A 568627-nucleotide genomic window follows, 5' to 3' on the forward strand; every position below is an offset into this window, starting at 1 on the left:
CGACAGTTAGAAGGCTCGTGCTGCTTTCACAGCACAGCCCAGGAGCGGCTCTTCCCTGCAGGGAAGAGCCGCTCCTGGGCTGTGTTGCGAACGCAGCACCAGTCTTAGCTCCTGAAGGGGCCGCGCAGCCCCTTCAGGAGCTAGTTAGGCTGGTGCTGCATTTGCAGCGCGCAGCCAGGAGCGACTCTTCCCTGCCTTTGAAGGGAAGAGCCGCTCCTGGCTGCCGCTGCAAATGCAGCACCAGCCTTAGTTTAGTTCCTGAAGGGGCTGCGCGGCCCCCGCTTGGGAGCTAAACTACTGCGTCTGACGTCAGGGGGGCGTGTCGTGGCTCCTGATTGGTCACTGGCCCGGGTTCTTTGAACCCGTTGGCCCAATGGTGGCTCCGCCCCTGCTTCCCAGAATGGCTCCATCCCCTGAGGGGAAAATCTTACAGTGCTCACACTTCTAGTCTCCCATTCATATGCAACCACATTGGACCCTGCTTAGCTAAGGGTCATGCTTGCTACCACTAGACCAGCTCTCCTCCCTAGAAGGAGAAACTTAAGTATGTAGTACACCTCTCTGGGCTATTTGGAGGAAGAGTGGGATATAAACATGTAATAATAATAAAAATTCAAATGTAATGTGACTAAGGCATGGATGAAAATGCTGTTTTCTCTCACACAACACAGTAAGACTTGGCATGGAGGCATTGTTGCCACAGCAGAACAGGGTTATGTTTATCCCCACAACAACCTGTGAGGTAGGTTAGGCTGAGAGATAAGTGACTGGCCCAGAGTCACCCAATGAGTTTCATGGTCAAATGGAGATCTGAACAGTCTCCCTGTTCCTAGTCCTACATTTTAACCACTATATCACTTTCGCTCTCATATAATGTGATGTTGTGCATAGAGGATATGTAAATACTTTATTGGTCAATCATGGGGTTAATCAGTTGACATATATTAATGCCTTCCCTTCTGTGCGTGGGTAATATGAGATTTACCCTGTGCATGTGTCATATTGTCAGTGTGTAATATTGTGATTGGTGGGTGAAAGCAATTTCCAGGGAGTATATAGTATTTGCTGGGAGAGTTTCTGTTTAGCTTTTGCTTCTGCAACTTTTGTGCTGTTGACTCTGCCGCTGGGCGTGATTATGACTGAGACAATCATAAGACTGAGATTATGATTGTACTATATGTTTTCAGTATAGTAGGATTGGGCTGCTATTTTCTTAAGTAAATGTTTTATCTTGAGGGTTTTTAAGGAAGTCTCAGTTCAGTGGAGTTTATTCCTAGATAGGTGTGTACTGGGGATGTGCACGAACTGGTTTGGAGGCCCTTTTATGGGCCTCTGAATCGGTTCAAACCCTGGCCTGCTTGAAGGTTCAACGGTGGGGGGGGGGGATAGTTTTAAGAGTAGGGGAGGATGCACTTAGCGTGCGCAGGTGCAGCTAGTACTTCCGGTTATATCCAGTTGTCGGGACAGGGAGGCAGGGAGGTACGCTGCCTCCCCGATGGGCTTTTAGGAAATCATACTCCGGCAGGGGAAACACAGCGTGGGGTGTGTGTGTGTGTGTGTGCATCCTCCCTGCCCTTAAAGCCAGCCCCCCCCCGCCAGTCCCGTGCACATCTAAAATCTGCCATGTTTTTCCACTTGAAACATACAAGGAATTGGAATTGTTACAATACTGTAAATTCTTGTGCTCTCATAGGAACTTATTGTACTCTTTCTCTTGGAGAGAAAACTATGGCTGAATAAGACCTTTCTGCTACTATTATTTTTACTTGGAGGCCTTCAGGAGAACCTTAAGGACCTATCTTTTTAGCCTGGCTTTTAATGATATCTAGTTTGAATGTTAATTTTAATGATTTTTAATTGGGTTTCAATGTTTTCTGATTTTAATTGTTTTATGTGGTTTTGATTTTAATGTAAACTCTCCTGCACCATTTTAGGAAGGGCAGAATATAAATTGAATAAGCAAACAAAGGGCAGTATATAAACTGAACCACCAAACAAACACAAGTGTTGTGTAAAATGCAATGACTCCCACATGCAATCCTATCCAAGTTTACTGTCTGTGTTAAACATCCCGAAACACCCTCAGCCATACAGGTTTAAAACAGAAGACATGGTCTGATTATGTTACCCAGTTAACTCTGTTATGTTCTTAAACCTTTTCCAGTCTTCTGGGTGTATATTAGTAAGTATTCCCAAAATTCTTGTTTAGCATAGCCACGTGGAGGTATTTCCTATTTTGTCGTCCAGGCCATACTTTCCATCACTATATTCAAAATAAGGTGGGAAGTTCTTGTATTAAAATAGATCCCTAGAAAAAGTGGTTCTAAATGTGTTGATATATGTACATTTTACACAAACAATACCATAGAGATCAAAAGTCCTACTTAAGCCCGTCTTGTTTGAACTCTGTGTCTGCCTTTTTTGGTAAGTATATCGTATATGAACTCGATCCATATTAAAAGACTAAATGCTTCCGAAAAAATAGAATATCACAGTAGTTTGCGCCATTACTAAGCGCTCAGCTCCCTCTGCTGTTGAGCTCACGAACCACAACGAAGCTCGGATTGCAAAGATAAACCTGAAAACACTCACCGCCCCCACTCGAGAGCACGCGCCGTAAAATGGCGAAGGGGACACTTCTTGCAAGACGGAAGTGTCACGTAGACCACTTCCGTCTGGAGGTCGAATAGCTGCGCGCGCAGGCGAGAGATGTACGGTAAGTGCACGCGGCCAGAAAAGTAACGCGCTTGCGCGCCCATTTTCGCGCGAAAGCTGTTTTTGGGCGCCTTTACTGACGGGCGGGGCTGCCTCGCGTAGTGTGTGGACGCGGCCGGCAGGAGGCGCGCGGAGTCTGACTGGCGGTGGCGGCGGCTGCGCCATTGGCGGGTAGGAAATGCCGCCAGATGGCGGTTTAGGATTGCGGCTCTACTGAGGTGCGGCCCCCGGCACCGCCGCCTGTTCGTTCCGGTCCGCCTTGGCCCCGGCCCGCCTGGACCCTTCTCCCGTGGTACCGTGGGATTCCCGGGGGCGCTTGGCCCAGCTGAGGTAAGAGAGTCAGCGCGGGCGGAGGGAGGGGGGCTCCGAGGCTGAGATCCAAGATGGAGGCGCGAGGGGCGGGGGCAGCAGCGGGCCCGCTCGCTCTCGCTCTCTCTCGCTTTCGCTCGCTCGTACATTCGGGTCGGGCCAGGCCAGCGGGCGGGAGCCAGAGCGGGAGGGAGGGAAGGAGGATGGGTGCGGGCGGCGGGCGGGCGCCTCTCGCCTGGGGAGGAGGAGGCGGAGGAGATGCGGCGGCGGCGGCCCCTCCCGGGTGGCGGCGCTTCCTTCCCCACCCGGCCTTGCCCTTCCTTTCCCTCCCTGCGGGGCCGGGGTGACAATGGAAGGGCGGCGGCCCCACGGGGCGGCCTCGCCTCCCGACTCCGCCAGTGCCTCCTCTGGGCCCGGAGCCCGCCGCTCTGTGACCGCCCCCGCACGGGGCCTGCCTTCGCTCGAGCGCTCGTTCTTGGCCAGGCGGCGGCGCTGAGCGAAAGGGACTTTAGTGCCGCCCTCGCTTCCCCCCCACCCCCGGGTTGTGTGCCATTGGCGGCACCGGCGACGGGAAAGCGGGGCGGGGGGGAGATTGGGATGGCGACTGTGGAAATTGGCGGCAGGGATTTGTTACTGTCGAGAACGTCAGTAGGGCAGCACCATGGTGGTGGGAGGCGGAAAGAGGGGGCCATTTGGGGGTAGTGCTACTGGTGGCTGGCTTATTCAATTAAAATAGATGTTCAAGAGAGTGGGGTTGAGATGTTGAGTTGGACGGTTTAGATGGTGGAGGTTTAAAGTACTGGATCGAGTGTAAGAAACTGGTGCCTGCAGGGCAGGGGAAAGGTTAGAAACAGGATCAAGGGGTTCGGGGAGAAACTATATGAGCGTAGTGCAGGACTATGGGATGACGCTGTACACGTTTGGAGCTGGTAGAAAGTGGCAATTCTAGTATTGTGCTCTGGAGGTGAAAGAGAGGGTTAATAAATGGCCATAGCAACAAAGTTCTGAAATTCTGAGCTGGGGGCCCAAGATCAGCCTGGATCCTTTAGATACAAATTTATTCTGTAGCATGTTTTGACAGTACAGTATTCAAATAGATTGTCTTACCGATAAAGTTGTATTGAATTTTGAGTAGTGTTGTATAGGCCCGTATTACCTGGAGTAAGATTCAGAAACTAGTGGATCATGCCAACAGCAGTAGAGAAGGCTAGGAAGAAGTCCTTAGAATTCATTTCCTGCAGGAATGGATGTCAGTATGTTTTTAGAGTGTGAGCCCTTTGGGACAGAGAGCCATCTTATTTATTTCTTATGTAAACCGCTTTGGAAACTTTTGTTGAAAAGTGGTATATAAATATTATTTGTTGTTGTTGATTTTGACTAATGTACCTCACTGGCCTGAAAGGGAAAGGACTGATGAGGGAAGAGGCTTGCTGAGGCAAGTTTCAAGATGAGTTTCCTATATTGGTATAAACATACAATCTTATTCCAAAGGAACTTATGTCTCCTTAATGTGATATTAATGTTGTCTATTGCCAAATGGTAGCAAGCATGACTTGTTTCCTTACCTAAGCAGGGTCCACTCTGGTTGCATATGAATGGGAGATTAGAAGTGTGAGCACTGTAAGATCTTCCCCTCAGGGGATGGAGCTACTCTGGGAAGAGCAGAAGCTTTCAAGTTCCCTCCTTGGCTTCTCCAAGATAGGGCTGAGAGAGATTCCTGCCTGCAACCTTGGAGAAGCCACTGCCAGTCTGTGAAGAATACTGAGCTAGATAGACCAATGCTCTGACTCAATATATGGCAGCTTCCTATGTTCCTGTGACAATACTGATCGTTTTTGTAGTGTTCTACAGAATGTTTTTGTTACAGCGTATTGGCTGAGAAGTCCTTTCCCACATTTTGAATGCCTGAGAGTACTCTTTCACAATCTTAAGTACTGCATGTTATTAATCAGCCCAGACTGTTAAAGACAGTCTTGGGTACCAAGGAGCAGTCATAAAGATAAGATTAAGACTCCTTCCTGTGTTTACATCTACAAAATAGTGTAACTTGGAGTCCCCTGTTAACTGAGAGCAAATAGGCACCTTTTAAAAGTAGTGATTCTCTTTGTTTAGCAGGGAGAAGAGCAACTGGCCTTATCCATCCCCAGCACAACATCCCTTGAATGGCTGTTATTTTATTTATTTATTTATTTATTACATTTTATATCCTGCTCTTTCTCCAAAGAGGCCCAGAGCGATGTACTACATACTTGAGTTTCTCCTCACAACAACCCTGTGAAGTAGGTTAGGCTGAGAGAGAAATGACTGGCCCAGAGTCACCCAGCAAGTATCATGGCTGAATGGGAATTTGAACTCGGGTCTCCCCAGTCCTAGTCTGGCACTCTAACCACTACACCACGCTGACTCTGGTGGTGTCTATGTTGCTTTTTTAGATTGTGAGCCCTTTGGGGACAGGGAGCCATTATACCTATTTATATCTATCTATCTATCTATCTATGTAAACCACTTCCGGAACTTTAGTTGAAAAGCAGTATATAAATATTTGTTGTATTTGTATTCTCTACTGCTGGATTGTTAAAGCAAAATAAGGCATGATTAACACTGTGTAATAATTAGACTTACTCTATCCAAGTAAATTGAGCAATTTATTTTATTATGAAATTCAGTAGGCAACGACCCATTGTGGGATTAGGTTTTTCCTTGGTTTATGAGTATGATTTTTCAGTGAGAGCAGGATGAATAGATCTTATTTTCTTAGCCAGCGTGGTGTAGTGGTTAGAGTGCTGGACTAGGACCAGGGAGACCCGAGTTCAAAACCCCATTCAGCCATGAAACTAGCTGGGTGACTCGGGGCCAGTCACTTCTCTCTCAGCCTAACCTACTTCACAGGGTTGTTGTGAAAGAGAAACTCAAGTATGTAGTACACTGCTCTGGGCTCCTTGGAGGAAGAGCGGGATATAAATGTAGTAATAATAATAATAATTTAAAATATAGTACATCTTTAGTAAATTTCCTTAAATATGATTTTGGTTATTACTGGAGGGTTCAAATTAATGTAAACACTTTACAAATTAATAACTATATGCAAGTCCTATGGTGGGTGTTGTGCTTATACCCAAAAGGTGTACTCTGTGGCCGGGGGCGGGGGAAGGGACCTTAACTTCTGTTCTAATGCCATTATTTAACTGTGCATCTGAGGCATATTGATCTCAATAGAAATTGGTTTTTTTCTGGATTGTGCCAAAGAGTTGCCGTTTGGCTCTCATTGAACTTGGAAAACTTGCATTGTTGATAGTGGAATTAGATTGTTGTCTTACACCTGGGGTGTTTGAGGGAGATATTGTGCCGGGTAAGTAAAGGAAGTGGTGTTAGAGGATTTGTAGTACAGGTTAGCTGAAATGCTAAACAAGCAAAAAACACCTTCATTGGCTGCTTTGGGCCAAAGAAGACAACTTTCTTCATTTGGACCATAATCATGTTCTCAGAGCCAATGGAAAAAAGACTAACAGCAAGTTTTTTAAAGGAAAAAAATTATGAGATGACTTCTGCTAATGATGGAACTGCAATTTAACTGCAGCTGTTGTTTCCAGTACTGTGTGGTAGCAAGCATGACTTGTCCCCATAGCTAAGCAGGGTCTGCCCTGGTTGCATATGAATGGGATACTTGATGTGTGAGCAATGCAAGATATTCCCCTTGGGATGGAGCCGCTCTGGGAAGAGCAGAAGGTTTCAAGTTCCCTCCCTGGCTTCTCCAAGATAGGACAAGATTTTTTTTATAGGACAAGATTTTTTTATTGAACCAACAAACTACCAAAGCATACAGTACGTTGCCAAAGCACAATTATATACAAAGTGGTTGTTTGTACATGATATATCTACAAAGATTTACACACAAGGATTTGGAAACCCACAAGGTTATGAAGTATATGCAGGTAGTACTGTAACTCAGAGTTGGGGGATTACAAGGCACATCAGGTAATCGGGGCGGGGGGTTACGTCCAATGTCCATTTCCATCATTTGTCCCATTGCTGTTCAGAAGAGATACTCTTGTCTTTTTGCATATAACCATACAAACTTTTCCAGAAGAGATTTACTGTCTCATCTGCATGAACTTCTTGGTCGCTTCTTCCCTCCCTATTCCTATGCAGGAGCATTGCATAAATGACATACAGGTTTACTAACCTGATTATGAGAAGGGGAACGTTCCAGTTCCCTAGTATGAGGGCATCCGTTCCATCCCGTTTCCTTGAAGGTTTCTTTCTGGGACCTCGAAAAGAGGTTCTATCGCTCAAACCCGAGGTTAGTTCTTCCCAAGTCTGTTTTTCCAAATCAGGCCACTCTAACAGCTTGCTTACTCCCTGCCACACTCTTTTGGCTACCACACACTCTTTTAAGAAATGTGGCAGAAATGTGAGTGGGTTTCCCTGAATGTTTTGCCTAGCTCACTAGCTTTCTGTTTGCAGGTGGGGCTGAGAGAGATTCCTGCCTGCAACCTTGGAGAAGCTGCTGCCAGTCTGTGAAGGCAATACTGAGCTAGATAGACCAATGGTCTGACTCAGTGTATGGCAGTTTCCTATGTTCCTAAGTAGTGCAGTGTTTCAGCAACAGGCACTCCTTTGGCTTATGCCATCCATCTATGCTGATTTGCTTAGATTCTGGGCAGCTGTTTGGACAAGCAGCAGGAATTGTCATGGGGATTGCTCAGCCTTCACATAGTTTGTTAATTTCAGTCTGAAACTGAATTTAATTTCAGTCTGAAACTGTTAGGCATCTTTGAACACTTTCTCTCACACTGATCTCTGGTTCATTATCATTTCTTCAACTTGGAAAACACATGCATAAAGAAAATCTGTACTGTCTCCAGAAAATCCTAATTGTACTATTTTAATAAAAATGTTTCCCTGTGTGTGTTTAATATCACAATATCAATGAAGAGTGACATGTTATGAGTCAAGAGATTGTATGCGTTAAATATAGCATTTATAGATAACTTCTAAGTGCTCAGACTATTCAGATGAGTAATTTTCCTCCTCAGTACTTGTGGCCAAGGTTGTGATTGCTAGGTTCTGGCTTACAGACAATTGTGAAAATTTTTGGTTCCACTAGTTTGTCCACAGCTGTTGAAATTTTCCCTTTATCTCCTCTTTTGTCCTTCCCTTCTAAAACAATTTTCCTCTTGTAAACTGCTATGAAGGCTTAGTATTCTCTATATGTAGCTAAGCCCTAACAATCTGTTCTGATACAAACTTTACAAACTTGCATAATCTCTTTTACAGTGGAAATCTTTGTTATGAACAAAACTCAAAACCAGAGATGGCCAACTGTGTTTAGCAAGTACACTATTCCAAAATATGAGACCGTGTCCCCTTCCCCCAGCTGTGCCTTGGTGTAATTTTGCAGCTGGTCTAGTGAGCCAAAGAACATGCTGCATCAGACCTTCAAGCCCCTCCTGCGCAGGTGTGCCACACATCCCAGCTATCTGTATCATGTATACTACAGGTTGACCACCCATGCACAAAACGTCCTTAGAGTTCAGCATTAAAGTTGTAACAGTATAGCATATAATGAATTCTGTGCTAGTTTTTAAACTAGCAAACACAATTTTTTTTGGTGTGTTTCACTGTTCTCCAAGGATTTTGGGTGTTTTCAGTTTTCTCACTCTGTATTCATAAAAACTTTTGGGATAGGTTTAGTTGACCTGAACTCACCCAGTGAGCTTTGTGGCTGAGTGGGAAATTGAATCCAGATTTCACTTGTCTAGTTGAAAGCTCAACACAGCTCTATGTTTGCCCAGCTGAACATATGGAATTGCTCCCTTGCTTAAATTAAAAAATAAATTTTACCTATTATACTGCTTTAAAACAGCCTTTAATGCCACTGCAGCTATATCCTGCAGGCACTTTGAATATCTGCTGTGCTGTGTTTAGTGCTATGGTCATACTTTATGTATCTTGGGGGAAAGTGGCAATTTGACACAAGCAAGTAACTCAACGGATAAGAAGCCTATGTACAGATGTGCTTATTACATGCAGGCTTCATTATTTTATAACATGCTAAAACTGTGTAACAAACTGAAAATATCAAGCAATAGTTGATCTTAGATGTATTGCATAGTCGTTTAAGTATTCCCTGAAGGAAGAAACTGATTATACTGAAGTGCACACACATTTACTTGATAAAGTAATCTGTTTTAAATATTAACTCAACATCTGAGAATGATTTTCTGGCCAATCACCTTCATCCTTTCTTCTACCTCTCTCTTTTTTAATTGCCAACCTGAAGAAAATTTCTAGAGAACTTGAAAGCTTGCTACTCTGATGTTTTACTGGTTCTTTTACAGTAGCACTATATCTTCATTAAGAACAACTGAAACATCACAAAGCAGTTCGTTATGTATCATGTAGATGAAATTCATTATGTTGGAAATAATTAACTGATGTGGATGTAATTTACTAGAACCTTATAGAATTGTATAAACCTGGCTGAACCTAAGGCTTGGGTGGTTAAGCCTCTACTGAACTCAACATCTTTGGGAAACATAATTGGAAGATCATGTCTAGTAAAGCCCAAAATATCTGTGCATACTTCTGGTATTTGGGCAACTTTGGATAACTGGAAATGGTTTCTCTGAGTAGCTAGCTATGATGACTATAGTATTCAGTTGTTGCTCAGAAGGGGTTAAGGAGAAAAGCTGACATTTTAGCTATGGAATAGCTATTCATTTATAGTAGAGTCAAAAGGCCACTGCCTCACCAAAGAGAAGGGATTTTTTTTTAAAAGGCTTTCTTGCAGGAGTAAGGAAAAGAACTTGCAGAGTGATTAGTAGTCGGGAGGAAAAAGTTTCTGAATTGTTCAGGTTTCTGGTTCAGAATGGTCAAGAAGCTGTGTGTAATAAAAGTGAAGCTGCTCAGTCTAGGAGTCCTGATATGACTTGATGAGTGCCAGTCTAACCCTTATGTTTTGCAACTCTATAGTTTATACATTAGAAAGCGGAGGGAGGGAGGAGCTTCCAACTTTTCAGAAACTATTGACCTACTCTGCTTGTGATATATAGAAGGCTTATTGTTTTACAAGTAGAAAACCTATTTGGACTGTTAGTCTATGGATTTTGTGCATGTCAAATCAGGAAATGAGTGCTCCAATTATTCAGTATTCAAAAGCCCAGTAAGAAACTCCCTAGTCCAAGTATATCACTTTAGAGTGCAAAGAACCATGGTAAAAGAGTAGTAAAATCTCATTGCAGGTTGCATAGTGATCTAAAAGGTTGCTGCAGTTGTAGTTGGCCTGAATGTCTGAGTCATCTATGCTGTTCTTTGGGCTAGAAAATATCTAAAAGATGAAGAAAACTTGCTCATTCTTGGTATGCAGTTGTAAATTGCAATTCAACATATACCAAACCAAATGGTGTGCACGGAACCACACCTCCGTGGTGCGGCACTGGGGAGGATGGATCTTTAAGGGCGGGGGAGGGTGTACTTATCCCTCCCGCTGCTTTCCCCCCTCCAGCGCTCCCTGTTATGTAAGAATTTGGGGTGGCAGGGTAACTTCCTGCTGCCCCTACCCCCATTCCTCATCAAATGGCTTCAAAAGCCTCACTGCGTCTGTGCATGTCTCACGTGTCATGTCCATGCGCCCGCGCAGTGAGGCTTTTGAAGCCATTTGACGAACTGGGGTAGGGGCGGCAGGAAGGTACCCTGCTGTCCCAAATGCTTACAAAACCGGGGGCGCTGGAGGGGGAAAAGTGGCAGGAGGAGTAAGTACACCTCCCCACCTTTAAAGAACCACACTCCTCAGTGCCAGACCGGCCCCAGGTCCGGACTGATCTGGAGGCCTTAGACTGGGCTTCGGACCGGTCCGTGCACATCCCTAAAACCAAACTGGCAAAACGTTTATCCATAATCATACCCTGAGGTCAAATTTCAAGCAAGGAATCTACTGGAGGATAATATATACCCAGTGTTGTATAGTGATATTTGCTGTTATAATGAGCTACATTTTAATTTTATTCCAAAATAACCGCTCTAAGGTAGGACATCTTTTTCAGATGATGACTTGCTAGAGAAACCGGAGATCAAATGACTTGGATCATAATCCTTGCTAACTGGGCTCAGAGGTATCTTTTAAATTGGTGATTCATGTTTAGCAGGGGGAGAGCAGCTGTCGCTACTCATTCCAGCACAGTGGTGCCACCTTTAGACGGTTGCTGGTGTTCTTTTTAGATTGTGATCCATTTTGGAACAGGGTACTGGCATTCAGAGGGAATAGAACCTTGATAATTAACAGGAGGTTGGAGGTCGGGTGGACAGCATTCAGTTCTGAATATGACGATTTGATGTTAGGCATTTTTCTGCTTTAATTTAATATAAACCATTTTGTACAAACTCTGAATGAACCTTACTTATTAAACATATTGTATTACACCAGTGAGAGCTGTTTATGTTAAGAAAGTGTTCAGAGAACAGTCATTAAAGAAATATTATAATTAACCGAGTGGTAATTTAGTGTAATAACTATGTTTAATATGGTATTGATCTTCATCCTCAAATAATTTCAAAAACATTTGGTGCAAAAATCTGGAAACTAAGGGCTACCTATAGTGGTGTGCACGAACCAGTCTGGAGGCCACGTTAGAGGTCTCCGACCCAGTTTGGAACCTGGCTGGTACAGCGGTCCGGCACTGGGGCTGGGTCTAGCTTTAAGGGTGGGGGGGTAGTACTTACCCCTCCCGCCGCTCTTCCCCCTCTGGTGCTGCAGTTAAAAGTGAAGTTTTGGGGCGGCAGCGTTCCTCCCTGCTGCCCCTGCCCCCGTCGTTGCCTGGAAGTAGAGTAAAGTACCAGCACACATGTGCCTTGTGTGTGCGTGCGCGCAGCGGTGATGGGCACATGCATGCTGGTACTTTACTCGGAGGCAATGACGGGGGCAGGGGCAGCAGGGAGGAACGCTGCCGCCCCCAAAACTTCACTTTTAACTGCAGCGCCAGAGGGGGAAGAGCGATGGGAGGGGTAAGTACTACCCCCCCCTTAAAGCTAGACACCCCCCCCCCCCGCAGTGCCGGACCATGCCTCCGTGGTTCCGTGCACACCACTAGCCACCTACACATTAATTTAAAGGATGACTAATACTCTGGAAATGCAGAAGAGCAGTGACTTGAACCTTGACAAAGAAGTTGCTATAGAGAATTGAGCAAGATCTGAACTAACTTGAGAGAGATGTATCTCTGAAGAAACATTGAATCTGCTGATTATAGTAAAGGAAGGCATAGTAGGTGAATTTGATGAAAAAAATTGAAGTGGGAACCACTGAACTTGATCACTTAGAGAGGGAGATAGAGGCTGCACAGGAATGTAAGAACCCTGTTATTGTGTAGAAAACATGATTGGCAGCTGTTAACACAGAACATGGAGCAGAAAGTGAATTTCTTCAGCAAGAAGAGAACTCCCACAGGTGGTCAAACTCCCTAAATTAGCAAGGGATTCCATACTTTTTTCCTGGAATAGCATTTATTGGCAAGGATGTTGCAGTCACTCCTTTAATTCTGTTCACCAGAGCAGAAAGCTGATTAAAATGGATAAATTTAATTACCTCAAGTTTTACCTGGGAAGAGCCACTTCTAGCACTATAGCAGGACTGTCAGCATCAGAAGCTAATTATGATTAGAGATGTGAAGGGCTGGAAATGAACTTGTGAAAAAGTACAGAGGCTTGGTAATCCAGGCAATTCAGTTTTCATCAATCATTAATATGATAAAGATGAAGGATCAGAAGAAGTAGAACTGCTGATCGTGATAGCTCAGAAAATATGATTGATTAGACAAAGTTTCATGTGGCAAAATTGTATTCAGTAAATCTCTTCTCTCCCCCCCCCCCCCCGCAAGTCTTTTTCTCCCTTTCTGAAAGTGAGTGCTTTCTGTATTTGCAAGACACTGGAGAAGTCCAGAAAGCATAGTAACTAACTTAGTTTTATTATAATGTAGATACTGGCTTAGAATACAGCACAATACCCCAGTGACTCAAGAGTTGGGCGTGCATACTCATTCTGTGCATCCTCAAACTACATTCTCACTTTTATTGAGGGCTCCTTGGAGGAAGAGTGGGATATAAATGTAGTAAATAAATGCCAAGCTCTCAGGGCTTCCATGGCTCCTAAGAACTGCATCATCGCTGCAGCTTCCCATTGGGAAAACAGGAGGCTTAACACTGCAGCGATGATACATTCAGTAGTTGTGACAGAGCTTCTGCTAGTTTGGTAGAAGTGAGGATGTGGTTTGGGGATGCACAAAATGAACATGCTCACCCCACTCTTCAGTTGGCAGGGTGCTGCACTGTATGTAAGTTTGACAGTTTATGAGAAGCAGTCAAAAAGTTGATAAAAATAGAAGAAACTGGCTTACAGAGATGCTGGATTTCTTGGAGTTCAGCAAATTGCAGTCCATTTTAAACAAAATTCAAAATTTAAAACTAAATTATGACTTTTGGACTAATTGTCTGAATAAATTATACTTAAAGAAACAATGTGATTGTAGACCTGTAAATGGTTTCTGGCTTGGAGGCACTTCTGAAGCCAGTGTGGAGCCATTGTTGCTAGCACTTCTTTTCAACAGGCTCCCAGAAGTCTCTCTGCTTATGTTTGAGACTGCAGGTTTATGGGTCTCACTTTTGACATGCTCAGGAACCTCACAGGATTGTGAACCCTCCATTGGTTGGCATATTGAGGATCAGTCACTTAGTAGGCAGTGGGACAATTACCTCTAGATCTAGCAGCTTCCAAAGCCAAATTGAAAGGGAACTAGCCTTGCGCCTTCCCCATGCTGGGACCCTGAAGTAGATTCCTGAGGTTAACTTGCAAAAGTTAACTCTCTATTCAAGGTCTCTCTGCACGATTGATGCTCCTTTGGTCTACCTTCCCTCCATAGATGCCTCAAATGAGCTAGAAACCAATTACCTCAGCAGGGAAGTCAGATAAGGCTCTGCAATGCAGATTTCCTCCATATCAGAAGAAAGCTAATTTCATGAGATCTAGCACTCATTAAAAATGAAGAGATGTGCCCATTAAGATACTGATTAGTTTACTAGGTTCTTCTGACTTAAAGAGATAACATGTGATAACATGCAATCACTTCATTTGCATTAAGGGTGCAATTGACCTATTCAGGCATTGTGTTGTGTTGTAATGCAGCACAGCAAACACAAACAATGGGATCTTTTGAGATTCCCTGCACTCTCAAGAAAGAAGAGCAACTAGAATGTTGCCCCAGGGCACAATTTGGGCTTTAATTGCCCCTGGTTCCTTGAGCCAGTGTGCTTCTCAGGACCTATTGTGTGTTCCCCTGTGTGCTCCTTTTGGATTCCAGTAGAGTCACCCACACCTTGGATGCTAGATCTGGCATCTGCCCTTACACCCGGCAATGTCGTGCGCTGTGTGCCAAGAACTTTTCCAGGCTCCAGATCAGTCCTTTTGTCTGGCCGGATCTGCGCAGTCAGCCTTGCTACCACCAGAAGTTGGCTACCTGAGAACACACACTTATTGGATCTATCTTTGCCGACTAACCCCCTTGGCTCCTCGCTCCTGCTTGCTGTTTCCTGGTTCATGCCCAAGGAAATAGGTCCTTCCATTGTGCTCGAGCTATAAGGATCCACTCGCCAATGAAGGTATGAGGTTGTTTGATAACTGCTGCGCACAAAACCAGCTCCTGTTTCTCTGGGCCTCCTTTCTCTGGTCAATCTGGAAGCTACTTTAATTTAGACACTGAGCTAAATTTTCTCTTAGCAGTTAGATGTTTATTCTTGTAACATATTTTTACTAATAATATTGCTTTAATTGGCACTCAATTGTACCTCTTAACCTCAAAAAAACCCTTTGTTTTTTAACAGGGCCAATTCTTCTCAGTCCTTCCTTCCCCCCAAACTTTGCACAAAAATTATTCTGATGTGGAACTGCTTCACTCTTGAGTTAATTTCCCCACACAAAACCCAAATGCAATTTTGGGGTGTTCACCAATCACCCTGAGGCAGTTCCATTAACAGCATGTTGCAGTTTTTTGGGGGGTTCTTTTGGTGGAATTTGGAGGATTTTGTTTTTGGGGCCATTACTTGGGGAACTGGAGTGGCCAAGATACAGTGCTGTACTTGTTTGTTTCTATGCTATTACAATTCTATTACAATGCTTTTTGTAACACTTTTTTTAGGTACCATCGAACCCCACCCCATCATCCCTATAGGCACAAGGTTTCAATGATTGCAGTTTTGGCATTCATAGTGGTATCATGGTACATAACTCCCACAATAATAGAGGGTCTCCTATAAAACCTATTCCCATTTAAAAGAGAAAATGATATTACTGCCCTACGCCATTTATATTATGCCTGTGAGGTCAAGTACATAGTCTGGAGTCTATGGGAATGATTTCAGACACTTATTGAAGTCATTCAGCTTTGACTGTGCTCTCTGAATACATAGAATACATTTATAACAAGAATAGTGATAAGTGCTAGATCTCATGAAATTAACAAAAATAAAATGAGAGTAGAGAACATGCCTCAATTTTTCCTCGGTATAGGGAGGTCATCCAACACTGGGTTATTACCCACTGCATGCTCTGAGACAGGGCCAGTTAAAATTGATCAGGCTAGTTCCCATAGGTAGCTGTCAGTAAAGCCCCAGTTCTGGTCTTGCTCAAATAGTATTTTCTTACCTTTACTCAGGTTAGTTCCATTCTCCTCACTTGTCTGTGTGCAAGAGTGGAAAGGGAGTAATCTGCTGTTGCATTACTTTGCCTTTACTTTAGAGGACAGCTGGTCTTGTGGTAGCAAGTATGACATAAACAGGGTCTGCCCTGGTTGCATATGAATTTGCCCTGGTTGCATATGACTTGTTGTGTGAACACTGTAAGATTTTCCCATTAGGGGATAGAGCTGCTCTGGGAAGAGCAGAAGGTTCCAAGTTCCCTCCCTGGCATCTACAAGATAGGGTTAAGAGAGATTCCTTCCTGCAGCCTTGGAGAAGTTGCTGCCAGTCTGTGTAGACAATACTGAGCTAGATGGACTTATGGTCTGACTTGTATATGGCAGCTTCCTATGTTCCATTGTACTTTCCCCCCTGTCTGGAGTTCATCACAATGGGATCAAGCACTGAGCATGCTCAAGACAGGCCAGAAATCCAATTTGTGGAGATCCTCCCACTGCAGGGTACCGTCCCCAGTTCTGGTCTTGTCTGCTGAAGGCTCAGCCATGATTGTTTCTAGCTCTGCTGGAAATTTCCTTTCCTCTACCTTCCCCCTTCTTTGAGTGTGCAAGGGTGGGAAGGAACTGCCTATAGGTTTTTTCGTTTCTTTTACTTACTTAATATTGCATAAGAGTACTTTTTTATTTCTATTCGGCTGATTGGAGTTACTTTCATTTTTGGAGTGTTTGTTTGTTTTTGCGGCTGGGCACCTTTTTGTTGAGCTGCATTCAATGGAGGTAGCACATGCAGAGGAAATGCTTAAGGGTTCTCTTTCCGAGGGCTCTATAGCCCTGGACTTGGCAGCAAAGAAGCCTCAGCCCTTTGTGGGCACTCCGACTACCTCAGGAATGGCCATTCCCGCTTCGATGGCGGCCCCCCCCCATGCCATTTCTCTTGCCGCGCAAGCTCAAGAAGGCTAAAACGAAGGAGGGCAATAAAATCAGAAAAAAGCCAAAAAGCTCTCGGAATCTGCCCACTTGAGTGTGAGTCTCCTTACCCAGGCGGTCTGCAAACGGAGCAGAAAAATAAGCGGGACAAAGGTGACCGGCAAGGGGAGTCGGCATCCATTAGCACCTTACCAGTGCTCTGTACGGGTGGTGAACTGGCTGGTCCGTGTTCCCCCTGTTTCTCAGCCCGATGGTGCGGCTGCAGGAGTGGCTCTGCCACACATTGAAGGGCTAGGAGAAGTTTTGCCGATTCCGCCGCACAACCTTCGGCTGTCCAGCCTTCAGGTACCTCCATTTCTGTTTGCCCAGGGTCCCTCCCCCCTTCCAGTGGATGTCACAGACTGGCTTCGTAATTTTTTGGTTAAGGAATACCTTCCTTTGGTCGGTCAAGGCGCTTCACAACCGCCTGCCCCACGCCCCGACCTACAGCCAGCTCTGCCCGCCGCCTCCAGGAGATGCCACCAACGCTGCTGCTCCTCCTCCCTCGTCTCCCTCCTCTGACTCTGAGCCTGAGCCTAGGCCCCCTAGGGCATTGATGAGGCATGGAGAACTGCTAGGAGCTTAACCTTCAGCTTCCTTGCCATTAGCTCATCCCAATGTTTTGCCTCTTAATTCCGGATTGCCTACCTTACCTGTTCCTCTCCAGCCCCAGGCTTTGGCTTCAGACCCAGAACTTCCTGTGAATTTCGCTAAAGCCTCAGACAAAGAGGGTGAACTTTCTGAAGAGGAGGAGGCTCCTGCCCCCCCCCTATCGGTACGCCTCTTTTCCACCTCTGATTTTGATGTAATCTTGACTAAAGCCAAGAGGGCTATTAAGGACATTTCTTCTGTGGAAGTGGTTCCCCCTTCTGAGTTGGACCAGGAGGTTTTCCCCTCATCTTCAGGAGTGTCTTTCTCCATCCCTTTCCCCACTGTGTTTAAGCAGGTGATGCTTGCAGAATGGCAAAACCCTGCATCTAACAGGCCCATTGGTTCTCTCGCTAGGAAACACTATACCCTGTCTTCCGAAGTTTCTGCCCTTTTGGCCACCCCCAGGGTGGACCCCCCATTGTCCAAATGATTTCGGGGTCTCTGTTGAATATGGAAAGTCAAGAACAACTAAAGTCTGCAGAGGATAAGAAAACTGATACTTTATTTAAAAAAATCACATGAAGTTTCGGCCACAGTAATTAAAGCAGCTACGGCAAATTCCATTTTTGCAAGGGCCTCCATCCTCTGGGCAAAGCAGTTAGCTGCCCTGGTACCACCGGACAACCCCAAGCTCCATCAAGGCCTTAATAAAATTGCTAAGGCAGCCGCCTTTATGGCGGACTGTAGCCTTGACTGTGTACAGCACGCTTTGAGAGCTTTGGCATCAGGGGTAGCTCTGAGTAGGGTCTTATGGCTAAAAGGGTGGCAGTTGATTCTAAGTCAGAAATGGCCCTTCAGGCCTCCTCTTATGTGAGTACTAATCTTTTTGGTCCTTCTCTAGTTCCCGTCCTGGTGGATACCAAAGACAAGAAGAAGGCCATGTCTTCTACCAAGAGGGATTTTCTTAGGGGTTTTCATGGACTCAAATTTCAGGGGTTTTTCCAGATGGAGATCCTGGGGTAGGGGCTCTTTCAGGCAACAAAATGGCAAATCACTCACACACCCCACCCAGTACGGTAAGCGCCAATGACTACTTGGCCATAGGGGGCAGGCTTCAGCGCTTCGCCCCCACGTGGCTGTCTACCACCCAGGATCAGTGGGTGCTGGATACAGTCACCAAAGGCTACGCTCTCGACTTCTCTGCCCTTCCTAGAGACTTTTTCTTTATCACCCCCCACTCTCAACGGCCCCAGAAACATTGCCTGATGGCAGAGGCGATTCTACACCTTCTCCAGACGCAAGCTATTGAACCGGTTCCTTGGACCGAAACATGTTCTGGCGCTTACTCACTTCTTTTCCTTGTGCCGAAGAAAGACAGATCCTGGAGAGCGGTCTTGAACCTCAGACGCCTCAACAAGTTTATCAGGAAGCGCAAGTTCTGGTTGGAGTCTCTTCAGTCTATCAAACAAGCCATCCTTCCTGGAGATTTCCTGGCCTCTGTGGATCTCTCTGAGGCTTACTTGCATGTTCCGATCCTTCAGGCCCACAGAAGATTCCTGCGCTTCTTCCACGACGGTCACCATTACCAGTATTATGCTCTCCTGTTGGGCCTCTCCTCAGCCCTCAGGTGTTCACAAAGATAATGGTGGCCATCACAGCTCACCAGTGTCTTCAAGGGGTCTGCATTCACCCTTCTTTGGATGACCTGCTGATCAGAGCCGCATCGTTCAAGACTGCCTCTCGCCACATCCAAGTCACTCTGGATTGCCTCCGGGACCACGGCTTTGTCGTGAATCTGGAGAAGAGCCATCTCCATCCCTCGCAGTCTCTCCAACACCTGGGGGTGGTCTTCCACATGATTCCAGCTCTGGTGACGCTGCTGGAAGACAGGAGAACCAGACTCACCTCTGCCCTGCTTCCTCTCCTTCAGGCAGAATCAGTGGATCTGATGCTCTTAGTGCAGATCTTGGGCATGATGACGGCTGCCATGGACTCGGTTCCGTGGGCCCGGTGGCATTCCTGCCCCCTACAATGGCTCCTGCTGCCACACCAGGAAGACATAACGTCTGTCTCCCATGTCTCAGTGGCCCTCTCAAACGAGGTGAAGCAGTCCTTCCACTGGTGGCTCTCCACGGCATTGGAACAGGGGTTGCCATTCACGGAACAGAAGAGAACCTTGATCACCACGGACGCCAGCTGTACGGGGCCAGCCAGCTCAGGGAATCTGGCGGGAGTCAGAAAAGAAGTGGAGCATCAACTGACTAGCGCTTCGGGCTGCCAGGTTAGCCCTCCTTTTCTTCCATCAGTCGGTGCATGTCCTCATCAGGACAGACAACACTACCACCAAGGCCCATATCAACCGACAAGGAGGGACACGATCCAAGGGCCTAATGACAGAAGTGGATCTTCTCTTCGGTTGGGCTGAAAGGAACGTCCTATCCATGACAGCAGAACATCTAAGCGGAGTGGACAACACACAAGCGGACTGGTTGAGTCATCAGTTAGTGGACCCATCAGAATGGATGATCCACCAAAGTGTTTTCCAGCGGAAGCGATGGACACTCTGGCGGCCCCCTGGCCCCCAGGTCTGCTTTACGCCTTTCCACCAATTCCGATTCTCCCCCTGGTCATCAGGAAACTTCAACTCGAAAGAGCAGAGATCATCCTCATCGCACCCCACTGGCCCCGAAGGGCGTGGTTCGCAGACCTAGTCAACCTGGCGATGGCTCCTCCTTGGCGCCTCCCTCTGTTGCCAGACTTGCTGTCTCAGGGCCCCATTCTTCACCCGGACCCAGGGTGGCTCTAGCTCTCCACGTGGAGATTAAAAGCAGCGTGCTGAGATCAGCAGGTTATTCTTCCCAGGTTTGGAACACCATTCTGGCATCCCGTAGGCCATCAACCCAGCGCATTTACCAAGCATCTGGGGCGGCTTTTCTTGGATGTGCTCAGCGCAAACATCTGGACCCGCTCACAGCAGGAGTTCCAGAAGTCCTAGAGTTCCTACAAGTAGGGCTTGTGCTTAAACTAAAACCGGCCACCTTGCGTAGGCAGGTCTCCGCACTGGCGTCAGTACTGAATATTTCAGAGCTGGTTACTCACTCTCTGCACCCTCACATCTCTTGCTTTCTCAAAGGTGCTTCCAACTTGGCGCCTCCACCGGTTTCCCATTTCCCCTCATGGAACCTGAACAAAGTGCTCAACGCCCTGATGGGTCCTCCCTTTGAACCCTTGAACTCCATTCCCCTCAAGGTTTTGTCCTACAAGACTTTGTTCTTAGTGGTCATCATGTCCGCTCGTAGGATCTTGGAACTGGGGGCCCTTTCGATTCGCAAGGAATTATGTGTTTTCCATCCAGACAAAGTCAGATGGAACCTGGACCCCATGTTCCTGCTAAAAGTAAATACCGTTTTCCATTGGACACAGGAGGTCATCCTTCCGTCATTCTGCCCTAAGCCCACTCATCCAACGGAGAGACGTTGGCATAACTTAGATGTTCGTTGCACCTTTCGTTTTTACATCCAGCACACTAAGGAGCTGAGAAAGATGGACTCCCTCTTCGTGTCCTTTTCCACTCATAATCTTGGCCAACGCCCTTCTAAGTCTTCCCTTGCTTCCTGTATCAGGGCCTGTATCCGCATGGCTTATGAGGCACTTGGTTTAGTTCCACCTTTGGGTATTATGGCCTACTCTACCCACAGTTCCGGCAACTTTTTCAACACAAGCTCCCTTAGTGGATATCTGTAGGGTGGCCACTTGGAGCTCTACGACCCCTTTCATTCGTCATTATAAGATCCCTTCCTTCTTGGAATCTTGGGCGGTGTTTGGACGTAGGATCCTGCAACAAGTGGTCTGAACATCCTTGCCTCCCCCTTTGGGGCTATGTTTTCAGGATTACTGCTTGGGCATGTTCCATTGTGATGAACTCCAGATAGGGGGAAAAGGAACATTGGGTCTTAGCTTGTGAAGGGTCCTTTCCCCCTGATCTGGAGTTCATCAGCCCCTCCCAGATGTTCTCTTTGTTTGTTTGTTTCACATTATGGTTGGGTTTAGCTTGTTTTTGGGTGGAGGCAGCTTTCCAGGGGCATAGTTTTCCTCCTCCACCTCAGTTTTCTCTCTGCCTATGTTGGCCCCCTTATTGCCTGGCCTCTTTTCTTCCTTGTCTGTTTCCTCCTAGCAGAGCCAAAGGTCCTCGCCAAATTTCGCATCAGCCCCGGAACTGGGGATGGTACCCTGCGGTGGGAGGATCTACACAAATTGGATTTCCAGCCTGTCTTGAGCATGCTCAGTGCTTGATCCCATTGGGATGAACTCCAGATCAGGGGGAAAAGACCCTTCACACGATAAGACCCAATGTTCTTTTCTGCCTCCAAATATGCAGGTTTCCCAGGTTGGGGACATGTTGGTGGGTTCCCTCTCTGAGGATCCCATGTCAGATGCCACAGGCAAGGATCCGATTCAGCAGCCCCTTTCCTTAACAAATGGCCTGTGCTCATCTTTTCCTCGGTGCAGGCGGGCTGCTGTGGCTGTTTCTGTTGCTCTGGAGATTCCTGGGTGAAGAGAAATACAAGAGAGTGACAACAATCAAAGTTGTAAGCAGAAAGCAGGACTGGTTTCCAGAAAAAAGGAAGTCTGGCAAATCTGCTTCTACAACTGCCACATTGAATGCATGTGTTTTGCAAGATTGATTGTTGCCAAAGCAGGAGTGGTAATGCCTGGACTTGTTCAGCGAAGAGAGAGGAGCTGAAAAGTCAAGAAACGTGTTTCCTGCATTTGGGGAAATGATATATATAACCAGGAAGTGCAAGATAAAAGATTTAGTTTGTGATGATTGCAGGACCCATAACCACAAAAGCAATTTGTCTAAAATAACCTCAAAAAGTCAAGTTCAAAAATTAAAATGAACTACTGCTGAAGATATGTTTGATAACACTATTAGGTTTTTGGTGGCATCAGCTCAAGAGTGTCCAAGTTCATAGAACATAGTGTTATTACACACTGTACAAGTTTTAGTACAAGCCCCTATAAAGGATGAAACAGTGTTCTGTTTGGATGAAGAGAGACAGACAATATCTATATAGGAGAATACGTTTATAGTGCTGAATCTTCCTGTAATTGGGGAAAAGACTCAACATTCATTCGTTTGGAATGGAAATGCTAAGATTACTAAGACTCGGAGTCAAGGTTACACTGCAAGGTCTTGGGGCACACAGAATGATACTGAATTGGAGCCTTAGAAATACACCAACAGCATAGTGTGATAGTGAGTGTGCCCAGGGATGGTTTGTCAAGAATTTGAGACAAATAATATGGGGGCTTAGTATCAAGTAGTGCCAAAATCTTTTAACTCGCAGCTACCAGCAGTATATTGCAAGTGGATGAGGAGTTAGTCTATTGGAATAAAGGATGAGGGCGGAAGGAAACTGGCAGAGAAGGAGGAAGCACTACTATCGAATGCAAGTATGAAAGAGATAAAATCTAGTTAACATGAAAGGCATGATAACTTTTTAGTGGCAAAAAAGATTAAACAGATTAAAAAATTAAATATGTATGTTTGGTGTAAAAGATATAGTAGTATCATTGAAGAACAAATAAGACATCGTGGAGGATGTGTAATAAGATTTTAGTTGTGGGGGGAACCCCTAGTATACTAGCTTCCATATCATGCAGTGCTTAGAGGGAACAAATTTACCACTAAGCTGAGAGATACTTTATGTCTTGTATGGCAAAGTTTGTGCTTCACTTAACTATTGTTGACTATCTGGACCAAATTTTAACCCAGATTTAGGTAGTCCCCTCAGATTCTGACAATATCATGTGACTTCTACAGCAGACATTGACAAAAACATTTCTAAAGGTTGGAATAAGTGCTGATGATTGAGATGCATTCTATATTTTTTGGACAAAATAGCCAGTAAGCCAAGATGAAGAACAAGAAATAATGAATGACTAGGGGTTTTTTGGATGCTTTGTTTAGCCGATTTTTACTTGCTGCTAAAATATTTAAAGCAGTATACCAAGAAGGATCCTGTGAGATGCTAAATACATGTCTGTTGATGGTTGTGTATCTGGAGATGATAATGTAGAAGAAGCTTTATTTAGATAGCAATAGTAAAGCCAAAGAAATAATGATGGCAGTGGGGATGAATCTCTGTAAATGGACAGCCAATTCTAAGCAATTGTAAAGACTCTGAAACAAAGAAAATAAGACTTTGAAGTTGTCTACTATTTGAGTTTATTTTACTTGTTGAAAAGTGTTCTTCATATTCATAATACAGTGCTGCAGATGGGGCACTATGTAATGTATCTTTGACCTAACTGACATTATTTGTGATCAGGGTGGTGGTGGGGATATATATTTCAGGAAATATGTGAACGGAGTCTTGAATGGGATGAAAAACTACCAAAGGATTTAGCTGAAAATGGGATGTGGTGTTTAGATGTACCTTATTGGCAAACCTAGAGTAACACAAGATGGTGGTATTGGGTTTATTTATTATTTAGCTATCATATTTTTATACTGCCTGATATGTACATTGGACATGTTATATGTATGGTGTGATGTGAGTGAAACAGCATATCATATGGTAGGGTGCATGTGTGCAGTGAGCAGTGAGAAAGTGGAGATGAAGCTAGTTACTTCCAAAACAAGAGTGGCTCCTTTAAAAGAGGGTGAATCTTCCTGCCTGAAACAAATGAAAATAATAGGAGCAAGATTAGGGAAATACTTGAAAGCAACACTTAGAGACAATGCTGTGAAGAATATGCAGACAGATTGAATGACTGTCAAGTAATCAAGATGAAAGGATGCAGACTTCTGAGGTATCAGAAAAGACCTCATATTTCAATATGTGAGAAGTTTAAAATCATCTTCTAGTGCTGTTTACCATATGAATGCAAACGTATGAATATTTAATTTTAATAAAATGAAAGCTGAATTTTGCAGTAAAATGGGAAAAATCTTGAAGTATCCAGTAGATATTCCCAATGCTTTTTAACATTTACACATGTAGCTGCTGGGAGAGACCATCAGGATATTTGGCGAAGGGTGTTACCATTATGCTTATGACAACCAGATCTATTTTTCCATGTCAACAACATCATCAGACAGACAGAGGTATAGCCTCCCAAAATGCCTGCTTGGAGGAAGTGATGGATGAAGGATAACAAACCTGAGACTGAATCCAATTAAGACTGAGGTACTTATTTTGTAGGGTGGCAACTCAGGAGACAAATTTGATCTGCTTGTCCTGGATGGGGTTCTGTCCCACTAGATGGAACTGGTATGCAGTCTGGGAGTGCTTCTGGAGCCAAACTTCTCTGGTGTCTCAGGTTTATTTATTTATGTATTTAAAATATTTGTATACTGCCCAAAACTTGTGTCTCTGGGCGATTTACAATTAAAATAATTTAAAACAGCAAATCAATTAACAATAAAAACCATTAAAACCATTACAAACCCAGTATTAATTTTAAAACAATAAATCTAATTAGAAGCCCAGATGAATAAATGTGTCTTCCGTGCCTTTTAAAAAGATGCTAGAGATGGCAATGCTCCTATTTCAGCAGGGAGCGCATTCCAAAGTCCAGGAGCAGCAATGGAGAAGGCCCATTCCCAAATAGCCGCCAGATGAGTTGGCGGCAACTGCAGATGAACCTCTCCAGATGATCTTAACAGGCGGTGGGGCTCATGGTGAAGAAGACTTTCTCTTAAATACCCAGGGCCTAAGCTGTTTAGGACTTTATTGGTAATAACCAGCACCTTGTATTTTGCCCGGAAATGCCAGTAATAACCAGCATTTGTATTTTGTATCGGCAGCCAGTGTGGTTATTTCAACATAGGAGTAATATGGTCTCACCTAGATGACCCAGACACCAACCTGGCTGCCGCATTTTGGACCAACTGTTGTTTCCGAACTATGTACAAAAGCAGCCCCACATAGAGCGCATTGCAGTAATTCAGCCTAGAGGTTACCAGCATATGTACCACTGTTTTAAGGTAGTTCATTTCAAGAAATGGACACAGCTGGCATGTCAGCAGAAGCTGATAAAAAGCACCTCTGGCCACCGCCTCAACCTGAGACACCAGGGAGAGGTTTGGATCCAGAAGCACCCCCAGATTGCCTACCTGTTACTTCCGGGGAAGCATGACCCCTTCCAGAACCGGCAGATCAAAATTGTCTCCCGAGTTCTGACCCCACACAATAAGTACCCCTGTCTTACTTGGATTCAGCCTCAGTTTATCCCTCATCCAGCCCATTACTGTCTCCAGGCAGGCATTTAGGGAGTATGTCTTCACCACCTGATGTTGACATGGAGAAATAGATTTGTGTGGTGTTGGCATACTGATAACACCCTGCACCAAATCTCCTGATGATTTCTCCCAGCGGTTTCCTGTAGATGTTAAAAAGCATTGGGGACAGTGTGGTGCCCTGAGGGACACTATATAAAAGTTCAGATTTTGAAGAACAGTTTCCAAGTGACACCATCTGGAATCTGCCTTCTGAGGTAGGAGCAGAACCACTGCAAAGTAATGCCTCCCACCCCCAGTCCTCTCAGACGTTCCAGAAGGATACCATGGTCAATAGTATCGAAAGCCGCCAAGAGATCCAAAAGGACCAACAGAGTCTCTCTATCAATTCCCATTTAGAGATCATCCATCAGACTGACCAAGGCAATCTCCACCCCATAGCTTACTTGAAAGCCAGTTTGAAATGGGTCTATATCAGGGTTTCTCAACGTGTGGGTCCCCAGATGTTATTGGACTTCAACTCCCATAATCCCCAGCCCCAGTGGTCTTTGGTTGGGAATTATGGGAGCTGAAGTCCAATTACATCTGGGGACCCACACGTTGAGAAATCCTGGTCTATATGATCAGTTTTCTCCAAGACCGTCGGAGCTAGGAGGCCATCACCTTCTCAGTCACCTTGCCCAGCTATGGAAGGTTGGAGACAGACCTGTAATTGCTTAACTCTGAGGGATCCAAGGCAGGCTTCTTCAGAAGCGGTCTAATGATTGCCTCCCTAAGACAAGAAGGCATCCTGTCCTCCATCAGGGAAGCATTTATAATCTTTACCAACTCCTCTACAACAGCCTTCCTGCCAAATGTTATAAGCCATGTCGGGCAAGAATCAAATGGGCAGGTGGTAGGCCACACCATTCCAAGTAACTTGATCACATCCTCAGGAGTCTCTGAAACTGGTCATCACGGAGCTGCTGGACACCTTGGCATCAGACTCTGTAATAATTGTGGAGTTTGAATCTAAATTGGCCCGAACATGAGAGATTTTGCCCCCCAAAAACTCATTAAAAAGGTCACAGTGAGTAATAGTTGGTTCTAAGTACTGATTCAAGGGGAAGGGGCGAACATTAGCCCCTTCACGACACTGAACAGTTCCACCAGATGTGAACTTGCAGATGCGATACGGGAGGAAAAGAATCGCTTCTTTGCCGCACGTATCACCTGAGCATAGAACTTCAAATGCTCTCTATGTAATAATCCATTGGATTTGAGTCAAGATTTTCTCCACTTACATTCTAGTCTACCTCACTTCTTCAGCCCCCGTAGTTCTTACATATACCAAGGGGCCAGTTTCAAAGTGGGTCGGAGAGGACGCTTAGGAGTGATCGTGTCAGCTGTTGTGGTGAGTTGATTATTCCAATTTTCCTTAAGTGGTGCAGTCGGGAAATGCTTGGCAAACAAGCAGAAGGTTGCTGGTTTGAATCCCTGCTGCTACTATATTTGGCAGCAGTGATATAGGAAGAGTCTGAAAGGCACTGTATCATACTGTACGGCAGGAGGCAATGGTAAACCCCTCCTGTATTCTATCAAAGAAAATCATAGGGCTCTGTGGTTGCCAGGAGTCGAAATTGACTTGATGGCACACACTTTACCTTTACCACCAGAGTGTCACCAGTGTCAAGAGCAGAGATAACACTAAATTTCTCCAAGGCTTCCTGGAATCGTATTGGATCCAGTTACCTTCTCGGGCAGACCATCCTAATGGGCCCTCTGCCCCTGTGGAGGTGGGATGTGGTCGTAAGTCCAACCTTAACCAGATGGTGGTCTGTCCATGACAATGAGGAAATCACCAGAGTCCCCACCCACGGAACACCACCCTGTTCAGAGTGAAAGACCAGATCAAGCATGTGACCAGCAATATGCGTTGATCCCGAGACCACTTGGGATAGGCCCATAGTTGTCATGGCTGCATGATCTCCTGAGCTGCCCCAGACAGATTGGTCCCAAAGTGAACAGTGAACAAATTGGTCCTAAACAAAGTGAACATGTTGGTCCCAAAGTGAAGGTTGAGGCAGTGGCCAGAGGTGCTTTCTATCAGTTTCGGCTACACTAGCTAGATTGGTTGCTTGAGATAATCGACCTCAGAACCAGTAGTGCATATACTGGTAATCTCCAGACTTGATTACTACAATATCCTCTATGTAAGGCTGCCTTGATACGTAGTCTGGAAATGCAGTTGCCACAAAATATGGCAGCTAGATTGGTCTCTGGGTCATCTTGAAGAGTCCACATTAAAAGAACTTCACTGGCTACCAATAAGTTTCTGGGCAAAATACAAAGTGCTGGATATAACCTATAAACATCTTGTTGGTTATGAGCACAGCTGCCTATTGAGATAATCCAAAAAGGTACATCTGCAGTTGCTACCATTCTCTGTGGCTCCCTGGAGGCCTTGGAATGTGTTCCCTGCCAAAATAAGAGCTTCCCCATCACTGACAGCTTTTAAAAAGACTTAAGACACATTTATTCACCGAAGCTTTTTAACTAGAGTTGTGGTTTTAAACAGTTACTTTTTGTTATAATTTGGTTTATTTGTTGTAAACCACCCAGAGCCATAAGTTTGGGGCGATAAGCAAATATACTAAATAAATAGTAAGATAATAATTTTAAGAAAATTAGTGTTATATGCAACTTTGCTGTTGTCTGATTGAAAAACATGGTCCAGATGTCTGTGCAATATCTGAAGTACTATAGACTAACTTTATTATAACCTGTTTCATATCTTAATAGAAGTATGATATTTGTATATGCAAATACTTCTAAAGGAAAGTCAAGCTTGTTCTTTAGATTAGTTAAGGGAAATTTGGCTAGAGATTAAGGAGTAAATACATTGCCATTGAGCTACCGATATATCTATCAGTTCAATTTCCATTTTCTGATATAAAATTAAGATGGGTCCATTAACATTGTTTTAAGGTTATACTTGACATGGTATGTCTGAAACATAGGGAACTGACTAAGATATGTGGTGATAATGTGAGAAACAAAGCAGTGTTGATGTACATGTTGAATTTCCATGTAATCTGACTTTTGAGCAGGATGTATTTAAATGCTTTAATCTTATTTGACCACTGTTTACATCTTTGCCTGCAATTACGGAAATATTTTCAGTAGTCCAGGAATTTAGTGTTAAGTTAGCAATTATAGTTTTTTTTAGCTACAAGGAGACTTATTATGCCTTTGGAAGACAAGATATCTTCCAGATATGAATAACTAGATTATAGAAATGGCTTGCAGTGGGGTAACCATGATCTGTTGCAGTAAAGACAACAGAGTCTTGTAGCACCTTAAAGGCAAATTTTATTTTAGTATAAAATTTTGTGGACCACAGTCCACTTCATCAGATGTGTGAAGTGACATAGAAAACACACAGACACACACAGTCAAAGGGCAATGGGATGGAAAAGGTGCAGTTAGTGACCATTATGTAAAGTTAAGAGATGAGAGAGAAGTATAGTGACGGTTACAATGTCAGTTATGGTAAATAAAGTAATCTTCCAGGCTATGCTATGCTAAGCTAATTAATTGAGGTAGTAAAAGTGTAGCAGTGATTCCCTATTAGAACTTGAATAGGTGGGCCTGACTAAGAGTGTGCATGGGCCATTTTTTGTTCAGTTTGTATTTGGACAGAATTCAGACTGCAGGTCCATGAACTGGTTTGGCATCGAGAGGGGTGGGGGGTGGGCATGGGTGGGTGGCATCTTTCAAAGTAAATGATAAGGTCCTTGCCAGGTACTGAAGCTGCCTAGTAATGGTTAAGGCCCACCATTTACTGGACAAAGTCTATTTTGTGTAGATTATACTTATAGGAAAGTTAAAGCAATTCTATGTAACACTTTTTAGTTAATGCTAGCTGGGCCGGGCACAGAGCATCTGCGCATCTAGCTTCCCTCACCCAGCCGCTGCTGCCAATTTCTTTCCCAGCCTGCCCACCACCATTTTCGCCCCCCACCCGCACCGCTGTTGCCATTTTCTCCTTCTTCCTGCCCCTGTCACCGTTTTCGCCTGCTCACCCCGCCGCCATTTTGTCCCCCTGCCACCATTTGGTTTTCCGCTTTGCCTCTGGCGCTGTCTCTTTCCTCTTCCCCTGCCGGCAGCTTGCTTGTAAACTCTCGCGAGAGCTGCCATACATGGGATTAGTGATGGGTACACCTAAGAGAAATATAGATAGATGCTTACAAAAGGGAAGTAACAGAACAGTTTGAAATTTGTAGGATTTCAACTTGAAACATTATTCATTTTATTGAACTTGAATAACCTTTAGTTTTATTGAAACTTGAATCATAGTAAATTTGAATCTGAGAAAGAGCTTCTGCTTCTCTTGGGCATGATGTTGTGTTGGAATTATTGGTATGATTATTGAGTGTTAAAAATCTGAAAACAGTAACCGTTAAAACTTGATGATATATTCAGATTTTTTTTAAAAAAAAAAATTAAACCTTTCCTCCAGCATATTCCCCCAGCACAATCCCTGCTAACTTGGCAAAGAGGCACCTTTTAATGTGGTGATTCTCTTTATTTAGCAGGGAGAGAGTAACTGGCCCTATGCCCCCCCGCCCCCCAGTGCAGTACCTCCAGTTACTGTTGCTGGTGTCTTTCTTATGTTTCTTTTAGATTGTGAGCCCTTTGGGGACAGGGATCCATCTTATTTATTTATTATGGCTTGGCCTTTCAGGGTTTTAATTAGTTTTAATTATTTTAATGCTAACCTGGTTTTCAGGGTTTTAATTGTTCTGACAGTTTGTTTTTTAAGATGTTTTTAATTGCTGTTTATATTTATATTTCTGTTTTAATTGTTATTGGTTTTAATGGTTTCTGTCTTTAATTGTAAACCACCCTGAGCCATTTCGGAAAGGCGGTATAAAAATCGAATAAATAAATAAATAATTCTTTCTCTGTGTAAACCTCCCTGAGCCATTTTTGGAAGGGCAGTATAGAAATCAATCAATCAAATAAATAAATAATATTCCAGTGTAAAAGGTAGTGCATTCAGCTAATTGCAGTGGCAGGATTGTGCAGGGTGGATTTGATTTAAATCACATTTTAAATTGCTTCACAGAAAGACTCGATTCTACTGATCTAAAGCACAATGTAAGCAGCCAGGAAGATTCTATTTAATGATCATTTTCTATAAAATTACATTCTTCTTGTTGAATATAATCTTAACACATATTTAGAGATGGATGTAGGTTTCATTTTTAGAAGGTAGGTACACACTGTAATATGTACACATTTCTCATAATGCTGTTTAATTTGGGCAACCAACCAGGCATTTCATTTCATTATTGCACTGTTTGCATTTTGCATGCCTTTCTTATGCACAGGTACATCAACATCATTAAAATATTCCCAAATCAGGTCTCTTATGGCCTACTGCCATGATTGGTGTTTCCCTTCAACAATTAAGGATACACTTTAAAAATGTTTCCTCAAGACTGCATGAATATGTTCTGTTCACTTTTGGGTTCACTTCCTAGTCCCTCCCCTCGCGATCCTTGGCATTTTTATCCAGACTCCTCCTTACTCAGAGCTACTTGATCACCCCAAAAGCTCTATTCATTCATTGACCTTATTTTTCCTTGCACTTTTGAGGGGGGAAGCAACAAGCAAGGGCTTGAGTGTTCGTACACTGTGTGACTGGTACGCCACCTGCAGAATAAGCCTGATCACGTCATCCCCAATATACTGCTGTTAACGTGTTCATAGAATATAATTATATTCTTTTTAGAATACAGATTATTAATATAGAGAATATAATATAGAATACGCATATTATAATTAAATATACATGATTATATTTTTGAATAGGTTTTCTATGAATTGTGGTATTTTAAAAAAATCAGATTTAAATACAATTTCTTTTAAAAATCAATTTTTAAAAATCAACCCTGGGATTGTGTATGCAACATCTGGTATTTGTAGGTCAGATACAAACCAACAAATTCTTCAAAATATCTAATAGATTACTGCCATTGTGAATTGTTGCTAAACTTATATTTAACTTTACATAATAATGCCATTGACTACATCTTACATCCCACTAAGCCTTTTGACCTTATACTTAATCTCTCTCTCTCTCTCTCCCCCCTCTTCCATGTATATATGTATATTCCTGCCAATTGAGGATGACATTTCATGAATCTGATGAAGTGACCTTTGTTCCACAAAATCTTATGCTCAAATATTGTTAGTCTTTAAAGTGCTAAAATTTTTTGGTTCGGTTAGAGAAGAATGTTTTGGCAGCATGAGGGAAAACTAACGCTTTTTGGTAAAAACTTGGAATGATTCTGTTTAGGCTTGTAAAACTGCTCCCCACTACGCCAGTTCACGATAAAGTGGGGGGCAGAGTTGTGCAGCTGGCCCCATTAATGGCACGGGGGCTGCCATTTTGTTCTCCTGGCACATGATGGTGGCCAGCCAATTAGAGTGAGGGAGTGACTGCATAAGTGGCTGGCTCCCTTCGCTCGCTCGCACTTGCTTTGTGGTGAGGCACCCGCACACCCATCCCGTTTCAGTGGGAGTTACTTAGTTGACTTTTGGGGGCCAAGTAGAATTTTTTTTGGGTCACACCTGATTAGCTTTGGGGGTGCCCCCCTCACTTCTCACTGATTCTCCTGGTAGGGTTTCATTGTCTAGGATGTTTTGATCACTTTGCAGAAGAGTGTGGGTTGGGGTAGGTTGTCAGATATTGGTGTTTGTCTGGAGGACTGATTAAGGCAAGTGGGAAGCCAAGAACAGCCCTTGCAGGTGTTGAGGCCTTTGGGCTGGGATCTGCCCCTACTCAGAGGCTGGCTAGGCCCACTACTCAGTGTTTTGTGGCCGGGGTGGAGTGGGGCTGGCTGTCCCCTCGGTGGTGATAAAACCTCGCAGTTGTGGTGATGTCTGGACCTGGAGCCGGGCTGAATCAACACCTAATCATTCGCCCTGTTCTGGGCAGTCCTCCTTATGAGGCTGACACACACAGGCAGTACCAACACTCTATTTAGTATGTTCTTCATTGCAGGTTATTTGTAAATTCAGTCAATAAAATGGCTCTAGTTCTTTCAATTTATTCGTGTCTTGTCGTTATTGGGGCCTGGGTGTGCAACAATCTCTTCTCCATTAACAGTGTTCTTCATTTGTGTGAATTTATACGAACTTCATAGTAAATAATAGAAAAAACTGGGGTCACATTCGTTGATTTTTTAATCATTTTCCCCCCCTGTTTGTAGACACTTGATTTTTTTTAAAAAAGACTTTGACAAAATCACTCAAATCTACATTGGTAGTCTTTTACACCAACTTCCAGAGGGGTAGCAGTGTTAATCTATAACAGTTAAAAAAAAAAAAAGTCTTGTGGCACTTTAAAGACATTGATTGTATTTTTTATTTATTGTAGCATAAACTTTTGTGGGCACTTGCAGTCCTTAAAGGGACAATTCCTAAAAAACCCAGAAGTAGTTCAAAGATAGACTAAAACAATAAAGTTGAGGTAGGATTTATAAGGCTTGATACCATTACTGCAGGTCTGAATAGCAACTAGTGGGTTTTTTAAAAATTGCATTATAGAGTTATTTAACATGCCATTTGTACTACTACGAACATTTATATACTGCTTTTTAATGAAGTTCCCAAAGCGTTGACAGAGAAAAATAAGATGGTTCCTTGTCCCAAAAGAACTTAAAATGTAAACAGAAACATAAGATAGATGCCAGCAACAATCATTGGAGGAATGCTGTGCTGGGGTTGAATAGAAACAGTTGCTCCCCCCTGCTAAATAGAAGATATATCACCACTTTAGGGGTGTGCACAGAATGGGTTTTGTGTTCCATTCTGAGCTCAGAATGGAATGCAAAGCAGCCCAAACACTCCAACCAGAACATTGGGGTGACCCGATGTTTCCATGGAACAAGTCTGTTCTATTAGGGTTAGGGTGCCAGCCTGGCATGTTACTGCTGGTAAGATGGAAGAGCTTCAATTACTTTAATATTAAAAGTATCTGCAAGAGCTTTGATTAATGTTAAAGGCACCTCTTGTCTCCCCCTAACAAGCACTGCCCTCACTATCTTAACTTAATTTTTAAAAAAATTGGAAACTTCAGTGTTCTGAACAGAACGGACTTGTTATGTTCTGAGCTTGGCACAGGACTCCCCTTTTAGTGTCGTTCGGTGCTGAGCTTGTAACACTTGAAATGTCCTGTTAGAGTTGGAACATTGTGAGTTTGGGACATTCTGCACATCCCTATACCACTTAGGTGCCTCTTTGTTCAGTTAGCAGAGATCTCCTAGGATTGCTAGGAGGTTCACCAGTAATTGTGATTGAAAAATGTCACCATCAGTGGTCCCTGTAATTTTTTTCATCTCTGTGCGGAGATGAAAAAAGAGTTTTGTTCTGGGCGGCATAATCAAGGCACTGTGTGTGGAGATGCATTCAGAGTGGGGCCTTCCTAATTCAACCTGAGTGGGATCTAAAATTAACTGAGTGGACATCAGAAAACTTGTGAGGGTGCACACGCCTTAGCAGGAACAGTGGTCACCATACTTAGCTTGAATACTTTTAATCTTGTCAGGCTAGGTCTCGTTTTCTCTTGAATTTGACTGTTACTTTCATTTTTTTCTGTACTCATGTGTACATTGAGGATTATACTGTATGCATTTGATGAAGTCCTCTGTAGTCAACGAATCCCATGCAACCATTTATTAGTCTTTTAGGTGCTTTAGAACCTGATTTTGCACCATTAGCTAAATTAAACATTTTAATTTTATACTTGCTGGTTAACAATGCACTATTCTAAATGATGACATGGTCAGTCCTAAAATTATCACTTTGATTATTTGAATCTTAGATACTTGTATTCTGATCCACATTATTCGTGTCATGTTTTTGTTACATAAAAACTGAAAATTGAGTCAAAAAAATTGCATGTGAAGTCTGTCCTACTTTTTAATAAGCTCATTATTTTCAGTATCTAGTTCAGTCTTCTGTCCATTGTGAGGGCCACTGGTCTGCTTTATTTCTTCCCCTGTGATTAGTTCTGTAAGGAATCCCTGCTCAGTGCTTTTGTTAGGTTTCTTCATTATATAAGATGCCTTTTGTCCTAGTTACTCAGGCTTAAAGAATTGAAGCATGATTTGCATATGAGAACATCTGCTTTCTTTCAAGAAGTATAAAGTCTTGCATGCTTTACCATTATGGTGTGGGGGCTGGGGGAAGCATCCACTATTTAGGGGCTGTATAGACCAGAGGTTGGCTGGTTAGAGTGGACGACTCATTGAAAACAAAACACAGTTCTTTCTCTAGCCATTTTACAGCCAAAAGTTTGAAATGTTCGGGATCCACAGTGCAAGTAGGAGGAATGCCAAATGTTTATGTCTTTCCTGATTTTAATTGGCTCATGATGTTGAATCAATAATATGGTTTTGTCAGTCAAACTATTGGGAAGAATCAGCTTGAAGTATTGTGAGACAGAAAATAAATCTGCTGAATATTTGAAATAGCCCTGCTGAATATGTATTTTCAATGAGTTAAACAAAAATTCCAGCTTTGACTTTGTAAGAATAGCTGGAAAATAGTGTTCCAGAGGCTAATTACAAACATTATATGCTTTTAACACAGAGCTCTTCTTTTGAGTTAAGCAGACATTAAGTCATAGGTTTGGAGGCCAGGTCCAAAGGCCATACAGTATTATGTAACTTTAAAAAATAATAGAGAGATGCATGTAATACATGAAAATACTTGCTGGACACTGATAGTTTACAACTGCACTGCTAAGATATTTAATTCTATTTCCTCCCAATGTTGCCTTGGTAAAATTTGCACAAACAAACATCAGGGTTGGAAAATTCCTGGACAAAGTTGCTTTGGAACAGCTAATGAAATACAACAAAAAACTAGAAGTATTTCATTAGCTGTTCCAAAGCAACTTTATCCAGGAATTTTCTAACCCTGATTTGTTCTTTGTGTCTGCTCTGGTCAGTCCTAGTATAGAGACTCTCAGCTGTGTCGTTTAATGTTGATGTAGTTGATGGTATCACAGGAAAATTAAAGTGTACTGTGGAGGTGACGTGTCCAGCAACTCCTCTTATAGGATTAGACTGGATCACTTTCAGTTTGTGATTCCTGAGGATGTGGATAAACTGTTTCAGACTGTACGCCCTGCATCCTATTTGTTTGAATTAGCTCATTTCATCTGGTCATCTGGTAATCGCATTATCAGAGAGGGTCTGGTAAATCAAGACCATCATTGGAGAAGCCGCTGCCAGTCTGTGAAGACAATACTGAGCTAGATAGACCAATGGTCTGACTCAATATATGGCAGCTTCCTATGTAAATATTATAAATGCTTCTCTGGGGGAGGGCAGGATGCCTCCTTGTCTTAAGGAGGCTATTATTAGACCTTATTTGAAGAAACCTGCTTTGGATCTCTTAGAGTTAGCTACTTACAGACCTGTCTCTAATCTTCCTTGGTTGGGCAAGGTGATTGGAGTGGTTGCTTCTCAGCTCCAGGCAGTTTTGGATGACACAGATTATTTAGATCTTTCTAGACTGGCTTCCGGGTGGCCTATGGGGTTGAGACTGCCTTGGTTGGCCTGATGGATGATCTCCAATTGGCAATCGACAGAGGGAGTGTGACTCTGCTGATCCTTTTGGATCTCTCGGCGGCTTTCGATATCATTGACCATGGTATCCTGCTGGATCGCTTGAAGGAGGTGGGATTGGGTGGCACTGTCTTACAGTGGTTCCGATCCTGGTAGATTTCCAGATGGTGTCTCTTGGAGACTATTGCTCTGAAAAGTGAGAGCTGAAGTTTGGGGTTCCACAAGGCTCCATACTGTCTCCAATGCTTTTTAACATCTACATGAAACTGCTGGGAGAGATCGTCAGGAAGTTTGGTCTGGGATGCTATCAATATGCTGATGGCACCCTGATCTATTTCTCTATACCAACTTCATCAGGAAATGGCATGACCCCCCTCAGTGCCTGCCTGGAGGCGATATTGGGCTGGATGAGGGATAATAGACTAAGGTTGAATCCAAGCAAGACGGAGGTACTGTCTATAGGGGGTCGGGATCCGAGAGATGGTTTAGCTCTGCCTGTTCTGGATAGGGTTACATTCCCCCTAAAATATAAGGTTCGTAGTCTGGGAGTACTCCTGGATCCCAAACTCTCTCTGGTCTCTCAGGTTGATTCTGTGGCCAGGAGTGCTTTTTATCAGCTTTGGCTGATATGCCAGATACGTGGAGACTAGTGACCTTATAACTCGTTTGGTGGCAACTCGGGATCAGGACTTTTCTGTGGCTGCCCCTGATCTTTGGAATGCACTTCCTCTTGAAATAAGAGCATCTCCTTCTCTGTTTGCTTTTAGGAGGACCCTGAAGATGTACTTGTTTTCCCAGGTCTTCAACTGAGATTTGATTTTAATATGTTTATAATGTGTTTTTTATCTATAATTTTTATCTTTTTATGAATTTTAAATGTGTTGTGTTGTATGTTTTAATTCTGTACACTGCTTAGAGATTTTTATACTAGGGGGTTTATAAATTCTATAAATAAATAATAATAATAATATCTTGGGAGTTCTCCTAGATCCAGAACTCGCTCTGGTTTCTCTGGTTGAGCCAGTGGCCAGGAGCACCTTTTATTAGCTTCAGATGATATGCCAGCTATGCCCATTTCTGGAGGTAAATAACCTTAAAACAATGGTGAATATGCCGGTAACCTTCAGGTTTAAGTACTGTAAGGCACTCTACGTGGGGTTGCCTTTGTACGTAGTCTGGAAACTACAATTTGTACAGAATGTGGTAGTCAGACTGATCTCCACGACAACCCAAAGGGATCATATAACACTGATTTTAAAAGAACTGCACTGGCTGCCAATATGTTTCTAAGTGAAATACAAAGTGCTGATTATTACCTATAAAACCTTCAACGGCTTGGATTCAGGGTACTTAAGAAAGCACCTTCTCTCTCATGAACCCTGTTGTCTACTAAGATTATCTAGAGAGGTCCAGTTATGGTTTCTACAAGCGTATTTAGTGGCAACTTGGGACCAGGCCTTCTATGTGGCTGCCTCAGGGCTTTGGAATATGCTTTTTCTCCAAATAAGAGCATCTCCTTCTCTGTTTGCTTTTAGGAAAATGCTGAAGCACACCTGTTTTTTCAGGCTTTTAACTGAAATTAATTTTAGACTATTTAACTGTTTTTTGCCTATGAGATTTTTTAAACTTTTTATTCCATGAATTTGTGCTAATTGTTTTTACTTTGTTTTATATTTGTTGTGTTTTAAGTTGTGTATTCCACTTAGAGATGCACATATCAAGCAGTATATAAATAATGCTAAAATAGCGATCACCTGCCTTTGTTGCCATTATTTATATGGATTGGCAAGCTTCTGGCTGGACATGGTGAGAATCCGTTTTTTGTTCCCTCAGTGCTGTGGATTAGTGGGGCTCTTTGTCATCTGCTGCTCAGTGAGAGATGGCACATGGTTGTTTGGATCCATCAGGATAAATGATACCACGGCATCACATGATGCATAACTGCAAGAGAAACCAGACTCTTATGTCCTTTGTTACTAAGACTGTATTAGGTTCTTGTTCTAGTTTAGCTGCCTAGTTTAGCTTACCTTGTAAGACCACCCCCCCCGCATGTTCATTGATATTTAACCTAATTAATTCTCTCTTAGATATTGCTGGACTAGAACAATAGCTAACATTTTATGGCAGCCTGTAAATATAAGCCTTGCCTGTAAATAAGGCCTTGCTTAGCTTTTCTCACCTTTCCCACCCTTTCTGCTTTGACTTCTCCCTTTCCCCAATGTCCAGTTTTTTGGATTATGTGTCAGTAAGCTGGTGTATTTCTGTGATTTTACATTTGTGCAGCGGTCCAGAGATGCAGGTTTTGGGCGGTATATAAATATAAATATGTTAAATAAATAAACCCCTTGCCCAAATTTTGAGATACTTTATATAGCAAGGGCAGGACTGCTTTTCTCTCAAGAAACCTGGAGAGGTCCAGATATGGTTGCCACCGGCTCGTTTGGTGGCAACTTGGGACCAGGCCTTCTCTGTGGCTGCCATAGTTGGGTTGGTTTCTTTCTTTCTTTCTTTCTTTCTTTCTTTCTTTCTTTCTTTCTTTCTTTCTTTCTATATAATTCTCTTAAGGCATACCCATGGCTAATCCCATGTGTGGCAGCTCTCGCAAGAGTTCACAAGCAGCTGCGAGGAGGGAGGGAGACCGAGGAGGAGGAGGCGCTTGCGCTGCCGCCACAATTGCAAGCCACTGAGGATGGCCAAGCTGGCAGTGAAAAAGGGGCTGCTGGTGGTGGGAGGTCAAGGAGAAGGTCGTGCTGTGAGTGGTCAAGCAGCTGACAAAAACAAGCCACTGGGCTCCTCGTGAGGAGGACGAGAGCTGGCAGGGGGAGGGAGGTTGAGGCGGTGTCAGCGGCACCATTGCGAGCGGGCGAGCAGGCAGTGAAAAATGGGCTTCTGGTCTCCTTGTGAGGAGGATGAGAGCTGCTGGTGGAGATGGCAGAGAGGGAGACTGGCTGAAGGAATGGGAGGAGAACTGGCTGAACCCTGAAATGGAGGAGGAGGAATGGAAAACTAGAGGTGCAGATGCTCTGTTCATAGGTCAGCTAGTTTGTAAATATCTCTCTGAATGACATGATTCCTTGAAAGACTACCACATCATAGACTCCTTTGTAGTATGATCTATCAACCACTTTCAGTGGAGATGATTTATTTGTTAAGCTAGTTTAAATACTACTATGTGCACTTAAATGAATTGCAGCTTTTGGATGCAGTCTTTGAATGTTGCACTACAGTGATGTGCCTAGGGTTTATGATGGAGCATTTTTTGATTGCATCTATCTTTATGTCCAGATCCTCAATGTAATAGTAGAACTAAGGCCTGTTGATTTCAATGGATCATTTTCATGTAGTGTAGTTATGATCATTATGTTACTTTGTGATAGGAATAGCCACTGCACAGGGGCTACAGCAATTATTTCCAGAGCTGGTTCTATGGAGTGAGAATCCTGATCCAAGTAAGGAGATCTGCACATGAAAACAGGCTTTTTCATTGTATCATTTGTTGGATGAGGAACCAGAGAAAAATCTATTCATGCAAATGTGTTTCTCATTGCATTGCTTTAAATGTAACACAAATTTCCATGCTCATCCCCATCCGAATTGACACGTGCTTGAAAGCACTGCAATAGATGAATATGTAGGTGTGCAGGAGAAAATGAGCAAAGGGCTTTACTTTCTAACTTTGCGCTCTATCCTTCCTATGTTCTACAAACCTTTTTGTGAATCTCACACAAAATATAATACAAAGAGTAAAGGTAAAGTTGTGCCCTCAAGTCGATGTCGACTCCTGGCGCCCACAGAGCCATGTGGTTTTCTTTGGCAGAATACAGGAGGGCTTTACCATTGTCTCCTCCCATGCAGTGTGAGATGATGCTTTTCAGCAGCTTCCTATATCGCTTCTGCCTGATATAGGTGTTTTCCATTTTCTGGGAAACATACCAGTGGAAATTCGAACCAGAAACCTCTTGCTCTCTAGGCCATAGGGTCTAGACCAGGGATTCTCAAACTTGGGTCCTCAGGTGTTATTGGACTTCAGCTCCCATAATCCCCAGCCTCAGTGGCCTTTGGTTGGGGATTATGGGAGTTGAAGTCCAATAACACTTGAGGACCCAAGTTTGAGAATCACTGGTCTAGACCAACCTCTTCCCCTCTGAGCCTTAGGGTAAGTCCAGTATAAACTACCACAAAAACCCCATAAATGTAGTTTATGGTGGGTTTTCTTTACTTTTTTTTCTTTCTTTGCATGTTCATACTTGTAATCCATAAGCACTACAGTGCATATTAATTCTCATTCATTTACCTTGTATTGACTGTTGGTAGGCTTCAATGTTGTTTTTGTCTTGTATAGTATCTGATGTTCCACTGTACGCACTAGCATTTTTATTCCCAAGACTAGTGCAAGATCAGTAAGGAAAACTCCCTGGAGTGCTTAACATTTATTTACTACAACATAACTTGCATTTTGTCTGTTCAAGATACAGTATTTTTAGACTGATCTTAGGAAGCTGCCTTCTACCCAGTCAGATTATTGGTCCATCTAGCTCAGTATTGTCTATATAGACTGGCTGTGGCGTCTGCAAGGTTACAGTCAGGAGTCTATCAGACTGATCTAGAGATGCCAGGGAGGGAACTTGTGTACAGTACAGAGTGTACAGTGTGATACAGTAAAGAGATTAACAATTGTTAAAACAAAACTAGGCACACCAAACTAAAACAGTTCCAAAATGGTTTCTAAAAGGCCTGGAAAAATGAAAAGGTATTTTGTTTGATATCCTTAAATTTGCACTCACGTACACCTTAAGTGGTACAGCAGAGAAATGCTTGACTAACAAGCAGAAGTTTGCCGGTTTAAATACCTGCTGGCATGTTTCCCAGACTATGGGAAACACCTATATCAGGCAGCAGCAATATAGGAAGATGCTGAAATCTTAACTGCATGGGAGGAGGCATTGGTAAACCCCTCCTGTATTCTACCAAAGAAAACCACAGGGCTCTGTGGGCGCCAGGAGTTGAAATCGACGGCACACTTTACCTTTACTTTACTCTGCCACATCTGATCCTCACACGAATTGTCACACTTCTGGCCATTTTTCTGTAGGGACAATTGATTGGGTTATCTAAAAGGAAATCCTTAAGAGTGTCATATTAATCTTTTTAAGTTAATGTGAAAGGCATGCTGAAGGGGATCTGAGTGTTTTGCAAACTTGCAAGAATTTACTAGAGGGTGCTTTGTGCAAAGTTTTTTGTTCATCCTCTTTCGGGCTTTAAACTGCTGCAACTCTTGCATTGTCATTGGAAGAAATTTTTCAGAAATGTGGAATGCAGAAGAAATTATCGGATATTCTGGAGGCTAGACAGTAATGGCTTAAAAATCAGTCTGCATTTGTAGCCCACTTGCCACAAGGAAGAAGGCTTATGCGAGTCTTTCTTTTCATCTAATAACTTGTGCTTTTGCAGTCAGATACAAACCAAATTCACAGCCATTCCTAGGGGATTGAAACGTCTATCTTTTTGGCCAATCCACCATGCTGTTTTAAGATGACAACCAGTCAAAGTGTAGGCACAGTTTCTTTGAAACTCGTATGCTGACAACTGGCTACCAACCAAACTCCCATCACGTTGGAGGGGTTTCTAGGGAAAAAAGTCACCATGTTAAAATATGTAGAGAGTAGGTTTCATTCATTTTACTTGGAACTACTTAATTTGTTAGAATATGAGAATATTATATCGGTCTTGTCTCAGAAATGTTTGATAGTGCTGTGTCACAATAATGGAATTATCGGCACTAAAGTACAGTGTTTTGAATTAATGCGGTGGTGTGAAAATAATGGAAGCATGGATTACTTATCTAACATTAAAGATTAGCAAGTCAGCTTCTGAAAAGGTTGATTGTAAGATCTTCTAGTCTACATGTACATCTGAGATTTAGAGGATGTTGGGTTGGCAGTAATTCAACAGCAGTCTAGAATAGGATGCCAAATCTTTTTGGGTAATGTCAAAAATGAAGAATTGATTTAAACAGAAAGTCTTGCTTGCTCACACACTGGTTTTATTGGTTGAAATTGATAAGGGGGTAAAAACTGCAGTATAAAAGATTAAATCATTTAGCTTTCCAAAATCACTGTTATCTACCAACAGTAAAGCAGATGATGTTAAACTTGCTCTTGCATTTCAGTTCAGGTGATGTCAGTGTCCGGGGCAGAAAACTAATTCAGTACTTCTAGGTACTAACATTCTAATGCTGGCATCCCGCCCCCCGCCCTTCTCTCTGCTTGAGTATGTGCTTAGCAGTATTAATATCTGGGGAAGCCGGATATAAAATGCAAATAGGTTCCTTTGCTCAGTTCTGGTAGCTGAAGCATCCTGAACCTTAATTTCTCCTCCTGCCTAATACTAAAAGCTGTTAGGGGCTTGATAAGGGCAATCAGGTATGCACAAATGCACACACCAATTTCTCTCTCCAACATTTGTGCCTCCTGCAGAGTTATGAGCATGTAATTTTTCAAAACTGATATTTCTATGTATATCATGGGAGTCGCCTGAATATGCAGAAAACCCTATCTTTGGGTGGCTGCATTTCATTGTCAAGTTTACTATTTGTTTACTGACATATTGTAGCTCTTGTAGGGTTATATCCTAACAATCCCACTTGCATAAGGGAAGGGGTGATTTTAGCTGATCATCCCTTGCCTCTGTGGTTCCCTGTGTCACCCAGAAAATCTGCTTCTTCGACGTGGTCTCTGTGCTTCACACGAATGGGCTTTGCGCCTGCGCAGAGACCACATCGGAGCTTCCAAGCTGAGAACTGCTTTTTTGGTGGTAACCTCATCCCCTCGGTATATAGGCGGCTGCACGGGCTTCCCTCTCCAGTCTTTCTTCGTCCGCGATCGAAGACACACCGCTGAGCTCTTCCTTGCTAGATGCTTTGCAAGTACTGCATTCTCCTTGCTTTTCTCCTCAACTTTTAGTTCAGTACTTCCCCTCTTTAGCATTTTTATTTTACCCCCGGTCCCCTCCTTGGACAACTTTAGCTTCACTTTCCACCCGTCATGGCCTTCGGGCCCAGCGTCTTGCGGAGTCTTCACCTCCGCTTCTCTCCATTTACTTTCTTTGGCCTATGGCAAAGACTACAAAATTTAAGCAGTGTGGTCGCTGCAAATCCAAGATCCCCTCCACTGACGGCCACAAGTTCTGCCTTTTTTGCCTTGGGGAATCTCATAAGGTTGGTTCTTGCATTCATTGTGCGGCCTTCACCAAGCAGGCATGCAAAAATCGGGCCTCTCGACTTCGTTCTTGGCTTGGAACAATCCTTCCAACCTACGGGCTCGGACAAACTGTCCACTATGCAGGTCTCGTCCAATACCTCCCCTGCAGCCTGGGGCTTACAGCCCATTTTATCTCCTCTGGGAGTCTCAGCGACTACCCCCGAGGTGAATCTGCCCGTCGACCCCGCAGCTCGGGCTTTGACATCGATGCCGAGGTATTCGGTGGCAGTATCGATCTCGATGGCAGCGTTCTATCCAGCTGTCCAAAAAGAAAAAGAGGAAGAAGGACCGTCGAGCCCCTTCTGAACCTCCAACAAAGAGGCAGAAATCGACACACGATACCGAACGTCGATCTCAAACTCTACAAACTGAAACCGTCCTGGATAAAGAGGTCGCCTATGTCTCCAGCCCTCACGATCCCGTGTACGAGTCCGAACACAACTCTCACGAGGAACTCCCTTCAGAACAACCGTGCTGTTGGGCTAACCAGGATCTGGAGGCTGCTCTGGACGAGCGCTATGCAAGACAGGTTGAGGAAGAGGCTGACCACTTCTACGCTCACCAAGAAGTTCGTCAACGCCAACAGGCCTCCACGGCTGTGGAGCCTCGCCTTCGACGTTCTGCCTCCCCTCGCTCTTCTGTACCAGCCTACCTGGCCTCTGCTTCGCTCCCAAACCCGTCTTCAGGACCGACAATTTTGCCTCCTCCCCCGCCTCCCTGGACCACGTCTCTTCTGCTTCCACGGGTTCCACCTAGAAACTTGCCGGTTCAAGCAGCTATGGCTACTATTGCTCCCGATTCCAGGCCAACGCCTCGGCTTTGGATTCGACCCATTCAGCCTCCAGTATCGACCGATTCGTCAAACTTGTCTTCAGACGAAGAGGGCCTGGAATCCTCCATTTCCAACCGCATATCTCTGGGGTCTTCGCCCCCCTCTCTATTACTGGACCCTAGGCCCAGTTCTCCATCGGAAGACTTCTGTATTTATACAGACTTTGTCTCACGTATGGCAACTTCCCTTGGAGTCCAGCTTACCCAAGGTGACAAATCTGAACCCTATCCTCTCTTTCAATTAATAGAGGAGGACGCCTGCCCATCGGTATCGTTACCATTAAACCCTTTCATTTTTAAAGTAGCCAAGGCCTGTTGGACCAAGCCGTCTTCCCTCCCACAGACATCTAAAAGGCTTGATTCCTTTTACAAGGTCTATGCATCCATGTAGACGATTCCTTCTTAAGGCAACATCCCTCTACGGATTCGATTGTGGTCAAATCGTCCCTTTCTATATTCAGGGGATATTCATCTTCCACCCCATCAGACAAGGAGGGAAAGAAACTAGACGGTTTTGGAAGACGTTTATACTCAATCGCTTCTTTATTGACTAGAATCACTAATTACCAGGTGTACTATGCCAAGTATCAATCCTTTCTCTGGGACCATGTTGCTCCATTCTTGGACCATCTCCCCTCAGATCAACAGGCGCCGGCCAAGGATTTCCTCCGGGAGGCCACACAGGTCTTTAAACAGGAACTGCATGCAATTCGCCATTCCACCGAAGGGGCCACAAAAGTAATGGCAACCTCCATCTCCCTTCACTGCCATGCCTGGCTTAGATCTTCCGGCCTCACGCCAGATGCCAGATCCAGAGTTGAGGATCTGCCCTTCGATGGCTCCTCCCTTTTTGGAGAGAAAACGGATGATACCCTTCAGAAAGTACAGAAACTGCGCAATACAGCCCGCTCCATGGGCCTTCAAAACCCCTCCACCACAAACCACAGAAATGGCAACGGCAGCCATACGCCTCTATAAACAACAATACTACCAATCCCAGGTAAGTCATTTCGTTCCAACAGATACCAGCCCTACAGAAAGCACTCCAACTTCTCCAGAACCAAAAGGCAACACCGATCCAAGGGATCTCAGCCTGCTACCAAGGGACAGTGACTTGCGCCCTCTGCCCCGCTGGGGCACCAGACTCTCCCTTTTCATTTCCGCTTGGGAGAATATCACCACGGACTCCTGGGCCTTGATCATAGTACAGATGGGGTATGCTATAGAGTTTGCATCCACTTCTCCATACACCCCCCGTTACCCACTCCACTCACCCTGGCTCTCCTGCAGGAGGTCGACTCTCTACTCTCCAAATCTGCAATAGAACTGGTTCACCATCCACAAACCCCGGGGTTCCACTCCCAATACTTCACTGTTCCCAAGCCAGATGGCTCCCTTCACCCCATTCTGGATCTCCGGGACCTCAGCTCCTATATAACTTACTGCTGGTTCCGTATGGTCTCGATTCCTACCATCATCTCCTTTCTGCAAGAGAACCAGTGGTTCGTTTTCATTGATCTCAAGGATGCATACTATCACATCACCATCAGACCTCATCATTGTCGTGACTTCCACTTTCAAATAGCACACAACACTTAACAATTTCGCACCCTTCCTTTCGTACTGGCATCTGCGCCCCGGGTGTTCACCAAATGCATGGCCCCGGTGGTGGCAGCCCAGCAACAACAAAATATTCAGATAATTCTTGACCTCGACGATTGGCTTGTGGTGGCTCACAACCCATAATCCCACCTCAGAGACCTTCACGTGGTCATCACTCTCCTCTCAGACCTGGGCCTACAGGTGGGCTACAACAAATCGAAGCTCACACCTTCCAAAACCATAGAATTTCTGGGAATCCTCTTCGATTCAGTACAATCCAAAATTTTCCTCCCTCAACGCAGAACCCAGGCGATCCTGGACTTATCAACACACCTGCTCTGCCACCCTACCCAGTCAGCGCGTACGGTGCAATCCCTGCTAGGGCACATGGCTGCCACCACCCATGTCCTCCCCCTCACCAGGCTACGGGCCAGGACTCTCCAGCACTGCTTCCTCTCCTTTTTCTCCCCTCAGGAGGACTTCCTCGCCACCAAACTAATGCTTCTGCCTCGGGTACTGCACTCCCTTCTATGGTGGATGGACAAGACCAACCTCGCCGTCAGTTCCCCCTTCCACCCTCCCCGCCCAGCCCTTCTATTCACCACGGATGCATACTTGGACGGTTGGGGTGCTCATGCCAACAATCACAACATCCACGGCATCTGAACCCCGGCTGAAGCCTCTCATCATATCAGTTCCCTGGAACTCTTGGCCATATTCAAGGCCTTGAAAGCCTTTCTTCCCCTAATACGAGGCTCTCATGTCCTCTTTCAAACGGACAATACTACCACCAAAGCTTACCTGAACAGACAGGGCGGCATGTCCTCCATCCCCCTCCTGTTCCTGTCCATGGACCTATGGCTATGGTGCATTCACCATGATATCACGCCCTCAGCGGTTCACATACAAGGACAAGACAGTATCACGGCGGACAGACTAAGCAGAACTCACACAACATCTCACGAGTGGCAACTACATCCGCCCATGCTCGGCTCCCTCTTCCGCCATTGGTTCCTCTCGCGTCAGAGGCGAATGTGCAATGTCACCAGTACTGTTCCAGGTCCGGGATCGGACCCAATTCCCTGGGGGACGCATCTGCCCTACCTTGGACGGACCGTCTCATCTACGCCTTCCCTCCAATCCCTCTACTTCCTCGAGTCCTTCAGAAGATCTCCCAGGACTGCCCTCATAGCATCCTCATCGCCCCGTGGTGGCCCAGGCAGCCCTGGTTTCCCCAACTCCTTCCTCTCTCCAACCACCAATACCACCGCTTCCCGGACATTCCTCACCTCTTCTCCCTGCAGAATGGTTGTCTTCTCCATCCAGACCTACAGCGTCTCCATCTCACAGCCTGGCACATAGTCCCGCCCTCCCGGCGGACCTGCTCAGAATAGTCCAGGCCTCATGTAAACCCTCCACGGTCTCCTCTTACTCCCACAAATGGACCCGTTTTCAGACTTATTTAAGGGACAGAGAAATTCCCCTGCACTCTGTCTCGGTGCAACACATTTGTGTCTACTTACTTTCCCTTAAGCAGGCTGGACTTAAATTCCCGTCATTGCGGATCCACCTGGCAGCCATAGTGGCTAACTCCCCTACCTCCACACCCTCGTGGTTCCAACGCCCTGCCGTCAAGCGCTTCCTTAAAGGGCTCACTCACCTTTACCCGGACCCGCCGGTCATGGCCGCAGCTTGGGACCTGACTTTGGTCCTCTCTTCACTCATGAATGCTCCCTTCAAGCCCATGGCTACGGATTCTCTTGATTTCCTTTCCTGTAAAGTGGCCTTCCTTATGGCTATCATCTCGGCGAGACGGGTCAGTGAATTCAGGGCTCTTAGAGTTGATCCTCCTTACCTCACTTTCCATAAAGAAAAGGCCGTCGTACGACCGGACATTGCCTTTCTTCCGAAGGTAGTCACTTTGTTTCACCGTTCCCAACCTATCTCCTTACCTGTGTTCTTCGCTGAGCCAGCGACTGCGGCCGAACAACACCTCCACACTCTCGACGTCCGATGGGCACTCGCCTTCTACGTCGACTGCACCTCTGCCCTTCGAACCTCCAAGTCTCTCTTTGTGCTTCACTCAGGCCCCAACAAAGGCAAACAGGGCTCTGCACAGACCATATCCAGATGGGTGGTCCGTACCATCTCCCTGGCATACCAGATTGCCAAGAAACCTCTTCTGCCCTCTCTTAAAGCACATTCGACGAGAGCAGTTGCGGCATCTACTGCCTTTGACAGGTTTATTCCCCTAGATGTCATCTGCCAGGCAGCTATGTGGGCCTCAAAGTACTCCTTCATACACCATTACGCCCTGGATGTCCAAGCCAGAAAAGACACAGCGTTTGGCAGGGCGGTGCTACAATCTATCTTCGCCTGATCCCGCCTCCAGGTGAGCATGGCACGGGTGCAGCTTGCTATGCGCTCATTCGTGTAAAGCACAGAGACAACGTTGAAGAACGACAGGTTGCTTACCTGTAACTTGGGTTCTTCTAGTGGTCACCTGTGCTCTTACACGCCCACCCATCCTCTCCTCTTCTCATGTTTTTTCTGCTAGTCTCTTTCAGATTGTGGACTCAGAAGACTGGAGAGGGAAGCCCGCGCAGCCGCCTATATCCCGAGGGGGCGGGGTTACCGCCAAAAAGCAGTTCTCAGCTTGGAAGCTCCGATGTGGTCTCTGCACAGGCGCAAAGCCCATTCATGTAAGAGCACAGATGACCACTAGAAGAACCCAAGTTACAGGTAAGCAACCTGTCGTTCTGAGGGTTGAAGGGCCCTCCAACAGAGTGGCACAAGAATTGAAACAGAAAGGCAGGTGACATTTGCCTTTCCCTTGCATAAGTAGAACTTTTTTCACTTGTGCTGGGAGCTTAAGATACGGCCCATACATTTTTAATGATAGAAGCTTGGACTCAGTTCTGTGTTGGAATGCCTGTGTGGCTTCTTGTGTGCAGTTACCTGAAAATGAGCCCATCTTTCAGGAAGCTTAGGTGTCTTGTCTCTGTCAGTGGGCAAAAAGCAAAACAAAAGCCTCTTTTGTGGCCACTCTGTTTAGCTTTGACATAGCTATTGTGTGTACTACTTGCTTATTTTATTATTTTAAATTTTATATTTTTAATACAATCTAATGCAGTGGTTACTCTTCTGCTACACCTTTTCTCTTAATATCCATATATACTGCAGGCCCTGGGCCCAGCTATGTTGTTTGTTGTATTAAATGCATTTTGGAGTAAGGGAATATAGCCCCTTGTCCCTGATAGGATTGGCTCCTTAATTGCCTAAACCTGAATGTACATTGTAAAATGGTACCCTCTATTGCAGCATAGGGTGCAACCAGGGGTCAAGAAATGTTGGCTCAGTTCACAGCCAGACAAAATATTTTACTCTTCAGATGGTTCCTTGAAATATGTTGGTATATTACTTGTCAGAATTTTTTTCTACTCACTAGGCATCATTTTTCACTTATTACTGAGTAATAGGCTATTAGGGGATTTTCTGAGCCCTGGGTGCAACCCAGCAGCTTCTCCCACTTCCTACTCCTCTGCCCCATGTTCATATATAGAGCTGAGAAAAATGACAAATCAACCAAATTCTGATGTTTGGCTGTATCTGGGAGGAGTATGATTGAAGAGGATTTCTAAGCGGGGGAGAGAGACAAAGAGACAACAGCCAGGCAGGAGGAGATGAGAATTGCACAGCAGGGAATTAATCCACTCAAAATAATTTTGTGTGCTACTTTTGGCACCCATGCCACGGATTGCTGATGCTGACCCGTGGTGTAGGCAATACTGAGCTAAATGGATCAATGGTCTAATTCAGTATAAGGCAGCTTCTTTTTATTTATTTATTAACCCTGTTAGCAACCCTGCATAGTTTATATAATTTTAACACAGCCATAGAAATATAAAATGAAACATAGGGTTCAAAAATCTTTAATTTCATAGGTAAAGACTTTGCAAGAAAAGACTGTAAGAGACAAAAGCCGTTATTAACAAAGATCTGTATTATACCAAAAAATATATTTCTCGTACTGCTAGTCCAATTAATGTCACACAGCTCTTGCAGTAGTTTTCAGGGACTATGTGCTGGAAATTGGGGGATAGGTGAAAGAAGGGCAACCCCCTGTGGGAGGAGTTTTGAATCTAGATGTTGCATATTACTGGGATGTGAAATCGTAAATTAGAGTGAACAAATGAAGACTTGGCATGCAGCATCTGAAAGGTTACTGAGCCCTGGTCTACACTGACTGGCAGCGACTTCTCCAAGGTTTGAGGCAGGAGTCTTTTTCCCCTATGTTGGAGCTCATCACATAGGGTTGTGCACTGAGCATGCTCGAGAAAGGACTGGATCACATGGTTTAATTTCCTGTTGGAAGCTGCCTTCTCTAACCCCAGTTCCAGTTGTGTCTTGCTCGAGCTGGCATATCTTATAGAGAGCTCTTCAGTATTTAGCGTTTTTTGGCCTCCTATTCCTTCCTTTCCTGCTATTCCCTCTACTATAGATTGTGCGAGAGTAGGAAGGGATATCTTATTCAGATCCTAAATTATCTCATACCAAATACCATTCTTCTTTCTTTCCAATTCATTTCATTTGTCATTTCGTTCTTTTTATCTCGGGTGGTTTTGCAGAATGGAACTGGTTCACGCTGAAGAGCTCCTGAGGGGCTCACTCTTGGAGGGCTCTCAGCTACCACAGGACCTGAGTAGCTTAGAGCAGAGACCTGTGACCCCTCTCCGGCAGCTGGAATCTTCCCGCCGTGCCTGCCATTTTGATTCGGGAGCTGGACAACTTGGAGCTTCCTCCCAAGAAAACCAGACACTGTGGGGACCAAGCCCCTCAAAAGAAAAAGAAGTGCAAGAAGTCTCCTGCCTCTGATATAGAGACCTCTGTACGTCTCAGCAAGCGGCTTCGAATCCTAGGCGGTATGCAAACGCTCAAGCAAAAACCACGCAAATCGATCCCGATTGAGGCGGACAACCAGCGCTCTTTGGGCAATCCCCTGGTGTCCTTGCTCTCGCCCGTGATGGGCCCAGTGATTGAGAGGGAACTGGCTGGCCCGTTCATTCCCTCCACACTGCTGACGCAGCTACTGCCCGCCGTTGCTTTGGACGCTTCTCTGCTCATGGCCCCGAATGCCCCGGTCTCCATGAGTACTTTTTCTTCTCCTATTTAACCACAGTTTCTCCTGTGGCTCAGAGATTTCTTCAAGTCTGAATATTTTGTGGCCGCCCCACTTGAACCACCTGTGGCTCGGATTATTGAGCCACCTGCGGCTCCAATAGACGCGCCCCTGGTAGCTCCCTCCACAGCTCCCTTTCAGCTGCCCACCATTCCCATGGCACCCCAGCGCGCCCCTAAAAGAGGCAGAGGTCATCTTTCTTCTTCTTCTTCTCCTGACTCCAGTCCCCGCTGGTGGGCTATTCCGCTCACAGAATGGGGTCTCTTCACACCTAGGGTCCTCCCTCTCAGACACAAGTGGTGGCATGGACACTTATCCTCTTCTGAGGACGAGATCAGACCTAAGCATCCTAGGGGCCTTCCTCCCCCACTCGCTCCTCCTCCTCTCTGCCCTCCAACAGGGGTCCCAGCTGTGCCTGTTCTACCCCCCAACCTCCCACTCCTATGCCTGCTCTACAGACTCCTCTCCTCTCCCCTTCCCTTCCCACACTCCTCCCCCTCCTTCCCTTCCAGTCAGGATCCACATTTCTAGCTCTGAGGAGAGCAACAGCTCTGATTCAGGTGAACCAGGCAACACCCCAAAGAAACATTATGCCTTGCCACAAGAAATTATATCCCTGCTGGCAACTCCTAAGATTGACCCCCCCAGTGGCACAGCTGGTTTCTGGATTGCTCCTTCATTCCGAGGGCCAAGAACAATTGAGGAACCAGGAAGATAGGAAGTCTGATTCTCTTCTGAAAAAGGTTCATGATGCTGCAGCTACAATGATCAGGGTGGCTGCCACCAACTCCATTTTTGCTCGCGCCACCGTCCTCTGGGCCAAAGAACTTGCTACGTTGGTCCCACCTGAAAACACTAAGCTCCGTCAATGAATCAACAAGATAGCCAAGGCAGCGGCGCTCATAGCAGACTCCAGCTTAGACTGCTTTCAGCAGTCTTCCAGAGATATGGTTACAGGAGTGGCAGTATGCAGGTCCCTTTGGCTCAAAAGTTGGAATGTGGACACCAAGTCCAAGCTTGCCCTCACCTCGGCACCGTTCTCCAGCGCTAACCTTTCCAGTCCGACGCTGGACCCTATTCTTATAGAAACCAGAGACAAGAAGAAGGCTATGCTCTCTAACCGTAGAGATACTCGCAGGTTTTTTTTGACCCACAACATAGTTCTTTTGCCCCAACAGCCAACCAGCTTTGCAGTACCGAGAATTCCATCCCCAGAACTCCAGGGGTTTTGGAGGACCACAGTGGCAACACAGGTCCAGAGAGAACTCTGGGGCCTCCAACTCCTGCCTTTTTCCCTCCACCACAGCACCACGTAAACAATGACTCCATCCCTGTGGGTAGCAAGTTGCTAGAATTCGCCACAACCTAGATGTCCACGTCCAATGACAAATGGGTCATCGACACAGTCTCCAAGGGTTACTTCCTGGACCTCATCTGTTCCCCTCCCCACCACTTCATGCCTTCACCATGCTCCAACAACCTGGACAAACATATGCTCCAAGATTTGGATGCTCCTAAGTTGAAGACAGATCATCCTGGAGAGAATCTATGTGGTCACTAAGAATCGACACCGACTTGACAGCACTTAAACAATAAAGTAGTACTGAGTGTGCCCATTAGCATCACTGATGGACTGTGGTATCACCAATTTGTGTATGATACCTAGCAATTCCCATCATTAAAAAAACCTGCTGACGTTGGGAAGGTGTGGATGTCCTGAACCAGTGCTCGGAGACAGAGGTGCTCTGAGTTGATAAGAATCAATGTTGACTCTCTTTTTTTTCCATCTGTCTGTGGAATGAGTTTTGTTATGGGCAGCAATATGGAAGTAGTGCATTCAGAGTGGGACCTTCCTGATTCAACCTGATTAGTATCTAAAATTAACTGAAGGAACATCAAAAAATGTGTGAGCACGTCCGTGCCTTTAAGGGAACATTGGTAAGAATCCACTTAGTGATATATAACCTGTTCTAAATGGCATCACACTCCCTCAGAAGAACAAGGTTCATACCTTGGGGTTACCTCTCTATATAACTTTGTCTCTGAATGCTCAGGTGACGTTGGTAGTCAGCAGTGTTTTTTAACCAGCTTTGGCTGGTTTGCCAGCTGTGACTCTACCTGGAGAAAGCAGATTTGACCTTGGTCATCTGTGCATTGATTCATCCTGATTGGGCTACAGTGATGTGCTGTACATTGGGCTGCTTTTGACAATGGTTTTTGGTAACGTCAGTGTGTGGAGAATGCCACAGCCAGCATTCCTGTTGGTGGGTAGTAGTATGAGAGCATAATAGCTATTTTGTACCAGTTGTACTTACACTAGTTACCACAGGAACATAGGAAGCTGCCTTATACTGAGTCAGAACATTGGTCAATGTTGTTTACACAGATTGGCTGCAGCTTCTCCAAGGTTGTGTGCCTCCCGAGTCCAAGTTAAAGCCCCCTACAGTCTGGGGCCAGTATAGCTTAAGGCACAGCCTGTATGAATCTACCTGTACTTTGAGATCACACTGATAAACTCTCTCTTCGGCTTACCATAGTCTGAGTTGTTTGGTGCTGACCAGGAATAGGGCCTCTTTTTGTGGTGGCATCCAACTTTGGAATGTCCTCCACATGAAAGTGCTCCAGGCCCTTTTATTTGCCTTAAGTGAAGTATTAAGGCCTTCCTGTTTTGCCAAACTTTTGCTGAGGGGTGATAGCTGGTAAGGATGTGCACGAAATGGATTTTGCATTTTGTTTCAAGCTTGAAATGAAACAGCCAAAACATTACGTCGCAACATAAGTCGTACTGGTTGTTTTGATGGAACAAAAGTCAAAATGTTTTGAGTGTTTCAGCCATAGGAAACAATGGGGAAACATGAAACACCTCATTGTTTCCTATGAGTAGCTCCTAGGGACACCAAAGTGGGTTGGGTGAGTAGAGCATGATGGGTGCTACCTACCACCCAACCAGTGTTCCCTCTAATTTTTTAAAATCATTTGTGCACAGAATGTGTTTTGTTGTGGGTGGCAGTATCAAGGCAGTGTGTGGGCATGTGCTTTCAAAATGGGGCCTTCTTGATTCAACCTGAGCAGAATGCAAAATTAACTGAGCGGACATTTTAAAAACGTGTGTGCGCACACATGCGTAAACTTTAGAGAGAACACTGCACTCAACCCACAAAAGGAATGGGCAAGCGGGCGATTTTAAACCTTTTCCCCAAACCCCCATAGGATCCTATTACAGGAGGACCTCAGTATTCATGGGGGTCCGTTCTCCTCAATTACCATGGATAACATAACTGCAAATAGTGAATCATTGTTACTATGGAATCGTGGGGGTTAGGTTCCTGGAGGTCGCAAAAAAGGAGGGAGGAGACTAGAAATTGGCCCGAGATACATGGGGGGAAAGTGGCCTCCGCAGGTCTCCAGCGATCAAGCAATAGCCCCCCAAGAGTCTCCATTTTGCCCTTTTTTGGCAAAAAGTCATGAGGTTTTTTCTTCTTAAAAGGAGCCACAGAATGGTTCCTGAGCTTAAAATGGCAGCTCTGGGGTCATTTCTGGCCACCTCTGATATGTGGATTTAATCCTCCCCCCAATTTTTTCTACGTATACCTAGGTTGGGTGTCAACTACCTCACCACGGATATGCGAAACTGAGGTTGCTGGATTCACGAGTAACGAGGTCCTGCTGTATACTCAGAGCTGGGAAAAACCACAAAATCAAACCTTTCTTCCTTCCATCTTGCCTGCCACAGAGAGTCAGGAGGACAGAGCAGTCATGGCCTGGGCAGTTCAGCTCTGAGCTCAGCTATCAGAAGACTGAACAGGATGGAAGGAGCAGGAAGAAATGTGAGAAGCACTTGAAGATCTTCCCCCTGGGGAAAGGGCTGCTCTGGGAAGAGCATCTGCATGTGTATATGTGTGCAGAAAGTTCCAAGTTCCCTCCCAGACATCTCCAGATACAGGGCTGAGGGAGAGACTCCTGCTTGTAACCTGGTAGAAGTTTAACTGTGTACGGTAGACAGTACTTAGCTAAATGGACCAGGGGTCTGACAAGAAACAAATCTTCTAGATACTTACCATGAGAAAAACTATAAGGGCTCCCTCTGCCTCTCAGTCCCTAAGTTTGAAACCATTTTGAAACTCCCTCCTCCCAGCCAATGGGGGCACAATTGCTCATGACAACACTTGATTGTATGATAACAAGCCAATCAAGCAGCAAGGAGATCGCAGGCCATTCAGAAGCCAGTGCCAGAATACCAATCAGTAAGTGAAAAACAGGCTTCTAAAATGGCGCTTGAAATGTCAAAATCTTTTGACTCGAAACAGGGTGGTTTTGTTCTGAGCTCAAAACAGACCCTTTATTTAAAGGACATTTTAAATAAAGTCCAGTTGGTATGCATTGAGGACAGATGCTCTGACCTATGGTCACTCCTTTATGGAGTACCCAGGGTTCAGTTCTTGCCCCTGTCCTCTTTAACATCTATATGTTAAAGAGTTATGTTAAATGACCCCTGGGTCAGGTCATTTCCCAGTTTGGGGTGAGATTTCATCAATCTGCTGATGATACTCCGCTATATATTGCCATCCCAGACCATTCTGGGGATGCTGTTTCTGTGCTTACTCGATGCCTGGAAGCTGTTAAGGTCTGGATGAATCAAAATAAGCTCAGACTGAAGCCCACTAAGACAGAACTACTTTTACTCAGCCCTCACACAGCCAACAGGTGGATGTGAACCTTGTTTTAGATGGGGTGGCGATGCCTCCAAAGGAGCTTGTTGGTGATTTGGGGGGTCTTTTTTGGATTCGCGCCAACTGCTTGAACAGCAGGTAGAGGCTGCGGCCAGAAGTGCTTTTGCCCAGCTTCACCTGATTCACCAATTACGCCCTTAACTTGATTGGCAGGCATTAATGACAGTGACTCATGCCCTTGTCATCTCCTGCTTAGACGATCGGGAAGCTACAACAGGTCCAGAATGCAGCGGCTCACCTACTCATGGGTGCCAGAAAATATGACAGAGTAACACCTTTCTTGCAGTTATTGCACTGGTTGCCTATCCACTTCCGCGTTCAACTTAAGGTCCTGGTTTTGACCTTCAAAGCCTTGCTGTTTTGGCGCCTGTCTACCTACAGACCCGCCTCTCCCATCAAGTTACATCCCATCCTGTCAGATAATCTCAGATGGCCCTTTTGTCGGTCCCTGATTTCTGAGAGGTTCGGCGTGCTAGGCCCCATGAAATGGTCTTTTCGGTTGCCGCCCCACTTCTTTGGAACTCTCTTCCCCTTCAGATTTGTTTAGCCCCCTTCCTTACTGATTTTAAAATCTCTGTTGAAGACTTTTATTTTTCGCCAGGCTTTTGCCCTGTAGTTTACCTTTTTCTCTTTTTTTTGTTAGTTTAGTTTTTAATTTAGAATGTAATTTTAATGTTGTCTTGGTTTGCATGTTTTTGTACACCGCCCAGAGTCTTCGGAGTGGGCGGTATATTAAATGTTCCTAATAAATAAATAAAATAAATTTTGTTTCTAGCTTGAAATGGTTTGTTTCGAGTTGAAATGTTTTGCACATCCCTAATAGCTGGCTCTTGCTGATTCCATAATAGTAACTCCCTTGCCTGCTGTCTTATAGGTGGCTTTTAGGTTGCTGTTTTAGTTGTTTTACCTTGTTTGCTGTGTTTCACTTCTGTATTTTAAATTGCCAGCCACCAAATGGGACAGTGGGGAAATGACTTGACTAGGAAGCCAGAGGTTGCCGGTTCGAATCCCCACTGGTATGTTTCCCAGACTATGGGAAACACTTATATCAGGCAGCAGCAATATAGGAAGATGCTGAAAGGCGTCATCTCATACTGTGCGGGAGGAGGCAATGGTAAACCCCCTCTGCATTCTACCAAAGAAAACTACAGGGCTCTGTGATCGCCAGGAGTCAACACTGACTCGATGGCACACTTCGCCTTTTATTTTAACTTGTATTTAAATTTTATAAACTGCTGAGGTTGCACAGCCTGAAAGGCTGGATTTAAGATTAATAATGATACCGTATTTACCTGAATCTAAGAATAGGTTTCCCCCAAAAATTCTTTGATGTTAAAAATTGGAAGGTCATCTTAAATGCAGAGGCTTCTTCCTTTCAGGTAAATACAGGTATATAGCCTATATAATACAATATTAAGTATTTTTAAAGAGGGTTGCCTAATTCAGAATTGTCTTCTGTCAGGTAAATACTGTCAGGTAAATACAGATATAGAGAAATAAATTGAAACAGCTGTGTTGAATGTGAGAAGCCTAGTCTTGTGATGAAAAAGCATGGTGACAATTCACAGCAGCATTAATTTGTGATAACTTTACACTATGAGGAAATAGGGAACACTGTAATATGATAGAACAGCTTTGTAAAGATGCATAAAAGTTGCTAGTCTGCAAAAATTAGTAGCCTGCTTATGGACAGAATCCCCCACACAAATTCATTCACAGAACAACAAAAGTATTGCTTGGACATAATTCCTGGTTATTTATGATGAGTGCTTAAATACAAAATTGTGGTTAAAATTATTGGTCCTTCTTCAGAACAGAGACAATAGAAATCAGCAATCTGAATGAGAAACAGCTGACTTCAAATCAAGCATTGCTATGTTCTGTTGGGAAAGGAGCCAATCATTTGTCATATTCGTTAATCAAGTTGTATTGCTAAGATGTTACTACCAATTACTTCTGTTGTGAACTATCACTATACAGTATTTAGCTTGTATACTTTCACGAAACAATAGGAAATTTCACCACATTTCCTGTTGTTTGCCACAGTTGTGTGTTCATCTAGACTCATGTGTCTCTGTGTGTTTATGTCTTTGAAGTGCCGCAAGTTTTGATCTGTAAGTAAGAGAAACTGTTCAGCTAGTCTGTGTAGATCAAGAGCGATGATTTCATTCTTCTTTAGGGTGCATTTTTATCCTTTACTAACTGCTCATTTTACTGCAGAAGCTTGTTCTAATTTCATCTGGCAGAGATCATTGCAGTTCAGAATTTATTGAGATTGCCTTGTGGAGTTTGGCCCCTGAAGGATTCCTGGAGCCCCTATTTAAGTTATCTCTGTCAAATCATCTCTTCTTCCTCTTAGAAACTTTGCTTTGTGACTTTCTACTTCAGAACCCTCCTTGACCTGCTATATGCTCTAATCTTTTCTGCACCAACTCTGACAGATAAATTTACCTTAACTGAATTGTTTCTTTGCAGTTCTTCTGTCCTGTCCATAAACAAATGATAAGCCTACTGAGCAAGTCACTTCTGTTTTTTACAATATAGAGTAATGCAGCTTCTAAATATATTGGGTATCTAAAGCAAATTTGAGTTAATGGTACTGCCACCTTAGGAATTCAGATTTGGCTATATTAAACCACTAAGTGCTCCTTAGCTCCTAGTACACATTGTTTCAAATAAGTATTAATGCTAGTTTATCTGCCAGAATAAGTTAGTCAATTTTTATTTGTGTCAAAATCAGAAGTAGCTAGCATTAACATATTCTGCTATTCATTCTGTGATATCTTTTCCTCTGAAAAGAAATTTTTTTATACCCAAGACATTAAAAGCCCCCCACTTCCAGATTATGATGATGGTGTGGGCTTCAAGAACAGTGCCTGTAGTGGAGAGAAATATAACAATCATAGGTAGAGCTGGGCACAGCTGTCATTATTATAAGCCCCTGGTGGCACAGTGGTAAAACTGCCGCCCTGTAACCAGAAGGTTACAAGTTCGATCCTGACCAGGGGCTCAAGGTTGACTCAGCCTTCCATCCTTCCGAGGTCGGTAAAATGAGTACCCAGAATGTTGGGGGCAATATGCTAAATCATTGTAAACCGCTTAGAGAGCTTCAGCTATAGAGCGGTATATAAATGTAAGTGCTATTGCTATTGCTATTATTGGGATCAGTATAGTCCTGATTGCAGTAATAATCAAATTGTGCTCTCAATTCAAAGGGTGGTCCATCAGTATCGACATGAAGCATCAGGCTTGGATGTAGGGATTGCCTTTACTGAAGAGGTGGCTTTTCTGAAGAAATAGGCTGCTTTTCCTTGTCTGGTCTCACCCTATAATGCACCAGGAAAGGAAGCAGTGTCATGATGTTGCATCGTTTTTCTGGTGCATTACTGTGGGGGGGGGCAGGGGGGATGGTCCCATGCTTTAACTATAGGGCATAGCCATCCTCACCACTACCAGTAATGCACTAGGAAAAGGAGACACCATGATGTTCCTTCCTTTCCTGGTGCCTTATAGGGCAGAAAGCCACCTAATGGCACAGTAGGAAATGACTTGCCTAGCAAGCATGAGGCTGCTGGTTCGAATCCCCTATGGTATGTTTCCCAAACTATGGGAAACACCTATATCAGCAGCAATATAGGAAGATGCTGAAAGGCATCATCTCATACTGTGTGGGAGATGGTAGTGGTAAATCACTCCTGCATTCTACCGAAGACAAACACAGGGCTCTGTGGTTGCAAGGAGTTGACATCGACTCAACAGCACACTTTGCCTTTTAGAGGGCAAAAGAAGGCAAAGAGAGGTGGAGATTTGAAACGCCACTGTGGCTGCCCAGAAGATAGTCAGTTCTTTGGGGAAGCTGGCTCTTTTGTAAAGATAAACTTCATGTTCCATCACACTCCAATTGTATTCAATACCATACTGGCATGATGTGGTTTGATATCTAACAGATTACTGATATTGAAGGCATTTTTCATGGGAATAGTTTATGAAGAAAAATGCTCTGATAGGGCTTTCATCACCTCAGTCATTATTACTGGATCGATGCGTGCACAGGCCTAATTACAGGTTAGCAACTCCATATACAAATCATTACAAGGTGATTGTTAACTTGATTTTAATGATTATTTAGATGGTTCCTTCTCTCAGACATCAGGAGAATTGAGCAATCATGTCACTAACTGTAGTCTTTAAAACCAAGAGGAAGCAAGCTGATTGCACTAAGTTTTTTGGGAGGAAGGGAGATTATTATTACACCAGGGCTCATGTTGGGGAGTTATTCGTTCCATTCTTCCCTGTAGACGTGGACTCTGGTTTTTAATGGGTTACTTGTCATAAGTCAATGAGATATTTCAGCTCCTAAACCTGAAGCAAGTCAGTGAGATGGCTCTTCATGTTGTCATTATGAATGCTAATTTTTCAAAGTTGAGGTGCAGTTTTTCACAGATACCTGTAGTCAATAGTCCTGATTGATTTATTAGCTTCTGGGTTAATTTTAAGTATATTACTACATGTTATACTGTGATCTTCCCCCACCGCTGATATTATGTAGAATATTAAACTGATATTGAATAGTGGCAATTTCTCTATCCTTGGTTTAAAACGTAACACTAGAAATAATGCCAAAAATATCAAGCTCAACAAGAACATTTCCACATGTGAAATATATTTCCTCTTAGTATATTTTTCATTCTGAGCTATTATGAACTGTGCTTACTAATGACAGTCATGTTATACGCTCTATGATGGTACTTAAAATGCATAACATGTATTGCAGAAAGCAGTGGTTGCTATAGCAACTTCCTAGTAGGTCACAGGCAGTGTTGTGTATATATGATCTGGCTGTTAATGCACACTAATATGCCTGATGGAGAAAGGAGAAATACAGAAACCAAGGAAAAGATAGCCGAAACCTCTTCGAACTTGCGTTGTGATGCAAATTGCTATAATTTTTAACTGTGATAGTAACTGATTGATCTGTGGAATGTCGTATCTTAACTGAATGTTTATGCTTGAACAATACAAAAATCTTTTTTTACAAGATCGTTTGCCCAAAACTCTTTGTGGAATTGGGAGGACAGATAAGATGCATTATATAAATCCCTGGCTGAAAATATTTTGGTTGCAATGATTTAATTGCACTTAATGTGCTCAGCTTGTGCATTGAGTTGATCCTATTCTTGCCTGATCTCTGAAGCAGTACTCAGATTCAGATCATGGGAGGAGTCTTGTAAAAGATACTGCTGTATTGCATACTTGCTCTATTAAATCTGGGCCACTGAACACATAATTTGGTGGCATTGAGCTCTGGATATACAAGCAGTTAGTATCCTGGAACTATAGCACCTTTTTGTTTTATTACCTATATATTACGATGTTATTTATTGTTAAATTTATATACCGCCTTTCATTAAAACAACCCCAAGGCGATTCCTTTCATTAAAACAATTGCAATATGCACAAACTAAAAGACAATCAGTACTACTTGTGATACTTGCACAATGTTTTGTTAAATGAATGTCTGGTATAAATTGGTCTTGTACATCTAGAGCTCTTACTCAGGGCATATATTGCAAACCTAGTGATAAAATTCCTCTAGGTTTTTTGCTTTCATGTGTCATTATTATTCCTCTTACATAGAAATGAGAAGAGGACTCCCTGTCCCTGTATATATCTATTTTTATCTCTGGAGTGGTATCATTTATAGTACCACTCTTATATTATGAGAAGTGAAACAGAATATTAGTGTTAAGGTAGCGTAGTAAGATAGCCAAACTATGCTGAAGAACTTGGGAATTCCTAGCTTCCTTTTTGTGATTTCACATCAGAGTTATTGGTATGTGCAGCCTGTTTTCATAGATGTAGTTACAGCATAATTTGTGGAGAGGGAGAAAAAAATATAATTGCTTTTCACAGATACTTAAATTTTAAAAACATGATTGTTTTGATTTGAAAGCCTATGGCTGCTACAACACTGTTTGTCTTGTATTTGGGTTAAATAGGATGATAGCTAAATTACTACTATAGAGAATCCAGTTCAGGATATTTTAGGCATACATGTCTATGTAACAGGATAGTTGAAACGAGGTATATGCCTGAGTTACTTGCCCCATGTGAATGAGAAGCTGCAAGACTACTGCAGTCAGTTGTCTTGAATTTAGAAAGCATTTGGTACAGTATTGCACAGGGTTTTATTGAACTGCAAAAATATGAGCATTTAATACCAGCATTGTAACATGGATTAAAAGGAAGAAAATAGTTTTTCTGCAGTTGTCTGAGGTCATCCTTCATAACGGGTTTTGCGCCAATCATGCCTCAGGAAGACAGGAAACACAATTTTAAACTGATTGGTAACATCTGGGATAGGCTGGAGGTGCCCCCAACGCCCAGTTCTGTTCCTTTCTCACCTCAGGCAACAGTGATATTAGAGAGCTCTGATAATCCATGTTTCCCAGGCTTGTTTTTCTTTTTCTTTTTTCATTCCTAACCTTACTGCTCTTCTGGAGCTGGTTGAAGCCTCAAAGAAGGCTTTCAAAAAATCCAAACATTCTAAGAAATAGAGCGTCCTCCAAGAGACAAAAGCAGCCATGAGACTGATCCAAGAAACACAAAAGGAAATTGAAACCTCAAGTCACCCGTCTTAGTGAGTGCTTACTCCTACGGGCGGTATGCCAACAACACTTCCCTCGGTGCCTTCTGTCCACCATTTTGAGAGAACAGAGCAGCACGGGCTTATCTATAGTCCAGATGGGCGATCTATGTATGCCTGCACCAAAGACTACCGGCGATCAGCTGGGGGAGGGGGAGCCTGGCTCATCAGTAGTTCCCTCTGCATCTCAGCCAGCAATGCCGTTGGACACAACTCCCTCTGAGCCTCCGACAGAACCAACAATCCCTTCTAAACAGCCACAACCTAAAGGGGATGTGAGTACTGGCCCTTCGGGGAATTCCATGCCACACAAACGGGTTGCTCCGGATATGGACATTTGGCTAAAGGAATTTATTCAGAGAGAACTAAAGGCTATGGTTTCTCCTTTCTTCCATCCCTGCCTCCTGCAGATCCTTTGCCCATCACAGCTGCTCCATTACCTCCTCGCCCCAAACGCCATGCCAAGCCCAACATGGTTTCATCGGCTCCAGGCTCCAATCCCACCAGTGGGGTTATACCACTTAACGAGCGAGGACATTTTCTCTCTAGACCTCTAAAACATAAATGGAAAAGAAAACATGTTCCATCCTAATCTCTCTCCTCTTCACAGGAGGATCCTCCCCCTCCCAACCCCCCCATTCCACCTACCCCAGCACCTAACCATCAGCCTACACCTCTCAGTCTTATTCCACACCCCCGGTCCCTCAGAGACCCCCTCAAGGTCATCCTCCTTTAGGCCTTCCTTATCCCTCCCACTCCTCTTCGTCTTCGGATACTGAGGAGGGTGAACTCTCTAAAGAAGAGTCAGCCAATCATATTCCCAGTTCTGTCCAATTCTTCTCCGCTTCCAATTTTGATGTCCTATTGGTCAAAGCAAGGAGAGCCATTAAGGATGTCTCCCCAGAAGCAGTTTCCCAGATCCATGCCAGCTTGGACCAGGCTGTTTTTCCTTCTACTTCCACTTCTTCCTTCTCCGTTCCATCCCCTCCCTTGTTTAAGGACATCATACTGAAAGAATGGAAAGTTCCCTTCTCAGCAAAACCGGTTATACCTTACCTTGAAAAACTTTATGCCCTTCCCGATGACATTATGACTCTGCTTGCTTTTCTCACTGTAGATATGCCTGTGGCACAGTTAGTATCGGGAAGCCTCCGCCAGACCACCCAACTCATCCAGATTTCATGACTCCTTCCCTGTAGAAGGCCATTTCCACCTTTTCCCATCAACTTGGAGTCTTTCTACATCTGGTGCTTGGGTTCAAGAAACTGCATCCCGGGGCCTCCTTCTAGAGTTTACCACCTTACCTCCAAAAACCTTCATACCTACACCAACATTGAAAAATCTGGTGAAGGCTCAGCAGATGTCTCTAGCGATTCAGCTCCTACTCCAGATACAGGCCGTTGAACCTGTTCCTACAACAGAAAGATGGCTGGGCATCTATTCAATTTTGTTTTAGGTGCCGAAAAAGGATGGCTCGTGGAGGACAGTCCTAGACTTAAAGAACCTCAATCATTTCACCAGGAAAAGGAGTCCCTTAGTACCATCAAGGAGGCAGTTAGCAACCAAGAATTCTTGACATGCTTGGACCTATCAGAGGCATACCTTCACATACCTATCCATCCATCCCATCCTATCCATCCAGCCAGGCATACCTCCACATACCTATCCATCACAAATACCTCAGATTCTGTGTCAACAATCTACACCTTAATACCCCTGCTAACTTGGCAAAGAGGCACCTTTTAAGGTGGTGATTCTCTTTATTTAGCAGGGGGAGAGTAACTGGCCCTATCCACCCCCAACACAGTACCTCCAGTGACTGTTGCTGGTGTCTTATCTTCTGTTTCCTTTTAGATTGTGAGCCTTTTGGGGACCAAGATCCTTCTTATTTATTTATTATTTCTCTGTGTAAAACGCCTTGAGCCATTTTTGGAAGGGCGGTATAGAAATCGAATAAGCAAGCAAACATGGCAATGCTATTCGCGCTGTCTTCTGCCCCACAAGTTTTCACCAAAATCATGGTGGCTCTGATTGTCTGGATGTTCACCAAAGCCCTCCATGTACGCCTGTTTCTGGAAAACCTCCTGATCTGTTCGCCCTCCCTTCTCCAGGCCCAAGTCGATGTACAGAAGACCATTTATCTACTCCCAAACCATAGTGTTGTGATCCACTTTCAGAAGAACCACCCCATTCCCTCTCAGTCCCTTCAGCACCTCGGGGCCATGTTCAACACATGCTAAGGGATAGTTTCCCTTCCACCAGATCGCAGAGAGATGATCTCGGCAATGTTGTTCCCCCTCCTCAACAGCTCCACGGTGGACCTCATGCTCCTGGCTCAGCTCCTAGGCTACACAATCTCTTGCCTAGAATGTACCCCATGGGTGCACCTGGCACTCTAGTCCCCATCAATGGTTGCGCCTTCCCTTTCAGGATCAGATCATGGGCAGATCCCACAAAACAAACTCCACAGCTCCCTCCAGTGGTAGGTATCACCAGCAATAGGCAAGGGCCTCCATCCTCCAGACAAGATAATATCCACAGGTACCAACCTATCAGGATGTGGGGCTCACTGCCTCAAGCAGTTCACCTAAGGGGACCTGGTCACCACTAGAAGCTTCAAGAAATATCAACTGGCTCAAACTTTGAGCGATCAGGTTGGCTCTGTTACAGTTCCTTGCATTAATTTGGGCCCAGCACATCCTGATTTGTATGGACAACATAGCAGCAAAGTCCCATGTCTCGAATCAAGATGAAACCAGGTCCCTCTCCTTAATGAAGGAATCGAATCTTGTTTTCTCGTGGGCGGAGAAACATCTACAATACATTTCAGCCAAACATCTCAGCAGGGTAACAAACCTGACAGCGGATTGGTTCAGTTAAAGATCCATAGGCGGAATGGACACTCCACCAGAAGTCTTCAACCAAATTACTACCAAGCTAGGTCTTCCAAGTGTGGACCTATTCGCCTCTCTGCTCAACCACCAGCTTTGGAGATGCTTCACCAGATTCCGCCTCTTCTCTCCCCCCCCCCCCGGTGAAAGTAACAGATGCATTGACAGCTCCAAGGCCTCTGGGTCTCCTGTATGCATTATCTCCAGCCATCATAGCGAAAGCTCTTCAAAAGCTCATTCGAGAATGCACAAGAATCATCCTCATCACACCTCATTGGCCCCACCGACCATGGTTCTCAGAACTTGTCGCCCTGTCTACCCGAAAGCTGTGGCTGCTTCCCTGCTGCCTGGATCTTCTGTCCCAAGGTTCTGTACTTCTTCCGGATCCTGACTGGCTCCAACCCTACACATGGATGTTGAATGCACCGTCTTAAAAGACTGCGATTACCCAACATCAGTACAAAATACCACACTAGTCTCAAGAAGATGGTCTGCCAATTGGATTTATCAGGCCACTTGGGCAGCCTTTTCCAGATGGGCATGTAGGAAGCATTTCTCCCTGTTATCAGTGGGAACTCCTGGAGTACTTTCCTTCATTCAAGAGGTGCTAGACATTGGTCTCTGATCCAACACCTTACATAGACAAGTATCAGCACTTTTGCCAATCTTGGATCTCAACCTACAAGGACCCACTCTTCGGCATCCGCACCCGAGATGATTCCTTAGGGGAGCCAACAACATAGCTCCTCCCCTGGTACATAGATCCCCTTTCTGGAACCTCAGTAAGGTCTTGAATTCTCTTAGGAACCTTTTGAACCTCTTTTTTCAGTACCTTTCCTACAAAGTGCTTTTCCTAGTGCCCATAACCTCAGCTTGCAGAGTTGCAGAATTAGGGCCCTTTTTGGCCTGAAAAGAACTCTGCAGCTTTCAACAGGATATCTTCATCCTCTGTCTGGACCCTACGTTTATCCGAAAGATAAACTTAACTTCCACAGATCTCAAGCTATAGTTCTTCCCTCTTTTTGTCCCTCCCCCAAACATTCAAAAGAGAAAAGTTGGCACACCTTGAATGTCCGGACAGCCCTACAGATCTATCTAAAGTGTACCAAACACCTAAGACAGTCTAATTCTCTCTTCGTCAGTTTTCATTCTACATTGTTGGGAAATAAAGTTTCCAAGACCACACTTTCTAAGTGGATCCGTGCCACTATATCGTTAGCCTACAAGTCCCTTCGTCTGCTTGTAGCCAGAGCTATCACAGCACACTCTACTTATAGCGCCAGCACCTCAGCCGCATTAGCTAATGAGCCTCTTTAGGTCATTTGCCAAGCGGCTTCATGGTCCTCAACTTTCCCATTTGTCAAACTTTACAAGATTGCCTCTTTTCATTCAGCTCAGGCGACTTTAGGCCATACAGTTTTACAGCAAGTGGCCCGCTCTTCCCTCCTTACTCCTTTTCTGCTTGGTCATGTCCCATTATGAAGGATGACCTCGGACAACTGCGGAAAAAGAAACATTGGTCTTGCCTATGAAGGGTTCTTTTTCACAGTGTCTGAGGTCATCCGGCCCACCCGCTGATGTCTGCATCGTTCCACGGAGGAGCCAGTTGCAGGAGGAGGCCGACTTGCAGGGTTTTTAGTATCTCTTCTTTTCTGATAACCCATTCCAATTATTCTCTCTATGTTAGTTGATCTCCTATTTGTTTTCCTAGACTGTATATTTACCTAACCTTGAAGACCTCGATCTGTATACCTAGCTTGACAGTTCCAGAACTGGGGGTTTGGGGTGCCTCCAGCCTATCCCAGATCTTACCAATCAGTCTAAAATTGTATTTCTTGTCTTCTTGAGGCATGATTGGCGCACAACCCATTATGAAGGATGACCTCAGACACTGCGAAAAAGAACCCTTCACAAGTAAGACCAATGTTTCTTTTGCTAAAAGGCAAATTTACTGATTGGAAGGTAATTAATATTTATAAAGCTTAGAAAAAAAGCTTCAGAGCATTATTGTACAGTGTTCTGAGCATGTGACATGGTTTCTTGTTTTTTGTTTTGTAAATTGGTGGTAATTGTAACCTGATTCATATTGCATGTGACCAGATTTAGGAGATATATTTGCAAGGGGAAAGGTCAATGCCTTTGAAAGGCCAATGCCTTTGAAATCAAATAACCAACTAACCTATCTGAAGCTTGAATTGTGCCTGGATGATGCTGTAGAGAGTCAGTGCAGCTTGCTGCTTTAGTCATGAGTTACTTTAGTACAGGAACTAGGAGTGTGTTGATAACATTTACAATCAATTCGGATAGCAAGGCATCTCTTGTGAAGTATTCCTGCACGAGATACTGGTCTGGACACTTTTGGAGTACTGTCTAATTCTAATCAGTCATAATAAGTAAGATATTAAACAGAATAGGGTTGGCTAATTACAACTTGGCTAATTGAAAGGTCAGATATTGAATACTAGTCAAGTATTTAAATCACAAATTTATTGGAAAGGTAACAAAAGGACTTGACAAATTCAAAGATGTCAGCATGTTGTCAGTCTCACATGGAGGGAAGGCCCACACAATTGACCCCACCAATGTGGTTGCAAGTTGTCATTTAAACAGAGGTGTATTTGATGTCATGGGATATTTTATCACTCATTTGACTACTGTTGTGGGCATAAAATGGAATGGTGCTAATTGCCACAACCAGAATGATTATAATTCTTCTCTGAACATTCTCCTGGTTTTCCTATCTATATATATAATTCTCATGGGTGTGCCCAGGAGAAATGCGTCCCGGCAGCCCAGCTGATTGGCTGGGCTGCAGGGGGCGCCTGATTGGCTGGCAGCACACCCAGGAGAATTCGCTTGCTGGGCAGCTGCGGAGGCAAGGCGGCGGGCCCAGGGCCGCAGCAGCGGAGCCCAGCGAGGCGGTGGGCCCAGCAAGGTGGCAGCGGCCCCGGCCGTGAGGCGGGGCGAGCCGGCGGGCCCAGCGCGATGGCGGCGGGCCAGGCCGTGGTGGCGGGGCCCAGCGAGGCGGGGCAAGGCAGCGGGGTGGGGCAAGGCGGCGGGGCCCAGTGAGGTGGCGGGCCCAGCGAGGCGGGGCAAGGCGGCGGGGCCCAGCGAGGCGGCGGGGCCGGGCCCGGCCGCGGAGGCGAGGCAGCAGGCCTGATGGCGGCACTCTGGGGCCGGCCAGGCCTGCTGGCGGCGGCGGCCGCACTCTGCCCCGCCGGAGACGGGGGGCCGGAGGAGAGAGAGAGGTAGCCTGGCCTGGCCTGGCCGGGCCCGGCCGCAGAAGCGAGGCGGTGGGACTGGCCGGGCCGCGGAGGCGAGGCGGCGGGACTGGCCGGGCCCAGCCACGGAGGCGAGGCGGCGGCGGTTGCACTCGGCCCCCGCAGGGCGGCGACGGCCGCACGGGTCAGCTAGTTGTTTATATTTTCTCCCGTTGTCTTCTGTGGGTATTTCTCCAGTTATCTGCTTCTTGGACTTCTGCTTTTTATTTTTGCTATTCGTTTCTACTAATTTGTTTCATGTTTTCAGTGTCATGCTGATGATTATACTTTGCATTTCTTCTTGGTCTTGCTTTTCCTTTGTTCTGTGAGATAGCTTAATATGGATAAGGTAGAATTGTGTCTCTTCCTCCTAAATCATCCTGCTTATTCTGTACTTTTGTGTTGTGCTCCTGTAATGGTAATTGTAGAGCAGTGGAGGGCTGTGTTTGTGACAGCTGTTCTATTCTGTACGTATCTCACAAGGTCTTGGATCTTCTCTTTATGACATTGTATTCCACTGCAGTCACTTCCCTCAGTTTCCTTTATTTGTCATTCTTTTCTTCCTGCCATTTTTGTGAATCATTCTTTCTTGCACTCATTTCATTGGGTGTTCATTGCCTTTATAAGATCTTCCTTATTCCATCTAGGGAGGAGAGCTGGTCTTGTGGTAGCAAGTATGAATTGTCCCCTTTGCTAAGCAGGGTTCACCCTGATTTGCATTTGAATGGGAGAATATATGTGAGTACTGAAAGTTACTTGCCTTAGGGGACTGGGCTACTTGGAGAAGAGTATCTGCATGCTTGCATGCAGAAGGTTCCAAGTTCCCTCCCTGGCATCTCGAGATAGGGCTGAGAGAGATCCCTGCCTGTAATTTTGGAGAAGCTGCTGCCAGTCTCTGTAGACAGTACTGAGCTAGATGGATTAGTGGTCTCACTCAGTATATGGCAGCTTTCCTATGTTCTTTCCTCAGTCGCCTCTCTGCTTAGACCAGGCCTGCTCAACTTCGGCCCTCCTGCAGATGTTGGCCTACAACTCCCATAATCTCTGGCTATTGGCCACTGTGGCTGGGAATTATGGGAGTTGTAGTCCAAAAACAGCTGGGGGGCCTAAGTTGAGCAGCCCTGGCTTAGACCCATTGTTGCCACCCCAAAATCTATCTGCACTTTATTGTGTAAACTGTACTGGTAACTGTAACTTTCATGAGCATGCTGAGCTCCAAACCACTTGACTCATTCCCTCTTTTTCACTAAGAAATAAATCTTCATAGGGATTTAGATGTAATAAACAGAAAAGAATGAAATGTGATTCTTTATTGTTGTAGTTGTGTTGTAATTCCGATCACAATAATTGAGGAATTGGCAACTTTGGAAAGCTAGACTTCTGAGGATTTTAGCAAGAGCCTGCAGAAGTAGCATGAAGAGTCGCATGTCCCTTTTTTCCAGACTTTAAAATGTGAAGATTAGTTCTCCCATATACTGAAATACGTATTTTGTTGAAATGTGTCTTTGATTTTGTATAAATCTTTTTCTACTGTGTACATGTAATGCACATACATTCAGTGTAAAGATTTTATGAAGGTAAATATTATTAATGCTGCCTGTATGAGTGAAAAATATATATTTCTCATAACAGTACATATAGTCAATATTGACCCGTGATATATGTGGTGGTTAAAAAGGGATAGTCCAAATACTATGCAATGTCCAGTGTTAGAGACTGTAAATGAACTGAACTGTAATGGACAGCATCCACTTTACTTTACCTTTAAACACATTGAAATCAATCATACAAGTTAGTAATGACTAACTTAAGTTGTATTAATTTCAAAGAGTCTTGGTCATAGCTAATATGGTCTGAATGCTGCCCAATATGTTCATATGATAAGTTAGCATGGTATGAAATACTTGGCTTTGATTGCATGCATTCAGAATACTAAATAATCTATATGCCATGGTTGGAAAAGCCCCATGTGAGAGATTTCCCCCCACAGCTCCCTCAGTTGTGTGAAGCTGCTGTTTTATTTCACAACTGTGATTTTAACTAGAATTTGTTTTTGTTTACAGGCTGGACTTGAAGATTGCTCGGAAAACAACATATTTTGGTTCTACTAACATTTCATGGTGTACTACAAAATGATTACTTCAGAGTTACCAGTGCTACAGTGAGTAGTTATTTTTTTTAGTGTGTGTGTGTGTGTGTGTGTGTGTGTGTGTGTGTTAGCAGTGCAGAAACATACTTTGGGGGAGAAGGATTTTTTTCCAGGTAAGATTTGGGATATGATTAGGAGTCCACAAATTCTGACACAGCTTTGATAACCAAGCTAAAATGTATGGTTACCAGGACCTTGACCATCTGCTGCACTTCAATCCTGTACATGTTTATTAACAGGTAAATTCCATTGTATTCAGCTGGGCCTGGTAAGCAAGCATACAGTTGCAGTCTTAGTCCCTGGCCTCATGCTGCATCGCTATGTGGGTTCAGGGGCAATGTCCTGAGCAGATGAGGCATTCAGGGTGTCTGGGCTATCCAGTGCCAGAATGGCAAGTCTCAGCTTCCTTCTCTAAAGCCAGAGGCAAAGCTTGGCACTGGATGGATGAGGCACTCAAGCACCTAGCCCATCCGGTGTCAAAACAGCCAACTCTCTTGATTTAGGAGTTGGAAAAATGAGGATCTTCTCTGTAGTTGAGCTGTGCCCTAGTGGGGTCAGTACTGCTGCATGGACAGGCTTGCCCCGCGTCTCCCCAGCTTTAAGTTGCTTCTCTCATCTGTAAAATAGAGTGATAGAACACTTCACCATGATGAGGGTGATGAGCAGAAATGTGGAACTCTGAATATGGTACATTGTATATCTTGACTGCTATATAATACTATTTTGCATGTTAACATTTGACTCTGGAAAGGTGACAGTAGTAAAGGCATAACTGTAACGAAACTTTTATTGGGCCTGTTCTTGCTGATTCGGTAAAGGAACCTAGCCTTTTTCATATTAGCTATGGAAGAGTGAGCTGAGTGCTAGTCTTTGTCAGTGAAATACAATTTACTGCAGTTGTATCTCTTATGAGGGGGTGCTGTTGGCCTCTTTTTTGGAATCTTGTAGGTGATGTTGTAAAACAGGCAGTTTCTAAGAAAGTCACAACTATAAGCTTAAAATCCAAATTTTATTGAATATAGAGTGAGTCTTAGATAAGATAGAACATGCAGGTATTCCCACACGGCATGAAGTGTGCATTGTATATTAAAGAGTGGAGGTATATTAAAGAGCTTCACCATCTCTGGCTGCCTTGAAACAAATCACTGTACACTGCCTTGAGATTTAGGTGTTAAGTGGTTTATAAATATAATTTTGAAAAATAAGAATTGGTCAGGAGGACTGGAGAAGGGAATGGAGGACAGAGAGAAAGAGTCTCGAGTGAGTTTGTGTAGATGAAGAGAATTGACTTGATCCAGGAAGGGAGCAGAGGAAAGAGAGAGAGGTAATCAAATTAGTTTGGGGAAGGTGAGCAGATTGAGTCGGTTTGGAGGACTGGAGGAGGAACAGAGGAGAGAGAAAGATAGATGTGAGCAAGTTGAGTGGAGACAGCAGATTGAACCCATCTGGAGATCAAAAGAAGAGGGTGGAGCAGAGAGATAGGAAAGTCCTGTAGGAAATAGGAGATAGGAAAGTCCTATAGAGAAGCTAGGAAAGAGCAGAGAGAACCAGCTTTGTTCTGTGAAGGGTGAGACACAACTCAGCTCTCTGGGTTTGGAACAAACCCTGGGGTGGAGTTGTGCAAATGAAGGGAGATTGCTGGGAGTCTGAAAGTGAGACTTGATATGGTGGCTGTCCCTGTGTTGCCAAGGGGCCACTGACAGGAAAATGAATTGTACCAATGCTGTGGGTAACTAAGCAGCCAGGGACTGTGATGTGGGTATCATGTGGCTAGAGTCACCTGAACTAGGAATGACACCCTGTGGGTATACTTGGCTAGGAAAATTGGACTAAAACTTACTCCTGATGGGTGGTAAAAGCCTCAGTTGTCCTCCAGCCATAGCTCTCACACGGGAGAGAGTGGTCTGCGTACAGATTTGTTTTTAATGGTGCACTTGTGTAAAGTCTTTCATGGATCAGACTAGAATGGGCCGTCGGTTATGAGCCTGCAATCTTGGGGTGGACCTTCAAGTCAGGGTCCATACAGGGGTACCCTTTTTATTCTGGGCAGGAGTTTTCTTTCACTACTTTCTCTAGTGAAAAGTAGATTGTGGGGGAGGGGGATGACACTCAAGTCTAGGTAGCTGGTACTTCAAGCGCACATCGTTGATAGCATTGCTCTGGAGTGCTTGGCTAGACATTTCAACTATGTTTTGGCTTAGCATGGGGAATTAGCTTGGCTGGAGGGAGCATTCCTGTTACAGTATCAATTCGAGCAAGTTTTGCGTTTTGGAAATGCTGAGGAGGCAGAAATGTAACACAACAGATTTGTTTAATGGTAAAATGGGTACATGAAAGCAAAAGTTAGGCAAGGTAACAAAGAATCTCACTGAAGGTAATTTAGCTTAGGGTCCAAATTTTCACTTTAAGGCTTGTTGTGGAAAGTACTTCAAGGCAGGAATAGAGGGAAGAGAAAAGGGGGCAAGGAGACTTAGAGGGAGAAGGTTAGTTTAAGCTAATCCCCCAGTGCTTTCGGTGCACTTGCAGGTCGATGCAGCGGTGGGTCTCTTTGCAGGAAAAAGCAGAAAGGCAGGAAGGGAAAAGGGTGAGAGGCAAATGGCTACCACTCACACCCTTGAGAACCATCAGGGTAAGGGTCCATATAGATTCTGATTCCGATTCTGCGGTCATATATATTATATATTATATTAATTTGATATCTATACCGCCCTTCCAAAAATGGCTCAGGGCAGTTTACACAGAAAAATAACAAATAAGATGGATCCCTGTCCCCAAAGGGCTCACAATATAAAAGAAACATAAGATAGACACCAGCAACAGTCACTGGAGATACTGTGCTGGGGGTGAATAGGGCCAGTTACTCTCCCCCTGCTAAAGAGGGGAGAATAAAGAGACTCACTCCATTAAAAGGTGCCTCATTGCCAAGTTAGCAGAGGTTGACATGTGGCTTGGCCAGGAGTAATTACACTCCAAAACATGTCTGGAGGCAATTGATAAGTCATGCTTTCTTCCTGGGGGGCAGAAACTCAAGTAGAACAATGAAGTTCATGGTTACATGAGCTGGTCAGTCTTGGGCAAAAGTAGCTTGTGGAAGTGTACATGGAAATGCGAATAGCTAGGCTTAAGGCTTATCTATGACATGGAGATGATGATACAGGTGCAAAGATATATATTTTAAATTTTAATTGACTGCCTCTGCTCTGGTTGTTGACAACTAATGGGCTATTAATGGTGAATTGGGAAATCTTGCTTTCTTATCTGAGTTGTGGTGGAGAGTGCTTGCCAGCTATTTCTCTTGTGAAATGGGAGTACTCTTTAACCTTAAGGAGCACTTTTTGAATTAGGTCTACTTGTTGCTTGGCTGTTTGTTCTTGAGATAATGAGAGAGAGGTTGGGGATGAAACTTTGCAGTCTTGGCTATTATGACCTTGGGGTACATTGCCCCCTGTTTTGCTCATGCCAAGCAACCAGCTGTGAGCGTTGGTCAAATATGGGCAGGTGAAAAATTCATGCTTTCATGAACTGAAGAATTCAAAATGGAGGCTGTGAGCCCACAGTTTAAATTGCATAGAGGGGTGCTTTCTGTGCTACTCCAAAATAGAGCTATTCTAGCAACAAAACAGATACAAACCTTACCTTGCAAGTGGAATGTTGACTTTTGTGGTTTGGGAATTTTGTTGATTCTAAGAGGTAGGCTAATCCGGGAAGGAGACCGAGTGGTTTTAACACCTGGGTGAGGCAAGCAGCATGGATGCCAGGTTTTGGGTTGGGGGGGGGCAGTCCTCATGAATGCTTTAGAGTAGCCATACAGAAAGTCTGTTTCAGGGTGTTGAGGAGCCCTGTGCAGATCCCTATGAGAATCAGATGCGATAGCTATGCTTCCTTGCTTGCCTGACGTCCTAGGCTGCTTTTTGGTTTCAGTGTGAAACACCATATCCTTCCTGGATTTGCTCAAACACAGGTCAAGCCAGACTAGGCACTTCTGTAGTGGTGCCAAAGGGGTGTACAGCGCGTCTCAGTTCTGGAGCATGCAACATACCCTCACATCCTATTTTTTGTGTTGCATCGTTAGGCAGCTAAACCAAACCAAAATTCAGTCTAAATTATTGTAAGCCTCTGAATGCAAATTGAAACTAGACGAACAGTTTTGATGAAAAGCTGGTGATATATTAAACTTAGGCAACATCTCAGTTGAGTATGTTGTTCACTGTAGTCCCATAGTGAAAGAAAGGGGCTTGTAAAATCATAGAGAACTAAAAGGACTTGATGGCCCCCTGGGATATAACCTATTTATTTGACTATGCTCATGGATGCTGTGTATTATTTGTAAGAATCATGTTGGTCTGAATTTGTATAAGTCCTGTGTGAGCAAGCTTCAGTTGGGAGATGGTATAGAGGTGGTTAAATTAAACCTCTATCAATTAAAGCTGACTGTAGCTAGAATTAAAGTGGAACAGCTAATGACTGCTAAACATTATACATGTTTTTAAAATGTTTAATTACATTTGTATTTAATGTAGTTTTTATTGTGTAGTTGTACTTTTTATGTTTTAAATGTCTTGTAAACGGTCTTGAGATTTTAATGAAAGGAGATATAAAAAATTAAGAATAAATAAATAAATTTGGTTAGAACTGAACCAAACATTGGATAGTGTCTACAGGGTCGTTTGAGGAAGGTCTCTTTCTGGTTCTATGCTCAGCAAAGTTGTGCTACCGCTAGTGGAAGAGAAAGGATGCTCTGTGATGTGTTCCTTATTTGCATGTCTACAGGCTTGTGCAAGAGGTTGGGTAATAGTAATAATACTTTGTGCCAAGTGCAGTAACTAATCTGGAACAGAGGTTAATGTCTTTGTGCGAAGAGAGTGCACTACATCTTTACTCTAGGACAACAGCATTAACATCCGCACAAGACTATTTTGGGTGCTACCCGTTAAACTTGTTGATTGATGGTCGCTCTCACCTTTTATATTGTGTAACAAAACTTAAGAACATAAGAACAGCCCTGCTCGATCAGGCCCAAGGCCCATCTAGTCCAGCATCCTATTTCGCACAGTGGCCCACCAGATGCCGCTGGAAGCCACAGGCAGGAGTTGAGGGCGTGCCCTTTCTCCTGCTGTTACTCCCCCGCAACTGGTACTCAGAGGCATCCTGCCTTTGAGGCTGGAGGTGGCCTGTAGCCCTCTGACTAGTAGCCATTGATAGACCTCACCTTCATGAAGTTATCCAAACCCCTCTTAAAGCCATCCAGGTTGTTGGCTGTCGCCACATCCTGTAGCAGAGAGTTCCATAAGTTGATCACGCGTTGTGTGAAACAGTACTTCTGTTTGTTGGTCCTAGATCTCCTGGCAATCAACTTCATGGAGTGACCCCTGGTTCTAGTGTTGAGTGAGAGGGGAAAAAAAAATCTCTCTCTCCACTTTCTCCACACCATGCGTGATTTTATAGACCTCTATCATGTCTCCCCGCAGTCATCTTCTTTCTAAACCAAAAAAGCCCCAGGTGTTGTAGCCTTGCCTCATAAGAAAGGTGCTCTAGGCCCCTGATCATCTTGGTTGCCCTCTTCTGTATCTTTTCCAGTTCTACAATGTCCTTTTTAAGATGTGGTGACCAGAATTGTACGCAGTACTCCAAGTGTGGTTGCACAATAGTTTTGTATAAGGGCATTATAATATTAGCCGTTTTATTTTCCGTCCCTTCCTAATTATCCCTAGCATGGAATTGTCCTTTTTCACAGCTGCCACACATTGAGTCTACACTTTCAATGAGCTGTCCACCACAACCCCAAGATCTCTCTCCTGGTCATTCACCAACAGCTCAGATTCCATCAGCGTATACTTGAAGTTGGGGTTTTTCTTCCCAATGTGGATCACCTTACACTTGCTAACATTGAACCGCATTTGCCACTTTCTCACCCATTCCCCCACTCTGGAGAGCTCCTTTTGGAGCTGCTCACAATCCATTTTGGATTTCACTACCCGGAAGAGTTTGGTATCATCTGCAAATTTGGCCACCTCACTGCTTACCCCTGCTTCTAAATAATTTATTAATGAATTAAAAAGCACTGGTCCCAGTACAGGTCCCTGGGGGACCCCACTTCCTTCTTCCCTCCATTGTGAAAACTCTCCACTTATACCTACCCTCTGTTTCCTGTCTTTCAACCAGTTAGCAATCCACACATGTACTTGTCCCTTATCCCATGACTGCTAACTTTCCTCAGGAGTCTTTGATGAGGAACTTTGTGAAAAGCTTTTTCGAAGTCCAGGTAGACTATGTCAACTGGATCACCTTGATCCACACACTTGTTGACTCTGTCAAAGACCTCCAAAAGGTTCAAGATTTACCTTTGCAGAAACCATGCTGGCTCACTCCCAGCAGGGCCTGTTCTTCTAGGTGCTTTACAATTTTGTCCTTGAGGATGCTTTCCATCAATTTGCCTGGAACGGACGTTAGGCTAACCGGCCTGTAATTTCCCAGATCGCCCCTGGACCCCTTTTTGAAAATCGGTGTTACATTTGCTACTCTCCAGTCCTCTGGTACAGAGCCTGATTTCAGGGATAAGTTATATATATATATTTGATGGCACTATGGTCACTGTTCCCTAAAGGGTCAAGGACACTGACATCACGCACCACGTCCAGGGTGCCACTCAGAATTAGGTCCAAGGTCGCCTTCTCTTTGGTTGGTTCCAAGACCAACTGTTCTAGAGTGCAGTCATTTAGCGTATCTAGAAATTTGACCTCTTTGTCCTGACCTGACTGTGAATTTACCCAATCTGTGTGTGGGTAATTGAAGTCACCCATAATTACAGCCCTTGGCTTCCTTGACGCTTCCCTAACATCCTCTTGCAACTCCCAGTCACTGTCGGCGTTTTGATCCGGAGGGCGATAGTATGTCCCCAGTAGCACGTTCCCTTTCAGGCCTTGTATTGTCACCCACAAGGTTTCTGTGGAGGACTCCTGTCCACCTAGGTTTTCTACCTTGTTAGATTCTACCTCTTCTTTAACATACAGTGCTACTCCACCTCCAAGGTGCCCCTCCCTGTCCTTTCTATAGAGTTTATACCCAGGGATAACAGTGTGCCACTGGTTCTCACTGTTCCACCATGTTTCTGTTATGCCCACTATATCTATTTCTGCGTTATCAACCAAGCACTCCAGCTCACCCATCTTGGCTTGGAGGCTTCTGGCATTGGCTTATAAGCACCTATACGCTGAATCTCTCACCTGATGTGTGCTATTCTTTTGACTCTTTGACCTGCTGGCACTGGTTCCCATCTGCTCTTTATGAGGTTCCGCTCTGTCCCCTTCTGTTTTATCTGAATCCTTTGCACCCTCACACTTTAAGAGATGGCGTTTGCCAAACGGGATACTACCCAGCTCCCATCGGCTGTTCCCCAGCAGTCTGGTTCCATCTTGGTTCAAGTGCAGCCCGTCCCTTTTGTACAGGCCTTACTTGTCGCAAAATGTATCCCAGTGCCTAACAAATCTAAACCCCTCCTCCCGGCACCAACATCTCATTCATGCATTGAAACTCCTCAGCTCTGCCTCTCTCACCGTACCTGTATGTGGAACAGGTAGCATTTCTGAGAATGCTACCTTGGGGGTCCTGGACTTCAAAATGCTACCTATCATCCTAAATTTGGCTTCCAGGACCTCCCGACTACATTTCCCCGCATCGTTGGTGCCCACATGCACCACGACAGCTGTCTCCTCCCCAGCACTGCCTAAGAGCCTGTCTAGTTGCTGTGTGATGTCCGCTACCTTCGCACCAGGCAGGCAAGTCACCGTGTGGTCAACATGTGGGTCACAAACCCATCTCTCTGTACCTCTGATGATCGAATCACCCACTACAAGGAGGCCCCCACCCCCCAGAGGAGTATCCTCTGTGTGAGAGGATATGGGCTCAACCATGGAAGGAGTCCCTTCTAAAGGAGCATTTTTCCCCTGAGTAGGAGATCCTCAGGATGGGTAGTGAACTGAGCATGCTCGAGACAGAACTGGACCACGTGACTTGTTTGTGGGCATAGCCTCCTCCATCGTAACCCCAGTATCAGTTCTGTCTTGCTCGGGATAGGACGTTTTAGGAGAGAGCTCATGCAGTTAAGCCTTTTCTTCAGTTCGTTTTATTTATTCTCCTTAATGACCAGCCTCTTGGCTATTGAGGGAGACAGGAGTCACAACTCTTCAGACTGTGCCTGCCTGGTGGTTCTCTAAGATTTCCCTACCCCCTTTCTCTCCACTTTGTGTCTGCAAGGGTGGGGAGGGAAGGGAGCTGCCTCTATTTGGAGCCAACAAACAAACAATCAGATAAGATTTCCTACTCAGGTTAATCCTTTTAGCTTGCATTCGGCTTGATTGGCTACTTACTAAAGTATTTGCATTTGTTTGGAGGGGTCCTGGTCGGTGCAGCAACTCAGAAGGACTCTTTCAGGGCTCAGCGTCAGAGGCTCAGGCTTCTCAGCTGCCCACTTGTTCTCTCTGTTCTTGTTGCCGCGTCTTAGCCCAGCATGACTGCTTCAGCTTCCCCTTCGACTGCAGCTGTGGCTCAGACAGTGGGGACGGGGACCTTGAGGCAGCACTTAGCCAAAGCCCCCAAGAGGTCCAGGCGCAGTGGACGCCAAGAAATAGAGGCGCAGGCCTGATTGAGTCCTTCCAGCGTCTGAAAGGGCACAACGTACATTTAAGGGAGTTCCTGTTGATTCAGGCGGCCGGCTGTAAATCAAAAGTGAAAGCAACCAAATGGCGCCAAGTGGAAGGATGAATCAAACAAGCGCCTTCACTTTGAGGGAGATGACAGGAGCCCAGTGGGCACTATCCCGGCGTCTAATCTTCTGGCCATTGGGGCCTCAGTGTTTGAGGGGGATCCGGCTGGTCCGCGCATTCCCTCCACGCTGCATGATGGATCGCCCACACGCTCCCCACACGCAGTCACCGCTGTGAGTAAAGACCTTTTCTCACCCAGGATTCTCAATGGTTGCGTGAGTTTTTTCGGAGCAGTGGGAGGTCTTGTGGCAGCATGCATGAGTTTCTTCCCCTTTGCTAAGCAGGGTCCACCCTGGTTTGCATTTGAATGGGAGACTGAGCGCTGTAAGATATAAAAGTTTTCCATTGAGCCACCTTCAGCCCCACTTGCTACTCCCCTGGCAGGGCCCTTACCAGTTCTGCGGGGGCCTCACCCCTTACACACAGGGATACGCGTGACTCCCAAGTCGTTCCAGGACAGGGACCCAAGCCCAGGCGGGCACCCAACAGTGTGAGCGATGGGCGATGGAGGGGTTGTTCTCACCCTCACCTGAACCCAGCCCATGGCTTGGGGCTTTTTTCCTCTGTATGAGCGTGGTTGGTGTATGCCCAGATTTTTTGCCATGCAAAACCAAGAGAAGGCACAGGGATTCTTTCTCCTCTTCCTCCCACCCTCGCAGGGGGACAGGAGTTGTTAACGCCCCAGGCTCCCCAGTGGAGCCAGTGTGGTGTAGTGGTTAGAGTGCTGGTCTAGGACTGGGGAGACCCAAGTTCAAATCCCTATTCAGCCATGATTCTAGCTGGGTGACTCTGGGCCAGTCACTTCTCTCTCGGCCTGGCCTACTTCACAGGGTTGTTGTGAAAGAGAAATTTAAGTATGTAGTACACCGCTCTGGGCTCCTTGGAGGAAGAGCGAGATATAAATGTAATAATAATAATAAGGCGGCCTTCCGGTCTCGCACCGGGTCAACTTGCGCCATTCCCCTTTTCCCTTCCCCCCAGTCACCTCAAGTGGTGCAGCAGGGAAATGCTTGATTAACAAGCAGAAAGATGCCAGCTCGAATCCCCGCAGGTAGCTATACATATACCAGCAATTTATGAAGAGCCTGAAAGGCATCACCTCGTACCCTCCCCTTCCCCAAAGACTGTGGAGGCCTACAGCCCAGTTACCACCTGACCATCAGTCAGAAAAGCACTCCTTGCAATCTCTGCCTCTGGACCCTACTGGGCCATTGGAGCCATACAAGGAGGAAGGGGAATTATCGGGGGGGGGGGGGATGTGACGCCGCCCTTTTCTAACTCTGCCAGACCTTTTTTCCTCAGCAGAACTCGAAGGTTTTACTATCTAAGGCACAGCTCACAATCAGTGCTGTCTCCCTGTCGGAAACTGCAGAGCCGTCTTCGCCCCTTGACTAACATGTTTTCCCTGCAGCTGATCCGGTAACATCCACAGTTACATTCCCCCCTCTATTTCGCAGGGTGATGTGTGCAGAGTGGCAGCGCCCGGCCTCGGCCAAACCGATGGGTGACCTCCCCAAGAAATATTTCCAGTCCCAGGGGACCCCTCAAAACCTTTGGCCACACCTAAGGTTGTCCCTTCCGGGGGCTCAGTTGGTCTCCTACACTCATAGGACAGGGACCTCTCTAGGACAACAGGCGCTGACACTCCCTTCTATTGAAGGTCCGAGATGCCTTCAGCCACGTCCCTCAAGATATGCACGACCAGCCCCATCTTGCTCGAGCATTTGACTCTGCACCAAGGCGCTGTTCGAGATGGCCCCTTTCAACCGGCCTAAGGTTTCACCAGGGCATTAACTAAATGGCCGAGACTGCTGCTCTTAGGGCCAAGTCTAGCTTAGATTGTACACAGTTGAGCCATAGTGGTGGGCGTGGCTGTATACAGGTCATCTTGGCTTAAGACCTGAAATGCTGACTATAATTCTAAGTTTCCTTTGATTACTGCTCCATTTGTGGGAGCTACCCCCTTTGGTCCCACTTAGACTATGTTTTTGGTCAAAACATGGGATAAGAGTAGGCTATGCCTTTTCCACACAGAGATCCCAATGGGTCCCTCTGTAGTTCGTCTGGTCCCTTTCACCCTTAAAGGCAACACTACTTCACACCGATTCCAGCAGTACAGTTCTCTACTGGGAGGCTGAGTGTGCGAACTTAGTGGCCAAGGCCACAAAGATGCTTTTTTGTCAGGAGAAGATCCAGATTTCATAATAATGTATTATATAGGAAAGTATAACAGGATGGTATCGGAGTTCTAAACTTAATGGCCTACTATGAAGCCTTGCATTTTAGGGATATTTTGTGGTTAATAGCACACAACATTTACCAATTTAGCGCCCTTCCTTTGGGACTGGCATCTGCGCCCTGGGTGTTCACCAAATGCATGGCCCCGGTGGTGGCAGCCCTGCAACAACAAAATATTCAGATATTTTGTGACCTCGACGATTGGCTCATGGTGGTTCACAACCCACAATCCCACCACGGAGACCTTCACGTGTCATAGAATTTCTGGGAATCCTTTTCAATTCAGTGCAATCCAAAATTTTCCTCCCTCAACGCAGAACCCAGGCGATCCTGGACTTATCAACACACCTGCTCTGCCACTCTACCCAGTCAGCGCGTACGGTGCAATCCCTGCTAGGGCACATGGCTGCCACCACCCATGTCCTCCTTCACGCCAGACTATGGGCCAGGGCTCTCCAGCACTGGTGTCTCTCCGTGTTCTCTCCTCATGAGCACTGGTTCCTCTCTGTGTTCTCCCCTCAGGAGGACTCCCTCGCCACCAAACTAACGCTTCTGCCTCGGGTACTGCACTCCCTTCTATGGTGGATGGACAAGACCAACCTCGCCGTCAGTTCCCCCTTCCACCCTCCCCGCCCAGCCCTTCTACTCACCACGGATGCATACTTGGACGGTTGGGGTGCTCATGCCAACAATCACAACATCCACGGCATCTGGACCCCGGCTGAAGCCTCTCATCATATCAATTATCTGGAACTCTTGGCCATATTCAAGGCCTTGAAAGCCTTTCTTCCCCTAATACGAGGCTCTCACGTCGTCTTTCAAACGGACAATACTACCGCCAAAGCTTACCTGAACAGACAGGGTGGCACGTCCTCCACCCCTCTCCTGTTCCTGTCCATGGACCTATGGCTATGGTGTATTCACCACGATATCATGCCCTCAGCGGTTCACATACAAGGACAAGACAATATCACGGCGGACAGACTAAGCAGAACTCACACAACATCTCATGAGTGGCAACTACATCCACCCACGCTCGGCTCCCTCTTCCGCCGTTGGTTCCTCCCAGAAATAAACCTCTTCGTGTCAGAGGCGAACGTGCAATGTCACCAGTACTGTTCCAGGTCCGGGATCAGACCCAATTCCTTGGGGGACACATTTGCCCTACCTTGGACGGACCGTCTCGTCTACGCCTTCCCTCCAATCCCTCTACTTCCTCGAGTCCTTCAGAAGATCTCCCAGGACTGCCCTCATTGCATCCTCATCGCCCCATGGTGGCCCAGGCGGCCCTGGTTTCCCCAACTCCTTCGTCTCTCCAACCACCAATACCACCGCTTCCCGGACATTCCGCACCTCCTCTCCCTGCAGAATGGTTGTCTTCTCCATCCAAACCTACAGCGTCTCCATCTCACAGCCTGGCACATAGTCCCGCCCTCCCGGCGGACCTGCTCAGAATAGTCCAGGCCTCATGTAAACCCTCCATGGTCTCCTCTTACTCCCACAAATGGACCCGTTTTCAGACTTATTTAAGGGACAGAGAAATTCCCCTGCACTCTGTCTCGGTGCAACACATTTGTGTCTACTTACTTTCCCTTAAGCAGGCTGGACTTAAATTCCCGTCATTGCGGATCCACCTGGCAGCCATAGTGGCTAACTCCCCTACCTCCACACCCTCGTGGTTCCAACGCCCTGCCGTCAAGCGCTTCCTTAAAGGGCTCACTCACCTTTACCCGGACCCGCCGGTCATGGCCCCGGCTTGGGACCTGACTTTGGTCCTCTCTTCTCTCATGAACGCTCCCTTCGAGCCCATGGCTACGGTTTCTCTCGATCTCCTTTCCTGTAAAGTGGCCTTCTTTACGACTATCACCTCGGCGAGACGGGTCAGTGAACTCAGGGCTCTTAGAGTTGACCCTCCTTACCTCACTTTCCATAAAGAAAAGGCCATCGTACGACCGGACATTGCCTTTCTTCCGAAGGTAGTCACTTCGTTTCACCGTTCCCAACCTATCTCCTTACCTGCATTCTTCGCTGAGCCAGCGACTGTGGCTGAATGATGCCTCAGGGTACTATACTAGAAGCTCCTTGCCAATTTCTGAAGACAGCCAGGACCTGAAGGACTGATGAACCTTGAGTGGAAGAGGGACCTGCTCGTGGGTACGTATCATGATTAGGTCTTAGAAGGGGAGAATCAGCCACTGAAGCAGGTGCGAGTGCCATCTGGCCCATGGAGGGCAGCATCCACTAATTCAATTTTTGACCGAGAATCCATCCTTTGGGCGAAGGACCTCATGGAATACATTCCTCCAGAGAATGCTGAGCTTCACCAGGATATCAACAAAATGGCAAAGGAAGTGGCCCTCAGGAAAGAGTCAAGCCTGTACTGGATTCAGCATGCCTCCAGGGCTATGGTGTCAGGGGTAGCCATTCGCAGGTCCCTCTGGCTTAAGAATCAGAGTGTAGATGCTAAGTCTGAACTTGCTCTTGCTTCCTCTTTATGTACAGGCAACAAGTTTTTTGGAAACTCACTTGATGCCATTGAAACCAGGGACAAGGAGGAGGTTATGCTTTCTGGCTGTAAGGAATGTCTCAGGCCTTTTCACCCCCCTATCTCCTTTTATCCCAACAGACAATTTCAGGGAAACTCCAGAGGTCAGTACAGGGACAACTCTAGCACAACCTTCAGAGGCCAGGGCTGAATTTTCTGGAGGCAACACAAGAGGACCCCCAAGGTCCCTAGAATTCATGCCTCTTCTCTTCCCTCTTGCAGGACAGTAGAAAACAACTGCTTGGTCCCAGTTGGGGGCAGACATGTCTTCGTCCCAGCCTGGGTCTCCACCACACAGGATCGCTGGGTGATCACTGTTTTTAATGGCTACTCCCTTGACCTCTCAGCCACACCTCCCAACCATTATATAGTCTTCCCAACATCCAAGAATCCGGATAAACATTTCCGCATGACTCCGGCCATTCTTCATTTTAGTCAGATCCAGGCCATTGAACCTGTTCTCTTGACAGAAATATGTCAAGGTGTATATTCTATATTGTTTCTGGTGCCAAAAAGAAATGGTTCCTGGAGAGCTGTACTGGACCTGAAACACCGCAACAAATTCATCAGGAAGCGGAAGTTGCGCATGGAATTGTTGCACACCATCAAGGAGGCAGTCTGGCCTTAAGATTTCCTGGCATCTTTGGATCCCTCGGAAGCTTATCTCCACATCCCCATACTACTGGAACACAGGAGATTCCTGATTTACCCATAACCAGCTGCTCGAGCCTCTGTCCTGAATCTCTGATTGGCTGATTCTTTGGTCCTTCACCCTCACATCTGATGTTTCCTTAATGGAATGTCTAATCTTGCTCGGCCTCTGGACATATGGCACACTCGGACATGCACAGAGCTCTCTGCATCTATCTCAGGGGTGCCAGGGAACTTTGGAATCAGTCCAGTTCGCCACTGATCTTCCACGCCTCTTCCCTGGGCACCAAGGTTTCCATAGGGCATGCATCGACTTTACCTATGAGACCCTCAATCTTTTGGTTCCATGAGGCATCATGGCCCACTTCACTCGCAGTGCACCCACCTCAGCAGCATGCTCCGCTTCTGGACATCTGTAAAGCAGCTACATGGTCCTTCATTACTCCTTTTATTTGTCATTATAAAATCTCATCTTTTCAGGAAGCCCAGATGGCACTTGGCCACAAGGTTCTTCAGCAAGTGGTTTAATTACATCCTGTCCCACGTAACCTTTACCACTTGGGCATGTCCCATTCTATAGGATGATCTACTACACTGCAGGGAAAGGAACATTGGACTTAACATGCAAGTTTACAGAGGTCATCTGACATTCCCTCATATGTATATATAGTTGGTGTAATGGGGGCTGGGTCTCAGTGTTTGGGTGGCAATGACTAGCAGGGAGAGTTCCAGTTTTTAGGATTCTTTCCTTCTGTTTGATCCGGTTTTCTGTCTGTTTTATAACCTATTGGCCTTCCTAGGCTTTTCTGTCTCTCTGTCTATGCCTGACTCTCCACAACAGTCCTGGAACTGGGCTTTGGCTGCTCCTGGTGGGCGTAAACTACCCTCAGTTTAACCTCAGTCCTGCCTGCAACAAGCATGCTGGGTACACAACCCATTCTATAGGATGACCTTTGTATACTGGGAAAAAGAACCCTTCATGGTAAATCGAACGTTCTTTTCACCTGTTCAGGCAGCAGGAGTCGGGAACTTGCACTGCTGCACATGCAGTGCTAGTCCAGATGTCAGTCATAGTTGCATAAAATTCATTAGTAAAAATGAATGGATTACCTGAGCCACTTTAGGAAGGATGGTATATAAATTGAATCAATAAATTGTAACTAGTGCTGTTCAGGTGATTATCTCTAGGATTATCTCTAGGAAATGTGTGGAAGAATACCTGTGTTATTGATTTAGAAATAAATTAAAAATATTTTTTCACATTAAGCTTTCAATTTTTTATGGTATAATATTTAAATCATGTTAATGTGTTAATTGATTTCTCACCTATCCCCAGTATCATATATTTCAGTTGAGCTATTCAAGTACTTGTAAAACCTGCAAGATAGTGTGTGTACTTCATATACATCCCTTCTCAAGAGAACTGATTATGTTGGATTAGGGTTCTCATGATCCCTGGAAATTAACATGGTGATGGAGAGTTGTGCTATAAGGTTTTTTCCTTGCACTTTTTTTAAAAAAAGCCAAATCAGATCACAATCTATTTAGTGCATCAGGAAAAATTGCATAGTAAAAATTGCCAAGAGATAATTTGATTTTATGCAAATAAGGAAGAAAACTCAGTTTTCTGGAAAACACAAATCTCTGGAAAAGAAGGTGGATTATCAATTCCAGAAATGCAGTAAGATTACCATGCGAGTCAATTGACCTGTAGAGCAAGTAACATATTAAAACCTCCCTGACCCATTTTTGGAAGGGCAGCATATAAATAAACAAAACAAATGTTAAGGATTGTATTTATTATGAGGTAGAACAGCTACTCAGTAAAATATTTTTAGCAAGCTTAAAGCTCAGAAAAACTAAGAGAAGGTTCTAATCCTGAAATGACAATTGTATTATAGAAGCTTTATTAGCATTGTAAGATCTATATTCAACAGAGCAGATTTGATTTAAATCACATCGAGTTAAACAGTTGCTCAGGAAGTCTCAATTCAATTATTTTAATCACTAGTGAGGAAGATTCTATTTAATCCTTTTCTAGTAAAAGTGTTTTCTTGTATTATATAACCTTAATGTTGTTGTTTGTTGTTTACACAGTCAGACAGGTGTTATTGACGGGTTTGTTTAATCCAGACATTGAGTCCTTCCCAAGGACCTGGGATGGCTGAATTTTATTAACAATATTGTTGTTTTTATAGATATCGTCGCAAAATATAGGCTGTTGCCAGTAAAGTTGCTTATTGTAACTTTTAAAAATTGTAATAATAATATTTATTTATTTATTTATTGGTTTGTTTATTTATTACATTTATAAACCGTCCCATCCAGAGGCTCTGGGCAGTGTACAACAACTTTAAAAAGACACAAAAAAACCACAATTCAAAACAGATTGCTAAAAACAATTCAAAAACAAAACCATTTAAAACCAATTAAAATAATTTTTAAAAAACACTTTACAAGCATTGGAAGGCCAGGCCAAACAAATAAGGTTTTAGGGCTCTCCTAAAGGCTGATAGCAAGCCTAAATTGCGGATATCTGCCAGTAGTGCATTCTATAGACAAGGAGCAGCAACAGAAAAGGCCCGGTTCCGAGTCGTCAGTGCCTCCCCTGGGAAGTGCCAAACCAGCTTGAGAGCCACCATTTGAACTGACTTGGGATGGGGAGAAGTTGCTTTTAAAAGCAGGTAAGGAGCTCCTTACCTGCTCATCCCTGCCCCACCACTGATTCGTTTGTGGTGTCAAATCTCCAAAATGCCATGCAGGGAACAGCGCCACAACTCCGCATGGCATTTTGGAGAGCAGGTGCCTCTGCTGGAACAGAGCAAAGCAGAATGGGTGCTCTTTCAGCTGTAAGTAGTTCTGTGTATTTTTTGGCCATGGTTTCCAATGCTTGGCAATGTGGGATACGATTTTACCCCACAATAATAACGTTTATGTCTTCATGATAACTGGTGAGGGCTAAAAAAATAAATAGGCAATTTCAGCCAAGTCAACATAAGAAATTTAAAATATTGGGTGGTATAGCTAACATGTCGTCTTTTGTCTTCCTGTTTGCTCATAGTCTGTAAAAGAAAGACAGGCTTTCCTGCTTGTTCCTTTCTCAAATGTTCTCAATTTAGAATGAGTTAGTCCAAAGGATGAACAAATTCACTCTACATCTGCAGAAGAGGCTAGTGCTCTTAAAAGCTTGATTACCACTTTAGTTGTCTCTGAATCCCAAATGCTTGAGTGACTTCCACCAACTCTCTGCTATGACTTCGTTTAACACTTCATTAGCAAACGTATAGTTCTTGAATTGATTACCCTAGCTGTGACATTTTCACTTGGAATACGTTTCCTCAGGAGTGCATGAATATGTTTTGTTTCACTTTATGTTCCTCTTCCCTGTTCCTTGCTTTTATGTCCAGATGACTTCTCCTTACTCAGATCTTCTCCATTTCCCCCAAATCCTCTATTCATTGACAACCTTTGTCTTCACACTTTTAGAGAAAGAGGTAAGGGCATGACTCTGTGTGCGCATATACACTACCTGCAGAATGGGACTGATCAGAACTCTCATTTCCATAGACTGCTAACAAATATGTTTGTAGATCATAATTAGAAGTTATGATACTTATTCATGTTAGCTTTGATTAAGTTCATTGTTTGATTAATTGTTCTAAGAATTATAAAATGTGATTTAAATAAGAACCGATTTTTCTTGAAATTTATTTTTATCCACCCCGATAATTAAGGAAATAAACAATTACTTCCAAATCCTCAATTATATATGATTAAAAGTTCCATTTGGATGGACAGCTAGGTCAAATTAGTATTCAGTACAAATGGAGGCTGGGAGGAATTACGATCAAGAATGAAATAAAATTGTTTTACCAATTTTAATTTACTTGACAGAAAAAACACCGATAAATTTCTATATTAGACAGTATAGATAGATAGATGCTCTCCTTTCAATTTCGACAAGTTGAATCTTCTCTGTTGCAGGACACAAATTAGAGGATATAGAAAAAGTAAAGTGATGGTGTTGAGCCAGAGTTTGATGGCTTTTTTCTCCTTGGATGGAAAAAGTTATCTAGATTGCATGCCGTGATGTACAGGATGAGGGGGGAAAGCTGCTTATATGGCAAAATGGAGCTGAGATTTGAATGACGTGACATTTTTATTATTTCAAAGTCTGATTGTACAATTCATGTCTTGTTTGAATGGATCAATACAAATGATAAACACACACCCATCAAATTTACTGGCCACATGAAAGAGCATCAAATTTCCCTTCTTGGATGTCATGCTTTATAAACATGAAGATAAGATCATTACTAAGGGGTGCCATAAACTCACAGAGAAGCATGACTGTTTACATTATAACAGTTTTCATCCTGAGCACATTAGAGATAACTAGTTGGGCTGGGCCCAGAGCATCTGCGCCTCTGGCCAGCCCACCCACCTGCTGCCACCTTCGCCCCCCACAGCGCTTTTCTTGTCGTCGTTCTCCCCCCCCCCCCAATTACTGGCTGGCTGGCCTGCCCACCGCTTTTTGACAAGCCGGGCACTGGCTTCTCCTCCCCCACTCCCATTTCTAGCTGGTTTCTAGCGGCCTGCCCACCGCTTTTTGACAAGCCGGGCACTGGCTTCTCCTCCCCCCACCACCACTTTCTGGCCAGCCGCAGCCACCATTTCCTCGCTCCCACCAATCCTGTGGCTATCCAGCAGCTCTCTGAAATCTTGCGAAAGCTGCCATGCATGGGATTAGCCACAGGTATGCCTTAGAGAATTAATTATATAGAAGATGGATAGTTTTTAAAAGTTAAAACTGAATTATATTTGAGATAATACTTGAATATGAACATTCCAGATAAAACATGCTCATATTTTCAGAAAAGTTTCTTTTTTTCTCTTGGTTGCTAAAAATACCTTTTCAAGATGGTTTCATAATGGTACATCACTCCATGGAAGATGTGTACATTTACAGAACTGGAACTGGAAATTGCTGATTATTTACCTATAAATCCATGAATGGCTTGGGCCCAGGGTATTTAAGAAAGCACCTTCTTCTTCATGAACTCCACCGCCTATTAAGTTCATTAGGGGAGGACCAGTTGCTGTTGCCAATGGCTTGTTCGTTGGCGACCCAAAACTGGGCCTTTTCTAGAGTTGCCCTGAGGCTCTGGAACACACTCACAATGAAATTACTCTCCCCATCTCTGATTGCTTTTAAATGATATTTGAATTCACATCTGTTTCATTAGGCTTTTAGTTTATGATGTTTTAGGTTTTTAATGTTTTATTTTTGCCAACTGCAGTCTGTTTTCTATGATGTGGTTTTTAGCTGCTGCTTAAGTTGTAAACTGCCCTGAGATTTTACATGGGGGAGCATATAAATGCACTAAATAAAATAAATAATTATTTGAGAAGCACATTATGAATAGGGGAAGATGAAACAGGATAGCAAAGTATAAATTTAATCATAAAAATGAAGTAAAAATTATGAAATGTTGGGTCTACATATAGTTATTGTAAGTGTTAGTTGACTATGGTTTATTTAATGTGGAAATTTGATGTTGCTGGTTGAATATGGTTTATTTAATGTGGAAATATGATTTTAGTAATAATGTACAATTTTATTGATTTGTATTTGTGTAATAATTAAAAAGAAGAAAAAGTGGAACCTTGTGCAATGAAATATTAGTAATCCCTCATGAGCCTGGGATACAGAACTAGCACCAATTGAAGGGACTGTAGATGAAGTTGTAGCTCTATATAACAGCTCACTGTTAGGTATATTAATGAAATTTAGAAGTAAGAAATGCCTGTGCTTTATTCAAACTAACATTACAAATATATCCAGTATTGGAGATGGAGCTGCCCAAGTATATATATTTGTTTTTGCTAGTAGGGAAAGAAGTTAAAAAAGAAAAATGAAACTGTCAGTGTTCTAGTTAAGTGTTATTACCTGACCTTTGTTGTTTGACCTTAGGTCCTTATTATCTGGCCTTAGATGTTTGATAAAATTACCATGAGAAACAGGAGAAACTTGAATAGTTGGAAAGAAGACTAATATTATGTAAGGAGCGAAAATATTGAACTCAGTGGGCTTACCTCTGAGCAAGCATACATAAGAGCAGACTGCAAGTGTCATAGTAGTTGTAGAGAAGATTTGTGTTCATATTTTTTTTAATTGAAAATAAGCAATAATATGGGCATATTAGCATTACTCCATTTTATATTATCAGTATCTGAAAGGACTATAACCTTTTGTTAGAACTTTTACTTTGCACTTTGTAGATTCCCGAAAATGAGAAGTTTGTACAAATTAAAAGAAGCTTCACCACTTCTTGTATATCTGAGCACACAAACGTTCATCAGTTTATCATGTAGGAGATGGAGGAATAGGAGGCAAGTCAGAAGCTGTAGAAAGGCCTTGCCACTATATTTCAGGATCAGGTAGACTAACAATGTTTGGATTACTGAACATGCAGAATGCAGTACGGTGCAATCACTACTTACTTTACTATCTTTAAATCTTGGATTTGGGAGTTTTGCAGAAGCATGAATTGGAAGTAACCATATTATTTTGTAAGCATCAGTCTGGAAGAGAAAGTATTGCATTAACAAGTTCTAGTAAGAACTAATCTGCCTACTTTCCTTGCATTATCACTACACCTGGGCTAAATTTGGTCCAAGTCGGTTAGGCAGTTCACAAGTTAGTCCACTTGCACCTCAAATATTCATGTCTCTGTCATCTTGAATCAGGGTGGATGACAACACTAAAAACTACACCACTGAGCTGTCTCTGTGTCCCTACACCTGTACTCAGTTTGGTTCATATTGGTCCAGGCATTGCCAAATTGATAGGGGGACACAGGTGTACACACATAGAGAATGCTGGGTGATCTTATAAGCCTTCTAGAAAGTAGGCTAAAAATGTGCATAAGATTAAAAAAAAAACCTTCCTCCCTGCCCCACCAACTTTGAATTTCCCCCTTGGGAAAAATCTGTTGCTGAAGTGACCTTCTCCCATTTTTCCTCCCAATTTTTCCATCTATCTCACTGCTTTCCTCTTTCCTAACCCCACAGGCTTGCACCTCACTAAATTTACTGAAATGATTGTCCTTGATCTAAGGTAGTATCTTAAGTCTTTTGCGGATAATGTCCACTTTGTAAAAATGAGAGATTAAAAGAAACTAGTGTAGGCCTGCACAACATAAGGCCCAGGGGGGTGGATCCAGTCTGCTGGGCTTTTTTCTGTGGACCCCAGGTAGGAATATCCTGCAGCAACAGCAGGTGCCATGAAGAGCTCTTGGCCTGTCGTGTTGATGAGCAGCAGCAGCTCAGGACAGTTGGCTACTTGAGACCAGATGCCGCCTGGGCTAGAGCCCACTGACACCATCCCTCTTTCCACTCAGCTTTTCCCTGACTTCAACCCTCTGTATCTCACTTGAATAAATATTTTTAATAGGTGTTGTTTTTTTTAAATGGCCAACTTACTGCCATTGCGGGACCTCGGGGGATCTCCTGTGCTTCCCCCTCTCCCTGCCCGCCTTCCCCCATCGCAAATGGCCCGTTTAGGCTGAGGGGATGTGTCTGGGAGAGCAGAAAGGTGGGGATAGAGTGGGGGCAGCAATATCACAGGTATCAGGCAGAGGGAAGTATGGCGGTGGGAGTTGAGCAGGTCATTACAGGGGGAAACGGTCCAGGCAATTGAGGCCTGTTTATTTTCCAGCACTTCTCCCAACACTCTGACCACAGGGAGCTCTGAGAACACTCCCTTGAGGATTATGGTGCTGATGCTGAATGCCAGGTCAGTCAATGCTAAAACATCCCTCATCCATGATTTGATTGTGGATGAGCGTGCTGACCTGGTATGTGTGATGGAGACCTGGTTGGATGAGCTTTGTGGGGTTGGTCTCTCTCAGCTCTGTCCTCCAGGTTTTCAGATCATGAAACAGCCCCACCTGGAGGGTTAGGGAGGGGGCGTTGCAGTCATCTATCGAGAAATCCTCCCAATTTCCAGGTGCCCATTCAGGCAATCTCAGAATTTTGAGTGTTTGTCCTTGAGGGTGGGCCTCCGGGATAGGCTGGGGATTCTGCTGGTGTACCGACCACCCCGCTGCACTTCAGTCTCCCTACCTGAGCTGGCGGGGGTGGTCTCGGGTTCCCCCAAGCTTATTGTTTTGGGTGATTTCAATGTCCATGCTGAGGCCCCCCAGTGGCTGTGGCTCAGGATTTCATGGCCTCCATGGCAACCATGGGCCTGTCTCAGTTGGTATCAGGCCCTGCCCACATGGCAGGACATACTCTGGATCTGGTTTTTGCCGACCAGGGAATAAATGATCTGGATGTGGGGAAGTTTGAGATAACTCCCTTGTCACAGACAGATAATCATCTGGTTCAGTTTAGTTTGACTGCTCCGTCTGCCCTCTGCAGGGGTGGTGGGCCGATTAGGATGGTCCGCCCCGGAGGCTTATGGATCCGCTTGGATTCCAGAAGGCCCTCGGGGAGTTTCCAGTGTCCAGAGCTGGTGACCCTGTCGAGGCCCTGGTTGATCTCTGGAATGGAGAGACGGCTCGGGCTGTTGACATGGTTGCTCCTAAACACCCTCTCCGGCTTGGTGGAGCCTGTTTGGTTCCTTGGTTTTCCTTGGAGCTTAGGGCGATGAAACAATTTGGGCGACAGCTGGAACGATTCTGGAGGAAGAGTCGTGATGAATCTCACCGAACACGGGCTAGAGCCAATTTTAGGGACTACTCTGTGGCGGTGGGGGTGGTGAAGAAATTCTTTTTCTCCACCTCCATTGCATCTGCTCAGTGCAGACCTGCAAAGCTGTTTCGTGTAGCAAAGACATTGCTGCACACATCCCCCCAGGTAATGGGGGAGGAACCATCCACAGCCCGCTGTGATCAGTTTGCCTGTCACTTTGCAGATAAAGTCGCTTGCATCCGTGCTGATTTGGACTCCAGAGTTTTGGCAGTTCCACCAGACGTGCTTTTGGTATCATCTGGTTCTGTTGTGTTGGATTCTTTTCAGTTGGTGCAGCCTGAGGATGTGGACAAGATCCTGGGCAGTGTGCAGGCTATGTCATGTGCTCTTGACCCTTGCCCTTCATGGCTAATAAAAGCTGCCAGGGAGGGTACAGGTAGATGGTTGGAGCTAATTAATAATGCCTCATTAAGGGAGGGCAGGATGCCATTGTGCCTCAAGGAGGCAATGATAAGACCATTATTAGAAAAGTCCTCCCTTGATTCCTCCAACCCGGACAACTATAGACCGGTCTCTAACCTGCTCTTTTTGTGCAACGTGATAGAGCGTGTGGTGGCATCCCAACTGCAGAGGGTCTTGGATGATACGGATTATCTGGACCCTTTTCAATCTGTCTTCGACCCCAGATATAGGACTGAGACTGCCTTGGTCGCTCTAGTAGATGACCTATGCAAGGAACTAGACAGGGGGAGTGCGTCCCTGTTGGTTCTGCTGGACCTCTCAGCAGCTTTTGATACCATCGACCATGGTATTCCTCTGGGCTGCTTCTCAAGTATGGGAATTGGAGGTACTGCATTGTAGTGGTTCCGGTCCTTTCTTGGGGGGAGGGTCCAGAAGGTGGTGCTGGGGGACTACTGCTCGGCTCCGTGGCCATTGGCCTGTGGGGTCTCACAGGGTTTGGCCTTGTTCTCCATGCTGTTTCACATCTATATGAAACTGCTGGGAGAAGTTATCCAGGGACTTTGACTGAGTTATCAGCAATATGCAGATGACACTCAGTTCTATCTCTCCTTGTCACCTGATCCTAGGTAGGTGGTGGATGTCCTTAATCGGGGGCTGGAGGCGGGCTAATAAACTGAAATTGAATCCGGGCAAGACGGAGGTAATGTTGGTCAGTAGGAGAGCCAATTGGGATGAGGAGATCCTACCAGTTCTGGATGGGGTTACACTCCCCTTGAAGGAGCAAGTACACAGCTTGGGGGTATTAGTGGGCCTGGCTCTGCTTTTGGAAGCTCAGGTGGAGGCGGTGGCCAGGGGTGCCCTTGCATGGGTTCGGCTAGTGCGCCAGCTGCGTCCCTTTCTCAAGAAGGCAGATCTGGCCACAGTTACCCATGCCTTAGTCACATCACAGCTGGATTACTGTAACATGCTCTGTAAATGCAGCAGGTAGGGTTTTATCTGGAGTTGCCCTGTGAGAGCACATCACACCTATTTTGGAAGAGCTGCACTGGCTACCAGTTTGTTTCTGGGTCCAATTCAAGGCGCTGGTTTTGACCTTTAAAGCCCTTAACAGTTTTGCCCCGGGATATCTGAGGGAGCGCTTGCTCCCAAGGGTTGCTCCCCGCTTGACGAGGTGTTCTCAGGAGGCTCTGCTCCAGGTGCCGACAATGAGCGAGGCTTGGTTGTCGTGCACGTGGGACAGGGCCTTCTCTGTTGCTGCCCCCAGACTCTGGAATGCTCTCCTGATGGTTATTCGCTCCTCAGTCTCCATCACAGCTTTTAGAAAGCATGTTAAATCTTGGCTTTTTACCCAGGCTTTTATATGATTGTCTCTGCTGCTGCTTTTTGTATTTTGTACTGTTTTTTATGCTGTGTTTTAAATTTCTAATCAGATTTGTTTTATATTTTTAGTTTAATATTTTAATTGTGTCTTTTTTACAATCTTGTTTTTAAATTTTGCTGTAAACTGCCTTGGGATTGTTTTAATGAAAGGTGGTATATAAATTTTAACAATAAATAAAAATAAAATACATTTTGGGCCTCTCTGTGCTGGCGGTGGCGATTTTGGAGGCTGCCGTGCATGCGCACTGGCCATCTGCATGGCCATGGCCAGTTTGCATGCTCAGAGGCCTCCAAAATGGTCACCCAAAATGGGCTGTTTGAGACCCAGGGAGGCTGGTGGTGGGAGAGGGAACATCTTTGAGATGACAAAGATGACAAAGAGAAGCCCAAAATGGGCTGTTTGAGACCCAGGGAGGCTGGTGGTGGGAGAGGGAACATCAGGAGACACCCTCTCACCACAGCCTTGGCAGCCGGTCCGGAGGCCCCACAATGGCGGTAAGTCTGTCATTAAAAACAACAAATTATTTCTTCCCACCACCAAGCCAGGTCTGAACCAGTTTGGACTCGAGCCCGACCAGGCTAAGCTCTAGTGTGCACAAACCTGGAGCACACCTGGTTCGATTCGAGTAGAGTTCCAAACGGGACGGGATTTTCCGATTTTGTGCACACCCAAATTAACACTTGGGCAGGGGATGGGACAGTAAATACAGTTCTAATACATTTGTTTTTGTTTGGTTTTTCTGTCAAATATTTGATAAAAATATAAATATGCACCACATTTATATACTGCCTGATATGTGTGTATCTAGGCAGTGTACACAATTTAAAGCAACAAATATAAAATAGAGTAAAAACAATCAAAACTGTTAAACAGAATAAAAAATTAAAACCATTTGGTAGGATAAAAACAGAGCTTAAAATTAATTTCAGTTAGAAGCCTGAGGAAACAGGTGATAGATCTTTATTACGTTACTTGACCAAATACAACAATTACCGTTCATAACAACATACAGTCGGTACGATCAATCTATCGAGTTAAACACATTGAAGTAAGAAAAAAATTATCCTAATAGGGATACTAACCAATTGAGGGATCCTTAATCATTACTTGGTGACTTTTATACACAATAATGCAAAATTTAGCAACACAAGAAGTAACAAATATATTATTATCAGCAAAAAGTAAACCCATTAAAAGGGGTAAAATCTAGGGGTGTGCAATTCGGGTTTTCGGGTGATTCGGCTCGGACCCGAACCGAATCACCCCTGTTCTGTTTTGTGCCCGAATCTGGGTCACCCGAATCACCCTTGATTCGGTTCAGATTCGGATTTAATCCGAATCTGAATCCGACTCGATTTGGGGGGTAAAAAGGGTCCCAGGGGTAAAATTTTGGGGTGGGGTGGTAGTGCCCAATGGGTAGAGCCTACCACCCCAATTTCAGGGGGATTGGGCAAAGTCCTGATTTTTGGTGAATTTTTGAGGTTTTAGTGACTTTGGGGCAGTTCGGGGGCATAGCATGGGATCTGGGCAAAAGGAGTGGGGTGGGGTGGTAGTTCCTAATGGGTGCAGGCTACCACCCCAATTTCAGGGGGATTGGGCAAAGGGCTGATTTTTGGTAAATTTCTGAAATTTTCATGTCTTTGGGGCAGAAAGTGGGGCCTGGGGCAGAATAGTGGGGTGGGGTGGTAGTGCCTAATGGGTGGAGGCTACCACCCCAATTTCAGGGGGTTTGGACAAAGGGGTGATTTTTTGAGAATATTTGACGTTTGGGAGTCTTTGGGGCAGATTGGGGGCAGAAAGTGGATCTGCCCCAAAGGAGTGGGGTGGGCTGGTAGATAGTGCCTAATGGGTGGAGGCTACCACCCATCCCCAATTTAAGAGTGATTGGGCAGAGGGGTGAATTTTGGTGAATTTATTTTTATGAGGTTTGTCTTCATAAGGTGAAGTGTGCTAAATTGATTACTTCCTCATATTATTCATAGTAAAGGAAAGTGTGAAAAAGTGAAAGTGGGGTCATGAGAGTTGTCTAATTGAAAAAAAATCTCATTTGCTATGATACAATGAGAATTCACACCTCAGAAAAAACTATCCTAGGCGGTCTCTGAATCGACGCATATTGCAGGTAACACACTTGATTTGGTCTTTTACTCTGATAGATATGGTGTTCTGTGGGTGGTGACTCCTGTAACCTCCCCATTGTCATGGACGGACCACCACTTGGGACGAGGGGCCTATTAGAATGGTCTATCCAAAGAGGTTACTGGATCCAATAGGATTCCAAGAAGCCTTGGAGGGATTTCATGTTGGCGCTGCCTGTGATCCTGTTGATGCCCTGGTTGAGAATTATAACAACTTGCTTACCAGGGCAGTAGACACGATTGCTCCTAAGCGTTCCCTCCCACTTGCCTCAAAATTGGCCTCTTGGTATACAGAAGAACTACAGGGGCTGAAGCAGCAAGGTAGACGACTGGAGCACAAATGGAGAAAGACTCGACTCAAATCTGTCAGATTACGACATCTAGCATATTTAAAAATCTATGCTCAGGCAATACGTGTGCCAAAGAAGCAGTTATTTCCTGCCCGTATTGCTTCTTCGAGTTCAAGTCCAGCGGAGATGTTCAGGGTTGTGAGGGGACTAGTATCTGCCCCCTCCTCCCCTGAATCAGAATTTGGAGGCATCAGTGACCCACTGTGAGGTGTTTAAAGAATTTTTCACAGATAAAATCTCTCAGATTTGGGCTGACTTAGATGGGGACGCCATAATTAATTCGATGTCTGAACTGGAGCTATCCAACAACACCTCTTATGTGATTCGACTGGATTGGTTTCAGCTTGTCACTCCTGAAGATGTGGACAAACTGCTTGGGGTGGTGAGGGTCCACCACTTGTTCTCTTGAACCTTGTCCAACATGGCTTGTTCTGTCTAGCAAGTAGACGGTCATAAGAGGTTTGGTGGAAATTTTAAATGTCCTCTCTGAGGGAGGGCAGGATGCCTCCTTGTCTTAAGGAGGCAATAATCAGACCTCTTTTAAAGAAACCTGCATTAGATCCCTCAGAGTTGAGCAATTATAGGCCTGTCTCCAACCTCCCATGGCTGGGCAAGGTAATTGAGAGGGTGGTGGCCTCTCAGCTCCTGGCGATCTTGGAGGAAACTGATTATCTAGACCCATTTCAGACTGGCTTTTGGGCAGGCTGTGGGGTGGAGACTGCCTTGGTCGGCCTGATGGATGATCTCTAATTGGGAATTGACAGAGGAAGTGTTACTCTGTTGGTCCTTCTGGATCTCTCGGCGGCTTTCGATACTATCAACCATAGTATCCTTCTGGAACATCTGAGGGTGTTGGGAGGCTCTGTTTTACAGTGGTTCTGCTCCTATCTCTCCGATAGGTTCCAGATGGTGTTGATTTAAGATCGCTGCTCTTCAAAATCTGAGCTTAAATAGGTGTCCCTCAGGGGTCCATACTGTCTCTGATGTTAAATAACATCTACATGAAACCATTGGGAGAGATCATCAGGGGATTTGGAGTGGGGTATTATCTGTATATTGATGACACCCAGATCTACTTCTCCATGTCAACTTCTTCAGGAGCTAGCATATCCTCCCTAAATGGCTGCTTGGGAGCAGTAATGGGCTGGATGAGGGATAATATGCTGAGGCTGTATCAAGATAAGTCGGAGGTACTTATTGCACAAGGTCAGGACACAGGAGACTATTTTGATCTGCCTGTACTGGATGGGGTCACACTTCCCCAAAAGGAACAGGTTCGCAATGTATACTTCTGGATTCACACCTCACAACCTGGTTTCTCAGGTTGAGGCAGTGGCCAGAGGTGCTTTCTGTCAACTTCAGTTGATACATCAACTGCATCCGTTTCTGGAGATCAGTGACCTCAAAACAGTGGTACATATGTTGGTAACCTCCAGACTTGACTTCTTTAACACACTCTACATGGGGCTGCCTTTGTACGTAGTCCGGAAACATCAGTTGGTTCAGAATGTGGTGGTCAGGCTGGTCTCTGGGTCATCAAAATTTTTGTTTTAATTATTAACTGATTTTAATGGTGTTTTAATGTAAACCGCCCTAAGCCTTTTCGAAGGGCGGTATAAAAGTTTTAATAATAAATAATAATAATAATGCAAGATCTAATAATAACACCAGAATTAATAAGTGAAAGAGCAAAGAAAATTAAAAATTGGACTGCTCCAGGCGATGATGAACTGCATGGCTTTTGGCTTAAACACCTAACAAGCCTTCATAAACAACTATCAAAACAGTTCAATCACATGTTGCAAGGAGGTGATATTGAACAATGGCTAACAACTGGGAAAACTCATCTCATCATGAAAGACCCAGCAAAAGGTGCAGTTCCAAGTAATTATAGACCGATAACCTGCCTGCCAACCATGTTCAATTTGTTAACTGGAATAATAGCAGATGAAGTGATGCAACACTTATTAATTAACAAACAGCTTCCAGTTGAACTTGCCTGAATACCAGAGGCACAAAAGACCAGCTGCTGATTGACAAAATGATTTTAGAAAACTGCAAGAGAAGAAAACCCAATCTAAGTGTTGCATGGATTGACTACAAGAAAGCCTTCGATTCATTGCCTCACACATGGATACTAAAATGTTTAGAAACAACTGATGTCAGCAAAAACGTTCAGATATTTATATAAAAAAAGCAATGAGCATGTGGAGTACACAGTTAACAATCAATGGCGAGACACTTGGATAGGTTAGCATTACAAGAGGTATTTTCCAAGGGGACTCACTATCCCCTCTGTTGTTTGTAATCGCCATGACCCCACTTTCACAAATACTAAACAAAACAGGCCTCGGATACCAAACATATAAAACATCAAGTAAAATAGACCATCTGCTGTACATGGATGATCTGAAATTGTACGGAAAGTCCCAGTCGGAAATTGAATCACTGCTAAACATTGTCCGTATATTCAGTAGCGATATAGCAATGGAGTTTGGACTAGACAAGTGTGCTGCATTAATAATGAACAGAGGGAAAATAAGAAAAACAGAAGGAATAGAACTGCCCAATGGAAGCAAGATCAAGAACCTGGAAGAGAAAGAACATTACAAATACTTGGGCATTCTCCAGGCTGATAACATCGCACACACTGAAGTTAAAAGAAAAATAGGAAGTGAACACATCAGGAGAGTTAGAAAAATCCTCAAGTCCAAACTCAATGGCGGGAACACCATACAAGCCATAAACACCTGGGCTATACCTGTTATCAGATACACTGCAGGAATAATAGACTGGACCCAGGCAGAGCTAGAGACGCTGGATCGTAAGACCAGGAAAATAATGACCATCAATCATGCTCTGCACCCCTGCAGTGATGTCGATAGGCTCTACCTTCCTCGCAGCTCAGGTGGAAGAGGAATGCTGCAAGTCCATCAAACAGTAGAGGAGGAGAAAAGAGGCCTTGAAGAATATATCAAGGACAGTGAAGAAGATGCACTTCAAATGGTCAATAACAAGAAACTATTCAACACCAATGAAACAAAGCAGGCCTACAAGAAAGAACAAGTCAAGAACCGAGCAGAAAAATGGAAAAATAAGCCAGCCCCTGCATGGCCAATATTTGCACAATATAAGTGGAAAATCAGACATCACCAAGACCTGGCAATGGCTTAAGAATGGTTACTTGAAGAAAGAAACAGAGGGTTTAATACTGGCTGCGCAAGAACAGGCACTAAGAACAAATGCAATAAGAGTAAAAGTATAAAAATCCACAACAAACAGCAAGTGCCGCCTTTGTAAAGAAGCAGATGAAACCGTGGACCACCTAATCAGCTGTTGTAAAAAGATCACACAGACTGACTACAAACAAAGGCATGACAAGGTAGCAGGGATGATACACTGGAACATCTGCAAAAAATACAAGCTACCTGTAGCCAAAAATTGGTGGGACCATAAAATTGAAAAAGTTGAAGATAATGAAGATGTAAAAATATTATGGGACTTCCGACTACAAACAGACAAACATCTGCCGCACAATACACCAGATATAACTGTAGTCGAAAAGAAAGAAAAACAAGTCAAAATAATCGACATAGCAATACCAGGGGATAGCAGAATAGAAGAAAAAGAAATAGAAAAAATCACCAAATACAAAGATCTACAAATGGAAATGGAAAGGCTGTGGCAGAAAAAGACCCAAATAATCCCAGTGGTAATTGGCGCCCTGGGTGCAGTTCCAAAAGACCTTGAAGAGCACCTCAACACCATAGGGATCACAGAAATCACCATCAGCCAATTACAAAAAGCAGCTTTACTGGGAACAGCCTATATTCTGCGACGATATCTATAACAATTGACAATAAAATTCTAGCATCCCAGATCCTTGGGAAGGACTCGATGTCTGGATAAAACAAACCAGTCAATAACACCTGTCTGACTGTGTAAACAATAAATAATAATAATAATAATAATAATCTTGGCGAGACCACATTACACCTCTACTGATGGAGTTACACTGGCTGCCTGTAGGTTTCCAGGCAAAATATAAAGTGCTAGTTATAACATATAAAGCCCTAAACGGCTTGGGCCCTGGGTATTTGAGAGACCATCTCCTTCATTATGAGCCCCACCATCCATTGCAGTCATCTGTGGAGGTCCGTCTCCAGTTGTCACTAGTTCGTCTGGAGGCCACACGGATACGGGCCTTCTCAGTTGCTGCCCCAGGACTATGGAATGCGCTCCCTATTGAAATAAGATCCTCCCCATCACAGACAATTTTTAAAAAATGTTTAAAAACTCATCTTTTACTCAGGCCTTTTCAGCTTCTGGTTAATTTATAGGTTTTAATTTTGTGATTGATTTTTAAATTAGTTTTTATGTGTGTTTTTTGTGTGTGTTAAACTGTTTTTAACTGTTTTATATCATTGTGAACCACCCAGAGATGCAAGTTTGGGGCGATATATAAGTGTGATGAATGAATAAATAAATAATTGCCCTTTTGGGGGCAAGGTCATAGAACATAGATCATGTAGCTGTGATATGGCTACAGTGGATCTTGGGTGAGAAGGATTATTTGGATCCATCTCATCCTGATTTCAGAATGGAAGCCACCTTGGTCATCCTGGTGGGATGATCTTTGTTGGGACCCAGACAGAAGGTGTTCTTAGTTGGATCTCTGGACCTCTCAGCAGTATTTGATATCATTGATGATGGTAGCCTTATTGATCACCTCATTCGGTTGCTCCTGGGGAGGGTCAATCCTGGACTAGTTTCTCTTTGGCCAAGGGGAAGGTCCAGAAGGTTTACTGGGGGTACTACTGTTTGACTGAATGGTCTTTGGCCTTTAAGATGCCATAGGAATCAGTTTTGTCACCTATGTTCAATATCTGTATAAAATTGCTTTTGAGAGGTCACCTGGAAACTGTCATCAATATGCAGATGACACTCAGCTTTATCTCAATTTGTCATCAAATGCCAGGGAAATGATACATGTTCTGAGTTGGGGATTGAAGGCTGTGATGGGCTGAATGTGTATGATGGACAATACAGAGTTATTGATGGTCATTAGGTGAGGTGATCAGGGAGTTTAGTCTGTTCTTTCAAAACAAGTGCAATTCCATCCAGATCAGGTGCACATCTTGGGAATTCTCCTGGATAAACAGGAGGCTGCTGTGGCTGGGGTACCTTGACTAGTGTGCCAACTGCAACCCTTCTTTGAGACTGCATGGGCACTGTCACCCGTGCCTTTGGCATGTCTTGATTGGATTTTAAATACAGAGTCTGTCTGTGCCTGCCATGAAGAGCATTTGGAAACTATAAATGGTGCAGAATGCAGTGACCAAATTATTAACTGCTCAGTGTGCACATAGTGCATTTATTCTGATGGTCTACTAGGTATCAGTCTGTTCCTAGGTGCAACTCAGAATGTAGGTTATTACCTTTAAATTTTTAAATGGTTTGGTACCTAGTGTGATGCCTCCCATGGGGATCGTGGAGGAAGATTCCTCAGATGAAGACCCAGAGCAGGGGGAGCAAGTCGACTCAGCAGAGTCAGAGCTGACAGGCTTGCAGGTCCCTCTGCCTCCTTCCCTTCCTCCTTCTGATTAAGTCTCCGAGGCCACTGAAGTCCAGGTGCCTCCCTCAGATCCCCAACAGCGACGTTTGGCCAGAGTACAGGTTCAGAGGGAGGAATGCCGTAGATTGGAGAGGCTGACCAGAAAGGACAGGTGTTCCAGCTCTGACCTGGCTGCATCTCTCTGACAAGGCTCAGCTGCAGTAATGGGCGGGACTCTCAGCACACTGCCTATTTAGAGCAGCCTGAAAGCTGGGTTTGTTCTGGAAGCAACATCCATAGTGACCAGCTTTACCGTGAGCAACCTTGACCTGGAAATCTGGACCTGTTTGTTGTGACTGACCATGGTTCATGTTCATCCCTGATCCTGACTGTGGAATCTCCAGTACTGACTTCTTGCAACGTTTTGGTGACTACGCTTTGCCTCTGTTCCTGTCAGTTAGCTCTCTCTTCCCCTCTGAATAGAATGGTTTCGCAGCTGCTGGGCAGTCTGCCAACACAGGTCATTACTCCTAGGTATGGTAAGGACTACCCTATTCTGTTGTTTTGACAAGATCTGCCAGTAGGACTCTGCTTTGTGTGCCTATGCCTGTGGTGATTTGTTCATCATGTGCATGGGCCATGGCCTTCTGTGGGGTCACTCGCAAACTAGGAAACTCATTCCCAGAGGAAATATGTATGGCTGCTCTCTTAAGGCTTTTTGCAGATAATTAAAATTGCCTTATTTGGGGGGCTTTTGCCAGAGAACTTAATGGTCTGCATCTATGAGCTGCCCTGTCTGGCAGTTGTCTGTTTTTATTTATTATTATTATTTTTACATTTTATATCCTGCTCTTTCTCCAAGGAGCCCAGAGTACTACATACATGTTTCTCCTCACAATAACCCTATGAAGTAGGTTAGGCTGAGAGAGAAGTGACTGGCCCAGAGTCACCCAGGAAGTATCAAGACTGAATGGGGATTTGAACTGGGTCTCCCCAGTCCTAGTCCAGCACTCTAACCACTACAGCATGCTGGCAAGATATACTTGCTTTAATTTTAATATTAACTTGTTAATATGATGTTGTTTAGATGCTGTACAATGCCCTGGTGTCATAAGACAAAAAAAAGGATATGTAAATGCTTTAATTAAAAAAGGTCTTTAAAATTACGATGCCTTGGAAAAAGCAGACAATGGAATTCCAAAATTATCAGTTTTGATTTTATATAATAGGTAATTCTGTGTTGTGAATTTGCATCAGGCTTGACTCAAACCTTAAATGACCTGAGGCAGTAGTTGAGCTGCACACCCCACAACACACGTTGAATTTTTTTTGTTAGAAACAGCCTCACAACATGTGAAAATTCATCTGTTGAAACTGCATGTTCTGAAAATATTAGTCAATTTAAGCACCACTTATTGAAAAATGCTGCTAGTTTTATAAGACTAAGAGGGAGCCATGCTTGTGTCCACTGTAATGTTTTGTTAACGCAACCCATAAAGATCAAGAGTGTGCATTCTACAAGGAGCAAATACAGTGTCTTACTCATGTGCTTACGTACATGAATTGCAAAAGTGTTTGAAAAATACCCTAGTATCACATTGTAAAATGTTTAAATTTTGTTAGGGTGTTAGGATGTACTTAGGACTATTTGACACTGAGTCAGAGAGAATAAACAGCATGAAAACCACATGATAAATGCTTCCTCCTTGGTTTTTGTAGTGTTAAGAGCAGGGTGGATTTGATTTAAATCAAACTGATTTAAATCACGATTTAAATCACTAGTCAGTAAGGCTTGATTTAAATCATAGTTTTCTACATAAAGACTAATTCTTGCTGGTATAACTTTAATATGCAAGTAGATGAAGATTTTTAGAATAACAACTTTTCATATTAGTTTTTTTATCCCCAGTTTAATAGGTTAATCATTCATATTTGGACAACTTTTCTGTTGTACTTAGGAAGGACAAAATAATCATTACCTTAATAATAACAATTTAAATAGATTTATTCAACTGAAACAATAACATTACAGCATATGTTATTTGCTTAAACAAACATCCATGTTTGTTAACTAATTTGGCTAAACAAAATATATATATTTTAAGAAACTTAGACTGTCAGCCCAGCTTACACATGAAAAACTTAAATACTGTCCTCTGTAGCTCACTCGTCATCTTCATCTTCTTCTTTGTTCATAATCTGGAAAAGAAAAACAAGCTTTCCTGCTTTATCGGGTCCCAAACGATTTCTCAATTTAGAATGAATGAGTCCAAAGGAAGAGAATATTCTTTCAACGCCTGCAGAAGAAGCTACTGCTGTTAAAAGTGAAATCATTACTTGAACAGTCTCTAAATCCAAGTGCTTAAGTGACTTCCACCAGTTCACTGGTGTGACTTTCTTTAAAATATCTTCAGCAAACATATATTTCTTGAATGGTTCCCCCTTAGCTTTGAAGTTTATTATAGTTGGCATTACAGATGGATGATTGCTGGATACCCATGTCATAGCTAACTCCTCTTCCTCAGCACTTAAGTTTTGACCCTGGTACTGGATATTGACCATATTTGCCAAAAAATGAGCTGGAGACAGTACTTGTCCCATTCGTTTTTTTAATGCTTGTAATTTAATTCTGTCCATGTGTAGTTCTGTTTTTAAGTGTTCACTCAGTTCCTTCCAAATTTCAACAGCATCAGCAATAAAACAGCTATTTTTCTGTATTTTGTTTAAAGATTCAGAGATGGGTTTCAGGATGCTCAGCATATGTTCAACATTTCTCTTAAGCCCAATGTTGAGGATTTTGGCCGTGACAGTGCCATCTATTTTATCTCGATTTTGTTCACAAACTGTCATCAGAATAGGCCAGTTCTATACTGCTCAAAACAGTCCACCACAGAGTTCCATCTAACATCTTGTGGGAGCGTTAGCTTGGTTCCACCCATCCTTTTCAGAGCTGCTGCAGCAAAGTGATTGTTAACGGAAGTATTTAGCAATTTCAACAACATTAGTCTTTATTTCTGGAACACTTAAGTCTTTGGCTAAGAGGTGCAGCAAATGAGCACTGCAACCATATGTTATTAGCTTTGTATTCCCTTCCTGCTCTTCTAAATTTCTTCTCATCTTGGATACATTTGCAGCATTGTCTGTGACCAAACGGCGTACTAGACATTTGAATTTTTGTTCACATGTTATTATAGCTTTTATTGCCACTTCTTGTAAGTATTCTGCTGTGTGTGCATTTCCTGACGTATCAATTGTTTGTGCAAGGAAGACTTTCCCTTCTTCTGTTGTTATACAAGCACATACAATAGGATCATTGTGGACATTACTCCACCCATCAATACTTAGGTTAACAATTCTACCCTCCAGAGCTGTTGCACATTGCTCCATTTCTCTGTCATACATTTTATCCAGCAGTTTCCCTGCAACATCTACTCTGCTGGGTGGACTGTATCCTGGTCTCAGTGACTGAACCATATTAATGAAATGTGGGTTCTCAGTCAGACGGAAAGAAGAGTTCGTTGCATAAACAAACTGGGCAATTTTTTCATCAATTAACTCTTTTTCTAATCTGCTAGTTTTTATCACAAACTTATCTATGGTGGTTCCAGGAGGGAAGGATTTTTTCTTTCTTTTAGGTGATAGTGATATGTGGCTGTGGGTGTCTGATGATGATGCTAATGAAGCACTATCCTGGATGGATAACTCTGAAACTGTAGAACAGGAGGATGGTGATCTTGAAGGTGGATAGTTTCCAGAATCCATGAATTCCCCTAAACAAAAAAGTCAATGCTGTTATTTTATTGTTTATACAATTTCTGCTTATTGTACACAGCACTGCCCCAAAAGGAATATTTGCTTTTCTTCATAACTGTACCAAATGACAGTAACATGCAGTAATAATAAGAAATATAATTTTGCTCAAACATGACAGTTCAAGGCAGTCTTTAGAAATATTATATGATTCAATTAAAATGTTTACCAACCTGAAGATCCTGCCTGTTCAAATGTGTTTCTTTGGTCATCTTCATCACAGCACTTCTCATGATGTTGCCTCATTCGGGCCACCAGGCCTTGCATTTCTTTGTTGCAGTGTTTGCATTTTGCACGCATGCCTGCCTTACCGATAGGTAAAGGAACTTCATTAAAATATTGCCAGACTGGGTCTCTTTTACGGCCTGCTGCCATTATAGGTTTTTTCCTCCAAGGAAAGAATGTGATAAACCTCAGGTCATACACACAAAAAGATCCAAAGACTTGTCTGTCTGTGGCTATGCAGTATTGTGCTCAGAAAGTTTCACTTTCATTTTGTACTGCTTGTCTGCTTGCCCCTCCCTCCTCACACTTAGTTTCACTTTCTTCTTGTGCAGATCTATTCCACTCCAAACAATCAAAAAAATATTGTTTTTATTCTATTTCACTGAACTTCTTGAAACTTAGCACTGAAGGGGTTGATTCTGTATTCATAGGTTTGTAGAACAATAGGATTAAGGTCTTTTTCTCAACTCTGTTCATGTCATAACATTTTTGCTGTGAAGAAGAGGCATGTGAGCTCTGCTGAGTCAAATTCAGTTTTGAGAACTGCAAAAGTAAACCAAGCATCTGTGATAATATCTTGTAGGCAGAGAAACTGCCCAATAATCTTACAAAAACCTCTGGAAGAGCATGACATTGTGAATGGATTAATGGAATTTATTTACCAAAAAAATTAAACATATACAGCCTTATTCTACATAATTAAAAAACTAATTTTTATTTCATGATGGAATAACCTTTGGATGGTAATATATTTTCCTCAAAAAGCATTTAATTTAAAAAAAATCCAATTTAAATCAAAAAAATCCAATTTTTTTTGATTTTTTTAAAAAAAACCATTGATTTTTATCCACCCTGGTTAAGAGCTTCTGGGGTAGGTCATGACCATGATGATATGGGAGGGAGTTTTACCCTCTGCCTTGTCAATGTCACGGTTTGGATTGAGCCTTCTGTAGTATTTCAGTTACAAATATTTCTATACCGTTTTCTAACTGTTCTTAAAGCAGTTTACATAGAAAATAATATTTTTAAAAAACACACTACTATTCCCCCCCACACAAGATTATAGCTCCCATTGGTGCCTGTGGGTGCTTTTTCCTGAGGTAAATAGTTGCAAGGGGGGTGCTGATCTGAACCATAATGGGGGAGAGAATGTTGACTTCCCTTCCCTCTGTGAGGCAGTCCTGATCCAGATTTCATCTTCTATCAGCTTCGGCTGATACACCAGCTGTGTCCGTTTCTTGAGGTGAATGACCTCAAAACAGTGGTACATCTGCTGGTAACCTTCAGACTGTATTACTGCAATGCACTCTATGTGGGGCTGCCCTTGTATGTGGTCTGGAAACCGCAGTTGGTCTAGAATGCGGCACCCAGGTTGGTCTCCTGGACATCTTGGAGAGACCATTTAACTCCTGTATTGAAGGAGCTACACTTGCTGCCTATATGTTTCCGGGCAAAATACAAGGTGTTGGTTATCCTATATAATAAAACCCTACGGTATCTGTGTCCATGTCTCTGGCAGGTGTTCTGCACATGCATGGCGCGCGGACGCAACGACGGCAAGGTCTTGCAGCCTGATTGGCTGGCGCACCCAGCAGAACAGCGGCGGCGGCGGCCATGGCCTCTGGTGGGCCGGGCCTGGCCTGGCGGCGACGGGGACAGGCCAAGGAGCCGAGGCGGCAGGCCTGGCCGGGCGAGGCGAGGAGGCGGCAGGGGAAGCCAGGCAAGGCAGCGGCGGGCCCGGCCGGAGGAGGCGGTGGGCCCGGCCGGGAGGAGGCGGCGGGGGAAGCCAGGCGAGGCGGCGGCGGGCCCGGCCGGAGCCGCAGGCGGCGGTGGTGGGCCCGGCCAGAGCCCAACTAGAGGCACAGATGCTCTGTGCCTGCCCCCCCCCCCCCCACGCACGTATCCACTTGAGTTCTTCTAGCGCCCGTTAATGTGCCTGCCATAGGTATATTCTGGAAAACTTCCTGGGGTGTAATCCAGATGTTGAACACAAACTAGCCATACTGTATACAGGTGGGTCTCACTATTTGTGGATCCTGCACCGGTGGTTTTGCATATCGGTGATGGGTAATTGACACCCAACCTTGGCATACATGGAAAAACCTGGCATAAGAGGGGTTAAATTCACGTATCCATGGTTTGGATATGGGCAGAAATTGCCTCGGAGATAATTTCAGGTTGCCATTTTGCCAAATGAAACAATTTTCTGGCTTGTTTTATTTTTTAAAATTGTGTTTTTCTGGGGGGAGGGGAGGAAGGTAGAATTCCTACTTCTGGAGGACACTGTTGGATTGCTGGAGGCCCGCAGGACACAGTAGGGCACTTGATTTCACTTTTTGGGGCTGTTTTTCACCGTTTTTAGTGCACTTTTCTGGATCTCCAGGAACCTAAGCCCCACAAACCTGTACACTTAGTAACTCAGAATCTGCTGTAATTGCTGAGAAAGGAACCCCATGAATACCGAGCTAGTGCTGTGTTTTCAGATTTTTCTTCACAATATGGGAACTTAACATACGTGTTTTGTATGTAGGGCAGGAGAAGACAAACATCAGAATTGAAGGAGTGTGTACTTGCTACCAGATTTTGCAATAGAGGCAATATCTGTTCTCCACAGTGAAATTTTGATTTCCTTTTCTTTGTGGGGGAATTTAAGATACCTTATTCTGTGATTAGCACTAGTTACTCTGGAGCAAATATCAGCAAAATCTTGTTTTTGTTCAACATCAGAAAAATGGAATTAAATCGAGCAGTGCATCTTTCTGCAGCTATCTGTAGTGTATATTGCAGTTTTTTCTTTCAGTTCATGAGCTTAATGCAGGCTATGCAGCATATGAAGTATCTGGGATAGTGGTGTTTGAAGCAGACTTTCCCTTTGTTCATTTAACACCTTTTGAGCATCAGTAACCTGCTCTAGCTTTTGTGTAGTTCCTTTTTCGAACATGCTTTTCAGTGCTGTGAAATCGTTCATCACTTCTGATCCTTTTAAGGCTGGTTTAAAGAAGAGTGCCTGACTGTTGTTTCCCTGCCTACAATAAAGATGTGCTGCATTGATAAGCCCAATAAGCCTGCCATCTGCTGATCCTGTGAACAGCTTTCATTCTTTCAAAGGCCTAAAGGACTGTTTTGTGGTTGCATCAGACTCCTCACAGGTTTCAGCCATTTAGCAAGCTCAGATGTCAGATTTACAGTCTGGAAGTTAGCTGCTTGCATCTGTAAGACCCAGAAATAAGTGCTAGAAGAAAACGTGTTTGTATATGTGCCAATTCTAAATACTGATCCTGGCACCTAATACCTCCTAGGTTGCCATGAACAACTTTGCAATGGTTACCACCTAAAATAGCAGACCTTTATAGAGTGTATTCCAGAGCCAGAGTTTAGATTGGTATGTTCCACTGTAGTAATTCCTTAGGGCACTATCTTCCCATAAGCAGATAGTTGTTGGTATAGAATTCAGTGATGAAATTTGTGCTTAAGTTTTTGTATTTAAAGGTCGGGGTAAGAGAAAAGGGATTTGACAGTCTTGTTGAACTCATACACGTACTTAACTTGTCTTGCCTTTTTTCCTCATGACCTTGGGGTTCACTCATGCTTGAAAAAATTGTGGCTCCCTTTCAAACTATGGTCAATGCTGTGGTGCTAGCTGAGGCCTGGGTACTTGCACAGCTGTCTGGATGCCTAACACGCATCCTGGTATCCAGCCATACCAAGCCTGTCTTAAAACCTGTGAAAGCCTTCTAGCCCTTTTAGGCAGTCTGGACACCACCTCAAGCTGGAAGTCTTCTGTAACTTAAGATTCCAAAACATTAACTCTGTATGTGGCATGTAACTAAGCATTGGTTGGCATTGTAGATCTGAGCATAAACTCCATGCACGGTTTGATATTGGTAAAAAGGAAACTTGTATTGGGTTCGTTTTTTAAAAGCAAAATGAAAACACAGAATTTGGACATCAAATGTTCAGGATAAAGATAGTATATAAAAGCAAAATAATGTCTGAACATACTTCATCTGGATGATGTTAGATCAGAAGGTGCTTTCCTTGAGGTTGCAAAGTTGTTGTAAATCTAAGCCACAAAAAAGCATGACTGCTTCCCTTGTCCCATTGGGAATACAGAAGTTTGAATCTGTTTTCTTCAGGAAGGAAACTAACTCTGGTTAGTAAATTTATTTATCTGATAGTGAAACATGAAAAGGGATAACTTGCTTGTCTTTGACCTGAGATAACAGACACATTATAGGGCTTTCCCCCTCTTAGTTGGAAGCTTGGCTTCCTGCTTCTACCCTGTTTCCCCGAAAGTAAGACCTACCCCGAAAGTAAGACCTAGCAGTAATTTCTGATGTACCACTAATTGCCCTAATGCATTTTTGGGGGCTAAAATTAATATAAGACACTGTCTTATTTTCGGGGAAACACGGTATGCATATGTGTCCGAGGCACAGAAGTCATGATTATCTATTGCTTTCAGTACACAGACTGTCTCAGAATGGAGATATGCTGACACCATTAACAGCACATGTGGCTAAAAGTGACTTAGTCTGTTTTTAATCCCTTTCCTCTAGGTTGAGAAATTAGGCTTTGGAACCTTGTCAGAAAAATGTTTGTTTAAACAATTGTTGAAGCTTCAAGGCCCATTCTTCACAGCTACTTCTCCCCAATTCCTCTTGTAACCAGTTTGGGAAGAAGGCCTAGTTTCAAAGGTCTAAATTGCAGTCCCAGATGACTTAGCCAAGATGGATGCACAATTTAGCGCATGTGAACTAGATGTGATTAAAAGCCCTGTATGCTTCTTTTTGGGACCAGAGAAGTCTGATCCACGTTAAAGTTGCTTAAACTTTAACTTTTGTAGATGTAAACCTTTTCTGTCTTTGGTCTCCAAAAGACTACAGCTAGTTCTACTGCTTCACTAAATCTGCACTGAAGCCCTTATTGCTTGGAAACTATACAGTATACTTGTCAAGATAAGGTTTCCCCCCATCTCCCTTGGTTCACTGCAGTTAGCCTTGATACAACATAGCTAAGAGGGGGCAGAGTAGGAAGTGATGTCATATCCATGGCAGATGCCTAATTCTTGAGTTCCTTATCCCAGAACGTAGTAGAAGCTTTTAAAGGCTTTAATTTACCAATCACCATAACAAAAATGAAGAAATCTAGTACTGCCACACCTAAGGATCACAAGAGAAAAAAGACCTTAAAGATTTCCTCTCCACTCTGCAATCTCAGTCAGAGCCCTCATCAACACAACAAAGAAAGGCATTATCAACACAGCAAAGAAATGGCCAAGCCTCCTGTTGACTCAGAATAAACAAACAAATGATACTCAGCTCCTGCTAAATGAATTGGAGAAAGTCAAAGCAGACATTCTAACACATTACTGGAACCTCTGCAGCAAGAATAGGAGAACCTGAGCAAAAACCTTCATCTATCACCCAGACAGCAGAAACGGCTATCGAAATAAGTACAATCTTACAAACTGATATACAAATAATACAGAAAAATGAAGTAGCGCTATCTTACTTGCATTGAAAACCAATTAAAAATGGACTTGATTCGATTTAGAGTTTTTGAAGTGAAGTTGAGGATATTACCTCTATATGGCTAAATAAGGCGATTGGAAGCTGGAATATACCCAACTATATTAAATGCATATAGAATGGGTTCTCCACTCATAAATGCAGTGCAACTATCAAGGGACTATCAGGAGAGGAGAGCTGGTCTTGTGGTAGCAAGCATGACTTGTCTCCATAGCTAAGCAGGGTCTGCCCTGGTTGCAGCTGAATGGCAGACTTGATCTGTGAGTACTGCAAGATATTTCCCTCAGGGGATGGAGTCACTCTGGGAAGAGCAGAAGGTTTCAAGTTCCCTCCCTGGCTTCTCCAAGATAGGGCTGAGAGAGATTCCTGCCTGCAACCTTGGAGAAGCCACTGCCAGTCTGAAGACAATGCTGAGCTAGATAGACCAATGGTCTGACTCAGTATATGGCAGTTTCCTATGTTCCTATGACATAGTTGTAAAATTTCTGGATATTGTTGCAATAAAACATTGCAAGAAGACGTGGAACCTTTCAATATTTGAATAAGAAGAAAATTTTTAAAAAGTCATAGATCTTCTAAACTTTTTTGTCCCGGTTTCTCTGAACAGCAAATAAAAAAGTTCCATACAGGATAATGAAAATGATTTATGCATTTAGTACAAGTTCCTTTAATTCTTTTGTTCATTAAGCTGATGGGCGAGTGGAATCTTAAATAATTGAAAAAGAATCCAAAAGTCTATAAAAATGCCAAAGATATTCAATATCACTAGAAATCCTTATTTTGGTAAGACAAGGATATTGAAAAGCTTCTATTACAAACTTCTCTAATAAAAAGCTATAAATTCACGTACACCTATCTCAATGCTGTACGTAGCAGATGGAGAAATTTATAAATTCAATGCTGTTTATAAAAGCTCTAAATAATTATGTAATTTTCATAGTTCCATCAGGGTAAAACATAAGCTGGATAAAATAAATATCCAACTCTGCTATAACTATACTGCAAAATCTTAAGCAGATCACATTAATCACCTCATACGGGCTCTCCTCTCCATAAACAGCCTCAATGAGAGGTCCAAAAATAATAAGATGAAAAATGAAACAATGCAAGGAATCATATTAAAATCTATAAGCTCAAAAGGTATTATCTATAGGAATGTCACTAAAAATAAACAAACAAAGGAAATAACTACAGAAATGAATCTATCTAGTAAAAAAATAGAAAAATGAATTTTGAACCTTCCATCTGGCTCCCCAGTTAGTCTTAGGAAAGAAGAAAATTACTTGTTAGAGAGGAAAAGAGACTGACCAGCATAGACCTGAAGCTTAAATATTGTAAACGTAAAGCTATGACTGAATTCTCATCCCATACAACCCAAGTGCAAAACACTTTGACAAATGTTCATGACTGGTATCCAAAATCTATTATATATAAGAGAAATGAAAAATAGTGAGAAATTTAATAGAGGGGGGGAAGAGAAGACTTCGAACATTTCAATATTTGAATAAACCTGTATAAGTTTTTTCAGACATCTCCGGAAAGTTTGAAACGAAGAACAATGTGACAACTGTGGGGAGACATAATAGAGGTCTATACAAGCATGCATGGTGTGGAGAAAGTGGATAAGGAAATTCTCCTCGCTCTCATGTAACACCAGAACCAGGGTCATCCCATAAAATTGATTGCCAGGAAATTTGGACCGACAAATGGAAGTATTTTTTCACACAACGCATAATCCACTTGTAGAATTCTCTGCCACAAGATGTAGTGACAGCCAACAACCTGGCTGGCTTTAAGAGGGGTTTGGATAACTTCATGGAGGAGAGGTCTATCAATGGCTACTAGTCAGAGGGCTATAGGCCATCTCCAACCTCAAAAGGATGCCTCTGAATACCAATTGTTGGGGAGTAAAAGCAAGAGAGAGGGCATGCCTTCAACTCCTGCCTGTAGGCTTCCAGCAGCATCTGGTGGGCCACTGTGTGAAACAGGATGCTGGACTAGATGGGCTTTGGGTCTGATCTAGCAGGGCTGTTTTTACGTTCCTATGTTAATTGGCCCAAACAAACCTAAAATGAAAAAAGCAACTGTTGCCTAACACCATTTTTCACTTTCTCCAAACTGAACTCCAATGTGATGCAACCTTGGAATCCGCAGTCTCCAACAAAACAGTACTAGAAAAAAGAAACACATACATGTGGACTCAAACATATATTATTTGAATCCTGGGAGGGAGGATAGGGGAATTATAATATGAAAAATAAGTAATGGCTACAATTTGAGGAAAAGGAAATAAACTTACAGAAATTAAACACATCTTTGTTAAACCATAAACTTATTGTAAAACAATTGGAAAACAAAATCCAAGAATTCTTTGAATTTAACACAGATTGTGGGCAATCTGAGAAGCATTTAAAGCCACACTTCGAGGTGAATGTATAAGACAAGCATCACAGGCCTTGAAATACATCAACTCTGAAAGAGAAAAATTATAAAAATCATTAAAAATCTAGAATCTGAACACAAGAGGATAGGAAATAAAATGGAGGATCCTATAACAAATTGCTCAAGTGATAACCTACTTCACAGGGTTTTTGTGAGGAGAAACAAACAAAATCCACTGAACTGAGCAAATGTCCTGGACCAGGTAGCTTCCCAACGGACCTTTACAAAAGATTTTTAAACAAACTCACCAAACCTCTTACTATACTATTAAATGATGCCTTAAATAATGGCAAAATCCCACAGACCTGGAAAGAAGCCCATATAGTGGTAAGCCTCAAGCCAGATAAGGATCTTACAAATCCTATATCTTATAAACCAATATCATTGTTAAATCAAGATGCTAATCTGTTCACATTAATATTAGCTAAAAGACTGAACAATTTTATTGGTCATTATCTACATCCTGGCCAATCTGGATTTATTTTTAAAAGAAATTTAGTGGATAACACAAGAAGAACCCTTAATATTATATACTATGCTAAAAGGAACAAAATTCCTCTCACTTTGAATGCTGAAAAAGCTTTTAACAAGCTAGAACCTAATTATCTACAACACCTACTGGACAAACTTGAATTTGGACCAATTTTTTGGCTAACGACTATACTCGGAAGACTACAAGATTTAGAGGGGGACTAGACAAGGCTGCCAATTATCCCCTCTTGTATTTGCCCTTTCCATCGTACCCTTGGCAAATGCAATGAGATCATCATTACAAATTAAAGGACTTAAAATTAAGGACAAAGAACATAAGATTAGTCTTTGTGCAGATGACATCACTCTATACCTGACCAATTCAAGCCGAGCAATATTGAGTATAAAAAATATCTTAGCAGACTTGAAGAAGGCATCAGGTTTTAGCATCAATATCTGTAAATCCATAATTGCCAATTTTCATACTCACGTGGAACAAAATTCATGGCCACAACTCAAATGGGCAAAAGAAAAGTGGAAGTAATTAGGTATTTGGATAAATACTGATGGCACCTCGCTCATTGGGATTAACCATGTACAACTTTTTCAAAAGATTGAACAAGGTCTCTATAACTGGGATTGTTTAATATTATCGTGGCTGCAAGGAATTCATCTAAGAAAAATGATGATCTTAACGAAAATCCTTCTTTTATTTCAGACTATTCCATGTCCTATCTCTAAAGCCCAGGTCTCACAATGGCAGCAGATTCTGGACAAGTTTATCTGTAGTTATAAAAAGCCAGGAATACAAAGAGCAATACTAAAACAACAAACAAATAATGGAGGCCTGAAATATCCAGATTTACAACTATATTATGACTCCACAATCCTTTCTTGCTTAGCTAAACTTATATTGTCCCACGATGACCATACATGGGAGAACCTGGAGAATCAGTTTTGCTGTCTATACAATATTGAAGAAATATTATGGCAAACCTGGAAAAGCAGACTATCAACTTGCAAAGACAATCCATAGTTAGTAAACACCATTCTAATTTGGGACACATGGCATCATATATTAGCTCCATCCCCATGACTGATAATCCTGATTCACAGTCAGCTTTTTTTTTTTAACCTGGAGTGTTAAATCTCTAAAGTACTGGAGAAAACATGGACTTACAAAATTCCATTTCCGAACTGGCAGTCGCCGGTTCCATGCACACCACTAGGGGATTGATGTTAAAAATAAGCCATTTTTATTCCATTAAAAAAAATAACATAGCTAAGAGAGTGGAAGTTCATATAGAATTGTTTCTTCAACTCTTATGTGATATGCCTTTGGTTTTGTTGTATTTGAAACTGTAATTACATTTGGTGGGCAAGTGCTTAAGTGGCTATGAATTTATAAAAAGATTTTGAATTCTGTAGAAATTTAAGTATAGCACACCTGTTTTCTCAGATGACATTTAAAATCAAAATATACAGTACCACAGAACAGGGTGGTGAATTTTTAAAAACCTGTTTAAAGATTCACATTTCGCTGTCAGAGCAAAAATGCCCTCCCACTGGCTCAGGTGATTATCACATCAATGGAGTTCAACCTTTCTGCAGTCTTCTGATTTGTGTGGGAGAACTGACTGAATTGTGTGGACTTATTTTGTGCTGATTCCTGAAAATGGCTGAAAAGGGATTTGTGAAAGGAAATTTAGGAAACCTTCCTCTTATAGATTCCTGCATGATCACAAGCTTTTTTTCTGGCAATCAAGATTATGTTGGAGTAGAAATGAGGGGAGTGAAGACCACAAGATTAGTATTTGAGATGACAGAGGTGCACCTAGGTAATTTTGGAACCTGGACCTAAAGGCCTTTGGAGCCCCCTCCCCTCCGTAAATTAAGCATCACCCCCCCCACACACGCACAGTATTTTACACACAGAGACAGTATTTTGACACATGGATTCTTGAGGGCACAAACAGTAACTGAACTCACAAGAATGTAATAATATAAAACAGGTATGTTTATGCAAATATGCATTAGCAGAAACGTTTCAACACACAACTTAACATATTCCCATCCCACATATTGCTTGCTTTCTTAATCCCCCCTCTGTCTCTGAACACAGAGTTCACATCTGGCCACCTAGCGCAGGTCAGTTATGCTGGCGACATGGCAATTACACTACCCGGGTCAGACTAAAGAGGATTTGGGGGCCCTGGACTTTGGCCTAGAAGTCCAGGGGCAAGAGGGCCTCTGAGAGCTGGTTCTAGAATACAAAAAAGACCCCCAGAACAAAAATTTCCCATTTGCCAAGATAATGCTGTCTTTTATGTTGCACCATATGAGTGGGGGATGTGTGAAGAAAGGCGGTGGAACAGTGCCTGTTGCCTGCTCTTTTTGGAACAGCTGAGAAAAATTGATCTCAGGGTTTGTGAAATCTGCCCTCCACGACAGGGAAGGTGAAATCTCAAAAAATAAACGTCATCACATCACACTTGAATAGATTCTGGCCTCTGAGGTAGATTCTGGCCTCTGAGGTAGATTGTGTCTGCTCCTGTATGTGTTGCTCTATTTGACAATGGCTCTTCACTCAGGAGTACTAGGCCACAGAACTCCTATCTGGCTATCGCAGTCCTTCAGCCTTGTACCTCATAAGCAGAAGGGGCTGCTGGTTTCCTTGTAAGGGCCAGGACTTTTAGGCATGGCAGTCAGACATGCAGCTGGTGCAACATTACCATATGAGGATGGAAACAGCACCTGTTGATATTTCCCCCTATACTAGCATGCCATGTAAGAGGGCGATTTTGTGGGAAGCGAAATTTTTTTTCTTATAAAACTAGCTCCAATACTAACCTTGTGGTCCTCATACCACTCATTTCCACTTGTGTTAAACTGTTCACTGGTCCCCTTCTCCACACAGTTGCTCCATTTTTTAAAAAGAGAACAGAACAAATAAAATAAAAATAAAATAATGGAGGATAATAAACATTTTATAGTTTAATTATACTAAAATTGAAATGGTCCTTACCAGTAGTGTAGCCGCCAATTCAGAAGTGCAGGTGCTCTCCTTGACAGCCCCCATGGCCTCACTGCTTACCCAAACAGGACACACACCCCAACTTAGAAAAGGGTTTTAAAAAGCATTGGACACATTCACGGAAAAAGAGAGATCTATCACTAGCTCTTAGTCATCGTGGCTATGTAGATTCTCCATCTTCAGAGGCAATATACCTTTGAATAACATTTGTAATCACAAGAACCCTCCACACACACACACCACCACCACCACCACCACCACAAACACACTTCATCGTCTTTCCTTGTGGTTTTCCCTCACTCTTCTGTCTCTCTGTTGTGAATTAGCCCCTTTGCTAACCAAAGTCTGTCTTGGTTTGCATTTGGATTGAAAATAAAAATATCAATATTATAATGCCCTTATACAAATCTGTGCTGCAGCCACATTTGGAATACTGCATGGACTTCTGGTCACCATATCTTAAGGCCATTATAGAACTGGAAAATGTACAGTAGAGGGCAACCAAGATGATCCAGGGGGCTGGAGCACCTTCCTTATGATGCAAGGCTACAGCATCTGGGGCTTTTTAGTGACTATAGAAAGACATAATAGAGGTGTATAAAATGATGCATAGAGTAGAGAGAGTGAACAGAGAAATTTTTCTCCCTCTCTTACAACAAACACGCTCTCTCTTTCCATAAACCCCAGGAATGTTCTTGCTACAGGGGCATTTCCAAACGTATGAGTGCCCCAGACAGCTCCAAGAGTTGAAATCACAATTTTCCACTCTAAAGTGGCAATGTCTATAGCTGAAGCTGTTGCTAGGCAACACAGGTTTCTACTGAGCATCTGCTGTGATTGACCTTACCACCACCATAGGCTAAAATGGGCCAATTAATCAAATTTTAAATAAAAGCTACAAACATCTAACACTACTACCAGGGCAAAGCTCACATTAGTCATTCTATTGGACAAAAAAATATTTCCCAAAAGACAAAGTACCAATTTAAGAAATTGCCTAGTAAAGTCCAACTAGTAAAGTCTGTGAGGGAAACATGATAAAAATCTGTCAAACTTTAGACTTGTATAAATAAGCAATTTCTTATCGTTTCTACCTAAAATAAATAAATAAATAAAAATCAGCCTGGATCATCCTCAAATGGACATCTCCTACGCTGCCAAATTCCAAAATCAATCTGAGTGTTTTCTAATTAAAGCACCTACTGCTCCCCCCCGCCATTTCTGTTTATAATGGTAGAATGCAATCTGTGTCATTCTTAACACAGGGCTATCACTGCAGCCCTATGATATCACAGGCCTCTCGTCTGTTCAATAAATAAAATGCTATCTACTGTATGCATATTACAAAAAATGATGTAAACTTTTAAAAAACTCTGGGTAGTTCCCTATATGCTGATGACACCCTCTTGTTGCTTGCAAAACCTCAAGAGTCAGACTCTAAACTTATGGATCTCTTGGAACAATATGGAAATATTTCCGGCTACAAAATTAACTAGTATAAATTGGCATACATCAGTATGCCAATATCAATAGGTAAAATACCAATTGCTGTTGGTATTTTGCATGGGTGTCTTGCCCATGCATTTAGGAAACAAATTGTTTATTTGTGTCTTCTAATTTCTAAACAAAGTTAAAATGAATTTGGATAAAATGTTTTAGATCAAATCTGATTTTTTTTTTTTTGCTGGGCTGAAATTCCGTTGACCCTGTAGGAGTAAAACCAATGTTGTAAAAATAAACATCTTCAGGGCTGAGGAAATCCACTAGTCTACTAGTTTGCTAACTTGGCAAAGAGGCACCTTTTAATGTGGTGATTCTCTTTATTTAGCAGGGGGAGAGTAACTGGCCCTATCACTCACAGCACAGTGCCTCCAGTGACTGTTGCTGGTGTCTATCTTGTGTTTCTTTTTAGATTGTGAGCCTTTTGGGGACACGGGTCCATCTTATTTATTTATTGTTTCTCTATGTAAACCGCCTTGAGCCATTTTTGGAATTGAAAAAGTTGAAGAAAATGAGATGCAAAAATATTATGGGACTTCAGACTACAAAGAGACAAACATCTGCCACACAATATACCAGATATAACTGTAATCGAGAGGAAAGGAAAACAAGTCAAAATAATCGACATAGCAATACCAGGGGATAGCAGAATAGAAGAAAAAGAAATAGAAAAAATCACCAAATACAAAGATCTACAAATTGAAATTGAAAGGCTGTGGCAGAAAAAGACCCAAATAATCCCAGTGGTAATTGGCACCCTGGGTGCAGTTCCAAAAGACCTTGAAGAGCACCTCAACACCATAGGGGCCACAGAAATCACCATCTGCCAATTACAAAAAGCAGCTTTACTGGGAACAGCCTATATTCTGCGACGATATCTATAACAATTGACAGTAAAATTCTGGCATCCCAGGTCCTTGGGAAGGACTCGATGTCTGGATAAAACAAACCAGTCAATAACACCTGTCTGACGATGTAAACAAGAAATAATAGCTTGACCCCGCACAGAGCATCTGTGCAGCAGTACATCCCCCCACCATCTCCCTCCCCAGTCTCTCCTGTCCTTCCCTCCAACGTCCTGCCCCTGTCTCTCCTGCCCTCCACGGCTGCGTCTCCTGCCATCCCCCCCTCCTGCCATCCCCCCTCCTCTTCAGCCTGCTGGCGGCCGCCTACCGACGCCCTCCCCGCCATTTTCGGGTGGCTACCACCGTCCCTCTTCAGCCCGCAGCCTGGCTCCCTCCATCCTCGCCATTTTTGGGCAGCCTCCTCAGCTCCCCACTATTTTCTGGTGGCTGCCTCAGCTCCTCAGCCCTTCGGCTTTGGGGCCAGCGGTTCCCCCCCCCCGCACCTTCTCGGCTACCCAGCCACTGCCGCCGCCTCCTCACTGCGGATGGGCCCATTGCCACTGCCACCTCCATTGTTCTGCAGCCAGGCCCGACCTACCCTCCAACGTCGTCCTACCCAATGCCGGAACTCTCGCAGCGTGTTGCGAGAGTTCCGCCGCCAGATTCTTAAGGATACGCATGCCAGCTAAGAGAAATAAGTATATAGATCTTTTAAACATTATTAGACCTATTCTGAAGAAGCCTGTATTAGGTCACTCAGTTGAGCAACTATAGGCCTGTCTCCAACCTTCCATGGCTAGGCAAGGTAATTGAGAGAGTGGTGGTCTCTCAGTTCCAGATGGTCTTGGAGGAAACTGATTATATAGACCTATTTCAAACTCGCTTTCAGGCAGGCTATGGGGTGGAGACTGCCTTGGATTTTCTGATGAACGATCTCCAATTGGGAATTGACAGAGGAAGTTCAGTGGACAGAGTTCCAAGTTCCCTTCCTGCCATTTCCAAGATAGGGCTGTGAGAGATTCTTGGCTGTAACTTTGGAGAAGCTGCTGCCAGTCTGCATAGATAATACTGAGCTAGATGGACCAAGAGCCTTATTCATTATAAGGCAGCTTCCTATGTTCCTATCAAGTGTGACTCTGTTAGTCTTTTTGGATTTCTTGGCAGCTTTTGATACTATCAACCATAGTATTCTTCTGGAACATCGGGGGGGGGGGCATTGTCTTATCTCTCAGACAAATTCCAGATGGTGTCAATTGGAGACTGTTACTCTTCGAAATCTGAGCTGTTGTATGCCATCCCTCAGGTTTCCATACTGTCTCCAATGCTCTTTAATATCTACGTGAAACTGCTGGGAGAGATCTTCAAGGGATTTGGTGTGAGGTGTTATGAGTATGCTGATGACACCCAGATCTACCTCTCCATGTCAGCATCATCAGGAGATGGCATAAGCTCCCTAAATGCCTGCCTGGAGGCGGTCATGGGCTGGATAAGGGAGAATAAACTTGAGACTGAATCCAGATAGGACGGAGGTACTTATTGTGTGGGGTCAGAACTTCAGAGACTATTTTGATCTACCTGTTTAGATGGGTTCACACTTCACTAAAAGGAACAGGTATGCAGTCTGGGAGTGCTTCTGGATCCACACCTCTCCCTGGTATCTCAGGTTGAGGAGGTGGCCAGAGGTGCTTTTTATCAGCTTGGGCTGCTATGCCAGCTCTGCCCATTTCTTGAGATGAATAACTTCAAAACCGTGGTACATATTTATCTATCAGCTTATTTATCGAATTTGCACACCGCCCTAAACTTTCATCTCTGTGCGTTTTAACCATAACATAAAACAAGTTAAAAACATACACAAAAATGTAAAACAATTTAAAAGTAAAAAACCAGATTAAAACCTAAAAATTTAAAAAGCTGAAAAAGCTTGTATGAAGAGGTGGGTTTTTAAATGTTTCTTAAAAATTGTCATATGCCAGTAATCTCCAGACTTGACCTCTGCAATGCACTCTATGTGGGGCTGCCTTTATGCGTAGTCCAAAACTCCAGTTGGTACAAAATGCAGCAGCCAGGTTGGTCTCTGTGTTATCTTGGAGAGACCACATCACTCCTTTGCTGATAGATCTACATTGGCTACCAATAGGTTTCCGGGCAAAATACAAAGTGCTGGTTATAACTTATAAAGACCTAAACAGCTTAAGCCATGGGTATTTAAGAGAACGTCTTCATTTTGAGCCCCACTGCCCATTGAGGTTGTCTGGAGAGGTCCACCTCCAGTTGCTGCCCGCTCAACTGGTGACCCTAAGGGAACGGGCCTTCTCGGTTTCTGCCCTGAGACTGTGAAATGTGCTCCCTGCTGAAATACAATCCTCCCCATTTCTGACAATTTTTAAAAAGCACTTGAAAACCCATCTCTTCACCGAAGTTTTTTCAGCTTTTAAAAATTTTAAGTTTTAATCTGTTTTACTTTTAGATTGTCTAAATTGTTAGAAGTTTTTGTTTGTTATTCTTAACCACCCAAAGATGAAAGTTTGTGGTGCTGTACAAATTTGACAGACAGACAGACAAATAAATAAAGTAGTCTAGTAATCATGCAACTTTCTCTTCATCTGATGGAACAATAGACCAATTAAATGTGATTGAGGTGGCAAGAAATTAACTGGAATCCTACCTGCAGGACAACATAGACCCTAACTGCTTGGACTTAAATCTCTTGAAGTACTAGAACACCAAGCGGTACATTTGGCCGTCCCACTCAAATATTTCTCATATTCTCCCACCACTGTGTACTCAGAGTTGGTTCTTAGTATTTCAGACTTGATCAGAAGAGATGGGTTTCAGGAGAGCCTTTTACTCATCAGCTTGAGCAGAGACTGCAGAGCTGCAGAATTCAGGTCCCTCCCCCCACCCACCCCATACTACTGCTGAGACAGTGGACACCAATCCATGAACGGAGGAGAAAGAAATGGAAGCCGTTTTTGCAGAAGTGGATCATTGGGAACCATTCTTGGTGGACTGAGTTTTGAGTGCATTGAGGGACATGGCATGATAGAACCTTAGTAATATTCAGCATCTGCAATAAGTGGCTGTAACTATGATTGTCTAGGTCATAGTTCTTAAAACTATTATTATTATTATTATTATTATTATTATTATTATTATTATTATTATTTTACATTTATATCCCGCTCTTCCTCCAAGGAGCCCAGAGCAGTGTACTTCATACTTGAGTTTCTCTTTCACAACAACCCTGTGAAGTATGTTAGGCTGAGAGAGAAGTGACTGGCCCAGAGTCACCCAGCAAGTCTCATGGCTGAATGAAAACTATGACTGCATCTTTTTAAAAGGTTCACTATATGAAACTGGGTTTTCTTTTTTAAATGTACACCATGCAACTTCTGTAGGCATTTTAAGGTTATTGACCAGTGAATAGTCTAAATGACTTAATTAACTGCTGAATTGATCTATTCTATTTAAATAAGTTTTCCTGAAAGCTTGGTAAAAAGAAACAATGAACACTAAGAGGAATTAATCAACTATAGGATCTTAACAGAGGACCATATTTATAAGCCCTTTTTGGTTGCAAAGAATATCAGTTGCCACCAATAGATATAACTTGGGACAAATGCAATCTAGAACTTATTAGTAAGCTGGAACCAATGCAGCAAAGTATTCCTGTTGTCAAACTTAGTCTCTCAGAGATAAGACTATGTCTTAGGCAGCAAAAGATCATCCTTAAGGCAAACTGAACTCTGGCCTGCCTTCAGCAGTTAAAGCTTATCCCAATCCCAAATAGTGATTAAAGCTTTACATCAAATCGTGCAGACTTGGTTCGTATTTTCTGTGATTGCCCTATGTGTGCACTAAAAGGCAACCATACATTTTGTAATCTGCTTATTGCTAATACACTCAGGTACGCTGTGTTAAGGTCTTCCTTCTTTCTCTTCTTTCCTTTTCTTCATTGGATGTATATGGGAGTGGTGGTGGGGAAGAGGGTGCGATACGATCATGAGGAACTGAATATGTTGTAAATGAGAAACATTAAACTATTAAAAAAAGAAAACTTTGGACAAAATACACACTAAGTTAATAATAACTTCCCAGAGACGGAAGTTTGGAGCAGTATACAAATTTGATAAACAAATCACCACTGAAATAAATGACTAATTTGTCATTTATTTCAGTGGTGATTTGTTTATCAAGCTTGTATGCTGCCCCAAACTTCCCTCTCTGGGAAGTTATGATTAACTTATTGTGTACCATTCATTCATAACTTCAGTACCATTCATTTTATTGATTGATTGATTGATTTCATTTGTATACTGCCCTTCCAAAATGGCTCATTTCAATGGTGCATTGTCAGCATTGACTTTTGTCTGGATCCTGCCCTCTATTTCTAGGGGAGTCTCTGTACATTAATTCTAAAGTATAAGTGTAAACCTTTGGAAGAAACTTTTTTGTAGCAAAGATGCCTTGGTTTCAATATAGTAGTATAACCATGAAGGCAGTTAGTTTTATAAAAACAATATCAATACATAAACATTGCTATTCATAATTTAAAACCGGAAAGGTTATAAGATCAATCAATTATATTGACTTGTCTTCAACAGAACATTCTGTATCAATATTCTTAACTACTAGACTCCATGTACTTTGTAAGACCATGTTAACATTTATCTTAAAATATGTTTACTAATCATATCCCGTATCTTTGACAAGCAATTTCTCCTGGTTAGATCAGTTTTCCCTTCCCAAAATCATGAAGAAGCTTTTCTTGTAGCTTCGTCATCTTATCCAAACATCTTTGTATATCATTTTTATATAATTTAAAGCACAAACCAACAGTTCAAGTTTTAATTTAGCCATTTCTTTTGTTCACTTTTTATTGTTTTCTATAACCTTCGAACTTACTTTCTTCCGATGTTGGTAGATAAAATTTACTTAATAAAGTTTTCTAAAATACTAAATCCCACTGATTAGCCTTCTTGTAGTAGTGCTCTCAAAATAACCAAGATAGCATTTTCAACAAATGTTCTAGACTCTCCCATACTTTCACACTGTAAATATTTCTTAGTTCAATATGTAGGTGCTTCCCCCCCACACCCTTTTCTTACTATTTTGAGTATGAAGACTATTTCTTAATTGAATCATTAATTTAGCTGAAGAAATTGGGTCTCATTGGGTTCAAAAACCATTTTCTCCTACTCTTCAAAGATATTAGAGATTGCCATGATGTAGATTTGTATTGGAGGACAAAAGCCTCTTTTTCCTTTGGGTGACTGAGTAGATGAGTCATTTCACACTTGTGCTGCTGTTTGTTTGATTGATTTATATACCTTCCTTGCAAAAATGGCTCAGGGCGGTTTATAACAAAATAAAAAACAATTAAAATCAATTAACAATTAAAATCAAAACTAAATCAATTAAACATTAAAATCATTTAAATATTAAAATTAGTGATGTGACGTAGGCTTTTGCAGATCAGATTTGGCTAGTGACTCAGCAGGTGTTTGTCATTTTCTAGTGTAATGTTTGGTTCACTTCCTTTGAGTGTTTCCCCCTTGCTTTTGGTGCTGTATTTTGTTAAGTTTCAACTAAAACTCTGTTGAATCGCTTCTATAAATATGATTCTGCAACCCTTTAGGTCATGCTAGGTACAAAAATGGGGCATATGTTTGTGAAAACCATGATTTCATGCTGTCACATAGAGGACAAACGGCCCAAAGAAACACAAAGGAAATGTGTTACTAGGGATGTGATATTGCCCTCCGGATCAAAATGCTGAGAGTGACCTGGAGTTGGAGAAGCAAATCAGAGTGGTGTCAAAGAGAGACAGAGCTATAATAATTCAATTACCCTCACATAGACTGGGCAAATTCACGGGTTTTTAACAAGATTTTTGACGGGTTTGACAGAGGCCAAATTTCTAGACATCCTAAATGACTGTGCCTTAGAACAGTTGGTCATGGAACCAATAGGACAGGAGATAAATTTGGCTTAATCCTGAGTGGTGCACAGGACCTGGTTGGTGCAAGATGTCAGAATTCTACAACTATTGGTGGCGCAGTGGTAAAACTGCCACCCTGTAACCAGAAGGTTACAAGTTCGATCCTGACCAGGGGCTCAAGGTTGACAGCCTTCCATCCTTCCGAGGTCGGTAAAATGAGTACCCAGAATGATGGGGGCAATATGCTAAATCATTGTAAACCGCTTAGAGAGCTCCGGCTATAGAGCGGTATATAAATGTAAGTGCTATTGCTATTGCTATTGGGGAAATATAATTCAGTTTATATGCAAGTAGAGCATTGCCAAGAAAGTCCAATATGATTTGGATTTCAGAAGAGGAAACTCCTTTAAAATGAGGGGACTGGTAAAGAGGAAGGTGAAAGAGAAAGTCAAGAGTGTCAAATCATTCCATAAAACACAGAAGTAATTTAAAATTGCAATAATAGAAACTCAGTTGGAATGTATACCAACAAAGAGGAGGAAAGGTACCACCATGTTGAGGATGCCAGCATGGCTAACAAGTAGAGTCCAGGAAGCTATGAAAGTGGAAGTCCTACCTAAATGAAGATAACAGAAAGGAACATAAACTGAGGCCAAATAAATGCAAGGAGAAAATAAGGGATGAAAAAAGAGAGTTTGAGGATCATATAGCTAGAAGTGTCAAGGGGAATAACAAATACCTCTTTAAATATATCAGCTGCAGAAAACCTGCCAGGGTCGGACCCTTAGATGATGAGGGCACTAACATTCAGAATGACGCCTTCCTGATTCAACCTGAGTGGGATCTAAAATTAACTGAGTGGACATCAAAAAACATGTGAGTGTGCATGCATGCCTTAGAGGGAACATTATTCTAAACTGTCTTGAAAAAATAAATTAACAAATCACCAGGGCCAGGTAGAATCCACCCAAGAGATCTAAAAGAACACAAATGTGAAATTGCTGATCTCCTAGCAAAAGTATGCACAGGAAAACCTTGTTGTTTGTATCCAGAGGATACTGCCATTCGTGTATCTGTGGGTGTCTAATAGACACCCATTTCCAGTATACGTGGATACTAATGGGTTAAAACCCACGTATCCACAGTTCTTAGAGGGCCTGAAGTGACCATGGTCACTTCCAGCTGCCATTATGTCTCTAGGAGGCCAGGAGTAGCCATTTTGTGGCTAATTTCTTGAGGAAAATGTACTCTGCCCTGTAATTTTTCACGGTTTTGAGGACCATTTTGTCTTTTGGGGGGGGGGCATTCCTGGTCACATGGGGAGACCTGCAGAGTACGCCATAATAAGTTTGGGGCCATTTTGGGGGCTTGGAGTACTGTGTACAGTTCTGGTCACGATATCTTAAGGGTATTATTGAATTTGAAAAGGTTCAGAAGAGGGCAACAAAAATGATCAGGGGCTTGGAGCACCTCTGTTATGAGGCAAGGCTACAGCATCTGGGACTGTAGAAGAGAGGCAACTACGGGGAGACATGCTAGAGGTGTATAAAATTATGCATGGAGTAGAGAGAGTGGAGAGAGAACTTTTTCTCCCTCTCTCACAGCATTGGAACCAGAGGTCATCCCATGAAACTGAATGCCAGGTAATTTAGGACCAACAAAAGAAAGTGTTTTCACACAGCGCATAATTAATTCATGTAATTCTCCAGCACGGGATATGGTGGTGGCCACTAGATTAGATGGCTTTAAAAAGGGCTTAAAGAAGTTCATGGAGGAAAGGTCTATGAATGGCTACTATCTGGAGGCTATAGGTTATCTCCAGCCTAGGCAAGATGCCTCGAAATACCCGTTGCGGGGGAACAACAGCAAGAGAAAGGTCATGCCCTCACTTCTTGCCTGTGGGCTTCTCAGTGGTATCTGGTGGGCCCCTGTGTGAAACAGGATGCTGGCCTAGATAGGCCTTTGGCCTGATCCAGCAGGGCTGTTCTTATGGAGAGCCCAGTCATTTAGCATTGTTGCAAGTATAACAGTTGTAGCTACTTGGACAGCCTGTGATCTCTGTTCTTATGGAGAGCCCAGTCATTTAGCATTGTTGCAAGTATAACAGTTGTAGCTACTTGGACAGCCTGTGATCTGTGGACAGATTCCCTCGATTGGTAATGGACACATTTAGCATTTTAAAAGAGACAAGTGAAACACTGAATAACCTTTCCAACAGAACATCCTTATTGCTGTTTGAAGTATGTTTCCTCAATACCAGAAGATGATCTGCCCTGCAGAATTGCTTAAAATCCAATTTGGTAATTTCTGATGTAGATGAAAGCACAAGTTTACTTCTTGGGAAGAAAGACTGTAAGGTACGTTTTATAGGTAGAAATATTTATTTTTTGACATCATGACACCTTCAATTGAGCTAAAATATACAAGCAAGTTGTAATGATCAAAGTGGTAGAGGATGGGGAGATACAAAACCCCTTCTCTAGTCAGGTAGGCTGCCACCATATACTTTTTAATATGAGTAGATTCATGCTTCCAAGGGAAGATTCTAGATGAGTAAAGTGGAAAATTCATTCCTACAAGATAGGCTTGAGTAGCCTTAGGCCTTCAAAGAGCTTATGATTAGGCCAGGACCCAATAAGGAGTGACACTCTATACCAGGGTTTCTTAACCTTGGGCCCCCAGATGTTGTTGGACTACAACTCCAATCATCCCCAGATATGGCCTTTGTGGCTGAGGATGATGGGAGTTGTAGTCCAACATCTGGGGACCCAATATTAAGAAACCCTGTTCTATACCAACAAGGTGGCACCAAGAACTGCTATTTCCATACAAGTAAATCCCTTCCCCAGGAACTACAACAACCATATAGTCAGATCCAAACACTTGAACAAGAATAAATTCACTGATGCATCTAGTTAAACTGGTCCCTATCCTTTCTACCTTCTCCCAGGCTATTTTACTTTATTATTGTATGTTTGTTTATTTATTTAAAACATTTATGCCCCACTTCTCCAGTACATTACTGCTCAGGGTGGCTTACAACATTTATAAAATAGTTACAATATAAAATCAGACTAATAAAATTAACCAAATTAAACAAGTTAAAAACCCAAGCTACAACCACAATCTGAATTAGCTTTTAAGTTTCAAATTAACTTCTTTAAAAAGCTAAAAACTAAGAATTATAAACTAAAAACTAAAGAACGTACCAGATATTTGCAACAGGTGAAACATTAAAAAGCCTCTTTAAAAAGATGTTTTTAGTTGTTGTTTAAAAACAATGAGGGAGGGAGCATGGCGAAGCTCTTTAGAGAGTGTGTTCCAAAGCCGAGGGGCCACAACAGAAAAGCCCGTCTCTAGTCCCCGCCCACCAGATTTCTGTTAGTGGTGGGGCCCTGAGCAGTTCCTGAGATAAGGAACTTCCAGTTGAGGAACTTGCAATTGATTCCCAGCACAAGGCTGTTAGTCTCCCCTTTTCTTACAGTAGCTGCTGATCGACCTCACTCAGAAGCATCCAGGGAAGAACTGAACTCTAACATCCCCCTCCCTATAGGCTATTGTCCAGGAAACCTTGCCCCTCACTCTGGATTGGCCCACAGGTATTTGATCCATCCCTGCCTTTCTTCCTTATTTGTAGAAGCCCACTCTCCAAGCGGTTACTCTAATTAGGCCTAGTTCTCCCTCAAGTCAGACTACTACTACACACCTTTTGAACAAAATAGCCCCCAGTGGTGCTTTCTTCAGACAACTTTCCTTGAGTCATGCAATTATGTCTGTGATTATGGTACTTGACCCTCTTGTAAAATGTTGCTATTCATTCTCTAGGCAACATCATAGTAAGGTGGTAAGATGCTTAAACTCCAAGAGTTAGGTTCTTGGGCTAATGATAGAAACAAAAACAATACTTCAAATCTTGCTGAAAACTGCCTGTCAAGCTATGCTATTTGAGGTATAAACCCCGCTTCACAGTGCATATAAGCCCAGTCTTTTGTCTTCTAAGCAATGTGTTTTGCATAATTCTTTGAATTTTTTTGTCCTTGTGGCCTATGGTAATAGAGCTTATCTATTTGTGTGTGAAAACTGACTAGTGGATTTTTTTGCTGTCGTATAAATCCTCCCAGAATCCCTCCCCACTCTCCTCAGGGACATTTATTGCATGATGATGATGCAATAGATGATTTAGACTGAGTATATACAATTCTGGAGGAGAACAGAAAATCTTGGGCTTCATCTTTTTTTTAAAGTTCAATTTTTTTAGCTTACATAGTTGTGAAAGTGTGCTTGAAAGTGTTTTGAGCAGTGCCTGATGACACCTCAAAGTCAGGTGGTCTGCTGACAAGTGGAAGGAAAATGGATGATGTAAAATAAGAATAAAGTACATCAGAGAAATCATGCATGCAGTGCTGCTTAATTTGCATAACTGGTATGGGTCATAGGACTTATTTTTTGTTGCAGAACTTGGGTTATCCTTAGTACAGAATCATGGTGAGACCATACACATTCGAGGATAAGTAGCCTGTTACTGATAAATTATACAGTAGTGAAGGAATTTCATGAGACAGTACTATCCAGTTACTTTAACATCACCATAAAAACAGTTGCCTAATTGTCTGCCTTGAGCATAGTTACATGTTAGAGTTCATAATGTATGTATGTATTTATTTTAACTTTATTTAACTTTTATATACCGCCCAAAACTTGTGTGGCTGGGCGGTTTATGATTAAATTGTCACTTTTTCATGTCATGTCCTACATACAGTGAAAGTTACTGATGTCTTTCTGTAAATCCTCCTTATCATTGTTCCAGGTGATTTGTTTCTTTCCCAGATTGTACTACAGTCTTCCTTGTTTGTTTTGCATGTATATACCATTAGGGATGTGCAAACTGGTTCGAATTCGAACCAAGTCGGTTTGATGGTTTGAATTCAAACCAAAGCAGCCATCAGGTTCGAGCTGCAGGTTCGAATTCGAACCAAACTGGAGGTGGTCCAATTCGAACCAGTTCAAACCTCCAAAAGTGGGTGGGGTGTTAGCTGGGCACCCATGGGTACCTACCACACAAACCCCAAAGCAACACTCGTACGATTTTTTATGAAATTTTGAAATATTTATTTTTCCTCATACGGTATAATGGGACCCGAACCAGCCCCTTATCCCCTATTGTGGAGTACCTATTGGCACAAAAGTGAGGTGGGTGGTAGGCAATGGGATACTCCTCCAATTATTGGTGAATTTTTAAAGTATTTTTTAATTCCTCATAGGGAATAATGAGGATTGCAGCAAATGTATAGCTTCACAATGGGTGGAAAGGAGTGGCCTAGAGCAGTGTGTAGTGGTGTTAGTGCCCAAGGGGGACAAGGAAGCTACCAGAATTATTTGAAAGGAATTGGGCAAAGGGCTGATTTTAAAGTGATTTTTGAAGTTTACATGTCTTTAAGGTTAGCAAAATGAGAGTGGATTTATGGTTTGTCATTAAAAATCTCATATGCTACCAAAGAATCTACACTCAGAACACCTCAGAAACAACAAAACCCAGTACCCCATGGGTTAGCAACCCATGGAGGTGGTTGGCACCCTCTGTGCACTACACCACCACTCACTCAGAGCCACCCCAGCACCACCCAAGTGTCTTTAAGGTTTTTCTCCGTAGGGAAGAATGGAGGTTTCAGCAGCCCCGTATCTGCAGTTGTTATGGTTGGTCATCAAAAGTTGTTGTTGAGTTTAATATAGATAGTTTTATACTGTCTTTTCTTTGCAAGCATCCTCAAGATTGGATTTTTTCAACCACAAACAAACCTTCACTGTTGGCAGAGTGGTGGGTTTTCCAGAAACCCCCCCACCTGGCATAAACTTCATTTTTTTCTATTTAAATTTTTTTCTATTTCTATTTGTGTAGTTTATTTTGACAGCCTAAATAGATTGTGATCTGATTTGGCATGTTGGATGTATTTATAAAGGGTTAAAAAAAAAAATCCCACCTCCACTGTATTAATTTCCTCCCACTGTATCATATATTTTCCAGTAGCCAAGTAGACCTTTTAGAAATAGAAATTTCCCCACAGAAATATAAAGTTGGGGGAAATTTCCACTTCTCTTGGCAGATAGAATAGTGCCTGAAGCCATAGTAATAGGTGTACTACTGAGTCAGATGGGCCTCTAGTTGTGCTCCTGTACGACTGCTCTTTTTTTGAAACTACTTTGATGAAGTGGATCAGTGTGATAGGCAGTTCCACAAATAGTGGCTTGTGAGTTTGAAAAAGAAGAAACTTGTTCCACCATGTGATTTAAAGAAAACATCCTACCTATATATTTTGGCTTTGTTGCTATTTTGTTGGAAAAGACATAGTAATATGTGTAACAAGGATCTGGAGCACTGGCCCACATATCTCCCTGGAAGCATAGGTAGTTGCTGTAGTGGAAGAATTCTGACTCCATGATTGTCTAAACTCCTTACTGCTTTTTTCAGCTGGACAATCCTCCCTACTAGGGTGGTAATGAATCAATTTTTGAGATTCAATTCAACCTCAAATCGAATTGCAAAAATCCAAATCAGGAGAGGAGAGCTGGTCTTGTGGTAGCAAACATGACTTGTCCCCTTAGCTAAGCAGGGTCTGCCATGGTTGCATATGAATGGGAGACTTGATGTGTGAGCACTGTAAGATATTCCCCTCAGGAGAAGGAACCACTCTGGGAAGAGCAGAAGGTTTCAAGTTCCCTCCCTGGCTTTTCCAAGATAGGACTGAGAGAGATTCCTGCCTGCAACCTTGGAGAAGCCACTGCCAGTCTGTGAAGACAACACTGAGCTAGATGGACCAATGGTCTGAATCAGTATATGGCAGCTTCCTATGTTTAAAATCGATTTGCATTTGAATTGATGCCGGCCAGCTTGACAAACTGAATCAAAACTGCATGAGCAATTCGTGATTTGATCATAGGGAACAACAGGGAAGTCAAAATACTCCCTTACTCCCCTTGAGTAGGTCCTAGGGACATGAAAGTTGGTTGGGTGGTGTGGTGCGATGGGTGTGCTACCTATCACCCAACCACTGTTCTCTCTAAGGTGTGCGCATGTTAACAAGCTTTTGGATGTCCATTCAGTTCAATCTAGATCCCGCTCAGGCCCCATTCTGAATGCATGTTCTCACACAGTGCCTTGATACTTCCAACAAGAACAAAACTCATTCTACACAGACGTGAAAAAAATTAGAGGGAGCACTGCACCCAACCCAGAAAAGAAATGGGCAAGCAGGTGATTTTTTTTAAAAAAAATTATCTTTCCAAATAAATTCCATTGGATCCTATGGAGTTTAGGTTTAAAAATTTTTAACCTCCTCTTCCCCATTTCTTCAGCAGGTTGGGTGGTAGGTAGCACCCATCACACCGTACCACCCAACCCACTTCGGTGTCCCTAGGACCTACCCCTGGGGAACAATGGGGTATTTTGAGTTCCCCATTATTCCCTATGGGCAAAACAAGCAGAGTGCACTGTGCACACATTTTTGCAACCTTCCCTTGAAAAACACTACAGAACAGAAGCAGCACACACAATCCCTCTCAACACAGAACACATTTTGCCAAACAGACAGTCCAAAGATGGCCCCCAAAAAGCACTGACCCAGAATCTACAGCCAGCCACGGTGCATGTGCTGCACTAACATCATTGGCACAAGTTGCTCTCTCCTTGTACAACTATGACTCCGTCCTTACTTGCAACAGCTGCCACAGCACAGCAGCACCCTTAGCCAGTAAGCATAGCCATAAGCTCAATTACAGCAACATCTTCAGCGACATTTTGTCTGTGTGAGTACACCTTGCAGTGCAGAATGCAGAGCAGAGAGTGAAGCACAAGTTAGTCTCGAGGACAGACATGGACCTCATCACAGCAATCACCAAGGAATATTACACAGAGAGAGAGAGCTGAGCTGAGCTGCCACTGTCCATTTCTCGCCACACCACCATCACACAAACAGGCCAAAGCATGGCTCAAGGAAAGCAGACAGGTGCCCAAGTGCTACCTTTGTCAGTCTGAGATCAAGCAAAATCAATTGTATCAGCAGGCAATAGCACAGCATTATATTCAATCCTGAGAAATAAACCACAAAAATCAAACATCCTTGTTTTTCCTGATGTAAAGCTCTCTGCCTCCCAGTCCCTTGTAATATATTTTTAAATTCACTCCTCCTTTGTTGCCCCTTTGTCAATCTGAGATCTACCAAAAAAATTGTAGCAGCAATAATATACGAGTGCTGAGAAAATAAATCCACAAAATCAAACCTTCCTCCTGATGTATCCTTTTTTTGCATAAAGGCTCTCTGCCTCCCAGTCCCTCTGAATACATTTTGAAATTCCCCTCCAAAAGCGGTCTCTCCCCCCAGCCAGTGGGGGTACAGTTGCCTATGCCAACACTTGATACTAATTATTATTTATTTAAAACTAGCTTAACACGTGCAGAGCATCCGCATGCTGATACTGATTGCTCCCCTTACCATCTGCCACATCCCCCATAACCTTAGAGATCTCTCCACCCTCACCTGTGCCACACTCCTGCTCCTCCTGCATCAGGTTGCTTCCATCCCCCTCATCCCTATTGGTCACTCCTCCATTCCTTTACTCCATCCCCCTCACCCCTCTTGGTCATTGCTGCAGCATTACTGGCACCTATTGGCCAGGTTGCAGCCCCCTATTCCAGAGACCTGCCCACCCTCACCAGAGCCCTGCTCCTGCTCCTCCCTACAGCAGCAGCAGCTAACCAGGTCCTTCCTTGCTGCTGCCACTGCCATGTCCGCTTGTTCCCCCCAGGCCACTGACAGGATTAGACCCGTCCCTTGCCATTCCTTCTTTCTCTCTTCCCACCTTCTTTTTCTCTTTCTCCTCCATACGCCCTTCCTTCTTTCTCTCTTCCCCTCTTCTCCTCCCTTCTTTTTCTCTCCACCACTCCCTTTCCCCCTCTGACTTTCTTCCTCTCCCTTCTCTCCTGCTCCCTCTTCCTCCTTGAGTTAACAGATCTTGTTCATCTTGTTTCCTGATCTATTTCACACAATAGCAGCCTTCTCCTGAAGGGGCTCTTTCCTCCCTCACGACCCCTCTCTTCACAGACCTCTGCCCACGATCTAGATCTATATATATTCCTCTGCTCTACAAACAGAAACATCTTCTGACCAGGAACAGTTGCATTCCAACTGACCTTAACCATCACAGGCTCCTCTATCTGCATATGGAATCCCCAGTGCTCAATCACCATGATGCTTCTGCTCTCACAGGCTGCTCCTCCCTATCTGCATATGGAATCTCCACTGCCCAATTATCATGGTGCTTCTGCTCATGAATTCATGCAAGAGCTACCATGCACAGGATTAACCACAGGTACTCCTGAGAGAGAGAGAGAGAGAGAGAGAGAGAAAGAGGCAGAGAAGATATATAGAAGATAGATAGTTATACCTCTTTCCTCCAATGCACTACTGCTCAGGGCAGCTCACAACAATAAAATAGATACAGTGTAAAATACAAGTAATAAAATTAACCAAATTAAGTAAACAAGTTAAAAGCCAGGCTAAAACCACAATCAGGATTAAGTTTCAAATTAAGTTTTTAAAAAGGATTAAGTTTTTAAAAAGCTATTTTAAAAGCTAAAAATTGAGAATTAAAAAATGAAAGAACTTACCAGATATAAAGATGGAACATTTAAAAGCCTCTTTAAAAAGATGTGTGTTTAGTTTCTTAAAAACACTGAGGGAGGGAACACAGTGAAGCTCTTCAGGGATTTGAATGACAAGCCAACCAAGAAGCAAGGAGATCTCAAGCCAGTGCCAGATAACCAATCACCAAAGGGGGAAAGCCAGCCAAAATAACTGGACAAATCATGCAGATCAATTTGTGCTGAATTGGGGCTGATTCAATTCAACTTTAAATCAGTCCCTTCATTTTAGGGGAGATCCTATTCATGGCTGAATCAGTGAATCACCCCCGATTTGGTGCGAATTGAATTACATATCCCTGCTTCCTATCTTACTGTATTGCTGAACTGTGACCCTAGTCTCTACGCCAGGGGGTAATGTGAGAAAATCAGTAGTGATGCTAAATAAGAGTGTGTGCCTTGAACAACTTCCTATAGTCTATCAATACTGTCTCAATCCAACAACAAGGTCTCGCATATCTGTGTTCCCCTCATGGTGGTGGTTCAGCAAGACAGGATTATTTTAGTTAAGTTGTAGCTTGGTTTAAAAATGTGTTTTATCTAGGCCTGGAATTTAGTGTGTGTATACACACACACACACACACACACACACACACACACACACACACACAGACATATATAGGCTTATTATATATACTCCTTCCCTTTCTCACACACATCTGTAGAGTTGCTATGAACCTTTTCAGCATTTTCATTTTTGTCATATCTTGCTACAGTGTTGATTCTCATCTGGAGCAGTGTTTCTCAAACTTTTTGGAGTCAAGGACCGCTAAATTCTTCGTGCAGAGTTTCAAGGACCGCTACATTCTTCATGTGCAGTTTCCCGGACCAGCAGTTAGTAAAGGGGTTTCAAGTCTGTCTATCTATCTATCTGTCTATCTATCAGACTTCTATACTGCCCAAAACTTGCATCTCTGGGCAGTTTAGAATGAAAATAATATAAGCATTAAAATAATTAAATTTGGAATCTTTTGCAAACATGGAATATTAGGGGTTCTTAACCTTGGGTCCCTCAGTTAAACTCCCATAACCCCCAGCAACAATGGCATTTGGCCATTATGGCTGGGGATTATGGGAGTAGAAGTCCACCAACGTCTGGGTACCCAAGGTTGAGAACCCCTGAATCTAAAAGCCTGGGTGAACAAATTTGTCTCCAGTATGTCTGGAGTGGAGGTGCTTGTGATTACTCAGTGGAGAGGGGATGTTGGGCCATTAGAAAAATTCAAAAGCTACATGGGGCCAATGAAAACAACATACAAGCAAGCCCCACTGATGCAAGAGGGAAACAGCGTTCCCTCTCAAGGCGCCTCGATCACAACAGGCAGCTGGGTTTCAATCAACCAACCTTTGGCTGCAAACAATGAGCATGCAAGAACCAGCAGCCCTTCAAGTGGCGCCCACTGCCATACTTTTTCCTCCATGCCCCCGCATCGCATACAGTTTGAAGCTGTAAAGATAGGGAATAAGATAGCTGTAGGAAGATCTCAGCAGCACGTGGAGGCAAGGCACAAGAAGGGTCCCATGCCTCAGTGATACTCTTCCTCTTCCGTGCCATGTGCAAAATTGAGTAAGTGAGTGCCTTGATTTCAGTTGGGGGGGGGGTTTGACTCCCAGTCAGGGACCGGCACTCAACCCTTCGGGGACCGGCAGCGGTCCAGGGACCGGTGGTTGAGAAACACTGATCTGGAGGAATCTGTATCAGTTGAAACTAACTGATGCCGTATCTAGGCAAGTTCTGAATGCCACCTTTACCTATATAGGATCCTACGACAGTTGGTCTTTTGTCAAATGAAATGGCTACTTAGATTACTGTATGTGAAGATTTTGTATTTGTGAAGATTGTGTGGTAATTATGTTCCAAGCATAGGCAGTAGCATAGTAGAAGAAAATGCTAAGGTAGAAGTGGAAGGAAGAAACTAAAGTAGTAATAACCTGAACCTAATTGTTCATATGGAGGTACTTCATTTGCATTTTCTGAACATACCATGTTCCTAAAAAGCTGTTGTCAAGATAGTTAAATTTATTCACTTTTTGTCATGTTTGGTCCCCCTCCCCTTTAATTAGAGAAGAATGTGGTAAAGCAAATCCAGTAGTTGTCACATTGTCCCTGTCTTTATTCTAGTACATTTTCAACCCGGATTCTAAGCATTGCAACACGGGGACGGATCCAGTTGCCTGCTGTATCCTCTCCACTCCTTCCTGTGTGTGCTGCAGGAGTTTTCTGCTACTGATCCTATTTTCCTGTTAGCTTTCCTCCTGCAAGTAGAAGCTATATTTGCTTGATAGCTGGTGGAATGGACCATCAGACTAGATGGGCTCATTAGTTTTTAAAAATGTAGACTTTGTATTAGGACCAAATATTTAGTCAGGTATGCATTAATAACTTGTTTACTAATTAAATTTTAACTGACATTTTCCTTCAGGGATTCTACAAATGAAACTACTGCACATTCAGATGCTGGTAGTGAACTTGAAGAAACCGAATTGAAGGGGAAAAGAAAACGTGGTCGTCCTGGCAGACCTCCAGTATGCCACTTTTTTTTCTTTGAATAACTGTTTTAAGACTGTTCTTTTATCTCATTGTCTTAATGACCACATGAATAATTTTAATGGATATTTGCAGAATGTAATATGCAGTTGATAACCAAGACATGTTTGAAGACATAGCATAAATCAAACTTGTAAGAAAAGATGCACTTTCACTTTTCTTTTGAGAATACTGCACAATATTAATACTTGCACACACTGTTCTAAGCAGGAGCAGGAGCAGGAATGTAAAATTCTGAATTTGAATTGGTTTGAATATAACATGTTACGGCTTATTTGCAAACTCTTTTTGTTGAGATACTTGTAAATATTTTAAGATGTAAAAATTTAATAGTATATGCCCCACCCCTTGTTTAAATTTTAAGCTAAGAAAAATGAAAAATCATTGTAAATCATTAACCTATAATGACTTATAGGTTATAGCACTGTAAATCATTAACCTATATAATTTTTGCACACCCCAAAATCTTTCATTTTAGATATACTCGTATATAGATATTTCTTGGTTATAAACATTTGTCACATCCCATCCACACATTCAATCAGTGTGTGAAAGGTTAGTAGAATTGTACTCCCTGGCTGTTGCTCTAACATCCATGCATATGTGGATGGAATGCGGGAAGAGGGCTCTGGACATCTGAAAAAAGATAATGGAAGCTTCCTGTTTTTACTGGTATTGTATAAATTCACTGTTACTAATTATAAATGTTACAAAAATTGCATTTTTAGAAATAGAAAACTTCTGCAGAAGAACGTAGCAATCAAATTCTCTGCTCCCCATTGTGCTTGTGAAAGTATATTTTTTAGTAAAATGAATATGTAATCTTAAGGTTACAATATTTTCCATTAAGATGTTAAAAATATGCGGCATTTCATTCTACTAAATTATTTTAATAAACTTATTATGAGAGACTTGGTTTTCAATTGCAGAGAAATGTTAGTGGATGGGTCTTTGTTAAAGTGTTCCATATAAACAACTATTCAGATAATTTTTTTATCTCATGAATTTCAGTCTGCTGTTAGCCTTTGCTAGTCTGTTACCTTCTCAGTATTTCCTGAGCATCTGTCCTAAGTGTCATATGCTCCTTTTGTTTTTGACAAACTTGCCCATATGAGGTCTTTTTGCAATCTTTCCAGGTCCTTAAATCAATTGAGAAGTGATTGAGATGCCTGTGAGTACCAGTTGCAGGGGAATAAAAGCAGGAGAGAGGGCATGCCCTCAACTCCTGCCTGTGGGCTTCCAGTGGCATTTGGTGGACCACTGTGTGAAACAGGATGCTGGACTAGATAGGCCTTGGGCCTGATTCGACAGGGCTGTTAAGTTCTTATGAAGTTGGTGCTTGCTCATGTTCTCTAATGGGAATCTGCTAATGGGAATCTGCTAATGGGAATCTGTGCTTGTGTAGAACCATCCTGGGAAAATTCTAGATCTCTAGCCAAATATTTTTGGTACCTGGTCCTTCTGACCAAGGAGGATTGAGTGTACATGCCCTGCTAATGTGGCCAGTGACTTTCTTCTCAATTCTGTGCTCTGCTGCATGAGACACATATCTTGGAAAGTTATCTGAGAACGCTTTCCCTTGCTCTCAGATTTAGCAAAACAAAACACACAAAACCCCTGCCTTTGCTCCCTTGCACTTATTCAGCCTTTTCTAAAGTTCCTTTTTCAAAAATAAAAGAGGAACACGCAACTCTGCTTGCAGCTGACCTGCTGCTGTATCATTTCAGCAAAGATGATGTTTTGTGGCACAGCTGTAGTTTGTACAAGGGATAACTTGTTACTTTGGCCATGACCATTTTCTCAGGTGCCTGGTGAGTTGCACAGAGTTGACTCCTGCATTCATTGTCTGAGCTTTATTAATCAGTCTGGACAAAACTCTACCTTTTTACCTTAGAACAGAATTTTGGAATAATCACTTCAATTGGTTATTGGTGTCAGTACTTCCTGTCTGCAATTTTTTACAGAAACCCACGAGTCATTGCAGTGACTCGCTTGATCTGGAAGCAAAAGTTGGCTCGTTCATTGAGTTCAGTCTTCTTCAATACCCAAGTTGGGTTTGATACCTTTGGGCTCAAAAACGCAAAAGGACTGTTCCGCTCCATCAGATACAGTGCATGGTCTCAAACCCACCCACCCCCCAAAGGAGCATAAGCATATACCTGATTCTTCTGAAAGGTGGTGGATTCACCACTTTTAAAAAACCCAAAAACTTGGTACTGATTTGAACTGGGAGGAGCAGCTTGTAATAGCTGGACATCATTCTGACTGAATCAAAAAAATTGGAAGTTATTCTTCTCACACTCCCCAGTCACTTCATATTAAGAACTCTTCTCTTCAAAACTCAACACCACCATGCCTTCAAAGGGCAACATTGTTGATATGATCACAGTCCTCATGCAGCATGAGGAGGCCAAATAAGACCTGAACCTCTATGCATTGAGGAATTCCACTTTGATGTAGTCTACAAATTTGACACAGACTATTGCATTGAGATAAAATATTGAGATGGACTTTGGCTCTCCTCCATATGGAAGGAATAGACATCCCCCATCTTGGTGATACATCTTTTCAAAATTGTGTATGTCTCCATACAGAGTTCATTTGCCCCATATGTTAATATGATCTCCATTCTTAGCATCACTATTTGCCACTTGTGGTACTCTTACTTTCTGCAAGCAGAATTAGTTTGATTGGGAGGAATGGAGATACCAACCCAGAAGGATGGAATCGTGTGAACTAATGATCAGTTGCAAAACCTTGGCCAACTGTTATTTTCTTGGCACCAAGGTCAGCTGGAATTTACAAGGATTCCTTCTTGTCTGTACTTAACAATGGTGCCCTGCATGATTACGGTCCTGTTGCTGTTGACACCTAAGGTGAATGCTTCTGTCTGAACTTCTATGCTCCATTAATGCTACAATTACAACTGTTCTACGAGTGACCACTGTTGCACCACACCAATGCTACAAGTTCCATGCCCAGTTTACATATAACTTTGGACCCTTTATGTGATCCATTGTATATTCATACAAATGGTAGAAGCGCACACGGTAACATTCTGGGGAGTTTTTCAAAGCTCCATCCCTCATGCTGTAGCACTTCTGTTAGAAGGAACAGTTGCAGTGTCGCCACTCTCAGTTCCTTTCCAACCATCAGCGAGATTGCACCAGGAGGAATCTGCTCCATCTACCAGTGTCTTCATAGACCTTCAAAGCGAAATAAAGAGAAAGAGAGTTATTGGTTATTGAACATTATTTTAAGCTATACTTCACCGAGTAGGAGTGTGCACGGACCGGTTCGGAGACCATTCTACTGGCCTCTGAACCGGTCCGGACATGGGGTGGTTTTGGTTCGGGAGGGATAGGGTGGGAGGTTCCACTAAGGGTGGGGGGGCTTTACTTATCCCTCCCGCCCTTTCCACTTTTTGCGCCGTAAATATCCCAAAAAATCTGGGCGGCAGGATTCCTCGCCACCCGCTTCTATCCACTACGATGGCTCTGCCGGCTCCGCTCCTCCATGTGTAAACGATCGGGCTTCCTTTTCAGGAAGCCTTCTGCACACACACGCGCAGGAGGCTTCACTTTCGCAGACGGCAGGGAAGGGGGTGGGCGGGAGTATGTCTCGCTGTCGCCCGCGCGCTTATAGAGAGCGCGGCCGGTCCGGGCGAGATTTAAGGGGGCGAAAGGGGGCTTCAGCAGCAGGGGGCTTCAAGGGGGCGGCAGGGAAGTACCCTGCCGCCCGATTGTTTACACACGGAGGAGCGGCGCCGGCGGAGCCATCGTAGTGGATAGAAGCGGGTGGCGAGGAATCCCGCCGCCCGGATTTTTTGGGATATTTACGGCGCAAAAAGTGGAAAGGGCGGGAGGGGTAAGTAACGCCCCCCCGCCCTTAGTGGAACCCCCATCCCCATTGCCGGACCGCAGCTCCGCAGTTCCGTGCACACCCCTATCACCGAGTGCTCAGAACATGTCATGAGCATTAAAAAGACATTCAAGAGATGCATTGAGTGCAACTCAAAATTACTGTCATCAGATAAACATAACCTATATGTCTGTCTGTCTGTTCACCATCTCAAACTTCCATCACTGGGTGGTTTACAGCAAAATAAAACAAATTAATACCAAAACTAAAGCCTTACAACAATTTAAAACCACAAGTCTAGTTTAAAACGCTTGGGTGAATAAAATGTCTTTAGAGACTATTTAAATGTTGTCAGAGATGGGAAGCCTCATACATCAGCAGGAAGCACATTCTGGAATCTTGGGGTGGCAGCAGTGAAGGCCCGTCCCTATGTTTAGGTGAAGAGCATAGAGTCCATGCTTTTAAAATCTGTCTGGGATTTTCCAAACAGACCAGAAAAAGCGGATAACTGAGTCTGTGGAACACTCTGTATAACTTAAATCTAAGACCCTCAGACATGGACATGAAGTTGACACAAGGTCTCTTGACATCGACTAAATTACCAGCCACAACTGCACCTCTAATACAACCATCCAAGAATATATCAGTATCAGCCAATACATCAACCATAGCAACCAGCAAGTCAACATTGACAGCAGCATCCCTTGCAATAGTGAGCATGTTAATATCAAAACTCATAGTGTCGACACTGACTGGAGTAAGCCAAGCACAAGCTTCATCGAAGTCAAAAGAAACACCTTTGTCAATAAAGCATACCTATTCAACGATGGCAACAATAGCAACAACCAAGGAGAAGGGTGATCCACCAGAGGTGGAGGAGGTGCGACAAAGAAAAAGCAACAATAAGTGTTGCCGTTGATTGCTCCATCCATATTGACACCTTCAATGCAGAAAGTCCTTTTTTCGTTGAATGTATCTTCTTCACTGACAGATCACCTAATCATATAGGCACCACTACAGCCTGCAACACAGCTAACTATTACGTTGAGAATGCCAGCTTCAATCTTAGCATTGTCAACTTGGACCCAGGATTTAGAGAAGTCAATCGCAATGGATGCCATGCTGACAAAATTACCAAAAGCCAAAGAGCCTTCTGCACTGAGTACAGCATAGCCATACACATTAATAATACTTCCTGCACCAGTATCTTAAAGGATGACTGAAAGAGTCCTGTCTGTTAATGTTTCAGCACTTTGAAATTGCAGAGAATGTCAGGAAGGTTATTGTCCTAAAAACTCCATCAGCACCTCAGAGATCTCCACTGATGGTTTGATGGAGGAAAGAGGTGGAATATTCTCTACCACACAAGAAAAAGGCTGTTTTATACAAACACATTTTCACACAGCTTCGCAAAGAAGCTGTATGGGAAACTCCAATGGTATCTTACTATGTGTTTATTTATACCATAGAGACTATGAAGTGGAATACAGAGAGGTTATAACACCGTATCCCCCTAGCTACGATTACAGCACAGAACTACCCATCTCATAGACATTATGTACACCAGCCAACACACCTGGTTCAGTACGTAGAAACACAAACAATGAGATCTTGGGAGACATTCAAAAGACCATTAGGCGTTGTACAGTTAGCTTTTCATATTGTCACCACTGATGTACCAATATGGCATGGCTCCACACATACTGTCACTATTGCCGTCCAAACGAGGAGCCAGGAGACTCAACTGCAAGCTATCTCTTCACAGTCAGATACTTAAGATGGGGCAATTTGGTATCAAACAGCAGCAACCACAGTAGTGATGTCAGCACAGACCCAAATGGCTAATACCCTAACAACATTCATGTCAGGGTGTTCAGATAACTAGCTCCAATATAACAAATACAAGACAAGGAAGAGCTTTTTGCGGTAAACTCAGATATATCAGATTATGTAGAGGTTGAAAAATCTGTCTACAGAAAAACCACCAGAACCATCACCAGGTGAGGCAGTTGTGAGTAAAGTGCCATCCATTTCCCCAATGGAAGAGATGCACAATTGCCATTTGCAAATAGCTAAAATGGCTAAAATACTGGGTTTAGAAATCAAGCAATGTTGAAAACAATGTATAAGACCAGTTTTTTTTATTTTGTAGTTACTCTGCATTTTTCAAATGTTGCATCTTTACCAGTTCTCACTGTACTAATGCAGGTGTCAAAGCAAGCATGGGCAAAGCCACCTCTGTGGCTCCAACAACCAAGAAACTAGAAAATATGTATAGGATCCAAGTGGAGGGATGACAGTACCTTTTCTCGTACCCACCATCTAACTCCTTAGTGATGGACTGTGCATCATCATCTAAATCTAATTTGAAACTTTCTGTTTCAGTTGGCAAGGGAAGAAAGCTGGGTACCATAGGCAGAAAATTTTATTTAACATCATGTTGGTCAGTCAGAATTGCCAACATCATGCTTGTGTGAGATGTTTTTATCACTCCTTATGGGAGCAGTTTCAAGAATATATTTGTAGGACTATGCACTTCAGTAAAATTAAAGCTCCAACATCAGCATTCCCTTCCCCAACCACCAAGTGGTGTTAGATCGCAGGGCAAGTGCCCTGGGGTAGCACATTGGTGGTGGTGACCCTTTAACTGATCTCCCAGCACTGGCACAGGGGTAGATGGGCAGCTCAACGATTGCTGGGAGGTGGGCATAGTGATAGGCCTGGGAAGCCCATGTAGCTGCTGGGAGGATGCATGGGCTTCTGGGGATTGTAGTTCTGCTCAGAACTTCTTGCAATGGAGAAGTTCTGAATGAGACTTCTATAACTATCCAGTGATAGACCAAAGATAGCCACTAAACTTTATATAAACCAGGACATTATTTCCTACCTTCTTTTTAAAAGACTCAGGTATGTCTTTAGAAAAAAAGTCTTCACGTATTAGATGCGCGGAGAGCACTTGATTTATTTCGAAAGAAAAAAATTCAGATTAGATAAAGGGTTATTCATATCACAAGACAGGGACATTATAAAAGAAAACACATAACAGAATGAAGACTCTCACATTGGATTGTGGACACCATTATACTAGCTTACGAATGCCAAGCATGAACCTATCTTTTTAAACGAGCGCATTCCACTAGAGAGTGAGGTCATTGGCAGCAAATTGGTAGGCATAGCCATGCAAAAGATTTGCAAAGCAGCTACCTAATATTTGGAACAGCTGTTCATAAAGCATTATGCAGTTGATATCAGATCAGCAACCTTAAGCAAGTTATAATGTAAGGCACCTTCACTCTCTGCCAAGTGGTAAGCTAACTAATCACCCATTAGTGTGAATAAACACTGGATCACAAGGATAAACAGGTTACTTATCTGTTTATTCTTGATTATCCTTGAGGAATTGGGTATTCACACAACCCACCAGCCTTCTCCACTGCAGGTGCAATAATACAGTCACACTTAACTTTCTCAGATCCATTTGAAAGATGGTCATCCAGGAACTGAGGAGGATGGCAATCCAACCATCCTTTCTAACAGAGCAAAGGGCAAAGCTAGGAATGTTGTGCGGAGCTTTGAAAATCATCCCTGAATGTTACTCTGTGCCTTCATAACCCATTAGTGTGAATACCCATGGATCACTCAGCAATAATCTGTTACAGGTAAGAAACAATTTTTCTTTGCCAGTCACTTGAGGGGCATCATGCCTGCCTCCTCCTATGCCAATGTCATTTACCACCACTACCACCAATGACAACCATCAAGCCTCTGATAGTTGCATCAATCCATTTTGTTAGGTGACTGGGACACCGACTCAACTACTTCTAATATTTTCGACTGAACAATGGTTCTGTCTTGGGAACCCACACTGGGAAACCCCCTTTCTATCTTTGCATCCAATATTTGCCACTACTTGGACCTGATGAAGAGGGTGCTAGGTCATTGAGCTTGGAAGTATACAATGCAAACCCAGACTCTCCTGCCTCTGCTTTTCAACTTATTTCAGAAGCTAACATCCTGATCACACTGTTTATGCTCTCAGTACTCCTCAAAGCAGTCGAGGGTTCCTCAAAACCTCCCCCTTCTCAGAGGATTGAAATATTTTACAAGATACAGTGTAATGACTGCAATTTCCTCTTCAACTATCTGCTCGCTAATTTGATGCTGGTAGATGCTTCCTTAGAAAAAGGAAAAATCTCTTCTCGTACTGCTGTAACAGATAAAGAGGGTTTAATTCAGTTGAATTTCATTGGACAGAATGCTACCACAGATCATATTTCAAACATGTGAATGGACAGTTAGCATTATTTTCTGTGTGAAGAGTTCCCACTTTTACTACTCCACATGGTTAGGCCATGACATTTCAAATGACAAATAGTAAAACATGGAATTACTACGACTACTATTATGAATTCTTATATACCACTTTTCATCAAAAATTCTAAAAATAGTTTGTATAGAATAATACACAAGTCAGATGATACCCTTTCTCCAAAGGGCTCACAGTCTAAAATACAAGGTAGACATCAGCAACAGCTACTTCAGGGATGCTGTACTTTACAGTTCCAAAGTTAGACACGTCCCTCTGGATCATCCTCTGTCTGAGACAATGGTTCCTTTATCACCTTCAAGAAGTTTTGTGTGGATTCAATTGAAAAAATTCCTCTGTTGCTTCATATTGGGGAGTGGATGACATCCATAGAGCTACAAGGCACCTATTTGCATATCTTCATCTACCCTCAGCACAAAAAGTGTCTTCATTTTGCCCTGGACCAGCAATTTTGAGAGCACTGCTTCTTTCAGTTTGGACTTTTGAGCATTTCCAGCAACTTCACAAAATGTATGATATTTATAGTCCCCATGTCACTGATATAGAATCCAGAGTTATCCATATATAGCTTCACAAACACTTCTACTGTCAAACACATGCAGCACATTAGCCCTTGTTGCTGTATCAGAACTTCACATCAAGAAAGAAAAGTCACATCTGTGACTATAGGCTACACAGACTACAGCTAATTGAAGCAGTGTTGTAGAGAGTCGTCCTTAACATGATGGTTCCATATTGAGTATACGCAACCCTCAAGGTGTATCCAACAGTTCTTGGGACACATGGCAACAGCAATTTTGGACATGCTTCTCCATATGTGATCCTATGCAGTTTTGGTTTCTTGCATATTGCACACTTGAGTGTGATCACTCTTAAGTATTTCAAATAGTGTAAATGCGTCCCTTGAATAGTGAGCATCCTGTCACAACCTTTTGGGGTTGGTCATCCAATGCCCCATTCTCCTACAGCAGTGACAATACATGCATGCTCTGGGGGCAGGGAGCTCATTGCAGGGGCATCTTGATCAGTGAGTTCTTGACTACAGCCTAGAGGCAATAGCACAAATGTTCATCCCATCTTGCATGGTTACATGATCCAAGCAGCAACAGACAGTGTTGCTAGCGATTCACTTACGGGAGTTCATATTTGTAACTGTAATCTCTTCTAGCAGTATATATTGCTGGGATGGCCAAATAACCTCTGACTGTTGGAGAATATGCCTAGCGCTAAGTCATTCTTCCTGTTCATAATTAGTTGGGTTTAGTTCTGCCTTTTTTGCCTTACAGTTTTATTTCTGTACATTAGCGATTTGATTTCTCCCCCACCCCCTATGCCCTTCTCTGATCACTCCTTAATTCAGACTTCATATTAAATCTTATGGAGACAAAGGTCTTGTTTTAAAAGTGCGTCAGTTGTGGGGTGAAACTTGCATCTGTTGGTGGCCATCAACTTTGTTTAGTCTGGCCTTGGGGAAGAGCACGTGGTCAAGCACTGTGTTCACTGCCTCAAATTTACTAAGCAGGCCTGCCACAATAGAGCTTCCTGTCTGTATGGTTTGCTCTGGGGAAAGGCTCTTTTGACCCTCGTGCCAATGGAGGAGTAAACTCTCAATGTCATTCCCAATGAAGGGACCCCTTCGACACCTCAGACTGCCACTATGGACTTGGTGTCCTTTGTTCTGTGTCCTTTAGAACCAGTAAAAAATCAGATACTGACAAAGCCTGTACCAGCGAAGGCCATTAAGAGTTTCTCTGCAATCTCTATACTGAGCACTTTGTCGGCTATACCAAGTACATCATCGACTGTGCCAGGTGCATCTGGTGTTGTGCCCCCCGCTTAAGCTTAAACGTAAAAAGGAGGTTGCTGCTGAGAAAAAGCTATTTCCACCATTGCTCTTGGGCTCCACACAGATACCAATAGCCAGTTAGATAGGACCACTACTGTCAAGACTCTCAGTTCCGATTTTGCACTTCTCAGTGCCGCAGGTCGAGAGATAAGAAGACTCCACCTAAAGCTCATGCTCCATCGATACCAACCCCTTCAATACAGATGATGGTAGCACTCTCTGCACTTTCAGAACCACTTGATAGATTGCACCTTGCGGATACACCGGAGCCTCTCCTTATCCTGACCCCTACTTCAGTACCGGATGCTCAGCCACCTAAAGAGCCAGACATTGACTTTCAACCACCCGACTCCTCAGCTGAAGACTCTGCCTCGGAGGAAGATGTACATACATCCCTGGATATAGCATTGGGTTCCACACCATCCGATCTAATCAAAGACTCTAAGCCTCCATCTCCATCGCAAGACATGAAACTCTTCACTAACCCAAGTGGTCTGTATGGCTACCTATTTAGGTATCCAGATTAATGAATCTACTAAATCTTCTTCTGACCTTTAGAAAGAGTAGGCTGCCTTTCAGGTATATTCTAAATGTTTTGATTACCCAGATATAACACTATAGTCCTCTGAAAAGTCACTTTTCTGTGCCAAATTACTAGGATTATAGAGATTTCTAAGGATCACAACACAATAACTTTCTGCATGTTCCAAATGTACCACACAGATCTCTAGTTCACCTTTAGTAAACTGAGCAAATTAATACAAACAATTGTTTGTGCACCTTTTTGTGCGCAGAAGTGATATGTGAATTGAATTTTAAAGGAGAGGGGAATCCTTATTTGGCTGACAAGCTTGCAAGAAATGTATTCCCTTTAAAAGCTGTTTAAAAGATAGAATAGCTGATGTGTTAATAGTTGGTAGTTAATAAATATGGAATAGTTGACACTCATTTTAAAAATAATATGGGATGTGAATTGTTCGTTAAGCTATTCATATACCAGATTGATGTGAATAGTGCAAAGCCTGAGTCACGCATTACATTTTTAGCTGTTTTGTGTTACAGACTTGTGGTGTGTACTAAAAGTTAATGTTTTAAGTGGCTACGTGCCTTTTAATTCTGTGTACATTAGCAGCACACAGGGCTATGAGCTGCATGTTGTATTGTATCCAGTAATTTTTTTTATTTAGTTGTTTGGATGTTTGTCCCAGTGGGGATCCTGTAGAGAGAGTGGGGGAAGAGTCAGAAAGGAAAAGCGGCGGGGGGGGGGGAGAAAACTGAGTTGTCGAATAAACCTTTAGTTAATGCTACATAAGATTTATTTCTGTTGATGAGGGAAGCAGCTATAAAATGTTTGGTGATGAGATTTTGAACCAGCTAAGCTTGTGATCCTGCAAAGTTTGTAAATATTCCTGCAGTGTCATTTCATTGCATTACTGGGCCTACATTCCTGAACTGCTTTCTACTGTTGCTGCTGCTGATTCTTTTTCCAGCTTCCTGACCTGCACCAACACATAAAGGTACTTCCCCCTTATCATTCCTAGAATCTGTTACGGGATGCACACTGCAGCATGGCTCAGATCCCACCAGCAGCCGTTTTCTTTTCTACCCCAGAGAACCTGCTCTTCCCTGGAAACAATGGAGGTCCTATTTCTGCAATTATCTCCTCACTATACAGCGCCCAGATTTTACTCCAGCAAAGCAGAAGGCTATTTTGCTTCACTGCCTGGGCCCTGATGGCCAGAGAATATATAATCATTTGCCCTTTCCTGCCAACTTGGAAGGGGATGCCAATTCTTATGAAGCCTTAAAGGATTATTTTACCCCAACTTTGAATGTGATTGCTGAATTTTATAAGTTCTATTCTAGAGCCCAACTGCTTGGTGAATCTATCAATCAGTATATCACAGTATTACATGCCTTAAGTGTAACCTGTGTGTTTGCCAACTTTGCTGATGAAATGCTCAGGGATCAGATTGTTATGAAAACAAGCGGTAACTGGAAGGGAAATTTACCTTGGATAAAGTTATAGAGATGGCAAATTCTCTTCATTTTGGGAAATCTTTCTCTTTGGTATCTCAAAACCAATCTCCTGAAATCCAGGCTGTTCAGTCTAAATCCTTCCAAACTCAATCTTCTCATATGGCACTGCCCCATAAGAAAGGAGGAGCTACAAGAAGGGAGGAGCTACCAATGCTACCGAAGTGGAGAAACTGCCCACAAATCCAACTTTACTCACTGTCCTGCATAGAAGGTCACTTTCAACAGGTGCAAAAAGGGGGACACATTGCTAAGGTTGTCAGGTCTGCTGTCCATTCCATTACTGATTCACCACATAAGCATGAGGCAGATGAACTGATTCCTGACAGCATGTTAAGTATGACATCATGTCCTGGAATAAAAAGGGGAAATGTATGTATCACAAAAAGGCGTCTCAATATTGGGCTGGAAACAGAAAGATCTACAGATAGTGTTAGAACCCAATAGAATGGAACATATTACAAATGATGGAGTATTCATATGCTTTATGATTGATGACTTCTCAGACATTTTTGCTGATACTTATGGCACTGCCATTCCAAACATGAAATTCAGATGAAGGCAAATGCAAAACTGTACAAAACAAAGTTAGGAATGTTGTACCCATAGCATTGTGCCAACCATTTAGAGAGGAGCTCTGTTTGATGCATCAGAATAGGTCTCTCCCATTGTTCTTGGGCAAAAATCGAATGGTACACTTCTTAAGAAAACTCGGAATTATTATCTATGCAAACACGGAATTATTATCTAAAAACACGGAATTATTATCTATGCAAAGAAATGTCAGTTTTACACACACTCGGTGACGTACTTGAGGACACACAATATCTCAGCGTGGTGCACAGCCCAAAACAACTTGGTGAAAGCTATTTGGGAAGTACCAGAGCCATACAACAAGGATGCACTTAGCTTATTTTTAGGACTCTGTATTACTCTAAACTTGTTAGACAATTTGCCTCAAAAGTTGCTGCATTGTGTCTTTATTTTAAAAAGAATGTAGCATTTAACTGGGAGGATGCATCCTGCAAGGCTAGTTTTCAGAATATCAAATCAGCCATTGCTAAAGACTTGCTCTCACTTCTGACACCAGTAGGCACACTATTGTAACTACTGATGCTTCTGAATATGATTTGAGTGCTGTCCTGACATATCAAAAAGGGGACAGGGAAGTTACAATTGCCTTTGCTTCCTGCTTCAGAGAAGATAAATTCTGTCATTGGAAAAAAAGCTCTAGCATGTTTCTGGGTGGTGAGGCACTTCAAGACTTGGTTGTAGGGCAGAAAATTCACTTTATGGTCAGACCATAAATCCCTGCTTGCTTTATTTATTACTCTGGAGTTGAGTCAAATGACCACAAGAATAGCCAAATGGATTACCAAGATTTTGATTTCCAGGTGGAATATCGTCCAGGACTTCGGAATACAACTGCAAATTGTTGATCTCAACTTCTTCTCCCAGGCCAAGAGGAGATCACAGAAGAGAATGGAGTCATAATTGCACAAATAGCTTCATCCACTCACGGAGTGATCATGTCTTCTGAAGGAAAAGCAGCTTTCAGTGCTGATCAAGTGCTTACTGAACTTAAACCTTAGATAATTAATGGATGGCCACACAAACACAAGGTATCTGAACATCTTAAACCATACATGCACGTAGTGAGTGAGCTGTCACTTCTCAATGAGTTGGTGCTGAGGACCAATTGTTGGGTGATGCCAACCTCCTCACAAGTAAAAGTGATGAAAATTGCCCACAAAGGTCACCTGGGCATGAGCTTGACTAAAAGGTGAATCAAAGAGTTTTTGGTGGCTAGGTATGGACAAACACATTGAAAATGTAATCAGGTACTGTATGGCTTGTGCTGTATGCGACAAATAGCAGAAGACTGTTATCACCATTTTGGGTCCAGTAGAGAATCACAGTGGTCCCTGGGGGAAACGTGCTCTGGCCTTTTGATAACTAGCCCATAAAATGAAGATTTGTTATAGTGATTGTGGATTACCATTCCAGGTGCCCAGAAGTTTCATTCGCTGACAAGATTACTACAGACAAGGTGAGGGACAGTCTTCCTAAAGAACTGGTGACTGAGAATGGGACATAGTTTATCTTATTTGAAATGGAACAATACTTGCATAACTATGGGATAAAACTCAAGATTCTTTCCTTGGAACATTCCCGAAAGAATGGCCTAGTAGAAAGTATGAAAAAATTAGTGAAATAAAGTTTACAACTGCCTACTATGCAACAACAACCCTTGAAAGAGGAAATCTGTGAAACACAATTTGCTTAACGAACTGCTTCTTATTCTACTATAGGAAAACCAGCTTTGAACCACTGAGGGGACGCAAAGCTACCACCAAACCTACCCAATCGCAACAACTGACAGGCCTTTCCATGTATCTTACCCTGAGATTGCAGAGCTCAGAGATGGGCAGTGTTGAAAATACATATATTAAAAATACATATTTTTGATAGTTTGGTATTTTTAAAATACTTAGCTCAAACCAAAATACATCTCAGCCAATCATTGTTTTTCTTCCTTCCTTCAGGAGATGCTTTTTACTGCAAGCAGACAGCCTAGCATTCTTGTGTGTGCACACTCTGTTACTTCATAAGAATATAAGAACAGCCCTGCTGGATCAGGCCCAACACCCTGCTAGACCAGCATCCTGTTTCACACAGTGGCCAACCAGATGCCTCTGGAAGCCTACAGGCAGGGCATGCTCTCTCTCCTGCTGTTGCTTCCCTGCAACTGGTACAATAAAATAGATACAATATGCAATAAAAGTAATAAAATTAACCCAATTAAGTAAAGAAGTTAAAAGTCAGGTTAACCACAGTGATGTTTCAAATTAAAAGTTACTTCAAAAGTTAAAAATTGAGAATTATAAAAACTAAAAACTAGAGATTATGCAAAATGCATAATTAAGCTATTGAATTCTCTGCCATAAGATCTGATGGTGGCCACTAGCTTGGATGGCTTTCAAAGGCGCTTAGACAAATTCATGGAGGACAGGTCTATCGATAGCTACTAGTCTGGTGGCTTTAGGTCACATCCAGCCTCAGAGGCACAATGCTGCTAAATATCAGTTTAATATCTAAGCACCCACCCCCTGCCTGTGGGCTTCTGAGACATCTGGCGGGCCACTGTGTGAAACAGGATGTTGGACTTGATAGGCCTTGGGCCTGATCCAGCAGGGCTGTTCTTATGTTCTTATTTTGTTGTTTTGAATTATTGATCTGATTGGGAATGATAAGAAAATGTGATTATTCAGAATTTTTGCTTCTAAATCCCCCCCAAAACATGTCCCAAAGCATATTCCGGTATAAACTAACAAGCTTATACAATTTTGTTTATTTATATTTGATTCCTGATGTTTTAGAAACCAACAATAAGTGAAGGTGACTAGGCAAAATGCACTATTTTGGGTGGGAAGTATTTCACAGTGTTAGGGGAGGTAGGCAGGAAAACGAAAGCAAAATGTGAACTGTGTGGACCTGGAAAATCCACAGTAATTAGTGGTTCTTACAGTGCCGCGAGTAACTTATAGACCCATATGAAGGTAAGACATGTCTTCATTCAAGTTTTATCTCTGTGTAATATAGCAAACAGAACACAAGGCTATAACAGGTTGCTATAACAGGGATCAGTGTTATGTGGTCCCTTTGGGTTGTCTCAGAGACCAGAGACCAGAGACCATCTGTACCAGTTGTAGTTTCTGGGCTATGTACAAAGGTAGCCCCATGTAGAATGCATCACAATAGTCAAGCGTGAAGGTTAACAGCATATGCACCACTGTTTTAAGGTCATTTACTGCCAGAAATAGGTTCAGTTGACATAGCTGAAGCTGATAAAAAGTGCTCTTATCCACTGCCTGAAGTTGAGAAACCAGAGAGAGTTTTGGATCCAGGAACATTTGCAAGCTATGTACCTGATCTTTCAAGGAGGAGTGTAACCCCATCCAGAACAGGCAGATCTAAACTGTTTCCTGGGTCTTGATCCCACATAGTCAGTACTTCGGTCTTGTTGGGTTTAAACTGCCATTTGTTATCCCTCATCCAGCCTATTACCGGTTTAATCTTTGAAAAAGTGTATTGCTTAAAGGAAATGGAAACATATTCAGATAAGTAATGACTATCTCAAATTTGTTTCCTTTTTTCAGGCAATGTATTTTGTATATGTATTTTGTTTTTTATTGGTTGTTTACCTAGTATTTTGTATCTACAATACATCTGCTCAGGTATTTTGTATCTACAATACTTTTTAGAAGTATTTTGCCCATTTCTGGCAGAGATTTGTGATCAGATAAGGGAGAAACAACAAAAATATAAACTGTATGTAGATCAGAAATGTGGTGCAAAACAGCAAACATTTCAGGTAGGGGACTTTGAGTACAGTTGTCTTATAAAGTGAAAAAGGAATGTTCGTGATGTTCTGGACCTGAACACATTATTGAAATCTGAGGGTATTCTGGATCAAATATTTTCATCATATTGGATGATGGAAAGAATTGGGGCTTTCCAGCATGCATACTATGGGAAGGGAGTCTGATCTCAAGAGAAGAACTGGAGTGGAATTTGATCTTGTCTCTAGTTTTGACCTCACAGGGGAGGCTGATGAAAGTGATGGACAATCATTGATATCAGAAGAACAAACAGCTCTCGTGCCAGAGATCCCAAGACGTAGAAGTGTGCATGACAAGAGACTACCTAAAAGACTTGAATACTTTGTCACTAGATTTTAAATCCAATTCCATTTTGGGTTGTTATAAAGGGAAGGGAGGTGTTGTATTCTATCCAGTAATCTTTTTGTTCAGTCGTTTGGATGTTTGTCCCGGTGAGAGTGTGAGGCGGGGGGTGGGGGGTGTGGGGGAGTCAGAAAGGAAAAGGGAGAGGAAGGAGAAAATGGAGTTGTTGCTGAATAAACCTTTAGTTAACTCTACATGGCACACTTTACCTTGTGCCTTTATGAGGGAAGCAGCTATAAAACAGTGCACTTGTTCAACAGTGTTCTGTCATGTGCACATAGTGTGTATGTGGATTTTAAAAGGCATGCAGTTGCTTTGAACAGTAATCCTAACATATAACATGCTGTGAGCCAGTAAATTTACAAAAAATGTAATGTGTGAAACTAGCCTTAAAAAGACATGATTTCCCTGACCCCCACATTTCACCTCTGATTATCATCAAGTTCTGGCTCATATGTGAAATTAACTGACCAAGTTTGCTTTATCAGTGTTTCAGAAAGTGGTTAATAAATAACATGAATTTATTGCAAATATGGGGATATTGTCATGCATCCCCAGGCTCTAGGTTTTCCTCCTGCTTTTTTCCTTTTGTTGATTGTCTATTTCTTTTAAGTTGGTAATATCTTAATTTAATACTGCTATTTTGGGCTGTAGTGTTTGGGCACACGTTCACTATCAACAAAAAATGGCAAAGTGAAAAACTGCAATTTGATATTTTGTATTCCTCTGATTGAGTATTCTCTTTGGAAGGCCTTCATTCCTTTGCCAACTATTAGCCTTTGATTTGGGTGGTTGTGCAGCTAAACAGCTCTTTGGAGACTCATTCACAATTTAACCACTTAGTACAAACATTTTACACACTCTTGGGTGTAAGTTGCATTGAACTCAGTGATGCCATTTTGCCTTGCTGTGTTTTCAGATTTTACCTTTTGTGTCATGAGTGTAACTCTCCATCAGTAATTCAGTGATGGAACAGTGGAATTTGCTTTTGATTTTTTAAGAAGTAAGTTGAGAATCTTGTCAAAATGAAGTTAACATTTTCATGGCAAGACAAATAGGGCTTGGGATGCTTATGTCAGTATATGTCTTGAAGATCAGCAATTGCATTCTTTATCTGTTATGTATTTGGTTGTACCCCCATTTTAACGTAGTCCAAGAGATTTTTCCTGCCCCTCTTCTTCACTGCAACCTGAAGGTGGTCTTTGGAAAGCACATGGGGTGTGGTATTGGGGATGTAAGGAAAGCAGGCAGTCCCCAGAAACTGCCTTTGATTTGTGGACAATCCCCCTTTCTGTCCTGTAACATCAAATCCCACTTTCTTCCTGAGGGCCCCTTGACTCAGGAACTTCCCTATATGCTTTTGTTCCACTTGTGAGTCTGAGTACCCTGTCTCCTGATCCCCTGAAATTAGCTCAAAGAGTGAATGGGCAACACACTAGACTCGGTGTAAATGAGGCATGCAGTGAACAAGGAAGAAGCATTGAAAGGGGAAAATCACATCCTCTTACAAAAGGAATGTGTAAATGTGTGTAACTAAGTTTGGTGACCAGGGATAGATTGAGACTTCTGTTGGTGTACTGATTGCCCCGCTGCCCGATGGAGTCCCTTACTGAGCTCACAGACCTGGTTGCGGAACTCACATTGGAGTCTCCCAGACTTTTGGTGCTGGGGCACTTCAATGTTCATTTCGAGACCAGTTTGTCCGAGGCAGCTCAGGAGTTCATAGCAGCCATGACAACTATGGGCCTATCCCAAGTGGTCTCCGGACCGATGCACATTGCAGGTCACACGCTTGATCTGGTCTTTTATTCTGATGAGGGTGGTGTTAGGTGGGTGGGGACTCCTGTGATTTCCCCATTGTCATGGACGGACCACCATCTGGTTAAGGTTAGGCTTACAACCACTTTCCATCTCTGCAGAGGCGAGGGGCCTATTAGAATGGTCTGCCCAAAGAGGTTATTGGATCCAATAGGATTCCAAGAAGACTTGGAGGGATTTAATGTTGGCTTTTGCTGGTGATCCTGTTGATGCCCTGGTTCAAAAACGGAAAAATGTGCTCACCGGGGCAGTAGACACGATTGCTCCTAAGCGTTTCTCCTGACCTGCTTCAAAACAGGCCCCTTGATATATGGAAGACCTACAGGGGCTGAAGCAGCAAGGTAGGTGATTGGAGCACAAATGGAGAAAGACTTGACTCGAATCTGACAGATTACGACATAGAGCACATTTTAAGATCTATGCTCAGGCAATATGTGTGGCAAAGAAGCGGTTCTTTTCTGCCTGTATTGCATCTGTGAGTTCACATCCAGCGGAGTTGATCAGGATTGTGAGGGGGCTAGTATGTGCCCCCGTTTCTTGAATCAGAATTTGGAGCCATCAGTTACCCGCTGTGTTGTGTTTAAAGAGTTTTTCTCAGATAAAATCTCTTGGATTCAGGCCTACTTAGATGGAGACTCCACAATAAATTTGATGTCGGACCTGGAGGTGTCCAGCAACTCCTCTTATGTTGTTCGACTGGATCGGTTTCAGTTTGTGACTCCTGAGGACGTGGACAAGCTGCTTGGAACGGTGAGGCATACCACTTGTTCTCTTGACCCTTGTCCAACATGGTTTGCTCTATCTAGCAGGGAGGCTGTTGTAGGAGGCCTGGTAGAAATCCTAAATGCTTCTCTGAGGGAGGGAAGGATGCCTCCTTGTCTTAAGGAGGCAATTATTAGATATCTTCTTAAGAAGTCTGCATTATATCCCTGAGTTGAGCAACTATAGACCTGTTTCCAATCTCCCATGGCTGGGCAAGGTAATTGAGAGGGTGGTGGCCTCTCAGCTCCAGGCGGGCTTGGAGGAAACTGATTATCTAGACCCATTTCAAATGGGTTTTCGGACGGGCTATGGGGTGGAGACTGCCTTGGTTGGCCTGATGGATGATCTCCAATTTGCAGTTGTCAGAGGAAGTGTGACTCTGTTGGTCCTTTTGGATCTCTAGGCGGTTTTCGATACTATCGACCATAGTATCCTTCTGGAACGTCTGAGAGTGTTGGGGTTGGGAGGCACTGTTTTACAGTGGTTCCGCTTCTACCTCTCGGACAGATTCCAGATGGTGTCAGTTGGAGACTGTTGCTCCTCGAAATGTGACCTTAAGTATAGTATTCCTTAAGGCTCTATACTTTCTCCAATGCTCTTTAACATCTACGTGAACCTGCTGGGAGAGATCATCAGGGGATTTGTAGCTGGGTGTTATCAATACGTTGATGACACCCAGTTCTACTTCTTCATGTCAGCCTCTTCAGAAGATGGCATAACTTCCGTAAATGCTTGCGTGGAAGCAGTAATGGGCTGGATGAGGGAGAATAAACTGAAACTGAATCCAGATAAGACGGAAGTACTTACTGTGCGGGGTCAGAACTCCAGAGATGATTTTGATCTCCCTGTTCTGGATGGGGTCACACTTCCCCAAAAGGAACAGATTCGCAGTCTGGGAGTACTTCTGGATTCACACCTCTCCCTGGTATCTCAGGTTGAGGCGGTGGCAAGAGGGGCTTTCTATCAGCTTTGGCTGATACTCCAGCTGCGTCCCTTTCTTGAAATGAACGATCTCAAAACAGTGGTACATATGTTGGTAATCTCCAGACTTGACTTCTGCAGTGCTCTCTATGTGGGGCTGCCTTTTTACATAGTCTGCAAGCTTCATTTGGTACAGAATGTGGTGCCCAGGTTGGTCTGTGGGTCATCTCAGAGAGACCACATCACTCCTTTGTTGATAGAGTTACACTCACTGCCAATAGGTTTCCGGGCAAAATACAAGGTGCTAGTCATAACTTATAAAGCCATAAATGGCTTAGGCCCTGGGTATCTAAGAGAAAGTCTTCTTCATTATGAGCCCCCCCCCACGCACCCATTGTGGTTGTCCAGAGAGATCCGTCTCCAGTTGCCGCCAGCTCGGCTGATGACCACATGGGGATGGGCTTTCTTGGTTGCTGCCCCGAGACTGTGGAATGCACTCCCTACTGAGATATGATCCTCCCCATTTCTGACAATTTTTAGAAAGTATTTGAGAACCCACCTCTTCACCCAAACTTTTTCAGTTCTTTAAAATTTTAATTTTTTTATTTGTGGATGATTTTTAAATTGTTAGATTGTTTTAAGTTTTTATATATATTTTAACTTGTTTTATATTTTAACTTGTTAACTGCCCAGAGACTAAAGTTTGGGGCAGTGTACAAATGTGATTGATAGATAAATAAATAAATAAATAAATAAATAAATAAATAAATAAATAAAAATAAAATAAAATAAAATAAAATAAAATAAAATAAAATAAAATAAAATAAAAGGCAAGTGGTCTTGTACTGAGGCACCTCACATATACCAGAAATCTCTCACATCTGGCAATGTTGCTGAGAATTTATGGTGTCTCATCCAAACCAGCTCAGCATTTTTATCTGCTAGTTTAATAAAGAGCTTTTGACTTTAAAAGGAGTTATCTCCTTCTAAAGCCGCATTCTAATATCTTTATTAAGATCAAGCAAAATGACAGAACATCTTGAGCAGGTAGCTTTTGAGTTTTTAACAACCCATCATCAGGCTGAGAAGTGGGGAAGGAGCTGGGCCTAAAAAGTCCTTATAAGTCTTAGGATGAGTTGAGCTACTTATCAGGATCTTAGTCTATACCTTAGGCTATACCCAAGGCTCCTGGGATAAAGTAGGATTAGTGTCTGTACTCCTATTTGGGGGAAATAAAAAAAATCTAGCACTTCTGATGAACCGTGAAGCAGGTCAATATGAGTCTCTCCTCCTGACTCAGTTCTGAGACTTGTATAAAATGAGGATGTTTTGGGTCATCTCACCAGACCCAGCTCCACATGTACTGTCCCCCTCACCTTGTGCTTTTCTTAAAATCCAGCCTGATAAAGTTTTCTTACACTCGAAAACAAGCTGCTCAAGAGTCTGTGTCATTTTCGTTGGTCCTAATAAGGGTATTACTAGAATGTGACTATTGGATTCCCACTCCCTCCCTTTGACATGACTACTTACTTATGGACAAACATGACTACATACCGCTTTTCTCTTCTCCTGTTTACCTTTTCCAGCTTGTTGAAAAACTGATGGCAAAACTAGACAAGAAACAGAAAAATTAAAGATCAGATCTCCTGTAAACCTTTAAAATTCGAAGCAGCCATGGAGAATGTCTTTGTCTGTTTCAAGAAAAACATAGAGGCATATAAATCAGTAAATTGAAACAGGAAAAATGATTAAATCCCCCCACCACCAGTCTCAACCCCTCCCCCCCCCAATCTGACCACTCACCCTGCAGCTACTTTGAATGTACCAGGAGGATCAATCACAGATGTCTTGGTTAGTTTGTCCTGTATCATTGAGAATTTATATGCATTGCAGAAGTTTGTAATTGCTTTCCAATTATTTTTACATTTGAAAATGCAGGTGCATGGAACAGCTTTTGTCCGCAGATCGGCATTTATGGCAGACCTCATAATGGCTAGACTAGTTACCTTTAATAAACAGGAAATGCTCTTTTGGCATGCTTAAAGCCCGTCTATTCCTTAGCCTGAGCTCTGATAGGGAAAATTGATTTTGAGACAGAGCCTCTGTTGAAGTTAAGTCAGTGGGAAGAGACAGGTATTGCTGTCTTTGTCCAGTTGGAATATGTGGATAGATCACTGCAGCATAAGATCTCTTAAGAAGGAAGAATAATCCTTTGAATCTGGTTTTTAAATCTTGTAATATTAAATGTCTGTGTATTCAGATGTGATAAATTAAAACATTTGAAAAAACATTATTCAGATGTGATAAATTAAATTAAAAAATTAGAAATGTAGTTAAATATGTTAAGGTAATTGGGCTGTTAAAAATGTATGAGCTAATAGCTTTTCTTACTTAATTTGCAGGACTAACTTTCCATACAATGTCAGGGAATATGCAAGGAACAAGTATTGCATGTAAATATAACATAGGAACATAGGAAACTGCCATATATTGAGTCAGACTATTGGTCTATCTAGCTCAGTATTGTCTTCACAGACTGGCAGCAGCTTCTCCAAGGTTGCAATATAGATCAATACATACATTCTTGATTTTTAGTTTCCGTTCTGCAAGCATAGATTTATGTTCCTGGCTACTGTTAGGAATTCTCACAAGGATGGCTCAAGTGCATGAGTATTCTTCCAGCTGAACATTCCCTTCTATTTGTGTGTTTGCTTATTCCATGCTGGCATACATCCTCTGTTTTTGAAGTAAATTTTATGTCCTGTGGTTTGACTGTTGAGATCAACTCATAACTCATCTTTAGGCTTGTCTAGAAATATGTTTATTAAATTCTATTTCACCTTTCTAGCTAATAGAAAAGCACACTAACATTTTTAATATATTCCTCACATGGGCTTATCAGCTTTGAGATTCAAGCGTCTATAAATACGACTAGTAAATAAAGTGTGCCATGTGCAAGCATAGATGCACATTTTTGACCACTGCTAGACTTGTACCATCTCCGAAATTTAATCCTGATTGAGGCATTGAAGAGTCAATGGAACTGTTGTAGCCTGGAATGTACCTTGACGATTTTGAGGCATATTCCATGCCCCTTATTTTGAACAAGAGATGTACAATGTCCCTTTCTCTGAGCTTTTCTAGTAACCAGGGTTTGTTAGGCTAAATGTATATCAAATTTCATCTCACCTGTGCAGAAGTACTGTAACCATTTTGGGATACACGTGGAGTCCCAATTTTAAGGGATATTTATGCTATTTACAGATTTTTCAAGCAATCGTATGGACTACATGTGCAGCTCAAATTACAGATCTCTAAGCCATGTGAAAGTACTCTATTTTGATACTGGTGAGAGCTACACATTTTTATATATTGAAAAATAACACTGAACTGTAGCTGTATGAGAGAGTAAAACTGCCCTGACAAGTTAGTTGTTACTTTCCCTTCTCAGTGCCATTTTGTTTTGTATTATTCTCTTGTTCACTTACCAGCAAGGGATGAAAGGATGACAAGATTGATGCAAGGGAAGCAAGGGAGTTAGTTTGAATTCCAGAGATGGGGTCCACAGTTGACTGAAGTGTGAGATGGTGAGCAGCAGCTGCTTATTGGGAGAGCCAAAAGGTCAGTGAGGTCCAGCAAAGTCGTAGCTAGTTGGGATAATGGTGGAGACTGAAGGAGCTGTGTCAGGACTTCATACTCATAGCCAAGCTGATTGTATGAAATAACTGGGAATCCCTGGAGCTCTAAAGATGTACATTGTGGTTGGAGATGTCAGCATTTCACTACTTCACCTGTAAAGCTAGAAATACACTCTAGTGTCCAAGGATATCAGTGCTTCATATGCTGGATGAAAGCTGCAGAGCCACCTGCAGAGAACAGAGCTTTTTTTTTTTTTTACACTGCTAGCCTGCAAACAGAAAAGTTTATAGTGCAAAATGCTTTTTTTGAGAGTTTCAGGAGGAAGTGAAAGAAGAGTGTATTTACTTGTTTCACTTGATCTCTTTCACATCTACCTGGTGCTGGTCCTTTTACATCAGAAGTCTTGTCTAAACTCGTGAGAATCAGAAATGTGTATGGACAGTTTTTCTGCAGTTGTCTGAGGTCATCCTTAACAATGGGTTGTGCGCCAATCATGCCTCAGGAAGACAGGAAATAGATTTTCAAAGCAGTATATGCGGTAGTTAGGTAGGAGACACCAAACCCTCCAGTTCCATCATTGTCTCACTTCAGGGGACAGCATCTTCTGGGAGCTCTGATCAACTCCTTTCAGGCTAGTCTCCTCTTGCCCCTTCGTCCCTCTTCCTATCTCCAGTGTGCCAAGGGTGGGAAGGGAGTTTTTTTTCAGTTGATTTTGTCTTCAACAATTATCAAGGATATTTTTTAGTTTACCGATTTTTCTGATTGGCTCCGTTGTTTCTCAGTGGCTCCCCCCCCCCCCGTTGCTTTCCATGCCCATTGCTTCCCATACCGCTCCTGATGAAGCTGTCCCATGCCAGGGACCTTTGTGGGGGGGGGGGTTTCCCTTTCTGAAGGGCCCGAGGTTATATCCGGTAGTTAGGTAGGAGGTGCCAAAAAACCCAGTTCCGTTCTTGTCTCACCTCAGTGAGTAGCATCTTCTGAGGGCTCTGATTAACCCCTTTCAGGCTAGTATCTTCTTGCCCCTTTCCCCTATCTCCAGTGTACAAGGGTGGGAAGAGAGTCATTTTCAGTTGGTTTTGTCTTCAAAATTTATCAAAAATATCATTGCCGCTCTCCCTCCCCCACCAGTGCTACTATCGCTTCTGTCCTTACAGCTCCCGCAGCAGGACCTAATTTACTTACTAAGGCTCTGCAGCCAACAAATCCCCCCCCCCCACAAAAGCCTTCAAAAAGATGAGGCACCTTAAAGAAGAGAGCGCCAAGCCTCCCCCAAAAACCTAAACAACCGCTTGAATGCTCCAAACTGCCCAAGAAGAAATGGAAAACGCCAGTGGCCAGACTGAGTTGAACGGCTGGTTCTCCAAGCTGTGTGCCAGCAGCATTTGCCACAATGCTTACCTCCGCCATTTTACAAGTTCATAGCAGCACAGAGGCAGCTTCTGATCTGATGAACGCTTTATTCACACCGGTGCCAGCAACCATCTGAGGGAGGGGAAACCCAGTTCGCTGGTCATTTCCCCTGCATCCAGTCAGCAACTCTGATAGCGGCAGATCCACAGCCTACTCCTGCTTTACCAGCTCAGCCTATTAACGTACAACCGCATTTACCTGAAGAGGATGTGAGTAATATCCCTTCAGGGAACACTAATCCTAAGGATCTGCTTACTCCTGGCATGGAGCTTTGGCTCAGAGAGTTTATCCAAAAAGAATTTAAGGCTATGGCTTCCCCTGTATTTTCTCTTTCTCCCCCCTCCCTGACTCCAGTCCCCATACAATCACCAGTGCCCCCAACGTCCATCAAAGCCTTTTCTCCTCTCCTAGCCCTTCCTGGCGGGGGAGGGTATTTCCCTGAATGAGAGGGGGCGTTTTTTACCCAGACAGCTCAAGCAGAAATGCAGCAAAAGACCCCTTCCTTCCTCTTCCTCTTCATCTCAAGAAGATCCCCCCTCCTAAGAGACCTTCCTGCTCCTACCCTTCTCCTGCCCCCTTGGAAACAGCCCCTAACCTACCATAATTACTCATCAGATCTGAACCTCCCACAGCTGGGTCTTCACAATCCACTTCTGAGTCTGAGAAGGGAGAACTTTCTGACAAAGAAGCATCCACACAAGCTACCAACTCATTTCACCCTTTTTCAGCAACAGAGTTTGAGGTACTGCTATCCAAGGCAAGGAGAACTGTAAAAGATGTCTCTCCTGAATCAATTTCACAGCAACAAATGGGTTAAGACCAGATAGTGTTGCCTTGATCCTTCTCCCCCTCCTGTTCCATTCCCTTCCTCCCTCTGTTTAAGGACACTGTGATGGCAAAATGGAAGGTGCCTTTCGCAGTCAAATCCACAGTACCCTGCCCTAAGAAACTTTATACTCTTTCTGATGATATGGCTTTGTTGATCTCTCCCAGTGTAGATGCTCCTGTGGCACAATCGGTTCCCGGAACACTAATTAATAAGGACGGAGACAAGCAGCTAAAGGTACCAGAAGATTTTTTAAAATGTGATTTTTCTCCTTCTTAAGGTTCGTGACTTTTTGTCCTTAGTTGTCAGGGCAACCGCTTCTAATTCCATCTTTGCTCGAGCTTCTCTTCTATGGGCTAAGGAGTTAGTGCAATTCGTTCTCCCCGAGAACAAAAAACTTAGACGGCATCAACAAGATAGCCAAAGCAGCAGACCTTATGGCCGACTTCAGTTTGGATTGCATCCAACACATTTTCAGATCCATTACGGCTTTGGTGGCAGTCAGGAGGTGCCTCTGGTTAAAAAAAAACTGGCGAGTTGATCCTAAATCTAAACTCAACTTTACTTCTACCTCCTCCTCAGGGACTAAGGTAGGAGGCACTCAAACCAGTTCTTGCTGAGACACTGGACAATAAAAAGGCTATGCCCACCACCAGAAGGGATTTCCTCAGACCCTTTCGGTCTACTTCCAGTAATTTTCGTCTCTTCAGATCATTCCCCAGATCATCATCCAATTCCTTCAGAGACAACAGGTCATACAATTTCAATTCCAGATCCTCTTGGCATCTCCAGTGGCAGCAGCATAACAGTGGAAATTCCAGAAATCAACCGTTCAGACAAGCCAATACAGCTGCTCCCCAGCATGGACTCAAGCAACGACTCCTTCCCGGTCGAAGGTAGACTTTTCAGGTTCTCTGCTGCCTGGAACGGTTCTACCTCCAACTCCTGGGTACTGAGGACCATTTCCACAGCCTTGTTCTAGAGTTCACTTCTCTCCCTCCAAATTCTTTCATTCCTACTCCATTCTCCAAGAATCTGATGAAGGTCCAGCAGATGACTCTAGCAATTCAACACCTGACACAGGTGATTGAACCTGTTCCCCTAACAGAGAAGGGTCTAGAAGTATATTCCATACTTTTTCTGGTCCCCCAAAAAGATGGTTCATGGAGGGCAGTCCTGGACCTGAAAAACCTTAACCACTTCATCTTCAAAACACCCTTCAGGATGGAATCTCTATGCACTATCAAGGAAGCAGTGAGAACTGGTTAATTGTTGGCCTCCAACCTTTCGGAGGCGTACCTCCACATCCTGATTCATCCCATCTCAAATATCTCACTCAGGTTCTGTCACAACAACATGCACTTCCAATACAGAGTGTTGCCCTTCAAGCTCTATTTGGCCCCACAAGTCTTCACCAAGATCATGGTGGCCTTGATTGCTCACATGCACATAGAGCAAACCCTCCATGTCCATCTATTTTTCGACAATCTCCTGATTCACTCTTGTTCCCTTCCCCAGGCCCCATGGGATGTCCAGAAAACTCTCCACCTCCTGCGGATGCACAGGTTTGTAGTGAACCTCCAGAAGAGTCACCTGCACCCATCGCAGCTTCTCCAAAATCTGGGGGCTCTGTTCAACACTCATCAGTGAATAGTCTCCTTATTCTCCAATTGCAGGGACAAGATCTCATGCACTGTGCTTGCCCTTCTGAACAGTCCTTCTGCGGACCTTATGCACCTAGCGCAGCTTGTGGGTTCCATGATTTCTTGCCTGGGATGCACACTGTGGGCACGCTGGCACTCCAGCCCCCTACAGTGGCTCCTCCTCCCCTTCCAAGATCAGATCATGGCCAAGGAACACAGAAAAGTAGTGATTCTGCGTGAGTTCCATCTCTCCCTCACTTGGTGCGTGTTGGCCAACATGCTCCTAGGTCTTGCCTTAGTTCCACCAGACAAGATCATAATACCCATGGACTCCAGCCGGTTGGGATGGGGAGCACACTGCTGCAATCAGTTCCCTCGGGGCACTTGGTCAGCAGAGGAAGTGACAAAGAGCATCAATAGCCCAACAGGCTATTCGGCTGGCCCTGCTACACTTCCTTTCCCTAATTTGACAACATCACATACATGTTCTCACAGACAATGTGACAACAAAGGCACACGTGACGAACTGAGGAGGAACCAGATCACGCTGTCTGATGTTGGAATCCTCGCTCCTCTTCTCTTGGATGGAAGTACATCTAGCTTCCATATCAGTAGAACATCTCACGGGGACAGTGAATCAGAGATTAGACTGGCTGGGTCTAAAGAACATAGACTCAGCAGAAAGGGCTCTGCTCCCAGAAGTCCTCGACCTGATAATCTCCATACTAGGACACCCCAGAGTGGATCTATTTGCCTCACCGCTAAATCAACAACTTCCAAGGTTCTTCACAAGGTACTAGGCTCCGATGGTGGAGGCAACGGATGCCTTATTGGCCCCAGGAGCTCCTATACACATTTCTTACAATAGCCATATTAACTTAGGTTCTGCAAAAACTTATTCGGGAATGAGTAAACATCATCCTTATCGCTCCACACTGGTAGAGAAGATCATGGTTTTCGGACCTGGTCGCACTCTCCCATCAGGGACCCATGGCCTCTTCCTTTCCACCCAGATCTTCTTTCCCAGGGTCCTGTCCTACACCTGGATCCAGAATGGCTCCAGCTTCACACTTGGACATTGAGTACTCCTCGTTGAAAAACAGCGGATACCCCACTTCTGTGCAGAATACCAGAATATAGGAAATCTTCAACCAGTCATATATACCAAGCCACCTGGGTAGCCTTCGCCATATGGGTGAGTAGAAAACAAATCATACCTACTGCAGTGGGAATCCCGGAAGTTCTGCCATTCCTCCAGGAGGACTTAGACATCTACCTTCATCCCAATGCCTTGCGCAGACAGGTCTCGGCTATCTCTTTGGTCCTGGACCAAAGGGTTATTAGTTTCCCCTTCATGTCAAAACATTTTTCCTCTCCCCCCCCCAATTTCTTGGGGTTGATCTTCTTGTTTTTATGTCCCTTCTAATTCTCTCCCTATCTCAATAGTTTTGAACTGTTGCCTTCTAGCTCGGCAGTTTCAGAACTGGGGGTTTTGGTGCCTCCTACCTAACTACCGGATATAACCTTGAGCTTTGAAAATCCACTTCCTGTCTTCCTGAGGCATGATTGGCACTCAACACATTGTTAAGGCTGACCTCAGACACTGTGGAAAAGAACCCTTCACAGGTAAGATCAATGTTTATTTTTAGTGAGCATGTGTAATTTCTTTTGAAATGCTGTCACAGATCAACGTTTGGCATTTTGTCAGGTGCTATGAATGGATGTGAAGGTAGTAAAGGAAATTGAGCAGAACCTGAAGAAAAAAGCTTGGAATGTTAGTGGGAGGGGGGCAATGTGTTATTGGGCTGAGTGTGTGTTTTTGGATACTCATTAAATGTGAGTAGCAGAAAACAATGTATCTTAATGGAAAGTGTTGAGCAGCCTTGATTAACCATGTTAAAATGCAGTCTAAACACACACATTCTGTAGAACATAAGGGGAAATATATACTTCTAAAACTGTCTTAGTACACTTTGTTAATTAGGTTGATGTAGTATAAGTGGCACATTCTTGGCATATCTGATACATATCTTTGCAATTGTGTTATCAAATATGTAGACCAAACACTCTACTGCCACCACTCTGTGAGAGACTTCCATCTGATAAACATTATTCAAGGGGAATTTCCTTTTCTAGGTTTCAGTGAACAAGGATTTGAATTAAATGAAGAAGCAAACAGGAGAAGGAATGAAAATATTTCAAACTAACACAGCAACAACAATAAAAACAAATTACATGCTAATGGGAGGAAAAGTATTTCTGCTGCATCATTTAGAATGAAGATCGTGTTAGAATTTAGCAATCCAGGTTAGACCCAGAGCACAGGGATACTAGCTGTATTTAAAAATTCCTTAAAGGGAGAAAAAGTCATGCAAAAATGGATATTATAGAGAAATTCTTAATTTCTTTAATTAAGAAATTAATGCACTTAATGTTGCTTGATGTTGTAAAAACTAAAGCAGCATTTTTCTCATTCGGAAAGGGAAAACAGGTGTTTTTCCCGCACTGTACTCATCGGGACAGTAGACATGATAACTCCTAAGCGTCTTCTCCAACCCGCTTCAAAATTGGCGCCATGGTATATGAAAGAACTACAGGGGCTGAAGTGGCAAGGTAGATGACTGGAGCGCAAGTGGAGAAAGACTCGATTCGAATCCAACAGATTGCAACATGGAGTGCATTTGAAAATGTATGCTCAGGCAATACGTGTGGCAAATAAGCTGTTTTTTTCTGCCTGTATTTCATCCGCAAGTTCACGTCTAGCGGAGTTGTTCAATGTTGTGAGAGGGGCTGGTATGTGCTCCACCTCTCTTGAATCAGAATCTGGAACCATCAGTTACCCACTGTGACGGGTTTAATGAGTCCTTTGTGGAGAAAATCTCCCGTAGTCAGGCTGACTTAGACTCATTTTCCATAATTACTTCAGTGTCTGATGTGGAGGTGTCCAGCAACTCCTCTTGTGTGGTTAGGGTGGATCAGTTCCAGTTCGTGACTCCTGAGGGATGTGGACAAGCTGATTGGCACGGTGCAACCTACCACCTGTCCCTTGCCTGACATGGCTTATACTATCTGGCAGGGGTGTTTTTATTTATTTATTTTATTTATTGTTAAATTTATACCCCACCTTTCATTAAGAAAATCTCAAGGCGGCTCACAATAAAATTTAAAAACACAATTATTAAAAAGACACACTAAAATATTGAGCTAAAAAGTATAAAAACAAATCTGATTTTAAAAAATAATAATTTAAAACAAGCATAAAAGCAGTACAAAATACAAGAAGCAGCAGTGGAGACAATCATATAAAAGCCTGGGTTAAAAGCCATGATTTGACATGCTTGTTGTAGTATTGTTGTAGAAAGCCTGGTAAAGATTGTGTTGTTGGAGAAGACCTGGTAAAGATTATAAACGCTTCTCTGAGGGAAAGCAGGGTGCCTCCTTAGAACACTTCTGAAGAAGCCTACCTTGGATTCTTCAGAGTTGAGCAACTACAAGCCTGTCTCCAACCTTCTGTGGCTGGGCATGGTAAGTGAGAGAGTGGTGGACTCTCAGCTCCAGATAGTCTTGGATGAAACTGGTTATCTGGCCACATTTCAGAATAGCTTTTGGGTGGCCTGTGGGGTGGAGACTGCCTTTGTTGGCCTGATGGATGATCTCCAATGGGGAATTGACAGAGTGTGACTGTTGATCCTTCTGGATCTCTCAGCGGCCATAGTATCCTTCTGGAGCGTCTGAGGGGGTTGGGAGTGGGAGGCACTACTTTACTGTGGTTCTGCTCCTACCTCTCGGGCAGGTTCCAGGTGGTGTATCTTGTAGACTGTTCTTCAAAATCTGAACTTTTGTATGGTGTGCCTCAGGGCTCCATATTGTCTCCGATGTTGGATCTACATAAAACCGCTGGGAGAGATAATCAGGAGATTTGGTGCAGGGTGCTATCAGTATACTGATGACACCCAAATCTATTTCTCCATGTCAACATCATTGGGAGAGGGCATAACCTCCCTAAATGCCTGCCTGGAGGCAGTGATGGGCTAGATAAGGGCTAACAAACTGAGACTGAATTCAGATAAGACAGAGGTACTCATGCGGGGTCAAAACTCGAGAGATGAGTTAGATCTGCCTGTTCTGGATGGGGGTCACACTTCCCCAGAAGGAACAGGTATGCATTCTGGGGGTGCTTCTGGATCCAAGCCTCTCCCTGGTGTCCCAGGTTGAGGCGGTGGCCAGAAGTGCCTTCTATCAGCTTCAGTTGATATGCCAGCTGTGTTCGTTTCTTGATATAAGCGACCTTAGAACAGTAGTACATCTGCTGGTAATCTCCAGACAGGATTACTGCAATGTGATCTGTGTTGGGCTGCCCTTGTTTGTAGTCCAGAAACTGCAGTTGGTCCAGAATGTGGCAGCCAGGTTGGTCTCTGGTTTATCTCGGAGAGACCATGTTACTCCCGTATTGAAAGAACTACACTGGTTGTCGATAAGCTTCCGGTCAAAATACAAGGTGCTGGTTATAAAGTCCTAAACAGCTTGGGCCCTGGGTATTTAAGAGAATTTATTCTGTTATTTCATCATGAACCCCACTGCCCATAGAGATCATCAGGAGAGGTCCATCAGCAGTTGCCACCAGCTCATCTGCTGGCTACTTGGGGACAGGCCTTCTTCACTGCTTTACCCCAAAGCTTTGGAATGCGCTCTCTGCTGAAATAAGAGCCTCCCCATTTCTGACAACTTTGAAAAAGTCTTTAAATTCACATATGTTCACCCAGGCTTTTAATTAAATTAAATATTGTTTTAATAGTTTTCACATTGTTTTAAAATATTGTTTTAAAATTTTAAATTGTTGTAATGTTTTAACTTTTATGTTTACTTGGTTTTAACAAATTGGTTAACTTTTTCTCTTTTTTATTGTGTGTTGTTGTAAACCACCCAGAGATGTAAGTTTTGGGGGTGGTATAAAAATATGTTAAATAAATAAACTTTTTAAAAGGCAGTTAAGGCTGATTTGTTCACCCAGGCTTTTAATTAGGTTTAGCAGTTTAACATTGTGTTAAATTTTAAATTGTGTTAATGTTTTAATTCTGTTCTAATTGGTACTGTTTTTGTTGTAAACTGCCCAGGGACACAAGTTTTGGGCAGTATATAAATTTGTGTTTGTGTGTATGTATATAAAGTGGTATATTTATATACCATCAGCATAAGTTCTCAAAGCAGTTTACATAGAATAATATATAAATTAGAAGGCACCCTATATGACATGGGCTTCCAATCTAAAACAAAATATAAGGTAGACACCAGCAAGAGCCACTGGAGGGATGTTGTGCTGGAGTTGTATACAGGGATAGTTGCCCTTGCCCTGCTGAATGAGAGTCACCATTTTAAAAGGTAATATAGTGCCAGAAATGTGTGAAAGAACAAAAGGAACAAAAAGATGCAACTGGATATCATCAACATAAACAATATACTTAAAACCAAGTTGTTAAAACTGCAAAGAGAAGAAATAGAAAATAGAATTAAGAACTGAATTATGTGAACACCAGCAGCATAGGGAAAAGATAAAGAAAAACAACTCTAATTCTAGAAAAGAAACGAGTATTGAAATAGGAATGAAATCAAGAGTTTAATAGTTGGGTAACATCAAACTCACATGAAATTTCATAAAAAAGAAGAATATTAAGAAGGAGAAGGAAAGACACAAAACAAGAAACAGAGTAAAGGACTTCATTTTTAGCAAAGTGAAGATTAGTAATATAAGCCAAAACAGCTTTTGTAGAGTAGTTGCATGAAGACCCAATTGAGAATCTAGAATAGAATTACATGTGAGAGGAAAGACAGTGAAAGTAAGCAAGCTTGTTGAAGAAGTATAAAACAAATGGTGGAGGGAGAAATTGAAATATAATTCGACAGAAGAGTAGGATCAAGAGTAGAAGTATGGTTCCCCCGCCCCTACAAAAAAACAGTAACACAATCATCTTTTTGAACGAAAGAGAAAGAACCAGTCAAGTGTGAAAGGTTAAAGATATAAGTATGGGCAGTAATAAAAGCAAAAGATGAAAAAAGTGAAAGATGAAAAAAGCCAAGTAGGAGCTAGATCTAGAGAGCATGTAGAAAGTATAGATGAATTAAGAAAACTATCTCAACTTTTAAAATGATGCCTGAGGGACTGCAGACAGGAACTGTTTGGTATCTGGTTCGGAAGCAAAATCTCCTAGGGTACGAGGGTGTAAACTTTTCAGATAAACCAGAATGGGAACAAAGTAAAGCCAGGAGCAGAGCATATGGAAATGCATGTCAGCTGGTCAAAAAAGTCAAATGACAGTAAGGGAGACAACACATGCCAACATCAGGTAAGAGACTGAGTGTATAGGTGTTTTTTGTATACCAGACCCAAGAGCATCTGAGCCAAGATGGGCAATCTGGACTTTTTGGTTGCTAATGAAAACAGGGATATAGTGGGCATAATGGAAACATTGTGGAACAGTGAGAACCAGTGGAACACTGTTATTCCTGGATACAAACTCTACAGAAAGGACAGGAAGGGGCAGATTGGAGGTGGAGTAGCACTGTGTATTAAAAAGGGATAGAATCCAACAAGCTAGCAAACCTAGGAGGGCTGGAGTCCTCCACAGAATCATTATGGATGACAGTAAGAGAGCCACCTAATGACACAGCGGGGAAGTAACTTGTCTAGGGAGCAAGCAAGAGGTTGCTGGTTTGAATCCCTGCTGGTATGTTTCCCAAACTATGGGAAACATGATATAGGAAGATGATGAAAGGCATCATCTCATACTGTACAGGAGATGGCAATGGTAAATACCTCCTGTATTCTACAAAAGAAGACCACATGGCCCTTTGGTCGCCAGGAGTGGACACTGACTCGACAGCACAACTTTATCTTTACAAGGACTGAAAAGAAATGTGTTACTAGGGACATATAACCCTCCAGATAAAAACGCTGAGAATAACCTGGAATTGGAGTAGCAAAATTGGAGAGGCGTCAGAGAGAGAGAGGTAATAATGGGTGACTTCAATTGCCCTCACATAGACTGGGCAAATTCATGTGAAGGTATTGAAAAAGAGGCCAAATTTCTAGACATGCTAAATGACAGCGCCTTAGAACAGTTGGTTGCAGAACCAACCAGAGAGAAGGTAACCTTGGATGCCTTTAAATAGGGCTTAGACAAATTCATGGAAAGCAGGTCTATCAATGGCTACTAGTCTGGTGGCTTTGGACCACTTCCAGCCTCAGACGCACGATATTTCAGGGGAACAGCAGTTGAGAGGGCATGCCCTCACTTCCATGCCTGTGGGCTCCCCAGAGGCATCTGGTAGGCCACTGTGTGAAAAAAGATGTTGTACTAGATGGGCCATGGGCCTGATCCAGCAGAGCTGTTCTAATGTTCTTTTGACTTAATCCTTAGAGGTGTGCGGGATCTGGGGCAAGATATCAGAGTTATAGAACCATTGAGGAACAGTGACCATAGTGATCAAATTCAAGTGGACTGTTGCCAAGAAAGTCCAGCACAGATGTGTTCAACTTCAGAAGAGGAAACTTCTCAAGAATGAGAGGACTGGTAAAAAGGAATCTGAAAGGGAAAGTCGGGAGGGTCAGATCATTCCAGAAAGCATGGAAATTATTTAAAACCACAATAATAGAAGCTCAGTTGGAATTTATAGCAAGGAGGAGGAAAGGGACCACCAAGCTAAGGAGGATGCCAGTGTGGCTTACAAGTAGTGTCAGGAAGCTATAAAAGGGAAGAAGACTTGCTTCAGAAAATTGAAGTCCTGCCCTAATGAAGAGAACAGAAAGGAACATACACTCGAGCCAAAAAAAAAACATGCAAGGAGATGGAAAGGGATACAAAAAGAGAGTTTGAGGTGCATGTAGCTAGAAGTGTCAAAGGGAATAACAAAAACTTTCAGTATATCAGCAGCAGAAAACCTGCCAGGGAGGCGTTGGACCCTTAGATGATGAGGGCATGAAAGGGATTATTAAGGAGGATGAGGAGATTGCAGAAAAAACTGAATGAGTTCTTTCCATCTGTCTTCATGGCGGAGCATACTGACCATATACCCACTCCAGATCTGAACTTCTCAGGATTGGAGGCTGAAGAACTGGACCAATCTGAGGTGATGAGAGAAGATATTCTAAACTGTCTTGAAAAACTAAAAATTAACAAATCTCCAGGACCATCCATCTGGTCATGGAGATGGGTTTGAGCTCTGAAGGAACTCTAAACATGAAATTGTTGATCTAGCAAAAATATTCAACTTGTCCCTACAGTTAGGCTCTGTACCAGAGGACTGGAAAGTAGCTAATGTGCCCCTACTAACTTGGTAAAGAGGCACCTTTTAACGTGGTGATTCTCTTTATTTAGCAGGGGGAGAGTAACTGGTCCTATCCACCCCCAGCACAGTACCTCCAGTGACTGTTGCTGGTGTCTATCTTATGTTTCTTTTTAGATTGTGAGCCCTTTGGGGACAGGGATCCATCTTATTTATTTATTATTTCTCTGTGTAAACCGTCCCGAGTCATTTTTGGAAGGGCAGTATAAAAATTGAATGGATGATGATGATACTCTGATTTTCAAGAAAGGATCCAGGAAATTACATGATGGTTAGCTTAATTTCTGTGCTGGCTAAATTGATGGAAAGCATACTTAAGGACAAAATTGTTAACATATAGAAGAATTGGCCTTGCTGAAGGAGAACCAGCATGGTTTCTGCAAGGGCAGGTCTTACCTCACTAACTTTTGGAAGTTCTTTGAGAGTGTCAACAGGCATGTGGATATAGGTGATCCGGTTGACATAGCATACTTGGACTTGCAGTCATGGGATAAGGGGACAGTTCTATGTTTCCCTCCAGTTTTCACAATAGAGAGCAGAAGTAGGGTCCCATAGAGATCTGTATTTGGACTTAAGCTCTTTAATTAGTTCATAAATGATCTAGAAGTTGGGGTAAGCTGCAAAGTGGACAAATTTGTAAATGACACTTAACTGTTTAGGGTAGTGAAATCCACAACAGATTGTGAGGAGCTTCAAAAGGATCTCTCCAAACTGGGTGAGTGGATGACAAAATGGCAAATGCAGTTCAATGTTAGGAAGTGTAAAGTCTGAGGCAAAACACCTCAGCTTCACATATACACTGATGGGGTCTGAGCTGTCAGTGACTGACCAGGAGGGAGAACTTGGGGTCGTGGTGGACATCTCGTTGAAAGTGTCAACACAGTGCACAGCAGCTGTGAATAAGACCAATTCCATGCTAGGGATCATTAGGAATGGGACTGAAAATAAAAATGCTAATATTATAATGCCCTTTTACAAATCTGTGGTGCAGCCCACTTATTGAGTATTGTGTACAATTCTGGTCACCATATCTTAAGAAGGACATTGTATAACTGGTAAAAGTGTAAAAGAGGGCAACCAAGATGATCAGGGGCCTGGAGCACCTTCCTTATGATACAAGGCCAGTGTTCTCTCTAATCTTTTTCATCTGTGTACGGAATGGGTTTTGTTTTGGGTGGCAGTATCAAGGCAGTGTGTGCGTGCATGCATGCAGCGTGGGGCCTTCCTGATTCAACCTGAGCAGAATCTAAAATCAACTGAGTGGACATCAGATAATGTGTGAACGTACACATGCCTTAGAGGGAACAGTGGACAAGGCTACAGCATCTGGGGATTTTTAGTTTGGAAAAGAGGTGACTGTGGGGAGATATGATAGAGATGTATAAAATGATGCATCTCCTATTAGAACCAGGAGCCATCACATGAAACCGAAGGCCAAGAAATTTAGGATCAACAAACGGAAGTACTTTTTCACACACCATATAATCTATGGAATTCTCTGCTTCGAGATGTGGTGATGGCCACTAACTTGAATGGTTTTAAAAGTAGCTTAGACAAATTCACAGAGGACAGGTCTATCAATGGCTACTAGTCTGGTGGCTATAGGTCTTCTCCAGCCTCAGAGGCAAGATGCCTCTCAATAGCAGTTGCAGGGGAGCAACAGCAAGAGAGAGAGCATGGACTTCTCAGAGGCATCTGGAGGGCCACTATGTGAAACTGTTGGCCTAGATAGGCCTCTAGCCTGATCCAGCCGCATTGTTCTTATGTTCTTAGATGAAAGATCAGTTCAGACATTACATCTAACTATGATTAAGAAAGTCCAAACCATATTTTTGATCATTTGGCAAATGAAAACTTTAAATGGTTTTGCTGCAAATCATAATTAAGGTTTGACAGGATGCCTGAATTTGCAGATGGTCACAGTCATACAGTCTTTGTTTCAAGAGGCTAAAGGTTCTGAGGAAATGGAAAATTAAAATAGACAAGCATTGCTTAACCATGGTTTGCTGGCACATTTTGAAGCTCAAACCATGGTTTGGGTCCTAAGGCTTTTTAAGAATCAAACCATATACCATTTAAGTTCAAGCCTGGCAGGGGTGCGGGGGCGGGAAAGCCTCACAGCCATTGCTCTCCATCACTACTGCTGCTCCTTTCACATACAACTTTCCTGGTAGCAGCAACAGCCATGTAGGGAACACTGAATGCTGCAATATCTTTAGTCTTGTGGTATTACACCCTCTAATGCCATATTTTTGTGTGGTGTATGGTAAATACATTTGATGCATTTTAATAAAGTTTTTAAAATATAATTATTGGCTTTGATAGTTTAGACCAGGCACCCCCAAACTGCGGCCCTCCAGATGTTGCTGAACTACAGTTCCCATCATCCCAGCCACAATACATTGTAGCTGGGGGTGATGGGAACTGTAGTTCAGCAACATCTGGAGGGCCGCGGTTTGGGGATGCCTGGTTTAGACTGTGCATATAAATGCATCCTACACTGTGCATATTAATTGTAATGTCCATCGTGCTCTGTTTGGCTCTTCACCCTCTCTCTTGGCTTTCTTGCTAAAAATAAATATAATACTGTTTATCGGCTGCCTTATATTTTCAGTGGAAACAACAAAAAGTTCTCAAAGCAGCTTTCAAGGCAAAAGAGATGAGAAAATTGTTTCCTTTTCCAAAGCGGCCCACTATCTAAAGGGCACACCAGCAGCAGCCACTGGGAGAGATGATATGCTGGGCTTAGTAATGACAGTTTCTCTTCTGCTACTTTAGCCTTGTGTACAGTTACCTCAGAAGAATGGCAGTATTACTGTTGGTGTGAAAATCTGCATGCAGAAGAGTGTTCCGTTACTACAAGGTCCTGCTTTGCTGCAATTTCAGTTATGTAGAAATACTGCCCTGGAAGAACTCCCATTGTTTGGCATGTACTTGCTATTTTTTTTTTTTTTAAGTTGCCAGGCTCATTTTACATGAACAAAGGGCTAACTCAGATGATACGTTGACGGACGTTTGTAAACACGTGGAGAGGTGCATGGGTGCCCATGTCTTTCCCATCACCTAATCACATACAGTGGTCCCTCGACTTACGAACTACTCGACATAAGTATTTTTCGAGTTACAAACGGCAGTTTTAGATCTGGTTTTAGATGCGGTTTTTTCGACTTACAAATTTTTAGATGGGGTTTCCTCGACTTACGAATTTTACATGCGGTTTCCTTGACTTGCCTGCCTGTTTACTGCCTGTTTATTCTTGAAAAGAAATGTTCCTGTGCAGTTTGCAAGCCTTACTGGGGGTCTGGGTCTTTTTTCTAGGCTCCGGAACGCATTAATCCGTTCCCAATGCATTCCTATGGGAAACCGCTTTTCGACTTACGAACTTTTCGACTTACAAATGTGCATTCGGAACGGATTAATTTCGTAAGTAGAGGGACCACTGTACAGAGTGGTTGATCTGGTGTAGGACAGGCTTGTATACCCATGCATTTGTGAGAGGTGGATAGAGTACTGTCTGAACTAAACAAGGCCGCAGATGTTTTTAAACATAAGAATAAAATGTTTCTAAAATTCTTTTCTTGCATATTTTGAATATTTGGCATATATTGATTGTGGCTAAATGTGTATTCAGCATCTGCTGGTTGTTGATTTGTTTGGTGTGGGGTTTTTGTGCTGAGTCTTCAAAGTTTTGGTCCCTTCATTATTCTTTGAGCACTAATAACAAGCATAAGGTATTGAGTATAAGGCATTTTCTCCTTGCTTTTATATCCTCAGTCTGCCAATAAGAAGCCTCGAAAGACTCCAGGAGAAAAATTTCGTTCGGACCCTGGAATAAGAGGACCAGGTCGAGGGAGAGCTAATGGCCATCCACAGCAGAATGGAGAAGGGGACCCTGTCACTTTGTTTGAGGTGGTAAAGATGGGCAAAAGTGCTATGCAGGTAACATTATGGATGCTTACTGCTGCTCACAATGTATGTGATTTTAATTTAAAATGAAAATTTTGATTTTTAGTAAAGATTCTAAGTGGATTTTAATTTAATGGGATATTTAATTTAATGGGATATTTGTGTTGTCATCTGTTACAATCCCACCCTCGGGTATTAAAGTTCAACCATTCCTCTCCCAAGTTTTAAGTTGGGCTGCTTTTAAATTAAATTTCGAATTATTTATTATGGCCATAGGCCAGCAAGACAAAACACAATTAATAATTGGTGATACATCAGAACTAAACAAACAGCTGTCAGAGGCTAAAAAGCAAAACTTAGCAACGTTATAAGTGGTCTGATACCTTCAGTCTGCTAGGAACAATGTTACATTAAAGTCATCAGAGTGACCCAAACATTCCAGTAAAAAGGGCAAAGTCGAATGGTGTTACATATCGGAATAAAATCTACAGTATAAAAGCATGTATTATTGATTCAATTTCTTCCATGTCACAAGGACACAGATGGTATATAATGGGGATTTTACTATATCTGTCCTTAAAACTCCCAGTCAGAATGATATATACAGTGGAAGAGGAGGTCAGTGTTCAACATATTTAGGTAAATCTTTCCAGAGTTGTTCAATTTGCAGGCATAAATGTTGGGAGGGAAGATAAACATTTAAACATAATGAGCTAAATGAGTTAAAAGTAAGAAGAAGAAAAAAGCCAGAACCCACTCTGCATGAAGTGGCAACTTAATAACACTAGCCTGTAAGTTAAGAGAAACCAATAGCCCCAGTTCACCCTTGGGTCTGCTACCCAGACAATAATTGTCAATATAAAAGTCTTCTAGGATCCAAGTCTCCTGAAAAAACAAGATGTCAAATTTAGTAATAAACTTTACTAGGTCAGCAGATTTGTGTCTCCATCCTGCAGTGTTCCAAGATATAAAGGACATGTTGTTGGACAGTGATTGTCATTCTGAGGTGGCCTCAGGAGAGTTATCCATAGATTGGGGGAAAGCATCAAATAAAGATAGGAGTGCAGAAGCAGGTGAGACAACCAGTTGCTCATTCACTGCTGGAGAGTCAGATTATAAATCCAGGGCTTGTGGCATTTGGTTATTAATTCTGTTCAAAGGCTGCTGATCCTTAGAGATCTCAGGCTCTGCCTCCACAGCAGAAACCCACATATTTTGGCCAGATGAGGAATTCTCAGCTTCTTGAAGCTCCACAGCCAGCAACTTGACAGGGCTAGAATCTTGACAATCCAGGGTTGCCATAAAAAGTTCAAGTTCAGGTTCTCATCATCAGCCCGGGGGGTGATCGTAGGCTGTGTTACATCCGAAGACATTCCCTTAAAGGGCTGGAACCCTTCCTGCATAACACCGCTATTCAAACCTCTGTTAACCAGAGCATCTTTTAAGTGAGATAGTCTGGCTACAATATCAATTTGCTCATTAACTGGGAGCTTTCCAAAACTTACAAACAGGGCTTCCTCTTCAGGCAAGAGGCCACCAATTTGACTATCAACCGCCTTTTTATATTGCACCTCAATTATTTGGTACTCATTAACTGGGAGCTTCCCAGAGCTTGCGGGCAAGGCTTCCTTTTCAGGAACCACCTTATTAGATAGTACTTCAGTTATTTGATCATGAGGGCCAGTAATGTGCTTAATATTACAGTCCTGGAAAACTCTAGTCGCTCGAATTTTACAAGGCTGAAGCATACTTTGATAGCTCAGCAGTTGAGAAACCATAGCCTTGGAAGAAAATGTTACAATAGCACGAGCACTATAATAGTTAAAATACAGATATCGAATATCAAGAACATCATTGGCGGTAAAGAAGGTCAAGCCAAGCATTCTCATTAGATGAATAAATTGAAGCTTTCGTTCACTCTGCTGTAGCAGCCCACGAGGCTTGGGAAAATTAACAAGAGCTGCTTTGTAAGGGACCAGCCGCAAATGGCTGCTGTTATCAACTCCTGGGACAGTAGGCTTCAATAGTTCAGGTGGTAAGGATGACTGGCTCAGAATGAAGGGTTCCCTCCTAGTGAGCAACCCTGAGTCCTCAGAGGTTTTAGCTGCCTCCCCAGTAGAGGGCTCAGCCCCCAAAATTGCACCAGAGGAGGCTCAACTGTCCCTTTAACAGCAGATTTCATCTTCTTCCTTTGATTTATTTGGTTCTTTTGGTTCCTGTCTCTGTTTTTAGTGCCAGCATGAGAGCTTTGTGGAGCATCTAGAATTTCAAATAATCTATTAAGGTTCATTTCTGTGCCTCGTCCTGATGCAATAGAAGACCTCTTATTTTTATTTTCATTTTTAGTATTATGTTTGTATTTATGTTTGTTTTTGTTCTTATCTGTTTTTATATTAGTATTTGAGTTTTCCTTCTTCTGTGACCCTTTTTCTTTCGCCTTGGCAAGCTGAATAGGAGAATGTGTTATTCTTATTTCATCTGAATATAAGGCAGTTGAAGATAAATTGAGCAGAGATGAGGAAGGATCATCAGTTGTTACATCAGCCTTCTTAGTAACTGTCGATTGTAAAACTGCCTCAGTGAGCGTAGGTAGCAAGTTCTTACACTCCTCAAGAAATGCTCTGATCAGTGGGATTTCCATGGACCAGGTGGAAGCGAGTCTGTTAAGCTGCTCTTGCTGTTTAATCATAATTTCCATAATAGGAAGAGACCATTGGTCCTGATTACAAGTGGAACCTCCATCACACATAGAGCCTCCATTATCAGGTGCAAAGGAAACTTGAGGTGTTGTAACAGTATCTTCTGGAAGTAGCATCCCCCAGACCAGAGTTAATTGAACTGGCAACTCTTATCTCTGCATTAGCAATCTCTTGAGCCAAGTTAGAGCGTGTATTTTGCATCTCCTGAGTACTTGGGAAGTCCAGGCAGAAGGGTCCAAGAGACCTATCTAAGTCAGGTGTTGTCCCAGTCTTTTCTAAAGCCCTCACTGGGGTCAGCATTGTAACGTCCAAAGATTTAACAGGAGGAAAGAAGTCAGTCATAGTAGCCTGTCTGTTATTTTTCTGGCCCTTTGTAAATTGTACTCCGGCCTCAGCTGGCAAAATGCCCAGCGTATGATAAATGGCTCTAGTAAATACCATTTCACCATTTTAAATTGAAATATATCACTCTACCAAAAGAATAGCTTAGTGGTTTAATGTGAAATAGTGTGTAAGGGATTTCTGTATGGATATCTAATGGAAAGCACAAGTCCTGTACCTGGATAAGGTGCAAAATGCAGAAATACAATATGACATTTTACAGATATTATGTACATTAATGGGGTGGAGAAACAATACAGTGATTTATAGGTGTGTGTGTGTGTGGTTTTTTAAATTAAGCAAACTAGCCAATATTCTCTCTAGGAAAGTGCTCTAGTTGTTATCAGACTCCATTTATTATTCTTAATTAACAGTACTTAGATCACCTGTAATGTAAGCTCCCAATAAAAACAATGATAGGGCTAATTATTACAAGTATTGTGGCTTATAAGAAAAAGTTTCCATGATGAAATATATCAAATATAGCATCTTCACTACGAGCCCCACTGCCCATTGAGGTCATCTGAGAAGGTCCATCTACAGTTATCGCCAACCCTTTTGGTGTCTACACAGAGATGGCCCTTCTCGGTTGCTGCCCTGAGATTGTGGAATGCACTCCCTGCTGAGATACGATCCTCCCCATCTCTGGCAATTTTTAAAAAACACCTGAAAACCCATCCTTTCGCCCAAGCTTTCTCAGCTTTTTGAAATTTTTTAGGTTTTAATCTCTGGTTTATTTTAAATTGTTAAATTGTTTTAAGTTTTAATATGTGTTTTTAACTTGTTTTATGCTATTGTTAACCGCCCAGAGATGAAAGTTTGGGGCGGTGTACAAATTTGATAGATAGATAGATAGTATGAATGAATGAATGAATGAATGAATAAATATCATCATATAAAAATCAAGTGGTTAATTAGTTTTGCAAATAGTTGTGATTGATAACGCCTTGTTGCCTATTCATTGATCTTTAAGCTTTTGTATGCCACTTTTCATGCAAACCAACATAGGTAATTTTAATATTACTTTACATGGAGGTTGAGCCCCAAATGTAAAGTATTTATACCAGCATCTGTGCTAGGTAGCTTTTACTGCAACAATTAACATTTTATTTTATTTTATTGTGTTTTACTTATTTATTTATTTATTTTATATGCTGCCTGACTCTGAAGGCTCTAGGTGGTTCACAAAAGGAAATACAATGAAGGCGAAATAAAACAACCATTAAAACAACAATTTAATTTAGCACCAGTTCCCCGCAAATGTGCAGTGTGTTACAGGCAAGAGGCGGCCCCCTTCCGGCCGCGCTCTGCTTCCAAGGCAGACAGCTCTCTACACCAGGCCGGCTATCCGAGGCCAACTAAGGCTCCACAGTGCTCCGGTATCGTTACATTTAGTGGGGAGTTTAGTGAAAGTCTAGTAGGGGTGTCCACAGAACCAGTCCGGCACTGGGGTGGGGGGTTCCAATTAAAACGGGGGGGGGGGGCTTTACTCACCCCTTCCTTCAAAGTCACTGTAATTTTTGTAGTAATCGGGCGGCAGGGTGCCGCCCGCTTCAATCTCCACTCGGCTCCTCCATTTGTATACATAAATTATAATCGGGCGGCAGGATCGCTCCCAGTCCCTGCCGCCCCCTTCAAGCTAAGCCCCGCTCGGCTGGCGACCGCCCCCTTCTTGCCAAATGTCCCCCCCCATTACAAGAGGACGGCAGGAGAACTCCCTGCCGTCCGCTCGCTTTGCCGGCTGGGCTGCAAATGGCTTCTAGGAAGCCTTTCGCGATGTGCAAAAGGCCTCCTAGAAGCCATTTGCAGCCCAGCCGGCAAAGCGAGCGGACGGCAGGGAGTTCTCCTGCCGTCCTCTTGTAATGGGGGGGGGACATTTGGCAAGAAGGGGGCGGTCGCCAGCCGAGCGGGGCTTAGCTTGAAGGGGGCGGCAGGGACTGGGAGCGATCCTGCCGCCCGATTATAATTTATGTATACAAATGGAGGAGCCGAGGGGAGATTGAAGCGGGCGGCACCCTGCCGCCCGATTACTACAAAAATTACGGTGACTTTGAAGGAAGGGGTGAGTAAAGCCCCCCCTGTTTTTATTGGAACCCCCCACCCGAACCAAAACCACCCCGTGACCAGACCAGTCTGGAGGCCTTTAGAATGGTCTCCGAACCGGTCCGTGCACATGACTAAAGTCTAGTGCAGGCCTGCTCAACTTTGCCCCTCCCCCCAGCTGTTTTTAGACTACAACTCTCATAATTCCTAGCCAGAGTGGCCAATAGTCAGGGATTGTGGGAGTTGTAGGCCAACTTCTGCAGGAGGGCCGAAGTTGAGCAGCCCTGGTCTAGTGGGTTGTGGTGGTCATAGCTAGCATTTATACAGCACATGAGCTTCTGTTCATATTGCAGTGGAGCACTTAAACTGATGGCTGGTACACTCATAATGTTCATGATTGATAATATGCATGTGTGGACTCACAGAGGAGCAAGACAGTTGGATCCTATATATGGAGGGCCTCAGAGGGTTCCCACTGAATTTAATGGTTCAGTACATTGCTGTTTTAAGAAATGCCATAAGATACTTTTGTTTAACATATGCAAAGTGATAAGTCCCGAAAATAAATAAATGAACTTTCTAATTTGAGAATTTTCATTGAAATAGTCTAGAAAATAGTCAAAACTAGAAACATGTAGCCAAACCAAACTACATGTTACATTAAATGCACACTTTGCCCTTGCATTTCCCCCCTTTTTAAATAGCTGTGGAGGAGGGTTCAGAATCAGGATTGCATCATGAAGTAGGAGGCAAACCTTTCTAATTGCACTGCTATCTTGACTGGTATCTCACATGCTTCCTGAAACTTTTCTGTGTCCCAGAGGAAACTTCTACTGGTGCCAATGTTGTATCATATCATGTGGTATTGCTATTCTATTTGTGTTATACACTTATTATTCTGAATAATAATTAAAACCACCACCACCATTGAAGTCCTCCTGCGAAATCTGTTTGGGGTTGGATCTCATTAAGTTTGTGTGCACTCTTTGAAAAAGGCAAATAAAACCTGTCACGTTACAAAATTATGGAATGAGTATTTGAATATTAATTTTTTTAATTGACAGTCTGTGGTAGACGACTGGATTGAATCGTATAAACAAGACAGAGATATAGCACTTCTGGATTTAATCAACTTCTTCATCCAGTGTTCAGGATGCCGAGGTACAAATGAATAAGAATGTTATAAACTTTTTCTTAATATTTATAACTTGTGTCAGTGTGTAGTATATTATGTAGAGTAATGACCTCAAATATAGTGGACAGCATTGAGACTAATCTTCCACTCACACAAGTAAAATTCTGCTTGTTCAAGGGAGGAAAGGGTGAATTTCTCAACCTCCCTCTCTCTGATGTCCCTCCAATATGTCCCTGAGGACTGTGGGGCCATCAAGGATATATTTTCATGAGACATCAGGGCAGCATATGGAAGGGAAGATAAGCAAAAATGGCCTCACTTTCCTTGTATGAGCAAAATGTTCTCCCGGGAGTGGAAGATTAAGTCTCGTAGCTGCCTGGTGTATCTAGCAGTTTTTCTGAATATGCCTTGAAACCTGCTTTTATTGGATTGCGAAACACTATGGTAAACTGAGCTGATGTGGGAGCAGGGAGAGAGAGAGAACAAAGTACATGGACTTCTAGAATTATGAAGCATTGTAAAGAGTAAAAAGAAACATACCAGGAATCCTGATGGGAAATCGCTCTAAAAGAGAATAATATACAATGTAGATTTTGGCAAATGGGCACACATTGTAACTTGGAATCCTATTGCATTTAGCAAATAATATGAGTAAAATTTTGTTAGGTATACTGACCAAAAGAGACTGAGCTGCTATTTTTACATTTAAATACAGATTTTGATTGATAAAGTACTGTCAGGTTGGTGTTGACTTTTAGCGACCACATAGATAGATTCTCTCCAGGATGATCTGTCTTCAACTTGGCCTTAAAGATCTCTCAGTGGTTCATTCATTGCTGTCGTAATCCATCTTGCTGCTGGTTGTTGTCTTCTTCTCTTTCCTTCAACTTTTCCCAGCATTATGGACTTCTCAAGGGAGCTGGGTTTTCGCATAATGTATCCAGAGTATGAAGTTTGAGCCTGGTCATTTGTGCCTCAAGTAAAAATTCTGGATTGATTTGTTCTATGATCCATTTGTTTGTTTTCTTGGCTGACCATGGTATCCTCAAAAGTCTTCTCCAGCACCAAAGTTCAAAAGTATCAATACCTTTTCTTCCTTACTTCTTCAGAGTCCAGCTTTCGCATCCATAGAGTGTCACAGGGAAAACCATTGTCCAAAAGTTTCTAATCTTTGTAGGTATAGACACGTCACAGCATCTAAATATCCTTTCCAAGGTTTTCATTACAACCCTACAAAATGCTAGGCTGCAGCATAAATACAGATAAAAGATGATAATGTTAAGCTCTGGAAAAGCTCCTGACCCTTATTAATAAGATCAGAGTTATCTAACAATGTTGATCAAGTCTTAAAAATGGCAACTAGTAAAAGAACTCTTTTTAAATGGCAACTAGTAAAAGAACTCCGTTTTCCAAAGGAAAAATCAATTATCCAATTTTTTTTAAAAGAATCTAGTTTCACCCAGAACAGTTAGTCTCATGAATAGTTAAGCAAAAATAGATATCTTTCAATACACATACTCACTTAGGAACAGGAAAATGATAGGCAAAGAACAGCTCGGCTTCTAAGAGAAGTATGAAACTGATTTGTTCATAGTCAGTTTAACAAAACTGAGCCCATGTTTAGAGAGGAACCATGACAAGATTGCATTTTACCCAGATGAATTTATTTATTGTAAAACATACTTTTTAAAAAATCTAGTGTAATAAGATTTTAGTAAATAATGTCTGAAAAATTGGTAAATTTGGGGAACGTATAAACGTGGCTGTTGACACAACTGGAGCTTTTCTATACAAATTGTTTTAAATGTAATGTAAATACCATGGCAAAGGACTGTATCTGTACTGTATTAGAATTGTAAATTACTCTTTTTAAGATGCTATAAATGAAATGCAGCTAGCAGTGATGAAATCTGTAAACTGCAAGAACCTCTAGATGTGTGAATTGTGATTCTAACAATAGTTGCAGTGCAGAGCTCTCTGTATGCAATTGTATCTTTTGTTTCTTTTTGGACTAAAACAACCCCCTGCTGAACCATAAATTATTCTTTAAACAGAAGACAATTTAAAATGTGAATTATCTGTTCAGAAGGAACTGCTGGATTGCCAATGTAAACAAAAGCTTCCAGCTGTGTATGTGTAGCCCCTACCATGTGCAATAGCTTTTTGGCTGGCTCAGGGCCAATATGTTTCAGTCTAGCTTCAGAAACAGAACTGACTTGTGGTGTGTGTTCATTTCTTGAAAATGTAACACAAGAAGTGGCCCTCGCATACATTTATTGTGGCAATGAAACTGTCACTAGTTTTTGCCCTCACATTTATCCTCCATAGTTCCAGTAGTAGGATAACCAGAACATCTAAACATTTGAGAATAGCAGTGTTAATTCTGACTCAGTAGTCAGTGTAGACTCAGTGCAGGAATCTACTGTACTGCACTGGGTAAATGCAGAAATGCTGGGCAGATTGCCAAGCTATAAATAAAGTAATCACCTAATCAAAGGAGAATACTTAAGTTTATGGAAACAGAGGACTAGGCAGATCTGAGAAGCTAAGAAATTTGCTGAACTGTCTGCCTTGCTTAGAGAAAGAGGATTGCAGAAGCAAGCTTCAGTGGGGTGTGCTCAAGATACCTTTAGTTTGCAACATGTTGCTGAGAATTGTTCAGCTATAGTGAGCTCACTGTTACATCATGGAAGTAAAAGGAAGTCTGAAAGAAGTGCTCAGAAATCTGCATAAATGTGAGAGTCTGTCAAGAAAGCTGGGCTGTGTGATATCCTCTCTGTTAAAATACAGTTCTTAGGGTTCTTCTTCATGTTGTCTTTCCTAATTAGGCCTGTTTTGTATACTACTGTGAACTGCATTTAGGATTGCCCATTTAATGAATTACATGTGTCTACACGAACATGTACAGGGGAAGGTTGGAACCAGTGTTCCCTCTGACTTTTTCCATCTGTGTACAGAATGAAATTATGTTTTGGGCAGCAGTATCAAGATAGTACATTCAGAATGTACTATCAGGCCTTCCTGATTCAACCTGAGCGGAATCTAAAATCAACTGAGTGGACATCAAAAACGTGTGTGCTCGCACATACACACACCTTAGAAAGAACGCTGGTTGGAACTACTTAAATAAATATATTGCATGACCTAATATTACCAGCTGTGTGCTGGGTAGAACAAGTCTGACACCTGTTTGGCCTGCCTAGTGCTTTTAAAATGATGACTATAACCTTTCAGGTATCAGTAGTGTTCCTCAAGTTTTGGTGAGGAGAGCAAAAGGCAGGGGATCTATGTTAGATATTGTTATTTATCATGTCTGCTCTCCATATGTTAAAGGAGAAAATTAGTTAATGCAAATACTTCATTCTGATTGCCAATAGACCATGCAGCTAAGATTCAAGTTATAAAAAGGCAATCCACAACTAGAGCAGTAAGTAAAAGTATGCATTTCCCTTGGAAACATAAAAGCTTTAAGCTCCAGCTGTTCCTAAATGCACTGCTGTTGAACTTTTAGAAACCTTGGAAGGCATAAATCGGAAAATGTAAAATGTATACATATTAGCAGTACTGAGGTTAATTTTAAAAACACATTACAGAGTTCATTTAAGAAAAAAATCCTTGGACTCAACTGATTGCGTTTTATTTACACCTTTTCTATCTCTGCTTTTAAAAGTGATTGAGAAGAAACCTTGTGACCAGTGTAGCTTCTTGTGCCTTTGGCACATACCAAGCACACATTGATCCTCATTTTGGTTTGTATAGAGAAGGCACACTGAACGACTGGAATTAGTTCAGTATAGTTTTCTGTTCTGTCTTTTTGTTTGTTTGTTTTTTGCTGTTCCTTTGCATGTAATTCCAGTATTGGGAACTGTATGTCACACACAAAACTAGACTTTGTAGCCTAGTTTTAGAAATATCTCTATGAACAACAGGCTACATGCATGTTGGAAAAACCCTGTTTATTTTTAATTAGGAGGAGGATGACCCCACTCTGCTGGCAGTCAGACTAGAACAGTGGGGTGGTGCCTTCCAAGAATGGAACAGAGGAAGAATGTAACTTGTTCTTCAGTTGAATAGAAATAGTAACTCATATTAATCCTCTTCGTTTTCTTTATCAGGGCAGATGGGCTGAACTGTGTATTTTTAGTTTGCCTTTATTAGGTTGTTCAGCAGGCTATAGGGAGGTTGCCTTTTTTCTTCTGGTCATGGTTGTTGTTGTTATTATTTATTTATTTGAAGTAGATCTGGTTCATGATCCAGTAACAAACATAAAAAGTGGGTTCTGCACCTGTGTGGAACACTTCGGGCAAAATTTGTTAGCTCCTCGCAGCGCCAACCAACCACCACTGCTTATATCCACTCTATAAGAAATAGGGACACTCAATAATATTCTTCCTTGTGAGCATCCTTCCAATAGCCAGAGTGCTCCCATAACAGTTTATATCACTCACTGGGGTATCACTTTTCTGAGGAAAAGGGGCGGGGGGATCTCCACTGTGGTGTCTAAATGTGGGCATGTTGACTGCTTATACTGGGAATAATTCTGAAAAAGTGCAAGACTGCCTGGATTGCAGTTTGTTTGGCCAAAAACCCTTGTAAGCATGACTAAAATAAAGCATAGCTTTCTAACAATAATGGATTGTTCCTTCCTCTGCTGGGGTATTGTGATTCTTATGAGGGAGAGATGGTTTTCATGGGAAGAGAGGATAGATAGAGGGGACTTCTGCAAAGGGAAGTCTTCCTTGACCAAACTTTTAAAAAAACCATATTGTGAATATACAAAGATGATAAAAGTAAAAGAAATAATTTGACAGACATACAGTATGTAAATTGCCTCACCAAAGTTTTGAATCCTTTTTGTACATTATCAAGCATGTAGATAAGGGCAATCGAATGGACAACATATGCTTGGACTTTCCAAAAGCTATTGACACAGTCTTGCATCAAAGGCTCCTAACTGTACTTAGCAGTGACAAGATAAGAGGACAAGTCTTATTAATTGATAACTGGCTAAAGAATAGGAAGCAAATGGTAGAAATGAATGGACAGTTTGCAGTGGAGAAAGTAAGCAATGGAAATCGTATATGTTGGATAAAACTATAAAAAGGGACATACTATCACTTTCCATATCAAAATGGTGAGAGTGACCTGGACTTTGAGAAGCAAATTAGAGAATCATCAAAGAGAGACAGAGCTGTAATAATAGGTGACTACAATTATTCACACATAGACTGGGTAAATTCACATTCACATTAGAATTCACATTCACATTCAAATTGAGATAATGACAGAGAGACCATATTTCTAGACATACTAAATGACTGTGCCTTAGAACAGTCCTCCCCAGAACCAACCAGAGAGAAGGCGACCTTGGTCTTAATCCTGAGTGATGTCCAAGACCTGGTGCAAGATGACAGAGTTGTAGAACCATTGGAGAACAATGACCATAGTGGATCCAGTTCAGCTTATATTTGAGTGGAGTATTGTCAAGGAATTCCAACACGGATACATTAGACTTCAGAAGAGGAAACTTCTCAAAAATGAGGAGACTGGTAAAAAGGAAGCTGAAAGCGGTGGTCAGGAGGGTCAAATCACTCCAGAAAGCATGGAACTTATTTAAAACTACAATAATGGAATTTCAGTTGGAATGTATACCAAAAAGGAGAAAACGTTCAGGAAGACACCACCATGGCTAACAAGTAGAGTCAAGGAAACTATAAAAGGGAAGATGACTTCCATCAGAAAATGGAAGTCCTGCCCAAATGAAGAGTACAAAAAGGAACCAGCTCCAGATGGTTTTGGAGGAAACTGATTATCTAGACCCATTTCAAACTGGCTTTAGAGCTGGCTATGGAGTTGAGATAGCTTTGGTTGGCCTGACGGATGACCTTTACCGGGGAATCGACAGAGGGAGTGTGACTCTGTTGGTCCTCTTGGATCTCTCAGCGACGTTCGATACCATCGACCATGGTATCCTTTGGTTCGCCTCGGGGAGTTAGGAATAGGGGCCACTGCTTTGCAGTGGTTCTGTTCCTATCTCTCGGGTAGATTCCAGATGGTGGAGCTTGGTGACAGTCGTTCCTCAAAGCAAGAGCTGTTGTATGGAGTCCTTCAGGGCTCCATTCTGTCACTAATGCTTTTCAATATCTACATGAAACGTCTGGGTGAGGTCATCAGGAGATTTGGTGCTGGGTGTTAGCAGTATGCTGATGACACCCAAATCTATTCCTCCCTTCCTTCTTCAGGAAATGGCACTCATTCTCTAAATGCCTGCCTACAGGCAGTAATGGGCTGGATGAGGGATAACAAATTGAAGCTGAATCCAAGCAAGACAGAGGTGCTCAGAATCTGAGGTGTGAGTTAGATCTTCCTGTGCTGGATGGGGTTACACTCCCCCAGAAGGAGCAAGTGCGCAGCTTAGGAGTACTCCTGGACCCAGGCCCCACTCTGGTTTCTCAGGTGGAGGCCATGGCCAGGAGTGCTTTCTATCAGCTTCGGCTGATTCGACAGCTGCGCCCATTCCTTGAAGAGGATGACCTCAAAACAGTGGTGCACCAGCTGATAATCTCCCGGCTTGACTATTGCAATGCGCTCTACATGGGGCTGCCTTTGTACGTAGCTCGGAAACTTCAGTTAATTCAGAATGCGGCAGCCAGATTGGTCTCTGGGGTAACCCGGAGAGACCATATTAAGCCTGTTTTGAAACAATTGCACTGGCTGCCGATATGTTTCCGGGCAAAATACAAAGTGCTGGTTATTACCTTTAAAGCCCTGAACGGCTTAGGCCCGAGTTACCTCAGAGAGCACCTTCTTCTGCATTCCACCGCACATTAAGGTCATCTGAGGAGGTTCATCTCCAGTTACTACCAGCTCGTCTGGTGGCGACTCAGAGGTGGGCCTTCTCTATAGCTGCTCCGAGGCTGTGGAATGCGCTCCCTGCGGAAATCCGTAATTTGAATTCTCTATTAGCCTTCAGGAGAACCCTTAAAATGTATTTGTTTGGCCTGGCTTTCCAGGGTTTTTAAATCGGTTTCAATATTTTAACCCGGTTTCGGGGGGGTTTAATTACTGCAATTGTTTAATTCTTGTTTTAAAATGTTTTAAAATTGTTAACTGTTGTCATATTGTTTTTAATTTTTGTTTTAGCTCTTTATTGTTTTAGTGGTTTATTTTTAATTGTAAACTGTAAAATTTTACATTTTACATTTTAATTGTAAAATGCCCTGAGCCATTTTGGAAGGGCGATATAAAAATCAAATAAATAAATAAATAAATAGCTCTGGCAAAAGAAATGCAAGGAGACAAGGGATGCAAAAAGAGTTTGAGGAGCTGAGGGAGATGCTATGGGCCATGTACATTTGCGCATGTGCTCTCGCTCCATAGAGATCGTGCCAAATTTATTTAGTCTGAGTTCTAGGAAGTTCCAAATGATGCTTTGCGCAGTCACAGATTCCATAGGTGTAACTGCATGTATGATCATTTGAAGAACGTTTTGGTGTCTTTATGTAGTGCAAAAGCAACTCCGTAACATCTTAGTCATTAAGCTCTCTTGCTCTCTCTGAGTTTATCTTAGCTTAATAGTTTTGTATCTGGGTTTTCTCAGTGAGGAATTTTTCAGAGTTGGATGCTTTTTTATAGGTTTGTGTGTGAATTTATATACAGCCTAGTATAAAAACCTCTAGGTGGTGTACAGAATTAAAACATAAAATATAACACATTTAAAATTGATAAAAAGATAAAAATCATATTGAAAGTGTTGTCAGTTTTTTTCCAGACAGATCTGATTGATAGGAAAAAATTTCTATCGATTATCGTGAAGCCAGTACTCACTTTTAGGGCCAGGACATTTCCCGTCCTTCTGTTCCAAACCTGGCCACTCAGAGGGATAATCTTCCTAGGAAAGGGGAAATAAGCAAAACTTGATCTTACCAATGAGTTTTATATCTGTCCTTTACACAGGCAGATGATCTGCTGTCCTAAGAGTGATATTCTTGGATTGTATAAGGAAGGGCGGTGGGTTAGCATTCTGATAATCAACTCATGATATTCTATTGGACCACTTCTCAGGTATAGGCATCAGGGGTGGTGCATTGGAGTGATTTTGGTCCTTTCTTGGGGTGGAGGTTCCAGAGGGTGGTCACTTCTGTGCAACTCCACCTCTGGCCTGTGGGGGTCACACAAGCCTCAGTATTGTCCCCAGTCCTGTTTAACATCTACATGAAACTGCTCGGAGAGATGATCAGGAGGTTTGGACTGAAGTTTCATCAATATGCATACAACACTCGCTCTACCTTTCCCTGACATGAGATCCCAGGGAAGCAGTGGATGTACTGAACCGGGGGCTGGAGGTGGTGATGGGCTGAATATGGGCTAGCAAACTGAATCCAGACAAGATGGAGGTGCTGCTGGTCAGTAGAAAAGCCAGTTGGAATTGAGTAATTCAACCAGCTCTGGATGGGGTTGTACTCCCTCTGAAAGAGCAAGTACACAGCTTAGGGGGTGTTGCTGGATCTGGCTCTGCTTTTGGATGCTCAGGTGGATGTGTTGGCCAGAGGTGCCTTTGCACAGCTTCGGCTAGTACACCATCTGCATTGCTTCCTCAAGAAGGCAGATCTGGCCAGGGTTACTAATTCCTTAGTCACTTTGCAGCTGGATTACTGTGTGTGCTCTGCATGGAGCTGCCCTTGAAGAATATTCAGCAACATCAGTTGGTGCAGAATGCAGCTGCCAGGGTTCTCTTTGGAACTACTTGTTAGGAGCATATTACATCTATTTTGAAAGAGCTGCACTGGTTGCCAATATGTTTCCAGATCCAATTCAAGGTGCTGGTTATTACCTTTAAAACCCTTAAAGGTTTGGGTCTTGGATACCTGAAGGACTGCCTGAGCTCAAGCGTTTCTGCATGTCCAACAAGGTTGTCAGGGAGCCTTTGCTCCATGCATAAATGTTGAGAGAGGCTAAATTGTCTTGAACGCGGGGCAAGGCCTTCTCTGTTGTTGCCCCCAGGCTCTAGAATGCTCTCCGTGTGAATATCCGCTCTTTGACATCCGTGGCTGCTTTTGAAAAACAACTAAAGACCTTTTTATTTGTTCAGGCTTTCACCCCTTAGAGGCTGCCTGGTCTTTCAGTTTTCCTGCTTTTGTTTATCTTTTGTATGGTGGTTTATTGTTGTGTTATGGTTTTTACTGTTTAACTGGTTCTTCGATGTGGTCTCTGTGCTTTACACAAATGGGCTTTGTGCCTGTGCAGAGACCACATCGGAGCTTCCAAGCTAGAGAACTGCTTTTTGGCGGTAGCCCCGCCCCCTCGGTATATAGGCAGCTGAAGAGGCTTCCCTCTTCAGTCTTTCTTCGTCTGCTATCAAAAACACATCGTTGAGCTCTTCCTTGCCAGACGCTTCGCAAGTACTGCATTCTCCTTCCCTCTTATCTCCTCATTTTGGTTCAGTACTTCCCTTCTTTAGCGTTTTTATTTCACCCCCGGTCCCCCCCCCTCAGATAACTCTTAGTTTCATTTTCCACTTCGTTGTGGCCCTTGGGCCCGGCGTCCTGCGGATCCTTCGCTTCCGCTCCTCTTCGTTTACCTTCTTCGGCCTACGGCAAAGACTACAAAATTTGAGCAGTGTGGTCGCTGCAAATCCAAGATCCCTTCGGCTGACAGCCACAAGATCTGCCTTTTTTGCCTTGGCGAGTCCCATAAAGTTGGCTCTTGCATACACTGCGCAGCGTTTACCAAACAGGCGCACAAGAATAGGTCCTCTCAACTTCGTTCTTGGCTTTGGGAACAGTCGTTCCAACCTACGGGCTTGGACAAACTTTCTACCATGCAGGTTTTGTCCAATACCTCTCCTGCAGCCCAGGGCTTACAACCCATTTCGTCCCCTCCAGGAGTCTCGGCAACTATCCCCGAGGTGAATGTGCCTGTCGATCCTGCGGCTTGGGCTTGGACATCGATACCGAGGAGTTCGGTGGCAGTGTCGATTTCGGTGATGGCGTTGATTGAACCGCGTTCTATCCAACCGTCCAAAAAGAAGAAGAGAAAGAAGGATCATCGCACTCCTTCTGAACCTCCAACAAAAAAGCAGAAGTCAACGCACGATACCGAACGTCGATCCCGATCTCTACACACTGAAACTGTCCTAGATACCGAGGTCGCTTACAGCTCCAGCCCACATGATCCCGTGTACAAGTCTGACCACAACTCTCAGCCTGAGGAACTCCCTCCCGAACAGCCATGCTGCTGGGCCAACCGGGATTTGGAAACTGCTCTAGACGAGCGCTATGCCAGACAAGTTGAGGAAGAGGCTGACTACTTCTATACTCATCAAGAGGTTCGCCAACGCCATCAGGCCTCCACGGCTACGGAGCCGCCCCTCGCTCTTCTATACTGGCCTACTCGGCCTCGGCTTCGCTCCCGAACCCACCTTCGGGACCGACAACTTTGCCATTTTCTCCCCCTCCCCAGACCACATCTCTTCTACCTCCACGGGTTCCACCCAGAAACTCGCCGGTGCAGGCAGCCATGGCTACTATTTTCCCCAACTCCAGGCCAATGCCTCGGCTCCAGATTCAACCCCTTCAACCTCCGGTATCAACCGACTCATCGGACTCGTCTTCGGATGAAGAGGACCCAGAATCCTCCCTATCCGATTGGATATCTCTGGGCTCTTCGCCCCCCTTTTTATTGCTGGACACAAGGCCCAGTTCCCAGAAAGTACAGAAACTCCGTAATACTGCTCGTTCTATGGGCCTTCAACACTCCACAACCCGCCACTATACACCAAAAAAATGGCAACACTAGCCATACTCTTCTAAACAACAATACTATCAACCCCAGGACAAGTCCTTTTGCTCCAACAGATATCAACCTTACAGAAAGCGTTCCAGCTTCACCGGATCCAAAATGCAGCACCAATCCAAAGGATCTCAGCCCCCAGCCAAAGGACAATGACTTGCACCCTCTGCCCTGCTGGGGCACCAGGCTCTCCCTTTTCATCTCCGTTTGGGAGAATATCACCACGGACTCCTGGGCCTTGACCATAGTAAGGATGGGTTATGCTATAGAGTTTGCATCCACCCCTCCATACAACCCTCCGCTATCCACTCCACCCACCCTGGCTCTCCTGCAAGAGGTCAACTCTCTGCTCTCCAAGTCTGCAATGGAACTGGTTCACAATCCACAAACCCTGGGATTCCACTCCCGATACTTCACTGTTCCCAAGCCGGACGGCTCCCTTTGCCCCATTCTAGATCTCCAGGAACTCAACTCCTACATCACCTACCGCAGGTTCCATATGGTCATGATTCCTACAATCATCTCCTTTCTGCAAAAGAACCAGTGGTTCGTTTTCATCTATCTCAAGGATGCATATTACCACATCACTATCAGACCTCAGCATAGTCGTTTCCTCCGCTTTCAAATAGCACACAACACTTACCAATTCCGCGCCCTCCCTTTCGGACTGGCATCTGCAGCCCAGGTGTTCACCAAATGCATGGCCCCGGTGGTGGCAGCCCTGCAACAACAAAATATTCAGATTTTTTTTACCTTGACGATTGGCTTGTGGTGACTCACAACCCACAATCCCTCCTCAGAGACCTCCACATGGTCATCACCCTCCTCTCCAATCTGGGCCTGCAGGTGAACTACGACAAATCAAAGCTCACACCCTCCAAAACCATAGAATTTCTGAAAATCCTCTTCAATTCAGTGCAATCCAAAATTTTCCTCCCTCAACGCAGAACCCAGGCCATCCTCTACTTGTCGACCCACCTACTCTCCCACCCTACCCAATCAGCACGAACAGTGCAATGCCTGCTAGGACATATAGCCTCCACCACCCATGTCCTCCTTCACGCCAGACTATGGGCCAGGGCTCTCCAGCACTGGTTTCTCTCCATGTTCTTTCCTCACAAGGACTCCCTCGCCGCCAAACTAACGCTTCCGCCTCAGGTTCTGCACTCCTTTCTATGGTGGACGGACACAACCAACCTCACCGTTGGCTCCCCCTTCCACCCTCCTCATCCAGCCCTTCTACTCACCACGGATGCGTCCTTGGACAGTTGAGGTGCTCATGCCAACAATCACAACATCCATGGCATCTGGACCCCGGCCAAAGCTTCCCGCCATATCAATTATCTCGAACTCTTCGCCATATTCAAAGCCTTGAAAGCCTTCCTTCCCCTGATACGAGGCTCCCACGTCCTCGTTCAGACGGACAATACTAATGCCAAAGCTTACCTGAACAGATAGGGCGGCACCTCTTCCACCCCCCTCCTGTTCCTGTCCATCACACCCTTGGCGGTCCACATTCAAGGACAAGACAATGTCATGGCGGAGAGGCTAAGCAAGACTCAAACAAAATCTCACGCAACTACATCCCCCTACGCTCTGCTCCCTCTTCCGCCGTTGGTTCCTCCCAGAAATAGACCTCTTTGCGTCAGAGGCAAATGTGCAATGCCTCCAGTATTGTTCCAGGTCTGGGATCGGACCCAATTTGTGCCTACTTGCTGTCCCTCAGGCAGGCCGGACTTAAAATCCCATCCTTGCGGGTCCACCTGGCAGCCATAGTGGCCAACTCCCCTACCTCCACACCCTTGTGGTTCCAACACCCTACCGTCAAGCGCTTCCTTAAAGGGCTCACTCACCTTTACCCGGACTCGCCAGTCATGGCCGTGGCCTGGGACCTGATTTTGGTCCTCTCTTCATTCATGAACGCTCCCTTCAAACCCATGGCTACGATTTCTCTTGACTTCTTTTCCTGTAAGGTGGCCTTCCTCACGGCTATCAACTCGGCCAGACGGGTCAGTGAACTCAGGGCTCTTAGAGTTGATCCTCCTTATTTCACCTTCCACAAGGAAAAGGCCGTCCTACGGCCGGACATTGCCTTTCTTCTGAAGGTAGTGACTTCATTTCACCGTTCCCAACCTATCGCCTTACCTGCATTCTTCGCCGAGCTAACAACTGCGGCTGAACGACGCCTCCACACTCTCGACGTCCGAAGGGCACTCGCCTTCTATGTCGACCACACCTCTGCCCTTCGAACCACCAATTCTCTCTTTATGTTCCACTCTGGCCCTAACAAGGGCAAACAGGCCTCTGCACAGACCATATCCAGATGGGTGGTCCGCACCATCTCCCTGGCATACCAGATCGCCAAGAAGCCTTTTCCACTCTCTCTTAAAGCACATTCAACTAGAGCGGTTGCGGCGTCTACTGCCTTTGACAGGTCTATTCCTCTAGATGTCATCTACCAGGCGGCTACGTGGGCGTCAAAGCACTCCTTCATACACCATTACACCCTGGATGTCCAAGCCAGAAAAGACACGGCGTTTGTCAGGGCAGTGCTACAATCCATCTTCACCTGATCCCACCTCCAGGTGAGCATGGCACTGGTGCAGCTTGCTATGCACCCATTCGTGTAAAGCACAGAGACAACGTTGAAGAACGACAGGTTGCTTACCTGTAGCTTGGGTTCTTCTAGTGGTCATCTGTGCTCTTACACGCCCGCCCGTCCTCCCCTCTTCTCATGTCTTTTCTGCTAGTCTCTTTCAGATTGCAGACTCAGAAGACTGAAGAGGGAAGCCCGCGCAGCCACCTATATACCGAGGGGGCGGGGTTACCACCAAAAAGCAGTTCTCTAGCTTGGAAGCTCCGATGTGGTCTCTGCGTAGGCGCAAAGCCCATTCATGTAAGAGCACAGATGACCAATAGAAGAACCCAAGTTACAGGTAAGCAACCTGTCGTTTTAAGGTTTGAAATGTGATTTTTATGAAATACTAGCTGAACCGGGCGTAGAGCACCTGCACCTCTAGTTCTCTTCTCAGCTTTCCTCTCGCCCTCCCTGTCCGATGGCCACCATTCTCCTGGCCAGCAGTCCCGTCCCTGTCGCTATCCGGCCGCTGCTCGCAAACTCTTGCTGGAGCTGCCACATATGGGATTAGTGATGAGTACGTTTAAGAGAAAGAAAGAAAGAAAGAAAGATTATTGTATTTTAACTTTTGTAAACCACCTTGGGATGCCTTATGAAAGGTGGTATTACAAATTTAACAATAAAATAAAATCCTAATTAATTGCTTTGTTGCTCTTCTTCCTGTTTTTGTTATACTAAGCACTTGGCATCATGTTTTGCATTTTTTCATACTGAAGAATTTTGGTAGTGTAGAAGTTTCAAAATTAGCGATTTCTCAAGCTTCAGTACTCCTAATAGGCAAGGTGGGGGAAAGTTGTTCTCTAGAAACAGACTTAAGTCCTGCATCATTATTCCACCCATCACTTCTGGAACACTTGACAATAACGCCAATTTTTATTGTTGGTCACTGGCAGGATGGAATCTGATATGCTTTCTCGTTTATCATCATGTTCTTTAATGTCTGAGTCAGAGTTTTCAAGGTATATTGTAGCATATTTTTTTAAATGGTGCAAAATAAATAATCATGCTTGTTCATTTTATCACAGGCACTGTACGAATTGAAATGTTTAGGAACATGCAAAATGCAGAAATTATCAGGAAAATGACTGAAGAATTTGATGAGGTAAAGTATAAATGTTGAGAACTGAGCTGAGCTTATAGGTAAAAGGCTGCTGCTATTTCTCCAGAATAAACAGCTTTATTCTGATGTGACCTAGTTATTTAAGGAATTATACAATATAAGTGAGTATTACTTGCACTTATGGGTAATAAACAAGGGGATGCTGATGGATGTAAGCAACAACTAACCAAAGGCAAAGCAGTAGCACAATAGAGCCAGAAATGAGTATTTAATTCCCTTTGATTTCAGAGGCAGAGATCTAAGCATTCATTTAGCTCTCCATTGAAATCAATGGAATTTAAAGGGCGACTTTGGCAAGATTGTGCCCTAGCAGCAGGGAGAAACTTCATGTGGAACACTAAAGAGAAAGTAAAATTGGAGGTGGGGGATGGAGAATATTCAAGCATTGTTTTGAAGGAGCAAGAGGAGTGTGACAATTAAAGAATATGTAACAAAGAGTCCTGCAGTTAAAGTTGTGGGCAACATAGTAGCTGTATAAAGAATAATATACGCTACTGTAATTGCAGCACTTTCTTCATTTGAATAAATTGGAACTTAGTGAGAAACAGAATAAGTCCATTTTTACATGTGGGTCAAATATAATCTGTTTCACTCAAAACAGGCATTCTGTTTCTTCCACATAGCCATTCTCTTGATAAAATTGTCTAAAGCAAAGAGGATCTAAGAAATGTCAGTCATTGATCAATTATGGTAGTAGTAAGGCTTTAATCTTGCATTTAAAATGAAAAGACCCGAGATCAAAACCATTATTAGAAAACATTTGGTTGATGACATAAAGTTAGAATATTAATCTAGGTATGTTCTTTGACCTAACTGAACTAAAATTGTCTCTGACTCACCATATCTGCTTAGCAGGGGATGCCTAAATACAGGGCAATTGATATTTTTTGTGTTAACAGTGAAACCCAGACATACCTATCTAACTTTTAAAATGGCTACCCTATCTTTCCATACAAGGCTGTGTGTATAGGAAATATAGTTGGATTCTCAACAGTTTTATTCTCCACCACAATCTGTCAACCAGCACAAACCATTTTTGGTTTAAACTTGTATCTACCCAGGTCATTTGGATCATCTGTAGACCATTCAGATCATATTGCAATTTTACTCTGTCTGAACAATACCAAATTTTAAGTAAAATACGACAGGACTGAAAGAAGAACATGTGTTAAATATAGTATCTGCGTTTTGTCTTGTTTCAGGACAGTGGCGATTACCCCCTTACCATGCCTGGGCCACAGTGGAAAAAATTTCGTTCAAATTTTTGTGAATTCATAGGAGTTCTAATTCGACAGTGTCAGTACAGCATAATTTATGATGAATATATGATGGATACAGTGATCTCACTTCTGACTGGTTTGTCAGATTCGCAGGTCCGGGCTTTCAGGCATACCAGTACACTTGCTGGTAAGTAAATCTTAAAGGCGAGGCTTTCAGAATCATTTAGTGCCATGGGGTTTTTTTCTTTGTTTGTTTAATGTTGAAAACTAAATCATTCATGTAAGCCATTACCCTTAAGATAACATTTTCAGGTAGATGCTTATTGTAATAAAGTTCTTATCCTATCTTTTATCATATTTAGAACAATATGTTTGTGGAATGAATGACAGCTATTCACTTTTGTGGGGGGAAATAACAGCACCATTCCCAATAGCATCCCTAAGCTTGTTGACCAAAATGTCTGGACTGAGGGGCATGTTTTGCCTCTTCTCAACTGTCCCAGAATTAGCCTTTTTGCTTTGTCCCATAGCACTCAATGAGAGTCATAGAACTGAACCAACATCTATCTTTATAGCCCTGCCTTAGATTTTATTTTTTTATGTGATGCTGGAATGTGGTGGAAGCCTGGGATTTGGCCTTTCCTTAAAATAAATTGTAAGGTATGATGGAGCAGTATTTATTTCAGTCATGAAAGTGGATTGTTTGTACTGATTTGTGTGGGAAAGAAATAGAGGACCTGCATTTGGAAATGCAATAGAGGTGGGATAATGTTTGGGCAAAGCACAGATTCCCCACCACCACCACCACCTTAATTATGTCCAGTGCAGCCCACTTACTGTTAGGCATGTGCACGGACCGGTTCGGAGGCCATTCTAAAGGCCTCCAGACCGGTCCGGACACGCGTGGTTTTGGTTCGGGTGGGAGGTTCTAACAAAGTACGGGGGGGGGCTTTACTTACCCCCCAAAGAACGTCACCGAATTCTTTTGAGTAAGCGGGCGGCATACCTCCCTGCCGCCCGCTTCATTCCCCCTCTGGCGCGGCTCTGTCTGTCTCCTTTAAATTCTCCATCGGGCGGCAGGGTATCTTCCAGTCCCTGCCGCCCGGCTCTTCAATGTCCCCGATCGGCTGGCGGCCGCCCCCTGTGCAGCCTCAAGACCCCTGCCGCCCCTTCCCTTCCCATTTCAAGGGGTCGGCAGGAGAACTCCCCTGCCGACCGCGTCCCCTTCCCCGGCTGCACTGCAAATGGCTTCTAGGAAGCCTTTTGTGCGCCTGCGCAAAAGGCTTCCTAGAAGCCATTTGCAGTGCAGCCGGGGAAGGGGACGCGGTCGGCAGGGGAGTTCTCCTGCCGACCCCTTGAAATGGGAAGGGAAGGGGCGGCAGGGTTCTTGAGGCTGCACAGGGGGCGGCCGCCAGCCGATCGGGGACATTGAAGAGCCGGGCGGCAGGGACTGGAAGATACCCTGCCGCCCGATGGAGAATTTAAAGGAGAAGTGCCGCGCCAGAGGGGGAATGAAGCGGGCGGCAGGGAGGTATGCCGCCCGCTTACTCAAAAGAATTCGGTGACGTTCTTTGGGGGGTAAGTAAAGCCCCCCCCCGTACTTTGTTAGAACCTCCCACCCCAGTGCCGGACTGCAGCTCCGCAGTTCCGTGCACACCTCTACTTACTGTTGCCTATAGAAGTCAATTGTTTAGACTAAATGTAGAAGACAATTATTATGGCTAGATCATAAAGTGATTATTTCAGTTGAGTTCAGAGCCTGTTGTTCCTTAGCTGTGTTCCTTAATGTGTATGGCACCACTGGAAGGTACAGACTGTGAAATGTAGGAGATGTTTGTCTTAAGTGTTAAAACATGATTGCCTTAGTCTGCAGGAAAAGGGTCAGATACATTGGTAAAGTGTAGACTCCATCTCTCCTTACTTGAAAATACATTGAAAGAAGTATTTGGACTGAAATTAGAAGAAGCTGTATATTCCATTCTTGACTCTTTCTTTAGAATATCTCAAGTTACTTTATACATAGAAACAAAGGACTTTGAATTTCATCTGATTTCATGTACTAAATACCTGCGATTCTTTGTGCATTTCCCCCTCAGCTATGAAGCTCATGACTGCTCTTGTGAATGTTGCCTTAAACCTGAGTATTCATCAGGATAATACACAGAGGCAGTATGAAGCTGAGAGGAACAAAATGATTGGTAAAAGAGCCAATGAAAGACTAGAGCTACTCCTTCAGAAACGGAAAGAGGTATGTCAGCAGATCAGAGACTTTCCTTCACTGTGCAGTACACTTTCCTTTCCAGCAAAGAACTGTAAGAATATTTCTTACATTCAACTATGTTCTGAAAAGGCTTCCACTTCAAAGAAATTAGGAAATGATCCTATAGCAAATGTTCAAGGAGTACGTGTCACAGTCATGTGGTGTATCGGTAATTTATACCAGCAGTGCAAAGAAAACATATATGTGAAGCAGATGAACTTTGCATATATCCTTGCTTATTTAGGAGGGACAGAACATTTGAATGTTCTCAACTCTTAAACAATAATGTTCTCAGAATTCTCATAGCTCACAAAATAAGTCTGTATTTAACATTAGCACTCCATTCTTTTATATGAACAAGAACATAAAATGTTCTGATAAGAGAAGCCATTTATTCTGCCCCAAGGCAAATAATATTTGGCTTCTTCAGTTGCTTCTAATTTGTTGGTAAGTAAAGTTTGTCAAGACTGAATTTATACATGAATAATTCTAGTCAGAACACCACTGTTTTGAATTATACATTATATCAGTTTCCAACTTTGATCAAGTCCAAACTTGCTAACTCAATTTGTCTGCAGTAAGCCACTGTTTTGGTTTGTATTCATTTATTTAGGGGTATTCTTTTCATTATTTAAAACAGTTTCTCAACCTTTGAAGTAGCAAGTACCACCTAACTTGTGAAAATTTAAGTACCACCTCAGTTTTCCAGCAGATTTTATATTTGCAGTAATGTCTGCCATATGTTGGAAGAAGGGCTATCTTCACAGATGTTTGAAATAATGTAGATAGGGTTGCCACTTTGTACATCAGGGATGCACAGCTTGAGTCAGTACCTGGTCTAGAAGTGATGGTGGCCAAAACAAAGAGGTTTGAACCCTCACCAAATTATTGCTGGGAAATAGGGAGCACTGCATGGCACACCAACCTTTTTGGCATCATTTTGAGAGGAGGAAGTGGCAAGATAGAGAGATGGGGAAAGCAGGGGGAAGAGCATGTACTCTAGACAGGTAAGAGGTGTAGAATATGGAAGTAGAGAACAATAGCTTTCTGTTGAAAGTGTTAGGTTTCTGAAAGCTTTCAACAGGATAAAGAATGGCTCACAGTTAGAAAAACACTCCATCTGTGTTGTCCTTACAGCATCAGCATAGATCATTCAAGCATTGGCACAAGTTCAGGATTCAGCCTTCTCTCTCATTGTCTGTCTTGATGACTGTGCCCTACTCCAAGAGCCAGCTTCTGGTCTGTCAAGGGCAGCGTTTTCCCCCAAAACAGGCTTCTCTTTCCCTTCATCCTCAACTATTGGTCAATCAGTGCCCAGTATGCCTCTCCCATGCAGGTTTCCCACTTCCCTCCCCATTATTGGCCAATATTCCTGAGACAAATCTTCTCCCCTGTTACTTGCATCTGGGCAGTAAACCGCAGCAAAGGTAAGTAGGCACTCTTCTCTCCACCCTACCTGCTGGGCTTCTTGACCCTCTCCCACTTGTCCCATACCCTATCCCTGTGCTCATGTGCCCCCAGGAGTATGCATACCACACTTTGAGAAACTATTATTCATTCATTCATTCGATTTTTGTACCGCCCTTCTGAAATGGCTCAGTGCAGTTTACCATTAAAACAAAACCATTTAAATCAGTTAATAATTAAAACAAAAAATATTAAACTGTATAAAACAATTAATTAAAACATCATAAAACAGTAATTAAACAATCATCAATTTTAAAAATCCTGAAAAACAGGTTACAACATTAAAACCAGTTACAACTATTTTATTTTATTTTATTTATTTTTACATTTATATCCAGCTCTTCCTCCAAGGAGCCCAGAGCGGTGTACTACATACTTGAGTTTCTCCTCACAACAACCCTATGAAGTAGGTTAGGCTGAGAGAGAAGTGACTGGCCCAGAGTCATCCAGCTAGTATCATGGCTGAATGGAGATTTGAACTCGGGTCTTCCCGGTCCTAGTCCAGCACTCTAACCACTATACCACACTGGCTCTTAAAAACCCTGGAAGGCCAGGCCAAACAGATAAGTTTTAAGGGCTCTCCTGAAAGCCTGTAAAGAATTCAAACTGCGGATTTCTGCGGGGAGTGCATTCCATAGCCCAGAAGCAGCTACAGAGAAGGCCCACCTCTGAGTCACAACCAGATGAACCGGTGGAACTGTAACTTGGAGAATAATGCACTAGATGTTGACATCATGTGTGTCTCAAAAGTGATGCTTTGAATGGACTAAACACTGAATATTCAGTGAAACTGAAGTGGTCTTTGCTGATTCATTCAGTAAGCCCTGAACATGCTCTGATTGTTCTACCCTGAAGTTTAGGTCATTTGGATTGACTGGTTACTTGAGCTGGTCATGATAATTTTAGATCTGTAGTTGTTAAGCATCTGTATATATATAATTCTCTTACGGCCAACCTAAAAGAGAACTACATCCGGAGCGTGCGGATGCCTGGAACCATTGCCTAGCAAGGGAGCAGCAGCAAGGGAGGAAGGCAGAAATCGGCAGAGTGGGGGGTGGGGTGGAGGATGGAGGAAAGGCAGATTGGAAAGGAGAAACCGGACAGAGAGGGTGGTGAAACGACGAGAGAGAGAGAGGGAGGGGATAGTTTGTTCGGGAGGTCGAGGCCTGCAGGAGCTGGCGAGAGAGGCTGTTGCTGGGCCAAGGAGAGAGGGAAAGTGGCCAAGGGAAAACTTGGGGTGGGCAGTTAGGAGGTGGCGGCGGAGGCTCCGGCAGTCCCAACTGCGGCAAGGAGGGGAGGAGGAAGAAAGGAGGACAACCAGAGTCGGGCGAGTGGGGAGGGAGAGAGCGAGAGAGTGGGGGGAACAAAACAAGAGACAGAGAGTAGGGGGGGTGAGAAAGTGGTGGGGGGGGAGTGCAAGTGAGAGAGAGAGAGAGTGGGGGGGAGGAGAGAACGAGTGAGAGGGGGAGAGAGCGAGAGAGTGGTGGGAGATAGCGCAAGCGAGAGCGAGCAAGAGTGGTTGGGAGGAGAGAATAAGCGAGAGAGTGGGGGGGAGAGAACTAGAGTGGGGGGAGGGGGGATGCCACAGGCTTAGTTCACTACTGTACAGATGCTCTGTGCGGCATCAGCAAAAAAACCAAAAGTGAGTAGACTACCGCACAGATGCTCTGTGCGGGTTCAGCTAGTGTATTGAAAACCACTATTGTAGCTTCCTTTTTCACTGTAGACCATCACTTTTCTTAACTTCTTACCCCCATGTGGAAGGACACTTTTAAGTGCCTTCAAAACCGTCTTGTATTTGATCTCTGTAGCTACATATGCCCATATATTCTGTAGTGTTAATCTTAACTGAAAGCATGTTGCCTTTTCAGCATATGGTGGAAATCTTGAATAGTCTCCAGCTCCATAATCTTTAACCAACTTTTATTATGTCTTCTGCTTAATGTTGGTTCTGCTTTTTAAAGGGTGTGTGTGTGTGTGTGTGTGTGTGTGTGTGTGTTTTATTTAAATCATGATTTAAATCGTTTCACAGAAGCACTCATTTTTAATAATTAAAGTCAGTCAGGAATATTTTATTTAATCATCATTTTCTATAAAAGAATATTCTTGTCTAATATAACAAAATAATAAGGGCCTCCTGGTCCTTATTAGGGTGGGCAGCAGCTGGGGGTGCAGCCACTGGCACAAACCACCTGCAGGCAGCTGCTAAAGGGGGCAGTCCTTTGGTGCGGGCCTTCGAGGGTAGGACTGAGGGCTGAGGCCAATTTACTGTCTTGGATTCCATCCCTATAATGCCAGGCTTCTTATTATTACCCGGCTACTTACAGCTATGTATCAGGGCTCTAGTACAGGTGTGGGAATAGGGGCACTTCTGTGGGTTCTGGAGTGGCTATATAAGTATGGGACTCTGCACCTGCGCAGGAACCACACAATAGCAATGCTGCAGCTTGTGGAGGCATCCAAGCCCTGCCTCTATGCCTACAGCGTGCTATTTAAAGGCGCCATGTTCCTTCGTTCTTTTCTGACTGCCATCACGTTCGGATCTCGGTCTGCTGATTTTCGTCGAAATAGTTCTTCAGATTTATACTTGTGAATTAATCTAGTTTATAAAAAAGGAGGAGGATGAATATTTAGGTTTTGACCTGTTTCTGTCGAAATAGTTCTTCAGATTTATACTTGTGAATTAATCTAGTTTATAAAAAAGGAGGAGGATGAATATTTAGGTTTTGACCTGTTTCTGGCTGACGGACTACATTTTGATGTTGAATTGGGCTTGCTTTGGCTGACGGATAACAACTGGCATTCTGACCCCGGGTATGGACCTGACTACGTGTTTCGGCTTTCAGACTGTCTGAGGAGAAAAAAAACTTTTAAGAGGTGTGGGGGCTGTAAAGCCAAAATCCCCTCTAAGGATCTTCACGAATTGTTGCTCATTTGTTTGGTGGAGGACCACAACGTGTCCACATGCAAGATTTGTCTGTCGTTTTCTAAACAGACTTGAAAGAATTGGGCACTTTGCCTTCATGCTGCCATTTATGACAAAGTCCTGTGCCCTTCAATGCCTGGCGAGCCACGCCAATCAACCTCCATGTCGAAGACGCCACCAAAACCACCCTCAATACCTCTCTCTCTCTCTCTCTCCCCCCCCCCCTCGTGAAGCCTCCTGCCTAATCCTCTGCCTCTTGCTTCCCCCTCTCCATTCTCTCTCTCTCTCTCTCTCTCTCTCCCCCTCCCTCCTGCCCTATCCTTTCCCTCTTTCTTTCCCCTTCTCTCTTCTGATCAAAATGTAATCTTCTCATCCAAAATTATGAGAAAAACCTCTCTAATTTTTTCCTATGAGTGATCCATGTTAAGTATGATGATTTGGCAGAGGTGGGAAAGAAAAACAATGCATTTTATTATGTACTTTGCACAGATTGTATATTTATTTTATTAGAATGAATTCTAATTCAGTTTATTTTATATCAATTTAAATTAATCTTGGCCTGGCAGAACTTCAAAAGTTAAATTTTGATTAAATTCATTTTAATTAATTTCAATTTCAATTAATTAATTAATATTATGTGTTACTTTAATAATCAGCACTCTAAACATTTACCGCAGCCTCCATGATCCAAGTCATGGTCTGTTGCGGCCCACCAGGTAATTTGAGTTGTGCATGACTGACCTAGGTCAACACAAACCATTCCACCACCTGCGATGTCACAAGCAACGCAAGCCTCATCTCCGCCTCTCAGGGCAATGGTTACCCAAACATGAGCTTTGTCTCCTCCTCTGAACATTACCGTGGAGATCCAAACGTGTGTTCTGTCTTCTCCAACCGGATCTGCTTCGGATCACCATGGATTTTCCGATGTTGAATCAGATCCAGAAGATGCAGAAAGTTTAGTGGTTCCTCCCACTGATGTGCCTCCTTCCAACTATGTCTCTTCAAATGAAGCAATGAAGGACTACCATAAACATTTGTGTGCTATGGTAAAAGTGTTGGGTTTGGATTTGTTATCAGAAGTTTCTACAATAGATGACCCGGTGTGTAATTCCATGATCAGATCCCGGGCCACTCAACGTAGGGCCCTACCCATTCTACCTGTGATCACCAGAGTGGCAAAATGTGCCTGGGGAGTGCTACATACATCTACTCCCACATTTAAGAGACAGGAGAAGGACAACACTTACCTTTTGAAGCACCTGGCTCCTAACGGGAAAACAACACACCACACCATCTGACAAAGAGGGGAGAAAATTGGACCTATTAAGAAGGAAAGTTTACTCTACCTCATGCTTATCTATTAAAGTCACGAATTACTCAGCATGCATGACCAAGTACAACTGTGGCCTGTGGGAATCCTTACAGGGGGATTTGGACACTTTGTCCCCAGAGGAATTCAAAAAGAAATTCCAGCAAATGCTGGAAAAAATCAGCTGAATTGACCAGGCAGCAGTTAAGCATTGCAAAACACCTATAGTCAGAATCTCGCTCTTTAACTACGGTTGTCGCTTTATGGAAGCATGCATGGCTACAGTCTACAAACCTCCAAACTGACATGAAGGAGAAGACTGAAGGTTTGGCCTTTGACAGAAATGGCCTCTTCAGTGAAATGACTGATTCCACTATGGAGCAACTTAAAAAATCAAAGCTCACTTTGAAAACATTCACCTTCGCTTCATCTATATCCACATACACTTCAAAGGATCATTCTTACTCTGGCAAGTGGAGGCCTACTTCTAGGCAACAAGATCATCAGGACTTCAAAAAGCAATACAATCCTCACCACTTACCACGGGAAGGGCAAAAATTCTAAGTCCCAATGTAACAAACAACCAGAATCACAGAAGCATCTTTGAAGTTCAGGACCGCCCACCAACACTGAATTTCTCCCCAATCCCATCTGCAGGGGCATTAACATGTTGGCAAGTGAGTTCCACCAACATGCTTGCGATTCCAGCACTTCCACAAGCATACGAGTCCATCAAGCTGGCACGCCATGCCCCTGCATGGCACCACATAACATTGGACTGCTGGGTCCTGAAGATCAAATCCTCAGGTATAGCATAGAATTTGAAACAACTGCCCATTTTTTATGGGAATGAAGTTCAATCCACCATCGCTGTCATTACAGGAAGTTGTGAAGGAGCTATTGGAGAAGGGTGCAATCACCCTGGAGCAGTGGGCGCACAGGTGAGGGATTTTTACTCCTGTTACTTTCAGATCACAAAGTGGGATGGGGGCATCCGCCCCATCATGGATCTGTGCCATTTAAACAAACTGGTCCATGTCAGGAAATTTTGCATGATGGTGTTGCAGGAGATCCTACTACTTCTCTATCAAGAGAATTAGCTTGCAACGCTGGATTTGAAAGACGCCTGCTTTCATATCAACATAAGGGAGCAACACAGGAAGTATCTACGCTTCACTGTAGGTAAAGAAGTATACCAATATAATGTCTTACCCTTCCGACTTGCCACCGCCCCAGTGGTGTTTACCGAATGTATGGCTGTCATGATCTCCCACGTAAGGACACAGGGTGTTGCAATTTACCCATACTTAGACGACTAGCTCCTGATCTCCAGGGACCGAGAAGAATTGCTTTCAAAGATCCAGTATGTTTTGAATCTCCTTCAAAACTTGGGGATCCAAGTCAATTGGAAAAAGTCTCACCTGGAGCCAGTTCACATTATCAACTACATAGGAGTGGTGCTGAACACGGAAACCTGAAGGGCATACTTTTACCCCAAGATAGATTCAAATTATTATTATTATTTTACACAGTCAGACAGGTGTTATTGACTGGTTTGTTTTATCCAGACATCGAGTCCTTCCCAAGGACCTGGGATGCCAGAATTTTATTGTCAATTGTTATAGATATCATCCCAGAATATAGGCTGTTCACAGTAAAGCTGCTTTTTGTAATTGGCTGATGGTGATTTCTGTGGCCCCTATGGTGTTGAGGTGCTTTTCAAGGTCTTTTGGGACTGCACCCAGGGCGCCAATTACCACTGGGATTATTTTGGTCTTTTTCTGCCACAGCCTTTCAATTTCAATTTGTAGATCTTTGGTGTATTTGGTGATTTTTTCTATTTCTTTTTCTTCTATTCTGCTATCCCCTGGTATTGCTATGTCGATTATTTTGACTTGTTTTTCTTTCTTCTCGACTACAGTTATATCTGGTGTATTGTGTGGCAGATGTTTGTTTGTAGTCGGAAGTCCCATAATATTTTTACATCTTCATTTTCTTCAACTTTTTCAATTTTGTGGTCCCACCAATATTTGGCTACAGGTAGCTTGTATTTTATGCAGATGTTCCAGTGTACCATCCCTGCTACTTTGTCATGCCTTTGTTTGTAGTCAGTCTGTGCGATCTTTTTACAACAGCTGATTAGGTGGTCCACAGTTTCATCTGCTTCTTTACAAAGGTAGCACTTGATGTTTCTGGTGGATTTTTCTACTTTTGCTCTTATTGCATTTGTTCTTACTGCCTGTTCTTGTGCAGCCAGTATTAAACCCTCTGTTTCTTTCTTCAAGTTGCCATTCTTAAGCCATTGCCAGGTCTTGGTGATGTCTGATTTTCCACTTATATTGTGCAAATATTGACCATGCAGAGGCTTATTTTTCCATTTTTCTGCTTGGTTCTTGACTTGTTCTTTCTTGTAGGCCTGCTTTTTTTCATTGGTGTTGAATAGTTTCTTGTTATTGACCATTTGAAGTGCATCTTCTTCACTGTCCTTGATATATTCTTCAAGGCCTCTTTTCTCCTCCTCTACTGTTTGATGGACTTGCAGCATTCCTCTTCCACCTGAGCTGCGAGGGAGGTAGAGCCTATCGACATCACTGCGGGGGTGCAGAGCATGATTGATGGTCATGATTTTCCTGGTCTTACGATCTAGCGTCTCTAGCTCTGCCTGGGTCCAGTCTATTATTCCTGCAGTGTATCTGATAACAGGTATAGCCCAGGTGTTTATGGCTTGTATGGTGTTCCCACCATTGAGTTTGGACTTGAGGATTTTTCTAACTCTCCTGATGTATTCACTTCCAATTTTTCTTTTCACTTCAGTGTGTGCGATGTTATCAGCCTGGAGAATGCCCAAGTATTTGTAATGTTCTTTCTCTTCCAGGTTCTTGATCTTGCTTCCATTGGGCAGTTCTATTCCTTCTGTTTTTCTTATTTTCCCTCTGTTCATTATTAATGCAGCACACTTGTCTAGTCCAAACTCCATTGCTATATCGCTACTGAATATACGGACAGTGTTTAGCAGTGATTCGATTTCTTACTGGGACTTTCCATACAACTTCAGATCGTCCATGTACAGCAGATGGTTGATTTTACTTGATGTTTTAGATGTTTGGTATCCGAGGCCTGTTTTGTTTAGTATTTGTGAAAGTGGGGTCATGGCGATTACAAACAACAGAGGGGATAGTGAGTCCCCTTGGAAAATGCCTCTTCTAATGCTAACTTCTCCAAGTGTCTCGCCATTGATTGTTAACTGTGTACTCCACATGCTCATTGCTATTTTTATAAATATCTGAATGTTTTTGCTGACACTAGTTGTTTCTAAACATTTTAGTATCCATGTGTGAGGCAATGAATCGACGGCTTTCTTGTAGTCAATCCATGCAACACTTAGATTGGGTTTTCTTCTCTTGCAATTTTCTAAAATCATTTTGTCAATCAGCAGCTGATCTTTTGTGCCTCTGGTGTTCGGGCAATTTCCTTTCTGTTCAACTGGAAGCTGTTTGTTAGTTAATAAGTGTTGCATCACTTCATCTGCTATTATTCCAGTTAATAATTTGAACATGGTTGGCAGGCAGGTTATCGGTCTATAATTACTTGGAAGTGCACCTTTTGCTGGGTCTTCCATGATGAGATGAGTTTTCCCAGTTGTTAGCCATTGTTCAATATCACCTCCTTGCAAAATGTGATTGAACTGTTTTGATAGTTGTTTATGAAGGCTTGTTAGGTGTTTAAGCCAAAAGCCATGCAGTTCATCGTCGCCTGGAACAGTCCAATTTTTAATTTTCTTTGCTCTTTCACTTATTAATTCTGGTGTTATTATTAGATCTTGCATTTGTTGGTTACATTTTTTGACCTCTTTCATCCAGCCTGCTTTTTTATTATAATCTATTGGATTGTCCCATAATTTCCCCCAGAATTGCACTGTTTCTTCTTTATTTGGTGTTTCTATGTTTCTTCAGTTTCTCCTTCTATGCTTTGGTAAAAACGTCTCTGATTTGACTGGAATTGGAGATTCTGCCTGTGTTGTGTAGTTCTGGCTTCATATCTGCTAATGTTCTTTGACACTGCTGTTATTTGCTGCTTTATTATTTCCAGGACTTCTCTAATTTTCCTTGAATCTAGGTGGTATTTTTGGATCAGATACTGTTTGGTGTTTTCATTCTTCAGCTTCTTGTCTTTCATATTTTTCAATTTACTAGCATCTGACCTAAGCCTGGAGATTTTATTTTCTAATCTAATCTCCCATTTAGGTGGAAAAACTTTCTTTTTTTACAGGTCCATTGATCTTATATCCGAGCTCTTGTGGTGGTGTTGTTGCTGCACTGTACTTTAGTTGGTTTGTTTCTTGCAGATTATTGGTTGTTATTTCTGCAAGTGCAGCATTGACATCTTTTAATACCTGAGCAAGTTGTTTTTTGGCAACTGTTTTTAGAGCTGGAAGTCGAACCCTGGTGGTTGTTTGGTTCATGTGCTCAGTTATTTTTTGCTTTAGTTCTTGTTGCTTTTCTGTTAAATGGCATTCGGGTTTTTGAGGTGAAGGCAAAGGGTCAGTTGCCTGGTTTTGATTTTGAAACAGTTCAGCAACAGTGGTATCCTCTATTTCCAACACCTCCTCCACCTGCACCTGAGCAACTGCTTCAGTTGGTGGTAATTATTCTTCCATATCTTGAGCCTGTATTGCTCTTTGCAGTTTTTCCAGCTCAACTTCTGTGAATACTTTATTTCTTATTATGAATCTTCTCTGGTCTGCTAGCCTTTGTTCTGTTATTTCTGTGTCTGGATGCTTCTCTTTCCAAATTTGGTACATTCTTTTAAAATAACCTCTTCTAGTTGGATTTCAGTTAAGCAACGTTTCTTCCAGTAACTTTGCTGTCTTCAGCCCTGGTTGCTCAGCTGAAGATCCTGAGCCCTGTTGCCCACTTGCCACCAGATGTCCAGAGACTCCAGCACCTGGCGCAGTCCTTGTTGACCCGGGCGACGACTGATCCGGTATAGATTTATTAAAGTCACGTCTCACCATATTGTTGATGGGAGAGGCACTCTTTGTCTGGCTCCTCTGGTGAGACCTTTCCCATATGGTTGGACCTCTGGCATAGCTCTCACCTTCCTCAGAGCACGCAAGCCACACAACCACGCCAAGGTAGTGCCTCACTGGGGCTGGTAGTGCCTCACTGGGTGTGCCTCACTTATCATTATTATTATTATTATTATTATTATTATTATTATTATTATTATTATTATTATTACATTTATATCCCGCTCCCAGAGGATCCCAGAGCGGTGTACTACTTACCGTATATACTCGAGTATAAGCCGATCCGAATATAAGCCGAGGTACCTAATTTGACCTAAGAAACAAAAAAACTGATTGACTCGAGTATAAGCCTAAGGTGGGAAATGCAGCAGCTACTGGTGAGTAGTACTGGAGCAGCGGGACGAACGGAGCCCATTGTGACCAGTATGTACTTTATTACAGGGGGACATTTTAGCACGGGCAGATAGATGACTCGAGTATAAGCCGAGGCTGATTTTTTCAGCACATTTTGGGTGTTGAAAAATTCGGCTTATACTTGAGTATATACGGTACTTGAATTTCTCTTTCACAACAACCCTGTGAAGTAGGTTAGGCTGAGAGAGAAGTGACTGGCCCAGAGTCACCCAGCTAGTTTCATGGCTCAATGGGGATTTGAACTTGGGTCTCCCCAGTCCTAGTCCAGCACTCTAACCACTACACCACGCTGCATCAGGGATCCGGTGCAGGTATTCCAACAGCATCCTACACAGTCAGCTCAACTGATACAGCGACTGCTCAGCCTTATGGCGTCCTGCAACGCAGTGATACATCATGCACGGCTGAAAATAAGGAAGCTACAACTATGGTTTCAATCGGTTTTCCATACCAGCCGAGACAGTCAATGATAAGGTCTAGAAATACCACCACAAATACTATGCTCATTATCGTGGTGGTCAGACAACCAGAATCTCCCAGAAGGGGTTCCTTTCCAGACTGCATCTCCATCAATCTGGCTGACAACAGATGCATCACTGCTGGATTGGGGCACCCTTTGTGAGAACCATCAAGCACAAGGCAAGTGCACCCCACAACGAGCCCAATTACATATCAGCTTCCTGGAGTTGCTAGCCGTCTTCCAAGCGATGAACACCTTCGTGCCACTGCTACAGGGCAAGGTCGTCCAAGTTCAGTTAGCCACAGCCCAGGCATACATCAATTGCCAGGGGGAACTGTGTCTCGAACCCTATGTGCCCTGAACGTACAACTGTGGCACTAGTGCATCCGGCATCAATTATTCCCAATAGCTATCCATATCAAGGGCCTGGACAATGTCCTAGAGGATGACCTCAGCCGCATGTTTGCACAACACTAACAACATGAATGGGAGCTCAAAACAGAATGCATTGCTCCTCTCTTTGACTGCTGGATGAGCCCATCCATAGTCCTGTTTGCACCTTCAATAAACACGAAGTGTGCCCGCTTCTGTTCAAGGGCAGGACATAACCGGCAGTCTCTGGGGGACGCTTTCCAGCTGGATTGGACTCAAGAGACACTGTACATGTTTCTTCCACATCGCTTGATAAGTTGAATAGTAGCACATCTCTTGGCCGCTCCTGCATCCTGAATCCTGGTGACTCCATGGTGGCCCAGGCAACCATGGTTTCCACAGCTACTTAAACTATCGGAGAACCGTTACCATCATCTGCCTCAAGAACTAGACTCCTGTCCCAGAACAACAGACACGTCCTTCACTCAGACATACTCACACTCTGTCTGACAGCATGGTGAATCAGATCCTAAAGAATATCTTGCTTAACCAGAGAAAGCCCCACATTTATTTATTTATTTATTTATTTATTTATTTAAAAGCAGAATAAAACCAAATAAACTTTCAAACAGTTAAAAACCCTGGAAAACCAGGGTAAACATTTAAAACAATTTAAAACAGTTTACAACAATTTAAAAACCCTGGAAGTCCAGGCCAAACAGATAGGTTTTAAGGGCTCTCCTGAAAGAAAATAATGAACTCAAATTACGGATTTCTACCGGGAGTGCATTCCATAGCCCAGGAGCAGCCACCAAGAGATCCAGAAGAACCAGCAGAGTCTCACTCTCTCTGTCGGGTCCCTGGTAAAGGTCATTCATCAGGCTGACCAAGGCCACCCCATAGCCAGCTCTAAAGCCAGTTTGAAATGGGTCTAGATAATCAGTTTCCCGTAAAACTGCCTGCAGCTGGTCGGCCACCACTGTCTCAATCACCTTGCCCAACCAAGGGAGATTAGAGATTGGCCAGTAACTATCCATCACTAAGGGGTCCAGGGAAGTCATCTTAAGGAGCGGTCTTCAGACAAGGAGGCACCCTGTCCTCCCTCAGCGATGCATTTATGATATTAAGTAGGCCACCTCCAACAATCTCCCTGCTAGATAGAAGCAGCCAAGTTGGACAAGGATCCAGAGAACAAGTGGTAGTCCACCCCACCCCAAGCAGCTTGTCCACATCCTCAGGAGTCACAGATTGAAACTGATCCCCTGTTTCCCCAAAAGTAAGACCTACCCCGAAAGTAAGACCTAGCAGTAATTTCTGATGTACCGCTAATTGCCCTAGTGTATTTTTGGGGGCTAAAATTAATATAAGACACTGTCTTATTTTCGGGGAAACACGGTACTACAAGAAGGATTGCTGGACACCTCCTCCATAGAGCTTGCAGAAATAGTGGAGTCCAAGTCAGCCCGAATACAGGAGATCTTGTTTGCAAAGAACCCATTAAAAGCGTCACAGCAGAACAACCCTGGGGACTGATTGGAAGTAGGAGCAGAAACTAAACTTCTCACAACCCAGGATAGCTCTTCTGAGCATGAACCTGCAGCCACAATGTGCACAGACCAAAATCTCTTTTTCGCTGCTCGCACCACCACCACATAAGTTTTCAAATGGGTCACTTGCCACTTCCTGTCAGATTCGAACCGAGTTCTCCTCCACTTGTGTTCCAGTCGCCTACAAAACCGCTTCAGCTCCCGCAACTCCTCAGTATACCAAGGGGCCATTTTTGAAGCAGGTTGGAAGGGTTTTGAAGGTTTTGAAGCATGTCTGCAGCCCTGATGAGTTCCCTGTTCCAGATTCCCACCAGGGCAACAACAGAATCACCGGCTGCACCAACATCAAAATCCTCCAAGGCCTTTTGAAATCCTTCTGGGTCCAGCAGCCTTTTCAGACGGACCATCCTAATAGGTCCACCACCCCTACAGGGGTGGATTGTGGCTGTGAAACCAACCTTAACCAGGTAGTGGTCCATCCATGACAAGGAGAAACCACCAGACCCCCCACACATGGAATGCCCCCCTGATTGGAACAAAAGACCAAATCGAGTGCATGGCAACTCTTGTGGCCAACATGAGATGGATCAGATACTAATTGGGATAGGCCCATAGTTGTCATAGCTGCTATGAACACCTGAGCCACACCAGACAAGCCAGCCCCAAAGTGGATGTTGAAGTCTCCCAGCACCAAAAGTCTAGGAGACTCCAACACCAACTACACAACCAGCTCAGTTAGGGAGTCAGTTGGGCTGTGGAGTGGACGGAACACCAACAGAATCTCCAATCTGTCCTTAGTTCCCAGCCTCAAAAATATGCACTCAGTATAAACCATCTGTCTTACAGGGGCCCTGGTAAGAGAGATGGTATTCTTATGGACCACAGCCACTCCACCCCACCCCACCATCCACTTCACCTAGCCCGCTCCACAACAGAATAACCTGGAGGAAGAAGCTGAGCTCACACTGGACCACTCGCCTCCCCCAACCAGGTCTCAGTTATACATGCCAGGTCAGCTCCCTCATCCACTCTCAAATCATGGACAATTTCGGTCTTATTCTGAACTGACCTGGCATTGCAGAGGAGCAAGGCCAGACTCTGGGTAATTGGAGCTGCTCCCCAAGGCCTGAGAGTTGACAAAGCAGTTGGAAGTGGAAAAAATTGCTAAATTACTGATTTCCCTTCCCTTGTAACAGCCAGCTGCTCTGCCAGCACCAATTCTTCTATTCCCCACCACTATAGTAATAGCGGCCCCAGAACTACCGGGTGCACTCCCAGCACCATCACACTCAAGAAAGCCCAAACACATACACACATGGATAAATGTGTTGGTATCCCTCCACAAAAAAAGAAGAACCCACAATTGTCTCTGAAATAACTTTAAACTGACAAAAGTAATTGGCACCCATCATTGTTTATTCCTCATTTAACAAAAATCAGACTTTGCTTTAGAGTTTTGATGCAACAGAATATTTCAAATAACAACACAAATGACAATGGCATGGACAAAAATCATGGGACCCTTAACCTAATATTTTGTTGCACAACCTTTAGAGGCAATCATTGCAAACAAGCGATTCCTGTAGCTCTCAATGAGACTTTTGCACCTGTCAACAGGTAGTTTGGCCCACTCTTCCTGAGCAAACTGCTCCTGCTGTGTCAGGTTTGAAGGGTGCCTTCTCCAGATTGCATGTTTCAGTTCTTTCCATAGATGTTCAATAGGATTCAAATCAGGGCTCATAGAAGGCCACTACAGAAGAGTCAAATGTTTTGTCCTTAGCCATTCTTGGGTGCTTTTAGCTGTGTGTTTTGGGTCATTATCCTACTGGAGGATCCATGACCTGCGACTGAGACAGAACTTTCTGGCACTGGGTATTACGTTTCGCTCCAGAATGTCTTGATAGTCTTGAGATTTCATAGTTCCCTGCACAGACTCAAGGCACCCCATGCCAGACGCAGCAAAGCAGCCCCAAAACATAATCCAGACTCTTCCATGTTTCACAGTAGATATGGTGTTCTTTTCTTTGAAAGCTTCATTTTTTCTTGTGCGGACATAGAGCTGATGTGACTTGCCAAAAAGCTCCAGTTTTCTCTCATCTGTCCAAAGGACTTTCTCCCAGAAGCATTGTGGCTTGTCAATATGAATTTTAGTAAATTCCAGTCTGGCTTTTTAATGTTTTTCTTTCAACAGTGGAGTCCTCCTGGGTCTTCTTCCACTGAGCCCATTGTCACTCAAAAAGCGACCGATGGTGCTGTCAGACACTGATGGACCTTGACCTTGGAGCTTGTATCTCTTTGGAAGTTGTCCTAAACTTTTTATCTACCATTCTCACTATCCCTCTGCCCATTCTGGGATCAATTTTCCTCTTGCGGCCGCATCCAGGGCGGTTGGCTACAGTCCCATGGACCTTGAACTTCTTAATCATATTTGCAACTGTTGTCACAGGAACATCAAACTGCTTGGAGATGGTCTTACAGTCTTTGCCTTTAACATGGTTGTCTGTAATTTTCTTTCTGATCTCCTCAGACAACTCTCTCCTTTGCTTTCTCTGGTCCATGTTCATTGTGGGACACACAATGACACCAAACAGCAAAGTGACTTCTTTTCTCCATTTCAATGGGCTGAATGACTGCACGATTGGAGACATGTGTGATACTAATGAAAGAAAACAGCTAATTTGAAAAATCACTCTAAACCAATTATTTATTATCTTTTCTAGTCTAGGGGTATCAACAAATGCGTCCAGGTTACTTTAGAATATCTTTGTAGAATAAGCAATACTTTAGCTCTTTTCATACTTGCTTTGCTTTACTCAGTGACATATCAAAGGCATGCAGGTATACATGGGACAATTGCTTTTCATTTAATCATTTTTCAGGAGGCATAAAACACTTTTTCAATGAGCTGTAAGGGTACCAACAAATTTGTCAATGTGTGTACCTGCAGAAAGGCCTGGCACAACCCAACCTCCCAGCCCTCAGTCCCACCCTCCAAGGCCCAGCCCCCAAGGCCTGCCCCCTTTTGCGGCTGGCTTCAGCAGCCACCTACAGGCGCCCTGATGGCCACTCCGATGGCTACGCCATTTGTTTTTAAGCCTGCAAGCCCCAAAACCCGCTCCTCCCATGAGCAGCTCCCAGAACAAACGACAGGTGGTTCAGTTCAACCACCTGTCTGGGACGCTGGCAACAAGCCACCTCGAACTTGGCAGCAGACAAGCAGGCTGTTCCCCATCTGGGCTGGAATCTTCACAGGAGGCAGAGAGCCAAGTTCCTAAGTCCCGGCAAGGCAGATCGAATGGCTTTGCACCCCCCCCCCCGTTACGTTCCTACTAGATGTATTTACTTTGGAAAATAGCTACGATTCAAGACCTGTGTCAAAACACATGGTTTTCTACCAAAGCAAACTACTATTAAAGATATACTCCTCTAACTACGTTGAAGACACAAGGTTTGGCTAATGTGTCCCTGGCATGAAAGTCCACTTGGCCGCACTCTCATCTAAACACCCGGGATGTGATGGCAAGACTCTTTTCTCTCACCCTGATAGTAAAGCCTTCTTAAAGGGACTTACGAATGTGTACCCGCCCATTCGTATTCCAGTAGAACCATGGAGCATCTCCTTGGTACTCTCATCATTGACTCAAGATCAATTTGAACTGATGGCTACTATTTCCATCAAACTTGTGACTTTAAAAATGGCATTCTTACTTTCCGTTACCACTGCAAAATGTGTAAGTAAGCTAACAGCCTTAAGGGTATATTCTCCCTATACAAGAATTTATTCTGACAAAGTACTAATGTGTTTAGACCCCGACCTTTTGCCCAAAATAATGTCCACCTTCCACCTTAATCAGGACATTGTGTTTCCAACGTTTGTCAGGGACCCATCTACTCTAGAACGTACAGTGCACTCTCTGAATGTGCATAGGGCACTGCTGTTCTACCTACCACGTACAAAGGACTTCAGGTCCTCTAAAGGTTTACTCATAGCCTACAAGCGCCCTGCCAAGGGCTCCAGCATATCCAGACAAAGACTGTCAAACTGGCTGGTCGAGCTCATCTTGCTCACCTACAAGTTACAAAACAAGGATCCACCAGAGGCAATCAAGGCCCACTCCACTTGGGCCTACGCTTCATTGGCTGCAGACCTCTCAGGGATAACTTTCACCGACATCTGCAAGGCAGCTACATGTTCCACAGAGTTACCCTTTATTAAGCATTACACCATAGTTGTGCGCTCTGCTGATAAGGTGAGCTTCAGGAGAAGCGTTCTGAAATGAGTGTTACAATAATCACTACTGCACCCTCATCCTGGGAGAGCTTGCCAAACACCCATACTTATAGAGCTTGACAGATCTCAATCCAGATAAACAGGTTGCTCAGCTGTAACTTATGATCTGGAAGAGATCCGTCGATATCCACAATACTCTCCTGGACCACCCCTCTGCAGTAGTGCTCTGCTATGTGTGCTCCAGTGTGCATGTCATTCTCCACCGATGCTGATGAACTCACCTGGTTATCCGGATGATTGTCCTTCATGGCCATCATCCAGGAACTGAGGAACATGGTGCCCAGTCTGCCTTTAAATAGCACACTGTAGACGTGGAGGTAGGGCTTAGACACTTCGACAAGCTGCGGCACTGCTACCGCGTGGTTCCTGTGCAGGAGCATAATCCCATACTTACGAATGTCAACGGATCCATTCCAGATCATAGGTTACAGGTGAGCAACCTGTTTTTTTTTAGCATCGGCAGATCAGCAGGCCATTACAGGGGAAGAGAGACCAGAAATTTAATAGCTGTTACCCTTTCTGGCTGTCCTTTCAGATCTCAGTCCTCGGTGTGTAGATCCATCCACCCTCAGAACCTGAAAGGAAGCAATTGTGAGACATTAGCTTAAGAAGCCTGCTCTAGAGCCCTCAGTGATGGATATTTATAGGCCAGTCTCCAACCTCCCTTGGGTGGGCAAGATAATCGAGTGGGTGGTGGCTGATCAACTCAAGGCAGTTTTGGAAGTTACTGATTGTCTAGATCCATTTCAAACTGGCTTTAGAGCAGGCTGTGGGGTGGAGACAGCCTCAGTCAGCCTCATGATGATCTCTACCAGGAAATGGACAGAGGGAGTGTGACTGTTGGTTCTTTTGGACCTTTCTGCAGCTTTCAATACTATCGACCATGGTATCCTTCTGGATCGTCTGGGGAATTTGGGAATAAGTGGTACTGTTTTGCAATGGTTCCGTTGCTATTCCTCCGGTAGATTCCAGATAGTGTCGCTTGGAGATAGTTGCTCTTTGAAACGAGAGCTATTATATGATGTCCCTCAGGGCTCCATCCTATCTCTGATGATTTTTAACATCTACATGAAACCACTGGGTGAGATCATAAGGAGATTTGGAGCAGGGTGTTATCAATATGCCAATGACACCCAAATCTATTTCTCCATGACATCAACGTAATATCAAGTAGCATAAACGCCCTAAATGTCTGCCTACAGGCAGTAATAGACTGGATGAAGGATAATAAATTGATGCTGAATCCAAGCAAGACAGAGGTACTCATGGTAAGGTGTCATACTTTGAGGGATGCAATAGATCTTCTTGTTCTGGGTGGGGTTGCAAGAAGTTGGGACCAAACGAGGCTACTAGCTTCTTCCGACCAGGTCTCCTTAATGCACACTAGGTCGACATCTTCATCCAAGATCAAATCATGGATGATCTCAGGCTTATTTTGAACCGACCTGGCATTACAAAGCAATAAGGTGAGGTTTTATGGGTTGTAGGCACTGCCCCCCAAAGTCAAAGAGATAGTAGGCCTGATTGAGGGGGAAACCAACATTAAGTTACTAAATCCCCTTCCCCTATTATTACCTGCTGATCTGTAAGCAGCAAGTCTTGGTCGATTCCCCACCACCTCTAGAAATGTCTCTCTATCTCTGGGTGACCCAAGACACATACCTACACCTGGTTCAGCTAATCACAATAAAACAGGAGGGTCCTTACCAGGAGTCTAAAACAATGCATTGGCCCCACCCCCGAAGGCCAGCAGAGGCTTCCTTCATTTAAAAGTCACAGAGTTGGAAAAGCCCAATCAGCGCTGTCTCACACAGCAGTGGGCTGAGGTGACCAGCTGCTCAGTGTCAGAGCAATTAGGAAGAACAAGCAACCAGCCAGGGGGTGGAGAGAGGAACCCCTGGCAGAGCCTAGGAGTGGCCTGACCATCCCAAACAGGGAACATAGGGGAGGCAGGCAGATGGAATGCACACAAACCTCCTCCTGAAATCTCCTGCACGTACCCAGCCTTGATTGTGGTGATCACTTTCTAATACAGACTAAAAAATGAATCTATATCTATCTATCTATATAATTATCTAAGACATACCCGTGGCTAATCCCATGTGTGGCAGCTCTCGTGAGAGTTCCAGCAAGAGAGAGAGTTGATGGAAGGGCAGCTGCTGCCAAGGAGGGAGGGAGGTCGAGGAGAAGGCAAAGAAAGAAAGAAGAGACATTGAGTAATGGCATCCGTTGCTGCCTAGTCTCCTCGCGAGGAGGACAGCCGATCCAGGGCGTAAGAGTGCACTGAGGGCCATCTGTGAAGGCTGGAAGGGAAGCTCTCCCCCCCCCCACGGCCCGCTCGTTTGCTCTCCCCCCCGCAGGCCATCCCGTCACCTCTTCCCACCTCCTCCTCCCGGCTGGTAGGCCTTTGCCTGCCATCTGCCCACCTCCTCGCCGCCGCCATTATATCTCCCCGCCACTGCCTCCTCTTTCTAGCCGGTGGGGCTTCGCCCACCATCCACCCACCTCTTCTGGCCGGAGAGGCTTCACCTGCCGGCCCTCCACCTCTGCATTCTGGCTACCGCCATTATTTCTCTCAGTTTCAATGCTGGAACTCTTGCACGCTCTAGAGCATCTGCGCGTTTGTACTTGATTGTTCCCCTCACCTCAGAGATCTCCCCAGCCTCACCTGAGCTGCACTCATGCTCCCTTTCCATCCGGTTGCTTCCACCGCCCTCACCCTTCTTGGTTGTGGCTGCTGCATTGCTGCCGCCTATTGGCTAAGCTGCAGCCTCTGACAATGGCCTCGGTAGCCCCAAACAGCAGCAGTGGTTGAATGGGCCCTTCCTTGCTGCTAGTGCTGCCATGGCCGCTCATTCCCCTCAGGCTGCTGACAAGCTTAGGCCCGTCCCTTGCCCTTCCTTCTGTCTCTCTTCCCCCTCCCTTCTTTTTCTCTTTCTCTCTCCTCCACTTGCTCTTCCCCACTCTTTCTTCCTTCTCCCTTCATGTTTTTTCTCTCTCTTCCTTCCTCCCTGAGTTATTTAATTCACACAACAGCATCTTCCTTCTCCTGAAGGGGCTCTTTCCTCCCTCACAACCAGTCTTTTTGCAGAGCCCTGCCTGCTATCCTTTTATATAGAGAGATTCCTCTCCTCTACAATCAAGAACATCTTCGGACAAGTAACAGTTGCATTCCAACTGACCTTAACCATCACAGGCCCCTCCTCCTTATCTGCATATGGAATCCCCACTGCCCAATCACCATGGTGCTTCTGCTTTCGCAGGCTCCTTCTCCCTATCTGCATATGGAATCCCCACTGCCCAATCAGGTGCTTCTGCTTGCAAACTCTGTCAGCCAATCGCCTTCTTTCTACCAAGTCCCCACGCATGGCCCATCTTGGAGAATTAATAATATAGATGTTTGGTCACCATGGGGAACAGAGAAATGCATTTGTAGCCTGTTTGGCCTTAATTAGATTAGATAGCATCCAGACATACCAACACTATTTTCTTGTATGAAATGAATGTATGGGAGTCAATCAGAGTTTATCTTACGATGTCAAAAGTAAAATGTGTTCTGTGAAAATATAATCTTATAAAAGTATGTAACAAGAAAATAACTACAAATTATATCTGCTGGAAAGCAGGAGTACAATATGTGGGGATTTTTCATATAAAATATCCTTAACTTTTATTACAGCTACAAGAAAATCAAGATGAGATTGAAAATATGATGAATTCCATTTTCAAGGGTATATTTGTCCATAGATATCGGTAAGTGAAGGAAAATGACTGGGCTAATGGTCAGAGGATAATGTCTCACCTCATTATGTAAAATATATGTATAAGTGGGGGGAAAGCTCCAAAAATCAGAACATATTATCTAGACACTAGTCTTGTCTCATTAACTGCCAAGTTCAACAGTTTGTGTTATAGCTCCATAGTTTCTTTAGTGTGTAGTGTACAGTTCTAGTGGCCTTTTTGAGCAAAAACGAACAAAGAAAATACTCAAGATCACAAACAGGCAAGGTGCCCTCTGAAAAATCTGTCTTTTTAGTATTATAAATATGCATTTTGAGGGGGGCGGGGGACATGCAGATAGTCACAAACTGCCCGAGTGGTATTCACAGACTAGATAGTTGGGAACTGTCAAGATACTAACGTATTTTGAATATGTTATTGTTTATTACCTAATCATGGGTAATAAAAACAAATTGGAAAACATGGGCATGTTTAGCAGAAGGAATTTGATTGAGACATTCACTCTGTAAAGAAATTAATTTGAATCAAGTTGTTGGCTAAGGGTTAAGGAAAGAAAGATAGGAAGCTTGGATTTTGACCTCTTTGTACAGAGGGATAGATATCTAAAAGGGTCTATGGATGATATAACTTTTTATTTCAATGGGGAAGATGCTAGAACTTGGGTGTGTTAAATCTACTGACTTCATGAAATGCTTGATCAGAGTAAAACAGCTGCATTTGGTGATCTGATAATTGATCCCTATTGCTGATGTAGTAATATTCATTAATATTCATTAGTTATAGAGTTAATTATAAGATGCTTAGCTCTTATTCTGCTCTTGCGGCAACTACAAAATTGGTGTGAAATTGGAAATCAGATGCTAGTGTTGGTCCTGACTTAATTGTACTTGGTTTAGATGATGTCTTATCAACTTGCACACTTGAAAATTGGTGATCATGGCATTCTTAGAGTGTAATGTGTACAATAACAAAACAAAATGGTTTGGATCTATCAATCAAGTCACAATAATTCTAGTAAATTGTTTATGAAAAGTATGACAGGCAGAAGTGAGAAACAATGGAAAGACAAGAAAATTGGCTCTACAAAATCTCTTCCCTGTCTGTTTCCCCAAACAAAAAATCGACTCCATGGCCTGAAAAGCATATAAGAACATAAGAACAGCCCTGCTGTATCAGGCCCAGAGCCCATCCAGTCCAGCATCCTGTTTCACACAGAGGCCCACCAGATGCCACTGGAAGCCATAGGCAGGAGTTGAGGGTGTGCCCTCTCTCCTGCTGTTACTCCCCTGCAACTGGTACTCAGAGGCATCCTTTCTTTGAGGCTGGAGGTGGCCTATAGCCCTCCAACTAGTAGCCATTGATACATCTCTCCTCCATGAAGTTATCCTACCCCTCTTAAAGCCATCCAGGTTGTTGGCTGTCACCACATCTTGTGGCAGAGAATTCTACAAGTTGATTATGTGTTGTGTGATAAAGTACTTCTGTTTGTCAGTCCTAAATTTCCCGGCAACCAATTTCATGGGATGACCCCTGGTTCTAGTGTTATGTGAAAGGGAGAAAATTCTCCTCTATCCACTTTCTCCACACCATGCATGATTTTACAGACCTCTATCATGTCTCCCCGCTGTCGTCTTTTTTCTAAACTAAATAGCCCCAGGTGTTGTAGCCTTTCCTCATAAGAAAAGTGCTCTAGGCCCCTGATCATCTTGTTTGCCCTTTTCTGCTCCTTTTTCGGTTCTACAATATCCTTTTTTAGATGTGGTGACCAGAATTGTACACAGTACGCTAGGTGTGGCTGCACCATTATTTTGTATAAGGACATTATAATATTAGCAGTTTTATTTTCAACCCCCTTCCTAATGATCGCTAGCATGGAATTGGCCTTTTTCACAGCTGCTGCACATTGAGTTGACACTTTCAACGAGCTGTCCACCATGACCCCAAGATCCCTCTCTTGATCAGTCACTGACAGCTCAGATCCCAACAACATATACTTGAAATTAGGGTTTTTCATCCCAATGTGCATCGCTTTACACTTGCCAACATTGAACCACATTTGCAATTTGTCACCCACTCCCCTAGTTTGGAGAGATCCTTTTGGAGCTCCTCACAATCCACTTTGGATTTCACTACCTGAAAGAGTTTGGTATCTTCTGCAAATTTGGCCACCTCGCTGCTTACCCTGACTTCTAGATCATTTATGAATAAATTAAAAAGCACCGGACCCAGTACAGATCCCTGGGGGACCCCACTTCTTACTTCTCTCCCTTTATACCTATCCTCTGTTTCCTATCCTTCAACCAGTTAGCAATCCACATATGGACTTGTCCCCTTATCCCATGACTGCTAGGTTTTCTCAGGAGTCTTTGCTGAGGAACTTTGTCGAAAGCTTTTTGGAAGTCCAGGTATACTGTATCAACTGGATCACCCTGATCCACACATTTGTTGACACTCTCAAAGAACTCCAAAAGGTTGGTGAGGCAAGATTTACCTTTGCAGAAGCGATGCTGGTTCTCTCCCAGCAGGGCCTTTTCTTCTATGTGCTTTACAATTGTATCTTTGAGGATGTTTTCCATCAATTTGCCTGGAACGGACGTTAAGCTAACTGGCTTGTAATTTCCTGGATCGCCCCTGGATCCCTTTTTGAAAATCTGTGTTACATTTGCTACTTTCCAGTTCTCCGGTACAGAGCCTGATTACAGGGATAAGGTATACATTTTGGCAAGGAGGTCGGCAATTTCACATTTGAGTTCTTTGAGGACTCTTGGATGGATGCTGTCTGGCCCTGGCGATTTGCTAGTTCTCAGTTTTTCCAGACAGTTTAGAACATCATCTCTTGTCACTTCTATCTGACTCAGTTCTTTAGCCTCCATCCCTAAAAAGCCTGTTTCAGGAACAGGTATATGCTCAGTATCCTCTGCCATGAAGACAGACGCAAAGAACTCATTTAGCTTCTCTGCAATCTCCATATCCTCCTTAATAATCCCTTTCACTCCCTCATTGTCTAATGGTCCAACTGCCTCCCTGGCAGGTTTCCTGCATCTGATGTATTTAAAGATGTTTTTGTTGATGCTTTTGGCTAAATGCCCTTGATGCCTTTGATGCTTTTGGCTAAATGTTCCTCAAATTCTCTTTTTGCCTCTCTTATTGTCACCTTGCATTTATATTGCCAGAGTTTGTGTTCCTTTCTGTTCTCCTCATTTGGGCAGGCCTTCCAATTTCGGAAGGAAGTCTTCCTTTTTATGGCTTCCTTGATATTACCTGTTAGCTATGCTGGCATCCTCCTGGACTTAGTGGTACCTTTTCTCCTTTTGGATATACAATCTAACTAGGCTTCTAGCATTATGGTTTTGAGTAAAGCCACAATACTTCTTTTCACCATACTCATTTGGGAGAAGTTGCCTCTTTGGTGATTCTCTCCTCACATGTATGCTGAATTTGATCATACTATGGTCACTGTTCCCTAAAGGATCAATGACACTGACGCACCAGGTCCTGGGTGCCACTCGGGATTAAGTCCAAGGTTGCCTTCTCTCGGGTTGGTTCCAAGACCAACTGTTCTAAGAATAGCCCTGCTGGATCAGGCCCAAGGCCCATCTAGTCCAGCATCCTGTTTCGCACAGTGGCCCACCAGATGCCGCTGCAAACCACAGGCAGGACTTGAGGGCATGCCCTCTCTCCTGCTGTTACTCCCCTGCAACTGGTACTCAGAGGCATCCTGCCTTTGAGGCTTGAGGTGGTCCACAGCCCTCCGTCTAGTAGCCGTTGATAGACCTCTCCTCCAGGGCACTGTCATTCAACATATCTAGAAATTTGATCTCTTTGTCATCACCTGACTGTGAATTTACCCAGTCTATGTGTGGGTAATTGAAGTCACCCATTATTACTGCCTTGCCTCTCCCTGAAGCCTCCCTGATTTCCTCCTGCAACTCCCAGTCACTGTCAGCATTTTGACAGCACGTCTCCAGTAGCAAATTCCTTTCAGGCCTTGTATTTCTATGGAGGACTCTGGTTCACCTAGGTTTTCTACCTTGTTAGATTCTATCCCTTCTTTAACATACAGTGCTACTCCACCTCCAAGGTGCCCCTCCCTGTCCTTTCTATAGAGTTTATATCCAGGGAGAACAGTGTCCCACTGGTTCTCACTGTTCCACCATGTTTCTGCTATGCCCACTATATCGATATCTGTGTTAGCAACCAAGCACTCCAGCTCACCCATCTTGACTTGGAGGCTTCTAGCATTGGCATATAAGCACCTATACGCTGAATCTTTCACCTGGTGTATGCTGTCTGTCTTGTGAAATTTTGACCAGCTGGCACAGCCTTCTGTCTGCTCTTAATGTGGTTCTTCTCTGTCCCCTTCTGTTTTATCTGAATCCTTTGCACCCTCACACTTTAAAGGATGGCATTTGCCGAACCGGATACTGCCCAGCTCCCGTCGGCTATTCCCCAAGCATCATTTTAAAAGCTGCTCTGCACCTTTTTTATTTTAAGCGCCAGCAGTCTGGTTCCATCTTGGTTCAAGTGCAGCCCATCCCTTTTGTACAGGCCTTGCTTGCTGCAAAATGTATCCCAGTGCCTAACAAATCTAAACCCCTCCTCTCGGCACCAACGTCTCATCCACGCATTGAAACCCCTCAGCCCTGCCTGTCTCACTGTACCTGCGCGTGGAACAGGTAGCATTTCTGAGAATGCTACCTTGGGGGTCCTGGACTTCAATACACTACCTGTCAGCCTAAATTTGGCTTCCAGGACCTCCTGACTGCATTTCCCCATATCGTTGGTGCCCACATGTACCACGACAGCTTTCTCCTCCCCAGCCCTGCCTAAAATCCTATCTAAACACTGTGTGATGTCTGCAACCTTCGCACCAGGCAGGCAAGTCACTGTGCGGTCAACACACGGGTCACAAACCCATCTCTCTATACCTCTAGTGAGGCCCCCACCCCCCGGAGGAATATCCTGTGTGCGAGAGGATATGGGCTCATCAACCATGGAAGGGATCCTTTCTAAAGGAGCATTTCCCTCTTCCTCAGACTGATGTCCTCCTTACCCAAGACCTTCATTCTCCCTGACAGCTGAGGAGCTATCAGCCCTGGAGTGGGATGCCTCTACCACATCCCTGAAGGTCTCATCCACATACCTCTCTGTCTCTCTGAGCTTCTCCAGACCTGCCACCTTGGTCTTGAGGAAACGAATTTGCTCCCTGAGAGCCCAGAGCTCCTTGCACCGAGCACATATCCATGACTTCTGCCCATGGAGCAAATAGTCATACATGTGGCACTCTGTGCAATACACTGGAAAATGCCCCATCTCCTGCTTGCTTTCTAGCTTCATAGTGGTTTTGTTGGCTGTTTACAGTATTTAGAGATCGTTTATTTGAAGGATAGGTCTCAGCTGTAATGGTCAGCTATTAAACTATCCAAACAGCCTTTCTCAGGAATGTAAGGGAGGGATTAGTACTTACCTTCTCTTCTCCACCAGGCTCCTTGTGAACACAGAGGCTTGTTCTAGGCTCCCCCACATTCTTCCCGCTAAACTCCTGCAAAACTCCAATGTCCTGTTTGCTATCCCTATCTGCTATGCTCTCGGGCCTTCACCTCTTATGTAGAGAGTTGGCTTCCAACTGACACACAGGACGTGGGTCAAAGGAATGTGGGGCCTCCCCCAGCCCTCCATCCCCTCCAGGCAGGGACAAACTGAAACACAGGGATTTGCAAGCCCTGGCAAATAGCACACACAGAGACTAGGATTTATCCCTTAAAGACAAACTAGCCCCTCAAAATCCCCCCTCCTCTTGTTAGTTTAAAGAGGGGAAAGGGCTAGATGTTGTTGATTAGAAAAGCTTGCTCACCCTTTGAAGCTGCTTTTGCTCCTTCCAGAGTAGGCTTCCAGTTCAACCCAAGAGCTGTGTTCTTTTCCCACATCTCCTGAACCTGTCTCCTGGGTTTTGGGGACTGAAATGTTTGAAAGATATTGCCTTTTCTCTGAAGGAGAGTCTTCAGAAGAGATAGTGAGGATTATTGCTCTCCCAGCCCCGCCCCCCCCGCCCCCGGATGTCGGTTTTCAGACAAACTACCTCCGTTGGATGGGTGGGCAGTTGTCCACAAGTGCAGCAGCTTATGTTTCCCTCTAGGAATGAATGGCAGATACTCACATATTTATAAGAAAGCAAAGGGGTGTGCCTGGTTTGGAATTAATCTTACCCCAGCCACTAACTACTATTCCTACTATTGGTTTAGTTTTATCCTGGATTCTATTTCTTGGTGGTTATAGAGTGTGACAGAGAATGTGATTAAAATTGCATAGAATGTCGGCAGCTGACTTGGTGTATACTAAAATTAAATGAAATGGGGACAAAACTATTTCTCGTTTTTTTCACAGTGATGCTATTGCTGAGATTAGAGCTGTTTGTATTGAAGAAATCGGTGTGTGGATGAAAATGTATAGTGATGCCTTCCTGAATGATAGTTATTTAAAGTATGTTGGTTGGACACTTCATGACAGAGTAAGTGTTGTATGCTATAGGATATATTTATTGGGGAAACAGGCCCTTTTACTATGTTAACTTTCACTTTTGATTCAAAACAAATTCCTGCTTTCTCATATTTCTGTGTTTGACTTGACAATTTAATTGCCCCAGAACTGTTTGATTCATTTAGGTGAAATATGATTCTAACACCCCACATTAGTTTCCTTCTGCTCTTGAAGAACAATGGCGCTTGTAAAATGCTATTTAAAATGGCATATATGGGAAAAGCTTCCTGGACTTGAAGGCTGTTCATTTGAAATTGTCACAAGAAAAAATGCAGTAATGATGAAAATGTATATCCTTGGCCAGTTTGGAAAATACCTTCTTGGCCCACACAATTGAAAGGGAGATGTATCAAGTGCATGTCCATTATTTTTCTTTTGCAATGTCCCAGGACACTCCTTTAGGGGAAATGGCCATCCAAACAACTGGTCTACATATGCCCCCATAGGATTGCAAGCCAGTGCCAGAAAACAAATCAGCAAGGGTGAAACAGGCCTCCAAAATGGTGTTTGAAGTGTCGAAACATTTCACATTGAAATAGGGTGGTTTTGATTCGAGCTCAAAACAGCCCCTTTATTTAAAGGGTGTTTTGTTTCGAGCTCAAAACAGCCTGTTTAAAGTTGAAATGTTTCAATGTTGAAACATTTTGCACATCTTTACCAAATACTAGTTTAAACTAGTATTCGAAGTATTGTAGAGCTGCCATTCAGATGAACACACACACATTCGATAAAGGGATACTCCAGGAAACTGTCAGGATGTTGTGAAAGATGTCAATGTGCCCCCCTCTCAGTTGCATGGGCCGGGTTCCATTTCAGTTTGGGTTGAGGCAAACCTGATTTAGAAGAATTACTTGAGTTGCATTTTCTGTCATTAAAGGATGGTTCTACCTATGACTACTTTTATCAGATTATTCCTTCAGCTAACAAGAGTTTTTGACTCTAGGCTACACAACTTGAGCAACTAACCCATTGCTATGCAATTAATTTTGCTTTCATTTTCAACTACTTGATATTTTTATCTTTCTTTCACTTGATGGAAATTATAGAAATGAATCTTCTGCAGTAAAATATATTAGTGGGAATTTTTTCCTGCAAAAATGTGTTAATGGAAATTCTTCCATTTTTAAAGAGCTTTCTGCCCCATAACACTGGTTCCTTCACACTGCTCCCCTTTTTGGCAACTAGATTGGGCAGTGGGGTTATCTTGTTCTGAACACCAGGATTGTTCTATTAGATTTTTTTCTATATTACATTAATCCAACATTACTTGAAGCATTGTTATACTTTTACAGCTAGAAGTGAGCCAGACTAGGTTGATATCATATGTCATGAGTGTGTTTCATAAGCATAAAGTCTGCATGCCCATCTGCCCTGTCTCATTCCTAATGTTCAATGTAAATGTTTGGTTTCATTTATGGGATTGGAAATTTTCCAGTTTTAAGATATATGTGCCAATAATATGGATGAAGCAGTTACAGATTCTTCTTCCCAATAATGTGGATGAAACAGTTATAGATTCTTCTTCCCATTTCTTCAATTTTCTGTTTTTCTTTGTGTGAATTCAAAGGATTTATAGGTATTTAAATTCTGTTTCTGATACTTAAGTGCCTGACTCAAAGTAGTTTGTGATACATTAAGCATATGCTGTAGGGAGCATGTTCTCTCATGTATCTCCCATGCTCAGGGGATGAAACCGTGCTTCAGTTGCCATTCTTCAGAGAGCTGCAGGAGCAGCTCATTTTTGTTGACAGTCTCCACATTGTGGAATAGTCTTCCCAGGGAGGCTCACCAGATCTCTTGTCAGTTGGTGTTTCAGTGGTGGGTGAAGACCTTCCTGTGTTCTAAAGAGTGTCCAGCTTAGGTTTTGCTCCTGTCTCTCCCAATTCCAGTTTTAACAGAGTTTGTTTTGTTCTTAAATGGAATTTAAGGTTTTAAGTGTGACTTTAGCCTTGTATGTTACCTGGACCACTTGGTGGAAAGACATCTAATAAATGTGGAAAATAAATGAAACAATTTGCATTCTGAATATCAAAAATGTTTACTAATTCTATGCCCTAATATATTATATAAAAATAATTGCTAAATAACTGGTACCTGATTTTGCTGTATATTTTATTCATTTCCAACTCTCATGTATTTTTATTTAGCAAGGCGAAGTGAGATTGAAGTGTTTGAAAGCTTTGCAGAGTTTGTACACCAACAGAGAGTTGTTCCCCAAATTGGAGCTATTTACAAATAGATTTAAGGTAAGTTTTTTTTTTTTTAAGAGTGGTGTAGTGGTTAGAGTGCTGGACCAGATCCGGGGAGACCCGAGTTCAAATCCCCATTCAGCCATGATACTAGCTGGGTGACTCTGGGCCAGTCACTTCTCTCTCAGCCTAACCTACTTCACAGGGTTGTTGTGAGGAGAAACTCAAGTACCGTATGTAGTACACCGCTCTGGGTTCATTGGAGGAAGAGTGGGATATAATAATAATAACAATAATAATAACAACAACAACAACAACAACTGACCCTCTTTATTAAATTACACATGCACATTAAAATTACCACAGCATGCCACCATAACATGTAAATATTTTTACAGGATATAAACTATTTGCTGAAATTAGCATTCATGGTATAGCTTGTTGTGGCCATTTACATCCCCTGGTTTCATGGTTTTTTTATTCATAAAGACTAAATCCTCTCCATCTGTTTCCAGGATGCTATAGGCGATAGAGTCCAATCACTTTCTAGAAAGTAAGCAGAATACTCTGCGATAGCTTCATATGACATTTCTGAATATCATTCTCCTAGTAGGAGAATGCACACCTGTTCATGGAAAAATACACAAGTACCTGACAGCATTCATCTTTGATCATGTAACTACAGTTTTATGACTGAAACCTTGTTTTCCTATTGCTTAGTATAATGTACATGATGGGGAAGGGCAAGCAAGACTGACTTTGCTGTTAATTTTTTGTGTGCACTATACTATTACTTACACAACATGTTTTGTGTATATATTCTTTCCTGTTGTGTATGAACCGTTTCCTACAGTGTTTGGAAAAACTCAGTTTGTTACGGGATTTGCAAGCTAGCTTGATTCAAGCCAGGCTCAACATCGAACTGGCCTGGTTCAGGCAGTCCAGGTTCGAATCGGACTGACCCTCAATTCTAACAACAGGCTCATGGGCCAGTTCAGGGACAATACTTGTAAAGGGGAATCAGGTGAGGATTCTCCTTTACAAGTACAGGGCATTCCTGTACAGGATGCCACCTTGTCTTAAGGAGGCAATCATTAGTCTGCTTCTGAAGAAGCCTGACTTGGATCCCATATAGTTAAGCGACTACAGGCCTATTTCCCATGGCTAGGCAAGGTGATTGTTAAAGGTGATGGCCTCGCATGTCCAGGCGGTCTTGGAGGAAACTGATCATCTAGACCCATTTCAAACTGGCTTTCGAGCAGGCTATGGGGTGGAGACTGCCTTGGTCGGCCTGACAAATGATCTCCAATGGAGAATTGACAGAGGGAGTGTGGCTCTGTTGGTCCTTTTGGATCTCTTGGCAGCTTTCAGTACTATTGACCATAGTATCCTTCTGGAACATCTGAGGGGATTGGGGGTGGGAGGCACTTCTTTGCAGTGGTTCTGCTCCTGACTCACAGGCAGATTCCAGATGGTGTCCCTTGGAGACTGTTGTTCTTCCAAATCTGAACTTTCCTATGGTATCCCTTAGAGTTCCATATTGTCTCTGATGTTGTTTAACATCTACATATAACTGCTAGGAGAGATCATCAGGAGATTTGGTGCAGGGTGTAACAAATATGCTGATGACACCCAAATCTATTTCTCTATGTCAACCTCATCAGTAGAAGGCATAATCTCCCTAAATGCCTTCCTGGAGGCAGTAATGGGCTGGATGAGGGATAACAAACTGAGGCTGAATCCAGATAAGACGGAGGTACTTATAGTGCGGGGCCAGAACTCGGGAGACTATTTTAATTTGCCGATTCTGGATGAGGTCACGCTCCCCCTGAAGGAACAGGTGCGCAGTCTGGGGGTGGTTCTGAATCCGAATCTCTCCCTGGTGTCCCAGGTTTATGCGGTGGTCTTGGTGCCTTATTTATTTACTTATTGCATTTTTATACTGCCCCTCCCGATTTGGCCCAGGACAGTTTACAAATCAGCTTTGGCTGATACACCAGCTGCATCCGTTTCTTGAGATGAATGACCTCAAAACGGTAGTACATATGCTGGCAACCGCTAGGCTAGATTACTACAATGCCCTCTATGTGGGGCTGCCTTTGTACGTAGTCCAGAAACTACAGTTGGTCTAGAATGGGACAGCCAGGTTGGTCTCTGGGTCATCTAGGAGAGATCATATTACTCCTGTGTTGAAAGAACTACACTGGCTACCAGTACGTTTCCGGGCAAAATACAAGGTGCTTGTTAATACCTATAAAGCCCTAAACAGCTTAGGTCTTGGGTATTTAAGAGAACGTCTTCTTCACCATGAGCCCCACCGCCTATTAAGATAATCTGGAGAGGTTTGTCTGTGGTTGCCGCCAACTCATTTGGCGGCTACTCGGGAAAGGGCCTTCTCATTTGCTGTTCCCGGACTTTGGAATATGCTCGCTGTTGAAATAAGAGCCTGCCCATCTCCGGGAACATTTAAAAAGGCACTGAAGACACATTTATTCACCCAGGCTTTTAATTAGATTTATAGTTTTAATATTTTTAATGTTGGGTTTTAAAAGATTTTAATGTTTACATGATTTTAATTGTTCAATTGATTTAGTTTTGATTTTAATTGTTTTTATTTTGATGTAAACCGCCTTGAGCCATTTTTGGAAGGGCGGTATATCAATCAATCAATCTATCAAATAAATTTTCTTGAGTAAAGCGGGGAGGAAGAAAACGTACTTTTAAATTTCAGGCAGTGAGGGTGGCCGTGGGGGCTTCTCCAATCCCACCCAACCAGCCTCCCAAATGACAGCCTGGTTTGGGTTTCTGCTCATGTGAGCATACTATTTTCGTGACATTTGTGCATGTGCAGAGGTTATTTGCATCACTACGCAATTTGAGTAGTGATGCAAATGCCCTCTGCGCATTTGTGGAGGTCACAGAAATGGCGTAAACGCGTGTGCAGAGGCCCAAACTGAGCCGCAGCTGGCCTGGGCTGTCATTTGGGAAGCTGGTGGGGGCGGGTTGGAGGAGCCACCAATGTATCTTTCTTTCTTCTCTCCCCCCACCCCTCCCCACTGCCCTTTATTCCAGGGAATGCCCTGTACTTGTAAAAGGGTAATCCTCGGCAGATTCTCTTTTACATGTATACCCACCGAGCTGGCTCGCTAACCAGTTCAGCCCGATTAGAGGGCCAGACAGGACCCAGTTTGGCCAAGCCCAAAGGCAGACCAGGCTGGGTTGGTTCGAATCAGGTCCAGATTCGCACCAAACTGATCAAACCAGTTCCTCCATGCACATCCCTATTTGTCCCATGCATTGAAAAGGTTTGCTTGTTAACACTCTTCAATAGTTTCTTCTGGAAACATGTATGATCTGTCTTTTTTTCAGGATCGCATTGTATCAATGACACTTGATAAGGAATATGATGTTGCTGTAGAAGCCATTCGATTAGTCACACTAATTCTTCAGTGAGTATATTTTAAGGTACAATTTACATTTGTGAGCAATATGCCAGCCATATTGTTCTCATTTGTGTGGTGAGATAGAACTATTAGATATAGGCTAAATGCAGATTGAATATTTCAAAGAATTAAGATAATTATTGTGGGATGCAACTTTCTGTCACAAAATATAAAGGACACCTTGCAAAACAATTGGTTAATTGTTGCTTTTTCTTTTAAAGTGCAGAAAGACACATTTAATTATTTGAATTTCAGTCCTGTTTCTGACCAAAGGAGACTTGAAGCTACATGCAGCATTAAAAAAAATCCCAATGATTAGGACATTGAGTTGAATGTTCTCTGTCTCTTTAATCTTCTGTCGTACATAAATACACCTTTTCCTTCCATAATGTACCATTATGTTCATAACAATGCTGATGGTAAGTGCTAACCTAGATTGCCCTTGTAGCCAGAATAAAAGAGTGGTTATGAGGACAATCTTGGTTAGCACTAAACATGGCTAGCATTGATGCACTCAAAATGCCATACCATTTTTAACACAAACTGTTGAAGAGGAGGATAAATATGTGCCATCCCACTCATCTCTCCTGCACAGTCTGATTAGGAGGTCAGGGATGTTATGTCTGCAGTAGGCTATATTCCGTGGCTTCTAGCAGGAAAGGAGGTAACAGAAGAGTAGAAACTTGTAGCACCAAAGTTGTGGCAGCTGTGTTCAAAGAACTGAGTACTGCATATTAGCCAACTGGCCTCCTGGGGTGGAAAGTGCTTTAAAAGTTAATTGAAGTTCAGAACTTTGCTTTCCATTCCAAAGTAGACCTGGAAAATCCGTAAGAGAGAGTGTATTGTATAGTTTGGAAAGAGACTATTACTGTAAAACTGAGAAAAATTGTCTAGAATTCGATATATAGAGTTCGGACCCTGGGGCCTAAAATGGGATTAGTTTAATTGACTTCATGCTCAGGAATTTACATTAGAGATGGAACAGCATACACCTTCTAGTGTTTGTAAAGTGGGAATCATACATGTGAGAAAATATTATTTATTTATTATTTAGTTAAGATATTTATACTCTGCCCCTCCAGTGCACTACTAATACAGTCAACGGCTCCTGAATTCAGTGGCCACTTCCATTCCAATTCTGCATTAGCTATAATGCTGTGTTCTGTTGAACCATGTAGTGTGTTTCTGGCTCCAGAACCACTTTTAAAGTTTTTGCATGGCATTTGCAAAATACCTTGGAGCCAGAACAATGGGTTCTGCACATGCTCTGTTTTATAGACCCATGTCTACTTGGGAAAGCAAGCAGTAGTTCATTCTGTAAAAGTATTTTATAGTATCTTTATGGCAGTTTACTTTGATTTACGTGGATGCAAACACCTTTGTTGTATCCTATAAAAGTCATTTTTGCTTGGTATATTATTTTTGTGTTATAACCATATGGCTTCATATAAAATGCTTAATGTTGTGTATGGTCCAATTGGGCTTGTGTTTATTACCTGTTCTAATAGTAACATATAGGAGATGCTGAAGCTGAGTGATTTGATTCAGGTAATGTCTGACTTTTTCAGTGGAAGTGAAGAAGCATTGTCCAATGAAGACTGTGAGAATGTTTATCATTTGGTGTATTCTGCACATCGACCTGTTGCAGTAGCAGCGGGAGAATTCCTTCACAAAAAGTAAGTCCAGCGAATTTGTCTGAAATATAAGAAAATATTGAAGAAAAGCTAGAGGATGGCCTATGGTGTTCTAATGGCTATAACAGTCCTTAAACAGGTAATTGAACCTCCCTTGCATTCTGCCTCTTAAGGGGCTGATACATGGCCAGAGCACTGTGATAAGTCTTGCATTCCTTCAATCTACCTTGGCTCGCTTGCTCTACTGTTATAAGGGGAAGCTTCAATGTAAGTGGAGAATACTGAGAGAATATGAATTCTGAGGACAAAGAGAAGAGTCTGTTAAATTAAAACCCCTGTTACATCTTGCTGGTGCAGATTATTTCAATGGTCAGAGCCTCTAGAGTGGGGTAGGCAATGTGAGGCTCTCCAGATATTGCTGAACTACAATTCCCATCATTCCCAGCTGTTATAAATAGTGGCTGAGGTTGATGGGAGTTGTAGTTCAGCAACATCTGGAGTGCCACAAGTTGCCTAACTCTGCTCCAGATGGAAATGTAGGCAGCAGACTTGTGCATTTATGTTATATTTTTTGCGGCTGTTTCAAGCACATTTTGACTTATATTTCAGAGTACTACTAAAAAAACACACACATCCCAAATCCATTTCCAAAAGTGAAGCAATCATGAAGTTAATCTCTTTGCTACAACTATATGCATAAGTTCCCTTTTTTTCTTCTGCAGCAGAGTATGTGCATCTGACCACTGAAAATAATTTGTTTCTTATTGGCACTTCCTATAAAAGCTACCCTACCCATTTCCTTTCCCTGCTACTTTAGGCAGTAGTCTTGAATGGTTCCTGAAAATGATAGCATCTGTAATATCTACCTGGTCAGTCTGAAGAACCAAGGCCTCTTGATACTCTTCAGATAGATCCATTTTTAAAATCCCATCTTAAACCACTACCAACTACTCCCCCCCCCAAAGCTTTCCTTTTTTACAAGATAAATGATTAAAATGTTTACCTCTTTTTGCTCTCTTTAGGGATCCATGGTCCCTCACAACTGGGTTTTCTGCGCCTGCGCAGGAGGCCCACGGAAGAATGTAAAGCTCTGTGTAGGCGCTCTCCAGCCCTTTAAGGCATAGTGATATCTGAGCCTACAAAACCAGTTATAGAGCACTTCCCTCTTCAGTTCCTTCTCATCAGCCACTTGTGTTGCCTCGTGAAGGATCTGTTCCTGTTTGCTTGTTCCTTTGAGAAAGTGAATATTGTTACTTTGACTGTTTTCTGACCACTCTTTATCTGACTTTCCTGTGTTTGACCTGGACTGTATTTTTTACTATTCTTTTGTCTCTTGGATTTACTGCTCTGTTTGGATTGTTTGACCTCGGACTGTCTTTTGATTACTCTCTGGCTTGTGTTTCTGGACTTGGCATTCTACTCTGGTTTTGCTGTTCTCAAACAATTTTTGGGGCTTGTGTTTGCTCCTAAAAGTTTTAAAAGGTGTGTGACCTGCAGAGGCACTATGCCCTCTTCTGATGGCCATGCTGACTGCCTCATTTGTTTGGGAGAATAGTCATAATACCAGTACCTGCAAGGTCTGTTTGTCATTCAAAAAAAGACCAGTTTGAGCAGGGAATTATGACTAAAGTCCTCTCTGTATGAAAATATTCTTCGTCCAGGGATTCCGAGGCCGAGCCCGCCATCGCCACCGAAAACCGTGGCCTCTATCTTCTCGGTGCCACAAGAAGCATGAGAAGCATTCGACCGCGACGCCAGCCTTGATTATTTCCACATCGCCGAAATCATATTCGGCACCTGTATCGGCACCTAAGCAGCGGACTTCATCTTGCGCCAAGATCCCTCATCTTCCACAGCGCAGCCGGCCACTACATTTTCTCCTCAGCCCTCGACCTCTGGAATCATCACTTCCAAGTCTCAGATGGCAAGAGCTTCGGTTCCGGCCTCTTTGGTATTGAGAAACCTAAGCACTTTGGGGCATTCATCAACCCCATTGGTGTCGGCTCCTACTCCTCCGACTCAGAGGCATTCGACATCTTCGACACCCGTGCCTCATGTTTCAATGTTGACTTCTGCTGCTCTGACCTCAAGGCACTCGCCTTCAAAATTGTCTGTGACATCGGCTCTGGTGTTGACCGCGCCCATGACGTCTGCACTGCCAGCGCAGGCTTTTCTCAGCACCGCTGCAACTTCTCTCAGTGCCACTCTCCATCTCTTGCCTGTTCAGTGGCGCCTTCACCCATCATCATCTCCCATGGTTCGATGCCTGCTCAGTCTCCTCCCCGCTTTTCACTGTTGCAGCCTGTCACACCTTCTCTGGACTCTCCGGCACTGTCAAACCTACCTCGAAAGGAACTGGAGCACCTACTCGCTCTGCTAGCTCAACACCCTCACACTCTACTTTCAAAGGCTTCACCTTGTCTCAAGGTCTTGATAATGACTAACCCAGCTCACTTCTGGCTATACCTAAGACCCCTATGGGTGACCCTTCAACCTTGACACTGGCTTGCCTGTGGGCCGTGCCCTGGTGGGAGCACTTCCACCTTTTCTGCCTCCCATGTTCCTAGGGACCCCCTGGACTCTAGCAGCTCCTCAGGGGCTTTTTACTCGCAGCATTTGAGTGCAAGGGAGCGTTTCCGATTATGCTTCCTCTACAATTCCCCAACCTAACCATATGACTTCGAAGCATATAGACTGTGGAAATCGATGCACCTTCGGGGGGGACTCTTTCAATGCTTCTTGATCCTGCTGACCCCTTTAAGTGCCCTGCCACGCTGATGGCCAGGGCTCCGCCACCTACTCCTGAGCTGCCAGTATCACCTGCACCTGAGCTTCCATCTGTGTCTACACCCCCTCGGGCACCTGTTCTTCCAAGAGACCTGGGACCTGCGGCCCCTGTGATACTATCTGTCCCTGGAGAACCTGCTCTTCCTGCAGAGCCTCACCCCAGGACTCTGATACCTAAGGATCCTGATACTGATGGCGAGTCTTCTTATGCATCTGACCCAGACTCTGAGATGCCACCGGGCACGTCGCCTGATCTACCTGAGCCCTTTAAGGGCCAAGTTGCTGTCAACATTCTCTGTCCCTCAGGGACTGTTGTTCTTCAAAAACTGAACTTCAGTATGGTGTCCCTCAGGGCTCCGTATTGTCTCCGATGTTGTTTAACATCTACATGAAACTGCTGGGAGAGATCATCAGGAGATTTGGTGCAGGGTGTTATCAGTATACTGATGACACCCAAATCTATTTCTCCATGTCAGCATCATCAGGAGAAGGCATAATCTCCCTAAATGCCTTCCTGGAGGCAGTGATGGGCTGGGTGGGAGGTAACAAGCTGAGGCTGAATCCAGATAAGACGGAGGTACTTATTGTGCGGGGTTGGAACTCGGGAGATGATTTTGATCTGCCTGTTCTGGATGGGGCCACACTCCCCCAGAAGGAACAGGAACGCAGTCTGAGGGGTGCTTCTGGCCACAAAGCTCTCCCTGGTGTCCCAGGTTGAGGCAGTGGCCAGAGGTGCCTTTTATCAGCTTCGGCTGATACGCCAGCTGCATCCATTTCTTGAGACAAATGACCTCAGAACAGTAGTACATCTGCTGGTCACCTCCAGACTTGACTACTGCAATGCACTCTATGTGGGGCTACCTTTGTACGTAGTCTGGAAACTGCAGTTAGTCCAGAATGCGGCAGCCAGATTGGTCCCTGGTTTATCTCGGAGAGACCATATCACTCCCATCTTAAAAGATTTACACTGGCTGCTGATAAGTTTTCGGGCAACATACAAGGTTTTGGTCATAACCTATAAAGCCCTAAACAGCTTGGGCCCTGGATATTTAAGAGAATGCCTTCTTTGCTATGACCCACACCACCCATTGAGATCATCTAGAGAGGTTTGTTTGCAGTTGCCACCGGCTCGTCTGGTGGCTACTTGGGGACGGGCCTTCTCCATTGCTGCCCTGAGGCTTTGGAACACACTTCCTGCTGAAATAAGAGCCTCCCCATCTCTTACAACCTTTAAAAAGGCAGTCAAGACTCATTTGTTCACCCAGGCTTTTAATTAGACATTGTTTTAACCGTGTTTTAATAGTTTTGACATTTTAAATTTTAATGTGTTAATCTTTTTATTGGTTTTTATAGTTCTGTAAACTGCCCAGAGAACCCCCGTTTTGGGCGGTATAAAAATGTGATAAATCAATAAATAAAATACAAGTCTGCTGATCTTACCAGACAAAACCTGAGTACAGCCAAGCACCTTACCGAAACGGAATCCAAGGTGGATCAATCACTCTCTCTGTTGCCATGCTTGGCTCAGGTCTACGCCCTTGGAACCAGGCATGATGGACAAAATTGAAAATCTGCAGTTCGATGGTGAGACAGATACTTCCAAGTCTTCATCGATAAAAGGATTGCTTGGATTGGATTGGTCCTGTGGCTTCAATTTCTGTTGGCCCTTCTGGTACTGATGGAAGGGGCACCTAGAGTATTGCCTTCAGTACCAGAAGGGCCAACAGAAATTGAAGCCACAGGACCAATCCAATCCAAGCAATCCTTTTATCGATGAAGACTTGGAAGTATCTGTCCCCATTACTTCAGCCTGTATCCATCTCACTCCTTTCTTCCCTTCATGGCGTCAAGTGGCATCAGATGCATGGGTGTTTTGCATAGTGGCCAGTGGCTATGCTATTGAATTTGATTACCCGCCCATGTGGGCATAAAATATACGCACTCAACTCCTATCCTTGAATAACAGGTTTCTTAGCTGCTCCCAAAAGACGCCATAGAACCAGTTCCAACTTCTTGCTTGCATTTCGGGCTTTATTCCAGATAGTTCCAGGTTCCTAAGCATGATGGCGGCATTCACCCCATCCTGGACTTGAGGGAGTTGAACAAGTTCATCAGAACTACCAAGTTTCACATGATCACCCTGCAGTCCATTCTCCTGTTGTTGTGGGAAGAAGAGTGGTTTGTGTCCCTAGACCTAAAGGACATCTATTTCCACATCTCCATAAGGCCTTTGCAGGGCCAGTTCCTGCATTTTTGCCTGGGTACAAAGGCATACCAGTGCAAGGTGCTCCCATTCGGCCTTTGTACTTCCCCTAGAGTTTTCACTAAGTTCATGGCGGCTGTCATTGCCTATCTGCGAGTACAGGGCATTTCTGTGTTCTCTTTCCTAGATGACTGGCTTATCTTGGCTTGAGAAAAGGTCCACCCTGTTGTTCGACCTGCAGCTTACTCTCTCTCTCTCCTGGCATATCTGGAGTTCAGTGTCAATCTGAAGAAATCTGTCCTGACCCCACAACATGTCATCCAGTACATTGGTGTGACCTTGGATGCCAGCAAAAAGCATGCATGCTTGCCTGTAGAACACATCCAGGTTATTTCCTCTATGATTATTGCTTTCCATTCTACTCCCAGGCTTGGTCTATCCAATGCCTGCTGGGCCTTATGGCCTCGTGCACCACGACTGTGGCGAATGCACGGTTGAGGATGTGGAGACTACAACTCTGGCCGCTGGCTGTCTTCCGGCTGAACCTAGACAATCAAAACAAGTGATGAGTCATATTGGAGAATGTCTTGTGAGACCTGCTCTGGTGCTCCCTGCCCAGTTCCCTTTCACAAGGGGTTTCTTTTCAGGAACTGAACCCTACGATATCAATTACTACCAATGCTTCCATGCAGGTTTAGGGTACTTTGGAAGTTGCAGGAGCTCCATATTAACCTTTTAGAGCTCTTAGCAGTTTTCCCTGCTTTCAAGGCATTCTTATCCGTCATCCAGGGCCAGGTGGTTCAGGTCCACATCGATAATGCTACAGCTATCACCATAGTATTTGAACCATCAGAGGGGCACTGTATCCAAGTCCCTGAATATCCTTGCATTGCAATTGTGGGAATGGTGCCTGAGATTTGATATCTTCCCCATGGCAATACATATTAAGGGGGAAGATAACATTTTGGCAGATTCCCGTAACTGGAGTCTCTCTTTTTCTATCCTCCATGAGTGGGAACTGAATGGCTCTGTTCAGTCAGATGTGTTTGACTCCTGGGATGTTTCTGCTTTTGACTTATTTGTCACTATGCAAAATGCAAAGTGTCCTCTGTTCTGTTCTAAGGTGGGCATCAGCCCAAATTCCCTAGGGGATGCCTTCCAGCTGCAATGGAAGGACAGGCTGTATTACCTCTTCCCCTCTTTCTGCTAATGTTCAGAGTGGTGGGGAAGATATTGCAAGAGCACACACAGTGCATCCTGATCTGCCCCTGGTGGCCCAGGCAGTCCTGATTCCCTGCTCTCCTTCGGCTATGCAACGACTCTTACCTTTGCCTTCCACCTCAATGGGACCTCCTCATGAGAGGCGGGGGTTTGGTCATACACCATGCCCTTCGGACCCTCTCGCTAACAGCGTGGAAGTTGAACTTCTAGACAAGATCCTGTTAAATGAGACAAAGGCCTCTACAAGATGGGACCATATGTGCAAATGGAAGCGTTTCACATCCTATGCATCTGCTAAGGGCTTTGGCCCAATTCAGGCTTCGATCTGTCTAATACTTCTCTACCCCACCTCTCTCAAGGGTTTGCATCTCTCCAACACCTCCATTAAGATACACCTCACTGCCACCTCGGATCACCACCCAGGCTGGGACAGCAAATCGGTTTTTGTTCACCCTGAGTCTAAAGATTTTCTGAAAGGGGTTAATAACCTGTGCGCCCCCCCCACCCCCCAGTGCAGGCACCGGTTGAGCCTTGGAGTGTCTCACTTGTTCTATCCACACTTACAGTGGGCCCCTTTGAACCCCTGTTGTTGTTCTCCGTGAAACTGCTGTGCCTAAAGGCTGCCTTCCTTGTGACCATCACGTCTGTGAGATGTGTAAGTGAAATCAAGGCTCTGGACTGATTCCCCATATGCTAAATTTTCCCCGACAAGGTAGTCCTGCATCTGGATCCTGCTATTCACCCAAAGATCGTGTCGGACTTTCACATCAACCAGGACATTGTGCTGCCCACGTTCTTCTGTGACCCATCTACGCCTCTCGAGCATTCTATGCCTGCCCTAGATATCCACAGGTGTCTCCTTTATTTTCTGGATCGCACAAAGGCATTCAGGCATTCTAACAAACTGTTCATCTCCTATGCAAGAGCTAGTAAAGGTTTCGCTATTTCTAGACAAAAATTGTTCAGCTGGCTGGTGCAACTGATTTTTTTCTGTTATAAGAAGCAAGGTGTTCAGCCGCCCTCCAAAATTCGGGCACATTCCACTAGGTCCATGACTACCTCAGCTGCCCACTTGTTGGGCATCAGTATGAAGGACATTTGCAGGGCTGCCACTTGGTATTCAGACCTGCCCTTTGTCCATCACTATGCTGTGGACTTGTTTTGCTTCAGAGGCCAATTTTGGTCGGGAGGTCTTAAAGAAAGTACTGTAACTGCTAACATCCACCTCCTTTTTATGAGAGCTAGTCACTCACCGAGTTGGGAGGGACCATGGATCCCTACAGAGATAAACAGTTGCTTACCTGTAGCTTATGATCTCTGTGGGGATCCATGGTCACTCACAACACCTGCCCGGCCGTCCCCTCTGCTAGCTTAACATGAACTGTTTACTTACCTGTGCTGTGGTCGCTTGTCTGTCTTCTCTGTTTCTCAAGGTCATCAGTCCCTTCGCAGTTGCCAATTCTGGAACCGAAGAGGGAGGTGTTCTACAGCCAGCTTTTTAACAGCCGATATCATTACACTTTAAAGGGCCGGAGAGTGCCTAAACAGAGCTATAGATTGTTCCATGAGCCACCTGGGCAGGCGCAGAAGACCCAGTTGTGAATGACCATGGATCCCCACAGAGATAATAAGTTACAGGTAAGCAACCTGTTTTTTGTCACTATCCACCACATTTGTTTTCTCAGTCTAAATACCGTTGGCAACTCGTAAAATTCTCACCAAGCTTCTGTGTCTTTCCTTCCTAGTCACTTTTTGATAAATATTGATCTTCTTGGTGATCCAGTATCCTTCACAATGTGGGCTCTGTGCCTGCACACTAGTCCCAATGGAAGGATTTCAGGCTCCTCAGAGCTCTCTGAAGCTCTGCCCTTGGTGTGTGGAGTGCACTCGGTATCCTTGGCGGCAGTGTACTTCCCAGGTCAGTTCCTTTCCGTCCACTGTTGTGGACATTTCCCTCGAATTCTTACTCCTTGTGCTGTTTCTGGAAGGAAAATTAAAGTTTGCTTACTTGTTTTATCTGACCTTGGACTGTTTGAGACCATTCTCTGCCTCATTCCTTGTTTATTTCTCTGACTCATTCTGAGACCATTCTCTGCCTCACCCCTTAACTTTGACTGCTAATGGACTCTAAAAAGACCTTTAAACAGTGCTTTACGTGTTGCGGGACCCTCCTCTCTTTAGACAAACATGACTTAAATATGTTCTGCTTGGGGGAAGACCATAACATCCACACTTGCAAGATTTGCTTATCTTTTCCCAAGCAAATGCGGAAAAGTAGAGTTACATGTTAGAGCTGCTCTCTACCAACAGGCCCTTTGATGGCAGACACCGATGCCATGTTCACTGACATCACTGACTCCATCAACATCGACCATGTCAAAGCCGACCTCAGCCTGTTGACGACATCTTCTCTGACACAACCTACTATCAAAAAGCCTTGTGATGTGTCAGAAGCGCCAGAAGAAGCAAAAACATTGGAAAGAGGTAACCCCCTCTCATCTCAAACATCGCAAAACAGGAGAGTCAACTATCTCGACATGCTTGACATTGTCAAAGTCTGGCTCTCCGACCCCGACATCCAGTACAATGTCAGGCCAATCACCTTCAATGTGACCCTGTGGTCGACAGCCAGTGTTGAGTTCGACCATCTTCCGGACGCCTTCTCTGTCAACAGTCCAAGCAGCCCATTCACATTTGTCACCCTCTTTACTTGAGATTCTCAAAGAGGCTTCAATAGCCGCACCTTATCAGCCAGTGGCGACATTGACATATCAGCGTTCGCCATAATGCCTCCAATGCTGTTGGTCTTTTGCAGTGTTCCTCCTTCGCCGATGTTGATGATTTTCCCGATCTCTACCACCTCTCAGCCCAGGAATGCTCCTGCTCCTTCGGCTGCCCTTTTGACACCGATCTTTGGAGGTTCTTTACCAGGAGTACCCTCTCTTCCAGGACATTGATTATATCCTGGCCTTTCCATAACGATGCGATTGGGGTCCACCTTTAAAGGTTTTTTGCTCCATGGCCTTGGCGTCAATGAAGATAAAGTTGCTATGCAATGGAGAGCCCAAAGACCCCATCAACATCTCCGGCAAGGGTAACTCCTCACTGTTCACCACTTTGTCTCTCTACCCAACCATGGAAGCCAAGGCTCTACTCCTCATTGTCTCCATACTCACCCTACTGTAGCCACTTAACCTACTGGAGTTCCCCTGGTGCTTTGGATCCAGACTATGTTAGAAGGATGGGAAGGTTCAAAGACCATCTTGCCTTTGTGTTCTTGCTATCCCTAGATTATAACTACCAAGAATTTCGACTTCGGAAACTATCCCAACTCAAGTCATCAATTATACCACAACATTCTGTATCCTTGCCCTCTGCAGATGCTTGGTTCAAGCACCTGCTGGACCCACCTTCTGTGCCATTATTATCTGTTCAACCAGCTGCACCACAAACCACTGAACCAGTATCCCTGGTAGCCCCTGCTGGGGTGCCTGCTCCTCCTGCAGGCTCTGAAGGCCCTGCTCCAGATCCACAAAGACCTGTATCTGATGACAATTATATTTCCTCCTCTGACTCTAATGAATCTACTTACATTGAGGACCCGTCAGATCCTTCACCGGATGATAATGTGCCAACCAGCCTTCAAACTCCCCAATAGAAGAGTCCAAGTCCTATTGCATCCAGGTAGCCGAGATGGCTAAAGTCCTCAGCCTTCTGTTAAAGTCCCCGGTTCATTCATGCAGTTAAGGATCCAGTCTATGATTTTGTGACCTCCACGTCTCAAGCAGCTGCGCTCCGCATGCTCCCAGTGCTGATCGATTCTGCCGATTCTTCTTCTATCCTCCTTAACAAACCTCCAGAAGGTTGGAGAATTACTATAAGCCTACTCTCATCACTTGAAACAGTATGACAGACCCAGATACCCATTTGGCTGCTCCAACTGGAGAGATGATGAGATCTTTCCAGTTCTCCCAGAAATGCTCTTTTCCGCAGAGGAACAAGCCACACCTGAAGAGCAAATGCAAAGACCAGCCCAAGCAGGGCCTTTGACTTCTTGGCCCCACTGGACCTTCCCCGCCCATAAAACTTGCACCCTTACTTCCAACTTGGTGTCGTATCACCTCCAACACCTGGGTGCCAAGTATCATCTCCACTGGCTACACCATAGAGTTTTATACTCTCCCCCTTTCCTAGGGATAAAACCCACCCCAGCAACTTCTACATTGCTAGTGGATGTCCAAGAACTGTTATCCAAAGGGACAATAGAACCTGTTCTGAAAAAAGACCAATGGACAGGTTTTTATTCCAGGTACTTTCAAGTGCCCCAAAGAGATGGTGGTCTCTGGCCAGTTTTAGACTTCTGTTCCCTGAGCAAGAGTGGACAGCCAATGCATGTAACTCTTGCTGCCCCAATCAGTACTGGACTCATTGCTGTGGTAGACCCTTCTGGAGAACCTCTCAGTGAGTGTCCCATTGCATTCCCCTGTCACTACTTTGACTCTCAGAACAGCTGCCTCCTTCATAGGAGGTGGAACTACTCTTGAAAATGGAAGAGATTTGTCACCTATGCCAAGTCAAAAGGCTTTGAACCCAGCATGGCCTCCAGGTCCTGCTATACTTGACCACCTTGAAGAACTCAAGCCTTTCTAATTCGACCATAAAGGCCATATGTCGGCCCTCTCTATGGTACGCTCAGGGTGGGACTCTAAAACATTGTTTTCCCTTTTTGACTGCAAATGATTCCTAAGAGGTCTGAACAATCTTTTCCCACCTGTATAAACACTATGCCTTGGACATCTGATCTGTGGCTGAGGCCACCTTTGGGCAGGCTGTACTAAAGAAAGTTCTCTAAATGTGCATCCTCAAACCCACCTGCTCTAGAGGAGAGCTCGCTAATCGCCCACATTGTAAAGGATACCAGATCACCACTAAGATAAGTGATAAGTGAGACAGGTTGCTCACCTGTAACTTTTGATCTTTTGGTTATCCGGTATCATTCACATCATCTACCCGGCCTCCCCACTCTTCGGATATACCTACCTTATCAACTTTGATGACTTCACCAGGTCCTTTTTCCAACAACGGCTGTTCAGGAATTGAGCTGGAAAGTGCTCTACCACCAAGGATACCAAGTGCACTTTGGCTGCAGAGGGCAGAGCTGCAGGGCACTTTGAGGAGCTTGAAATCCTTCCATGGGGACTAGTGCTGAGGCACAGAGCCACATTGTGAACAATACCAGATCACCAAAAGATCAAAAGTTACACATGAGCAACCTGTTTTTCATGAATTAGCATCCTGAGTTAAATAAGATTCTTCACATAGACCGTTGTTCTACAGCCACATAAAAACTTTGATTTTGGTTGTATTTGTTCAATTAATTTGTTTGACTGGATGAAGCCACTATGGAATAACATTTTGCTTGCCTTCCTTTGGTTTTATTTGATCTGATGAAGGAATAAATTTGTCCCAGAACATCATAAGAATCGGCAACTTGTTTAAAGTTAATAGTACTATCATCTATTTCTAGACTGTTTAGCCGGCATGACCCTCAAGCAGAAGAAGCACTAGCCAAGAGGAGAGGACGGAACAGTCCAAATGGGAACCTTATAAGGATGCTGGTTCTTTTCTTTCTTGAGAGTGAGGTAAAATTATCCTTTAAAATGTTCAGCCTCTATATAACATACCTCTACATAATAGTTACATTATGTATTTTTAACTGGTTAGCTCTTAAGGGCTTTTAGTTCTCTTGTTTTAGTTCTGTCTCCAGGATACATTGCAAATGTCATACAAAAACTTGTAAAAGTGATAGGTCGGTTTTTAACAGAAATAAGGCAAATGTTAAATCACATAATGACTTTTTGTGAGCAATAGATGGAGGTGCAAGTCACCACCTGATCTTGTTTCATTGTTAAGATACCATGGCGGGGGTGGGGGGAAGTGAAGCAAAAACTGGTGAGGACTCTGCCTCTGACTAGAATGTCTTGAGCTAAGGGTTATATTCTTTGGCAAGACTGTTGATTTTGGAGCAGCATATGTTCAAAGAAGCCTGTGTGTTTTGTGAACTTGCTGTGAATGTTGCATTCTTCTAAGGTTTCTCAGAGGTATGTTGAAATTAGCAGATCCAAATGTATGAATCATTATGCCCAATATTGAATGCTATAGAATGGAGGAATTGGAAACTAACAGAATGCTGCAATGATGGTATCAATCAACCTGAAAATAACGTGTGATCTCCCATTATCATTGTAGCTACAATACTGTACATAAGAAATCAAGAGCACTCTGTATAGAACTGTGCCTTGTGTAAAAGACCTTGGATTCCACAAAGGTTTGCACATAGAAAGAAACAGTGGAAGAAATAGGTTCTCCGGAAATATAAACACTTTCTAGCTTACTTTCTCACATTGATTACTCATCAGTTCCTCACTAAAAATCCTTTTTCCTCATTTAATTTTTTGGAAATCCTATAGCCTACAGAATTCTCTGTAACTGAAAGTTTATTTACTTACATTGCAAAGGTTGTTTATTTCTAACAAAAGTGATAATTTGTCATTCTGAAAATGTTTGTATGGACCATGGGTACCATCTTTTGCTCTGTTAATTAAAAATTACTTTGGAACTGAATTATTTTATATCTGTATCTTTTATTTCCTTTTATTGCACCTCAGTATGGAATATTCACTTTTGACTTGATAACTATCCTAAGTTAAATTTTGTTTCATCTACTGCTCACATGTTTTAGGCAACAGTTGAATTTACATTTTTAAGAGTGGGCGGTAGAGGTGGGAATAAAATTTTCCCTTAAAATTAGTAAGATTAGATTGCTTAATGGTAATCACATAATTATTTTTATTATTTTTTTTATTATTTTTACATTTATACCCCGCTCTTCCTCCAAGGAGCCCAGAGCTGTGTACTACATACTTGAGTTTCTCTTTCACAATAACCCTGCGAAGTAGGTTAGGCTGCGAGAGAAGTGACTGGCCCAGAGTCACCCAGCTAGTTTTATGGCTGAATGGGGATTTGAACTCGGGTTCATGGTTCGTAACATGCTTAATAAACAAAATGTAAATATTTGTGTTGTCTAAGGATGAGATCCCAAATTTTATAGAGAGAGAGGCGGGGAGGCAGGGGGAGATATATAAATGGAATCTACAAGTACAGGTCAGATAAACCGAACCTGTACCTCAGCCTTCTGTGCAAAAGCTTTCTTAGGGTTGAGTCGGTAGGAACCAAAGAACCCAATATACATTTCACTGAAGTGCTATATTTCTCCTGGGAGATTAAGGCATCATTAATCAGAACTATGCAACTCATCCATTTTTAGCCTACTTTCCAGTAGGCTTATGAGATCACCCAACTTTCTATGTGTGTGTATGTCTGTGTATCCCCAACTATCAACTTGCAATGTCTGGACCAATATGAACCAAATCGGGTACAGTTGTAGGGACACATAGGGACACCTCAATGGCGTAGTTTGTGATGATGTCATCTACCCTGATCCAAGATGGCGGACACGTGAACTTTTGAGGCGCAAGTGGGCTAACTTGTGAACCGCCTAACCGATTTGAACCAAATTTGCTACAGTTGAAGGGGCACATAGGGATGCCCTAATGGCAGGGTGTGTGATGATGTCATCCATGCCAATTCAAGATGGCGGCCACATGAACATCTGGGGCGCAAGAGGGCTAATTTGTGGACTGCCTAACCCATTTGAACCAAATTAGGTACAGTTGCAATGAGTGACACACAGGGGCACCTCAATGGCATAGTTTGTGATGATGTCATCCACCCTGATTCAAGATGGCGGACACGTAAACTTTTGAGGTGCAAGAGATATAACTTGAGGACCTCGCTTTGAACTAAATTTAGTCCAGTTGTAGAGACAGTGAAAGGAAAGTAGGCTGATTAGTTCTTACTAGAACAACTTATTATTCTATACCTCTGCAAAAGAATTCAAGATCAAGTTATGCATCATTGAATTTGACAATCTGTAGTAAGTAGACAGCAAGACATTCCACGCTTGTTGTAAACCGCCCATAGATTTGAGTTTTGGGCGGTATATAAATGTCTTAAATAAATAAATGACAGAGCACTATTTTTGTCTTTCCCCAGCTTCCCACCTTAATTTAGCCAAATGTTATTAATAGCATGATATTATGCATGTTTGCGCAGAATTAAGTCTCTCAGAATTCAGTGATACTTGCTCACAAGTAAAGAGTTCATAGGAAGTCATCAAGACTGTAGTGCAGTTGAAGAGCCACCAATATCAAAGACATACATGACAGAAGCCAGCCTGTTGATGATAATTGTAGTGTCTCTTGATAAGTGGTCTCATCTCAGCTAGGCAATGGTTAGGATGGAGACTTTGCTGGGTGCTGTCCAAGGGGCTTTCCTCATTCAGTTAGCGGTAAGAATTGTTCAGCACTGCCTGGCTTTGTACTACACTGTGCAATGGTATAGCCGTTATGGTTCATGTATGTTATTGTGCTGCAATCATTACAATAGAGTATAGGATTGAGCTGTCCATATCCTTAATCATTGTATTGCTTGTATGCTTACAGAGTACAGGCATTGTGCCTATAAGTCAGGTCTATGAAGCTTCATATTAAGTGATTCTGTGTTGTTTCTAGTTGCATGAACATGCAGCTTACTTGGTGGACAGTTTATGGGAAAGCTCTCAAGAATTGTTAAAAGACTGGGAATGCATGACAGAATTGCTGCTGGAAGAACCTGTCCAAGGAGAGGAAGGTAATTGTCACATTTCTTCTATGAAATCTGTATGTGTGCTATCTCTTCTATTTTAAGCACATGGATAATGAACATAAATGCCTCACTGTACTTTTTTACTAAAATCAAAGTAAAAATAAGAATACTTTAGCATTTCTTATTATCAATATATAATCTTTCAGTTGTATTGCTTCTTCTGGCATTGTGTACATATTGTGTTTTCTTTATTGTTTTATTTACTGTGAGGTGGTTAGTAGCCTACTGGGAACTTGAAAATAATAGAGAATATTCTACTGATGGTTGTGGTGCATCAAATAACATGGAATCAAAGGCAGTGAAATAGAAATTATCACTCTATTTTACAAACCGAACAGAGTCCATCATTGTTAGGAGTAGAATCTAAAACTATTTAATCCTACATCGTTAAAGCAAAAAGCTACCCGATATGTTTTACTTTCAAAAGGTGAATTTAATTTCTACCAAAGCACTGTGTGTGGCCTAGATCAACCTATTTCAGGAACATCTCCTTTTGTACTAGTGCAGATATCTACTATTTTCTTTTAGTTTGTTTGAGAAGTGCATTTGGCAGTCACTTTGGTCCCACAGGAATTTTCACATGTTGCATGTGACGCATGACTGTATATTGATTAATCTTTTCATCAATTCATTCACCCTGGATCTCTTACCAATCAATTGCATTGGATAACTGTAGAGTCTAGTATTGTGAGAAAAGGAGAAAAAACCTTGTCACCTTTTTTCTAAGCTAAAAATCCCCAGACATTGTAGTCTTTCTTTACACAGAAGGTGCTCCAATCTCCTGATAATTCTGATTGCTCTGTTCTGTACTAATTGTTGCATAGATTAGTCATGTGCATTTTATTGGTACACTTAAATTCTTATCTCTGTCTGTAGCAATGTCTGATCGGCAGGAAAGTGCACTTATAGAGCTGATGGTATGTACAATTCGACAAGCTGCAGAAGCACATCCTCCAGTGGGCAGGGGAACTGGAAAGAGAGTAAGTTGTTTTTACACTCAGAATGTGTTATAGTTGAATAAATACTTGCCATTGGTATTCTATTAATGTATACTAATTCTTCAGTAAGGAACCAGTAATTCAGAAACATATAGTTGGTAACTAACTGGGTAAAGGAGGCACCTTTTAAAGTGGTGGCTCTCTTATATTTAGTACAGAGAGAGCAACAGTCCCTATTCAACCCCAACATAATATTCCTCCAGTTACTGGTGTATAGCTTGTGTTTTTATTTTTAGATTGTGAGTCCTTTGGGCCCCTTTGATTATTCTTTTTTTCCCCTATGTAAATTGCTTTGAGAAATTTTAAAAGTTGTATATATAATGGGAAATCAAATCAGAAAAATACCACTAGTATTTTGTAGATTAATGGCTTTTTTGAAAAGAAACAGTCCTGTAACATGCAGTTCTTGATTTCTGTTGTCCTGTGGGAATTTACAGCTGTCTTCATACTTTATATTCAGAACAGGTCTGTCAGCATTTGCCTTGATAAGTGCACATAGTGTGACAGGGAAGGTATTCTCAAAATCACAGGGGGACATACACCATGAAGTGTTGGGGGATGTGTGTATTACAGTTGCTGGCTGCCACAAAGTGAAGTGCTCTCAGTAATCTGAGTTAATAATAAGAGCTCAGTTGCTCTGGATCACCTCAAGATTCCTGGTGATCCTGATTATTAATATCGATAGGGGCAAGGGTGTATTCAGTTGAAGATGGGATTGAATGTTTGCTTCTCTGTAGCTTCATCTTGAAATGCATGAAATTCATCACAGAAATAAAATTCTATAAATCAGAAGCCATTTTTAGCCTACTTTCCAGTAGGCTTATGAGATCACCCGGCATTCTCTGTGTGGGTGTCCGTGTGTCCCTCCCCATCAACTTCACAACGCCTTGACCAATATGAACCAAATCGGGTACAGTTGTAGGGACACCTCAATGGCGTAATTTGTGATGTCATCCACCCCGATCAAAGATGGCGGACACGTAAACTTTTGAGGTGCAAGTGGCTTAACTTGTGAATCGCTTAACTGATTGGAATCAAATTTGCTACAGTTGTAGGAACACATAGGGATGCCCAAATGGTGCGGTGTGTGATGGTGTCATCCACTCGAAGATGGCGGCCATGTGAATATCCGAGGCGCAAGCGGGCTAATTTGTGGACTACCTGATTTAAACCAAATTGCATACAGTTGCAGTGAGTGACACACAGGGACACCTCAATGGCATAGTTTGTGATGATGTCATCCACCCTGATCCAAGATGATGGACACACAAACTTTTGAGGTGCAAGTGACCTAACTTATCAACTGCTTAACCGATTTGAACCAAATTTGCTACAGCTGTTGGTGCACATAGGGATGCCCAAATGGCAGGGTTTGTGATGATGTCATCCACTCCAATACAAGATGGCAGCCACGTGAACATCCAAGGTGCAAGTGGGCTAATTTGTGGACTGTCAAACCAAATTGCGTACAGTTGCAGTGAAAGACACACAAGGACACCTCAACGGCATAGTTTGTGACAATGTCATCCAACTCAATTCAAGATGGTGGACACGTTTTTATTTTATTTTATTTATCTATCAAATTTATACCCTGCCCAAACTTACTTCTCTGGGCGGCCAACAACAATTAACACATATAAAAGTTAAAACAATTCAACATAAAACACATATAAAGTTAAAATACAATAATTTAAAAACCATTAAATTAAACAGTATTTTTTATTAAAAACCTGAGAAAGCTTGGGTTAAAAAAAGCGTTTTCAAATGTTTTTTTAAAAATAGCCAGAGATGGGGAGGATCGTAACTCAGCAGGGAGCACATTCCACAATTTTGGGGCAGCAGCCGAGAAGGCCCGTGTCTGTGTGACCACCAAACAAGTTGGCGGTAGCTGGAGACGGACCTCCTCAGACGACCTCAATGGGTGGTGGGATTCGTCGTGAAGAAGATGCTCTCTTAAATACCCAGGACCTAAGCCGTTTAGGGCTTTATAAGTTATAACTAGCACTTTGTATTTTGCCCGGAAACCTATCAGCAGCCAGTGTAGCTCCTTCAATACAGGAGTTGTATGGTTTCTCCGAGATGACCTGGAGACCAACCTGGCTGCCGCATTCTGAACCAGCTGAAGTTTCCGGACTACGTACAAAGCCAGCCCCATGTAGAGCACATTACAAAAACAAGTATGGAGGTTACCAACAAATGTACCACTGTTTTGAGGTCATTGATCTCAAGAAACTGACACCGTTGGCGTATCAGCCGGAGCTGATAGAAAGCACCCCTGGCCACCACCTCAACCTGAGAAACCAAGGAGAGGTGTGGATCCAGGAGTACTCCCAGACTGTGTACCTGTTCCTTCTGGGGAAGTGTGACCTCATCCAAAACAGGTAGATCAGAATCGTCTCTGGAGTTCTGACCCGCACAATAAGTACTTCCGCCTTATCTGATTCAGCTTCAGTTTATTTTTCCTCATCCAGCCCATTACTGCTTCCAGGCAGGCATTTAGGGAGGATATGCCATCTCCTGAAGAAGTTGACATGGAGAATTAGATCTGGGTGTCATCAACGTACTGATAACACCCAGCTCCAAATCCCCTGATTATCTCTCCCAGCAGTTTCATGTAGATGTTACAAAGCATTGGAGAAAGTATGGAGTCTTGAAGGACACCATACTTAAGCTCAAATTATGAAGAGCAACAATCTTCAGTCGACACCATCTAGAACCTGTCAGAGAGGTAGGAGCGGAACCACTGTAAAACAGTGCCTCCTACCCCCAACCCCTTCAGACTTTCCAAAAGGATACTATGGTCGATAGTATCGAAAGCCGCGGAGAGGTCCAAAAGAACCAACGGAGTCACCCTTCCTCTGTCAATTGCCAACTGGAGATCATCCATCAGGCCGACCAAGGCAGTCTCCACCCCATAGCCCGTCCAAAAACCAGTTTGAAATGGGTCTAGAAAATCAGTTTCCTCCAAGACCGCCTGGAGCTGAGAGGCCACCATCCTCTCAATTACCTTGCCCAGCCACGGGAGATTGGAGACAGGCCTATAATTACTCAACTCTGAGGGATCTAATGCAGGCTTCTTTAGAAGAGGTCTGATAATTGCCTCCTTTAGACATGGAGGCATCCTGCCCTCCCTCAGAGAAGCATTTATGATTTCTACTAAGCCACCTACAACAGCCTCCCTGCTATACAGAATAAGCCATGTTGGACAAGGGTCAAGAGAGCGAGTGGTATGCCTCACCGATCCAAGCAGGTTATCCACATCCTCAGGAATCACAAACTGAAATTGATCTAGTCGAATTGCATAAGAGGAGTTGTTGGACACCTCCAGGTCCGACATCAAATTAATTGTGGAGTCTCCATCTAGGTTGGCCCGAATCCAAAAGATTCTGTCAGCAAAAAGGTCATTAAACACATCACAGCAGGTGACTGATGCTTCCAAATTCTGGTTCAAGGGAGAGGGGGCAGATACCAGCCCCCTCACCACCCTGAACAACTCCACTGGGCTTGAACTTGAAGAAACAATATGGGCAGAAAAGAACCGCTTCTTTGCCGCACGTATCACCTGAGCATAGATCTTGAAATGTGCTCTATGTCGTAATCTGTTGGATTCGAGTCGAGTCTTTTTCCACTTGCGCTCCAGTCGCCTACCTTGCTGCTTCAGCCCCCGTAGATCTTCCATATACGAAGGGGCCAGTTTTGAAGCGGGACGCTTAGGAGCAATCGTGTCTACTGCCCTGGTGAGCAAGTTGTTCCAATTCTTAACCAGGACATCAACAGGATCACCGGCAAAGCCAACTTTAAATCCTTCCAAGGCTTCTTGGAATCCTATTAGATCCAATAACCTCTTCAGGTGGACCATTCTAATAGGCCCCTCACCCTTGTGGAGTTGGGAAGTGGTTGTAATCCCAACCTTAACCAGATGCTGCTCCGTCCATGACAATGGGGAAATCACAGGAGTCCCCACCCATGGAACACCACCCTGATCAGAGTAAAAGACCAAATCAAGCATGTGACCGGCAATATGCATCGGTCCAGATACCACTTGGGATAGGCCCATAGTTGTCATGGCCACTATGAACTCCTGAGCTACCCTGGACAGATTGGTCCTGAAATGAACATTGAAGTTCCCCAGCACCAAGAGTCTGGGAGACTCCAATGCGAGTTCCGTGACCAAGTCTGTGAGCTGAGTAAGGGATTCCGCTGGGCAGCGGGCAATCGGTACAACAACAGAAATCCCAATCTATGCCTGGTCCCCAAACTCAAGAATACACATTCAATATGGTCCAATACCCTAACAAGGACCCTAGTAAGGAAGATGTTATCCTTATAATCCACAGCCACTCCACCTCCCCACCCATGTCCCCTCACCTGCTCCTCTACAGAATATCCTGGAGGGAGAAGCTGGGACCAAACTGGACCACTAGCTTCCCCCAACCAGGTCTCAGTAATACATACCAGGTTGGCCCCTTCATCCATAATCAAATTTCAGATGAGCTCTGGCTTATTTTGGACCAACCTGGCATTGTAGAGGAGCAAGGTAAGGCTATGTGGGTTGTTGGCAATGCTCCCTAAGGTCAAAGAGATGGCAGGACAGCCAGAAGGGGAGACAGCTATTGAATTTCTGACTGCCCTTCCCCTGGAACTGCCTGCTGACCTGCCAGCATTACTTCTTTTATTCCCCACATTCAATGAAGGCACCCCCTGTCTCCCCATCTTCAGGCAGACGCAAACACATCACCCAGTCTCAGTAACAAAGCTGGCACACTGCTGCAATTCCTCAGACAGCCAAGCTGAATAGAGTGCAGCCCAACCCTCAGCCCTACACCAAAGGCCAGCCCCCTTTGGAGGCTGGCTTCAGCAGCCACCTGCCAGCTGGCTGCATCACCTGCCACAGCCCTTCCCTTAAATAGCCCCTCAGTGTCCTTACTCTCACAAAGGACCCTGGGTAGAGCTGATGTGATCAGTTAGTGCCTGCAGGTGGTAAGCATTGGCACTTGAGGGAAGGGAGGATCCCAATTAGGCAGCAGGACTGTGCTGGGCTGAGTTGGTCTGTCCAGAAGACGAAGGGTGGGGAGAGTCAACTCCAAGGCTTCCAGCTGTCCAACAAAGGAGGCTTGATAGTAAGAAGCCACCTCCTCCAGTCTCCCTCAGATGATCCTGCCACAGCCCTTCCCTTAAATATCCCCCCAGAGTCCTTCCTCTCACAAAGGACCCTTAGTAAAGCTGATGTGATCAGTTAGTGCCTGCAGGTGGTAAGTATTGGCACTTGAGGGAAGAGAGGATCCCAATTGGGCAGCAGGACTGTACTGGGCTGAGTTGGTCTGTCCAGCAGACGAAGGGTGGGGAGGGGCAACTCTAAGGCTTCCAGCTGTCCAACAAAGGAGGCTTGATAGTAAGAAGCCACAGCTCACCTCCTCCACTCTCCTGTAACGTAAACATTTGAGGTGCAAGTTGGCTAACTTGTGAACTGCTTAACTAATTTGAACCAAATTTGCTACAGCTGTATGGGCACATAGGGACACCTCAACGGTGTAGATTGTGACTATGTCATCCAACCCAATTCAAGATGGTGAATATGTAAACTTTTGAGGCGCAAGTGCACTAACTTGTGGACAGTCTAACTGATTTGAACCAAATTTGCTACAGCTGTATGGACACATAGAGATGTCCCAGTGGTGTAGTTTGTAATGTTGTCATCCACCTTGATCCAAGATGGACTGTCAAACCCATTTGAACCAAATGTGATATAGTTGTAGGGAGTGACACACAAGGACACCTTAATGGTATAGTTTGTAATAATGTCATCCACCCTGATCCAAGATGGTGGATGCATGAACATTTGAGGTGCAAGAGAGCTAACTTGTGAACTTCAGTTTGAACCAAATTTATTCCAGTTGTAGAGACAGTGAAAGGAAAGTAGGCTGATTAGTTCTTCCTAGAACAACCTCTTGTTACTTAAAAATCATGTGCACTAAAATAAATAGTTGGGATACTTGCATCAAATCATTTGTTTCTGTATGATCAACTAGATTAATTGGTACACATCTGGTTGCCCTCTCAATATGGTGACTTTACTTTTAGCATAATGTGCATATGAGAGGCCCTCCTAATATTGTAGGGGTTACAGTACGTTGGTTGAAAGTTCTGTGGATGTTGAAACTGCTGTATTAGAGTGGTTGACCTAACCCCCAAAATGGGGTTCGATTCCTTAGCTGACACGCTAAATAATAACATAGCACCCTTTGCTGCTCCCATTCTGCCAGCTTCATTGTGGGGACTTAAATAATCCACTTTTGCACGCCAGCTGAGAAGCAGGGAGAGTGCATATTTAAACTGCAAAATTTACTGTGTGTCGACTGAGAACGAGGTATATGCTCAAAGGCTGCTCCAGGGGAGTTTAAAGTTTAAATATCCATGCTCTGTACCAGGTGGATATTTAAACATTATACACACCCCGCTAAGCAGACTGCACACTTTGCAGGACACGCACAGGGAAGTTTAAAGTTTTAAATATGCACTGCTCCATTTCTCAGCTGATATGCAGGGAGGTCTAAAGTGGAGAGAAGTGGCATGAGAGTGGATCCTTGAAGTGTGAACCTCCTGGAGCAGCCTGCACACCGGGCTGCTCCAGGTACTGTGCCACTGTAGTGTAGTGTAGCAGGGTAGAAAACTCTCAAATAACCAAAACTACCGCTGTGATAACTAAGTTACAGGGAAGTGGCCCGCAAATGGGCAACACTGGGAAATCAAACCACAGTATTCAAAGGCCACCTTTATTTTGATACTATTATATTTTTATTTTATCCTTAAGCCAGTGAAGTTCACTAGACAGAAGGTGCTGAGTTCCACTCCCCCTGCCCTTTTTTTAATCATCTTATTTACATCAAGATATTCAGGAGTTTTGACATGATGGTACTTCAGTGGAGCCAACTTTAAGCATCCATAAAACTATTTATTTATTTATTAGAATATTTTTATACCGCCCAAAACTTATGTCTCTGGGCAGTTTACAATAAAATAAAAACAGAAAGTAAAACATTAGTTAAAACAAAAACAAAAAATTTAAAAGATAATTTAAATTTTTTTTAAGAATATTTTAAAACAGCATTAAAAACATTAAAACAATATTAATTAAAAGCCTGGGTGAACAGATGCGTCTTTAAAGACTTTTTAAAAGCTATCAGAGATGGGGAGCCTCTTATTTCACTAGGGAGCGCATTCCAAAGCCTCGGGGCAGCAGCAGAGAAGGCCTGTACCTGAGTGGCCAGACGAGCCGGTGGCAAATGCAGACGAACTTCGCCAGCTGCTCTCTGTGGGCGGTTCATTGCGAAGAAGACATTGTCTTACATACCCAGGGCCCAAGCCATTTAGGCTTTATAGGTTATAACCAACACCTTGTATTTTGCCCTGAAACATATCGGCAGCCAGTGTAGCTCCTTCAATACAGGAGTTATATGGTTTCTCCAAGATGACCCAGAGACCAACCTGCCTGCCGCATTCTGGACCAACTGCAGTTTCAGGACTACATACAAGGGCAGCCCCACATAGAGCACATTGCAGTAATCCAGTCTAGAGGTTACCAGCAGATGTACCACTGTTTTGAGGTTCTTCATCTCAAGAAATGGATGCAGCTGGCATATCAGCTGAAGCTGATAGAAGGCATTTCTGGCCACTGCCTCAACCTGGGAAATCAGGGAGAGGCTCGAATCCAGAAGCACCCCTAGACTGTGTACCTGTTCCTTCTAGGGAAGTGTGACCCCATCCAGAACAGGCAGAACTGTCAAGTTCTGACCCCGCACAATGAGTACCTCCATCTTATCTGGATTCAGTCTGTTTGTTATCCCTCATCCAGCCCATTACTGCCTCCAGGAAGGCATTTAGGAAGGTTATGCCCTCTCCCGATGATGCTGACATGGAGAAATAGATTTGGGTGTCATCAGCATACTGATAACACCCTGCACCAAATCTCCTGATGATCTCTCCCAGCGGTTTCATGTAGTTGTTAAACAACATCGGAGACAATATGGAGCCCTGAGGGACATCATAGGAAAGTTCAGATTTTGACGGTAGTCTCCAAGGGACACCATCTGGAACCTGCCCGAGAGGTAGGAGCGGAACCACCGCAAAGCAGTTCCTCCAACTCCCAACCCCCTCAGAAGTTCCAGAAGGATACTATGGTCAATAGTATTGAAAGCCGCCTAGAGGTCCAAAAGGACCAACAGAGTCATACTTCCTCTCTCCATTCCCAATTGGAGGTCACCCATCAGGCGACCAAGGCAGTCTCCACCCCATAGCCAGCCCAAAAGCTGAAAAATTGAAGAAAAATCGAGAGTTCACCAAAGAAATAAAATTATTAAAGCTGTTATTCTAATTGTGTGCCTTCCTGGATAGTGCTCATCTATATATTTAATTCTCCTGGCTGTGCCTTTGAATGTGCGTCCCAGCACCCAGCTGATTGGCTGAGGCGCACCCAGATTGGCTGAGGGCGGCCACGGAGGCAAAGCGGCGGGCCTGGAGCAGCAGCAGTAGTGGGTGAGGCCGTGGCGGCGGGAGAATTGGTTGGCCAGGTGGCCGCAGAGGCGAGGCGGTGGGCCCGGAGTGGTGGCAGTAGTGGGCCAGGCCGCGGCGGCGGCCCGGCCACAGAAGCAAGGAGGTGGCGGGCGTGGTGGTGGCACACAGCCCAGCCAGGGACTGGAGGGTGAGGGAGAGAGGTAGCTGGCCCCAAAGAGCACACAGATGCTCTTTCCGGAGGTCAGCTTGTATTTATTATTTTATTTATTCATTTAATTTATTGTGTTACAGGACACTAATCAGCAGATCTGTAGCGTGATCCATTGCCATTCATAAGCCTAGGTTCTGTGCCTGTGCAGGACCTCTTGGGTGGAATTTTCCTATGTCCTTGGGGTGCTTGCATTCTGCCCCACGTGCTCAGTGCAGCCATTTATTTTGGTGGTTAGAGCACCACTTCTTCAGTTCCTTTAGCGTAAACCTTGTTTGGTTTAGGTTCCTCAGTTATCAGTTAGGTTCTGTGAGTTAGAGAAAAATAGATCGTAATTATAGGTTTGGCTTTCAGTACAGACTGTGTTTTATTATTTATTTATTTAAGCTATTTCTATACCAGCCAAAATTTGCATTTCTGGGCGGTTTTCAATTAAAATATTAAAAACTAAAATATTAAAAACATTTAAAACCCAGTATTAAAATTATTTAAAACTATATATCTAATTAAAAGCCTGGGTGAATAAATGTGTTTTCAGTACCTTTTTAAAAGTTGCCAGAGATGGAGAGGCTCTTATTTCAACAGGGAGCGCATTCCAAAGTTCAGGGGCTGCAACGGAGAAGGCCCATTCCCAATTAGCCACCAGATGAGTTGGTGGCAGCTGCAGGCAAACCTCTCCAGATTATTTTAGCAGGTGGGTGGGGCTCATGGAAAAAATATGTTCTCTTAAATACCCAAGACCTAAGCTGTTCAGGGCTTTAGAGGTAATGACCAGCACCTTGTATTTTGCCCAGAATCGTATCAGCAGCCAGTGCAATTCCTTCAACACAGGAGTAATATGGTCTCTCTTAGATGACCCAGAGACCAACCTGACTGCTGCGTTTTGAACCAACTACAGTTTCCAGACTATGTACAAAGACAGCTGCACATAGAGCGCATTGCAGTAATACAGCCTAGCGGTTACCAGCAGATGTACCATTGCTGGTAACCCCTAGGTAACCCCATTCATCTCAAGAAATGGACGCAGCTGGCATATCAGCTGAAGCTGATAAAAAGCACCTCTGACCACCGCCTCAACCTAGGCACCAGGGATAGGTTCAGATCCAGAAGCACACTCAGACTGCGTACCTGTTCCTTCTGGGGGAGCGTGACCCCATCCAGAACCGGCAGATCAAAATCGTCTCCCGAGTTCCAACCCCGCACAATCAATTCCTCTGTCTTATCTGGATTCAGCCTCAGTTTGTTATCCCTTATTTAGCCCATTACTGTCTCCAGGCAGGTGTTTAGGGAGGTTATGCCTTTTCCTGATGAGGTTGACATGGAGAAATAGATTTGGGTGTCATCAGCATACTGCTAACACCCTGCACCAAATCCCCTGATGATCTCTCCTAGCAATTTCATGTAGAGGTTAAACAACATTGGAGACAATACGGAGCCCTGAGGGACACCATAGGAAAGTTCAGATTTTGAAGAACAGTCTCCAAGAGACACCATCTGGAATCTGCCCGTGAGGTAGGAGCGGAACCACTATAAAGCAGTGCCTCCCTCCCCCAACCCCCTCAGATGCTCCAGAAGGATACTATTGTCAATAGTATCAAAAGCTGCCGAGAGATCCAAAAAGACCAACAAAGTCACACTCCCTCTGTCAGTTCCCAATTGGAGATCATCCATCAGGCCGGTCAAGGCAGTCTCTTCCCCATAGCCTGCTTGTAGGCCAGTTTGAAATGGGTCTAGGTGATCAGTTTCCTCAAGGCTGCATGGAGTTGGGAGGCCACCACCTTCTCAATCACCTTGCCCACCCTTGGAAGGTTGGAGACACGACTGTAATTATTTAACTCTGAGGGATCCAAGGCACGCTTCTTCAGAAGCGGTCTAATGATTGCCTCCTTATGACAGGGAGGCATCCTGCCCTCTTTCAGATAAGCATTTATAATCTCTACCAGGCCCTCTACAACAAGCTCCTTGCCAGATAGTATAAGCCATGTCAGACAAGGATCAAGAAGGCAGGTGGTAGGCTGCACCATTCCAAGCAACCTGTCCATATCCTCAGGAGTCACGAACTGAAACTGATCCAGGGTCATCTCATAAGAGGAGCTGCTGGATACTTTGGCATCAGACTCTGTAACAATTGTGGACTTTGAATCCGAGTCGGCCCGAATACGAAAGATTTTGTCCACAAAAAATTCCTTAAAAGTGTCACAGCAAGTAATAGTTGGTTTTAAGTACTGAGTCAAGGGAGAAGGGACACACATTAGTCCCTTCACGACCCTGAACAACTCCGCTGGACGTGAACTTGCAGACGTAATACGGGAGGAAAATAATCGCTTCTTTGCCACACATATCTCCCGAGCATAGATCTTCAATCTTTCTATGTAATAATCTGTCGGATTCTAGTCGAGTCTTCCTCCACTTGTGCTCGTCATCTACCTCACTACTTCAGCCCCCGTAGTTCTTCTGTATACCAGGGGACCAGTTTTGAAGCGGGTTGGAGAGGACCCTTAGGAGTGATCATGTCTACCGCCCTGGTGAGTTTGCTGTTCCAATTCTCCACCAAAGCATCAACAGGATCTCCGGCAGAGCCAACACTAAATCCCTCCAAGGCTTCTTGAAATCCTATTGGATCCAGTAACGTTCTCGGGTGGACCATCCTAATGGGCTCTCCACCCCTGCGGAGGTGGGATGTGGTCGTGAGTCCAACCATAACCAGATGGTGGGTCCGTCCATGATAGTGGGGAAATCACAGGAGTCCCCACCCATGGAAAAACTACCCTCTTCAGAGTGAAAGACCAGATCAAGCATATATGCTTCGGTCCCGAGACCACGTGCGATAGGCCCATAGTCTCCTAAGCCGCCCTGGACCAATTGGTCCCAAAATGAACGTTGAAGTCCCTCAGCACCACAAGCCTGAGAGACTCCAATGCCAAGCCCGAGACCAAGTCCGTCAGCTCAGTTAGGGACTCTATCAGGCAGCGGGGCGATTGGTATACAAGCAGCAGTCCCAGTCTATCCCTGGTCCCCAAACTTAGGTACACACATTCAATATGGTCAGACACTTCGACAGGGATCCTGGTAAGGGAGATATTGTTGGTATAGACCACAGCCACTCCACCTCTCCGCCCATTTCCCCTCCCCTGCTCCTCAACAGAGTACCCTGGAGGAAGAAGCCGGGACCAGACTGGGCCACCAGCCTCCCCCAACCAAGTCTCTGTAATACATACCAGGTCTGCCCCTTCATCCAGAATCAAATCATGGATGATTTCAGGTTTATTCTGGACTGACCTAGCATTACAAAGGAGCATGGCAGGGTTTTGTGGGTGGTTAGCATTGCTTTCCAAGGTCAAAAGGCTGGAAGGGGAGGCAGCAATTAAGTTACTGATTTCTCTTCCCCTGCAACGGCTTGCTGACCTGTCAACATTACTCCTTCTATTCCCCACCACCACTGGAATAGCTGCCCCATCTTGATTACTCTTTGGTAATTGGACATCAGAATTTGGTTGTTTTTTATTGGGTGCAGGCGTGCACCACAAATGGACATTGAAAAGTCATTTATGAGATACGATGAGTGTGGTGGCCACTTACCATTTATGGACCACCACAACTCATGCCTTTTGTTCCTGGGCAAGAAGCATAATATGACCACCTGTAAGATCTGCATGTTGTTTTCTCTCCAAACTCTGAACAAGAAAGCTCTCAAGCTTCACACGGCACTTGATGAGAACACGCTTGGACAACCGAAGTCTCTGTAGAAGTCTGTGTCAGGGACTGTAGTGGCTTGGTCTAAAACCTTGGCATCAAGTAGCACTTTGACTTCAACTGAACGTGTTTTCAAGCATCTGACAGATGTGTCTAAGAGATCGTCTTTGTCGACACATCATAGAAAACATAAGAAGAAATGCAAGGCTCTGGAGGATAAGTTACTTGCTTCTCCTTCTGCAAAAAGGCACAGGGATCGGAGCATCACCTCACCCTTGAGATCTAGTGAGGCACTCCATCCCCTACTGGATTGCAGGCTCAGAGTATTCCAGCTTTGACACCGAGGTCAACAACAATGCAGAAGGACTCTATATGAACAACAAAATGAACATCGACACAGAATGACTCTGCAGCCCTACAGTCAAAACAAAAAGCACAGCTTGAGAGTACACCTTAGATGTCATCAAGCCAACAAATAATGCCTTGCTGGTCGCCTTGGTTTTCTGTAGCAGGGTTGCCTTGACAGTCTCTTTTGACGTCAAGGGAGGGCATCCCTCAACACCAAGAGCTGGTTTCTCCTTCAAGGTTGGTTATTGATCTTAACATCAACGATGAGGCACATGGGCTAGGGGGCGATTTGGACCCATTGGCATCAAGATCTTTGATATTCCTCCTGGATTAGAAAAAGAGCACTCCATCAGCTTCTACATTTAAGGGTCTTCTCAGACAGGGACTGCGTGAGGACCCTGATTTGGAGGAGCAGGTTGTGGCAGTACCAAAGATACTGTCTAGGTCTCCTGCAAGATTTTACACGCCTAGACCAAGCACTCAAGCTAGAAGTGGGATTCAAGAAGGCAGTGCAGGGAAGGAATACTCCAGCTTCTTTGTAAATGCTCCAGGGATTGGAGGTCACCAGTAAGGTATGACTTTTCCCATGCTCCTGTGGCATCTAGAATTTAGGAAGCTAGTAGAGTGTAACACTGCACAGCATCCGCAGGACTCCCATACGACTATGAGAAACACTGCTTGTGGAAGGCACAGAGGGATCCTCTATGGAGAGAATGAAGGACATGTATCTCTGATCTATAGATCAGGAGACACAGCACACAGCCTCTCTCTTTAGAACCTCTGCTTCAATGGCAGGTTCCTCTTCCATGACTCAGACAAACATCCCACACATTGTGACAACCACCTCAGCTCGGACACCAGCAGCAGCATTAGTCTCATCACAGCTGGCTTCGGTGCCAGTTCTTGTGTCTGCCACAGTTTGACACAGGCACATCACTGGCCTCTACAGCCTCAGTAGCTTCTACCCAAACAGTGCAGGGGCAAGATAGACCCTCGTCAGACTTGGAGGCTGAGTCTGGGGGTACGGAACACCCTTCGTATCCATCGCCAGACGAGAATGTACAGCCTAAGTCGTCTATCCCTCTTAATGAGGGACTGAAGGCACATCCTATACAAATAGCATAAATGGCTGAGGCCTTGGGTCTTGAAATTTAAAGACAAACTAAAGTAGTGAAGGACCTTGTGTATGATTTCATGGCTACTCAATCTGCACAGCCAGTAGTGTTACCTGTGCTACCTGTAATATCCAAAGCAGCACAGTCGCTGCTTTGGAAGTGCTCTAAGCTTCAACACCAACATCTAAGTGATTGGAGAGTCTTTGTTGGATTCCGGAGGAGGACTGCTCATTCCTCCTAATTCCTAATTCCTTAGTGATTGATTGTGCAACCTCTTCCAAATCCAGTTGCCATCACACAGCTCCAGTTGACAAAGAGAACAAAAGATTGATTTCATAGAAATGAAATTTTATTCAACAGTGTTTATCCATCAAAATTGCTAACTGTGTTGCCTGTATGGCAAAATACGATCACACTCTGTGGGAGAAATTGTTCTAGGATGCAAAGTTACTCACAGATGAAGATTTTAGGGGGAAAAGGTTTGCAGATAGCTTCACAAAATCCACTAGCATTACATGACTGCATTAAAGCACTGCTAAACATCTGGCATAGATGGCGTCTAGAGCTATGTGCACAGCAGTATCCATCTGACAGCATGCTTGGCTCCATTCAGCAAACCTACAGAATGAGATGAAAGATAAGATTGAAGGGCTATTTTTTGCCGGCAAAGTTCCTTTCAGTGAAGAAAATGACCGTACAATGAAAAGATTAAAGAAATAAAAATATACTGCAAAGTTTTTCACATTCATGGCTGCTTAGTCTTACTCAGCTTCCAGGTACAGAACTTATGGTCACCCAAAGCAACCCTTCAAGTCAGCAGAATGCAGAGATTTCCAAAAACCCTATCAATACCAACACAGGGATTATGGATAAAAGTCAAAATAAAACAGGGTTCTCGTAATAAGCAGCAAGATCCCAACAAAGAGCATCTTTGATGCTCCAGCCAGTCAATCCTCATAGTCAATATGGGTTATGCAACAGAGTTCAAGACCCTGCTAGTTCATATAGGCATAAGATACACGCCAGCAATATTTACTTTAATGGAGGAAGTGATGGTTTTGTTGGAAACTGCCCTGAGCCATTTTTGAAAGGGCAGTATATAAATTGAATGAATAGATGAAAGGATTCAATGTGTGTGTGTGTATGTGTTTAACATTTCTATACCACCCAAAACTTGCATGTCTGCGTGGTTTAGAAATGTATGGTAGACATGTCAGAAACAAGTTTTCTACTCTGGTTATTTCCAAATTCTGAAATGTGATGATGGTGGAATAATGGATTTGAGAGAGCTCAAGTATGTCCATATCAGGAGGATATTTCTCATGCAAGGTATCCTTGAAATAAATTGTGCTTGGGGATGCTGGGAGTTGTAGTTCAGCAACATCTGGTGGACCCCATGTTAAGAACCACTGCTCTAAACAACATCTTTCCCACTGGCTGGTGGAAGTAATTTAGTACAAAATACAGAACTACCACATACTATAAGAGTCCATTCCACCAGGGCTTATGCAACATCAGCAAGACATTTATCTGGTATCCGAATAGAAGACATTTGTAAGGCGGCCATTTGGTTGTCAAAATTACCATTTGTAAAACACTACGCTATTGATCTTTGCTCTGCAGCAGAGGCAAATTTTGGAAAGAGTGTCTTAAAGAGAGTCTTACAGTTACAGTAACAGGCTCTCTGCCTGAGAGCACTCACTAAACACCCAGGCTTATGAATGGTAACGGATTACACTACAGATAAACATGTTGCTCACATGTAACTGATGATCTGCAAGTAATCAGTTGACATTCATAAGACCCTCTCATCCTCCCTGCAGCAGTAAGCTGAATATTTTTTGTTTATTTTTAACTTAACTGTTACAAGAACCTATGGGATGATGGTCACTTAAAGGCTGTCATCCAGGAATTGAAGATGTGGCACTCTAACTGCCAAAATAAACCGCTTGGAGAGACAGCTTGGGCAAGGCACTGACTGATGTGCTTTGCCTCTGCCCCACCTCCTCCAGGTGTGTTCCATAATTGGGGCTGTTGCTGCTGCTATCCTGCTATAAAGAGCAGGCTGGGCCAGGGGCATGAGCCGAAGGGCTCTCGTCCTTGTGGCTCTCAGCCATGTGGTGAGTAGTCTGGGGTCTCAGAAGACCTTCCTTTTTTTCCATCAAGAAGCCAGCAAGAGAGTTTGACTGAATGAGTCCTGGACCTAGTTTTTTATCAAACAGAGCAGCTGTGGTGGTTGGTTGGGCTGGGGAGATGTTTCTGGGAGAGTGGAAGGATCGAGATGGTCTGGAAGCGGCAATTTCACAGGTAGCAGGCAGGGGGAGATTTGGCGGTGGGAGTTGGGCAGGCCATTACAGGGGGAAATGGTCCAAGCAGTTGAGGCCTGTTCATTTAACAGCTCTTCTCCCAACCCTATGGCCCCAGGGAGCTCTGAGAACACTCCCTTAAGGCTTAGGGTGCTGCTGTTGAATGCCAGGTCAGTAAACGCTAAAACATTGCTCATCCACAATTTGATTGTGGATGAACATGCTGACCTGGTGTGTGTGACAGAGACCTGGTTGGATGAGCTTGGTGGGGTTGGTCTCTCTCAGCTCTGTCCTCCAGGTTTCCTGATCATGCAGCAGCCCTGCCTAGAGGGCCAGGGAGGGGGCGCTGCAGTCATTTATCAAGAGACCTTTCCCATTTCCAGGTGCCCGGTCAGGCAATCTCAGAATTTCGAGTGTTTGTCCTTGAGGGTGGGCCTCCGAGATAGGCTGGGGATCCTGCTGGTACCAACCACCCCACTGCCCTTCATTCTCCCTACCTGAGCTGGTGGGGGTGGTCTCGGGTTCCCCCAAAACTTATTATTTGGGGGGATTTCAATGTCCACACTGAGGGCCCCCTAGTAGGAGTGGCTCAGGATTTCATGACAAGCAGTGGGCTATCTCAGCTGGTATTGGGCCCTACCCACATGGCAAGACATAATCTGGATCTGGTTTTTGCTGACTGGGGAATAAATGATCTGGAGGTGGGAGAGTTTGAGATAACTCGCTTGTCATGGGCAGATCATCATCTGGTGGGGTTTAGTTTGACTGCTCTGTCTACACTCTGCAGGGGTGGTGGACCCATTAGAATGGTCCACCCCCGGAGACTTATGGATCGTCTCGGTTTCCAGACGGCCCTGTGGGAGTTTCAAGTGTCCAGAGCTGGTGACTCTGTCCAGGCCCTAGTGAATCTCTGGAATGGAGAGACAGCCCGGGCTATTGCCATGGCTGCTACTAAACTCCCTCTCCGGCTTGTGCAGCCCGTTCTGCTCCTTGGTTTTCCTTGGAGCTTAGGGTGATGAAATAACTCGAGCAACGACTAGAATGACGCTGGAGGAAGAGAATCTGACCAAACACTGGCTAGATCCCATTTTAGGGACTATTCTGGTGGTGGGGATGGTGAAAAAACACTTTTTCTCTGCCTCCATTTCATCTGTTCAGTGTAGACCAGCAGAGCTGTTTCGAGTAGCAAAGACATTGCTCCACACGCACCCCCAGGTAATGGGGGAGGAATCTACAGGCCGCTGTGATCAGTTTGCAAGTCACTCAGATAAAGTCACTCGCTGATTTGGACTCCAGAGCTTTGGCAGTTCTGGCAGACGTGCCTCTGGTACTGTCTTGTCCTATTTTTTTCAGTTGGTGCAGCCTGAGGATGTGGACAAGATCCTGGACAGTGTGCAGGTGACATTGTGCGCTCTTGAACCTTGCCCTTCATGGCTAATACAAGCTGCCAGAGAGGGTACAGGCACGTGGTTGGAGGTTATTATTAATGCTTCATTAAGGGAGGGCAAGATGCCATGATGCCTCAAGGAGACGATCATAAGATCATTATTGAAAAATATCTCCCTTGATTTCTCCAATCAAGACAACTATAGACCTGTCTCTAACCTTCCCATTTTGGGCAAGGTGATAGAGTGTGTGGTGGCATCCCAGCTGCAGAGGGTTTTGGATGATTCGGATTACCTAGATCCTTTTCAATCTGGCTTCTGCCCCGGATATGGGACTGAGACTGCCTTGGCTGCCCTAGTGGATGACCTACGTTGGGAACTAGATGGGGGAGTGCATCCCTGTTGCTTCTACTGAACTTCTCAGTGGCATTCGATACCATAGACCATGGTATCCTTCTGGATCACCTCTCGAGTATTGGTAATTGGAGGTACTGCTTTGGAGTTGCTCCGGTCCTTTCTTGTGGGGAGGATCCAGAAGGTGGTGCTGGGGGACTATTGCTCAGCTCCGTGGCCATTGGCCTGTGGGGTCCTGTAGGGTTTTGTTTTGCCCCCCATGCTGTTTAACATCTACATCAGGCTTCCTCAAACTGCGGCCCTCCAGATGTTGCTGAACTACAACTTCCAGCATACACAGCCACAAAAAATTGTGTCTAGGGATGCTGGGAGTTGTAGTTCAGCAACATCTGGAGGGCCACAGTTTGGGGAAGCCTGATCTACATGAAACGGCTGGGAAAGGTCATCCAGGGGCCTGGACTGAGCTGTCAGCAATATGCAGATGACATTCAGCTCTATCCCTCCTTGTCACCTGATCCTAGGGAGGCAGGGGATGTCCTGAATCGGGGGCTGCATGATGGGTTGGATGTGGGCTAATAAACTGAAACTGAATCCAGATAAGACAGAGGTAATGTTGGTCAGTAGGAGAGCCAATCGGGATGAGGAGATTCTACCGGTTCTGGATCGGGTTGCACGCCCCTTGAAGGAGCAAGTACGCAGCTTGGGGGTATTGCTGGATCCAGCTCTGCTTTTGGAAGCTCAGGTGGAGGAGGTGGCCAGAGGTGCCTTTGCATGGTTTCGTTTAGTGCGCCAGCTTTCTCGAGAAGGCAGATCTGGCCACAGCTACCCATGCCTTAGTCATGTCACGGCTGGATTACTGTAACGTGCTCTACATGGGGCTGCCCTTGAAGAATATTTTGAAACTGCTGGTTGTGCAAAATGTGGCAGCTAGGATTCTGTCTGGAGCTCCTTGCTGGGATCACATCATGCCCATTTTGAAAGAGCTGCACTGGTTACCAGTTTTTTTCCAGGTCCAATTCAAGGTGCTGGTTTTGACCTTTAAAGCCCTTAATGGTTTGGGCCCTAGATACCTGAGGGATCATCTGCTCCGAAAGGTTTCTGCCCATGTGACGAAGTCATCTGAGGGGGCTCTGCTCCGGGTGCCGACGATGAGGGTGGTTAGGTTGTCGTGCACGCAGGACAGGGCCTTCTCTGCTGCTACCCCCAGACTCTGGAATGCTCTCCCAATGGCTGTTCGCTTCTCAGTTTCCATCACAGTTTTTAGAAAGTGTTTGAAATCTTTGCTTTTTACCCTGGCTTTTATATGATTGTCTCTACTGCTGCTTGTTTGTATTTTGTATGGTTATTTTATGCTTGTATTTTAAATCTTTTTAGCCAGATCTATGTTTTATATTTTTATATTTTAGCTTATATTTTAATTGTGTATCTTTTATAGTCTTGTTATAATTTTTGTGTGAACCGCCTAGGGATTGTTTTAATGAAAGGCGGTATATAAATTTAACAATAAATGAAAATAAATAAAATAAATAAATGGTCGCACCGAGCATGAGGGGCAGAACATGAGCACCGCAAGGAGCTTGGAAAATTCCACTCAGGAGGTCCTGTGCAGGTACAGAACACAGGCTTATGAATGTCAACGGATCTCTTACACACCATCAGCTATACAACATCAGTTACAAGTGAGCAACTTAGTTTTCCCCCACAGATACATACATACAGTCTTGAAAATGTTTCAGCCCAGAATTCACTGATATTGTTTATCATGTAGTACATGTGCTGATTTTTTCAGGTTTTAACAGCAAAAGAAAGGAAAACTCAAATAGATGACCGAAACAAGTTAACAGAACACTTCATAATTGCACTTCCCATGTTACTGTCAAAGGTGATATTTTCTAAAATGTTACTTCCTAGTTCTAATTCATACAGTTATTTATTTTTTATAACTTAAAAATTATTTTCCTTGTTTCTCTGTTGCTAGTATTCTGCTGATGCGGAGAAGGTGGCAAATCTTCTTCAAATTCCTCAATATTTTGATTTGGAACTCTACAGTACAGGAAGAATGGAAAAGGTATACTATGCCCAAACAGTTGCTTTGGTTAATTTTCAAATGTCTGGGTACTTATTCATATTGAAGTTTTTGTGTTAGATTGCTATCTTGTGGTGCTTTCAGGTTCTGCTTAAAATGAGGAAATTCATGTTATACTTAATACTGTAAGAAATGACAATTTTATTTCTGTTCCACAGCATTTGGATGCCTTGTTGAAACAGATTAAATTTGTTGTAGAAAAGCATGTAGAATCGGATGTTCTTGAAGCCTGCAGCAAAACTTATAGCATTCTTTGCAGTGAAGAATATACCATTCAGAACAGAGTTGACATAGCACACAGCCAACTCATTGATGAATTTGTGGACCGATTCAACCATTCTGTAGAGGATCTCTTAAATGAGGTTTGTTTTTAATCTTTTTCTCCCCCACAGCAAAATGTCTGCCCACACATTAGTTCGAAAACAATACTAATATCAATTATTTATTTTTGTTTGTATCTCAGAACACCAAATGAGAACTAAGTTTCTATTGTATTGGGGGTGTAAAAGACAGAGGTCCTAGACAGAGGTGGGTGGAATAACATGACATCTTTACTACAGAGCACAAATGCAGATGGCATTGATGGAATGCAGACTGGTATAATTGCTTCCAGGGAATTTCAGAATGGAAAGAGTTTTATTTACTGCCAGAGTTGAGTTTAGCAGTTGTGGGAATGTTAATATAGGATCAAGGTGGGTAGGTTGATGAGAGGAGCCAGAGTGTTAAAAACATGAAGAACTCTAAAGTTAGACACATTTTTGCTTAAAGACAATGAGTTTTTATGTAACTAATCTATGGATACACCTTCATCTTGTTTCTCTTGTAAATGAAAGGGAAGGCAAGTGGTAAATGAACTGTTTCTCATTTTTAATGTGTGCTTTGTACATTGTCATTTGAATCTGATTAAAATGTACAGAAGAGGATATACAATATAATACTTTGTAATTGTCTCTTAACTTCATAAGAATTATATTGGATGTTAGATCAAGTGTAAGTTCAACCCACTTGTGTGTTCATCTACAGGGATCTGTACCAGTTAATCCATAACTCTTCAGTATGCCTGTGAAGTATACAAAGTTATCAACTTCAAATCCCAACACATCCAATATAAAGTACTCAGTCTTGTGTGTTAAGACAGTTGTGTCTCCAAGAGCACCTTTTCAAACAAGTTCATGTTTTGTTGTTGATATTCAATGTTGTCTTTTTTCCACATACATAAACAATAACTTTAAATTGTCAGGTTTCTCAGCAATTTGGCAATATGTATTTCTTCAAAAACAGAAAAAGTTGAACTAAGGCTTTATTTTCCTTTCTGAATGTAATAACAACTGTCAGGTTAGATCATATCCTGTATTTCTGGTGATCACTGGGCTGCATAGTATTTAGTGAGGAGGCCTGTAGGCTTCCATTAGAACTTTTGCACTGCAGCACATGCTGGCTGCAAGGATCCATGGAATATGTATTTCCAATGGATCCTGACAATCTACTGATAACCTGGCTGTCAAGATCTAGGGAGGCTACATCTCCCATGGATTCTTGCACCTGTGATACAAGCATGTCAGTGCTCAGTGATCTAATGGAAGGACCTACAGCAGGGGTGCACAACTCAAATAGCCCAGTGGGCCAGAACCAACCATGACTTGGTGTGTGTGGGCTGAGGTAAATGTTCAGCACATTAGTGATTACATTAAAATTAATTATTAAATATAAATGAGAGCAACTATTAATTACTCATTAAAATACAAATGAGAGCAAGTATTAATTAACTAAAGCATGAGGAGAGAAGAGGAGGCGGCTAGCAACCTCTCCACCTCCCTGTCCGTCATGCACTTCAAAAGCTTAATTTTGAAAGGGGGCTGATCCCTACCAGAACCATGGGGCAAGGCAGCATTTTTCTACCTTAACTCAGGCACCACAAAACTTTGGGCCCATCTCTGGGGCCAGCAAAAGAGTCCCTGTGGGCCGGATCCAGCCCACAGGTCTTATGTTGTGCAGGCCTGGCCTACAGTAAGGCCCCCCTGTTATAGCTGCCACAACAGTAAATTTGGATGGGAAATGAGCAGCTGCATCAAGTAGACTAGTTGCCAAGTCATTATAAGCTGGGTCAGAACTTCAGAGCAGGTGTGAGTTCTTATTGTAAATAGGCTCAAGGGAGGGAGTTGTTGAAATGGAAAGAATTGGTTTTGGTTGTAATGCCGCCGCCCCCCACCCCAATTCTTCAGTGTCCTCATCAGTTGTATGTAGTTTGCATTGACTTCTTAAGATGTGACTTGATAAGCATATGATTAACAAACAGTATAAAATGCTCTGTCCTTGATTTAGTGTGTTCTGTTTCCAGGGAGAAGAAGCTGATGATGATGACATATATAATGTTCTTTCCACTTTAAAGAGGTTAACATCTTTTCACAAGTATGTGGCTTTATTTGTTAGCCAAATAACATTATGTATTGCATAGCCAATTACCCCAATGCTCAGTAGTAGGGGAAGATATGCAAAAAGATACATAAAATGATACTGGAAAACGTTACCTGGAAGACTTCATATTTTGGAAATTATTAAAGTGTGTTGTGTTCTAAGGAAGATGATTCTGAAGCATATCTTTTCTGAAGCAATCAACAGTATTTTAAAACAATATATAATTCTTAGTCTGCCTAATCATGGCAATGATTTTATTTGTTATAAGAAATGACTTTTTTGTTGTTAACATCTGGCATCCTAATGTTTTCTTACTACTACTTTCAGTGCTCATGATCTTACAAAATGGGATTTGTTTAGTAACTGCTACAGGTTACTGAGGACTGGAATTGAACATGGGGCTATGCCAGAGCAGGTAATAGCAATAATTTTATGTGTGTACATTGTCCCCATAGTGGGGTGGGGTGGATGGGTGTTTGTGTGTGTTTTGTTTTGTTTTTTTAAACAAAAATAAGGTAAATTCTTATTTATGACTTTAAGTTGTAAAGTGAAGCACATCTTGAATATTGTTAATATTAATATTAAGTATAAATGTTGAAGGGGCACATGTTCATTTTAGCCATCTTGTTTGTTTTCAAATTGCTTCACTTTTACTCATGTAATAAATGCAGGATGTACTCCTGACCCAAATAGAACTAGATTAATTAAGAGGGTAAAGAGGGTAAAAATGTTAAAAAAAATACATTGCATGCATTTATTAAGTAATAATTATCAATGTATAACTATAAATAAGCATTAAAATCCAAATACACAATGGTCACAAAGTATCTACCCACATAAATGATTTAAAATGGTGTTATATTGTAACCAAAAATTTAAAACATAATATAAAGTGTAATGATACAGTATTGCTTGTTGATATTTAAAATCATATGGCAGGCTTATAATCATAAATATTGCATAATGTCCAAAAATTGCAATATTCTATTTGTCCTGACTGTATTATAAATACATCGGAAGTTTCAGAAGAAAAAAGTGAGTCAGATGCGTTTTAGCTTCCAAATGAAGATACATTAGTAGGAGGCTTACAGTTACCAAACATGGAGAACTTATAATTTTTTTTGCCCAAGATGGAAATTGGAACGGCATCAATGTCCTTGGTATGAATGAAAAGTTACTTAGAAAAGTCACTGAAATGCCTCTAACATTGGAACTCTTAAAATAATTATTTGCTAAACACATTTGATGAAAGTTTTTATTCTTGATCCTCTTAACCCATCTATAACTGTTAATTGTACAATTCAATGAGCTAAAGAAATGCTTTTCAATCTTGATTATCTGTATATAGCTCTACATAATGGAACATGAAGTGGTTGCACACAAGAATAATTGTGTTTGTGGCAACATGCATGAAAATTGTGCAACAGTGGAAGTCCCTGGGTCCTTGCTAGGTACAAAACTGGTTATTTTTCATGGTCTGTGTAAACTCACACCTGTGAGAGAGGCGCCTGGACAGAGGCATATTCAGAACTTTCTAGAGCTTGGTCTCAAGAGTTTTCAGTAGTTCAACAGTAGCAGAAAAGAATATTCTCTTGATCTGCACTCCCTTGCTACCAAAGGAGTTTGGCCTCAAACGTCTAATTTTATCTCTAATTTTAAAAAATTCTTACATTTCCTTCTTCAGATACTTGGATTTGATTTATAGTTGCATTTTTGTTTCTGCTGTACCCCGCTTCACTTGCTACTCCTTTCCCGCATTGTAGCTGTTAGCCTATGGTTTTGAAGACTTATTTTTAAAAGTACAAATCTTGTAGTGAAAAACTGACTACCGTGGATTGCAGCCTCCTCTGCTTGGGAGAAGAACATAAGAATGGACTCTTATTATGTATTTATTATTTACGTTTCTAGCCCGCCCTATACCCAACGGTCTCAGAGCGGGTTACAATAAAACCAATATAAAACATAATTAAAATACAACATCATAAAATCAAAAATACAGTGCCTGAGAGGGGAAGAACCTCTTGCATCCGCTGTGAGATGTTCACCAAATAAGTGCAGAGTTATAGAAGAAATAGGATTGAAATTGTGCAAAGAGGTTGGCTGTAGTGCTTGCACTGTGAAAGTAGTACAAATACTTTGGCCCAAGCTCCATGCCCTAAAGCCAACCTTTTTGCACATTTTCAGACTCATTTGCTGCTCAACTTGGTTATTTGGACCGGTTGGCAACTTCTCTTACATCATTACATTCACTGGAGCTAGTGGATCTTAGAGTTCATAAGCCCTCCATCTCCACATCAGTGCTTGCTATCTCTGCTTCAGCCTCAGTCCTGATACTCCAATCTTTGACATGAATCTGTACATTGGCCTCGACACTCATTTCACTAGTGTCTTGTCTCAGTCAGAGAACTTCCTCTAAGATAGTGAAGCACAAGTAGACCACTCAAGTTTCTTCTGATGCTAAGAACGAGTGCAATAAGAAGCCACCTCTGCTTGATCTCCCATGCTCTGCTAGCACGTCTCATTGCTGTAGCCCATCTATCTGGATCAAGATCTGTCGAGATCCATAAGAAGTGGGTTCTGTGCCTGCGCAGAGACCATGCGATAGCTATGACGAAGCTTGTTGAGTTGTCCTGGCCCCACTCCCACTCCCTGAGTGTGCTATTTAAAGGTGGGGAGGACGTACATTACTTAGTTCTTTTCCGACTGCCATTGCGCTTAGACTTCGGTCTGCTGCTAGTCGGGAAGTTCCTCTCATTTCTCTCAGAGTTTTTTGTGAGTTTTTTACTGCTTTATCAGACTGATTCTACGTTAACGACCACCAGGAGAAATACTGACAACATGAACATCTGCAACCTTACTTGATCCTTAAGACATTCAGAACACTCCCCCTAGGCACAATTGCCATTCCCTTTATTGGAATTCCTACCCAATAATCTGTAGCAGAGAGGAGAGAAGCCAAAGTCAAAGAAGATAAAGACCACAGGAAGGAACTTAATAGGGAATTTCAGAAAGCTGTTAGAAGAGACAAGGAGCAATACTACAATGACATCTGTAAAGACCTTGAGGATGGAAATAGACACGGAAAAACAAGGCAAGTTTTCCAAAAGATCTCTGCACTCCAGTCATTACCAAGTCGGAAGGCTACAGGAACTGATGGAATAGCTACAGAAATATGGCAGGCAACAGAAGAAGAATCAGTCAAGGCTCTAACCAAACTATGCCAGCAAATCTGAAGAACGACGCAGTGGCCAACAGATTGGAAGAGGTCATTCTACATACCCATACCAAAGAGAGGAGACTTAACAGATTGCGCAAGCCATCCCACAATATCCTTAATTACACCTGCAAGCAAAATAATGCTAAGGATCACCCAAAGTAGATTAGAGCCCTACATGGAAAGGGAAATGCCGGATGTTCAAGCTGGTTTCAGAAAAGGCCGAGGAACAAGAAACGTCATTTCTGATGCAGGCTGGATAATTGAGAAAGCCAAAGAATACCAGAAAGAAGTCAATATGTGCTTTATTGGCTATAGAAAAGCCTTCGATTGTGTCGACCATGTCAAGTTGTGGAATATCCTTAGGAAAATGGGCGCCACAGAACATCTCATTGTTCTCATGAGAAAACCCATACACAGGGCAGGAAGCCACAGTCCAAACAGAACATGGTGAAACAGACTGGTTCCAGATCGGCAAAGGAGTAAGACAAGGCTGTCTACTTTCTCCTTCTTTATTCAATTTATATGCTGAACATAAACTGAGAGAAGCTGGATTGGAAGAAGATGAGCGTGGTTTTTAAGTAGAAGGAAGAAACATCAATAACCTGCGCTATGCTGATGACACCACTCAGATAGCTGAGAATGCAGATGATCTGCAAGCTCTAGTAATGAAAGTCAAGGAGCACAGTGAAAAAATGGGACTACAATTAAATGTCAAGAAGACTAAAATAATGACAACAGGTACAGCAACCAGCCTCAGAATTGAAAATGAAGACATTGAAATGGTGGATAGCTTCTGCCTTTTAGGATCGACCATCAACAGTCAACGATCCAGCAGTCAAGAAATACGCCGCAGACTAGCACTGGGTAGGGTTGCAATGAAGGCCTTGGAAAGGATATTAGGATGTTGTGACATGTCTATTATCTACAGAGATTAGAATCATTCGGGCAATGGTTTTCCCCGTGACACTCTATGGATGTGAAAGCTGGACTTTGAAGAAGCAAGATAGAAAAAGCATCAATGCTTTTCAACTTTGGTATTGGAAAAGACTTTTGAGGATGCCATGGACAGCCAGGAAGAACAAATCAATCCAAAATTTTCACTCAAGGCACAAATGACCAGGCTCAAACTATCATACTTTGGACACATTATGCAAAAACCCAGCTCCCTTGAAAAGTCTATAATGCTGGGGAAAGTTGAAGGAAAGAGAAGGGGATGACCAGCAGCAAGGTGGATGGACTCAATTACGACAGCAATGAATGACCACTGAGAGAACTTAAAGGACAAGTTGAAGATAGATTATCCTGGAGAGAATTTATCTATGTGGTCGCTAAGAGTCAACACCAACTTGACGGCACACAATCAATCTGTGGGGATTCAGACAACTGGCACAATTTTTCTAGCAGAAGAACTTGGCTGCCTTGCCAGGCTTGCCTGCCCTTTCTTCCTGAGGCTTGAAGTTCAGTCTGGTGTTGTGGCAAGATCTCTGTCTGCTGTTGATTTTCAGTGTGAAATTTGCTCCATGACATGTGTCTACCCTTGCAGCAGCACAGCACTACATGTACACTCTGAGTCAGGGGCACCTGGCGGGCCACTGTGTGAAACAGGATGCTGGACTAGATAGGCCTTGGGCCTGATCCAGCAGGGCTGTTCTTCTGTTCTTATGGCATTATTCCCAGCCATGTTGCTGCTTTCCTTCACAGGAAAGTTTCCCTCTCTTGATCTTGCCCTCTGACCTGTCTCAGTCCCATTGGAGAGATGGCTGCCCCTCCTGCTCACTACCAGGGCATCCCTGGGTTTGTGATTCAGTCACTTGTACAGTTAAACAACTCTCTCTTCCCTGCTGCAGCTATTTTCCTTTTCCTATCCTGTTGATTCTTGGCTGCAGTGGTCTATTTGAACTGAGGAAGAAGGTACATACATGGACCTTCTCCAAAGGAGTGTGGTTTGCACCAAAACCCTTGAGACTAAACTCTAGAAGGTTTCAGATGAGGCTCTGTCGAACTGTGTATCTATCCCACAGGTATGACTGAACAGATGACTTTGTAAAAAACACTGTTTTCAGGTAAGCAACATACTTGTGCAGGGTTTGGTATCTTGCCCTTTTAGATAAGTTTACTCACCACACTAGTTTATCTAGATGTGTAGTCAATCCCAACCTCTTCTGGTTTCCATTAATTGCCAACATTAACAAGAATCCATCCATCTTACACCTTTACATCTTACATCTTTGGAAAGTTATCATTTCTGAAGGACAGCCTTGTTTAACATAGGATAGCGTCCAAACTGTTTATTTTGATGCACTGCTGCCTTAACTTTGTACTGTGTTGGAATTATTAATCTGACGTATTAATTTTGAGAAACCCTCAATAAAATAAATAGTGGCGGACCCAACATGGTCCTTTGCAAGTGGAAGAGCACTTCCAGTTCTGCCTAACTTCTACTGACCTTTCCTTTAGCTCAACCCCCTGCACTTATATCCCAATATTCTGGAGAGCCACCAAGCAGCTTTTGTGGGAAGGGCAAAGGAAGTTGCAACAGTCTCGTTCTTCAAGTGCCTGTTAGATCTAACCTATAGTTACTATATAACTACAGTTACTGTTCTTTTGCTCAGACCTATAAACATCATGGGAGATAAAAAGCCAAATTTTATTGCCTCAGACACAAGAGTCTGTCTTCTATTGTTTTAGACTGCAATCCCTAAGCACACTTAGAGAAAGTAAGTGCTCTTGAACTCGGCAGGACCTCTGAGTGAAACAAGTTTGTTTGTTGAATTTGTATGCCACCCCAAACTTAGGTCTCTAGGCAGTTTACAACAGCATAAAACAAATTAAGACAAAAATTAAAACACTAAACAATTAAAGACCACAATTCTAGTTAAAAAGCTTGGGTGAACAAATGCAACTTTAAAGACTTTTAAGAAGCTGTCAGGGATGGGGAGGCTCTTATTTCAGCAGGGAGTACATTCCAAAGTTTCAGGACAGCAACAGAGAAGGCCTGCCCCTGAGTAGCCACCAGGTGGCAACTGCAGATGGACCTCTCTGGATGATGTCAATGGGGCTCATAGTGAAGAAGACATTCTGTTAAATACCAAGGGCCTAAGCTGTTTAGAGCTTTATAGGATAGGATATAATCAACGCTTTGTATTTTGCCTGGAAACATATTGGTAATCAGTGTAATTATTTTAATAAAGGCGTAATATGGTCTCTTCGAGATTATTATTTTTAAATTATTATTATTTATTTACACAGTCAGACAGGTGTTATTGACTGGTTTGTTTTATCCAAACATCGAGTCCTTCCCAAGGACCTGGGATGGCTGAATTTTATTATCAATGTTGTTGCTGTTATTATAGATATCGTCGCAGAATATAGGCTGTTCCCAGTAAAGTTGCTTTTTGTAATTGGCTGATGGTGATTTCTGTGGCCCCTATGGTGTTGAGGTGCTCTTCAAGTTGTTTTGGAATTGCACCTAGGGCACCAGTTACCACTGGGATTACTTTGGTCTTTTTCTGCCACAGCCTTTCAATTTCAATTTGTAGATCTTTGTATTTTATTTATTTTTTCTATTTCTTTTTCTTCTATTCTGCTGTCCCCTGGTATTGCTATGTCAATTATTTTGACTTGTTTTCCTTTCCTCTCGACTACAGTTATATCTGGTGTATTGTGTGGCAGATGTTTGTCTCTTTGTAGTCGGAAGTCCCATAATATTTTTGCATCTTCATTTTCTACAACTTTTTCGATGATGATGATGATGATGATGATGATGATGATGATGATGATTTACATTTATATCCCGCTCTTCCTCCAAAGAGCCCAGAGCAGTGTACTACATACTTAGGTTTCTCATCACAACAACCCTGTGAAGTAGGTTGGGCTGAGAAAGAAGTGACTGGCCCAGAGTCACCCAGCTAGTATCATGGCTGAATGGGAATTTGAACTCGGGTCTCCCTGGTCCTAGTCCAACACTCTAACCACTACACCACGCTGGTTCCGAGATCACCCGGAACCAACCTGGCTGCTGCATTTTGCACCAATTACTGTTTCCAGACGATGTACAAGGGCAGCCCCACATAGAGCACATTGAAGTAGTCAAGTCTGGAGGTTACCAGCATATTTACTACTATTTGGGGGTTGTTTATCCAAGAAACAGATGCAGCTGGTGTATCGGCCAAAGCTGATAGAAAGCACCTCTGGCCACTTCCTCAACCTGAGACACCAGGGAGAAATTTGGATCCAAAGGCACTTCCAGACTGCATACATGTTCCTTCTGGGGGAGTGTAACCCCCATTCAGAACTGTCAGATCAAAATTGTCTCCTGAGTTGCTACCCTGCACAATAAGCATCTCCATCTTATTTTGATTCAGTCTCTTGGTTGTCCCTCATTCAGCCCATCACTGCCTCCATGCAGGCATTGAAGGAGATTGTGCCCTTTCCTGATGAGTCTGACATGGCAAAATAAATTTGGATGTCATCAGCATACTGATAACACCCTGCACCAAATCTCCTGATGATCTCGCCCAGCAGTTTCATGTAGATGTTAAAAAGCATTGGAGACAGTGTGGAGCCCTGGGGGGCACCATATAAAAGTTCACTTTTTGAAGAACAGTCTCAAAGCAACACCATCTGGAATCTGTGCAAGAGGTAGGAGCGGAACCACTGCAAAGCAGTGCCTCCTACTCCCAACCCTCTCAGATGGTCCTGAAGGATACTGTTGTTGATACATACATTGGATTTCAGTGTTGAACTGTCAAATTAACATCCCAAACAATGCTGAGTTGTATTCTAAGTATATTTTGCACGGACTGAAGGCATTTATTTTCACACCAGTATAGGGAGCCACTTTTGCCAGTCATCCCTCCAGCAGCAGGCCCCCCCCCCATTCCACATACCATCATGCTTTAGGGGGTTCCCCAGCCCTGAGAAGTGGATTTTGAGGGTTGTGAAAGGCTTCTGTGGTGAAAAGAGGGAAGAGAAGCTTGCAGAAAAGCTAGGAGCCATTACCTACCTAATCCTCCATCAGGGTTAGGAAGAAATTAATCAAATTTTGGGTTAGAATTTTTACACTGTGTCTTGTATGAATAATTAGATTTCTACTTCATAAAAGTAGAAAAGATAGCCAGCAATTCAGTTTCCTTGTGCAAAGTACACAAATGTTCCTCAATTATCTTTGTGGTCATTTCTGAGCCTGGCTTTATTGAATATGAGGATAGTAACTTTTTCAATCCTCCCCCAAGAATGAGCTTTTTGGTTATTTGCATATAAGTGAATTTTTAATAGGGGTGTGTCCGAACCGGTCCGGCGGCCATTCTAAAGAATGGCTGAACTGCCGGACTGGTTCGGCCCTGGCTGGTTTGGGTCCGGGTGGGGGGTATTGCTTTAAGGGCGGGGAGGGCTTACTTACCCCTCCCGCCTGTTTGCCCCCTCCAGCGCCCGTATTCAACAGAATAACGGGACGCTGGAAACCAGCTGCCCCCCCCCCCCCGCCGCGGGCAGATTTGGCCAAAAACTAAAGGTACAAATGCCACCGCTGTCGCCCGCCAGCCCTCCCTCCCTCCCAGCTGCCCGCCCGCCCGAGTCCTCACCCGATCTCTTTGGAAAAAACGAGAGGAGCTAGCAAACAAAACTCCTCTCGTTAGGGAGTCCTGTAGCATACTGAAGAAGTTTTGCGTGCGCACGCATGCGCGCACCGCAAAGCACGCCGACCGCCGGAGGCCCGGTCTACCCGCCGGGAAAAGGCCGGGTAGACCGGGCCTCCGATCGCCGGAGGCCCGGTCTACCCGGCCTTTTCCCGGCGGGTAGACCGGGCCTCCGGCGGTTGGCGTGCTTTGCGGTGCGCGCATGCGCGCGCGCAAAGCTGCTTCAGTATGCTACAGGACTCCCTAACAAGAGGAGCTTTGTTCGCTAGCTCCTCTCATTTTTTCCAAAGAGATCGGGTGAGGACTCGGGCGGGCGGGCGGGCAGCTGAGAGGGAGGGAGGGCTGGTGGGCGACGGCGGCGGCATTTGTACCTTTAGTTTTTAGCCAAATCTGCCCACGGCGGGGGGGGGGGGGGCGGCGGGGGGGCGGCTGGTTTCCAGCGCCCCGTTATTCTGTTGAATACGGGCGCTGGAGGGGACAAAGAGGCGGGAGGGGTAAGTAAGCCCTCCCCGCCCTTAAAGTAAGGCCCCCCTTCGGTGCCGGTCCGGACTGCTCCGGACCGTGCATATCCCTAATTTTTTAGTTCTTCCTAAAGAAAACCTTAAATGCATGCAGATAATTTATCAAGATTGTGCTCAAAATTTTAAAATGAAAAATACAGATGTAAGCTGAGAAAGTTACCAACTCTTCACAAAGATAATGTAATGACCAGTGTTGCACAGCACTTTAAAGGACTGCCTTGAGCATACCAAAGCATTGCCTTCTGTATCCAGGCTCCAACACAGAATCGTCCTCTTTAGCTGAAGCACGTTTAACTTGAGGTTCTGAGAAGGAAGCCTGGAAGTCTATTTTTCTTTCCATTGGTTTGATGATAGGCAAGTGTGTGCACACCTGTAATAAAGACAATACCTTGCAGTCAAATGTATCTCTATGTGCTTTCTTCTAATTCTGTGATGCCTCCTTGAGGTGACATTAATATTGTGTCCTAGCAATCAATGCTAATATGAGCAAACTTAAATCCAGTTTAGGAATTAGCTGACTGAAACCAGAAATTTTAAAATGGAAATACTCAGATGCTGTAGAATGTTCGTACTTTCTTTAATGCTGGGCTAACCCTTGCTCTACAATGCTATGTGGGAAAAGTCTCTCAGTTATCTTGTTTTTCTTTACAGCTTATACTAGGTTTTTTCCCCCACAAAGACAATTAAACTGGTCCTTTAGAAAAAATATATAAAAGCATCACTTGAAAGTTATGCATAACTGCTGTGTTGCTTCTCCCCAAATAATCTATACATGTTAAGAATTATATACACTTTGTACATTATGTCTTCATTTTGTATCTTCTTCTTTTTTAGATAGTGGTTCAGGCTCTTCAGTGTTCCCATTATTCCATTCTCTGGCAGCTGGTGAAAATCACAGAAGGATCTCCTTCAAAAGTAAGATTTGAATGTTTCTGAATGTGTTATGCGTTGCATTTGATTCCACAGTGCTCTAACCTTTGTGATGCATAAGTATCCAAACGTATACATATAATTGCATAGTTGGTTTTTAGTATTGTGGCACTAAGGTCTTCCCTACAGGTGAGTGTCTCCTATTATTGTGAACATATTAGAGATAAATTATCTGCCTTTTAGAGAAACCTGGTATGTGAATGGCTTAATTTGAGTTTGACACCTACTCCATATGTTAAATAGTAATACATCTTGTATTCATGTGTTCTCCTAAAGCAGGCTTCCCCAAACTGCAGCCCTCCAGATGTTGCTGAACTACAACTCCCAGCATCCCTAGACACAATTTTATGTGGCTGGGTATGCTGGAAGTTGTAGTTCAGCAACATCTGGGGGGCCACAGTTTGGGGAAGCCTGTCCTAAAGGAACACACATCCAAACACTCACTAACATTTTAGCTAGATACTGACATTTTTATCATCCAAAGAATATTCAGTACCGTGGTTATTGGAACCTACTTGTCCTACTAGCTTCCATCACTGAGAAAAAATTAATACCATCTTCAGCAAAGTGTATGTGGGTTAGGTCAGTGTCATTGCTAGAATAAAGAAACAATATTAATTGCTTGAATATTGTTTCAGAAGCTAGTATCAAATTTTGAATAGGAGTCTTGTATATCATTCATTACCCAAGAGTCTTATGTTGTTCATCTAGTCCAGCTGAAAGAGGCTTAGTATCTCACTATAATTAACCTCCATGTATCTGCTGTTAAGGAACAATGATGAAGGAAAGAGTTTTGGTTGCAGTGTATGCATTTCTTCCCTTTGTATGAAAATGCATGCCTGTAGGGCAATATTTGCATCTCTTGACTTCTTGCATCTTGGTCTCTTTCTGTAGAAATGCTTTTTGGGGTGAGGAGGTAGGGCTGCACACGTGAGCTTCCCATTATTAGTCAGATATGACCAGTGAGTTGATTGGTGTCCAGCAAAGAGAGCTGTCCTTCTTTAATGCTATATATCCAGGGATCAGGAAATCCGCTAGTCTGCTTGTCTGTGATGAGTAAAAAATGATGCCTGATGAGTGAAAAAAAATCCTGAAGAGGAATGTACCAACCTAGCTTGATGAGTTAAAATCTTTTTGTCTGGCTGCTGAACAGAGCCAACATTTCTTGATCCTTGTGTAGATCATTAAAGTTGTGTCTTCCTGCTTCATGTTTTATGCGTGTTACTATTGAAAAAATATTAATAATAATGCTGAGCCATCTATGATATAAGAAGCATACACGTCTGTACATGAGCTGAAAGCATTCTTGCCTGCACCTGTCAAGAACAACAAAACTATTTTCAAGTGGGAGTCCTATACTACAGGGTGCCACCTTGGAGACCTCCCTTGATCTTGAATCATCTCCTGACTTGTGTTTTTTTTTTAACTGAATAGCAACAGTTGGGAGAGAGCAAGTGAAATGGAAGGTTGCTTAATTGTCTCTCTTACTGCTATTTTCCACTCAGAATCTATCTCTTCCCCAGCTGTTTTATTTGCAAGGAGAAAGATGTAAGGTACCTATATCTTGTTTTGACCTTTTGTAGAGGAAATCATCTTGGAAAGAGATTAACAGTCTTTCCTCCAATGAAACTGGCAGTTTCCCATAGCTGTTTTTCATTTTTTTGTTCTTAAGTGTGCACAACTATTCCACAGGAGACTGTTCTGGAGAATGTTCTCACATCTACTGTTTATCTTCTTGATCTTTATTGAGATCCATAGTCCTTCACAACTGGATTTTGTGAGCCTGTGTGAAATGATTGCGGAAGAATCACAGGCTCCTCTGAGGCGCTACTTGTCCTGCCATCCTACACCTGAGACACACCATTATCTAGGCAGGAAAGTTCCTGATTGCCCTGGTTTAGGCTGCATCAGGAAGGTTTGCTGTCGCTCCTCGTTCCTGTGGAGAGATTTTGTGTGTGTGCTACCGTTACTGGTTTTCTGGCCTCAGACTGTATTTGACTTCGTCTTTGGTCCGTATTCTTTGGCTACCATTTATCTATCTTTTTTGCCTGCTGATTATTTTTTACTTGGTTCCCCAGAGAACTCCCAGTTTGGCAAGGAACTGTTAACGTCTTCGCCCTTTGAGGTTGCCCTAAGCTGGCTGTTTCATGATTTACTGGAAATTCACAGTCTGTTTACCTGCTCTTTCCTCTTTTTAGAGATTTAGACATGAAAACTTTAATTATATAACAAAGTTTTAAAAGGTGAAGAAAAGGTCTATTGGAAACTTTTAGTCAAGACTATCAGGGTAAAGAACAGGCCTATCAAAAACTTTTATTCAAGACTGTCATTGCAGAGAGTCAGCAGGTAGAAGTAAATGGCCAGAAATGGATCATTCCAAATTGTTCTGTTTCCATGTATTGGCCACTTATTCAGGTTTACCCCTTATGAGCTTGAAGAAAACTCTTAAAGGAGGGTGCAAAGCTTGCCAAGGAACTCTGCCCTCTTCTGACTGACTTGACCAGTGCCTCCTCTGTTTAGGGGAGAGCCATAATACCCATAAAAGGCTTGTAAAATCTGCCTGTCATTCTCAAGACAGATGCAAAAGTGCAGGGAATTGAGATTAAGAGTGGCCCTGTACAAGTCTGCCCTTCATCCAGTGATTCCGTGACTGATATCGCCAAGTCCATTGATGACGATGGTGTTGGTATGAATGGAATGTCACAGCTTGACAATCAGGTTCAATGTCGAGCTCTACATTGAAGACTACTCCCATTTAGGGGATCATAGCAAGGCTACATTCAAAACCCTGGCTATCCCTCAGAAGTCTGTGTCTAAACACCAGCACAAGAAGAGGAAACATTGCTCTCCAAGCCCCTACTCTTTGCTAAAGCACTCTAGGACTTCACCCAAATCTTTGACATTGGGGTTGACATTGAAGACGTCTCCCCACATGCCTTCTCCATCAATGGCTCAGTGAGCCTATTGTGAGAAGATACTGTTCTGCCAGCACCTAAGACAGTGTCAACATCAGAGTCGGCTTCGAAAGAATCAAAAGCAGTTTCAACACTGAAGACTGTGTTCCTTGCTGTTGTGCCTTCAACATTGAAGACAGCCATTTCAACACTGACCACCTTACTAACTTTGACATCAAGGACCCATTCTACAACATGTCCTCATTTGACATTGTCAATGCCTGCAGCGTCTCCCATGAGACTGGACTCTTCTTTGCTTTTCCCTTTCAGGTCTGGACAATCTATTCCTGTCAGGAGCTGACATTCATCTGCAGTGTGCTCCCCACCACCGAAGGAACTCCCTACAAGATATTTGGAGAGTCTCCTGGGTTCCTCAACAAGTACACCCTCAGTTCTACCTTTAAGGGGCTCCCTTTATTGGGATTGGACCACGATGAGGACTCTACTCCTAACACATCTGTGAACATTTCAAAGACCTTGCATTTTGCCATAGCCAGTTACTCCCAGGATTTCACCATACATGCCCTGGCGGGAAAGATTCCACTACTCTGCACCAACTAATTGTGCATTTTACTATCTGACCTCCCCTGGTGCTTTAGATCACGTATACACCAGAGGTTTCTGTCAATGTAGAGACCCCTTTCATCCTTTCTCACCAGCCCTTCCTTACAACTTTGCTGACTGTCATCTCTGGAAAGAAAGGAAACTTAGTGGGGACCTGTCATCTCCCACTCGTAGGGTTCCAAGCTCTGTGCCTGTGACTCCTGCCCCTAGGAATGTGGATCCAACACCTGTCACACCTGCACTTCCAGTTAATCCATCTGTGCAGCCTGCAGTTCCTCAGGCTCCTTCAGAGCCTTCATGGCTCCTGATCAGCCAACTAATCCACCTGTCAATTTGCCTCCTCAGGATGACAGCTCTGATAGAGAGTATACTTCAATGTCCTCTCAGGATAATTCCACTTCCACTGAGTTCCCCTCATGAACGTCCCCAGATAAGAACGTGGCTTACCCACCATCTGCCTCACCTGTACAAGAAACAAAATCTTATCACTTACAGGTCCTGGACATTGCCAAGGCTTTGGGCCTTGAAATCAAAGCTCCTTCACAGGATGTCTCTGACCCTGTCTATGTTACTTTGTCTTCTGCTTCACAGCCCACGGCACTCCCAATGCTCCCTGTCTTAGTTAATTCCGCAAAAGTTGCATGGGACATCCCAGCTGCATCTGTATCCACTTACAAGCATTTGAAAGTTTGTATAGAATTTAGAAAGACTCTTGTCCTTTCTTGTTTAAACACCCTCCCCACAATTCTCTTGTAATAAATTGTGCTGTCAGGCAAGTAAGTCAGGCAAGACTCACTCCACACCATCTGACAAAGAGGCTTCCTCGTCTTACCCCTTATTCTTATCACTACAGACCTTTCCAGAGACAGCACTACCAGTTTAAGCATTCTGAGAGAAAGGAATTCAAATGTCCTTTTAAGTACAACCGTAGGCACCAATACAAGCTTAAGCCTAGGCACCAACAACGTCCCAAGGGCCAGGATTCGCATAAACAGTAGGTTTGATGCCTTCCACCTGGAAGTGTCTTGACAGCCAAACCCTCCCATCCGGCTGGTATCATATTTGGAGACTTGGCGTCAGGTAACTACAGACGCATGGGTGTTAATCCCGGATAAGCATAATTTCCACTGGGTATACAATTGAGATTTCCAACCCTCCTGTATTTGCTGGAATTAAATACACCCACCAGTATTGGATGATGGGCTTTTCATCTTTGACACAAGGGAATCACTCCTGACTCACCTGGACTACACACACAATCTCATCGCCCGCCCAGGCATCCAGGTGAACTGGACCAAATCCCAAACTGACTTCCCAGCCCCAGATAGATTTCATTGGTGCCTTTCTGGACTCCGTCATGGGGAGGGTGCACCTGCCAAAGGAAAGAGACCTTGCCATCAATTCCTTTATTTTGACTTGCCTTTCCAATTCTTGCCAGAGGGCCTTGATAGTACAAAAGCTACTAGTCCACATGGCAGCCTGTGCTACTACAATCCCATACACCAGACTGCGCATGAGACCTCTTCAGCTATGGTTCCTGTTGATGTTCCTAATGTCGACAGCCAGACTAGTCCCAACTATGGTTCCTAATGTTGACAGCCAGAATATGTGGCTCTCCTTACCACCTTAAGTCCTGAAATCCCTGAATTAGTGGTCCACGCCAGCTTCTGTCATTTGGGACACCTTTCGACCTACCTGCTCTGACGCTACCCATCACCTCGGACACATCCCTTCAAGGCTGGGGTGCTCACTGGATGAAACTCATCCAGTTTCAAAACTTAAAGCCCATGGACTTGCCTGCAACGTCACCAGCACATAAACCTGCTGGAGCTGTTGGCTGCTTTTACGTCGTGAAGTGCTTTCTACCCCATCTCAAATGCAAGATTGTCCAGCTTCTCCTGGACAATACAATGGCGATAATTTATATTAACCACCAGGGAGGAACTGCTACTCAATCCCTGTGCCTCTTGGCAACTCGCCTGTGAGACTGGTGCACACAACACTGTGTTAGACCTCTGGCCTTGCACATCAAGGGCGTGGACAGTTGGTTGGCAGACAGCCTCCGCAGGGACTTCAAACAATCCTTGCCACACGAGTGGGAACTGAATCTTCACAGTCTTCAACTCTTGTTCACGCTATGGGAAACACCAACTGTGGATCTGTTCACAACAGTGTACAACAGAAAATGTCATCTGTATTGCTCCAGAGCAGCAACAGTTCTGAACTCTCTAGGGAATGCATTTCAACTTGTGGAAAGAACGTCACTTTTACCTCTTGTGCCAAGATCCTACAAGAATCCACAGAGTGCATACTGATGACCCTGTGGTGGCCCAGGCAACCCTGGTTCCCGATCCACCTTTGCCTCTCCAACAACCTCCATCTCTGTCTCCCTCTTCATCAGGACCTACTGACCCAGAACTAAGGGAAGGTGCTTCACCCCAACCTCCAGATCCTGAGGCAAAACTTCTAGACTTTTGAATGAGAGGAAGGAATCTATGCATTGGAATTAGAACTGCAAATGGACCTGTTTCTCTTCCTACTCTACCACCAAAAGGTTTGAGCCTTTTGCATGGCCGGACTGGGGGCACTGAGAGGGTAGTGGAATGTATGTGGGGAGGGGCCAGGTTTTGAGCAGTGTGGGTAATTAAGGGTGGGAGTTGGGGCACAGGGGTGGGGTGGGGCACACCAGGAATATGCTCTGTTGCCCTAAGGGCAGTCTGAGCCTACTTCTCATGACTAATCGGAAGAAGAGGTGGTGGGGCTCTCCGGACAGGGAGAGGAGGCAAGGGGAGCCGGGCAGCTGGCGCGGGGAGAGCCCACCGGGCGCAACAGGCAAGGGTGCACTAGGAAAATGCCTTGCTGCTCGGTGAGCCAGTCCGAGCCTGGCCTTTTGCTGTCTCTATTCACCAAGTGCTACTTTACTTAACTTCTCTCAAGCACACTGGACTCCCTAACACCTCTCTCATGGTACACCTTGCAACCCTCTCATCCAAACATCCAGGCTGGGATGGGAGGTTGCTTTTCTCTCATCTGGACACGAAGAGATTTCTCAAGGGAATAAACAACCCCTTTCCCTCCAGTCTGGTCACCAGTAGTGCTTTGGAGCCTGTCCATTGTTTTATCTTTGCTCACTGAGTCACCTTATGAGCCTCTGCTTTCAGCCTCCCTTAAAAACTGCTTTCACTAAAGATAGCCTTTTTTATTGCTATCAGTACAGTTCTTAGAGTCGGTGAGCTTACAGCTTTGTGTGCTGATTCTCCTTACACTGTTTTCCCCTATAAAAATGCTTCTTAGGCCAGATTCCTCCTTTTAGCCTAAGATTGTAACTGACTTTCATTTAAACCAAGACATTATTTTGCCTACCTTTTCCTCCAACCGTTCCACTGCACTTGAGAAATCCATTCATTCCCTTGGTGTGAGAAGAGTGTTGCTATATTATCTGGACAGGACAAATTATTTCTGAAGGTCCAATAAGCTCTTTATTTCCTATTAAGGCAAAAACAAGGGCTTACCTATTTCGTGCCAGCGGCGTCCCACTGATTGGTTGCATTGATTTACTTTTGCTAAAAGCAAAAGGGTGTTCAGCCTCCTACTCACATTAGGGCCCATTCCACTCGAGCCATGGCAACTTTGGCAGCTCGCATGTCTGGAATCAGCACGAAGGACATTTGCAAGGTTGCCACCTGGGCAACTGATCTACCTTTTGTGAGGCATTACACCTTGAATATACTCTCCGCTGCCAAAGCAAACTTTGATCAGGTGGTGCTTAAAAAGGTTTTGTAGTCACATCTTAGTTCCCACATCTGCTCTATTGAGCTTGCTACTCACCCAGTTGTGAGGGACCATGGAAGATAAGAAAGTTGTTTACCTGTAACAGGTGCTCTTTAGGGGGATCTATGGTCACTCACAGCGCCTGCCCAGCCTTCCCCTCTCCTAGGGGAAGCTTAAAATAGAGAGAAATTTATCAGATATATGTTTGAATCCATATCCCTGAATGGTGTATGCTCTCCACATCCAATGAATGCATCATCCACTCAAGAACTGAGGCAATCAGGCGCTTTCCCGCCAAGATAATGGCATGCCTCGGTCATGAGACTGGGACAAAGAGTGCCTCAGAGGAGCTTGCGATTCTTCCACTATTGTTTCGTGCATGCACACAAAACCCAGTTGTGAGTGACCATGGATCCCTCTAAAGATCACCTTACAGGTAAGCAACTTGCTTTTCAGTCCTTTTGGTTAGTACAGGAAGTTTAGATAAACTACCATTTTCATGTGCTGTAATGCTTGTATGCCTCTATACTTTACTGAAATCTAACTTGGTTACCCATTTTCTCTGCTGCTGTTTTGATTGGCTGAAGTCTTATTGGGTGATGCCACTGTTATACACTGGTATTTTTGCTTTTTGTATGCAAACAATAGTCCATTTTTAATGTTTGCTCCAGGAAGACTTATTGGTGTTGAGGAAAACAGTGAAATCGTTTCTGGCTGTCTGCCAACAATGTCTATCGAATGTCAACACTCCAGTCAAAGAACAGGTAAAAGAAATTCAGTTAAGTTGCACTCCGCAAAACTTTTGAAAACCGTATTTGAAAAGTTTTACTATCACCATGTCTCATATAAAGTACAATGCTGGCCTTCCTTTATTAACTTGAATAACCCATCCACATGCCTGTTATATTTTTGCTAAGATTTATTTTTCCCTTCCAAAGTTATTTGTAATAGCCACAGAGATCTTTCACCAGGGATAAATGTAATTAACCGCAGAATGAAGTTGGACTCATTTGAGATTAAAGTATAGTATGGATGGAAATTGAAAGTCTTAATTGCAAAGAGCTTATTTTAACCAGACTATATAAAAATTAGATTTCCTGTACTGTCACCATAGTTGAAGACCTTCCATTTCATGTACGTTTCATACTGTCTTCATTTGCATAAATAATGTTTATCTAGGTGTAAGTGCCCACACAGGTTTGCCTTTGGATGTCAGGATATATTGAGTTAGAGTTCATGTTGTATTTTATAAATAAAAATTAAATATCCAGTCTGCTTCTAGGGGGGAAAAACTTGGAAACTACTGCAGTGTGCACAGGTTTTGCTCTTTGGAAACAAAAACTGTTCAGTCATAGGACGGCTGAAACTCTAAGGGTAATGATCCTCTAGAAATTTATCTGAAGTAACCACTACACATCTTGTATGCAGCTCTGAGAATTGATGATGAGGATTTGCCATTCATTAAGCTGTGAATAAATTCTGCCCTGTTGGTGACAAAAGAAGCAGTTTAGCAGAGTTTAGAGAAATCTCCAGTCTTCCTCATCTCAAGCAGCTTTCCTTAACTGAACATGGCCCAAATATCGGTACTGTACTCTTCTCTACAACAACAAAATGATGTGGTCTACCAAATATTGATGTAAATCAACCTGAGGAGAGTCAGGAATTTTCATTTGGAATCTGATTATGAAAAAGCTTTTCTTGATGCTTGTGGGATGACTCACTAAGAAATCTTTTATTCTAGGCTTTTATGCTGCTTTGTGATCTCTTGATGATTTTTAGCCACCAGCTGATGAGTGGAGGCAGGGAGGGTCTCCAGCCTTTGGTTTTTAACCCAGATTCAAGCCTCCAGTCAGAACTCCTTAGCTTTGTAATGGACCATGTCTTCATTGACCAGGATGAGGAGAACCAGAGCATGGGTATGCATTAGCTGTTCTGTGTTTATAATTAGTACCAAAGAGTGGGGCAGGAGGTGTAACGATTTATAACACACCTTACTTAGCTAGTATATTCAGTTTATGTGGCATATCTTTCCTTTGCAATGTTTCTATCCCCAAGCCCCCTTCTAGTTTATTTAAATAGATGTGTGAAAATGTAATGTCATGAGTAATTTTATCCATTTTGAAAAGAGTATGATTGCATGGCAAGCTTTGAAACACGTTTCAATCTCCTCTTCAGAACACATCCAGTATTATCCTTCCGACATAGTCTTTTCAGCAGCCTTAAAACAAAGTGTTAACTCTTGATATCTGTGATTTACAAGTAATACAAAGAATGGCTTAACATTAAAAGTACCTATTCTTGCATTGAGCCAGGAGTGTAGCTATAATAGAGCAGATGGGTTCAAAGAACCCAGGACCCCAAGCTCCAGAGGGTCCCCCAGCTCCACCCCTCCCTATTTTCTTAATTATCTCCCTCACTCCACGGGGCCAACAGAGAGAGGGGCAAACATACACACCCTCTCCCCTGGCTACGCCCCTGTACTGAGCTTGTGTGTTGCATTTGGTATAACTGGGAACAGAGAATAATTTGAAGTGTCAATTCCCCCCCCCACCAAGAATGTTCTGGGTTAGCAGTCCTCTTTTCCCTTAAAAGGAAAAAAAAAAGTAATACCGTAGATCAATCAAGAAGCTGAATGTGGCGTTGTATGTGGATGCAGTGGAAGTTCAGGTAACAGAGTCCAAATGCTCCTAATTGGCTTTACCAGTGTAAGTCATTATTACATTGCCATCTGACTGTGTTCACAATTGAGCCATCCAGTCACATTTTAGTGAACTATATGTTTCAGTTGAATTAAGGAAATGAAATTCAGCATTAACTTAAAAGGAAACAATTTATTTTCTTTACCGTTGCGTTAGAGGGAGATGAAGAGGATGAAGCTAATAAAATTGAAGCTTTACACAAGAGAAGGAACCTTTTGGCTGCCTTTAGCAAGCTTATAATTTATGACATTGTAGACATGCATGCAGCAGCTGATATCTTCAAACACTATATGAAGGTATGGCTCTATAATTTGCTCTCTTCCCCTAGGAATAAGTCATTCCTTTGCCTCACTTCCAGTGCATAACTTTCTATTATTGGATAGTCTTGAGTATATTGTCCATTCTACTTATGCTTGAACCATTATTAAGATCTGGATCGTGATCTGGTAACATTCATAAAAGTGGGTTCTGCGCCTGCGTAGAATACTTTGGGTAGAAATAGTTAGCAACTTGTGGCGCCCACTGCACATGCTTCACGCCTGCTCATATTGGTTGTTTGGCTCCTCACAGCTCAGTTTCTTTCTGACCGCCATTGTGCTTAATCACTTTATTCTTCAGTGATCTAGGCTCCTCAGAAAGTATTTTATTGTTGGATATTTGGGCTTGACTTGGGTTGGACAGGACATTGTTTACAGACTACCCTTTGGAAAATAAAGTAGTGCTAATTTGTGTTTGACTCGGACTGGTTGGATTATTCTTTGTTTTATCAGATGATGATACCTCAGCGAACTGTTTGGAAAGTGTATAACCACGGACTGTTTGACTTGATACTTGGGATGTCCTTTACAAGCCCCAAGCCTAGAGAAAAAAACCACCTTCAAGAGGTGCACGCGCTGCGAGGGGAAGCTCCCCTGAATGGATGGCTACAACTGTTGTCTCCTGTGTCTGAGAGAAGGACATAATGTTGCTGCGTGCTCTGTTTGCAACTTGTTCTCTAGAACAAAATAGAGAAAAATAGAGCTGTGCGTTTGAGAATGGCATTACTGGAGGAAGCTCTGGCTCCAGTGAAAGTTCCGAAGTCTCTGAAATTGATTGCCACAGTATCGAAATCGGCATCGGGGACTGCAATGCAAATGCAGTCTAAATCCCTGGTGGCTGGGCCATCAACATCAAAGGGCTAGCAATTTAACGAACCATGAGTGCCTAAGAGACATTCATCTCGCCACTGGGAGGAAAGGAAGTGGCAGCGAGAAGATGTCAGGCTCCAACCCCTCTAAAAACATAGGGAGAAGAGTCATCGGAAAGAGAGGTGTATGTTGCCGTCCAGCACTATGACCCCTTACTCCGTCTGGCTTACAATGTCTGGCAAATCCATCTCCATTACAATGTCTGATGAACTCATTGCCATCGAAGTCAATACCCGAGAGGGGAAGGAATCGTATTTTTTCTGACTCTGCGCCTCAATGTTGAGCAGTGTCTCTGTCACCAGCACCTACACCACGGCACTCCCCATCGACGCTGAGGACCCCGATGTCTACCTTGATGTTGAGGCAGGAGCACCAATCACCTGTAGCGTTCAATGCCGATGATGACATGGAGGCTGTTTTCAATCCCAAAACCGCCCAGAATATCCTTTCGATGTTGGAATCGGGGGAGAGTACTCGTTTGGTGTTGACATTCAGAGGTTACTTGAGCCAAGGTCTCAACTTAGAGGAGGAAGATTTAGGGGAGGTATCAAAAAACTCCTTCTATGACCCTGTTCCAGTCTAGGGCATCTATGGCAGGCCTGTTACCTGTGGGAGGATGCGGTGACATGTCTACAAATTCCACCCGGGTTTGTCTCGATGATTATGCAGCGTTTAAAAAGTGGAAAGCACATAAGATGCAAATGGAACTAGTATAGGCTGCAATGCAAATAACACCCCCGAAGGTTGTTGCTGAAACTCAGGTTCAAGCTGCAACTCAAATGAAATCTCTGAGGATTGTGATTCAGGATACAATACAGATTGCAACTCAAATGTCACCCCTGCGGGTGGTGAAACAGTATGCTGCTGGCAGTAAACCTCTATTCCAGGACCTGCTGAGCAACAGGCTATAAGAGTGTCCCGTCTGAATCAGGATGCAAGCGTGCAGACAGCTGTCCAGCTGTTGGCTCAGAAACCAGCGTGAAAGACTTCAGTGTCAACACAGACATGTACAGAATGTGATACAAACAGATCAGCATGTTTGGGAGGTACACGAACATAGTCTCGAATGACATCCAAGACTGCTGTGGGCTCGCAAGCCAGTAGGGGTGTTGGTTCCGGCTCCCACTGATATTTTTTGGGGAAGCCTAGTGCACATTCTGCAGATCCGGCATCCTCAGAGGATGACTACGAATCTGACTCCTCAGACACAGAATCAACGGGTCACTCAGACGGAAAAGATGATGATCTGACAGAGGCTTCTATATCCCCGACAGAGGAAATGAAATCTTCCCATCTCCATATAGCTGAAATAAAGTAGTGGCCAATGTGCTTGGTCTCAACTGGAAACAAAAAGATAGTGAGCTGGATGATCCTGTCTGCAATTTTATGAAGAAGTTAAACATGGCTCTACCAGTATACTTACCTATGCTTCCTGTAATAACAAAGGTGGCTAAGGCAGCTTGGCAGGTGCTACACACATCCACTCCAACTTCTAAGAGACCTGAGACCCTGTACAGAATACAGGAAGAGGAGAATGGTTATTTACTTAAACATCCTACCCCGAATTACTTAGTTATTGACTGTGTCCCTTTATCAAAGGGGTCATGGCATCCTACCACGCCAGCTCACAAGGAAGGGAGGAAACTGGATGTTCTGAGACGTAAGACGTATGCTACTGCATGTGTGGCAATTAAGATTGCAAACTAGATAGTGCGTTTGTCTAAGTACATGCATTCTTTGTGGGACTCTATCAGGAGAAAGATAATGTGACACCAGAGGAGTTCCAAAATAAATTTACTGAAGTGTTTTCAAAAACGTCAGCGACAAGGCAACAGTTGAGTCTTTCAGGGCTACACAACTCAAATGCACTAGTGGGCCGGAACCATCCACAGTGTGCAGGGGCCATTTTTAGCACATTATTACACTAAAATTAAAAATATTATTAGTTACTTGTGGATCTATTCCCCCTGTCAATAGACCCATAGTTTTAACCAAGAATAGTGGCCACAAAATAGGTCTTTTACCTGCTCAGTCAGTGGGGCACCTGGAGTGCAAGCTAGCCCAAAATAAATGCCAACTCCTCTACCCTCCATGCAACATAGACATCCTTGGCTGCGTTCAACCAACTTGCAGCCAGATATGAAAGAAAAAATTGAGGCCCTGCCATTTGATGTCAAGGGTTTGTTCTGCAACGACACTGATTCCACTATGGAAAAGTGGAAAAAATCTAAGTACATGGGAAAGACCTTTACGTCCACAACAGCTACCTTCACTGCTTCTAGGTACCACCCTTATGGCTGTAGGCAGAACACATACCACCAGAGCGACCAGAAGGAATTCCACAGACCCTTTCAGAGATATAGTAAAAAGTCAAACAACCAGAAGGGGAAAGGCAGCCAGGAAGCATGCAATAAGACTCCACAGCAAAAAAAAAAAAAATCTTTGTTCGCTCTGTGAGCCCACATGTACAACTGTCTTTGGAGGAGACAACACCCTCTTCCCCAACAGCAATGATGTCCCCGTCATCAGTGACATTCCTACAAACTACAACAAATATCAATGCCGGTCACAACAGACTGGCAAGTCATACACAAGCATGGCACCGGATAACATCATACTGGTGGGTTCTCTAGATAGTCCAGACCGGTTACTCAGTCTAGTTCAAGGCACTGCCGGAGTATGTTAGGAGTGAAATACACACCACCAATAATGGCTTTGATGGAAGAAGTGGAAACACTGCTTGCAAAAGAGGCAATCTCTCCAGTGCAGTGGGCAAACAGACATGGGGGATTCCACTTGTACTTGCAAATCTCCAAATGGGACAGGGGCATTCATCCTATAATGGACCTACAGTGGCTGAACCTGTATGTCGATGTGAGAAGGTTCCAAATAATTACATTGCAAGCTATCCTGCCTCTTCTACATGGGGGAGGAATGGGTTGCATAAGACTTCAAGGACATGTATTTTCAAATCGGCATACAGGAAAGTCACAGGAAATATCTAAGATTCACTGTGGACATGCATTTGATTCTATTTATTCCCCCCCGTATCCACTGCTCAATCGGGTGGTGGCAAAGATTTTACAGGACGGCACTCGTTGCATACTGATAACTCCATGGTGGCCAAGGCAGCCTTGGTTTCAGCAAGTACTCAAACTGTCAGCGGGAGAACATGTACGGCTAAAGCAAACAGTGGATCTTCTAACTCAAGAGCGGGGCCACCTGTTGCATCCAAACCTTCAAATGTTAAGGCTTACAGCGTGGAGGACAAATTGTTAGACAACTTTCTGCTGAATGACAAAAAGGCATCTACAAGGAAAAACTATAATGTGAAATGGAAACATTTCAAAGTGCATGCAAAGGCTTTAGAGCCAGAGATGCTTCCATAAGGGACATTTTGCATTATCTTAACAGCACTGAAGTTGGAAGGCTTAGCAAACACCTCACTGAGGTGCATTTGGTTGCCATTTCCTCCGCCCATGGGGGGTGTGATGGGTGGACTGTGTCCCTGACAGTGGACAGTGTGATGGGTGGACAGTCACCCTGACAGTAAGATGTTTCTAAAAGAGGTAACAAATATGTACCCGCCGGTACGCAGACCAGTGGATTGGTGGAGTCTTTCCTTGGTCTTGTCTTCCTTGACAAAAAAACCCATTTGAACCAATGGCAACTGCAAAGTTTAAAATGGTAACACTGAAGACAGTATTTCTGATTGCTATCATGATAGCAAAGACAGTGAGCTCACAGCTTTACACATAGACAAGCTGTACACTAAAATCCACGATTATGCAGTTAGACTCAGAGTTCAGGACTAAGGTTGTCTCCAACTTTCACATGAACCAAGATATTGTGTTACCCACTTTTTTCCAAAATCCAGACACACCTTTGGAACGGGCAGTGCACAGCCTGGATGTGCAACATTCTCTTCTGTTTGCAGCAAATATATATGATAAGGAAGACAAGATGACTATTAGTCACTTAAAAACAAAAGATTGGGGGACATCCTGTTTCAAGACAAAGACTCTCTCATTGGCTGGTGGAGACTATCTACTTGGCTTACAAGATTCAGAAGGTGGATCCTCCTAAAGCTGTAAAGACCACTCTATGAGGGCGTATGTGTCTTCAGCAGTGCATTTATCAGGAATAAATTTCAAGGACATATGCATGGCTGCAAAGTGGGTATCTGAAGAGACATTTGTGAAACACTGTGCAGTTGACCTCTGCTGGCAGCAAATTTTGGGAGCGGTGTACTCAAGCTAGTTTTGCAGTAACTTGCTGCTCTGGGAGTAGTGAAGCTCGTGAGTCACCCACTTTTATGGATGTTACCAGATTACGATCCAGATAAACAGGTTGCTTACCTATAACAGATGATCTGGTAACATTCATAAAACCCTCCCATCTGTCTCTGCAACAGGTACTGCAAACATTTAGTCAGTCTACACAAGATTCAGCGATCTGCTGCTTTGGAGTGGCCAACAAGAAACTGAGCTGTGAGGCGCCAAACCACCAATATGAGTGGTTTGTACGAAGCACACGCAGTGGGTGGTTGATTGGTGCCGTGAGGAGCTAACTTTTTCTGCCAGAAGTATTCCACACAGCTCCCACTTATATGAATGTTACTTATATGAATGTTACCAGATCACATATTACAGGTAAGCAACCTGTCCCGTCCCCCCCACTCCCATTAATAATGTTAATGAAGAACATCGACTTGTGGGAGTGATCATTGGCTCTTTGACAGAGAGCACAATCTGTCATACAAATTCTGGCCTGGCCAATAACAGCACTTCCTAGTCATTGCGTGAATTTTAAAATACACTGTTGTCACTGGTGTAGAGCCTAGTACTATCTGACATTCATTCATTCATTTATTTATCAAGCCCATATTTGTCAACTGAGAGGAAACATAGAATCTGGAAAAAGACCATGTAGAACACTAAATGTTCTTAAATAAAGGGGGGGGGGAGATTATCATGATAAAAATAGGTTGCAACTAAACGATTTTTACTCTTATCTTCTAGTACTACAATGACTATGGGGATATCATTAAGGAAACACTGAGTAAAACAAGGCAAATAGATAAAATTCAGTGTGCAAAAACACTCATTCTCAGTTTGCAGCAGGTAAGAATCTTGGGCATACTTTTAATCTTCAAACTATGTTGTATATACTTTATATATAGCTAGGTGTTTGATTTGACTGGGGAGAGTTTCAGATATAGTAATGTGGATTTCAAACAGTGGAACTGCGAATACTGAGGCTGACGTGTTTACGTTGAAACATTTGCTCTCTCTTGTAGATTTACTTAGGTTTTAATTTTATGCAATAAAAGAGGTCTGGAGAGGAGTATTGTTGCATATGCATCATGCGTATTGTGCCGCCTTTATATCAGCTAATATGCATATAGATATAGGGGGGGTGTGGGGGGTGCACACACACTCACATATCCACACATACTCTGTAATTTATTTATGGGTTTGTATGTTCGACAGCTGTTGCCTTAGTGTTCATAGTATGAAACCTAACCTTGAGCATTTATGGGGCACCACAGAATTTCTTTAGTAGTGAAGGGCATGGGAGAATTTAGAAAAGAAAACATGGTGCCCCCTTATGCAGGGAACACCATTTGCTTTAAACCATGGTTTTAAAAATGGATTTTGTTCAGGTTCTTCAGTATTTAATTCTCCGGTTCCATTTCTGTTCAGATACTATCTTGTTCATTATCCAGTTCAGACACTTTGAACTGGTTTTTAATTGATTTAGATAGACATCATGCTAGATAATATCAAACTGTTTGCAGTCTAACTCTGTAAAATGAAAGAAAACTATTTGTTTAGAGAAACAATATTTATCATTTTTAAAGTGTTTATTTTTGAACTTCTAATGTTTGCAAATTCAAAAGGATTTTTGTTTAAACCCAGGAAAATAAAACCACCACTGACTTGATTCTGCTGGTGACTTTTGTTTCCAGAGGTTTGGTACTAATTCATGCTCAAGGCAACCAAGATATGTTAGGTTTTGGCTCCCCACCTCTGTGGGAAAGGGATGCTTTATGTGGTGTTTTCTTGATATATATTCATTGCTGTTCAGAAAGGGGGATGTGTGCTAGTAAGCTGTGTATATCAGCTGCGTGATAGATAGGGCAGAAAGACTGATTGCACAATGCCACTTCTTTGTAACATGTACACTTCCAACATGTATGTAATATCTGTGTAGGAAATTGTAACTTCTGAAATTATCCCGAGTAAGAGCGATTCTGCTCTCTTGCTCTGGAGCTTGGGGACGCGCAGCAATCTTTTCTTTCTCACTGTCTTGCTTCTTGGTGTTGACCTCCTCTCCTTTGCTGCTATATTTAAAACAATTTACTGAATCTGTTATAATTGGTTGGCGACATAGAAAAAAATGTTTGAACTTTAAATATTGATTACCTGCCAAATGTTCCCAATGCATCCCAGTGTTCCCTCTAACAGGAATTCCCAGATGTTGTTGACAATAAAACTCCCAGAATCCCCAGCTGCAATGACTTTTGCTCAGGGATTCTGGGAGTTGTAGTCAACAACATCTGTGAATCGCTGTTACAGGGAACACTGATACATACCACTGAAGACTTGACTGTAAAACCATTATGTGTATAAGGTTTTAACCATTCAGTTCTTTGTTTAGCTGTTCAATGAGCTTGTTCAAGAGCAAGGACCCAACTTGGACAGGACATCTGCCCATGTCAGTGGTATTAAGGAGTTGGCTCGCAGGTTTGCTCTCACTTTTGGCCTGGACCAGATCAAGACAAGAGAAGCTGTGGCCACATTACACAAGTGAGTGGCAAGGAATATAATAAAAGGCTATTCATTTGTATGAAAAGACTTTTAATCAGGAGCAGTGTTCCCTTTAAGGTGTGCTCATGTGTGCGCGCTCACAAGTTTTTTTATGTCCACTCAGTTAATTTTAGATCCCACTCCAATTGAATCAGAAAGGCCCCACTCTGAATGCACATGTGCACACACTGCCTTGATACTGCTGCCCAGAACAAAACTCATTCCACACAGAGATGAAAAATTTAGAGGGACTACTGATCAGGTGTCATTTCTTTTTTAGCTGCTCTCTTTTTAGAATGTGAGCCCTTTGGGGACAGGGAGCCATCTTATTTGTTATTTCTCTTTGTAAACCGCCCTGAGCCATTTTTGGAAGGGCGGTATAGAAATTGAATTATTATTATTATTATTATTATTATTATTATTATTATTATTATTATTATTTCAACTTGTAAATCTTACTTAACAATTCTCTGTTTGTGAGTTAGACATGTATACACATGGAAAACATGCACATATTTCACTATACCAAAACTGGTGGGGCATAATTATCCTTTTGTATTAATTTCTGAGTGAAGTGCTGGTATAGCTCATTGAGGAAACAAATATTAACACTAGTTAGTTGCAGATTGCTAAAATACACTTCAAATGTTGTATATTGGAATTTATAATACGCCTCAAGTATCTTGTGGAAGAGGTGATTTATAAATAATAAAAACTAGCTGGCCTGGGCACAGAGCACCTGTGCTTGTAATTCTCCCTTGTTCTCAGCCCCCCTCCCTCGTTCTCGGCCCCTCGCTCTTAGCCCTCCCCCCTTCTCTTCCTCCCTCCAATGTTCTTCCCCTCTCTGATCAGCCGCCTGGCCAGCCGCTTCCCCCCCACCACTACTTTCTCTCACCACTGCCACTTTCACTTTCTCCCCCCGCACCGGGGCTGAATGAAGCCTCTCTGTGCCTGCCATTCTCATTCGGCCCCAGTGCAGGCCAGAGAGGGAGGCTGTGCTGCTCCCTCTGCTGCCTGCTCGGCCATTCACCTGGGCAGCAGTTTCTTGCCACCCACCTACCCCGCTGTGGTCCGCCTGTCCCCACCACTATCCGGCAGCTGCTCGCTAACTCTTGCGAGAGCTGCCACACATGGGATTAGCAGTGGGTACGTCTTAGAGAATTATATATATAGATTGCATGTTTTCACGGTGTTAACACGGGTGCATAAATGCTTACCAATATTGCATTTTTAATGAAGTGTTAAACTGAAAAGGCTTTGAACTGTGTTAAAATTATGCTGTTGGAATGATTTTTGATAAAATTATCCATAGACTATAATACTAAAAGCTATCACAGCTCAGCAGGAATTACAAGGATTCCAGGCTTTTCTGATGTCAGTGTGAGACTACTCAACATAAAGTCCCAATTAAGCTCTGATTATGCACACTTAGTCCCATGTTACAAGTTACGTCCAGGATGAGGATGTGTATTCCTTTCCACATCAAAAGACACACTTAGCTGGGGATGGGCCATTGCTGAGTACTAAGAGCATATGCTTTTTATACAGATAGTCCCAGGTTCAGTCCTTAGCATCTTCAGTTAAGGCTCTTAAATAGCAAGTGCTGGAAAGTTCTCTGCCTGAACTGATGGCAGTAACAGTAGAGCAAATTGTGCATTTGTGCATCAGCTGTATACTCATAAACCTGCTTCCACACAAGGATCCTCCCTTCCTGAATCATGATAAAAATGATTTTGGGAAACATGTTTTGCATTTGTGAACTAAAAAGGTTGAAGTTTTGAAAAAGCCTGTAAAGTAGTAAGAATTAATTGGTGTTTATGTCCTTCAAATCTTTTTACAGGGATGGCATAGAATTTGCCTTTAAATATCAGAATCAGAAAGGACAAGAATATCCACCTCCTAACCTTGCTTTCTTGGAAGTACTTAGTGAATTTTCTTCTAAACTCCTGCGACAGGACAAAAAGACAGTGTAAGTGATATAGAGCTGATTTGTATACAAGGCTTTATTTATTGTATTTATGTACCAGTCTTCAATAAAATATTTTCAGGGCAGCTTACAAGTTCAGACAATGATTGGTGTCCTGTGTATATGAAGCTAAATATAATGTATTGTTTGAAATTACTTGTAAAGATAATTTCTGTAAATGGATTTGGAAATCACAAGTGTTCAAATCCTCTGGTCCAAAAAGGACAGGGTCTATTGCAACAGATAAAAAATTACTTTGCTCAACTTAGCCAAACACAAATAATCAAGGCACATTTGGCAGGGTAGCCCTCATTTAGAATATAGACTACCTGGTGTAAGCAGGACACTTGATGGTTAATTAGAATAGCAGTTATACTTAGATTGTAAAAAGCTGTTTTGTTTGCTATTTTAATCCTCAATTTTTTTCTCTCCTCCGCTTCCTATCTTCCAGTCATGCTTATCTGGAGAAGTTTCTAACAGAACAGATGATGGAAAGGAGGGAAGATGTATGGCTTCCACTGATTTCTTACAGAAATTCATTAGTTACAGGTGGTGAGGATGATAGGATGTCTGTGAATAGTGGAAGCAGCAGCAGCAAAGCTTCTTCAGTAAGAAATAAAAAAGGCCGGCCTCCTCTTCACAAGAAAAGGGTTGAGGGTAAGTATGAATTTTAAAAATGCATTCTGTGCAGTAGACCTGGCATGAATTGGACAAAAAAAAAGTAAGACTTTCAGAGGTAGTTGCAGGAGAGTAACAGAAGGAGAGAAGGCATGCCCTCAACTCCTGCCTGTAGGCTTCCAGCAGCATCTGGTGGGCCACTGTGTGGAACAGGATGCTGAACTAGATGGGCCTTAGGCCTGATCCAGCAGGGTTGTTCTTACGTTCTTAATTATAGAAGGCAGTCAACAAGAAATAATTACTACAATGTGGAAAAAATTCAAGGTGTATGCTGAAAAAAACTTAGATTTTTCCCTAGAAAAGCCACATTGAGACAAGTCTTGCTTTATATGACATCCTTAAAAATAAAGGGGTTGGCGAATGTGTCTCTCAAGGTACATTGTCAGCTATTTCTCCTGAACACAAGGGATGGGATTGTGCAACAGTTCTTTCCCACCCAGATTGTAAGAAGTTCTTAAAGGGGCTAAACAACTTGTATCCATCAGTTAAAAAACCAGTGGAGCAATGGAGCTTATCACTAGTATTGTCATCACTAACGGAGTACCCATTTGAACCAATAAAAGATGCATCTTTGCAACTGAAAAGTTTCAAGACAGTTTTCTTAATTGCTACTGTAAGGCGTGTGAGTGAACTGACTGCACTGAGAACAGACAGGCCATATACTCAGTTTTATCCGCATAAGGTAGTAATTCGCATGGATCCACAATTCCGACCAAAAGTGCTGACGGAATTCCATTTACATGAAGACGTCTGGGACGCACATTCCTAGACACACCCAGGAGAATTACTATAATAGATTACACCATTGACCTGCGATTGGCAAAAGAAGCAGGCTTCGGGAGGAGTGTGCTAAAGCCGGTGCTGCCATAGCTTCAGGGGCTGCTGTGCCCACCACTGGTTGGAAAGCTGACTAGTTACCCATTCATTATGAATACAACAGATCATGATCCAGATAAACAGGTTGCTCACCTGTAACTGATGGATCTGGTAATGATCTATTGTATTCAAAAGACCCACCCTAATCTCCGCGCAACAGTAGTTTAAAGCAAACATACTTATCTTACAAGGACACCAGAAGATCGTCTATACATGGTGGTCTGCAAGAAACTGAGTAAGAGGATGCCCCAACTGCCTAAAATAATGAAAAGACAGAGCACATGCAGGGCAGAGGGGGCGTCACGAGGAGCTAGTCAATCTATCTGCGAGGTTCCTGTGCAGGCGCAGAATCCATTCACTAGGAATACAATGGATCACTACTAGATCATCAGTAACAGGTGAGCAACCTGTTTATACACCATAGAATTCAAAACGACCCCAAAGTTTTCAGGGAATGTGGTTCACTCAACCCTCCCAAGTGTTACTGGAAGAACTGAAGAAGCTGTTAGCAAAGGGGGCTATCACCCCAGTGCAGTTGGTACACAGGCGGAAGTGTTTTTACTCCTGCTGTTTTCTGATCCCGAAGACACATGGATTCTGCCCATCGTGGATCTACGCCACCTCAACAAATTGGACCATGTGCAAAAATTCCACATGATAGCGTTACAAGAGATCTTGCCTCTTCTATATCAGAACTGACTTGTGACGCTGGATCTCAAAGACGCATATTTCCACATTGGCATCAGGACACAACACAGAAAATATCTGGGGTTCGCAGTAGGAAGTAAAGTGTACCAGTTCACAGTCTTACCCTTCAGGCTCTCCACCGCCCCCAGGGTATTTACCAAATGTATGGCTGCAGTAGTGGCCTACCTATGGACCCAGGGTATCTCGGTCTATGTAATGTTTTCTTTATTGCGGTCATAGACCAATACTTAGTAAAACATACATACTTGCAAGAAACTCAGCATAATAAATCACACAGATTAAACGCAATATTAACAGGTTAGAATTAAGGCAGATGTGGTGAAGTCCAGATAGATCTTGCTAATAGCCAAAGGGAGCAGAGTACCCTCCGTTACAATTATAAAACAAAAATCATGGAAAAGAGAAAGCAAAACATTATTGGAAACCTAAGCGGATGTTACAAATGATATAACAGTACCTAGCCATTTTGCTGATTAGGTCGTCATCAAGACTGGACAGTAAATACTTCAAATAAAAGTCATCCAAATGCCCAGGAAAACGTTGCAGCAAAGGGGACACTAATCTTAAGCGGGCGTCCCTATAGAAATTACAATATAAAATGGCATGCGCACTTGTCTCCACTTGACCAGACCCACAGGGGCAAAGTCGAGCAGAGAAAGGGGTACCTTTAAATCTTCCCTCCATGACAGCAGATGGAAGCGCATTTAGACGGGCGAGTGTCAAAGCACGTCTGAATTTAGGAATGGTAATTAGACTCAAATAGCTAGCTGGTTTGATGTTAAGCATTTGATCCCAAAAAAAGACATTCTTAGGCCAGGAAGCAACTTCTTCCTGCAGTTCCATATCTATGATACGTTGTTTGATCTGAGTCCTGGCTCGATCATATCCCATTTTAATAAACTCATCCTGAGAGAAACCATAATGAGCCAATTTGTCAATAATTTGGGTCTTCCACTTGAATCTGAAACAATCAGTCTTAATAAGGGGGGCCAATCCTACACAAGAGAAGACAAATTTTAACCAGAATAATATGCTATTCCTCCAATAACAAGTTTCCAATCTAATCATACCCACCTCTCGTCTTAACGCAACATTAGGCACGCATCGGGGGACTAACAATATAGATCTCAGAAATTTGGACTGCAGGGCTTCTAAAGCCATACAGTTGGTAACAGGTCCTATTTGGGCTCCGTACAACACTTGAGGGTGGACTTTAGATACAAATAGTTTAACTGCAGCAGGGATATAAGAACACCCCCCCCCCTTGAGAAATGAAAGGATGTAATTAGATTAGTGGTTAGCTGTGCTGTCAACAAAGTAGATTTGAGGTGGGCATTGCGTGACCCTGCTGAATGAAAAACCACTCCTAGATATTTAAAGGAGTTGACCTGTGCAATCCTATGACCATTGATGGACCAACAATATTGCCTAGGTCATTTTGCAAAGACTAGGACTTTAGGTTTTTCATAATTTATCTCAATGAACTCTTGTGAACAAAATTTTGAAAGAAGGCCCAAGGCACGTCTCAAACCAGTTGGGGTTTGGGACATGATTGCCATATCATCCGCATATAAAAGGATAGATACATGCTTATTTGCTATTTTGGGAGGATGCGTAGAAGGTGTAGATATGAAAGGGACCTCCAAGTTAATGTATAGACTAAATAATAAGAGAGCTAGGATGCAACCCTGCCTCATACCGCTGTATGTAGGTATCGCAGTCAAAAGGGACCCTACTGCATTGCAGTGAACTTTCAGAAAGGTGCCTCCATACAAAGAAGAAATCAATAATAGCAACCTTCTGTCTATCGAAAGATCCCACAGTTTACGCCAGAGCCTTTCACGGGTTATAAGATCGAATGCAGATTTAAGATCAATAAAGGCGACATAAAGTCCGGAAGCTGGCTTACTAGAATATTTTTCAGATAAGAATTGTAGAGTGAGGGCGTGCTCCAGGGTAGACCGACCATCGGTCTATCCATACCTGGGCAACTGGCTCCTGATTTCCAGAGACAAAGAAGAGTTACATTCTCAAAGTATGTTTTGTGTCTCCTCCAAAACTTGAGAATCCAAGTCAATTGGAAAAAGTCCAAACTGGAGTCAGTTCGTATTATCAACTATATTGGAGCAGTCCTGGACACAGAAGCCAGGAAGCTGTACTTACCTGAAGAAGGCTTCCAGTACATCAGGGACCTCAACCGGCCCAACTAATTCAAAGAGTCCTAGGATTCATGGCATCCTGCAACACAGTGGTGTGGTATGCCTGCTTAAAATGCACCAGTTACAACTTTGGTTTCTGCCGGTCTTCTGCCCAATTGTGGACAGTCAACACCTGCGTCTAATGATGCCAGATCAGATTCTGCACTCACTTACCTGGTGTTCAACGGGCATGAATGTCCTGGAAGGGGTCCCTTTTCAGATGCTGGTTCCCTGCTGGTTGATAACGGACGCGTCTCTGCTAGGCTGGGGGCCTACTGCAGGGCAAGTGGACCCCTCAACAAGCTCAGTTTCATATCAATTTCCTGGAATTCTGGGTGTCTTAAAAGCAATGAAAACCTTCCTTCCACTTCTACAGTGAGGAGTCGTACAGGTGCAATTGGACAATACCACTGCCCTGGCCTATATCAATTGTCAAGGAAGGACAATGTCTCGGTCCCTTTGTGCACTCAGCCTCCAACAGTGGCATTGGTGCATCAGACATCAGGTCTACCCAATAGCCATCCACATAAAGGAACTGAACAACATTCTGGTGGGCGACTTATTAAGTCAAAATTTCCACAACAACATCATGAATGGGAAATCAAGACAGATTATATTACACTTCTCTCCACAAGTTGGATAAGACCAACCATAGATCTCTTTGCCACCTCAGGGAACACAAAGTGCACTCGTTTCTGCTGCAGGACAGGTCACAACCCTCAATCACTGGGGGATGCCTTCCAGTTGGATTGGCAGCAGGAGATCCCGTATATGTTTCCACCATGACCACTGATCAGCTGAGTGGTTGTCCGCCTTCTGACTGCTCCTACATCATGTATCCTGATGACTCCATGGTGGCCAAGGCAACCATGGATTCCACAGGTATTCAAACTGTCAAGGAACCAGTACCACAGACTGCCACAAGAGGTGGATCTCCTGGCGCTGGACAACAGTAATGTCCTGCATCCAGACATTCTCATAGCAAGTGGCTGTGATTCAAATCTTATGCAAGAATGCGTGGTTTTCTGCCTAAGCAGGCTACAATCAAGGTTATACTCCTCTACCTGACTGATCTAAAATCTCAGGGGTTGGCTAACGTATCTTTGAAAGTGTATCTTTCAGGACTCTCTTCAAAACATCCAGGCTGTGATGGGAAGACTCTTTTTTTCATACCCAGATAGTAAGGCTTTCCTGAAAGGCCTCATGAACTTATTTCTGCCCATTCACATTCCTATAGAACTGTGGAGCATATCCTTGGTCCTTTCAGCTTTAACCAAGATCCCATTTGAACCAATGAGTTCTGCATCCATCAAGCTAGTGACTTTGAAAACTGCCTTCCTGCTTGCCATTACTACAGCTAAGCGTGTCAGTGAATTTGACAGCATTGCAGAATGATTCACCATACACCAGGATCTATCCCGATAAAGTGCTAATACTTATGGACCCAAACCTTTTACCCAAGGTAGTGTCTGACTTCCACCTCAGCCAGGACATAGTTCTCCCTATGTTCTTCAGGGACCCATCTACACCTTTAGAATGTGCAGTGCACTCCTTTGATGTGCGAAGAGCACTTTTATTATATTACCTGGATCACACTAAGAAATTTAGATTCACCCAAGTATGTGTTGGTGGCATACAAGGACTCTGTGAGAGGCTTCTGCATTTCAAGACAAAGAATGTCCGCATGGCTATTTGAGCTCATTATGGTGACCTACAAGTCTCAGAACGTGCAACCACCTGAAGTAATCAAGGCCCACTCAACCCGTGCCTACACTTCTTCAGCTGCACACCTATCAGGGGTAACCTTCACAGACATCTGTAAAGCTGCAACTTGGTCCACTGAGTTACCTTTTGTCAAGCATTATGCCATAGATGTGTGCTCTGCTGCTGAGGCGAGCTTTGGAAGAAGCCTTTTAAAGCAGGTGTTAGAATAGCTATTACTGCACCCTCCTCCATTGGAAGCCAGCTAAACAACCATTCTAATAGATCTCAATCCAGATAAACAGGTTGTTCACCTATAACGTATATGATCTGGTAGAGCTCCGTCAACATCCATAAGACCCTCCCGAAACACCCCTCTGCAGTAGTGCTACACTATGTGCATACTATTCTCCTTTGATGATGAACTCACCTGATTCCAGGTGATCATCCTCCATGGCGGTTGTCAAAGAACTGAAGAACATGGTGCCCAGCCCGCCTTTAAATAGCACGCTGTAGGCATGGAGGTGAGGCTTGGTCACCTCGACAAATCAAATCAAATCAATCTTTATTATGGTCACAGACCAGCATATGGTCGCCTTGACAAGCTGCTGCATTCTACTGCAAGGGTCCTGCGCAGGTGCAGAACCCATTCTTATCTATGTTGGCAGATCTCTACCAGATCATAAGTTACAGATGAACAACCTGTTTTTCTGGCAAAGTCAAATATAGTGGTACAGAGTCTGATGTGACACCCTTATCTGGGCATGTTTCAATTGAAACCTGGATAGCAGTGGCTATATGAGTTTAGGTACTTGGAGGTGGTTATCTCCACTCCTTTGGCCTCCAGAAGGTAGGGATCAATAGGGTTTGTGTGGCCGTACCTGGAAGACCCTTTTTAACCTTATGCACTAAGGGGAAGAAGCCATTCAAGAGTAATGGGACCACCATCATGAAGTTCCTACAAGCTTCAGTGTCTTAGGATGTGAACACCAGCAATCTGAAGCAGGTGGTGACTGTGGGATGGTATCATGGGTTTCAAGCAAGAGATGATTCTATCATAGCATCAACATGTCCTTCCCCTTCTTGAGGAAGTTGCACTTCTCAATTAGCAGGTGGTGCATATGCTCCTTAGTTGGAATTTGAACTGCTTATGGTGCTTAGGGTGTTGATGGGGCTGTATTGGTGGCCATGGTGACGCTTAAGCAACTCACACTTAAAATGTTTCTGGTAGTTACCACCTTGGCCAAACAGATGTCAGGTTGGGAGCCTTGTCATCCAATTTTCATTAGGACAAGATCCTCATTAGAATCTTATGTCCAGATTTTTTCTTTCTGCCAACCATGTATTCAGCTTTTTATAGATTTCAGGAAATGGCGCTTCCTCCTTTCATCTTAATCTTGCTTCTTTCTTTCATCCTAATCATCTCCAGGAGCAGAGGTGGCACAGTCTGGGTGTGTGAAGGGCTTGTAGCTTTAGCTTAGATGGCATAGAGGAAATTTGAAAGTCACTGGCTTTGTCTGTCTCATACTGTGATAAGACTTAGGGACAGATGGTTTCTTTTAGCACCCTCTCATGGTGGTAGTACAATGTTGTTCTTGTACCACTGTTGCAGAAGGAGACCCTTCACAGGACATGAATTATTGCATAGGGCAGCTGCTTCCATAGCAGTTATTTATTAGATGAGATTTTCCAGCCAATAACGTGGGTTTGAGTTCCCACGTTTCCTTAACAGCTATGATGTAGACGTGTTTGCCTCAACTGATGCTGCTTTTGGCAGGAAGGTTTATAGTAGGTTGCTTTTCAGTAGGATTCAAGATCCACTTGTTATCCGCCCTATACTTCACGCTGCTATGTTAAATCCTGAAGGATAATGAATACCCTTCCACCTACTTAAGAGAAAATGGGAGTTCTTACTTTCTGTAAATTGCTGTTATTGAGGAAGGTAGGAGGGCATGATGCCACCCTGTCTTTTGTTGTGGGGTTGGCTTGTTCTTCTAAATAATAGGCAGTATGTGGGAACATATCCTATTTTTCCTTTTCTGGTTTCAGTAGTGGCCTGTTGGCACTTGCTACTATTGCTTGTTTTAGTTTTTTGTAGGGGTTCTGCTCTTTCAAGTGGGGAATTGTGGGGAACCTCACCTAAAGGACTAAGTGGCCCCTGATATCAGTGGGAGGGGCAATTAATGCCCTCCTACCTTCCTTTAGAACAGAAATTTACAGTTAGTAAGAATACCCTTTTTCTCCTATTACTTTTTTCTATTTAAATAGATGTCAAGGAAAGGGGGGTGACATCTTGTTAGGACCAATAATGTCTGTTAATAGAGCAGTTGAGTGTTAAAAATTTCACCTAGCCATTCCTCAGGCACAAATGGGGGGGGGGGAGGAATAAACTCTTGTAATAGTGCAGACTTTGCCCATAATGTTGGGCCAAATGAAATGTTTTGCCTTCCTTTTTTGGAGATGTCTGTAACTTTGAATCTCTAAAACAATTTTACATTGTATTGGTAAGGCAAATTACTTGATAAATAAGTTCCTGTAAGTTTTCCATAGTTAGCTTTTTATTTATGGAACTTCTGTTTTTAGCAGATATGACTTTTGGGAGTAAGAGTGTCCAGCAATTCCTCTTGCAGTATTAAATTGGATCAGTTTCAATCTGTGACTCCTGAGGATGTGGACAAGCTGCTTGGGGTGGTATGGCCTACCACCTGTTCTCTGGATCCTTGCCCAGCTTGGCTACTTCTGTCTAGCAGGGAGATTGTTGGAGGTGCAACCCAATCCAAAACAGGAAGATCTCTTGTCCTTCAAATTTCCATCCCTACAATGAGCACTTCCGCCTTGTTTGGATTCAGTTTCAGTTTGTTATCCCTCATCCAGCCCATTACTGCCTGTAGGCAGACATTTCGAGATTGAATACCATTTCATCATGATGCTGATAACGACGACGACAAGGAGAAATATATTTGGGTGGCATCAGCATTCTGATAACACCCTGCACCAAATCCCCTGATGACCTCACCCAGCGGTTTCGTGAACTGATAGCCCAGCTATCCCTACAGGATTTACAACCCCCCGGACAGAGAGTAAACAGAAAGCAGCAACGAAACTGGATGAAGGAAAATAAAAGGCTCGCAAAGAAAACAGTAAATGAATTAAGTCCCCTGAACTGAAACTAGGTACCCCCCTCTAACAATAACTGAGTAATAAGTGGAAGAAAAGACAAAACGAGGAATGAAACAAGCGAAGGACACAGAACAAGGAATTAAGGGAACAATACAGGGAAGTACAGACAAGACAAACTGGAACACAGAAAAGATATAATCCCAAGAGCACAGTATCTGCTGCCAGCGAAGTTGCAAACAGCAACTCAGCCATGAGAGACTGTTGAATATGTAAGGCTCAACAGAACCAGGAACCAATCAGGCTTCGCTGAGTCAGTAGTTTGGCTTTCTTCCCTGTTATCTCCTGCACCTGCGTGAGTCCCTCTGAGCCTACCTCTTGATACTTCGTCTCACTATAGGTGGAATCCCAGGCTCTTCCACATCAGAATTCAAATCTGGCAGCTGTTGAGAATCCTCAGGTCCTGAGTCTGGTTTCTCTGCCAAATCTTGCTGCTGTGGCTCACTAGCAGGCGAGTCTTCCTGCTCTGAGTCTTCTGATTCCGAAGTCTGAGCCATGACATGTACATAGTTCGGAAACTTCGATTATTTCAAAATGTGGCAGCCAAATTGGTCTGTTGGGTAACCCATAGAGACCATATTATGCCTGTATTTTAACAGTTAAACTGGCTGCCAATATATTTCCAGGCAAAGTACGCAGCTTGGGTGTATTACTAGACCCGACTCTGCTTTTGGAATCTCAGGTGGAGGCAGTGGCCAGGGGTGTCTTTGCACGGCTTTGGTTAGTGTGCCAGCTGCGTCCCTTTCTCGAGAAGGCAGATCTGGCCACAATTTCCCATGCCTTAGTCACATCATGGCTGGATTACTGTAACACGCTGTACGTGGGGCTGCCCTTGAAGAATATCCGGAAACTGCAGCTTGTGCAAAATGCAGCAGCTAGGGTTCTATCTGGAGCTGCCTGATGTGATCACATCACACTATTTTGAAAGAGCTGCACTGATTACCAGTGTGTTTCCAGGTCCAATTCAAGCTGCTGGTTTTGACTTTTAAAGCCCTTAACAGTTTGGGCCCCGGATACTTGAGGGACCGCCTGCTCCCAAGGGTTGCTGCCAGCTTGACGAGATCATCTGAGGGGGCTCTGCTCCTGCTGCCGACAATGAGGGAGGCTCGGTTGTTATGCACGCGGGACAGGGCCTTCTCTGTTGCTGCCCCCAAACTTTGGAATGCTCTCCCAGTAGTCATTCGCTCCTCGGACTCCATCACAGTTTTTAGAAAGCTTGTTAAATCTTGGTTTTTTATCCAAGCCTTTATGTGATTATTTTATTGCTGCTTCTGTGTGTTTTTATCTGTGTACAGTTTTTATGTTTGTATTCTATATATTTTAAATCAGATTTGTTGTCATATTTTTGGCTTAATATTTTAACTCTTTTTTTTTTACTTTTGTAAACCGCCTTGGGATTGTTTTTAATGAAAGGCAGTATATAAATTTAAAAATAAATAAATCCCTGAACGGTTTAGGTCTAGGTTACCTTAGAGAGCACCTTCTTCCGCATGATCCCCACCTGGAGAGGTCCGTCCCCAATTGCCATCTGATGGTGACTCAGAAAAATAGGTTGCTCACCTGTAAGGACCTCCATGTGAGGGGCATAAAAGCAGAAGATGCAGCTGTTGCCAGTATTGCTGCAGTGGTTGACCTTGGTCTGGCAAGTCCTGGTGAATTCCGTGTAGGTGCTTGCTCCAAAGTATTCAATGGTGACATTTAACGGAATGGTCTTACAGCAGACATACTATGTAGTGGGGATATTGATGGGGTTTTTGGATGCTCCATCGGAACATCGTCAGTGTCCTCCTCAATGTCAAGGCCAGTGCTCAAGAAGCCATGAAATGTTGACCCTGGTGGTGTGCTAGAAGTGGAGTCTAGCATTGACAGCAATGAATTTGCTGTATTTGGGTCCAAAGAAACCTCATCCTGGTCAAATTCTGCCACCATATCCACTAACTCCACTCCCTTCTCAGTTCTGATGCTCCGTTGTGGAGTGGAAGGTGACTCCGTTGTGGAGTGGAAGGTGTACTGAAGTTTGCGCTGGGGACAAATGGAGGAGTCTTCTTGATGTCGATGCAGCTGACTGCTGCATCGATTCCAGAGTTGTTGCCTTCTTCATCGACATTGTCGGCTTCGATGCTGCCTTCTTTGATATCTTCTCCAACATCAACATCAATGTTGAGTCTTCGGTATCACATACTGTTGATATCAAAGTCTTCAGTATTGACATCCTAGTTGCGGTTTGGTACTTTGATGTCGGCAGCCCCTCTTCTGTCTCCCTTGTCGGGCTATAAGCCTGCACCACTGTTGGGGGTAGAGTTCCATTCCCTGTCTTGCTGTGGTGCTTTTTTGTTGGCAGTGAAGTGCTCTCCTCTCCTGAGGCATGCTTCCACTTTCTTTCTTGATGTCTGTGGCTTGTCTTCGAGACCTCCTTTGGTCCCTTGAAAACAAGCTCCGTCTGCTACGACCCAGTTTTAGACTGCATCATTGCAGCTCCATGTGCACTCAACATCGAGCTTGGCATCGAGCTCAAGCAAGTCTCGGACGTCAAAAGATAGCTTGGTCTCTCCGTCAGCGGTCTTAATGCCTCATCGTACATCACCGCTCAAAGGTGGGTGCTTTGTTTTTCATGGTTAGTTTTGAGAATGAACTGCAGATTTTACAAGCAGCAGTATTATGCTGTTCTCCAAGGCACAGTAAGGACGATTCATGGTGATCTCTAGACAGCAGCTTTGCACAGCGTTCCACACATCTTTTAAACGTTTTCTTTAACTCCATGATGTTAAGGAGCGGCCGGGGTGAAGACTCCGCAGCATCCGTACACAAATCTTTTCCGAAGTCCTTTTTTTAAAAAATCCGTTTAGCAAAAGAATGGTCTTAAGCTGTCCTGAGGACCAATACTTCAGAAAAATAAGTCCTAAAACTCACTTGTCTTTTCTATTTCAACAAATCCAAGGAGCCAGTACTGAGGTACTGACACATTGATGGTCAAATAGAAACTGAGAAGATGGTGCCCTCAACTGCCATTTACAACGGAAGCATGAAGCCCGTGCAAGGCAGAGTGGGCATCTTGAGGAGCTAGTTAGTCTACTTGCGAGGTCCCTACGCAGGCAAAGTGCCCATTCGTTATGAATGCAACAGATCATGATCCGGACCTTCTCTGTGTGTCTTGAGGAGCTAGTTAGCCTACCCACGAGGTCCCTGCGCAGGCACAGAACCCATTCATTATTAATGCAACAGATCAATCATTGTTCTCTAATCCTTTTCACCTGTGTGAGGAATGAGTTTTGTTCTGGGTGGCCATATCAAGGCAGTGTGTGCACACATGCATTCGGAATGAGGCCTTCCTGATTCAAACTGAGTGGAATCTGAAATTAACTGAGCTGACATTGTGATCACACACATGTGTGCACACCTTAGAGGGAATGCTGATCACGATCCAGATCCGAATCTTCTCTGTAGCTGCTCCTGGGCTGTGGACTCCCAGCAGAAATTCATGGTTTGGGATCATTATTGGCCTTCAAGAAAGCCATTTGTTCTGGTCCTCCGGGGTTTTTAAATTGCTTTTAAATGTTTCTCTTTTAAATTATTTTAAACTGTTTCTAAATTTGTTTTTATTGTTGTAAGCTTGATTGTTTTTGTTCTGTTGTGCACCCAGAGCCTTTGAATGGGGCGGTTTAAAAAATGTAATTAATAAATAAATGGCATTAAAAATCCTGTGTGGTAAAACAAAGTAAAAATATTTTGGGGATTATTGGTGGCCATTTGAGGAGGTTGAAGAGAGGAACATTTAGGCTCTACAGCCTACTGAGGGACTTGCACAATGACATTGTGGAGCCATTTTGGAAAACGCCCCCTACAGGCCACTGCGTGAGAGCATGTCTTCTGGTGGATTTGCAAACTTTTATGTGCAGTATGCCACTCGTAGCTGGAAGTGAAATATTTTTGTGCTAAGCTTCAAACCTAGGAGAGCTGAACATGGAAAGACAGATCAGCAAAAAAATTAAGGTTGTCAGATATTAGAAATCAACCTTGGAGAAAACAGTGGGTTATTTAATGTTAAACAAGATGTAATCTGTTCAGAGTGATGTAAAACTAGATTTTGTATTACCTTCCCTCCCCCCCCCCTTTTTTCCCCCAGAACCTCTGTCCCAGATAAATATATTACACTGGCCTGTGTAAGTTAAGAATAAGTGCATTATGCTGTAATGGTTTATTGCAATGGTTTGTTTCCTTCTGTAATTACCATGCTATAGATGAGAATCTTGAAGGCTCTTGGCTGAATAGAAATGACAGCATTCAGACTCCAGGTGCTCTACAAACGCCACAGCTCACATCCACTGTACTGAGAGAGAATACACGGCAGATTGGAGAACAAATTCAGGAGCACGAGTCAGAACCTGGATCTGAACAAGATTTTTTACACAAGTATGTACTAATGAAGTGCTTCTGCTCTGACAGAAAACACAAACAATACTGCTGAAATGCAAGTTTTAAAAATAAAAGTCATAGGTTTATGAAAACATGTTAAAGAAATTGAAATGTATAAAAATGCAGTCATTCTATCATCTGTATTTGAAAGATGTGTGCTTTAGTTTGAGAGGGAAATACATAGGCTCCAAATAATTTCTTTAGAAAAAACTTTAGTAAAACAAAAGTTTAGACTAGTGGGACAGTGAGGCTTAATGAGTTTTTAAAAGATAAACTTTTTAAAAGCTCACCAAATGTGGGGGTGGGTAGGAATTGTATTGCTAGTCATAAAAGATGTCTCAACAGATACCAAGTCAGTTCCTGTAATTACATGAAAAGCAATCAGGGGAGCACTATCTATCTATCTATCTATCAGTCATATTTTTCTACCACCTGATATGTACATCTCTAGGCGGTGTATTGAATTTTTCTTACTTACAAAACACCAAACTTTGAGCTCATAGTGCAATTTCCATGCAACAGAAATGCTATAACAGCATGGACTTCTATTACAGGAATGCTGGCATTTACTGCTCAAAAACTGAGTTTGTTGAAAATCAATATTGGCTCTAGGCAGCACTTAAAAGTATTATTTGCAAGAATGGAACTAACACCTAGTTTTATCTCTTTGGCAATTTCTTAATAATACAACATAAACATTTAGTGGTACTTTTGTGCACAACTAATTAATGACCACATTGCTAATTGATTGGTTAATGTTTAAATGATGAAAATGACGTGACTCAGTCTCATTTTTATTCGGTTTTATTGTTCTATTTTTATCTTTCCCTTCCCACAAGGAAAAGGGTGGCATACTTCCCTTTTCATTTTCACTTCCCAACAACCCTGTGAGGTAGGCTAGGCTAAAAGAAGGTGACTAGCTAAATGTCAACTAGTGAGCTTAATGGTTGAGCGAATATTAAAACCAAGTCTTCTCAATCCAAGTCTGTCACTATCCACTACACCACACTGGCTCGCATATGTAGGTTTATAAAACAAATAAGTATCTGTCCTGTGACTAATTTATTCAATCTTAAGTCCTCAGATGCAGATCTCTTGGTTGGGCCAACAGAAACTTGAAGACTTAAGTCGAAAGGACAGAACGGGAATGAACTACATGAAAGGCAGAAGTGGTGTAAGGCACGCAGTGTAAGTGTTCAGAACTGTAGTAACCATGAGAGCTAGAGAATACTTGGTGACGAATAATTCAGTATTTACTACTACTATGCATATTTATATACTGCTTTTTAACCAAAGTTTTCAAAGCGGTTTACATAGCAAAATGAACAACAAATACGTAAGATGATTTAATGAGCGGACTTCGCACGCAGCAGACACTGTACCAGGTTTTCTTGGCTTTAAAGATCTTGAAAGGCAGATGCCACACAATAACAAAGGTGACACAAACAAGGGCTTGTGACAAAATTCACATTAAGTGAATTTTGAGTCATTAGAGGAGACAAGTAAACACACTTACTCTAATCTGTAAAAGATTTGTATAATAATGTCCAGTGTCTGCTCTGTTATCCTGAGTTTTGTTCTCCTTTATAGACCTTCTTTATTGTATATAAAAGTGGGGGTTAATCCAACAGGATTCTGTTAAAAGCAAACATTTCGACATAAAGACATCATTTTCAATGCTAAACATTCCTATATAACAAAGCTGTAATTCTCCCAGCTAATCACCTGAAGTTATGAAAAGCACGGGGGAGGAGAGATAGCAATAGCAATAGCAATAGCACTTACATTTATATACCGCTCTATAGCCAGAGCTCTCTAAGCGGTTTACAATGATTTAGCATATTGCCCCCAACATGCTGGGTACTCATTTTACCGACCTCGCAAGGATGGAAGGCTGAGTCAACCTTGAGCCCCTGGTCAGGATCGAACTTGTAACCTTCTGGTTACAGGGCAGCAGTTTTACCACTGCACCACCAGGGGCAGATAAGAACACTTTCCCAAGCTCAGCACTAACAAGGAGAGGGGAGGGGAAAGGAACAAGTTAAACAGTACACCCTTTAGGGGCCAATATATCTCAGAATTTCTTTAAGTTCCTCTTTAACGTTAACCCCAGGTTTCAATTTATCAGTGTACAATGCTTCTCTGATTTTTCTTTTAAGTGTGGAATGTGCTACCCATGTTTCCCCGAAAATAAGACAGTGTCTTATATTAATTTTAGCCCCCAAAAATGCACTAGGGCAATTAGCGGTACATCAGAAATTACTGCTAGGTCTTACTTTTGGGGTAGGTCTTACGAAACAGGGTATCTCCAAAACACACACTTTAAGTGGTGTTATTTTTCCTTTGTGCCTATCTCTCATATGTATTGACCAAGGTCTTTCTCTATTTATGTACTTTGAGTCTGCAAGATGTTCTTTAAACCTAGCTAATAAAGGTCTTCCAGTTTCTCCCACTTAACATTCCCCACAGTCAGCACAAGTAATTTTATAAACAACACACTTCTGTTTCCATGTGCCTTGCCCATCTTCACACACTGGGCAAGCTTTTGTTTCACACGTTTCATCAGATAGTCCTAAGGCAAACTTTAAGAGCTGTTTGGCAAACCACATTGGCCTTGACCCCATGCTACATTCAAATTATATGAGACTGTCTAATAAAATTAGCAGAGATAAAAGTAATCTTCAAAACGGGCAATCCTGCCTCATATTCCCCCCCCCAATCTTTTTAAGGGGATCCTATATCCATTGGTCTCTGCTAGACGTCTTGCTCTTTCTATGGCCTGACTTGCATAATCCTGAGAAGGCACCTAAACTGCTTTGCTTATATTCTCCACCGTCTGTGTTTTGATTGTTTGTGGGTGTGCAGATTTACTATTTATGATTAATTCTTTTTTGACCAGTTTCCTATACCATTTCATCTGTAAATTACCCTCCCTGAGACACATCTGTCTCAAGGAAAGACAACCAGCCCTCGTTATTGGGTGCCTCCCTAGTGAGACTTATACTACCCCCTTTATTCATTTTCTCAAAAATCTCATCAGCCTGTGGTTTAGTTTTTGTGATAATAATCACATCATCGATGTACCTTTTGTATAAAATCATATCTTGAGTAACACACCTACTTTCCAAATTATGAGAGTTGTGGCAAGCCTTGGTTAATGTCATGGCTGTGTTATTTTGTGTTGTCTGCACGTAGCAGACTCTATTTCTGTGGTAGGCAGAAATGAGCAGTTACTCTAAGAGAATGGGATGGTAAGAATGGAATTCTTAAGTTGCAAGCATTTCTCTCTCTGGGCACATGAAAGATGTTTACTGAGAGCAATATGGTAGACAGAGACTGATTCAGTTCCTCGTGGAGAGGAAGCCTGAGGTCCATAATGAGCTTCCCTATCTTGTGCTATAGTCAGTACCTACCCAGTACATAGTACAGCAAACAAGATTAAGGGTTGTAACCTGGATTGTACTTTTATGTATTCATATTTCTTCTCTTTCCCAATAAGACGGGGTCTAATGGAGGATGATGCTGAGCCTATCTTTGAAGATGTAATGATGTCTTCACGAGGTCAATTAGAGGACATGAATGAGGAATTTGAAGACACCATGGTCATTGATCTGGTCAGTAGATCCTTACTTTCAAACACAACTTTGTTTTTTAAAAGGATATCTATCAGTGAGAGGAAGAAGTGGCTAAAGGGGCATTTGGGCAGGATTTAACATTATCAGGGAGCATGTCATCCATGCCAACTCCTTAACCTGTTCCTTTCACACCCTCATCTCTTAATTCCTTCTACCACCCAATCCTTGCCAAACCCATTTTTATTCTGGTGCTGAATATGACTTTCTTTGGAACTGGGGGGTTGGGTAGTGCAGCTTATTAGTAATTGTGCTATGTAGGACTGATCAGAATTTATCAGCATACCCCATCAGTATAAAATTTTACATCAGAATTATCCCTTAGATGTATTAGATGGACATTGTGCTATCTCAGTCAGCAAGTACAACTTACTTGTTTACTTCATGTTCTGATTATTTCTTGATCTGTCCTGCATTGTTACTAGATGTGTGTACAGACTGGTTTTTTGTTTGTTTTTGCAGTTCGATCTGAATTCAGACAGAACTGTAGGTCCACGAACTGGTTCAGTTGAACCAACTGGCTGGCCTGGTCCATTCGAATGAGCCAGCTTGAACCAGTTTGGCAGTTTGAGGGGCTATGCTTGTAAAAGAGAATCCAGTGAGGATTCCCCTTTACAAGCAAAGGGGAATAGTTGAAAAGGCTTCTAAAGGGTGGCTGGGGGGTGACGAGAGGGCACCTTTAAAAGTAGATGTAAGGCCCTTACTAGTGCGGCAACAGTGGTAGTGGTACCACAGCTTCTTGAAGGCCCCCCCGGCCCAGACCCAGTACGTGCCCGGAGCTTCCCCCCGCCAGCAGCACACCCACGCAGTGACAGCTTCGGCGGGCTGCTGTGAGGAGTGTCGCACACACAATGGGTCTGGGCCAAGAAGATCTTCGAGGAGCAGTGGTACCACTGCTGCAGCTGCATCGGTAAGTCCCTTATATCTGCTTTTAAAAGTGCCCTTTAGAAACCTTTTCAGGGATTCCCCTTTGCTTGTAAAGGGGAATCCTCACCGGATTCTGCTTTATAAGCAGAGTCCATTGAACTACGGCAAAATGGTCTGCCGTGTCCTGGGCTCGGTTCTGTTCTATCCCGGGCCAGCTGGCCTTCCTGAAGGCCGGTCCAGTTCACAGTTGAGCCGTTCAAACTGGCCCGGTTCATGGAAGACTGGTTGGCTGCAATCCATTCAATCACATACCTAATTGCACATTTTATCTGGTAGATTGACCTAGAAGTCAGCATACTCGCCTACCATCATCGGCTTTGGACACCATGCTCCCAACCTCCACTAGGAGGAGGCACATGTAGAAATAATGAAAAGACCCCAGGAATCCTACCCCTCACCACAGAATGCCACCTTCAGCCAACATGGCAGCGTGCTAGTAAAATAAAGGCACCTAGGACCTAGTGCCCCATTTTTATTGGTGAGAACTCACCCCACCACCACCACCGAGGGCTATAAGGTGGGTTAGGCACTTGTTAGGGTTAGACCGGCATTAAAAGTGTCTCAGAAAACGCTAGCCTTTGTTCTACATCATTCTGTACCAACCCCAACCTTTTGAGAATAGGTATAGCACATGGTGGGTGTACATATAGCACCCAGATCGTCATATGGTGCACTTGTATTGTACTCACTAGCCAGATGCAGCAGCAACCTATTGCAGAGGAATCCGTGTGTACTCTGTAGGAAGTACTGCCAACAGTACCTTGGTAGCCCTTAACACTCCAAACTACCAGAGGACTTTTTAAAAAGTGCTCTGTGGGTATTTGTATAAAGTGTACTAGCTGAATAACTATGCCCTAGTGCCATAGCTAATGGTATGCTCCTCCTGCAAATGGTGTGCTCCTGTTCAACAGCAAACTACCCTGCCTACTATGGAAGGTACTGCTATCTAACTTCCCTGGTCAGGTTATCATCCTTCTTTCTCCAAAGGTGAGTGGAACATTGGCCATACCATGAAACAAGACTTACCTTCTTTTTGGAGCTATCCCACCCTGCCCATCTTGGTTGGGTCTGTTTCTCCAAGGGGGTGAGAACTGCTTGCAATGTTGTTGTGAAGTGAAATTCATTTTCTATTTTTATCTGGTTAGACACATTGTATGTGTTTTTAATGGACTTTCTAGCTGCAGCATATCTCAGACTGGGAGAGGGCAGGAAGTCTGATTAGACCTGCCTCCAAAGTCTGAGAGGAGTAACCTAATCAGGATGTCCTCTTTGCCTCTAAAGAGAAGGATCATTAAAGGCAAGTCCAGTGTTCCAGTCATTAATACCCAAAATGATTAAACAATTTCTTTCCAGCCCCCTTCAAGAAACCGACGGGAAAGAGCTGAATTGAGGCCAGATTTCTTTGACTCTGCAGCTATCATTGAGGATGATTCGGTAAGATTTCACTACATATAGTTTTCCACTGAATTGCAAACAATTCTCCTCTGCTTAACTGTTGTTCTCAATCATTTTTTCTAGGGATTTGGAATGCCGATGTTCTGAAGTCTGGTGAAGACATTATACAAATGTGGAACTCTGTTCTTTAGAGCTCAAGGCCTATATACTGTGATAGCTTATATGAAAACCACATTTTTGATGTGATTTGGTTTGATTTTTAACCAAATGATTAAGGTCACTTCCTTTTTGTAATGAGAGAGAAGAGGAGCTTCGTAATGAAATGAGGAATATTGGCCAATCAGTCACCTCAGAAAGGCTGACCTACAAATCATTTGTTTCCCTGTCCTTGACAGTCCTAATACAGGTTTTTTTTCCTGGATGGGGAGGAGCTTTTAAATTAAAACAGTTATAACATAAACACTGTTCTACACGTTTTCAGAAAACATTGAATGAAAACAAAACTTTTTAACTTTATTTTTCTGCTGTACAACTTCAAAATGTTTTAACATTTGCCTTTTTATGTTTTAGAAGCTAGCCATTTTTATTAAATTTATGCCTGTCAGCCATTGACCAGCAGCGATGCTATCAGTAGGCCATCCTGCCTGGAGAAGTGTTGTTAAACACACTGGATGTGACTAGCAGTATGGTACGCTTCTACATCCTCTCTGACCATTGAGAGCAGAACACTTTTACAAAAGAGGTTAGAAGTCAGATGTGTGCATCTCTGCCAAAAAGTCAGATTCTGAAAAAGAGAAAACCCCAGATTTTATACTTCTGAGAAGATTTATTTTTATTTATAATAGGGCATAAAATAAGAGATGTCCATGAAGCCACTTTTCCAACAGACGCTGTGTAACATTCATTTTATATAGCACGAGGGGAACACACAAGACAGCACATTTTCTATTGGTACTTGTTCTGTGCATTTTTAGCAACTTATACCAGCAAATAAAATATTCTCAGTAAAATAAACCAGTGGTTCTAAAGTAATCTATTTGCTGTTTCTACTACCTATTTCATGCCCTCTCAGAACTGAGGTACATAAGCAGCAACTTTCCTATGGAGCATAAATCAAAGGGGAAGGAGGTTTGGGGATGGGGAGCAAGAGTCACAACTTGCATTTTCAAAGCAATTTTAACTGTACCATAGAGAAGTGTCTAACTTTCCATGCCGTAAATACCCTTTTGTGCTATTTTTGTAAATTAATTTTGCCAGTTAGATTTACTGTACGTGCTGCATAGAAACTTGTGCTTAGATGGTGACGTTCTTAAGCTTACAATGGAATACAGCTACATTCTCAGTGTTAACTGTGCATTATTAAGAGTAATTATTAAATGATTTTTCTAAAAAGCAGAACAATCCAAAAAGTAATCAGCTAATTCATTGTTCTAAGAGATTTTTGGTGTCTTCAATGATTTGGACTTTCATTCTGCTTAGATACTATGACTCTTCCTGGTAGCTGCTAATGTAATTAAAGGACTAGTTCTCCCCCCACCCCCACCCCCAGTGTTGAGCACAGCTGCTGTTGACAAAAATATCTGTGAAAATGAGGCCAAAGTAGTATTCTTTGAAGTTTGAATGTTAGTGCTTGAAAGCAGATCTAATTTGACCCAATTTTAATACATCCACTTCAGAGGTGCTTTTATAGCAGCTGCAAAAGTAATTGTGACATTCTCCCTTTTAAAATGTCCATTTAATTAATACGAGGTGCACCCATTAACAGTTGGCACTTTCCCCTTCTAAAATTTGTACAGTTCTCCCATTGTGGTTGCCAAAAATGATTAACCTGGTAATTCAGCCATTCCTTCAAGGTAGCTCTTTAGGTATTGTAAAGTTGCTAAAGGCACTGGGTTGGTGCTTCAGGATAAAGTGCAAGTTCTCCCGCAAAAGTGGACAAACAAGAAAGGGTGAAATAGCACTTCAGTTTTGTGGGGCAGAGTGGAATAACTGCTGCTGGCTAAAGTCCTTGTGCTCCACAGCCCTCCATATGGAAAACTGAATTTTAATTTGACCATTAGAGAATTCTGTAAAACAAAAGCCGTTTACAAATAAGTTACCTCCAATGGGTTTCCAGTTCAGTTTGCAGTCAATAGGTTTTTTTAATGTGTCTCCTTGATTGGTTTTGCTAGTAATTCTGTAAATTGTACATTTACAATGAGGTTTTTTCCTTTTGTACAATTTAAAATTGATGCTTCACTTTTCCTTTAATAAACTCCTCAAAATCATATGTGCAGTGGAGTCCTTTCCACAAAAGCATTTGAGAATGGTTGCTTTCTGTTTGGTCTGTCTTCTGCTAATATTTTCCCACAGTGAAGCTTGAAAAGCTGTCTTTATTCCACTCCTTATGTCTGCTTATTTTGCTGCTGCCCAGCATTCTGTGCAGAGCAGACTGAGATTTTTTTTTGCTTGCTTTTGCGATATATTTTTTGCAATAAAAGTGATCAGATTTTTTTGTTCACTTTTTCAACCTTAAGAGATTTTTCAGGCAGCTGCTAGTAATTGATCAGATTCAAAGGGTCCCTACTCTTCCCCACCCACACCTGTTATGGCATTAGGTGAAGAAAAATTGTGTGGGGGGGTGGAATTGATATTAGGGTTGATAATGTGACTTGTATGTTGCAGAACTGATAGCTGGCACAGGATCCCGGAGGTTAAGTTTCTACTCCTCTTAGTTAAAGAGATGTCTGAAAATAGTGTCTTCTAAAGATTCAAGCATTCACTAGATGCTCATGTATCCTATTGTCCACTGCTTACCCAGACCCCTCTTCACTGTTCAGTTTCCTTGCAAAAACCAAGTACTCAATTATTTTAAAAGCTCAAATAAATGAGTTCAAAATAAAGCATGAAATCAGTCACTGGGAAGCTATGGGAACTCTGGTGTAGTATATTTGTTTTAAGGTGACATTGAAGGGGGAGCACTCCTGTTAGCAATACTTCACTTGAGAGTAAAGAGTTCAGCTTCTTAGCTGAAGATGGACAGAAGCTTCTCCTACATTCAGGTTTATAATCACTCTTCTTCCTCCAAGATTGATGAACTGTGGTGCTTCTGTGTGCTTGTGTTTGCCTCAGGGGCGGGAGAGAAGGAAATGGAGAACAAACCTGTAAGTATGGAACAGTTTGCCATTTCACACTGACTGCCTCTTTGGTAACTGCCCTGATCATCCAGATATGTGGCTGCATACCTGTCGTATCTGTAGTTCACATGTATTTAACAACAGGGGATTATCTTGGTTAGAGAAAGGTGGGAGAAATTTGTGGGAATCCATGGATGAGTAGCTTATTTTTTTCCAGAAGGGATCAGGAATCCTAACAGCATATTCATAAACTCCTCAAATGTTAACCATGAGTTCTACAGTAGCTACAACCTATCTGTCTAGTCTCTGTTAAAATTGATTCACTGTCAGAGAAAACAGTCCTTTCTGAAGGATACAGCAGCCTTGCCAAGCTAAGAGAAAATGTACTCCTAACTTCTGGGAAAAGGAATCAGCTTTTTACTGTGGCTGCATTTGAACTGGCTGGCAGCAATAGGCTCAAAGACAGATAGAAGACACTTTGGAAGTCTACCTCACTGTACTAAAATAGTGACAGTATATTATAGAGAACCTCTGCAATTTCTTCAGGATTTTTAGACTCTGGACTCAGAAATTGGTACTTGACTGGTATGATGGCAGGGCAGTCTTCTGCAGTAGAGTACTGAGAATTAGCTTCTAGTGTTTTAGTCATTAAGTGTTACTTGTGTTTGTTCCTTGGTTTCCTGAGATGGTCTGAATGGTAAGAATAGGATGGCTTTTAGCAATTTAATGTCAACACTCTTAGTTCCAAGTGTATTAGGTCCTATAGAGAAGCAACATGATCTCTGCCCAATGAGCTTAGTAACAGGAGTTGGAGAGAAGATGCTCTAATTAGAGCGCAGGTGTTTTGCTGTCCCTTGATGCTTGGAAGTTTTTGCTTAGCATTACTAAATTTCTGATGCGAGGTGCGACTTGAAATTACTTATGACAGTATTCTCTTAGGTGCATTAGCTAGCTCTGCCTTGCTCTTGATGCTGGCCTGTCTGTCACCAGCTGCTACTACTTGCACAGTTAAAATCTTTAATACATCTTGAATAGTGCAACTAGGATAGCAGGTGGTCCTGTCCTATTTAATTATCTTGAAGGGTTCATTAAAATGTTTGTTCCTGGTAAATAATATCCTTTCAACTATAAGAACCTGAAGATGAATGTATCAGCCTTCTGAATGCAAAGCAGGACTACTGCTGGCTTCTGAACAATGGTAATGATCTAACCATGGTAATGATCCTACACTGTTGTTTCTAACACAGTTAATATTCTTTGAAAATCTCTTCCTATTTTTAACTTTGTCTATTTAATAACCATTACTTTCCCATTCACTTCTATACATATTTTATAAATGCCATCTACAATGGCATTTGCAAAGGGAGCAGACGAAAGGAGTGACTTGTAAATACTTCTACATGTTGTAAACAACCCAGAGATGGAAAATTGAGGCTGTCTACAAATTTGAAAAATAATAAATACCAATTTGTGAAGCCCATCTCTAAATAGTTTGTACTGGAAGTTTTAGTTTTATTAATAGAGAGAAAGATAAATTACTCCAATGGAATCATTGCATGGTCTCTCTTACGTGCTAAAGAACTATTTGTTCATCACTATCATTTTTCTGAACCAATTCATATGACTAAAGAAATTCTGTCCTGTCCATTCTTTGCTAGAATTATTACTGTTAGTAAGTTTACTATTAAGACCTGAAATGGGTGGGAGAGAATGGCCTGTTATCCACCTAATTTAAGACTATTCAGAATCTGGTGTACAATTAGAGTTTATGCTGAAATAACATATGCATCAGATGAAGTTGAAAGCATATGATGTTTTCATTGATGATCACTTGCATCTCCCTTGCTGCTCATGGAGTGTATAACATGCACAATTACCCTTTTAATGTACTTGTTAAACAAACAACCTCTCACACATTTTGTTCTAAAGGAATCCAGGTTTTATTTTCATATTATCTATCATTTCTGATGCAATGTGCTGTTTTTAAATGTGTTTTTCCTTAGATGCAACTGATTTTTCTAAAGGACATGTATTTTATAGGACCTCTTTACCCATAAGAACTTCCAGTTGCACAAGATTTAATGCTACTTGCAAGTACCCTTTGTAAGCCAATTCAGAGTGGAATGTTAGCATGCTTCTTCCAGGGGTTAAATTGTTTTTTGCTGGCAAGCACTTCCAAATCACGACAGATGCGAAGACGAGTAGTAGAAGGCTGGATGATGTCATCAACAAATCCTGTTAAACAGGTTTTAAAAGAAATTACTTCCATCGCTATGTAAGTGCAGCTGTGACAGAAAACAACTAAATGTTCAACTGCAGGTTGTTCACAATAACTTTCCTTTAAACTAGCATTTTGTTTTCTCAAAAGCTGCTAAAATGCCTTTATCAACTTAAGTACAGTCAAATTCCTATATAAAACTGACTGGAAAATCAGGGAAGGGTATATGAAGAGTATTTTGATTAGTGAGATGCTCAGAGGAAAGCAATGCCCCATGAAACTGAAATATAATATATGAGAGCACTTGATATTAATTCAATTGCACATGAAAATGTATGATTGTCAATTCTGCATGCAAGTTTATCTCTCTGTATCTAGGTTCAATGCAAGAACACTAGCTTCAGAAATATTTGCTGTTTACTTACAGCTTCAGCATATCACTAGAATTAAACGTAGAGGTCTACGTTCTAAAGGAAATAATATTTTGGATCACTCTGATTTAACCAAAGTATAGTTTCAACTGCCTGCCTGCCCACCAGGTCTCAATGTAATTTTGGTAGGGCATACATTACATGAATGGCTCCAGTTGAGCCTGATCATATAAAAAGCATAGGTATAAACTATTGAATACTAACCAAATCAATCCTGGTAATTTGAGGTCTCTGCCCTGGTTTCTGTAGTACTGTTGATACTATATCATAGAATTGGCTCACATGTTTGCAACCCAGCACAATTATACGCACTGAAGAGCGGCTGATCTATACACTTTTGTATCCCTTAATTGCTCAATCCTTCAATCGAAAAATTGGATAGGAGGATCAGAGATTTTGTGTGTGTGTGTGTGTGTGAGAGAGCGAGCGAGAGAGCGAAATTGTGCTCTATTTGCAGAGATGATATACACAATTCAAATGTTTAAGAAAAGCCTATCCAATAGAAAATGTCCCTGGCTTTTCAAAGACTTATCCAAATAGACAATATAAAAATGATCTCCCTTTGCAACCAAAGTGAAATAGTGATCAATAAATTGAAGAACTTTGAGACCACAATTAAGGATTTGAAAAGGCTTCAGTAATAAAACACAATGCCATCATACCTCTGATTGCTGCAGGGAAAGGATTTGCAAATTTTTCCACATATTCTGCCTCTGCATTTTTTTCCTTTCCTCTGAAAATGATCTGAACAGCTCCCTAAAAGCAAACACAGACATCTGGGTTAGTTCACCATAAGCTTCTTAGTAACAAAACTGAAATGGGTGGCTATTGCTCGGGGCCCCCAAATGAATGCTGCTTGCAATTACCTTGGCACCCATCACTGCTACCTCTGCTGTTGGCCAGGCATAATTTGCATCTCCTCTGAGGTGCTTTGAACTCATCACATCATAGGCCCCACCATAAGCCTGAAACAGGAAGCAAGTGAACAGTGTCAATGAGCCACAGTTAAAAATAACACTCTTATGTTTCTATGCTATGAAAAGAAATAATTCCCTTTATGTCTATTAAAAAGCTATGTGAGCTTACATCTTTTCATGAATCATCTAATTTCAGCAATTCAACATGTATTCACTTTTCTATTTGAGTTATACAGCTACACTCTTATATCGGGTGGATCCTTCCTTCATATCCTAAAAGGTGATCCTATGGGCAAAGTGACTGAGTAGGCGGTGGCTTCTCAGCTCCTGGCAGTTTTGGATAATACAGATTATCTAGACACATTTCAAACTGATTTTCATCTATGGGGTTGAGACTGCCTTGGTCAGCCTGACAGATGATCTACAGTTAGCTATTGACAGAGAGAGTGTGATTCTGCTGATTGTTTTGAATCTTGCGGTGGCTTTTGATACTATTGACCACAGTATCTTTCTGGGTCACCTGAGGGAGGTGGAATTGAGTGGCACTGTTTTACAGTGGTTCCTTTCTGGTAGATGCCAGATGGTGTCGCTTGGAGAATGTTGCTCTGCAAAGCAAGAAATAAAATATGGAGTTCCACAAGGCTCCATACTGTCTCCATTGCAAATTAACATCTACCTGAAACTGCTGGGAGAGATCATCAGGAGGTTTGGTGCATGGTGCTATCAGTATGCTGATGACACCCAGATCTATTTCTCCATATCCACCTTATCAGGAAATGGCATAACTTCCCTAAATGCCTGCCTGGAGGTGATAATGGGCTGGATGAGGGATAACAAACTGAAGTTGAATCCAAATAAGACAGAAGTACTGACTAGACGGGGGGGGGGGCACTCAGGACCCAAGAGGTGGTTTAGATCTGCCTGTTCTCAGTGGGCTTACACTCCCCCTGAAAAATGCATAGCTTGGGAGTGTTCCTGGACCCAAAACCCACTGGTTTCCCAGGTTGAGGCAGTGGCCAGGAGTGCTTTTTATCAGCTTGGGCTGATACATCAGCTATACCCATTTCTGAAGGTAAATAACCTTAAAACAATGGTGCATTGTTGGTAACTTCCAAGCATGACTACTATAATGCACTCTACATGGGGCTGCCTTTGTATGTAGTCCAAAAACTACAATTGGTACAGAATGCGGCAGCCAGCCATGACAACCTAAATTGACAATATAACCACTGTTATATGCACTGACTGCTGTGTTTCTGAGCAAAATACAAAGTGTTGGTTATTACCTATAAAGCCCTCAATGGCTTGGGTTCAGGGCACTTAAGAGAGCACCTTCTCTGTCATAAACCCTATCGTCTATTAAGATCATCTGGAGATGCCTAGTTACAGTTGCCTCTGGCTTGTTTGGTGGTAACTTGGGATGAGCCTTCTCTGGCTACCCCAGGGTTTTAGAATATGCTCCCTGTAAGAATAAGAACATCTCCTCCTTTGTTTGCTTTTAGGAAGGCCCTCAAGATGCACCTGATCTGGATCGTGATCCGTTGCATTCATAAAGAATGGGTTCTGCGCCTGCGCAGGGACCTCGCGGACCGACTGACTAGCTCCTCGCGACGCCTCCAACCGCCCTGCACGTGATCGTGTCCATACTTTAATAGGCAGTTGGGGCGTGTCTTCCTCAGTTTCTTTTAGACCGCCATTGCGTCTAAACCTCAGATCGATTGCCCCTCGGTATATTAATAGTTTTTCACGGTACAACGACTGGAACGGATTCGGAACTACGTTTGGCTTTGACCTTTGGACTGTTTTGGACTACGTTTTTTGGATATCCCTTAAGAATTTCGTAAATTGGAACATTATTATTGGCCGTGAGACGCTGAGTGCTATGGCGTCGAAAGCGGCGGTTAAAACAACTTTCAAGCGCTGCACTAACTGCAGAGCAAAATTACCATCAACGGATACACATGATGCCTGCCTGCTTTGTCTTGGTGAGCAACATAACCCAATGAACTGCAAGATTTGTTGCTCTTTCTCTAAACAAACTTTGAAAAATCGGGCATTGCATTTGCGGGCGGCACTGTACGAGGACGCACTTAGACCCCCGACGCCGAGGCCGGGCTCGGGGCCCTCGACATCGATGTCGGTAACGAGCGTTACGATACCGTCGACTTCGATTCCTCCTGTTGTGGACTCTGCCTCATCGCAGTCTAAAGCCACTATGGAAGAGGAGTTTAAAAGGCCCGGGAGTGTGGAGAAGAAGAGGCGCAAACACAAAAAGGCGCGATATTCCTCCACAGACGAAGAGGGCGCTTCCTCGCCACCGAGGAAGAGATCCAAAAAGACACGAGTCCGTAGTAGGACTCCTTCGCCGACGGGTTTACAGACCGAGGCGGAAGATTGGGATACTACTTTAAAGGTGACTCCGTCTCCATGGGTGCAACAAAGTTCCCCGTCATCGGAAGGTTCGCCATCGACATCGAGGTCGGCGTCGAGATCGACGTCGAGGCACGAGCACGCGTCGGCATCGAAAGCTCGACATCGAAGAGAATCTAGAGATTGGGGATTACCGGCGTCGACTTCGCCATCGACATCGATAGACCCGCTGCTGTCGGCGTCGACGGGGTTCGACTCGATACCGAAGGTGTCGGAGTTCCAAGCCTCGTCTACACAGATTGCGGGAGTTCAGGTTCCAGAACAATGTACTGCTTCAACACTGAGTGTTTTCAAGACTGGAGACCGACACCGGCTGGTGGCGGACTTAACTCCTGCAAGAACCCCAATTCACTCTCCGGCGTCCCCCAGGGTGACTTATCATTCGGAGGACTATATGGACTTTGGTGAGGGAGTCATGCAGGAACAAACTGTTGTGCAGAAAACTCGGACTCCATTGTTGGCCTTATTGGATTCTAGTGAAGGCACGCCTTCCGGGTCGACCTTTCACGGGTTTACCTACGACCAGCTGAGTGGGACAGCAGTGCCTAAGACTCCGTCTGCGTCTCCAGGGCGACCCTCCGTGCATACTCCAGAGACTACTCGACTCATTTCAGCAGCCACGAGTCCCATTCGACAGCTCATGACTCCTTTGGTGGAACATCATAATCTGCCGAAGCCGATACCTATTCGGGCACGAACGGCAGATGCATCAACGGCCACGTCTCTTCCTGTGGGCCGCATCACACATGCTTGTGGTTTCCGCCACAACCCCGAAGTGTTTTTTCCACCAGATTATGCGGAATACAAAATTTGGAAGGCGCAGCAGTCGCTTCGTGAAGATCCACTGCCACAGCGGCAGCGCCCATTGGAGGCCAGGTTGCTGCAAAATAACCCGTCCTTGCCACACCGCTCAGAATCCATACGTCCCCAGGTGTCGTTGCAAGGGGCACCTTCTAACCTTGTCCCTGCTACGCAGTGTGTTTCATCACATGAGACTGGAAGCAGTAGGAACAGCGACTCAGACACATCATATTTGTCAGACACTGAGGCAAGCACCATGCACGAGCCCAGAGAGCCTGACCCTCCAGAGGAGGTTGCGCCGGGTACCTCGATCTCTCCCTCAGAGGAACTGAAAGCGTACCATGCGCAACTACGTGAGATGGCGGAAGCTTTGGGCCTGGAAATTCAGCTACCAGTCTTAGATCTGAAAGATCCTGTGTATAATATGATGGCAAAAGCTAAGGTCACTCACCCTGTGTCGCTACCAATGATTCCGGCAATTACGAAGGCGGCACAGTCGGCATGGACTGTTTTGAGGACTTCAACGCCCACTTCGAGAAAGTTGGAGAGTTTGTATAGGGTGCAAGAAGTTGATAACACTTACCTGGTGAGGCACCCAGACCCGAACTCTTTAGTGGTGGAATGTGCATCGTCAAAGGGTGCACAACACCATACTACCCCTGCTGATAAAGAGGGGAGAAAGCTTGATGTCCTGGGACGTAGAGTTTATTCTACATCCAGTTTAGCAGTGAAAATCGCTAATTATGCTGCATGTATGACACGATATGCCCACCATCTGTGGGACACTTTTTTCCAGGACTCGTCCACGTTGTCGGCAGATGATTTACAAAAGGCTCTAGCACAGACCTATGAAAAGTCTACGGTGGTGACCAGGCAGTTGCTGAGCACGTACAAGCATTTAGCGGAGACGGAATCGCGGGCAATGGCAACAGCTATTACTTTGCGGCGTCACGCGTGGCTGAGGTCTACTAACTTACAGCCAGAAATGAAAGATAAAATTGAGTATTTGCCCTTTGATGGGAAAGGGCTATTTGCAGACTCTACGGATGACACCATGGAATCCTGGAAAAAGATGAAGGTCACGGCAAAAACGTTCATGACATCCACTTCTTCAGCTAGTCAGCAGTCTCGTAGTCGCCCCTACGGAAGACAGCAAAATAGCTATTCTAATAAACAGGATCGAAGAGACTACAGGAGACAAAACAAGCCTTATCAAAGGAATAGGCACTATTATCAGAAACCTAAAGGCCAGAGGGTTGCTAAAGACCAATCAAAGCAGTCTCTTTGAAGTGAAGGTCCATCCACTGCAACACCGCACATCGACACCAACTACAATACCAAAGGCCTCCAACACCAGCCTCGCATTAGCCAGAGTACCCGAGGCTCCCGAGAACAGCCTCGCGTTAGCCAATGTATCCATCAAATTGGCACGCCACGCCAATGCGTGGCACAACATAACATCAGATCAGTGGGTGCTGAAAATTATAACTTATGGCTATGCAATAGAGTTCAAGAATTTGCCACCTTTCCAGGGTGTGAAATACACCAGGTCAACACTGGCACTTCAGGACGAAGTGCAGGTACTGCTGGAGAAACGAGCAATAATGCGTGTGCCGTGGATGGACAGACTGAGGGGGTTTTACTCCAGATATTTTCAGATCCCCAAGAAGGATGGGGGAATAAGGGCAATAATGGATTTAAGAGAGCTGAACTGTTATATAGAGACGAGGAAGTTCAGAATGGTCACTTTACAGGGCATTCTGCATCTCTTACTAAAAGAAGAATGGGCAATCACCTTGGATTTGAAGGATGCCTATTTTCACATAGGGATTCGCGAGAATCACAGAAGGTTCCTTCGTTTCACAGTAGGCGATACAGCGTACCAGTACACAGTTTTGCCATTCGGGCTCTCAACAGCCCCGCGTGTGTTCACAAAGGTGATGGCAACAGTCGTAGCGTTCTTAAGAACAGATGGCCTAAGGCTGTACCCTTACCTCGACGACTGGCTTATGGTGAGCGCAGACAGAGAAGGGTTACTTTCTCAGACACGATTGGTCTTGCAACTGCTTCAACAGTTGGGAATCAATGTGAATTGGAAGAAATCCAAATTAGACCCCCAAAGGCAAGTGAACTTTATAGGCTCGATACTGGATTTGGCGAAGAAGCGGGCTTTTCTGCCGGAGTCACGGTACGAACAGATAAGGGATTTAGTGCTTCTGTTCGAGAAGTTGCCACGTCAACCAGCGGAGGCCGTCCAGAGGCTTCTGGGGCTAATGGCATCCTGCAACTCTACTGTAGCTTACACCCGTCTAAATATGCGCGACCTTCAGTTGTGGTACCTCCGCAAATTCCGTCCGAATGTGGACAACCAGAAAAAGATGTTACTCATCCCTGTCAGTGTCCTGAGGTCACTACGGTGGTGGATTCAACGAGACAATCTACTCTCAGGAAGGGAGTTCCGACCCTGGACACCATCCTTTTGGGTGACAACGGACGCCTCCCTATGGGGTTGGGGAGCACATTGTGGTCATTGTCAAGTACAGGGTCGGTGGACTCCACAGCAAAAACTGAAGCACATAAATTATCTGGAGCTTTTAGCGGTGTTTTTGGCGTTGAAGGCTTTCCGCCCCCAGTTGCAGGGAAGGGTTGTACAAGTGAACCTCGACAACACAACCGCCATAGCTTACCTCAACAAACAAGGTGGAACGGTGTCCCGAACCCTGTGTCATTTGAGCCAGCGTCTGTGGACCTGGTGTATTGCGAACTCCATACGCCCTATGGCGTTGCACATCAAAGGGGAGGACAATGTTCAGGCAGACATGCTGAGCAGATCGTTTCAGCTGAACCAGCAGCACGAATGGGAATTGAGCGAGTGTTACCTTCGGCCGCTGTTCAAGAAGTGGGGTACGCCTCAAATAGATTTGTTTGCCACTGCTGCGAACAAAAAATGTCAGAGTTATTGCTCTCGTGCAGGACATGGCAAACACTCACTGGGAGATGCGTTCCAGCTTCTCTGGAGGGAGGGCCTATATTACCTGTTCCCCCCACAACCGCTGGTCCCCAGGGTATTAGCGCAAATTCTCAGAGACGAGACGCAGGGGGTTCTGGTGGCTGCATGGTGGCCCAGACAACCGTGGTTCGCTCTTCTGCTGAAGCTGTCGAAGGGCCGGTATCACCAATTTCCCGTTTACCCGGACTTGCTAAGTCGAGAAAGGGGGATGATCTTACACCCACAACTACACACGCTGAAGCTGACAGCGTGGCTGATAGGTTAATGAAAAGGATCCTACTTAATAGTAGGAGGCTTTCAACTCGGCGTAATTACAATAGTAAATGGAAGAGATTTCGCAGCTATGCGGGAAGGAAAGGATTCTTCCCTAAACGGGCGACTATCATGCAGGTGTTGCTGTATATGACGACCTTGAAAATGTCCGGCTTGGCAAACTCGTCACTTCGGGTGCACCTGGCGGCTATATCTGCCGGGCATGGTGGCTGGGATGGAAAGACTGTGTTTTCACACCCCAAGATTAAGAAATTCCTAAAAGGGGTTAATAACATGTACCCACCTGTTCGGCGTCCCGTTCAGCAATGGAACTTAACTTTAGTTTTGAATGCATTGACGGAAGCACCGTTTGAACCTTTGGGGGCTGCGCCCTTGGGCATGCTGACTTTAAAGACTGTATTCTTAATAGCAATGACGTCAGCACGTAGGGTGGGCGAATTGGCTGCGATACGGGCTGATCGGCCCTACACCCAAATTTACCCAGGGAAAGTAGTGATGCGCCTGGATCCTAGGTTCAGGCCCAAAATAGTGTCGGAGTTTCATATCAATGAGGATATCGTGCTTCCCGTGTTCTTCCAAAGTCCACAGACGCAGTTGGAAATCAAGATGCATACGCTAGATGTAAGGCGTTCCTTGCTGTATTATCTGCACGCCACTAGGTCCATAAGGAGAACGAACAAGTTGTTTGTACTTTACCGTGGCAAGCCTAAGGGCTTATCAGTGACGCGTCAGCGGCTCGCGCAGTGGATTGTACGTGCCGTGCGGCTGGCATATAATGCTCAGGGTGTGACACCCCCAAGTTCTATTAAAGCGCATTCGACGAGGGCTTATGCAGCATCAGCAGCAAATTTGGCAGGTGTGCCACTGCCGGAGATCTGTAGGGCAGCCACATGGGCCTCATGTCATCCTTTTGTGAAGCATTATGCTTTGGACATACGGCAAGCGAAAGATGCAGAGTTTGGTCGGAGTATCCTGAAGAGGGTGCTGCCTTGATGACCCGCCGCCAAAGCGGGAAGCTGGCTAATCACCCATTCTTTATGAATGCAACGGATCACGATCCAGATAAACAGGTTGCTTACCTGTAACAGATGATCTGGAGGTGATCCGTTGTATTCATAATACCCACCCAGCCTCCCCGCAACATCAAGGCGGTGAAATTGAAGTTTCAAGAAGGATCGTCAGTATGCACGACGGTGTCTGGCGGTCTGCAGAAACTGAGGAAGACACGCCCCAACCGCCTATTAAAGTATGGACACGATCACGTGCAGGGCGGTTGGAGGCGTCGCGAGGAGCTAGTCAGTCGGTCCGCGAGGTCCCTGCGCAGGCGCAGAACCCATTCTTTATGAATACAACGGATCACCTCCAGATCATCTGTTACAGGTAAGCAACCTGTTTTTTTCTCAGGCTTTTAACTGAAATTAACTTTTAATAAACTATTTAACTGTTTTAATCCTATGAGATTGTTAACTTTTTATTCCACGGAATTGTTTTTACTCTGTTTTATATTTGTTGTGTTTTAAATTGTGTATACCGCCTAGAGGTGAACATATCAGCTGGTATATAACTAGTGCAATATAAAAGGTCCTGCGATAACATTTATAACTTACAACAATTAGTCTTCAAAACAGTGGTTACATACATGTTTATAAGCTGAGAATACAGTAATTATTAGTAGTAGTCTTGCAGTTGTTGACAGTCTGCTTAAGATGCAACTATTTTAATCAACACAACCTCCATAGAAGGAAGGAATCTTCCTTTGATGTGTAATTCAAACTCGGTCATTGGCCTCTCTTTAACTTAGATTGCAATTTGATTTTTATTGTTTTGATCTAATTCTTGTAAATGGCATTGAATGTAGACAGAAATATGGGATATAAATATTTTAAATAAAAAGATATTGCTTTAACAAAAGCTGTGCTTTGGATGCCTTCATCATGAGAAGTTAGAACTGACAGCATGAAATAGGATCTTTATTCGAACTTGCTTAACCCACACAGAGCATCTGCGCGCTAGTACCTGAGTGTGCCCCTCGCCTGAGCTGCACTCCTCCTCCATTCCATTGCTTCCATTCCCCCTCACCCCTCTTGGTTATTCTTCCATCCCTTTACTCCATCCCTCTCACCCCTCTTGGTCATGGCTGCAGTGTTTCTGGCACCTATTGGCCAAGCTGCAGCCCCCTATCCCCAGAGACCTCCTCACCCAAGCCCTGCTCCTTCCTCACTGCTGCCACTGCCATGGCCGCTCGTTCCCCTCAGGCCACTGACAGGCTCAGGCTCGGGCCCGTCCCTTGCCTGCCTGCCTGCCTCCTCCAATGGCCTCGGTAGCCCCAAGCAGCAACAGTGGTTGACTGGGCCCTTCCTTGCTGCCCCTGCCACCATGGCCACTCATTCCCCTCCAGCCACTGACAGGCTCGGGCCCACCCCTTGCCCTTCCATCTTTCTTTCTTCCCCTCCCTTTTCCTCTTTCTCTCTCCTACACCTGCTCTTCCGCCCGCTCCCTCCCACCCTGAGTTAACAGATCTTGTTCATCTTGTTTCCTCACCTAATTCACACAACAGCAGCCTCCTCCTGAAGGGACTCGTTACTCCCTCACGACCCCTCTCTTCACAGACCCCTGCCCACTATCCATAGATATAGATATATGTTCCTCTCCTCTACAATCAAGAACATATTCCGACCAGTAACAGTTGCATTCCAACTGACCTTAACCATCACAGCTTCCTCCTTCCTATCTGCATATGGAATCCCCACTGCCCAATCACCACGGTGCTTCAGCTCACAAACTCTTGCTAGAGCTGCTACACACAGGATTAGGCACAGGTACAGCTTAGATAATTATATAGAATATAGAATAGAATAGAATAGCCCCTTAGGTTTTGGAATGACCTGCCAATAGAAGGAAGGTGGAGCTCATTTCTAACAGTTGCTCATAGAAGTTTCATTTTAAAAAATGTTTCAGCAGCTATTTAGTTGATTTACAAGTTAGTGTTAAAGACAAAAACTGATATAGATTATTAATTCTTTAAAACAGACGGACCACCATCTGGTTAAGGTTGGACTTGCAACCACATCCCACCTCCACAGGGGTGAGGAGCCTATTAAGATGGTCTGCCCAAAGAGGTTATTGGATCCAATAGAATTCCAAGAAGCCTTGGAAGAATTTAGTGTTGGCTCTGCTGGGGATCCTGTTCTTGGAGAACTGGAACAGCAAACTCTCACCAGGGCTGTAGACATGCTTAGAGAAGTGTCTTCTCTAAACTGTTTCAGAATTGGCCTCTTGGTATATGGAAGAACTATGGAGGCTGAAGCAACAAAGTAGACAACTTGAGCACAAGTGGAGAAAGACTTGACTCAAATCCGACATATAAAACATAAGAGCACATTTGAAGATCTATGCTCAGGTGATATGCTCAGGCAAAGAAGCAATTCCCTTCTTCCCTTATTGCATCTGCAAGCTCACATCCAGCTAAGGAGTTCATGGTTGTAAGAGGACAAGTACATGCCCCTCCCCGCCTTGAATCAGAATCTGGAACCATCAATTACCCACTGAGAGTTCTTTGTGGATAAAATACCTGGTATTCAAGGCAGACTTCAATTCAGACTAAGGGGTGCGCACAAAACTGGCTGGAGTGGTTTGGTTTGAGAACAAACCAAACCGGGCCAATTCGGTTCTGCATCCCCTCAAACCCTCCCAGTTTGACTGGGCAGGGGGGTCACATTAATCAGGCCATGCAGAGGCCCATTGAGCATGTGAGGCATCTTCCAAAATAGCCACCGCCCCAGGGGTGAGGCCCAGAACAGGCCAATGACCACCCAAACCAGGCGATTGGGAGCATAATGGAGGCTGGCATGAGGAGGGGAAATATCCAGAGGACACACACTCCCCATGGCCTCGGAGAAGCCCCCCAAAGGGAGGGAGTAAAAAAAAATTGTGAACCTCTCCAAATAGCCGGGGGGAGGGGACATTTCGATATTGGACAATCGAACCAAACACATTCAGTGTTGACCCTGTTTGACATCAAACCTGTTTGTACATCCCCAAATCAGACCCCACAATTACTGCAGTGTCTGATATGAAGGTGCCCAGCAACTCCTCTTATGAGGTTAACCTGGATCAGTTTCAGTTTGTGACTTCTGAAGATGTGGACAAGCTGATTGGGAACAGTGCAGCCTACCACCTGTTCTCTTGCCCCTTGTCCGACATAGTTTATATTATCTGGCGAGGGGGTTGCTATAGAAGACCAGGTAGATATTATAAATACTTCTGAGGGAGGGCAGGATGCCTTCTTGCCTTAAGGAGACAATCACCCCTTCTGAAGAAACCTGCATTCGATCCCTCAGAGTTAAACAACTATAGGCCTGTTTCCAACCTTCTGTGGTTGGCCAAGGTGATAGAGAGGATGGTGGTCTTCCAGCTCCAAACAGTCTTGGAGGAAATTGCTAGACCCATTTCAAACTGGCTTTCAGGTAGCCTATGGGGCTTGAACTGCCTTGGTTGGCTTGATGGATCTCCAATTAGGAATTAACAAAGGGAGAGAGAGTCAGTTGGTCCTTTTGGATCTCTCAGCAGCTTTCCATTCTATCAACTATAGTATCCTTCTGGAGCTTCTGTGGGGGTTGGGGGTGGAAGGCATTACTTTTCAGTGGGTCCACTCCTACCTCTTTGGCAGGTTCCAGCTGGTGTCCCTATAAGACTGTTGCTCTTCAATATCTGAACTTTATATGGTGGTCCCCAGCATTCTATATTGTCTCTGATGTTGTTTAACATCTACATGAAAGTGCTGGGAGAGAGCATCAGGAGATTTGGTGCAGGGTGTTGTCAGTATGCTAATGACACCCATACCTATTTCTCCGTGTCATTATCAGGAGAAGGCATAACCTCCCAAAATGCCTGCCTGGAGGTAGTGCTAAACAGACTTATTGTGGTACTTATTGTATTGCACAGGAGATACTTATTGTGTGGGGCCAGAACTTGGATTATTTTGATCTAGCAGTTCTGGATGGGGTCACACTTCCCCAAAAGGAACAGGTATGCAGTCTGTGAGTGCTTCTGGATCCAAATCCCTGCCTGCTGCCTCAGGTACGCAGTCCAGAAAGCAGTGGCCAGGTTGGTCTTTGGGTCATTGCAGAGAGCATATTACTTCTATACTAAAAGAGCTACACTGGCTTCCAATAAGTTTCTGAGCACAATACAAGCTCCTGGCTGTAACCTATAAAGCGCTAAACAGATTAGGCCTGGGTATTTAAGAGAATGTCTTCACCATGAGCCCCACCTGCCATTAAGATTGGAGAGGTTCATCTGCAGTTGCCACCGGCTTGTCTTGTGGCTACGCAGGGATGGGCCTTCTCTGTTGCTATCCCAAGACTCTGGAATGTGCTCCCTACTGAAAAAAAAGAGTCTCCCCATCTGACAGCTTTTTAAAAGTCTTATGTTTTTATCCATGCTTTTAAATTTGAAAAATCAAACAAGGTAACACTTCTATTCCACAGCTGCTATAGCTGGAATGGAATAGGACCTGGGTTTGGGTTCCCCACTAGGGGTGTGTAAACAGGCTCGAAACCAAACTGAACCCTCCCCCCCCCCAGTTCAGCTCGACACCGGAACACACACCCCACTTGATGAGCCAGAGAGAGAGAGAGACCATTTTAAAACTTACTCCCCCCAAAGGGGGCTTCTCCAAGGTGGCGGGAGTGGGGGTCTGCAGAGGTTCCCCTTTCCCCTGCCATCCTTCTGGAATTTAAACTTGCCCGGTTTGGGCATCTTTGCAGTGGGACCCTGCATGGCCAGGTGACCACACAGAGGGAGCAAGCGATAGCCACGGGGGTGGGAGAGTGCAGTGATGATGATGGCTGGGGGAAAACATGCATTTACAAAACTGACAGCTCTTGCATCCTGCTGTATGTTTTGGTCTGGGCATCACTCAGTGCATTGCCCCTAAATAAAAGTATATTAATGCAATTGAAGAGTAACATGTACATCAGCTCATTCTAGAAAACAGGCATTTGGATACCAATTTTTCACTTAAACAGCAATATACATGTATATTGCAAAGGGAGGCGAGAGCAGGTGGTTGCTCCGTTTCTCAGCAATGCTGTTTTAATCTAGAGTGCCTTCACATTTAGAGACCCTTAACACACCCTGCATGGTTGTCATGCCTCACAAGACTCTTCTCTCCACCCCAGTTGATGTCTTTCTCTAACAATCTAGTCCTGAAAATATTTATTATTTAAAAAGTTAAATTAAATCTTCACAGCAGTTTATAAAAAGCCCAGCCACAATTAAAAACATAAAGACACAAGCACTAACAACATACAAGAGATAACACGCTGTATATAAAATAATAAATGAGCAACGAATTATAAATATTGAAATGCAGCAGTAGCAGCAAGCATTAAAAGCCTGAGTCAATAATAAAAAACCGAAGTATTGGCATAATGCCTAGAACTTATCAAAACAGGTACCAGGTGAGCAACCCAGGAAAAGTAATCCTGTCAGAAGCAACATATAGCCCAAGACTTCAGGCTGGGACTCCTTAGAAATAGTAACTGGTATGTATCTATTGTATTCAGATTCTAAAGAGAGAGCTATTTTAAAAGCATTAAGTCAGAACTGGCTCTGACTTGGGTAGCATTTTTAAAGAAGAAAACAGGGCTGATTGAGTAATCAAGAGGAAATAAGGAGCAGTGACAAAACAGAATTTTAGTAGGCCTCCAGAGGCAAAAAATATGGAGTAGTCATATTAGGACAAAATAATCGAGTGACAGTTTGGAAGCACACATGCTGGCTAGGTTAGTTGAGCTGAGAGTAGGGAAATCTTCAAACATTCTCAGCAGTACATGACAGCTATAGGCTATAAAATACAGTCTTACTTCACCTTCCTCGTGATAATAGTGATTTTTGGCACAGTTGCCTCTGCAAAAGCATAGAGTAGTTTTGCACCATGCCGTATAATCCCACCATATTCCTGAGCTGTCCCTGGAAACAACAAGAACCAATAAAACGTAATTAGAGGAAAGTCACTTCCTCCAGGGAAGGATATATGAAGCTGTACACACAGCTAATTGTTTGCCGTTAAAATCTCAACCGTTATTTGAGTGCACCAAACATTTACAATAGTTGGAATAACAAATGTGCATCTTCATTAAGATGACAAGTTCTTTTGCATAGCAATTTTTAATTTGACAGTCATCACCAAGGCCAATTTTTTAAAAGATTACAGGGTTATTTTAGTAATCTGGGATGAAGTATTCCAATACACCCATTCTAAGTATGTCATCTCTGTAATTTAGTTCTTACTTGATCATCTGATACAATTGTTAATTAAGAAGGAACCAGATACCCTTATTTCCCATATAACAGCACACACATACAGCCTTCACAGTATTGCCTTTAACATATTATAAACAAAATGCCTGATAAGTACATTTTCAAGAGTCCCTTAAACAGCGGGGGGGAGGGGTTAAAATTTCATTTGGGAGTGCATTCCAGAGCCCTGGGACAACCCATGGGAGGCCTAGTTTCTAGGTTCCAAGTTCATTCCCTGGCATCTCCAAGATAGGGCTGAGAGAGATTCCTGCCTGCAACCTTGGAGAAGCTGCTGACAGTCTGTGTAGACAATCCTGAGCTAGATAGTCCAATGGTCTGACTCAGTAAATGGGTCACCACCAAACAAGCCAGTGGTAATCACCCCAGACCTAGGTAAGGAAGTGCTATGAAAGCACACACACGGTTCTCATTATGAACATAAAAACATTGCCGCATACCGAATCAGATCATTGGTCCATCTAGCTCAGTATTGTCTACACGCAATAGGCAAAGCAGATGCTCTACCAGTGAACTACAGCCCTATTCCCCCAATTTCCTAGAGTCCATAAAGGTAATAAAAGGAGAATGAAGCCTCCACAACAATCTTCAGATTAAAAAAAAACTTATTTAATAGACAGATGTTTCATTAAGCTAATTTGATACAAAAGCAAAACATTGCATTTAGGTAAATTTTAAAAAGTAAGTTATATCTCCTATTCCAGCATTACTTCGGGTTTCACACCATAACTAAGCTTTAGTAAGGAATATATGAGCTTTTTGTGAATGTTAAACTTCACTCCAGTAAGAATTATAAACACAATCGATTATACTCTGTATCTGAAATAAGAAACTTGTTCTGCAAAGTAAATCGTCTTCATAGTTAAGGCGCTGAATAATAGCTTTGCCTCTGTATTTTTACTGTGTAAAAGCAAACCACCCTCCCACCTACCACCCAATTCCTTACATACAGGAACTGCCACAAGGAATCAAATCATCTCATTTTCCTTCATTACATGAAGGAGGATACAGAAGAACCTACCTGGTAAAAATCCAGGCACATCCACAAATGTTATCAGAGGAATGTTGAAAGCATCACAGAAACGAACAAAACGAGCTCCCTTCACAGAGGAGTTTATGTCCAAACAACCTAATATTTTTAAGAAGAGTTGACAATCTCATTACAAGACTTTTCAAGCTGTTAAAGCTACTGCTTTTCAGTATGCAACATCTCTCTCTCTCTCTCTCTCACACACACACACACTCTAAGAGCAATTCAGTTATAATATGCAGCAGTTCGTTATTTCAATGCCAAATACTGAACAATACTTCTATTTTATCCAAGCTATATAAACTTTCATACAGCACCAACATGGCTATTTTCAGAGATAGATTTCTGACTTAATTTTGGAGTAGAAGATTATTTAGATTTAGTGCAAGGGTTCTGCAGGGGTGAGTGTTAGACTGACAATAACAGCATCACGGCTGAATTTTCCCAAACACTAAGAAATACCACCCACTCATTCCAATAATTTGTTTTCAAAAACCAAACCCTAATGTATAAATTCCATATGTGTTTGTCAGTATCCATGGTCAGTTCTAGATGTTTCAGATTAAGGTGTTAAGACATCTCTCTGTAACAGTTATTGGAATAGCCCTGGTGTCCATAGCAGGAAGGGAATGGCAGAAGCTGGCAATATGCGTGTAGACAGAAGGTGTCAGCAGGGGAGGAAAATAGATTTCAAAACTTTGATACAGAAAGCTATATTATGTTTCTGCAGCACCTACTCATATCAGAAGCTCATTATCAAGAAAAACTATCTAGTTTCATGGTGGTTTGTATCCTGGCCAAGATCCAAACATCTATAAATCTTGGTTGTGCTATTTACAAAGCAAAATGATATAAAGTAGTTTGGTCTTCATTAAATTATTTAGAAAATGTATAACCTAATTTTCTCTTGAAAGAGCCAAAGTGACCAATACAAAAACCAATAAAACAATCTCATTATTGTTCAGTTTTACATTGTAAATAGTGTGCCCAACTTCTCTCTCAAGGGCAACATCTCAACCCCAAATTCAGACAACCACCATCTTAAGGCCAGAGTTCTTGAGACAATACACACAGATAGTCTAGGGTAGGCTTGGGCCCAAAACAGCCCTGCCACGTTTCGGCGGTGGTGGGGGTATTCCCTTAAGGGCGGAGGAGGATGCACTCACCCCTCCCACCGCATTTCCCCCACCAGCGTTGTTTTAAAGCCCCTCAGGGCAGCAGCATTCCTATCTGCCACCCCGTTGCCCTCATCGGCCAGAGGTGGCCGGAAGTACCGTGCGCGTGTGCCCCATGCCCATCTGCTGCGTCCACACACCCCCGCACCCATCCGCCATGTGCCCATGCGACAGGCACACACGCACCCGGTACTTTTGGTCACTTCCGGCCGATGAGGGCAACAAGGTGGCAGGGAGGAACACTGCTGCCCCAAAGGGCTTTAAAACAATGGATCGCCAGCAGGGGAAATGTGGCGGGAGGGATGAGTGCACCCTCCCCTGCCCTTAAGGGAATACCCCCTACCGCCAAAATGCTGGAATGGCCTCAGCTGCCGAAACGTTTCCGAGGCCTCTACAATGGCCTCCAAAATGTTTCAGGCCCAAGCCTAGTCTAGGGCTCATATCACATGTAAACAGCAGAATAGGAGTCTGAGTTTTCCATCCTGATTTCTCAGATATGCAGATTTCCAAAAAATGCCACGCTGCTCTCACCTGATGCTACTTTGGGCTGGTTGCCAACTATTCCAACTGTTCTTCCATTCATTCTGGCAAACCCAACTACCATGTTCCTTGCATAGGAAGGCATGATCTCAAAGAATTCTCTCTCATCAACAATCTGCACAAGTGAGATTAAAACATTTTGTTGCTGCAGAGTGATGAAATACAGGACGAAACATACTCACTTTTATAAACATCAACATCATACAAAGTACATTAAACATTTGCAATAGTTGAAACAAGATTTTTAAATCCTTTTTAATATATTGCTCTCAAAAGTCCTTATTAACTAAATTTTAACTTATTTCTAAATTTTAACTTAGAAGCTCTGCTTAGTCAACCAGCAACCAACTGGCTATTTCGTAAAATCATTACACAGCAGAAAAATCAAGTGTTATTGTAATATCCTGCTATGAGATGGAAGGCAACCTCTGTACTTCCTCCAGAACAAAGGTTTGCCATTATGAGCTCCACTCCTGCACAGCAAGAAACAGATGGTTTGAGACATATGTTGAATTGGCCTGGATTTATATGGGTTAAAGACAGGGGGACAGAGTAGACAGGACATTTTTATTGCTTTTGGAAGGTGGGAGGAAGAAAATGTCTTGAGGGGGGAATGAATTTGCAGGGGAAAGAATCAGAGGGTGAGAAGAGAAAATATTTTCATTTAAAGCAGAGGAATGATCATACTAGGTTCAATTGCATAAGCACTTAAAAGTCCCTGCTAGCTCAAACTAAGGTCTATAAAGACCAACATTGTTTTCAACGATAGCTAACCAGATGCCTCTAGAACTTCACAAGCAGCATGAATAAATGCTCCAAGTACCTGGTATCAGCATTCCCTCTTAACAGGGAATTCCAGGTGTTGACTACAACTCCCAGCATCCCCAGCTGCAATGGCCTTTGGCTAGGAATTATGGGAGTGGTAGTCAACATCTAGGATTCCATGTCAGAGGGAATACTGCCTGGTATTCAGAGGTATACTGCTTCTGAATACGGAGGTTCAATAATTTAGCTATTGTGGCTAATAGTTGACAGACATTCTCAGAAAACCACACATTTTATTATTATTATTATTATTTATTTATTCGATTTCTATACCGCCCTTCCAAAAATAGCTTATGCCATGGTTCTACTCTCCTGCTCCATTTTATCCTCACAACAACTCTGAGAGTTAAGTTAAATAGAGAGAAAGTGACTGGCCCAAAGTCACCCTACAAGCTTTTTATAGTTGAGTGGGGCTTTGAATTCAGGTCTTCCTGGTTCTAGCCCAAGAGCTAAACCATTACATTAAACAGGCTCTCTTTATAGCTATCAACACACCTTGCAGCAGTTAACTACACAAGTTAATCCAGTATTCCTTTGGGAGACAGTCTGAATTTGTTTTCCTTTTGTTTTTGCAAACATGGGAAGTCAAAAGGGAAAAAAGGAGCAATTCAGCTACAGTTGCAAATACTTGGGTCACTTGTAAATCAAAACACTTGTAAATCAAAACACAAAATAAACCTTTGCGTATTCTAACTATAGTTCTGAATTATACTTGCTTGTATAAGGAAGTCAATGGTACTTTAGGTATCACGACTATCAAGTCAATAATTCATCCAGTTATATTACATTTATCACTTATGCTTAGCCAAAGATTTCTAATACACAGTATTTTGGCAGCCTACGGATGAGAAAGATGAAAACAGAATATGTTTACATCTTGTAGCAATTCTCAAACGTAATTAATATTAATACATCTTGTGTAAACTCAAAGCTATGTATTCAGTCACTGGACTTCTGTAGATACTGGCGCATAGAGCTTACCGAATGTACAATATCCACCATGTCATAAGCTTTAGTAGATTCCATTGGGACAATTGTATCCAACTCGGGAACCAATCGATTGCTTTAAAAAACGGAAATCAAAAGCAAGAAGGTTATACTTAAAATCATCTTTCATTAAGGTATGACTGCTGGACTTGCTTAATCTAGGATAATTTGACTGAAGGCCCACATTTTTATTCAAATTATTGCAGCGATGAGGGAATTATTCAAAATCTTTAAGCTGACTGCTTGCATTTTCAGACATTATATAGCAAGGAAGAGCTTCTTTCCTTCCTCTACTTGCAGAAACAACTAAAGAGCTAACTGGTACCAACAAGGAAAAAGAATAGAAGGAAGACAAAAAAGTTAGGTCCATCAATGAAAAGCCAACATATAGCAGCAGAACTGCACAGTATAAGGGCCAAACTAGACCTCTGCCATAACTGCATTTTTGTTAAACATATGCTTGCCCCATATCTCTGTAAAATGCAGGGGGGAGGGACTGCCTTTGCTTTTTAAAGCAAAAGCAGTATGCAGGGGAAGGGAGCAAGATCTATCCCCTATTTGGGCTCAGTTACTTTAAGCAGGATTCTCCCTGTTCAGTTAATTTCCAGGATCAGAGCAAAGCTGGGGAGGAACCTGCTTTAAACAGCAATGTGTGGCAGATTTGGTTTTCTCTTTTTCATACTTGAATGCAGTAGGCACCCTCTGGAAGAGAAGAGCTGGGAGGGGTCCTTCCAACGCCTACAAGTAAGTCTTGGATAGCTTTTTTTAATAGCCAACTTTTTTCAAAACACTTAAGCACAGGAATATGCTGCTCAGACATTTTCTTCTCCAAGGGTGTTTAAAGGGAGATGCCTTGATCAGTAATATAAGGGCCAAAAAAGATGTGGCATAACTCTCATTGGCCCTGGTTGGGTGTGTTTTTGTAATACAATCTTGCCTCACCAACCACGGGTTTCCCCAACTGCAGTTTTAAGTACCCATGACTGGGAAATTGAGGCAAGTCTTACCAACCACGACCCATGTATCCACAGTTTGGTGGGATTTTTTGACAAGGGGGGGGGTTTTGCCACGATTTCCGGGGGTGATTTCTGGGGTCCTCCCCCTGACTCCTCTTGCTAACTATGGCAGATTCCGGATGCTGTTTGGTGTTTTTAAAGTATTTTTCCTTAATTTGTTTTTTTCAGACTTTTCCCGACCGCAATTCCCCTAACTCTGTTTCCAATGCATTTCTATTGCTCTCCAACCGTGCATTCACCAACCGTGAGGTTTACCTCGCAATGGGTGAGGGATGACTGTACAAATAGCAGCTGTGGAGGGTGATCTGGATCAGAAAAGTGTTGTTGAGTGGGGACTTTTAAAGTTCCTGCTCCACTGCAGTCCTGACATGGATGGGGGTGTCAGCAGCTGCTATCTACTTTTTTTTTTTTTTTTAATGACGCCAAACAACATGATTAATGTAACAACTTGTTTGGGCCCTAAGTCTAGAAAGTATCATAATAATACCTTCACTGCAGAAGACTAACTAGTTGAGCCCTAAGGCACACACTGATGCTATGAACACCTATCCTTTGTAAAACAATCCACTTCTATGGCACCTACTTACCTAGGATCGTGGCATTCACGGACAGGAGCTGGATCCTTGTTACTAAGAGGTAGGTAATTAAAAAATTCTCTGAGATTGAGCAAAGCATCTATGTCATTCTCAAAAGCACAGTGTGCAACTCCTATGAGGGAGAAAACAGAATAAACCTCTCTCTACAAATACTCCACTGAACTTTCAAACACATAAAGAAGCTGTTGGTCACATCATTGTTGTTGGGTTTTTTAAGAAACCTGCATTAATAAAAGAGCCATATGCTGCCAAATTCTCAAGCCAAAGTAATTAGAATCTATTTACGGTCTAGAAAATAAAGTATGGTACAACAAATGTTACTTATTTACATCCCTCCTGCCTATGTTACCATGAGGTGTTACACTCATTCCACTGTCCTGCTGCTGCTCTATCTATTCTTAGACAGAGATATTATGCTTGTACCTACTGGCTTTATTGTGCCAACACCCTGGAGAGAGATGAATGGAGAGAGTGGGCTTAAGCAGAGAGAAGCACTGAGATTTAAACAGGTTTACTCAAATTCAAGAAATAAGGATGCAGAAAAAGCCATTTTAGAGAGATTAGTTCCCAGAGCACAAAATACATATGCTAACTAATCTAACCTAATTTATCTATAATGTAACTTCATCCTAATCTAGCCTAGTCAAACCTATTCCCCCCACCCAGTGTGTTGTTTACAAGGGCCATGCTTCAGCTGCCACTGACAACTGGTCCCTCTTTCAGCTCCAAATGACCAGAATGGCAAACCTCTGGACCAACAAGATGCCAAAGATTTCCCCTTTAGGAAGGAGGCTCAGCAAAATATTCTGAGGAAGACTAAGCTTATTTGTGGCAGACATATGTCATCTGTCGTAACAGGACTGGTGCTATTTACCAGATCTTTATAGCAATAAACTATAAGGAGCTCTAAAATGTAAATGCATTAACTGTAACACAAGTGGATGTTCTTAACATCATCACAAGGACCAATACCTATGAGAAGTGCCTCAAACATACCCCTCAAGCATATTCTATGCAAACATCATAAGTTTTGAAATATTCCTTTCAGTTCTAATTACTCCTTGTTCATATTATTATTATTATTATTATTATATTTTACATTTATATCCCGCTCTTCCTCCAAGGAGCCCAGAGCGGTGGACTACATACTTGAGTTTCTCCTCACAACAACCCTGTGAAGTAGGTTAGGCTGAGAGAGAAGTGACTGGCCCAGAGTCACCCAGCTAGTATCATGGCTGAATGGGGATTTGAACTCGGGTCTCCCCAGTCCTAGTCCAGCACTCTAACCACTACACCACGCTGGCTCTCTTCATATGTGAAAGGCATAAGATGCTAAGCTGGTCTCAGTTTGCTTTTGCAGTATGTCTCATTATTGATTGATTTGTTCAATTTATATACCACTTTTCATTAAAATATTTCAAAGCAGTTTACAATATAATTAAAACAATGTATAATTAAAATACAAATGTACAGATAAATATAAAAATAATATCTCTATTTAAAAATATAAAAACCCATTAAAAACACATACACACACAACGCAGCAGCAGTAAATACAATACTTTCATTTAAAAGCCTAGGTGAAGAGCCATGTCTTCATTGTTTCCTGAAAACTGTCAAAGTGGCTGAGGAGCAGATGCCAGCCAGGAGAGCATTCCAATGCCTGGGGGCAATGTCTGAGAAGGCCCTGTCCCACCTGCTCAACAGTCGAACCTCGCTCACCATTGGCACATGGAGCAGAGCCCCCTCCGATGATCTTGTCAAGCAGGCAGAAACTTTTGGGAGCAGGAAGTCCTTCAGATATCCATGGCCCAAACCGTTAAGGGCTTTCAAGGTCAAAACCAGCACCTTGAATTAGACCCAGAAACAAATTGGTAGCCAGTGCAGCTCTTTCAGAATGGGTGTAATATAATCCCAGGGGCAGCTCCAGATAAAACTCTAGCTGCTGCATTTTGCACTAGCTGCAGTTTCCAAATATTCTTCAAAGGCAGCCCCATGTAAAGCATGTTACAATAATCCAGCTGAGACATGACTAGGGCATTGGTAACTGTGACCAGACCTGCCTTCTCGAGAAAGGGACACCCCTGACACACTAGCCGAAACTGTGCAAAAAGCACCTCTGACCACCACCTCCACCTAAGCCTCCAAAAGCAGAGCCGGGTCCAGCAGTACTCCCAAGTTGCACATGTGCTCTTTCAAGGGGAGTGCAACCCCATCCAGAACTGGTCAGATGACTTCATCCTGACTGGCTCTCCTACTGCCCAACAGCACCTCCATCTTTTCTGAATTCAATCTCAGTTTACTAACCCACATTCAGCCGATCACAGCCTCCAAACCCTGATTCAGGTCATCCACTGCCACCCTAGGATCATGTGATAAGGAGAGAGAGAGAGCTGAGTGTCATCTGCACACTGTGACAACGTACTCCAAGTGCCTGGATGACCTCTCCCAGCAGTTTCATGTAGATGTTGAACAGCATGGGGGACAAGACCAAACCCAGCTGGACCCCACAAGCCAATGGCCAAGCAATAGTCCCCCAGCACCACCTTCTGGACCCTCCCCCAAAGAAAGATCCGAAACCACTCAAAAGCAGTGCCTCCAACCCCCCTACTCGAGAGGCAGTCCAGAAGGATACCATGGTTGAAGGTATCAAACACCTCTGAGAGGTCCAGCATAACCAGCAGGGAAGTTGCACTCCCCCATCAAGCTCCCGGTGTAGGTCATCCACTAGGGCGACCAAGGCAGTTTCAGTCCTATGTCCAGGGCGCAAGCCAGACTGAAAAGGAACTAGATCATCTGTATCATCCAAGACCCTCTGCAGCTGAGACGCCACCACATGCTCTATCACCTTGCCCAAAAAAGGGGAGGTTAGAAACAGGTCTGTAATGGTTCAGGTTGGAGGGATCAAGGGAGGGCTTTTTTAATAGTGGTCTCACCACTGCCTCCTTGAGGCACGATGGCATCCTGCCTTCCCATAATTAAGCATTGTTTATAGTCTCCAAACACCTGCCCATACCTTCCCTGACAGATTTTATTAGCCATGATGGGCAAGGGTCTAGGGCACACAATGTTGCCCACACACTGCCCAGGATTTTGTCCACATCCTCAGGCTGTACCAAATGAAAAGAATCCAACACAATAGGACCAGATGATACCCTAGGCACGTCTGCCGGAACTGCCACAACTCTGGTGTCCAAACTGGCATGGATGCGAGCAATTTTATCTGCAAAGTGGCATGCAAACTGGTCACAACAGGCAACAGATGGTTCTTCCCCCATTACATGGGGGGATGTGTGAAGCAATAACTTTTTCTGGCTCTTCTCCCAATCCTGCAGCCAATTATCAAAGGGTCAGAAAACCTTCCTTAAAGGCATTTGAGTTTTCAGAAAAGATTATGATCACAGGAAACAGCATAGAAGTTTTCAAAATTATACATAGTGTAAAGATAATTTTTTTCCCTCCCTCTTTCCGAATAGTAGATAACAATTATTTAATGAAAGTAACTGGCAGGAAGAGAAACAGTATTTTTTACACAATGTCTAATTTACTGACAGAATGCACTGCCAAATGTGATTAAGAACATTTGCTAATTTAACTTTTTTTTTTTAAGGATTACACAAATTCATTGAAGACATGTATGTTTATGGCTATTAGCTACAATAACTAAGTGGAATCCCACGTACAGAGGCATATCTCTGAATATTAGATGCTTGCAAGGGGATTGACACTCTACCTGCAAGCTTCCCAGGTACATCTGGCTGGTTGCTGTTCAGAAAAGAATGCAGGCATAGATGGATCTTTGCTTTAATCTAGTTGGGCAGTTCTAATGGTATGTTTCTCTTTACCATGTTTAAATATTTCATTGCACAAAGCAGCAGTTCCAATATATTATTCACCCTTATTGCACTGCCTCTAGCCACAATCCTCTTCCACCTTCTGCAACACAGTTTTCAGAAGAATACTGTATAATGAATACTGATTGACAGGATTGCAGTGTTTTCTGTTGTGCTCTCCAGTCACTTCATGATGAGACTGAACAGAAACTTAAATTAAGCAAGTTGGCAGTTTCTGACCTGATACTGCAGTGTGTGTCTTCGCACCTCCAAGTTGCTCCTGAGTGACATCTTCATTGGTGACTGATTTGACTACATCAGGGCCAGTTATGAACAGATAGGATGTGTCCTGGAAAACAACTGCATTTAATGAAAAGCAAGATGCAACATTCAAATGCTTGCATTCTTCATCCCTTAATAGTTTTTAAAATATGAACACTTGGCTCATAATTACACATATCAAGTTCTAAAAATTTTATTCATGCTAACATGACACTTACTTTGAATTACCACTAATTTATTTCCTAAATCTCTCTCTTTCTTGCTCACCTCAAAATGTATGCCACCTTAAATATATGTCCCTGTTTTAACATCTTCCTTCAGCTTTTATTTCCAAAAAGACCTCTAACAACTCAAAGCCAATTGCCTTAATAGCAATTTATGATAGGACCTAACTGGAAGATGTTAAAGTGAACAGCTGACAATTACAGCCTAAGTTTTTAAGTTATATGGTGGCCAACCCTCTAGTGAAAAAGTATGTTTACTCATCTCAGGGTAATTTCTAACTTTTAGAATAGCTGAATTTGCGGCCTTATCTTGTTTCTCAGCAGTCAAAACACATGCAAAAGGGTGCTTGGGTAGACAGGGAGAGATATCATATATAGTATCCTGGAGGTGTATGCAGTGTGCTATCATATGGGGTCAGTACAGATAACCTGTAATTTAGGTGAAAGCAAAGGACCAAATCCAAATACTGTCCACCCAGGCATATTCAAGTCCCTTAATCACAAACGAATCTTTAAGAAAACTAACGTCACATTCTTACCTTGACCATGAATGTGAAATCTGTTAAAGCAGGAGAGTAGACAGCACCTCCTGCACAAGGGCCCATGATAAGAGAAATTTGTGGTACTACTCCAGAACATAAAACATTTCTCTGCAACAGGAAATAAGCACTCATTTATTTTTTTATCCCACTTTCCAGCCAAAGCTCCCAAAATAGCTAAATTTTGCTGCTATCTTAGAAGACTCCACATTTCTAAGTTTGTGTTAAAGTTTTAAAATAAACAATTATATATAAAATGGGGATGAGTATGTTGTGGTAACCTATATGCCTATAGAAAGAAAAAACTGATCTGTTCTAGGTTTTTGGCTGATCCACTAACCAGGATTCCAAATTCCCATTTGCTTTTTTACCAAATTAATCAAACTTCTACACAATCCTATCCACCCAAAGCAGGCAAGGCAACAGGGAAAAGGCACAAGACAGAGGCCTTTTTAAAAAAAAATGAAGTATCCAAGATTAAGATTCAGTGCAGCAACCTTTCAATGAGGCCACAGAAGTATGAATCCTCAATCTGTCTGCAGCTGCTGCTGCTGCTGCTGCTTTTGACAGCTGGCACAGAGAGACACAGGCGAAGAATCCCATTCATACCCCAGGGTTGCAATCTCAGTTAAGAAGAACACTGCTCCCAGCTGCTGCCCCTCTTCATCAACCCAGAAAACAACAAGGATTCCTCCTTCCTGCCTGGGAGCAGAGAGGGTAGTAATGGCTGCAGCACATCACTGTCACATAATGTGAAGTGGCCTTAAACTGTGAGCTTTGATATTATACTAGTTCAGGACTATATATGCAATTTGAGAATATTTTATAGGTGTTGCATCAGATCAAAACTCACACGAAGGAAGTGCTACTAGAGATGCTGGAACAGGGAGGTTATGACCAGAATCTGAGATCTCCTAAGGTAGGGCCACTTTAGAAGCAGCAAATGTTACAGAAGAAATGTAACTAATTTCATCTCACACCACTTCAAGATCTTTTACTGTACCAAGAGGTGGAGATGTGTACTCTGTCACTACCTCAAGAGAACATCTCCTCACCTACACATGAGAGCTGAAAGCTGCAGGAAAGTAACAAAAACAGATTGCTTACCTGTAACTTTTGATCTTTTGGTGGTCCTGTATCATTCACAAAATGGGCTCTGCGCCTGTAGCTCTATGGAAGGATTCACAAACTCCTCAAAGTGATCTGAAGCCCCACCCTTTGCACCCTTGGTATTCTTGGCACCAGACCACCCCCTCCCTCAGATCCTGGATGGCCACTGTGAAAACCAGAGTTCATGTTTCAGGAGACAGGTAAGTCATGGTAAGTGTCCATCCGATAAGCGGGAAGGCTGGGTGAGTGTTGTGAATGATACTGGACCATCAAATGACAAAACGTTACAGATAAGCAATCTGTTTATTTTTGTGGTGGTCCGGCATCCTTCGCAACATGGGTGATTAGCGAGCTCGTAATAAAAAGAGGTGAGTCCAAGGGTGAGGTTAAAAGACCTTCTTAAGGACTGTACCCCAAAACCAGCCTCAGCCATGGAGCAGATGTCTAGGGCTTATAATACATAACAAAGGGTAGGTCAGTAGACCAAGTAGTGGCTTTACGGATATCAGAGCAGCTAACTCCAGACAGGTGAGCAGCTGAAGTGGCCATTGCTCTAGTGGAATGTAATTTGATAGCAGGTGGTGGTATTACCCCTTGCTTCTCATAACACGTGAAGATAACCTGAACCAGCCATTCAGACAGTCTTTGTCTAGAGACAGGCTGGCCCTTATTGGGACCATCAAAAGTTATTAAAAATATGTTGAATTTCCTGAAGTCCTTAGTTCTGTTCATGTAAAACAAAAGTGCCCTGTGAACTTGTAGAAAATGCAGGGAGCATTCAAGAGGCAAAACCAGATTCATGAAAAAGGGAGGGAAAATAATTTCTTGGTTGATGTGGAAGTTAGAGACTACCTTGGGTAGGAAAGCGGGGTCAGTGCGCATGACTACTTTATTGGGATAAAAGCATCAACCCGCAAGGCAGTCAATTCACTAATCCTTCTGGCAGTGTTGACAGCGATTAGGAAAGCTGTTTTCATAGTGAGTAATTTGAGTGATGCCAAGGTTAGAGGCTCAAAGGGGGCCTCAGTGAGAGTTGAGAAGACTAGAGAAAGGCTTCAGGGTTCAATAGGCTTCCTAACTGAAAGAAAAGGGATATTTAGGCCTTTAAGAAATCTTTTACAGGGTGGGGGGAAAGCAATTTGGAACCCCAACCAGGATGCATGGCAGAAAGGTCTGGCATATGAACTTTAACGGAGGAATTTGAGAGTCCAGATTATTTAACAGAGATAAGGTAGAGAAAGACTTGACATACAGATACTGTAGATGGGTCAAAGACTTTGGCCCATGTGTAAATTGAAAACCTTTTTCATTTGCAGCTGTAATTACATCTGGTGGAAGCTTTCCTTTCATGAAGAAGGATGTTATCTAGACGTTCAGTCTCCACGCAGTCATATTCAGCATCCTGAGACTGTGGTGAAGAACCTTGCTGTTATTCTGACAGGAGGAGGTCCAGACATTGGTGGAGATGACAGTGGGACGAGGAGGAAACCATGGTTGTCTCAGCCACCATGGTATAAGTAGAATGCACTTCATCCTGTGGAGTAGGATTTTGCTTAAGACTTTGGATAGGAGCAAGAAGGGTGGGAAGAGGTAAAACAGATGGTCCTTCCAAAGCATCTGAAAGGCATCTTCCTTTCTACACTGCACTTCCTTTCTACACTATCCTGGAGCAGAAAAGCTGGCATTTTTTGTTGTGTCATGTAGCAAACAAGTCCCCATCGGTTTATATATATGATTGCCGTGGTGTTGTCTAGTAGCACCTGAATCGTTTTGCCAGTTAAAAGTGGAAGGAATGACTTCACGGCCAGGAGGCCTGCCAGAAGCTCCAGAAAACTGATATGAAAAGAAGCCTGCTGATGGTTCCAGAAGCCCTGTGCATGAAGGCCTGTGCAATGAGCGCCAAAGCCCTTCAGAGATGCGTCTGTAATTATGGATATCGTTGGTGTAGGTGGATGGAATGGTAGACCCATGATGAGATTTTCTGGTAGAGTCAACCAAAGAAGGGAGTCCAATACCGTTTCTGGTAGCACAAGCTGTAGGTTTTGGTCATCAACATTCAGTTTGAATGTGGACAGGAGCCACAGGTGGAGGCGCCACACACTCAGTCTGGTGTAATTCACCTGATGCAGGATGCCATCAAGCCCAAAAAGGTGCTGAATGGTCTGCACACTTTGAGTCAGGCTGAACAAGATGTGCTACTGCAAGCTGACGCTCCTCCGGGAGGAAAGTATGTTTGAGCTTGCACCAAGAATTGCACCTATATACAGAAGAGACTGTTGGGGAGACAAATTGGGCTTTTTCCAATTTACTGGGATGCTCAGGTTGTCCAACAGAGAGAGGAGCTGGCTGATATGATCGGTCAGCATGTCCCTGTTGCACAAGGTAATAGCCAATCATCCAAGAAAGGAAAGATGGATATTCTCCAAGTCCTTAGATGGGCAATAATCAGACTAACACACTTTGTGAACATGTGAGGAGCTGTGGAAAGGCTGAAAGGAAGGATGTCATATTGTTAAACCTGGTCTCCCACAGTAAAGCGTAGATATTTCCTATGTCGGGAACAGATCACTACATGAAAGTAGGCATCCGTGAGATCTAGAGTAGCAAGCCACTCTTCTTCAGACAGGAGGGGGAGAAGCTGTTGTCAAGTCAGTATTCAAAATTTCCTGGTGTATGAATTCACTTAGTGAACATAGGTCCAGGATTAAACAAAGGCCTCCATCCCTTTTGGGGACTAGAAAGTATTGGGAGTAGAACCCTGCCCACCTGGTTTCTGGGGAAATAGGCTCTATAGCTCCTTTGGATAAGAGCTCTTGTGCCTCCGCTAAAAGAGTAGGAGTTGCGGGGGGGGGGGTTATCCCAGGAAGCGGAAAGTGAAACTCTATGGCGTAGCCAGTGGAGATGATACTTAGCACCTAGACACTGGATGTGATATGATGCCAGAGTGCTAGGTACGGGGCGAGCCAGATAGAGGAAAGATTGGTTAAAATGGGCAAGATGGTGGAGAAGTCAAAGGCCCTGTTTAGAGACATCAGGACCTCCTGGCTTAGGATTTTGTTTCTGCCATTGTGGAAATAAGTGCTTTTGAGAATGCTGAAAAGGCGTATGGTAGTCTTTATGATCCAACCTGTTGAAATTAGACCTAGGCTTGTCAAACTTGCGATAGCATTGTAAATAGGTATGAAGCATAGATGTGGTGATAAAGGTTCTGGCCATGAACCTAGACTTTTCATGCGCTCCATGGTGTCATCAGTGTCAGTGCTAAATAGGCCCTCACCATCAAAAGGCAGGTCCTCTATCTTATCCCACATGACTTGTTGGAGGGAAGAACACAGCCATGCATGCCTATGGAGAGAAACAGCACTGGCTAGTGTGCAGGATTCCATTCCGTAAGCTCTTTGGCCGTACTAAGCGACTGATGGGTGATGCTGGCAGATTTAAAGAGGTCTTTGAAGCGCAACTGGAGAACCTAAGAAGCATGCTGCATATCTTTAAAGTTTTCCCACATAGAGTAATGGTATTTGGCCATTCAAACCATGTAATTCACAATTTTCATGGAAAGGGAGGGAGAGGAGTAGATTTTATGTCTAATGGAATCCAAGGAGAGGAGAACTGGTTAGGAGAGGAGAACTGGTCTTGTGGTAGCAAGCATGACTTGTCCCCTTAGCTAAGCAGGGTCCGCCCTGGTTGCATATGAAAGGGAGACTAGAAGTGTAAACACTGTAAGATATTCCCCTTAGGGGATGGAGCCGCTCTGGGAAGAGCAGAAGGTTTCAAGTTCCCTCCCTGGCTTCTTCAAGATTCCTGCCTGCAAAACCTTGGAGAAGCCACTGCCTGTCTGTGAAGACAATACTGAGCTAGATAGACCAATGGTCTGACTCAGTATATGACAACTTCCTATGTTCCTATGGTCCTAACTTCCTGCCCTCTTTATCAACCGGCACAGAGTGTTTACAGCCGGATCTATTAATGATCGCACAGTCCACCACCAATGAGTTAGAGATGGCGGGGGGGGGGTTGAATAAAAGTCCTCTTCCTGCACCCTATAAAAGTTCTCCAAGTATCTGGAAGTGGAGATGGAAGTAGAAGGAGCCACCCAGCTGACAGCAGAATTAATCAAGATTGGGAGAATAGGCAGGGCCACAGGATGGGATGTGAAAGTAGATGCCATGAAGTCATCAACAGGGCCACTAACTGTTTGGGCAGGAGACTTGAGCCCTAAGCCCAGGACTTTGGACATTTCTGAGACCTGGACTTGGTGAGATTAGCCTCCTCAGTAGGAGAATCTGAAGAGTCGGTTGTTGGGCACATTATCATCAGGGAAAGTGCCTGACGGACTTTCTGTTACAGTGGAGTCATCGTCTGACTCAAAAATGGACACATAATCCTCACCCGAGTGTTGTTTACCAGAAACAGAGGAAACACCTTGAGGCGGCGGAGGAATAGCAGGTTGTTTTGCTGGAATATGTGTATGGACCAGTGTAGCAGGAGGTAGTGGATGGACCAGAGCAATAGGTTGTGTTGCTGGAGGTTGAGGAACAGGAGGAGGGACCAAAAGACGCTGGAAATATGAAGAACCAGGGTTTGACCCTGAGAAGAAGAGGTGGATTTTAACTTTAATTTCCAAAGTCTAAACTCCTCATAAGTGTAAGGAAATGTAGGCAAAGGTGCATACAGGAGATCTCAAAAACCCTTCCCAACCTTCTGATATAACCAGGGTCAAGGGCCCCAGGGAGCTCCAATAATCTACTCTTCTTCTGTAAGGAGAGTAAGTTGGAAGACAGCAGCTTTGTTGCTCTTTCCAGGGATGAGTTGGTTGATGGGATGGAGAACAGGCAGGTATGGTCTTCTCAGGAGATGCTGAAGGTGTCTTGGCTATCCTCGGTACTCTGGTATCTGACTCATCGTCAATATCAAGACTGTGAAAAGAAAAGTCTTTGAAAGTTGAACCGAACAGTGTAGTTAGTGGAGATCCCAGAATGTAGTAAAAATCAGGCATAGGTGGCATGTTCTTCGATATTGTCAACGCCAACAGGAAACTGGAACTGAAGGACAGCGATGTCTAAACAGATGGTGTGGTCCCTTAGGCATGGTGAAGACGGTCAAGGTCAATATCTGAGTTGGACACGGAGATGTTGGTTGGGGCGACAGACGACATCAACACCGAAACCAGCATTGCAAGGGTGAACAAAAGAGGAGCAGACAAAGATTGTTCAATAATCTCCCAAGAGGATGAAGATGAATGGGAGCAGACAATCTGGACTGCAGATAGAATCTGTCTCAATGGCATTGATGATGGAAGTGGACGCAATGACATGGACGATGAGTGCAGCCTGACAGACTTGAATGACACAGCCAATGTCGGAGCCAGAACCAAAGGCAACAGCCCAGTGGATGAAGAGGCTGGCTTGGCAGAGGTCAGCAACGTCAACGTTGAGGATGACTTATGGCACTTGGACAACAGCAAAGAATTGCCCTCCCTGTGTTTGCATTTCTTGTGGTGCTTGTAATGGGATTCCTTAAGGAGATTCTGAGGCTTCTTGAAAGCACCAGATGAGGCCTCTAGTTGAGGCTTAGAAGCCGACGTTGATAATGTCGACAGCATCGAGGTTGGAAGGCGCAGGGCGGTCTCATATAAAGTGGTCTTCAAACGCAATTGACTCCTTGTTTGTTTCGAGAAGGACAAACAAATTTTACAGGACCAGACAATATGGTCCTCTCTGAGGCGAAGAAGACAAAAGTTGTGCCTATCAGAGGAGGGCAAGATTCCACAGCAGAAAGAATACCATTTGAATGGTTTTTAAAGAGTCCATTAGACCGAGAAGTAAGCCAAACCCAAGACATGAGGCAGAGTAGTCAAAACTGTTCCAGAAGTCCAGTAAGCCAAATAAATCTTTGTTTTCCAGGAACTGGGGACAATGAAGGAGCAAATCCCAGGGGAAGCACACACAATGGCGGACGGAAAGGAACTGAAGGAGAGCGCACTCCGACACCAAGAATACCAAGTGTGCTCCGTGCGCAAAGAGTAGGGCCTATGAGTGTTTCAAGGAACTTGTGAATCCTTCTGCAAGGACTAATGCACAGGCACAGAGCCAATGTTGTGAAGGATATCATCTAGCCTTTTCCCCTTGAAAAAAACTAACAGGAAGAGGGGAGTTTTGCAGGGGCTGTTTCTCTTTAAGGGGTAGGTCTTAGTCTCTCTATCTCTGTGCGTATTACTTGTTAGGGTTACTTGTTAGGGTTAAGATATCACAGGGCTAGGAGTTCTTAGGGTTACCTAAAGGCGGTGTTTACTCAGTGGTGGGGGTGGAGTCATCTAGGGCTGGGAGAGGCCCACATTCCTTTCCTGTGACTCACATCCTGTGTGGCAGTTGGAAGGCTACTCTACATTTGAGGTGAAGGCCCGAGAGCATAGCAAACAGGGATAGCAAACAGGACGTAGGAGTTTTGCAGGAGTTTAGCGGGAAGTGTGCGGGGGAGCCTGGAACAAGCCCCTGCGATCACAAGGATCACAAGGAGCCTGGTGGAGAAGAGAACGTAAGTATATATCCCTCCCTCGTACCCCTCATATTCTTGGGAAAGACTGTTTGGACAGTTAAATAGTTGACCTCCTTAAATAGTTGACCATTACAGCTGAGACCTATCCTAATAAACTATCTAATAAACGGACAATAAGCTCCCTAAATACTGTAAGCAGCCAACCAAAACAGTATGAAGATAGAAGGTCAGCAGGGCAAGGGGTGCTTCCCAGTGTATTGCACAGAGTGCCACATGTACGACTATTTGCCCATGGGCAGAAGTCATGGGTGTGTGCTCAGTGCAAGGAGCTCCTGGCTCTCAGGGAACAAATCCGTTCCCTCGAGACCAAGGTGGCGGATCTGGAGAAGCTCAGAGAGACATGTGGATGAGACCTTCAGGGGTGTGATAGAGGCATCCCACTCCAGGGCTGGTAGCTCCTCTGCTATCAGGGAGAATGAAGGTCTTGGGCAAGGAGGACATCGGTCTGAGGAAGAGGGAAATGCTCCTTTAGAAGGGACCCCTTCCGTGGATGATGAGCCCATATCCTCTTGCACAGGGATACTCCTCTGGGGGGTGGGGGCCTCCTTGTAGGGGGTGGAGGCCTCCTTGTAGTGGGCCTCCTTGTAGTGGGTGATTCGATCATTAGAGGGATAGAGAGATGGGTTTGTGACCCGCGTGTTGACCACACGGTGACTTGCCTGCCTGGTGCGAAGGTTGCAGACATTATGCAGCATCTAGACAGGCTCCTAGGCAGTGCTGGGGAGGAGACAGCTGTCGTGGTGCACGCCGGCACCAGTGATGTGGGGAAATGCAGTCAGGAGGTCCTGGAAGCCAAATTTAGGCTGATAGGTAGCATTTTGAAGTCCAGGACCCCCAAGGTAGCATTTCCACGCGCAAGTACAGAGAGACAAGCAGAGCTGAGGGGCTTCAATGCGTGGATGAGACGTTGGTGCCGGGAGGAGGGGTTTAGATTTGTTAGGCACTGGGACACATTTTGGGCAAGCAAGGCCTGTACAAAAGGGACGGGCTGCACTTGAACCAAGATGGAACCAGACTGCTGGCGCTTAAAATCAAAAAGGTTGCAGAGCAGCTTTTAAAATGACACCTGGGGAACAGCCGGTGGGAGCTGGGCAGTATCCTGTTTGGCAAAAGCCATCCTTTAAAGTGTGAGGCTGCAAAGAATTCAAATAAAACAGAAGGGGACAGAGCAGAACCGCATAAAGAGCAGACGGGAGCCTGTGCCAGCAGGTCAAAGAGTCAAAAGAATAGCATACATCAGGGGAGAGATTCAGTGTATAGGTGCTTGTATGCCAATGCCAGAAGCCTCCGAGCAAAGATGGGTGAGCTGGAGTGCTTGGTTTCTAACGCAGAAATAGACATAGTGGGCATAACAGAAACATGGTGGAACAGTGAGAACCGGTGGGACACTGTTATCCCTGGGTATAAACTCAATAGAAAGGACAGGGAGGGGCGCCTTGGAGGAGGGGTAGCACTGTATGTTAAAGAAGGGATAGAATCTAACAAGCTAGAAAACCTAAGTGGACTGGAGTCCTCCACAGAAACCCTGTGGGTGACTATACAAGGCCGGAAAGGAAACGTGCTACTGGGGACGTGCTATCGCCCTCCGGATCAAAATGCTGACAGTGACTGGGAGTTGCAGGAGGAAATCAGGGAGGCGTCAAGGTGAGGCAGGGCTGTAATTACGGGTGATTTCAACTACCCACACATAGACTGGATAAATTCACATTCAAGTCAGGTCAAAGAGGTCAAATTTCTAGATACGCTGATTGACTGTGCCCTAGAACAGTTGGTCATGGAACCGACCAGAGAGAAGGCGACCTTGGATCTAATTCTGAGTGACACCCAGGACCTGGTGCGTGATGTCAGTGTTATCGATCCTTTAGGGAACAGTGACAACAGTGCCATCAATTTCAGCATACATGTGGGGAGAGAATCACCAAGGATGTCTAACACAGACATTTTGAATTTCAGAAGAGGAAACTTCTCCAAAATGAGGAGTATGGTGAAAAGAAAGCTGAGGGGGAAAATCAGGAGAGCCACTTCGCTCTGGAGTGCATGGAGTTTACTCAAAACTACAATACTAGAAGCCCAGTTAGATTGTATACCCAAAAGGAGGAAAGGTACCACTAAGTCCAGGAGGATGCCAGCATGGCTAAAGGGTACCGTTAAGGAAGCCATAAAAGGGAAGAAGACTTCCTTCCGAAATTGGAAGGCCTGTCCAAACGAAGAGAACAGAAAGGAACACAAACTCAGGCAAAAGAAATGCAAAGTGACAATAAGGGAGGCAAAAAGAGAGTTTGAGGAGCATTTAGCAAAAAGTATCAAGGGGAATAACAAAAACTTCTTTAAGTACATCAGAAGCAGGAAACCTGCCAGGGAGGCAGTTGGACCATTAGACAATGAGGGAGTGAAAGGTATTATTAAGGAGGATATGGAGGTTGCAGAGAAGCTGAATGAGTTCTTTGCATCTGTCTTCACGGCAGAGGATACTGAACATATACCTGCTCCTGAACCAGGCTTTTTAGGGATGGAGGCTAGACAGCTGAGTCAGATAGAAGTGACAAGGGATGATGTTCTAAACTGTCTGGAAAAACTGAAACCTAAGAAATCACCAGGGCCAGATGGCATCCATCCAAGAGTCCTCAAAGAACTCAAATGTGAAATTTCCGACCTCCTTGCCAAAATATTTAACTTATCCCTGAAATCAGGCTCTGTACCAGAGGACTGGAGAGTAGCAAATGTAACACCGATTTTCAAAAAGGGATCCAGGGGCAATATGGGAAATTACAGGCCAGTTAGCCTAACGTCCATTCCAGGCAAATTGATGGAAAGCATCCTCAAGGATAAAATTGTAAAGCACCTAGAAGAACAGGCCCTGCTGGGAGTGCGCCAGCATGGCTTCCGCAAAGGTATCTCTTGCCTCACCAACCTTTTTGAGTTCTTTGAGAGTGTCAACGAGCGTGTGGATCAAGGTGATCCAGTTGACATAGTATACCTGGACTTCCAAAAAGCTTTTGACAAAGTTCCTCATCAAAGACTCCTGAGGAAACTTAGCTGTCATGGGATAAAGGGACAAGTACATGTGTGGATTGCTAACTGGTTGAAAGACAGGAAACAGAGGGTAGGTATAAATGGAGAGTTTTCACAATGGAGGGAAGTAAGAAGTGGGGTCCCCCAGGGATCTGTACTGGGACTGGTGCTTTTTAATTTATTCATAAATGATCTAGAAGCAGGGTAAGCAGAGATGTGGCCAAATTTGCAGATGATACCAAACTCTTTCGGGTAGTGAAATCCCAAACGGATTGCGAGCAGCTCCAAAAGAATCTCTCCAAACTGGGGGAGTGGGTGACAAAATGGCAAATGCGGTTCAATGTTAGCAAATGTAAAGTGATGCACATTGGGACGAAAACCCCCAACTTCAAGTATATGCTGATGGGATCCGAGCTGTCGGTGACGGAAGAGGAGAGGGATCTTGGGGTTGTGGTTGACAGCTCGTTGAAAGTGTCGACTCAATGTGCAGCAGCTGTGAAAAAGGCAAATTCCATGCTAGGGATCATTAGAAAGGGGATTGAAAATAAAACGGCTAACATTATAATGTCCTTATACAAAACTATGGTGCGACCACACTTGGAGTACTGCATACAATTCTGGTCACCACATCTTAAAAAGGACATTGTTGAACTGGAGAAGGTACAGAAGAGGGCAACCAAGATGATCAGGGGCCTAGAGCACCTGTCTTATGAGGCAAGACCACAACACCTGGGGCTTTTTAGTTTAGAAAAAAGACGACTGCACGGAGACATGATAGAGGTCTATAAAATCATGCATGGTGTGGAGAAAGTGGAGAGAGAGAAATTCTGTTTCCTCTCACACAACACTAGAACCAGGAGTCACTCCATGAAATTGATTGCCAGGAGGTCTAGGACCAACAAACGGAAGTACTTTTTCACACAACACATGATCCACTTGTGGAACTCTCTACCACAGGACATGGTGACAGCCAACAACCTGGATGGCTTTAAGAGGGGTTTGGATGACTTCATGGAGGAGAGGTCTATCAATGGCTACTAGTCGGAGGGCTGTGGGCCACCTCCAGCCTCAAGGGCAGGGTGCCTCTGAGTACCAGTTGCAGGGGAGTAATGGCAGGAGAGAGGGCACGCCCTCAACTCCTGTCTGTGGCTTCCAGCGGCATCTGGTGGGCCACTGTGAGAAACTGGATGCTGGACTAGATGGGCCTTGGGCCTGATCCAGCAGGGCTGTTTTTATGTTCTTATATCGAACCACCACAAAGATCTGATGGTCCCTCTGTAATTGCTTCTTTAGAATGTCCAAAGTGGCTCCCATACCATCTAGTCTGAATTACACTTTGTATTTGTAGGTGTAATGGATTAAAGCCTTTGTCTCAGAGTTAGCTCATGTTTAGGATAAGAAATGCGAGTTATCCCAGGCTAGGCTTCTCCTAAAACTTTTCTATATTTCCGGCAGATTTAAAATGCTACCACCAAGCACCCTAAAACTTGCAGAGAACTGGACCAGTGGATTGGGTGCTTTAATCCAAGGTCCTTCTGTAATTGGGTATTGGGCAAATTTAAAGAAAAAACTTCCATGTGTAAGCTTACACAGGATGAGAGAAACTGATAGCTGCTGAGCACTTGAGGATGCTTTTGCACCACAGAAATCCACCTTCTGCCCCACTTTTTCCTCAGTTAAAAACCAACTCTGAAAGGCTTGTAAAAAGAAAAGAACAAAAAAAAGTTTTATTCAATTACTACAAACTGCTTCCATCTGAGGCTTTCTGGTTTTAAATACACTCACAAATACTTAGTAGGTTACAAAAATGGGTTGTCCTTAGGCTTCAGTTTCAGGTTGCATTTAGACACGCTTAACAGTTTACAGAGTCTTTTGCAACGCCCGAGGTGGTTTGAGCGTAGGCTAATGTATCTTATTTCAATTACGTTGCAGGTAAACAATAATAGAACAGTATCAGGAATATGCAAAGCACACACACAAATAAATATAAGTTTCTAATGCAAAATCTGACTAACAAACTGTTCCCTATGCTGAATCCCCTTTCCCTTGAAAACTCACCCAACACCTGATGAGAATCAAGCTTCCTGCAATCCTTTCAAGGATCTGCAGTTATTCCATGTGAGAAACATCCATGCTGGCTTTGACCATCAGGGAGCAAAAACTCCATGCCCCTCACTAAGCCTTTCCACACATGCTTCTCTACAACAAAGATCGTCCTCCTTGTTCCCAAAATTCCCAGCAACCGTTATCTAGGCCACACTCACCTGGTGTACTGATTGACTGCCCTGAAGCTCAACAGCCTATCAGCTGAGACAAGGGTTCACTGCCTGTTAACTCTTTAGAGGAAGGGGAGGTTGATCACTACAGTAGGGTCAAGAATCAGCCTGCTTCCACAAATGCTTCTTACCAAAAAAATATCAGCATAACCAGCCAGTGACTCTACTCCTTCTTGGATACGGGCTCCTCCTGAATCATTTAGTCCAATCACCGGAGCACCAACCATAACAGCCTGATCCATGACCTGAAGAATCAGAAACTCATGATTAGACAGAAGTCACAACTCAAGAGTATAAAGTAGCCTATTGTGGCTTACCCAAATGGTCACTCAGTTTTACTGTGAACAAGGGACTTGAACTTTTAATCAGAATGTATCCAAATTTGATTCATTATCTCTGCTTCCTTGAAAGGCCTCCACAGAAACTACTGGCAACCCATCACCCACACCTGACAACTCACTATTATTACACTTACATGTTGCAATTAACTCTGCTCTTTAAAGGTTTTTTCATACCCTACTGGATCTCCTGAAGTCTCTGTTACTGGGCACTGAGAGGTTGTGTGACAATGTAACAAGTGAAAATGCACTAATATGAATGGCTTACCATTCGTTTCTAGAAATAAGTCACATATTTTAACTATTAGATTACTATCATCTAGAAATGACTATCAAACGAAGAAGGATATCAATTACTTATTATAATTATAATGAAGTCAAATATGGATACTTTTCTAAAAGACGCTTTCCCTAAACTCAGCTTAGAACTCATCTATTCTACCACTTATCTGGGGTTGTTCTGACCTCAAATGTAGTGGTGGATGCATTAAATGTCCAGTATTTTATCCTATCAACATCTTGGCTTCTGAAATAACAAAATGGACATCAAATCATTATGGAGGAAGATTGTCCTGTTTCATGAAAGGAGAATCAATGGCAGTGGACTGGATAAACAAAAGGGTAAAATCTGGGGACATGACTCCAGAGATTAGGACGTATGAGCTGAAAGTGAGGGGGAGCGGTTGCACAGAAAAATATATCTACACTTTTACAAAAAGTTCTAAGGCTTAAGAAGGACTGATTAGAAGAGAAGATAGGGAGAACCATGCCACAAGGATTCATGTGAACCAGGATACACTTTTAAACTATATGACAGTTTTATTTTGCAGCTTGCCTCCACTGACCATTTTGTTACTATTATCTCCTATCCAATACTTACTTTGCAGATCTTTTGAGCATGAGCTCCAGACAAACTGCCTCCAAACACAGTGAAGTCCTAAAAGGAAATCTATGTTTTAAGATCAAATAGAAAAATTCCCCAGCAAAGGCAAAGATTTGTGCTAGGTTCAGATACCTCCTTGACCTTCAAAACTAGCTTAAACCTGGACTATAACAGGTTTCTAAAAAGTCACCAACAGACCTTTCCTTGAAGATTAGGAGCACAAGCCATTCCCACAGGGACGCAGCCACCCACTGGCGGAATGACTGGCATAAGGCCCTGTCTTCATTGTCATGTCCCCCAATACCCCATCAACATATACGGACAGGTACATGTGTCATGCAGCATTACCTCCCAGAGCATTACTTCACCTGAGCATTATCTCCCGGTACTGCAGTGACTGCCTGTGCCTGTATCCTGTATCCCCACCCATACCTCCCTTTGACCCAGGTGCAGGTTACTCAAGCACAAGTTATGAGGCAGTAGACAGAGAGAGGAGGAAAGGCTCTATGGAACCCTGTACTAATCCCTCCTGATGAGAATGAAGAGAGTCCTAACTCTGTATGGGAAATTCCTATAGGGAATTATACAGTACAGTCGTCCCTTGCCAACTGTGAAGATTCTGTTCTTGCAAAACCCCTAAATCACAGTTGGCAAGACTAAGACATCTATGGGAATCAAGGGGTTAGGGGAACCGCAGTTGCAAATGCACCTCAAAAATAAGGGAAAACAAGCTGAAGGTACTAAAAATCACTAGGAGTCACCAAGAATCACTATGAAAAATGAGCAGATTGAACCTCAATAAAAATTTGGAACCACCAAAAATCACTTAAATTCACTGGTTTTTAAGTGACCATAGTTGCTGGCCTTGCAAATGGCTGCTGTGCATGCACAGAGGGTCACGCAGGGGCAGCTGGGAGACACCCCGCTGGCACGTGGGAATAGCTGGGGGGGGGGGGAGCACCAGGATGGCAGCAAGCGGAGGAGGAGCAGGTACAGACCTGCTCTCCTCCACTTTAAAGGGACTGTGTAAGCCCTCAATTTAAAAGGGAGATGCCCACAATTCATACAGCTGAATCATGTTTTGGCACATCCCTACTGTGAAATTTAAATTATACTATATCAATGGCAAAATACATAATAAGTGTACTATCAAGCAATTGTCATCAGGCTGCAGCAGAGCGTGAGGCAAGCAGCGAGGCCCCTCCATTGGCTTGAGGAGGACCAAGTACCTCCCCTCTGACAACTCCCCACCTCCCACCCTTTTTAACTTTGTTTGATTGTTTTAAAAGATTGTGAGCCCTTTGGGGGGCAGGATTATTAACTCTAAAGAATGCTGTAAGCCACTCTGAGCCTTTCAAGAAGAGTAGCATATAAATGTAACAAACAAAAACAAATTTTAAATAGTATGAAAGCTTTTTTGAGGTTTCAAAAGAAAATGTCACAGCTGAACAAAAAAAAGCAATACCTGACTAAAGACATAAGCCAGTCTTCCATTAATTCTGCCCTGGCCAGTTACCACACTATCTCCAGGATACTGCAAAAGATAATAAAGAATATCCAGTTCAGAACACTGACATGATTTTAAAAAAAAATCAAATCTTACAAGTAATTAGAATATTTGCTGGCCTGAAACTCAAACTGGTTCTCCAAAGCAGAACACAGATCTTTTTGAAAAATATGTATCATATATCCTAGGCGGGCTGAATTCTACACATTTAGCAGATTATACAGAATTCAGAAATAGAGTTAGAATAAGCCAGGATAACAAACCAACGCCAAACAATGGTTTGATATTCTAGTTTCTTCTACTTCCTCAGTTCCCCTCCACAGTCTGAGGCTCACTACTTTCATGGGAAACTATGGTTTCCTATTACATCCAAATGAGACCAGAGAGCTGGATCAGCCAGACAGACATTTTCCAGCATCAAACAATCCCAAAAACAGCTTTGCGAAGACCCTCCCACCCCAAAGCCAAATAAAAATAAAATTGGTACCTTGTTTTTTTCAGCATCCATACCAAAATCTGCACATCTGTGTTCCACAAACATGTCATATTCTACAAAACTGTCAGGGTCCAATAAGAGAAGAATACGCTCCCTAGCGGTCAGCTTTCCCTGAAGAGTAAGAAATATTAACAAGGTAAGGCTTTGATCATTATAGTACTCCAGAAAAAAGCATCCTTAAAAATAGACAACTACCAATTTAAGATTCCATTCATGTCCTTAAATTTGGCCCTGCCAAGCAGTTCCCTCAGATTCAGTTTTTCAATTACTTCCCTTAATAAAATAATTTTATTATCCTCCACTTCTGTAATAGAAATTGCTCTCTTCTGTAATGATCAAGTAGCCAGAGACTTCTTAAATTTTTAAAGGGTATTCTTCTCCTTTTAAATAAGCCATTGAGTGTTATATAACAGAGTAAAAGTAAATGACCCATAAAGAATTCCAGTGGGGGGCACTAGCAGGGGCAAAGGATTCTCACTTTTAATCAAACATAATTGATTATGTTTCTAGTGAGACAGGACCAAATAAGAAAAAAACAATCTTAGCTGACTGAATAAAAATTGCATTCAATGTTTAACTTTCCGACTGCAGTTACTATTCACAGTAGGAAAGGAAAGGAAAGGTTGTGCCATCAAGTCAGTGTCAACTCCTGGCAACCACAGAGCCATGGGTTTCAGGGGCGTAACTATAATAGGGCAAGGGGAGACAGTTGTCTGGGGGCCCACTGCCTTGAGGGGCCCCCCAGAGGCAAGTCACATGACTGACTTCCCCAGCCACACACACACCCGAGCTTCCTTCAGTTGTATTCATCCTTTGACATTTTTTACTATGTTTTTTGTTACGACTATTCAGCCTCATTTAAGATTTCTTTACTTCATGAGCTGAGCTTCAGTAAAGGGACGGGGCATTTTTAAATCTTGTCTCTGGGCCCACTACAACCTTGCTATGCCCCTGTGTGGTTTACTTGGTATAATACAGGAGGAGGTTTACCATTGCCATCTCCTGAGCAGTATGAGATTATGTCATTCAGGACCTTCCTATATCACTGCTGCCCAGTATAGGAGTTACCCATATTCTGAGAAACACACCAGCAGGGATTCAAACCAATAGCCAGTAGACCTTATGTGCTTCTCTACGATAGCTAGTACAAGTGAAATAAAATATACTTTTCTTGCCTGAAGTTGTAGACAATTGGGTAGAAAAAGTCAGCAGCAACAAAAAAAAATCTTAGAGGTTAATTAGTACTCTAAAAATAAATGTATAACTAAGCAGCCTATGAATGTCTTACAACCTGACATTTAAAGAACTTGAACTTTCTGCATAAATATTTTATACAAAATCATAGGTGACAACACTGGTCCATTGTGTACCAACACATTGTGTACCAACACTATTGTGGTACCAAAAACCACAATAATACCTTTATTACCAGGTTGTGGCTTTTATGTGTTATAGAAGAATTCCTGCCATGGAGCAGCTCTAATCCCAAGGGACAAATGTGCTCTAAGCCATTTCCTACAATGTTCATTCTCAGTAGAGGTACAGCATGGGAACCACATTTATATAAGGACAGTTAGAAACTTTTAAATTACAATCTAAATCCTTTAATCCCCTCACTATTACTGTACATTTATAAATATATACTAGCTGGCCCAGGTGCAGAGCTTCTGAACCTCTAGTTGTCCCTTTTTTTCTCCCCCTCGCTGCCTTCTCCTCTCCCCCTCCCCCGCCTCCTTCCCCCCCCCCCGCAGTTGCCACCCGCTTCCCCCCGCCCCGCCACCGCCACCTTCTCTTTCTCTCCTCCTGGCAGCTTGCTCGCGAATTCTCCCGAGACCTGCCACACACAGGATTAGCCACAGGTACATACAGGATTAGCCACTTAGCAAATTAGATAGATAGATAGATAGATAGATAGATAGATAGATAGATAGATATGTGTACACATGCAAATACATACATTGAGATTATCTACTTTTTAATTTACTGGATAAAGCTATATAATTCACACTAAATAGTCATAACCTTAAACCCCGCAAAAGAAACTTTAAAAATATTCATATGAATCCTCTCTCTTTACTCATTGATCCAAGCACTGAAAATGGGCTACAAGTAGCTTGGCTAGATTCAAGAACAGACAAGCATCTATTCAACAAGAGCTGCAATCCCACATCAACAACCTCTATAGTAAAAGAAGCAATGAACAAACAAAAATCCCATGTTTGCGATTCAAATTTTACAGTCACAGAAAGTTGTATTGACCTTTTCCAAGTTATTTAATCACTGCCTGTGTACAAACTCATCTGCCAAAATTTCACTTTTAGTCAGTTCTAGCTAAGATGTAATCTGACCTGGGAATCCCCTCTGCAGAAATATTTCACCTTAAATATATCTACATGACAGGGTTACTTTCTTTTCCCGCTGTTAACTATTACAATAGCACTTGACTGAAGCTCAGAGAAGGCTTCTGATTAATTCTCACATCCACTGCAAACTCTATGAGATTTCAGGCTAGCCTGCCCATAGCAGCTCTAGGGAGATGACAAAGGAGACTTTTTCAAACGAAGGAGACTGCTAAAACGGGCTGATTGCATAGGATGATGACACATTTACAATTTAATGTTAAATACTTTTCTCTGGTGGTGAGTGATTCTTGGCTCTATAGATACAGCACAATGCGAGATCTATAAGAACTACTTGCTGCTTCTCCGTAAGACTGAATTGTACAGAGGGCAGGGCAGAGTTAAGAATATGAGCACTACCCTGCCAGATCACACCAAAGTCAATTTTGCACAGTAGTCTGTTTCCAACAGCAGCCAGCCAGAACCTTTTAATGTTTTACAAGCAGAGCATAATGGTCATAGCTAGTATTTCCTGTTGCTTGTCCCTAGCATCTGGCAACCAGAGACATACCACCTCTGAATATGGAGGTTCCATTTAGCTATTATGTCTAACAAGTATGAGCCCACAACAAATGTTGCAGCTGCTATGGCTAATAGCTTTTGATGTATCTCTCTTCTGTTAAGTTATTTATTAATCCTTTTAAAGACTTTCTTAGTTAGTGGCTATTGTAATGAATTATGGCAATAAATTCCATATCCAAATTATGTGCTTTGTGAAGAAGGGCTTTCATTTGTCTGTACACACTTTTCAATATTATATCCCTATGATGGCTGAGGATATAGCTGTATAATGTGGGAATTATCAGAAAGATCCTGGGAGCTTTGAGAGGCAATTGCTTCTGTGAGAATAGTATAATGTGATTATTCTTGCATTACAGAGCTAGTTTATAACCATTGCATGGTCACTTCCCCATTGCTGAAGATGAGTAAGGAGACTGTCACATGGCGGGGGGGGGGGAGTTGAGTGCACCAGTGTGGTTTATATAAGAAATGCCTCTTTGGGTCTCAGGACTCCTTCCTGGGTGCTTTCCAAATTAGCTCCTCAAAAGCAGCAAAATGCTTCCATTCAGGCAAATTGGAACTGAAACTTAAACAGCAGGGGGAGCAGTCTCATTGAAACTAACAACCCTCAAAAAACCAGCAATCTTTTTATACCGAATACATGATGTCATAGCACTATATCGCAGTGATTAAATTCAAAACAAGGCATCGGAAATGTGAACAGCACCCTACTGTCAGCACAGGGACTGCGGTGTCACAACACAGGAAGTGTGGAGATCCACCGTGACCCCACTGCAGGGTGTAATCTTGAAAGTGCCCTGGTGTTGCACGGCTTTACAGTAAAAAAAGCTCCCAATGATAGCCAAGACAGCTATACGGGCCCCATATAGAGAGAGGGGTGAATTCTCTTGCAGCCCTCAGTGAGGGAGCCAGTGTGGTGTAGTGGTTAGAGTGCTGGACTAGGACCGGGAAGACTCGAGTTCAAATCCCCATTCAGCCATGATACTAGCTGGGTGACTCTGGGCCAGTCACTTCTCTCTCAGCCTAACCTACTTCACAGGGTTGTTGTGAAAAAGAAACTCAAATATGTAGTACACCGCTCTGGGCTCCTTGGAGGAAGAGCGGGATATAAATGTAAAAAATAAAAAGAAAGAAAGAAAATAGGGATGGATGGAGCTGGGGAGGCTCAATTATATTACATATATACTACATACACCCCTCTACTACATACCGTGTTTCCCCAAAAATAAGACAGTGTCTTATATTAATTTTAGCCCCAAAAAATGCACTAGGGCAATTAGCGGTACATCAGAAATTACTGCTAGGTCTTACTTTCGGGGTAGGTCTTACTTTCGGGAAAACAGGGTACACCCCTGACACCCCCCAGGCTGTTTCTGTGCCCTGAAGTAAACACATTAAGGCTAATACCACCAGAATGCAAAGGGCTAAATTTAAGGCAGGTGTGTGCCTGGTGGATTGGGCCTCGCACCTCCACCCAACACTATTAGAATATAGAGTGCGCACGGGTCTTTTAAGTGTCTGCCCCCTTCCCCCCCATATCGCCGCCCCTTCTGGAAGGAAATGCCGAGGCTCCTCTGGGAAGCACTGCAGCTCAGGGTGGGCTGCCACGTCTCCCTGAGCAACCGGACGGCGGCCACAGACCACGCAAGGGGGGCTTCTCGCCAGCTGTGACCAAAGGAAAAGAAGACAGAAAGGAGGCAGGCACGCGCTCTCACCCACCCGCCGGTGCTGGGCATCTATGCGGGCCTGGCCACCCCCGAGCAGCGCGGCCCGTCGCTTCTCCTCGATGCGCTCGGGCACCGTGAGCGTGCGGCGAGGTGAGCTGCTGCTGCTGCTGCACCGTTGAGAAAACCTCAGCGGAGCCCTGGCGAGCCGAAAGCACAAGATTCGTAAAGCAGCCATGACTGTGAGGACGCATGCGCGGAATGGATCGCGGGCCCTGAGGCTCTCTAGACTAGAGGACGTTCTTTGCTCCGCCCATCTCCTCTCCACTAAGGCGAAACAGGACTTCTGTTTTGCCTGCTTTCAGGCTTCTCGGGTCACGACGTCGGTTCTCTGTCATTATTGTCAGCTATGCGAGGGGTATGGCGCTTTCTCTCCCTGGAGTTGACTCCTCCCGGGTCGAATCTATCTCTTTGAGCAACAATTTTCACCGACTCCAGTTTCAGACCCTGCCAGCCTCCCCCGCCCCCAAAATAAAATAAAGTGTTTTAACGAGAAATGAATAATATGACTACTCTGCCTGGACTTCCTCCCCTGTTCTTTCTGTTGGGGCCGGTCTTCTCGGTCGCCTGTTCTTTGTGTTTGTCTTTATATTGTGAGCCTCTTGGGGCCGGTCTTCTCGGTCGCTGTTAAGTGCCATGGACACGGATGGTTTTATGTTAGTGTAACAGTAGTAATAAACATAATATTGAATTTAACGCAGTATGTGTGTGAAGTCATAACTGTTCCTTATGTGCAGTCTAGAGATATCTTTCTTCAAGGTTGTGCTTCAATTGCAAGAGTATAGGTTGCTATAAAGCTGGTCTCTGAGACGATGCACTGTTTCTCCTTGAAGGGCAACCATGGTGTTGATGCAGTGATTGCCGAGTTGAATATTGGATGCACAGATATCATGGGTGGGATCGCAAAAAGGGTGACAAGAAGCAACAGAATTCAGAACTTATCTGCTCTATAAATAATTGTGCAGAAGGCAGAAAATAAGCTTCTGTGTCAATGCGAAGCAGCAGCACAGCAGGATGGCTGAGGAGATATGTTTCACTGTCCTCTCCAGTGCCTCCAACAGCCACTGCCTCTGAGAATTCTTAGGACTGGGAGCTGTTGTAGTGGCAGCAGGATCACCTGGGCTGGGGAAAGGGCTCTGATGAACATCTGCCTCCCCCTCAGTGGTCTTACCTGGACTTTGGGGCTGAAGTCCAGGGCCTCCACAAACCCTGCCCCCCCCTCCCCAATCCTCCATATTCTGTCGTGGGTGGGGTGGTTGCCACTGGCCGGCACTGTGCCAGGCAGCCAAATGTGATTATGACCTGTGCTGGGTGCTTTAGAGACAGAGAGGGGAGTGGGGAAGAGATACGTGGGAGGGGAATATGTTAAGCAGTGGTGGAGTGGGACCGCTGGCGGCCTGTGTGTGGCGGCCACCGCCCCGCTGACCCCACCCCCGCACCTAGCCACGCCCCCGCATCTGACATCAGATGTGGGGGCGTGGTCTGGCTGAATGGAGCCTTGAAGCTCCGTTTGACACAGAGAGAGAGAGTAGCACTTTAACTGCCGAAGGGGCCGCACAGCCCCTTCGGCAGTTAATCAAAGGCTGGCGCTGCTTTCGCAGTGCTGCGTTCACAGCATGCAACCAGGAGCGGCTCTTCCCTGCCTTTGCAGGGAAGAGCCGCTCCTGGCTGGCGCTGCAAACACAGCGCCAGCCTTTGTTTAGCTCCTGAAGGGGCCACGCGGCCCCCACTCTGGAGCTAAACTAGCCTCTCCACGTCTGATGACAGACGCAGGGGGCGTGTCGGGGCAGCTCTTGCAGCCCCTGATTGGTCAGTGGCCCGGGTTCTTTGAACCCGTTGGCCCAATAGTGGCTCCACCCCTGATGTTAAGTTGCATGTTGAAATGTTTCTGCTAATGCATATTTGCATCAATATACCTGTTTTATATTCTTACATTCTTGTGAGTTCAGTTGCTGTTTGTGCCCTCAAGAACCCATGTGTTAGAAATACTGTGTTTGGGGTGTGTGTGTGTGTGTGTGTGTGTAGGGGGATGAATGCTTAACTTGAAGGGGGGGCTGGGGCTGGGGCTCCAAAGGCCTTGAGGTCCAGGTTCCAAAATTACCTAAGTGCACCTCTGCTCCCCCTAGACTTCCTTTTGCTGCCACTGCCTTTGAGGGAAAGCTGCCACGTAATACCATGCTTGATACCACTTACAGCATCTGGTATTTGAAAGACTGATAGGGGAGGGCAATATATTATTTACTTACTTATAACGTATACATCCAGTTTTATTAATTGTGGACCACTTTGAAAATCATTGTGCTTGAAAAGTAGGATGCAACTGTTATAAAAGAAATAAAGGTGTGTTTCTCCCTTTTATCTAGTCATCCTCATCTTACATTAAGTGTGACTCTGGTACTGCTCAGAGCTGGGAGGTTTGACATTTCACCCTGAATTAAGATAACATTATGAGAATTCACTTTTTAAATTAAAGTACACACAGAAACATAAATTTCAATCTAGCCTTCATGACTTCAGAGAAACTCAATACTCCAAAATTAGGACTTTACCTGATAAGAAATCAGTAGGAAGTATTAAACTTTTTAAAATGAATGGCATTTAAACCAGATGTATTACAAGTATCTAATTATCCTGAAACAGTCTGAGTTGAGGGTACAAATCACTGACCAAACTTTCAGATAGAACATTTCTTAAATGCAAAGTGCACAGGTAACACTAAATCAAGTGTTTGTCACATTTCACATTTAAGCTGGCAGACAAGCAAAGACATTCTTTAGGACAGAGAAAGAGGCAAAATGGCAACTTTAGGTGTTATAAACTCCTGTGATTGTACTGTAAACAATACATTTGATGGAACCAACGTAAAAAGTATTAGGTCTGGGTTACCTGGGAGAGTGCCTTCTTCTGCATGATCCCCACCACACATGAAGGTCATTGAGAAAAGTCCCTCTCCAGATGCTGCCAGCTTGTCTAGCGGTGACTCAGGAATGAGCCTTCTCTGTGGTTGCTCCTGGGCTATGGAATGTGCTCCCTGTGCTCCCATATTCATGGTTTAACCTCTTTAAAGGTAAAGTGTGCCATCACATCAGTGTCGACTCCTGGTGACCACAAAGCCCTGTGGTTGTCTTTGGTAGAATACAAGTGGGGTTTACATTGCCTCCTCCCATGCAGTATGAGATGATACCTTTCAGCATCTTCTTATATTGCTGCTGCCAGATATAGGTGTTTCCCATAGTTTGGGAAACATACCAGCCAGTGGGGATTCAAGCCAGGGGATTGGCCAGGTTTTTAGTAATCTTTGAATGTTTGGAATTGTTTTAATAGTTTGTCTTATTTTGTTTTTATTGTGTTTATTTTTGTGAACCGCCTAGAGCCTTTGGAATCTGGCAGTATATAAATAAAATTAAATAAATAAATAAACGTAAAAAGGACACATGGGAAACTTTTTTTAGTTTATTGCAAGGGCATGGGATGGGCAAAAGAGCAAATTTATCTATATCCTCTGGTAAAGGGGAAAGGCTGAGCAAAAAGTTCAGTTTTCAGGGGGGCTGAATTCTGAGTTCATAGAGTGGAATTTCCCTCCTAGCATTTCCAGTATTTAAAAAAATGCCTGCAGGATACTTCTCAGAGACCTGACACATGTTTGCTCAGTCTGGACACTATACAACAGCTTTAGCAGTTGTTGTGAGGATAAACATAACCGTGTACACTGCTCGGAACTCCTTGAAGGAAAAGCCAGTGGGATATAAATGAAAAAAATAATAAATCACATTATTTATATGGACATATAATGTAACAATATGCAAATTCATATTTAAAATCAGTCTAAAATACAACAGAGTCTGATGCAATTACAGTTGTCCCTCTACTTACGAAATTAATCCGTTCCGAATGCACATTTGTAAGTCGAAAAGTTCATAAGTCGAAAAGCGGTTTCCCATAGGAATGCATTGGGAACGGATTAATGCGTTCCGGAGCCTAGAAAAAAGACCCAGACCCCCAGTAAGGCTTGCAAACTGCACAGGAACATTTCTTTTCAAGAATAAACAGGCAGTAAACAGGCAGGCAAGTCAAGGAAACCGCATGTAAAATTCGTAAGTCAAGGAAACCGCATGTAAAATTCGTAAGTCGAGGAAACCCCATCTAAAAATTTGTAAGTCGAAAAAACCGCATCTAACACCGGATCTAAAACTGCCGTTTGTAACTCGAAAAATACTTATGTCGAGTAGTTTGTAAGTCGAGGGACCACTGTATCATGATAATTCTCCATGCTCTATACATCTTCCATTGTTGATTAAAAATATGGCTTTGCTGCTGAGCAAATTGTAATGTTCAAGCCATGCATGTCATGAAAATCATTGATCTTTTTATTTTTAATGTATTTTGTTTTTCTTCTGTTACCAAGAAGGCAATATGGAAGTCTTGTAGCAAAAGAAGTAATATGTCATTTAAAACATATACTTTACTGTCAGCATAATGAGTAAGGGTGGGGGAGCTTCCTCTCCACAATTAGCAGTGATGATACTGTCAAATGTCCTTGAGCTCTACTGAGCATGCTCATTTTTCCCCTGGTCTGCTCATTGCATTTGATTCTTTAGCTGTAGCCTCTCTTTCCTCTTCAGTGCTTCTGTGTGCAGAGAGAAGAGAGAGTAGCAAAAAGAGAATCAACATTTTCTTCTTCTCCTCCTGCAGACACCCTGAGCTGACGACATTTGGCTCTGTGTTTCTGGCTTCCCAGTGCAATTGGATTCACAGGTAGCTATTCCAAATTCTGCATGCTTTATTTTAAATCTATAAGACGGAAATGGACACACTGCTGAATGCTACAGTGCAGATTTTCTCCCTTTAACATCTCTCAGCCCTGGCATATTTTTGAGGGAACACTTAATCAGCCTCTTCTGAATAAAAGGGAAAAATTCTTTTCCTTTTGTCTGGGTTATTTGTTGCTCTCTTCTTTCATGATAAAATGAAATCCCTGTTGTCATTCAGTGTCTATTTAAACAGGACCATTCCATTTCCATTAACATGCATCACATTTTGCATGCATGAGATTTTATAGTTGTCATCTCTTCTGTTCATGAATGAACTGAAGAGGGGAGGCTACTTTGCCTCCTCCCTTCCCCAGAATAAGCAGTCAACAAAACTGCACTGATCAGCTAGCATTTTTAGCCAAGAATTCTAAAACTGTCATATATATTTGAAGGAGTATCTACTTATTTATGTTTTGTTGTGTATCCAAGGTACTGAAATCTCACTCACTGGCATTTATTAGCTCTGAGAGAGGGACTCTAATTTCCTTCCCATATTTTACATAAAATAGAGGTTGGCATTCTTTTATTCATCATCCCCACTTCATTTGCATCTAGCAACTTACAATTTCCTATACTTAAACTATAAGGCAATATGTGTTATGCTATGCATGTAAATGTGGCACAATTAGGGAAATGAGGAAAAAGCAGGGAATATGTTGGAGAAATAAAGTTAATCCTGGGCATTTTTTACTTTTTAATTTGGCAGCATTGATACAATGTTTCCAAATAGTAAGAAAAGTCATTTTTGCTTCTTTTATAGGTTTTTGGCCCAAGCTTATGAGCTTCCATGCCCGCAAAAAATAAAATAAAATAAAATAAAATAAAACCTTAAAATGGAGTATGCTGACTTCTGAACCTGTGCAACATCACAACTGATGTCATTGCTCTAGCATCCCAAATTGATCCAGAACATGATATTTATTTGGCAGCATAGATCAGCACTGCAACACTAGTAAAGGCTACCATTACTAAAACTGTTACATGACAGATAAGTAGGTGCAGAGAGGGGTGGCTTGCCTATGTGGCTTCCTAAAGGTTTTAGCCATCACATAGCCACATCTGCAGCATCATAAGTATCTGATATAATACTTGGGAGTATCAATATATTGGGAATCAGTATTATTGGAACAGAAACACAGCATTTAATTATGAACCTATCTCACTTAACCTAAATACTTACAAGATATCACAGTAGCTGTATAATGTTCATGAATGCTGTTTGATGCTCCCAATGTACTTATACATATTTGCAGCTGCTAAAACACCTTAATGACAACAGATCTGGTTTGTGACATTTAGACATCACAGGTTGTTTCCATTCTAGTTCAAAGTTAAATCTGTTAATATTTTAATTAAATAGAAATATTTGTTCTTAACAAAACATTTCTCAAACTGTAAGAGAATTTAGAGCACAGAGGGAAATGGTGTGAGTATTGCAGAAGAGGTAAACATCAAGTATGTTGTTTAAAATGTCTAACAGCAGCAATTCAATTGATGATTGTGGTACAGCATACCAATCTGCCATTCATAACTGATTTTCTATAGTTGACATTTATGTTGCATTTTAGTTTCTTCTTTAAGGCAGCTCAGGTTTCCTAAAGCATTAGCGAAAGATTAGGATTATAGTTAGAATTATTTCAGTAAATTTTAAGTATTCCAGATTACAAAATGAACTGTTCTATTATTACTGAATGTGTGTGTGTATACACACACATTTTCTTTATGGTTCTTTATGGTTTTTTCTTTATGTTTCCTAGTTATCTGAAGACATGGACACTTCACCTTCCAAACAATATCCAGTGAAAAAACGAGTGAAAATACATCCCAACACAGTGACAGTGAAATATACTTCCCATTATCCACAGCCTGGAGAAGAGGAATATGAAGAAGCTACTGAAGACAATGAGAGTTTTGTGGAAGATAACCCCAAAAGAAGACTTCTGAGTGATGGACAACGAAAAGGAAGGTCCTTCTTCGGAACTATTGACATCCCATCGCAGGCAACACAAAAGCCAGAAGCCAGTAAGAGTGAGCAAGGTCAAGTTTTTGTAGATGGGAGCATTTTTCAGTCCAGAAAGACTTGGGCTGTGCTTTTTGGATCTGCCTTGGCCCACGGCTGTGTAGCCTTGATAACTAGACTTGCTTCTGATCGTTCCAAAGTGCCATCTCTAGAACTGATCTTCATTCGTTCTGTCTTACAAGTGTTTTCTGTGTTAGTTGTGTGCTACCACCAAGAGGATCCTTTTGGACCAAAAGGCCACAGACTGCGACTGTTCTTCTATGGAGTGTGCAATGTTATTTCCATTACCTGTGCTTACACTTCCTTTGCAATAGTACCCCCAAGTAATGGGACTACTATGTGGAGAGCTACCACAACTGTCTTCAGTGCCATTTTGGCCTTTTTACTAGTAGATGAACGAATGGCTTACATTGACATAATGACTGTTGTGAGTAGTGTCTTTGGTGTTTGCCTCATCATGATCCCCAATATTATTGATGAAGAAAATTCTTTGTTTAATATTTGGAAGGAGGCCTTTGGTTATACCATGACAGTTATGGCAGGTTTAACCACAGCACTCTCCATGATAGTATACAGGTCAATCAAGGATAATGTCAGCATGTGGACTGCACTGTTTACCTTTGGTTGGACTGGAACAGTTTGGGGAGTCTCCACCATGTTTTTTCTTCAAGAACCAATTATTCCATTGAATGGAGAAAGTTGGAGCTATCTCATTGGCATCTGTATATGTTCGACAGTGGCTTTTCTGGGGGTCTATTATGCCTTGAGCAAATTCCATCCAGCTTTGGTCAGCACAGTTCAGCATCTGGAGATTGTAATAGCCATGATCCTTCAGCTTCTTGTGTTACGTATCTTCCCCAGTGTATATGATGTAATTGGAGGAGCTGTTATCATAATTAGTGTCTTTTTCCTTGCATGTTATAAACTATCTTGGAAGGACTTAAGAAAGCAAGATTATCAGGAGATACTGGATTCTTCCATTAAATGAATACCAAATAGTTGTATTCTGTTTACTGCCATGTACAATTAATATGCATTTATGTATGTCTTTTGTATAGTGTTGTTGACAGCATACTACCTTTTCTTGTCCAGACACAAGGGGCACATCTATCCCAGTATAGCTCAGTGGAGATAATAGTAGAATTTTTTGTTCTATATGTGAGAAATATTTTCAGATGTAAAAACTTGAAAACTAGATTTCATTCTTGGCTAGTATACAAGAAGTGACAATATTCGACACAGACAATTCTTTCTGTGGAGATCAGGGTCCAAGGCAAGGTAGTCTATGAAAGGAAATAGAACTGAGTTGCTTAACTTCTCACAGCAAAGAACAAGGCTTAATCTGGACATTTTTTGAAAATGGAGTACAGGGTTTACCACTTTACCTGCTCCAGACTCTCTGATGCATGGGCGACTACAAGCCTAATCTGGCTTGTTTACCTGCAGTTCTTCTGAGTGGTGGAGTATAGAGTAAAACTTGATCTGATAATAACAGCCCTAAACCATCATCTCAGCATTAGGGCTTTCTGTTGGCTGAAGACCAGACTGTATAAGAGAGTGTTAGCACAGGAAGAAATATGGATAAATATTTCCATATTTAATATTTCCATATTTAATGGAAATAGATAAATATGGTAAATATGGTATGCTGGTAAATATGGATGCTGAAGGAGACAGATCATTGTTCATGGTAACCTTATGTACTACTTCCTTGTAGTATGTAATATTTTATAAATAAGAATTTTAACATGTATGTGTTAATAATAACAATAATAATAATTCATATTTTGTGCACGTGTTTGATATTTATTATTCAGACACCAAACCCTTGGCTATTCCAGATCCTTGGCTATTCTGCCTCTTGGGGTGGTGATTGCTAGTGTCTGCAATAACTCTCAACATTCCAAGTCCTCATCTTATCTTGTGTATGTGTTTATATTACAATATCAGGCAGTTGAATGGATATAAGCAGCAGCCATCCGCTCTTTCACAGAAGTACACTGTATCTGGAGGTGCAGGAATGAGGAGCACTATGACAATTCCAGGTCTATACTGATTCAGGGCTTCCTGTGGTGTCTGAAATAAATATTATTTTCTGTAGAAGAGTCAACTGTGGAGAAATAGAACATCCATTAAGTTGCACAGATCTTTGGTTTCTGAAACAAAGCACAGATCTTTTAAATAAGGAATGCCCTTCAGGAATATTCTTCAGCCACAGCTTTCTCCTTCCTTTCTCAGCAAAAGGAAGAAATGTTGTGGCCCCGTTGGTGCAACTGAGTTTGTAGTCATGAGGAACATTGGAGGGTTTAGTGTGTACAGATAAATTTTCAATCATTATTTGCTATAATGAAACATCTAAAACTGATAAATGCATATGAGAGCATCAGTGTCTGAGGGTATCATATTGCTTTACTCAGTTTCTTGTCTTTCACAGTAAATAAGATATAAATGTTATCTATATAGGTTGAGCCCTCCAAACTTCCTTACAACTATGGCTACAGCAGTCCTATGCACACGTACCGGAAAGGCCCATATTGAATGCAGTAAACATGCATAGCATTAGGCTGCACAGGCTTGATTTCACACAAAGAGTTCAGTTAAGAATGATAATCTATGTTCAGAAGCCTGGAATGGATTTAGTGTATGCGTTTTTCCTCTCCCAGCATTTGCTATGCAGGAGGATGGTATGAGTACTACTGTACTAACACTTCACAGTTTGATATGAAATCCATCGGTGAAGAGTCCTTTCATTTCCACTGGCTGCACCATACAGGTTACATGTAAAGCATCTTTTTAAGGTATGTGTCCTGTTTAAGTGCATTGGCTGCTGGAAAATAGTACTAGGTCATATACTAGATCTCCCTCTCAAAGCATTTTTAAAAGCCCCAGGCATTTTAATGATGACCAGCTTCCAAAATCAAGCAAGCATATTGAATATTGGGTTTTTTTCTTAAGAATTTTGCTCTTGGAAGAGAGGAAGAAGATTAGTGCTTTAACAGAGGAAGAATAAATTGGGTAAAGGAACATATCGTCTCCCTCCTTTCATGGATGTTTAGTAGGCAGAAATACTTCATTTGGGCGGGGGGATGGGAAGTAAAGTACCTGGTAGATTTTTAGACCAAAAATAATTACGTATCCCCTGTTTTCTAAACTGTAGGCAGTTCATGCAAAAAATATTTGTCAGGCTTCACATCCGTAAGGAATAGTTCATCATTGTCAAATCCCCTTCCTCTTCATTTCCTCGCCTCGCATAGTTTCTTAACCTGCCAGACAGTTGCAGGGCCAAGAGGGGCTGAGCCACCTGGCGGCACAGAGGAAGGGCACAAGGATGAACCGATTAGCGAGAAGAATGAGCGTCGGGACAGAGCTATCTCCCATTGGCCAGTCGCGTTGCTATGGAAATGACAGACGCTGTTGCGGTACTGCGTGGGAACCATTGCTTTTTTCTAGAGCAGGTAGCTTTTTCCAAACCCTTACAGTTCTCGGGCGGCGAGCGGGATGATCTGCTCTCCCTCGGACTCTTAACTCAGAGCAGAAAACAGAAGCCTCTACGAATTCCCATGCTCACATGCGTCTCCTCTTTTTACCTCTTTTACCTCTTCCTATGGCTGCCAGGACTTAACCTCTCTGCATTTCTTTCAGTATTGTGGATGGCATTCTGGTGAGGTAATCATAAGAGTGCCTCTGAGGAATGGCAGAGTACATTTCCTCACGCAACTAGAATTAACAGTATTTCTGTACAACCAGGCAAAGTCTGTCTCCAAAAACATTAGCCTTTGCATTAGACTCAGATTTTTCTAGACCATCTGTTTTTAGCACAGTAAGTATGCAGTGTTTACTTTTTAGGATACTTTCAGATACAATTGTTGCTTACAGATACAGTGAATTCTTCTTCTTCTTCTTCTCCTCCTCCTCCTCCTCCACTGTCTCCCCAGGGCTTTTTAAAAAGAAAAGTCAGAACTGCACAATGTGTGGGTGCAATTCAAATGTTGTAGCATGTGCTGCTACAACACACACAACTGTGCTTGTTCCTTGCCTGTGCACAGATACTTTGTTGCTTTGTCGTATTCTATAACATTTAGAAGGCTATCTACATAGAGTGGGAGAAAAGCCTCAGAACTGGCAATCTGAAAGCTGTATTGCAGAAAAGTGCTGTTATGCACTTATGAAGACTGTGGGGAGCAGCGGAGTCTACCGGAAGCGTTTTTGGTGGGAGAGGAGAAATGGCTACATTTAATAGGGGTCTAGGTTCTAGAGAAGTCTGGCCTATGCACTTTGCTTTTCTCATTGCTATCAGTAACTTTTTACATCATCTAGCATTATACAACTTTCGCAATGACTTGAATGTTTGGACTGCACAAATGTTCTCTCTGAACTGAACTTTAAAAAAAAATTTTTTTAAAGAACTGCATTTTTCTATCTGGTTGCAGTTCCACATTTTAAAAAGCTCTTCTGTCTCCTCTCATACTCCAGTTTCCCCCCTCTTTTTCATTCTTCAGAGAGAAACACTGCGCAGGCCTGTGTTAAGAGATTGGTCAAGGAACTGTATATAGCCTTCTAAAAGAATCCGTTAAGTCGGGGGTTCCCGACCTGTGGTATTGCAGATGTTGCTGAACTACAACTCCCATCATCCCCAGCTACAATTATGGCTGGGGATGATGGGAGTTGTAGTTTAGCAATATCTGCAGTACCAAAGGTCAGGAACAGGGATGTGTGCACAAACCAGTTTAGAGGCTATTTTACAGGCTTCCAAACCAGTTCGAATGTCTGGTGGTTTGAAGGTGGGGGGGGATATCTTTAAAGATTGGGGAGGGTGCTCGTACCCCTCCCACCATGTTTCCCCCATCGGTGCTGTTTTTTACCATTGAATGTAATGTAAGAATCTGAACAAGAATCTGTAAGAGTAAAGACCTATAAGGACTTTGTGGAAACCATAAGGATTGCCTTCATATTTATTCCTTCATTATACAGCAATCTATATGCACAAAGGAACTGTTTACATATTTGACCTTCAAGCAACATCATTTGGGACTTATGAAATAGAAATTATCTCTCTCACAATTCTTTTAAAATTTTGTGTGTTTCATCATTGTATGCAAATTTATTACAGAAGCTTCAATTGATACTTGTGTTAAAACATTCATATATTTGGTTAATTGTAAACATTATCAGATTTATTGGATTGTAATTTTGGTTAAAAAAAACTTTTGGCAAAATGTTTATGCAGAATTATCTCACATGGGGTGTGTGTGAACAGATTATTATACATGGTGCATATATATATTTCTATGTATATGGTCTGCTTTTAAAATGGTCTGGCTGAATGGCAGCATACCTCCTTGCCACCCTGGTGCCTCCTCAGACTGGAAGTGCCTGGTGCACATGCACATGTGCATGTCGCACATGCACAAAGTGTGCATGGGCACTGGGCACTTCCAGCCACTTCCAGTCCGAGGAGGCACTGGGGCAAACTGTTTTAAAAGACAGCACCAGCACAGGAAACATGTCAGGAGGGGTAGGAGCACCTCCACATCCTTAAAGATATCCCCACCACCACCTTCGAACCAGCAGGCACCAGTTCCGTGCACACCACTAGTCAGGAAGTCCTGTGTTAAGTTATCAGCATTTGTATGGAGCCTGAAATCAGTATTCAAGTTTCAACAGACAAAACAGCTACCCTTTCCCCTTTTGCTGCTATCTCCCTGTGGAAATAATTTTATTTTATTTTATTTGTTGTTAGCTGCCCAGAGACATAAGTTTGGGCGGGGTATAAATTTAATAGATAAATAAATAAATAAATAAAAATATTTTATTTATCATATTTCTATACTGCCTGATATGTACATCTAATTATGGCAGTTTGAAATCCAGTTTCATTTGCCTTCTGTCTCTTCTTCACTCTTAGCATGCCTTTTTAGCTATTAATTCCTTCCTTCATTAACATTATGTCCTTCCTTCTCCAGTAATCTACTTTTCACCCTACTCCCCGTACTGCCCTACTCTTCGCCCTACTGCCCTTCCCACAAATCCAGGGAAAAGAGATGGGACAACAACACTTTGAGATCCAACTTCAACCTGGCAAAAAGAGAGGAATTCCTCTCCCTCCTTTATTGGGCTTTCCCAAACCCCCAGAGGGCAATGGCTGCAGAAGACAGAGTTCAGGAGAAAGACCTACCACTATTGCCTTCTAGCGGGAATTTTCCTCTCCTTGCCACCATACCACTCCTATTTCCAAGGTGCAAGAAACCATAGAGACAGAGGAATAAAGGGAGGGAGATGGGGTGCAATTCTATGCAAACTGACCTGGGGGTAAGCTCCATTGAGCATAGCAAAACTTACTTCTAAACCTGCAAAGGTTTATGCTGTATATATCATTGCTAATGTTATATGCCACTAATGGTGGTTTTTGTTATTAGAGAGCATTCATGATGCTCTGATTGAATGGTAGTGTTATATAGTGACATAACGTTTTGGTGTTTTGTTTGTTTGTGACAGCACAATGGCCAGCAGAAAGAAGGAATTAACTTTGCAGGTCAGTAAGACAGCTGAACCCTCCAAATATCACCCAGTGATGTTGTTGTTTCCTGATAGCATGGGGGGTATGGGTTTGGTCCAGTGTTGCATAATATTCTATAAATGAAACTGTCATGCATAGCAGTAGTTCTAAAATAGAAAGCAGTAATTCTAAAATGGATTTACCAATCTCCCAGGGCAACAGCCAGTAATACATCATTTCTCTATGCAATTAATCAGAAACAAAACATACGAGTTAATTTAAACTAATCACAGTAGTGCCTATTTCTGGGAAGACATAGTTGGCACAGACTGTTATTATATTTAAAATAATAAGGTAGAATAAAAACCAAAGGCTAAATGTTCAGCTGGACAATAATTGGAATAGGCTTTTATGGAATAGGCATTCCATAAAAGAGATACTTGAGCTAAATAGTTCAGTGATTTAGTAATAATTAAAACATATTGGTGTGGTGTAGTAATAACTGGGAAAAATAGCGGAGGCCTGTTCTTCTCTGATCACAATTTATATTTGGTTGCACTTTGGACATAACATAAGAATATTCTTAATCTGTGAATATTTATTTATTGACATTTGTATACAACCCTTCAACCTAGTGGTAATTAACAAAGCCATAATGAAAGAAGTATCTTCAAGTTAGAATCTATGGTAATATATTTGCAATTTATTTTTTAAAAAATTGTGTCCATAAGGAGTATAATCTCTATAAAATCCTGCCATCAAGTGGCCAGAATAAGAAAATGATTATGGCTTCAATCTTACTAACTAATTACATCAGAGTAGACCTATTGGTTTAACAAAAATTACTCCCACATGACTGTTACTTATAGGCTTACAGTGTTCTGATATACATAAAATGCAAATTCTGCCAGTAATTTGTTTTGTCTGACAGAGCCATGCAGCATGATCTTAAACATGTTTACTCAGAAGTAAGCCCTTCTGAGTTCAATGACAATTACTTTCTGAAGTGTACTTAGAACTGCACCTGTGCAGTGCAATTCAATGTATGTTTTTGTCAGGTGAGTCTCATTAATGGCCAAACTAGATGTGATACTAGAGTTCTGTGAACTGAACTCTCAACATATCCCCCGCCCTACGCTGACAAAAAAATAAACAGAGATGAAGTGTAGGAGGCATAAAGGAGTTTTAACACTTTGTCTCCATGCTAATCCCCCAAAATAAATTGCCCTCCTAAAACTGCTTCTAACAATGGAGGGGGGAGCATACTGGGGTAAACATGTCCAAGTAAGTGTGAGTAGAACTGTAGCTATACTCATTTATTTTCACTTGATCCATAGCCACATGTAGTGTTACCATGCTTGCTCAGACACATGTACAGGTATTGGTCAGTAGGAGAGCCAGTTGGAATGAGGGGATTCAAATTTCTCTGGATGGGGTTGCACTCCCAGGTGCTGCTGGGCTGGGCTCTGTTTTTGGCTGCCCAGGTGGAGGCCCTGGCCAGGAGTACCTTTGCATAGCTTCAGCTAGTATGCCAACTGCATCCCTTTCTTGAAAAGGCAGATCTGACCATGGTCACCCATGCCTTCGTCACATCATGCATGGATTACTGCAATGTGTAATGTGGGGCTGCTCTTGAAGAGTATTCAGAAACTGCAGTCACTAGTGCAAAATGCAGCAGCTAGGGTTTTGTCTGGAGCTGCCCATTGGGAGCATATTATGCCCATTTTGAAAGAGGTACACTGGCTGCCAGTTTGTTTCCAGAGCCAATTCAAGATGCTGGTTATCACCATTAAAGCCTTTAATTGTTTGCACCCTGGAGTGGCTAGCTGAAGGATTGCCTGCTCCCCAATGTTTCTGCCTGCTTGACATCATCATCATCAGAGGGGGCTCTGCTCCATGTGCTGACATTTCGAGAAGCTTGATTGTCATACACGCAGGACAGGGCCTTTTAAGTCTTTGCCGCCAGGGTTTGGAATGCCCTCCCAATGGACATCCACTCTTCAGCATCCCTCGCTACCTTTAAGAAGCAGCTAAAGTCCTAACTATTTGATCACAAGTTTCACTTGGTGCTGAAGGTAGCAGCCTTCACCTTCTTGGCAAGGATACTGTAGGTCAGCAGGAACACATTATACGTGTGTTCCAAATAAGATCTTTATAGCCCTGAACATCCTGAATCCAACATACTAAAGAGACTGCCTTCTCCACTGCTTCCTTTAATGATTTCTAAGTTTAAAAACAATCTTTAAAAGCTATTGTGCCTTACTGAAAACATTATCAGTTATATCATTTAATTTCCCCACAGATGGTTGTCAGTAATCAGGAACTTTGGGAAGAAATGCTGTGTTCCAAAGGATTAATTGGTGAGACCTTTGCAAATATGACACAGATCTACACACTTGAAGCTCCTGTTCAGTATTAGTATATACTGACAATCAGGGGCAACCCTTTCATGAGGCAAGGTGAGGTGGTCACCTCAAGTGGCAGATTATTGGTGAACCAGTAGGGTGGCAAGATGCCGGGTTTGCAAGGAGAGCCTCTCCTCACACTCTTTGCAAAGTTTTCAAGAAGTATGAGGAGAGAGGCTGCTGGCAATCTGCCTTCCTTCCCACCTCCCTCGCACTACTTTAAAAGAGTACCAAGATCAGTTTTGAAAGGGAGCTGGTGCCCCACCAAGGTCATGGTGCAAGGCAGTATTTGATGCCTTGCCTTAGGTGCCCCAATATCTTGAGCCACCCTTGCTGACAAACTTTATAGCATAGGTTAGAAAATAAATCATGGGGAGATGTTATCTCCTTTTGCTCTTTCTGCTTCTGGTTAGATTATTAGCCACAAATCCTTTAATTTCACGAACATGCTTTTCTTTTTGCCATCAACCTAAAGGCTGATCTACACATTAGAGCCCCGTTTGCTTCCAGAACTGTCCAAATGCTCCTGCATGATGTGGCAGCTCCATGCAGGGGTCATTGTGTATAGCACCACGAACTATAGCAGGGGTAGGTAACATTGACTCTCCAGCTTTTGGTGAACTACAACCTCCATTATCCCAGCCACAATAAATTGTGACTGGGGATGATGGGAGTTGTAGTTCAACAACAACTGGAGAGCTAAGGTTGCCTACCCCTGAACTACAGGATCCTCTGCATCTCCACATTCCCATGCTAGTGCTGCACATACCTGGAGGTAAACAATACTGGTATTCAATTTCAGACTTTCCATGTAATATGGGGGATCCTGGTAACCAGTGCAATATGCTAAGGTTCCTCCACGGAGATGCTTTTTCAGCAACAGCAGCCTCCAGGTGGGTCTATACCATGTAAGTTAACCTTCAGACTTGAGCCTGGATGGCAGCCTCTCCAGTTCCACTAGTGCTTTGGGGAAGCCAATTTGCAGTGCAGGAGTGCCACACAAGAAGCATTTTTGGGAAGAGGTGGAGGTAGCAAAGAGAGGCCCACCTGAAGATGCTCACAATTATATTCTCCAGAGCCATCATAGCAACCACACTAGCATCCTCCTAGCACAAGCCTGTCATGAAGTGAAATGTGTAGAGCAATTGCAGAGGATCAAGTCACACTGCAGAGCAGTGGGAATTAAGTGTGCTTGAATTAAACTCTGTGTATTCTGCCATGTCACAACTGGGAATTAAGTCAGCTTAATGAGCTATGGTCCAGAGATGCAAGTTTTGGGTGGTATAAAAATATGTTAAATAAAAATAAATAAATAAAATAATCTCTTTGCAGTAGTAGATGTTCATCAAGGCTGGTGTGGACCATGTAAAACAGTAGTAAACCTCTTCAGGAAAATAAGAAATGAGCTTGGTGGTGACCTCCTGCATTTTGCTGTGGTAAGAGGTAGCTTCAAAGGTACAAAGAATAGTTAACAAAAATCTATCCCTGTGAGGCATATAAATATGGAGAATTTAAATGCTTTGGTTTAATGCCCGCTTGGTTCTGGAATAAAGTAATATGCCAAGGCTTAAGTATTTTCCCCACTCCTGTGCTTAATTCTTGATATATTATTTATTCCAGGCTTGAACCAAGTGAGCATTAAAACAAAGCATTTAAATGTTTTACATGTGATTTAAATTGTATCGTGTTGCATTTCATAAATGGAAACTATCATTATGTACAGTTCTGCAGCATGACCCTCATGGTTGAGCCTGTGCTTCAGTGCACAGGTTTATGTGTTTGTGGACTACATGAAAGAGTGTTTGCCCAATGCACTGTCTTCATTGCACAAACATGTTTTTCCTCATTGAAGATTCTCCCAACATAATCTACTTCCACTGATTGATAAAATAAAATAAGAATAAGAAGGGTGGAAGACCTGAATCAGTACCACAGATTTGAGAATCATGTTAAGCATTCTCTCTCTGCACTAGTATTTATATACTCATTGAGTCCAACAGTCATGTTGATAAGCATTCAGTATAGTTTGAGATAGCAAGGTAGTGACAGGCATGCAGACCTTATGTCTACATGAACTTTATGCAGAGGCGTAACTAGGGAAAACGGCGCCCGGGGCAAGCATTGAAATGGTGCGCCCCCCCGTGCCCCCCCAACATACTACATTAGGTTTTTCCTCACAAGCGCCCGCTGCCGCCAAGCCAGGCCACTGACTGGCCGCCAGGCGCCAGCAAAGCAATGGGGGGGGCCGCGGGCGGCGCGGAAGGGACCGCTCGTGGGGGAGGGGGCGCCAACGTGCTCCCTTGACTGCTGTAGCACTGCTGCACTGAGCAGGAAACATTTGTATTAACAAAAAAATTTTAAATTTTTTTAAAAAAAAATTTGGTCATGGTGGCGCCCCCCCCCGTGACCAGAAAAGATGGCGCCCGGGGCACGTGCCCCCCCTGCCCCCCTTATAGTTACGCCTCTGACTTTATGTGTGTGTAACTGCACGAGCATCGGGTTCTCTTTGTGCAGTCGTAATCCTGTTTTTCTAGCAATTCCAGTCACATTAGGAAAACCCTATATGTGTGAACAGTTGTACGTGTGTGGACTCCATAAGCCATTAAAGTGAGTGCATGTAGGTCCCCACCCACCAGCTACACATACTACTCATATTCACTCACCACAATTACGTCATTTAGGGCTATTATCTTTATCTGCAGGTAAACGACAATTCCTGACATGATCTGGGATAATCCAGTTTAAGTCTGTAGTGTAGATATGAGTTGAGTGTTTGTGTGAATATCACATAATTCAGAGAAAACAACACTTAAAGGGGCAGAGGTCCTAAAGAATTATAGAGCAATTATAAGCAATTGATATTAAACACTAGGCGGGAAATTGTTCTATTTAAATGGTGCTCCTGTAATAATTAATCATTACTTCTAATAAACTGTATTGTTTACTTTTTACTTAGGCCGAGGTAGATTCAATTGATGCTCTAGAGAAGTATCGTGGAAAGTGTGAACCTACATTTCTGTTTTATGCTGTAAGTTGGTAGTAAATATTTGAAATTCCTTTCAGATTAGCTTGGCTTTGGTTCTTTGAGCTTCTACTATTAGTTTATGCTCTTCTTTGTAATAAGTAACCTTCCTAATAAATCTATCAGATTTGTTTAAATCATTATTTGCCTGTTCCAAATATACCCATGCAATGAAGCACAGTTTTTGCCAGTCTCAATTAATTTGCCAGCTGCAATGTGCTCTCTTGCTCTCTGGTATGTTTACTTTATCTTCCACCCATGTAGGGTGTTGTGGCAGATCTGTTTGCAGTTACTTTGTACAGTTACATCTTTATTGATTTTTTAGCCTGCTCTCCAGTAGGCTTATGAGATCCCCTGGCATTCCGTATGTCTGTGTGTTTACCCCTCACCCCATCAACTTCGCAATGCTTGGACCAGTATATGAACCAAATCAGGTACAGTTGTAGGAACACATAGCGACACCTCAACAGCGTAGTTTATGATGATGTCATCCACCCCGATTCAAGATGGCGGATGCATGAACATTTGAGGTGCAAGTATGTTAACTTGTGGATTGTCTAACCTATTTGAACCAAATTAGGTATCGTTGTAGTGAGTGACACACAGGAACACCTCAATGGCATAGGTTGTGATGATGTCATCCACCCCAATTCAAGATGGTGGATGTGTAAGCATTGAGGAGCGAGTGGGCTAACTTGTGAACTGCCTAATTGATTTGAACCAAATTTGCTACAGCTGTAGGGACACATAGGGTTGCCCCCAATGATGTAGTTTGTGATTATGTCATTCACCCCAATCCAAGATGACGGATGTGTGAACTTTTGAGGCACAAGTGCGCTAACTTGTGGACTGTCTAACCGATTTGAACCAAATTTGGTACAGTTGTAGTGAGTGACACACAGGGAACCTCAATGGTGTAGTGTGTAGTGATGTCATCCACCCCAGTCCAAGATGGCAGACACATGAACATTTGCAGCACAAGAGGTCTAACTTGTGGACCTCAGTTTGAACCAAATTTAGTCCAGTTGTAGAGATAGTGAAAGGAAAGTAGGCAGATTTGTTCTTACTAGAACAACTTGTTTTCTGTGTAAACTGCTTTGAGAACTTAGGTTGAAAGGCAGTATATAATCAAATAAATACATAAACGGTAGCAGTAGTACTGTTTGTTCAGCTCCTGGCTTTGATGCAGGAGTATTTACTCAAATGTGTTTGGTGTTCACCAGTAAATGTGCTTCTAATCCCCTCCCTTTCTGCAGTGGGTATGCTTACCTGTAAGAGATACTGGCTGACATGATGTGCAGCCTATTGTCTCTGTATGGGTCTACCTTTGGGTTGCTGCGGACTTCAAAGGCAACCCGGATGCTCTTTTGAAGCAGTTATTATGGAAGCTGCATTTCAGGAGCTTTCCCCATTGGCACTTCTACAACCTGTGGGGCAAGAGAGGGTTGTTACACCCAAACATGGTTTTCCCTTGCTATGGGCAACCCTAGATGTTTTGAATGCTCTGCACACCTTTGGATGCTGAGAGTGGGGTTCCTGGTGGGTGTTTGTATCTGGAAGGTACCTGTAGGGGTTCTGAGAAGATAAAAATGCACCCTTCTCGCTTTGCTGTGTTCCTTGACTGTACAAAGAATCCTTTCAGCAGTGTCCCTATCATTAAGCTCCCATTTGTTTTGCTTTGTTTGTGAATGTCGGGATGCCATGTTACCTGGTTGCTTGTGTGGAGAAGGGTGTTGCATCCCTCCTTTGGGGCTTTCATTCCCTTCAGGGGGCAGCAGGGTTTAGAAGAGTCCAGGCTGCTCGGATTCCAGTGGGGTTGAGAGGGCAAGACAGAGAGAGCTCCAGGGTAACAGCTAGGTTGGGTGGCATAGGGAACAGGAAGCAAGGTCAGGAAGGGGGCAGAGCTGGAAGTAAGCCATGTCAGCTCTGCAGTGGGGCATTTAAAGACACGGCAGCTGATGATGAGGGGCTGCTTTTGAGTATGGGAGCCGTGAGTTCTCCAGGAGAGGGAACCGGCTGAATGCAGCAAGCTAGGAGGCCGACTCAGGTGACAAAGTAACCTCCTTCCCTGGCTGTTCCTGAGGCTGACCCTTTTTTGTGCTTACCCCATCATTCTGGAGTTCAAGAAGGGCCAGGAGCCCACCTTGTCCTCTGGGAGTCTGACAGTGAACATGAGGATAAAGTGATGTGGTACTTCCATGCTGCACCTTGATAAATTACACAAGAGTTGCTGTTCTCTTCACTACCTTCCTTTTTGTCTCCTGCATATAATTCAGACTCCTTACTTAATTTTATACTATCTTTATACTTTTTATATTTCCCCCCCATTCATTTATTTATATCTGTCTAAACTGCTTTTGGAACTTTTGTTGAAAAGCAGTATTCATTGTATTTATATTCTTATACTGTATTTACTTGCAATGAAGACAATTCTGAATTTAAGATGATTCCCTTAAAAAGTAGAGGTTAAATGCAGGTTATACCTGCATTTACTCAAAAGGAACAGGGATCTGAATTCCTGCCTGATGACTGCTTGATTTCTAATATCAAAAAAATTGGAGGAAAATCCTAGTCTTCAATTCAGGTAAATACAGTACTTCACACTCTGGAGCCCTATTCACAAGTTATATTCAGTGCATGCACAATCTAAATACAGAGCATGCAGGTGCAGTTATTCACACACTATGTCCAATGCATGTACAGTAGTACTCTTTCTAAAGTAAAGTGTGCTGTCAAGTCGATTTCGACTCCTGGCGCCCACAGAGCCTTGTGGTTTTCTTTGGTAGAATACAGGAGAGGTTTACCATTGCCTCCTCTCGTGCAGTATAAGATGATGCCTTTCAGCAGCATCTTCCTATATCGCTGCTGCCCGATGTAATACCAGCGGGGATTCGAACCGGCAACCTTCTGCTTGTTAGTCAAGCATTTCCCCACTGCACCACTTAATGTGACTGTACACTTTCGACTTGTACCCAAATTCATTTTTGAACACATGTACAGTTATCTACACGAAAACAAGTACATGTATACATACATCTGAATAAGTGTACAGTGTAACTTGGCAAAGAGCCACCTTTTTAACGTGGTGATTCTCATTATTTATTATTATTATTATTATTATTATTTAGTAGGGGGAGAGCAACTGGCCCTATCGACCCCCAGCACAGTACCCCTCCAGTGACTGTTGCTGGTGTCTATCTTATGTTTATTTTTAGATTGTGAGCCCTTTGGGGACAGGGATCCATCTTATTTATTTATTATCTCTCTATGTAAACTGCTTTAGACACTTTTGTTAAACAGCGGTATATACATATTTGTTGTTGTTGTAATGTCTGAATAGGGCTTGAGTCTCTTTCAAATCTCCCTTAGTGCTAAAAATATTTGTTTAAATGTCTCTTTGTCCTCTTCTCACTCTTTGCTGTGATATTAATGTTCTAAACTGACATCTCCTGCTGTTTCATGTCTTTCTGGTCATTTCCTGTTGCTCTCCCTTACACTTGAAACTCATTTCCCCATGGCATTTATCTTCCTGCATGCTTCTCTTTCTGTAGAAAGCTCTGAAAACTCATGTCCTCTTTTGTTTTCTTTTTGTGTTATCAGTTCCTTAGTATCTGACATTGCTTCTTCTTAACCACAAGCCTACACTAGAAGTTGAAAATGTATGTATTGTAAACTACCCTGTGAGTTTGTGGCAGTGTATAAATATTAGGGATGTGCACGGAACCACGGAGGCCCGGTCCGGCACCGGGGTGTGTGTGTCTCGCTTTAAGGGCAGGGGGTAGTACTTACCCCTCCTGCTGCTTTCCCCCCTCCAGAGCTCCACTTTGGAGCAAAGTTTGGGGGGCTGCAGTGTTCCTCCCTGCCGCCCCCGCCCCCGTTGTTGCCTGGAAAAAGCGGAAGTTACTTCTGTGCATGCGCCCATTGTGGCACACGTGTGTCCGTTGTCGCTGTGCGCATGTGCGCCACACACATCACACATTGCATGTGCATGGAATGTGTGACGTGTGCGGCGTGCATGTGTGGCGTGCGCACGCAGCGGCGGACATGCGCGCACCACAACAGGCGCATGTGCGGAAGTAACTTCCGCTTTTTCCAGGCAATGATGGGGGCAGGGGCAGCAGGGAGGAACGCTGCTGCCCCAAAAACTTTGCTCCAAAGTGGAGCGCTGGAGGGGGGAAAGCGGCGAGAGAGGTAAGTACTACTCCCCGCCCTTAAAGCGAGACACACACATACACCCCCACCGGACCGCCCAATTCTGAACAGGTTCGGAGGCCTCCAACATGGCCTCCGGACCAGTTCCGTGCACATCCCTAATAAATATACTAAATAAATAGATCTTCCTCTTACAGTTTCATGACTGATTAGACTGTAAGCATGTAGGCAGGGCCTTCTAGAATATACAGTATATTCCATGGTTGTTGATAAGCACTATGAAAGCAATACATTATTAGGGTGAATACTTAGAATCTATATAAGACTTCCTGAGCGCCCCATGCAGTTCATATACATTACCTTGGCATTTTTAAAAACTGTGCTGTTAAGTTAGGCAAGTATTATTATACCAAATGTCTATTTTCTAGATGTGTCCTGCTTTTTAGAATTGAAAATTGAATGTGACTACACAGCTTTTATCTTATTTGTGCAATTCCATTTGTGACATACGAGTCCAGTCTAATAGGAGTAGTCTCTAGAAAGCCCCCTTTCTGTGTCACTTGTGTCTCCCACAGTTTGCACATGAGCTTCATTGTTCAATTTATGTAGTTCCTAGGCATTCAAAGGAATATAGCCAAGTGTCATCTGTTGGGTTCCACAGAACATGCAGGTGCTCTGGGCTGTCCCATTAATTAGACAGACCCAGGCAGTTGCTTAGGGCACCAATTGTTGGAGGGCGCAGGTGTCTCTGCCTGCCCAGACCACCCGCCGGCCTAAATGAATTAATCAGGTTTTGCCCCTTTAATAGACTGGGAACTCTCTCCCACTGTATCCCCAAGCCAGTGCCGACTAGTCATTCACTGGTCATTCACATGAGCTGGTCATTCAACTCAGAGAATGAGCAGCCTGTGTGACTCAAGTTGAAACCAAGTCTGCATTTTTTTCCTGGGAAAGCACAGCAATCACACTTCATCTAACAACAACAACAAATATTTTTCAACAAAAGTTCCCAAAGCATTTTACATATATTTATTTACTTACTAATCATATTTCTATACAGCCTGATATGTACATCTCTAGGCAGTGTACAAAATTTAAAATATTTAAAAGTTACAAATTAAAATACATGACAATAAAAACAGAATAAAATAGATATTAAAACAAGGTTTTAAAATTATTAAAATTAATTCTAATCAAAGGCCTACAAAAACAGGAGAGTCTTGAGGTTCTTCCTCAAAACAGAGGAGATGTTATATATATATATATATATATATATATATATATATATATATATATACACATACACACACACACACACACACACACACATATACATATACATATACACACACAAACACACACATATAATGGCTCCCAGTCCCCAAAGGACTCACAGTCTAAGAAAATAAACACAAGATAGACATCAGCAACAGCCACTGGAGCCACTGCTGGGGATAGATAGGGTCAGTTGCTCTCCCCCGTTCAATAAAGAGAATCACCACTAAAAAGGTGCCTCATTGCTCAGTTAGCAGGGAACCTAAAGCACCAAAAATCCTAGGGCTGGCCTTGCATGTGTCCTGAGCGGTATGAAGGAATTTTATCTTAATGAATCAAGAGGTAACATCTTCCCTGTAGGCAATTCTATGATTCAGTCCTCTCTTCCCACTCACATGCCTCTCTATCTTTAGCTAAATATAGAAATATAGGACAGAGCTGACTCTTTTCCCAGCCATCCCATGTTGGGAACATAAATTATTGTTTGCTCTCTTCATAATACCAAATTGTCTGCTAGCCATAAAATGAAACCTGGACTCTGCTATAGATATTGTTAATGTGTCTTGATATAAATGATGTTTGTAAGTGAGATTGTTTATTACAATTTCCATTTCCTTCCAGGGGGGAGAGTTAGTAGCAGTTGTAAGAGGAGCAAATGCACCATTGCTACAGAAAACCATTCTGGAGCAGCTAGAGGCAGAGAGGAAGGTCCTGGAGCATGGAACAGAAAGAGTGGTGGTAATCTAGTCTCTTGCCATTTAATTGCAATCCCTTGTAAGTGGCATCATGAGATCTAAAGCTGTCTGTCTGAGGGTCAAACCACAGCATACAAAAAGTACATGCTTCTCCAGGGGCGGCCCACGGTATTGTGGCACCTGATGCAAGGCACCCAATGCTGCCTTGCCCCATGAAATGCCAGCTCCCTTTCAAAGACCACTTTTGCAAGCATTAAAAGAGGCATGGAGGAAGGATGGTTGCCAGCAAGGGAAGGAATTATACACAAGGGTCAGCTTGGTCCCAGAGAGCTACTCTGATGAGAGAATCCGGCTATCCTGCTGCTGCCCCAGTAATCTGCTGCCTGAAGTGACTTCCTCACTATACTTCATGAAAGGGCTGCCCCTGTGGTCATCACATCTGTGCGTTATTCTTTAAACAATAAATTTATTATTTATCCGCTAAAATATTTATTTATTTATAATAATTTATCATTTATCCGATAAATTTATTATTTATAGTTATATATTGCCACATGGCATGGAGGGAGGGGGCCTCTCACCCTTTGTTCCTTGATTCTCACCCCCTGTGGGTGCTATTTGCCCTAGAACGAAGCTCCTATTGATCCCAGTGGAAGCTTTCTTTCCCAAGCAAATAGGAGCTGCAGGGGCCCCCAGTCCAGAATAGGAAAATGGTAGGGTCAAAGGCAAAAGCCTCCTCCCCACTATGCCATGGTTCCAGTGTAGATCAGGCCTTTCCTGTGACTGCTATTTATGGTAAAAGCCGCAACGGAAGCATGTGCTTCTCAAAATGTGTAGTTTGACCCTGAAAATGTAATGTGAAAAATACTAACTTAACCTCACCTAATCCTGTTCTTCTGCTCAGTTAGCTCCCTAGAGACACAGTTTCAAGTATGCCCTAAGCCTTAAGGAGGAAGGCTGAGGTTGTCTGCCTTTTAAAATAACCTGTCCATGCGGGGTGTGTGTGTGTGTGTGCTTTTCCTCATGAAACCTTCCTTTTGGAGTTGGGCTCCAAAAGCAGATAATGAGGCTGAATGCCTAGCCTCAAATCTCAACCATGGCTATAAGAGCTATATACTTACATTTTAAGTGTGCCACAGCCGCAAATAAATAGGAGAAAAATGCTGATTCCTGATAAGAGTGTGCTCCCAGTGCGAGTCAGAAGTTGCATGCATTTTGTGTTGTGTGAATCCGCCAATATCAAGAGGAGAATGTTGGGTTCCCTCTGCCACCGAAAATTAAGCCAACTTCAGGTATTGGTTTCTAATGTTGAGTTGACAGAGAGGACCCGACATTCTCCAACATTGGTGGCTTCACATGATACAAAATGCATGTAACTTCTGGCTTGCACCAGGAGCCACTGGAAACTGGTGCTTTTCTCAGACTTACTTTTGGCTGTGACGGGTGAAGCTGCCCAATATAAACAAAAGCTAATATTCAATTCAATTTATTACGATCAAAGATCAGCACACAGTTCAAATCCAGATACAAGGGTCCCCAAAAGTGAACATCGATACTAGTGCATGCAAATATACATACAAATAAAATATACAATTAAGAACTATTACATAAAATATAAAATAGAATAAGATAACAAAATACAAACAAAACAAATTAAGAGCCTGTATTAACCATCTCCGACACACCGTGGGTGGGTCTTAATCACAGCTGTACAGAATTTGGCCACCAGATGAGAGACATCAGTATATGTATCAGAAAGAAATAAGTTTATATAAAACTCATCAGAATTATTTGGATATCTAAAAACAAGAGCTGATATTCCTAGAGGATAGATTACACATTTTGTGTGGTATTCTGCTCATAGTGAACGATGCTTGCAGAAAAACTCTGACCACACAATTCTCTTTTGAACAGACAGGCTATCATGTTGCTTTTCTGCTGCTTAGAGGAAGAGATAGTTGTGTATTTCTACAACATTAGGTCCTGAGGTTACCACAAAGGTTGCAGAAAGGCAGGAACTTCTTGCATGTGTGGAGACCTTTGTGGCATGGTTCATTCCTTTCTCTTGGCAACCTCCACAAACAATGAAGATAATATAGGTAGCTTCTTTTGCCCAATGTTTATTGCCTCAATACATAGCCATAATAACCATAACAGTTGTTGATAAAACAAGTAAAACAAAACAAACAAAGTCAGAGATTAAAAATGTAAAATAATTCAGGAAATTTTCGAAAGAAAACTCTGTTACTAAAAATAGTGATAAAAGATAAAGTTGTGCCGTCGATTTGGTGTCGACTCCTGGCAACTACAGAGCCATGTGGTTTTCTTTGGTAGAATACAGGAAAGGTTTACCGTTGCCATCTCCCGTGCAGTATGAGATTATGATGCCTTTCAGCACCTTCCTATGTCACTGCTGCCTGATATAGGTGTTTCCCATAGTCTGGGAAACATACCAGTGGGGATTCAAACCAGCAACCTCTTGCTCTCTGGGCAAGTTGGTTCCCCACTGTGCCATTAGGTGGCTAGGTAAAAATAATGATAGGAGATTGGAAAAAGCTAGTCTTAACAAAATGTTTGCTTTTATAAAGCTGTCTATAATAAACATCCTCTGATGTTACTAATGCTAGATTCAGGATGAGGCCTTCCCTATGGAAGAAGAAAGTAGTGTTACTGGGGAAGAGGAAGGGGAAGAGGAGGAGGAAGAAGAAGAAGAAAAAGAAAAAGCTGAAGAAGGTGAAGCAGGTATGTTGTTCTGCTCAACAAAATGGTCAGCACGACTCCTACGGCTAAAATTATCCTTTTATGAGAGTTTCTGAATACTTTATATCTGGTTAGTGTCCTCTTTTCTTCCTAACAACAGCATTAATCTCTGATGGAACATATGCTGGGCTTCTGTTTACTGCTACCAAGACATGCATAGATTTCCTTTGTATTTGGATGCCAAGCAGAAGTTCTCATTGCTTTACATTTTCTGTTTTGTTTGATCTACCCTTGGTTGTTTGGTTTCTCCTTACATTCCTTCCTAGAATATTACGTATTCATTGAGAAAAGATTAATAAACATTAAATCAAGAAAAGATAGAATGTCCAACAGATAGCATAAATCAAACAATAAAGAGAGTCCCCAGATTTTTAACCAGATATTGTGCTTAAATTGCTCTAAGGTGCTGAGCAAAGAGGACACAGCCACTATTCCTCATGGTCCATTTCTCTACTAATTAATTTTCTCACCTACTTCTTCTGACTGCTGTAGCAAGCAAGACTCCAATTATGACCCAAAGAAGGGGAGAAAAGAGTGAGTGAAGGAACGAGGCCACGAGGCCACGGTGGTATGGCTGTATCCTCTCTTGATGCTTGAGAGACATACTGAACATGACTGTAATTAATACATGACTAAAGTTAGCATGCTTGGTATTCCCCCCCTCCACCCACTAAGTAAACAGCAGCCAGATTGGATCCCCTGAAGATCTGGACTGTTGAGTGTGGGAGGGCTTTAAAGCTAGTTGCCTGTGACATTATTCTGAGCTGTAAACCACACACCCACCCCACCCCAAGATTGCTATTTGCCTTGGGGAAAACAAGCTCCCACTATATAGCTCCTTCAGGAAAAATAGCTGCCTTGGGAGGAGATTTGCAGAGAGAAAATGGTGTAGGTCAAGGCTGAACAACTTTGACCCTCCAGTTGTTTTTCAACTACAACTCCCATCCTACCCAGCCACAGCAGCCAGTAATCTGTGGCTACTTTTGTTGTTGTTGTTTAAACTTGGGGACACTTCCAATGTTAAGACTGTTAATTAATGACTAAGTTAACATAATGTATAGTTTGGCCTTGTGAAAAACCATGGAGCCTTGCTATAAAATTATCTTGCTACAAATTAAGCTGCAGCAGTAGATTTAGAATGAATGAAATTAAATTCAGATTGAAAGCAAAAGTGTTTTTCATTTAACTGTCATGTGGATAATTCAGATGGTGAAATAATTCCACTATTTAGTTTTTTTAATTTAAATCTTGCCTTTGATGTTGCCCTTAAGATTTACATTTCTTTCTTCTTATGTCAATGTTCTCTTATCTTTTCTTCTTAGATTAATTCACCCATTTATCTTCTGAGATTGGCTTTCTAGATGCCTTTGGAAGCGGATAAGAAACATTAGAGAAAAAATTTCCTTTTACAGGAGAGTGAAAGAGAAGGATAAACATGTCACCCGTAGATTATGAATTGCCACAGGCAGCACAAGTGTGGTTTGTGGAGAAGTGATATACAAGTGTTAGGAAAATCTTGTTACCAGTCTAGCTAGTAGTGCATGTTGCAGCTATATTGTTGAGTAAGGTGGCTGTTATAAATCCATGTTTTGTTCAACATTTCAGTTCTTAGTAGGGTGATCAAATTAAGCACTCCTTTAACATAGGATAATTGCTGAATTAGTCACTTGTTATGGCAGTATTTTTGACAGATTATCACATATGCATATTCAGGGAACATTATATTTAGGGATATAAACATGTGGATGGAGAAAAGAGAAAAAGATTGTGCCTGCTGCACCCACCCACCCTCGTGTGTTCGGAGTTGCAAACAGAGCCCATGTGAATACAAATTATGCACACATTAAGCTTGGTGGTTCACAGTATCAGAGCTGTTCACATACGTGTGTGTGTGTGTGTGTGAGAGAGAGAGAGAGAGAGAGAGAGAGAGAGAGACAGACCACTCCTCCTGTACAATACTGCTCGGGGCAGCTCACAACAGTAAAACAATAAAAGTAATATACAATTTGACACAATAAAACAAATAAAACACAAGGAAGAATAAAAATAATTAAAACAAACCGAAATAAAATAAAATAAAATAACCATCAGGCTATAGTAAAACACATTAAGGGGGTTTGCCGGGAACGAGCGCTTGACCCGCTCTCCCCGCAGACGAGCAGAGAGCCCTCCCTGGGCAGCAATTACTAGCTACGTCAAGGAGCCGGGAATTGCCAGAACCTAAGGGGTATACTTGTGGGTCAAATGGGCCGTAAGCCAGAATTTTGCTAAAAAAGCCAAATCTGGCCACTCAGGCCAGTTGGGGTAGTGGCTGGGTTTGGGCACCTCCCAGCCCCCCGTAAGTCCCAGAATGACCTGGTGCCGATGTCATCATTATTCTATCTCCACCACTCTGCTGCCTTTCGGGCTGTCCCTGCCCATCCCCCAGCGGTTGTTGCCTGCCTCTCTGAGCCCTTCTTGGCTTCTGCAAGGGAATTGCTGGGATTGTCCCGGCAACTGGAGCCCTCTGCCTCTCTCGGCACACCAGGTACACCATTGTTTAACTAGGTAAACAACACTGTCTCACGGAGGAGAGGAGAGAAGCCCGACACGATCCAGGGACATTTTCTAGTCTCCTGTATCGATGCCACTTTTATGAGGTCCACGAGACATTTTCTTGTCTCCCGTTTCCTTTTGTATCATGTATCTCAGATTGTACGCTGTCATTTTAAACTGTGAATCGCATGAAGTGCTTTGGCAGAAAGGCATATAAATGAAATAAATTAAGTAAACAAACCTACTGCAGCAAGAAAGCTGACAATTGGGGCTTTTGGCATGCTGAAGGATTGGATCACTACAGTGAGGCAGTCTGTCAAGAATACTGCCATAACAAGGATGTCTGTGTTTCAGCTGTTATCCTACACTGGACAATTTTTCAAACATCTTGTTAGTGCCCAGTGTGGGCAGACCACAAGCGGTCAGGCTTAACAGTACCAGTTATCAGTCCAAGACCAAGGGGCCAGAAGCAAGTAATGTGGTCTGAGGCAGATGTGGATTAAGTTATAGAGCAGCAGTCAAAGGGGCAAAAGGAAAGTAATACAGTCTTAAGACAGATGAAGCCTAGTTTGACAGGCAGCAACCAAAGCTCTGAAGGGCCAGAGGAAGATGATGTCGTTCCAGGGAGGCAGGTTTTAAAAGGCAGCCAGGCTGGATTTCACAGGTCTACAAAAGTGCTCACACTGGAGAGTCAAGCTTGAGGCAGGAGTTATATATGACCTGCAGGGCATTTATTGCCTCTCCAGATCACCTGATCCTGCAGGGCTGACAAGCTGCAGTTTTCCTCCCAGCCATTATCAGGGTGGTGCTGTAGAGCAGCAAGGGCCAAGCTAGCACTTTCCTCCACCATGGTGGTGCAGAGAGCAAAGCACCTGGGCTCTGCTGTCAGTTTTACCAGTTCAAGTTAACTGGTGCTGTTGAGGTATCTTATTTATTTTTATTTAAATTCTATACTGCTTTTCCACAAAGAAGCCAAAGCACTTTACAGCCATTAAAAGCAAACAAAAAAAAATGTTGAAAATTTTCATGTATAAAGCAGTAACCCACTGAGAACCTCTGGAGCAAAAGAGGGAGGCTGAGCAGGTGGAATTCATTCAGCCCATGATGGTCAGGTCTTTCCTTGCAAGCAATTGCCAGGTAGCAGCTCTTACTGAGGACCTGTCAGGCATGGGAGTGGGGCTGATCATGGGGAATTCATTAATGGAATTAAATAATGAACAGAATTGTAAATCCATTTTGTGAACCTAGTAGGAATAGAGATATTTATCAAAATGTGAGTTCATAACAGCCATCTTGGATTTCATTATGATGGCTAAAATATTACACTACTTGCTAAACTGACAACACAGCTTCTTATAGTGTAGTCTACCTCTGTCTGAAATGTTTGCTGCTTGGGGCAATTAGTTGACTACAACAACCAATTCAAGTAAACTGGTTCATCAGACTCTTACATAATTCATGTCTATTTCTGGTGTTGCTTTTCTCTTTGATTACTGTTTTAATAAAGAAATTTATTTATTTTTTGCATTGTCACTTTCATAATCTACATCTAATTTATCTGGCCTTAATAGCAAGCCATTGGATACTTCATTACTTGGAAACCATGAGGATTCACTTATGCAAAGGAGATCCATCATTTTTCTATCCATCACAATCTCTAAAATTCTTCCACCATTTCCATTAACTTTCATTTCTTTCAAAATGCCACAGTATGAACACCTGATCTTTAAATTTCTTATTTGGAGGATTCATCTTGAGAAGTGCTATCTCTACAGTCACCCATTCACACAAGTAGCAGTGCCTCTGTCAACTGCCAATGGGATAGAAACTGCTTTGGTTGCCTTGGTGGATGGCCCACGCCGGAGATAGACAGAGGGAGTGTGACTCTATTGATCCTCCTGGGCCTTTCAGCGATACCCTTGAACATGGTATCCTTCTGGGATGTCTCCCTGGGTTGGGACTTGGGGGCACGGTTATATGGTGACTCTGCTCCGACCTGGAGGGTCATACTCAGGTGGTGCTGGGCGATGCCTGCTCACCCCTTGGGCTATGGCCTATGAGGTACCACAGGGATCTGTTCTGTCCCCTATGCTGTTGAACATCTACATGAAACCTCTGGGTGAGGTCATTGATAGGTGTGGGCTGCAGTGCCATCAATATGCTGATAGGAACATAACAAGCTACCATACACTGAGTCAGACCATTGGTCTATCTAGCTCAGTATTGTCTTCACAAACTGGCAGTGGCTTCTTCAAGGTTGCAGGCAGGAATCCCTCTCAGCCCTATCTTGGAGAAGCCAGGGAGGGAACTTGAAACCTTCTGCTCTTCCCAGAGCGGCTCCATCCCCTGAGGGGAATATCTTATAGTGCTCACATGTGGTCTCCCATTCAAATGCAACCAGGGTGGACCCTGCTTAGCTAAGGGGACAAGTCATGTTTGCTACCCACAAACCAGCTCTCTCTATACCCAGCTCTACCTATCTTAAGTCAGCAGACACCAGGGAGGCAGTGGATGCTCTGAATCAGGGCTTGGAGGCTGTTCTGGACTAGATGGGAGCAAACAAGCTGAAACTTAATCCAGATAAGACAGAAGTGCTCTGGGATGAAGACAAAGTCTGCAGCTTGGGGTTTTTCTGTTCCTGACACTATCCCTGGAGGCACAGATGGTGGCGGTGCGCAGAAGTGCCTTTTAATAGTTACGGCTGGAACACCAACTGCGACCCTACTTGGAGAATGCAGACCTGACCTCAGTCATGCATGCTTTGGTAACATCCAGATTGGATTACTGCAATGCCCTCTACGTGGGGCTGCCTTTAAAGATGGTTTGGAAGCTTCAGCTGGTGCAGAATGCTGCTTCAAGGATGCTCGGGGCGCAAGTCGCTTCACGAATGTCACACCTGTCTTGCAGCAGCTTCATTGGCTACTGGTCTGCTAGTAGGCTAGATTCAAGGTGCTGGTCTTGACCTTTAAAGCTCTACATGGCATGGGGCCGTGGTACCTGACAGACCGCATTCACAGGCCTGTTCAACTTAGGCTCCCCAGCTGTTTTTGGACTACAACTCCCATAATCCCCAGACACAGTGGCCAATACCCAGGGATTATGAGAGTTGTAGGCCAACATCTGCTGGAGGGCCAAAGTTGAGCAGGCCTGGCCCATACGAACCTGCCTGGGCACTCTGCTCAGCATCTCAGGCCCTGCTCAAGGCCCCGCCACTAACAGAGATCCATTTGGCGGGGACTAGAGATGAGGCCTTTTCAGTTGTGGCCCCTTGGCTTTGGAACGCCCTCCCTGAAGAGCTTCACCATGCTCCCTCCCTCAGGTTTTTTTTTAAATTGAAAACATATTTTAAAATAGGCTTTTTAATGTTTCATCTCTATTTAGATATGGTAGGTTCTTTAGTTTTTATAGTTCTCAGTTTTTAGCTTTTAAAATAACTTTTAATTCGAAACTTTTAAAAAATTTAATTTTAAATGTGGTTTTAGCTTGGTGTTTTAACTTGTTTAACTTAAATCTGGTTACCTTTAATAATCTTATTTTACATTGTATCTTTTTATTATGCTGTGAGCCATCCCGAGCAGTAGTGTACTGGAGGGGCGGGGATACATATTTTAAATAAATAAATAAATTTAAATCAGACCTTTTGAGGCTGAAAAGCAGAAGCTTCTAGAGTACAGTATGAATTAACTGAGCCCAAAACAAAAGAAACTCACTAATTCATTGGCTGGGAGATCACATATTGTTTGTCATTGCTGGCAACACTTCATAGCACTTTAAATGGTTTATAAAGTTTTGATTATTGTTTCAACATGTGAGTTGTATATGTTGTGTAAACCGCCTAGAATATTTGAATGTTGGTGCTTTATAAATATGTAAAATAAATAGTACATGTTTGTAGTGGTGGCATTCAGTACATATGGTAAACGTGTGGGAGCGCAGCAGGGGGAAGTGCATTGTCAGGTGGGGATGGAAGGTTAAGACGTTTGAAAGAGAAATAATTACATTTCTCACATTAATACTTCCATCCTAAACATTAATATAATTGTAGGCAATTAATTGCCCTGGGGAATTGCGCTGTCTTTTTCTATTGACTGATGATGGTAACAAAGAAAAACATTGAACATTATTTATTGTTTACACAGTCAATTATTATTATATTAATCCTCATAAAAACATAAAAAAAATTACTGGATAGAATACAACAGGGTTCAGATTTAAAATATTGTCCTCACGTGTCTCTAACACACCACAAACAGGAGTGTAGTAGGCAGCAAGGTTAGATTGGCTCTGGGACGAAAAGTGAAGATGGGTCCCTGACCCACCACACCTCCGCCTTTTTCTTCAGAGAGACGCGGCGAGAGCAGAGAGCAAGCTGGCACCCAGCGGGCGCTACAGACCCCACAACTCAGGGGCCCCCAGTCATTTGCTCAGCCCCTTGCATGAATTTCCCCCTTTTATTTTTAATTGGGGGGGGGGGGCGTGTCAGTTTTAGTTAGAAAGGCCTCGTTCCACCCTCTTCTTTTCCATTCCGGCTTTCCCACCGTCCTGGAGCCACTTATAGCTTTCAAGCGGCGAGAAATGTTGCCTTTAACTTTCGATTGTCTAGTGGGGGGGATTCTGCTGTTGCCGAATCCGTTGTAATAGCAACCTTTTTAGAAGGGTTATTAACAGTTTTGTTGTGCTGACTGAACCTTTGAAGTTGAGTGGGCAAGATCGGCTTCTTTTAAAAGGAAAAAAGAAGGGGGGAAACCCCCTCCCTCCTCTTGTTACTCCTTTCCCAGGGCTATCATTTAATGAACAGCAAAACAAACAACGTTTTACGCAATCAGTAGCCGGGGTGCATCTTTTGTTGAAGCCAGAAGGGAGCGCTGTGAAACCAAAGCCCGGTTGACCGAAGCCCGCGCGGTCCCTTTAAGCCGAGGCCGGGCAAAGAGGCTGTGGCTGGCTCGGGCGGAAGTAAACTGTCGAGGTGAGAAGACTGGAGAGGGCTGGGAAAAGTGTTGGTGGGTGAAATATATTTGCGAAGAGGCTCATGGGTAGGTGGTCTGGTGGGCTTTGTTCCTTTCCCCCCAGGTGTCAGTTTCAGAGGGAGTCTTCCTCCCGTACGAGCTACAGGCTGTTGTTGTCGTGTTGCCCTTCCGTCCCCTACCCGTGTCGCAAGAGGGTGGGGAGTTAGTCGAAGCAGCTCCCTAGAGTAAGAAAAGCAGCCAAGAAACAGGAAAGCAAGCCTAGGCAAGGCTCATTTGGATGTGTGAATTTTAGCCAGCTTTAATACATATAGCTGCATATTGTGGTGACCGAAATAGGACTGTTTGGGTGTGAAGAGTCTCCGGGGCGCCTCCCTTTGCTAGCCTTGTGGTTTGTCTGGTCCTCTAACTCGTATCTTGTGAGGAAGTGGCGCTTTTAGGTGCTGCCTTAACCTAGGAATAGGAATGTACTCCTTTTCGTCCAGTGTTCAGATCATCAGATGACCATGCTAGTGTAGGGAGAAGGCAGTTAAGTTCTTACATGTATTGGTAGGTAAGATAGCATAGCACAGGTCCATTTATTGGCACATCCTCATGGCTGTTTGGAAGCAGGCTGGATGCACATCCAGAAACACAATAATGCGTCTGAGAGACCATTAAACCTGGAAGCATAAGTGGTGGGTGGAGAGAGAGCCCTCAGTTAACATGTAAGGACCTGCAGTTGTCCTGTGAGGGCAGCTGCCTGCTCGAAGATGATGTGACTCATTGTCTGATATGCAGTGAATTGTATTGCTTACATTCTTCCCCTCCCCTCCTTTTTCTCCTCCTCATTTTCCCTATGGTCTGTTTCAGGGTTTCTTAACCTTGGGCCCCCAGATGTTGTTGGACCACAACTCCCATCATCCTCAGCCACAAAGGCCATGTCTGGGGATGATGGGAGTTGTAGTCCAACATAATCTGGGGGCCCAAGGTTAAGAAACCCTGGTCTGTTTTGTATAATAAACCTCTTGTGGGGAGGGATCTGTGTCCAACTCTGTAAGTACACTGATTGCACAGTATAAACAATGATCTGTTGGTGGCTATATTGGGGATGTTTAGAATGGAACAAGAATATATATCCACTCCAGTATCATGGAGAGGAAGTGAGGTGGTGCCTGGATTGTATAGGGAGGAAAGGACTGGGTGGCCTTTGAGTTAGGAATTATTTGGAGATAACAAGAATATTTTGCAGTGGATCAGAAGATTTTTATGAAATAAGGATTTGGAGGGTGATGGGACAGTGCTTTAGTTGTTATAAGAAGAAAGGTGTGACTGAGGAGGTGGTACATGTCATTTAGATAATGAAGTTTTTTGATGAGGGAAGGATGTTCAACTGTATAAAATGGTAATCTACCTTGGGTAAGGCTGCCTGGTTGCATCTCAGTCTGAAAGGTACTGAACCAGTCTGTATCAGTGAAGCTATGGCTTCTTCTAACCCAGTTCTTTCTTCTGCTCCCTCCTCAACCTTCTGTAGCTAGAAGGACTCCAGGTATACTGCAAAGCAGGTGGGGGAGAGGGACGGACAAAAGGACTAAGGGTAAGATAGGAGGGAGACACCATGACTGCTTTATTTGTCATGTATTTTAAAGCACACAGTGAATCTCTGGGTTGCAACCTGACTGCCTGGTCTTATGTCCTTGAAATACAGTGGGATATAAACATAAGAATCTCCCTACCATCTGGACAACACAGGTTTTGGTTTGTGTTGGTCTCCTGCTCATTCATAAAGCAGATGGCTTATGTGGTTCATAAGGTTTATGCGGTCCACCGAGTAGTGGGTAAGAATCTGATTCAGCAATGGAGTACTGAATCAGAAGCACAGGAAGCTGCTGTATAGAAACCAGGGGTGTAGCTACGGGAAAGGGGGCCCTCTCTCTAGCAGCACCCCCCGCCAGAGTGAGGGAGATCATGAAGAAAATAGGGAGGGATGGAGCTGGAGGGCCCTCAGGAGCTGGGGGCCCATGTTCTTTGAACCCTTTTGCTCAATTATAGTTACACCCCTGATAGTAGCACTCTGTAGAGAAACACTCTGAATTGTGTGTACAAGGGTTTTGTAGCCACTGCCATGTTTTAACTTGCTGTCGGAATGTTGACTATTGTCTCAGGCTTTCCCAAATGACAGTTATATGCCTGAATATTGTAATTGCATTATGTGAACTAGCCTATGTCAATTACAGGCCTTTGACTCCAGAAGCAGACATGCTTTAAACCTTCTTTCTTCTATCAACTGGCTGAGGTGGGAGCAGGCGAGATGGAAGATGAACTGAAGACAGAGAGTCAAAACCTTGATCCAGATCAAGGTTCTTGTTCTGTGTCAGATGAATCAAGTCTGCAGTTTTTGAGCCAGGAAGCCCCTTCTCCCAAACTGTCTGTGACTGAACTGAGCCGGGAGTTAGACTCAAAGAGTGAGCTGGTAAGACTTGAGTTTCTATCTTCTGTTTGCAGAACAAATAATTGTTGTATTTTGGGTATGAGACTGTCCTGTAGTTTTCATAGCTGATTTTTAAAATTATATTCAGTGTTATGTTCTGGCATCTGCTTTCATAATGCTAGTTGTTTGGAAGCCATGTTTATTTGTTGAAAGTACTAGCTCCAAGTAAATGACATTGACTACTTTCTTAACTATGTATATAAATATAGACATTCTGTTCTTTATTTTCAGATCTATGGGTGAGATAATAGTTTCAGTCTGTCTTTTAAAGTATCTGACCTTTTGGAGTGTGTCAAAATGTGTTGTATATTTTAAATAACTTGTGGAACGGTCTTCCAGGTCTGCTGAAATCTGTGATTCTTTAAGTGCTTTGCCTTCAGAGGGATAACAGATTTTTTTCCTGTTGTAGCGGATTAAAGCCTTTGTCTTAGAGCAAGGAAAGAAATGCTGAATCATCCCTGCTGAGCTGCCTGGTTAGGCTTCTCCTAAAACTATTCTGTATTAGCAGTAGGTTCAAAATGCTGCCACCAAGCACCGTAAAACTTGCAGAGAACTGGACCAGTGGATTGGGTGCTGTAATCCAAGGTCCCTCTGTAACGGGTATTCGGCCAAAAAAAAAAAAACAACCTTCCATGTGTAAGCTTATATGAGGTGAGAAAACTGATAGCTGAACATCTGAGGACGTATTTGCACCAGAGAAAATCCCCCTTCACCCTCCACTATTCCTGAGTTAAAAACCAACTCTGAGAGGCTTGTAAGAGAAAATACTTTAAAAAACAGTTTTATTCAATCACTGCAGACTGCTTCCGTCTGAAGCTTTCTTAGATACAATTAGGAATACTTAGTAGGATTACAAATATAGGTTGCCTTAATGCACGCTTAAATGTGTTTAGAGCCTTTTGCAATGCCCTAGGTAGGATGGGCATGGCTAGTGTTATCTTAATTATGTTACAGGTAAATAACAATAGAACAGTATCAGGAATATGCAAAAGCAGGCACAGCAAAGAAATAAGTTTCTAACGCAAAGTCTGATTAAACCAACTTTCTCCTAAATTAATTTTCCTGAAGCCAAAACCCAAAATTCCTTTCCTTGAACTCACCGAACTCCAGATGAGAATCCACATGATGAGAATCCACAGAGTTATTTTCCTGTAGCCATCCTCCATGACAACACGTCCTCCTGAGCACCTCCAGCCTGCTTCTTCTCTAACAAATAACTCCGTTTTTCCTGGCAACAGCTCTCTAGGTCCCACCCACCTGGTGTGCTGATTGGCTGAGCCCTGGAGTTTACCAGCCTGTCAGTCAAGACAGGGTTCACTTCCGGTTAACTATTTAGAGCAGGCCTGCTTAACCTAGGCCCCCCAGCTGTTTTTGGAATACAACTCCCATAATCCCCAGCCACAGTAGCCAATAGCCAGGGATTATGGGAGTTGTAGGCCAACATCTGCAGGACGGCCAAAGTTGAGCAGGCCTGCTTTAGAGGAAGGGGAGGCTGTTCACTACACCTGTTTTCTGAGACTTCACACTTTTCATAGCAGAGGCTTAGTTAATAAATTAAGAAATTATCTTAGTTAATAAAAGATGGGGAGTAAGAGGCATCAGGTGCTTTCCAGCATCTTTTGTGCCACTTACATGCCTCTTGCCTGTCAGGGGAAAGTTGTGAGCATGTGCTTGATACAGTGAGCCTCTGACTCTTGAGAAGAGCTGATATGTAGAAGTTAGAGGTGCAGAAAGGTACCTAGATGAAGATACTGAGGAAGTGACAGACAACATCTTCTAAGGTAACATCCATTGGTGCCCAGCAGTGTTCTCTTTAATTTTTCTCATCTATGTGCAGAATGAGTTTTGTTCTGGATGGCAGTATCAAGAGACAGCCAGCGCGGTGTAGTGGTTAGAGTGCTGGATTAGGACCGGGGAGACCCGAGTTCAAATCCCCATTCAGCCATGAGACTAGCTGAGTGACTCTGGGCCAGTCACTTCTCTCTCAGCCTAACCTAATTCACAGGGTTGTTGTGAGGAGAAAAGTATGTAGCACACTGCTCTGGGCTCCTTGGAGGAAGAGCGGGATATAAATGTTAAAAAAAAAAAATAAATAAAAAATATATATACATTCAGAGTGGGGCCTTCCTGATTCAACCTGAGCAGGATCTAAAATTAACTGACTGATCATCAGAACATGTGTGAGCGCACACACAGGCAAGCGCCTTAGAAGGAACAATTGTGCCCAGCTTTGCCCAATAATTTATATGGGAGATATTTAACACACAAATAATCTGGAATTCTGGTGAACTGCTGAGGTAGCCATGTTTGTAGATGACACTAAATTATGTACTTTAGGGGCTGCAAATTAATGTACGTTCTATATTTCATGGTTCTAGCTAGGGATGTGCATGGAACCGCGGCAGGGAGGCTTGAAGGCAGTGGGGGTGCCGCTTTAAGAGCAGGGGAGGAGGCACTTACCCATCCTGCTGCTTTCCTCCTGCCGTTGTCCTTTTTTGTAACAGCTAATTGGGGCGGCAGCATACCTCCCTGCCGCCCCATTGCCCCCGTTGGCTGGATATGGCTGGAAGTTCCAGACGCACCTCTGTGCGCTGGCATGGGCGTGTACGTGCTGCCCGCATGCCTGGGGAACTTCCGGCCATATCCGGCCATATCTGGGGAACTTCCGGCCATATCCGGCCAACTGGGGCAATGGGGCAGCAGGGAGGTACGCTGCCGCCCCGATTAGCTGTTACAAAAACAGACGTCGGCGAGGGGCAAGTGGCAGGATGGGTAAGTGCACTCTCCCCCGCTCTTAAAGATAGACCCCCCGCTGCTGTCGAACCAGTGGAACCGCCGGTTCTTTGAACCGGTTCGGAGGCCCATAAAGGGCCTCCGAGCTGGTTCGATTCATATCCTTAGTTCTAGCTGTGTGTTGTGTATATCAGCAATGTCAGGGTTTCTTTCTCAACCCCAAAAGCCTTGCACTGCCACTGTGTGGCAAATCACTCGTGGGCTAGTTATTCCAGAGAAAGAAGCCTTGGTAGACCAGGAGTTTGTATGTTGTATTTTAGAATGCCTTTATTTAAATGTGCTTTTTATTTTAAAAGGCAACATGCTAGAGAGAAGGTCCTTCAAAAAGGAAAATTTTTAGCTTTCTTTTAAAAGTGGCAAGCAAGGGAGCCTCTTAGATCTCTCTAGTAAGGGAGTTCCATATCTGTGGAGTCATCATCAAGGCAGTTTATGGCAAACACAAAGCACAATAAGCCACAGCCAAATCAATAATAAAATGAATAACTTGAAACAGCCAGTGGCTACTTTTTCTGTCCTAAAACAGGGTACTCAAAGCACCTTATAGCTCGCATATAAAAATAAAATAGTGCTGCATCTTACCTCCTTCATATCCCAGTGCAACACTCAGGAGCACTTTGATGTGAGCCTTGGCAGTTAGAGCAGTGGACATGGCATTTGCTACTCTCTAGAGCAGGGATTCTCAACGTTGGTTCCCCAGATGTATTGGACTTCAACTCCCATAATTTCCAACCAAAGGCCACTGGGGCAGGAGATTATGGGAGTCGAAGTCCAATAACATCTGGAGACCCAACGTTGAGAACCCCTGCTCTAGAGCATCCTTCTGCCCCAGTCAGTGTCAGTGAGGAAGCACATCAGTGGTGAACCTACTGGAATTGAGAAGTGAAGTAGATAAAAAGAGAGTACCTTCTCTGTCGTAAACCCTGTCATCTATTAAGATCATCTGGAAAGGTCTGACTACAGGTGCTGCAAACTCATTTGGTAGCAAATCGGGACCGGGCCTTTTCTGTGGCTGCCCCAGGGCTTTGGAACGCGCTCCCTGCTGAAATAAGAGCATCTCCTTCTCTGTTTGCTTTTAGGAGGACCCTGAACACATACTTGTTTTCCCAGGCCTTCAACTGAGATTCAATGTTTAAATTTTAATGTGTTTTAAACATGTTTTAATCTAATTTTTATCTTATGGGTTTTTAAACTGTTTTATTGTTTAACTGTTTTATGGTATTTTATATTTTAATTGTTGATTGATTTTAACTGTCTTTGTTTTATTTGTAAACAGCCCTGAGCCAATTTTGGAAGGGCGGAATAAAAACTGAATGAATGAATAAAAAATAAAATAAAAACCCCTTTTCAGGCTTTGGTGAAAAGCCTGAAAAGGTTTTCTGCCTGTTCCACAATCCTGGATTTTATACTGTATTTTATTGTCTATGGGTTTTATATTGCCTATCCCTGGTGTGTGTGTGTGTGTGTGTGTGTGTGTGTGTGTGTGTGTGTGTGTGTGTGATGGAAAACAAAGAGTTGGAGGAAACCACATTTTAGTTGAACTTACACCTTCATCATCAGCAGATGGGATTTGATCAGGCCAGGAGTGTTATTAAGAAACGTATGCTAGATAAGGAACTTCAAGAGGAAGTTGCAATTTTGCCAAAACACATCTTCTTAGGGAATCAATTGATTAACATCAAACCGGCAGAGTATTTAAATATCATCATAACTCCTAAGATCAGACGTGCTTTGACTTTTGCTCGGCTCAGTGTGCTCCCAACTGCCATATTGGAAGGAAGATTCAAAGGTGTTCCTTTTTCCTCTCGAGTTTGTCCATGCGGCTCTGGTTCAGTTGAGTCATGTGCACATGCAATATTATAGTGTGACTTTTACAGGGAGGCTCAATTAAGATTAGTTTCACCCCTTCTGCAAAACTTTCCGGGCCATTGGGATGAATTTTATCTAAACTTTTTACTTTCAAATTCTGATTGTGAGATTATTAATAAAATGGCTAGGTTTTGTTATATAATTTGTAAAATTGGTTTAGAACTTCGGTAATGTTGTTTTATGTATGCTGGTCTATGACTGTAATAAAGTTTGACTTGACTTGACAGATGGATTAAACACAAACACACACACACACACAAATTTGTGTTTAGTAACTGCTCTTGCTGTTCTTTTTTTCTTTGGAAACCACCTTTCTGTTGAAAAGTGGTATATAAATAATATATTCTGTTCTTAGATCAGTACCTTGTTCACTCTTTATATTTCATATATTTTCTTGTGCTATAACTCCCAATTGAAAATTTCCTGTAGCGAGTACTAATTTTCTGGAAAAACACATCCAAAGGAAGAGTGACTAGGAATGTGACACTTTTCAATGCGGAAAACAAGTAGCCAGTACCTTTATGATGAAATTTAAACAATGTTTCCATTCTTCACCTAGATAGATGACAAGGAGTTTGATATTCCCCAGGTTGATACACCTCCAACCCTGGAAAGTATTTTAAATGAGGTGAGTTGAGTTCCCCATTCGCGCAATATGCCGGAAGAGCAAAAAGGAGGCTTCCTGTAATGCGAAGCTGCTCTCAGACTGTCCTAATAGCGATACCAAGTATCTGTTCAGAATTGGTTGTGCCACTTAGAGGAATCCTAAGCACGTTTACCAGAAGTTAAGCTCTCGGAGTTCAATGAGACTCGAAAACAAGTCCTGTTGAACAGAGAGCATAACTTCTGAATAAACTTGCTTAGGATTGCTCTGTAAGTAGTGGTAACAGTTTTGAACCGGTACTCAATTCAAGAACATGCAATGCTGATTAAGGCTGTCATCTTATATATGCTTGCTTAAGAGTATGTACAGGATGCCAACCTTAATCAACACTGCATGTTCTTTTCTGTATTGTGTGGCTTTCTGAACCCATCAGTAGTATTTTATTCAAAGTTCTTGACAAGCAAGGATGTTCTTAGGAATTGTGGTAAATGCAGGTCAGAATCTATGGCTGGCAAGCTTAGGCAGTATTGTTGCAATACTGCTAGCTTAAATTGTTCTGTTATAGAGGAGGACTGAATATAGCATGATTGGCAAACTGTTTTATATTTTCTCTCTCAGACTGATGATGAAGAGGAGCCATTTGTTCTTGAGGATCCATCTCTTCTAAACATTGATAATATTGACACTCACTCATATGATACCTCTTCTGTAGCAAGCTCTGATAGCGGAGATAGGACACACCTAAAAAGGTAAGCTATTTGTGACAACTCTGTGATGTAGACTAGACTAAGAACCCTTGTTAAGAATTAGAAAAGTAAGCTGCATTGAAAACTTGGGAGAATGTGTAAATCTTTTAAATCATGGGTTCTCCCACTTTTTGATACTATAAACCCCTAACATGATTAGTTACACAACCCTCATGATTAAAGCTACTGATTTGATTAGATGGAGATAAATTCACATTTACCTTTTCAGTGAGAAGGAGAAACCTGCTCCTGCTTAGCTTTTCAAACCTGGGTTTTATGTTTGAGACTGCCAAGCTAATTTTGGGTGCCAGATTTATTTTTTATTGGTATTTGCTCTTTTTAGTGGCAACTGCTGAAACTCCGATTCATACAAATAGGATGTTGTGAAGGGAACCAGTATTATCATAGCTTTCTCATTTAATTCTTTATACTCTGCTTGCACACTAATTCAGAATGTAGGAAGAAGCATCATCAGGAACTTAAAGCAATCCCAAAGAACTGCTCTGATGTCTCCAAGGTGTGGGCAGGAAGACAGGAGTCAACAACTTGGCTTCTCCACCTCTCACAAATCTGAGGGCAGGCATAGCAGCGGTGCTTCTTTGAGTGACAATTCAGAAGAGAGTTCCTTCTTGGGAGATACTTGCTAAAGCTTATCTCCGAAGAGGAAACTCTCTGCTAGCCAGCCAGCCAGCCAGCCAGCCAAAGAAGTGCCATTGTTGTACCAGTCCTTTGCTTTGTGAACAGTGAAGGAGCTAGGTGGCTCTCAGCTCCTGTCTCCCTCCCATTGCCCCTTATTTTACTGTCCCCATACCTCAGAGATGTCAGGTAAGGCCCTTGCCTCCTGACAGCTCTCTCTTGATCCCCTTTAAAGTTGCCTGTAAGCCCCCAGGGGGTCTCAATCCACAGTTTGAGAACCTCTGTTCTAAGTGTTAGTTGCAGGCAAGGCAGATGGATAAGATGAATTGCATGGTATAGAAGGGTATTGGGGAAGTGTGGTTCAGCACTGTCCCCTTCTGTGCTCAACTAAGCAACAGTCCCGTCCCCCCGCCCCCGAATCTGAGAATATAGGAAGGCAATTCCTTCAGTATCTTTAAGTATCAGTGCTTCATCTTTGCAGGGTTTTTGTGTTCTGTTGAAGCTTTTTATTTGGCTTCATTCTCCTGTTCCAGCCCTGGTTTCTTCTGGTGATTAAATTACAACTGTGAGAGGGCAAAATTGGTCTCTCCAAATGACTAAACTCCCATGGAGTGTTGAGATTAATAATCTGATTCTGTTAGATCAGATTCCTGAGCAGGTGAATCCTGTGCTGACGGAATCTACAAGTCTTGGCCTATTAACAGAGAAGGTTCTCTTATGCCCCACACAGACATAAATTTTTATTTTTGTGTATTTTTACATTTAGGCAAAAAGCAAAATGGTCACTTCAAAGTATGGTGTGGTAAGACTTCTGTCACCTTGTAGATTTTCAATTGGCCTGGTACCCTGGTGCTTGGTTTTAAATATGAAATGGTTTCCTGCTCTTACTTTGGGTACTTCTCTTTGGCTGAACAAGAGGTTTCTTTAAATAACATGCAGGTTTTTGCTAGCAGTTTCATGCCTTTGTTCTGCCTGAATGCTTGCAAATAAGTTTGATAGTTCTCTATCAAAGTGCTGGAGCATGTAGCAACTTATTTGGTTGGTTATGCATGTAGGATACAGAACTACTTTATTCTGATTTATTGCTCTTGCTTTACAAGGAAGAAGAAACTTCATGATTCTTTTTCTATCCATGGCTCAGTTATACGGCTGTCACTTTTGAAGGGAATCTCAGCACAAATAGTATCTGCAGCAGTAAGTATTTCTCTGTCTCCCCTTTCAGGATTGTCCATTATGGCAAATGTATAATATGTCAGATACATGAATTAGGTCCAAAATTCCACTGATAGTTGGTTGATAGTTCTGGGCTAAATTAATCAGTGGTCTGACTCAGTGCAAGGCAGCTTCAAGTGTTCCCAGGGCGTTTTTCACACAGCAGGCTTTACTGCAAATTTACTGCGAGGCCAGAGTTGCCCAAAAAAAATTGTCACAAAAAGTGAATTTTTTTACCCTGGATATAAATCGGGCTGTACTTGAATGTGCAATGAAAAACCCGAATCATGTGTGAAATCTGGCTATGTGAACGCACACCCTCCATTACAGAGGAGATGTGAGCTAAAAGCCCTGTGTGAAAAATGCCCATGAGTGTCTTAGCTGGTGTGGCTAGTCCATGTAGGAGAAGTCACTACCAGAGCCTTTGGCAGTGATGCTTCTTTGGTTCAAAATGGTAGGTTTGGGCCATAATATTTGAATCAAGTCCTCCTTTCTATTGATCTGACTATTGTTCACTGAAAGCAGTGTGTCTGGAAAAGAGTCATATGGACATGATGAACATTCAGTGTGATTCTGGCAAAAAGAGAGAACATTGTACAGGCAGATCTCGATATCTGTGGATTTGTGTATCCGCAGTTGGATAAAAGACACCCGACCTCTGCATACATGGGTGGGGGTGGGGGGGAGAAAAACAAAACGCGTCAACCTTGTATATCCGTGGGTCACGGGTGGCTGGAAATGACCACGGAGGGCATTTCTGGCCTCCATTTTATGTCTTGGAGCCTCAAAATGGCTCTGTTGTATTAAAAAATGAGGAAAAACTTGGTGATCTTTGGTCAATTTTAGGCCAATTTGGGGGCATTCTGGGGCACAGTGTGACTTGGGGGGAGCAGCAAAGCATGGTAAGGAGCTCCCCCCTTGTCCCTCCCCCCAAATTTAGCCTATTGTTGGCAAATTTTGACCATTTCCCCAACGACCGGGAACCTAACCCTCATGATCCCAATGCCTCAATATCCGCAGTTTCCGTATCCATGGTTGCCACTGGGCACGGAACCCCTGTGAATATCAAGGTCCTCCTCTACTTGATTAAGAGGGAATTTATTAATCTCTGTAGAATATTAGCAACATAATAATGCCAGTTATAGTATCCGTGTTTCTGTGAACCTGAAATCTTAGACAGGATGTCATAAGGATTTATGAGAAAGATTGACTGTCTTGACAAATGTAATTAACAGGTGGATCATTTCCCCCGTGAGAGAGGTGTCTTATACTCCTGTTGGCTGCACAGCTATAGTTATACATACAGCTGGTAATGATAGCTACAGACAGGTGACATGGATGTAGTAAAACCTGACTTTTCTAAGCATCATGTGGATATACAATTAACTAGGGATTAGGATACATGATCAAACATGTCTTCTCATTGCCCTTTTCCTTGGGTTCAGTGTTGCATTTGAGTGTCATGGGTTAAAAAGAACCCAGGTATGCTCCTAAAGTTATTTTACCCTTTAAAACAAAACAGGCTTTCCTAGTTAGTTTAGGAATGGATGTGAACTCCTTTTAACCTATATTGTGATTGTTGTGCATAATGCCAGACACTGGAGGAGACAGTGGCAGAGGGAGGATGTTCATGCTGCTTTATCCTGATCCTGAAACCCCAATTAGTTGTAAGTCTGCTTTGGATTCTACTTAGTCTGCATCTGTCTCTACGTTAGTGGGGTATTAAAACCCAATCTGAGCAGAGCCCTGACTAGTAGTAATCAGCTGGGTTTCGACAACCCTCAAATGGGGGGGCATATTTGAGTTTGAACCTCTGTTCCTGCTAGTCAAGTTATCCCCATTGTAAGTCAAGTTGAACAAAGCTACAGCCCAAGGCAGTGGGCTTTAATTAGCAAGTTGGGACGCTATAGATGAATATATCTGCTATGCCAATATTCTTATATTTGAAACTTAAGATAAACCTGTCCGCTTCCCAGTCTGTGTTTTAAAGCATTAACTGATCTTGTAATATATTCTGTCTCTTAGGCAAAAGTGGATGCTGGCTTGCCCACTGCAATAGTAAGTTTGTGAAGAGTTTGAGAATCCCTTGTGATTATTCTGTCTGTTTATACTAACTGCTGGGTTCATTACCCTTATTTTCCTTAGGATTAGTTATATTATAGTGCACTCTGCCTTATTCCAAGATATATTTTTGTGTGCTCTAGTTTTTCTGTAACACTTCTTTGTATAAATTTGGAGTAAGTAAAATATGTGGTTAAACCATAGGATCCAAAACACTGAATACAATAATTTGACTCTGTGTTCATATAGTTCACAGCTGCCAGTGGATAACCAACAATACTAGAGTTTTAATGAAGAAACAAAAAGCCTGGTTGCCACACACATCTGAGTAATGATAATCCAGTCACCTTTTCTACCTATAAAATCACCTGACTTAGTTCTTTGTGGAATAATTTTTACTCTCTTTGTCAGTTTCCTCTATTAGAGCAAGTGTCTGTGACTTGGCTGTTCTTGAATCTTTGTGCAAATTTCCCTTGCAGATGCTGTGCCTTTCAGATGTATAGATGCAGATTTCAGCTTTTGTTTGCCAAATCTGAGCACTAGTTACTGGTATTTAAGTGTTATCCACATTGTTTGATAAAGTGTTGAACACTTTTGCATCTGATTTTTGTCCACCTCTGGTTCCTCTAGGCAGCGTCAAGTCTCATAGCAGTGGGAACATCACATGGGCTAGCACTGATATTTGGTAAGTCAGAGTAGCTAAGTAGAGTAGCTTAAGCATTAAATGTTTTGTTTCTGTGGAATATTCTGTGCAACAGTGAACAAAATATTAGGGTATATAAATTATATTTTGCTATATGAATAATTCCCTTATGCTTGATCAACCTCTACCCTAGATTTGGAAGGATATACATATAAGCAATATGCTGTATTTTTTAGAACAATTACAGATGTTCATTTAAGATAATGTTGCAGGATGCCTTTCTGTATTAAGAAGTATCACTTCTGTCTGTTCTAAGACATTTGAAGAATGTGCTATTTTAGCCTCTTCTTACGAAGAAATTGATAGGACCCCTCCGCCCACTAAAGTAGAAACTGGCTTTTGGTGGCCTTGTTCTGAATAGAAAAAAAAAATGGAAATAACATGTTGGTGGTTGTTTCTGTCTCCCTCTCCCCGCTTCATATTGATTTTTCTTTTTCTTGACTCCCCCCCCCCTCGGACTGAGAAGGCAAAGGTATAGTACCATTGCATTGTGCATGTAATCTGCATGAACAGCTGTGCATTTAAAACTGTGCTCCAACAGCGCTCTGGATTCTTGAAATAATAGATTACAGTGAAGGGTCACATGTTCATAGTGTACCATGATTTGTGGCAAAGCAGTCTTTTAGGTGTCTATACTTCACACTCTGAAACTATTCTTCTTGCTGCAAAAATCAAAGAATAGACTATTTTTGGCAATCCATCCACAGGGCTTCCATAATCTGTTGGTGAGCTCCAATTTTACCACTCGGGAAGCGCTAGTTTAGATAGTTTGCTGCAGGGATGTAGCTATAATTGATTGGATGGGTTCAAAGAACCTGGGCCCCCTAGCACCTGAGACCCCCCCCCAGCTGCACCCCTACCTATTTTCTTCATTATCTCCCTCACTCCAAGGGGCCACTGGGGAGAGGGGTGAACACAGGCCCCTCTCCCCTAGCTAGGTCCCTGGTTTGAAGCATGCCGCAGTGGAGTGGGTGGAGTGAAAGATGAGGTTTCCCTTGATGGTGAGGGAGTAAGGAGCTGTGCGCTGATGGTGCAAGGGATAGCTTGTGGCAGGCAGGCAGGCAGCTAGGGTGGTACCCATGGAGAGGGTTGGTCCCTGTGGGGCCTACTGCCTGAGGCAACTGCCTCACTGAAAGGCTGGCTCCAATTGTACCTCTAGCAGGCACTTTCCACAGAGGGAGGCAACTATTTAAACTATTTATAATTTAAAATTAAAGCTACTCCTAAATAGAAATGTAAGAGATGGAAGTCTTCATGGTTAAGTAAATTAAGCTAAATAATTGGTACAAAGCTTCTAATTGCTGGGCCAGGCCAAAGTCTCTGGGTTAAAGTTTGTAGGACCTGACATGAAGTAAAAAAAAAAATGCATTAGAAAGAAAAAGGTGGTAGAATCTACATACTGGGCTTGATCCAGTCCACTGTGAGTGGAGCACCCATGCACAGAGGGACTTATTGAATTGATTTGTATATCACTTTTCAAGTGGAATCCCCAAAGTGGCTCATAACTAATAAAATGTAATAAATTGATTTTATACTCTCAAAAAACAAAATCAGACTTGCAGAAGTTGCTGACTGATGTCTGTGCCTTTGCTCCATTGCTTACTTGCATACTTCACACAGGATAGGTGGTTCTTGGGGCAGGGAATATTCAACTTGCAGCAGAGGTCTTCTTTACCTGACTCCCTTTCCTAATCATGCTTTAGCATTATGCCTAAGTCGCCTTGACACAGATACTTGCCTTGTAAAAACTTTGTTCACAAGAAAAACTGTGTTTTTCTCAGATTTCCGTTTGACAGGCACATACATTCATGGATGTAGAATCTTTAAACGTTTCAGGAGCAAAATCTAATGTAAATGTGACAGGGTTCATTTCCCCAATGTATATATATTTATCTGTACTTCACATATTTTCATATATTATTTTAAAACCATTTGTTTACTAATGTCAGGTGCTTAATGTGTTGGGGAAACTGTACTTTGTGGATTATCTTTTTAAATATTAAAGTATTGGCTAATGCAGAAATATTCCATTAAAATGCTTAACCCTGAACATATTGGTTCAGTAGAATTTTCAGCAATAATATTAAGCACTTAAATGTGCAAAAGTGTGTCTAGAATCAGTATGTAGTATGTCTTTATTATTGTACCGACTGGCTTGATTATACTGACCTACTCAATTCTTCGTGTTAGCGGAAATTGAGTTAAAATGGCAGTTGTGCATAGTGTGTGATGCTGTGTTCTCTCACAGATGTGCAAGTGTTCTGAGTTGTATGAATAGTTAAACAGTGGTAAAAACTTTCTCAATGTTTTGAAGTGGATATCAGCATTATTGTAGTCTAATCATGAAAAAAGTCAATTCCCTCTCCCCTGAATCCTCTGATTTTGTGTGAGGGGTGTTGCATAAAGAAATCTACACAGTTCAGAGATCCTGTGCTGGCAAATATTTTAATTTCAGTTTATGAGGTGAGGAGGAGGTGAACATTGTGCCGGATCAAGAAATGGGAGTACCTTGCTATAAGATAGAGAGGCTATTCCCACGATCAGGAGAAATCGGGCTAGGGGAGCCTAGCCTGATTTCTCCTGACTGTGGGAACCACCGGGCTTGCAGGCGAGCCCGGTGGCCTCCAGGTGGTTAACCCACCAAAGTAACCCTCCCCTTAAACTGGGTTTGCGGAGCGAGTGCTCTGCAAACCCGGTTTTAAAAATCGTGAGTAGCCGAGGCGCGGCTCCGTGGCTACTCATGAGTAGACCCCTGGCGGGAGGCTGAAAAGCAGCCTCCCGGCTCAGGGCTCTCCCCAGTATGCCCTGCTTGCTCGTGCAGGGCGTACTGGAGCTTCTGGGGGCTGTGCGGCCTCTGAACTCCTCAGCCCCCACTGGCTCCGTCACAGAGCTGGCAGTTGTGTGGGTGGCCGATCCAGCCGCCCAGGGCTCCTGCCCTGCTTGTCTGCGGGGAGAGCAGGCTTTCCCAAACCGGGTCTCACTGATCGTGAGACCCGGCTCAGAGTATATGCTGAAGATTCAAGCATAGTTTGTTTGTTTGTTTGTTTGTTTAAAATATTTATACCCCGCCCCTCCAGTGCACTACTGCTCGGGGCGTCTCACAACAATAAGATAGACACAGATACAATGAAAGTAATAAAATTAACTTTTTTAAAAAAAAGTCAGATTAAAAACCACAATTATTAGATTCAAATTAAAACTGAAAATTATAAAAAGCTAAAGAACCAACCAGATATAACACAAATAATAATGGATCATTAAAAAGCCTCCTTAAAAAGGTGTGCTTTAAGATATTTTTTAAAAACACGGAGGGAGAGAGCATGGCGAAGCTCTTCAGGGAGGGCATTCCAAAGCCAAGGGGCCACAACTGAAAAGGCCCTGTCTCTAGTCCCTGCCAACCAGATCTCTGTTAGTGGCAGGGTTATGAGCAGGGCCTGAGATGATCAGCGGAGGCCCTGACAGATTCATATGGGTTAATGAATAGTTCTCCCCTTCCCTGCCTCCCTATTGTGTGGGAAAGTTGTGGAGAGACCTAGGTTATTAATGTCTTTCACAAATAATGTGAGGTGAGGAAGGAAGTGTTCATGATGAATCCAGTTATCCAAAAGGAAAAAAAAGATGACGATGATTTTGGCTGTTGACGAGCATGCAATGTGTGGTGTTCATAGACACAGACAATTTGTATTCTGCATATTTAATTTCTAATGTGTATTGACAATACAACAGAGGGGAATGTGAACTCCTTTGTAATTACTAATACTAAACAGTAGTTTCAGTAGGTCAAAGCTTATCCTTCAGTTGGAGACTTTGTTCAGAACACCCTCTTGTACAGAAAAGAGCACAGCCTAAGTTATGGTTATTGAACCACTAAGGATATCAAAACATTCTGTGTGTGTATATATGTGTTTAACTAGAGTTAGAATGAATTGCACGTCCCCAAGTTTGTATGCAAAAGAAAGCTGGCTTAATCAACAGTGAAAGTGGAAGCTTTCACACTCTCCCTCTTGTGCAAAAACGGGGGAGGGGCATGATCCCACAGCTCATTGTTGTAGCACTAAGCCATGATTAAATCTGAACTTAATCTGAGTGAGTTAAATAGCTGCATCCTAGGGATGTGCATGGAATCCATTTATGGGCCTCCGAAGCAGTTTGAAGGCGGGGGAGGGTGCATGCACCCCACTTCCCCCCCACTGGCGCTCCATTGTAAACCGGTCTGGCAGGGCGGCAGCGTACCTCCCTGGGCAGCAGTGTACCTCATCGGAGCGGAAGTACCCAGCGTGTCAGTGTGAACATGAGTGCTCCCTCCCTCACCCTTAAAATCACCCCCCCACACACACACCTTCAAACTCCCCCACGCTGGTACTGTGCACTTCCTTAGTACATTCGTGCAGGGACGGATTAGCCTTTTTGCCACCCATAGGCAAAAAGGATTTTTGCAAAAAGTGCCACTGTGTGATGGCGGTTGTGGCAGTAGTCTGTGGAAAGGGGGAGGGGCGAGGGTGCAGGCTGGGGGGGGGGAGAACAAAGTCCCACCCATGGTGTTTTGTGTGTGTGTTTTTTAAAGCCGCCGATGCATGGCGGTGGGAGTAGCTGCAGAGGGAGGGGCGAGGAGGGGCGAGTTCCCTTTAACAAATCGGTTACCTTTTACCCAGGGAGGGAGAGTGGGTGGGATGGGGCGTGGCGCTGATGGCAGAGGCTACGGGGGGGGGTGAGGAGTGGAGACTTCCCCTTTTATTGGGTTGGAAGGTGGTGAGCTCCTTCCAGCTGCTCTCCTTCCTCCCAACTGACTGCGCAGGCCTCTCGTCTTTCTGCTGAGCAGCCTGTTTGGAATACCTTTTGGAATACTGGAACTAGGGATGTACATGAACCCTGGCCGGCTCAAAGGTTCGATGGCGGGGTGTGTGTGTCCGCCATTAAGGGTGGAGGAGGATGCAGTGCCCCCCCTGCATTTCCCCCGCTGGCACGTGATTTCAAAAAGCCCGTCGGGATGGCTGCATACCTCCCTGCCGCCCCATTGTCCCGTTTACTGGATATACCCGGAAGCACTAGACATGCCTGTGTGCGTTGGGCGTGTCTATTACTTCTGGTTATATCTAGTAAACGAGGCAGCAGGGGAGGTTCGCTGCCACCCTGAAGGGCTTTTGGGAAATTGCACATCGGAGGGGGAAACACAGAGGGGGGCAGAGTGCATCTTCACCTGCCCTTAAAGGCACCCCCCACCCGCCATCAATCTGGCCCCCGCCAGTTCCATACATATCCCTAACTGGAACTCATTTCAAAGTTCTCTGAATCCTGACCTCTGGGTGAATTTCAACCTTGCTTATGTAAGAGTTGTTTCATGTGCTAGACTTCTAAGGTGTATGAGTACATGAGCGTACGTCTAAAATGTAAGGTGTTTATATGACAGATGTGTCTGTATGTTCAGCTATGTGTCTGGTAGGTGTTGGCTGCAGCTTCCCCGCCATATGTACACATGGTTAAAAAACATGCTTCCACTATATAATGTATTGACTGGTGTCTTCTCTTCTTTGCTTTGTGTTTTTTCTGCTTGATCAGCAGCCTTTTCTCATTCTGCTCCTCTTTCTTCAATGTGTTCCTTCTTCTTTCCATTCTGCCCCTCTTTCTTTTTCATCTTCTGTTGCTACAGTCAGGTACAGCTTCTTATTTTGTGGGTCCTGAGCAAGAGATCTGCAGTGCCTCCCCACCATACAGAACGCACATGGCTGGACTGGGTAGCGCTTCCTCCTGATGCTGCTCCTCTTCCCTGTAGCAAAGTTGGAGGGGCTGATCTAGGGCCTATGCTTCATCATCTCATTTTCTCATTAGTGGCAGCATCCATGTGCTAGTGGTGGTGGTATAATGTATGAGCAGATGGCAGAGAAGGAACAGCAACTTTCAGAGATGAGAGCAGAGGAAAAGTGAGGCCTAGGCTGGCCAGCCCTACTTTGTAGTAAGGAAAGATGCAGCAGGAGATGGTAGGTGATAGGGATGTGCACGGTTCCATGCACTCACCGGAGGGGGAGGGTTGCTTTGAGCGGCAGGGAAGGCGCTGCTGCTTTGTTTTTTGCTGCCGCTGCTTATTTCTCCCTCCCATTTAGTCTTCCTCGTCTTCCTCGTCTTCTATCTTTTTTTGTTGTTCTTACTAAGTTTTTCCTTGACCCAACTGCTTGTGCATCATATTCATTACCATGGCTGTTGCTGTTTCTCCTTTCCACTTTTCCACTTTTTACTTGAGGCCTGTTCCGTGCGCACTATCAGGGAAGCTGATAAGCAGGAACTGATAGAGAATCCAAGACTGATGTAAACTCACCACAAAACAAATAGCTGAAAAGCTCTTATGTGTATACACTGAACACTGTGCAGCACTTTGAATCCTGTGCATTTCCTTTCTTTATGTTCTCATCTTGATTCTCCTTTCATCTGACTTTTGTCTTTGCTTATCTACCACAACTGCTCCGATCATGATTTTGCTAACACTTCTTACTAAATCTAAATAATTTTATTCTGTTAAGTTTCTTGTTCTCTCCTCAGCCTCTGATACCATTTATCCATTCCGTTCTTCTCATATCTTTCTAGACTGGGCTTCTTGGGTACTGTTTTTGTTTTGGTGGGGAAAATCTTTTCCAAGTTTCTTACAATGTGTGTTCTCTCTCTCTCTTCAGCGTTCTGTCTTTTGCTATCCCTTAGGATTCTATACTGAAATCTGTACTTCTAGGGTCACTGATTCATTCATAAGGTCCGTCTTATAATTGCTCTGTCAAATATCTTATAACCTTATCTGCTTCTACGTAACTCACTCTGTTCTAACACCTCTGCTAGCCTCTGATATTACATCTTGGGTAACTTCAGCATCATCTGATGTCAGCCAAGCACTATACCCCCCTCCCCTTCTCTTGTTTGATGAAGTTCCTATTCACTTGTTTTTCAAACTTATAATCTGGGTGATGCTGTTTTACTTCTCATATTCATTATCTTTTTATTTGCAAGTAATATTTGCAAAATCTTTTCCTTCCCTTGAATTTGATTTCTTGTAATACTGCCCTCGATAGTCTGCCCTTCTATCCTCCTTGTTTTTGTTCTGAATGCTTCTGTATGCCTTATTTTCAATGTTTTGTGGACATTGGCTATCATTCCTCTTCTGCATTACATTTTAAAGTGTTAAACTGTATTGTATCTTTAAATAGTAGTAGTAAGCGGTAAGTTTTAAATGATATCATTTATCGTTGGCCTATATTTTCCACAAAACTTCTTTGATTTCAATTTTCTTGTGGACAAATTTCTTAAAAGTAACTATAGCCTGCCTGATTCAAAGGTCACAGCAAACTACAGTTCTGGAAATCTAGTAAAGAGAGGAGCAACCAAGCACTCCAGCTCACCCATCTTGGCTCGGAGGCTTCTGGCATTGGCATATAAGCACCTATACGCTGAATCTCTCACCTCGTGTATGCTGTCTTTCTTTTGACTCTTTGACCAGCTGGCACAGCCTTCTGTCTGCTCTTTATGTGATTCTGCTCTTTCCCATTCTGTTTTATCTGAATCCTTTGCACCATCACATTTTAAAGGATGGCATTTGCTGAACCAGATACTGCCCGGCTTCCGTCGGCTATTCCCCGGGCATCATTTCAAAAGCTGCTCTGCAACCTTTTTGATTTTAAGCGCCAGCAGTCTGGTTCCATCTTGGTTCAAGTGCAGCCCATCCCTTTTGTACAGGTCTTACTTTCCCCAAAATGTGTCCCAGTGCCTAACAAATCTAAACCCCTCCTCCTGGCACCAACGTCTCATCCACGCATTGAAACCCCTCAGCTCTGCCTGTCTCACTGTACCTGCACCTGGAACAAGTAGCATTTCTGAGAATGCTACCTTGGGGGTCCGGGACTTCAAAACGCTACCTATCAGCCTAAATTTGGCTTCCAAGACCTCCCGATTACATTTCCCCACATCATTGCAGGGCCAGATTGGGGGCACTGAGAGGGCGGTGGAATGTATATGGGGAGGGCGCCGAGTTTTGAACAGAATAGGTAAACAATGGTGGGAGTTGGGGTGCAGGGCACACCGGGAATATGCCCTGTGGGCCAGTCCGAGGCTGCATCATTGGTGCCAACGTGCACCACGACAGCTGTCTCCTCCCCAGCACTGCCTAAGAGCCTATCTAGATGCTGTGTGATGTCCGCAACCTTCGAACCAGGCAGGCAAGTCAATGTGCGGTCAACGCGCAGGTCACAAACTCATCTCTCTATACTTCTTTTGATTGAACCGCCCACTACAAGGAGGCCCCTACCCCCCGGAGGAATATCCCCTGTGCGAGAGGTTACGGGCTCATCATCCATGGAAGGGGTCCCTTCTAAAGGAGCATTTCCCTCTTCCTCAGACCGATGTCCTCCTTGCCCAAGACCTTCGTTCTCCCTGACAGCAGAGGAGATATCAGCCCTGGAGTGGGATGCCTCTACCACATCCCTGAAGGTCTCATCCGCATGCCTCACTGTCTCTCTGAGCTTCTTCACATCCCCCACCTTGGTCTCGAGGGAACGAATTTGTTCCCTGAGAGCCAGGAGCTCCTTGCACCGAGCACACACCCATGACTTCTTCCCATGGGGCAAATAGTCATATATGTGGCACTCTGTGCAATACACTGGGAAGTGCCCCCTCCCCTGCTGACTCTCTATCTTCATAGTGGTTTTGTTGGCTGCTTAAAGTATTTAGAGATAGTTTACTAGAAGGATAGTTCTCAGCTGTAATGGTCAACTATTTAACTGTCCAAACAGCCTTTTTCAAGAATATGAGGGAGAGATATGTTCTTACGTTCTCTTCTCTACCAGGTTCCTTGTGATCACCGGGGCTTGTTCCAGGCTCCCCCGCACACTTCCTACTAAACTCCTGCAAAACTCCTACGTCCTGTTTGCTATCCCTGTTTGCTATGCTCTCGGGCTGTCACCTCTTATGTAGAGAGTAGGCTTCCAACTGAGACACAGGATGTGGGTCAAAGAAATGGGGGGGCCTCCCACAGCCCAAGCTGACTCCACCTCCTCCAGGCAGGGACAAACAAAAACACTGGAGTTTGCTAGCCCTGGCAAATCACACACACACACACACACACACACACACACACACACACACTTACACACACACTTATCCCTTAAAGACAAACCAGCCCCTCAAAATCTCCCCTCCTCCTGTTAGTTAGTTTGAAGAAGGGGAAGGCTAGATTTTATTCTGTTTAGAAAAGCTTGCTCACCTCCTCAAGCCACGCCTGCTCTTCACAGAGTAGGCTTCCAACTGAGATAAAGGAGTGCTTGGATGCTAGCTGGAGTGCTTGGTCGCTAGCGCAGAAATAGATATAGTGGGCATATCAGAAACATGGTGGAATAACAAAAACTTCTTTTAAATACATCAGAAGCAGGAAACGTGCCAGGGAGGCGGTTGGACCCTTAGACAATGAGGAAGTGAAAGGGATTATTAAGGAGGATATGGAGGTTGCAGAGAAGTTGAATGAGTTCTTTGCATCTGTATTCATGGCAGAGGATACTGAGCATATACCTGTTCCTGAACCAGGCTTTTCGGGAATGGAGGCTAAAGAACTGAGTCAGATAGAAGTGACAAGAGAAGATGTTCTGAACTGTCTGGGAAAACTGAAAACTAGCAAATCGCCAGGGCCAGATGGCATCTATCCAAGAGTCTGCAAAGAACTCAAATGTCAAATTGCCGATCTCCTTGCTAAAATATATAACTTATACCTGTAATCAGGCTCTGTACTGGTGGACTGGAAAGTAGCAAATGTAACACCTTTTTTCAAAAAAGGATCCAGGGGAGATCCAGGAAATTACAGGCTAGTTAGCTTAACGTCCGTTCCAGGCAAATAGATGGAAAGCATCCTCGAGGATAAAATTGTAAAGCACATAGAAGAACAGGCCCTGCTGGGAAAGAACCAGCATTTCTTCTGCAAAGGTAAATCTTGCCTCACCAATCTTTTGGAGTTCTTTGAGAGTGTCAACAAGTGTGTGGATCAAGGTGATCCAGTTGACATAGTATACCTGAACTTCCAAAAAGCTTTTGACTAAGTTCCTCATCAAAGACTCCTGAGGAAACTTAGCAGTCATGGGATAAGGGGACAAGTCCATGTGTGGATTGCTAACTGGTTGAAAGACAGGAAACAGAGGGTAGGTATAAATGGAGAGTTTTCAGAATGGAGGGAACTAAGAAGTGGGGTCCCCCAGGGATCTGTACTGAGACCAGTGCTTTTTAATTTATTCGTAAATGATCTAGAAGTAGGCATAAGCAGCAAGGTGTCCAAATTTGCAAATGATACCAAACTCTTTTGGGTAGTGAAATCCAGAACGGATTGTGAGGAGCTCCAGAAGGATCTCTCCAAATTGGGGGAGTGGGCGACAAAGTGGCAAATGCGGTTCAGTGTTGGCAAGTGTAAAGTGATTCACTTTGGAGCTAAGAACCCCAACTTCAAGTATACGCTGATGGGATCTGAGCGGTCGGTGACTGACCAGGAGAAGGATCTTGGGGTCATGGTGGACTGCTCATTGAAAGTGTCGACTCAATGTGCGGCAGCTGTGAAAAAGGCCAATTGCATGCTAGGGATCATTAGGAAGGGGATTGTAAATAAAACTGCTAATACTATAATGCCCTTATACAAAACGATGGTGCAGCCACACCTGGAGTACTGCGTACAATTCTGGTCACCACATCTAAAAAAGGACATTGTAGAACTGGAAAAGGTGCAGAAGAGGGCAACCAAGATGATTAGGGGCCTAGAGCACCTTTCTTATGAGGCAAGGCTACAACACCTGGAGCTCCTTACTTTAGAAAAAAGACGACTGCGGGGAGACATAATAGAGGTCTATAAAATCATGCATGGTGTGGAGAAAGTGGATAGAGAGAAATGCTTCTCCCTCACCCCTAACACTAGAACCAGGGGTCATCCCATGAAATCAATTGCCAGGAAATCTAGGACCAACAAACGGAAGTACTTTTTCACATGGCCTTGCTCCTGATCCAGCAGGGCTGTTCTTATGTACTTATGAGGGAATTGTCAAGTGAAGGGAAGGGAGCATGTGAGCTCACATGGCACGTTCATGCTTTTCTAAATCATGATTTGGTGTATTGGGAATGTAATGTCTGAACTGAGCTGATAAAAGGTATATAGAATTACAATTGTATTTAGAGTTGAGGTACTAATGCCCATTGTTCACATGGAGTGTTAAGTAAACTTGCTTTTTGTTTAGATCCCAACCAGGCTCTTCGGCTTTGTTTGGGCAGTACTGCAGTTGGAGCACAATACGGGGCCATATCTGCTCTCAGTATCAACAATGATTGCTCAAGACTTCTCTGTGGTTTTGCAAAAGGACAGGTAATATTGATATACAGCCTGATCCTATGTATGCTTATTCAGAAATAAGACCCATTGTGTTCAGCAGAACTTATTTCCAGGTGCATAAGATTGCGTCCTTGATTTGGACATCTATGTGCAGTTTCTTGTTTTTGCTCAGATTCTGGCCTTTCCCCTTCTACTGTAGCTTATCAGCCCTTTTGTTATAGTGAGACTATAATAAGGCCAGTGAGCATAAATATGTGTTTGGCAGCACATGCACCCTGCAAAAAACTTTAGTGTAGCCTATGAGATCTTATTAGTATTCTAGGAATTTAGTGTTGATTAAAAAAACAAACAAAAAGGACTAGTCTAAATGTTCTGGAAGATAAAACAACCTGATCTGTCCTAAAAGCTCAGAAAGTAGAAGGCAAATGAGGAAAGCTCAAAATAAATTTTGTTTAAATAAATTTATATTCCACCTACCTATAAAAATCTCAGATATTATCTTTATTTAGCCAAGCTTATTGTTTTGTAAACTGGGTGTAAGCAGTCTTTGAACTCTTGATAATCCAAGCTGGGAAGAGACTTCTGTTCTTAAACTGACGGATAAGACATTGACCTGGATTAGACATCATGCTCCCTGATGGCACCAAACCATTTGTTCATGGTTGAAATTACCCAGAGGGCTCACAAACTCTCCTCCATCCTTCTCCTTCCACCTTGGACTGGTGTCATGATGTCTAAACTGAGGGATCGTGGCTTATCTAGCCAGAGTGCAAATAAACCAGGATCCTAGCTTAAGATCCTGGTTTATTTGCGAGCTTTAAAAACCACAGGTTCTGCTTGATAAGCAAGGTTATAGAGAAACATAAAACCTAATCTGATCAAATATACACTGGCTGACATGTTCCTCAGGTTAATGTGGGTGGTGCCGATCTACTCACTGCTGTGCCTAATGAAGCACCTGGACTCCAGAAGCTCTGCTTAGGTTGAAAATACATAACTTGACCATCAGCAATGTTTCCCCATAAGGGAGGAGAGCTGGTCTTGTGGTAGCAAGCATGAATTGTCTCCTTTGCTAAGCAGGGTCTGCCCTGGTTTGCATTTGAATGGGAAATGTGTGAGCACTATAAGATAGCCACTTGGGGAAGTGCATCTGAGGTTCCAAGTTCCCTCTTTGTCATCTCCAAGATAGGTCTGGAAAAATAAATCATGTATATATTTGATTCTTACCTATTTAAAAAAAGTTTCCAGCACACAGCCTTCCTTCTGCATGGCATGACAAAAAAGCAATACAAAGAAAAATACTCTCTCTCTCTCTCTCTCTCTCTCTCTCTCTCCCGCTCTCTTATAAGATGCGACCACTCTGGGAAGAGCATCTGCATGCTTGCAGAAGGTCCCATGTTCCCTCCCTGGCATCAAGATAGGGCTGGGAGAGACTCCTGCCTACAACCTTGGAAGAAGTCACTGCCAGTCTGTGTAGACAATACTGAGCTAGATGGACCAATGGTCTGACTCTGTATAAGGCAGCTTCCTGTGTTCCTATGTTTCCCTAGGAACTAATTCCAATCTAATTAGTGTTTTGGGATAGTGATGTGGACGGACCGGTTTGCAGGCCATTCTAAAGGCCTGCGAACTGGTTTGCTGGAGGAGGCAGTTCATGGTTCGTAGCCAGGGGGGTGGCTTTTAAGGGTGGTGAAGGGTACACTTACCCCCCCCACCCGCCGGCACTCCTTTTAAAAAAAGCATTAGGGGTGGCAGCGTACCTTCCTGCCGCCCCTTCCCCTGTTCCTCGGCAAAAGGCTTCAGAATGCACAATTGTGCATGTGCACGTCACCTGTGTGCATTGTGTGAGTGCATACATCAGACGTGTGCACGTGCAATCGCACATTCTGAAGCCTTTTGCCAAGGAATGGGGGAAGGGGCAGCAGGGAGGTATGCTGCAGCCTCAAATGCTTTTCAAAAAAAGGAGCACCGGAGGGGGTAAAGTGGTGGGAGGGGTAAGTGCACCCTCGCTCGCCCTTAAAGAGCCCCCCCCGCCCGGTTACGAACTGGAACGCCACGGTTCCATGCACACCACTACTTCAGGAGAGTGGTTTGCTACTTTATGTATTTGTGCTCTTGTGCAAGATTGCCAATGCTTCGTTAGGAGCTCACACCAATATGGATGGACTGGCACTGCCTGCATTAGACTGTGGAATATGGGTCACTGTTTTGGGTGCCTGGGAAAGTCATAAGAAAAGGGAAGCCTATTAATTCAGTAACACTTGGTTGCACAGGTCGGTGGTTTGGCAAAATCTCTCATACTTTGTTCTTAGTAACAAGATCTTGTATTGAAGAAAACTAATGGTATTTTACATGCAGATTACAATGTGGGATTTGGCCAGTGGAAAGCTTTTGAGATCAATAATAGATGCTCATCCTCCAGGAACAGCGATTTTACACATTAAGGTAACAAATGTTCATTTGTTCTGCTTAGTGAGCTGTGATTGCTGCACTTAAAGGCCTCTAACTTTTGTTACCAGAAAATCCAATCATCTTGGGTCTTGCATTAGGTCTTTTTGATGAGAATGAACTCTGCATATGTATAAAGCTGCTTCTTTTTTCTGACCACAGCATTTGAATTGTATCACATCTGACTTTTTTTCTTTTTGCCAGAGTTTGGATATAATATGTGGAAGTGGAGAAGGAAGGGAATTAGGTGAGAAAATGGGTGGAAAGACTAATAGATATTAGGAGTAGCCAAAGAATGTTGTAAAATATGGGAATAGTGGGGAATATTGAGCAGATTCAGAATAATATGGTTTTGAAAAACAGGGCTGGCGTTGGATAAGTTTGGGGGACATTAAAGGCAGTTGGAGAAGCGAAATACACATTTCTGCAATGATTTTTTGCAGTTGTGAAAACTTGGGGAGTAAAAATATTAATGTTCTGTTCAGTTTACAGATGACCCAACTCTAGCAATTTGCAACGACAGTGGAGGTTCAGTATTTGAACTGTCATTCAAGTAAGAATATCTGTGTTTATTAGAGGAATATAATGTCAAGAATTAAATCCTTGGAATTAAGATTTTTCCAAAGACATGAGGTGCAGTAAATCAACAACAACAAATATTTATATACTGCTTTTCAACAAAAGTTTGCAAAGTGGTCTACATAGAGAGAGAAATAAATAAATAAGATGTATTCCTGTCCCTGAAGGGCTCACAATCTAAAAATAAACATAAGATAGTTGCCAGCAACAGTCCCTGGAGATACTGTGCAGGAAGTGGATAGGGCCAGTTACTCTCCCCCTGCTAATTAGAGAACCACCACATTAAAAAGCTGCCTCTTTGCCCAGTTAGCAGGGACAAAGAGCAAGTTATGTAATCAAACAGCATGTTATGTAATAAATAAATAAATGTAATTATAATAAATAAATCATAAATGTTCAAGATTAAGGCTGAGTGAAAAAGACAAGCAAATTACTTCAGGGCTGGGATATTTTACTTCTGAGAATCCCTTTTTCATTCCTGATCCATTCCAGAGACTTGGAGCCACTTCATATTTTACACAATTACCACACAGAAGCTATTATGTGTACCTGTACTAGGAAGATAGGGTTTTTCTTTCAGGTTTCTGACATGTAAGCACAATGCTTTACATATATCTAAGACTGCCACATTTTAAGACCTACATGCAAGCTATATACTATATAGACATGCCTTTTATTTATGGACTAGTATTTTTAAGCCTGTTTAAATAACGGGCTCTAGTGTGGGGGGGTTGCTAGTTTTCTATTCTATCAGCGCAAAAGTATAGTTTTACCATATAGACATACCAATAACCCCACACAGCGACCATAAAAAAACATGGCCTGGGTCAGCTTTCAATTGTTGCCGAATCAGGCTGTGTCGCTCTAGTCCCAGAGTTTTAAAGAGTTAGTGACGCTCTCTATGGTGAAACTCCTCTATGTTTTACATTGGGAATTAGGGTGGGAAACAGTTTAGAAATGCTAATAAGGATGCAATGGTGAGTGAAAGAGACTCTCGACTTTTTCTCTATGGGCATCCCGCTAACATCCTCCCTTTTCACCTCCCAGGATCTATCAGGAGGGATAGATCTCCCAGGATCTATCGGGATCTAGGGGGAGATGTCCAGACTCATCATCCTGAGGGAATGACATCAGTTCCCCCCCCCAGAGTAAAAAAAAAGTCTAGAGCAACACTTCCAGTCTCATAGCGGAGGCATTTCCCCCCTTTAACTCCCAATGCAAATGAAAAGGGGAGTCTCACCATAGAGGGGCCGAGCGACGCCATCCCTCCCCATGTCCATAGATTCACCCAGCCCAGCCGCTAGCCGTTTCTACCGGAAGTGGCCGTGCGTCACCCACCCGTCATTCCGGGGCTCCTGCCGCCGGCACAGACTCCATTTCCCATGGTGCCGCGAGCCTCCGCTTCTGGCTCCCCACTCCCGTTCCGCGACGGAAGCCGAGAGGTGTGGCTCCTCCTGCTCGCTCCACTTCAACCCCGGGTAGAGCTGGGCTGGGCGGGGCGCCCAGCCGGGCTGGTGGCGGCAAGAAGAAAATGGCGGCGCTGCTGCTGTCCCTCGCCGCCGCCGCCTCTCCTATCCCTGCGGCCGGGCTGGACCCGCCGCTGCCGCCTCTGCCCTCCCCGGTCCCCGCTTCTCCTCCACCCGGACGGGAGCCAACATGGCTGCCTGGTGCCTGTGGCCGTATCTCCCTCGGATGTTCTGGGCATGCGCTCCGCGCATGCCCAGAACAGCCAAAGGAGACATGGGCGCAGAGACACGGGCGCACACCCAAGGCTTTTATTATAGAGGATTAGGTAACAAATGATGTAGCTCTTAGTTGGATTCCTTGACCTCAATTCCCTGTGTGATCACTACTTTAATATCATTGAAGCATCATACATTCCCTTCTAGATTTTGCTGTTTGATTCTGTGCAGCTAGATGCCTTATCTGGCAAAGCCTACTATAGTTGAAGGTGAGGAGCAAGGTAAATTTGTGTAGGTTTTAAATATATTGTATCCCCAAAGAATGGATCAATAACACTTAAAACAACTCAGTAAAATGAGTGAAATAAATAATTTTAAAGTCAATAATTCTCTGTAGTTGACTTAGCTTGCTAAGTGATCTTGGGAGACCGTGAAGAGTAGCTACAAAAGATAAAATGCTGAATGCTCTGCTAGCTGGTGTCATTGGTGCTGGCTCTGCAAACTTATTATTATTTGTTTAATGTATATACCGCCTGACTCCAAAGGCTCTAGGCGGTTCACAAAGCTGAATACAATAAAAACAAAATAAAACAAACAGTTAAAACAACAATTCAGAACATTCAAAGATTACTAAAAGCCAGGCTAAAAAAAAGTCTCTTAGGGGCCCTTTTAAAGGCTGATAAAGATATTAAACCACGAATGTCTATAGGGAGTGCATTCTGCAGTCCAGGAGTGACTACAGAGGAGGCCCACTCTTAAGTTGCCATCAGACAAGCTGGCTGCATCTGGAGACAGACCTCTCGATAACCTTAATGTGCAGTGGGAATCATGCAGAAGAAGCTGCTTTCCCAGTCCTAAGCTGGTCTTAAGCTGTTTAGGGTTTTAAAGATAATTACCAGCACCTTGTATTTTGCCCAGAAACCTATTGGCAGCCAATGCAGTTGTTTTAAAACAGGCATAATATGGTTTCTCTGAGAAACCTGAGACCAATCCAACTTCTGCATTTTGGACCAACTTGAGTTTCCAAACAACATCAAAGGCAGTCCCACATAAAGTGCATTGCAGTAGTCAAGCCTATAGGTTACCAGAGAGTGCACCACAGTTCTGAGATCATTATCTTCAAGGAATGGTCACAGTTGTCGTATCAACCAAAGTTGATAGAAAACACTCCTGGCCAGAGACTCCACCTGAGAAACCAGAGTGAGGCCTGAGTCCAGAAGCACTCCCAAGCTACATGCCTGTTCCTTTGGGGTAATGCAGCCGCATCCAGAACAGGAAGATCTATCACATCCCTCAAAGTATGAAACACCCCCCTGCCCCGCTTACCATCATAAGTACCTTCATCTTATTTGGATTGCTATTCTTAATGAGTTCTAAGAATGGCATGCAACACATTTAAAGACATAAGGTGTCTCTGTGTGTGTGTGTATGTGTGTATTCAATTTTCTATACACATAAGTGTTGCAATTTCAGTAGTAAATTGCCAGCTGTTTGTTTATGCTGTGTGCTTTTCTCTTAGGCGAGTCATGGGTGTGAGAACATGTGAGTCGCGCTGCTTGTTCAGTGGTTCCAAGGGCGAAGTTTGCTGCATTGAGCCTTTACATGCAAAGACTGAACTAAGGGACCATCCCATTACTCAGTACTCTCTCCTGGCAATGGCTTCCTTAACAAAGGTGATTTGCCTTTTATGTGGGCATCTTGTTTTAAAATACCAAAAAAATATTGTGGAACATATGAGTAAATGACATTTACCCCTCTGCAGATTCTTGTCATTGGCCTGAAACCATCTTTGAAAGTGTGGATGACTTTTCCATATGGTCGTGTGAGTAATTTGACAAACTTTCCCTTTTAGTTCAAAGCACTGCGACAATGAATGCAAAATAGCTAGAAAAAAATTGGCTTGGAAGTATAGTGCAGCCTTGCAGAGTCCTGTGGGATCTTTGTGAGACACCCACTATACGATGATGGGATTGTCATACATGACAATGGTGAGAACTGGAAGTTCAGGACTGATGAGCCCCCCAAATTACAAGGCTACCGATTCAGGCTAGACAGGATAAATGTCCTAAAGGCAAGAGCTGTTCTGCTTTGGAACAGCCTGAATTGTGCAGAGTGGGTGGGCTGCCTCAGTGCTCAGTCTCATCTTGGGACATGAACGAAACACTAGTGAAAGCGTTTACTAGAGGTTTTCAGAGGCTGGATGGCCATTGCCAAGAATGCTGTAGCAGTTTCCTGCACTAACTCTAAAATTCTATGGTTGAATCCACGGACCTTTCTGAAAAGTCAGTGTATTCTAAATTACACAACCCCTCTGGTGTGCCTGAAGCATGTTCATTTCTGTTATGCTGCTTCTGGCACACTGTAATATGGGAGGTATTGTTTGATGAGTAGCAGGGTTAGTTTTGGTGTATCTGAAGGCTCATGACTTTCAGCCAGAATCTAAATACTATTTTCTTTTTCTGCACCAAGTACCATTCTGCACCCTACCCCCCCCCCACAAACCTTTCCTAAACATTTTGTATTTTCTTTTTTCTAGATGGACCCATCCAGTGTTCCATTGCTGGCATGGCATTTTGTTGCTGTGCAGACATCTGTGAATCCTGTACTTGCCTTCTGTCGAGGAGATGTTGTACATTTCCTTCTAGTAAGGTTCATTTATCTTTCAACTCAGAAAGTTTCCACTCAGAAAGTTTCCATTCAGTATGAATAGTAAGAATATACTAGTATATTCTTACTAGTATGACTAGTAAGAATATACAGCTGTACATGAGTTAGTTGAAGTAAAAGGACTTCATTGTTGTAAACCGCCCAGAGACATAAGTTTTGAGCGGTATAAAAATATGTTAAATAAATTTGTTATTACAAACCACAGCACAGGCTGGCTGTAATATTTCTGTTAATAAGACTCTGAATGATTGCCTTTTTTGGATGATCCATGGTTTCATCTGCCTTAACTCCCAACTTACATCTCCATGTTTGATTTTTCTTTCCAGTATTTAATATTTTATTTATATAATGAATTTATATACCACTTGCTGTTTGGAGCAGCTTACTTTTTAATTTAATGCTATTAGTACAGGCACCACTGACAGCATTAGTGTTGTTAAACTATGCAAAAAAAGTTTTAATAAATTATGAAATTGACATGCCCCACCAGAGTATTTTTGTCTGCAAAGCACACAGTAATACAGAAAATGATTTTATTCTGTAAACAGGTTAAGAGAGACGACTCTGGAGCAATACATGTTACAAAACAGAAGCAACTCCACCTGCATTATGACCTCATCAATTTTACTGTAAGTAATGTTATGCCTTATGTTTGAGTAGGAAATGATAATAGCTTGTAGTTAAAACATCAGCCTTCCTCATATTTAATAGAACTTGTAAAGTTCTATAAAAACTATTGTAAATAGAAACAATAGTTTCCTTTCTTATCGCTTTTGATATATTTGCCACCTACATATTAGATCCTGTGCACTCATTCCATTTGATCCCAATGAGATTTTAATTTCTTCTGATTTATTTAATTTTTTTTAGAAGTGGAAAATTCACTAAAACACTTTGTTTGGAAGGTTTTAGAAGGTTTGTTTGATTTGCTGTAATATTTTATGCTAATTAACTCCTGTTAACTGAGTGAAGAGACGCTTTTCAGTGGTGGCTCTCATATATTTAGCAGAGGGAGAGCATCTGTCTCTATTCATCTAGTATAGTGTTCCTGCAAGTGGCTGTTTTGGGTGTCTCTCTTGTGTTTCCTTTTAGGTTGCCATTACTTGTGGGATATGCAGATATTATTCTTAATATCACCTGGGTTTTGTGCATTCAGTTAATGCATTCATTAATTGCTGGTGCTTGTCATTTGCTTGGTTTCTAGTGGATAAACTCTCGCACAGTTGTACTTCTGGACAGTGTGGAAAAGCTGCATGTGATAGATCGTCAGACGCAGGAAGAACTTGAAACTGTGGAGATTTCAGAGGTTCAGTTAGTTTACAACAGCAGCCACTTCAAATCACTGGCAACAGGAGGCAATGTCAGCCAAGCACTGGTATTACCACACAAGTCATGTACTTGAATATATTGCTTTGGGTGGTACTTGCTGTCTAATCTGGTGTACTTTGAAACAAAATAACCTCTAAATAACATCTCTAGAACTATTGGCTGACATCCTGACTAAATTACTCAGTGAAAGTTCCAGTGAAATTAATACGACAAGTTTAGTCATGACCAGTTTGTCCTATTAACTTCCTTGGGACTTCTGTTGAGTAATATAGTCAGGATGTCAGCCATTATGTATACTGTTCTGTCTTGTACAGCAACTTTTTATAGTCCTGCATGATACGGCTACTTGAAATAAGATCTAGCATGTAGTGCAATATGGCTTAGATACTGCCATGTCATAGCACTTCTACTCTACTATCTATATCTTTCTTTAAATTATACCTTGTCTGTATTTACTTTGGAATTATAAAGCTGACTTGGCTGGTGGACAGAATACATCTGATAAAGCCGGGGTATCCCAAGTATCACAGGGTTGTAGAATCATTCAGAAAATAGAGGGAAGCCTTTTATGGTAATTATCAATGTACTGAGTGTGGATTTGCATAGACGTACTAAGTTCTGGTTCATTTTTAGAACCACTGGAGACGTCTGTTGAAAAATTGTGGCCACAACATGGAATGCAACAGCAAATATGACTATTGGGGCAGCCTTGAAAGCCACTCTCCAACCAGGGTGCTGTCCAAATTTACCAAATGAGTGAGAAAGGAGCAGAAACTCTGGTTTCTGTTCAAATGTCTGTGGTGTGAACTAGAAAGCTGAAATATAGCCAGCCTGTTCAATAATATTAGCTGCCTAATTAATCCCATCCACAGGGATGTAGTGGAGCCGGGACAGTGGAGACGGCGACCTGCTACTTCTCCCACTGGTGGAATACTGCCTGGTTGCACCCCCAACCTGCATCGAACCCTCCCGTGCTCTTATTTGCGGCCAGTAACTTCCCCATGCTGTTTCTGCCACTGCCCGGTGTGTGGTGCCTCACCTGCCCCTGCCCCTGCCCCGGGGCTCAGATGGCCTCCACGCATGTGCGAAATCTGCACATGTGCAGAGGCTATCTGAGCCCAGGGGGCAGGGCAGCAGGCTGGGTGAGGCGCCCCATGCCAGGTGGTAGCAACAGCGTATGGGGAAAGCCACTGGCCTCAAATAAGGGTGCAGAAGTGCTGTGCGGAGTGTGTGTGTGTGTGGGGGGGGTACAACCTGGCAGGGTCCTGCCAGACCGACTGGGTGAGCCATGCTGCTCTGCTGCCCACTGGGGAAGCGACAAGAAAGAAGCTCCCTTGTGTCTCTTCTTTAGGAGGAGCAAAAAATGTGTGTCCATTTTCCCCCCCTTCATGGAGAGATTTGCATTCCTCTTTACGTGGTCTTCATTCTCTCCCCCCACCCCACCCCCGCACCCCTAGTCACCCTTTGGAGTTCTCTTTTTCCTGTTTGTGCTGAAACCTTGTCATCAACCAGATGAAATACTCTGCTCCATCTCTCCTGAGCAAATTCCTAGTGCAGAATGTAGGTAAATCTGCATTTGGCAAGTTATTTAATAATATGTTTGCACAAGAACACGCTCTGAACATCTTGAAAAGTTCTCACTTGGGAGGTTTGCTTGAGTGAGATTGAACTCCAGAGATTGAGAAAAGTTCTCATTTTGTAAGCGAGAAAAATTGACAAAGGGAAAGAGAACTGTCTACATTTAGGTGTCCCTCTTAGATTCTAAGCAAGACTCCATTCAGTATTCTGGTATACATACCCCTAGGGTATACAGTGGTATAGCATCTGCATCCTTGCATGCAGTAGGTCAAAGATTCAGTCCCTGGCATCTCCAAGTAGGGTTGGGAAATGCAGCTCCTACCTGAAACCTTGGAGTACTGCTGCCAGTCAGTGTAGACCAGGGCCTTCTGCTGATGCTGGACTACAGCTCCCATTCCTGATTATTGGCCACCATGGGCACATGTACTATGGGTGTCCACCCGATTGTATAGTGCTATGTTATCACCATCTCTTTCTCTCAGAATATTAATGATTGGTGATGCTAATATAGTCCAGTATACTTTGGACAGGCTTCTTTTGTAAGGGTTTTTCCACAGCTTGCATGTTTGCACAATGAAACTGCATTTAAAATACAAATAATATAAAGCGGTGATTTGCTTGATGTGTTTTGCATTGGGGGTGGTGCTTCTGGGGTGGGCGTGACTGGGTGGGCTGGCATGGTGAGTGCCTACACTTCTGAGTTTGTGACTACACCACTGCCCATTCCCTCACTGAAATTGTTTCACTGGACTAATATTTTCCTAGCAACAAAAGTGAATGTTAAAGGACTGAATGTCCTGCTTTGCTTTGTGAATAATTTAATAAGTGACAGGGAGATGATAAGCTGCTGGACTGTCTGGCTTCATTTATATTTTTTTTCATTGTCCAGTCTTCTTCATACAAGTTTTCTTACTAATGATGCTGTACTCCTACACTGAATAAAAATACTTCGTTTTTTATAGGCCCTAGTGGGAGAGAAAGCCTGCTACCAGTCAATTAGCAACTGTGGTGGTCAAATATTTTATTTAGGTACAAAGGTAAGTCTGGCCAGTTTTTCTTTTGTTGCTGATGTTGTTTCATTAGGGCTGTGGATTGATTCATAATTTGCCTCTAGATGTGCATGTTATGAAAACCTCAAATAAGTGTCTTTTTAGATATTGACAGGAATGTGAGAATTTACAATTTAATATAACAGAAGTTAACACTTGTTCAAAAGGCTATCTTTCAATACTTGATTTTTTCATTTCCAGTTAAAGTAACATGCTTCACCAAAGTAGCTTTAAAAAACCATACCCCTGTACCTTTAACTTTGAGACCCACAGTTTAATATTGGCCCCTACTGATTAGTTATGAAAAGAATGATCTGTGCAACGTCTGCTAAAAAGGTTTTCAAACTGAATTGTATTTGTAATCGCTGCAGAAAAGCATGTTGCTTCATCACTTGTATTAAATCTTGTCACATTATCCTCTTTGTGCTATCTGTGATATTATAGAAATCCATAATTATTCCTTATACTTAAACAACTGTATTACCCTTTTGCTGCTTCTTTCAGTCTGTTCATGTGATGACACTGAGGAGCTGGAGAGAGGTAAGTGAGGAGAGAAGGCACTTGTTTATTAAAATGTTTAATGTTATGATTTGATGAAAGGATGAATGGAGCAGCAAAACTAAAGCTACAGATTGTCAGAAAACATCCATGTCCTAACTCTTGTGTAGAACCTTTTCATCAACACTAGAGAATTCTTACCTAAAGGAAGGCTTTGTTGTCTCCACTTCATTTAATAGCTTTTAGATTCATGATGTGTTGTAGCATCATGTCCACATCCAGCTATAAAGATGGCCGCATTGGTAATGAAGGAAACTTGCCCAAAGTGAAATCATTCTTAATAGGGGAGCCTTCTGCCAGTGAGATAATCTATGATATTGATTGACTAATTTTATTCTAGAACGGCAGTTTGATGCCAAATAATATGGACCTGCTTGTTTATTATTTCTGTTCTATATATCTTGGATTTTACCTTGTATTGTTTCAACCTGGTTTTAATGTGCATTTTTGTATTGCTTAAAATGTGTTGTAAAAGTCTTAAAGGTCAATCTTGGTTGAAAGTCAGGATAGAAATGTATTTTAATAAATCTTGGCAATACTGTTATACAAGTCATAATGTAGCAACTATGTGACAACTGTAAGTGGGATTGCATTGCTGTTGTCTGGAGTAATAATCAAAGGATAATTTTTTGATTCTGTAATTTGGATCCTTCTGCAAGTTGCCTGTTCATAAAATTGATTAATGGAGCTGCTTGAGTTATCTAAGTGTGGCTTTCTAAAAGGACATTCTTTTTTTAAAAAGAAGGTTTTTGATCAAACGCTCTTGACCTTTTTAAGCTGCAAGCAAAATGTTAAATCCTTGATTGGAGCTGATTGCTATACTAATTGAATGACATTTGTCCTTAAGTCTGTCATGATCTATAATAACTACTGTTCTGCTCATTTTCCTGATTTTAGAGAATAGATCACCTCTTGAAACAAGAATGTCTTAATGAAGCACTGGCGCTTGCTTGGTCCTTTCATGAAGGGAAAGCCAAGGCTGTTGTAGGTAAGCTTATTATCTAGACCAGGGGTTCTCAACGTTGGGTCCCCAGATGTTATTGGACTTCAACTCCCATAATCCCCAGCCCCAGTGGCCTTTGGTTGGGGATTATGGGAGTTGAGGTCCAAAAACATCTGGAGACCCAACGTTGAGAATCCCTGATCTAGACCAGCATTTCTCAAGCTTTTTCATCCTGAGGCACACACACTTTAAAAGAATAGAGGCCCACCAGCACACTTTTTTTGTTTGTAGTGGCAAAGCCACATTTTTTTTTAAATTTATTGTTGCTTTCTCCCTCTTTATTCTTACATACTGTTTATTCTTATCTATAAGCATTCCTCACATTCCTCCTGGAGCTTACGGACCTCATAGTGCATTGGGAAGGATACTTTCTTCCTGATGCAGAGGGGAGTGAGTCAGCTTCAAAAGCAGAGAGTTTAATGTGAGCTGATTCAAAGTCCTACAGAACACTAGTGTGCCATGGTACTCTGGTTTGGAAATGTTGGTCTTCTAGACAATATACTGTCTAGATAAATCATCATGTAGCTCCAACTTTATTAATTTGGTGAAAGTGAATTTTGAGGGGAAAATAAAATTGTCACAATATGAATTAAGAATAGAGAATATTGCAAAATAAGTAGATGTGGCACTAGCTTATGTTTGCAGAATGTATTTTTAGTACTTCTAAGAACATAAGAAAAGCCCTACTGGGCTGGATCAATCCAAGGGCCCAGCATCCTGTGCTCAACAGTGGCCTGCCTGATGGTTCTGGAAAGCCCACAATCAGGCATGAGGACAAGAGCTCCGCTCTCTCTGTCAGATGGTGTTCATAGTTATTTCGCCTGTAGACATGGGTGTCTGAGTTCTCTGTCATAGCTAATAGTCCTATTCTTTGTGAATTTGCTTAATCCCCTTTTGAAGTAATATAACCCAGTGCTCATTTCCATGTTTTGGCAAAATGGTGTGAAGCCACCCTTAGTACTTAAAGAGGAGTGTTGAATTGTGCGTGCGTACACACACACACACACACACACACACACACACACACACACACACAGAGAAAGGGGCCATCACACAGGACACATGATGTTGTGCGAACAGCCTGTATTAATCTTGGAAAAATCTGCAGCAGACAGTGTGGGAGAGTCATTGTGTACCCACACTTATCTGAAATCTAAATTTGAAATGAAAAATGTATGTGGCATTCCACTTCTTGAGCCTTGCCTATGCAATTAGGAATAACACACAAATGTTTGGGATAGGCAACTCTAGCTCCCAGCTTGTTGTGGCTGGGGATAATTGGGGTTGTAATTCAGCAGCATCTGGAGAGCCAAAGTTGCCTATCCCGATCTGGATCGTGATCCATTGAACTCCATTAGTAATCGGTTCTGCTCCTGTGGAGTATCACAGCTCCTCATGGTGCTTCCGCCCTGCCTCACCTGACCACATGACTATATTTAAGTCAGGAGGAACGTCACTCCCACAGTTCCTTTTCGACCGCTGTAGCGATCAGTTCCTCCGTTGCTGAGGCTTCTCAGCTAGGTTTTCTCTCAGTGTGTGAGTTCTTTATTAAACTGCATTTATTGGGCTTATTTCCCCAGTTAACAATCTCTGGAACGGCTTTTGACCTTGAGTATGGATAAAACCCTAAGAAGATGGGGGCAAAGACCTTCAAACACTGTTCTAAATATAAGGTGAAGCTGTCTTCACAGCATGGGCATGGTTTATGTTTGATTTGTCTTGGAGAAGGACATAATACCTCAGCATCTAAAATCTGCATGTAAAATCTCAAAACAAACATGGCGCTACAGGGAACTGAGACTACAGGCCACCTTATACGATGATATTTTGAGCCCAGCGACAACTTGGACATAGAAAGACGGGGCAGGCCTTTTGGAGAAGTCCTCTGGCCCAAGGACTGCACAATTGCAGCCTTAAATTCTTGGTGCCTACTTTCAAATCTCCAAAACCTCCAAAGAAACTGAAGGATTGGCTACCTTCGGATTAGGCGCCTATGCCAGCAAAAACAAAGATAACTTCCTTGGTGCTGGAGAAAACACCGTCTCCTTCGGGACTCAAAGATGTGATCATAACGTCAGTGTTGACGCCTAGATCCATGGAGGGCACGAGGCCGTCGACACCCTCTGTTTGTCCATCAATGCTGGATCCTCTGTCGATGCTGAGACAACTGTTGACATCAAGCACAGCTCAACAAGAATAGACTTCAAAGTCGCTGAAATCAGCGGAACATCTTATGATGCTGAAGCCATCGACGCTGATGTGGCCTTCCAGTCTCTTTGAAGTTGGTGTGGATGTAAGAACAACTTCTCACCACTCTGCGCGGCCCTTGAAATTACAGGGAGAACCAGTAGAGCCACTGGTTGAGCTGAAAGGGATCTGGCCATAAAACTATGGACTGGATCATCAATGGTCACAGTTCTGAGTTTTCAAATCCAAGCCCAAGGCCTCCGCCATATCTTTGATCTGTACATGATACGCCTTCATTTCCTCTGTTGGGGAGACATGAGAAGACATAGCCACATCTGGAAATAGCCTACTTTCTCATGCTTAGGACAACACAAGTGGGAGATACACAACAACTATCTACATCCAATATTCAGAGCCTGGAAATGGCCACTAATAGATGTTTGCAGCCTCACTGCACACCAAATGCAGGAGCTTCTGCTCCAGAGTGGGCCACAATCCACAATCTCTAGGAGATGCATTCCAATTGGACTGGACCATGGATCTATTGTACATAGATTGTGCTAAATAAAACAAAAAACAAAAAAACCCTACTCATAAGAACTATATGGGAAAGTGGGAAAGGTTTAGATTCTGAGCAGCATCAAAAGGCTTCCATGCTATGTCAGCATCTGTAAGACAAGTACTTAACTACTTTCAAATCAGAAGGCCTGTCTAACATATCCATCAGAGTATACCTGGTGGTACTTCCAGCAAAACATCCACGGTGGGATGGAAAAACAGTCTTCTCCCATCCTAGCTACAAAAGTTTCCTGAAAGGCCTCACAAACTTATATCTGCTGATCAGACAACCAATAGAACAGTGGAGTATCTCTCTTCTTTGACTGAATCACATTTGAACCGATGGCCACATCAAGTCTCAAGCTAGTTACCCTAAAGACTGCCTTCCTGGTAGCCATCCTTGCAGGGTGAGTGAGATGACAACTCTCTGCATATTCTGCTTATTCTGCTTACAAGCAACCGAAAATAGAGCCCCCAAGGTCCATAAGGGCACATTCCACCAGGGCACATGCGACCTCAGCAGCCCATTTATCAGGCATATCCTTCAAAGATACCTGTAAAGCGGCAACCTGGTCATCGCAAATGTCCTTTATAAGACATTATGCTATAGACTTGAGATCTGCAGCAGAGGCAAAGTTTCGGAGAGAAGTGCTTAAAAGGGTGTTGAATTAACTACTGCTCCCTCCTCCTAACTAGCTAGCTAAACATTCATCACTAATGGAGCTCAATGGATCACGATCCAGATAAACAGGTTGCTTACCTGTAACTGATGATCTGGTAGTGATCCATTGACATCCATTAGACCCACCCGAACCTCCCCACTGCCTTAGTTCAAGTCTATTATAAAGAACTCACCTGCGACACTGCAAGGATGGTTGCCTGCTCTGGAGGTCACCCAGGAACTGAGGGAGTGGCATTCCTACCACCTTAAATATCAGCCACATGGTCACATGGGGCAGGGCAGAAGCGCCACGAGGAGCTGTGGTACTCCACGTTGAGAGAGTTCTGCTCAGGCGCAGAACTCATTACTAATAGATGTCAACGGATCACTACCAGCTCACCAGTTACTGGTGAACAACCAGTTTTTTAGAATGATCCCAGCACCTATATCTGTGGCAAGGAGGGCAGGTGGAAGATTGGCTGCACATTTTAAAATGTGTATTTGTGGATGAGAAGAATATACACATTCAAAACAATTGCTCATACTTGCATAAAACCTGGATTGTCTGCTTAATAGCAATAGCTAACAAGTGGGCAAAGAAGTGACTGACTATACCAAGCTGTGGTGAAAACTAGAAAGAGAAAGGTGGTTTTGCCTTAAACATTGATGTAAACTTTTGCCTTAAACTTTGGGCATCTCTGTGGGGGTTTGGAGTGATGTACCATCATTATGATGACATCTATTTCCTTTTCATCTGATCCAGGACCTGTAGCCACTTATTATGCAGTGGTTCACAGTCTTGAATTGCTACTGGAGCCACTGCTGCAGTTGGGTTTTCAAGCTTTAATAGCAGTCATGAGTACAGTTTACAAACTGCATCTGATGAGAAGTTTGTAAATTCTTTTATCAGATGTGAATGTGGGAAATAGCATGTTTTGTAACCTTAAGACTACAGTCTCGTAATGCTGCTCTACATGGGCTGGTTATTCAGAAAGTTTTAAAACTTGCTTTGAAGTGCTGTTATGTTATCAGTTTTTGGAGGAAATAGAGACAATTGGGGAGAAATTACTGTCGTGTGAGTTAGGACTTTTTTTATCTATAGTTTTTCCCCCCGAAAAGAGGGTAGCATTCTGTTTTACTTTTAACAGGATTATCTGGAGATGAACAGAAACGAAAGGCTGTTGTTGCAGACAGAGTGAGTATTTTTAATCTCCATAATCAATGGCATCTTGTTCTCCCTACATGTTGTCCAGACACTGGGGTACTGTTCCCTCTGCCCACCATGGAAGTTAAGCAGGATCTACTGCAGGGCAGTTTGGTTTTCTTTTTTAAAAAATAAAGCAGCCATGGTGGGGGGATCTGATCAGGACCATGGTGCTGGGAGAGGGGGTTTAACCCTTCCTCCGCTGAATCATTTTCCCAGCTGAAATCCTGTTCCTCCAAGCTGCTGTTTTCCCCACAGTCCTAGCTCCTCCCCTTAAAAATTATCTTAAATATTGGTGTCTTTCCTCCCAGGCCATCTGTGCATGAAGGGCTTTGGTGGGGATTTGAACCCAGAACTTCTTGAATCCTAAGTAAGACTCAGAACCCTAGGCCAACACATGTGCTGTCACATCTGTTGATCTTAAAGTGTGTTCAGACAATGTGGAAAGGGCAACATGTGCTGCTATATTCCTGAAAAGACATCTGTTTTGCAAAACTCCAGAAACATTTAATAGGTGCCCATGATAATTTGCTTCATCACATTTCACACAGAACTTGCAACAGCAAAGAATGAGCTATCTGGGAAAGTATTTTATTTTTCCAGATACACAATACTGAATTTTTGGGCAGGGACACTAATAAAATGTGATTTCTCCACAACCTTAACAACCATGTGCAAAGACAGTGTGGACTGCATATAGCAAGTGAGGATGTGTTTTTTTTTCTCCCCACTTGGTGCCAGTCAGTGGTCCAAACATTGAGTTGTTCTCCCCTCCAACCACTAGGAGGCAGGATTTCTTGCTGGAATATATAAAACTTTTATACTGAGATCATTGGTACATCTAGGTCAGTATGCTCTAAATCAGAGATATTCAAACTTTTCATATGCCACTTGAAAATTGCTTTGAGTCTTGGTAGACCCCTCAAACTTTTCTACTTGTCAAAGCACATAACTCATATATAAAATTTAGAAAATCTGCAGGGTGAATTCCAGATATTCTCAACTGTTTTACAACCTAGAGTGCACGGACTAGTAGTGGTCCATGGTCTGAGAAGCTCTGCTCTACGCTGACTGGCAGTAGTTCTCCCCTTTCAGACAGGAGCTTTTCTGAGCTCCACCTGGAGATGCCAGGGATTTGACCTGGGATCTTCTGCAGGCAAAGCATGTGCACTCCTACTGAGAGATGGCCCTGTCCACAGGAAGACATACACTCACAGTAGCAGAATAAAACTTAATTCAACTACACTTTTAAAAGGCCTGGGGAAATGGAGAGGGTTTCATCTGGCACTGAAAAAGTGGTTGGCAGGCAATCCTCTCTGGGAAGAGTATTCCAAAGGCATGCTGTCATAACCAAGAAGTCTCTCCAGTCACTACCTGGCAGAACTGAAGACAGACACCTGGTGAAGGGCCTCCTGAAGATGATCTTAGATTATGGACAGGTTTGTCTGGGAAAAGGCAATTTTCCAGCTATCCAGTCCCAAGCGAAATAGGGTTTTACAAGTAAGTACCCGCACTTTGAATTGTACTCGATAGTTGAAATTACTGTGCAGAAGAACCCTGTAGAATACTGTAAATATTCTATATTTACAGAATATAAATACAGTGTATAAATACCAGCAGTTGTATAGTATTTTTTTCCTAATGAATCTATATAAAACATTATAGATATTCCCTGGCATTACCTTCTCCCCTTCATCCTGCAGATGGTTGAAATCCTTATCCATTATGCTGATCGAACCATGAAAAAGTGTCCTGACCAGGGTAAAATCCAAGTTATGGAGCTACACTTCCAGGTATGTGATTCCTTGACTATTTCTACTTATAATTCAGAGAAAAGAAACTACAGATTACTTTAACAGGACTTCATCTTGTCCTACCTCTAATCTAAATTACTGTTATGCCTCAATTTGACATCTCGTGGAAGTTTTTCACACCTGGCTTTTAGTTCACATCTCCCCCGGAATGGAGGTATACGTTCACATATCGGCCAAATTTACCCCTCTAAAGTCCCTGTGAGGTATCAGGGAGCATTTCGCACACAATTCGGGTTTTTCATTGGGTGTTAAGAGTGTAGCCCTACTTATATCAAGGGTTTAAAAATCCACTTTTTGTGGGGTTTTTTTGGGGGGGGGTTTGGCAACTTCGAACATGCAGTAAAGCCTGCCGTCTTGGAAAGCTCATGGTGTTTGCCAGGGAGACGCATATATTAATCCCGTCTGGTCAGAGAATAAAGTCAAGGGAAAGCCCTGTCTACTAGGGATAGTGTGCAAGGCATAGTGCCTTCCTGATTCTGTGAGCTCCCCCTTTCTCTTAGTACAAGACTTGTCCTTGTCCCCCTACCTCTACCCCCCTCCCCCGATTCTAGTAATAGAAGTGATGAGATACCCAGTACTACTTAGTGACATTTTCTGTGTGGTCCTTCCACAGGATATGGTGCCTGTCATTGTTGATTACTGCCTTCTGCTTCAGCGAATGTAAGTGAGAGCTTTAAAGCCTGACTATTGAATTCAATGGACCTTCCATACATACTGCTTCATGAAAGTCTGTTATGGTCCTGTAGGCGTCCTTAATGATAAACAGCAGCTGTTCCATAAGAAAATTGAGATCTGATAGCTGAAATTATGGAATAACACAGAGGGGAAGTGTCTCTGTATGTTTTCTGTATGATTTGTTCTGAATTGCAACACTGTAGTTGCAATTGTTTATTTGCAAAACAGTGGGTGACTAATGTCCCTTTAAAGCCCCACCAGAGAGCTTGAGCCTGAATGGAGAGAGTGGTATTTTTCCCCTATCTATGTTAAGAAATTAACTAGCTAAAAATTGGGCATGAGATTTCAGTAATATCTCTATTAACCTCTTGTTGTCTGTCTTCTAGGGATCTGTTATTTAGTCAGATGTATGACAAGATGAGTGAAAATTCTGTGGCAAAGGGTGTCTTTTTGGAGTGTCTTGAACCATATATTTTAAGCGACAAATTGGTGGGAATCACAGCTCAAATTATGAAGGATTTGCTGCTTCACTTCCAAGATAAGAATTTAATGGCAAACATGGAGGCTTGCATTGTACATATGGATATCACCAGCCTAGATATAAATCAGGTGATAATTTGATACAGTACTCCTCCTACAGTAATCTTTTATTTAGCAGTTAATAGAGTATTTAAAATGTTCAGTGTTATGGTAAACTGTTTGACTTCTGTTTCCTGGAACTCTAAAGTATTATAGAATCAGACAAGGATCTAGATTAACGTAGTCATAAATCTTAACACCAGGAGTCGCCTGTCCAATTCATATGAACCTCCACCCCTGCAGACTCTGTATAGTTGGAGGAGCAGGATAGTGCCTGCTGTCCTTCAAGCACACCTTGCCCTCAAAATCAGTGTTCCCTGTAACAGGGATTCCCAGATGTTGTTGACTACAACTCCCAGCCTTCGACTGGGGATTAAGGCAGTTGTAGTCACCAACATCTGGGAATCTTTGTTACAGGGAATACTGCTCCAAACCATTTTACAACCACATACTAGATGTAGCATTATAATGGGGCCTGAGCATATAGAATTCAGTGCATGTAGACCAATCTATGCGAAACTGTTAAGCATCATGCAGATTGCTCTTTGCATAGTGAAGGCGAAGTGTGAAGACCCCTTGCCAATATTACATTCAAAATACCACAGGTTGGAACTGGGTTCAGATGTGTCAGGTGGTCCACTCTCCTATCACACACAGGTTCTGCAGAACTGGAGATTCAGTGTGAACAATATTTAGATTCCTAAAGTGCCAGGAACTGTTTCCCAGATCTGTTTATAACTTTTACCTGCTTCCAGCTCTGTGGAGACTGAGTTGTTATCCCCAAGGTCCATAAGTGTCCTGTGAAGTTGTATAAGCATAAAGAGAAAGCATCTGTGCTTCAGAAAGCTTACAGTTTCAGCACTGCTCCATATGTTACATTTTCCCCACACTTGAAAACGTGTAATGTTGAAGGCTGGCTCTCCTTCCTTCCTTTATACTGAATGTGTATGTCTGGAAGTAGGGTCTATTCAGGTACAGGGAAAACATAATGCCTGAAGTGACAGTCAGTTTGCAACAGATGGCTAAATAAATGCAGTTAGCTGTGAAACAAAATGGAGAAACTTAAGGCTCTAATGTTCTGTATTAATGAAGTTCATGCAAGCTGGCACTTTTTTAAACTTCACAAGCATACAAACAAGATGTTCAGGAACTTACAACAGTGGGAAAGCTGTGCTTTGCAACTTTGAGGACTGGTAGTAACTATTTTTTAACTGAAGTTGAGTGCCATACACTTCCAAAGCAAATATGCCTTCACATCTCAAAAAGGTCCTGAGTGATACATTGTGAGTCAGAAATACTAGGGCACCTAGCTCTGGCTTCTAGAATGTCCCCACCAGGGAACAATATTAATTTAATTTAAAAAGCTGTTATACTACACATAGAGAATAAAGTGACCACAGGGAGCTTTCAAAGATCAAAATTGTGATCTAAGCATACTGTTGAAATAGTCGGTCTCCCATGTGTAAGGCGTGGGAGTAGAAAGCAGAGGTATTAATTTTCTTAATGCATAGAATTGCACCAGAAATCTTTGAACTATAATAAACTCATCTCTGCAGTCACGAGGGCTAGAAACTTAAGAAGATGATGATGATGATAGGGTTCCTGGGATCTTAATCAATTCTATAATTTGTGAAAAAGAGTCTTGAAAACTATAAAAATAATATAGTTATGTTTACCTTATTTTCTCTATTTTGTACGTTTGTGTGATAATTTTGTATATAATTCTCTCTTCGCATGTTTCAAATAAAAATAATTTTAAAATATCATAGGTACCCATGTTGGTACATTATAGGGGGAAAGCCAAAATAATGTCTTTATTACTTTACTTTTGGTTTTTGAAGATCATATTTACAAATGCAATGCTCATTCCAATGGCATTTGTTTATAGTATTTAACAAATCTGCATTTTTTGTTCCTAGGTTGTTCTCATGTGTTGGGAAAATCGTCTATATGATGCCATGATTTATGTCTACAACAGTGGAATGAATGATTTTATCACTCCCATGGAGGTAGGGAGGTTGGCTATATGCTAAATATCTGATTTGCCTGTTATTTTTGATCTAGGGTTGTACTCAAATCAACCCCCCCGCACCAGCATTATGTACTGATCTATATTTATTTATTTTACATTTATATCTTAATCTTCTTCTGAGAAGCCCAGAGCTATGTACATGGTTATGTTTAGCCTCACAACAACCCCATGAGGTAGGTTAGGCTGAGAGAGAAGTGACTGGCCCAGAGTGACCCAGTGAATTTCATGGCTCTACAGGGATTTGAACTTGGGTTTCCCTGGTCCTAGTCCAACCCACTAATCACTACACCATGCTGTGCCTTGTATGTCATCTACTAATTATAGCGCTTGAGTGGTTTAGTAGAAGGTCCCTTTGTCTTAGTCTTGAGTAGTCCAGTTTTTATTCCTCCTTTTTTATGTGCAGTTCCTACATCTTATGAAGCTGCGTCCATTTTCTGGGTGATACAGAAGACATAGCCAAGCCTGCTGAAGCTGAGAGCAGCTGTTCTCTTGGGGGCCAAGTTGCTGCTGTTATGAGTCAGACTTTCTAAGGGAGAGATCAGTGTCCAAGGAGATACTACATTCAGATGAACAGAGCACTAGTTTGCTTGTTGTTTTCTGCCCATTATCATGGGAAGGTAGTGCATGAACCCAAAACATGTACTAGGTTGAGGCATTTCCTTAAGTAACGCATAATAAATAACAAGGCTGAAACTGGAATTATATGTTGTCTGAATGTGTTCTGTCTAGTTAGTTCCAGATTCTTGTTAGATGAATTAGTCAAAATTTTGTGTGGGAGCAAATTATATCATTGCAAGTTTTCCTTCTAGTGTTGAGATGGATTATATGAGTACTAGTATGATAGTGGGCAAGGTCAGCTTGTAAATAGTTGTCTTGAAAGGTGATTTGAGATAAAATAGTGTAAAAGTAGCGATACATTCATAATGACAACTACATAAGTGTATTAATGTTTGTTAGAGATGAAACAAACCCTTTGTATCCCCAAAATATAGAAATGTCATTGCAAAATCCATTATTTTCTCTTCACGTAAAAAATAAGGATCATGTGGATTGTTGAGTGACATCTCCTCCGCTTATATTCTAAACATAATAATACTTAGTCATGTCACTGAATCAATCCTCTTGTGGGGTTGAGTATGTTAGTTCAATGGCTCTAGTGGTTGTTGACTACCTGTGAGAGTGAACTAACTGTTCACCAGTTTTCTGCCTAAGAATTAATGGTTAACATGTTCTGAAGGATTGTAGTCACTGCCATGGTTCTGGGAAGTCTGTGAGCTAATTCTATAATGAATTCACGTTATCATGAATGAAAACCAAGAACAATACAGGAAATAGGGCCACGTAGAGCCCCTGGTGGCGCAGTGGTAAAACTGCCGCCCTGTAACTAGAAGGCTCAAGGTTGACTCAGCCTTCCATCCTTCGAGGTCGGTAAAATGAGTACCCAGAATGTTGGGGGCGATATGCTAAAATCATTGTAAACCGCTTAGAGAGCTTCGGCTATAGAGCGGTATATAAATGTAAGTGCTATTGCTATTGCTATTGCTAAATGGCAATTAGTAGTGTGCACGGACCGGTTCGGAGGCCATTCTACTGGCCTCCGAACCGGTCCGGACAAGGGGTGGTTTTGGTTCGGGAGGGTTAGGGTGGGGGGTTCCATTAAGGGCGGGGGGGGCTTTACTCACCCCTCCCGCCCTTTCCAGCTTTGGCGCCATAATTCATTTTAAAAATGCGCCGCAGAATCGCTCTCCGCCCGCTCGCCGCTCCTATGGCTCTGGACCGGGGCTCCTTCTTGTCTTCAAAATCGGGCGGCAGGATACTTCCCTGCCGCCCCCGAAGCCCCCTCAAGCCATTTTAGCTCTTTAAATCTTGCCCCGGACCGAGTCCTATAGCGCTCGGGCGGGTGGCGGGGAGATGTCCGCCCGCCCGCCCGCCCCCTTCCCTGCCTTCTGCGAAGTGCAGGGAGCTTCGAAGGCTCCCTGCACTTCACAGAAGGCAGGGAAGGGGGTGGGCGGACGGACGGACATCTCCCTGCCGCCCGCCCGAGCGCTATAGGACTCGGTCCGGGGCAAGATTTAAAGAGCTAAAATGGCTTGAGGGGGCTTCGGGGGCGGCAGGGAAGTATCCTGCCGCCCGATTTTGAAGACAAGAAGGAGCCCCGGTCCAGAGCCATAGGAGCGGCGAGCGGGCGGAGAGCGATTCTGCGGTGCATTTTTTAAATGAATTATGGCGCCAAAGCTGGAAAGGGCGGGAGGGGTGAGTAAAGCCCCCCCCCAATGGCACCCCTAATGGCAATGTTAACTTCCTGTGTCTCTTCCCTCTTTGTTTAAATATTATTCCAGAAATTGTTTCGAGTCATTGCTCCTCCACTTGGTGCTGGAAAATCTCTCTCGGGTACAGTATGTTTGATAAGTATATTTCTTTGTACGTATTGTACAAATGTAGATATTTTCTTCTACATTGACATTTTGAGCAGTTTTTGCTTTGTGATATCCTTTTGCTGAAGGGGTGTGTGTGTGTGTGTGTGTGTGTGTGTCACTCTGTATACTCTCTTTGTCTTACGCTAATTGATAATTGGCTTGCTGTATCTGAGAGCCACTTCAACAGTAACAAAATTTCTTTGTGGAAGTGGCTTTAATGTACAAATGAGTCTAGCATGTACAGTCTTTACAATACATAATAATCCTACACCACCTATGAGTAACTGAGTGAGTTCGGTGCTAGTAGCTGAATACTTTAACTCAAGTGGACCTATATGTTATCTTGTCCCACTCATAGAACATAAGCCTGAGAAACATTATCTTCAAACTTTTGGCTTGAAACTGGGAGACTAAAAATTTGAACCCTCCCCCCACTAACCGTGTTGCTACCTATTTTAAAGTCCTGGCAGCAGCGGCACTCTTGGATCTGCCAATGGTTAGCTAGCAGACACAAATTTTTCATCCAATGATTTTCCTCATAGAGTGGGGGCTGGAAGCATATGTGACATCATCATGGAGTATCATTCTGAAGCTGATCAAAATGAAGGAAATGCTTTTGGCCCACTCTAGGGGGAGATGCATGGCATGATAGCAGGAAAAAGAACATAGTGGCCATTGGGAAACTTAGGAGCGCTTTGCCCCTTCTTCTCCTCTGAAAAACCCTGAAATGACTTCCCAACTTCATACCCCATGAATAATGATTTTAGTTAAGTTCTATCTTTTAGGATTCCATTCTCAGGCTGTAAGCTCTCTGAGCAGATTCAGTGTCACTTCTGTGTTTTATATAGTACCTGCTACTCAAAACATATTTAAATATTAATAGTAGTTTTTTTGATATTGTCAGCCTTGCTTAGAATGGAGGTGTGTTTCATGAACTTAGAACTTGAATATGGTGACTTTAGTGTAGTGCAAGCATTTGTCTGTAAGGTTAAGGAGAAAATGCAATCATGATTTTGTCAGACATCTTATTGTGAGCAAACCTACATTTATCCATAGATATGAATTTAGCAAACAATGACATAACTCTTCAGTAATGTTGACCATTCAGGATCACACAGAACTTTTTCTGTGTTTTTTCTTAGATGAACAGGTCATTATGGGCAACAAGCTTCTCGTCTATATAAGGTATGGTGCCTTGAGCATTTAGGAGGTAGCTTTGTTTTTGCTCTTACTTTTTGTAGTAACATAGTTTTACAACTGCTTCCCTTGTAAACATTAAGTAATCTTTTATGCTGGTTTAACTTTATTCAGAAGCTACTCCATTTTCTCCTCCTCTTTTCCTGCCTTTTTCTTTCTGACTGCACCCCCTCCTCAACACTCCACAGGATCCCCACTGGGACAAACCTCTAAAAGACAAAACACAAAAGATTACTAGATAGATTACAACACATAGGTTAGTTTGACATGCAGTTAATTGACCTAAATGTTGTATATTGCTATTGCTTTTAATTACATTTTTTCATGGATGGCAATCCATGGCTCATATTCTTCACTAACACTAATTGAGAAATGAAAAATAATACTTTCATCTCATGCTAAATGGGTGCTTGCAAGACTATAAATCAGATGAAATAACACTTATAGTGTTAGGACATGATTGCTCTGATCCAAATGCCCTTGCCTCATTATTCTACTAGAAGGTTATCAAGTATGCCACCTGGAAGGTGTCCTTGTTTGACCTGCAGGTACTACAGTGCTTCTCTGAGCTTCAGCCTCAAGGTACTGAAAGTGAATTACCTTTACTATTTATTTCTATTTTTATACCGCCCTTCCAAAATGGCTCAGGGTGGTTTACAATTAAAACAAAACCATTAAAATCAGTTAACAATTAAAACAAGATTATAAACAGTATAAAACAATAATTAACAATTAAAACATCATAAAACAGTAATTAAACAATCACAACAATTTAAAAACCCTTAAAACCAGGTCACAACATTAAACCAATTACAACTCTTTAAAAACCCTGGAAGTCCAGGCCAAACAGATAGGTTTTAAGGGCACTCCTGAAGGCCAGTAAAGAATTCAAATTGCGGATTTCTGGTGGGAGTGCATTCCACAGCCCAGGAGCAGCTACAGAGAAGGCCTGCCTCTGAGTCTCCACCAGACGAACTGGTGGTAACTGGAGACGGACTTCCTCAGATGACCTTTAATGTGTGATGGGGTTCATGCAGAAGAAGGTACTCTCTAAGATAGCTCAGAGCTAAGCCATCCAGGGCTTTAAAAGTAATAACCAGCACTTTGTATTTTGCTCGGGAACATATTGGCAGCCAGTGTAACTGTTTCAAAACAGGCATGATATGGTCTCTCCAAGTTGCCCCAGAGACCAATCTGGCTGCTGCATTCTAAAGTTTCCGAACTATGTACAAAGGCAGCCCCACGTAGAGCGCATTGCAGTAGTCAAGCCGGGAGGTTACCAGCTGATGCACCACTGTTTTGAGGTCGTCCTCTTCAAAGAATGGGCACAGCTGTCGAATCAGCTAGAGCTGATAGAAAGCACTCTTGGCCATGGCCTCCACCTGAGATACCAGGGTGAGGCCTGGGTCCAGGAGTACTCCCAAGCTGCGCACCTGCTCCTTCCAGGGGGGGTGTAACCCCATCCAACACAGGAAGATCTAACTCATCTCTCAGATTCTGAGCCCCCACAATGAGCACCTCCGTCTTGCTTGGATTCAGCTTCAATCTATTATCCCTCATCCAGCCCATTACTGCCTGTAGGCAGGCATTTAGAGGATGAGTGCCATTTCCTGAAGATGAAAAGTAAATTTGGGTGTCATCAGCATACTGATAACACCCAGCACCAAAACTCCTGATGACCTCACCCAGTGTTTTCATGTAGATATGGAAAAGCATTGGTGACAGAATGGACCCCTGAGGGACTCCATATAACAGATCCCATTTTGAGGAGCAACTGTCACCAAGCTCTGCCATCTGGAATCTACCTGAGAGATAGGAGTAGAACCACTACAAAGCAGTGCCCCCTATCCCCAACTCCCCCAGGCGATCCAGAAGGATACCATGGTTGATGGTATCGCCCTGAGCCATTTTTGGAAGGGCGGTATAGAAATTGAATTATTATTATTATTATTATTGAATGCTGCCGAGAGATCCAGAAGAACCAGCAGAGTCTCACTCCCTCTCTCAATTCCCCAGTAAAGGTCATCCTTCAGGCCGACCAAGGCTGTCTCAACCCCATAGCCAGCTCTAAAGCCAGTTTAAAATGGGTCTAGATAATCAGTTTCCTCCAAGACTGCCTGGAACTGGTCGGCCACCACCCTCTCGATCACCTTGTCCAACCAAGGGAGATTGGAGATTGGCCTGTGACTATCCATCACTAAGGGGTCCAAGGGAAGGCTTCTTTAAGAGTGGTCTAACCATTGTCTCCTTCAGATAAGGAGGCAGCCTACCCTCTCTCAGTGATGCATTTATGATATTAACTGGGCCACTTCCAACAATCTCCCTGCTAGATAGAAGCAGCCAAGTTGGTCAGGGATCCAGAGAACAGGTGGTAGGCAGCACTTCCCCAAGCAGCTTGTCCACATCCTCAGGAGTCACAGATTGAAACTGATCCAATCTAATACTGCAAGAGGGATTGCTGGATACCTCCTCCATAGACCTTTCAGAAATAGTAGAGCCCAAGTCAGCCCAAATACAGGAGATCTTGTTCGCAAAGAACCCATTAAAAGCATCACAGCAGATTGGAAGTAGAAGGAGCAGAGACTAAACTCCTCACAACCTGGGATAGCTCTGCTGAGCTTGAACCTGCAGTCATAATCTGCGCAGACCAAAATCTCTTTTTCGCTGCATGCACCGCCACTGCATAAGTCTTCAAATGGGTCACATGCTGCATCCTGTCAGATTCGAACCGAGTTCTCCTCCACTTGCACTCTAGTCACCTACCCAACCGCTTTGACCTTTTCACTAAACCGCTTTGACCTTTTTCACTAAATGTTAGTGTTCCCTTCCACTTCTTATGCCAAGGTGCCAGTGCTACATGCATTTTATTTTATAGGAACAACTTGGATTATCTACTTGAGCCTTGTTTGGAAAATTAATTTGCATTTGCAGATTTCTCCGCTGTAGGAGAGTATGTTTTGTTACTCATACCTTTTTAGGATGGCAGAAATCCACCTTTATACAATAATATCTATCTATCTATCTATCTATCTATCTATCTATCTATCTATCTATCTATCTATTTGATTTCTATACCGCCCTTCCAAAAATGGCTCAGGGTGGTTTACACAGGTTTATTTCAAGGAAGCAAGTTCTTGCTATCTTTTTCTTGCCATTATTCTCTTACTGTGTTAAATGCACATCTGTTGCTATTTGAAGGACACAATTTTTATAAAATGCATTCAGTAGATATGGAACCTAGGAAAATAAATCCAGGCTCTTTCCCAATTATATTTAAATGTGTGTAGTATGGCCACTGTCATAAAGTTTATTGCACTTTCAAAAACATCATTTTGTCTTTCCTCACAGTTGTTGTTTGGCAGGCCGCGCTTATCCATTGGGCAATATTCCTGAAGATCTGGTGCCCCTGGTTAAAAACCAGGTAGGTTAAATATGTACTTCAAAACTCATCAGAACAATTTGAGATGTATTAATTTTTTTCATTTAAAAAGATGGAAGCTATCTGTGGAAGCATGTTTAATTGGAAATAAACATTTTCTCAAAGGCATCATTGACTGCTGATCTCACTTCCCTCAGTTAGGTTTCAATAGTAACCACCCACTCTGACCATGGTTGCCACAGTAATACCCCAATCTTTTTTGAGCTCAGTGGCATAGACTGCTGGCTCATGTTTCAAAATCTTTCCATAAAGGGAATGAGAAACTCTGTGGAAAACTTGATTCTAAAACAGTACAGGCAATTCTGCAGAAAACAAGAGATGAATGATGATTAAAAAAAGATAGTTTCTCCTCCTTATGTACCAGTTGTGTTTTAGGGATAGAATAAGATGTTGCACAAATATTAAATTTATGTTGGCAGATGACCCCATCATAGATGCTGATTTATCTAAGTCAACCGTATAAGAATGTGTATAGGAGTGATGAGTCTTTCATTTACCAGTTACTTTGCAGATATCTGATAAGGAGCTGTTAGATATATTTGTAGAGCTCTGCATCTGCCTGGAGTTATTCTTGTGTAAATACTACACAAGAGTATCTACACAATATATTGTTGCCTGAACAACAGTAGCTTTTTATTATCTGTCATATGCCTTTGTGATTGTCCCGGAGCTCTTTGCATTAGGAATTGAAGCCCCCCACTCCTGCCTTTCCACTGATAAACAGAAACACTTTGTTTTGTGGGGTTTTTTATACACCCAGCTGAGTGTATTCTTTTTTTTTTTGTTAATTATGAGTAGCTTTAGAGTCTAAAAACTAAGCTGTATTTTTGCATGGCTGTTGAGTACTTCTGTGGAATAATGTCTATATAATGCTTTTGGTATATATAACATTTTACAAAGTAACATCAGCAAAGACAGTCTTTTATTTAAGCTAAGTCTACACATGTAGCAGAATGAAGTGGGAATGAGATGAGTTGGCAAAACTCGGATATTATAGAATGACCTGTCATTCTGCTAGAAGTGCGGGGCTACTGTTTTTGGATGCTCCCTTTTGTGGAAAAAGTTGCTGTAAACAGAAAACTGGCACAGCATGCATTGGTCTGGGTTGAAACCTCTCTTCCTGATGTGATAGTTCTTTTTATTTGCAGACTTTTTTAAAAATGAAAAATCATTCACCACCTAGAGATGTACATATCAGGTGGTATAAAAATATGATAGATAAGTAAAATAAAATAAAAATATCATCCCCTATCTGCAGTCTGAAGTGATACAGTCCACTCCACTACCTTACTACTACCACCTCAATGAATATGTGCAAATGTAGACATGTACTTAGGCTAAGGTGAAGGATTAAATAAATTACTGACTTTCTGCATTAATAAGTATAGTCCCACTCCAAATTAGCCTCCACAGGATTGTTGCCACGGGACCTCCTATCAGAACCAAAACCAATTTCCCACTTTGGAGGACCTGACGTTATACTCTGATTATATCTCTAGAATGGCTTCTGCAATGGGGGTAAATTTAGACCAATGACAAAAGAGTGGCTTGGATCCCTTGTTTGGGCTCATTGATGTGGACGCCTGCATTTCAGCTTCCTTGCCCATGAATTCTGCCTTACTGGAAATAGTGAAGAGTTACTGGAAGAAACCATCATCATTGCCCCAACCTACTAAGCTTCTTGAAAATTTCTATCAGGTTCAACTAGAGGAAGAATAATCTGCCTTCCTACAGAGGTACCCTACCCTAAGTTAGGTAGTTGTGGAAGTGGCATTGACAAAAACAAGGGGAAGATCGACCTCAAATCCAGAAGACAGAGAGGGCAAGCAATTAGACACCTTTGGCAGACGTCTTTATTCAGTGGCAGCATTGCACCTTAAAATTGCTCATTACCAAGCATATAATGCAAGGTACAATCACTTCATATGGGAGAAGGTTTCACACTTAATTGATCACCTGCCTCCAGATAAAAGGGACCCAGTAAAGATGTTCTTGAAAGAAGTGGCACAATTGGCCAAGCAACAGTTATACTCTGCTAAGCACTCTGTTGAATGTGCAGCCAAAGTGATGGCGACCTCTGTGGCAATTCGCAGACGTGTGGCTGCAGTTATCGGGGCTCACATATGAGGCACGCTTGATGATTGTGAGAACCTTCCCTTTGAAGGGCAGGCCCTCTTTGGTGACAAAATAAATTAGACCCTCCAAAAGGTGCAGAAGATGAAGAGCACAGCTCTGTGACCTAATAATCCATTATATCTTGACTGCTGAAGCAAAATAAATGGCCATGCTATCAGTCTTCACGCCCATCCTCCCAAAAGATTTCATCAGAATGTTCCCTTCGTCCTCCACAGTATCTCCTAAGAGCCAAGCAATCTCTTGCCTCGAATAACGCAGCTTCACAGAAACGGAGGACCTCTTTGTACTCTAAAAATCAATCGCTCTCCCATTTCAATAACAGGCACCCACCTGGCCCCATTTTTTTCTAGCTTCACCTCAGATCAATGGGTCTTAACCATCATACGCATTGGTTATGCCCTGGAGTTCATGCACAAGTCAACTTCCCCCATATGGTTACCACACGACACACCAGTTATCAGGGACGAAGCCAACACCCTTCTGCTCAAGGATGCGATAGAAAAAGTACCAACTGCAGGGCCAGAGTTTTATTCCCAATATTTTGCAATACCGCAGCACGATGGAGGCCTTAGTCCGATCTTGGATTTGAGGGAGCTAAACAAATACGTTGTCTATAAGCGCTTATAAGCGCTCCTTTCCATCCTCCAATCTCCCACTGGATAATTACCATGGATGCGTCAGAAAAGGTTGGGGTGCACTTATGTGCACTCTGCATCTGAAATTCTCTGCACTGGAGTGCTCCAGAGAGGACCCCATAAATTATTTGGAGCTATTGATGGTATTCAACATCCTGAAGGGCTTCCTTCCTCTCATAAGAAACTCGTCAATTACCATCCAGACAGACAACACAATGGTCAAAGCAAATATAAACAGGCAAGGTGGGACAGCATCCAGATCTCTGCTAGCCATGACCATGGAACTTCGGCAATGGTGTATCAGACACAGGGTCACGGCATAAACAGTCCACATACAGGGTGCAGCAAATCTTTGGGCGGGTGCGCACAGCAGGTCATCCATGACCTGCCACAACTGGGAACTGGACAAAATGGCATTACAACAAATCTTCTGACAATGGGGAACACCCATGTTGGATGCCTTTGCCACAGCAGAGAACAGACAATGCCAGAATTTCTGTTCCAGGTCAGGGAAAGGTGAGGATTCATTGGGAGATGTGTTTACTGTCCTGTGGGCAGACCACTTCAGTTATCTGTTCCCACAGATTCTGCTACTACCAAGAATCCTTCTGAAGATCAGGACCATAATGGCTTCTAAGACCATGGCTGAAGAACATGGCCACAGAATACACACATCTCTCAGAAGCACGCTTACTTTCTATCTCAGGCCACTGGCAAGATTCTGCACCCACATATGAAATCCCTCTACCTAACAGCTTGGATAATCTGCCTCCTTCCCCTTAGAGTTTCAGGAAGTCCTCAAAGCGTCTCAGAAACCTGCAACAACAAAGTCTTACAATCACAAATGGAAACGATTCTGCAAGTTTGCAGAACAACATAGGATTGCTGCTTGCTTGTTAGATGTTTAACAAGTTTGTTTGTACCTGTTGTACCTGAAAGAGTTAGGCTTAAAGTTATCCTCCTTAAAGGTTCACCTAGCAGCAATTGTGGCTCACACATCAAAGACTAGACAGTCCTAGTTCACGAACAGGACTGTTAAACAATTTCTGAAGGATCTGGCACATCTCCTCCCTGATAACTCTGTAATGGCCTTTACTTAGGACCTCTTGTTGGTGCTGGCTTGCCTGCTAAGCCCACCATTCAAGCCCCTGGCCCCAGTGGATCCTAGGCTCCCTATTTGGAAAGTTTCATTCTTGGTTGCCATAACTTCTGCATGCACGGTTAGTGAACTATGTGTCTTGTGAATGCACTTGCCTTGCCTGGTCTTTTACAACAATAAAGTAGTACTAAGGCCAGACATGCAATTATTTCCAAAAATAGTGTCGTTGTCCACACACAGCCAATCAACCTGCCTACATTTTTTCAAAACCCGACCTCAAAAGCAGAGTGATGACTGCACCTGCTAGATGTTAGGCAGGCCTTGGCCTTATATCTTCAATGTATGGAGGCAATTGAAATTTCTCTTTGTCTCCTATGAGGGCCAAAGGAAAGGCTGTCAGGTCTCTTTATGGACTCTATCAAGGTTGATCTCTATGGACTCTATCAAGGTTGATATAAGTTAGCACATAAGCAGCTCCCACCTACAATCAAGGCACATTCCACCAGCATAATGGCTGCCTCGGTTGCTTTCGATAGAACAGTGCTGTTAGAAACCCTCTGCCAGGCGGCTACTTGGCTCCATATGCCAGGTGGCTACTGAACTCATTTATCCAGCACTGTGTTGTCAGTGCCCGGGTATGGAGAGACTCTGCATTTGGCAGAGCTGTTCTTCAGTCCATTTTTTAGTCGACCCACCTCCAGGTAAGACATCTTGCTATGCACCCATTTGTGTAAAAGACAGAGACCATGTTGAAAAATAATAAGTTGCTTACCTGTAACTTTGGTTCTTCCAGTAATCATCTGTCCTTTTACACACCCTCCCATCCTCCCCACAAGGGTCTCCTGAAGGCAGACTCTGGGACTGAGGAAATGAGAGGCACAGCTGCATATAGCAGTGGGGGGCAGGGTTCCCGCCAAAACAGGAGTGAGAAACTTGGATGGTTCCCAACATAGTCTCCTTGCATGCACAAAGCCCATTTGTGTAAAAGGACTGATGACCACTTTGAAGAAAGCGGAGAAAAAGAACGTGAAGAAAAGTTACAGGTAAGCAACCTGTTGATATATTAAACTGAAGTACTTTGCCTATGTTAAACCATTGAACATGCTATAGGAAATAACTTCCAGGAAATAACTGGTTGAAATCCAGAATAATGCTGCATGAACACCACAGCATTTTCGTGTGTGTAGGGGTAAATTTCCAGCAGTTCCTCCTTCCCTCTTCATGTCACTTGTGTCTCCTGAAAATGTGTCATTGAGGGTCCCCCACACCTCAGGGACATATTTTGGGAGATACAGAGCACTGTGCCTGGCGGCAGGGATCACCAAAAATTGCACCTCTCCTTGCACTCTGGAAAACACTGTGGAGTCAGAGCAGCATTAGTCTGGATTTTGGTCAGTGAATGGTGTTCAAATAATGTAAAACACTGTTGAAAAACCATTCCTTATACTTGAAATTTATGAGAAGCTTGGAATAATTCTTTCAGGTGATCAAATACTGACTCTCAGGATTGACTGATAATTTTTCATGGTAGGTCTTTGAATTTCTTATCCGTTTGCACTCAGCTGAGGCACCCACAGATGAAGAAGTTTACCCCTATGTACGTACACTGCTGCATTTTGATACACGGGAGTTCCTTAATGTTCTTGCACTGGTAAGTGGCAATACAGCTTCCAAAAAGTTATTCGGAAGAAATTTAATCACCCTATGAATTGGATTAGTTTTATATCTTCTTTGTCAAGTCTTTACTAGTCTAGAAGAATAATTAATCTATCATTGTTTTTTATTTTGTTAAATATATTTGCTAATCTTTGATAGTATAATGCACAGCCCAATTGTGTCTGTTTGCCATGGCAGATTCTACTGTTAACATAGTGGTTCTATCCTTTACGGATCCAGCAGTCCCTTACACTGTTAGGACACCTTTCTGAAGAAGAGGATTGGAACGCCACTGGGGCAAACTCCACCAGAATGAAAGATGTAACAAACAGGCTACTTGGACTTAAACCAGCTTAGTTGTATTTAATGCTGATGGGATTAAATGGACAAATAAACAAATAATGGATTAAATAGCTGCTTGATTCTAAATGTTCTGTAATACCAACATAGGGAGCCCCTTGTAGATATTCTTGCTAGATGCCCTGTGCTAAAATTTAAATTAATTTAAAGCAATATAACCTCAGCAGATAAGATAAACTGCTAGATTAGACTATACTGGTGACCAGTTTGTCCACTTTTATGGATTCTTTAACCCTTTGGGCAAATTATAAAACATTTATGATACAGTATGTCGTTCAATGTTAATAGCTCCAAAGAATTATAAGTCCATGTAGTTGCTGCTTCTGAAAGCCAGAGGCTGCCCTGACATTGGTTACAGGAACAGAGAACCAGAAAACTCTCCCCTGTTGTTTTCATTGCTCCCTTTTTGTTATCCAAGCAGAGCAGAAGATGTGTATGTGAGACTGCAAAAGCTAATCGTGCTTGGTAGGTGAGCCAGAGGGGACAGAAAGATGGCATTCTTACTTTGTTCTTTCAGATTATTTTCATGGATGATCGTTCTGTTTTGTTACTGATTGCTACTGTTAGTTTTACACGGAATATATACAGGCCACAATGGAATTGCAACTGTCACTATTTGGGTACACTTTCCCCTGTCTTTACACACTGCTAAATATATTTAGTTCCTGTAGTTGCCCATTACATTGTTACCTGTATTGCTGTTTTGCTTTCATTTGCATTTTGGGAGTGGGAAGGCTTGCCTAAACAGGAATGATATTGACCTCCTTCAATCTGGCTTTAGTCCTCCATTTAATAACCAAAATTATGACCAAATAACCCTTACTGTTAAAGTCATAAGTCTCTATTCTGTTCTCATGTTCCTTAACCTGCCTGTTCCCTTTCATACAGTTGATAACCCTTTTCTGATTGACTCCCTTCATTCTCTAAGTTTCCATGACTCTGTTTTCAGCTGGTTCCCTTCCTACCTGTCTAATCACTCATTCTGCATTCCCCAAGTTTCCCCCTCTGCATTGAGGTCCCTCAGGGATCCATTCCTGAGCCTCAGCTGTTCTTATTCTACACATTGGCTGACATCCTGACTAAATTTACTAGAGGAAATCCTACTGAAATGTAGTAGACTACTCTTTGAATAGTACTGTCGAGCCATTTAATGTCAGCCCTTGTCCCTAGGTGATACAATCCCATGGCTTTCAGTACTGCCTATGCAATAATGACATCTATCTCTATACCTCAGAATTTCCACCTCCATCTTATTTCACTGTGTGATTGACTCAGCTGAGCCTTTGGTTCAGCTCCACAGCAGCTTCTCTGTGAGGGCATGGCTCTTGTTCCACACTTGTAATGCTGTAGAACATGTCAGGCACTGTATACACCTGTGACCAGTCTTACTGTTAACATTTAGCACTGGAATAAAGTTCAGGATAGTTGTGTTACCAGCCTGAGTACTCCTCAGCTCTAGAGACCAAATGATAATGTTGGAGCATATTGGTGGCAAAATTCAGTTGCCATTTTATCCAATTTGTGTAGTTATGTGGTTGCTGAATGTCCTTGTGAGAACTTTTACGAATGGAAGAAATACATCTGACAGCTAAAAGTAATCTTCACAGTTAGTATAGTGGTATGTAGATAGTGTGTACAAACAACTCCTATTGACTGTTGTGCATCTCTCTCTTTCTTATTACCTATTCTCTTTCCAAATGACATTGTCTAATACAGACATTTGAAGACTTCAAGAATGACAAACAAGCTGTAGAGTACCAGCAGAGAATTGTGGACATTCTGCTCAAGGTAAGCTTTCTCTTTTATTAGTTGTTCTGCAGTATTTGCCCTGTAGTGGCCAGAGTGAAGGATGGATTGTATCTTAACAACATGTATTTCCTTTGTTTGGTCTTGTCACTTGCTTAGAATGCTTCCTCATGGGTAAATGTATAAAATTTGTTGCATCAAATAATCTTGAAAAGTACTTTGAGAAACTTGGGTGAGAAACATTTTCTGGATCTTGATTTTCAGAAATACTCAAGCAGATATTTTCTTAATAGAAGTATACTTATGCTCACTGAAAGACATGGGAAAAATTAACACTTGAATCCTTAATATGAGTTGGTTGAACTGGGATCCAAAATGACTCAGTTTTAGGTTTTTCTTGTTGTTTTTCACCAATCTGAAAACATAAAATGATGGACTTGAAAGATTGTGGTTTACATAGGCAAGTTATGGACAGGATAGATGTGCGGAGTAAACTATTTCTTGGTTGACTAATATTGTGCCCCAATTAAGCCACAATACCTTTATACAGTACTGCATATCAAATGGATGTTAGCCAGATAGATAAATATATTCTGTCTTGGAAGTCATTTTCTCTGAAAGAGTACTAAGAGGAAAAACAGAACAGAAGGTTGTAGGTACAATGCTGTTGGAAACAGCTACATTGCATCTCTCTTAACCACCTTGACACTAAGAAATGAGTTGGGAGCCACATGTTTTCTGATCTGTGTGAGGAAGAGCTTCATCTCCTAGGGACAAGTGCATCTGGTATTCCTTGGCAGCCCATTTCTTAGCGGAATTTTTTCCTGAGCTTGTCACAGACCCCTTAAAGACAGCAGCAGCAACAGGAATATCAGAGAACCAGGGAGAGACATTAACATCACATCTCCTCTCTCTGTTACCAGGTTTGCTCTGAAGTGTGGTAGTAAATCATCCTTTGTGACTATATTTGACTAAAGCGGGGGGAAATATCTCAGTTGGTGCAAACCTGCGTACAGCTATGTTCTTAAATTTAAGATACTAGAAAGTTGATCGTGGTAGGGTACAAAGGAACTTAGGATGGGCTAAAGTGAAGGAATACCTACTTCTGCCTTGAAAACAAAGAGTTACTTGTTTGAGTGCTAGAAAGGGGTACAGAATGAGAAGAAGGGTAATTAAGCAAAGATTTGTGCCCATAAGTGGGTTGCAGACTCTGGAAACTGCATAGGTTGCCCCAATACATTTACCAGTTTTTAGTGCTAAGGAAAGGGGATAGAGATTTGGAGTGAAAGTTTAAACAATAGAACATCCATAGCTACTAACTGTCTAGGTGGGTATCATCTGTGCACTTGGGTGCCTCTCCATGGGTGTGCACACAAGCAAGGGAGCAAGTGTGTGTGTGTAATTTGAGCCAATACACAACCACCACCGATCTCATGAGGGGAGAATCTTATAATCCAAGATATGATCTGAGGGCATGAATACGTGGACACCAACAAGTACAAAAGTACTTGTTGCATATAAGGTGTGATTCTGGGTCAGCCATGTGGGTGATAGCTTAGGTGTTCCCCTTATTAAACAAAAGGGTTTTTTCCTGCTAAAGAAGCAGACTAAAAAGAAAGATGAGAGGAGGCACACCTTTCTTCAGCATGGCTTACCCGAAACTACTGATAAGGGAAGAAAAGTGTCCTTGGACACTTGCCTTTTTTGCAAAGGCTCTTAGGCTGGTCTGCCCTGACACTCTGTACATGCCCAGATGCAATTAGAGTGGCATCTTCCAGTCCCATTGCAGCCGCGCTAGTGACGTGAGAGCATGTGGAAATATCTAATCAGGAGGACTCATTCTTAGGAATGCAACAGGCTAGGTCTTCATTTCCTTTAGGCTAAAATGACCTTGCTTCTGGTCTGGGGGTACATCAAAGTGCACAAACAAGACAAATATGGCAAGAGCTCCATCAGCAAGAGATGCATTCGTTTCTTTTTATTATTGCTATAATCAGTTGTAAGCCACCATGAGAATAATTTGATTGAAGGGTGTGGGATAAATTTTATAATTATGTGCTATACACAATAATTGAGCTTCTTTTGCTCCATCAAGTAGCAGTATATCTTAAATGCCCCTTAGTTGCTTAAAATATGGGTTTGGTAGACCTTTTTTAAAAGATCTTTGTGCAGTTTCCTCAGTCCTTACAGTTCAATGCAAATTTACCTGTTCTTAAATCTGTGTCTGCATATGGCAAAGTCAATAAAGGCAGAGGGTTGTTGTTGGCCATTGCTTTCATTTGCTTTGTTGGCTACAGTTTTTCTAGTGCTGTACAACAGATATATAGTCTTGTGTATTTTCTGAGAACTTGCACAAAGGCTCTCAGAAACACTGTATTTCAGTGAACAGACACATTGATACAAGATCTTGTGTATCCTGTACTGGCTAACCCTATTAACTGAGGACACTAAGGTTTTCTAGACAGGTGTGTCTGAATGTGTATGCTCTTTTGCCCAACATGGTTTCAGGTTGTCAGGTTATATAAGCATTGGTGTAGCTGGAGAGTGTGAGACAGTTGCTGACGGCTAAGATATCAGTCTAAATATTCTCGGCGGGAGAAAGGCAGAGTTTCACATAAATCATTTGAAGAGACCAGAGTAGACTTGGTATTTTGGTAATTGGCTAGACTAGAAGAGCACTGAAAGATACAGGGGAGCAGGAAAGAAGAATCAATTTAGTAACAGCAAGGCTACTGACCAGATTAGCTCTGCTAATTACTGTTATAGGAACAAACAGCAACTAAGTTCTGCTGGCTGGTTTGTAGTGAAGAAGTTGAATAAGTGGTTTTATTCTAGGAAGAGCAGGGAAGTGCAGCCAACACTAGCCATGGGGCTAGAGTTGCCTACAGAAAGCTTACTTATTGCCATAGCTTTGAAACTGGTTAACAAAGCAGAAAGTTTGGAGGCAGTTTCTTTTTCAGCATGAGTTATGTCAGGTTTTGTTTGTTTTAATTGCTTAAGCTGTAAAATGAATGAATGTTAAGTTTCCATGGTAATCACTATAACACAGCACCTTTTTTTTTTAGTCTACTTTCCAGTAGACTTATGAGGTCACCTGACATTGTGTGTGTGTGTGTGTCTGTCTGTCTGTCCATGTGTCCATTGGTGTGCCCCCCACCATCAACTGCACAATGCCTGGACCAATATGAACCAAATCGGGTACAGTTATAGGGACACATAGGAACACCTCAGTGGCGTAGTTCATGATGATGTCACCCACCCCAATTCAAAATGGAAGACATGTAAACTTTTGAGCTGCAAGTGGACTAGCTTGTGGGCCATCTAACTGATTTGAACCAAATTTGTTATAATTGTAGTGTCTGACATACAGGGACACCTCAATGGCGTAGTTTGATGATGACATTCACCCCAATCTAAGATTGCAGAGGTGTGAATGTTTGAGGCTCAAGAGGGCTAACTTGTAGACTCTCTAATGATAAGAACCAAATTTGGTACAGTTGTAGTGAGTAACACACAGACACCACAGTGGCATGGTTTATGATGATGTCATCCACCTCAATTCAAGATGGCAGACACATTGACCTTTGAGGCTCAATTGGGCTGTATTGTGATCTGCCTAACTGATTTGAACCAAATTTGCTACAGGTGTAGGGATGGCCCAAGGGCATAGTTTGTAATGATATCAGCCACCCTGATTCAAGATGGCGAACATGTGAATGTTTGAGGTGCTAGTGAAAACAGATTTGGACCAAATCTGGTGTAATTGTAAGGAAACAGAGGGACACCTCAAGCACATAGTTAGTGATGTCATCCACTCCAATTCAAGATGGGGGAATGCATGAATGTTTGAGGTGCAAGTGGGCTAATGTGAACTGCCTAACCAATTTTAGACCAATTTAGTCCAGTTGTAGGGATACGGAAAAGAAAATAAGTGTTCTTACTAGAACAATTTGTTTGATCTCTGGTCAGCATGTTAATTTTTCTTTTCCCTCCAACTTGATGTATGACAGTTTTTTATACTAAAACTAACCAACCTAACTAATAAAGTACAATTCATAAAAACTTAATTAAAATGTAGGCACTATTATTTATTTTAAAAGGCTTGTGCCCAAATAGCTTGGAAATGTGGCAAAAATAGATTAAATTATGGAATCATCCTAATATTGGGATTGGGGTGCTGTTTTAAATGGACCATCAGTTTCCTCAGATATTAGCAATGGTCTAGAAATGGCAATTTCCCCGTTTGAGGAGTTCCATGTATACGAACAAGCTTCTGACTTCTACTAAAATGTAACCACACGTGCAGACACAGAGAGTAAATTTTCCTTACCAGCACAATTATGAAAGCATTAGGTGATATCTACAGAAGGAGTAAACTTCTCATTCAATCCTCTCAGTCTAGCTTTTGCCTTTGGCTTCATTGGACCATAAGATTAGACTACTGTTTCAGTAAATATGACACAGCCATCTGTGTGTGTGTGTGTGTGTGTGTTGTCTTCCCCTTCCTCCTTTATGCATGATGCTATAGCCCAGAGTGCCTTTTGTTTTGCTTCTCCTTTCCCTGGGGTGCAGCTGTGTCAAGATTTGTGAAATCAAAGAATGCAGCATAATTTAGGATGGCTACAGATGTCTATTTACCAAATGGTTCTTGTCACAGAGTGTCCATGTGGGAAGCTAATTGTTCTCACCACATGGTGAGGGGAATTTCACCTTGCATTCATATCAAAGCAGAAGACTAATAAAATTCTGCTTACCAGTGGGTAGATATGATAGAAGATGGGTTTCACACATGGTTACAAGCGAACACCACTAAGAAATTTGTTTATTACATTTATATACCGCCTCATACAAATGTCTCGTGGTGGTTTACAAATAAACAATGAAACCAGAATTAAAACCAACATTAAAACAGTTACGAATTAAAAACATTAAAACAGTTTAAAACAACCAATTAAACAGCAGTAACACCATAAAAACCAGTTTACAGCTGATTGAAGGCTTACTGAAATAAATGCATCTTGAGTGCTCTTTTAAAATCTGCTAGAGAAGGGGAAGCTCTTACAACAACAGGGGATTCATTCCAGAGCCTGGGGGCAGCTATAGAAAAGGCCCAATCTCAAGTTGCCACCAGACAAGCTGGGGGCAACCACAGGCAGACCTCTCTCAAAGATCTTAATGAGCAGCGGGGGTCCTGAAGGGGAAGGAGTGCTCTTAAATACCCTGGGCCCAAGCCATTTAGGGCTTTGTAGGTAATCACTGGCACTTTATATTTTGCCTGGAAATGTATGGGCAGCCAGTCTAATGGAGCAATGTGGTCTCTGGGTTGTCCCAGAGACCAACCTGGCTACTGCATTTTATACCAATTGCAGGTTCCGGGCAGCTCTACGTAGAACACATTCCAATAGTTAAGTCTGGAGGTTACCAGCAAATGTACCATTGTTTTCAGGTTGTTCTCCAAAAATGGCCATAGCTGGCATATTGGCCTAAGTTGATAAAAACACCCCTGCCTCAGCCTCAGAAAACAGAGAGGCCTGGGTCAAGAAGTACTCCCAGACTAGGTACCTGTTCCTTCTGACGGAGGGAGTGTGACCCCTTCCAGAACAGACAGATCTAACCAGTGTTCCCCCTAACAGGAATTCCCAGATGTTGTTGACTACAACTCCCATAATCCCCAAGCAAAAGCCATTGCAGCTGGGGATTCTGGGAGCTGTAGTCAAAAACATCATTTGGGAATCCCTGTTATAGGGAACACTGGATTTAACCCATCTCCTGAGTTATGACTCCCCCCTTCCCCCCGGGCAACACAATAACTATCTCTGTCTTCAAGTTACCACTTGAAACTCCAGATTTTCAAAATAAATATGAAATATCCCTTTATAAAATATTTTAAATTCTATAGTGATACTGTATTCATGAAAACAAACAATTTTGCTTGTGTAAAACACATTTAATATGTAGAACACACTTAGTATATCAATTGTTAAAACTCATAAGTAACCTGACAGATTGGTTTTGAAATCTTGAGCGGCCTTCTCAAAACCTTCGTCAGTTCAGAACTTCTAATTGCTCCTTGGTAGTGGACCAGAAAGAACAATCTCCTCCCCTCCCCTCCCTGCTTCCTCCCATTTTTCACTTGATTATGGTGGGCTGCCATGTTTCATAGTCTGGACAGGCTATGCCTATTCTTGTTACAATGATAAATTTTGAACAGCGTTGCTGCCTACCATTGACAGGCACAAGGCAGTGTAATATGATTTATTTTCAATGATATAGCAATATCTGCTTCTAGCTATAAAGTTTCAGAGCCAATGTTTATATCCAGTCTGTGACAAGCTGAACTTAAGTTATGATAAATATAATAAAAACTATGGATGTATTGTTTTATTACTTGCCTTCACAGCAAAAACACTTGCAATGGCAACTTAAGTCATATGTGCTTTGCTTGAAATAACTAATGCAGTTGTCTCAACTAAAAAGTCCATTTTAATTATTTTATTTGTCTGGCTAGAGATATTTTTCTAGAATGCATTCAGGGAGTTTGTATGCTATTTTCTTGATCACTATAAATATATCAAATTTGAGACTGCTGTACAAAATGTTGTGTTTTGAGTTCTGGTTACTTGCTATTTGTTTTGTTTCATATGTGTGAAGCTATAACATGTGCTGATCTAATCAGCTAAACTTCTCATCTCCAATAGGTTATGGTAGAGAACTCTGATTTTACCCCATCACAAGTTGGATGTCTCTTTACTTTCCTTGCCCGGCAGCTTGCTAAGCCCAACAACACACTGTTTGTGAACAGGACACTGTTTGACCAGGTAAAGTGAGGAAGCATGTATTGGAGTTGGTGGAGTCTGTTTCTCTTGTTGAAATTGCTTCTAAAATGCCCCAAATCTTATACTCACATAATATAGAATGACAGGATAGTGTGTAACTTCCATGTATATTTTATTAGAAAAATTAGGATGAAACTTGAGAAATCTGGTGGGTTTTTTAAATAAAGCATACATGGATCTTGAGAGACAAATTAGAAATGAGAAATAGAATTTAACTGTTAGCTCTCTGGTCGCCATATTGCTTTACTGAGTTCACACGTTATATAATTATATAGGTATTTTGAAGAGACTGTTTCTTGTTATGGTAGTTCCAATGTACACTTAATCTAGAGTCTTTCCTTGCCAAGAAATTTTGTATTTCCAAGGTATGTTAGTGCACTTAAGGAATGGAACAAAAACATATGTGTTCTTTGTCCAGGTCCTTGAATTTCTTTGCAGTCCTGATGATGATTCAAGACACTCTGAGAGACAGCAGGTATGAATCCTTAGAGGAATAATTCATGCTGTGAGTGTGATGCATGGTTAAGGAGGGAAGGTCATTGCTAAGAATGACCAGACTGTTGAGCAGGGATGCTACAACTCGTACCGCAATCAACACTGAGAAATCAGTGCCAGCTGGAGAGCTATAGGCAAATGAATAAAACTTCATAACCGTTATAGTATGGATAGTATTTCATAGTGCAAATTGGTCATGCTAAAAACATAAAAGTGGGGTGTGACCAAACGCAGCAAAAAATGCAACCTACACTACACCCATAATGCATGGATAACCCTGGTATCTATACTATGGCATGATTTTCAGTTATTGGAGATGGTACTGCCACTGCTCCTAATATTCAGAGGAGGTCTTTCAAGGGAGTGTGTCCTCAAGAGGTGCCATCTCTCTGTGTACTGTTGGTTTTCTTCATCAAACTGGAGAACTCTCCTCTCAGTTAGTGGGGAGCAAATGCTTGAGTATGTGGAAACAAGGTGGAGCTCACTGCTAATGTGCTTGCTGTGATGTGCTGCTTCCCCAGTCTGGATTGTCCAATGATAATTCAGGCAGATACAGAAAAAAGAAAAGCATTAAGCTATAAAGGGTTGAAGGGGCATGGGTGTGGCAGGTTGTAGATGACTAAAGGGGCTGGAAGGTGGGAGAAAATTTGTCTTATGGGACAGGCAGGTAGACTGGGTAGGAGCTGGATCAAGCTCAGGACCAGAAGATACTGAATTTTTGAGGCAAGCCTGACCAAACAAATTGACACCTTCTGCACTGCACTTTTACTTGTCTGGATTGCCTTGCCATTGGTCAAGTCATGTATCTCTGGGTCGAACCATATCATCAGTAGTCTTATGAGATGTTTCTGTTAACTAAATTCTACTATTACATGTTTAAATGTTCTCCTAGAAAAAAGAAACTTTCTACACATACAAAAGTAAGATGCCAGGGAGAAGGGTTCAGGCCTATCCTTCTCCCTGAAAAATTTAACAACCTAAAAATCCTAAGAATTTTGGTGGAGAGAGGCAAAATTCCTCAGCTAGAAGGAAGGGAATACATAGTGCAGTGACAGAGCTACAAAACTTGAAGGCATCTGAAAATGCTTAGACATAGTCAAGGCATTTTTCTTTACAGCTGTAGCTGTACACAACAAATGTGGTGGGGGCTGGGCATTAGCACAATACATATAATGATGATGATTTCATGTTAATAGGTTCTCTTAGAATTGCTTCAAGCTGGAGGCATAGTACAATTTGAAGAGAACAGACTCATTCAGATGGCAGAAAAAGCTGAATTGTAAGTTTTTGTTTTCTGTATCTTTTTACCATTTCCTGTCATTTCCTTCCTTGTACACTAATTCAGCTATGTTGCTCTCTCATCTATTCATCAATTCATATCCTCAGTCACCATTGTATTCTTACCTGGAAAGTAAACAAAATCAGGTTCATTATGCAGATCGTATCATATTTGACATCATAGCTTTGGCCAAGAGAATCTTGGACCTCTGGTCTTCCCAAGTAGGTATAAATATCCTATCACCCATGGGGGTGGAAATCTTACTGTATTCCTGGAAGTGCTTCTGCTATACTTTGATTCTGCTTGCCTCTTCCTTGCTCTACACAGATGAACCCGGTAGGGTGACTGATACAGATAAAGCCTATTGCTCCTGTCATTTCTTCCAAGCTGGCTAAGGCTAAAAGCTTCAGGCTGGCATTGCCTTCAGAAGATGTATGGATGGAACTAGGAAAAATGCATGATATGGTTGCTTGGCAACTGTTTTCAGCAATGAGCCCAGAGTTCATGCTCAGGTTGCCTTCCTATCAGAGCTAGACCTTGGTCCTTTTGCATACTATATTGTATAATAGTCTACCTGCACAAGAAACTCTCTCGCTTTAGGGAGGCCCACATCCTAAAAACCAAATATTATGTATATGTCTTGAGTTCAGCTGACTTTTGCTGATCCTTAAACCTTTAGGAACATGTGAAACCAATCCAATCCCAATCTGCTAGTCTTAGGATGTGCTTACTATTTAATTCTAATATCAGGGAATATAGAAATCTGCATAGCAACAATTGTTCCATGGAGACTGGCACTTTTCTGTTGTATCTGTAAAGAAGACTTTTGTCTTTAAAACCCACCTTCAAATGCATTTTCACAGGAGTAAACAGTGAGGAGAACTGGTCTTGTTGTAGCAAGCATGACTTGTCCCCTAAGCTAAGCAGGGTCTACCCTGGTTGTATATGAATGGGAGACTTGATCTGTGAGCACTGTGAGATATTCCCCTTAGAGGATGGAGCCACTCTGGGAAGAGCAGACGGTTCTATGTTCCCTCCCTGGCATCTCCAAAATAGGTCTGAGAGAGATTCCTGCCTGTAACCTTGGAGAGAAGCCTCTGCCAGTCTGTGTAGACAATACTGAGCTAGATGGACCAATGGTCTGGCTCAGTATATGGCAGTTTCCTATGTTCCTATGTTGTCCAAGCCATTACAATGTCTATCTGTTAGTAAGGTCCATGAACAGTTGTCACTTTTTTGATGTGACAACTTTAAAAAAAGTGGATAACTTCATGGAGGAGAGGTCTATCATCGGCTACTAGTTGGAGGGCTATAGGCCACCTCCAGCCTCAAGGCAGGATGCCTCTGAGTACCAGTTGCAGGGGAGTAACAGCAGGAGGGAGGGCATGCCCTCAACTTCTGCCTGTAGGCTTCCAGTGGCATCTGGTGGGCCACTGTGTGAAACAGGATGCTGGACTAGTTGGGCCTTGGTCCTGATCCAGCAGGGCTGTTCTTATGTTCTAAGTATTATGAAGTTTTTGGACATCCCAGAAATAAATGCACACCATAGAAAAGAATAGATTTTTAAGGCCTAAGAAACTCGTTTGTCCCACCCTAAACTCTGAATTTTCCTTGGTAATCAAATCCTCACTCAGCTACAAAGCTCACTGGGTAATCTTGGACAAATCACGATCTCTCATCCTACCTATCTCACCAAGTTGTTATGAGGAATTAATAGGAAGGGGGAGAATAGTGCTGCCAGGAGTTCCTTGGAGGAAGAGTGGAATTAAAAAATGTGACCACAGCCTCTCTTGTGAAATGTGAACACAGTTTCAATACCAGTGGACAAAACCATTATTGTTTAGAACCATAATACAAAGAAGGCAGTGAAAACTGCATGAAAATAGCAACACAAAGGTTTATTTAAATTCGCTCACATAGTTTTGGCTTGGTCTTAATATGCTGCCAAGCAGGGCTAGAAAGCAGGCTTCCAAAAAACCTCCATTTTGGATATCTCAGTCCAGTATAGTATTAACTACATGGCTCTTCATAAATCCTAGTGGGAAGGAGAGATGGAATACACAACTTGCTCCCCTAAGAAATCTTATTAGATAAAAAGATTACCAGCAATTCTTTGCATGAGACAGATAAACAAAATGCTTTTTATTTTATGTTCTTTGCATGTGATAGAAATGTAGTCAGATGGCCATGGGATTTTCATAACACAACCTGAAATATACCAGCTTCATAACAGTATGCCCTTCTCTTCTCATTTTAATATGTTTAGGTTAGATAGCCACCTTACATTTCTTGGAATATATTCCAATCAGTATGTCTGTGATGCACTTGAGCCATGTCATCTCTGATTGCTAATATCTAACCTACTTGACAAAACTGATTGCCATTTTAAACAGTCAAGACTCTATTTGGGGAGACAACACAACTTCCACATCAGTCAGTCCCAACTTACATGTGTGTGTTTCATTTCAGCTACCAAATCTGTGAGTTTATGTATGAACGGGAACATAGCTATGATAAAATCATTGATTGCTACTTACGTGATCCATTGAGAAAGGTAAGGATGGGAAGCTGCAAAGGGTAATTATTGTGCTGAGAAAATCCAGATGCATCTCTCTTCCTTTCAGTGTTCATCTTAGTTTTCAGCAAATATGGGACCCGGTTTGGTGTTTGTCAAAGGGGTGAGTGGACTTGATTTTCAATGAGAGGCTTTGTATGTGGGAGCAGCCCCCAATTGCTTCATGATACATTCACCATGCTTTTAACTGTATCATGAAAGTTCAGCATTCAGTGATAATGTGGGAATTGATCCTTAGTGTTGGTAGACTGTCAAATTGATATGTGATGTTTTCCATTTTTTCTGCTTATTGTCTTGCAGGAAGAAGTTTTCACTTATATTCATAATATACTCTCTATTCCTGGGTATAGCACAGAAGAAAAGCAATCTGTATGGCAAAAAACTATGAAACACATTGAGGTATGACTTGGATTAATTGATTTATACATGTTAAAGGTAAAGTTGTGCTGTTGAGTTGATGTCAACTCCTGGTGACCACAGAGCCATGTAGTTTTCTTTGGTAGAATACAGGAGGGGTTTACCATTGCCATCTCCCTCACAGTGTGAAATGATGCCTTTCAGTATCTTCCTATATCCCTGCTGCCCAATATAGGTGTTTCCCATAGTCTGGGAAACATACCAACAGGGATTTGAACCAGCAACCTCTTGCTCCCTAGACAAGTTACTTCCCTGCTGTGCCATTAGGTGGTTTTGTACATGTTAAGGCAAACCTAATTTATCCATAGTTGTCCTAATGGTGTCTGGAAGAAGACTGGGCTGTATCTTACTTTTAGGTTATTTTAAAAAGTATGTTTATTTAATGGATTTATATACCACCTGTATTCTAAAATTTGAAACTCAAGGCAGTTTGCAATTAAAAACAGGCAAAATCTATGCTTCAATACATATGATGATTTTAAAAAAAACAACCCAAAATCCTAACAATACACAGCCAACTACTGAAGAAAGAAAAACACACAACAAACCCACCTGGGCTCCGGCCACACACCTTGTGTGTGATGTCTCACACAAGGGGGGGTGGCCAGAACCCAGTGGGGGCCGCACGAGCCCTCCAGAGTTCATTTCCCAGCTGTTCTCATTGTTGGGTGCATGTTTTGTGTTTTCTCCCTCACACTGGAGAGAATGAACAAAATGCATGCAGCCAGCAACCAACAGGGCTGGGAAATAAGGGCTGGCTGGGTGGAGCTCAGTGGGAGGGGTAAGTCAGGCGGCCCTCCGAAGCTGGGCAGTTCGGATTCTTTGAACCCAAACACCTTATTATAGCTCTGCCCCTGCTACAAATTTCAAATTCTTCTCATTTCCCTTTTGCAAGCACATTAATCGAAATATTCTATTATTGTACATATATTTAATTTTTTGAACTTTCCTAGAAGTCTAATCTACACAAAATGACTTTGCCCGATCAATGAGGGGCCTCACCTGCTAGTTATTTATAAACTGCACAGTCTTCCCAGAGACATTTGAGGTGATGCATGAGTTTTAAGACAGATTTTGCATCAATAATACTTAAAAATGAGCTCAAACGAATAGAAGCAGCATTAAAGCATAACACTTTCAATTAGTGTCTTCAGTTATAACAGAATATATGGCAGCTATTCTGGATAGATTAATGCTTATTTTTCCATAGCACAAGGAAAAGCTGGATACAGAGTGATGATTGTCTAGTTACAACATTCACATTTGATTCCCCGCCCCCTGTTAAGTTGTTGTGGTTTTTTTAGCCAGTCCAAGTGACTGCAGGCAGGCTCAAAGCGGTCAACTTAACTTTCCTTTAAAGATTCAGTATTTAACCCAGCTAGCAAACTGCCCTATACTCCTTGATGTAAGGGCAGAATCAAGGTGTATTGATATGTTTATGTTTTTAATTAAATCCAAAATAGTATTAAAGCTAATGGCTTGGCTAATTATTTGAGTTGGACCTATGATTGCCATGAAGTCTAGTAAACTAGTCTGGAAGAACCTCATTGGTTTGAATGTTAAGGTAATTCAGAATCCTTGCTAGGATTTAGAGAGGCAAGTTTCCCAGCAACGTTTTCTTTGACTTGGCTCATCCATTCTCTTGTTTTATTTTTATAGTTGCTCTGTATTTTATATTCTGTTCACAACTTTGTGCAGTTGTAAATACCGGTTATGAATATCTAAAATAAATAACACATGTGTAATGAGTAAAGTAGTTGAAAAAGAAATACTTAACTCATCAATTTGTTGCTTATTATGCACCAGCAACACATCTTCACATCTGACAGGCCATTCTGCGCACCCCTCCCCCACCTCTGGGTGTATATATATTTTCCCTCTTCCCTGGAGGGTGCATGTCGAGGATGCAAGGCCTTCCTTGCATTGGAAGGCCATCATGGGAGAAGGAAATCTCCTCCTCCTTCCTTTGCCATGGCTCCAGCTGGATGACTAAAAGCCAGTTTGCCTCTGGGGAGGCAAGCCAGGGACCAAGGGAGTTGGAGACCTATTTGCAGGAGTGCTGTTACCCTGCTGCTATGGGTAGCCTCTTGATCACATTAGGCTTTCAGTATGTGCACATCCCTCATATGACATGCTGCACTGGAAGCTGAGAATGACTAAGAAACAGAAATGAATGTGTGTTTAAGACATACATTGCAGAGTAACACAGTTGTACTTCAGACTGTATTATAACTTGTTCCATCTTAGGAGCCATAAGAACAGAGAAACCGCATAAAAATCATGTCATATTTCACTGTGAATCCAGAGTAAAGCATTATAACAATACAGATGAGAAAGGAGTGTAAATACAGGGAGGACAGAGAAATATCCATTCCATTTTAACCTTTGGGTATGTTCCTGTAAGATGAAAGCAGGACTGAGTGAATTTGAATTTCACTTTAATTGGCTAATACCCATACATGTAATCATTCTTATTTCAAGTACTAGGTGTGGAGGCATGAGTTGCTAACTAATTAGAATTACAGTAAGCTTAACTAAAGAGATAAAGATGTATCTCATATATATGTTTTTAAAAGTGTGATCTTCAGACCAATTTAATCAAATTATAAACAACTAGATGTAACCCTATTGACTTCAGTGGTATTCAAGCCTAAACAAATTTTGTGTGGAAGTAAATCTCAATGATTGAATTGTATTTCTACAGAACTGTGCATAACAGGGATGTGCAATACGATTCAGACATGAATTGATTTGCCTTGAATGTGGCTGTTTTGAGTGTTTCGGCTTGGAATAAAATCACTCCTAAAAGGGGTTATTCAATTCGAAGTTGAATTGAATCAGCCAGATTCAGATCTAATATATCTAAATTGATTTGAGTATGGGAGGGGGAGGGGGAGGGAGGAGAGCCCCATTCCAGTCTTAAACAAATAAAGGGGTTCCAGGGCACCCAAAAGTACCTTTTTATTGTGCAGAGCCTGCGGCAGGGTGGGGGAGGTGGCAACCCCAACCGCCATCTTCCTGCAGCCCATCGGCCACTGATTCCAAAAAGAATAGGTGCCTTTTAACAGATCATTGGAGTGGTAACTGCAGAGCACACAGTGGTGGGATGGAGGCGGTGGCAACCCAACCCACCATCCCTCCCCGTGGCCAGTGGGTCATGGGGAGGGATGGCGGGTTGGGTCACCGCCACCTGCCCCCACTGCTGCATGCTCTGCAGTTACCATTCCTATGAACAGCTCAAAGGGTGTTTCCTCTCTTTGGAATCAGCGGCCAGCAGATGGCAGGGGATGGCAGGTCACCACCGCCTCCCCACCGCTGCACACACTGCACTTAAAAAGTACTGGTACTACTGAGCACCTCGGCACCTCTTTCTTTAAAAAAAAAACCCACAAAACAATGTTGAAAAGAGGCTTTCCTGCCTCTCCCTCCCCGCATTGAACTTAATTTGAATCGATTCGACTGTCTTTTGACTGAAATCTAAACCAATCTGAATTGAATCAGGCATGTTTCAGGGAGATTGGATTCAAGGCCATATCAAAACCCATGTGTTTCATTTCAACTCATTCGAATCCCAGTTATTGATTCATGCACATCTCTAATACATAAGATAACTCAAGTCAATTTACACCCAAATATATTGACTGACCTGGTTTATGGACAGGACTGCCTGCCTGCTAGAGTCATATATGGCATTGAGTGTGAAAACAAGTTATAATATTATCCCACTTGGTATATGCTCTGAAAATGCTGTCAGGTTGGTTTACATCCTGGCTACTGAGCACAAAGCTAAACTAAACTACCTGAATATGCTCAGAAAGTGATGAGACTGGTCTGTGACTTGAAAATGGAGAATTTGCCGTTCTGGTACAGTCTTATTTTTCAGTTGGTTTGTTCTGTTCCGTGAAGAAATAAATACCTTTTAGATGTACAGGTCAAAGAGGTGCGCAGATGGAGCAGGTAGTGCAGTCAGTACAGCAGAGCACTAAGGCCATTCTGAAGTTTTAAAAATCTAAAGGAGAACAGTACATCCTTGCACCTTTAACATTGTTTGAAACTAAGGTCAATGGACAATTAATCTAAGATGCTCATTTGGGACCCTATGAAAATTTTGCCCCTATAGAAGCAGTGCTGTCCAAATTTCTAAGAGCAATCTTGCAAGTCTCTAGATGTGTTTTCAATACTACTCTCCATTTTTAGAACTGCGAATTTGAAAGGTGGAAATGCAGCTATGGATTGCCTCTAATGAATGGTTGAAACTTGAGTTCATTCCAGAAGGACTGACCCCATTAATATTAAAGATAAATTCCAGTCAACATTAGAGCATGCCCTGATGAGGAAACTGGTTTTGTACAGTTTCTCACTGGATTTAATTAAAGCTATAGGCAGCAGGGATATAGGAAGGTGCTGAAAGGTATCATCTCATACTGCATGGGAGAAGGCAATGGTAAACCCCTCCTGTGTTCTACCCAGAAAACCACATGGTTCTGTGGTTGCCAGGAGTCAACACCGACTCAACGGCATAACCTTTCCTATAGGGTATGAACAGGCAATATGGGTTCTGAGACATCATCAAGAGGAAATGAGTCTAGCTCCGATGCACCTTAAATCATGAAGGTGGTCTTATAGTAATAAACCAGCAGACTATTGTACATCTTTATTAATTCTGAAACAACATTGTAGAGCTTATACATTGGGCCTTTTTAATGTATTAGCTTCAGCCATTATAGAGGGTCAATATAAGAAGATCCCTTACCAGGAATATTCTTGCCTCTGCAGAAGTAATGCTGTAGAATATATAGGACACATTTTATTACATTGTACTTCTTATCAGGATTTGCTAGTAGCTTTGATTCCTACTCTTTTTCAATACTATGCTAGACGCAGCAGATGAAGTATACATGCAATTTGTACTAGCAGACCAACATCTGAGGTAACATAAAGTAGCCAAGTATTGTGCAGCTGCTATACGAACTCGGAAACAAAACTTGGCCAAAGTTAGTGAATTACAATAGATGGGTTGGATTAGGGGCTGAATAAACAGATATTTTATTAGAAACTTTATTATACAAATTGAATTAGAAAATAGATATTAGGTAAGAATGGTAATAATAAGTACATATTGTGCTTGAATTATATTTTAGTAAGGTGTGAAACTGTATATTGCTATATATTTGTACTATTGCTGGTCCAAGACCATAATAAAGATCGATCTTGCTTACTCTTAGATGTAGCTAACTTGTTAACTATCACTTTATTATTGTGGACTGCCTCCTAGTGTCACCTCCTTCTGTCTTCAGTTGAACAGGCAGGCAGCAAGCACTCTTTCCGCTGTCTGCTTCATAAGCAGCAGTTTTCTCTCCCTAAGGGGTTACTTCCTCGGGTTCACCACCTCACATCACAGGAAGGGCATCCTCTGACTTCAGCTCTACTCCATTATCACTGGCCTCTCCCTTATAAGTGTCCTAGCAACCACAACAACCATGCATAAAAAGGAGGTCTCATCTTGTGAGGGTTCTCTCTGTTGAGATAACCTGGAGGCACAACTCCTGGGAAGGCATTCCTTTGCCCTGGTGACAATAATGCCATCAGCCTTCTTCACATTCACTGGCTACAGCTTCAACAGCTGCTACTACAACAAATATGTATATACTGCTTTTCAGCAAAAGTGCCCAAAGCGGTTTACATAGAAAAATAAATAATAAATAAGATGGTTCCCTGTCCCAGAAGGGCTCCAGTCTAAAAAGAAATAAAAGGTAGGCATCAACAACAAGCCCTGGAGGAACACTGATTGGGCTAGATAGGGACAGTTGCTTTTTGTCTGCTAATTATAAGAGAATTGCCACTTTAAAAGGTGCTTCTTTTTGCTCGTTTTAGCCACTGTGATTTCCTTTGGGTGTAAGAACAGCCCTTCTGGATCAGGCCCAAGGCCCATCTAGCCCAGCATCCTGTTACACACAGTGGCCAACCAGATGCCCCTGGGAAGCCCACAGGCAAGAGCAAGGGCATGTCCTCTCTCCTGCTGTTACTCCCCTGCAATTGGTATTTAGAGACTAGGGGTGTGCAAACAGGTTCGACATTGAACATGTTAGACATCGAACTGGTTAGGTTCGACTGTTCAGGGTTGAACCAAACCACCCCACCCCAGACTGAGCACCCCTTGACTGTTAGGAGGTTTGCAAACGTTCGCACACGTTGTCCAGGTTTTCTTAAAAAAATTAAACTTACCTTACCTTTTTTATCATTTTGGAGGCCACATGCCTGCGCAATTGGCCTCTGTGTCGCGGTCCAGGCCATGCAGAGGCCAATTGCGCAGGCATGTGGCCTCCAAAATGGCTGCCCCGCCACTGGGAGAAGGCCGAAAACCGGCCGAAGAGCGACCGACGGGGCTATAAAGAGAGCCGGGGGGGGAGACCTCTGCGGACGCCCCTGCCACCTCCAGGAACTCCCCTGAGGGGGAGTAAGGTACATTTCCCCCCTTTTTTCTTTTTTCAAGTTCGCGAATCCCCCCCGACTGGACCAAGCTGGGGGGTTTGAGGGGGTGCCGGATGGACCAAACTGGCCTGGTCGGGTTCGAGTCCAGTCCAGACTCGAACCAAACCCGGCCAGCCGGTTCCGTGCACATCCCTATTAGAGACATCCTGCCTCTGAGGCTTGAAGTGGCCTATAGCCCTCAGACTAGTAGCCATTGATAGACCTGTCCTCCATGAATTTATCTAAACCACTCTTGAAGCCATCCAGGTTGGTGGCTGTCACTACGTCTTGTGGCCCATGAGCATATCAGAAAACTTTTGCACCTAACCAACAGTGTCAAGCCAGACATTGCTTCCGGTCCTTGGTGGTTATCTTGTTGATTCTAAAAACATTTTAAATAGAACTGTAGTATCAGAAGCCTTTTTGATGTTGCTGTATGTATAATTTCTGCATTAGTGGATATGCAGGGACAATATTTTTCCCCTTTTGCTTTGCTCAGGAGCTGCTGTCAGTGAGTCCTTCTAAAGCAGCAGATCTCATTTCTATCCACTTCAGTGACCAGATCGAGCAAATCATTCAGAACCTGCAGGTAAAGATTTGCTTAAAAGTTTTGGTTAGACATGTATTCTGTGTTCAGAAGAAAGCTCAAAGGCTGCAAATTATGGAACTGGGCAGTTGTCTAGGAGTTGGGAATTGTCAAGCCAGGTCTTGGGACCCTCTAACAGAAATGTCTCACAGAAGAGCACAAAATTACTCATGACAGGATGACTCCATGCCTCCTACAGACTTGAGACTCTAGTCTGAATCCTGATTCTCTTGGTAGTACTGTATATTGTATTTGATATTGCTTACTGTGTGCCCATCTCTGCTTCAAACTATATTTCCTCTTATCTTTACTTAAATGCCTTCTTGCTCACTCCACATAATCTACGGTTGGCCTTTCTTGTCGCTTCTTCCTTCTCCATTTTAATTCTGCTTTTGGTCATAGTGTTCCCTGTGCCTAGAAGAGCCTCTCCCTCTTCTTCTTCAAATCCCTCCTTAAGCACCACTTCTTTAGAAAAGTCTTTTCTGACTCACTCTTAAATGATTTAGTTTCTCCAGTGCCATCTGTTCTTACGTGTCAATCCTTACCACTCCTCTGTCCCAGTTTTGTCCATTTATTGTCAACTGTAAGCTTTTTTTAGGCTGGGGACATGTCATGTTCACATTCTGTATTGTGCTCAGCATACAGCTGACATGAAATTGACGTGCAGTGGTGTGGTGTTCCTATTTCAATTATTGAAATACACATGCTTAATGTGTCTATCTGCAGGTCTTAAACTGATTGGTGCAATTCGTAGTGGCAGCAAGGGAACTCTCTTATTGCCCACTTCTATCCATGTCTACTCAGAAACAAATCTCACTGAGTTAATTGGATTTACTCTCAAGCAGGCATGCTTAGGGTGACAACCATAACTATATGTTAGCTATCCTATAGTTAGAGGGAAGCTCAAACTTTGCAAGAGGCTATTTTTTGTTCCAGACTGTAATGATTAAGAACCAAATTGAATGTGATAGGATGAGCCAGATTTGTTCACACACATAGCTGTGGGTGGGGGGTAATTTTTTGGTAACAATTTGTGTGTGAGGGTGAGGGGAGAAAACCCCCTCAGCGTCTTACCTCATGGTCCTCCATCGATTAGGGCACTGTTCTCACAGCCTGACTCTTTTCTGGCATCTGATCAAGATTGGGAGAAAAATACTTGTCACAGTTTCTGGAGTGGTGTGAGGTAAAGAGGCAGGAGGACTCCGCTCTCCTCCATCAACCATGGGCACCTTCTGCAAAAAATAGGCCCCATCCCCTGATTTATGCATGAAAATGACAGACATATGAACAACAAACGTGGCTGTCCTCATCATGTTCAGTATGGTTCAAGGGAATATAGAGCCCCTGGTGGCGCAGTGGTAAAACTGCCGCCCTGTAACCAGAAGGTTACAAGTTCGATCCTGACCAGGGGCTCAAGGTTGACTCAGCCTTCCGAGGTCAGTAAAATGAGTACCCAGAATGTTGGGGGCAGTATGCTAAATCATTGTAAACCGCTTAGAGAGCTCCGGCTATAAAGTGGTATATAAATGTAAGTGCTATTGCTATTGCTATATATTAAGTAGTTAATTTCTGAGTCAAATATCAATGCAGAACATATTCAGTCCCTAAACAGGAGATCATTTTCACCAGGTTTTTACTGAATTTCCAGCATGCTTCTTGTATATACCTCCAACATAAAAATTCATCCAAGACATGGTGACTAAACATGTTCTACCTGACATTCATTACACTCGCTAATGGCAAACTTGTCGTTCAGCTACTTAACCATTTTAGAAGTAGTTGGCCAATTGTTTTTGCTGAAGCAATTGCTGAATTGGTCTACTGTTGTATATAGTTCTGCTTTTGGCCAGCTCTCATCTGTGTTTAATATCTTAATATCTTAGCCTGTTCTGGCAGTTTCAGCAAACCTGAAATCAGATATTCCCTCCATTTCCGATAAAACCGGAATGGAGAACATGCTATCAAAGTCTGTGTAAAGCTTTTATAGAAAATGTCATAAGGATAAATTATCTGTTTACAATTTGCTAGTTAGTTTCCTGTAGGGGATGTGTTGGATAGAGGGGCCTTGGCAGGGAACTTGGTAGCCCAGTGGGCTATCTTCTAACTCCACGTTTTGTTAATGGTTCTGTTTGTCATGTCCTGCAAAGTGGGTCATGCCCTTACTGGAGGATTTGCACCAGTGACACCACTACAATTTTTACAGGATTTTTTTTTAAAAAACAAAGAAGAGAAAGATGAAAGGGGAGGCAGAAAAAAGGAAGGTCGGTGGTTGTGCAGGAAAAGTGATACACAGCATGTAAAAAGATTATGCATCCTGTGTTGTAGGTTACTTGTGAGTCCTGAGTCTGATGAAATTAGACAACTACTATAAAAGCCAGCAATTGTAGCAAGGAGGATAGATATTGAGTATCTTATATTCTTAAGCTGTTCATGGGCAATGGGTAAAGTGTCAGCAGGGCTTGGAGTGGCTATACTGCAACTCCTAATTTATTTTCATGTCTATGTGTAATAGGTCTAGTGTTCTAGTTTTGAGGGGTATGAGGTGTAGTATTCTTCTGCAAAGACAGGTGCCTATTCTTTCATTTGATACACATTTAAAATGATTGCATATTTCATGCAATGCTGTGTTGACTTTTCCTCCCTTATCTGTCAGGATCAGTATTTACTTTTCCAGTTTTTGAAGAGTCTACTTGATCCAAGGTATGTATATAGATTGGGATACCCAATCTTATTTCTTGAAACCTAAATATTTTCATTGATGTTTGCAAATATGAACAAAGGAGGTATTTGCATCTGAACACTGAGGGGATCATCAGTATTCAGTGAAAGAATGTTGCCAGGGAAAAGCAGTCCTTGTCCCATGAGGAGATGGGAAGTGAATTCACGTTCCTAGTCAGGATGCAATATCTTCCTCTCTAACACCACTCCTGGCTTTTAAGGGATGTTGTTAATAAATAATAATAATAAATAATAAAATAAACTTTATTTGTTAGCCGCTGCATAACAAATTTTCTCTTGATGGCTCACAACAGAAGATTAAAACATCAAGTAAAAACACGTCACATACAATCACCACACACAGTACAAAATACAATAAAAAACAATTTTAAAACTTAATTTTTTAAAAAAAGTTTTAAAAATCAAAATTTAAAAGGCCTGAATGAACAAAAAAGTCTTTACCTGGCATCTAAAAGAACAAAGTGATGAAGCCAGGCAAACCTTACTGGGGAGGCTACTCCATAAACGAGGTACAACCATCAAAAAGTCCCTCTCTAGTAGCCTCACCTTGTTTGGCAGGGGCACTCGGAGCAGGGCCTCTGAAGAAGATCTTAAGATCCCAGTTGGGACATATGGGACAAGGTGTTCTCTCAGATGACTGGTCCCAAGTAATTTAGGGATTTAAAGGTTAAAAGTAGCACTTTAAGTTGGGCCCAGAAATAGACTGGGAGCTAGCGCAACTGACAAAGCACTGGCATAATATGATCAAAACATCCAGTCCCAGTTAATAATCTTGCAGCCCTATTTTGTACCAGCTGCAGTTTCTGGACCGTTTTCAGAGACAGCCGCACATACAATGCATTGTAATCTAAGCGAGGCATTACAGAGCATGAGTAACTGTGGGCAAGCTGCCTCTATCCAGGTAAGGTTGCAGTTGGCGTATCAACCGAAGTTGATAAAAGGCGCTCCAAGACACAGAGGCCAATTGAGCCTCTAGCGACATTGCTAAAGCACCCCCAGACTGTGAACCTGGTCCTTCAGGCGGAGTGCAACCCCATCTATAACAAGCTGAACACCCAGGCAGAGGAACCACCAACCAACAATACTTCTGTCTTGTCTAGATTGAGTCTCAACTTGTTCATTCTCATCCAGTCCATTACTACATCCAGGCACTGATTCAGGACAGTCACCACCTCACCTGCATCTGATGAAAAAGAAAGATACAGCTGAGTGTCATCTGCATACTGATGACACCTCAGGCCAAATCTCTGTATGAGCTCTTCCAACGATTTCATGTAGATGTTAAACAGCATATGGGAAATAATAGAAACCTGCAGAACCCTAAAGCATAAATGCCAAGGGGGTTGAGCAGTAATCCCCCAGCACTACCTTTTTGGAAACAGGCCTCGAGGTAGGAGAGGAATCACCTCCAAGCAGTGCCTCCCACACCCAACTTGGCCAACCTATCCAAAAAGATACTATGGTCAATGTTATGGAAAGTTGCCTAGAGATCCAAGAAAATTAACAGGGTTGCACTCACTCTGTCTCTGACTCTCTGCACAGGTCATCCCACAGGGTGACCAAAGCAGTTTCTGTTCCAAAGCCAGGCCTGAAGCCTGATTGAAATGGATCAAGATAATCCATTTCCTCCAAGAGTGTCTGAAGGTGGCCGGCCTCTACGCACTCAACTACCTTGTCCAGGAAGGGAATATTGGCCACAGGCCTATAGTTGCTTACATTCTCTGGGTCCAGACTGGTTTCTTTAAAGTAAAGTTGTGCTGTCAAGTCAGTATTGACTCCTGGTGACCACAGAGCCATGTGGTCTTCTTTGGTAGAATACAGGAGGGGTTTACCATTGCCATCTCCCACACAGTATGAGATGATGCCTTTCAGCATCTTCCTATATCACTGCTGCCTGATATAGGTGTTTCCCATAGCCTGGGAAACATACCAGCGGGGATTTGAACCAGCAACCTCTTGCTCCCTAGGCAAGTTACTTCCCTGCTGCGCCATTAGGTGGCTTGGGTTTCTTTAGGAGTGGTCAAATAATAGCTTCCTTCAGTAGAGCTGGGACCACTTCCTCTCTCACTGAGGCATTGAGAACCTGCTGGACCCAGCTAAAAATTCCCTCCCTACTAGATTTAATAAGCCATTAATGGCAAGGATCAAGCATGCACATGGTCAGCCAAATTCAACTAAACACCTTGTTTACATTCTTAGGCACTCTGGATATCTCTCCCAATGACATTGCATCAACCATAGAGTCCAACTCATGGCAAGTGTGAGTGACTTTACCCTCAAAGTGCTGTGCAAATGAATCACAGCATGCTACTGAGGGTTCTAATACATCTTGCCCAGGGCCAGATTTCAAGAGGCCCTGCACCCACCTGGTAAAGCCCTGCTGTATGACACTGAGAGGATGCAATGGTGGACCAAAATTTTCTTCTTCTTCTGTTCCATCACTGCCACAGAATAGGCCCAGTAGTGAGCTGTTTTCACTCAGACTCTTGCCGGGCTTTTCTCCACTAATGTCCCAGCCATCTCCTAGCTTGCTTCATCACCCGCAGCTCAGGTGCATACCAAGGTGCTGCACGGGCTCTGCATTGCGGGAGAGGGCACTTGGGAGCAGTCGTGTCAATCGCATGAGCCATTTCTCGATTCCAGAGAGAAACTAGAGCTTCAATGGGAGCACCTGCAATACCAACTGGAAAATCTCACAGAGCCCTCAAGAATCCATTGGAGTCCATCAGTCTCTGAGGGCTGACCATTTTAATAGGTCCCCTGCCCTCGCAGAGTGGTGCAGCTGCTGAAACTCTAAACCTCAGAAGAAAGTGATCTGGCAATGACAAGGGCATAGATGACATACCCCCCACTTTCAAATCACCATTCTCCTGTCCAGTCAAAAAACCCAGATCCAGAGTATGCCCCATTTCATGTGTTGGGCCAACAGCATGTTGGGACAGCCTTATGGTTGTCATGGCGATCATGAAGTCTTGAGCCACTCCAGACAAGGCAACCTCTGCATGGATGTTGAAGTCACCTAGAACAATCATTCTGGGAGTCCTCCACACCAAATCTGAGATCACTTCTGTGAGCTCAGGCAGGAGACAGCTGGGCAGAGGTATGGGCAGTATACCAACAGAATCCCCACTCTGTCCCAAGAATCCAGGACAGGAACAAACACTCTGAACTGGCACTCACCTGGACAGGGGGCCTAGAGAGGAAAATACAGGTGAAACTCGGAAAATTAGAATATCGTGCAAAAGTCCATTAATTTCAGTAATGCAAATTAAAAGGTGAAACTGATATATGAGACAGACGCATTACATGCAAAGCGAGATAAGTCAAGCCTTAATTTGTTATAATTGTGATGATCATGGCGTACAGCTCATGAAAACCCCAAATCCACAATCTCAGAAAATTAGAATATTACATGGAACCAAGAAGACAAGGATTGAAGAATAGAACAATATCGGACCTCTGAAAAGTATAAGCATGCATATGTATTCAGTACTTGGTTTGGGCCCCTTTTGCAGCAATTACTGCCTCAATGCGGCGTGGCATGGATGCTATCAGCCTGTGGCACTGATGAGGTATTATGGAAGACCAGGATGCTTCATTAGTGGCCTTCAGCAATTCTGCATTGTTTGGTCTCATGTCTCTCATCCTTCTCTTGGCAATGCCCCATAGATTCTCTATGGGGTCAGGTCAGGCGAGTTTGCTGGCCAATCAAGCACAGTACACTGTATACTTTTCAGAGGTCCGATATTGTTCTATTCTTCAATCCTTGTCTTATTGGTTCCATGTAATATTCTAATTTTCTGGGATTGTGGATTTGGGGTTTTCATGAGCTGTACGCCATGATCATCACAATTATAACAAACTAAGGCTTGACTTATCTCGCTTTGCATGTAATGCGTCTGTCTTATATCAGTTTCACCTTTTAATTTGCATTACTGAAGTTAATGGACTTTTGCACGATATTCTAATTTTCCGAGTTTCACCTGTAGAGCTTTCATACATTGCAGCACCCCCATCCCCCCTACCCGGCCCTCCAGCATATGCTGATGCTTCACTAAATACCCAGGTAGACACAGCTGAGAAAAACTCATCTCTCCCAGCTCCCCCACAATTTAAGAGTTCTGTAATACCATCCGGGTTGGCCCCTTCTCCCACAATTAAATCATGGATGATAGAAATTTTATTCTGGACTGACCTGGCATTAAACAGCAGCACCAGCAGGCCAAAGGACAAGCTGGTAAAGCAGCCAGAAACTCTCCTATTATGGGAACAGCCAAAAGAAGGGATAGGAATAAGATGTTGAGCCACTTTCCCTCTCCTCTAATGTAAACGAGGCCCCATGTCATACCTCCCCCTACCTCTAACCACTCTAATTGAAGTACCCCCAGCTCTCCCCAGGTTCACATCTTCACTCAGGCACATAATTAAAACAGGTAAAACTACTCCCAGCAAGCAGAGTAGAGCCCTCGCAATTCCCAAAGGGGCGACCCCGCCACCCAGGGCAGCATGTGCTTTTATACTGCCAGCCTAGGAAATGATGCAGGACCCAGCAGAGACTGCTGATTCAGTACTCTGTGCCCTCCTGGGAGTTGCAGCTCTGCTACTGTCAGAGGCCTGCAGCAATGTTGCTCCCAAAGAGAGAAGGCTTCAGGAAAACAGGGAGGTAGTTGCTGGTACTTACCACGACTCTTCTCACTGTCTTCCAGGGCAGGATGACACAGGGTAGATGATACACTCCTTTCTTCTCTCTTCTTCCCTTTGCTGAAGCTGGTGCTCTGGATGTTGGCTATGAAAAGGTCATTTGTCCATCTAATACCCTTCTTGTGGGTATTGGACTTCTCTAGAGAATAAAATGGAAGAGAATCATAGGAGGCTGCCTTATACTGAGTCAGACCATTGGTCTATATAGCTCAGTATTGTCTACACTGACTGGCAGCTGCTCTCCAAGGTTTCAGGCAGCATTTGTTGTTGTTGTTGTTGTGCCTGGATATGATAGGGATTGAACCTGGGTCCTGGGGGATTGAACCTGGGTCCTTTTTGTATGCTAGGCAGATACTCTACCATTGAGCAATGGCTCCGTCCCTTAATTTAAATGAAATCCCTTAATCTAAACAGAAGTTGAAGGAACTATTGCATGCTTCCCCCGCTGTTAAGAGATGGCATAGTTTTAGGGGTCAGTTGATGGCATAGCCTTGGAGCCAAACTGGATGTCATTTTAAAAGGCATACAATGGGCGCTTGTATGCTTTTTTTGGTTTTGGTTGGGTTTTTTTGTTTTTGTATTCTTGCTAAATAGCCATGGGGGCCCCAATCCAGACTGAGGCCATGGCATGGCAGGGGCAGAATTTAACCCTTTGTCTCCTGCCACGGTTCTGATTAGAATTTGGACCCCCTGCCACAACTGCTGTTTTAGCAACTGACAAAAACACCAAGGGCCATTCATGAGCTTAAAATAATGTGTATTTTGACCCTGAAAATCATAAATTTTGACTGGCCTTCTAATTGCATTTGAAGTCTCAAGACCTGGCTGTGAATATAAATTTATGGAACTGCAGGTGCTGCTTTCTACAGTGCTGACAGCTGACCTTAATTGTGTGTACTGTTCAGCCACATACACTTTCAAGGCAAGAATTACCTGCCGCCTGATCCTAGGCGATGGTAACTTTTTTTTATTGCCTCAGCTGAGGTATTAATCATCAGGAGACTTTTGTCAGGGAAACAGGCTTGTGGCATGGGAGGGACTTTCATTGGGTAGATTGGAATTCTGTTAGTATCTGGTAGTGATCTTCCTCTCTATTGGATCCTCTCTCCACTAGACTGTGGCATCCCATTTCAGAGAGACAGGTTTTAACCTGATTGGATTTTAATTTAATTTAATTTTTTTGGGGGGGCCATGAAATTAAGATAATGTGTTTGAGTATTTGCAGTTGGAAAAGTAATAGGGTATTGAAAAACAATGGTGTGAAATAAGCATTCGCTTTTCTGGCTCATTTTCCTGCTAAACAGGGATTTGGTCTCCCTGCCTCTCTGTTAGCCATAGGTACTTCCTCACCTCCTTCAGTTCCATGACATCTCAGCGCTTAGCTAAGGAATTTATTTTAAAACAATACTTTGAGATTTCTTGCCTACTTCTTTCAACTTCAAGAGCTATCGTTGCATTGATTGTCTCTCAGTATGGCAGTTCTTGCATAGAATGTAATTCTACTCAAGTATGTGTTTTTTACTGTAATCATAGCAGAAAAAATAGCTTGGATACCAAGAATTCTGGTTTGTATGTTTTTTTTAAAGAAATACCTTGACAAGATCTTAACTGTTTTGAGTAGCTTTAATTGAGTGTTCACAGTAGTCACACTGTTGCCTGTAATTTATAAATGCTTCATATGAAAATTGGCATCTGTTTGATTTAGCATTTTTAGATTTTTCCACTTAAGCTATAGAACACCACATGGATTAGGCTCGCCAGCAGTTAGTGGAATATTTGTGGGTACCATGGCAGAGCTGATTCTGGCAAACAGAGGCAAATTTTTGGGTGGCCTGAGGGCATTGTAGAAACACAAAGGCAAAAATGCTTCCTGAAAGTAGGGTGTGTGTTTATTTATTTATTTATTTATTTATTTAATTTTTGCATTTTTATACCGCCTTTCGTTAAAAGATAGCCCCAAGGCGGTTTACAAAAGTTAAAAACATACAATAAAAACACAACAATAACATCATGCTAAAGGTATAAAAACATATAAAAACAGGCATAAAACAATACAACAAATAAAAACACCCAGAAGCAGCAGTAAAAACAATTATGTAAAAGCCTGGGTAAAAAGCCAAGTCTTTACAAGCTTTCTAAAAGCCGTGATGGAGTCCGAGGAACGAATGGCCACTGGGAGAGCATTCCAGAGTCTGGGGGCAGCAACAGAGAAGGCCCTGTCCCGAGTGCACGACAGCCAGGCCTCTCTCATTGTCGGTACCTGGAGCAGGGCCCCCTCAGATGTCCTCGTCAAGTGGGCAGCAACCCTTGGGAGCAGGCGATCCCTCAAATACCCCGGGCCCAAACCGTTAAGGGCTTTAAAGGTCAAAATCAGCACCTTGAATTGGACCCGGAAACGAACCGGTAGCCAGTGCAGCTCTTTCAAAATGGGGATGATATGTTCCCAGTGGGCAGCTCCGGATAAAACCCTCGCTGCCGCGTTTTGCACTAGCTGCAGTTTCCGGATATTCTTCAAGGGCAGCCCCACGTAGAGCGTAATCCAGCCGCGACGTGACTAAGAGAAGAGAAACTTATAATGAACATTACACTCATGGGCTTCAGCAGTAAGCTGTAGATCTGTATCGAGATCTGTTGAGATTCATAAGAATAGGTCCTGCGCAAGCGCGGTAGAATGCCGCCACTCATTGAGGCCTAATGAAGAAATGAAGCCTTATCACCATCACACTAGGGAGATGGCAGCAACTCTGGACTTGATCTCAAATCAGAGCTAGCCATTATAGATGACCCTATTTATAATTTTATGATAAAATCTCAGTCATCTCAACCTGTGGCACTTCCAGTTTCCTCAGTCATTTCTAGGGCTGCTAAGTGTGTGTGGGAGGTGAGCTATACAACAACCCCCACTTGTAAATGTCTAGAAAGTTTGTATCGGATTCAGGAGAAAGACAGTGAGTACCTTCTGAAGCATCCTGCTCCAAATTCCATGGTTATCAACTGCACCACCTCCTATTCTAAGTCAGGTCGTCACACTACAGCTGCAGACAAAGAGGGGAGAAAAATGGATATTTTGGGTAGGAAAATCTACTCTACCTTGTGCCTATCCATTAAGATAGCAAACATTTTGGCTTGCATGGCTAAATATAACCATGGCATATGGGAGGCTCTTCAAAATGATCTGGACGTCCTTTCACCAGAAGAATTTAAGAAAAAATCCCAACACACTGAATAAATCAGCAGCACTTACTTGCCGGCAGTTGAGTAATGCCAAACATCTGGCAGAGTTGGAATCGCATTCCTTGGCTGCTGCAATCTCTCTGAAGAGACATGCCTGGCTTCGCTCCACCAATCTACAGGGCGACATGAAAGACAAAATTGATGGCATACTTTTTGACGGTAAGGTCCTCTTCAGCAACAACACTGACTCCACCATGGAGAAAATAAACAAGTCAAAGTTTACTGCCAAAACTGTCACTGCTTCAACATCAACCTCTTGCTATGGCTCGAAATATTGTTCTTATTCTAGATAAAAGCCTGCATTCAGACAGCAAGAGCGCTGTGACTTTAGGAAGCAGTATCATCCTTATCACAAGTGCACTTATCAGAGCAAAGGGAAATCTAATCCGTCCCAATGTACAAAACAAGTAGAACCTCAATAGCATCTTTGAGGTTCAAGTCCACCTTCTGTCACCATAATACTCCTCTCCCTTCTCACCACCTGCGGTTTTAACATCTTGGCATGCGAGGGACAACACCAGACTCTCAAACTCTATACTCTTACCAGCATGTAACATCAGGTTGGCATGCCATGCCCCCTGCATGGCACCACATAACATTGGACCCCTGGGTCCTGAAGATTATAATTTGGGATATCCCATAGAATTCAAGATGCTTCCCAAGTTTATGGGGATAAGGTTCACTCAACCCAATCTGGCATTGTTGGAAGAAGTGAAGGAGCTGTTAGCAAAAGGGGCTATCACCCCAGTGCAGTGGGTACAAAGGCAGAAGGGTTTTTACTCCTGCTGCTTTCTGATCCTGAAGTGAGATGGCGGGATTCGACCCATCATGGATCTATGCCACCTGAACAAACTTGTCCATGTGCAAAAATTCCACATGATAGTATTACCAGCGATCTTGCCTCTTCCATATCAGGATAACTAGCTTGTGATGCTGGATCTCAAAGACGTGTATTTCCACAGGTCACAACACAGGAAATAACTGAGGTTTGCTGTAGGAAATCAAGTGTACCAATACAGTCTTACCCTTCGGACTTTCCACTGAGCCCAGGGTATTCACCAAATGCATGGCTGTGGTGGTGGCCTACCTACGGACCTAGGGTATCTCGGTCTATCCTATATCTAGACGACTGGCTCCTGATTTCCAGGGACAGAGAAGAGTTAGGTTCTCAGACAAAGTTTGTTTTGTCTCTCCTCTAAGACTTGGGAATCCAAGTCAATAGGAAAAAGTTCAAACTGGAGCCAGTCCGTTTCATCAACTACAATGGAGCAGTCCTGGACACAGGAGCCAAGAAAGCATACTTACCTCAAGAGCTCTTCCAGTGCATAAGGGACCTGATACTCCATTTCCAACAACACCTATCTCAACTGCCTTTGAGGGTGGAGGTGGCTTATAGCCCTCCATTTCTCCTATAGTACCTGTTTCCACAGGTACTCAAAGTGTCAAGGAAACAGTACCAGGGACTGCCACAAGAGGTGGATCTCTTGACACTAGGCCACGGCAACATCCTGCATCCAGGCATTCTCACTTCCGTCTAACAGCATGGCACATCGGCTTTTGAATAAGATCCAATTTAACCAAAGGAAGTCTTCCACCAGATGAAATTACCTTAGTAAGTGGCTTCGTTTAAGAGCTTATGCAAGGATGCATGGTTTTCAACCTAGACAAACCACAATCAAGTATGTGCTCCTCTACTTGACTAATCTAAAATCACATGAGTTGGCTAATGTATCTTTAAAGGTGCATCTAGCAGCACTCTCTTCAAAACATTTGAGTTATGATGAGAAGACTCTCTTTCCACACCCAGATAGTAAGGCTTTCCTGAAAGGCCTCATGAATTTGTATCCGCCTATGCGCACTCCTGTCTAACCATGGAGCATATCCTTTGTCCTTCTGGCTTTAACCGAGGCCCCATTTGAACCAATGAGTTCTGCATCTATCAAGCTAGTGACTTTAAAAACTGCCTTCTTGCTTGCCATAACTACAGCCCAAACACATTAGTGAATTGACAGCATTGCAGATAAAAGGATCCTGATAAAAGTGCTAATGCGTATAGACCCAGTCTTTTTACCCAGGGTAGTGTCTGACTTCCACCTCAACCAGGACATTGTTCTCCCTATGTTCTTCAGGGATCCATCTACACCTTTAGAACATGCAATGCACTCCTTGGATGTGCAGAGGGCACTTTTATGTTACCTGGACCCCACTAAGGACTTCAGATCCACCAAGCGTTTATTTGTGGCATACAAGGGCTCTGTGAGAGGCTTCTGCATTTCCAGACAAAGAATGTCCAGATAGCTAGTTGAACTTATTTTGCTGACCCACAAGTCACAGAATGTGCAACCGCCTGAAGCAATCAAGGCCCACTCTACCTGTGTCTACACTTCTTCAGCTGTACACCTACCAGGGGTAACCTTCACAGACATCTGTAAAGCTGCAACTTGGTCCACTGAGTTACCTTTCATCAAGCATTATGCCATAGCTGTGCGTTCTGTTGTGGAGGTGAGCTTCGGGAGAAGCATTTTGAAGCAAGTGTTACAATAGCAACTACTGCACCCTCCTCCATTGGGAGCTAGCTAAACACCCATACTTATGGATCTCAATAGATCTTGAGCCAGATTAACAGTTTGCTCACCTGTAATAATTGGTCTGGTAGAGATCTGTCAACATCCATAAGACCCTCCTGAACCACCTCCTCTGCAATAGTGCTACGCTATGTGCGTATTGAGTGTGCAAGCTATTCTCCTTCGATGATGAACTCGCCTGATTCAAGGTTATCATCTCCACAGTGGTCATCCAAAAACTGAAGAACATGGTGCCCGGCCCGCCTTTAAATAGCACGCTGTAGGCATGGAGGCACCTTAAGTTGTGCAGCAGGGAAATGCTTGACTAGCAAGCAGAAGGTTGCTGGTTTGAATCCCCGCTGGTACTATATTGGGCAGCAGAGATATAGGCAGATGCTGAAAGGCATCATCTCATACTGCGTGGGAGGAGGCAATGGTAAACCCCTCCTGTATTCTACCAAAGAAAACCAAAGAGCTCTGTGGGCACCAGGAGTCTAAATCAACTTGACAGCACACTTTACCTTTAGGTATGGAGGCAGGGCTTGGTTGCCTCGACGAGCTGCATCGAGGCAACCATGAGGGTCCTACGCAGGTGCAGTACTCATTCTTATGGATGTCAACGGATCTCTACCAGATCAATAGTTATAGGTGAACAACCTGTTTTTCTCATAATATTGTGCCTCTCTCTTGTTCTTGCTGCTTCTGGATGAAAGAGTTATATTATTAGCTGCCTGCTTTTAAATCTATAATTTCTATTCCACGACCAGGGCGTGTTTCAGCTTATTTATTCAATAAAAGTAGCAGGTGAAAATGCTGATTGAGCTCAGTGTCTAAACATGTGTCAAAAAGCACATGTTAAAATACAGCCTGCTATAGAAACCACATCACACCAGTAAATGAGAGCCAGGCACACATTCCTTGTTTCATATGGTGTCTGTTGGAAATGGACTTCATATAATGGCAATGCTGGCCATAGCATCATTCTAGTTTCTGCTATGCCTCATGGAGATATTCCGTGTCAGCATTGCCTCTTCTGACAGTGACTGATGCTGACATGGAATCTCTGTCAGGCACTAGAACAGCATGATAGCCAGTGGATGTCATCCCATACAAGCAGAGTCCAGTGGTCTCTGTGTGATGCAAGCAACATGTGCTCCAGCTCTCCATTTTGTGTACTTATTTGTGATGGGAATTGTTTCTTCAGAGAATATTATGTCAAAATGCAGTGCAGTTTCCCATGTGAGCGATAGCAATATGCATTCGTAGTGCAATTGTTCACTGACAAAAGTGCCCTGCTTATTTCCCAAGGCAAATTCTATAGCCACATATTCCTCTCCCCCACGCCCAGCCCTGCCCCTTGGACTTGTACCTACTTTAGAATAAATCTCTGGCTAAATTAAATGTGCCAGACTAATCCCCTCTGTAATTCAATTCCCTTCAGTGCAGTTACACCACAGAAAAGAATCTAGCCCAATGTGCTGTCACAGAATCCTCTCTAGCTAAGACAATAGGCTGCTCTCTTTGGGACAGAACCTCAGCTTTAATAAAATCTCCATCTGGAGTAGGAGACAAACATGCACACTGATATGAAGCCAGATATATGGTTTGTAGGTACACCTTCTGTTAACTTTCAAGTTGTCTTAAAACATTATCCAACATGCTAATTAATCTTGACAAACCTGATCCTTCTGTTTATACCCCCCAGAAATAATCTGCCACACATTCCTTTAAGAAATTTCCTTGTGATAATATAATAAATTGCATATGACTTCCTACAGTTTATACATAAAGAAGCCGAGTAAGATTATTCATTTATACCCTAATCATTGGCCATATTTTGACTTTATATTTTGAAGTTCATTTTTTGCACCTATTTTGTAATATTTATTTATTTAGCTCATTTATATACTTCTTAAAACTCATGTCTCTGGGTGGGTTTCAATAAAACAGATTAAAACAAAATTAAAACTAAAACTAAATAAAAACAATGATGGATTCTATAAGTCCAATTAAAAGCTTTGATGAATAAATATGTCTTAACAGCCAGGGGCATAACAAGGCTGGAGTGGGCCCAGAGACAAAATTTTAAAATGGGCCCCTCGCTCACGCACACACACACACACACACACACACACACACACACCCCAAGTCATGTGATTTGCCTTGGGGGGGCCCCTTGAGGCGTGGCGGCCCCCAGGCAGCCGCCTCCCCTTGCCTAATGGTAGTTACGCCCCTGTTAACAGCCCTTTTAAAGCTGTCAGAGATAACAGATAATATCTGTTTGCCTTCATTTCCATTAGCACTAGCTGATGTATTGGGGCTGGCTAGCCAAATGCTTTTACTCTTTATACTTTAGAGTAGCCAGTACAAACAAATCATATTACATCCCATGAATACTAATATCATATTTGCCCTCTGTAGGATTCCCTGTGTAGGATTTTATGTCTCTTGTTCTGTAAAGTATTGGGTTTTTATTGAAAATATGGTAGAGACCAAGTCTGTTGTGCCATTTGTTGTTTCAGGGAAGGTATCAATCAGGACTTGCTGCAGCTCTCTCCCTCTATTACTGAACAGTTTATTAAGTTACTGTGTCAGTATGATCCAGACCAGGTTTTAGAGATCTTGCGGTTCCTGGAGTTCTACAGGCTGGAAGAGACAATTCAGGTAAAGCAGAAAAGTTGGAAATGGGTTGAAGGTGGAGGAAAGATTGGTTCTGTAAGGGCCATTTTCACTCAAGCTGATCTGGTTCCATCAAGCTATACAAGTCCTTGTGTCTGTAACTGTGCTCAAATTTGGAACAGTTCTCAGTACTATGTTTCTAACTGAGAAATCTATGTGAAAACTAGACTGATTTGAACATGCTTTGATCCCATCCCTGTTGTCCAGTATACTGCATGGGTGCTAGTTAGTTGACACTGTGCTAAACCAAAGTTTATAGATGATTTATTCAATTTAGCCTCCGTATGTTTTTGGCAAGAGCCCCTTCCCTTTGGGACGAGACCCCATTTCTTTACTATTACGCAGGGAGTGTATGTAGATTGTTATGGCAATCTCATTTCTGTATGTTACCATTAAGAAGACTACAAATGATGAGGCCACATAATATGCTTGTGAAATCTAGAAGTCTCTGTATGCTGTTTAGGGTAAGGCTGTGTAACTCCCTCCCTCATGTTTTTTTTGTACTAAAACAAAAAGCAGCTTCTGGAGGTGGTAATTAGGAGAGGTCTAGCTCTTTCTGTGAAAATTAGGCCCTTCAAGTTGCTTCCCCTGCCCCCACCCTCACACACTTGGAAATACGTGAAAGGCATTGATTGATAATTGCACAGATATATTCATAGCTTTGCAATAAAAGGTTGTATGCCAGAATCCACTCTGAAACACCCAGGTGCTTACTCTTTTCTAAATAAAGATAGCAGATAAATAATGTGTGTTGCATTTTCTGCAGGTTACCCAGAAATACCAACTCCATGAAGCTTCTGCTTATCTACTTGAGAAGAAAGGAGATATTAATGGTGCATTCTTAGTTATGCTTGAGGTACAGTAACTAGGAACATTACTTTGATAAGCAGTGGTTGCTATTTACTATAGATTCCATTAGCTGAACACTTCATTGGAGATTATAAAAATATTGCTCTGAAGAAACAACTAGATAAAACAGTCACTTTTTTTTTCCTTACATCCACACTCTGTAAGACACTTTGAGATTTTTTTTCTTATGGACTTTTATTATGAATGATATTTTATTATGAATGATAGAAAATGTTATCTGCCTGATTATGACTTTAAAATTTGGAAACAAATACTCTAGTTTTCTGTTTTAATCCGCTTTTGATTATTATATGCATAGATTAATAATTTGTATTTTTTTGGACACTTTAACCATGAGGTTACATTGGGTGCTAATCGCTGTTTTAATAGAACAATGAGGATAGCATGTGTGCGCACGTGTGTTGGTGCGCGCACACACACACACACACACACACACACACATGCATGCATAAAAGGCATAGTGACCAGAGCAGAATCTCTCAGCATGGAACACATTCTCCTCTAGGAACTTGGGAGACCTGAAGGAAAGTAGATGTTGTTCTGGTGATAGGTATTTTAGTGCAGAGGATTTATGGATGAATTATTTTTCCAGTTTTGAAATTTAATATGAGTGACAGTATGTGAAATCCTCAAGCAGAGGAGGTACAGAAGTCTGTAGACTTCTGTTCCAATTGGGCCACTGATGAAGACCAGGGGAGGTCAGAAGTAGGATATACACGAATTGATTTTTTTATTCTATTTGTGCCTGAATTGAATCACCCCTGATTTGAGTTGATTCAGATTTGGATACATTCAGACCACTTATAAAGGCCCTAGGGGCACCAAATTTGGATAGTGGGTAGGTCCCTATGGGTGCCACCTACCACCACCTACTACCCAAGGGCGTAGGGTGCTTGGTTGATTGTTAATGGTTTTTTAGTTTTTACTGATTTTGTATATTTCCGCCATAGACAATAATGGGGATTCGAACTTTCCCTATCCTAACCCTAACATGGATCCCCAGCATTCTTTCTTTCTTTTTTTAAAGCGAAGCTTTAGCCCTTGTAGAAGTGGAGTTATGGAGCAAAATGTGCAGTCACTATTTTTCAAGTGTTTGGATTCTTTGGCGTATAATAACCTTTCCTCATAATGAATCCCTATGAGGATTCATTATACGCCTTCATTTCTTCTGTTCATTTTGACTGTCGTTGGACAGGGCCAACTGTCAACTACACCCCCACCCCACCCCCACACACTGAGGTACTCTATTTTTTAAGGAATTTTTGAAGTGTTTAGATTCTTTGGTGTCTTCATTACACACCTTAATTTCTTCTGTTCATTTTCTTTTGTTCACTTTGATCCCATTGCTTTGCAGGTGGGGATGGCGAATTAGTGGCATCCCATGTGCCAGCTACCCCCCAACCTGCAAGCCACTGTGTACTCAGTTTATATTTTAGGAAGTTTTGAGATGTTTAGACACTTTGGTGGGAAGGAATCCTCATAGGGTTATTTGAATCCTCAAAGGTTATTAGACAACAAAGAGTCTAAACACTTGAAAAAATTCCTAGAACATAAACTGAGTAGTATTCCACTGCCTTGTGGGTGGAAGGAGGGTGTAGTTGGCACATGGCATTGACAGTTGGCACTGTCCAAAGAATGTCAAAACGAATAGAAGAAATGAAGATGTGTAATGAATCCTCATAGCGATTCATTGAGGAAAAGTTATTATACACCAAAGAATCCAAACACTTGAAAAATAGTGACCATACATTTTGCTCCATAACTCCACTTCTACAACGGCTAGAGCTTAGCGTTGGGAATCTGGGGGAGGAGGAAACAGGAGGAATAATAGGAGGAATCCAAATCTCAAATCGATTTGAATAGAATCTGGTGGACCCAAATCTAGCCAATGGAACAAGAGTAGTGATTTGTTCTGTCTCCAAATCACCTGAATCAGCTAGATTTGGGTACAAATCAGTATGTACCTGAATCGAGTCGCACATCCCTAGTCGAAAGGCTTTTGGCCAATAGTTTATTACTGGCAAATAGTCTACTTGTGATTCCAACTGAAATTTATTTCTCTTTGTTACTTGTCAATAGTTCATTATTGGCAAATACTCTATGTGAGACTTTGGAACTTACTTATTAGTTATGATGTTAACCTTCAGGTCTTGTGTCCAGATTGTATATTGAGTACTATATGTATATAAAATAACTTTTTTGTATACTTGTGTAGATCTTATGTTATTATTTTTTGATATTTTCAGACTAGGGTTTTAATAAATAACATTGTTCATTTATTATATTATTTTGTTCTAGTTTTAAGTATTTCCTTAGCATATGTTTAAGACATCCTGAGTCATGTTTCTTCTGCAATGCTTTAGGATTTCAAAACACATACATATACTGTATCTGTACAGAGGATGATGTGAGGTATTAACTGCCTACTATGGTTATACACTTGGTCTTCAATTACCCATTGTGATAGCACTTAGTGATTCAGTAATGGGAAGAATTTAAGAGAGGTGAATCTCAAAGATCAGCTTGCATTTCCTTTGCTCATTCCAAAAAGAATAGAATGGGGTTAAATTACTTAATGGGACGATGAAGTGGCTAGTTGAAGGCAAAAAGCCTTTGAGGGGACAGAAATTACTGGTGATAAACCCTTTTTTTAAGGCCTGCTGAGCCTAACTGATAATAGGTCTATTTTTCTCCAGTGGTTACAAAGCAAGTTGTTGACGCTTACACGTGAAGATGAAAGTAAGTTTTTAAAATTGAGTTTTCTTCATGTGTTTAATATTTGCTTTTTGTGTGTGCTTTTTGACAGAAGATTACACATAAAATGGCCTGCACTTTTTTCTCTTAAAATTTCTGTGTTCCTGTGACCTACATTCCATGTGCAATTTGTTCAGAGCAATGGGAAGAGCTACTGTTCTGCAATGGGCTATTGAAACATCTTAAAAAGAAAAATAAGGGCTGAAATCCAGAGCTATGGAGTGAGGATGCAATGGGAGCTGTGTCCTCACAGTGGGAGGCTTCTTCCCTGTGTGCTGGGGAGGGAGCAATTTGGAACTATCTTTTCTGCCTTGGGAAGTGCCCTGTGTATTCCAAAAATACATCCCTGAGGGCTGTGCAATTGGGCAAATATTTTCAGAAGGCACATAGGACTTCTGGAGGCAGAGAAGATTGTCCAAGATTGCTCCCCTGCCCACCAAGCACACAAGCAGTGGGGAAGCTGCAAGGGCGCAGATACCATTGCATCCTTTCTCTGTTGCTCTGGATGTCAGCCAATATCTAGCAGTGGCCAAGACTCAGCACACCTGAGGCAGAATACCAAATGCCACCCCAACAATCTCCTCACCCCTTTCTCACTTTCGAACATGCATGCTCTTCCTTCACAGCAGTGACAGTGGCTGCCACTGCCAGATTTGGTGCATGCCCTTCTCCTCTACATCCTCCTTTTTTTGTGGCAGCAGTAGCCACTGCTGGATGTGGTGCACATGTATACACCCTCTACCATCTCCATTTTCCTTGTGGCGGCTGCTGGATATGAAAAGAAGGAGAGAGTAGAAAAGAAAACAGAAAGGAGAGTACTGGGATATGCTCTAGTTAGTGTCTCTTCCCTTTTTTCTTCATGTTTCCTACTTCTACTCCCTCCCCCATTTCATAGCTGGTGATGTCTGCAAGTCTAGGATCTGGTTTTTCTAGGAAGTGCTTTCTGCATATTCATTTCCCCCCACTAAAATATCATACTGAACCATGGGAAATATGTCCATACTATCTTGGTTGTGAGATTTAAGAAAGAACTGATTTACGGTCAAGTTCTGTAACTGTCTCTTCTATATCGACTTTTTTTGCCTTGGTTTAACTGTCAGATTAGTATCTTACTGCTGTTTCTTACTTGAATCTAGAATCAATAGAATTTCTTTCACTGAAGGATATAGAAGACACCTTAGCAAAAACTATTGCACTTTGCCAGAGGAATTCACACAATTTAAATCAAGAGCAGCGAGAGGTAAGAGGTTTGCTATGCTCTGAGGTCTAGGAAGGATGTGCTCTGTTTTCCATTAAACCAGTCAAGCTATAGAGTCCACAACTCAGTAGTGGAGCACATGCTTTGCATTCATAAGCATTTCCATTTAAAGGAGTTTGGACTAGCAGAGACCTCTAAGTGTAAAAAGCTCATCTAGTTTCTCTCCTCCCTCCCCTGTAACGTTCTGCCATGGATCCATTGTTGTTTTTAACTGAATTCAAAGCTTCTTTTCAGGACAGGTTCTCAAACTTAAGTGCATGAAGTTCGAAGCAGACCACAGTGTTAATTAAACTCAGATTTATTTGTACATGAATAATTAAAGCATGTGTACATTAAAAGTGCTTAAAAGTGCGTGTCTTCCTTAAAGTAAAGTTGTGCTGTCGAGTCAGTGTCAACTCCTGGCAACCACAGAGCCATGTGGTTTTCTTTGCTAGAATACAGAGGGATTTACCATTTCCATCTCCCAGACAGTATGAGATGATGACTTTCAGCACCTTCCTGTACTCACACATTTTGTTTGCAATATACCTAAAACCTAATATCCTACCCATTCCTCATATATAATCTTACCCACCCCTCTCCCTCACTATCCCAAAATTCCATTTGAACTGAATAAATCTAACATAACATAAGAACTGCCCTGCTGGACCAGGCCCAAGGCCCACCTAGTCCACCATCCTGTTTTACACAGTGGCCTACCAGATGCCTCTGGGGAGCCCACAGGCAAGAGGTGCGGGCATGTCCTCTCTCCTGTTGTTGCTCCCCTGCAACTGGTATTAAGAGGCATTGTGCCTCTGAGGCTGGAGGTGACCCACAGCCACCAGACTGTGGGCCACCATCTAACTGCCTTTAAATGTCCTTGCATCCCACCCTCCCAGCAACTTCTACTTACATTCCATTCCCCAAATAATTCCCTTGTCTTAACTTGAAACAGGTCAGACATAGTTTATTACAATTCAGTAGAACTTATTTCATGTCACAGTATCATGATGCTGTAAGACCTGAACCCCTCCATTGGCAGCCAATGATGTGGAGGGGGTGGGCAGGGAAGTATGGAACATTGTGATGGCCAAATTCAGTTCATTGTTATGGGATGGGGCGGTAATAATGTGACTATTTTCAGCAACAGCCATGCATTTACTGCAACACCTTGTATGGCCCTTATTTGGAAACCATTTTGTTATCCAGAGGTATCCTCTACAAAACCTGACAAAGGCAAATTAATATCTCAGTGCAACTGAGGCAGTGAGTTTGAGGGTCAGACTATTGTGCAACTGAGGTGAATTAGTTGGCACTAACAGGATTCCATTTTGTGTCTTTTTCAGGCACTCTGGTTTCCACTCCTAGAAGCAATGATGTCCCCACAAAGGTCATCTTGTTCTGCATTGTTGTGCCATTACTCTGAATGTAAGTATGCTGGTCTCTTGTATCACCATATACCCATCACAATATGATTTTAACATGTGATAACTTGTCAAGCCATATAATTGAGAAGAGTAAGAATGTGGGCAGCTTTGCCGCTGAACCAGTTCACCATAGTTATATTGGGAATGTATCCTCTCTAATAAATCGCTTGGTGTCCGTCCGTGGACGGACACCAAGTGTGTGTCCGTCCGTGGACGGACACCAAGTGTGTGTCCGTGCCTCCCTGCCCTGTTCTGGGCATGCGCTTCGCGCATGCCCAGAACAGGGCAAGGGAGACACGATCGCCGGCACCCGGCAGCCATCTTGGGCAGCCAGAAGCGGCCGCCCCGAAGAAGCCAGAGAAGCGGCGGCGGGGGAAAGTGACCGAGGTGGCGGTGGAGCCGCTGCCTTGGCCGAAAGAGACGGAGGCCGGGGGCGGAGCGGAGGCCATGTAACTTTTAAAAAAAATGCTCCCGTGGCCGACACCACCGACTGCCCACCCTCCCTCCCAGCTGCCGAGTCCCCCTTACCCTGGCCGACTGCTGTCGGCTGTAGACAGCCCTTAATTTAAGAGGCAGAGAGGAGCTCACAAGCAGAGCTACTCTCTGTGCAAAGCCTCTTGCCGAACTGCCGCTTTGGGCGCTTGCGTCCCTTGCGCCCAAAGCGGCAGTTCGGCAAGAGGCTTTGCACAGAGAGGAGCTCTGCTTGTGAGCTCCTCTCTGCCTCTTAAATTAAGGGCTGTCTACGGCCGACAGCAGTCGGCCAGGGTAAGGGGGACTCGGCAGCTGGGAGGGAGGGTGGGCGGTCGGCGGCGGGAGCAATTTTTTTTAAAAGTTACATGGCCTCCGCTCCGCCCCCGGTCCCGGCCTCCGTCTCCCCGGCCTGGCGGGGGCAAGTGCCTGGGCCGATTTGGCCCTTAAAGGTGGGGGGGGGGATGGCGGAGGGAGGGGGAATGGCGGCGGGGGGCCAGGAGCCCTGTTACTAGCGCCCGTTATTCAACGGGCCAAAATTCACTTCTTTGTGTATAAAGTGCTATGGTATTTACTCTCAGGCTAATCATACAGCCTAGTTATGTCTGCCTCTTTTTCACATAGTAAATTATGAATTTCAGCTTAGCATGGCTTGATATGTGGGACATAAGACTTGAAAAGCTTTTTTAGCATTAAAGTTTCAGGAGCTCTGTGTTTCCCTTTGCTTTCAAAAACAGCTGCTGAATTATCCTTCTCTCTCTGTGAAGCTGATTTTTAATATTGGGGAATCCCTGGATTAATAGCTCTCAATTAGGGGTTAAGGGATGCTCCAGAAAGTTGTCACAAATCAAACAAATAGTCACAATAGAAAATTGTCTTAACTTACCAGCCACGTGCACCAAAGTATCCATTCCTATTACATGTGCTCCTGGTTGTGGCTAAAATTGTGAACAAAAATAGCATTTGCTCCTGTTGGCCATGGTTCTGATGCATTTGTTTTTCCAGTTTTGAAGAACCTGACAATGCAGGTGCTGAATAATATGGCAGCATTCATTGCCCTTCCATTGATCTTGCAGAGAATTCTACAGGTGAGCCGTGGAGATAAGATAACATAATTATTCAACATACGTTAAATAAATTGTCTCTGCAGGAATATGGTTAAACTATATATAATGCAGTGTTGCTCATGCACCTTATAAATATAGTACTGTGTGTACCTTTTTAATATATGTGAATTTATCTTATTACATTTTCAAGGGTGGGTAGGTGGGGATAGGTGTGTTAAATGAATTAAGTGGCTTTAGTACAGTTGGAGGCTATTGAGTTAATAAAGCAGGTGACTCATAGGAAATATTTGAGAGCAATATAGGCTATACAGGAGAACCTCGATATCTGTGGATCCTGCATCTGTGGATTTGCGTATCCGCGGTCAGGTAATGGACACCTGACCTCAGTATATGCAGTGAAACATCCGGGGGGGAGGGTTAAGCCCATGTATCCGCGGGTTGGGGGTGGTCAGAAATGACCTTGGAGGTCATTTCTGGCTGCCATTTTGAGGAGAAGAGCCATTTTGTGGCTTGTTTTGCCTTTAAAAAGTAAAAAGGGGGGAAACATGATTTTTGGCCAATTTTTTTTTAATTCTTTGGGGGCACTGCAGAACTGCTGGGTACTTGTGGAGCAAGTTAGGGCACTTTGCCAAGCTTTTTGTGTGTGTGTTGGCTGTTATTTGGCCATCCACCCCCCCCTTAAGAACCTAACCCTCGCAATGCCATTACTCGGTATTCACGGTTTCAGAATCCACCGCACTAGCTGCGAACAGAACCCCTGTGAATACCGAGGTTTTCTTGTATATGAAAATTGTAGATTAAATCCTTTTGTGTTCAGAATATGAGCTTAACATAAGCAAGAACATAAAAACCTAAATTGAGGTTGGGGGCTTAGATTGTACAATTGCATGGAGGTTTGTGTTCGTTCGTTCTTGTTTTATTATTTTTAAAAGACAAAACCAGCCTGGGTAGGCTGCAGGTTGGAGCGGAGGAAGGGTAGGCAGAGAGAGGCTGCTTTACCCTCTGGTGGTGGTTCAGCTTAAAATCATTCTTCCAAAGCTGCTTGTTTATGGGGTGGGGAAATATGGTGTACCTGTCTCTTTCCCTACACGGATGAAAAAGCAACATGCTTGGGCAACTTTGTAACCACAGCCATGCTGGTAACAACTTATCTATATCCCCAATCTGATGGATTGATGTATTGGGTAATTACATTTTCCCTGGGATCGACCATCAGAGAGGATGCTCTGATCCCATTTTAGGAGCACACTACTCTTTCAAGATAGGTTGCCAGAGTCACTAACCACACTCAGACACAACTTAGACAAACCCTAGAACATGAGACTCCCTGACACAGCACTGTCAGAGTCTACATAATCCAGCTTTAGACAAACAATACACTTTAAAGTGTTATCTCTAAAGACAATAGTGTGCAGTAGTGCAATTACAGAAGCCATATGAGTTTTATTTAAAAAGCAAGGGTTATACACAATAAATAAATCATGAAAATGAGGCAAAGGGAGTAAAATAATATATGTGAAAGGAAAAAAAATACAAAATGGTAGCTAATTAATACCAAGTTTAACTATAGACTTGAGGTAAGACAGATTCTTAGCTGAGGGAACATTAATCCTTACAGCATCTCTATTTGGCGGATGGAAATTGGTGACAGTTTTCATGGACTGAGTTCAAATATTTATAGGAACTAAAGAGTGGGGAGGCTCTCTGCTTTTCTAGGGATGGACAGACTTTAGGTCCAATGACAAGGCTGTCTTATCTCTGAAGTGCTGTATGATCCTGGCCAATCTGGATTTAGGATTTCCCCTCCAAATTTAAGGTTTCTCCTCCTTAAATGGGTTTTGATTTGCATGATTAAAGGTGTGTCTGGACTGAACTAATTCTCCTCTGTAAGTAGAGAAAGGGATTAAGGGTCTACCTTGATGGCTGAACCCACTAAATTTAAAAAAAAGATACTTCAGGGAATCCCACAGGGAATCCAAGTCTGATGCTTTTAAGCTGAGATCTGGCACAAACCACCCAGAGACTTGCATTTTGGATGGTATATAAATGGAATGAATGAATGAATAAATAAATAAGTAAGGTTTTACACTGTAGCATTAGGTACCATGGATATCCCTTAGGTATTTAGATACTTCTTTTCAATAGGGATGTGCCGAATCGCGGGCATATCCCTTTAAAACTGTGGGCTTACACAGCCTCTTAAAAGCGGAGGAGAGCAGGTCCATACCTACTCCTCCTCTGCTTGCTACCATTGTTGTCATCCTCTGGCACTGACGCCAGCTATGCCCATGTGCCAGTGGGGCTTCTCCCAGTTGTCCCTGTGCGGTGCCAGCATGCACGTGGCCCATTTGCGTGGTCAGCATGGTGGCAGACATTTGCATGTGCCAGCATCATGCAGGATCATTTGGGAGATGGCCCTGCCAGCGCATGGGCATAGGTTCAGGGGCCTCAGGCTGATGGCAATGGCGGCAAGTAGAAGAGGAGCAGGTATGGACCTGCTCTCTTCCGTTTTAAAGGGGCCATGTAAGCCCTCAGTTTTTAAAGGAATCCAGGAATGGGCATGCACCAGGAGAACATTCCAAAGCTTAGGGGTAATAAGCAAGAAAGCCTTTAATGTCAAGCCTCTCTCAGTTTTGGCACACAGAGCAGAGCCCGCTCTATGTGCCCATCCTTGTTGGGCAGGCAAAACTGTTTAGAAGCAGACTGTCCTTCAGGTATCCAGATTCCAAACAGTACTTTGGAATAGTATCATCTGTTTACAAGTGATAACCAGCACCCTGAATTGGATCTGGAAACCAGCAGAAGTCAGTGCAGCTCTTTCAAAATGGGCACAATATGTTCCCAGTAAGCAGCTCTGGACAAGTTGTGATTCCTCTGCTAAATATAAGGGAAGCACCACTTATAAGGTGCCTCTTTGGCCAGTTAGGATAGGATTACGTACGATGATGATATACTCCAATGATTTTTTTTAAAGTATTAGACTAGTAATGGTATGCGTTAGGAACATAGAGAGCTGCCTTATACTGAGTCAGACCATTGGTCCATCTTACTCAATATGGTCTATACAGACTAGCAGTGGCTTCTCCAAGCTTGCAAGTGGGAGTCTCTCTCAGCCTTGTCTTGGCAATGCCAGGGAGGGAACCTCCTGCATGCAAGCATGCAGGTGCTCTTTCCAGAGTGGCCCCTTCCCCTAAGGGGAATATTTTGCAAGGCTCATACATGCAGTGTCTCATTCAAATGCAAACCAGGGTAGACCCTGCTTAGCAAAGGGGACAATTCATGCTTTCTACCACAAGAACAGCTCTCCTCCGCCTAATTAATCGGGCAGATGGTACATTTCTATATACATGATGAGATTGTACTATGTCCAGACTGATTGGAAGAATATTGTAAATGGGTTTGGGGTGGAACTGGGAATGTGATCTCATTGAGAATTTTTGTTTCATTATTAGGTTGTTTTAAAAAGCTCTATGAGAAGAGAGTATAGATATCTTAGCAGACTACAAGCTGAATATGAGCCAGTGGTATAATGCAATCTTAGGCTGCATTAACTGAAGTATCATGTCCAGATAGCATCCCATTCCATTCTGTTTTGGAATACTGTGTTGAATTCTAGGCCTCACATTTTATGAACAATGTTGATAAACTGGAACAGGTTCAGTAGAGGGCAACAAAGATGGTGAAGGATGGTGTAATGATAGTCTTGAGGGAGGACTAGACTTCAATTAGAGTAAGCACTTGCAAGGTGGGCCTCTCAAAATAAGGAAGCAAGCCTGGGAGAATCAAATCCCTGTGGACCAATTGAGAATGAGGGGCGGGGTTCACTAGACAATGGACTACAGAAGTGTAGGGGAGGCTTGTTTTGGAGTCTGTTCTTCCTAGGAGGCCTCTGAAGGAGGTCTGATCAGCAACTAAAGAAAAAGAGACTAACAGCCTTGGGTTGGGAATCAATGGGTAAGTTCCTTACCTGGAAATTAGGAAAGATAGGAACCAGTTTAGCTAGACGTGTCAGGTAATTTATTCTTGTTTAAGTGCTTGGTGCTGACTGCATGGTTCTTGTAGTTCCTGGGGAAGGGTTTTACCTGAATGGAAGCAGAGATTGTTGATGCTTCAAAAGTTTTCTTTAACATCCAATTATTAATAAATCCTTGTTGTTATAGCGTGTCACTCCTTATTGGGTTTAGCCTGCACATGCAAAAGTCACATGCTCTTGAAGGCTTAAGACTGCTCAAGCCTTTCTGTAGGGAGGGGTTTCCCACTTGACTCTCCCAGAATATGCCCTTGAAGGATGAATCTGCTCATATTAAAGTGGATAGTGTCAGCCTACCCGGGACTCTTCACAGGTAGAGGAGAAAATGGTCTGGAAGCCTAGTCCTATGTGGAACGACTGAAGGAGTTGGATAGGTTTAGCCTGGACAAGAGAAGACTAAGGGGAGATATGGTCACCAACTGACATACTGAGGAAAACTACTCAAAGTAGTTCCATTGAAATTAAAAGGACAATTTAGGCATTTGAGCAATTTTCTTCAGTATGGCAGCCACTGACTTCAAATATGTGAAGGGCTGTTACAGAGATGAAAGAGCGGGCTTATTCTCGGTTGCTCCTGAGGGCAAGACTAGAACCCATGGGTTGAAATAACAAAGCAGCTTCAGGCTAGATGTTAGGAAGAGTTTCCTAACTGTAAGAACTCTTTGATAGAGGAACAGTGTGCCTCATGCAGTGGTGGGCTCTATTTCACTGGAGGTTTTCAAACAGAGACTGAGCAGCCATCTGGCAGAGATGCTTTAGCAGATTCCTGCTCTGAGCAGGGGGTTGGAGTAGAAGACTTCCAAAGTCTCCCCCAACGCTAACATTCTATGAAATGAAGTTGACTTCTATGAAATCTGTGTCTGCAAATAATTTTCCTAGTTGCTTTACAGATTCTGTTAGCAAAATGTTAAGAGGCAAAAGTAGATTCTATCTGTCTATCTATCTATCTATCTATCTATCTATCTATCTATCTATCTATCTATCTATCTATCATATCTCTATACCACTTGATATGTACATCTCAAAGTTACAAAATACATTTAAAAAGCCGAATAAAATAAATATTAAAAACAAGTTTTACAATTGTTAAAATTAATTCTAATTAAAAACCTGCGAAAACAGGAGAGTCTTGGTATTCTTCCTGAAAACAAACAGAGAAGGAGATGCTCTTATTTCAGTACGGAGCATATTCCAAAGCCCTGGAGCAGCCACAGAGAAAGCCTGGTCATGGGTTGCCACCAAATGAGCCGGTGGCATGTATAACCAAATCTCTCCAGAGGATCGTAACAGGCGGCAGGGTTTCTGTCACAGGAGGCACTCTCTTAGATAGCCTGGACCTAAGCTGTTAAGGGCTTATAGGTAAGAACCAGCACTTTGTATTTCACCTGGAAAAATATTGGCAGCCAGTGCAGTTCTTTCAGAACTGGTGCTATGTGGTCCCTCTGTGTTGTCCCAGAGACCAATCTGGCTGCCACATTCTGTACCAGTTATACTTTCTGGACTACATACATATGCTAGCAGCATATTTACCACTATTCTAAGGTCATTCACTTCTAGAAATGGATGCAGCTGACGTATCAGCCGAAGCTGATAAGAAGTGCTCCTGGCCACCACTTCAAACTGAGAAACCAGGGAGAGCTTTGGGTGCAGGAGCACTCCCAAGCTACTTACCTGATCTTTCAGGTTTAATTTCCTTCAGATTAGCTGCCTCTTACACCCTAATAACTGTCACTCATTGCTTTTCTGTTGTGAAAAGCATGTTCTGAAAAAAATATAAATGTAAAAAAATTTTTTTTTTTATAAATGTAAAAAATACTTCTTAAAAAAATACTTAAAATATATAAATGTAAAAAATACTTCTGTCCTTCTGTCTGTAATTTCTAGCTCTGTTGACTTTTGGAGTACAAAACAATGATTTTATTTCCATACCAATAAGTCCTGTGGTCAACTGTAATTTGTAGAAAAAACGCAATTTCTATAGCACAGGTTTAGAGGCCGAGCCCATATAATCTGATTTAACAAGTTTCTTTTTACTTTGAGTTAAGTGTATATATGGGGGAAATGAAAGCAGGGCAATAGGAGAATGATCTCATTAGTTATGAGTCTAGAAGACCTAGTAACTCAACGTAATTATTGTGCCCCAATTCCCTTTCTTAAAAAGGAGTATTTTCCTTCATCTTGTGTCTGTTTGAATAGCCGACTCCTGAGACAGTTTGTCATGTTGCATATGTGCAGCACCATTGGTTAGAGCCTCACTTTCTGTTGATGCTGTCAGATGCTGATGAAAATTCTTATTGGCACTTGAACATTACATCAAATACATTCAGCAAATACTCGACAGACACATTATGCTTTGAATATAATTCTGTTGGTAGGGAAAGTATGTATTATAGATGGATTATCCATTTGTGTAAGGTACACAGCAATAAAATGAACGATTTAACTGCCTCTCCAGTTAGAAAGAGTTTATGATGTTCTGTGTTTAAATGAAGAAGAAAGCCTCTGTTCAGTTTTGGTTAGACTGAAGCAAGCAGTATTAAATGTGATTAATGGGTATCACCCAACTGCCATAGGATCATTGCAGTGCTGTTTTCTGCTGAAACACCTAGCCTGTGATTTCATAAAGAATTATCATGTTCTTTCTTCCTCTCTTCTTTCTTTCTTTATTCATCACATTTATATACCGCCCAAACTTTCATCTCTGGGCGGTTAACATAAAACAATTAAAACACATATAAAAAGTTAAAACAATTCAACAATTTAAAATCAATCACAAAATTAAAACCAACAAATTTTAAAAGGCTGAGAAGGCTTGGTTAAAAAGATAGGTTTTTAGATGCTTTTTAAAAATTGGCAGAGATGGGGAGGATTGTCTCTTAGTGGGGAGCGCATTCCACAATCTTGTGGCAGCAACCGAGAAGGCCCGTTTTTGCGTAGCCATCAGACGGGTTGGCGGTAACTGGAGACAGACCTCCTCAGATGACTTCAATGGGCGGTGGGGCTCATAGTGAAGAAGATGCTCTCTTAAATACCCAGGGCCTAAGTCATTTAGGGCTTTATAAGTTATAACTAGCACTTTGTATTTTGCCCAGAAACCTATTGGCAGCCAGTGTAACTCCATCAGCAAAGTATTAATGTGGTCTCTCTGAGATGACCCAGAGACCAACCTGGCTGCCGCGTTCTGAACCAACTGAAGTTTCCGAACTATGTACAAAGGCAGCCCCACATAGAGTGCATTGCAGAAGTCAAGTCTGGAGGTCACCAACAGATGTACCACTGTTTTGAGGTCATTGATCTTGAGAAACGGACGCAGCTGGCATATCAGCCGAAGCTGAAAGAAAGCACCCCTGGCCACCGCTTTAACCTGAGAAACCAGGGAGAGGTGTGAATCCAGAAGTACTCCCAGACTGAGAACCTGTTCCTTTTGGGGAAGTGTGACCCCATCTAGAACAGGTAGATCAAAGCTGTCTCTGGAGTTCTGACCCCGCACAATAAGTACCTCCGTCTTATCTGGATTCAGCTTCAGTTTATTCTCCCTCATCCAGCCCATTACTGCTTCCAGGAAGGCATTTAGGGAGGATATGCCAGCTCCTGAAGAAATTGACATGGAGAAGTAGATCTGGGTGTCATCAGCATACTGGTAACACCCAGCTCCAAATCCCCTGATTATCTCTCCCAGCGGTTTCATGTAGATGTTGAAAAGCATTGGAGAGAGTATGGAGCCTTGAGGGACACCATACTTAAGCTCACATTTCGAAGAGCAACAATCTCCAATCAACACCATCTAGAACCTGTCCGAGAGGTAGGAGCAGAACCACTGTAAAACAGTGCCTCCCACCCCCAACACCCTCAGACATTCCAGAAGGATACTGTGGTTGATAGTATCGAAAGTCGCCGAGTGATCCAAAAGGACCAACAGAGTCTCACTTCCTCTGCCAATTGCCAATTGGAGATCATCCATCAGGCCGACCAATGCAGTCTCCACCCCATAGCCCACCCGAAAGCCAGTTTGAAATGGGTCTAGATAATCAGTTTCCTCCAAGAACACCTGGAGCTGAGGCCACCACCCTCTCAATTATCTTGCCCAGCCATGGGAGGTTGGAGACAGGCCTATAATTGCTCAACTCTGAGGGATCTAAGGCAGGCTTCTTTAGAAGAGGTCTGATGATTGCCTCCTTAAGACAAGGAGGCATCCTTCCCTCCCTCAGAGAAGCATTTATGATTTCCACCAGGCTGCCTACAATAGCCTCCCTGCTAGATAGAACAAGCCATGTTGGACAAGGGTCAAGAGAACAAGTGGTAGGCCTCATCACTCCAAGCAGCTTGTCCACATCCTCAGCAGTCACAAACTGAAATCGATCCAGTCGAATCACATAAGAGGAGTTGGGCACCTTCAGTTCAGACATCAAATTAATTGTGGGGTCTCCATCTAAGTCAGCCTGAATCCGAGAGATTTTATCTGCGAAAAACTCTTTAAACACATCGCAGCAGGTAACTGATGACTCCAAATTCTGGTTCAAGGGGCGGAGGGGCAGATCCTAGTCCCCTCACAACCCTGAACAACTCTGCTGGACGTTAACTCGCAGAGGCAATACGGGCAGAAAAGAATTGCTTCTTTGCCGCACGTATCACCCGAGCATAGATCTTTAAATGTGCTCTATGTTGTAATCTGGCGGATTCAAGTTGAGTCTTTCTCCACTTGTGTTCCAGTCGCCTACCTTGCCGCTTCAGCCCCCGTAGATTTTCTGTATACCAAGGGGTCAGTTTTGAAGCGGGTCGGAGGGGACGCTTAGGGGCAATCATGTCTACTGCCCTGGTGAGCAAGTTGTTCCAATTCTCAACCAGGGCATCAACAGGATCACCTGCAAAGCCAACATTAAATCCTTCCAAGGCTTCTTGGAATCCTATTGGATCCAATAACCTCTTTGGGCGGACCATTCTAATAGGCCCCTCGCCCCTGCAGAGTTGGGAAGTGGTTTTAATCCCAACCTTAACCAGATGCTGGTCCGTCCATGACAATGGGGAAATCACAGGAGTCCCCAACCTGATCAGAACACCACCCTGATCAGAGTAAAAGACCAAATCAAGCATGTGACCGGCAATATGCATCGGTCCAGAGACCACTTGGGATAGGCCCATAGTTGTCATGGCCGCTATGAACTCCTGAGCTACCCCAGACAGATTGGTCCCAAAATGAACATTGAAGTCCCCTAGCACCAATAGTCTGGGAGACTCCAACGCGAGTTCCGTGACCAAGTATGTGAGCTGATTAAGGGATTTCGCTGGGCAGCGGGTGATTGGTACAACAACAGAAATCTCAATCTATCCCTGGTCCCCGAACTCAAATATACACATTCAATATGGTCCAATACCCTAACAGGGACCCTGGTAAGGGAGATGTTATCCTTATAAACCACAGCCACTCCACCTCCCCGCCCACGTCCCCTCACCTGCTCCTCTACAGAGTATCCTGGAGGGAGAAGCTGGGACCAGACTGGACCACTAGCCTCCCCCAACCAAGTCTCAGTGATACATACCAGGTCGGCCCTTTCATCCATAATCAAATCATGGATGAGTTCAACCTTATTTTGGACCAACCTGGCATTGCAGAGGAAAAGGTAAGGCTGTGTGGGTTGTTGGCAGTGCTCCCCGAGGTCAAAGAGCTGGCAGGACAGCCGGAAGGGGAGACAGCTATTAAATTTCTGACTACCCTTCCCCTGGAACTGCCTGCTGACTTGCCAACGTTACTTCTTCTATTCCTCACCACTGTAGCTGCCCCACAGTCAATGAATGCGCCCCCTGTCTCCCCATCTCTAGATAAACCCAGACACCTTACAAATTAACTTCAGCCAAGTCTCAATAACAAGTGGGCAAACCAGCTGCACTGCCAGCTGTACCGTTGGTGCTCCCTCTGTCTTTATAGGCTCCCAAAAAACTCAGAGTCGCCTCTGACAGGTGACTCCAAGCTGGGGCAGATGAAAATTAGTGCTCAAAGATGGAGATAGTTGCCAGCACTCAGGAAGATGAAAGAGCAAAGCGCAGCTACACTGACTGGCCTCCAAGCTGTCCATGTCAAGCTGAGGGGAAGTTGGTGGCCAGGAGGCTATGAAATATCTCCAGACCAAGGTCAGGAGACAAGCTGACACAATCCAAGCCCCCGTTATCTTCTTTACCTCCCTTACATTCCTTATGTAAAACTTAAGTTTTACATAACTTAAACTTTATTACATGTGATTTAGACATGGTTTTTAAATCTGTCTCATCAGAAGATTTGTAACATGAATTTAAGAGCAAGATGAAATAAATTTGTTAGGGGGTATGCTAGGGGAATCTTCGGGCATTAAGATAAGTTAAAGGTTCTTTTACTAGCTCTCATCCTGCATCCCTCCATATTCTGATAGTATAGTAAACTCAGTGAAACCATCTAACTCGACTTGAACTTCTAAATGCCTTGAAAATGTCTACAGGGTGTAAGAGGAAGATCGTACATTTCTTTTCAAATATTATCTGCCTAATTCCTTAGTTATAGATTGTGCAATGGGAAATAGATTGGGGAGGGGGGGGAGCATTCCACCCCGTTGAAAGGGAGGGGAGAAAATTCAACACTCTGGGTCAGAAGGTTTACACCTCCCCCTCACTATCCATTAAAATAGCCAATTACACAGCCTGCATGGCCAGATACAATGAATATTTATATACTGCTTTTCAACAAAAGTTCCCAAAGCCATATATATATCTGTGCTGGGGATGGATAGGGCCAGTTGCTCTTCCTTTGCTAAATAAAGATAATCACCATTTTTAAAAGTGGTGCCTCTTTGCTCAGTTAGCAAGGGATAAATAACATTTGAGAGAATTTCAAAGAAAACATCAAGGATGCTCCAGAGGCAATTAAATCTAAATTTAAGGAAGTCCTTTTGAAATCTGCAGATATTGCTCGGCAACACCTGAGTACTGCTAAACACCTTAGCAAGTACTATTTATCTATGCCAGGCCTGCACAACTCAAATGACCTGGTGGGCCGAAACTGACCGTAACATGGCTCATGGGGGCCAAAGTCAATTTTTAGGGTACTGATTATTAAATTAACACCTAATATCAATCAATTAATTAAATCAAATTAAACTGAAATTAATTAAAATGAATTTAATTAAAATTTAACTTTTGAAGTTCTGGCCAGGCAAGAATTAATTTAAAATAAAATAAAATAAATTGAATTAAAAATTCTAATAAAATACATACAATGCAATCTGTACAAAATACATAATAAAAAGCATTGTTCTTCCTTTCCACCTCTCCCAGAATGGAGCAGTCTTGGGGGGCGAGAGAGAGAGAGAGAGAATGGAGCAGTCTTGGGGGGCGAGAGAGAGAGAGAGAGAATGGAGCAGTCTTGGGGGGCGAGAGAGAGAGAGAGAGAATGGAGCAGTCTTGGGGGGCGAGAGAGAGAGAGAGAGAATGGAGCAGTCTTGGGGGGCGAGAGAGAGAGAGAGAGAATGGAGCAGTCTTGGGGGGCGAGAGAGAGAGAGAGAGAATGGAGCAGTCTTGGGGGGCGAGAGAGAGAGAGAGAATGGAGCAGTCTTGGGGGGCGAGAGAGAGAGAGAGAATGGAGCAGTCTTGGGGGGCGAGAGAGAGAGAGAGAATGGAGCAGTCTTGGGGGGCGAGAGAGAGAGAGAGAATGGAGCAGTCTTGGGGGGCGAGAGAGAGAGAGAGAGAATGGAGCAGTCTTGGGGGGCGAGAGAGAGAGAGAGAGAGAATGGAGCAGTCTTGGGGGGCGAGAGAGAGAGAGAGAGAGAATGGAGCAGTCTTGGGGGGCGAGAGAGAGAGAGAGAGAGAGAATGGAGCAGTCTTGGGGGGCGAGAGAGAGAGAGAGAGAGAGAATGGAGCAGTCTTGGGGGGCGAGAGAGAGAGAGAGAGAGAATGGAGCAGTCTTGGGGGGCGAGAGAGAGTCCGTTCACCGTCATTCCAGAGGTCCTCGTCCTCCTCCCGTCCTGGCAACGCTTTCTCTTCTCCGCTGGGCTCCCTCCCTGCCTGCCATTTACACTCGCCCCCTCTGCCAGGGCCCGGCACCGGGCACTACGAGGCTCCCTCATAGGGTAGGGCTACCGGCCACCGCCTCCCTCGTCCTCCTCCCACCTCATCACCGGCACCATTTTTCTTGCCGCCGATTCAAGCCGCTGAGGGGATGGCTATGGGGTGCATGTGTGTCCTTCTCCCCCCACCCTCGGGGGCGGCGGCACGCAGCAGCAGATAGCAGAGTGATGCTGTTTGGCCCAGTGTTGCTTCCCAAATGCGAGGTGCGCCTGCGCAGTTAAGTCTCTGACGCAGTTGGGAAGCAACGCGGGGCGAAACACCAGGCTCCAGTGTTGCTCTGCCATTTGCAGCTGCCACCGCCAGGGAAAAGAGGGGACGGGAGGGGAGGGGGTAGAAGGCGACACACACACACACACCCCTGCAGCCATTTCCTCAGCCATGCAGCAGCTGGAATTTGGGGGCGGTTAAAAGGAGGTTCGCAGCAGGGGGAGGAAGAGGTAGTGTAGCCGTGGGGGCCAAGGAAAAAGGCCTCGCGGACCACATGCGGCCCACGGGCCGTATGTTGTACAGGCCTGATCTATGCAGACATGCCTGGCTGTGCTCTTCCTCTTTCCAAATGGATATGAGAGACAAAATAGGAAACCTCCCTTTGACAGGGGAGGCTTATTTAGTTTTCAAATGGATGATATAATGGAGAAGATGAAGAAATCAAAATTTACAGCAAAAACCTTTAAATTGTTTTGAACTTGGCAGTCTCAGTCCCAGAGGTACAAGAAATATGATAAGCCCAAATTTCAAATCAACAAACCAGATCACAGGTACTATAGAAAGCCCTTCTATTATAGCCAAAGATAGCAATAGCAATAGCAATAGCACTTACATTTATATACCGCTCTATAGCTGAAGCTCTCTAAGCGGTTTACAATGATTTAGCATATTGCCCCAAACATTCTGGGTACTCATTTTACCGACCTCAGAAGGATGGAAGGCTGAGATGTTCCTATATGCAGAAGCAACAACAGAAATCCAAACAGCTGGCCAAGTTAAAACAAAACCTTTGACTGCTTAGATATTTTACCTACTTTGAGACTGCTACCACCATCAGACTCTCTCCTTTCACTACAACTTGTCATCACATTACTTCTAACGCCTCATTGCTAAGTATCATCTCCACCAAATACTCAATAGAATTTACCACCATCCCACCATTCATGAGGGTAAAATACACCCACGTGACTCCTACCTTACTAGCAGAAGTGCAAGCTCTGTTGGGGAAAGGGGCGATAGAACCTCTTTATCAGAAAGACCGATAGAGGGGATTCTATTCAAGATACTTCCAACTCCCAAAAAGAGGTGGAGGTCTCGGCCCTATACTAGACTTGCATTCCTCAGCAACTTCATTCACCCAAGGAAATTTTGAATGATCACCTTGCAGGTCCTTTTTCTTCTCCTGGCAGAGAAGAAGCGTCTTGCTACCCTAGATTTGAAAGATGGCTATTTTCATATAGGAATTAATCAAAAACACAGAAAGTACCTTTGTTACCCCTTGGGAGATCAAGCCTACCAATTCATGGTTCTCCCATTTGGTCTCTCCACAATGCCTCAAGCCTTTATGAAATGCATGAGCACTGTTATTGCCCATTTGAGAACTCAGGGAACTTTGGTGTCCCTATATTTGGATGACTGGTTAGTGACTTAACTAACAAGGACTCTTTAAGCAATCAGATAAGATCTATCCTTTCACTTCTGAAGACCTAGGCATCCTGGTAAACTGGAAAAAAGTCCAACCTCCAGCCACAGAGGTCAGTACTCGACATAAGCACCATTTTGAAAAGCAGAATGAAACGGGCCTTCGTCCCAGAGGAAAGGAGACTCTCAGTTGTATATTTAATCTTTTCATTCCCAACCAACCCAAAGTAAAGGGTGCAGACCATCCAAATACATTGTTTTGATGGTGTCTTATACAACCACTGTAAGATACTCAACTCTGAATGAGACTGCCCCAAATGTAATTTCTGTTGGTGTTCAAACCAAACACAGACAGCCAACATTCGTTGCTTCTGATCCTCAGACAGTCCTAGACTTGCTCCTCTGGTGGACTCTTCCAGATAACCTAACAATAGGCATTCCTTTTCAACCTCCTTCTCCAAATATTTCTGTAACAGACACCTCTCTCAAAGGATGGAGTGCCCACTGTGCAAGACTCCACACATAGGGCCATTGGAACCACCACCAGTTGGCTCTGCATATACATTTCCTAGAGCTGTTCTTCCTAGCTGTTTCCTAGCTGTTCTTTTCCTAGCCATTCTTGTGCTCAAGTCATTCCTTCCACATCTCAGAAACCAAATGGTCCAAATTCTTCTGAACAGCACCACAGCCATTGCTTCTATGTGAGCTACCATGTGGAATTAATGAGATAATGTCAGTACAATATTAGGAGCTGGAATTAAATTTTTCCCGCAACTTTAAAGGAAGTTTTAGGTGGATTTTCTGCCTCTGAGCACATTACCCGTACTCTCACTTGTTAAAATGACCATGCCACACTTGTTTTCCCAATTTGGATTAATAAGTGATTCTGGAATAATCTGTACATGCAAAATATGCAACATGGATTCATCAAACAGCTGCCTCCCCCACCCCCATCCCTTCATCTTCTTCTTCAGTTTGCCTTCTAACTAGTATTAGGCTTCCCTTAATATGCATACACTATTGAAGAGAAATCCTCAATAAAGAGTAACTGGCTTTCTGACCGATAAAAATAACTTGCTGTATGTCATGGATCACGTACATGCTGTGCTAAGGGTCCAGACTTCCCAGTTGCTCTCCATAATTTATATGGTGTCTCAGCATGATGTACGTTCTGTGCTGCTGCTGCTTTTAAATTATACATGCTAGAATAAAATGTACTTACTGAAAACAGAATGTGACCCAGAATAACACCACCACCTTTGTGCAGATTTTGGCATATCCTACTGCTTTCTTAAAGCCCAATGGTAAGCTTTAGGTTTTGACCTAATAACTGACAATTGGTTTATATGTATACTTGTAGATAGGAAATTAAGGGGCTTAATGCTGAGGCTGCAAGTGAACATACCTGTGAATGATTTAAGCCATTCTGGGATTTTGTAGTCTCATTTGTAGCTCATGATCATGATTCATGTGTCTTACAAGTAGATTCCTTTCTGCTACATATTCCACATAGGGAGCCTGAAACAGAGAAAACACCTTCGTCTACATTTGGGAGTGAGGTGGGAAGTATCAGCACTGAGATTGAGGATTTGTACAACAGTTGCTTTTTTGGACTATGCTGCCAGTGGTGATTCTGCATCCCCAGTCTCCTTTTTTGCTCCTTGGGATCCACAGTGCATGTGTGGTTTGTGGGTGTTCGGTGTCTTCAATCACCATGCTGGACACTTGGAAAAACCTGTAGAAAAACTCATAACTTGCTGTAAAGTAATGTGCCATCTACTCTATTAAACTTAATAGATAACACTTCATGAATCTGATGAAGTGGATTGACGACCAAGGCATCTTATGCTGCAATATATTTGTTCAGTCTTTGAGGTGCCAGTAGACACTTCCCCCCCCACCCCACTGCAGTGAGCTGCTACCCCTCTGGAATTTGTTTCCACTTGGTTCTGTTTATGATCTAATTATTTCAGGTAGAGCATAAGCTCTTTTAGCTCATAAATAGATTATAAGGCATCACTGACATATATTCTAGTTTTCGAATTAGATCATTCAGTTATTCTGTTACAAAATAAAGCTGATCTCCGTCCTAAAACTTGTGTGTGTGTGTGTGTGTGTGTGTGTTTATTTATTTAACATATTTTTATACCACCCAAAACTTGCATCTCAGGGTGGTTTACAATTAAAATCATTTAAACCTTAAATAAATGAAACAATTAAAATTATTTAAACATTAAAATCATTAACATTAAAATGATTTAAAACCCATCATTAAAAATATTAAAACTATACGTCTAATTTATAGATTTATAATTTAATTTATTGTGTTGTAGGATATCTGTCTCCACCAACCTTCAGTGGTGGCAAATCCAAATAATCCTCTAATGGGGAGTCTGAATGATTAATCACTTTCACTGTAAAAAGTACTGCATTTTTTATTTTAATTTAGAGCTAGTGTAGACTTTATTTGCATCCAGTTGTATCTCTTATGCCTTTTGTACTACATTAAAGAGCTCTTGTATCATCTTCAAATTTAATATGAAATCCCTCTCCCTGCACATGAGCTAGTAAAGTAATAGAGGTGAGTCTTGCCAACCTAGTTTTAGTCTTTGGAACTTATTTCACTCACATGTCTGTCTGTGAGGTTTTGTTTATTTAGCAATAAAAAAGCTGCAAACTTTAAAAATTAGAGTGGACATTGTCAAAGACTATATTAGAAAATTGTAAATAATGAAAATCCTGCTGACCTTTTCTCTTGAGATAGAATGCTGTCCTACTTTAATTGGATCTCATGCATGACTAAACCAAAAATTGTTGAAAAAGAATTCCAGTAGAATCAAGGAATGCAGTGGGGAATTTCCATTCTCCTCAATGCAATAGTTGCATGAAAGGATAGGAAAACCCTGTAGCTGAGACAGAATTCTTCTAGGGCAGGTTCCTTTCTAATCAGCCTCATGAAGGCTGTAAGATTACCTAGACATGTGGAAGGCTGACTACATGTCCTTGGAGAGGATAGGGATCTCTGCCACCCTTTCAGTCTTTTGAATCTATGTCAAATTAATCTGTGAACATCTCAATATTTTGATTTTGATTTTTAAATAAATTGTGGGGTATCATTAGATCTGTGATGGAATGTACAGTACATATAGGAGCTGGAGAGTGAGTGTGTGAGAATGTGTGTTGCCATAGTAACCAGGCATGGAATGTTCAGGGGGAGGAATTTAAATAAGGAGACAGTTGGAGTTGGAAGTGGTTGGAGCTGACTATATTAGGAGTGAGAGGTTGGACAGAGCATAGCAGTAAGATTGGTTTATGTGACCTGAACAAGAGAGATTGTTCAGGGGCTTGTGTGAAACTTGAGTGGAGACTGTGGAACCAGCAGTACACTGGGGCAGTGCTCTAAAAATGGGGGAGTGTTAAGCCCGGGAAAGAAATCTTGAATGTGAAAGGTGTCCAGAAGTGAAACCTCCTGGTGATGACAGATAGAAAGGTCTGAATTGATTCACTAAGTCAAATTTACATTTTATCAAGAAGGAAAAACCACGCAGAGTTAAACAGCTGATGTACTTAGCAACTTTGTAGAGATGTTTATGTGCCCTGCCTTGCAGAAATCTTTATTTCAATCACTTGTAAACAATAAACGTATTTTTGTTTTTGTTCTACATCTCATTTTGTTTCATTTGTACACTGAACATATATGCCTATCCTGCACTTGTGAGGCTACTTAACCAAGGTGTTGAGTACTGAGAGCAGGGTAATAAGTAATCAAATGGTAGCAGCGAAAGAAAGTAAAAACTGAATAAATCCCCACAACCTGGAGACTAATTTGTTATAAAACATTATGAAAATGAATAACCTCCCTGGACTTGAGAGGGGCATCGGGGTAGGTTCCTGACAATATCAAACAACTATTTCTTGTTTTCCATCAGTTTGGTTTGATAAAAGGTTGGTTGTGCTTCTAGCCCAAAGAATCAATATTGTCAACCCGAACACTTTTCTGCTTTCTCTTTCCCTTCTGTTATATGAATGCACATAAGAGTTCCTGAATTTGTTTTAATTAATGTAGATTAAAAGAGAATATAATATTTTCATACAGGATCCGGTCTATGGAAGAGGAAAACTTGGAGAAATTCAGGGTCTTGTACTGGGCATGCTAGACAGCTTTAATTATGAGCAAGTAAGTAGAGTTCGCTTTTTCTTCCTATTTAAGAAAATTGATACCTTATTGCTGAAAACGAGAGAGCTCCCCATCCCCCCAGCCCCTTTGCCACCTTTGTAGTTCTTTAACAGCAGTCAGAAACTCTGACAGAAGAGAAATGGACTGGCATTTTCCTTTCAAGCTGATTTTTCTGTGTTTTTAATTAACCAAACCACTGATCATCTGTTAAACAAACCTACTTGACACCTGAATGGTGTGTGTGATTAATGCACATACTGCTTAAGAGGCTCCTGTTTTTTTTAAAGAAATGAGAATAGCAATATGCTCTCAGGCCTTCAATGGAATTATTGTACTCAGACCATTGACTTAGCCCAAGCTGTCCGTTTTCACTGACGGTAGTTCTCCATGGCCTCAGGCAGGCGCAGGTCTATCCTTCACTTAATTTTTGTTTTAATCTCCCTTACAGGCTGTAGCAGGCTATTGTTTTATAGTGTAGCTGTTGCTAAACTAGTGATTTGGGGATGGTAGGACTGCCTTTTCTGGATAGAATATTTTTTGAAGAAGCCGGTTTGCAGTGTGGATATGCCACTATAACTTGCTTTGCTGCAACGTGCCAAGGTTAGGAGGATCTTTTACATGCTTTGGCTGATTAGCTGATTCTGAATCTTTCTCTTGGATCAGGATCTTGCCACCATTCTCCATGCTTTGGTAACTTCACAACTGGATTTCCACAATGTGCCAAGCAGAAGGCTTTTAAAAAAAAAAAGAGGTTGCAGAAAAGAATTCTACAGTCAGTCCTCTCATGAGGACAAATCACAGGGCACATTTGCATTGGTTTCCAAGATTTGGAAGTACTGGTGACAAGAGCATAGCAAGGTTAGAGCGGGCCTAGGGACAAAAAGTGAAGATGGGCCCCCTTGCTCCCTGTCTTCTTTGTCCATATATATGTATATATATATGCATATATTTGCAGAAAACCTGTAAGGACATGATGAAAACAAGATTCTTAGCATGGCCTTTCTTTCCCTTTTATGCATATAATATTACACCCTCTTCATATATGCATACACATTTACACACATGCTTGTGCACACATATTCCCCTAGCTCGGAAACATTTTTAACATATGACTACTACTGTGACCTGATATATGTATGCATACAACCCCTAGCAATGTTCCTATCCCTATTTGCCCATTTGTGCGCTCTCTCTCTCTCGCACACGCACATGCACACATACACACACGCACGCGCCCCAGATTAAGGCTACAAGCAGTTTTCAAGCCCAACAACCAGCACTTAAACCAAAAGGTAGGGGAAAACAGAAAAAGATCTACATTGTTAGACTATTTTTCTTCTGTCTTATTATTTTTAAAGTGCTTAATACTTTTTGTAGTGACTAATTTCCTCACAAGAAGGTATACTATTGGGGTGGGGAGGGTTTATTACAAGTTTGTATTATAATAGTTTTGGCTTACATTTGGCACCTTGTGCTGTTTTGGGGAAAAAATTAAGTTTAAAAATCCCTCTCTCTGCTATGTATACCATTTTTAGAACTTGTTTCATTGCAAAAGAATTGAATATATATTTAACCATCACTGCCACAGACCAACCAAAAAACTCCATCCCCCTCGCTCTCGCTCTCTTACATTCTGCTTTCCTTTTCATGGAGAGGAAAACAACTCATTGAAAGTTACAAAGGGAAGATCACATGGGTTGGGACTTATTGGGAAGAACTCAGTCATTTTAAATCATTTTTTAAAAGTTCAAAATCTTTCAGACAAACACAAACAAGGGCTTGATAGGGAAGAGACACACCAAGGGAGGCTTTCAGTTGGGGATGGGATCTCTCTCTCTCTCTCTCTCTCTCTCTCTCTCTCTCTCTCTCTCTCTCTCTCTCTCACACACACACACACACACACACACACACACACACACACACACACACAGAAAACAGATAAGATTTTTTTGTTTGTTTGATTGATTGACTTTTCTTTACAACTCTCCTTCTGGCCATGCTTCCTTCCTGCTTCCTTGCCAACTCTGCATTGAATTGTCAAGCAGGGGAGGAGCACAACTCAAGGAGGACCAATCCCTGGGCTGGTTTAACCCTTTCCTTTCTCAGCAGCCATCATCCTTCTGCCTGAAAAAAGAGAAACAGCTCGCTGACCATGATTGGGAGTCACGCAGCTGGAGGTGGGTGGTGGGAGAGAAACATTTGGGGTGGCAATGTCACATCCTGGCCACACGTCTGTAAAGCCTTGTGGGGTCCCTTGACCCTCTGGGCCAAGGGCGCAATTGCCTCCCCTTGCCCAATGGACCCTATGCCCCTGACTGATGATTAGCTCTAAAGCCTTGTGCAACCCTGATTCCTGTGAATCATTGCACTGTCTCCTATATGTCTCTATCCTCTTAGATTGGAGGAGAGAGCCTGCTCGATCTCCCCTAATTTACAGAAGCAAAATACATTGAGATGCAGAACACTATTATAGGGCCCAAACCTAGAATATCCTGCTCAGAGAGATCTACCAGGCTGCTTTCTGCTACTATTTTCATGGACAAGTGAAAAACTAAGGTTTTTTTCCAAGCTGTTTTTTTCTCCTATTGCTGCTGGTTCTGCATTTATAATTGTTGTTGTGAATATTTCTATGCTGCTTTTCAGCAAAAGAAAAAACGTTATCAGAACAATTTACACAGGGTGTGGGAGAAGACAGTGCCTCAAAAGGGTTCAGAATCTAAAAAGAAACACAAGGTAGATACCAGTCACAGCCACTGGAGAAGTACTGCGGTTGGATAGAGACAGTTGTTCTCCCTCTTGCTAAATTTGAGGCTCAGCACTTTTAGCTTTGTTTGTAATTTAACTTTTATTTTGGCCTTTTTTCTTTTTATGTTCTATATTTGATTTTATTGTTGTTGCTTTAAGAGATTATTTATTTATTTATTTTATTCGATTTCTATACCGCTCTTCCAAAAATGGCTCAGGCAGTTCACACATAGAAATAACAAATAAGATAAACAAAATGGATCCCTGTCCCCAAAGGGCTCACAATCTAAAAAGAAACATAAGATAGACACCAGCAACAGTCACTGGAAGTACTGTGCTGGGGGTGGATAGGGCCAGTTACTCTCCCCCTGCTAAATAAAGAGAATCACCACATTAAAAGGTGCCTCTTTGCCAAGTTAGCAGGGGTATTAGTGTATGTAGAAAGTGTATTAGTGTATGTAGAAAGCTTTTTTATTTAAAATGTGCCACTCCACTTCTTCATATCCCACTACAAACAGGTCATAATTCTAAGGTTTTAAATAGCTAGAATGACTTGGGTCCATTTTTTAATGGATTACTATCTGTTTATTTTTTATGTGTAGCAACTTCTCAAGTGTGCTATGCAGTGTCATACACAGCTGTGTGCATCAATATTTATTGTGAGGCAGATTACACACTATTGAAAATGCAGAGTTAAGTTGTTGGCACCCAGAGATGCACTTCTCTTCAAGGTATGGGCAGGCAGCACCCTCATACACATAGTTAAAATATAGCCTAAGTAAGGTAAGTGCATGAAAGAATCCACACTTTAATGATTTGATAAAAGGTTTTGAAAACTGATCTGAGCTGAAAATCCATATTGTTTCTTATCTTTATGTGATTGTTTTCTGTAGACTTTGATAGAGAGATGAATTCTACGTTTGATAGTGATGACATGCAAAAGTATTTTTCCCTAGGTTTTGCTTCCAAACAGAATTTACAGTCTTTCCTTTTTGTTCCTTGTGGCTAATGAAAGCATTAGAGGATTTAGCTACTACTATGAATATCTATATACAATTTTTCAATAAAAGTGCTCAAAGCAGTTACATAGAAAAATAATAAATAATCTAGCTGTACCCGCACAGATCATCTGTGCGCTAGGACTTCATTGCGCTCCTTGCTCCCCACCACAGCCCCTGCTTTATTGCACAGTGTCAGCTGCTGGCCCACCCTCCTCCTGGCTGCCGCACGCCCTCTCGCCCTCCCCACTCCTCTTCCCTATCTGCATATGGAATCCCCACTGCCCAGTCACCACGGTGCTTCTGTTCTATTACCTCCAGTTAGTAAAGCGGTAAAGCACTGTGTGGGTGGGGCTTGTCACCTACGACCTTAGTGTATTTTTTATAGATAGACAGATAGATAGATAAGATGGTTCTCTGTCCCAAAAGGGCTACCAAGCTAAAAGGAAATAAAAGGGAAACACCAGCAACAACCACTATATAGCAAAAAAGAATGAGAAGTTGAGTTAATTGCCTCAAACACTGTTCTCACTGCCTCCACTCAGAATGCAAAGAGTCAAGATTCTGTTTCATTCTGCAATGTTTCTCTATTCCTGGCTGGCACCCCACCCTTCTTTAAAAGTTGAAGGGTCTGTTTTGTCTCTGGTGTAATAACATAGATACATTGCTATGCCTATGATGGTGTGAGAACTGGTGGTTCCCATCTCTCTTTTGAATGGACAGATTGTTTACTAGCAGTTGCTGTTAATAGTTCAACCTTTTAATTCCTGGAGGTATTCTCCATAGAAGTCTCTGATAGCAAGTTTTGAGCCCAAAATAGAAAAAGAAAAGCTTGTGGTTACTTTCCCATAGGAGCTTTAGGCATCTACTTCACTGTTCAAAGTAGCAAGAGAGTTGATATAATGATTTCCAGAGGTGAAATGCACAAAAGCATCCTTACAGATTGCCCTAGAGCAGGAGAAGGCCCACAGAGAAATGGCACTAAAGCTTCAGTGGGTGCTGTGGATGGTGTAATGTGTTCATTCAGTAACCTAGTTTTGCTTTCAGTAAGGATTACCCCTTGCATCATCAGAAGAACAGATATTTGATACATTTTCAAAGGATCTTCTATGCCATATTTTTATTTGTTTGTTTGTTTGTTTATTTATTTAACATTTTTATATACCGCCCCAAACCAAGGTCTCTGGGTGGTTCACAACAAAGCAATAAACAAAACATTGAAATCAATTAAAATTCTAAAAACAATTTAAAACAAATCAATAAACAGTCAAAAGTTTAAAAAACCTGGGTAAAGGAAAAAGAGCCTTCAAACACTTTCTAAAAGCTGCTAGAGACAGGGACTCCTATTCCCACGGGAAGCGCGTCCCATATTTTAGTCTTCAGTTCTGGCATTTATTTAGGAATTGACTTCAGATGCTTCCAGCCAGCTGCTTCCTCCATTGAATATCCTCCTGCTTGTCCACCCATTGTGCATTCCAAACCCTTTATACTCTTCTATTGCTTGTGTTTAGTTTTAACAGAGTGCAGCTTGGACTGGGGAGTTGTGGGTTAAAATCTATACTAGCTATGAAGCAAGCTGTGTGCCATTGAGCAAGGCTCATTCATGCTCTTTCTCCGCCTAACCTATCTCATTGTGGTCTGGTGCAGACATAATGCTGCCCAATCATAGAATTTTAGAGTCTGAAGGGACCTTTGAAGCCTTCTAGTCCAAACCATACCTTCTCCCACCCCCATTAGAGGAGAAAACTGCTACAGCAAGAAGTATGGTTTGTCAATTGGGAACGCTTTGTAGACTTTCACAGTTTCAAAAATCATGGTCATAAACGGGTTTGCTAATGTGGTTTGATGCTAACTGTGACTAATGAAAACACTGGTGCATAATGCTAATCTCTATCATGTTTGTACACTACAGGTGTTGCACTGAACCATTTTCTGCAGTTCAGTTTGAATTTGAACCGGAGTGTGGGTTTGTGAACCAGTTCAGTCAAACTGACTGGCTGGTCCAGTCCTTTCAATGAACCAACTTCAACTGGTTCAAATTGGTTTACTCATAGGGAATAATATGGAAAACGAACCACCCCATTATCCCCTTTGGGTAGCTCCTAAGGGACACCAAAGCAGTTTGGGTGGTAGGGCATGATGGGTGTTACCTACCACCCAACCCGCAAAACAATAGGACAAATGGGCAATTTTAAATGAATTTTTGAATTTTTTCTGGGTCAGTAGGTCAACCCTAACTGTACTAGGTCAGGGCTGAATCACTCTGCACTCTGCTCAGTGATTCAGCTCAGTGATGTAGATATAGCAGGTAGCAGGCCCAGCAAGGCAGTAGGCCCAGCATGGCAACAGGCAGGCCCAGCAAAAGCAGGACAGCAGGCACAGCAAGACAGCAATGCAGCAAGGCGGCCAGCTCTCTTCCTCAAGCTCCAGTGGCAGAGTGAAGCCAGGCACTATCTGCCTGGGCTTTAAATACACTTTGAAACTCTCTCCTTTTTGCTCCCCCACTCCCTCGTTCCTCCCCACAACAATGGGGGCAGAGTTGCCCTAACAACACTTGATTTGGAAATCAAAGCCAACCAGAGGAAAGGAGATTACAAGACAATCAGAAGGCAGTGGCAGAAAACCAATCAGCAAGGGAGAAAAACAAGTAAACAAGCAGACAAAATGGTGGTCTCCAAAGCTGCTCAAACCTTTGAACTGGTTTGAACCGGTTTGCATTGAACCAGGTTCAATTTGGTTTGATTGCAGACTGGCCGCCTTTGCTGAGGGCTGGTCCGGTTCGCAATTGAACCGGACAAACCAACCCAGTTTGTTGCAAACCGGTTTGTTTTGAACAGTTTGTGCACACCCCTAAAATACACCACCCCAAACATCCATCTCTGGGTGGTTTATAACAACATAAAAGAAATTAAAACAGAAACTAAAACCTTAAAATAATTTAAAACCACAAGTCTAGTTAAAAAGCTTGGGTGAATAAACGTGTCTTTAAAAACTTTTTAAAAGTTGTCAGAGATGGGAGTGCATTCCAGAGTCTTGGGGCAGCAACAGAGAAGGCCTATCCCTGTATAACCACCAGACGAGCTGGTGGCAACTGCAGACGAATTGCTCCAGATTATCTCAATGGGCAATATTGCTCATAGTGAAGAAGATGTTCCCTTAAATACCTTGGGCCTAAGCTGTTCGGGGCTTTATAGGTTATAACCAGCAACTTGTATTTTGGCTGGAAACTTATTGGTAGTCTGTGTAGTTCTTTTAATATAGGAGTAATAATTGTATTTTCAAGATGACCTGGAGACCAACTTGGCTGCTGCATTCTGTACCGACTGTAGTTTCTGGACTATTTATAAAGGCAGCCCCACATAGAGCACATTGCAGTAGTCAAGTCTGGAGGTTACCAGCATATGTACCACTGTTCTGAGGTAATTTATCTCAAGAAATGGACACAGCTGGTGTATTAGTCAGAGCTGATAGAAAGCACCTCTGGCCACTGCCTCATTCTGAGACAACAGGGAGAGGTTTGGATCCAGAAGCACTCCCAAACTGTGTACTTGTTCCCTCTGGGGAAGTGTGACCCCATCCAGAACTGGCAGATCAAAATTGTCATCTAAGTTCCAACCTTGCACAATAAGTATGTTGGTCTTGTTTAGATTCAGTCTCAGTTTATCCCTCACCCAGCTCATCACTGCCTCCAGGTAGGCATTTAGGGAGTTTATGCCTTCTCCTGATGATGTTGACATGGAGAAATAGATTTGGGTCTCATCAGCATTCTGATAACAACCTGCAACAAGACTCCTGATGATTTCTCCCAGCGGTTTCATGTAGATATTTAAAGACATTGGAGACAGTATGGAGCCCAGGGGGTGCCATATAAAAGTTTTAAAGAACAACAGTCTTCAAGCGACACCATCTGGAATATGCCCGAAAGGTAGAAGCACTAACACTGGAAAGCAGTGCCTTCCATCCCCAGCCCCCTCAGACAGTCCAGAAGGATATTATGGTTGATAGTATCAAAAGCTGCCAAGAGATCCAAAAGGACCAACACAGAATCACATTCGGTCAATTCCTAATTGGAGCTCATCCGTCAGACTGACCAAGGCAGTCTCTACCATATAGCCCACTCAAAAGCCAGTTTGAAATGGGTCTAGATAATCAGTTTCCTCCAAGACTATCTGGAGCTGGGAGGCACCACCCTCTCAATTACCTTGCCCAACAATGGAAGGTAGGAGACAGGCCTTCCCTGGCACCTCCAAAATAGGGCTGAGAGAGACTCCTGCCTGCAGCCATGGAGAAGCCACTGCCAGTCTGTGTAGACAATACTGAGTGAGATGGACCTATAATCTGTCTCAGTATATGGCAGCTTCCTATGTTCCTATAAACACCTGAGATGCCCCGGACAAATTGTTCTCGAAGTGAACATTGAAGTCCCCCACCACCATAAGCCTGGGAGACTCCTACACTAAACCCAAGACCAAGTCTGTCAGCTCAGTTAGGGACTCTGTTGGTATACCCATCACCCCGCTGCCCAACAGAGACCAACCTAGCTGTACAAAGGAGCAAGGTTAAGGCTCTGTGGATAGTTGGCCTTCCTCCCCATTGTCAAAGAGCTGGCATGTTTCTGTTTTCCCTTCCACTGTAATGGCCTGCTGACTTGCCGATGTCACTTCTTCATCTCCATCATTATTATCTCCAAAACTGAAAGGGTTGCGTGGAATGCCTGCTTGGGTGGAAAGAAGAGTCCACATGTCCACAGTATGCAGTATTCTTTATGGCCAAATTATGGCTTGCCAACTCGGCAACATTATGTCTGCACCAGGCCAGCATTGTTGTAAGGCTAAATTTGAGTGGAACTGCATATACTGTATGCTGCCTGAACATATATGGAGAGGAGAGCTGGTCTTGTGGTAGCAAGCATGACTTGTCCCCTTAGCTAAGCAGGGTCCTCCCTGGTTGCATATGAATGGGAGACTTGATGTGTGAGCACTGTAAGATATTCCCCTTAGGGGAAGAGCAGAAGGTTCCAAGTTCCCTCCCTCCCTGGCATCTCCAAGATAGGGTTGAGAGAGATTCCTGCCTGCAGCCTTGGAGAAGCCGCTGCCAGTCTGTGTGGACAATACTGAGCTAGATGGACCATGGTGTGTTGCTTATGATGCTTCTGTTTAAGCAACTAGATTCACTTTTTTTTTGGCTGGAATATCATTTTGCTTAATCATGCAACTCTTGTGCTGTATTATAATATAGTGTGTATTTAGAGGCATCATCTCCCCCCTCCATAAGTAATAGTAGTAGTAGTTCATTATTAGTCAACAACCAGACCAAACATAATTATAAACATATAATATAAATACAATAGAACAACATACCTCTATCCAAAGTTAAAAATCAGCAACTTGTTTATTGAAATTATTAATAACTTATCAACAGAACTGGAAAATTAACACGTTAGCATATTAATATGTTGACATATTACATCTCTTCTGAATTCTGCAAGCATCTATACAAATCTAGCAACAAGAGAAATTTCAGGTTGTTGATCTGAAAGGAGGCGAACAACATAAAAACCATTAGATCTACCTGGATACTTATGCAGAACAGGGACAATCAATTCTTGACGAATATCCCAATAAAACTGACAGTGCAAAAGAACATGGTCCACTGATTCCACTTCCAAATTTCCACACGGTCACAGTCTATTCCTATATGGGATATTATGAAATCTACCATAGAAGCATCATTTGGTTAAGCTTTTTGATTAGATGTTTTGCTACATGCAGAATTTATGTAGAGTGGTAAGAGATTAAGTGATATATTCATTGTATTCTCCTCTTGCTTGTCCAGACTCTTCTGGAGACAACAACTAGCCTACTCAACCATGACCTCCACTGGTCTTTACGTAATTTGAAAGCATCAGTGACTAGAGGACTCAACCCCAAGCAAGACTACTGTTGTATTTGTCTACAGCAATACAAGAGAAGGCAAGAGACTGCTGATCAAATCATAGTCTTCAGGTAAATCTAGACTACACACTGGACTAGACTAAATGATGAGATGCTCCGACAGCAAGGAATCTAAATTTGTCATTGTTGCCTTAAATTCATTATGTCCAAGACTGAACTGCTCATCTTTTTTCTCAAATTACCATCTCTTCATATTTTGTCCTTAACTATTAACTATGTCACAACCCAGTCTGTTGAAAAAATGAGAAGCCTTGGCTTTATATTTTATTTCTGCCTCTCCTTTATTCCCTATACTCAGTCTATATCAGATGGCTTTTTCATTTACAACAGTGCAAGAATATAACCCTTCCTCTCTGTCCCCTTAGCAAAAACTCTAGTTCACACCTGGTCATCTTTTGCCTTGAATACTGCCCTCTCTGGTCTTCCATTGGCTCATCTTGGTCCCCTCAACTCCATCCAGAGCATTACAGTACTGCTAAAACAGTTCCCTTCTTTTGTTGCACTGATTGTGTCACACCATCCCCTCTGCTTCACTGGCTTCCTGTCCCTTCATGGGTCATGGCCTTGACCTTGATTGCTTTTCAGCTCTCATGCTCTGTTATTCTCCAACTCCTGCCTGACCTTCGTCCATCCAGCTTCACTACCCGCAGCTGTCCAAAGGTCTCTTGTATCCACAAATGTCTCTGGCCCTTCTCCCTTGCTGCCCCTTTATTTTTGGAACTGTCTCTCAGAACACTGAGTGATGCCTCTCCTCCTCAAATCCCACCTCAAAACACACATTATCCACAAAGCTTTTGGCACAGCACTCTAGTCCCCATTCTGTACTATCACTAAGCTTGATTGTAAGCCCTTTGGAGCAGGGATGTGTCCTCTCATTATTTGTAAAGTGCCAAGTACATGGCTAGTGTGATATAAATCATAATAACTGGGAGAGTCTTTCCAGATAGTCACCATCTCTGAAGGGGCTAATACTGTCCTAGTGTGAGCCATATCATGTGAAATTCTCTTGTTTCCTTTTTTTGGAAGGGTTCAGGTGTACCTTGGCAGGGAGGTTACTGATGCCCTTTTTTCTTAAGTAAAAGATATGTGTTTGGATATTGGAAGGGGGTGAACACAGAGGCCTACTCATGCTGATTATCCCCCCCCCCAAAGGCTGATTATTTATTGAACACAAAGATTCATCTACAGCTTTCAGAATAATAGTAGATATGGTCCAGCATGATTGGTCTGGGTATGCAGGGGGGCTTTCAATTTGGTGATTATAGGATGGAAAAGAACCCTGTTCCATATCTTTCCTTCCTATAGTTTCCAGTTGGAAGCCCCATCTGCTTATGGGCTCTGGAAAATTGTTCTCTCTTCAGATCCTTGGTATTATTTAACAGGCGAGAAGTAAGAGAGGGCATCTGCATACCTAAAGTTAGATATATGGGACTGCATTGTTTAAGAAAAAATTATTTATTGGGCTCTATATGCTTTTATGGCTTTTATAACTTTCTGTCAATGAATATGAAATTTCTGAGTGACTTCATATTAATTTAGTTGGATTAATCTTTATGGATTGGAGGTCTTTTGGCAGTTAAATCAGTGGCATAAGTGGGGTCTTTCAGTTGAGATTTTGGCACTTTACATAATGGTGACAGGAAAAGAGGAGACAAAGGGAAGGGGCACCTGGAACTGACTGAAGAGATCACAGTCCCACCTTCATTAATGTTGTAACTATTATAATGGCATAGTTTCCCCCCACCCCCTAGCTGATTTTTCTCTTGATGTTTTGTTGAATAGAACCTGTTTAGAATTAATTTTACAATTTATATGTTCAAGAATATATAGAATATTTGGTTATATATGTGTACAATCTACTTTTATAACAGCTGTGGCCACCTGTATCACTCCCTCTGTCTGCTGAGTAAAGAGTGTGGCACTGAGACAAAGGGCCAGATGAGGTGGACTTGCTTTAAATGCAATGCAGGTAACAAAGGAGGGAAACTAAGTGTGACTTCCTCGGAGGCAAAGAAGCGAACTCCAGTATCTCTGGCACAGGTAAGACTTTCAAGTAAGACCTTCTAGGATGCTGAATGTACCCCCTCTGTGTGGAAGCTTATAAGCATGTCTACGGAATAAGACGGATGTATACGCACGCATACATACTACACAGTAGCGACTGGTATGGGCGGGGGGGGAGAGGCCCCTGGACTTTGGGCCCCCGGCTCCTACCGCCGCCATGAGCCCCCCGCCATGGGTCCTCCTCCCCACTGCTGCAAGTCCAAACCGCCAATATTCTAGCCACCATGTGCATGGCCAGGGGTGGGTGGGTGAGGTGAGCAGGCCTCCCCCGTGGTGGCAGCCGCTGAGCCTGACTATCCGGCTCAGTGGCCTCTGAAAACTGCAAGGTGCTCCAGTGCACTTGCGCAATTAGAATAGAGTATTGCAGAGCAATAAAGATCTGTTTAAAGAATAATTACGTTCCAATTTGGAAATCAATTATGGTTGAGCTGGATAGATGGAAGAGGCTGACTCTATCTTGGCTTGGAAGAATCTCTGCAGTGAAAATGAACATATTACCTAAGATGAACTTTCTTTTTCATATGATCCCTATAAAGATAGACAACAAGATATTGAAAAAATGGCAGAGTCAGCTCAATTCATTCATTTGGAATTATAAAAAACCCAGGATTCGATTTAAGGTGATGCAAGATTCCAAAGAAAGAGGTGGTCTTGGAGTTCCTAACTTGAAACTTTACTATCATGCTAGTATTTTGACTTCGATTTCGAATTGGATTTTATCCCCTTACGGAAGTTTTACTCAAATGGAGGAACTTGGTCTTACTAGAGGATTGCATAATTACTTATGGATTTCTGGTTCAAAGAAAGATCTGGAGATACAGCAACATACTATTCGACATAGTCTTTTTTATGTCTGGGATAAATACCAGAAAAGAATAAGTCATAGATTATCACCTTTGGCCTCAACACTGAATGTTTATTTTCATGAAGAAGAATTTTCTTCTAAGTATAATTTTTGGCAAGGCAGTCTATACTCCCTACAAAGTTTTTCTTCCAGGCAAACAACTCAACAAGCATCCTGGCTCCAACAAGCTCAAATCAGCTCAATAGTTAGGAAAGAGTTACAGTTACAGGGTGGGAAACTTAGAGATCTGACTGAATTTGAAGAATTAATCACCTGAAACACTGATCATTTATTAGGCAGAATTTATAAGCTATTACTAAAGTATGAAACGGAGACTGAGCAGATAAAATAATGTATGATAAAATGGATGCAGAAATTTAATAGATCGATCAATCTCTCTGATTGGGAATACCAATGGAAAAAGAATGTGAAATTTACTTTGTATACCAGTCTAAGGGAAAATTGGTATAAGATGTTTTTCAGATGGTATATAACTCCTTTGACTATTAACAAAATAGATTATTCTTTCTCTAAGAAATGTTGGAAATGTAATTCCCATTTAGGTTCATTCTAACATATATGGTGGAGTTGCGATAAAGCTCAACAGTTTTGGAAACAAATTTATATGAAAATTGAACAAATCTTAGAAGTTAAGATTCCCTTTCTTCCAGAAAGTTTTCTTTTAAGTATGATAAAACCTTATATTCCTGCCAAGTCAAACGAATTGTGTTTATATATGATTACAGCGGCTATGATTATATATGCATCTAATTGGCGTAGTTTGGAAATTCCTTCCTTAAACGATTGGTTTTTGAAAGTGTGGCATTATGCTTCAATTTCGAAAGTCTCTGTTTATGTACATAGTATGTCTACTGAATCATTCATGTCTGTTTGAGAACCCTTTATAAATTATAATATCCGTTATGGTCAAACTTTGTTCCCATTTTCTGGATTTGACTTATAGTGTTTTTGATATGTAATTTACAAGAAGCTGATCAGATTAGATTTTACAATTTTAAGAGTCTGAATTTCTTTTGCTTTATCTTGTTCTAGATATTTTTTTCCTTACTGGTGTAATTAATTAGAAAAATGAGGTTTTTCATCATGAAAAATGATTGGTTTTAAATTGTTTTTATGATGATTTGTCTTAGCTCTCTTTGATCTATTTCTTAAGAAAAATTCTTATTATAAAAAAATAGAATAGAGTATTGCAAGCCCTGGGCGCCTAGATTGCCTAGGTGTGCCACTGAGGAGGGTGGTGGAAAAGAAGCCACAGGTGAGGGTCATTTACACTCCTCTTGCCCCATCCTGGCTGCCTTTCCCAACCTGGTAAATACCAACCTGCACACCTGGGGTTAACTCTGTAGTGGGGTGAGGCTGGAGACAGAGGTTGCCAGGATGGGGAGAGAGGAGTGCAAGCAAGTCTCGCCTGTGGCATGCTTTCCTGCCCCGCCTGTACCAGCTACCGCTGAACATATGTGCACTCCAAATTATTTTAAGGTAGATGTTGGTATATACTTGTGCTGCTCTTTTGTAAGTGTGCTGTCACAGGTACATCATAGGAGTTACTTAAGAACATAAGAACAGCCCTGCTGGATCAGGCCCAAGGCCCATCCAGTCCAGCATCCTGTTCCACACAGTGGCTCACTGGATGCCTCTGAGAAGCCCATAGGCAAGAGGTGAGGGCATGCCATCTCTCCTGCTGTTGCTGCCCTACAACTGGTGTTGAGAGACATTTTGCCGCTGAGGCTGGAGGTGGCCTTTGGCAGCAGGCTAGTAGCCACTGATAGACCTGCCCTCTGTGAATTGTTTTAAGTCCCTTTTAAAGTCATCCTGGCAAGTAGTCATCACCACATCCTATGGCAGAGAATTCCATAGATTAATTACATGCTGTGTGAAAAACTACTTGCTTTTGTTGGTCCTAAAATTCCCAGCCTTCAGTTTCATGGGATGACCCCTGTTAATAGTGTTGTGAGAGAAGAGGGAAACCAAGATGATCAGGGGCCTGAAGCACCTTCCTAATGAGTCTCAGCTACAGCATCTGGGGCTTTTTAGTTAGGAAAAGAGGCAACTATGGGGAGGTGTGATAGAGGTGTATAAAATTATGCATGGAGTAGAGATTTTAAACACATTTGTAACCTTCCCCCCAAACCCCCTGCGTTTTGTGGGAAAGGTTAAAAATTTGTTTAAAATTGACCACTTGCCCATTTCTTTTGTGGGTTAGGTGGTAGGTAGCACCCATCATGCTCTACCACCCAACCCACTTTGGTTCCCCTAAGAGCCACCCATGGGGAACAATGGGGTGTTCCGGGTTTCCCCATTGTTCTCTATGGCTGAAACATTCAAAATATTTTGAGTTCGTCTCATTGAAACAGCCGGGGTTGATTGCTGTTTCGACAAAATGTTTTAGCCATCTGCATTTTGTTTCGAGACATAATGCAAAATCCATTTCGTGCACATCCCTGTAAAGTACCTTTTGAAAAATTGAAAAAAGTTCTTTTAAAAATGTTAAAACTGTATGGGTAAGGTGTGGATGGGAGGCATGGAGAGTAATTGCATTTCATCACTAGTGATTCTGCAGGCACTATCCAGTCGGAAGCCAGAGATCATTCTTCAGACAGCAGCAGGAATGCTTGCTGGAGAGAAACATGCTGAGCCACATCTGGTTTCTGTGTGCCCATTTTCAATTTACTACGAATGGGGATAAATCTTTCCCATACTGCACTTTTCCCCCACTGGCTAGGGGTGTGTGTGTGTGTGTGTGTGTGTGTGTGTGTGTGTGTGTGTGTGAGAGAGAGAGAGAGAGAGAGAGAGAGATTTTTACAAAATCACCCCTCTCCCTTAATGAAAAATTGAAACATGGAAAAGGCCTCTTAGATACAGTGCTTTTGCTGATCCCTCCCAAAATTGCATTTGCATTTTTTGTCTTTCATCACAATGCTGACTCATGTTCAGTTTGCAAGCTGCTTAATGATAATTCAGGAGCTTTAAGTAATCCAGCTGCTAAGGCAAAGTAGTAGAAAATCCTGATTTTAGAGTATAAATGTTATAAGCTTGAATTGGATAAGAGAGGACTAATATATAATGCAGCTGGAAGATGATTGCAGCAGCAAGCATCAATGTTTGTAACTCTTGTTGGGGATGCCCAAAACATCCAATAAGATCTCATGACCCTGGGATTTGGTGGTGCCCTCTTCCCCAGCAGCTCAATAGAAAACAATTAAATTGCTGAATTGGATGTCCAGACAGAAGATTCTAGTGACTTTTAATTGCTTATCTTTTATTTGCAATGAAGTACAACTAATTTAGGTACTTATAGCTACATTAAAGTAACATTCTAATAGTAAAAATAATAAGATGGACTGTTTGTTCACAGCATGCTTTTTCAGTTATCTGCGTTAACTCTAATACAAATAAAAGCTAGCTGAATGAGTAAAGGTTAGACACTTGAAGATTTTCAGCAGTATAGGATGAATACTATTGGACCTTGTGTTTATATACATTCTTTTTCTCTTTCAAACACTAACAAGTTGTTTGAGCTCAGGAGAACTTCATGTCTAGAAGTTTTTTGTTTTTAATACAACACAGCCCTACAATACACTCTACCTGTGGTTAGATGCTCTGGTCTTGATGCAGTTTGGTATAGCTTTTGGTCAAATAGACGGCACATTTGTACTGTATTCTTTGTAAAATTTTGAGTTTTAGTGTTTGTTTTCTTTACAGTGCTTTGAGCAAAAATGAATTGGTGCTGCAAAATGCCACCAAGCATCTGGAATATATTTCTTAGTACCATTTCTGCTCTTCTGAAACAGTCTGTCGGCTTGAATTGGAAAGTAGTGTTGAGATTTATATGTGAACTGACAGCAACCCAACACATTATTTTCTTTATCTCTTTTCTGTGAGCCTCCTTCTCAACAACCACACTAAAAAAACAAAAGTATGCCAGGGTAATTTGGTATCTTTAAAAAATAGCATGAACATTCAATGGATATAAAAATGTAACACAGTTTAAAACAATCTATACTCTCATCCCCAAGGGCTCATATCCGATTTGAGAAGTCCTGGGGCAGTTTTCCCTATATTTTCTGTTCAGAATGAAGTCACTACATTGCTTAAACATAGATGTGGCTTTTGCAATGTTTTTAATAACTGGAGTTGGTATTTTTTTGTGCCTGGTTGCAAGCATGCTATCCTTGCCCATTGTTTCTCTTCAGTTCAGGCCAGGAGAGGCAAAGGATAAAGACAGAAACAGATTAAGATGGGCACAATCGGCTCCAGGCAAGAGCTGGGTTGGAAACAGCCAGAAGGAACAATTTCAGAAATTATAGATGGCAAGACAGACCATTTTGCCCTAAGGTTACTTAAGTTGGCAGCTGGACTGCAGCAACATAAACTTCTCTTGGGAATTCAGGAGGTGTGGCTCACCTGCCCCTACCACACACATGAGCAACTCAAAGGATGATTGACCTTCACTTCCTAACCTCTATGGAGATGATGCTCACCCAGCCTTCCTGGACTGAGTTGGTATATACCAATAGTGAGGGAGGAGTTTTCACAAACAATTCCCTTAGAGCTAGTGAAGGCCAGCAGTGTTAGTTTAAGTAATGTAGCAACCTAATTTTCTTTCTGCCAGTTTCCTTAGACATCTTAACTTTTTTTCCTGTGTGGATGTGAAACATATCTAGTAATGGTGGGGCGGTTCAGACCAGGGGTGTAGCTAGGGGAGAGGGGGCCCGTGTTCACCCCTTTCCCCAGCAGCCCCTCAGAGTGAGGGAGATAATGAAGAAAATAGAGAGGGGTGATGCTGGGGGCCCCTCAGGAGCTGGGGGGCCTGGGGTCTTTGAATCCGTCCGCTCATATACATCCACACCCCTGGATCAGATGACATATGAAACTGGAGGTCCGTTCACCTCCAGTTTTGCTACCGAAACATCTGAACCCAGCCAACTGTAGTTTAGAGGGAAAATGGACCCGCGGTTTCCCTCCACTAACTGCAATTAACTTCACTAACTGCAATGTTACCTTCGGTTTGTAGTGAGTTATGCCACTGATAAAAACATTTCGACAGCACCTCCATTACATCCAATCCAGGGATTGAAATTAGGCTTTCCTCAAACTGGAGTTGAGGAGGAAGCTCCTCCCTTGCTCCAGCTCCTACTGGCTGCGTGGGCTGTCCTTCAGGACAGAAAGCCCACACAGCCACCTCCCCGCCTCTGTAGTCTCGCTGATCTGAATTCAGACCAGAGAGCAGGGTGTGGAGGGGGGCAGTACTGGCCCCTTCACAGTCTCCACCATTTATCTGCAGCTTATCTGAATAACATGGTATTTTGCAATTCTGCCATTGATCTTTAGGGTATTTACATGAGTCTGAAGTAAAATAAGTCTCTTTTCCCCCCTTTGCATCCTGGCTTGAAGCAGATCAGTGTATATAGACATACACACATGGAGAAATTTGTTGGTACCCTTACAGCTTATTGAAAAAGTGTTTTATGCCTCCTGAAAAGTGATTAAATGAAAAGCAGTTGTCCCATGTATATCTGCATGTCCCATGTATATCTAAAGTATTGCTTATTCTACAAAGATATTCTAAAGTGGCCTGGACACATTAGTTGGTAACCCTAGAAAAGATAATTAATAATTGGATTAGAGTGATTTTTCAAATCAGCTATTTTCTTTAATTAGTATCACACATGTCTCCAATCCTGCAATCAGTCATTCAGCCTATTGAAATGGAGAAAAGTAGTCATTATGCTGTTTGGTATCATCGTGTGTCCCACAATGAACATGGACCAGAGAAATCAAAGGAGAGAGTTGTTTGAGGAGATCAGAAAGAAAATTCTAGACAAGCATGTTAAAGGCAAAGGCTATAAGAACATCTCCAAGCAGTTGATGTTCCTGTGACAACAGTCCATCAGTATCTGATCTCACCATCCGTTGCTGTTTGAGTGACAGTGGGCTCAATGGAAGAAGACCCAGGAGGACTCCACTGTTGAAAGAAAAACATTAAAAAGCCAGACTGGAATTTTCTAAAATGCATATTGACAAGCCACAATGCTTCTGGGAGAATGTCCTTTGGACAGATGAGACAAAACTGGAGCTTTTTGGCAAGTCACAGCAGCTCTATGTCCGCACACGAAAAAATGAAGCTTTCAAAGAAAAGAACACCATACCTACTGCGAAACATGGAGGAGGCTGGGTTATGTTTTGGGGCTGCTTTGCTGCGTCTGGCACAGGGTGCCTTGAGTCTGTGCAGGGAACAATGAAATCTCAGGATATCAAGACATTCTGGAGTGAAACGTACTGCCCAGTGTCAGAAAGCTTTGTCTCAGTCACAGGTCATGGATCCTCCAACAGGATAATGACCCAAAACACACAGCTAAAAGCACCCAAGAATGGCTAAGGACAAAACACTGGACTATTCTGAAGTGGCCTTCTATGAGCCCTGATCTGAATCCTATCGAACATCTACGGAAAGAACTGAAACATTCAGTCTGGAGAAGGCACCTTTCAAACCTGACACAGCTGGAGCAGTTTGCTCAGGAAGAGTGGGCCAAACTACCTGTTGACAGGTGTAGAAGTCTCACTGAGAGCTACAGGAATCGCTTGTTTGCAGTGATTGCCTCTAAAGGTTGTGCAAAAAAATATAAGGTTAAGGGTCCCATCATTTTTGTCCATGCCATTTTCATTTGTGTTATTATTTGAAATATTCTGTTGCATCAAAACTCTAAAGCAAAGTCTGATTTTTGTTAAATGCAGAATAAATGATGGGTGCTTTTGTCAGTTTCAAATTATTTCAGAGACAATTGTGGGTTCTTCTTTTTTCGTGGAGGGGTACCAACACATTTGTCCACGTGTGTAATATCTGTTGGAACAAATAGTGTTAAGGAATGCCCATCTTCTGCTGATGGCAACATGAAGTGGTACAGTTTGCTTGAATATAAAATGTTTTCTAGTGATATTATCTTGCTTACCTTGGTTGTACATGGCTCAAAGCATTTTATGAGTATTGGTTCAGAACTCCACCTACATGTAGTTGCTATTCAAAGTAAGGGCTGCTTCATATGCAAATAATGTCCTACATGGAAGTTCTGTGAATAAAATTGATACACTTATATGAGATAGTCATACATGTGGGCTTTCTACTCCACATACATTTAATTTTTACAGCCAATAATGGCTTCTCATAGCATGATCCGAGAGTGAACTATATGCATGTCTGATTACCAGATATAAGCTACTCTCAGGCTTCTAGTGAATCCATGTGGAATATCAGTCTTGTTCAAAGTCTACAAACCCCTGCTAACTGAGCAAAGAGGCACTTTTAAAGTGGTGATTCTCTAAGATTTAGCCGGGAGAGAGCAACTGGCCCTATCCAGCCCCAGCACAGCATTCTTCCTATGGCTGTTGCTGGTGTCTGCCTTATGTTTCTTTTTAGATTGTGAGCCTTTTTGGGACAGGGAGCCATCTTATTTATGTATTCTTTTATTTTTCTATGTAAACCGCTTTGAGAATGTTGTTGAAGAGCGGTATATAAATATCAGTAGTAGTAGTAGTGATGACATTTTGTATAAAACTGCAGCCATTTTGTGTTTCACTCTACAGAGCTGCTAATAATACCCTTGTGAATGGAAGGAGAGAAGATCCTGAAGCTAAAGGGAATTTAGTCTTATAAGCAGAAGACAGGTACATAAAGGGAATAGCCACTATTCTAGGTGTAATCCCTGACATCTCTAGTTGAGTAAAACATAAAACCATGCTGGGAAAGGTTCTCTTCCTGACACTCACTGCCTGATACTCACTGCACAGCTTGAAACTGCTGCATATCATGGATTGTGTTACCAGACTTCAAGACCATCAATTTTATTATATACATGATAATTTCTTACCCTCCGAACTAGAACTTTATGGTGCTGCATCTAGAGCTGTGTAGTGTGTTCTTATGGGGGAGGGGGGGATGGATAGGAAATCCTTATGATGATAGCTGTATTTCTTATAAGGCAAATGGGCACAATATCTGCCTTATACATACATTTTTGCCTCAAGCTTGATTAAACTAGATTTGGGATTCAGTTGTATTTTAAAATTAAAGCAGAGCCGTACATCTGGTATGTGAGTTAACAGTGCCAAATAACCACGATTGCATATTTTTGGCAGTGATTTGGCACAGTTGGCAGTAGTTTCAAGCTCACCAGAATGTCAGGATGAGGTTTGCTTCTAGCAGAGTTACCTGTTCTACTTAACTGTTATTTTCAGACCCCGTTTCCTGATTATATATGATTAAGTTCCATTTAGCTTCAGATCTTCTCACTCATAATGGTATTCAGTAATCCAAAAACCTTCAGTTTGAGATGAGAGTTAAGATGCTTTACATTTTCTCTCATGCTCTTAAAAAAATAGAAATTACAAGTTAAGATGCCCATCTTAACGTCCACGCCCTATAAGCTGTAAAGACTTTGTACTGTCTAGTATATAATGCACCAACACTTTGCCTTGGTCTTTCAGTTGGATACTGGGCTGGCAAGGGATGCATCCATGCAGACATTTAACAGATACAGTTTCCCTAATCACTTCCTAGAGATTCCCCTGATGAATTTCTGCCGGATGCATCTCTGATCAAGGCAAATTGTGAGTGCATGGAACCTCATTTCTAAAGCCATCATCCTGTAACAGTCAGCACAAAGTCCCAGCAGTAAGTACCAACCACCAGTCAGTCACTCACTACCCTCCCCCAAAAGCTAAACAAGAGACAGGTTTAATGCAGATCCTGAAGAGTAGTGGACACCCAGGCCTCTGTGGGGGAGGGCATTCCACAGAGCCGACCCTACCACTGGAAAAAATCCCGCTGCTACTGGTGGATGTCTGTTGTGCCTCAAAGGACATAAGTCTCTCGAACAAGACCTTAAATAATGATTGGAATGTTTGGGAAGACAGACTTGGGTAAAGATGGTCCTTAAGTTATCCAGGTCTAAAACCATTTAGAGAAGGGTTAGACAACCTAGTCATTCCAGCTGTTGTTGAACTACAACTCCCATAATCCCCAGCCACAGTTTATTGTGGTGAAGATAATGGGAGTTGTAGTTCAACAACCACTGGAGAGCCAACATTGCCTACTTCTGATGTAAAGCTTTAAAGGTTATCAGTGCCTTGAAACAAATTAATAACTTGTGCAGATCATGCAAAATTGGGGTGATGCACTACCAACAAGCAACCCCTGTTAAAAGCCTAGTTGCTGCATTTTGTATCAATTTGTGATTTCCAAATGCTTTCCATGGACAACTCCATGCAGAACATGTTACCTCCTACTTGGAGGTAATCAGAGCATGGATAACTGTAGCTAGATCAGAGTTATCCAGATAAGGCTGCAGCTGGAGAATCAGCCAAAGCTGATAAAAAGGCATTCCTTTTTACTGAGGCCACCAGAACATCCAGGGGATGCCTCAGATTGAGGAGCACTGCTGAACTACAAACCAGAGGGTGCAACCCCATCAAGAACAGGCCAAACACCATCTTTCAGATTATCTCTCAGATCACCATCTCTCTCTTTCTCAGATCGTGAGTTTTAGCTTGTTCTCTCTATCCAGTTCCATGCAGCTGCCAAACACCTGTTCAGGTCTGCATGGTCTCCCTAAGATTAGCTTTCCTACTGATAAGTATGTAAAATGTTTGTTACGCAATCTTCCTTTAAAACAGTGGCCGATGTCCAGACTAATGTCACTCTAGCATTTTCCATCATGCAAGGGGAAATGCAGTCCCCCCCACCCCCATCGCCTGTATCCAGACTGCGCTCAGCACCTGAGATAGAAACCAAACTTGGTTGGAAGACAGAGCCAAACCTCTGACTTTGCTAGGGCTACGCCCTTTCTTTGGGACAGGATGTAGAGTCCGTATAGAGCTCCTCTGTAACTTGCATTACAAATCTTTGAGATTGTATTAAATAGATGCCTCTTATCAGATCATTTGAATAAATGATAATTTCTAGAAGCTCTCATTCAAATCAGGATGGCTGTTCCAAGCATTACATGCCACATCAGCCTTATCTGGGGCCAAGGAGCATCTAGTAATTTTGGAGCCCAGACCTAAAGGCCTTTGAAGGCCCTGCCCACCTCCACCCCCTGCTGCAAGCTAAACATCATCCATACACACACACACACACACACACAGACTGTGATACATGAAGTATGTTTAACTAGTAGGTTCTTGAGGGCTCAAACAGCAACTGAACTCATAAGAATGTAAGACTATAAAATAGCTATATTGATGCAAATATGCATTACCAGAAACATTTCAACATGCAACTTAACATACTCCCACCCCACCTATTTCTTTCTCTACTCCTCCCTCTGTCTCTAAAGCAGAGGTTACACTTGGCTGCCTGGTGCAGGTCACAGCCACACTTGGCTGTCCAGCACAGTGTGGGTGGTGGCACAGCGACCACACCACCCAGGACAGACTAAAGAGGATTAGGGGGGCAGGGTGTGTGGAGGCCCTTGGCTTCTGCCTGGAAGTCCAGGGGAAGAGCGCCTCTGTTTGGGGGTGGGGGAGCATTTTAGACTGAAAAGGATGTTTTTAGTGTGACCCATGAAAGTGTTTTCAGAATCCCTTTCTTAAATAGTTATTAAAGTCAATTCAATCTGATATTTAGTGATTTATTCTGATGTCTGGGTTCCCAGTTATTAGTTGCTTGGTCAGCTCCAGGTGTTTGAAGTGGAAACTGCATTCTAATGAAAGTATGCTAGTTTGGGCACTTATGTTCAGTACAATGACACAGATGTCGGACTTGCTAAGAGATTCCCTACAGCATTGAATAAAAAGCTTTCCTTTAGTTAAAAAAGAGGAAAATGCCCTGCAGTACTTGTTTCCATGACAACAAGAAAAAATTGCTTGCAATATATCAGCTCATCAGCCCCAGGAATAATCTGATTGATAGTTGTGTGCAAGTGGAGAAACAGCAAAGGGGAGACAGTTGTGTTACATTTTCTTGTCTTTGGCTAAGAACAAATTACCATCTTTTTCATGTTGCCCTTTCCACTTCCCTGTGCATCTGCTGCTGGCCTCTGAAGAGAGGACACTGTCACACTACTACAGTAGGTTTGTAGCCATTATGTTGGTTTCTACAATATGAAACTTACCTGCACATTGAGTTAATATGTCGAATGCTAACCAGGAGCAGAGCCAGCCAAACGGCGGCCTGCGTTCCGCCCCGCCCCGCCCTGCGGCCCTACCAGTGATGCCCCATGCACATGACATAATGTGCACAGAGGCATGGCTCCAGAAAGTCCCAAGCCAAAATCCTCCCTCTCATTTCAGGCAGCATTTGCTGCCTGACAGCATACATCTCCCTTCCTCTCCCTCGCTGGAGGAAGAGGAAGGGAAATAAACTCAGTCAGGCAGCAAGCGCTGCCTGCAAATGAGAGGGGGAGGATTGGGGTAGGCCTTCTGGCAATTGAGCCATACCCCCTTTGCATGTGATGACATGCACAATGGGGACTCCAGCAGCCTTCTTCATTGGTGGCCTGGGTTCTTTGAACCCGTTCACTCAGTGATGGCTCCACCCCTGATGCCAGTGCTCTCTTTCTCAAACTCTCTTTCCAATTAAAACCACATTGAAAATGGTTTACAAGAATGATGAGATGAAATGCCAGAAAAATAAATCTTTCAACCTGTCTAGATTAGTTTTTTCTTTATTTAAGTGCTTTATTTTAACAAACTTTAAAAAATTAAACAGGCATTCAAGATTGCTCACAACAAAGTGGACAAATGCAATACACTGAACTTGAAAAGAGGAAAGGAAAGGCAGAGATGAAGAAAATGTATAGGAAGTATAACAGCTGTACCTTAATAATTTCAGCTTCAGAATTTGATTAGTCAGTATTATAATATTTATTATATTTGTGGATGCAAGTTTTCATGGGGATTGTTTTTATTCCAGTATTTAATTATTTTCTTCCAAGGGTATAGTTCTTGATCTGCAAGTTAAGGCTCTTTCTTGAACCTTGATCAATTCTTGGAGCAAGATCATTTTTCTTCAAGAATGTTAAGCAATACAACACTTAAAACTTCTACATGAGCATTTGTGATGCAAGGCGTGGAATGTTAAACTGGGACTTTGGCTTAAACATGGTCTCAGCTGTAGGCTCACTGAGTGATCCTAGGCAAGTCACAAACCCTCAACTTCTGTTCCCTGCATCTAACATGGAAATAATAATGACCTTTCTGAGAGGATGCTATGCAGATATAAAAGATGAGAAGTATAAAACAGTGTATAGTACTGTTAATGGGATTGTCTCCTGCAATAAGTCCACATAAGGTCACATATACAGGTGACCGGCCAGATTGGCCACTAGTTAGAAAACCTTTCAAGTCTTGTCAAGAGCTGGAATTATATGAGAAATGGCTTCTTAGTCTCTTACCTGCCTTAGTCTGGAAGTTTGCTAGTCATCCATATTGTGTGACTGTGCATAGACCATTTTCAGAGAGCATCAGTTAGTTAGATGTTAGCAGTTTGTGGTGTGTTGGTGTCAAATAGTTTGCGGTATTGTGCTCATATATATCGTGATGTGACAAATACTTCAGTTGTGATTACTGTATTTATATCTATTCAACTAAGAAGAGCAAGTTCATATCTTCCAGAGTAAAGTCTTTGTGCCTCTTTACATATATACTCAAGCAAGCAGCTATATTCCTGTCCTTACATAGTTCAGTGCAGGAAATACAAAATACTATTTTCTATTTGAGGAATGTTCAACTTTTAGATTACTTGGATCTTGCCTGCTTTCATTTGGGTCAAAATATAGGCCAAAACAGACTTCAGCAGATAACAATTGTTGTTTGTCTGTGGTCAATATTGGTAGTTCTTTGACACTAAATTTGTTCTGGTTGATGGTCAATTTGTGTTGGTGACATAATAATTTTGTTCCACAGGCCAGTTCAGAGTCCTTATTGGATCCACAGCAAGCTCAGGCTTTTGATCAGCTCTGTCGTCTGTACAGAGGAACATCCAGGGTAATATAACTTTATGTCTTGCTTTTAATGGAGTACAACTCATCTATGATTATTCAGGGCCTTGCACTTTACACAATATGTAGTTTGGCCCTTGCTTGATTGGGAATTTTGTTTGCTAAAGATCAGCTGTGGGAGGGGAGGAATCCAGATTGGGACCATGATGGAGATGGAGGGAAGCCTTAACCTTTTCCCTCCACCATAATCTCAAATCCGATCGGGGACTACAGCAGTTGCTATTTCCTGTAGGAGGGAAGCTCCCATTGGCCCAGTTTGTCCCCCATCCCATGGCTGCTTTTTAACAAAACAAGTACACAAGGACCTTGTTTAACGTAACATGTAGTTTTGGCCCTGAAAAACCATGAGGGTGATGGCTGTCGTATTTTGCACTGAGAAGGGAAAGAACCTAGTCAGTTTGCACCCCATTGCAAGTATGTGTATGCCTCTTTATTCTTGAATGTTTGTCTCACTGTTTTCAAGACTGTTTCCAAATTTCCCCAGTACTCACTCTTTAGAGGGAGTATTTATAAGGACAGAACCTGAGCATCATCTCAATTACTCTCACCCATACAATTTTCAGCTTTTGGCTTTTTAAGAGTTTTTCTCTACATAGATTTTGGGAACTTGTTTAATCCAGTGCGGTACTCATTGTACTCATCGTGATGTGACAAAACTGCCTTTTTAGGTGTTGCAGCCAGGCATGCATGCAATTCTTAAGTTTGCTATTTATAAAATTCTTCATGAAATTGAATTAATATATTATTATTATTATTATTATTATTATTATTATTATTATTATTATTATTATTGTTTATTTATTTATTATTTTGTTTAATTAATCAATCAATCTGTTAATTACAGTAATTAATTAATTAATATACCACCTGACTCCAAAGGCTCTAAGCGGTTCACAAAAAATAAACACAAGAAAAACAAAATAAAACAAACTGTTAAAAACAGCAATTTAAAACATTCAGAAATTACTAAAAGCCTAGCTGAAAAAAAATTGTCTTAAGGGCTGTTTTGAAGGCTGGCAAAGATGTTAAACCAAATATCTAAAGGGAGTGAATTCCACAGCCTAGGAGCAACTACAGAGAAGACCTACTCCTGAGTCATCGCCAGACAAGCCGGCAGCATATGGAGATAGACCTCTCTCGATCTCAGTGTCCGGTGGGGATACAATTGATTGTTGTATGCCCCATTCTACAGATGAATGTTTATATGGTCCACATCACCCTCTAATATATATGTGTTCATGTGCCCTACATTAACCATAACGATGTACTACTAGTGAGTGATTTTCCCCCCTTTTATTTTACAGTTAGCTCTTCTGACAGAGCTCTCTCGAGATAATGGTGGTGAAAAACATGGGCTCTTCCATGTCTCCCATGGTGATCCTGCTCTGAATAGTGTCTTTCAGAACGAGACCTTCCAGCTTCACCTCACTCCTCCTCCTCTTCTGGAAGACTAATCTCTATTTCCTAGGCAGCAGAAAAGCATTGTGAAAAGTAGATGTGGTACTCTGGAACTATGTATCCTGATAGTGAAACCAGTATGGAATACTTTATATGAAGTACAGTAGATCAGAGGTTGCCGCAGTGCAGAGTCTTTGGAAGGATCATCTCATCCTGCCCCTACACCCCACCTTGTGATTTGCTTAACAAAGCAGAAGGAACATCAAGAAATGTCTCTGGGCCTTTCTTCCAGTGGGCTTAGCTGGAAGCCATATACTACTGTCAAACCTATGCTGTTCTACACTGGAGCTGAACACAACAGTACTTAGGGCAGCTGTACCAAGCTCCAGGGATAGAATGTCTGCAGCCAGGGCTTATTTAAATAATTGGAGTTTGTTCCCTTAGAAAAGAGAACCAAGGGGAATACAGCACACGTCACTCATCCAAAGCTGACATTTCTCAAGCTCCCTTCAGATATTCCATTTAAATTTAGAACAAGCTGTGGAACTGCAGTCACAGTATCATAATGACAAGGTGGCTGAATACAGAGAGCCAAAAGTGTAACCTCCTAAATAAGACAAAAGCAAAGGACACCCCATTTGTGAGAATTCCTGTGAAATTCCTTTTTACATTGTGTGCTTTGCCTCACTGTTCAACAGTCCTGGTAAATGTCTAGTTATTAGCCCTTTTGACTGTGGCTTAAGATGGTTTCCTGTGGCAGATGCTACTCCAGGAAAGTGTCGCTCATTAGCATCATTAACCAGAAATTCTGCTAACAAAGCACATTGCAGTGTACCATTCAGCCAGTTTGACAGAGGCAAATATTTGGTGCCAGCTTGTGTGTGTTCTGGAGCCTGCACTTGTTGTATGCCAGCATTTCTACAGAGCTCTCACTGTTTCTAGTGTACCAAAAGAAAACAGCACATTCATCATTATGATTGGTGGTGCTGCTGTTGAGGCACTGAGCTGCCTGGAAAGGACATCCTCTTTCATTGTATCCCGTCCCCACCTCAACCCTTTTATCTGTTATAAACTCAGTACTGAATTAAAGGAAAAGATTCAGATGATTGTCGGTGCTTGTTTTCTTATTTTGTTCTCTTTCCTCTATGCAGAACATCGTCAACAACTTGCTGCAGGGATAGGTTTTAATATGATTAAAGGTGAGAGTCTCTGGTCCCTAAACAGTAAAGCATAAGCTTTCTTATAGCTTTCTCATTAAAGTATCTCAAAAACTGCCAGTCATCATATGTTACCTTCTCTATACAATGTAGTTTCTTGTTCTCATTATAACTGTTAATAGGGAGAGCAAATGGAGATAAAGGTGTACATCAAAGCCAGCAGTTTTTTGCTGACTTTGTGAAGGAGGCTTATGAAATTCACCCTAATAACATTGTTTACACTCTGATGCAAACCAAACTTGCAGTACATGGGAGGGGGTTCTAGAAGATCTTGTCGGGTATTTTTATTGTAATCCACCATCTTGAATCAAGATGGCAATCACTCATAAGCACCACGCTTTTCGAACTCATTTGTTTACAGTCTGATACAAGCCAAACTTATAGTACATGAGAAGGGGACCTGATAGAGGTGCTTTTATTTTGATCTGCCATCTTGAAATAAAATTATTTATTTTGATTTAAAATAAATAAATAAAATAATGATAAAGTGGTGGTTACCCAGATTTTTAGCACCATTCCTTTAGAACATATGTGTGTACAGTGACTTTTTAAATGGAGTCCTTTGTCATGAAACTTGGACCAACTGAAATGCTGTTTTATGTTGGAAGTAGGCACCATTAGTTCTACTTAGAACTTTATATGATCTGCTACAGAGAATTGCTACTATTGGGAACTCTCCGCGGGGGTGGCGTCACTGCTGCTGAAGCGATGGTGGTGGGCGTCTTGTCGGTCGTGAATGTTTGGTAGATGGTAGGGGATAGGTTTTTCTGCTTTTTCTTGGTGTGGTGGTTTTAGTGTCTCCAGTGGGGAAGGTTTCATCTGAGTTGGCTTCCACCTCTGTTTGAAGGAGCTTGTGTTTTGACGGCGGTGATGGAGAGGTGTCTGTTTATTGCTTATGGTGATGGAAGAGGGGATGGAGACTGAGGGGGTGGGTTCAGGAAAGAGGAAGGGATGCCTTTTGGTTGGGGAAATGGAGGGTGGTCTTCCTATTGAAGAAGCTCGTGCCAAAAAGAAGCGTAGTGGTTCTGTGGACTATCAGGCTGGGGTTTCGGGGAGGCGGGAAGGCAGTGAGTCGTCTTTTTCAGCTGTGGTAAAAGCAGTTAACAAAGATGTGAACATTGGAGATACCAGCCCTATCAAATTAGCAGAGTGGCTACGAAAGGCTTTGGGAGATATTTCCAGGGCTAAGCGCCTTCAGTCTGGTGATTTGTTGGTGGAGTGTGCTCATAAAGAACAATTAGACAAACTCCTCCATTTGACGTCTCTGGGTAAAATTAAGATTTTTTTGTCAGATTCCCAGGTTTCAGGCTTTGAGGAAGGGAGTAATATTGGGAGTTCCTCTTAGTATCTCAGATGATGAAATTCAAAAGTACTTAGGGGATGATGCTGTCTCTGAGGTAAAACGTTTGTCTTCTAAGAGGTAAGGGAAGGTTTCACCTTCTCTCACAGTTTTTGCTCTGTTTGGGGGTCTAGAGTTACCCAAACATGTAGTTATAGGCTATCAAGTCTTTAAGGTTCGCCCCTTTATTCCTCCTCCTTTGCGTTGTTACAATTGCCAGCGTTTTGGACATGTGGCTGCGGTCTGCCGTGGTCAGGCTCGCTGTGGGAAATGTGGAGGCGCGCATTCCATGAAGCAATGCGAGAGTTCCCTACCTGTTAAATGTTGCAATTGTGGTGGTGCACATACCCCAGGATATCGTGGCTGTGTAGTATCTAAGCAAGCCTGGGAAGTTCAAGCGCTTAGAATTGAGCAGGGCATTTCTTTTTCTGCGGCTGTCAAACGGTATAAGGAGGTTAGTGGGACGGTGGAGAATGTTGGGAGTTCTCTTCCTTCTTCCCCTCTTCCTTCTTCTTCCGTAACATTGGTTGGAGGAGAAGCTTGTCGCTTCCCTGCAAAAGAAATTTTTTTGGCTTTCATGGTGGAGGTGATAAACTGTACTGCCCAGACTGAGCGCCGTTCTGAAAAGATGGCAATAATTTTGAAGGCTGCTGAGAAGTACTTGGGTATGGGTTTGGTTACGGCTGGCCAGATATGTGCAGAGTTGGGTCACCCTGAAACTTAGGTTGCAGCCTTTAACAATTTTTAGTTGGAATGCTCATAGTCTTTACGCTCACGTCCAAGAATTAAAGCATGTTTTGTCGAAAACTTTGGATCCCCCTTCGGTTGTTTGTATTCAGGAGACTTGGTTGCTCCCTTCTTTGGCCTTCCAACTACCAGGATATGTTTTTTTACGTAAGGACCGGAAAGAGGGGAAGGGTGGCGGTATAGCTTTTGGAATTTTAGAGGGTTTGAATTTTTTGGAAGTTGATATCAGGATTGAAGATATTGAGGTTCTGGTTATTGAAATTCCATTGGAAGGTTCTTCGGTACCGGTTCAGGTTGTTAATGTTTATAACCCAAGCTGGCTTCTATCTAGACTTGTTTTGGATGCTTTGGTTGATGGTGTTCGAGGTCCGGTTATTTTTTGTGGGGATTTTAACAGTCATAATCCCCTATGGGGTAGTTTGAAGCTTGATCCCAATGGGAAAATTTTGGAGGCTTTTTGTGCAGATAAAGGTCTTGTGGTTCTCAATGATGATACACCAACTAGGTTTAATGCCAGTACTGGATTAATGTCCCCTTTGGATTTGGGAATAGTTTCTAGCTCTGTTGCGGGGAAGTGTTCCTGGGAGGTTCTGGCTGAGTTTCACATGGGGAACGATCATCTTCCTATTTTGTTGCGTTTTGGAGAAAAGGGATGTTTTGAGCAGGGATCATTTGGCCCTCGATGGAACTACTCTAAAGCTGATTGGAGTTTGTTTCAGTCATTGTGCAAGCAGGAATTGATGTTGGTTCCTGAATCAGTTTTGGTTGAGGAGTTTTCCGATATTCTTTCCAGTGGGATTTGTAAAGCGGCATCTCTTGCTATCCCTAGGACTAGGGCCCAGGTTGGATCTTGTCGCCCAGTTCCTTGGTGGTCGGAGGAATGTAGATCAGCTGTGAAAGCTAGGAATCATGCCTTTAGGAGAGCTCAGCGCTCTTTATCTGGGGCTGATTTGCTTTCCCATAAGCGTTTAAGGGCAAAAGTTAAGAAGGTCATCCAGTCGGCGAAGAGGAAGAGTTGGAGGTCTTTTTGTGATAGGATATCGGCAGACGTTCCAGTTGGGAATGTTTTTAAGCAAATTAAGAGGATGAATGGGATTCGGTTAAGATCTGTAGGTATCCCTGCTCTGGTGTCAGCTGTAGGTCCTGATTCTATTTCAAAC

General features: G+C 43.0%; 5 protein-coding genes across 15 annotated transcripts; 4 read left to right on the forward strand and 1 right to left on the reverse strand.

The window, feature by feature from the left end:
* The first annotated feature begins 2768 nt into the window (after window positions 1-2768).
* STAG1 (stromal antigen 1) lies at window positions 2769-329861 on the forward strand. 3 transcript variants are annotated; one of them, XM_053310204.1, is made up of 35 exons: window positions 2769-3045; window positions 70599-70696; window positions 137675-137792; window positions 139382-139484; window positions 179456-179620; window positions 185775-185871; window positions 200300-200376; window positions 201597-201801; window positions 203711-203862; window positions 225372-225445; window positions 231818-231941; window positions 234118-234216; window positions 237529-237608; window positions 239171-239278; window positions 250975-251089; window positions 254081-254198; window positions 255090-255193; window positions 274921-275013; window positions 275110-275199; window positions 275376-275579; window positions 277556-277626; window positions 277960-278047; window positions 287841-287921; window positions 295897-295989; window positions 296967-297141; window positions 298081-298220; window positions 304133-304234; window positions 305775-305923; window positions 307764-307892; window positions 308341-308546; window positions 321466-321637; window positions 322718-322828; window positions 325140-325254; window positions 327553-327633; window positions 327718-329861. In XM_053310204.1, coding segments are annotated over exons 2-35 (3864 nt in total). In that variant the 5' UTR covers window positions 2769-3045; window positions 70599-70695; the 3' UTR covers window positions 327742-329861. The 3 variants fall into 3 exon arrangements, with proteins under 3 accessions (XP_053166179.1, XP_053166180.1, XP_053166181.1); XM_053310205.1 differs by lacking the exon at window positions 137675-137792 and having other exon boundaries at window positions 2770-3045; XM_053310206.1 differs by lacking the exons at window positions 2769-3045; window positions 70599-70696; window positions 137675-137792; window positions 139382-139484 and adding an exon at window positions 169630-169648.
* PCCB (propionyl-CoA carboxylase subunit beta) lies at window positions 328087-380240 on the reverse strand. Of its 2 annotated transcripts, none has more exons than XM_053310207.1 (15): window positions 379981-380240; window positions 375332-375451; window positions 374803-374871; window positions 373335-373391; window positions 372248-372361; window positions 359161-359271; window positions 358356-358464; window positions 354274-354394; window positions 352665-352746; window positions 350850-350973; window positions 349135-349242; window positions 347665-347765; window positions 334226-334324; window positions 334022-334115; window positions 328087-332945 (listed from the first exon to the last, which is right to left on the reverse strand). In XM_053310207.1, exons 1-15 carry the CDS (start codon window positions 380161-380163, stop codon window positions 332824-332826), a joined length of 1614 nt encoding a protein of 537 aa, XP_053166182.1. In that variant the 5' UTR covers window positions 380164-380240; the 3' UTR covers window positions 328087-332823. The 2 variants fall into 2 exon arrangements, with proteins under 2 accessions (XP_053166182.1, XP_053166183.1); XM_053310208.1 differs by lacking the exon at window positions 379981-380240 and adding an exon at window positions 372920-372980.
* A 4322-nt stretch (window positions 380241-384562) lies between these two features.
* On the forward strand, window positions 384563-388599 carry SLC35G2 (solute carrier family 35 member G2). The gene is made up of 2 exons (XM_053312791.1): window positions 384563-384740; window positions 386554-388599. The coding sequence occupies exon 2, from the start codon at window positions 386566-386568 to the stop codon at window positions 387802-387804; it is 1239 nt and encodes a 412-aa protein (XP_053168766.1). The 5' UTR covers window positions 384563-384740; window positions 386554-386565; the 3' UTR covers window positions 387805-388599.
* Window positions 388600-389225: 626 nt separating this feature from the next.
* NME9 (NME/NM23 family member 9) lies at window positions 389226-411689 on the forward strand. 3 transcript variants are annotated; one of them, XM_053312792.1, is made up of 8 exons: window positions 389226-390636; window positions 393312-393348; window positions 395615-395672; window positions 397050-397153; window positions 398674-398745; window positions 404788-404904; window positions 407489-407603; window positions 408944-411689. In XM_053312792.1, exons 2-8 carry the CDS (start codon window positions 393316-393318, stop codon window positions 408946-408948), a joined length of 504 nt encoding a protein of 167 aa, XP_053168767.1. In that variant the 5' UTR covers window positions 389226-390636; window positions 393312-393315; the 3' UTR covers window positions 408949-411689. The 3 variants fall into 3 exon arrangements, with proteins under 3 accessions (XP_053168767.1, XP_053168768.1, XP_053168769.1); XM_053312793.1 differs by having other exon boundaries at window positions 389226-390271; XM_053312794.1 differs by lacking the exon at window positions 404788-404904.
* A 2997-nt stretch (window positions 411690-414686) lies between these two features.
* Window positions 414687-565265, forward strand: VPS8 (VPS8 subunit of CORVET complex). Of its 6 annotated transcripts, none has more exons than XM_053311933.1 (46): window positions 414694-415122; window positions 417337-417572; window positions 422809-422877; window positions 423472-423602; window positions 425336-425429; window positions 427473-427505; window positions 428139-428193; window positions 439443-439567; window positions 441893-441979; window positions 442468-442535; window positions 445763-445916; window positions 446006-446065; window positions 446780-446887; window positions 447459-447539; window positions 448115-448285; window positions 450780-450854; window positions 451371-451406; window positions 452322-452412; window positions 456982-457028; window positions 458741-458830; window positions 459465-459511; window positions 459913-460135; window positions 462025-462114; window positions 464477-464528; window positions 465697-465739; window positions 469100-469172; window positions 474592-474711; window positions 476793-476864; window positions 483521-483640; window positions 484077-484133; window positions 485350-485432; window positions 487902-487986; window positions 488308-488406; window positions 495395-495484; window positions 498135-498181; window positions 511242-511383; window positions 512165-512254; window positions 514965-515007; window positions 516159-516262; window positions 517606-517687; window positions 519160-519242; window positions 537065-537145; window positions 546724-546893; window positions 548714-548882; window positions 562672-562752; window positions 564071-565265. In XM_053311933.1, exons 2-46 carry the CDS (start codon window positions 417411-417413, stop codon window positions 564218-564220), a joined length of 4233 nt encoding a protein of 1410 aa, XP_053167908.1. In that variant the 5' UTR covers window positions 414694-415122; window positions 417337-417410; the 3' UTR covers window positions 564221-565265. The 6 variants fall into 6 exon arrangements, with proteins under 6 accessions (XP_053167914.1, XP_053167908.1, XP_053167909.1 ...); XM_053311934.1 differs by having other exon boundaries at window positions 415104-415189; XM_053311937.1 differs by having other exon boundaries at window positions 415104-415156.
* Window positions 565266-568627: the final 3362 nt, after the last annotated feature.

Source organism: Hemicordylus capensis, chromosome 3, assembly GCF_027244095.1.
Source record: "Hemicordylus capensis ecotype Gifberg chromosome 3, rHemCap1.1.pri, whole genome shotgun sequence".
Taxonomy (NCBI): Eukaryota; Metazoa; Chordata; class Lepidosauria; order Squamata; family Cordylidae; genus Hemicordylus; species Hemicordylus capensis.

Coding starts and splice junctions, on each gene's coding strand:
- STAG1 (XM_053310204.1), top strand. Junction 179,621..185,774: donor TGGGCAAAAGTGCTATGCAG/GTAACATTATGG, acceptor TTTAATTGACAG/TCTGTGGTAGACGACTGGAT. Junction 251,090..254,080: donor TTTTCTTTCTTGAGAGTGAG/GTAAAATTATCC, acceptor TGTTGTTTCTAG/TTGCATGAACATGCAGCTTA.
- PCCB (XM_053310207.1), bottom strand. CDS start 380,163: ATGGCTGCTTTACGAATCTTGTGCTTTCGGCTCGCCAGGGCTCCGCTG. Junction 372,362..373,334: donor ATGCTCAAAAGATCTGCAAA/GTAAGTATTGGA, acceptor CTGATTCTTCAG/GTCATGGATCAGGCTGTTAT. Junction 347,766..349,134: donor TGTGCCTGGATTTTTACCAG/GTAGGTTCTTCT, acceptor TGTTGTTTCCAG/GGACAGCTCAGGAATATGGT.
- SLC35G2 (XM_053312791.1), top strand. CDS start 386,566: ATGGACACTTCACCTTCCAAACAATATCCAGTGAAAAAACGAGTGAAA.
- NME9 (XM_053312792.1), top strand. CDS start 393,316: ATGGCCAGCAGAAAGAAGGAATTAACTTTGCAG. Junction 395,673..397,049: donor GTGTTCCAAAGGATTAATTG/GTGAGACCTTTG, acceptor ATCTCTTTGCAG/TAGTAGATGTTCATCAAGGC. Junction 398,746..404,787: donor CTACATTTCTGTTTTATGCT/GTAAGTTGGTAG, acceptor ATTTCCTTCCAG/GGGGGAGAGTTAGTAGCAGT.
- VPS8 (XM_053311933.1), top strand. CDS start 417,411: ATGGAAGATGAACTGAAGACAGAGAGTCAAAACCTTGATCCAGATCAA. Junction 427,506..428,138: donor CTGGCTTGCCCACTGCAATA/GTAAGTTTGTGA, acceptor TGGTTCCTCTAG/GCAGCGTCAAGTCTCATAGC. Junction 517,688..519,159: donor GTTGTGCCATTACTCTGAAT/GTAAGTATGCTG, acceptor TTGTTTTTCCAG/TTTTGAAGAACCTGACAATG.